The sequence below is a fragment of the Neodiprion lecontei genome, chromosome 1, assembly GCF_021901455.1.
Source record: "Neodiprion lecontei isolate iyNeoLeco1 chromosome 1, iyNeoLeco1.1, whole genome shotgun sequence".
Classification (NCBI taxonomy): Eukaryota; Metazoa; Arthropoda; class Insecta; order Hymenoptera; family Diprionidae; genus Neodiprion; species Neodiprion lecontei.
Genome location: NC_060260.1, coordinates 34890339 through 35441290, shown reverse-complemented (window position 1 = coordinate 35441290; position 550952 = coordinate 34890339). Strand labels below are relative to the sequence as shown.

Below are 550952 nucleotides of genomic sequence, written 5' to 3'. Positions count from 1 at the left end.
ATATGCGCCCGAAGGAAGAGCGACTGTCCCCTCGGAGGCAAAATCTAATTTCTTGGGTGGAGTCGCATGCAATACCTAGAATGAAAAAGAACTCGCTGAGCTTCGGGAATCGAAATATTACAAGCTGCGTTATAAGCAGATGACGCAGTTGCTGATCGAAAAAAAGTCATCTTCAAAATCGCGCGTAAGGCAAAAAGCACTTGCTGCGGCTCGTGTAATTAGGAGTTTATAACTACTCGGCTGTACGAACATACATGTGTTACATATGCGTGAAATTGAGACCGGAAATAATCGATTCTTTACTCCTCGTACGCGTAACCTCCATCAGGTATGACTAAACTGCTGTCGGTTTTGCAGCTTGGGAAGAATATAAAGATGCAGAATTTTTAGGCAAACTAAAACTGACCTGTAAATAAATTCTTTTTCTCTCAGTCAGCCAATTTTTAATTCTCTTTCGAAGACCTTTTTCACGTTACATTGGCATTGAATTCCTCGAGTATTTTTTTTTTTTTTTTTTTTCACCAGCTTCTCATTTCGGTTAAAAATTTTGGAATCAAACTAAGTACGAAAAACCGAGATGTCCGTAAGACGAAAATTCGAAGGAAGCCGAATGCCTCGTAGAACTTTGAATCGAGTTTGTGCCGCGTGCCCGAAGGGCCGGACAATTTTTTCGAGGCTAAACGACCGGAGCACGAAATATCATTTGGAACGAATACAGAGCTGGTTTGAAAGAGTGAAAGAAGCGTGCGGGATCGGGGAGAGGGAGGTGAAAAAGCCTTCGTTAATACCGAAGAAAACAATCAGGTATATTCACTAAAAGTAACGCAACAGAGTTTCGACCTCCGATTTCGCGAAGCAGGTAAAAGTTCCCTCCCATTATAATACAATGTATTTCAATCATTGTACTTACCGAGTCGAGTAAATTTCGCACGGACGTGAGAATCTCGCGTGTCTCTTGCGCACACGCTAATGTTACCACCACAACTAATAATACGTATATACGCGCGCATAAGGCACGGTTTTATAATGTTGTATACAACGCATCCAGGTATACAATATGTTATAAACCAACGAGCGTAATTGCACGCTGCAGAGGAATTTTTATTTTTACGATGATCTCGCCCGAAGCGATAATTACAATCAATGTGCATAAGTTAATTTGGATAAATTTTAGCAGCGTTATACGGGTGGAAAATAATTCGCACGGTGTGTGCAACGGTATAGAAATAATGATAATAATAATATACTCGTGAAGTAGAACAAGAAAAGATAGATCGAGGTGATTTGGTCTTGTAATCGGGTGCTTTGAAGATTATAACGAGATCTTTCCGACGCGAGACAATTTTTGATAACTTCCAATTACGGTTAAACGATCGCTCTTGAACGTTTCGATACATTATGCGTGTATCGAGAGAGCGAATCGACGATGATATATGCCGACTTTGATGCGGCGATATTATTCTGAAGGTGATGCAGGGGGTTGGAAGAAGAGAGATGAAGAGGTGGTCAGGTGTCGGGGAGAATCTGTGGGCGAGAATAAGGGGGATGAATTTTGTGTATTACAATAGGAAATATCGCAGTGTAGCGTAGTAATAACGGGGTGGAGTTTTTGACCTGTTGTAAAAGGGTCCGCGGCAGCTGTAAAAATTACAGGTGAATTATGGAAATTTCGGTATAATTTAGGGTAAAACAAATACAGAAAGTGAGGGAGTGGGGCTGGGTATGGTAGTTTAGTTTTCGAAAATTTTCAACCACACGCAGGGTGTTGCCGGGATTATACGTTATTTCGTTGGAAAATATCGGGAATTAAAAAGCAACCCTTTTTTCCAAATCGCGTAGATGCCACGATCTCGATCGATCGATCGGGTGGAACGGATTTCAAAGAAACGTCGGCCCGACGATCGCCGCTTTGAAAACTTAATTTCTATTGTTTCCCCGGCTGTGAGTATAAATTACGGTTTTATATACCCCGCATCGCAGACAACTCCCGACTAATTTCCCCCTAAAACAAACACCCGGGCGCCCCTTTCATTTTCTACGGGCCAACCGAGCCCCCGTCGAACCCTCTGCAACGGATCCTCGACCTACCTGACCGCAGACGGCCCTTCGAACCAGCCCAAATAATAATAATCATATCGATTCCTCAATTGAAACCAAACCTTTACTCAAATCCGTGATACCTGCCGCGTCTGTGATTTTTCGAACAAAAAATTCCGTCGAACGCGTGAGAAAGTGTACTTTTTCTTTTACTTCTTTCTTTCGATATTCCGGATCGGTTGATGTATTCGACAGTTTTTTTTTTTTTTTTTTTTGGTACTCGTCAAAACGCTGATGCTTATTGCTTCATTTTCGTTTCAAGAAACGAGGAGAATAATTTTTGTAACTTGAGCGAATAAAGTTAGGGGTTAATCGACCGTTTTATGTAATTTTGTAAGATTTAGAAACAACAAATCGTTTTCAACGTTATACTTGCGACGTGTAAACGCGTGGAGTGAAAATAATTCAGCCGAGGATGCGGAGCGAATGATAAAAGCGTCGTGTGTTACGCGATGTGCTTGTTTTCGTTTTCGTAAGATGGAGAAAAGAGTCGCTGCCCTCCAGGTATTATTAATCTTTAACCTATCCCGAACGGAAAGTCGTATTAACGCGGTAATAAATTTAATTAATAAGCAATTAAATCCGCGGCACAATAGACCGGTTGACAAGCAAAGTGGATTTTAAATATTTCCAACGATTCTTATAATCTCCAATTACCCGTGTCTTAATGACCTCTGCTCCGTAGGTAAGAAAGGTGGTAGCTCGGCTATTCGGAATTTTTAATTCAATAAACACCGTGCCATTCGTTTTAGACTACGTAATTAGACAGTGGACACGGCGGGCATCAGGGATCAGGTTCGTTGACCTGCCCTTTTCCATCTGGCCTTACACACAACCAGCCATCGACTCTCCGTCTAGCCTCCACAATTGTCATCGGAATCCAGGCTCCTCTTTATTCTCTTATTTTATTATTGCCTCGGACGAGAGTGACGACCAAGAAAAACCAAAAATCAAATCCGTCGCGTCGACGGTCAAAGATTTACAACCTCTGTCGGGCGTCAATCAATTTGTCCTTTTTCGATATTCAAGTGCATTAACGCTGCGGTCATTCGACGCCCTCCTTTTTTCGATCGTAAATAACTCGACGTCAACAAAAAATAAATAAATAAATAAATAAATCGTAGAAACGATGGTGAAATCAAAGAACTGCGGAGGAACGCTGTCGACGCATCTTATTCCTCAAATTTCTTTACTCTTCGATGCAAGTGCTTTGGGAGAACAAAAACATATCGCCATAAAATCAATTGTTTCAAATTTTAGATTTTACTTCGGTACTTCAACCTTCGGATTTGAGAAAACATCGTCGAAGCACTCGGGAGGTTCGAAATGACAATACGGATCCGCGTTGAAAACGGTCGAGTGAAATGGCAGAGTGACCCCGGTTGTTCTCGAGTGGGTTCCGTGTGTGCCGAGGGTAGATATTACGCAGCGGGTACTCGGCTGGTGTCTGGTGTAAACACCCTTGACATATTTCGAATCCCCTTAGCGCCGACACGCGCCGATTCTCTCGCCCGGGTATAAACGCAACAGGCCTCCCCTTCCGACCCTCGATCCCCATTGTTGCCGGGCTACTGTGCCAACAATAAGTTAAACGCGATGGTGTCTAACCGACGTAACCGTCCCGACGAGAATCCCTAATCCGATACCAGTTTTTCTTTGCTTGTTCGATCGTTGATCGAAAATGTTGCTTCGCCAAAAATCGATGCTCATTGTCAATTTTATTCCGATGTTATCGTTGCGTTGAGGATTTATCGAATTTCTATATCCCTGAACTGCGGAAATATCTTCGAAGAAAAGTTCGATAAACGGTTTTAAACCTGAGCTATAACATTAGAATTTGAGACTTGAAATATTGGGGATAAATATGACGTCCAAGAAATGCAAATATCTGTAATTAAATCGGTATAGCTCATGTCTATAAAAGGAGAATATACTGATCTATAATCTCTGTCAACATCGAATTACATGGAAGGATAATTCGCTTGATCGCGCCAGGTGTAGAATCGATTTTTCGACAAAACCACATTTAGGCTTATGCGGAGAATTCGTGTAATTATGAATAACGATTAAAGACCAAGAAAACATTCGAATCGAGGTACGGTGAAAACAACTTCTTGAGCGTACGTCCGGGCCTCGCGTAGAAAATCCCATAAAAAATTGATTTTACGCCATGGACTTGGGTTACCTCGATCGTATAAGAAGCTGTTACCGCACGCTGCGGCCGCGTTAAAACCTGCGGTGTATCGTGTGTCAGAAGTCGCGTGATCCACGCTTAGCACGCGCTTACAGCCGAGCTTAGAGAGGTATTACAAGAGGGAATAGTTGGGGATCAGCGATGTACGCTGGTGCGACCAGATAACACTGTGTACCTTGTCAACCCGTGCTGATCGCCGAGTTATAATTCCCCCGCCTATCTGCATCGCGCCCTTTTCCGTGTACTTCGAGCGGAAGATCGCAGATTTGACGATATATGCACGACCCTCGAATCTCTGACACGTCGCTCGGGCCGCGAGCTAATTGGATAATTTTCACGGTTAAATGACGACGTGGGAATCGGTTTGCTGATACTGAAATTCTTCGCAGAATTTACAACGCAAACTCGCCAACACTGTGAAACGTTAGAACGCCTGTTTGATAAATGACCAAAATAATGAATTTTTTTAAGACGTGAAAATCTGATTCGTTGTATAATTATCAAAATATGGAAATCCCGAGTAGAGAGAATCGAAAATATGGAAAGGTCGAAACCGTAGAATCTGTATGAACGATTCCGTATCATCAATACGAATTCTGATGACTCTACATTTGATGTTCTATATTCTGACCGTTCTACTTTCTTACATCTCGATTCTGCATTTTTGAATTCTATATCGTGGCCCTTCTATTTTTTGACCTTTCTATATTTTTACTCCCACCCAAAACTCGCCTTAGAATTTTGACTTTCATGCAAGATTTCGCGGTGCTAGTGCCGAAAGAGCGTATAATTTTTGTTTTCATTGTCAATGGTTCGGTAAACTTATTTTCGAACTAAATATTGAAAAAAATTAAATTTTAAAGCCATAGGACGTATATTATTTTTCAATATTTAGCTTGAAAATAAGTCTACGGAACGGTTGGCTATGAAAAAAAAATTCTACGACCTTTTGGCGTTAGCAGCGCAATTTTTTTTTTTACAATTTCCTCGAAAACGTGATTTCTCGAGTAGAAAAATGAATCCTAACCGCAACAAAATTGCGCCCTTATAGTACCTGTAAGAATAAAAATCCAACGAGTGAAAAATACCGAGCAGTAAAATATGAGAATTGCGACGGTACGCTTCACCTCGTTCAAGGATAAGTTTGAACAATTTTAATTCCTCAATCGGGCGAGCCGAGCTGAGCTGATGCCGTTCGTTCGGATCGCGCAAATAATTGGACAAAACTGCAGGTTCTGGCGAATAATTACTTGAATGATTGAAGGCTGGCTGCAGGAGATCGGTGTCTAACAAAAGACCAACCAAATCCGAGAAATAAACGACGGTAAAAAAATGGCAATACACTTGCTGGTCGCTACACTAGCGATGGCTATAAGAGCGAAATCGGTCAAAGTTTCCGATGTTTTCACGCACCTCGTCTTGTAGGAAGCAGAAAACTTTTTTATTGTTAAAAAAAATTCTTCCCACTTTGAGAGTACAATTAAAACAAGAATGAAACTCGAAGCTTTCCTCTCTCATTATTAATCAGTTCCACATTTTCTTGTCATCAAATAATTGCAACAAGCGACGTACGAGTGGGAGGTGAAATTCTTTGGATAATTGAGGAGATTTTTAATTTGCCGGTGAGAAAATCTGCGACAGAAATATTTTCCTACGAGTCAAAATTCGCAACTTGTTCGATTCCATCGCGCGGAATTCGAGCCGCAGTGCTTCGTTCTCAAGATCTGACAAGTGGGTGAGTTTTTGCGTAGGGAGGAAAGTTGTCGTCGTCGAGAAGGAGAAGGAAGGAGGATGAGGAGGTGGATCGGGGACAGAGGGGGGCAAAGACGCCCCGAAGAGGTCTTGCCGGCCCCAATGTATTTAATTGATATTGCCGGCCGGGGATTTTTAATTCTGTAATAAATTTCGATCTTGCGCTGTATAAGATTTATGAAGTTAAACGCAATCCCTCAAAGAGACAGACGTCCATTTTTTTAACCGCCCCCCCCCCCTTCCCCCCCTTCCTTTCCCTCGTACAAGCCAGCTTAGAATCGGGCTCAGTTTTACAAGGGCACTGTCGATATACGGCCAATAATTTACGACTCGAATCTATACAATCTGTACACCGAACTCTTAATGGCTTTGAACGGGGAACGAAAATAGCTTTGATTAATTGCTGCCTTCTCAGTGACAAACCCGAATTCTGCAGGACGGATATTCGAATAATAAATTTGCAACTTTGTTTTATAATTGTGCGTGTATCGATGTGAGAAACGTCGGTGATTGTAACTGCAGAGGATAGTACGATAGACGTCACCTATACCGAGAGAATTCTCAGGAAATGAAAAAAGTGCGAGCGTCACACGGTCGTTCATCGACAAAACGTTGACGTCGTCGATACGAGCTTACAACGGTCAGTAAGGACGAGTGCCTAATCAGGTTAACGCGGGTACTAATTGTGAGACATACTTTAATTGTATATAATTTCTGTGGCGTAAAGGACTCGAGTCTTTCACACGACGCACGGTATATATCGTAAAAAGTTAACCCATTACGGAGCCGCTTGTAACGCGTGTGCTTTTTAGAAATACATACTTCCGAGATTGCGATCTGCTAGTACTGATAATTTTTTTACTTTCATATACACGCGATTCTAGTAATTTTACAAATGTGAATGTCTGCCAGTAATATAACAAAGAGAGTTCTGCGCACAGATCCCGATACTGATATTTTATCAAAATGTTCGCATCGGGATCTGTACGCAAAACTCTACTTCCGTCTGAACCTTTGAATCCAACAAACTCATTGACGAAGATCGAAAAGGCAAGAAAAATGTCAAAGGTTAGCGGATTTTCTTATGTGAGATAACGGCACGTGATTTTTTTTCATTGTTGTAATCGAAGGTGTAAAATTTTTGCTACTAGTTTTTAACGTATTGATCAATTTGCACATGTTTTTCAGAAACTTGGAAACAATTTTTTTTCCCGTTAAATCGCGGCATTCTCATCGACCCGATCGATGTGTATAATTTTTGCAGTTTCTGCAATGTCGACGAATTCTGCGCGACGGTATCGAGGTTTCAAGGAGGTATAAAAGAGGTACAAGGCTCGAGGAATCCGTCGTCGAATTCAGGAATTTCAAGACTTTCGAATGTTTCAAATACATTTCTCGATATCTTATGGCTGCCATACATTCCGGGACAAATTATGGATGCGTTTCTTTGCTGCACCTCCGACTCCGTCGATCGATTCCTCCTTTTTTTTTACCCGTGACCTTTTTATCCGCAAATGTGCGTCACGTACGACATGCTTTTTGGAGAACGAGATCGGCGTGTTCGCGACTCGGGAAAGGAGATCCAGATTTTTACCCAAAATGGTTCGATCGGAAATTTAAGGAGGTTTTAGTTGGACGAAAATCGATACTTTTTACTGATTTTATTACTAGATAGTCCTACATTGAGCATTCAACAAATTATTACGCTTATAAGCTGCGAAAATTCTCTTTACAAAACATAAAAAATGAAAAGAAATACTGGAATTATAAACGAACGTTTGGATATCGATGTTTCAATTTAAGTTACTTCGAAACGTTTATCATCTAGTCGTAGATTCGTTCGATTTCAATCTTTATAACGCTTCGTGCGAACACCTGTTTACGTCTTTTATCCACAAACTTTTTCCAAGTGTTTTAGGCTTTCAAGAAATCAGGAAAAAATTCAGAATTTCTTCTCAAAGTGTTAACTACACTATCCAAAAGTTGGTCGACTCAAATCTTTGGAAGTATTCTTCGTAAAAATTGATATTTAGAAAATGACTCTTCCCTAAAAGATCACACTCAGGGTTAATTCAATATTGCCATTCGCTGATCACAACCAACATCGGTACAAATGTATGGTAGAATCAAGAGTAAAATCTAACAAATTTATTAGATTTTCAACAATTTTCAAGCGATTTGCGATGAATTCACAATTCCGTTACTCTCTACTGTTCTGTTTCATTACGAACATAATAATTCGGTAAAGTCTAAACGTAAGATTGTCCGGTAATAAAATAAATAAAAACCACACGTCCACTCGGATCGGGGCCTCCACATCGCTCGATTTCCCCTCCAGGCGCGTTACGGGGAACCCCCTTGGTCTCCTTCGGGGCCCCGTCGGCTTTTCTCCACCGAGTTACGCACCGTAATCATAACGTATGGGTTGCCGGCGATTCATGAACTGTGACATTGCCGCATCTGGCTGGAAATGCTCCTGCAGAGCACCGAACATCCGCGTACGTCTGTCGTCGTTTCAGCTCTTGGCTTCGCCGACACTTTACACGTGTCAGCCATAAAATTGATGACAATTTATCGCCGCGCACCGCGACGCGAACGATTATTATACCTTATATGCACTTGCAGGAAGGCAAGGAACCACCCAACGAGTCGTGTTCTACCTATAAAAGATCAAACGAGCCTTGTATTATAATGTATCCTTGACACTGGCTGCAGGAAACTTGAGACATTTTTTGCTTCTTGAACGATCATCTTTTAAGCTTCTCTATAGCCCATTGAGCACAAATACTGATAATTAGTTTTTAATTGTAATTGAGAACTCGTCGATACCGGGCAGGAAAACGTAACTTTGAAGTTGTAAATGAATTCTCTACGTTCATCCGGTGATTTAACCGTCAGAAATCGTTAGAAATATGTGTTTTTTGACTGATATAAAATTGTTTCAAATTTTTTTTTTTTTTACTCGCATCAAAGTTCTTACGAATTTTACACCGTGATTACGTGAAAAACGATGTAAATGAAAGATTCGTGGATCGTGATAAGTAAACAAGAAAAAAGAAACATTTCTCTGACCTAGTACAAAAAATAATAAGAACATAAATGAAAACGGTATGTATTTGCTAATCTCGTTTGGTAAGCTGATAGTAATCGCGAAAAATTTGACTACTTGACACAGAAATAATTAAGTTTCGTACATATAACGAACATTTTTCGCTGCCCGTGCAAGCATGAAGTCAATTACAGTTCGACACAGAGCGTATCCGCGATCCATTACACAATTGACAAAACATTACGCAAGATATTGCGTAATGACGAAGATCCATTTGAGCCCATCTGCACCCGATATCGTTAATAAAACTGACGGTCACATTTTATAAAATACTTTATTACACCTACAACCTATACATTACACCGTATACCTGTAACATAAATATATATATATGTTTCGTGTCGCAGCCGTCTTCGCCAATGGCGGTAATTCGATACTGCTTACACGTCGTTTGTATAACTCATACAATCATTCGGTTGTATCTCCGTTACCCGAAGACGACTAGAAAAATGTCAGGTGTACAAGCGTACAGAGAGTCGTGTGTGACAGGTGGATGTGTGCTACCAAAAAAGAAAAAGGAAAAATACATTAAAATAATGAAGAAAATTAATAGAAACGCAAGTAAATTGATAAAAGTAAAAAATAAAAATAGGTACGCGCAGTACGAGAGGCGAAGGCGAAGGGTTGGACGCGACGCGCGTGTTTCCCTTCCATCCGAGCCGTGCAGGAATCGGGGAATTAAATCAGCAGGTGGGATGCATACACCGACAGCGGTGAACTGGCTGCACCTCCAGTATAACGTATGTCCTGCTCACTGAAGGCGGGGGGTTCACTCCTTGGGTAATCACGCGAGTCCTTGTCTTCCTGCGGGCGTCGAGAAGGCACCGGGTTCGGGTTATGTCGTCGCCTTGACCGCGGCCCGCGGTACCGACAAAAAACCTCGAGGAACGGTCAAGGGGGGGGGGGGGGGGGAGAAAACCCCTCGCTCCGCGCTAAAGACCGACTTAATTGCGTGTTATTGCATTTCAGTCACTCACTTATATGTATACCTACAAGTAGCGTATACCTGGTTCGCGGGGACCGAAATGGAGTCGATTTAGCACGGATATTTTAGACGTTCGCCGATCACCTGAGATTTATACCTACTTGATAAAAAAAAAAAAAAAAAATGTACCAGCAGGTTCGCTAAAATTTTTGCGTTCGCTTAACCATTTTTTAGTGCATCACTGAGTGAAAAGAAAGTACGAATTACAAATTGAACGTTGATACGATTATTTAAACGTTGAAACTACAAAAATTTGACATTGGAAATGTGACAATTGACACAAGTATAAAATGCACCTGCTGAAACATTATGCTAACAATTAGTTAAATTTTTCCATCACAGTGTTTACACCGACTCGTCTCCTGTTTGAAGAAGCTTACTCATCTTGGGAGAGTTGAATTTCATTGTCAACCGACTTATTTTTATCCTATATGCGGATAGTTGGGGAATTTTTTAATTTGGTATCAATATTCTTCAACTAATTGCCTGTACACAGGTAATTTCTGCACTATACTCGATCAGCACCTTAATTCTTGAATATTTTTTTAATTTTGTCGCTTTACAATTATGGAAATTTGTGGACAATTAATGAAACGGTCTGTGTATTAAGTAATGGCAGATTTCACGTTTTCTATGCACCGAAAAAAGTCGATAATTATAGTTGTACTACAATTACACAATCTCTACTTTCATTATTTATCATAGACAAAAAATATCTTTCCACACACAAAGTTAAAACTACTTTTTTAGCTGTAACTAGAAAATTGCGCACGATAAATTACAATTTATTTTTTTTTTTCGTCTCTTGTTTTGAGACATAGTCACTCGTCCTACATTTTCTCTTGTAACTATTGCGATAGTCCAATGTTTGTGGAACAATAAATTATGCACGTTAAAGCGATATTTAACTGAGAAAGCGCAGTATATGAACAACAATAAATTCCGAGTGAAAATATACTTGTACTGAATTTTCTTGCAATATCAACAACGTTACACCGTTTCGCTATAATTTCTCACGAACTGCGTACACAAAAAAAAAAAAAAAAATGCAATTTCTCCCAAAAAAAAAAAAAGTCCCTCGTACAATAATAAGCTCAAATTGTCATCATCTACGGTTGAAAATAAAACCTGAAGTAAATAATGTAATCCATCGAGACACCGCGCCGAACCTTTAAAAGACTTCGGTTTTTCAAGGTGCACCATGCGGCCTCTTGACGATAAAAAGAATTCGTGGTCATGAGACGACATGCAGGCTAGGTGAGTAGTATGTATGGGCCGGAGGTACGGCGACGACTCCGAAGACAGATGTTCCGAACCTACGGATTGAAATAAATAAAGCCAACGGATACCGTGATTCCGGGTAAAAGAGAGACGAGGAGATTAAATAAAATCGAATTTAAGAGAAGCGGCACAACACGCTGCGGGTACATGTCGAAGAGCCGTATCGCGGGTAATTGGAAGTCGTCACTTGACGGTATCAACCGCACGCACCTGTCGACGAACGGATGCGTCGAGCCGCGGCCGCGGATCGTCGATCGCTTAATTCCACTTGTGCTCACCTATTCCGTTTCAACTCTTTTTCCCCCGAGAAATTTAAAACCGGCCTGAACTCGATCGTGTCGTGTCTCCTCGAGGGGATCGCTTAACGACCCCGGCCCGAAATCCATTCCGTTAGATTCGTGTAGAATCATTTCCGTTCGTGTCTAATTGAGCACGAAACCGTAGATGAAAATCGGTCCGGCTGTACGGGCTTGGGCCGGGGGGATATAACGCTTGTTGAAATCGCGAACCACTTTGTACGGATTGATGTTTGTGAGAAATCGGGTCGAGTCCTAAGTACAGAAATCGCGGAAAAACGTAAACTTCCTTATGCAATATTTTCCTAAGAACTTTCTATGAAATCGGTCGAGAATCTCTTAAATTTGTTGAAAATTTATTGAAATCACTCGATCATCCGATCGAACATCATTCCGAGTCAAACCTGAAATCGTTTGAAATCGTCAAAAATTGCAAGCATAGAAATAACTTGTGTTATGTGAGAAATCGATTCGAAGTCTCTTAAAATAATTTGAAATCGCAGTACGTATCTTTGAAATTGAAACCATTTGAAACTGCTCGATTGGCATACGGTCGATCGAAATAATTCAGAATCGCGCGAAAGTGTCGTAATCTTTGAATCACTCGTGTGAATCTGCGAGTGAACAGCCGCTCGATTTTGGTGATTCGGCCGATCGATCGATCGATCAAACTCCGATTTTCGGTCAGTCCGCAGCAAGTCCGAGGTGTAAATCCGTTCATGATATCATAATTAAACCCAGCCGTGCAGTTTTCGTACCCATTGCGATTTCAATTAGCATAACTCACGTGTCGTACCCTCGCGTAACGAAGGCTCCGCAGTCTCGGCGGGCAAAAAGCTCGGCCGCGAAGCTTCTTAGCGATGAACGAGGCTGCCGGACATTAAACCGGGCAAGGCTGCACGCACCGCAACTCGCTCAGCAAGAAGCGAATGAGCCGCGCTACCGGAGACCGAGACTCTCGTTATTATACCTACTCGGGCTAATGAAGCCGAATAATTGTGCGCGGAGGGAAAAGTTCGGAACGATAGGAGGGAGGAGGCGGGGAGGGCGCGAATCGTCGCCGGGTGTTAAACCGCTGTTCACACACGCGCGGACAATTAGCCGCGTAAAAATCGGCCCAACCTTCTGTCCACACGTCCCGGCCTGACATCGTGCAATTAAAATCCCGGACACCTCGAGGTGCCGCGAGGCGAAAGCGAAGGTGGAGGACGAGGAGGACGTGGAGGAGGCCGAACCTATGCATCGGTAATGCAATCCAATCCAGGGACGACGCGCTTCTGCGGCCGAAGCGAAACGCATCGCGGAGCTTCCGATGGTGGCTGCAGAGTGAGCGAAAGGAGTGAGCCATCTCGTCTTGGTCTCGGGACGCCGACTATAAAACGAAACTCACTTGACGTATGTAATTACTGCAAAAGTAACTGCTGCTTACCGCACTCGGGTACCTGCATACGGTTAGGGGTCACTTTAGAGGGCCCTGATTGGCCACCTCGGACTGCACCCTCCGAGCGCAAATCGCCTCCGTCGACTATAGTCGCGTATTTCATTACACGCGTCCAAGCAAAAAGCATCCGAGGAATATTACTGTCGGGTACAGGGTTCGTATGCGGTTATCATTGCTAGTCGAGACGCCGGTCGGACTAGTTTTACGATTCGAAGTCAACGGTGCAGTAAAAGGGCGGAAGGTTCGCAACATCGAATTTTCGAACTGTTTGACGGAATTTCAAACCGTATAAGAAAGGTTGGAGTAGAGGCGACAAGACGTGGATTCGTCTTCCTCTGTTGTTATTATTTTCGCTACGATATTCCATTTCTCGTAATCACAAAACATCTACAATAGCAGTGAAGTCTTAGACCTGTCGAAGCTTGAGCATTAAGTTAATACAATTAGTCCGCACTCACGCAGTCAGTGGCAATAATCAAATACTTGTTACAGGTTTATAAATACCAAAAAGACCGGTGATGTCGATGAAAAATTCTGTGATAGAGAGGCGAACATTAATAACATAAAAAACGGAAACAATCGTTTAAATTCCAATCGTGTGGGTACGAACATCGGAGATTTATAAATTATTGGCAATAATGACGACAAAAGTTCAATTGAATTATTTCGGACGGCTTTCGATTTTCAGAACGTGATCTTCTCTACACGCCCTCCTGCCATTACGCCCCTGAATTATATTCGAGGGTTAGACCCCGGCTGAGTAGGATCCGTTCCCCCGTGCAGAAATAAAGATTTCAATATCGTAGACTCGTTTGAGACGGGAATGAGATTTGTAGAGAAAATAGGGGCACGTAAATTTTTAGGTTAACGAGAAGTGGAGTTTCGGTTTGATTTACGATTATATTCGAGTTTTTAAAACGATCAAACGCGCGATATATCTATCCTAAAAGGTAGGTGGAATTGCAAATGTGAGAGAACAGCTTGAGGGATTTTTATCTGACGAAGGGACTTCTCTATTCCTCCGGGTCGGTAGGCGTGTTATGTTAGGCAAGATGAAGACGTAGCTGGTATATCTAAAATCGCATCTATATGCGTTACAAGCCTACCCGAAGCATTATAATATACAGAAACACAAACGCACACACGCGCCCGTCTATACGCCGTTCGGAAATCGTTAAGAATTGCATAATTAACGCGCATTGCAGGCCGAATTTACGATCGAGCGGTATTTGGAAAGAAGAAGAAGAATGATAATAACAATAATAAAGATAGAAAATAAAATGAAAGCTACGAACGCCTGCAGACAAGCGTTTAACATCTGCCCGCAATCGTAAAGTCTGCAACACCGCGTCGCGCATGCGGGGATAAAAGTGACGAGAACCTGGATCCTAAATAAAGCCGTACGAACGAGTCGGACGTTCGTCCGTGATTTATCGCTTTATTGGTCACCGTGCCGTACACCGCGTTATATAATTAACACGTAAGAACTAATGGCGAGCTGCCGGTGCCCGGCATGTCCCTCGATTCGCAAGGGAATCGCGCCGGCGAGACGCGCTCGGAAAGACTTCGTTCAAATTCAGGCAGGACGGGTACAAGGTTTCGTTTTTCAAGTGTGAGCGATAATTTTATAATCAATTCACCCGTCGCCTTCGGCCGTGCCTCCTGATTTTCAATTTTCAATTCCACTTCCTCGACACCCTCGAATCCCTCATTAGGGTTGTAACCTTTAGCGACAGTCTTGATTGAGTTTAAATTACCCGCCTTTGCCGCGGAAGCACGTAATGAGTGCGATTCGGGTCGAAGGAAACTGCGATTCATTAATAAAAATTTTCACAGCTTTCAGAACGAACGTTCTTCTTCTCTGATGTTCGTTACGAAACTAACGCGAGTAGTAACATTTTTCGAGTCTGTGCTGTGGAAGTAATTTCGTAAATCCAAAATGGCCGCCGCTCCCCCACCTGCGATTTTAATTCAACTCTCCGATCGCTCGCAGCACTTGTAAACTATCGAGGTTTGTTTCACGCGAAACGGAACGTTGGCAAGAACGTTTCGGGCATTGTTTCACCTCAGGTGAGGGCCAAGAAGCGATCGTGCAAACTTGCGAAATTCAAAGCGTACATGCGTCGCGTACGCTTTACCCCGAAGCGCAGATTATCCGACGGCAGATAATAAGTACTGTTGAAACATTTCTCGCAAGACAAGGCGAGGAAAAAAGAAAAAGAAAAAAATTTCAACACTCCGTATATGCAAATCGCTGACTGAACACACATATCTGCTCGGTTGTAAATATAATTGGACATTTTTTCCAACAATCCCAACGCGCACGTGCAGCGATATAGACGTTCGTGCCTCGGCGGCTTTTGCTTATAGTTTAGCAAAATTCGAGCCTAACTCCGTGGGTAATTTTGACACTTTAGCAAAGCGATAACCAGGCGCGAGCAATAAGCGCGAGGATTTCATCGCCCGGTTATAATTCTAAGGTTCGGACTCTGTCCATTCCAGCTTATCGTTAGACGCCGCGCTTCGCTCCGCCGTTACACTTATATACGCGGATAATTCCGTGTCGGTGGATTTTTACGATCCGCAGGCTCGCTGGAGGGCCGAAGACCCTGAGATCGGCATGATTTCGCGTTCCCGGGGGCGGATTTACGGTACGAGTGAAACAAACCGTCGACAAATATTTGTACAGCAATACGTCGGGTTCCTCGCACACCCCGAGCGTAAAATCGTTCGGGGCAGCTGCCCGCCGCTGTAATGAAGCAATTTCACAATTACCGAAATGACGGGCGAGCTTCAAGCCCCGAGAATTGTCTCTCGGGCATCCCGGTACGCGTCGGCCGGGCTCTGAACCCTTTTTCGCGTAATAGCGTGTATACTTAACACCTCCGCTCGCCGCCTTCATTTCGCCTTCATTTCGCCAGCAATTCGCCCCTTCGCAAACCGAGATGCGAGCGAGTCATTGCCCGGGAGACGATCCCGTCACTCGTATTCTTCGTCTTATTTTCTTCCTTAATTTTTTTCCAATTTCCGTCCCTTTTTCCTCGGTATATTATTACATGCATCTAATTGTAAGAGTTCAAACTCTAACGATATTCGCCCAAGGTCGGTACAGTACAAACAGACAGACCAGCGGTAACGAGTTCTAATTGTACACCTAGTTCCGTACGCTTATTGACCTTTACTGGCGTGTCAGAGAGACATATATCATTCCTCAGTTAAGGCTACACGTAAGCGCGAACAGTTCAAACAACCGAAGGAAAAGAAGGTCGAGAAGAAGACACGAAAATTATCCTTCGGATCTTCGTGTCGTTACGAGACGTCGACCCTTAAGCGGTCCCTCCTACGTTTTCCCAGTTCAATGATCTTGGGGAAATGTTCCTCCGGTTGTAAAATTCCAGATGGGTTCGGAAGCAACAGGCATCGAACGTAAACTCACGGTGGCCGACCTCTTGACCTGGCCAATCAAGTGCCACTGACTGTGAATAAAAGGGACCGTGCAATGCGTAATTGGTATTGCATGACCGAACGCCTCGACGCCTCGACGCCTCGACGCCTCGACGCCTCGACGTAGGTACTTTACGGCGGTGCGAAGAGGCGAATCGAGCGAATGTGCGCGGTGCTTATGTCGGCATTTATGCAGTACCTACCTATGGGTACATCGCGGCAGCGACAAACCGGCGCAGGTCGGGCTAACAGTCCATGCGGAGACTCCGGGCGTATTATACGCATGTCCCAACAGCTGCGCATCCTTCCTGGGCGTTACGAAGGGAGGAAAAGACCAATCGGAGGGCAGGCTAATATCATCGGGCAGTGTTCATCAGCCAGTGAAACCGTAGCATCGTATCTGCGCGGGGGTGTCTGGCCAATAAGAATTCGAGATTTTATCACGCCAAGACCCATCATTGATCCCACATGGGAATTGACACTTGTCGCGTTTAACCGACGTTGCGTAGTGAGCCTCGCTCTGCGATGGTCAACCTGCTTATGTCTTCTTTTTTTTTTTTTTGTTTTAATTCTTTACTTTTTTCGACTTTCTCACCTAGCGATTGTCGTTGTTCCGAGGCGTTTTGTGTACCATCAATTTTGCGCTTCCGCGATCGATCTTCAGACCTTACATTCCGGCCGTCTTTTATCGACGATGAAGCTTCAGGGTCAAAATGGCGGCGGAGTACCGGGTTTCAATTTTCCACTACCTGCCCCGATTTTCTGAACCCTAATTTTTAACCTCGATATTCAACCAAACCCACCCCAAATGATCCTGGTAATTAATGTTTCAAATTCGATGACCCGTAAAATAGTGTAGAGTGCTTATGGGGAAAATACTTAAATAAAATCGCTCTACGGTTATGCATTGTGGTTGATAGAAGCAAAAGAAGAAACAAAAAATGGAAAAAATGACCCAAAAATTCTGTGAAACGGATACACGAGCCGCGTGTTTATACGTCGGCATGTGTATATCTATAGTAGCTGCCAGCCAGTGCATGGCAGGTGCGTTGTAGAATATTTACCCGCAGAAATTGGTAAGGGAAAATTACGCCAAGACGGGATTTGGTATAAGGTATTATAGAAAATTGTTTCTTCTTCGTTCCGTGGCAATATTAATTGTATATAATGGCTCATCGCTCCCGTCGGTGTATTTCGAAGGTTCCTTTTCACGCCTGTGCGGCTAAATCGGTTGGTTTTAGAAGCTCCCCATGAAAATTGCAACAGTTCAGCCGGATAATTTCATGGGAGGAACTATGCGGTCTTCGGCTCTGATCCTAAAGCCGTTCCATGTCTTCTTCACACTGTGGTTTTCACCCTCTACGCTCGTTATAAATTATACAACCACAAATTAAATTAACGGAGAGGTGTGTTCGCCATAAAAGCTATGAGTAAATTTTCGCACCACTCTATACATATATTTACAGACGCGGACAACGTGTTGGTTTTTTTCTTTTTTCTTTTTTTTTTTTTGTATTCTTTCTTCGAATTGAAGAATTAACGCGAGTTTAACCGTCTAATTGCCATCTACGGTGTGGTGGAAAAAGTGTCCTAATTTTCAGTACACGCATAGCGATTAAAAAAGAAAAAGTAAAAAACAAGCAACATCACGAAAACTAAATTACGTTGAATTATACAGGGGTATAAATTACAAGCGAGTCCAATTAGGCCATGTGAAACTTACATACAATGGCTAGAGTCGTATTTAATGAATATAAAAAGGAGATTGAAGAATTAGAAAAGAGATAAACAACATCAGGCCGCACAATGTAAACCTTATTTCACGGTGTTAAGCTAATCAATATGCCACGTAGAACTGGATTTCGATGGATTCTCTATAAAGTAGCTTCGTCCCGATTTTTCAACCTGGTTCGCTCGCCCGGGAGAATTCTTCTTGGCGAAAACGCACCAACCTTTCGGCACAGCAAAGCTGTGAGAACGATTCCCGAAGAAGCTACGTTTTGTACTAGGTATTCGATACGATGTAGATCATTAACAGGCTGATCGTTACTCGGAGAGGAACGACATTAGAAAATGGGGCGATTCACCTGTCGTGACTCGTGTCGCGGCGTTATTGGAAGCGCCGAGTGACCCCTCGAGGCATGCCGAAGAGCGGCTCCGAGGCCGCCATAAATTAATCCGCCCGATCTAATCCACTCGTTAGGGGTTGTAGAACCACGCTGTTATGACCCTCGGTGTCCCTCCGAGCTCCCCGAGGCATCTGATAACCCAAAATGCGGCGCTCCTCTGCAACCCCCCTCCCGTCACCTATGGGGGCATCGGGGGTCGAGGTGTTACACCCACGAGGCTTAAATGCGAGCTTGCGCCGAGGCGCGCCTTATGGATCCGAATTTACGCTTCTCTACACGTAAGCACGTGTGTAGCTAATATACGTATACAGACTAACGCGGCGCGGGAAACGCGATTTAATCGGGCCAGTTATTAACAAAGAACCTCGTAAACATTCGAGTAATTGAACAATGGGCTTTGTCACGTGAGTAAACCCAGAAACGTAACCGATGGCCCCTTTTTCCGGTACCGCTTAATTTTTCACTCTACGCTGGTATCTTTTTTTTTTTATTTTTACGGAGTGACGCGCTGCATGCTATTATTGTACTTGTGTATTATTTTCTATTTTTTTTTTTTTTTTTTTAAATATATATTTATATAATTATGTATCGGAAAATATTGGTGTATTAGGACGGTTGATTGGTTGTACGGGAAATAGTATAAACAAATTCACAAAGGGTAGTAAATTATTGACATGGTTTTGTTCAGTTTTTATTTTACCACAACGCAGATGGCGATGTAAGAAATTTAATTCCAAGTGGATGATCGATCGCGTGAAACACATAAATGTGTTTCGTTCGATCGGTTTCATTAGCCGAAGAAGATGGAAGAAGAAAAAGGGTAAAGAACGGTTAAAGTGAAATACAAAGAATACCCTGAACGTAAAAACAGTTTCATCCGAGAATCGTTACACGGTGCAGTAACAGTTTCGTGAGTTGTCAGAATTTTCTATATAATATACAAGCACCGTGGTTGTATTTCAACTTCGTTCTGTAAAATTGGCCGTATAATCAATTTTTATGGAAACGTAGTAAGTTTAATACGCCGCAAGATTCAATTATCCAAGTGCGAGTGTGTCTGCAAGTTACACTTATTAATGTTATTCTGAAAAATACGTTTGTAAATACATTGACAGTGATCTTGTAACGTTCAAGTCGTTAATTGTCTTTGAATAATTAATAGTAGGAAAACATCCGAATTCGTTGACAGCCGTAGGTAGGTACGAAGATTCGCTGCTTTTCAACGACCGGTTGAAAGCCTTTGTCGCCAGGTATCATCTACAGGCTGCAGGAACTGTTGCCCTACAAGTAACGTGAAGTCATAAATTCGGGGAATAATCAACCCGCAGATAGAAAATAGGAAAGGCAGCGAAGCATCTCTTGTAATCTTGTCAACGCGGAAGGCACCGCGACAGGATGTCATTATACGGGATAAAATGGTGAGTGTGAGGTGTCAACAATATAGGAAAAACTTGTCGCCGAGCTCGTAACAAATTTACGAGCCATATCAAGAGCCAGGACTCGAAAACTCGAACGCCGCGTCTCATATCAAGGATACTCACGATAAAATTTGAGTAAAATATCCCCCATCGCTCCCTACCCCTCTTCCCTGATCCTCGGATCCTGCATTTGAAAAGACTCGCGGCAGGTGAAGAGTTAAGAATTTTATAAACCAGACGCGGAGCTCGAATCGCCCTCGACGACACGACACGCGTGGTTCTCGTCGCGTCGTCACGATCCGATGATCCGTAAAACGATTTATGGGCCTCAACCTGTTAGTCCCGTCAACGAAAGCAAACCGAAAAACAGGCCGAAATAGTCATCGTCGCCTCGATGTGCGGAGAATAATTACACCGCAGGGGGTAGTTTGCGGTGCGGTGCGGCATCGATGCGCACAGACGCCCAAATCCGGGTCCCGAGGGACCCCCTTCGGTCCCATCGGACCCCGCCGGGCCTCGTGTAGACCGTGTCTGTTTGTTACGTGATACAGCTAATCGGTGTACAAACAGACTGCACGGCTTCACCCCGAGTCTTCGTAGTTTCGGGGGCGAGGATGCGATATCAATAGTGCGGTGCCATTTTCAACGAGGGGGGGAAGGAGGCTGGTTAGCTGGTCACAAATGGACGATTTTTCATACATTTTATCAGCGGACAGTCGTACGTTGAGTATCCGTCCAATTATTGTATGCTTCAGTTGCCTTTGAGATTTGTTTGTATATATAAAAATGAAAATTATCTACTGTAATGATAAACGAGAGCTGAGATATTGATGCTTCGTTTGAAATCGATACTTGTAACCGATATTTGTAATCTACGATTTCTGATTTTATTCAGAAGATTAAGTTTCACGAATTCACTGTAACAGATTTATTTATTTATTTTTTTTTTCTTTTTTGAAATCATTTTATCAAAATCGATAACGGTGCGATTTTGCAAAAATAAATATCCAACGATCCCAACGTGAGCAAGAAGAACTGAATTTGTATAGAAAATATTCCTCTGTATATATTGAAGAAATTTGAAACAAAGCATCGATTTCTAAACTTTTCTTCACTATTCCGGTATTCGATAAATACTCGATACATTTGCAGTCTTAAAAAATTCTGATAATTTTTATACCTGGCAGAAAATTAGAAACGTATAAAATATTGGTTCTGGTCATTTAATCAAAGGCGAATCTTCAACTTCGTTGCGTTTAGCCGAGTTTCGACCATGTGACAAACTAGGCGAGTGGCCATCGCGCAAGTGCCGTGAGATGATTTGAGACTGATTTCACAATGGTGAAAAAAATATCGGCACTTTCAAAGGAAAAATAAGCGGCGGGGACGAAAGGCGGTGTTTGCCGAACGCAGGGTCCGAGGCAGCCGCGTTATGTACATGTATACAACGTGTGTGGATATATGTGTTATATACCTAACACACGCGCAGGCGAGAAGCAGAGATGAAATGGAAAAAAAGAGCAGGAGATCCGGCACGCTTCAGGCCTCCGACTACCTGACATAATGCATCCGAACCGCCGTTACAGCGAACACGACTCGTCCAGGACCCGCATCCTTTCAGGACTCTTGCTTATGCGCTCCATATTCATCTTCCAAATCAACGTGCAGAACTACCCTTAAATCGGGGGTTTGTTCAATTAACGTAAGTCACAGCTTAGGCGAAACTTTGCATTAACGAGCTTTGATTAAAAATTTTTCTCATTCATTACGCTTTTGCTTCGACTATTGCGTGCATATTTGATGTAGACTTTGAGAATAATGAAGTTTTATTAGTTGTGAAATACAACAAAGATCGGAAAATAATTCTACAATTATTTTTACGGAAATGCAGTTTATGGAGTTCTTAGTCAGTGACAGCTAATCTCGTGTGATCTAAATTTGAAATTCATAAATATAAGATTGAACGAGAGAAAAAAAAAAGAAATGGGCGGATGTAAATGGAAATATAAACGTTTCGGAGGGTTGAAATGGCTCTCCGAAAATACTGGAACCACATCGATTCTCGCTCTCAGCCGGGATGTAAAGTAATCGTCGAATTTGAAATCGACGTGGAAATGTTCAGATGCCAGACAAATATTAGAATTCAGAGTGGTCTACTTAAAGAATGCAAAAATCAGAGCGTGTGATTGCAAAAATGTGGTAACTACAAACAGTTGTTCAAAGATAATTTCGTAAAAATAAAATATTCCGATTATTCCCTGTCTATTCCCGTAAAAGATTTCTACATCCTCTGATTTTTGGCGTTGAATAGCCTTTAGCCCGAATGTGAATGAAGTCTCGTTGGCAAATTGTAAGAATTTCTTCAGATCAAATTATCCTTATTTGCTGTCTCCAAATTTTTATTCCTGATACAAGTAATTCATAACCGCAGCTAAAAAATCCAGCTGTCTTCAGCAGTCCATTTTTTTTAGATCTATATACACGAAGCTTCGTCCGGTAAAACAAGGCGATTCAGAGTTCGTACACTTTTTGGAATCTGAAATTCCCTGACTATTCCATGTATTGCAATCTGAAACTAAGATTTTTCCAGTAACCTTTCAAGAAATATGCCGCTGGTTAATGACAATTTTTTTTACACAATAACACTCATGCCTTCAGTATTGTCTAGTAACTGACTTACCGTCTGACTATCAATTTACAAACAACAGCCTCCGATTCTTCTCGAAAAGGAAAAAAAAAACGAAAGAAGGTTTGGTAATAAGTAATATACCTACATGTAGAATGTATCAAGTGTGCTGCAGCGAAACAAAATCTTGAGTGCAATTTTTTTTCTTTCAAGATCGATACTACTTTGTACAAGAACGAGTTTGTTTCTTCGACAGACTCAAAAAATCCAAACTCATTTTCGAAGCTCTCTAACTTTACCCTCACTTTTCCCTGCTGTAAGATTTCCCCTGAATTCTCCCGTTTTTCCACGTTTTCCCTAAGCGTAGGAACCCTGCTGAATTTCCTGACTTTCCCCGACCAATGAAATTCCCTGACTTTTCCTTGTTCTGCGATATTCCCTGACTTTTCCCGGTTTCCTCTGTAATTTCCTAACTTTCCCCGGCCAATGAAATTCCCTGACTCTTCCTTGCTGTGCGAAATTCCCTGAATTTTCCCGGTTTCCCCAGCAATTTCCTGTCATTTCCCGACCGACGAGATTCCGCGAGTGAAAGATTCACCCTCTCGTAATTGGGGGAAGATCGCATTGACGAAAGGGATGATCCCTCCTTCCGCGTCACCGCGACGGGGGTGAAAAGCGGACGAGGCGAGGCGGCCGTGACTCTTCGGTGCTCGGAGATCCCCGTCCCGACGCGGACGCGGTGACTCGACGTCCTCTGGGGGAGCCGGCGTTGCGGAAGGCGTGTGTGCCGAGACCGCCCTCTGAGCAATGCGCGTCCCCACCCCGAGGAAGCCGGGACAGGTCGCTCCGCACGCGAGGACACGCTCCATCGTTCGGGCCTGACTGAGACGGACCGCAAGCAAAACCCGTAACCCTGGCCGTCCACTCAGAGCCACCGTGTCCTTTGGTTGGACCGCATCATCGTTTACCAGTCTCTCTCTTCTTCGATCCGATCGCCGGCCGTCCGAGCTGCGTCGAGATTCGAGCCGCCGTTCGCTGGACCCGAAGAGATACGACAAACCGGCAAGGGCGTCGGGTTCCCGTCGCGGTTTGCGCAATTTTCATCGATAAGACGCGGTGCGGTAATCGGAGAGGGAGGAAAGTGAGCGCCTCTCCTTTCTAGATCGGCCGAACGGTTCAATCGCGCTTTTACTCACCCCGTCGGTTGGACGTGCGGAAATTAGCGGGAGCTTTTAACAAAAATATAAAAAAAAAAAAAAAAAACGTGCGGTATAACCGACGGTCGTCAATTTCTGCGAGGAGCGGGAAGAAGAGGAACGCAAATTTCAACGAGTGTTTTCGTGCCGAATATCGACCAACCCGCCAATTCCCCGAAGCTTCCGCAATGGCTACGACGAATTCCGCACGGCTCTTCTGGACGGTGTAACGTTTTTTTTTTTTTTTTTTTTGTTGGTTCGGTACACCAGCAGTGCGAGAGAGGTTTTTTTTTATCCACCGAAGAAGGGTCGCAGATTTGCTCTCGCGAGCGAAGACCGAGACGCAAGGAAGTTTGAAAAATCGAGGAGGAATCGGGGAAGTGAGAACCAGAACCAGGATCGACAAAACCACGTGCGTTTAGCGGAGAGCCGGTTGTTCATGCGGGGATCGAAGGTGTCCGAAGGTCCGAGGAGCTGCGTGCAGTGGCTATTTGTCAATCTGCAGCGGGGCAAAACAAATCGGGACTGCAAAAGGAACGAGGGAGAAGCTCGGCTCTGAAAGCGCGAGGAAAGCTCCGACCGATCGTCTCGTCAATAAGCATCGTCGCGATCCTCCGAGGAAGCTGCGTATATGGGTATCCATCAGACATGATCCAGATGCCGGGCACGGATTGAACCAGCGCGAAACACACCATTAACAATCCTCAGGTATGTAGCAAAGGCATTTCGAAACGTTCGCATACGTTCGTTCGTGTTTTGCGACAAGATCTCGTCTCGCATAGGCGATCCGCCGATGACGGCAGCCGATCCGATTGATTGCCCTTGTATTTCTTGTCAACATCGGGATCCTCCTAGCCGCGGACCTGATCCAATTACCCATATAGTATACTGCCTCCGTTCGCTGCGGCAATTACCAGCCGTAATGTCTTTTCCCCCTAGCCGAGAAAACTACTCTTCGCGCTCTTGTAAACGTGTCGGGATTGTGTCCGAGGTACTTGCAAAAAGATGACGGAGAAATAAAAAAAAAAAAACCACGACAACAACAAGTTTAACGATAAAAAGAACGAAATTATCCGCCGGTTCACCGAAGGTCGGTTCGAGAATGGTAAACGACTTTTTCTACTTTTTCGGGATAAGATGACGCGAAGATGAATAATTTTTCATTCGTTTATTTTATTTTATTGTATTATTTTTTTTTTTTTACGTTTTTTACTTTCTTTTACGAATATATATATATATATACATCCTCTGCCTCCTCACAAATCACTACGTAACGGATGTCAGACGTGCAACGGGCCGAATGACTCCTAACTCGTTATATTATACGCGTAACCTGCACGTCGAAAGCGCAAATTTCGTCGATATATTACCAGTTAATTGGCTGTTAATTAGGACCTATGTACAAGGATTTCATTTCGTAAGTAATAACGAATACGGTGTGAATATAATACATATGTGTGTATATATATATATATATATATATATATATATATATATATATATCGTTGCATAGATTTGAAAAAAATAACAAGTGTTCAAAATTAAACTAAAAACGCGCACAACCGTAGCGGAAATTATTTTGTGTGATTTCTTGATGCCCAGGATAGATTTTCGTGTTAGATGTTGAGGTTAATATGATTTATATTATACGGCTATACCTGTATTGGCCGAAGGTGTAACTAATTCCGCGCTGTGTCGTGAATGATGAAGATCATTGACGCTAATTATGAGTATACGGGATAAAAGCTGATAAATATTCAATGTCTTAAGTGTTAGCCATAAGGTTTTAGCACGGCCGGTCAGGTCGGTCGATCATTCGAGGCTATTTGGTCTGTGATTAATACCGTTTACACGCATGCATTAAGATTGCCAATTGCACGTACGGTTATGGCGAATCGTGTATAGAAGCGGGTCAAACAGAGCGCATGGCATAATGAATATTCAAATTCCGTATTAAATTTATCCTGAATCCACGTTGTGCGTGCACGTGTAAATAAATAAATAAATAAATAAAATTTTTTTTATCTTTATTTCCATTTTTTCCTGTAAATCTAACAACAAATACGTCGCGTAATGTAGAATAAGCTTGAGGCAAAACGCGTTGCGATTTCGGCGTATAAACGACGCGGGCAATGTGTGCCCACAATGTGTCCAATCCGGCCAATTGCAACACGCCATCGCTTCATTTGAAATGCAAATTTCCTTGTACGTTGTATACACTTTCCTTCTAGATTCACGCTGCCGTTCCCCCTTCCCCGCCCCCCCTGTAAATGCGGCCTTCCCAAAGACCAGCCCCGAATTATTCTAATTACCTCCCCAAAGCTTAGCTGCTCATTTCACGCGAGGGGTAATCAGTTCCGAAATCTCAAATTCCGCGCCCACGCCGCGGGCAAAATCGTTTCGCGGCGACGATTTCGTTGCGGAAAAATCTCGGTCTCGGATACTTTTTCCTCGAATACTCGTTCTTTTTCTTCTTCTCGTTCTCCCTCGAAAATACTTATCTTTCCGAAGGTCCGAAGTCGTTTTGACCAACTTCCGTGACACGATACGAAGCACCGAGGCAGGGCAGCCAAGACCGTTCAAAAACGATCGAAGATTGTACCATGACGTTATACGTTCGCCGCTTGCCTGCCTGCCAGCTTTTGCCGGTTAATGTTCGCCGCACGATCTCCGCGCGGAATATCGTGCGACGTCGAGACGAGCATTAATATGTATATTCGAATTTTTATGGCCCACGGGCTCTCCTTTTTTCCTCCTTTTTCTCGCCATTCATTTTTATACGCTTCTTCTTGTTTTTTTTTTTATTTTGCTTCATTTTTATTTTTATAACTCGCCGATTTTAGGGCATGCCGCGAGTTGCCCCGAATTTATAAGGTCGATCTTCCGAGATAAGCCGGAGCTTCGGGATATTAGGAATCCGTTCGAACGGTCCAGATCAATCTCGGACGAACGGGACAGCTGTTCTTGCGCGTTGTACCTCCGTGTAATTAACCCGCGTGTAAGTGCAGCCGTCACTTTTAAAACTATTTACCACTATCTAAAATCGATGTCCTTAATTGCCCCCCTTCTCCTATCCAGGAGTCTTGGATTTCCCGCTAAGGACTTGGACAATTCTCTACCGATATCGAGTGGATTCAATAAACCGGGGACAGTGTAGATAAATCTGTTACAGCTGCTGTACTGCACGCGGGGTTAAGATCCTGAGAATGCATTACACGGACATAAATCAGGGCCCGCGGTTTAGGCCGATAAATTGACGGGTTCGACCCCGTAATTCAGACTCGGGTGAAGCGGAGATCGGTTTGTAAGTGCGGCTCAAGCTCGGGCCGAGGATTCGAGGGAGCTCTCGTATCGTATTGGTAGAAATAATTCAGGTATAAGTAGGAGAATCACCGCCGCCGGATCGCTGCAGGAGCAAAAGTAAAGAAGGAAAGAAGGAAAGAAGGAAAGAAGGAGTGACGATGGTGCCGAGGCTGGAATTTCGAACGGTTAATGGTGGTTAAGGGTATCGCGTCGCGAAGAGTTCGCCGCGGGGACAAAGGGGGAGGAGGTGAGCTGGGAACGGGGAGAAGACACGTGTTCGCAAGAGTTACACCGGCAAAACCTTGGGAACGCCAGAAATGCGGTGCTGCCCATGCGGACTATGGTCGTCCTTTGATTTATAATAATCGCTCAATCCTTCTTTTACGAAGACGTCCGCTGCCGCTTTGCCGAGAGGAAATTATACCTACTCGCTTCGTGCCGTTGAAAATAAGAAGGATTGTCTTGCGGAGAGGAGGAAATGAAAAACACGATTTTTCGCTACCTTTATGCGAAGTTCAAGCTAGTCGCTAAAGTATCGCGATATGATTTCCATTGGAAAAACAAAAATAAAAAAATTAGGTCCGTACAGTGTTCCGTCTCAAATTGAATGACATCGTATGAAAAGATTGATATTTAAGCGCGAAAGAAATTATTTAAAAAACTCGGTGCGAATCGAGCTTGCAGATCGATTCTAAGTTCAGGTTGGTCGAAAAATCACTGTTTTCCAACTTTAGAATAGTGCTAAAGAGGTCGAGTGCAACGTTCTGCTCGCTTTGGTTTATGGTACGTCAGGCAATCCCGCGTTGTAAAAAATTGGCGGTGTTAAAATTGACCAAAAATGACAGGTGTGGACAACTATAGTACAATTTTTGTGGTCAATTCGGAACTCGAAAGTCGTACAGTGTTATATTGACGACAGGTAGTATTACGTTGACGTAAAATATTGTTAGATCGACACCAAAAAATATTTCATAGAAGTCTGAGCCACACTTTTTTTTTTGCAGCGCGCAAGCTTTCCGAATGAGATTTTTAACCTCACGAAACTTTAACCCCGTTACATTTTTTACACTCGTACCGATCGCGTACCGCGAAAGAAATGGGGGAAAAAATCCAACGGCGTGCAATATTTTGACTCCGTCGGTACGCACGTGATCTGTAATTCGATCAGATTAAACGGGATCTAAGCGTGTAACTAGCCTAATGCGGGGTTCGGCGTTTTCCTTGGCGGTGTGGTAATGCCACTCTAACCTCGAAATCACCGAGGCATGAACCTGGCAAAAGGGTAGCGAGCAGACCGGTTGTACATGAATAAGCGGGGGTGGAGGGTGGACTTGTAACGGGTAGTTTGATAATCATGCATTAATTTGCATCTCAAAGTACACGCCATCCGCTTCGCTACGCACGCGTTTCGACTATACTCTGACCGTTCAGTTCTCAAACCACCAAAACCGAATCCATTCCCCGACGAAAAGATCCCCGAAACTTTGGATGAATTTTCCCCGGATTTCGATCGTTATGAATTTCGACCTTTTCCATTGATTCCCGAAAATTGCGTTGCCGGTTTTCGATCCAAACTAGAAATTTTCCCAACCTTATCGTACCCGCAAACAACCTTCGCAGATTTTTCAAATTCCGTTGCCAATTCGCCGTGTCGATTAGTCGCGACGGCGTGACGGCGATATGAGAGCCACTGTTTCTGCCAGCGTAATATTTAGCCGTGCTTTGCTTATCGCTTTGGTTGCATATTTAAGGGCTGCCATGTCAAGCGTCAAGCGCGCGCTTTGAATACATTTAAATTCATTAGAACAGAAGCCCAGAAGCCGCAAGCGCCGCCGGTAGAGAGCCGAGAAAGGAGGGAATAACGTATCGCGCCCCGGTGAAAATATTACCGCCGGCTACGAGCCGTTCGGGTTTCCGAGGGGGGCAGAAGCGGGTCCGACGCGCGCCTTCGCCACCCCGAGAACAGAAAAATAGACGACCCCCCGTCAGAAGTGGAATATTTTACAACAAAAAGCAACAAATTCTCCTCGTTTGTTACAGAAATAAAGGGCTGGATCGATCCTCTCCAACGATCCGAGATGCCGCACACCGGTAAGTCGCCAATATGCAAAATAATCAGGTTAATTGTAATCAGAAGGAACAATACATTTTCTCACTCTCTCAAAGTAGAGACACTGAAAAAGCATGTTATCAAAGGGACGAAAAATATCAATATACGTACGTATATATTCATTACATCCAAGTTGTCGGTTAAAACTTGTCCGACGTTCGACGTGTATTTCGAATTTGGGGATAAATGCTGCACCGTGACAGAGTTAAACCGCAAAACCGTTACAGTCTTTAAGACTCGGAACTGAGGAAATTCTTGTTAAATTTTCGTCAAATAAAGCGCGATCGTCACAGGTTGTTGTCGCCGGTATTTTTTCCCGAGATTTATAACTAGAATGAAAAGGGGGATAAATTAGCTAGGCGTAATCTCAGCTCGGATCTGAGTCCGGTGTTCAGCTACCGTCGGCAAGATCAGAGGCAGCGACGTATCCAGTAGTAAAAATTAAATCTGTCCCCGTCGGATCCCGCGGGGAACCGAATGGAAGGGCCTTTCGGGCCCGGTCAGTGTTCCTGCAACGCGGCCGTCGAAGCTCGGCACGGCGTTAGGTTCAACTAAATCACGATTTAAAAGACATTTTGATAGTAATTAACGGAGAATCCCTATTCGGCCCACCGAGTTTAAGATCTATGGATTCAAATGAAACGGAACCGTTTTAGAATCCGTGGTACAGGTTGAAAAAGTTTAAGAAAAAAAACAATCTACCTGCACCGCGTCTCAGTTCAGCTGCCAAGAGAGGCGGTCCTGCCTGCCTCTTTCCTTTCTTTATTGCTTTTTAATACATTTTATACCAACTTTAATTATACTTATGTGGGTATATCGGGATTTTTCTAAATCAAAATCTCACAGGTGCCTCTCCGCACTTCCTGCATCTTATATATTACATGTATAGGCATAATTCTTCGGGCCACACAGAGTGCCGTACAACTTTGAACATGGATGTACCTGCATAGGTGTATGCGTGATACAAATATCTATAACCATTTTCTACACACATCGTTTCAATTCTCCAAATTTTTCACCCGGAATATTCTCTGTACCGTGGGAATGAAATACCTGCTTGATCTGAATTCACATTTGTATGTAACGTATATCGTGTGTGCAAGGGGAGGTTCCCAACGATTCACCGTTACTTACAGAGTAAACCGGTTGAATTGTCTGTCGAAAATTTTACGCCGCAACTGCTCATCAACCTTAACGACAATTTGTTCTCTCCGTCACATTCGTGTTATTGGGATGATTAGTCCAAAATTAAATGACGCTCGATCAAACGAACAAATAATAAATATTACAACGTACGATTTTAAAATAATTTAGATCCTTAGATTCAAAGTGATTCAGGATCTTCAATTTGAAAAAAAAAAAAAAAATTAAAAATTGCATGTAACCATTTTTATTTCTCAGTTATTCAAATCAAAATCACCTCAACCTACGTGTAAGAATTAAGTAAAATTAGCAAAATCAAGCGAAGAAAAAGCTAACCGATTTTGCTGAGATTCCTAAGGTTGATTTAGCGGTTAATGATTGGTTTCAATTTATATTACCGAATCCGCAAAATAGTAAAATTCACTTCTCAGCTCGAACGTCATCTAATTGTATTCCAATTGAATTCCTTGAGGAAACCGCGAGTCCTTCGGATCTACGGCGAAGAGCGTCCCGCAATCTGCAATACATGGTGAGTTTTACACAAGGGTTAAAAACATAAAGATCAGAGAGATTCTTTTAGCTGCGAATACGGGATATAATCGGAGCCACGCGCCTTCACGTTCGATCGAAGCGAACCGAGGATCGGGAGCCGGGCTTAAACCATTCGTATAATAATTATACGTGGCTCGGATAATTATGTTATTAACTCAATTACTCCTGTCGGCGGATCCGTCCAAAATAACGAGCGTCGAACCACCTCGGTGGAAAAGAAACGAAACCGCGATTTCCGAGATCCGACATGTAACAATTATACACCGCATATCGCGAAGCTGTAAATCGCGTATGAAGAGGGGAGAAAATTGTACTTGTGATTTTTGAAAACGTTGCAACCGAGACGCGACGAATTGAGTTGAAAAAATGTACGGGTAGAAGAGAAAAAGAAATTCTGCAGAAAATCAACGGCAAGAACGCGCGGAAATGACTAAATTATCGTGAGAAACACGCAGCCGAAAAAAAAAATTCTCCTTTTTTTTTGTACGGTGATCTCACTTTTATTTGATGACTTGACTCGAATTAATAACGTCGGCGCGACGTTCTCGAAGAAAAAACTAGACGAGTTCGCAAGCAATTATAACAGTGATCGGAGCTTTCGATCGTCGCTCTTGTTTTCACTCTACGTAAAAGAAAATTCATAATATTCCGCACATTTGTCGAAAGCTCGGTATTTTGGCAAAAAAAAACAAAAAAACAAATAAAATAAAATAATTACAAAAACAAAAGAGAATTCAACGCAGTAATTTGCTGATGAATTATAGCCTGCACAAATCGCTCGCTTAATTGGCCCTTCTTAATTTCCGCTGTGGTTGCGGAGAGCGAAATAAAGACATTGCCGCGGAAGCGGCGGCTGCAAAACAGCGAAACAACGAGCGAGTTCGGGTTAAATAACAATAAAAATACTGCAAACATGGGGCAGCTGTAAAGTGATAAATTAGGCAATTCTAATGGTGTCAGTGTGTCGTGTGATTACACAAGAAGAGGTTGACAAGAGGAGGGACGCAAAGTACCAACACGTTTCTCATATCTCGCGGATTCGTGTATGTAGATATTATAGTCCCGCTGCATCGCCGAGGCGCATTCCGTTTTTGTGGCAATAATAATTTACTCCCGTCCGTTGGTCCGTCCTTCTTCCAACGTAACACGGCTGTACAAGCGAGGCAAAATTTCACCCCGGGGCAAACGGGGCCTCTTTTTATCATAATAACGCCAAAATCATGATGCACCTTCGGCTTTGTCCGGTCAAACGACTCGTATCACAACTTACCTTGATTTCTTGCGAATATAATATACTAATGTCAAGAGTTTCACCCGCTGCGTTTTTACCACGGTCGCCAAATTTCTTTGCCGATATTCGAAAATATGAACGTTCAATTCGATCGATCGCAAAACTAAAAATTCACGAAGAACGAACAGACAGTTATACCGCCGCAAAAGATAAATCACACAAAAAAAAAAAAAAAATCAATAAAGTATACCACGTCATTCGGAGTGTTCTTTGGAATAAGTCATTCACATTTATAATTCATCGTCATTTCATATTCATTTATACATTCAATGATGAGATTTTTTCAATTTAATACAAGCTACTCTACCTCTTATATTATTATTATATTGTTAAGTTGTCTTTTTTTCTGCTTCTATCGTGATGCAATAAACTAAAAGGTCAACCGTTCATGGTATGTGACCAAAGTTTGGGACACGTTTAACAGTTGTCAAAATATTTAATCGACGGAAACGTGTCAGAATTCTTTAACGAAGGTGATAATTATTCAAGAGTGATGTACGCTTAGAAATTATACGTACGTATGTGTAGGTATAATAATAATACGGCGAATCTCGAAGCGCTTATCTCGAGATCTGAAATCAAAAAAATTACCCAGCATGCATCAGTTCGTAGTTCCTCGTCGTGTCATCGGGCGCCTGGTAGTCGGTCAAGTTAACGGCTCTGTATACACATGGATCGGGTGAATTATTATCGACGTCGAGCATTAAAAATTTCACCTTTCCCTACCTACGGAGTAGCGTATCTTTCGAACATTTTCTAGTGGCCATCAATGTCTCAACTTGTCTCCAATAACATTGATTAGAAACCCTGGCCAATCCACGTTTCGAAACGCAACGCGAAAAATTTATTTTAAAAACCGTTTTGAAACAGAGAAATTTGTGGTTAAAAATTCGTTTATAAAACAAATGGAGAAAGAATAATATTTTTGAAGAAAAAACGAAACGAGATGGATTCAAACCAGGGCAGGGTCAAAAAAATGTACCTGAAAATCACCACACGTAAAATATTCGAATTTCTCAGCAAAGCTTCTAAACAACTTCGGATCTTTTCTAATACACGTCGGATAGTTTCGATATAAATATTTAGATAAGAACACTTACTGAGATTTATTTTGCGCACGGAATCGGAGGAAAATAAATGTAGATAAATTCTTTCACCTTTTTTTCCAAATTTTACAAAAACCCTGTGAAACAGTTGGCCGGATTAGATTCGTCCACCCGCCGTGTGAATTTGACGAAACTTTTTTTTGTCTACACTCTTAGAATAAAGTGAGGTATAAACCCTTATGCGATAGATATTCTAATATTGCACACGCGAATGCAATAGCGACGCGCGTTATCCATCAATCTAATTGCCATCGAGCTACGTAACGTGTAATACAAGGTACCTCCAGAAGCGGTTTCGCAATAGTATAACCGTGAGTTTTGCAAAGTCGTAGTAGAAGAGAAACCGCGATGCAAGTTTCCTCTGAACCGCATTGTTAGCAGGTACACATTACGGCGAACTAATTCTTCGAGGTATACGCGATTCTTATCAAACTTCTCATTTAAATTCGTAATGACAAACGAATAGATAGCTGGCAAGGGTGCCCACTGCAACATATATTTGTAAATATATACAGGTATATATATACATGAAGCCGGCCTGCAATTACTAGCGTTTCTGGATATTTATTCCTACTGATTGTATGCCATAGATATCCCCGGAATTAGCATTCGGTTACATTGCCTCTCTGCACATGCAAATATTATAGACGTATGCAAACTCGAGCAAGCACGTCGCGCTTATCTCTGCAATAATTGTGTTGCGAGGGTTCTTTGGTGTTGACAAAATTCGGCATGGTATGTAGGAGAGAGAGAGAGAGAGAGAGAGAGAGAGAAAAATTTGATAAAAGATAGATAGAGAGACGGGGAAGGGGGGGATAACAAGGGGGGAAGAAGTGGAGAAAAAATAGAAGCGGTTAAAACGGACAAAGTGTCGTCAGCGAGTATAACCAGCGGCGGGATTTAAGAGGAGAATAAAATGAAACGAAACGTGAGACGAAATGTGAGTAAAGTGGAGAGCGAAGAAGAGAGCAACGCAATCGACGGGAAAAGAACCCTTTCGAAACTCCGATCCGAGAGATAAGATCGCCAAAGAGTCGGTGAAAGCGCGTGGATTTAACCCGGGCCGTATACGAAGAAAACACTGCACCGTGGGGTTTATAGTTAATACCATCCAGGAGTCTAATTAACCAAAATCTTAGGAATTTCAGCTGTCTACTAATTATAATGCCTCCAATTAATCGCTACTGCAAGCCACTATATATATATATACATATACGAGGGAATAAAATTAAGAAGCTCCCGCAGCGTTGAATTCCGTCCCTACGGAAATATATACTTATATTTGTACCTAAGACTTCTCTGCATCTGGGATAAATTTATTCACCAACTACACAGTCGGCCTAGCGCTCTTCTATCTACTTCATCCGGTTGTTGTCCCGAAACCGGTGACAGCGTCAAGCCGCGAAGCGGGGCGTCTCTGATAAATCGGTACGTCAAAACGGTGATGAAAATAAAAAAAATAAGAAACCAATAGGACAAACGGAAACGATGAAGATTTATGTAGATCTCGAAGATCGATAAGTTCGTCAGTTTTTCCAAACTTGGTGCGAAACGTGTGAATTATTGATAACGCAACTTCTTTCCAAGTTGAGAATCTATGGAGACGAATGAAGACTGAAACGGAATGTATATCTTGGGGTATTTTAGAAAATAATAATTTGCGATTTTCGCAAATGATGAGCGTTCTACGTTATGCGGAAGATCGCTCTCAGTTGATTTTTCGCTCTTATACAATTTTTTAAATTTATGAAGTATCGTTAATAAGATTCTTTTTTATTGCTTACATCAATCGTAATATCAATCCACGTCGCAAAGAAGACCCATGCTTGTAATGTCAAGTCTCCACTTGATGTTTGAGATTTGCGTACGACGACTTTTTCATTATTAATTCGACCTCGTAAAATGGTTACAATTTAATATGAACTTTTAATTAGGGAGAATAAGATTCCCGCATGATATATCGTTGTGTTATGGATCGTGATCTTCGGATTGAATATAAATGTCAGGAATGAAATAATAATTAAAGCGTTAGGTAAGTGTTTCTTCAAATATTCAAAAAAATTTGGAAAAAATTGGGAAATCAAATGAGCGCGACCTTCCACATAATTTAGAACGCTCATCTCTGCACAGAATTTTTCTTTTAACCTAAACAAACGTTTTAGGGGGTGCCAAGGTGGAAAATCGTAAATTGTTTTTTTCCGAAACACCCTGATATACCTGTACGCCCGTAACAAATTCGTTTGGAACCCAGGTCAGCACGGTGACAGAATCGTTTTAATCGACGCGGGGGTTTATTTGTTCCCCGAACACAGGGAAATTCGAGTTGTTTTATGCCGGTGGCGAGTGTTCCCGAGAGAATAACGAACGAGATAACGAGCTGGGACGAGAACCGAGCGAGGTTTTTTTTAATTTTCAATTTGCATGCGGGACCGAGTCGAGCTGGCGAGGATCAGTTAATTTGGTAGAGAAAATAACGCCCAGCTCTGGAAAATGTGGTCTGCTTTGTATAATAATTAGATAACAATGTTCGTAGGGTTCATTAACGAAGCTATAAGGACAAGTCATCGACACCTCAACGAAGCCCGAATTTACTCAGGCCAATCTATTTCCCATAACAATTTAGATTAAAACTGAGTCGAATAAACGGTGCGGTGGATTTATAACGGCAAACCTTAGAGAACACCGATCGTGTCGCTGCATCGCGACTGATAGACCGGCGATATCAATATTCCGACTATCTAATCGGGGCTTCAACTGGCGGATACTCGTTTTCTTAAACGTTTTTCGACTTTTACCCAGATTCAGAAGGTGGCCTATCATTTCTCCCCGAGTCAAATCCCGAGGCTCGATCGTTAATTGAGCAGCGACACAGACCCGCTTCTCCGCCCTGAAACTCCTCTAAATAAGACCCCGTAATACCGAAAAATCGGTAGCAGTAATTTTGTTTTACCGCTGCTTACACATATCCCATTCAAAATGTATTAAAAAAGATCTAAAAATGTTACAGAAAACGTTATCAAATAATAATTTTCCTCTTTTCCTCATCAAGGAGATACAGAATAATAGAATTCATAAACGTTTTAACTCCATAGATTGGAATAACGATAATCCAACTGAAAAAATAGTAACGTCAATTCCTTATGCGATTGATCTTTTAATGAAAATTAAAAAAAAACATCGAAAGATGAACAAATCAATGTCACATTTAAAATTACCAACAACTAACAAAAATTTTTCATTCCGTTGAAAACCTAAATATTTGAAATCATCATTACACGTGTACTCACAATGCAATGTTTACCTGGCCGTCTCTACTTAAAATCTAGCCGCTTGCCCGCGTCGCGACTCAAAACAAATCAGATCTGTACCTTACGTCCTATTCTCTATTATTGCGAAATCATGCCTGAGTATCGTCTATGCGTGTTCTCGTCTTGTAAATCCTCAGTTGTCGTTCTGTTCTCTCGCGGCATAGATCGGATCAGTTTTGTATCCTCATCAATAGAGTATCCTCTATAGACAGGTAAGCAGAATCTATATTTTAATCATCATCCCGCTTCTTGGCTGTAGTCGGTCATCAATAATTCGCGGATCCCACGTCAACGATACAGTATCCATTGTCGTCTCTCCTTACAGGCGATCATGACAAAATTTAAAAAAACAGATCGTCAAGTCGTAAATCCAGACTTAGAAGTCATGACCTTGATAGTTGCGCATTAGCCTCTCACAGCTCAAATTTAGGACATACTTTTGATTTCAACAGTACAACTGTACTAACAACAGAACCAAACTGGTGTAAACGTTGCATAAACAAGATGCTTGGTATCAGCAAAAACAGCAACATTGCTGTTAATAAACGAACGGATATTCAAAAGCTCAGTCACTTACACACTGTGGTCATTCGATATTCATAAATTACGCTTAACTCTCAAGATGTATCCATCTTAAATTGACATTCCACATTTCAACTATCGATAAAAATGATGGCGATCATCGTTAATCAATATAAATCAATGTATCCTCACTTCCTCCCTAACCGGCCAAGCGTTCAACACCATGATTGAGGAATGTCACTATATATATATATATATATATATATATATATTGTAAGTTTAATCTCTCAACATCTAATTGATCATACTTGATCCTTTTCTTGTGAATAATTTTTCTGTAAATCTCGCCTTGAATTTTTATATTTTTGTATCATGTTAGCAATTGTGCATATCAGTTTCCACATATAACTTTTAACAGGTCGGTGCAGACACATGTTTAAAAACGCATGTGTTCTCATATCATTACAAATTAAAACTAGTTTTATAAGTATATACGAACGCCAAAGAATTGAAAGAAAGGCTGCAGCCCGATCGAAATGTCGGAATGAAATATTGCTTAAGAAAAATGTCTCTTCAATCGACCGTTACTCGACGAAAATTACCTATTGTGCAGAGTTTCGGCAGCCGCGATTAAAAACCACCATGACGACCCAGTTCGTCAACCGGGTGGCGAACAGTTTGGCAAATTGGGTGCGAGGCGGTCGTTTATACTCGCGAACTAGTTCCCTTCCACGTTTAACTACGTGTAGAGGCATCCTGTTCATAATCGAAGAACTCATCGGGGACAGGTGGAGAAAAGGTGTTAAATTTTGACGGGGCATCGCGTAATGTAACCGAAGGAGCCCGGCGAAGATCTCCGAAGCGGAGAATTTGCAGGAAGCAATTTTGAGTCTAGGGTTTCGGAGGCGCTTCTAAGGTAATTACACGACCCCGGTTTCACCCTGGACGTTTCCTCGGGGCTGCCGCGCCGATTCGGAGACACGCGAGCCCCGGGATGGGATGTCGAATCGCTCCCAGGGATACCTACGATTGCCCGTTGTCGTTAGGACGAAGCACGGTGCGAAACCACCTGCCCGAAACAAAACTCGCTCTCGAGTCACTCACTGCCGGTATTTCCATCCTCTTCGCCGAACTCGTTGCCGAGTTTATACGCATACGTTACGATACGATCGTTCAATGGAACCGCCGTGAGATTAGCGAGCCTTGATCCTCCTCCACGGTACTTTTGCACAATCATCGACACGCGATCGATCCGCACTCCGGAAATCGGATCTACGCGTACTTTGGTGACGCGATCGTCAATGGCGAGAATCCTTCGTGGCAATCGGAAGAGATCCGCCCCGAAGTGACTCTTCAGTCTTGACGAGGATGAAGTTAGGAACGTTACTGTAACGACGTGTGTTTAGGAGAAATCGTTACTTGCCACCTTTCGGAACGTACGACCAAAACATACTCTTACTTTTCAGAAACCAACTCCTTGAAAGTCTTTTTAAAATCGTGCATTTATGATCTTTTCAACCGGTGCTTCGTCACGTTAGCGTTACTAACTTCAGACTCATCAGTGCGGGTAGAATCGAGCCTATCGTTAGTGGGATTGGAAGGTGAGCGTTCTCCTACCTTCCCATCATCGTTTTTCAAGTACAAAGTTACTATACATCAAGAGTTACACCGACGCCTCTGCTCGTTCTGAATTCTTTTTCAATGCACGTAGTACGCGTAACTTCTCGGTAGTGAATTAACAGTGAAACGGTGCGTTTTACAGCGTGGTAAAGATAGGCGCTGATCGAGATCGATGGTTCAGATAGCGATGCGATCCTTGCGTTAATCAGTTCCGCGTAGATGCTCGATGCACGTTACGCGTTATGATCTGTGGCGCTTATTATTTCGGATTTCTTTTTCTCGACTTGTCAGTTAGCATCGGACAGCTGACAGTGATTGCATCTGTGATTTTGGACGCAGGGAGCGACTGGTGGTTCGATCGGCCACGGTTAATTTTACCCGTAAATACCGTCTGTCTCGTTGCAGGTCAAGCCGGAGTCAATCAGCTGGGAGGCGTGTTCGTTAATGGAAGACCATTACCCGACTGCGTCAGACGAAGGATAGTCGAACTCGCTCTGCTCGGTGTTCGACCTTGCGACATTTCGAGGCAGCTCCTGGTTTCCCACGGATGTGTATCGAAGATTCTTACCAGGTTCTACGAGACCGGAAGCATCAGGCCTGGCAGCATTGGTGGCAGTAAAACGAAGGTGAAATTACAATCTTGAATCCGAAATGCAGCCTGCCTGCTTATTGTCAGAGAGGAAGAAATTACATTCTACGCTCGCTTGACGGGATTTATCACGTTTTTGAAAGGCGCGTGATTCGACCCGACCAATTGACGGATAACCGACCCTTGAAGCGGTCTTTCCTACCCGTAATCCTTTCTCGCGCGGTGAAAAGATGTACCGAGTTGCCTCGATTTAAAAACCGTGTAAAAAATCGCAACCGGAATTTGCGGGGAACTCGTTCAATTGGAGGAAAGTATATGATATTATGCAAATACTTGATGGAAGGTGTTTGGATAATTGTAGATTCGTCCCGCTATACGCTGGAACAAGCTTTACTTAAAAGCTCGTCAGGATCGGTCGAGCCTTGGTCCGTTTCTCACAAAAACGTGTGTAACTTTGCGCAAAATTTCCTCCAATGATCGCAATTTTTCCGGCAACTTTTCGAGTACCTACGTACGGTATACCTTTCTGTTCTCAATATTTTCGACTTGCTTCGAAATCAAGGCTTTCCCCCAAGCGTCGGGACCTTCAAAACGTAAAACGGCAGGTTGCAGTTGTTTTTCCTTTCTTTATTTTTGTTCTTATCGAACTAGAATATCCGTGGAACTTACAGCGAGATGTGTACACACGTGTGCATCAGGCAATGCTTGTAATTCCAGATCGCAATAACATACTCACTGTGCATACAATGAAGCGTGCGTGTATGATCACTAATGGCAATATAATGGCACGTTGCTTAAAGACTTTTTCCATAGTTTCTGTATAAATATGTACGATACGAGCATGTACAGGTATACGCGGGTCGTTTTGTTTGCCAATTTCTTAGCCGCATCACCCAACGCTTCTGTTTCTTTCTGCCTTTCTTTCGTCGAATTTAATTTTTATCCCGCATCACTGAATAACTCTATTAATCGATTTTCGTATGAAATGCATACGTGTATTGGGCACTCCATGACATCTCAATCAAGGTTTTACGTTCATGTCTCAGATTTTTATATTCTTTATAATTTTTTGCATGAAAGTGCGTAAAAAAAGACGTAGAATCTTGATCGAGACGTTATGGTGTCTATGCCCCGTATCTGTATAAGGAAGATATCGAAATAGGTCGAATTTCGCAGGATCTATAATTCGTTTTTTCTTCTTTCTCTATATATCAATTACCGCAGGTTAAGAAATTGTAGAGCTGTAATTTTGGTAGGAAAATACAAGGCAAAGTCGCGCCGGCGCAGCTGTGGAAATTTTTTCTGATCAAAATTTAGGGTAGGTAATTAAACAATGAGGCTCGGCCAACCCTTTAATTGCCTGGATCGGTGCGCGCCACTTTACAGAAGATTCGGCGATCCCTGATCTAGGGCAAGCTCCCTCGGTGCCTTTTACTTTTTTTTAAAACCTCTAACCACAAACACAGCTCTCCGCGCCTTTCCTTTTAAACCTCTATTCTTCTTCCCGCGGCATTCAGAATAATTGCTGAGTAACGAAAGGTGCTGGGTTATACATAGTGCAGCCTGTCAAAATATGAGTATCGTCGACTAGCCAATTTTTCCAAAATCCATATCATTATCTATAAAATATTTAATCCTATCGCGGTCCCGGAATCTTGCCGCGTCACTAATTTCGCACTCGGAGAATTCCAAGCATCATCTCATCGTCGGCATAAAAAAGTTGTAAAAGCAGTCACGCACGCCAATTTTTCGATACGGTTTGCCAATTAGTTTGTGCATTTTTTGTTTTGGATCGGAAGATCCGTTTCCTTTCTTCAATTTGCGTTACGCGCTTCGATCGCCGAAGGCTATCGCATTAATCGGGACAAGTGCCAGGCCTATATGCATAACTTCTTGAATTATCCGACGTTGTGGACGAGAATCGAAAGTTGCGGAAAGAGAACACGGGCGTATGAAATAACTCTAGTTCACACTAGACTTCCGGCGGTATAAGGTACACACGGAATTGTTACGCTGGATCCTTTTACTTTTACGTACAGTAGATATAATAGACCGCTTCAGCGTGTCGACAAGATTATTAGAACACACGGTACACGCGTCTGTAATGAATATAGTAGACGGATAGGTACTCGAAAGACCGATGTGTACTTTTCACTTTCTCTCTCACAGGCATCGGTGCATGGACAAGTTCCGAAGACGTATATACGTAGGCGATACATACGTAATGCGTAATAATCACGTCCTCAATTTGTTAAGAGCGAAATTTATTGGTCCGTGAATTTTCCCTTTTATTTCTCCGCAATGGATGATATTAAACGGCGTCGTTACGTCGTCGGGAACGCGTTACATTATTACAGTACGTGTATGGTCAATGATGGGAATCGATGGACGACGCTTTATATTCGATACGGAAATTCTTATTTACTCTTCGCTATTTACCACTGTTTGACCAGCATGTGCCGTGTTTCAGGACCTCGAGTGGAGTAAAGACCACTCGATAAATCATAAAGTGAAAAATAAATACGATATATCTAGGTGACGGTGTAAAGCTCTGTGTTGTTCTCGTTCAAACAGAGGCACTCTTTGCGGCAAAGATCTTAATTGCCCGATAAATGCTGCCGGCCAATCGTTGAATTTTCACCGACATGATCTACGCCGTGCAATAATTAATTACACTTCAACCTTTGCATTAATTATCATAACCGACGTATTAAACGGCCGACTACCACGCGTGTTACCACCGGAAATGATTGATCTACCCGGCCACATCCTGCCTCTAAATACAGTTGCTGAAACAGAAGTGCGCACTTGCCGTAAATATCTATAAACGCGAATTATAATATTTCGAAATTATATGATAACGGAAAGTTGGAGAAGATCTTGCAATTTTCGAAATCCCATTAATTGAGGTGATTCAATTTATGAATGTTCAGTGACGAAAAGGTCGCAACAAATATATAAAAGTGAAGTTAATGGCATTAAATAATGAAGGTAGTCTGACATTTGTCCTTTGTGCATAACTTGTCGGCAAATTACGAACATTCTACACATTTGAATTTCGCTTTTGAATATCATTCGACAAGCCTAAAACCTTCGCCTTTTCATTTATACACAAGGCCCGTTTTAGTCGTTCTCCTTGTGTCACGTCTGACCAAAAATAACTTCAACCGTCTAAAGATATTCTTAACCGATTTCCTACGGGTACGTCCGGTGAAACTTTATGGTGTGCGATCAACGCGGCTCTAACTGCTCCTAAAAACAGCAAGACGAAAAAAAAAAACGTTAGCGCCGCGATATCTGTAGTCTCCTATCTGCAGCATGTAGCCCGCGAATAAGTTTCCAGATCTGTGATGACGTTGGAGATATATAAATGCCTGGGGTGTTCGGTATACCTACATTATATATCCACACATGCTGTACTTGAAATTGGTTAACCTGTTAGGTAGCCGGGCTTATCTAACGTTTACAATTAGCGCCAGATGTTTAGGGTTGAAACCACGCGGCGAGACACTGTTCGAAATAATTCTGCCACATTAAGGACCGGTGTTGAAGAATGACGGGCATAACTGACTATTGCTCATGTGTGTACAAGGCACGCTCACATGCACACGATGTGACCATGGTCTGGGCTTCTGATCATCGTCACACGGGTAATTGTTCCCAGCTCGACGGAAGTGTCCACGGGGTAGAGATTAGAATCTGAGATGTTCCCTTCCGCACGCAACTTCTAACCCCTATGTTGATGCTTCTGTCCGGTGCCGGTAATAACACACGTACGCAGAACCGTAATACGCGGCATCCAGGGGTGCATTTCGGCGCTCGCCAAGTCCTCACACCGATCTGCCAAATCCGAATTATTTCTTATGTTCATTTCCTCCTTCCCGGTACGTATTTCAGTCCGATTTTCAGTCAGTTCTACGTAACATTTCTTACTATAATTGCGCCGAACTAAGATGGCCGCCATTCCTCACTTGGAATTTTTTTTCGACCGTAAAATCACTCCAACCATTCATATGTCGTCGAAGGCTACTGCACGACAAACTATAGGATGGCAAGAACGGTTTGATTATAATTTCGCCATTGACGAAGACCTGAAAACTGTGAATTTAATTGACGAGATCAGATAATCGATTACTCTGAAACGCTATAGCTGAAAAATCGGTGCAAGAATTGAAAATAATTCTACAGAAAGTTCGAAGTAAGAAAATATATTTTCACACAACCGATTGATACCGTCGACTGGAGTGCGAGCTGTAGTTAATTGATTACCGATTGCAGAGCTCACGCGAGAAGGGAAAATAAATGGCCGTGTATTTTCCGGTTCACTTCCCGAAATCTCAGCCCTTCCGCTTAAGGGTATCACGGGCCAGAATTAAGGAGTCGGTAGTCGGGTACGCAGGTATCTTCGATCTGAAAATCAGTAGAGAATACGTGAAAGAATATCATTTGCATAGTGTTAACATAAATTTCCTCGTCGAATTAGCATTAATTAGCAATGCAAATGAAACGGATTGAGAACCACTGTTTGACCACTGACCAAGCAGATGACACCCTAAACCCAACTAAACTGAAATAAAGTACTGAAGCATCGCTATCTGATTGACGGCTCCTTCACCTGTGCGCCGGCGTTGCTCGCTCTCGTCGTGGTTAACTCTCCCTTGTAGACGTAATAACCATGCACGCGTGCACTCGTGTGCGTCTGACCATAACAACTCACCACCGTTTCGTCCAGCCCTACGCGAATGGCATGTGAATTTTGTCCTGCGACGCGGACCGCAGCGCTGCTCTGTGTTTAGGTCGATATCTCGGGGACCGCCGAAACGGTTTTACTCAAATTAAATAGTCGTTATAAGGCCCCGAGCCTCCGATCATCTTCGCGAGTCGAGCCTCCTTTTCGCCGGACGAAACGGTCAGGATGATGAGAGCCGGGCTCTTCATCCCGCGATCTGTAATAATTATTTCGAGATATCGTCGCTTAACGAACGCCTGTTTTATAATCATATGACAACGCTGTCGAGGAACCTCAAGGAACAAATTTTAACCTAGTTTTTTACATTTCTCCCTTTTAGACTAACAAGAGAGCTTTGCTGTTGCAGCAAGTCGCAACGCCGACGGTCGTCAAGAAGATATTACGCCTGAAACAGGAACAGCCAGGTATGTTCGCCTGGGAGATCAGGGAGCAGCTTGCGAGGCAGGGAGCCTGCGATCCCCAAAGTTTACCCTCCGTATCATCGGTAAACCGAATTCTCAGAGGTGGAGGACTTCACGCCGATCATCCAACGATCGACGGCGGCACTTCGAGCGCCTATCAAACCCAGATGACGTCCAATCTGAACGCCAGAGGTAAATCTATTGGCACTAGGTCGAGTTTTATTACACCGGTTGTGAAATCAATCGGTAAAATCTGCGCGAATCCATTTATCGCTTGATCGTCTTGACGACCAGAAAAAAATAAAATAAAAATAATACTTACCGCGAACATCGCGGTGTAACAGGAATTTTTGTGTGGTTCGTGGTTGGTTTGTTCTTTGTACGAACGTAAAATCTTAATTCGTACTTGAAAGAGGGTTTACGCTGCGGGGGGATGGCAAGGCAAAAACCTCCGCTCGGTACAGGTAATAATTTGCGAAACGAACTCGTGCAATCTTGTCGGATTTATACATATACATATATATGTGTGTGTGATATACAAAACCGCGAAGAGACCCCGCGGTATTAGATGCGTCATATTAAATTCCACGAATTATATCAACCGTCTTCCAGAACTTCATGTGAGGTGGCGTGATCATAAACTACGTAAATCCGACCATCAAACGTACCATAAGATACTCTTTTCTTAGCCTTAAAATGACGGGGTTGGAAACTGGAACGTGTATAAATTGTTTTTTTTTCTGTTTTTGCAATTTGTAATTCATTGATACCAGATAATTTACAAATTTAGAAGTTACAGTAAGTAAAATCCTGTAGAGGTAACATTTTTACCCGTGCACATGCTGGCGTGATATCTTACATTAAACTTAGAAGCTAAGTAACAAAATTACATACTGCTTAAGACTATTCGATACTACATGTACAGCTATTAGAATAGCTGTTTCGAAAATCGAACTCATACATACCGGTGCTATACGTTTACCGTTAGTTTTTTCTAATTTCTAACGCAAGCAAACGATTGAGAATAAGTTCAACCTTTGTGGATGTTCGCAATAGCATGTGTAAACAATAGAGCAAACGGTTCGTCGGGTGCAACCGTTGATCAAGCATCGAGTACCTTCTTTTGCGTTTTGTGTTCGAATAAAATCGCAAAGCACGCGATCTCGAGTCGCTGCAGTGGCTAACCCACCGAAGGCAGATTATTGCGAGGCGATTATTTTTGCACGGCAATTATTAATCTCTGCGTTGCATAAGCATCGCTTGCCTATACGTATATGTTTATATGTATACATGTATATCCATACGTACGCACGTGCGCATACATGTATCACGGTTTCGTGCGGCGGGTTTAATGCTCGGTGCAACGAGGTTGAATTTGCAACTTATTTCGAGCAATATCGGAGCGTGATCCGTGGTTTAAGTCACGCGGGGCGTGTCGGGCCTCGAGGTATATAATATATATGTATATATATATATATAGACCCGTGTGCGTACGCATACTATACCCTACGTACGAAGAATCGATGCACGCAGCCTATCGTACGCCGGTTGATAATTACACACTAATTAGCCTCGGTATCGCTCTCCGGCAGCGCGTATGCTTGTATCGTAACGGTACACCGCCTCCGAAGCTGGACCGATTGTCTTTATTACTTATACACTAACTCGCATTTCAGACGCCCTAATGAGGACTGACTATCAACAGAAGCTCTTTTACCCCGGGACCCTAGGACCCCTGCATATTTCAACAACCTCCGGCGGCGCCACACCACCGTCTTGGAATCCCAGCTTCTATTCCTCGCTCTATCACGCTACGACCCTCCACTTGCAGCACGGGATGCAAACGTTCACGTGAGTCGAATCGAACGATATCCGAACGAGAATAGCATGTGGAATAACAATAACTGTAGTTGATACAAATCTTTGGATAATTGTATCATCGTTTTTGACGGTTAATCGTTGATCGTGTCAAAAAATACCACCGTAAAGAAAGATTAATTTTCCGATCAAATGATCTCAGTATCGATAATGACAGACGATTACTCAATTTACTGCGAAATAACGAATTACACCGGCTTTCACAGATCGCTGGAGTCGGAACGACTCTCGCAACAGAGTAACAGCCAAAGTCAGGTGGACCTCAAGTCGAGTTCAAGTTCGATGGCGGGTAGCGACGATTCCCTGGACAAGAGCGACTCGGACGATAACAACGAGTCGCAGGACACCTACAAGTCCTTTCAAAATCCTTCGCTGATACTGGAGCTCGGTCACAAGATCGGCAGCGATCGAAGCGCGTTCGTGCGGCACGGAACGCCGGTCTTGACGTCGAAATTAAAAAGCGTCCGAAGCTCGCCGAGCAGCTCGGAGCAGAGCAACGTCGGGGATATCGAATCGAACGAGGCCTGCGAGTCGCGAAAGATCCTGGAATCCGACGAGCCGACAAATCCGATCGAGTCCAACACGGAAAGCGACCGGCAACCTGCCGCGCAGCCTCAACGAAAACGGAACCCGTATTCCATAGAGGAACTCCTCAAGAAGGACGAGAACAGAAACGAGTCGAAAAGGCAGAGATTGACGAACATAACCGGGGTCGTACAGCCCTGCGGTCTCGTCCTTGACAAGGATATTTAGAGTTAGGAAAGTTTCTCTAATTAAAAGCGGCCGTGGCCGCTTCAACTATCGTATTATCGAACCCTCGCGACTGTCCTTATGATTATTATTATTATTATTATTATTATTATTATTATTATCATTATTATTATTATTTTTCTCACATTAGCAGCTATTATTTTTCATTATTTTCATTATCGATCACTTTACGAGTCGTTTTCGTTGCTATCGACCATAACGACCCTTGCACACTGTAAATTTTAGCGTACGATATTTATACGTAATGATAACTAAATTATTGATGCCATCTTCACGATCACGGTGATCCTGAAACGGAAGCCATAACGTTATACAGTAGGAGCGTATTGTGTAGATTTTAGTGTCTGGAGTTGACCGTACTTCGTATGCCTATAGATATAATAGATTACTTACAACGTTAGGAAGGTATACGTATATACATATGTAATAAACTATCGACGCCACTAATAATCCCAGATTTGTCACGTGGCGTATAATCGCGGGATTCTCATCGGCGAGTTTTACAATCAGATGGAATAAAGAACAAGCCGCTATCATTGCTGCGAAGGATGCGAAAAAGAGAGCCGTAACATATCTGCGGCGAAACAACGCTAATTGCGTTTATACTTACAGCTCTCTTGGTCGGTAGTGCAAAACTAAGCGCCGACTTGCCTCCGCGAAGAAGACGTTATAAGGGTATTAAAATCGTATCGTGAAATTAGTCGAATCCCGGCTCATGAAACGGTCGGTGCGCGGTTCGAAACGACAGAAGGAATGCCGCCGTAATAAAATCATAAAACGCTTCCAAGCGTTGCAGCTTCGTTCGAGTTTGAACGCCTCTATTGCACCCCGAGTAGCTATCCGAGGGCCTTCGGGCCTCTGTGCCTCGGCTATTATACGCCTGTCTCTGCGATATACGGTATGTAAAAATATCAGGACTCGATGGTCCAGCGGAAAGAGGCTGCCACCAGATGCTGAGGTCGAGGGCCGCGGACCCGAGCCGAGTTCCGTTTACAGCGTTGTAAACGGCTCTCGCAGCTTTTTACTCGTCCGGGATTAATTAATTCTCCATAAACGAGGACTCGCCTAGCGCTGGGGAAAGGATTCTCCTCTGATTCTTCTACCGTGCACAATAATAATGTAAACAATAAATAACCGCTGCTGTACATCGAAATCTGTACTTTGGTCGTATGCAAATGAACGTCATCAAAATTAAGGCGGCACGTATCTGCGTTACGCGTTATGTATTATTTATACCTGTATTATTGCAACGTGACCATTTGGGTACAGTGATAGACGTTCGGATTTAATTTCACGGTGTGCAAAATTACACGGAAGAAAAACGAACTTTTGCACTTTCGCCCAGAGAAGTACCCGGTAGTCCCTACATTGAATATTTATTGTAGTTGTATATTGTATTATGCCAGTAATAGTTGTAAAAATTTTAAATTAAAACAAAGGTGAAAATAACCACACAAAAAAAAAACACACCAAATCTGTTAGAGAGGCCATAAAGTTTTAAGAAAATTCTCGGATTGTTATTTCGAAGACGGTTTTAAACTTCTCCACACGTATTCGTTATGAAATACCTAGTACTGAAAACAATTTGAAAAATAGTAAACAATGCTAAAAACCTCTTCCAAAGTAACTTTCTTAAGGAACGTTAAAGGATTTTTGTGGCCACCGCCTGTAATACTCGCCTATAATCAACTTGTAATAAATATCCTGTATTATATCATTAAATATACTAGTCAAAATGTTTCATCATTCGTCTTTTAATCCGCATGAGTTATAAACACAGTGGTCTGCACCATCAATTATTATTAACTTTCTTACTTATTGTGGCGAGTAACAGAAATAATCAAATCCATCGATTGCTGAAATAAAAAAAGCTCGTCTACACGTTCCCAAGATTTGTATACCGAATTAAAATAAATAATCAAATGAGATCCCGCGTGCTGAAACGAAAACATATCCCGACAATCATCAACAATTTTTTTTTCTTTTTTCGAATGTAGGTATACAAAATTACGTGAAATGAATTGCCAATTATAAATTTACAATTTAATCGATCTCAAACACGTTAAGTAAAAATGTTTGCAAAGAGTCGCAAACAGATCCCTTAATTGTCTTTTACAAAAAGAATATGTCTCCACTGCTTAATTAATTAATTACTCGTGTGACAAAAAATTGCAGCTCGTAATACATCAGTGTACACAGAAATGCCTATTCTTCAGGCGCTGATGGCCAGAACATCAGTTGCCGTCCGTAAGCAGTGCAAGTAATTACTCTAAATTTGTTTTTAAACGATTATTAATGATCACTAGGTTTCGAAAACCCGTATAATTTTGTTTCTTGCCTTTTGTTATTATTTGATTGTAAAACTAAACAGTATTCACATTACTTTCGCAATACAATATTTCGAAAAATTCAATCCTTACACACGGACAACGAAAGATCTCAGTGGTGGTAGATCAAAGTGACAGTTCAAGCGAACTGAAAATAATTTTATTTTACAATTGTTTCATCATTCTTCGTTACACGCGTCAGTGAAGTGAAGTAGACTCTCATGAATTAGCAGCTATATTCGTGTAATTGTAGAGTTGCTAATTAGAGAACAAATCCAAGGATACTCGTATGGCGCTATCTAAAGTATATACGACACGGTCATGATCGTGGATTTTCATGAGAGGACCGACTACGTAGAAAGTTGGCATTGCAAAATGTGTTACAAAAATCGGTCTAATCAGTAGCGAAGTGGATATTCTACAAAGTCTGACTCGCGATCAGTTTAACATCTTGATTATATCTGAATAATAATTACAGGCTAATTTACCGTTAATTTCATCAGCGTCCTTCCTCCGTAAAATTATGTTATAATTACATGCGTTGCGGTTTTTCAAATAATTATAAATTATTACAAAATTCAAACTTTCAACATCCGTATTATTTTCTGAAGTCTTATCGCACTTTTTTTCGTACAAGAAAATTTTTATACACAATACAGACTTAAGTTTTAAACATTTATTTGCGATGTGTTATATTCTATACAAAAACAATAACATAACTATGTAAAGTCAAACATATATAATATACGAATACGGTACACAGTAAAATTATAAAATAAATGGATATCTATGGGTAATAATCGTAGATAAATGGTTTGTATAATATGTATAAATTAATGTAGATAGGTAAAAGCTACGTGAAATATACCTCTGGCACAAAAGATTTCCCAACCATTTTGCGCTAGTGAAAGTGAAGCCATTCAAGAGGAGACTTATTCACTGAAAAATAGAATCCCTACTTTCTTGGTACAGTTCACGCCCAGTATAGTTTTACAATGCTCGAAGTAATCTGATGCAGAGTGAATTCGGAATGATTTCGCTAAGCCATTACAAAGTTACATCATCTTTGATGTTTTATTCATATGAAACTGTAAATTCGAGATGCCCCTTAAATTGGTAACGTCTTTTAATCAATTTCGTTAGAATGATAGGCATACACTAAATTGTTTTGGAAATATTTTTTTCTCGTTATTTGAAATCAATTTTACGGAAATTTACAAACCTGTCATCGGAACTGTCTCCTCCTGAAGGTTCAACTTCGACGTAAGAAACTACTAGAGCACAACTACGAGGTGCTAACAATAAATGAACTAACACTCTGTAAGTATTATATGGATCAAGTAAATGTAACAATCTCTGCGATACGTGTATCAAATGATAATTTTGTCCCTGTTATGCTATATATATATCACTATAATTAAATGGTAAAGTTCACTTACGCGACTAAATAAAATATATGTATACGTGCATCATGACTTGCTCTACGTCTGCGACAAAAAAGTTTGCAATTACGCGAAACACACAAATACGTATAATGTAATGAAGCAATATCATTTTCATATGTACACACTATTCCAGCTCCGTTTGAGAGTTAAGAATTGCGGAGATTTGTCGTTTATGTGATAATGGTTGAGAGAAAAAATTATGTACTGGCAGCATTACGTGGATCCAAGAATTGATTTTTTCACAAGCCGACCTATGATATTCTAACTAGACGTGTAACGATTTGAATTCAAGAGTTGAAAAAAGATGTCATGGATCCGTATTCAAATAGCGTCTAATTTGGCACAAGTGAGTATTCTACGTTTCAATGTTTATTAACACTTTAGAAAACCTAGTTAAACAAGAGTGAATCCTGCGTTTTCAAAATTTCGTGTTCACCCGATCTCATAATTATGTAGTATAGGTAATCACTATCGCACACAATCGATTCTCTCACCGGTTCCACATCCCTTTTTCCATCATTCTCTCTCGCAGAGCTTGAATAAAAAATAGAAATTCCGCTCCGCGTGTCATAGTTTAGCTTGAAGATAACCGTGGCATGAATATCTAATCAATACAACAGTGACTTGCGGTAAATTTCACGGTATAATTCGTGTGCGAAATAAAAAAAAAAAAATTGTGTCAGTCGGACAGCGTCAAAGTTACTGATTAATTGTCGGTTGGACCTGTCTTCGAAATCAGAGCTGAAAGTTGTGCTGGGAATGGCTGAGGGTATTCGTTGACATCGTGTGAACAGGGTGTGACGGTGCTGGGGAATAGAGGCTGTGATGGGAGTGCGATTTCGCCCTCGAGAGTTCGCTGTACCGATCCTGTTCTGGCGGAGCAACTAGAAGTACTGGTCTGAGAGACAGCGACTTCCGGGAGCCAGCGACGCTCTGTGCCTCGTTTACGTATCCTGGATTCACTTCGCCTGGAATGCAAAATGAGGAAAAGGTAATTGTGAGACGTTGACGATTTTGCGATTAGAAATTTGTGAGCGTGCGAGTTCTTGAAGCGACATTGTTTTGACGTGGTTGGAATTGGATCGGAATTTGAATTTCAGATGCTTCTATTCTATTCTATATTTCTCTACTTTTTCTTTGTTTTGCATTTGTCGGTGAATGAAAGCTGGACTTTGCTGACCGCAGTCAAACGGAATTTAGATCATAACACTACTTTCGATTGTTTTCAAGCGGTAAGACAGACTGCAAAAACATTTCTAAATAAGGAGAAACCGAAAGGTTCGCCATTCGACGACTCGAAGTGATTTCGTGAATTTAAAATGGTGAATGGTTTTCATGCGATGCACAAACACACTTCAAGGGAGCGTTTCCGTTGGTTCTTTCCGTTGGCTCGATAAATCTAAGCGATTGGACGGACATTCTCCTGCGAAATGTGCGGAGAAAACTGACACGCGGATTCAAAATCGAATACAAATAAGTACCTGATCTCAACTGCGTTTAAACGACTTCGCATGACTCTAAATTACTCAAGAGATCGTCAATTTTCCAGGAAAAACCAGAAAATGAATGTTTCGTGAACCGATGGACTCTAACCTTTGTATAATGACCCGTTGTTGAAGGGCTCCGGCTGAAGTCTCACGTGCCTGGAAGCCAAGATGAAGGCAAGGGCAGCCAAGGTCGCAGCATCTAGAGCAGCGATTGTGGCCAAAGGAATGGCCCACCTCACCGCACAGGCGCCGGGATTGTATCTGGAAATTCAAAACCACGTTACAGTTGAGAATTGAAGGATAATAAACGGAGAGTAATCGCGAGATTTCGACTGCAGGCTCACCTAGAAGCAGTTGCGCCGCAAACTGCACGAATCTGAGGAGAATCCCAGCCCAAAGGATAAACTGCAACGCCAATTGCCATACAGACAGCTGCAAAGTAGAGAAAGTGAAAATAAAAGAATAAAAAATTTGTGAAGGTAATTTAATTTGAAGGTAAATCAGTAGTCGTCGAATAAGTTTAGAAATTTGTCTTGTCAAGCAAGGAATAATAACTAAAACAGATGCTACGTGAGCTCCTTGTGATACTGAAGAGTAGAAGAAACTTTCGTCTTCCGAATCGTGCAGCCTTCGTGGAAAGCGATTAATTATACATAGCAGGTTAATTCTGGTCCGTCAGACAGCGTGAGTAAAAGGTTGAAGTTGAAAGAAAGTTGGAAACGTAAAGTGACTGTGTGTGGAAGACTGCCGCAGAGAAGAACTCTCTACGATGTGTCTAATTTTACCACCGTTTCATTACAGTCGGCTCGTGATTATGTATCCTGCTGTTACAGAATCACAATGGCTTCCAGTTTTCCGTGGTTTTGTTTTGAGTCAACTCGGATCATAACTGCATCGCGTACCGGGGTTTCTCTCGAAAAAGCGAAGCTTCTTAGGAATCCGAAACTTGACGGGCAGACGATCAATTCATTCTAAATTCCAAGTTCGCGTAAAACCGAACGAATCAATTGGAAAATGAAAGCGTCCCGGGAAACCGCGGAAGTAAGGAAAACTCATGACGTGGATTGGTACTTGTCGACCGTGATTTGAAATTAGTGTCGCAACAATGACGGGTAATTTCTACTAGAATCCAGTTAAACGTATCAATTTACGCTCGTTACAACAGCTTTTATCATATTCACGCAGGCGAGGTTCTATCGAGAGTTCTGTGGGTATGTGGATATGTTACGTTCTTTAGTGCACTATGAACGAATTTGTACAAAGGCAGGCAAGGTCTTTAGTGAAAGGAACGAATGGGCCAGCAGGGAGTTTGCTTTGCCAGGTGAAATAAGCATATCTTGTACATTCGATGTTCCCGCACCGATTGGCGAAAAACGTGATTCTAATAAGTCACCGTGCGATATTCCACATTCCAAAAGTGTCAAAGTCAGCTAATCGTCGAAATAAGCGTAATCCGATAGCTTTGAAATTATGTAATTACGAGCCGTCTCAGGTTATAACAAACGGTGCACGACCGTCGAGTTCATGCATTTTAATCGGTATTATACGAAACCAACGGACAAACTTAGGTATATACATTTCAAGATAACACTGCGGGTACCGCAAAACTAGTCAACAAACCGGTATTTAAAAATTTTTTCCAACTCTCGCACTGTATCTATGCACGTAATTATTAACAACGCTGCTGGGAGCATTGATGGTGAACCATCGAGCTAAGCATCAAATACATTCATTATCGTGTTTCCTGAATCGTATCATCCGATTCGTAATAATTCGCCAACTTTCACTGTCCGTTTTACGTCGCCGGACTTGAATCAACGATTTAATGACGCTACGTTATAACTAGAAGACCGTAACGATTTCATATAGGAACGTTATGTTGTTACTACGAAACGATCGTTTATTTCCGATCAAATGGTCTTCCAATAACAAGTAAGTAAATTTCAAAGTGTATGAGAATCGACCAGTCAATTTAAATTGATTCGAATTTTAGGAACCGAAATGTGATCTCTAAAGAAATATTTTAAATGCAATTTTTGGATTTATCTGAACTCTTTGAAATATTACTGTCAAATGTTCGTCCGTTGACACAGCAGGGCAGAAGAATTAGTCACTGTTCGAGTTACTGGCAACCGTTCAGGGTAACAACAAAGGTGTTGGTCAACGGTACATAAACGACAGTATTACACACAGTAACGGTCTCGTCTACATTTCAGTCAGACGGTAAACTCCAGGTAGCAAAACGCTGGATAATGTTTATAAGCCGTCTTACAGCGCAACGGTCATAAAGCGACATCGAGGCATTTGAATAAATAAACTTATTTCTTTTCGTTTTCCATTTCACGATGCAATTTGTAATATGCAGCTGCGGGTTGAAAGAACTCGGCTCTATCGACGAAATTCAGTCTTAAATTCAACCTTGCGCACGGGAATAGAAACACTAACTGTTTCTAGCGGAAGAGATCCTTGAACAGTGAACTTGCGGTCGAATAACTCTATAAAATTGAGTGCGAATTGAATTACAAATGCGATCTCGTTGTAGTGAAATATAATCTTTAAAACTAGTCTGTTACTGTTCAGAGTTACGTTATGTACCGAGAAATTGTTTTTCACGTAATGATATAACAAACAATGAAGCCTATCGCGATTTTGAAACGCTGGGTTCTCGACGTGATGAGAACGGGATCTTCGATACTTTGGCAGAAGGCGCATTTTTGGCTACGAAAAAAAATTAGGTTTTAGGAGACGAACTTTGAGTGCATGACTTTCAATTTTTCTGCTCTACGATTCGTACATCGCGATAAGGCGGCCCACAATGGATGTGCTCTAACCCAAGACGGTTAAATGTGTGTACGTTACATCATATCCTGCGCTTACTGCACATCATTACAATTTGCAATTACGTCCGTACAATTTGCTTTATCACAAAGCTTAAGGTACGCTATTAGTTGCAGCTGTAGCGGTTGCAGGTCAGGTGGAGTTATGAATGTTGTACTTTCTAAACTGCAGTTTATGTGATTTCAAGAACTCACGATAAGCTGGGCTTTGCGCGTCTAGTATAATTGTTATATCCTCAAGAATTCGAGGACGAATGTTGCCCAGATTTTGGGTCAGCCGATAAAATTATCAGCTTGCATTGACGGCAATCGCGTTCATCTCTTTCTAAATGTTTATTCTAATCCTATATTTGTGTAAGGTGTTTTGATACGCAAAATTCGGTAGATATCGACCGATAAAATTGTCGTGATTTATGAGTCGGTGAGACGAGTGAGAGTTCTTACCTGAAACTACCTGCATCCAGGCGCACAAATAAAAGACTGTAGTACTCTGGCAGAAGAAGAACAAAAGCATTGCACATATGGACAAAAGGGCGATTATCACAGCGATTCCAACAAGGATGGTGCTCACTCTGAAAGGCACGCTTGCAATAGAATACAAGTTGTCTAAGCTGCCTTCGCATTCCTCTCCAAGTTCACCTGAGGATTAACACAATTGTGAAGAGAAAAACCTCGGAAGATCATTAAGTGATGTGTGATCGAGAGAAGAGATCGAAAGGTAATTTAACGGTAGGAACATTTTATAGAATATTCAACAAGTTTTCACGTTAAAGTCGCTTGTAGAAAGCCTGCACAGAAATATATACATATTTTCATCATTCCGTATGAGTTTACGTGCAGAAAAAGCCACGAGACGGTCAGGTATCCCGGGAGAGTGACGTCACCTGCATTCCAATTTATTTTAACCAAACTGTCCATTCGCAACGGATAGCGGTATTATAGGTATGTACACATGTATTGAGTATGTGGTAATATTAAGAGCTGCGTGCTAATAGAAGGCGAAAATGAATGAGCAAAAACGCAGTCGCCAAAGTGTTTGTATAACACATTTGTTGGATACGTGAAGCATTTTTATAGCGTGAAAATTCTTGTTGCAATAATCTTATGAATGATGAAAAATTTCCTTGCCATTTCCGCCGTAATGGCATCTAGTCCAAAGGCCAAATCTGCCCGGATTTTCGTGCTCCAAATCTCCCAACCATTCGGGTGTCACAAAGGCTACGACACCGATAATCGCGTAGCATATGGTGAAAATTCCCCAAAGTACACCGATAGCTTTTGAATTGCGGATGTAGTTAGTGGCGTACATGTGCGACGATTCCACGTATTCGATTTTTGACCCCATGTTTTTTGATATTTTTCAACGTCTCACGGTATTTTTGATGTGGCTCCTTCTATCGTTATTTCATCAATGCTGCGGACCTGTAGAAATGTCACGTATTTTTGACACTTAACGAGGTACGATCGGAATTTTACCGCTGTTGACAAATTGATTTTATATATCGTCGAAAGCAGGCGCGTCACATTTTCTTCTGAGTCATCAAATTCTTCATGTCCCACAACGCAAAATCAAACAACATTTCAGTAACGACACAAAAACAGAATACTTCTTCCCCTCACCACTGTCAACTTTATCCAATCAATCGCATTGATCGTACGACTTTAAGCGACACAATAATATCTTAGCAGCGATTAGGCCCTCCGGATTGAATCTGAAAACTTTTCACCGCACAATAATTGTCCTGCGCCCACGCTTCCTCACCGCGCTAGTGTAACTGAGAAATCAGTGTTTCCTAAGCAGGCGGAAAATACAAACGGAGGTTCTAAAGAGGGCACGCAGAGACCACGGAGATCAAGATGGCCGTCGCTCAGGTAAGGTTGCCAGGTGAGAGACTCTACTGAATCGGGCCTTGTGGGCCCAGACTAACTGGACAGAGAAAGGTGGCTATCCAAGGAGTAGGGATCTTGTTCATTATGCTCTATGCAGGCTGCGTTGACTCACAACTACACATCTCGCCGGCTCCGTGTAGCTGCAACGTCGCGGTCTGTGAGCTATTCACATGTGTGGCCAAGCCTGATTGAGTTTTCCATTGAAACAGAGTAATTTTCGATAAATTACCGCCATACTGAAAAGTGAATTGCAGAATCACGGCACCGTGAAGATAGAACTTACCGTGAGCGGTATAAAAAATGAAACTACGTTTGATGTATAATAAATCATATTACAATATCGAACCGTATCTTCAGGCAAAATCTTCAGCCGTATCTTCTACTATTATACAATTTACGAAATAGGACGGTTTGCTGTGAACAAAAAATTACGGCATGATGAAATTGTGGAACTTAATAAAAGTTTCATGGAGTTTCATATTTGTGAAGCTTATGAAGAATTAGACTGGAGACACGTTCCTGTAATTCAGATATCGGAATAGAGACGTAATTGCACTGCGGAAAGAAGTCTTTTCAAGAACTTTTTGACGCTTAGAATTGGATATTATACTTGATTACCTAAATGGTACGGTTTCCACAGTTGACAGATTTCGGATTCATCGACGCCTGAAAATATTACGGATGGCAACTCGCCGTACTCTGATGCTTGCGTTTTGACACTTTCAAGGCGGATCGGAGTGAGTCGACGAGGCCAAAGTAAAAGTCCAAGACCTTGTGCGACTGAAGTAAGACCATTTTTAGTTCACAATCATGTACAGCATATGAAATAATACAGCAGGTACGTAATTAGTAAAAATATCCAACTTTATTGTACTTCACTTGAATTCAATTATCCGCCCTGATTAACAAACTGTACAAACAGTAACTATGGCGTATTTAGCCTTCGCATGTTGTAGATGTAAATGACACCAAATTCTACACATAATGCTAAAACATTCTTAAAAAGGCCATTAATACGCTTAATGGCCGGAAAAATTAACGAATAATAATATACTCATTTTGTGTCCAATGATGCAAAATGAAGGGACATGTAAATTCAGTAGTTGTACCAAGCATTGATAGGTTATTATGAAATAAAGATCGTAATCAGTTTTTGGAAAATCAGGAAATACGAAACAAATCAGTCTTTCGGCTGAAACTTCCGATCCGCTTTTCGCTGCGAGCTTATAGTAGCCGTAATCGATACTTCTTGTGGATTGCTTCGATATAACGTCTGAATGGATTCGTAACAACATATTTCACAAACTTGGATTGAATGGAAAGAATCATATCATATCTTACGTTATACGTCATACATCATCATACATCATACGTCATTATACATAGTATTAAAGTTCGAAACCAAAGTTTGGATGTTCACAAAATGACGTCACCCAAAATTTTTTTTCTCTCGACGTCACCGATCTATAGTAATCGACAATCAGCTAGCCGAATTCCTCAGTCTGGAAACAACCACGCAGTAGAGCGGACGGATGAGAATCACGCTCCGCAGATTTCAAGTACCGGGTTCTCTACCTCCTGGATACAGCGCTCGGGGGCCGCTTCCTGGTGCAACTCGAGGCCAGGACAAGCGTCCGTAGTTTCTGCACTCCAGGTCCGCTACCTGGTGAAACTCGACTTCCGGGACGAGTGCTCCGTGGTTCCTGCGCTCCAGGTCCGCTACCTGGTGAAATTTGACTTCCGGGACAAAAGTAGGACGTGTAGGGGGAGGACGAGGAAGACAAGGAGAACAAGATGGTCGAGGATGAGGACGATTTCTTCACAGTAAGCATAACACTTTTGTAATATTTAAAGACAATTGTAATTATATTTCATCTAAAATTTTTTGAACTTGTCATGTTTACAATAAATGTTGTCAATTCCTTTTTCACGCAAGCCCAAATCAGTAGCTATCAATGCGCTAATAAAATTTCTATCATCTTGTATGATTTTCTCATAATCTTCGCGGTGAAATGTGTCGAAAAAAAAATATATAAATCCTTACACAATAGTTTTGATGTGTTCTTATACTGAAAATATTTATTACCAGTGCGGGTATACCCAAGGTGGTTATCGATGGTTGGTGGAAGTGGTTGGCGGTGGTTGGAAGTGGTCGGAGGTGGAGGATGAGAGAGGCGAGGAGTACTAGGTGGACGAGGAGGACGAGGATTTGTGATCATTGAGTTTAACATTTTTATAATATTCAATGGAAATTGTAATGACATTGTATCTAACATTTTTCGAACTTGTCGTGTTTACAATAAATTATTTCAATTCATTTTTCGCACTAGGACTAATTGAGTAGACATGAATGCGAGAGTGAAATTATTTATACCATTGATTGATTATTTATTTACATTATTCTTTACACAATATTTTCGATGCGTTCACATACTGGGAATAGTTATAACTATTCAAGGTATAACCCAAAGTGGTCAGACGTGAACGAGGAAGTGACTAGCGAAAAAGCACCTGCTAAAAAATGTCGAAGACACGGGTTCTCGTTTTTTGGCTGTAACTTTTGATGCGTTGATCGCAGCGTATTGGAATTGCGCCCAATCGATTTCTCACGCAAAATTAGGTCGATGTGGTGCGCCAAAGGATTGATTCCAGCACTTTTCAAAATCGCGAAAATTTTCGCCAAAAACACAAAGGGGTTAGCCTTACTTTTTTTTTGAGCAAAAAACTTTTGGTCTCAGATTCGATTTAAATGACCCTTATCCGACCAATTGGACCCTCAGGAACTCAGAAATCGCAGCGAAAAGAGCGTAGGACCAACAGGAGAGAAATGGCGAGCGAAAAAGCACCTGCTGAAAAATGTCGAAAATTCAGGTTCTGGTTTTTTGGCTGTAACTTCTGATGCGTTGATCGCAGCGTATTCCGACTGCGCCCAATCGATTTTTCTCGCAAAATTACGTCGATATAGTGCGCCAAAGCATTGATTCCAGCACTTTTCAAAATCGCGAAAATTTTCGCCAAAAACACAAAGGGGTTAGCCTTACTTTTTTTTTGGGCAAAAAACTTTTGGTCTCAGATTCGATTTAAATGACCCTTATCCGACCAATTGGACCCTCAGGAACTCAGAAATCGCAGCGAAAATAGCGTAGGACCAACAGGAGAGAAATGGCGAGCGAGAAAGCACCTGCTGAAAAATGTCGAAAATTCAGGTTCTGGTTTTTTGGCTGTAACTTTTGATGCGTTGATCGCAGCGTATTCCGACTGCGCCCAATCGATTTTTCTCGCAAAATTACGTCGATATAGTGCGCCTAAGCATTGATTCCAACACTTTTCAAAATCGCGAAAATTTTCGCCAAAAACACAAAGGGGTTAGCCTTACTTTTTTTTTGGGCAAAAAACTTTTGGTCTCGGATTCGATTTAAATGACCCTTATCCGACCAATTGGACCCTCAGGAACTCAGAAATCGCAGCGAAAAGAGCGTAGGACCAACAGGAGAGAAATGGCGAGCGAAAAAGCACCTGCTGAAAAATGTCGAAAATTCAGGTTCTGGTTTTTTGGCTGTAACTTTTGATGCGTTGATCGCAGCGTATTCCGACTGCGCCCAGTCGATTTTCCTCGCAAAATTACGTCGATATAGTGCGCCAAAGCATTGATTCCAGCACTTTTCAAAATCGCGAAAATTTTCGCCAAAAACACAAAGGGGTTAGCCTTACTTTTTTTTTGGGCAAAAAACTTTTGGTCTCGGATTCGATTTAAATGACCCTTATCCGACCAATTGGACCCTCAGGAACTCAGAAATCGCAGCGAAAAGAGCGTAGGACCAACAGGAGAGAAATGGCGAGCGAAAAAGCACCTGCTGAAAAATGTCGTAAATTCAGGTTCTAGTTTTTTGGCTGTAACTTTTGATGCGTTGATCGCAGCGTATTCCGACTGCGCCCAGTCGATTTTCCTCCCAAAATTACGTCGATATAGTGCGCCAAAGCATTGATTCCAGCACTTTCCAAAATCGCGAAAATTTTCGCCAAAAACACAAAGGGGTTAGCCTTACTTTTTTTTTGGGCAAAAAACTTTTGGTCTCGGATTCGATTTAAATGACCCTTATCCGACCAATTGGACCCTCAGGAACTCAGAAATCGCAGCGAAAAAAGCGTAGGACCAACAGGAGAGAAATGGCGAGCGAGAAAGCACCTGCTGAAAGATGTCGAAAATTCAGGTTCTAGTTTTTTGGCTGTAACTTTTGATGCGTTGATCGCAGCGTATTCCGACTGCGCCCAGTCGATTTTCCTCGCAAAATTACGTCGATATAGTGCGCCAAAGCATTGATTCCAGCACTTTTCAAAATCGCGAAAATTTTCGCCAAAAACACAAAGGGGTTAGCCTTACTTTTTTTTTGGGCAAAAAACTTTTGGTCTCAGATTCGATTTAAATGACCCTTATCCGACCAATTGGACCCTCAGGAACTCAGAAATCGCAGCGAAAAGAGCGTAGGACCAACAGGAGAGAAATGGCGAGCGAAAAAGCACCTGCTGAAAAATGTCGAAAATTCAGGTTCTGGTTTTTTGGCTGTAACTTTTGATGCGTTGATCGCAGCGTATTCCGACTGCGCCCAATCGATTTTCCTCGCAAAATTACGTCGATATAGTGCGCCAAAGCATGGATTCCAGCACTTTTCAAAATCGCGAAAATTTTCGCCAAAAACACAGAGGGGTTAGCCTTACTTTTTTTTTGGGCAAAAAACTTTTGGTCTCAGATTCGATTTAAATGACCCTTATCCGACCAATTGGACCCTCAGGAACTCAGAAATCGCAGCGAAAAGAGCGTAGGACCAACAGGAGAGAAATGCCGAGCGAAAAAGCACCTGCTGAAAAATGTCGAAAATTCAGGTTCTAGTTTTTTGGCTGTAACTTTTGATGCGTTGATCGCAGCGTATTCCGACTGCGCCCAGTCGATTTTCCTCGCAAAATTACGTCGATATAGTGCGCCAAAGCATTGATTCCAGCACTTTTCAAAATCGCGAAAATTTTCGCCAAAAACACGAAGGGGTTAGCCTTACTTTTTTTTTGGGCAAAAAACTTTTGGTCTCGGATTCGATTTAAATGACCTTTATCCGATCAATTGGACCCTCAGGAACTCAGAAATCGCAGCAAAAAGAGCGTAGGACCAACAGGAGAGAAATGGCGAGCGAAAAAGCACCTGCTGAAAAATGTCGAAAATTCAGGTTCTGGTTTTTTGGCTGTAACTTTTGATGCGTTGATCGCAGCGTATTCCGACTGCGCCCAGTCGATTTTCCTCGCAAAATTACGTCGATATAGTGCGCCAAAGCATTGATTCCAGCACTTTTCAAAATCGCGAAAATTTTCGCTAAAAACACAAAGGGGTTAGCCTTACTTTTTTTTTGGGCAAAAAACTTTTGGTCTCAGATTCGATTTAAATGACCCTTATCCGACCAATTGGACCCTCAGGAACTCAGAAATCGCAGCGAAAATAGCGTAGGACCAACAGGAGAGAAATGGCGAGCGAAAAAGCACCTGCTGAAAAATGTCGAAAATTCAGGTTCTGGTTTTTTGGCTGTAACTTTTGATGCGTTGATCGCAGCGTATTCCGACTGCGCCCAGTCGATTTTCCTCGCAAAATTACGTCGATATAGTGCGCCAAAGCATTGATTCCAGCACTTTTCAAAATCGCGAAAATTTTCGCTAAAAACACAAAGGGGTTAGCCTTACTTTTTTTTTGGGCAAAAAACTTTTGGTCTCAGATTCGATTTAAATGACCCTTATCCGATCAATTGGACCCTCAGGAACTCAGAAATCGCAGCAAAAAGAGCGTAGGACCAACGGGAGAGAAATGGCGAGCGAAGAAGCACCTGCTGAAAAATGTCGAAAATTCGGGTTCTGGTTTTTTGGCTGTAACTTTTGATGCGTTGATCGCAGCGTATTCCGACTGCGCCCAGTCGATTTTCCTCGCAAAATTACGTCGATATAGTGCGCCAAAGCATTGATTCCAGCACTTTTCAAAATCGCGAAAATTTTCGCCAAAAACACGAAGGGGTTAGCCTTACTTTTTTTTTGGGCAAAAAACTTTTGGTCTCGGATTCGATTTAAATGACCTTTATCCGATCAATTGGACCCTCAGGAACTCAGAAATCGCAGCAAAAAGAGCGTAGGACCAACAGGAGAGAAATGGCGAGCGAAAAAGCACCTGCTGAAAAATGTCGAAAATTCAGGTTCTGGTTTTTTGGCTGTAACTTTTGATGCGTTGATCGCAGCGTATTCCGACTGCGCCCAGTCGATTTTCCTCGCAAAATTACGTCGATATAGTGCGCCAAAGCATTGATTCCAGCACTTTTCAAAATCGCGAAAATTTTCGCTAAAAACACAAAGGGGTTAGCCTTACTTTTTTTTTGGGCAAAAAACTTTTGGTCTCAGATTCGATTTAAATGACCCTTATCCGATCAATTGGACCCTCAGGAACTCAGAAATCGCAGCAAAAAGAGCGTAGGACCAACAGGAGAGAAATGGCGAGCGAAAAAGCACCTGCTGAAAAATGTCGAAAATTCAGGTTCTGGTTTTTTGGCTGTAACTTTTGATGCGTTGATCGCAGCGTATTCCGACTGCGCCCAGTCGATTTTCCTCGCAAAATTACGTCGATATAGTGCGCCAAAGCATTGATTCCAGCACTTTTCAAAATCGCGAAAATTTTCGCTAAAAACACAAAGGGGTTAGCCTTACTTTTTTTTTGGGCAAAAAACTTTTGGTCTCAGATTCGATTTAAATGACCCTTATCCGATCAATTGGACCCTCAGGAACTCAGAAATCGCAGCAAAAAGAGCGTAGGACCAACGGGAGAGAAATGGCGAGCGAAGAAGCACCTGCTGAAAAATGTCGAAAATTCGGGTTCTGGTTTTTTGGCTGTAACTTTTGATGCGTTGATCGCAGCGTATTCCGACTGCGCCCAGTCGATTTTCCTCGCAAAATTACGTCGATATAGTGCGCCAAAGCATTGATTCCAGCACTTTTCAAAATCGCGAAAATTTTCGCTAAAAACACAAAGGGGTTAGCCTTACTTTTTTTTTGGGCAAAAAACTTTTGGTCTCAGATTCGATTTAAATGACCCTTATCCGATCAATTGGACCCTCAGGAACTCAGAAATCGCAGCAAAAAGAGCGTAGGACCAACAGGAGAGAAATGGCGAGCGAAAAAGCACCTGCTGAAAGATGTCGAAAATTCAGGTTCTAGTTTTTTGGCTGTAACTTTTGATGCGGTGATCGCAGCATATTCCGACTGCGCCCAGTCGATTTTCCTCGCAAAATTACGTCGATATAGTGCGCCAAAGCATTGATTCCAGCACTTTTCAAAATCGCGAAAATTTTCGCCAAAAACACAAAGGGGTTAGCCTTACTTTTTTTTTGGGCAAAAAACTTTTGGTCTCAGATTCGATTTAAATGACCCTTATCCGACCAATTGGACCCTCAGGAACTCAGAAATCGCAGCGAAAAGAGCGTAGGACCAACAGGAGAGAAATGGCGAGCGAAAAAGCACCTGCTGAAAAATGTCGAAAATTCAGGTTCTAGTTTTTTGGCTGTAACTTTTGATGCGTTGATCGCAGCGTATTCCGACTGCGCCCAGTCGATTTTCCTCGCAAAATTACGTCGATATAGTGCGCCAAAGCATTGATTCCAGCACTTTCCAAAATCGCGAAAATTTTCGCCAAAAACACAAAGGGGTTAGCCTTACTTTTTTTTTGGGCAAAAAACTTTTGGTCTCAGATTCGATTTAAATGACCCTTATCCGATCAATTAGACCCTCAGGAACTCAGAAATCGCAGCAAAAAGAGCGTAGGACCAACAGGAGAGAAATGGCGAGCGAAAAAGCACCTGCTGAAAAATGTCGAAAATTCAGGTTCTGGTTTTTTGGCTGTAACTTTTGATGCGTTGATCGCAGCGTATTCCGACTGCGCCCAGTCGATTTTCCTCGCAAAATTACGTCGATATAGTGCGCCAAAGCATTGATTCCAGCACTTTTCAAAATGGCGAAAATTTTCGCTAAAAACACAAAGGGGTTAGCCTTACTTTTTTTTTGGGCAAAAAACTTTTGGTCTCAGATTCGATTTAAATGACCCTTATCCGACCAATTGGACCCTCAGGAACTCAGAAATCGCAGCGAAAATAGCGTAGGACCAACAGGAGAGAAATGGCGAGCGAAAAAGCACCTGCTGAAAAATGTCGAAAATTCAGGTTCTGGTTTTTTGGCTGTAACTTTTGATGCGTTGATCGCAGCGTATTCCGACTGCGCCCAGTCGATTTTCCTCGCAAAATTACGTCGATATAGTGCGCCAAAGCATTGATTCCAGCACTTTTCAAAATCGCGAAAATTTTCGCTAAAAACACAAAGGGGTTAGCCTTACTTTTTTGTTGGGCAAAAAACTTTTGGTCTCAGATTCGATTTAAATGACCCTTATCCGATCAATTGGACCCTCAGGAACTCAGAAATCGCAGCAAAAAGAGCGTAGGACCAACAGGAGAGAAATGGCGAGCGAAAAAGCACCTGCTGAAAAATGTCGAAAATTCAGGTTCTGGTTTTTTGGCTGTAACTTTTGATGCGTTGATCGCAGCGTATTCCGACTGCGCCCAGTCGATTTTCCTCGCAAAATTACGTCGATATAGTGCGCCAAAGCATTGATTCCAGCACTTTTCAAAATCGCGAAAATTTTCGCCAAAAACACAAAGGGGTTAGCCTTACTTTTTTTTTGGGCAAAAAACTTTTGGTCTCAGATTCGATTTAAATGACCCTTATCCGACCAATTGGACCCTCAGGAACTCAGAAATCGCAGCGAAAATAGCGTAGGACCAACAGGAGAGAAATGGCGAGCGAGAAAGCACCTGCTGAAAAATGTCGAAAATTCAGGTTCTGGTTTTTTGGCTGTAACTTTTGATGCGTTGATCGCAGCGTATTCCGACTGCGCCCAATCGATTTTTCTCGCAAAATTACGTCGATATAGTGCGCCTAAGCATTGATTCCAACACTTTTCAAAATCGCGAAAATTTTCGCCAAAAACACAAAGGGGTTAGCCTTACTTTTTTTTTGGGCAAAAAACTTTTGGTCTCGGATTCGATTTAAATGACCCTTATCCGACCAATTGGACCCTCAGGAACTCAGAAATCGCAGCGAAAAGAGCGTAGGACCAACAGGAGAGAAATGGCGAGCGAAAAAGCACCTGCTGAAAAATGTCGAAAATTCAGGTTCTGGTTTTTTGGCTGTAACTTTTGATGCGTTGATCGCAGCGTATTCCGACTGCGCCCAGTCGATTTTCCTCGCAAAATTACGTCGATATAGTGCGCCAAAGCATTGATTCCAGCACTTTTCAAAATCGCGAAAATTTTCGCCAAAAACACAAAGGGGTTAGCCTTACTTTTTTTTTGGGCAAAAAACTTTTGGTCTCGGATTCGATTTAAATGACCCTTATCCGACCAATTGGACCCTCAGGAACTCAGAAATCGCAGCGAAAAGAGCGTAGGACCAACAGGAGAGAAATGGCGAGCGAAAAAGCACCTGCTGAAAAATGTCGTAAATTCAGGTTCTAGTTTTTTGGCTGTAACTTTTGATGCGTTGATCGCAGCGTATTCCGACTGCGCCCAGTCGATTTTCCTCCCAAAATTACGTCGATATAGTGCGCCAAAGCATTGATTCCAGCACTTTCCAAAATCGCGAAAATTTTCGCCAAAAACACAAAGGGGTTAGCCTTACTTTTTTTTTGGGCAAAAAACTTTTGGTCTCGGATTCGATTTAAATGACCCTTATCCGACCAATTGGACCCTCAGGAACTCAGAAATCGCAGCGAAAAAAGCGTAGGACCAACAGGAGAGAAATGGCGAGCGAGAAAGCACCTGCTGAAAGATGTCGAAAATTCAGGTTCTAGTTTTTTGGCTGTAACTTTTGATGCGTTGATCGCAGCGTATTCCGACTGCGCCCAGTCGATTTTCCTCGCAAAATTACGTCGATATAGTGCGCCAAAGCATTGATTCCAGCACTTTTCAAAATCGCGAAAATTTTCGCCAAAAACACAAAGGGGTTAGCCTTACTTTTTTTTTGGGCAAAAAACTTTTGGTCTCAGATTCGATTTAAATGACCCTTATCCGACCAATTGGACCCTCAGGAACTCAGAAATCGCAGCGAAAAGAGCGTAGGACCAACAGGAGAGAAATGGCGAGCGAAAAAGCACCTGCTGAAAAATGTCGAAAATTCAGGTTCTGGTTTTTTGGCTGTAACTTTTGATGCGTTGATCGCAGCGTATTCCGACTGCGCCCAATCGATTTTCCTCGCAAAATTACGTCGATATAGTGCGCCAAAGCATGGATTCCAGCACTTTTCAAAATCGCGAAAATTTTCGCCAAAAACACAGAGGGGTTAGCCTTACTTTTTTTTTGGGCAAAAAACTTTTGGTCTCAGATTCGATTTAAATGACCCTTATCCGACCAATTGGACCCTCAGGAACTCAGAAATCGCAGCGAAAAGAGCGTAGGACCAACAGGAGAGAAATGCCGAGCGAAAAAGCACCTGCTGAAAAATGTCGAAAATTCAGGTTCTAGTTTTTTGGCTGTAACTTTTGATGCGTTGATCGCAGCGTATTCCGACTGCGCCCAGTCGATTTTCCTCGCAAAATTACGTCGATATAGTGCGCCAAAGCATTGATTCCAGCACTTTTCAAAATCGCGAAAATTTTCGCCAAAAACACGAAGGGGTTAGCCTTACTTTTTTTTTGGGCAAAAAACTTTTGGTCTCGGATTCGATTTAAATGACCTTTATCCGATCAATTGGACCCTCAGGAACTCAGAAATCGCAGCAAAAAGAGCGTAGGACCAACAGGAGAGAAATGGCGAGCGAAAAAGCACCTGCTGAAAAATGTCGAAAATTCAGGTTCTGGTTTTTTGGCTGTAACTTTTGATGCGTTGATCGCAGCGTATTCCGACTGCGCCCAGTCGATTTTCCTCGCAAAATTACGTCGATATAGTGCGCCAAAGCATTGATTCCAGCACTTTTCAAAATCGCGAAAATTTTCGCTAAAAACACAAAGGGGTTAGCCTTACTTTTTTTTTGGGCAAAAAACTTTTGGTCTCAGATTCGATTTAAATGACCCTTATCCGACCAATTGGACCCTCAGGAACTCAGAAATCGCAGCGAAAATAGCGTAGGACCAACAGGAGAGAAATGGCGAGCGAAAAAGCACCTGCTGAAAAATGTCGAAAATTCAGGTTCTGGTTTTTTGGCTGTAACTTTTGATGCGTTGATCGCAGCGTATTCCGACTGCGCCCAGTCGATTTTCCTCGCAAAATTACGTCGATATAGTGCGCCAAAGCATTGATTCCAGCACTTTTCAAAATCGCGAAAATTTTCGCTAAAAACACAAAGGGGTTAGCCTTACTTTTTTTTTGGGCAAAAAACTTTTGGTCTCAGATTCGATTTAAATGACCCTTATCCGATCAATTGGACCCTCAGGAACTCAGAAATCGCAGCAAAAAGAGCGTAGGACCAACGGGAGAGAAATGGCGAGCGAAGAAGCACCTGCTGAAAAATGTCGAAAATTCGGGTTCTGGTTTTTTGGCTGTAACTTTTGATGCGTTGATCGCAGCGTATTCCGACTGCGCCCAGTCGATTTTCCTCGCAAAATTACGTCGATATAGTGCGCCAAAGCATTGATTCCAGCACTTTTCAAAATCGCGAAAATTTTCGCCAAAAACACGAAGGGGTTAGCCTTACTTTTTTTTTGGGCAAAAAACTTTTGGTCTCGGATTCGATTTAAATGACCTTTATCCGATCAATTGGACCCTCAGGAACTCAGAAATCGCAGCAAAAAGAGCGTAGGACCAACAGGAGAGAAATGGCGAGCGAAAAAGCACCTGCTGAAAAATGTCGAAAATTCAGGTTCTGGTTTTTTGGCTGTAACTTTTGATGCGTTGATCGCAGCGTATTCCGACTGCGCCCAGTCGATTTTCCTCGCAAAATTACGTCGATATAGTGCGCCAAAGCATTGATTCCAGCACTTTTCAAAATCGCGAAAATTTTCGCTAAAAACACAAAGGGGTTAGCCTTACTTTTTTTTTGGGCAAAAAACTTTTGGTCTCAGATTCGATTTAAATGACCCTTATCCGATCAATTGGACCCTCAGGAACTCAGAAATCGCAGCAAAAAGAGCGTAGGACCAACAGGAGAGAAATGGCGAGCGAAAAAGCACCTGCTGAAAAATGTCGAAAATTCAGGTTCTGGTTTTTTGGCTGTAACTTTTGATGCGTTGATCGCAGCGTATTCCGACTGCGCCCAGTCGATTTTCCTCGCAAAATTACGTCGATATAGTGCGCCAAAGCATTGATTCCAGCACTTTTCAAAATCGCGAAAATTTTCGCTAAAAACACAAAGGGGTTAGCCTTACTTTTTTTTTGGGCAAAAAACTTTTGGTCTCAGATTCGATTTAAATGACCCTTATCCGATCAATTGGACCCTCAGGAACTCAGAAATCGCAGCAAAAAGAGCGTAGGACCAACGGGAGAGAAATGGCGAGCGAAGAAGCACCTGCTGAAAAATGTCGAAAATTCGGGTTCTGGTTTTTTGGCTGTAACTTTTGATGCGTTGATCGCAGCGTATTCCGACTGCGCCCAGTCGATTTTCCTCGCAAAATTACGTCGATATAGTGCGCCAAAGCATTGATTCCAGCACTTTTCAAAATCGCGAAAATTTTCGCTAAAAACACAAAGGGGTTAGCCTTACTTTTTTTTTGGGCAAAAAACTTTTGGTCTCAGATTCGATTTAAATGACCCTTATCCGATCAATTGGACCCTCAGGAACTCAGAAATCGCAGCAAAAAGAGCGTAGGACCAACAGGAGAGAAATGGCGAGCGAAAAAGCACCTGCTGAAAGATGTCGAAAATTCAGGTTCTAGTTTTTTGGCTGTAACTTTTGATGCGGTGATCGCAGCATATTCCGACTGCGCCCAGTCGATTTTCCTCGCAAAATTACGTCGATATAGTGCGCCAAAGCATTGATTCCAGCACTTTTCAAAATCGCGAAAATTTTCGCCAAAAACACAAAGGGGTTAGCCTTACTTTTTTTTTGGGCAAAAAACTTTTGGTCTCAGATTCGATTTAAATGACCCTTATCCGACCAATTGGACCCTCAGGAACTCAGAAATCGCAGCGAAAAGAGCGTAGGACCAACAGGAGAGAAATGGCGAGCGAAAAAGCACCTGCTGAAAAATGTCGAAAATTCAGGTTCTAGTTTTTTGGCTGTAACTTTTGATGCGTTGATCGCAGCGTATTCCGACTGCGCCCAGTCGATTTTCCTCGCAAAATTACGTCGATATAGTGCGCCAAAGCATTGATTCCAGCACTTTCCAAAATCGCGAAAATTTTCGCCAAAAACACAAAGGGGTTAGCCTTACTTTTTTTTTGGGCAAAAAACTTTTGGTCTCAGATTCGATTTAAATGACCCTTATCCGATCAATTAGACCCTCAGGAACTCAGAAATCGCAGCAAAAAGAGCGTAGGACCAACAGGAGAGAAATGGCGAGCGAAAAAGCACCTGCTGAAAAATGTCGAAAATTCAGGTTCTGGTTTTTTGGCTGTAACTTTTGATGCGTTGATCGCAGCGTATTCCGACTGCGCCCAGTCGATTTTCCTCGCAAAATTACGTCGATATAGTGCGCCAAAGCATTGATTCCAGCACTTTTCAAAATGGCGAAAATTTTCGCTAAAAACACAAAGGGGTTAGCCTTACTTTTTTTTTGGGCAAAAAACTTTTGGTCTCAGATTCGATTTAAATGACCCTTATCCGACCAATTGGACCCTCAGGAACTCAGAAATCGCAGCGAAAATAGCGTAGGACCAACAGGAGAGAAATGGCGAGCGAAAAAGCACCTGCTGAAAAATGTCGAAAATTCAGGTTCTGGTTTTTTGGCTGTAACTTTTGATGCGTTGATCGCAGCGTATTCCGACTGCGCCCAGTCGATTTTCCTCGCAAAATTACGTCGATATAGTGCGCCAAAGCATTGATTCCAGCACTTTTCAAAATCGCGAAAATTTTCGCTAAAAACACAAAGGGGTTAGCCTTACTTTTTTGTTGGGCAAAAAACTTTTGGTCTCAGATTCGATTTAAATGACCCTTATCCGATCAATTGGACCCTCAGGAACTCAGAAATCGCAGCAAAAAGAGCGTAGGACCAACAGGAGAGAAATGGCGAGCGAAAAAGCACCTGCTGAAAAATGTCGAAAATTCAGGTTCTGGTTTTTTGGCTGTAACTTTTGATGCGTTGATCGCAGCGTATTCCGACTGCGCCCAGTCGATTTTCCTCGCAAAATTACGTCGATATAGTGCGCCAAAGCATTGATTCCAGCACTTTTCAAAATCGCGAAAATTTTCGCTAAAAACACAAAGGGGTTAGCCTTACTTTTTTTTTGGGCAAAAAACTTTTGGTCTCAGATTCGATTTCAATGACCCTTATCCGATCAATTGGACCCTCAGGAACTCAGAAATCGCAGCAAAAAGAGCGTAGGACCAACAGGAGAGAAATGGCGAGCGAAAAAGCACCTGCTGAAAAATGTCGAAAATTCAGGTCCTGGTTTTTTGGCTGTAACTTTTGATGCGTTGATCGCAGCGTATTCCGACTGCGCCCAGTCGATTTTCCTCGCAAAATTACGTCGATATAGTGCGCCAAAGCATTGATTCCAGCACTTTTCAAAATCGCGAAAATTTTCGCTAAAAACACAAAGGGGTTAGCCTTACTTTTTTTTTGGGCAAAAAACTTTTGGTCTCAGATTCCATTTAAATGACCCTTATCTGACCAATTGGACCCTCAGGAACTCAGAAAACGCAGCGAAAAGAGCGTAGGATCAACAGGAGAGAAATGGCGAGCGAAAAAGCACCTGGTGAAAAATGTCGGAAACACAGGTTCTCGTTTTTTGGCTGTAACTTTTGATGCGTTGATCGCAGCGTATTGGGACTGAGCCCAATCGATTTCTCTCGCAAAATTACATCGATATAGTGCGCCAAAGAATTGATTCCAGCACTTTTCAAAATCGCGAAAATTTTCGCCAAAAATACAAAGGGGTTAGCCTTAGTTTTTTTTTGGGCAAAAAACTTTTGGTCTCAGATTCGATTTGAATGACCCTTATCTGACCAATTGGACCCTCAGGAACTCAGAAAACGCAGCGAAAAGAGCGTAGGATCAACAGGAGAGAAATGGCGAGCGAAAAAGCACCTGGTGAAAAATGTCGGAAACACAGGTTCTCGTTTTTTGGCTGTAACTTTTGATGCGTTGATCGCAGCGTATTGGGACTGAGCCCAATCGATTTCTCTCGCAAAATTACATCGATATAGTGCGCCAAAGAATTGATTCCAGCACTTTTCAAAATCGCGAAAATTTTCGCCAAAAATACAAAGGGGTTAGCCTTAGTTTTTTTTTGGGCAAAAAACTTTTGGTCTCAGATTCGATTTGAATGACCCTTGTCTGACCAATTGGACCCTCAGGAACTCAGAAAACGCAGCGAAAAGAGCGTAGGATCAACAGGAGAGAAATGGCGAGCGAAAAAGCACCTGGTGAAAAATGTCGGAAACACAGGTTCTCGTTTTTTGGCTGTAACTTTTGATGCGTTGATCGCAGCGTATTGGGACTGAGCCCAATCGATTTCTCTCGCAAAATTACATCGATATAGTGCGCCAAAGAATTGATTCCAGCACTTTTCAAAATCGCGAAAATTTTCGCCAAAAATACAAAGGGGTTAGCCTTACTTTTTTTTTGGGCAAAAAACTTTTGGTCTCAGATTCGATTTAAATGACCCTTTTCTGACCAATTGGACCCTCAGGAACTCAGAAATCGCAGCGAAAAGAGCGTAGGACCAACAGGAGAGAAATGGCGAGCGAGAAAGCACCTGCTGAAAGATGTCGAAAATTCAGGTTCTGGTCTTTTAGCTGTAACTTTTGATGCGTTGATCGCAGCGTATTGGGACTGCGCCTAATCGATTTCTGTCGCAAAATCACGTCGGAATAGTGCATGAACGAATTGATTCCAGCACTTTTCAACATCGCGAAAATTTTCGTCAAAACCGCAAAGGGGTTAGCCTCACCATTGGATGAAGAATATAAAGACAGCTGCTCTAATGGGCTTCGATGTGACAACCGGAAATTGCTTTGTGAGATGTTCCAACGGTAGAGTTGAGGACTTATTGCAGAACATCAGAGAGTTTCCGATTTCGACATGATGCTGGCTGCATTCACCTTCTGAGTAACACATCCTACGCAACGGTAAGCCCAAGCCAGTACTTGGCCTCTGTGTACTCACCGACTTGTAGGCGATGCAAGAAATTAATAATGAGAACAGATATCTCTCAAAAGTCGTAGGAAAACAGTGATTCAATTAAGGTACAGGTACCCGAGAGAAGAATGTATACGTAGATCATGAATAAAAATAGATCAGAAGTAATAATGATGCAGAGACCAAAAAGTATAAATGTATATGCGGTCCATGTACGCCATTGACATGTATGACACATTTATGATCAATACGTGATGCATACTATAAATTTTATAATTTTTGAGGACACATACTAGATGATCTACAATAATCGGCTACAATATGTATTATTCACCGGCTACAATATGACAATAAAAGAATTGTTCATTTCGGTATGGGATTCAATTCGACACGCAGTCTATATATTCCATAACATTAATACTCAGAATTAGGAGTAGGAATAGGAGTGGGATCAAGACTAGAAGTAGGAATAGAAGTAGGATCAGGAGTAGGTTCAAGAGTGAGAGTATACAAATAGTAACATAGCTTTTTGTTATTGGTTTACATGAAGGTATTTGATCATGATTATTTATTTAGTACTATTATTGTAGACAAGTGGTTAAAAACTGAAGCAATCAATAATAATTATACAGCTAAATATTCAAGTAAATCCGAAAAAAGGTCAATAATAAAATCAGATAATGGAGAAAAAATATCTTTGATGTCGGTTCAAAGTGGAAACCAGGTTCTTCAAATGCTGCCATATGAAAGATCGAGAAAAGTACATTTTTTTTTTTCAATCAATCAAATATGATAATTTTCAAGAGAAACGTTGATTGTCGGTTATTTTTTTTCAATTGGAGATAACTAACGAAGCTTCTTAAAATTTCGAGTGTATTTTAACTCACATTCGGACAGTACAAGAAAAATCTCCTTATCATCAATTGTCGCAAAATGGCGAAGTTATTAGCTGGCCATTGAAGCGTCGCGCCGCTCGGGCTCGCTCGGGATCGGATGCCTACTGTAACTGGTTTTTGTGCTCGTGCGCTCGCTTCCTCGTTGTCAGTGTTTTACCAGATAACATAGTTGTAGGGGAGACTGGGGCACGATGACTGCCCAAAAAATTCTGGTATTCGCTTTACAGTATACAGAATGAACACTGTCTTTGCGCATGTGACACAAGCCGAATCTGCCTGTAAGATTATTTCTATATAATGCCACAAATCACGTTTACAGATGAATGTAAGTACAAAGTATTGTGATTTTGAGACAATAAATTTCGTCAAAAAATACCACAGAACAATCAGCTAAGTGTTGACAGATTTGAAACACTACGCACAGCAATGTTAGCTCCAATTGAACGACGTTATTGTTATGTATTTCTATGTATACAATGCCAACCACTCATTAATTGCAATTTGTTGATCCTGGTTGTTCGGTTTTTTTACCGATTCAAAATGTTATCTGAAGCATGTATTTTGGGTTGATAGCACAAAATATGACGTTTTCAATAATCAAACTTGTAAACTTGAATATTAGTTCGGAATGTCAAAAGTCATCAGGTCACGGACCTGGAGAGCCAGAACTACGGCATTCTAGTCCTGGAAGTCGAGTTTCAACACGTGGCGGACCTGGAGCGCAGAAACTACGGAGCGCTGATCTCGGAAGTTGAATTTCACTAGGTAGTGGGCCTGAAGCGCAGGAACTACGGAGTGCTGATCTCGGAAGTTGAATTTCACTAGGTAGCGGACCTGGAGCGCAGAAACTACGGAGCGCTGGTCCCGGAAGTCGAGTTTCAACACGTAGCGGACCTGGAGCCCAGAAACTACGCAGCACTTGACCTGGAAGTCGAGTTTCACCAGGTAGCGGGCCTGGAGCGCAGAAACTACGGAGCGCTGATCTCGGAAGTTGAATTTCACTAGGTAGTGGGCCTGAAGCGCAGGAACTACGGAGTGCTGATCTCGGAAGTTGAATTTCACTAGGTAGCGGACCTGGAGCGCAGAAACTACGGAGCGCTGGTCCCGGAAGTCGAGTTTCAACACGTAGCGGACCTGGAGCCCAGAAACTACGCAGCACTTGACCTGGAAGTCGAGTTTCACCAGGTAGCGGACCCGGAGTGCAGGAACCACGGAAGTAGAGTACCCGGTACTCGAAATTTGCGGAGCGCGACTCTCATGCGTCCGCTCTACTGCGCGGTTATTTCCAGACTGAGGAATTCGGCCAGCTGATTTTCGGCTATATAGATCGATGACGTCGAGAGAAAAAAAATTTTGAGTGACGTCACTTTCTGAACATCCGAAGATCCGAACATCCAAACTTTGGTTTTAAACTTTAATACTATGTATGATGTATGATGTATGATGATATGATGTATGATGTATAATGATTTTAGTTTTCACATGTCAGAAAGAAATACGCACTTTATCTTTCCTGCCGATTCAAGACTCAAGCGGCTGAGCCCTTCGATGGTCTGCCGTTGACTAAATATATATTTTCCAGTTAACGTCAGCTAATAATGCTGCCGTTCTGAGACAGTTGGATGATAAAAATTTTTACTGAAAACTAGTTACAAAAATTTACCCAGAGGTATCCGTCTTTATTTTCTTCAGTTAATGGTTCCAAGAAGAACTGAATTAAAATCTAATCACATTACCGCTCGGTGAAGAGGATTAGTTGCTAAATTCTCGTTTCCATACCTATGAGGCCATAAGAATTCTTATAATAAACTGCACTAAATTGTCGTCATTCGAATAAACTGCATAAAATAAACGTAAAACTCGTCCGCGAAGATCATTTTCAATTTTGAATTTACCTCCAAACTGCTTTCTGTATGACCGGCTGACAATTAGGTAGTCGTGATGATAAATTTTGTTCGGTAATTTTAACATACGCCTCAGCCGGCAATGCTGCTTTCATCATTCAGTTTGGTTTTCATTTACCAATCGTCTCACAATTCATAATATTCACGCGCCACAACAGCGCTGAGTTAAAGTTGTGAATATCTCTTCATGGATATATAATTATTAGTGTACTGGAATTATAGCATAATTTTCAAGTTATGACTCAGTCGGAGAGAAATAATATTTTCATAAAGATCTGCGCCAAGTAACTTCAGCTCATGTACGTGTGTTTATAGTATAGAAGATATGCTATTCCTAATCTATGCAATTATTCATTTACGTCGATCATGATTCAGGCGAAGCAGTCACTGATTGCTCCAAACAAACTGACACATAGCTACATGTGACGTGATAAAAATCACTTCCAGTTGCTCTTAATGCTAAGGTTGACTTTAACTATTCTAACCTCTAAATATAGTTTGTCATATTTATGTAAACAAAACAAAGAGTACATAGCGACTTCACAGCATTGAATAGCTTTTGGTTCAAGCAAGAAGAAAAACTCCACCAGACCTACCGTTTCATACAGAATCCTTGTTTTTTCAGTTTCAAAGTGTTTTGTTTTCACTTTCTTAAACCATCTACATCTAGGTTATCTATCTAGGTTATTTTAAAATCAAAAGGTAATTTAACACTGAACTTCTCAAATACCATTTCAGGAGCTCTCCTTCGAAGATGCCGTTCACAGCTGATGCAGCGGCACATCAAATACAGGTACCAGCAGCATATTCAAAAATCAAACTCATCATCAAAATAATTTCAAATCAGTTTTGTCAAATGTTTCATATCATATGAATAACAATGGATGTTGCAGGAACGGCTCAAGAACATATACAATTTAATATTTGAGATAGAAGAAGAACGCAATCGATCTGAACATAATTTAAATAATATCACCAAGGCTCATGACAAAATAACACCAGATGATAAAGTCTCTCCTTACTATCAACAGAAATTAAAAAGTTTATATAGCGCTGCTGTCTCTGATGCTCAACAAGAAGAGGAGCTGATACGAAAAGCGCTGGCAAAAATTAACGAAATTAGGGCAATTCGAAATGAGCGTAGAATTCAAGTATGTCAATGTGAAAGGAACGGATTATTAAATTCAGAAAACCAGGGATTGTCCAAAAATCCAAGGGGAAATATAAAATTCAGATAGAATATTGCCATAATCATAGATAAAGTCCTTCCAATTATGTGTAACAATTTTGCATTCTTTTGAACAACTGAGGCACCAAATTATTCAGATTCTAATTCACCATAATGTCATTGCAGACAAAAATATACTCTCTAGATACTTTGTACATACCTATGTGAAACACTTGGAAAACAGCTGCTTGCTAGCGATATATTATTCATGCAGTTTACCAATTTTTCAATTGCTGGAAAAGTATGACTAAAACCTTTGTTCTTATACAGGCGCGTAACGCAGGAAACAAGGAAACGATACGACGAGGTGCATTGATGAAAATGTTGTTGAGCTCTGCACAAACTCTACCACTATATGTGGGTAAGTCACCTGGAGCAAAACCACCGCCACTATGTGGCGCAATTCCAGCTGAAGTTACGTACATAGCAAAGGTACGAAGGTAATAGTTTGTAAAATATTTCAATTTACGCCATATGAGATATTGATGATATTTTTGAGATGGGAGATATGGTTGCCGCGCTGGTAAAAGGATCCGAAGAGGAGGAGAATTGGATTCTTGCTGAAGTCGTTCAATTTAATCCAACGACGAGTAAATATGAAGTTGATGACATAGATGAGGAACAAAAAGATAGGCATGTTCTTTCAAAGCGTCGTGTTGTCCCTTTGCCTCTGATGCGAGCAAACCCGGAGACCGACGCCCATGCATTATTTCCCAAAGGATCTATAGGTATGATTATATGCTTGTGGTATAACTCACTACGGTTATAACAGTTGTATTCCCAGCTCTATAATGCAGTATCATTTTGCTTTTAAAGTTATGGCGCTCTATCCCCAAACGACATGCTTCTACAAGGCTGTTGTTAATCAGCTACCGACTACCGCAACTGAAGAGTACGAAGTACTATTCGAAGATGCAACATATGCGGACGGATACTCCCCACCTTTAAATGTTGCGCAACGTTACGTGATATCCATAAAGGAGAGTAAGAAAAATAAAAGTCAGTCTTGAAGAGAAGCAGAGTTATTATTTATAATCCGTAACGAATCGTAATGACACCGGAAATTTCTAAGCAATAATGCAGATATACGTCTAATTGAGATGCTGTACAATTCAAATCATGCAATCATCTCACTGCCATCAAATTTTTTTTTCGTTACAAGAAGAAATTACGTAGCTAAATGAACAAAAATTGATGCTTTAGTTATTAGATATTTGTAATATCATCAAACTGTATATAATCAATAAACAGGAGAAATTTTATGTGCCAGGATGTATATGCATTTTATACAGATTGCGCACATATACATTCTTTGCTTTTCATTCCAAAATACTATCAAAGTTATTATTTCAGTTACTCAAAATTACGCATAAGGATTCTTTATTTGTCCATTCAATCATTTTACATTTATTTTTTAACATATTTTTTCCTCTTATCTATTTTCTTTTCTTATTTTTCTTTCCTAGTGAGAAATAAAAATTGTTCATGAATACGTGTTATGTCGCTGAATCGAAGGTGATGCTGCACCGCACCTGCAAAATACTTAGCGACATGGGAGTAATGTGGGTTTAATTAGACTTTCGGTCTCTAATACGAACACCAGAACTTTTTAGTGCTCAAAACGCACTTGGAAGTACATTATGTATAAATATCGGTAATAGCGATCAATCCTCATCTTACAAAGTAGTATTCAACGCTTTTTTTTAAACTTTAAATCAAATTAAAAATCTATCCTTAAAACGTTCCTACTTAATCAAAGTTGCAATGACATGAAACTGTGTTGCTTTTGAAAAACTATATGTTCAACTAAAAAGAACTTTAAAGCAACTTCTTTCGCCAAATGCATACAAAACTGGTCAATGAACTGATTAACTCGTTATTAGTTATAAACTATGAGATATAATTCTATTCATTCAGATTGTAGTTCAATGAATTTGTTTTTCATTTTTATTTTATCTGCTTGTTTCATTTAGGCTTCAGTGCGTGAATTACCATATGGATATCTTGTTTTTTTTTTTTTTTTTTTTTTTTTCAAAAAAACTTATGATTCCCAGCACACTCTCATTTTTAGGTATAATATATGAAAAAGGTGTCACCGACGTGGGCGTTCACTGTATACATAAAACAATACCTGAATAATTATGTGCCTGACAATTATTTAATATTTGGAATTATGATGAAGTTAATGACAGATATTTTATTTCATGAGTGACATGAGTTCGTATTTTATATTTTTACAAATCGCTGTAAGACAAATGATCTGGACCAATAGATAGTACTTGTACGTTAAACTGTTTCAGAAAAAATGAAAGAAAAAAAAAATAACTAAATAATCGAAGACAAGGATAAACTTGAAAATTTTGATAAATCACTTGTGCATTCAGCTATAAATGGCAAAATGACAGCTTATCTGGATCGATAATTATGATACCGACTAAAGGAAAAAACTGATCATTTGAAAATCATTCGAACTTACTAAGGTGTGAGAATGGGGGGAAAAAAAAAAAAAAAAAAAAAAAACCGGAATGGAAAGAAATAAGTATTCAATGTAATATGTTTACATGAAGAACTGATTGTTACAATATAATTCTTATTGATCCAGCTCTTATTGCTGTTTTAATCAGTTTTCGCTGTCACGTTATAGTTATACGATGAACACTTATTTTGTAATAAAAAATATATGGTGCCTAAAGTACAGAGATAATAAATTACAACACTAGATCGATACATCAATAATCATTCCGTATGAAATGAATTTTTTCACCGTTTATCATCGACATGGTTAAACGACAGAATATATTTTGAACGAGAAACCTTCTTCCTCTTCGAGTCAATGTCAAATATATAAAAATTGAATATTTACTCGCAGCTACCTAAAACCTTCAAGATCAGGAAGACCTACTATAAGTTGTCGCTGTAGGGTGATTGAAAACTTATGCTAAAAAATAAATTGCTGCAATTATTAGCAAATCAATTGAACTACAATTGCGAATGATTGACGATCTGGTATTAAAGAATCAGTGGTTCTTTTTTTTATATTTTTTTTCCTTTGTTGTCGTTTTTTCATCTTTACTTTTTTTTTGTGATTCGATAAAATTAAGAAATAGGAATAATTGTGCCCGCTTTGTCCAATCTTTTTTTTTCTTTTGACATGTGGCTTTTTTTCTCTCTCTTTTTTTTCCATCGTTTGAGTTTTTTTTCTGTGGACATATCATAAATATGAAGAGACATGAATTTTCTTATTACAACGAAGATTAACTTGCAGTTTTGGGAATGAATTTTCACAATGGGTACATCCTTGACAGAATGTATAAGATAACAATATAATGCAACACAGCACAGTTTACTCAAATGGGAGAGATTTGCATAAATCATCATGCTAACGGAATTCAGTCAATTAAGATCACAACATGCATAAAATTTCACATGATATTTCAACAGTGATATTCAACAATATACTGTGCTTTGTTGTGCAATTATATTTGACTAAGATTATTGTTCACTATTGAAGATCGATAGGACGCTAAGAGCCATATTCTATGTTGTAGTAGCTGCATCTATTTTTGCTAACCGTAATATTCCAATAATGGAAAAATAATATTTCATTTCTGAACAACACGATTCTCTAAATATATAATGACACCACTTGCAATCGTCCTTGCGCATTTGATGAAAATATGTGCTGTATCAAATTAACCTACATCGAGAATAAGATCTTCACTATAACGTCACATATCGATAATTCAATTAGTATTACACCTTATTTGAGCCTTTGAAAATCAGCATAGAATATGACTTTGCATGAAGTTCTAGTTGAACTGCAAATATTAATGTACGCTCTTCCTTTCATTCTTTACACAAAATTATTTACACAACAATTGATCCAGTACTGTTAATTTGCTATTTCTCATTGTTAAAAAAAGGCACAACAAAATCTAGCTATATTAAAGCTAGTAGCAATATTATACAGTAATGAAGAAATCGTCGTAAGAACATCCAGTTTTCGAAATGAAAACGATAATTCATTCTTCACATTATGTCATTCAACATTTGTAGGAAGTTTACAGACATTGAATGAGGTACAGTCTAAATTGTACAAATAAAAATCTGGGAAAATTAGAACTGTTACTAATACTGGCCACAATGATTTAACTGTGTCTAACTTCTTTTGGCTATATTATTGCACGAATGAATTACTCATTTCCATTGAAATCACCTTTGCTGTGATAAAAAAAAAAATACCAGGAGAGAATATTTTCAAATACTCACCCTGAATATGAATCAGATGGCACCTCTCCTCATATCGAAGGTCTACAAGCGTCAGTAGGGCATATAGTAGCCACGCCTGTAACTTCTGTGGTGTTACAAAAAAAAAAGGGAGGAACAATAAAACTTCAATTATTTTGTGAATTTTTGTGTCCTTTGTCCATTGAAAAGTAACTTCTACAGAACGAAATAAAATAGAAAGGTGGAAAGTGGTATCCTAGAACTACTGGACTATTGCTACTTCACGTGCAACAGGAAAAAAACTCTAATACTGTTACCAAACTATATTTGACTGATACACGTTTTAACTTGAAAAATATATCATATCAACACATCGAACAAAGTGACCAAAAATAATACAAAATCGAAGCTTTAAATTCACAGAAATATTTGATAATTGTCATATCCCCGTTTATAAAAGAATATTGGATAGGATTTATTGATTTAATAAACATGAATATTCTGATAAAGTGACAATCAGAAAAGATAAATATCTATAACGTTCATTATTTGTGGTATTACAAACTGATAGAGAATTTTATTTTCACAGTCAACTACATGGAAGTAACGTGCATTTGTGGAGAAAATAGTTTCACTCAACTATACGGTTTTAAAACTTCCAAATTGGAATCAAGTCAATTTCGTACGAGAATTAAAACACCACAGATTTATTTATTATTTATCATTGACTCGACACATGCTTATAAAATAAAATCGAAATTGCTTGATTTTTGTTTTATATAATATTCTGAACAAATCGTCTCAAACAAAAGACCTAGAGCCATAAATTACGCTACGCAGTTGTAAATAAATAAAGTATTAACAATGACCGATATTACCTGGGTCTCCTTGCATATCGGCAGCCAAAATAGGCGCTACCACGGCTGATTCGAGCAGCTCCTCTGAATCCACGTGCTCCTCTAGGCCCTCTGCAAATGAATTTTTGCACAAATTGGTGAAAACTTGCTGTCAATCCAATAACGCAGTTCAACATTTCCAACTATGAATAGAGAAATTACCTGTTGGTGATTGACATGCCTGGTCTGTTAGTTCTCTTGGGCATCACTTTGATTTGACGACCTCGGAACAAAGACTCATCCATAGCCATCGCGGTTTGCACTGAATCACGATCCCCAAATTCAATGTAAGCAAAACCTTTGGGATGACCATCAAACTTATTGCACAAAATTGTCACTCTGTTGATACTGCCGCACCCGTGGAAATGCTGCTCCAATTCCTCAGCTGTTGCTCCGTAATCAACCTATTATTCATTTATTGAATTAGTTGATTATCTACACCTAGGTCTCCAATTACCGCAATCCTGTCTGGTTCGAAAGTGTTTGATGAAATATAATTTACAACAAACCCTTTCAGTACACAGGTCGGCAAAAATATGCGAGCGATTAGTGAATTTACTCACATTTCCGACATAAATCGATCTATTGTCCACTTCCATTTTCTCTTCCAAAGACATGTTCAATGGGCTAGCTGTAATTGTAATTCAAGAATCATCAATCAGTTAATGATGGGAGTTGAGCGTGCGTAATTACATTCGTAAGAATAAAAGATGGACATCTGATTGTCTACAATCCACTTACTGATGCCAGGAGGGCTGCCCATGTTCATTTGCTTATCAACCTCAGATTGCAATTGTTTTAATTTTTCTGCTTCTTCCTCCATTTCTCTGACACGTGCCTTTATTGCCTCCAATTCCTACATCAATGAGAGAGAATATTTATTTTTTTGAATACAACATACACAATGTGGAATGGTCAGTATCGTTGAGGTACCAAAAGAAACCTGAGGCTTGCTTGTTAAACATCAATTCTTAATAGTGTATCTGTGAAACAAACATTTCGTTTGCTTTGCTTAAATGTCTGGAACATAACTGAATTATGATAAGAATTTTGTCAAAACAATCAGAATTTATGAGACGACAAATAAGCTCAGCTCATCCATCAACAAAAATGATCTAATAAAACTTACCCTGATTCATGGTTTTGCTGACAAAAATATGAAAAGAACGATTTCAGGGACATGAACATTTTTATCTTTGCTCTCAGGGTGAAGGATATTTTTTGACAAAAAAAAAAATAAATAAATAAAAATAACCAACACATGCAAAGATATTTCAACTTTTCTAAAATTAGACATTGAATATTAGAATTTTTACGATTCAAGCCACGTTTGTATTTTCGAGATCTTCGTAAAACGTTGAAATGAGATAAATCTTTTGATAAATGATGAAAACGAATCAGATGCTAGATAATAGAAAACAATCTTTATGAAATTGGTTATGATCACGAACGCGTAGAGTTCCTAATCGTGAGTAACGGGAATCAGCACACCGGGTGGAAACGCTTTGCGAGTCGAATAGAACATAAACATCTATGACGTAGTTCTAATAATCGAAGTTTAATGATACGGCGTTGCTGGATATTAGCAAGATTTAAACGATCACTTACAGGGTCATCAACGTTTGTCTCGCTGTTGTTGTGATCTCCGTCACCACGCATTAAAGTATCGCCATCCTGACCATTTTCTAAGCCATCTAGGCCGTCAATTTGATCGCTGGCTAACAGATCTGTTTCAGACATATCTGTAAACAGAGTAAACGACAGATAAATCGTTTTCCGGTATATATGCCGAAGTCTACGAAACGACGAGGGGTTAAACCGCCGCGATATCGAATAATAACGCCTTCGCCGAGAAAAAGAAGAATAGAGAAAAATCGAAAAAATAAAATAAATAGAAAAACCGATGCTTACCTCATTCACTACTGTGCGTTAAATGAAATAAAGAAAAAAAATTCTTTAAAAACTTTTCTCACGACCGGCTTCACGACGTTTATTTATTTATAGAACTATCTCTCCTTCGATATATATTAAATTCGCAACATGCAACGGCGTATTCGCGGAGGACTCAACACTTTCTGACGCCGCAAACCAGTAGTCAGAAGATCAATGAAAAGAGATACGTGTACACTGTACATACGTACAGAAACGAGGCACGCGCTGATTCTGTTACCGGCTGCTTCGACCAACGCTGCTTATTCACCGGCTGCCGCACGATGGCGTACGACGATTCTGAAATATGAATCAACCTTTTTTTTTCTCACTCAGTTCCTTACTCAGTTCGCACGTATCATCGAGTCACATATAACTTTTACGACACTGGCGACCTTTTCAAACTTTCTTGCTTCAGAATTAACGTCGACAAAGTGTATTTCGCATTTCTAATTACTTTGTGAATCAGTATTCGATGCCACTCGAGCACCTTACCGCGGTCTTGTTACATACAATCCTGGATACGACCCCAATATTTCGACGGCGGGTGGGGAGGTCCTCAATCCGAGGCCGAATTGGTAGTTCTAGCAACGGCCACCGCGTATTTCATGGTTCCTACGCTCTCTAGTCGGGCGGGGTGGAATCCATAAAGATAATAACAGACAGAGTGGGCAAGAATAAGTATGGAAGGGTCACCGTCCTTGTTATGCGTTTGCGCTTGCGCATAAGACAGCTCCATAAGCGTAGCCCCGCATTGGGCATTTTCGTTAAATGACTAACTAACGATCAAAGAACTGTCGTAAGTTAGATGCTCTAGGACTGGACAAACTTCTGGGATTAGTGCCTTCCTACATCGTTTTATTAATATTTTTTTTCAAATTTTACAGATTATCCGAAGTCTATTAAAGGTTAGCCAAGCGCTGTTAAAGACCAACTACCGATTAAAAAATAAATCAACTCATTCGGGTGATAATGAGAAGACGGTGCTGCATAAAACACCGTGCACGACTAGGTAGAATAGCCCAGTGACGAGAATACCTCGCTAACGGATACCTCGTTTATCTTTCTCTCTCTCTTTTTATCGGCAAATCGGTTATACCCACGTACCATTCAATTGCTAACTCTATCTGTTATTATCTCTATGGCGGGCGGGATCATATTGAACCGATAAAGTCGAAAAGTCAATAGCGTAAACCGCTAGCAAAGAGTGTAAATTGAGCTTAATAGCAGAGATGAGTCGGTTAATAGGCTACAACAGCAGCCTCTGGGTAGCGTTTGAGGAACTCTGACTTCTACGGCAACGTTCAGCGTGTTGAATGTATATTAAAGTTTAGTTTACGTTCAAACGGCTACGAAGTCGTGAAATAGTAATACATATACTGTTTATAGTAGCATGTGAATTGAGCGGTGACATAAATATGAGTCTCTTTGTTGTAAACAGGTGAGGTCGAAGAATTTTCTTCGTATCTCTTATATATTCTTGGATCTTTATGTAATTTTTGAATGACGGTTTCCACTGATAACGAACAACGGTACCCACGTGTTTGAAGCACGTGTTTCATGCCGCATACGTTATGTCTATACTTCAGAATTTTCAGTGCTTTTTTAACTTTACTATGGCGTGGTCAAGAACCGTATAGGATAAAGTAATCGTTTATACATTTTTTCAGGTATCAGGGTAACGATGATAATGCACCAGAATCTACGACCACCGAAGACCACTACACAACTCTGTTGAAGAAAATTGAGGAGCGCAAAAAACGCAAGAGTGCAACACAAGAAAACGAAGTTAATAAGGATGGAGTTGACAGCTCGGAGGTGTCAGTTGAGAAGAAGAAACGAAAGAAACAAAAGCCCTCGACTACCCAGGAAAATGGAGCAAAACGCAAAGATACAACTACTCCAGAACAAATCACCACGTCTTTACAATTCTCTGCTACAGAAGTCAACGACCCTGTAGCTAGCGAACAGCGTGAAAGCTTGACAGAAACCACGAGCTCTACGCAAAAGGCTACTGCAAAGAAACCTGCTTATCTCATTCTCGGATCTGATTCGCACAAGAAAAAACCTGTTATAAAACGTGTCTTACCTGAATGGTTGTCACAACCAGAACTAATTTCTGCTGATGTAAACAGCGGTCCTAGTTTATCTGACTTCAAATCAATTCTAGATTCCGATATAATAGATATTCTCAAGAAAAGTGGAGCGACAAAACTTTTTCCAGTTCAAGCAAACATTATACCATGGCTACTGGAATGTGATAGGCATAGAAAAATGGGCTGGTGGCCTCGAGATGTTTGCATTTCAGCACCTACAGGAAGTGGTAAATGATGTATTTGCCTAATTTTTGTATTATCTTTAGAGTTACTGTGGTCGTTTCCCAAGTATATCCATATCTCAAGTAATAGATCAATTTTATTCTAGGAAAAACACTTGCATATGTTTTACCAATTATTCAACTGCTAAAACATCGGTTTGTGAGAAAAGTCCGTTGTCTTGTCGTACTCCCAGTCCAGGAGCTAGCTGCACAAGTCTATAAAGTGGTGAAAACATATTCAGAGCATACAAATTTGCGGGTAACATTGCTCTCAAGTGCTGCTACCTTTCAGCAAGAACAAAAAAAACTTGTCAAACAAGGTTTGTACCTGAATCTGGGCAACATGCAACTTTGAAGGAAATTTTGAGTTTTATATAAAATTACACTTTTGCAGGAAAATAAAGAAGATACACTATAGCATCTAATCAAACTGAGTTGTTAACGCATTGAATATCTGCTTTAGACGGATCTGGAAAATACATCAGCAAGGTAGATTTCATTGTAACAACGCCTGGTCGCCTGATAGATCACATTGAAAGAACTGAAGGATTTTCACTATCTTCACTTCGATATCTTGTCATTGACGAAGCTGATAAAGCCACGGATTGGCTGCAGCATCTTCCTGCACCACATTGCGGATCAGCTACTCTTAATATATCCAACATTGAGTCAAAGTAACGTATAGAAGATGCTGATTTTATTGAATACCAATACTCCAACAATTTTGCAATATAATATAACTTCGTAAATATTTCGAAATTAGGAATCGACCTACTCAGAAGCTATTGTTTAGCGCGACGTTATCTCAGGACCCGGAGAAGCTGAGTAGACTTGGTTTATTTCAACCCAAGTTATTCACATCTGTCCTACCGGAAGACAAAGATATAGATTTAAACTTGGACAAAGCTACCGGAGATTTTGTTGGGCGTTACACTAGTCCGGACGAACTAGTCGAGAAAGCTGTGGAGTGCGAGACTTTGAACAAGCCGCTAGCTCTTTTCCAACTATTAACTGGAAGTGACGAAGTGCAAAGAGCACTGGTATTTACAAACTCAGGAAATACAGCGCATAGATTGGCCCTGTTAATCAATTTATTGGGTAAAAAGAGAGGATTAACCGTGGCAGAAATATCTGCACGTTTGGATCACAAAAAGCGAGAAAGTGTGTTGTCGCAATTCGCACAAGGAGATATTCAAGTGTAAGTCACAGCGTGTGTATGATACTTAAGCCTGGAAATAATTGTTAAAATTTAATTTATTCAAAATTATCTCTAATATACGGGTAATTTCACTCTTGCTTAATCCATCTTACTTGATTAATTCCAGGTTGATTAGCTCGGATGCTTTAGCCCGCGGAATGGATATCTCTGGTGTAAATCTAGTCGTTTCCTACGACTTACCGAAACATATCAAAGGTTACATTCACAGATCAGGACGGACAGGTCGAGCCGGTACTCCTGGTACAGCAGTGTCTATTCTAACACCTGCGCAGGTCGCAGCTTTCAGTAAAATGTTGACCAGTGCTCGAAAGAGTGTACCTGTTATTGAGAAAGTGGATCTTGATTCGTTTTCCGAATCTCCTGATTACGAGGAGCATATAGTAAAGCTAAGAGAAATGTTGGAGGAGGAGCAAGTCAACGAGTTGAACCATGTAAAGTCTGTTAAAAGAAGACATAAACGGATACACAAGTAGTTATAATGTTCAATTACTGCCTTATGCTTACAGTAAAATACGGAAAACCATTTTTCTCGATACTTATTTTAATGTAAATAATTTGTAGGGTAGTTCTATCTTGTACTATACCAAACAACAATTACTTATGTCGACCGAACGACGTTACGTGAAAAATACAGTGAAGGATTTAACATCGATAATAACATTTTATTGTCTGAATTTTAATAATATCATACATTGCATCATCATCATCATCATCATCATCATCATCATCATCATTATTATTTTTGTTATTTTTGTTATTATTATTATTATTATTATTATTACTATTTTACGTTGCTCTATCAGTTTAATTTTAATACCAATTTGTATAATCAACTGTTGGTTACTCTGTTTCTATTATTCAATGTTTACGAAGGCAACCATTCATATTACAATAATTTATAAAAAGATAAATGATGTTACTTATCTCGTAAAACGGAGAAAATATTATTACGCAACATTACCAAAAATTCTCATCTTTAACTCGCACGTCACTTACTATTTCGCTTCGAGAACAAATCGGTACGCAATGAATCACGTCTCGCTTTCTATTGATAAGATGTTACGTAGACGAGATAGAAGTTTATTTGACTAGAAGTATGCGGTTTAGCGGGAAATGAGGGGTTGATAACTGGAGCAGAATCGTTATTTCATCTTGAATAGGACCTGTGCAAATTTCGACTTGGGAAAGTTTATTATTAATTATTTGGACGCGTTAAGATCAGAAGAAAAAGTAACATGTTGAAAAATATCATGAATATCAAGGGGAGTGAGAAAATTCGCACACATTTGAATACGCAAATTTTCTAAAGTAAGCACAGGCCTCAGATGATTCAGTAATTTATAATCCATTACATACTTGGCAAAACATGTCCTTTTTTCCAAATTATGTTACACCATACATATGAAGTCATATTTTAATTTTACATATAAAATCTAACCAATTCTTATGAATTTATTACCAATGTTTATCGATACTGCAATTCTCGTACGATTCAACATTCCATTATAATTATTTACAGAATACGGCATGTATATGTGCTATATATATGCAATATGTGTTAGGTATTCAATTTATACAGTTATATACTGCTTTATGTTATGTTTATGTACATTTAACGTGGTCCTATATAATTCATATGTGTCGTTGCCAAATATCTATTATATATATATATAATAGATATATATATATATATAAAATTTTTCACTTGTTTGCCTTCAAACTTTTTTCCTGTTTTTTTTTTTTTTTTTTTTTTTACTCACAACTTAAAACACGTTCATCGGCATATAGATAGGTATGCCGACTGTGAATCACCGCAGATTTCTTTGGTTCATTATGAGACAATATTAAACCGTTATTCCTTAATTCCTATTCTCGAACAACTATACGTATCAACTATTAGCAAATATTTATTGTCACGACACCGTGCTTATTATAATAATTATGAAACAACCTTGTAAAATTAATTAACAAAGTTTAGATGGAAGAAATTAACAAAATTTCTTGTCATCGTTCGTCATATAAATTATAAAATTTCTACTTTGTACGATCAACGGTAATACGAATCGAATTCTATTTTCCAATGGATACTTCAAAGTCCGTTCCCCAACACAATATTGTATGTTTTTGCATCGAAAGTTCCGTTGCGCTAAAATAATAGTAATTTGAAATTGTATGAATAATGATCATTGACCTACGAGCAAACAAACTTCACTTTGAATATAGACCGCTTCACTCTCGTCGGAATTGATGACCGTCAAATTCAATTTCGAGTTATAATTGCGAATTACTTAATAAATTCCCAAGCAGTATCAAACTACATAATAATTCGGAAGTCGGGTATAAATTTGTGAGAAACTGGTGGCGATGTGAATTTTCACATCGCAGCCTGTGCCAAAAGTATTCGTTTCTAATTGTTAGGAATTGTAGGTATTCAATCACAGTTGAATGTTACAGCGGTCTGTGACAATTGATTAGCCAACAGTTTGTGTAACTAGTAATTACGATCAAAAAGCTCGGTCAATTGAGTCTTGGCGCAGGTAAACATATAACATACCCGAAATATATACATACTGCTACAAGGTTAAAATGTTGTACAATGTGCGATTGTTACGAGCGTAGAGAGAGAGAGAGAGAGAGATTTATTTGCCAAATTTACCTTATTAGGCTTTGATTGCAAGCTAACAAACCCCTGCCGGATCTCAGAACAAAATAGCCCTTCTCGTTAGAGGGGCTCAGGCGAAATACCAACTACTCAATTTCACATGGCAGCAGTAGCTCTTATTCCTGTTGACGTTAATCCGCTCGTGGGTCTCAGTCCAATTCACTCGAATAAAAAATTCCAAGCTATCGAGTTAGTGACTGCCTTTTTTTTAAAGGGCGATCAACAACGTCTGTTAACAAATCAGCTCACAATTACTTAGTATAACGTAATACAAGTATTTGTTATGAATTTTCTTAATCATTATATTTCATGAGTTTTATTCGTCATCGCGAAACCGAAATATACAATGTAGGATCTGTGACGAAAAATACAGCAAAACTTCGTGATGGTCTACAGTAGTAATCATCCATTGTCCTGTTTGAAAATTTTTTCGTATTGTGTGAAACCTCTGAATGTAACCCGTAATTAAAAACCCGATTAAAGTTGACGCAACATGAAAAATTATGCAGGTGCAATTTTAGGAAAGTGTATTTACAGCTCTGACCGTGGAATATTTCAAAATTATTATACCACTCATGAAACAAATATTTGGGTGTATACTCAACGGATCGCAAGATTACAATGATTAGGCAATTATAAAAAATATTATTCATTTTAAAGAGGTGATGAAGAGTGTTTTTAAATATTGGAAGAACGTCTTGGAAGAATATTATCTTTTGCTCATATTAACAAAGCGTTGTTATACATTTGTATACAGTTAAGTATATATTTATACAACTTAGGGATATAGATTGATTAACACGATTTTTTATACATAACCTGCGTGTTATTTTCATATGTATACGTATATTAAACTGATCCAAAAGAAAAAACCTTATTTTTTTTCAGTCACACGTTTAATAGTTCTAGGAAGAGGAAACAAGACGCTTGTTATAATTTGACCCCTTAATATTAATATATAGCGGTTACTGAATGCAATTTTCCACGTGATTTCAACTTGAACCTTGAATAACTTTTGAAAGAGTTTAGTTACCAAAAAATTATAACAAGCGTTTTTGTGGAGCATTAAATTTCCTACAAAAATATGTATCGGACATTTATGTACATTGCCTTGCTATTGAGCTACAGAATTCAGAAATAACTAAAATTATTTTCTCGTGCTAATTAAATGGGAAATGAAAATTGCGTTCAGGAACTACTAAATGTTAATATTAAGGGCTCGAATTATAACAGGCTTCTTATTTCCTCCTCCTACAAATATTAAACATGTGACTTTGAAAATAAATAGTCGACTTAGTTGGATCAGTTTAATATACATGTATATATGTATGTATATATATATATATATATATATATATATATATATATATACCTATATTGATTCGGAACATATATCTCACGTTTTCATAGACGATATAATATGTTATACGCTCTCCGACCAAATAGCTTAAATCAGTCCATATATCGCCGTTTTAACCAGCTATAATTTCGCAATATAATTTTTCCATCCCGATTCGATGCTGCGATTTAAATTAATGCAATGTAAAAAAAAAAAAACTTGCGAACAATGTGGATAAAATTCAAATTTCACGTTACGCGACCCTCAAACGCTGCTTATGAATCGAAAAAAGTCCGACGTAACATTAATTCAAATCCTTGAACTATCGCACCAATTTCGCCACGATAATAGGCAATATCAACCCTCGTCGAGGCCTGTGCTGCGGATGATTTTGATAACTGATAATCGTCAGAGCTGAACGACCTTGATCACGTTAAATCTGGTTTAATAATTACCTGAGTATCGTCCTTAATTTTTTACTCGCGGTAATTGTTTGACCTTTCGTCCGGCAATATATCATCCTTAAATTCACCTCCCTCGCGAATATCGTTGTAAGAAAAAGTATCGACCATTGGTATTTACAACATTACAGTATAATTGATAACGATGTACAAACAGCAATCATAACACATGTTAACGACGGTATAAATAATACGAATCTGACGACGCGCGGCGAATGCATTTTGTGCGCAAAGCAAGGAACGCGTAATCCTTCACTTGTACACCGCTGTAACGAAAAACAGGAAAAGCAGCAGCGTCGCCTTCTGCAGGCCAAAGAACCGCTTCCTGCTCGCCGTGTTCAGGATCACCCAGGGTGGCGAGAGGGAAGGCACCGTCAGAGGTTCCTCGGTGCGATGACCGTCCTGCGTGCTTCCGCTTCCGCCCATCCTCTGGGTCGTCGCGAGGTCGTCGTCGTTACCCGCGAATCCATCATCGCCCTCGGCCCGGCCGGCGTACATTTTTCCATTTTTTTTCTTGGTCCTTGGCGGTTTTTTTCGCGGTCGAGGATCCGTGTTCCTCGTCAAACTCACCGGCGTCGTTTTCGGCAAATTTAATTCTGCAGATGCGGAAGGAAAACGCGGTCAGAGGCCAACTCGGACGCACGGGATTCTTTTGATCTTTTATCATGCGCGACACCACCCCGAAAAGTATTGTTATCTCGTTTTTTTCTTTCTCATTCCTCTTTTTTCTTTTTCTTTTTTACTTTTGAATTTTAAAACGTAACTCACCCTGCAGCCTTACCACCCCCTCGGCATTTCCAAGCGCGTTCGCCGCCGAACAAACGTAGCTACCAAGGTCCCTTTGTTCCAGAGAACGAATCGTCAGATTCATCTGCCACGAGTAGTCGTTCACCGACGCTTCCTCCATCTTGTATTTCTCGTTGGGTAGCAATTTCTCACCTCAACAAAGGTTTCCGATAATTATTGTTATTATTATTTTTAATATTCAATGAATTTTTCTTTCATTATACATATATTTCAAAAATGCATAACTCCAAATATATTACAAAGAGATTATATCTTCGATAGCGATAATATGTTGAATATTTTTTGTGTAACTGTAACAAATGATTGTAAACAAAAGTGAGATTATAAAAAAAAAATGGACAAATGTTAACCCCTTGTAGCCCAAAATCATAAATTTATGTGAAAAATGAATGGCGAAGCGAGGATATTAGCTGAGTAAACGTCGTCTCGTATTCTCGTGAAATTCTGTGGGTTTATCCTGTAGTGCAGAAAGTTTCGTAGTTCCAGGTACACCCGCACACCACTGTAAAACCACTAGGGAAAAGTGCAGCCTTTAATTAGTTCGACTTTCAAGCGCAATTGCACGGAAAGCTTGCGTCAAATTGAAACTCGGCTTAATTCAACAGGCTGCACAGCTGCACCGAGCCGTGATGCAGCGAGTTATAATATCCACTTGGGTATGTACATACATTGTGCACGAGGTCGAAGAAGAATAATCATGAATCCGTTGAACAGCTGCTCATTATGACACTGCAACTCGCAACTTATTTCTTGAATAATTATTTTTAAGCTAGGTGAGAATATGTGCATAAAACCGCGGTATATAATAAAATAAAAGGGCATATCGCTTACCTGTGTCTTTGTACCATGTGTTCATGGCTCGGGGCGAGGCTTCGACGGAACATTGAAGCAACACGTCGCTCTGAAGAGGCGCAGCCACGAGCTGAGTGTGGACCTTGATTAGCGGTTGGACTGAAAAATCGAGAACAAGAACGAAGTGTGATTTATTTTTGTTCCTTGGTAGATGTATGATAAGAGATTGAAAAAAAAAACATGCGAAAGTATTAATTGTCCAAATGTACGCTCGTATTGAAGGATATTCTTGGTTTGTCATTCGTTCCGATGAACGGACAATTGGTCAGTCATTGAAAAGTAGAATTGAAAAAGGCTGTAAGTGCCGGTAAACAAAAATTCAAAAAAAACGGAGACAAACTATTTTTTCTTCGCTGTGTCATAGTTGCAAAAATGCAAACGGCCTTAGGCTGGAAATGAGCCAGCCCTCGAATTTCCCGTTCACATACAGCGGTTCCAAGTTCACAGAAACAAATAATAATATTCAAGTCGATTTTCGAACCACAGATTCAGATTCGTGATTAGCGATACAAAGGCGCCTCAGATCACCATGTTACATGAAAATAAGACGATTGTTTTTATTTTGAACCACCATAATCGATCCACCATTACAAATTTTGGAAGTCTGGTCTTGGATATGTTATCGGTGACCCAAAAAATCTCGAGCAAATGATTTCTACTAAAATCCGAATACTTTTAGATTTTTTTCCGACCATGTTGGATTCACTATTTCAGATTTTGGAAATCGAGAACCAACTTTCATGAAAAATGTTTTTAGTTTTTTTTTACAGAAAACTGAATGCGCCAGATTCAAATTTTGCAAATCTGACCTCAAATACGTGATTAGCGACCCAAAAATCCTTCCGGCATCAATTTTCATTCAAATCCATTCACCCTATCTCAAGATATCATTTTTATTTTATTTTTAGAATTATGTTATTTAAATAATTGAAAAAGTGCTGAACCAATTGAAACCAAAACCTGATCAGTTCTTAGTTTATACAAGCCGCGTCGATTGAGGCCAAAATCACTGAAATCCGGTAACTCGTTCTCGAGATATCGTCGAACAAAAAAATGAATCATACACATACATACAGACAGACGTCCGTCCGAAAATGGACGGAGATGATCCTCTGGATCTCGAAACGTCGAGATCTAGTGAAAACTCAAGTTTTAATTTTCAGAGCGATTACAAAACAAACTTCCCTTCTTCCTCTGAACACATAGAAACCCGGAAGTTAAAAAAATGGTGCTTACGGCCTTTTTCAACTCTCCTCGTCAATCTGTTCCGCAATTTTAATCACACGACGCGAATTATCGGCAATATTTTACCACTCACAATTCACATCGATGGAATATCGCTTGCTGACACTCGGAGGAACGCCGTTGCTGGCGATGCAGAGATAGGATCCCATTTCTTGTCGGAGAACGCCGGTTAACTCGAGTATTTCGCCGTCGTGGTACTTGAGTGCTGCGTATAATAAATACGAGGGTTCAGAGTCATTATCTCGCTCGGTTTAGGTTTACACACGTAGGTGGATGCAAGTGTGTGATAATTAAAAAAATGATGCAGTACATACATGAACGCGGAGGGGGTGAGACATTCCAGGGGAATTTTAATAAAGTAACCAAGGTGCTTTGCACACTTTGCTTACCTTCCTTCTGATTGTCGTGTCGCAGGATTATGTTCCGGCCGTCCTCTCGGCGCCACGTAACGTTGGGCATCGGAGTTCCGGTCGCCTGACATCGCAGTCTAATATTCCCGCCTTCCTTGGCGACAAGGCCGTCGGCAGAGGCGTCGTCCTTAATGTCGGGTGGGATTACTACCTCCATGTAACCGTTCTGGGCAGAGTAACGTTATCGTGTAATAATAAACTGGTAACTCGATGTCAACCAATTTCCATGCAGGCGAGCCGGTGCCAATATGCGTGAACAAAAACTAATTGTAACAGGAATGAATCAAGGACGAACAGGACGTACGATCTGAACCGAAGTTTAGGAAGAGAAATCCAGGAACGTTAATTTCGATAACATATACCTATATGTTGCGTGTCAAACTCAAACATAAGTTTAAACATTTTGAATGAAACTTAATTGCGAAACCGTTTCTCAATATCGTTTGATGTTCGAATTTGCTCAGATTCATTTCTACTTACACGTAGTAGTTTTTTACTTTCGATGTTCGGATACGATTCTCACCTGGCTTCGCATCGGGTCCGTGTTCACCTGGCACATGTACGTCCCCGAGTCGTTTTTCTGAACATTCGCCACATGAAGCTTCCAAGTGTTATGACCGTTGTGCGTAACAGATATTCGTGGATTATGGGCGACCATATGCGTGTGGATTGCCAGGATGGCTCTCGAGTCCGACTTGATCCAGGCGACCTGAAATCGAGATCGAACGATCGGTTGATTTACGAATGATCGCTCACGTGTCAGTAGTTGAAGAAAATTGGTTGAAATTGAATAATAAAAAAACAATTTGAATCGATCTCCGATCGACGATGCGATCGAAGGTACATAATCATTCCGAAAACAATATTAAATTGTTCATCAGAAATATCCCGGATTAACTCTGCATGCTGGTTAATTCCTAGCTAATGTCAACAAGTTTCGGATCACAATTTGCCCACAGTTTACACAAATAATACATGACACGTATGTAGGATAGGTATGTTTAATATATGATTATAGATATAGGTGACGAAAGTGACGTGAACTAGTATAGTACGCGTATAATAACGATAATCCGGGTACAGAAAATTTTTAATCCTTCTCGAACCTTGAAATAGACAATGCTGAATCGAATTAATCGGGTTAAACTATATTACCTTGATAATCGGTGTAACGTACAGGAACCCTATCTACTGAAAACGCGTCCACGGATTCCTCTCCATTTACGATATTATAAGCTGTGCTTTGCTGCTCGAGGGTCTTTATGTACTTTAATGTACGACATGTTTGTGCACGTATATCTGTATATTTAACAATAGGCTATAGTGTTTCTTACAGCGCAAAAGGGTGCGTCAACATTGCAGAGGCCCTGTTCTAACAGAAAATTGAAATACACTCCGGCAACTTACTTTCCCACCGTTTACTCAAACTGTTTATAGATATATGTGTATATATAATAAATGTATATATTTAAATATATTATATAGATATGTATATGTATACGTGATGCAGGCACATAGTCGAACGTGCTTGCGAGTAGAGGCGAAAGCTCGTATCTAAATTCGAGAAAGGCGCGGCAGCGTTCGTTCGTCCTTTCCGTTTTCTTCGCCCTTCGCAGAAGAGACCGTTCCGAATATTTCGGCAGCCCCAGTCCCGCGGACTTTCTCGGATAAAGTTCCGAACTTTGGGCTGCGGAGTAACGCGGAAAGAGCGGCCCAGACTCAATCGAGAAATAAATAAAAGTTCACTTTACGATTGTTCAGCTTACGCACTGATACTTCATAAGGCCCGCCTGCCTGCCTTCGGGAGTTTCCTTTACACACAGACTTACAGTCGAGTCGAGATAATTGATTTCGGATCTCGCTTCGGCAGGTGGCTAAAAGGTTAACGAAACAAAGTGTAATAAAATGGCCAAGTTAACCCTGCTGCGACTAACTCACCTTGTAAGATTGAAGGTGATTCACGACACAGGTGAACGATACGTCCCGGCCTTGTGTTACCGTGTGGTTCTCCAACGGGGCCAGAAACTCTGGTTTCACTTCCGGCGAATTTTGGCCTGAAACACATTATTCGTTTGTTTGTAGTTACTTCTAATTAATTGAGCGTAAGATTCGAGGTATCGGGCCTCTGACTAATCGATCGTAAAAATGAGACCCGGTATAAGGTGATAAGAAAAGAGCGGGAAAATAGGGCGGAAATGCATCGAACGTAATTTTGGGAAAATAGTCACGAACGCGAGTGGCAACCCGAAGGCTCTTACGGTTTGCAGCACGAGTGCTTTTGCAATTTGTGAATGGACGAGGTTCGGAATTCGTTGTAATGGAGGGGCAATCGCGTGGTATTTTTTCCCTATACTTCTTCTTCCTCTTTCTTTTCTTTCCTTTCTTTTTTTTTTCTTCTATTTTTATCCCTCTCCTTCTCGCCAAACACGGGACTTCCGCGCGCCGCGTTTATATTGTATTCGACAGCGTCGCTTAAACCCGGATTTCTTCCTCTTCGTCTTATACCGTTCTTTTAGTTTTCTTAGATTCGTTCTCCCTTTTCCCGCCTCCCGGATCCCGTCCGGGAGATAAACATTCCGGAAGTCTCTACACCGAAGCCGTCGCGAATGCCGGGAATAAATAAATAATGGTCGATTGAATATTCAACATTTTTCTGCCACCGATAGATTGAAAATACCATACGCTTGTATTCGTATCGAATTCTCTCATATGCGGTCATGCACGAGACCGATAAGTGGGGAAATTCTTCAAACTCACACGATTCTGGATGCGAATCGCAGATATCGCCCTCGGGCTTCCATATATCCTACATAAAACGTTATATAAAATTCTCCAAATTTTTTTTCCACCCTCCACGTCATACGCTTCCCATTTCTAGAATTCAGAATTCAGGAACTCGGATGATTCCACAATTTGAGTGTCACATTCGTCTTATTGTTTACAGTTGCAGGCACCAAGAAAAAAAAACTGTAGTAGATATAAAGGAATAGGAAATAATTTGAATTCACTTGATTTCGCGAGATTATGCACTTTCGATTAAGAAAACGTTTTTTGACCGACAGAAATCAATTAGTCGCGTGCTGTCCTCAAAATCATAAATTATCAATGGTCGAACGAAAAGAAATTTATTGGCCTATGAAGCCACGGAAATATTCTGTGGGTTGAAAAATCGATTCGAGATTTCATCCGCAGTCTGTAATGAATTAATTTCATCGAATGAACTGAAATTCAATTCTCGATACAATTGAATAGTTCTTTATTTCATAAAATTTGCAAGTAAACGTTTCTGTCGCTGAAATAAATTTAATTTGAAAGTATGCCATTGCGTTGAATTGATTAATGCCAGTAAAAGACATTTTTTTTTTCAATATTCAAATGAACGTTTGATACCTGTTGCTGAGTGATGAAACGCAGATTTGATCGATTAGCAGAATATAACGTAAGGTACAAGTCATGTGAGAGTTCTGCACGTGAAAAACGCGCCCTGATTTTCAAATCAAATTACCAGCTATGCATGTAATCAGTAAGTACCGAGGCTATCCGAAGTAATCCATCGATATCCTGAGCTAAGCTTCTGAGTTGATTGAATCGCAACTCTATTACTAGATACACCCACCAACCTATTTCGCGCAAATCGTACGTATACGGTACGAAACTGATCATCGTGGCTCGAATCTCGTAAAGAAAAAGGAGCCGAAACGATTTTACTTCTCAGCGCGAGCTATGAAAGGGGGAAAATACTGGAGCGCCCTGCTCGGAATGGGAATGGAATTTGGAAAATAGAACGGAGGGTGAAGTCAAAACTCGTACCAATTCACTGCGCGAAAAATAATACTGTAGAAATTTTTATCGCTGACAAAATTAGCTAAACTCGACTTTTGAACGATGTGAAAATTTGCGCTTTGTTGTTCAATTCGATCTCTAAAAAGAAACGTCTTGCAAACTTGAGTAGACTTTCAAAGTTTCGACTTTTTCTTCACTATATTACAGTTTCGCTTACGAATCGTAATACTGTTAAACTTCTTAAAATGATATCTCTTTTCCTCTTCATTCTTGGCCATTCAATATATTCTGGTACTCTGGAATTTGAAAACTACTTCGTGCGAGTAAATTCAAAAAAATCCCTCGGAATTATTTGGACAGCATATTTTTGCACTAAAAGGTGCAGCGATTTTGTTATGTGACAAGTTGAAAGATGCGTGAATTTAACTTGAAAATACATCAAGTAATACACATCAAGTACACACTACCCTTGTAATTCTTACTCGAAAAAAGTTCGATACTTGTTTAATAATTTCGACGCATAAATTTTTCACGGTTAAATTTTTGGAGAAACGATTTATTACGAAGAGACGCGCGGTGCGTGGATCGCGTCTCGATCGGATCCATACGAACGGTTATGGCAATATCTGGGCGGGAGGATTCGAAGGCGAGAATAAGGGTAAGATTTTCAGATGTGTTTCACCGTTCGAGGGAGATTGTCTCGTTAGCATAATCCGAAGAGACTGAAGTAAAGGAGAAGGCGCGAAAGCGAAGGTGGGAAGGGTGAGAGGGGGCGGTTCTTCCAGTTTCTCTTAGCTTCTATCAAATTCCCTCGGCTCCTACTGCAGCAGCAGCAGCTTCTCCGTTTCTATATCGAGCCGTTTCTTCTCGTTGGTATTTTTCCAATACGTCTTGGCAAGAAGCCCCGGGGTGGGTTGTCAGAGGGTGGCGCTATTGTGCTTTATTTAAGGGCGCGACAGCCGTATTAAAACTGCTTCACTCAAGCCTCTTACTCCCCCTGCGAACCGCCCTCTCAGAGCGACACGATCCAGCTTTAAGCTTACCCACCTCTCACGTCCATTCGCCTCCCGATACACAAACACGACTAGCTTCTGTACGTACCTTGTGAGACTTCACAGGCGTGTAAATACGACCGACAGCGCGACAGCACGAAATACCGGCGACACGTGCGCAGCCGAGATTCAACGCCTCGCAATCAGTCTCGATGCGGTTTCTGATCATGCCTCGGTTCGACTCGCCGCTAAGATCCCGTAGACGATTGTAACGTGCAAAATTATGCATACCCACCGTCAAACTTCTGGCGTGGTTTGCAAGCTCTCCTTCACTTTGGCCGTAAAGTATTCCCGGTTGAAAGTCGCGGGAGACGCTTCGCTGAAACTGCGTACCAAGTTTTTTTTCCTACTCAACTTGTAAGAAAACGAAATTTATACCATTTCCAATCAGCGTCGCTGCTCAAGCAAATTTCGAAAAAAATATCATTGGATTAAATACATTCCGGGAAATCTATCATTACTATTTTCTTCATTCAGACCGTGAGTAGGTAAATGTACAACTTTCGAACTCGAAGTTATTTCGACTGTCTGCTTGTCACCAATTATATGCAATTGATTATTCTCGCCCAAGTCTATAACGATGTATATGTATTGGTGAAAAATTTATTGCGAATCGAATTATTTGGGAATTTATACTTGTAGAATTGGGAAACTGCTGGCTCAATTCCATACGAATATATCCCATCTCTTAGGGTTTCGATAGACGTACTTTTCTCTGTGAAAAAAATAAATCACACTGATCTGCACCGTCGATACGGATGATCAGTTACGTTGAGCTGATTGAAATTACCGAAAATCCACCGTTTCATCATCTTTTTTTAAACTTTATTTAGACCCTGAAGTTTCCTGAAATATTTCGCAGCCGGTACCTTGGCCACTGACTACAATGAATCGCGTCACGTGCCGAATTACGCGATGGCTGTGTTATATATCTACGTATAATTGTGTACATTTCTATAATCTTCATCCAAATTGTGTTCCATTCTCTTCTGTTATTCCCATTGTTATAATTTCCGCGTATTGCGGCACAATATTACGGAGTCAGAGCTTTATCGTTTTCAGAATCGTCAGCGCGTTCCTCCGTATTCTATCGACCTTCTATGGCTTTGTGATAAGAAGTTTGAAAACGTTTACAGTCCGCTTACAATATACCCTCAGCTTTCGTTTTGTTCACATAATTTTACATTCACGTGCGAATCCGCACCGTCAAATTTTCACGCATTTAAACTATTGAACTCAAAAATTGGCAAGTACCACGTTTTTGTATTGTTCTTTATCGAGCTAGAGATCGGCACTCGGTTAATTTTCTGCACATTATGTGAGGAAATAGGCGAAGAGGCTCCTTTGAGGTCCAAATTGGCCCTGACATTTATCGCTTGCGTTTCACCTCGGCTATGGGGGAGTGCGTTTAAGGCAGTTTATACGGCGTTAAATCAAGGTAAGCACCGGGGCGTAATCGAGGCGTAATTCTCGACTTGATCTCCCCGGAGAAGTCGCCCCCGAAAGGAGTAACTGATTCGGCTGAACGCGGGATCACAGACTCAAAGTGACCAGAGCGTGTGAGTGGGAAGGGCTGCAGAGGGTGTGCAGGAGCAATAGATCGTGGAACCCCGCCGGGTTTCTCAGAATCCACTTAAATCCGCCATGATTTAGTTAAAGTCACACGGATTTCCACCGCGGACGATTTTCGTCGGTGCTGCAGGCGAGCGGAAAGCGAACATTGTGCAGGCAAAGCTCTCTCGGTGTTATAAAGTGCACGAAGCCGGCGATACAGCGGAGCGCCTCGAGGTGAAAATCAAATCCGTATAGCTTTAAGAAAAATTGTCAGGAAAAATATACGACAAATATTCGTGGTTTGAAGAAGCTTTTAGAATTTCGTGACGGGTCCGTTTAGCTATTGCATGTAACTGTAATGCCTGATGAATGTACAAATAGCGGTTTTTCGTTACATTTTTTATATATCATCTGAGAAGTGAACTCCTCCCACGGAGTAAAGTTTTCTAGCTAAATAAATTGGCGCCGTTTATTCGAGACGTTGATGTATCGAAAATGAGAATAAGGCAGAAAATGTAGGTAAAGAGAAAAGGAAAGAAAAAAAAAAGAACAAACTCCCGCGGGTTCCGTATTAATTTCTGTCACAGCTGAAATTATTTTACTGATTCTTATCGTCTGCACCGAGTTCAGTGACAAATTGACTAAGTAAGTCACGCGACAGACGAACGTGAAGAATTTATAAAAGTAGGTATATGCGGGTTCGACTTACACAGGGAAAGATGCAGAATCGCTCCAAGAACAGCAGCGAGTTTCCTCGATGCCATGAGAGCGAGAATTTGTCTTATGCAGCTCGACGAGCGATTCGAACCTGCTGGATGTGCACCAATCTGGAACAGAAAAGCAGGAATTGCGACGTTGGTCTCTCCCGTTTCGGAATCATTTCATTAGGAATACATGAGATTGAAGTTTTTTTTTTTTTTTTTTTACACATACGGAAGAATCTCGTCAGGAATTTATCATACAGCGACATTTCATTTCACCCATGCATGTTTGCCCTTTGGTATATCTAGATACAATAAGCTGTCGCGTTTACGGGTTTCGTTCCATGAATCGCAAATGAGATACGAACTTTCTATAGTTCACACGTTGAATGCACGTCACAGGCGATAAGGTACTTGTAGTATAACATAGGTATGCATAACCAGGCAAACCGGCCGGCTCTGGTAGTGTTTTATATCCGAGGGACATATCTCTCCGCACTCCGCAGGGGCCAATATTTTTATGCTGCACCGGTGAAATTGATAGCAGGCACGTTGTTCCTGCGAATTTCATCTCATCCGATGACCTTCTATTATATAAAGCACCCACATTCAATAATCCTGACAGGTTCTTAAAATGCTCAAGACTGACGTACGCCCGTAAAATAAAAAGATAACGAGCAAATAAAAACCAGTTTCACAAATTGAAACGCGGCGAGAATCAAGTGGCGTGAAAAAATTTACCCTAGACCATTTTCGCGAGGGCAAAAACCGAAACGCGAGCGTCGACGATAAGACATCTCTATCCAAGCGGGTTTGATTGGGGCGAAAATCAATTGACGAATAGGGGATCGTACCGAAGGGTTTCCATATCTCGAATTGAGTAGCAGGTAAAGGTCAGTTGATAAATTTCTCTCAGCTGTTTGTCCAGCAGGAAATATAATATCTTGGAACAAATCCGAGGGAAGAATAAGGTCCTCGGAGCGGGCGAAGAGCAGGGACGAGGGTGGCTTAGGTGGTCGTCGCACGGCTAAATGGCCGCTCCTACACTCTTGTGTTTCTCTTTGCGATACCTGTTCATGACAGGTGGTTCGCAGTTATTCAGTCAACCGCGGCAGAACGATCGGCTGCTGCCCCGGTTCGTATTGCTTGCACCATAATTCTCCCGTTTACCTCCACTTCGACGATTATACACATGTGCCCGTGTCATTGGCATCAGCTGTTCAGGTAGTAGCCTGAACTGTAATACGGCCACCGCACGTGCCGAATTCGCAAAGGTCTCCGGATTTAACTACTTTAACATAAGTATCTGAGACCTAGTTATCAAGAGTTGTCAAAAGGAAAACGTAATTGACCATTTGTAAGGACCACCCGTAGGTTTCTTTTCCGATTTCTTATTTGTTTGAAAAGTTTTCTTTTATACTTTTGTACTATCCTTGTTGGTACGAATTGTCTGACATGGACTTCCAAAGCCGAGACGTTACGATATTACAGTATTTCAAAGTCTTTATGTTCATACTCACTTTCAACTTATCTATTATCTGTAATAATGCGATTGCCGAATGCTTGATTGTACAAGCTGTGAAACTTTCGACTATAAGATGAGGAATCGGAGGAAGGAATGTGCTCGACAATGATCCTCGCTTGTACTAAGGACGAGAGAAGCGTTTTTTACGGTACGGTACAATGCCAGGATGTGACAGGGTGCCTATAAATTGTGTGTTGAACGTGTCTAAGATACCGATTGTATCCTATACTGACCAGACCGTGTTGGATCAGTTGTTTCTTCGAGGATGTAACTTGTCCAATATCAACACTCGAAAAGGAACGGCATGCGGAATTTATCGGGGTTTTTTTTATCTTCCTCTCTTCTCTTCTTTTTGCTGAAATTCAGATTTCCCGTATGTTGACTTTCGTCTTGTTTACCCAATTCTCGCAATACGTCTTGTACATTTATTTCAACATTAATTCCCCTCCCCGTTATCCTTTCATCTCGTCAAATATTTACCAGTCTTGAGTTACGTCAACTGTACCACCGCTTACAACAAACCCTATCCTTGTTCTTAGCCGTGTACAAACATCAAGTGGTGCAGGCTGCGAAAAAAATCTCAAAGTATCGCGTCCCCATAAATTGGCTCTTTGACATATTTGCTCAAACACCGAGAAATTTCAAACACTGATTTATCAGTCTCGAATCGTCAATAATATCGAATACCTCCGGTGGTAGTATAATCACAGTGTCACACACAGTTCATTAATGCAAACCATAGCTACGGTGCAGAGTAAACGGTCCTAATAAATTCACTCAATTTCATCACCGTTTCGCATGTGCGCAAATAATGATTCTCTGCAGAATTTCATAAGCTTATAATTAGATTATTTTACTCCAAAGTTTAATTACAATGGTGCGTTGAACGGTACGTTGCATATTTTGATTACAAACACGATGTATGGGATGATGATATTCGACCACCGCGTGATGGAAGTTTTTGGCTAACCGCATACACTGTTTTTACGAGTGGCATGATTGCGGGTTATTTTCTTCTCTTCAGACTCCCAACGTACATGGAGCATTATAATTATGCTTTTCAAAGCTTTTCTTGAGGTACAAATTCCTGCTGTTTCATTAACCTCAAGCCCAGGCTTCGCTTTGAGTAGGTAACTCAAGGATTTCGTTAATTACGCGGGTATTTCTCATTTAAGCCGGAGGCAGAAAGCGGATTTCAATTTTCAAGGACAGGCTTCGTGCCATAAATGTATTAAGAAAAAGTACGAATGACTCTGCGACAGTCGCGTCGAGAACCGATGACGGAAGAAGGAAAATAGTGAATATAACCGCGGCGGACGATTCTGTAATATGAAAAGAAACAGAATCGATCGGATTTTCCAAGAGTATTCGCAAGGGTCGGGATGTGTGTGCGAACTACTACTGAAATTACATACATGACACGAGTTTTCCCCGTAAATGCGTCCAAATATGAGTTTGCCCAGCCGCAGCGTTCTTGAGTGAATTCAACGAAGACGTCGCGTACAAAATTTCCGGCAAAGTGCTTTCGAGCCCCAAATTCAGTTCCCTTTCACCGAGCTATTCTTCCGCAGCCTCGTACATTGTCGAAAATAAAGAATGAAATAAACTAAGGAAGTTGAGAAAAAGGTGAAAAAAAACGAGGAGAACCTGATCGTTCCGCGTGAGTTTCCCACGAGACATAGGTATAGGTGTACGAGAGGAAACACCGCAGGAGCTTCAATTTTCCGATACCCACGGGTGGTTGGATCGACACTTCCAGAACACAATGGAAAATCAAACCGCATCTCTATTTCGTTCCGCAGATTTACGCGTTTTCAAGTACCGGATATTATCGCAGCTGACGGAGTCCCCTTCATAACACAATAACAATATTTCCCGGCGTGATCGGTTAGACGGCGGATGTATCGGGGGTGATTTTTCCTCCTTTTTCTCGAAGCTTTCCCAGGGGCGACTTTTAGCGACGTCCTACTTGCAGGCTCTCGTCATTCCGATTCTTCACTTCGTTCGGATCTCTGCTCGTGGAGGACGTGGGCGAAAAGGTGACGGCGAAGAGCGCACTTTGTATGCGTACCGACTACGGCGTAACATGTTTTCTCTATCATCCTAGAGGAGGTCCCGGTTTCTCTGCCGGCCGATCCGTCGAGCTCTCCTTGCCCGTCGGAGAGACCCGGGCTCGCATGTATCTCGTAATACACTTATCTTCCATTCGTTCGAGCTTATCTTCTTAAATCCCGAAGCTTTTCCCCCGTCGAATGACTGCCGGAATGACGTCGACCGGCTGAGAAAATCTCCTCGAAGGTCTGATGCAGGATACGCGGAAGCCATGCAAAATGTTACTCAAGCGGAGAGAAGGCACGGCATCGGTATGTACGATGTAAGAACGCGGAGGCTGCGAATAAGTGACCGATTGAGAAAGGCCTCTGTAAATGGAGCACTGAACCGCGGGTATAAGATTAACGCCGGGGCCTCTATCTGCCGGGTGTATAACCAGCTTATACCTTATCTTGAAAGTTGTTCAACTAGCGAAAACTACGATAAACATTAAACTGTTTCCCGTTACCACGCTTCGAGCCAAGTTTTACGAGCAATTAACTGTTGCAAGCACCGACCCGGCGAGAAATTCGTTAAATTATGTCATTACGGGGCTGTTATTCTCTCCCTGTTACCTATTGACCTGCCATTCGCACACCGCTGTTCAGCGATATGGCAAACGATTCTCGATCAAACCTTACAAAATTTCTCAGGTCTCCTTATTCCGTTTGCTGAATTCCGGAATTCGAGTGTAACAGGCAAGCTCAAAGTCATCGCTGGAAAGTCAGAGTCATCTACAACTTGAAGATTTCAAATAGCAAGATGATTCCTAATTCGACTGCTTCGTGGTTAATCAGCGCACCGAGTCTCTCGATGAATTCCAAGGAAGAAACGGAGGAAAGATCGCTGGATCGGGTTTTTTAAACACTTCAAAAAACAACACTTAATTCACCCTCGTTGAACGGACGATTTGGTGAAACGTTCAAGTACTGTTCAACCCTATGCTTTATTCCCGGTTTTACAGTTTATTTTGTAGTTTCGTAAGAACGAACATTGAACGGTTGACTGACTGTTCAGCGGGAAAAGTTGGAAAAAGTTTTGTCACGATGTCGACTGTTTACTTTGGCAGTCAGTGGTTCCGAAGTTTAAGCACAGAACGTAAGACGGCCTCGAAAGCATATTATATATTGTGTACAAATCGCATTCACCGAGTTTGTAGAATTTTCTTTGCGAACTCTTGGGTAAAGTTTGCGCGAAGAGAATGAGGAGCGCATCATTTTCCGATGCGCGTTGCCTCCCGTGAACAATATTTCGTTATCCTCGGTGTTTGATTGGTATCTGGAATGGATCGGGGCCGATAGGGAATAAGCCGAGCATTCCCCGAGTAGGCGTAAAACTTTTAACAAGTTGAGGTGACAGTCGCTCGCTGTAAGAAAACGAAGGAGTTTTTTGCGTCGGGGTTGGGCGTCTCGGTCTCGAGCCAGGACACAAGGTACACATTTATTATTTATAATATATATAAAAGTATAGGTCACGAGTTCCGTGGGTGACTAATTTACTCCTGAATCGAGGTGAAGTCTCGTTACCTGCTAATTAAAATCAACTTCTTCCTGCCGCCCAGCACCCGAAGAAGAGCATTATTCGAATCCGCATAGCTCGGTAAGGGGCATCTAAATTACTTGTAACAAAAGGCATCTTTTGAAATCCACGAACGAGCCGCGTAGGTTCTCGTCGTCTGCAGAAGGACTTTAAACCCTTGCAAGGGGACGCAATCACCCGAATATTAACAATGGCTCGGGGGGTCGAGGCGGGACCAAAGCAGGCGTAGGTGAAGGTGATGAGTAGGAGTTCTTCGACCTCCGGAAACTTGCCCCGTTGTCTCAGGGCGGTGGGTCCAAATTTTCCTGCCTGGGATCTAGCGGCATTGGTAAGAGGAATAAAAGGGCAGGTTGACGACGCGTTATCGAACCAGCCGCGTGGCCTCTTCGCACTTTCAACTTCCAGACGCAACGCGATGCGAAGGAACAACACGCAACCGTTGACAAACCCGGCGCTTCCACCTCCCTCTCGCTAACGGCAGACCGCGGAGCAAGAGGAGAAAACGGAGGAGGAACTAGTTTTTGGCTCTTCGCGACGTCATTGTCTGCCCCAAGATTCATAAGAGGCGGAATGGGAACGGGGCTTCCTGGCCCTTCCCTTATACCTTCTTAGCACAAAAGCTCCGGCAGTTAGTTTAGTCGGGCTAACCTCTAGCTACGCCTCCACTCTTGCCCTCGTACACCGGCACCGACACCAGTCCCATTTACTCGCAAATTCACCCTGCACCCGCTATTCCAGTACCCAATCTCACCCTGGCGAATTTCAATGCTGTCTGGCCAGAAGCCGCACGTGCGGGATGAATTCCATGGGGTGATCGGATTTTTGTTTCAGCAACCTGTGATAGCGAAAATGGTACGGGTACACTACCGTGATTTGTCATCAATTTCCCATTTTCCTGTACCAGCATGCCCGCTAATCAAGTCGGAAAAAGCCTGCATACACCGTGAGAGGAATTGCAACCGATGGCTGGTGCGACAGTTGCTATTGGTTATGGTAATATTGCCCATTTGCAATTGCCACTGTAACCAGACCCGGCCGCAGTTTTTTGAGGCTTTTTAACCTCCGGTGTACGCGTCATATTATATCGACAGCTGGACGTGAGCCACATGTAGCTCAGCATGGTACCCACTGTACACTGTCGTCCATATACGGTATACGTATAATCTGCAAGTGTGCATAGAAGACGCGTGCATTTTCATCCCCCCTTGGCGAGTAGGAACAAAGTTTTCCTACGTAAAATAACAGTGGCTCTCCCGAGTAGTATAACGAGGAGAATTCTGCGTACAGATCCCAATACCAACATTTTACCGACATTCTCAGCCGCTTTACAGCTCAGACACAAGCCCTTTTTACCGATGATCGATAAGGTCAACCAGAGTGGGGATAACCTCCATCGAAAAAAAGGGTTCGTGTCCGAGCTGTGAAGCGGCTAAGAATGTCGGTAAGATGTCGGTATCGGGATCTATACGCAAAACTCGTTACACTGATCTCCAAGTATGGATTCAGAGGTCAAGGTGCGCTATGCTGGATTCTGAACGAGTGTATGGGCAGATGATGGGAGTCGTACATACCTTACATCGGACTATGTGCCCCGCGAGTGCAGGTACTTCCTGGACGTATCTACGTACATAGACGGGTATGTGCCGCGGATATATGTAGTGACGGCCATGCTTATGGCGGGGGGGGGGGGGGGGGGGGGGGAGCCGGGGATATAGCCAGGGACGTAACTCAGCATCAGCTAGCCGCCGGTTGACCAACCGTACCTAACCCCGGCATTTCCGTAATCCTGGGCAACACGGCACCCCGCAGAGAGAACGTATACCTCGAACCCCCGTAGATCTCGAGCCGTCGCTCGCGTTTTACTCGCCAGTTACTTTGAGGTCGATCCTGCCTCCGCGGGACACCCTCGCCCTGCATCCGCGTCCTCCTAATCGCGCTGTAATTACATCCTTGTTTCTGTTGGTCAGTAAGCGCCTTTACTCGCATTGCTGAACACCGTCAGGTCTTTTCGCGAAACAGCCGCGTGTCGCTCATCTATAGCGGTCGCCTTCCCTTCTCTTTCAAGGCACGAATAGTTCTGCTGGAATTTTTTGTAAAATTATCGAATATCTTGTAAGTTTCGTTGTAAGTTTGAGGTAATTGTGATGCACGCGATTATTACTTACGTACCGAAGATACGAATCGATCGATTTTTACCGACATTTAAAAAACACATTCGTTGAATTCAAACACGTTATTGTACTCTTGGTAGATGCCTTTGTTGCATTTGATTTTTTCGTACCCCAAATATCAAACGCACTCGAGAACGCGATGATTTTATTTTGCAGTCCTTACGGAGCTGTAAATTCTGCCAAAAATCAATGCACGCGATGGGTATGAAAAATAGATGTATCGAAAAAAAAAGAATATGTTAAAAGCGGACTGTCCCCGCATCCTTTTCGACACGACTGCAGCGATAAATCAAATCCTCGCAGAGGTTGCGTACATGCAGCGGCTGTAAATATAATTAATATACGAAAAGGGCGTAGCTGCTTCGCAGTTTTAGTCAGCCTGCAGTCAGCCAGAAAAGCTGTTCAACGTTCGGTGGCAAACAAGGTTTGCAAAAAGCGAAGAAAAAAAAAAATTGGCAAAAAGTTTGGGACTGGTGCAGGAAATCGCCGCGCCAGAAAGAAGCGCGTGTTTTTCTGGACCAGCGCCAAATAGTATAAGGCTGTCCGCGTGTGCCGAGGTGAAAATTAGAACTTGGTTTCCTTCCCGTTGTTTTCCGCGGTTTTTTTCAACCATCCTGTCCTTCTCGTTCATCCCGTGAACTCGAAAATGTCTCGAGTATTATTCGACACGAATGACGACGAGGGTCGACCGGCTGCAGCAGCAGAACCCTCGTGACTTTACGCGTCTGCGAAATAGTGGCATACATTATTGCTTCGAAGGGCTGAAAGGGATCGAGGGTCCGTGCACCGGGAGCCGAAAGACGCCGTGGACCGATTCTAAAGAGCGAGGGGGTCGAGCTGCTTCCACCGCGGGCAGGAACCTAATTAATCAAACTCCGAAAACAGCTCGACAGCGTCTACCCCACTTAAAACTCCCACGAAACTGCGATAAACGCTTCATAATCATAAATATACCCAACCTAACGTTGTTATCTTCTTCGTCGAGCGAGCGTGATCCGTTACACCGGTAACTAGGAAAACCCGTGTAGGTAGGTAGGTATCCACCAACAACCCGGGTTGTACAGACGCTTTGCTACTCGTCTCGAGGACTTTCAACCTTCTCAACCCCCAGCAGACATCAGCAATCTAAATTGTACGGTGAATTCTCCACTTTTTACCTGCACCGGAAGAAGTCTTCGAATTCGTAAAAACACGAATTTCAATACCGGCGCAATGATGCTTGGAGATTTTCAACCGCGTGTAGACAAGGCTAACTATAGGAAGATTAAAATACGTCCACCATGATCGTAAACTCCGTGTTTATATTCGATGCCCGCGTAATTTGTACAACCGTAACTCGATTCGGATACAGCTTAATTGAATATCCAGCGAATTTATCTGACTCAATTATATTACATGATATAATTCAATGTTCCACCTGCGAGCAACAAAAGTTTGGGGGAAGCAATGCCAAGTATATGAACCCGCACTGATTTCAGGGCTATAATAGACGGGGAAAATACAGGTTCGCAAACTCAATCAGAGTTTTTTCACCGATCGCAGAATAAAAAAGCACTCGAAGCGATTCGAAATAAAGTAATGGGAAAGTGTATTGGGATAGTTTTTCTACTACAACTTTTCGTTAAGCATATAAATTACAGGTGTATTGAATCGGATAAAGTGAGTAACTTTTTCTTCCAAATTCATTCTTTTTACCCTGCACGTAATTTCGCATATAAACTTTTTCACGAAAAATTGAGAAGTAAAATAACAATAATTCGGTATTACCGATACACCATTGTCCAAAGTTTTCGGGCAAGTTTTATTTCAAGCGTGGTCTCGCTCCTGCCTAGATTTCATGAAAATGGTATCTTGGTGTAAAAACCTTGAAGCGATTTACTCTCACGGCAGCTCCTGTCGTAAAGTCGCTCTTCATAAGTTTGCGGGTGAGTTTTTCAGCCCCTGAATCTCACCCTCGTCCTCGTCTGACGGACACGCGACGCCGGCGGAAAGCCGCAAAGCCTTGAATTATCGAAACCTAATTAGTCAAGGTAGGTTAAAAACGTCGATAAGCTAATATAAATGCACGACGCGCCGATGAAGCCGGGCGTTTTTTTTTCTCGCCTTAAACTTTTTAAACGCGTTATAATAACTCCGGCTTAGTAGCAAAGTGTGCGAAACATAATCACGCATTATGCGTTCGTTTTTAGCACAGGAAATATTACCAAATGTACCATAATCCCTGAAAGCTTGAAGCAATGGGATGGCGAGACTTTCAAAAAATAATTAGCCTCTGTTGCGTCCGTTGATGTTTTCCTTTCTCCGGTATATTTCGATGCGGAAACATTCTAATACCGAAACAATGTTTCTGGCACAACCATTTCAAAAGCTCAACATCTCGAAACGAGATAGATCGTACAAGCGAGTAAAGTAATTTGAAAAAAGGGAGAGGGAGGTGAGGGAAAATCCGATACGCCTGTACTGTTATCTTTTTCCCAGCTAATTCGACCCCGGTGTAAAGTAAATCAATGGCCAATAAATTGCTGGCCAACAAACCGTAACCCATACGGGGTGCGTGAAATCGGACCGCGGGCTGCGTGGCCGGGAAGAATCATTAGGACGATATCCGTGCCCTTTCACCTTCGCCCCGAACCAGCTCAGGGCTCTCGGGTCAGGTCAACCCGACTTCTAGACATGCCTAATCTCCTCGTAAAGACCGCGTCGTCGGCAATCTGCTGGAGGGCTTGATTCGAGTCGAGTGTCGCAACCCTCGAGCGACGGGCATGTCGCTTCCCCTCCTCGTTTTTTTCCCTGTCACTTTTCCCGCCAAGAATAATGCCCGGCAGATTTCGCTCTCTCACGGCTTGCCAATTTCCACTTTACGTTCTACAGTATAATTACAATCGCGATTGTTTCGCGCCGAAATTATTCTTCGTATAATTGCTGGTTCGAAAAGCTCGTTCTACTCTCCGAATACATTCCGACGAAAATATTGACGACCTGCATACGTGCAGCTATTTGCGAATGCAAAGGAAAAGCAGATTCTCGAGGCTCGCTTGCAAGCGCGAATTTGAATGCTCCACCATGCTGCAGGTTCGCGTTTATTTTACCCCGAGAATTTGCTATTTCACAGAAACAAGGAATTCCTACCTCGAGAAGATCTTTTCTATTCATGCTGGACCAGCGGAGGCGCGGTCAAGTATAGCCTCCACTTCGTTTCGGAGAAGCTGCAAAATAACGAACAATAAAAAGGGGCGGAGAGAGAAAGAGAGAGAGACGCTCTCTAAAATAGCCAGATTCAGATTGTCTGCGAATTCAACCCTGACATGATGGTCCTGCAGACAGTGAAGGATGCCAATGCGCGCGAATGAACGCTGTAGGTATAATATGTATATTGGTGTCTGTTTAGTCCATTTGTTTACCGGCCAAAACACAAACAGAGCCAGAAGACATTGCATGGCACGAGAAAATTATACGCTGAGATAGAATGCATCAACGCGCAAAACGCGTCCGGCATGCGAAGCGGATGTGGAAATCCCGGGACTAAATTATTATAACGAAGAGCCGATAATTGCGTGCGACCCAACTGATATCGCCGTGCGACGAACAAGGTCCTGAATATCTGACTGTATTCCCTGATTCCCGTAGGAAGCAAACAATGCCGGGGTATTCATAGATGTAATAAAATTGTAAAAAAAATAAGCAAAGAATACTCGGGAACGTCGTTTGCATCGAGGAGGGTATATGGATGCGTGGATGGATAAAATGTGAAGTGAGAGAAAACTTGCCGAGTGAAGTTGAATGTAAAAGTTCAAACAAGAGTCTCTTTGGGTAAATATAGTATAAAGAAAGGTGGGTGGGCGCCCGTCGTCATCGAACTTTCGAACTAGACTTCATAATTGAACGCGAGTCGATGTCTGATCGCTTATTTTCTCCCGTAGCTCTGACGACGGAACTTTCTTTTACTTTCCCGACATTCAAGAACCGTCGAAGATGGTTCGAATCGCCCGAAGGATACCGGGACGCCTCGATATTCGCGCTCTGTAAGATGTAACCGAAGGACTTCGAGACGGATCGATTCGCAAACAGACAAACGAGAGAGAAGAGGAACGAAATAAGAGGGGATGGAATACCGGAGAAGAAACGAAATATCGTTCGACTTTCACTCAAAACTTTTTCAAGTCTACCCAGGGATAAAAGTGGGTTTAACACCAACGAGAACAGGGACCACTCACTCGAGCTGACTCTTAACTCCTAACTCTTCAACTCTCCCGGCCTTCTTCTTCGCCCTCCAGGATTTGATTTCCCGGCACCCTTTGCCTGTTGCCCGCTGCTCCGGGTCATAAAAACTCGAGAATACGGCCACCTGCGATTGCGAAAGGTGATCCAAGCTGCCTTTAGAGGTTCTTAGTCAGTCACGGATACCATCAGTCTACTCCGCTAATGCTCGTACGCTTTGTCGATTCTCGCAACATCGCCGACTGAGAGCTAGTGACTAATTGAAACGGATGATGGGTATACATCAAAAAGGTTCCAAGACGTGTCAGGCATAGATACACGCGGTGTTTGCGACGAGTTACCACAAACTCGCTACTTAGCGATTGAATCTTGCATTTGCATATCGCACGAAGAAAGAAACAATTTTAAACGTTGGCCAAGTAATGATAAAAAATTTCATTCGATCGCTTTTCCAAATTTAACGGACCTTGAACTTTCTCATTGTCAGAACTACGGTAAACTGACCTTTTGTGCAATCACGCTTCTATGACTTTTGTATTGTGGAGGTGGAGTACGTGCTGTATATCCACATGGATATGAAAGCATGCAGGCATAATATACAGCCGCTAATCCAAATGAGAGTGGCTTTACAACAGATGCAGACAGTATTCGCTGGTGTCTGCGTTTGTGTGTGCAGGCGGTAGGTTTACTGTTTCCAGTCGGGGTGTTTCGCCTTCCGGTAGGTATAGCCCACAGGGGATTTTCCCCCGTCCAACCCCTGCCTGCATCCATTGCACAATTACGCCATTGCATCGCCACGTTTCTCCTAAACGTATGAATGTGTGCAATATATAGATGCAGTTTGAACGCGGGCTGTATAAGCGGCTATATTCATATACTTTGTACCTATACGTAGACCTTGGCAAATGCATTACTGCCAGCATTCACATCGCTTCTATTTCCATCTGCTTAACAAGAAAATCCGCTTTATACACGTTACGGTGGACACAGAGAGAGAGAGAGAGAGTGAGAGAGAAAGAGGCTCCGACCTGGCGTCGCTTCCTGATTACGAACCCATCTCGTGTTACCTCGTAATCAGACCCTGTCCAAGTATCTCTGCGAACACTTAACCGAGTCAGGATCGACAGTAAGAAGACATAGGTCACCTTCTACTTAAAGTTTTTTTTTTTCTTCTCATCACTTGGACAGTCATCAACGTCCGCGTTTTCAGGATGTCGTGCAGGTTTCTTCCAGAGACCATCAAACTTGATTTGCAGATCAGTGGTTCGCTGTTTTAGATCCTTTCAGTTTGCAAAGAGATGATACTTGGGTAGGAAACAGCAGCACGAGAGCTGGAAAACCGGTAAAATGTTGAGAGTATAAAGTAACGGTCTGCAGAAGGAAAGCTTCGAGGATGTATTGCGAGTCCTTTAATCGCTGTACTTGAGCTTCGGGAGACGGTACCGTAGATTATGTCTTCCAGAGACCATTCTGAGCGTACTTGAATTTTCTCAGACGGCGGTCCATTAAGCTGGACCTGGCTTATTTTTCTTCCTTTTATATCGCTTGTCCGATGAACATTGACGAAGAGGAAGCCGAGGTAGTCGCAAAAGTTCTTAAGGAAAAAGGTGCTAGGATTGGAAATTGAACTCGAGTCAAAAGTCCGTCCAGTATCCAGTGAATAATAATTTGGAGCGAGAAGTCGATCTTCTTGGGAGAGGGCGGGAGGGTGGAAGAAGAGCCGGGGGGATATTAAAGCATCATCTGTGCTTCGCGCTCGGAGACAATAGTCTCAGTTGGAACAGCGTCGATTGTGCGAGTTCTTCGCTCCTCCAGCCACACTGTCCCTCTGCAGTCCTTCTCCTGTTCTTCTATATCCTCGCCAAGGCCGGAACTGCGAATGCCAGAGGCTGCTTGCTGCAGGAAGCTCATTAGGCGAACCCTGAGGTGTTGTCGAGCCGTTGCGCGCGCAGCTCGCAGCGCATTTTCAACAATTCCAACATTCAAACAGCACCGCCGGCGACTGCGGCCTGAATATTTCTATTTCCCTTCAACTGGGACGCATTCGTGACGCACGTTCTTCGCCCACGTCTTTTCCACACACGCGTATTGCCGCAAATTCGACGTACTCAGCCTCATTAGTATCCTAACGAGATCGCAAACTTTGAATACCGGAGGGGGGGGGGTTGTTTAATTTCAAAATTTAGTCGACGTTGAATTTAATTAATCCGTTAACCAAGGCAATGCCGCAGACATTTGGTAATTCCTTGATTCCATCTAGGATTCTTTGTCTAATCATTAACGGTTCGTTAGTTCGGTTCTGCGGGACATCTAAATTCAAAGAAAAATTTGGAAAGTAAGAAGAAAGTTGAAGAATTTCAGTAGCAGCAACTTTGCTGCAGTCCAGCTCTGCATGTTATTCCTGATCATTATATTGTTTTTCCGCGTTTCAGAATTCTTTCAATCTCCTGCTGCAGCTTCCATCATCTTCTTGCACCTAAGTCGATATAGAGCGCATTTTGATCGTGACGTGCTTCCGTAAGTTTTATAGCTAGAGATGTTCCTCCTTTCATTTTCTCCGTTACCGGTCTTCGTAACTTTCTCCATTTTTTTTTTTTTTTTTATATTCCTTCGTGTTTTCATCCCCCTTTTCTTCTCTATCGCTATAATTTTTTTCTTAACACAGCATTCTTTTGTAACCTATCTCTTCATCATTCCTATTGTTTCCTTCTCGGGGATTCTTTTTTTACATGGACCGGCTATACTGGCAGGCGTTATTACGGAGTACTTCGTTTATAAATTCGTCTTTTCCCACATCAGCATTGTCTCCATCTATAGAACGATTCGTTTTTAGATTGCCTTTGGCTCCTAAGAACTCCAGAGTTGCCGGTCATCTAAAATAAGCTTGTGATTGTAGAAACTCCAAGTTTTGAGCACCTGAACAAGCATTTCTAAAAATACCGCTAGCTTTTTTCACCCGATCGTAACGATAAAAAAATACATTGATCATTGGTAGAATAAAGAATGAGAAATTGACAATAATGTTTTTTCACGAAAGGGTTTTGCGGATCAGTTTTCAACATTTTTAAATTAGAATTGCCTTGAATTTGGAGAATATTGACCGGATGCTGAGTAAGTAAGTGGGTATATCTGACAAAGAAAAATCGGTGTGTGAATAAACGTAAAAAAGTATGATTGGGGTTTATAGCTTGCGTCGACTTTTTTTGATGGTTCTTGGTAAACGGCGATGCAATAGAAAGTCGCAAAACACGTTCCCAGTAATTAAAGACAAACAGAGAAAAGTAAAATATCTAGGGTATTGGAAGGTAAGAGTCGAAGCCAAAGAGTCGGCGGAGAGCTTGACTCAAGAGGTATAGACAGAATTAAGAAAACTTTGTGCACACAACCAATGGGTGTATTCATCGACTTATTCGATAAAAATATAAGAGAGCTGGCGGGTGTTTGCTGACTTTCTCAAAACCCCTCATCCCTCAAATTGCCCTTGTTCACCGACGTTTCAAATTGCGTTAATTTCGTCAAAGTCGCCCGGCGGCAGCTACACGCGACCTCTTCACCCCCACCCCCGGCACTAAGTACTCTTTTAACCCCCGTCGTATAGACCCTGTATATTCCCACAGCACGGCACGGATATATAATCCGTAATTAATTTCAATTTGTCTCGAGCAGCACGGCGCTGTATAAAAGTAAAGATAATTCGTTCCGTTCGCGAATTCCAACAAACATTGCATGGGGCAAACTGACCGCGCAGAAAACGAATAACCACCACGGAGTTGACGAAGTCTAATGACCCCGCATAATTACATGATCCCTGAATGATTACCGAACGCAAATAGCCGATGCTTCACGCGTGTAAATACCGCAAAATTGATAACCAAATTTCACCACCATTTTCAACGACGATCACAATCTAACGAAATTATAGTTTTTGGGGCCAGAAACCGACAGAAATAAGATTAAGATTCTCGTCATGTTCAGCCAATCATTGCGAATAACGATATCGTGTTGCCAATGGCGGGAAAACTTTCAAATACATCCAGCGTCGGATGCGCGGGTTAATTTGAATTTCGAACGTTTGTATGGGGCGTGCATGTGCGTGGATGGGGCTTAACAGTGTGCGCGCGCAAACGGCTGAACTCGCCAACTGACATCGTGTAAGAGTGTTTCGTTCGGCGACGATATTTTCCTCGAAATAAAGGGTGAGTCTGCATTGTTATATTCTGTATGAACGTTCAGCGGTATTGGCTTCAACCAGTACGTTGAATTGCCACGGTTATGAAATAGCCTGCAATTTGCGAGAGACTGTTGCCTGCTATTGTCACCAGTAAACTTCGCCTCATCCAAAAAACGAGAGGCGTGACTTTTAGGTTAGGGTTAGGTTAGTCCCACCGCTTACGTAATGCACAAGTTTCGCACGCAGTGCGCGCGCATGATCTATCGAAGGGCTAGTTGATGTTTAGTCGTTCGATTACTCGATTCAACTGCGTCGAGGTATCGAAACGAGGGCGGCAACGGTTCGAACGTTTGAATTGTGACGTGTATGAAACAGGTAATGAATACGACGTAAAAAATCTATAAGCACAACGCAGCCAACTTCGCGTTCTTTGGATAATATTTATCAAATTATGTCTCATCGTGAATTCGTTAGAAATAAAAGGGTTGCAATATTTATTTAGTATTAATTGGACATAATTCCGGCCATTTTTCATACGTTCAAAACTTGAAAAGGTTTTAGAAGCTTGGATAATTGCGAGCGAAGTTTCGATACATGCGATAAGGATAAAAACGAAATCTACAGAATTATTCTGAAAATTTCCTTCTTTGTTCAACAATAAATTGCAGCGCGGTATTCTTCTCGTTACATTTTACTAATGTGTTTCTTTTGTTTTTCTCTCCCTTTTTCTCACTTCTCGCACTCTTTTTTACCATGCAAAATGTGAGCATACACGGTGCAGATAAATTATATCTCTCTGGCGGAGCGTTTCTATTCTACTGAACGATATACATATATTTCAGCTCTTCCGCATCGTGTGTGTATATAAGCATTGGAATTGAGAACTGTAGCGAGTGTCCTCTCGCAATCTCTTTTTTCTTCAATTTCTTTGCTTTTCTTGCTTGACAAACATAATTCTTGTTTTTTTTTTTTTTTTTTGTTTACCGTTTTTTTTTCATTCTGTTTCTTTATTTTTGACAAATAGTTTCCAGTTTCACGCGAATACAAGGAAGCAGGATACATGCAAGAGCAGGTATAACTATAACTGTACGCACAGAGCATCAGGAATTCTTCCACTCCTCTTCCATGCAGAAAAACACACGTAGCATAGCGTCATATCTAACAAATTTCACATCACAAAGAGATTCCAAGCAAATTCTGTAACGTAAACAGGTCATTTGACGGTTTTAATTTTTCTCAATTCTCATTTTACATCTGCTCGATTTTATCCCACTACGAAGATATGCCTATTGTATCTATAGAATACACATACATACTATTAATCCCCATATAATACAGGTTAACAAAAATTATTTTTTAGAGTTTAATAAATAAATCGTAGGTATGACCAAACACTTCAAGATTTATTTATCAACGTAAAAAAGACAAAAGACAAATTTTGGTTATTATTCGATGTATAGAATCAAAATTTATTTACTTAAATATAAACAAACAAAAAAATTTCTGTTAACCTGTAATTAGTTATTATTTTTGAATAAAAGTGATTTAAATTGCGAAACTGACGTTTGTTTAATTGTTATTTCCAAATTGTTTCTAAAATCCGAAATATCGTTCTGGCTTCTACAAAAGCAAACTTTATCTAATAAAACTATTTTTTCTTTCATTAGCTACGTGGAAGAAATGAAAATGTGACATTTAGAATCCAGACTAAAAATTTGCGCTGACCGGTGTAATCGTTGACGTGTATTGGAATTTGTCTTTTCTCGTGTCAGGCCGATTGTTGGACGATAGCAGTGGGTGTATAATGCATACATAGCGTTTCCCTCGTCTCATCCGTGTCTCGTTAAATTGCCATCGCATTGCTGGTAAAGCATCTTGTCCCTATTGTCGCTACGTCACGACGGACGGATGTTAGATATATCCCAGAGCGCGGAGAATGCCGTTGTCCTCTGTGCCCGGATGTAACGGGATTAACTTGAGACCTCCTCTCGACGCCGAGGAAACCCGGAGCTTGACGCACTCGAGGTATTCGCCGTATCCAGACATCCGACGGTTCGCCTGCTGCGGACGTCGCGGATACCGAAGTGAAAAACGCGAGATCCGTGCATGCGAAGGGAAGGCGAAAAAGAAAAAAATGGAATTAGCGGAAGAGAGAGAGAGAGAGAGGGCGGAACGCATTTGTCGATTAGGCTGGAGCTGCGTCGTAAATCGTAAAGCAACCGTTGCTAAAGTAAACCTTCTAGCTGCAAACCTCTGAAACTGCATCGCTCCAAGATTTATCACGACGTTAGTTAATCCCGGTGAAAATTTTACTTTTCGAGGAACTAAATGTTTCCATTGCCACTGCACTTCCTGCACGCTACGGAAGTGGTGGGCGAGTCTGATGCACTCCTTTATAAGACTTGAGAACGCAACTACCGCGCCTTTCTTTCCATTCTCTGAAACTCGACTCGTGGTTTTCAACCCCCCAACAGCACGGAAGAAACGTGAATAAAAATTGTACGGTTTGTGTTTGTTTGCTTAACCGACTGATGATGGCAAGGAAACGGAAAAATTTGGCGGGGTTTTTCGTTGTTCTCCAAGGCTCGAATGGCAGTCCTGATCTTGACTCGGGTGAAAACCCTCTTATTCGACCTTATATTCTCGTCTACATATTTCATTTTTTTTCTAGTTGATGTACCGCACGATTCTCTAGCATAAGGTCGTGTGCCACGTCGCAACACTGCTGCAGAAATGAAAATGACAAATGACAGTTGCTCACGTGAATGAAAACTCGCGATTGGTTCCCCTTCAACATGCCATTTCGATTTTCACTTCTGTCATTCAAAGCATTTTTGCCCGCTATACGATCTTCATGAATTAACGTCACTTTCAAACAGACTTCTGAACTCGTCAAAACGAAAGTCATCAACGCATATACAAACGTCTGCTACGAAACATCATCTCTCCAAAAGAAATGATCGATTTTCTTGTCTCTTAACCAGTTTTCACTGTTAAAACAACTCGTGAGAATTCCTTGGAAATGACTTGTAGAACCATGTTACACCGTACGAATACTCAAGTCTTTCTGAAAATGAACACGATCCACACTTGGTACAGTTTTCAGTCAACGGTATGACAAAAACAATAACAAATTAACGCATACGGATGATCAGTGATCACGTAGTGCCAGAGAAACTAAACTTCTGCAATTTTTCCCGACTACCGTACCTGGAAATAGGGGTCCAACACTATCGCAGGGTGTTTCCGGAGCAAGTTAGACCTGCGCAACCAGCTTGTCGTATATTTATACCACTCGTCCATATAATTATCCACGTCAGCCGACCGCAGTACCGAATGTCAAAACGATCGATAGATTCCCGGTGGTGGTGTGCAATTCCATTTGGCAAAGGTAGCCTGCAGTAGGTACCCAACCGAGAACACGTGCAACGGAGACAGGTGTGATATTGCTGGTTCAAGGTGGAGGTGAGGGTGTCTGAGATCATTTAGCAAATCGGGTGATTGTTTCGGTAACATCACGTTGCGCCATGCGGCATCCTCTCTCTCCGTCCCTCTCTCTTTCTCGCCGGGAATATCAACCTCGAAGAGACCCCATGGTCCCTGGCGAAGAACCTAGTGGGGCTAGTGGCTCCCAGCGACCGCCACAGTTTGTAGACCATGTAATCGCCGGTGTACTGGCACCACCACCAAGACGCGCCCTCGGCCCCGTCTCGGCGGGCTTCGACGTTTCGCGTTTCGCGTTTAGCCGCCGCCTCCAGCCGCAACACTCCAAAGCCATTATCGTTACAGTCTACCGGCACTCCTTCCCGAGCGGAGATACCTACAACCTCCAGGGAAGACTCCATTATTTTTTCGTATATAATACATTTTCCGCTTAAATCTTGCACCTTTTTTCTACCTCACTCGTCATTGTACTCCTCGATTATGCTTAAATGAAGATTTTTAAAGCCGCGATCGACCGTCGACGAGGGACGTGTTTCTTTTCTGACTCTTCTCCTTCGCTGCAGAGACCTAAATTGTTTCGTCGTACCCGGTAACAGGTTTACCTTTCGGCATTGTTCGGCTCACAAAGAAGGTATCTCAGCTCGATCTCTCCGATTTTTATCTCTTTTCCGATATGTCATAGTAGACTAAAAACTAAGCGACACGTATTTTTTTTTTTTTTTACCTGTCATTAAACACTTTAAAAGGGTGAAACCACCCTCCAAAATAAGGCATGTCAAGAAGGGACGATTTAGCAGTTTCACCCACAAGAACATAATATTTTTTAACCAATTCAACTGTCAAAGTTTTCTCATAACGAGAAAGGAAAAAAAACTGCCAAATCGCCTCTTGACACGCCTTACTTTGGAGGGTGGTTTCACCCCCTTGAAGTGTTTAATGACAGGTAAAAACACAAAAAATACGTGTCGTTTAGTTTTGCCTCTACTATAACATATTACTAAAGAAATAAAATCGGAGAGATTAACCTAGGATACCTTCCTTGTCAATATCCCGTACCGTTTTCAAGCCATTGTGCCCAACTTCCGTAGTATACATAATTTGTAAAACCAAGAGATTGAAAAGGCGCGAACGCCGAAATGCTTCTCCCGGGTAGACCGGGTTATAGAGCAGGATACGTACAGGTACACACAAGTCTGTACTACAGGAATATCCGCGGTAGCTGAGAGATACCGGTAGGGTGGTTTATAAGAACTCCGATTCGTCCCACGGAGTCCCGTATTCCAGAGTATCGGAGATCTTCCGGATCCCGCTCGCGGTATTCTCTCCATGAATTCAATTCCGTGAGAAATACAGATATCGGAATCCAAAACATAAGGAAAGAGGTGAAGCTCTCAGATTGCCGGAGCAATCTCGGAACGTAGAGATACCTAACCGAAGTGGATCCTCCTCCTCCTCCCCCTCCCCCCCCGCGGTTACGTGTAGCCACTGTACTCCACTCGACTCCTCGGCACTCTCCTCCACCCCCGCCGTTTTCTCTCGCACGTGAGCACAGACACACGCGTGTCGGCGTGTTCATGTGGCAAAGGCACCGTCCCTGCAGAAACGGCAGGCGGGGCGAATGACACGGACGGAGTGCGGCAATTTCGTGCAATACCACCGGCATACCGGGGGCCCCAGGAATGTTGCTTAGCATTTTCCAGCTTCCGAGGTTAGCTCCGTGGCCGGCGTAAGCCAGCCACCCCCTTTTCCATCCTCCTTCTCAATGCCCCCGCCTGCCAGCTTTCTCTTGTATACGCTTTTCCTGGCGGCGTAACAATTGTCATTATCATTATTGTTATCGCCGTTATCATCATTGTTATACATACACACCCCGCGTGCTTCTTGATTTATATCATTTAAACCACTTTTCACTTTTTTCCCCTGCACGTTCTCTATGTTCGTTTTTTTTTTTTTTTTATTTTATTTTTTGTTTTTAATTCGTATTTCATTTTGCCTTTGTTTCTCCCCGTCTGATTTCTCTTTGACTATTCTTCTCCTCGTACCCTTAGTCGCATTGTATATAATGTGGCATAAATTTCTACGAAGTTCGCGCCCTGTTTTTTTTTTTTTTTTTTTTTTTTTTTTAAACACTTTTATAAATCTGCGCTCGTTTGGAAACTGAGTTTCACCTCACTCACTTTTGTCACCCTTTTCGCAGCGTATTTGCATTGATTAACTCGAAGCGTTATCCCCGTTAATAAATATGCTTCGAATAAATAATCCCGTTCAAAGGGGTGGAAACGGATCTCTCTGCGACGGAATATTCTTTTCAGTTCTCACAAAATTTACGATCTAGCTTGTTGGACCGCAGACTGCATCTTGTCCAAGTTTGTCAGAGTTTCAAATTCGCGAAACTTTGAATACATCGAGATATACTGTTTTCACGTAATAAATACACAAACACATTTTACGCGTGCGTTGGGATTTACAGCGGAAATTCAACAACGATGGTGCTTCAGCGAGTGGTTTCATTATTCTGAAAGGGCGATACGGGGCGAAATTATACCTATTGGTATATCCGTACCGATACACGTACGTTTTGAAGGAGCGAGTATGGCACTGTGGATGTTGTGTAAATCGCGATGGAATTCGGTATACGTATACATACGTGTGTGTATATATATATATACACACACACACACACATATATATATATATACGTACATATGTTTCTATCCATCGTTGGATAGGTGCTTTAAAAAAGATTTAGTGACGCCGTTGTTACTCGCCCGACTCAATCGTGATGCAATTCGCGTATAAGGAACGGGACTTTATGAAGCGACCTGCGAGGTTTTTTCCAAAATTGTTTTCCTAGCTGTACCTACACATATATCATCGCATTTGCACGATAATTTCATTCAAATTTCTACAAGCCCTCGAGCATGAAACTGCTGAGTGATTCATCAGCGACGCGATATTAATTTAACTTTGAGAATTATCGTTGAAATATAAAGCGTAGAAAAAATTTTTTTCTAAAAATATACGATAAAAAAATGATGAAAAAAAGTGTAAAATGAAAATTCAGACCGACGCAGCTGCTTCGTACTCATCGTCATTATTATATAAACGCGACTGTGCAGCGATGGCGCATACATATTTTCAATTATCTACGAAGCTGGATTACACCGACGGAATAATAATCCGTTGAAACGGATTTTTCTGCCTGTACCACAGCTTTTTTTTTTCTTCTCGTCCCTTCTACTCTACTTCGTAAATCAAACATTCTCCTCGCGTCTCCGCCCCTCACATTGCAAAGTAACAAAATATTATTGCGAAATGATGACGCTGGGAATACAAAAATTTGGATTTTTTTCTGTCCACCGTACTTTAATTCGCTCTTCAAAGTCCTTCCGAATCATGGGAAATTATTTCTATTGACCCCGAGGTGAATACTTTCGGGTGAGCTTACAATCCAATATTATTTCAAGGTTATTATTGTAGCTTGAAACCGCATGTTCGTTTAAAAACTTTTCAATTATAGTCAAGTGAGTGAATTTTTTGGATCTTTTTTACCGCTGCAGGGTATAATTTACATATAGCATGTATTTTCGACGACCCATGTTCCACTTTATTATTATACTTGCAATGTAATATGCCGAAAACCCACCAACCCTGCATGATTAGGATAATAACGCGATGAAGACGTGCCGAATTCGCACACAGTGATGCCGTTTTAATAACGCGTCTTGGTAGATATTTTAATATGTAAAGCATCTCGAATCAGCCTGCGTGCAAAAGACCTTTTCACGCGTGAAAAAGCACCCAAGTTACACACACGCGTGCATCCCGCGTGGAATATGATATCCTTCCCCGTATTAATTCGGTTTTAATTTGAATTTCCCTCAAAATCACCGCACATGTATAAGCATATGTAACAGAGCCGTGTGTATAACGGTACGAAAAATTCGCTTGAAAATCACAGGATAATTCTCGCGTCACATTACACGCGTCTATTGTGCGTAACACACGAGATGAAATGTAGGTACCAGAAATTCACCCACCATGTAGCATGGGGATAATTCTGCGAACAGGAATGATTAAACATTATACACGCTTACCCGCATGCTTCGGTAATCAAATTTGAAACTTTATGTGTCGTGTAATTGGAAGGTGCAGCGTATATTTGACGGTGAATGTTACATTTATTCGATCGTTAAAAATCCGACGAAACACGTCATGGGAGTGGGTGTTATCGAATAGTGAATTTTTCACGCAATATACGACGTTGTACAGCTGATTAATCACGTCATTTTCTCACGCACAGAATTTTCTTAAAACTCTCTCTTTACCTCGGAGTCGAATTATTCCATTCCCAGTATAATCGCTGTTCCTACGATACTTGTAAACTTGCCGGTAACTGTAAGAATGCAGGCTTGAATTTCATTCGGAATATCAAACAGCTTCGGTCGCACCGAAAGGGAGACTGTAAAAATGTGGGTGAAAAATAATAGACCGGATTAGACGAATGGCGGTATTCTTCGTTGAGTATAACGTGGCGAAAATTTTGGCGACGCTACGCCCATAATTTGGACTGCAGTACGGAGTTTAGCGCACGCCGTTATAACTCGGAAGGCTAATTGTCGGATAACCGTATCAACGCGGTGCAAATTTTGCTGAAAAAGCAGCGGATGTGTATACCATGCGTACGTCGAGCTTTGGTCGCGTATGCATATATAGGGTGGAAATTCGTACAGCTGGCGAGCTTCGCTTGGCGATAAAAAGTAACGCTGAGGCTAATCTGTATTATGCACACGCCTCCCCCGGCTATCACCCAAACACCCTCTCCTCTCGCCCCTCTCTCGGTTCCAGGTGAGCTCCGAATGAGAGAAGGGGAGGAACGTGTGTGTGCAGAAATCGCAAAATATTAGGCACAAATTGCCGCATCGCGCATGCGCGAATACGCGAATTTATCGCGAGCCTTAGTCGAGGTTGGTTGGTGAAAATCGATGCTTTTTATTAATTTTATTACGAGATTGTCGTACGTTTAGTATTAGCCGAATTATCATGTTTCTAAGCCACGGTTGTCTCTTTGAAAATACAAGAACAGAAAATATTGAATATAAACAAAAGCTTAGGTATCGATGTTTCATTTTTAATTGGTTAAAAATTGTTAAAAATCTAGTAGATTCGTTCGCTTTCGATATAAGCTTTTTACATTGTACAAATTCAATGAAATAAATCTCCTTATTTTTCGACAGTTAACCCTCTGAGTCATAGTTGTAATTATTCTTATCACTTTATTTTTTGCATATTTAGAGAACTTCGTCATATTTCCTTCCGGTTTTTTGCTATTTCTGATAGTATGCTAATAGGTTTCCAATACTCGAGGGTAATTATTGCGATGTAATGTCAATTATTATTGTTAGAAAATTTTGAAAATTCAGTATGGCACATCCGATTGGTGATCTCGAAAACCCCTGCAAATAATTTTTTGACCGTATTCGATCAAATTTAAAGTATTTGCTCACTCATATTGGATCCGCTATCTTGAATTTTCAATATCTGATTCCAGATTCGTCATCAGCGACCCCAAAAACTATAGAATACTATTTTTTTATGAAAGCTGACTCAGTAAAATAATGTGTGACTCAAAGGGTTAATTCCATATTGCCGTCCCTTGATTAAAACCAACAACCAATATTTTGAAATAGAATGTCGATGTATGTATTTACCTAAACTTTCCTGTATAATGTTTATATTCATAATGAAATCTTCCTGGCTGACGAGTATAATAATTAGTCAAATACTCGATGTACGACTATCTCATGATTAAACTGATGATAATTATCAAATTTTTTGCCACCTATAAACCGGCTCAAACGAAGGGGGCAAATCATTTCGCGAAAATGGGTTAATTCGGAGATAACGGAAGCTTCGGGCGTTGCTTTTCACGTTCTAAGAGGTCAATGAGAGCCACCGGAAATTTCCGCTGGCTTCGAGGACGTGCGGGATAATCTTGTTGTTGATATATCCGTGTCCCGATTTCGGAGCCGAATGGAATCCGCGAAATATCAACCCTCGGGACTCTTAACGCGGAAAGAGTTCTTCCCGATGTTGTTGCCGCTGCTGCTTTCTCGCCGGCGACTCGTGGGAGAAAAGTAAAGCTGACACTGAGCTCCCGGAGGCAACACGGCCGGCTGAATACCCGACAAATAACCAATCCCTCGATGGACGCCAGGACCTCCGGCCAACGGACCCTCGGGGGAGTTCGCCGTCTTTCCCGTGGGCCTTACATCAACGAATTTTACGTTTTTCAGCGGACAGGGCCATTTTGAATGCGCGAACATTCGCAAGAATATAACGTGAAAAAGATTATTATCGACGAGGACGAAATACAGCGGCTGATTTTTATTAACGAAGGGATTAGTTCAGGAAATATTCAAATGCAATCACTGCGGTGGCAGATTTTCTATAACGGATATTACTTTCTCTTGAAAAAATATTTAGTGAGATATTTTTACAGCCAAAGGATGTTTCAGTTCTAATTTTATAAATTTAAGAACATCCTCAAGATACGAAATATAATTAATATATATCCGAGAAAATTATTGGTTAAAATAAATAAATAAATAAATGAAAATATCTCCTTAATTTGTACGATCAAGATTTTTTTTTTTTTCACCAAGAATTAGAATTTTATACACAACGAACGATCCATTCTCCTGGTAAAAGTGACAATTTGTTGATTTCCATCCGCCCATCAACTGCAATTGTCGATGATACTTCAACGGAATAAAACGAGCTGCAGCAAAAGGTCTGATTGTGAACGTTCATTCGTCGGACTGGTATTTTGTTTATTTGCGTTTCGTCCAAGCACACACGCATACATATACATATATATATATACGAGAAATCGACTTTTTCCGAGAATAATTAAAAGTTGCAACGTGATTGAATCTACAGTGTTTTTCCCAATTTTCAATGTTCGCGCAGCTATTGACCCTTTTAAAAATAAAATGTAAAAAAAAATTCCGTAGCAATTTTGTGTTGATGTAATAAATTGTATAACGTTTGTATGTATAATATGTTTTTATAGGTATGCGTATCACTCGTATCTGTAACGTGTCCTGTATTGATTTTGTCGGTAATTTGATAACGTTAAACGCCGGAGTGCAGTCCGGTAACCAATAGCGAGAGAAATATTCCTACGAACATACTGTAAGGATTAAAATTGAATATGATGAAGAAAAAAAAAAAAAAGAGAAAAACAGCATTAATTTGAATATTGTATGAACGTTTTTTTTTTTTAATTTTTTTTTAGTTTTGTTTTTAGACACGCAACTCGTACATATACACGGCGTAATCAGATTTCCATAACCTTTGTAATGGACATAAAATTGCAGGTGATTTAATTTTCATGCATGTATTTTTTTGTTCTCCTTCTCAGAGTAACGAATACGCGATACCTACGTTCATTGTTTCTGGGTATATATACATATAAATATTTTGAATAATTACGCGAACTGCGTAGGACACCTGCGTATACAATCTGTAATCGATATACGTCTGCCCTTTATCTCCAAAAAAGCTTCCAGCCTACCGCGTTAATGAGAGACCGCGGATCAGCACCAACGAGGAAACAATCGCAGAATCGTACATTTTCAATATCGCGTATAACGTGTAAGCTGGTGGAAGGGCCGATTTTAGTTTTTGTTTCGTTTGTTCGTCCCCCCCAAAATCGAAATAATAATAATAATAATAATAATAATAATAATACGATTCCCCGTAACATTAGGATGTAAAAATTTGAAGCACCGGATATTTCGTATTTACATGCATACAATAATTATCTTAGCCACGTGACTGTGAAGGTATACCCGTGTCTATATAGGATATGTGCATGCATGCACCTATCCTATACATTACGTATACATGGTATATTCTACACGCGAAGCCTTGATAAATGGGTTCGCACGCCGGCTTAACAATGCCGGAATGATTGGCTCCGCTGTCTAGCCTCATAGAGTGGGCATTCGCTACTTACAATGCTCAATATACTATCGCAATTCTACACTGCCGGACGCGAATCTCCCAATTCTCGGTGATTCTGTACCGTTCGCTCTCCCTCCCTCTCACCCCCTCACCCCCTGCACTTTCTTTGTCTCGCTTCGTCGCCCCATCTTCGTCTCCTTATCTAGAAGAGAGAGAGAGAGAGAGAGACGGATACCGTCATAATTGGCCACTCGAAGTTCAAGCTGTATTTGAATTTTCCGCTGAAACGATAAATGATTAGGCACCTCTCTGGTCTCGCGATTCGTAATTTTCCTTGCAGTTTTTAAAAAATGACGAACTCAGCGATATTAGAATCCGATCGAAAATACCGGGATTTAATCGTGGCTTGAAATTTCTATGTAATTATAAAATACTTGATTTTTCACATTGATACCTTATGTTTGTGGACTCATTTATTTCTATCTCTTACCTATAGCATGAGGATTATTTTTTCATTCGTTTTCACCAACATCGGCGCAAATAACATCGCCGGGGATTTTAAAATCCTTTTCTTCTCTTTGTAACTCTTAGTCTAGACCGATTGATCCTAAATCGACAGAAGTTTGTCGATCGTCGTTTAGCATCATTTTGATCAATTGAGATAAAACTTGTTAGCCGGTTGATTGGTAATGGATCGTTTACGTACATTTTTTAATAACTCCGAGATTTGTCGATGGATTTGGACGAAACTGGTACGTACACGAGCGTTTTGGGGGTCGCCGAATCCAAATTTTAAAACAGAATTGAAAAATTCGTTATGAAAGATCCAAAATGGCTTCAGAAGAAGTGTAATAAGTCTTTTGAATCTTGTTACTCGGTTTTCTGTATCATTATAGCAATGAAACTAACAACAGGACTGAAAATTTAACTCGACTTACCCCTATTTTCACCCTCAAGGGGTGGCAAATTCTAAAAATAACTTCTGAAATTAAATCAGGGATCCATAAAAAATCCCGGGTGCCAATTTTGTTGCAACTTGACCGGTTATACGTGGCTTCCAGTTTTGGCACGAGAACTGGAAAAACTCTTACCAGTCAACCGATCAATAATTAATCCCGATTCGATTCCGACCTTAATTGATGTTATAATTATACATCGCTACCCGAGATTTGGAAAATGGAATTTCTACCGATTTAACTTGGAATTAAAAATACACACGATCAACGTCCCGCAGCTTATACATAGTACATCACGTACGGTGCATGCTAGTCTCCGCGCGGCCACGCCGCATGCGGTAAGTGGTGATAATCGTGGTGTCGCGTCTAGCTGAAACCTCGCGCCACCCGATATCGTCCGTAACCAACTGTAACCGTACACAACTAAGCGTGGAGCCCTGTTTGCATTTGCATACGCGGAAGCACGCGTGCGGCTGACGTGCGTCGAGAACCTAATAATCTCGTGAACGGCACGGGATGTTTCCACATGCAGATTGAGGGGAAAGGATCGAGATTGACTCGTAAGGTTTGTCGGGATCGGTGTGGAAAAAAAAATGAAGCAGCTTAAGGGGTTTTGAAGAGCAAAAAAAAATATACTTTAATATTTTTATTTTTTTATTTTTCAATATAATAAAAGAATTATTTCATTCAAATTTTAGGCATGTACAAGAAGAGTATTTGATCGGTATTTCGTAAAATTTTTATCGAAAAATTTTGAAAAGTCAGTTGTTGAAAACAGGTTTTTGGACACACGTTGGAAAAAAATGTCGTCGCGGTGATCTGGATAAGTCACGATGGATTTATCTCAAATTAAAAAACCAAATATTTTTTCTTGATAGGTCAGTGATTGAAAGAAGGATTTGTTTTATTTTTATTTTTATTTTTTTATTTACTTCGGTCACATCTTATTTTACTAGGCAACGCATGGTCTAGATTTTACCAAAAATTGTACCCTTTTGCATAAGACTATCTAAAGTTCAAGTTTAAATTTTTTTAAAAATCCCTCGTTTAATTACAAGCTATACGATATTTGGTTTTTTTATTACAGATAAAGCTGTCACGAATTATCCTGATCACCGCGAGGATGCTTTTTTCTAAGGTGTAATTCGATCATTTTGGATGAAAATTTAATAAAATATTGTTCTTTTACCTGCCTAAAGTTTGAATGCAATAATTCTTTTATTATGATGAAAAAACAAAAACAAAAAAATACAGAAAACATACAGAAAACATGTTTTTCTTTTGCCCTTCAAAACCCCTTGATATACGGTTGGTAGTTTGCAGTCGGATGATAAAAATAGGGGAAGGAAGAGAAAAATTATAAAATACATATGTAATAGATGTGATATCGTAAGGAAACGTATAGAAAAAAAAACGAAGAGCGATTTGGTGAAATGTGGCACGAATTGAAATAGCTTGAATTGCAAATCCCCAGCGGGCAAAACAATTTTTGCGTATAAAAGTGATCCCTTGATCCTCGTGATTGCGAATGGTTTATTAGCGAAAGCTTTTCTGAAATTTTATATCCGCTCTATGTAATTGTCGTCGGATTCTCATATAGCCAGTGTTATAATCCTCGTAACAGACTCGTTTCGCAAGGATTATGTTCTTCTCGCACATTGTAATTCCTTTATAATCCGTCTAAGCTCAACACATACGTGGAAATAGGATGATAAAAACATTACGTGATACACTTCGCGACTGTTTCTATTTCTTTTTCCTATTTACTCGAATTAAATTGTTTCCTCAGTTTACCGCTTGTGTAACATCATAAAGTATAACTTCACTTTTTTCACTTTCCGTTGTATTGCCAATTTTTTGTCACATAGATAAATCAAAAAACGCCGGGATATCTACAAAAATTTCAGAATCGATCACACTGTAAATTAATGTAGGGAATTCTTAACCCGAGAAACACTGGAATTCAACAGACCTTCAAACAATCCCTCACGATCGGTTTTTCCGCGATGAAACGATCACCATCCGTTCTCGGTACTCGAGTTCATTTCTACAGCTGTATAATACCTATGTATACGTACGTGAATAATTATTACCGACAAGTTTCCGTTATAATATATTTTCAAGATATCTCAAGAGGCATTAAACGTTTTTCAGGCGATTTACACGTGCTGCAATATTATTTCCTCATTAAAGTATCCGATTATAACTAAAAAGTAACAGCGCTGTAACGGTTTTAAGGTCGATTATTCCCCAGCGGTATGGAATAGACTTATTCGGCTGCGCTTTTACGTTCTAGGACAACCGGAGGTTGCGATGAGGGTTGAGTAACTTCAAGTGTGTTTAGAATATTAGTTATACGTTATTATAGTTTATTGTGATGAAGTTCACGGAACAGGAGAAACAAAGTGTGTATTTCAGAGGATAGGTGAGAAATGTCTTGGGACGAACGGAATGAAGCGTCGGCGAGTGCGGAGAGCACAGAGAAGGTGATAGCCAGGTGATATGGAGAGACGAAGAGGGAGAGTGAGTGTGAAGAGGGACCGAGGACGTAACGGCACTAACTTTTTTTTTTTTCAAAACTGCGCTGCGGAACAAGTGATTTGACTTGCTATGGCTCGATTGAATTATAATTGTAAATTGTAAGGAATATGTAAAAATCTTTCATTGTAACGCGACGAATCGTATTCCAATAAATAGAATTTCAATCAAATTCATTGGGGTTGCGTATTACTTTCACCTATACTCTATTTTTTCGTAGTTCAACCAGCGCGACAGTGAATTTCGTTCAGTGAAACGACAAAAATATTTTCAAACAAAGAAACATAGGTGAATCTAGCAAACGAAATAACGCCTTCTTCGGCACTGATGTTTTTTCAGTGTAGGTACAGCTTTATATACATTATCGTACTCCTCTTGTCCTCGAACGTTCAGCTGGGTTTTGTCCATCGGGCATATTTCCGAGCGTACGACCCGGCGAAGAACAGATGCGACCCCGTGCAAGCTGCGCAAGGAAATTAGAAGGCGTGTTTTTTCGTTTCCCTCCTTTTTCGACCCAAGAAAAATACTCCATTTTCTCCTTATACTCATTTGAAAAGAATCGTTAGGTATCCGCACGGCTGCACACGTACGCTTCTCGTTAGTAACGACGAGTCGAGTGTTAAATATGATACGAGGAATCGCCCTGTAGAATAAGGAGAAGATCCATCCATAAGGACGCTGAGTAAAAAGACCCGGTGTTTCTTCTTTGTGCTAACGATCCGCACGGGGTGGAAATATTCTTTCCCGATAGTAATGACGGCGTCGTTCGTACGCTCGTCGAAACGCCGAGGGATAACAATCTCTCTCCTATTAGCAGGCACGCGAAGCGCCGATGATATACCTGCAAAGTTACTCATCCTCTCGACTATCTTTAAACCTGATCTAAATCAGGAAGATGGAATATATGGAAGAACGGAGATCCGAGCTTGCATGTGTGTCAAATAATAGGCGGAAATATCTTCACACGACCTGCCTCGTGTTCAGCCGTGTAACGGATCTATACGTAGGTATGCATACGTGGTTATAATACGGATAGATCCGAATTTCAAGATGGTTAATCAACGAAACTTTTCGGCTTCCGTTGTAATTTAAAGCCGCGTTTCGTCACGTATACCTGTGTCTGTAATACCAAGGGATTTTCACCGTCGAAAACTACGATAATTTATCATAAATTCGACGTACGAAGCTTTTCACGATCACGGATTACACGGTCACAATTTTACGATGTGGAGAAAAACCAGTTTAATAACAGAAAGAAGGTCCTGAGGGAACCGTTACGTCGCAAATAAAAAAAAAAAAAGATTATTGCAGGATGCGAGTATCGGACGATCAGATTAACCAATTGTTTTTTTGAAAAACTAAACCTACAAATTTTTCAAAATCGCCGGAATTCAAGTTACTCGAGAGAGATAAAGAAACTCGTACTTTCGTCCTATAATTGCTTCCCTCAATCGGAGAGACTTGGATGTTTCGGCCCGAGTGCCTCCGAGGTGTCAACCGTCAACGAATCCGAAGCGCCGCGATCGAGACGAACGACGTTACAGGTTTAATTCCATGAACCCTTGCAGCATTTCCAAGAACAATGCCGAGGGAAATTAATCCGATGCCCGAAGAACTTTTGGGATGTAATCCATTGCCGAGTTAGGACGAGGCAGTTTTAACTTAACGACAGGGTTTAGTACCTCCGGGTGTTAACGCTGGTCAAGACTTCCGAGACTTTGCATGGAGTGCATCTGCGGATCGAGACGTATAACGATATATGTATAGTCGCGATACGATATAAAGATTGCGAAACGCGTCCATCCGCTGCGAAATTTCTTCTTCTCGCCCGTCTCCCGGGCTGCATTCAACGAAGCTCGTTTCACCGCTTCCGCATGCCCTGCAAAACGCCGTTTCCTGCAGAAACGCCGGTTTGAGAGTGATTTAATTAGCGTAGTAAATTACCTGTTGCCAGGAGGTACAAGATATAAAACCTTGTATCCGACAGCGTCGTTCGATGAACGAAAGTTGTACAAAGCGCGTTGGAAACGCCCGAAGTACTCAGGTGCTCGAAGAGGAGGTTCATATTATATCGAATCGCGGTCTATTCCCGCGCCAAGCTTTGGCAAGGCATAAAACATCCTCTTCTCTTCTTCCTCGACACCAAATAAATTTCAAACAAAAGCACGTGAAGCGCGTACGTTATACAGGTATGCGTATTAAATACCTATATAAACCCCACTTTGTGATCTTGCCGCATTTTGGGACATCATTAGATACGTTTTATACATAGAAAGTTCCTCTCCTTGTCCAGTGAAATGATATTGATTACTCCGCTCTGATATAACTCTCTATGGTTACTCGGAATTCCGATTATATTCATGAAATTTGCGCCGCTTTTTACGCAAGAACGCTTTTGAAATTCCGGGGAAAACCGGGAAACCGTCGGTGTATGAAATTATGGGTAGTTTCCAGGAGACGGCGCTTCGATATTTCCGTTATTACGCTCTTCATTGATACCGAGTGAATAAAATCTGAAATTCACGACGGTACGCTACGCACTTGATTTACTGTTGCATGAGCCACGTATACCCAATTTATGATCTGAAATTTAAAAAAAAACCAGAGCGGCACCTGCAGATGTAATAAGTTGCGTCTACCCTTATAGTCTCCAAAGTTCTGCCGACTCCTTTTATGGATATATATATATATATATATATATATATATATATATATATATATATATATATATATATATGTCCATTATATAAATTCAAGTCCATATATTATATACAAATTTCTCCTCGAAGTTTTGGTCGAAGTGAGCCGAAATTTGCATCAACTCGAAACCAGTTGATGCAAATTTGGGATATTTTTTCATTTTTTTATTCTTTTCGCAAGAATATTTTGAAATTTGCACGGAGTAACGTAAGAAATTTTCAACAGTCGCACAAGTTTCGGATCGATGTGAAAATTGCGCTCTCTTATTAATGCAAAATCATCGTTACGATGACACACGCAGATACAGATCGATGATGCTCGGACCACTTTCTACGATGTCCAGAATCGATAACGGCAAAAGCGACGTCGGTGCAGCGTAACTTTGAAATTTTTTTATAAACGAAAAAAAAAAATAAATAAAATAAAAACTCACAAGTCAGCTCGAATCGGAGACGAGGGTGTAATTGCCGTGAGAATCGAGCAAAAAGCGATGCCAGAAATCGATCGTAGGTTTGGTCAAAGTGGAGGATGGTTCGTTCCTTTGCTCGGGGGGGTGAGGAGGAGGAGGAGGCTAATTATAATTTCCCCCAAGCAGACGGCAATACGTCAAAACGTACCGTGCAGTCAAAATCGTCGTCGTCCTCTGACGAGGGGCAATACACGCGTGTAAATAAACACGAGCGGGGATCGCGCGTCGTCATCCGCACGCATATGCACGCCATAAATCGTCGGGGGGCAGCCGCTGAACTGGCGTCAATGGCGCTTTGGCGCTCCGCAGTTACGTATGTCCTATACGTATACCTATACGTCTATGCATGTATATGATATATATAATATATGTGTACGCGTATGCATATAGAGCCGAATATATGCATATTCAGTGCTCGCGTATATACTCGACGATACGGCGGCGTGACGGGGGTGGAAGGCGATACGGCGGGGTGACGGACCGCCGGACGTCCGACCTGTTACCGCCCCAACTTCACCCCCCATTTCGACTCCTCCCCCCCCACCCCCGGCAGAAGCTCGGACGTCATCCCGCGGCGTCGCCGTCGAGCGCTAACCGAATACGACGAATCTATTCGGGACCCCGAGAGGGTTCAATCAGTGATGATACACGCGATAGCCACCCCTTGCCATCGTGCCCGGTGCGCGTGTTTACCGTGACGACGTGTGTTTGAATTCCTCCGTCACGAGCTTTTGACGGCTGTAAGCTGCGGTTCCCCGGAATCGTCGAGAAAGCCCGCCGCCGGCTATTTCTACGTTATATGTATATGTATATCCGATTCTTGAACCCGATGCGCCCGTCCGAAACGGTTCGAGGATTCGCTTACAACTTGTATCCGTATACGAGCGAGAGATACGGGATTCTGCTCGTTCTTTACCTACCTGCCTTATCCTCCCCTTAATTTTCAACGTCTACAACATGCAGCAGCTCCAGGGGAATTGGTTCAATTTACAACGACCATCCGTCAATTAGGGCATCGGTTCTGTACGGTATCGCGCACGAAATTTTTAACAATCCTGGCACGGAATATTTACACGCATATTCCATACGCGCGCCTCCTGGAACACGAAAAATTTTCAATTATTTTCATTATTTTCGTTCCTCTCGTTTTCATTGGACAAACTGTTTGCGAAATATCTAAGCCTCCGGCAACTGTCGGGTTATACAGTCGCAAAAATATGATCGTTATTATTATTGTTGTTAGTTTGTTGTTGTAGTTGTTGTTGTTGTTGTTGTTGTTGTTGTTGTTGTTGTTGTTGTTGTTGTTGTTGTTATTTGTTTAAATATGGAATGGTTATTAACCACGAACGAAAAGTTAACCGTAGGATTTACAAATGTTGAAACAAAACCATCTTTTTATATACATATATAAAAATCGGAGAGAGAAAAAGACATTTTCAACTTCATTAATCACATTACACCTCGCGGATGTATCGTAACGTATATAAATATATGAATTTCTTTTCTGGAGCCTGTATATACCGGCTAGGTATTAAGTTCGTTTTTATTTTACGCACTGTTGAAACTTCTGCTTATCTAAATAGCGGTATGTGGAAGACGAGCAAATGACGGGGGTGGGAGAGAGAAAGAGAGGGAGAGCGAAGCATTTATTCGCCATGGAACAAGTCCTCTCACACGGTATATACAAAATAGATAATATATATACAGGGATAAATTGTATAGTAAAAGAAGGTACGGTAAAACAATCGGTAAGATGAGAAATAAAGCTTGACTAGAATCACAGAAGAAGAGGAAGCAAAGAAATAGGCATAAAGAAATAAATAATTAATAATAATAATATAAAATATATAACAGGCAGAATAATAAATGAAAGGTAAAAATAAAGGCAATAATGTACGATGAATAAAATCGATTGAAATATAATAAAATGGACGAGAACGTCGAGTAAGAGAGCAAGAGACGATGGGACGAGAGGTGGAGGGAAAGAGGGGAACGATACGGCAGCCGGGTATATAGAAAATGCTGAGGGAATTACGAACAGGTGAAGTTGATAAAAGAATCTAAGAACGTTCGGGGAAAACTATTACCGTCGACAAACCGCGAGAGTTTGGCCGTTCGTGCACCACCGGCAGCAGCGGCAGCAGCAAGCAGGGCGAAGAAGTCTTTGGAGTATCTGCTGTCACGTCTCTAACTATAAAGTCGTGTCTTGCGGGAAATAAGAAACTCCGAGTGAAGAGGATGAAGAGAAAATTACGACAACAGGAAGAAAACGAGGGGGGATTGAGGGGGATGAAAAAAGCAGAAAAGAAGAAAAATCGGAAGAGAGAGAGAGAGAAGGAAGGCATCGCGGTCTATTGATATAGGATACACTCGGAATCATGAGTTACACTCGGAGAGCGTCCGGAGTATAGGAAAAAGCCTAACTTCCGTTTGATAAACTTTTCGAAGTACAAGGAGGAGCGAAAAAAAAATTGTAAATAAAAACCGTTCGGTTGTTCCGTTTCGTTGGCTCGAGCTTTTTAGTATAAATTTACTGTCCGATAAACAACCAACAAAGTTGAAAGATCATATTCGTCAATCATTTACTCATCATCCCCTGATCACGCTTTCGATTATGGAGGATAAAATTATTTTACAACACGGTCGTTACTCTCCTCTATTGTGAAAAAAAAGTAAAATAAAATAAAAGTTAGAATAATCGTAACTCGTTCCTTGGAAAAGATGTTCGTCGAGGGCGTGATTTATATTCCAAGGCAAAATTCGGGAATAACGTTTGTTCTCCTTCGCGCGAGAAGTCAGAACTACCGGCATACCGGGCCGAAAGGCGTCCGTCAAGTGACAAATGAAAGGGCAAAAGGTGACGCGAAACAAATCGACATTCCGAACGGAATGCTGGACGAGCGTTGAACCGGGTCCCGAAGGATCGGAGGAACCGACCGGCTACCAATTCTACGGGGTGTCCTTACCCGATCCGGTGTGAAAACACTCCGAGAGCAATTTCGGGGGCCGAATGAAAGCTGCTTAGCATTTTCGCCGTTTCCTCCGCTTCTTCGTCAGGAGTAATCTGATCAGCAATGGCTGCCTTCGCCTCTGCAGACGAACAGCATCTGCGAGTGGCACCTTGACGCAACCGTTCCTGCCTGCCTTCCTTCCTTTCGTCCTTTCTTCCTTTCTTCGTTCGCTCCTTCGTTTCAGGTCCCTTCGCTGCTCCATACACGTGATATTGGCGCGTGCCAGGCAGACACAAACAGTTTCTGCAGACTCCTCTTCTCGTCTGATTAAACTCTTCGTCGGAATTGGTTAGCGCTGTTCTCCTCCTGTCACGAACACACGACCGATTCGTACCGCTGTTGTGTAAATGCGTCAAAAGTCCACCCCCGAACGTGCCTATCACAATTCTGTGTAAGGACGTTGTACGTTCCCTCTTCGTGGAAAGTGCCCCGAGCTATAACTTCCGTTGCGAAATCCGTCTCGAACCGGATGCTCAGGTTTACTCAGGCAGCTTATCGCGATTGCTATTACGTCACGGATTCCACGTCCTTTCGTTCTTCCAGTCGAACGGATTCGAAATTTTGTCGAAATTTCAATAGCTCGGGCACTTTCCCTCGTTATTGACAGGAAACGCAGAAACGTTTACAGAAAACTTATAAACATCGTTTATTTGAAAACCTGGGATTAGATTACATAAGAATCGCAATATCGAATTCCGGATAATCCGAAAATCTATTTCGTTATAGAATTTTAAAATTCAGAAATACCAATTATAAATCAATTGAAGAGTCGAAAGATGAATGACAGAAAATCACAATCATTGTATCGTTTTGACTTTCTATGTTTCATATTTCCTTATTTTGAAATTCCATGAAACAGATTTTTGCGTCCCTAAAAATTCGGTGTTCTAACCCTCCAGTTTTGACTCCATGTTTCGGAAATCGAGCGACTTTGAAGTGATTTAAAAATTGCAAAACAACGGTGATTTCAACGGCTCATCAGGTCTGCTTTACTAACTCCAACTTCGTGGGGTAAGAAATGTTTTTTTTTTTTTTTTTTGTTTTTTTTTTTCCACATCGACCAGCAACACCGGAAACGATCGTTTCGTCGAGGGTCTACCTGGTCGCATTCCTCGAGCCAGTCGTGCCGCGTATTCGCAATTTTTCATCACGTAGAGCCTAGAGCCGATAAACCGACCCTAAACTATGAGCGTCGAGACCTCCGAAAAGAAACATCGATTTATTTAACACTGAGCCCGTCGTAGCGGCGGGTCTCGGGGGGTGTACAAAGGTATTTGTATCCCGAAGGCGTCTTTCCAAGGGAGATCTACTCCTGTGACCGACGGGTCCGTCCTTCCGTGAAATAAAATGATTCGGTTTCGAGGATCCTCTCCTCCGCCACGCCGTCTGCATATCCTGCTCGCGGAATGAGACCCTGCAACGTTTCTCCTCGCGTTCACCCCTTTCCTTCGCCGTGAATCGTTTCTCCGCGAAGCGATAAATCCGCGTCGTCTTAACTCACCGGCTAATTTTCCTCAATTCTGAAATTTCGACGATTTTCGTTTCTTTTTCAGACCAGCCATCTGTCATCGCTCAACAATTCTCTTCGCTTCGGACCTCGCAAACTCTCCGCTATATATCACATCTGCTGCAGGGTGAGTGGCCTAGTTTATATATATTTATGTATAATAGACATTTTTTTTTTTCAAAATTCAAGCCGACAATATTGTTTGATAGGTCGAAAAAGCTCTGTGTATTAATATTTAGAGGCGTCACATCGCGATTTTGTGCTTCTCATTTAAGTAACAATGGTACATATTTTTTTTTTTTTTTTGTTAACTCTGGAATTTTATAACTCTTCAACGCATTAGTTTGCCGATAAGACCAGAACGTATTGTTGTAAGTAAGTGAACACTCTTGAAAAAAAAGATGTCTTATCAATTTATGATAAATCTACTTTTTCAAAAGTTATTTTTAATAAAGGAATATGTGTGTACATATATATATGTACGCACAAAGAGATACGTTCCGCAAAAATCACCATATAAATCACACAAACCTGGGGTAGAGGAAAACTTTTTGGAGATGAACCGAACGTCGGATTTATGTAGTTATACTTGGTTCCATACCAAACGATATTTCCGCAGATTGTGCAATTCGCCTCACGCACAAGAAAACACGGAAACTATCGTATAACAGGGAATTTCAGTGATACTTTTAAGAATGCCGAACGGTATACTAAAAACTCATGTAAGTAAAGAATTATGTGAAACTCACCGCTTAACGCCAGCACGCGGACAATCAAAGTTACATTTCAAATACATGGCAATACAAATTGTATACAAATGTACAAAATTCGATTGCCTATTCGCTGGAGTTGTGTGGTCAATTTCACACAAAAACTTTTTGTATGTGCGTTTCGATTTTTCGTATATATTCTACAATCTGTACAAGGATACTCTGACTTCGTAATGTAATTTGATGATATCTAAAAAAACAAAAAATATGTGCAAACTGTAACGCGTACAATCAAATCCAAATGCGGAAAGCCTGCATTTCACGTACAACATAATAATAACCAGATTTAGCATAGAATTTTCAAAACCATGACAACGGAACGATAATTAACCGACCTCTTTAGTTTCTGTAAAAAAAAACAAAAAAAAATAACAAATAAATAAACAAAAAATCCGGAAATGTTTCAGAAAATTATGAGCTGACCAGCTGATATTTTACTTCGGTTTATCGAATTAAAAAGTTTACTTCGACCGGCATGATCCTCTCACATCCCCTGCAACGTGATGTGTAAACATACCCAGATATATACATTCATTTATCCGCGGTGAGCAACACGGTGGAAAGTTTGTCCCGTGGTTCAAGCCAGCTAACTCGATTTCGGTGTCCCGAGAAAAGGTCGGAGGATCGAGGGCGTGCAGGAAAAGGGAGTCGATATTGAATTAGTATTTCGAGAAGGGTTCCGCGAGCTCAGATACTGGCACATCTCGCAATGAAGGAAACCGCTGGGAGAACGGAGAAACGCGACGTGCTCCTTGTTTGCCTAACTTTTCTGATACCCCCCCCCCGTCTTCTGCAGGCTAACTACACGTCGCTGCACGCCCGCTTGAATCCCCGACGATTCTGATTTATTCAATTTTCAACCAGCGGTTACAGTTCACGCAGGCTCCTAGCTTTCGGTTCACCGGGAGTTTTCTGTGAAACTCATCACTCGACGCCTGTTCCCTCTACTTGCCGGCGACGAGCGGAGAGTTTCACGGAAAACTCCCGATTCTATGCTCTCTGCTGTTTCGTTCCGTCTGCATATTACGCTGAATTTACGACTAATTTTAAGCCTGTAACGTCGAAGCTCACACACGCGCAAGAGATACGTAAGTTCATATCCCGAGTTTGTGCGGGGAGCCGACATTTCATCCCCGCTTTCCTGTCCTTCCCACCCTCCGGACACACATATCTCCGAGGATATCTTTACGCCCGAATTCACACGGGGGCGCAACACTTTGGAACCAAGTTAACGCCTCCTGGCCTTTCGACGATGCGTCTGGCACCCCAATTGTTTCGGGGTTATATTATACGGTGAATAACGTTTATCCTTTTTCTACGTTCCTTTGCAGCCCCGAGAAGGCTGTCTCGTGAAGCGCGGTGGCTATAAGCGCTTACTTAGGCTTCGAAATATCGGGACCGTAAGGTTTTCAGAATTGTTTAACGCTTTGCGGATTTTTATATCGTTAATTTATTGATTTGATTTTGACAATTTGTTTATACGTACAGCCGACTGGAAGGATTGTAGTTGCGTTTTTTAGACGCATTAAAACATGTGTATGCAAAATAAGTGCGTTATCTTGAATCTACAATTTTTCGAAGATTCAAAAATTTGTGGGATAAAAAGGATAAATCAATAACGTGAGAGACTGATTTGATAGTAAATAAATTCCTGTTTCAATATATGCGGTACATTCTTTACTACGTGCACGAAGACTGAGCAGAAAAAACTCGGAATTCTACCCAATATCTTCCATGTTATTTGAACATATCGCTTATACGACAAAAATCAGCTTTCACATATGAAAATGTAGAAATTTAAAAGAATACAGATATTTTACAACCCTTAGTGTAGACACAGCGAACCCCTATCGACGCACGGTTCTCGTCGAAGACGACTAAACATTCCTGCAGGCAGCACAGCGGGGGAATAATAATTTGAGCAAAAAGAGCAGCGCGCGGCAGGGGATGAAAATGGACAAGATAAACGGTTTTTTTTTTTTTTACTCGTTTTATTTTTCATCCCCTGTAGCCCGCAGAGAGGAAGCTGGGAAAGCGGAGGTCGGTGGCTGTGGTTTCGAAGCAATTATATTCTCAATAAAAGTCGCGGAGTTAACGGGTTTTTGGAAGTATATCTATACCTATATACCTAGCCGAAGAACGCCCGGGTAAAGAAGGCGGGCGTTCACGCTTAAACTTCGGAGTACGCGATTTGGAAGGTGCGAAGACGGCGAATTCGCTGCAGAAGATGAGAACAATGGAAGTAAGCGGAGTTTCGTAACGGTCGAAACAATATTAGCAACTCGGTGGAGAATTTAAACGTTATCCAAGGGAAATTTGGTGGTCTATGAACCGCAAAATGAACCCGAAACGACGTAGGAGCCGAACGGGGATGGGAAATGGGAGACAGAGGGATAACCTCTGACGGTGAAACTTTTAAATTGTGCCAAAGTGGGACCCGGGATGCAGGGGTTGGAGGGTGAGGAGGAGGAGGAGGAGGAGGGAAGGGATGGCCGATTAGCGGATTATAAACATACCGGAAACTTCTGACGGGATCAAACCTCCCTGTAACTGAGAAGATGCGCTTTCCTCGGACGTATTTAAACAACCCCTATACTCCCCTATATTATGTACCCGCTCAAACTACCTTTGATGCAAAAAGTAAACATGAATCATGATGCCCTCTCCTTCGTCTATATGGATGTGTATGACCCGTATATACACAAAGAATCTCTCTTCGATTACCACCTGTTATACCTATACCTCGTTAAATGTGCATCCCGTGTGACGGATTCTGATGACGAATATTTCTACGTGTATGTATATAATATACATATGAACATACGTGTACGTTTACACGTATACATGTGTATATACGTATGAGTCTAGGTACCATCGATTCGAGATGATATCAAGCGATGTGACTGAGATACAAAAAGCACACATTGGCCATGAATCTTAAATATTATTGCTCGATTTGCAATTAGGGAGAAAAAAATTGAAACTTCATTTTCCCAATAAATTTTTTCGTTGTTCTACAGATTTCCAATTCTATTTTCACACGTGAAAATTGTTTACGGATTTCTAATTCTCTGATTGATTGTTGAAAAGTTATTCGCGAATGAAATTTTTTCCAAAAATATATTAAAGAGCGTCTGCGGGTGCAAAAAATAATTCATTTCTACGATATTCGCAGAGAAAATAGTATTGCATCGAATATCTAAAATTGAAAAGATATTCTTTGTAAAATCTGATTATTTTCACAAACTATCATCTTCGACTCTATCCAAGTAACCGAATGAAATAAGTATATATTACAAAAAACATAACATTTCGATCTGTTTTTTTTTTCTTTTTTTTTTTTTTTTTTTTTTTTAGAATAAAAAGAAAGTAAAAATATGTTACTACATGCAACTTTGAGACTGTTGAGATCATCAAAGACACCGAAACAACAAGGAATCGTGAAAGAAAAATGTAAAAAATTGAGATACGTTTTAATTATAAATGATAAGAATACTAAAGTTTAGCTGAAATAAAAAATTCCTGCGGTCCGTATTATGTATCACAGAGGCTGCAGTGTGCAGGGGGTAATATTTTACTCGGGGTCAGATTTTCAATGAGATTTTCACTTGACCGGGAATCGTGGGCGAGGGGGGGAGGGAGGGGAGGGGTTGGGGATGTATTCTTTAGCCGTCGTGTCTTTATACCTACAAGGGAGGACCGCGAGTCGGCCGATCGACTTTTTGATAGTGGGGTAAAAGTTTCTTTCTTTGCTACGAAGCAATTAGATGATGGATCGCGATTAGCGGGAAATGAGAACGTCCCGGCAAAGAAAGCGGAATTCCACGGGGGAGGGGCGGCGGCGGTCCCACCGCCTCCAGGGGGTGACTTTTCCCCATTGGCCACGCTTCGCTCTTTCCCGTTTTTTCGTTTCCCATTTTTCCTCTCTCTCTCTCTCTCTCTCTCTCTCACTCTTTCCCTTTTCTTCTCCACCCCGGCTCTTTGCTCTCTGCGTATTGTGTGCAGCGGGTCACAGATACAAGCCATTTTACTCTGCGTGTGCGTCGGTACTACGTTGTGGAATTTAAATGGACGTTCATCTCTCCCCCCCCCATTCGCATTATTACCGTTATAGGGGGCGATACACGTTACTTTTTCATTATTATGCAAACCTCGTTAGGCAGCGTTCAAAGAAGTGGCAGTCAGAAAACAAAACGAGAGCAAAAACAAAGCAAAAAAATTAAAAAAAATCACAATAATCACAGTAACGATAAAAAAAAAAAAAAATAAAATAAAATGAAATAAAAGAAATAAAACGAATTAAATAACAGAATTAAAAAAAAAAAAAAAAAGACGAAAAAAATTGAACTTCATCCTACGCACGTGAACCGCGCCGATTAAATACAAGCGATACTTATTAACGCGGTATTAACCCAACCATTCGTTCGAACTAAATGAATAAAATCACGCTGATGCCGCCACAAATTTGCAGATAACTTGCTTGCGCTCCGCTCGGTTTCCCCTTGCCCTCTCTCTGTTTCTCCCCTTGTTAATATACCTTATAATTCGCTGGATAATCATTGAAACCCTGTGTTGTATACATATATACATGGTGAAAGAAGAGAGGGGGGGGAGAGGGAGAGAGAGAGAGAAAAAAATTACGATCCATCTCGTAAAGATGCAAATAACGTAAATTGGTTCAGTGATATGGCGCGGAAAAAAGTATTCAACGTGAAATTGCGAATAGATAATACAGATATATATGTGAGCGTGCGTTACATGCGCGTACGTTGAAAATCAGATTTTTCTTCTCTCTTCTCATGCCTGAATTTTTCACATGTCTCGCGTACCGTGAGAAGAAAAAATAAATTGGATAAAAATATTGGCGGATGTCCAGACATGGAAGCGTGGAAAAATTGCCGTTATATGTACAGAAAAAATCCATGATCGAAAACACCGCGTCATCGGAAAAACAGTGTGCGGTTATATAGATGATTTTCATCAAATATGGTAACACTAATTGTACGTAATAACGCTTTCCCGGCAGATTCATGATACAGGGTGCGAGCCTACGGATGAAATTCGGCAAGGGAGTGATTCGAATGTTTTTCGCATTTGGTATATATATATATATATATAGCTGAGCGCGTATACGCCATCCGTCATTCTCGACACGTTCGTGTCGTATTTTTCACCGCAACATTGACGGTTATATTATTTTTAAACGTCGAGCGGCACGTTTAGTAGGGCGAAAAAAAAATTATACACATATGTATGTGTATACATATACATATAAATATATATATATATATGTATTTATTACACACGTATATGTTCCTAGAACACGATTTTTCGACGAGACGTTAACAACATTGGCGAAGCGCTGAAATACCAAAAAAAAAAAAAAAAACGCAAATAGCGGTAAACAACGCCGATGGATGGGAAGTTGCGGATTGCAGATTTTTCGTGCCCCGGTTCAGGGTTGTTTTATGGGACATTTCGAACACCGGACCCGCTCGCATATTTCTCTCAACAGAAATGCTCAATCGGGGTGACCGACTCTTTGTATACTAATCCTTGCGAATATTTTTTCATTACCAGAAAAAAGACCGAGAGGCAGGGAAACAAAAAAAAAAACGGAAGAAAAGAAAAAGAAGCAGATAGATAAAAAAAATAACTTTCAGCCGTTCAAGGAACAATCCGCTTCTGGTTCACGCGGCGAATACCGAATACCGAATACCGAAATTCGGGAGAACGCAAAGATCGCAGTCTGGTCAACTAAATTTTCATAAAAAGTGGTACATATATTTAATACGTCTCTCAATTCGTAGCAAAGGGAGCGAAAAACTCGATTCCCGGTAATAAAATTCAACCCTTATTGTGCGGTGCATATAGAAAGAACAATAATCAGGATAATCGAAATTACGGAATCCCCTTTTAAAATTAGGGCAATTTAGAGAATCCTCGAAATCGTGACTCGAGGAAATTGAATACACCATCAGACCTGATTAAAGATGAGGTCTTGCACGCGGAACCGGCTATGACATCAACGGGATTAAGTCGTGCAGCTAAAGTAAATGGAGTTATTAGTTATACGCTCGAGCCTGAAAACCTCGTCTGCGTTAGATACGAGATTTAGGCTAACGGGATGATTAGAAACGATTTTATTTATATTTTTCGCGCCGAGCAGTATAATTGTCGCCATTTTACAATCAGGTTTTGATAATAAGGCATTTTGTAACGAGTAGATGTGGTCAAGAATTGAAAAAGACTCGTGCCAAATGGTCACTGAAGAATTGATTTTCCAGCAAAAACTTGAGCCGCCTAATTGGTCAATCAGACGATTCGCAAAAATTCTTTGCATATAATACAGTTTTCAGACAAACAATGTTTTTACTCGACGAATCCGTTCTCTTTCACGCATACTCTGCAATCGCAGAGCACCTGCAAAGCGCGTTTCAAACCGTTCTAAAAGTGTCATAAAGATTTTACGACAATTTGATAAAATCCATCGCTGCGCAGGGTAGTCGAAGTCTGAGAACAGCAGGAAAAATCAAGCCGACGTTTTTCTGTATTAAAAATACTGAATTTTGTTCGAAGTACGTGTGAGTAACATGATCATTGAAAAACCATGATAGATTTAGGTTAGTTAATTTCATTGCGGGTTTCTCGTTAACTACTTATTACAGTTTCGACCGATTTTCGTTATCGTTCGGATCCCTGTTATTATACGTTATATACTAATTCTGTTAAAACAGCAAAATTTCCCGCCCTTTTAAACAAGCAGTCACACACTGCCCCGCAGGTACACGTATGATTTCACTACCAATCGTTTTCCGTTTAACTACAATAATAATAACATTTTCATCGCCCCAGCAAACAATCGTTTCACGCATAATTAATACCTTAATACTACATCATCATTTTCACTATTATTGAACATATATGTATGTATTAGGAAGTGTGCGCTTTTCGGCTAATCTGAATACACATTCGTATGAAATTCATATCCTCGTTATTACCGTCATTGTTGTTATTAATAAAATTGCGCCAAAATGCAGATTTTTTTGCATTCCTATCACTACGGTATTATCTGGAACGATTCTAATCAATTCGACGATCCCTTATCTGTATACGTATTTTCAAAACGTTTGTTGAATAAAAGTTCGTATACGTGTACATGTAATATAATAATAAAACAACATGCGGCAACTAACAACCCAAACTTTTCATGATCCCAATTACTCGAATGCGATTCCTACGCGCTAAGCGTGCAGAGACGGCATCCATATGTGTGCAGAGTGTATCGACGACTAGGGGAAAGGCTAACACGAAGGGTAAAATACCCGAAATTTATCATCGGCAGTTATTTTTTTCTCGGGTGAAATAAGTTTTTTTTTTTTTTAACACATTATTCTTTTGCTTTCAATTTTCCATCGGAACGGTTGATTTTAAATTTCGCCGAAAAACCAATCACGGAGTAAATATATTATTTCTCTTCTCGCAATCAGTGCGGTACTTTTCGATCGGTCTGTATTTTTTCATTTATTCGTCATTTTATTATTATCATTATTATTTTTCTAGTTCCCTAAAATTTCAACCCACTAGTCAATCGCAATTTTTTTCACATTTTCCCGTATATCTGTTTACCAGCAACCAATATCTATCACTCGTTCGGACGAACGAAGCTCGTTTTAATTTTCCGCGAACACATCGGAAGCGTATAGGAAAGTATAAAAAACGCATAAAACAAGAACAATAAGTAGAAAAAAAATGCCGTAAAAAAAAGAGAGAAATGTGATGAAAAAAAAAAGATGTAAAAAAAAAAATAAAAATAAAAATCACGCGCCTCGGCTATAAATTTGAAGCGTAGTATTTCGCGCGAAGCGATCGCAATAAATATATAGGCAGGCAATGTCCACCGTGCGTGGTGGATGCGCAGAATAGCGGGCCGGCGTGTTCTAAACCGTAATGCGGTGCATACGGACCAATTTACAACGCATACTCGTCTCTATCGGCGACCGTGTGCGGATTTTACCGTCTTCGAAAAAACTCAATCGAACGATTTATGTCACGTATATATGCGACACCTATACACGTACATAGGCCGGAATTGTTGGCCATATGGGGAAACAGCGGCGTGCAATAAACTACCTATATAATAATAAAAAACATAACGTGGGTATAGAATGTTAATTGAAAATTTATTCGAACCGTATTAATGATATCCGGTAGCTCGAAACGATTTTTTAAATAAACCGATCGATAGTTCAATGAGAAAAAAGACAAAAGATAAAAACATAATGAGCGAAAAGTAAAATCTTACGGATTGTGCGATATCGGTAATGATGATGATCAAGCTGACGGCGTTGCCGGCTCGATTGACACAGGAAGTTTGATAGTCGTTAGTGTCTTTTTTTTTCAATATAATTGAAATATAACTATAAATAATTTATACATATATATATATTATATAATAACGAGTGATTGGTGAATATTTTTTCAAGCGCCTTTATATCATAGGTACAATAGCTATATATATATATATACATATCAGTTTTCTGCATCGAATCGTGCAGGATTCTTCGCCGAATACAATTCACACCGTTCTTCCGGTGAAATTAGAGCAGTGGGCGTTGCAATTATTTACGGGAGAAGATAATCAATAGTGTATAGATATGCATTATATGTATACACTATTGATTGTCTTACATAGACACGCACAAAAATATATCAGAGATATATCAGTGATTTATCGAATCAATATACGTACGCAAGTATATAATTTCAATGCCGTTATCGCTGTTTCATATAGATATATATCATGCACGTACCCGGACACGTGTGTTTACGTAGATCGAAAAGGTCCGTTCTACTTTTCGCTGCAGAGAAATGCAACTACTGAGTATGTAGGTATAATACGTTCATACGTATACCTATGTACCTATATACGTATATATTCGCAGTTGTTCTGAAAAAAAAACCGGTGAGCATCGTCAATGGATAAAGCGCGATCCAGAGAGCGGAGAAAAAATAAAGAGAAAGGGAAAGGAATAGAAAAAAAAAGAAAACGAAAGAGCGACGAGGGGGAAATGAATAAAGAAGTAAGACTTGAAACAAGTGTTGCCGAGTATTAAGCCCGAAAGTGTAGTAGAAACGTAGAAGGTGTACCGGTAATAAACCTTTGAACGCATTCAACGAACCGGTTACAAACTGGTGATGACGTATAATGGCGGTAATATTTCACCTCTCATAACGTCGACACTCACTCCGTATTGCAAATATTCCCGGCGATGTCAAGCCGGGCCAAAATTACACTCCGTTCGTGACGTGCGGATGGCAAATGATCGAGCATTACTGCAATAATAATATGTTGAAATGAAAAATTCGTTAAACATTGCAACCGAATTAACGAAATCCACGAATTTCATTATTTAATTCTGCAAGTGGAGAATAAACGAATAGAGGAAATACAGTTTGAATTTCGCGCGTAAGCTAGCAGCCGGAATTAGCAGACAAACGTTTTAATGTTCATTGGAACAAGGCAGTGAAATCTGTAGATCAAAATTTTGTGTCACACCTCGAACCCTCAATGTCTTTATAGAATTCGTTGAGGATAGAACTGATCTGCATTTTTCTATTATCAAAAAGTTTGACGCGTTTGGCTGTTAACTCTGGTTGATAGCTTCGGCTTGATCGTGAAATTCTGTCCAGTTTCATCCCTTATTACATTACAATTGTCGTTCGCGCACAGCAGGGATTCAATAGCGTTTGAAATCGATTCTGCAATAGTCGAGTAGACGTGCAGCGCGGGGGTGGGAAAGGGGGGGAATAAAAACGCGTAACATCGTCGATTTGTCAAGTTTTTGCAATGAAACTCCCGTAGGACGGTGCAGAACACGTATGCGGTACGGAAAAAGCGGTAATGCGGTTAAAGATTAAACGAAGCCAAAGTCGCGATCTAATGTAAGTATGTATAAGTCATTCCATACGAAATCAACCGACTTGTAGATCCCACCCTTTTTAATTTTTGTTAAAACTTTCGTTCACGTGATAGTGCAGCATTTCTAAAAAGCAGAGTAATTAATTCTCTTTTTATACAAAGTTTTTTCTATGGAGCCACTTTCGAGTTGACAATATTGAAACGGCGTTAGAATTCCATTTTTTTTCTGAATTCTTGAAAGATTTTCGAAAATCTCACATTTTTGTCACGGCGTGTTGTTTTCTACTTTCCAAATTTTTGATTAATAATAAATAATCAATGTTCACTGTAATAGAAATATAAAGAAAGAAAGAAATCTGAAACATTTTCCGCTCTACGAAAGGCACGTTGAATTGCTTTTATCGAATATTTAAATAGTTTTGTTATTTGCATAAGGGTAAAAGGTGAACTAGATTCTAATCGATAAGAATTACTGCAGTACGAAAGAATAAAATAAAGAAATAGTCAAATTTGTCGGAAGGTTGACCCGATCGTAAATTAATCACGATAATAAATCTTACAACTTTTGCGCAATAATTACTTACTAGATATTTTTACAAGGTGTTGACAATAAGTTCGAGTAAAATGTTTCGGGACGAATGTGATAAGAAAAATAGTAAAAAAATAATTATCATCGTTCCACGCGATTTAAAATTGCTTTTTCGTTATAGAATCTACAATGTTTCGACATCTTTATATAAGGTCAAACATTGATGTTTTAGAACTTTTCTTAAATGGAATTTGAAAAAAGTTACTAAAACTTCGAGAAGGCTTGAATATCCGTGTCTCGGAAGTGATTCTAAAGAAAAACAAAAAAAAAAACATTGGCAAACATCGACGGTATTGAAGATGAGAAAAAGTTTCATCAAAAGTTGAAAATGACGAGGGTAAAAATTGCTCGATTCCATATGGAATACCCGATTATACACATAATACGTATATATCCGCAGGTGGGAAAAGTTCGAGATCGGAATTCGACACGGATAGAATTCCATGGCATTGATCGTCGCGCGTAAAAGCATGCAGAAACAAACGTTATCCTGTAACAAATGTACGTAACATGCACGAATACACATCGAGTTAGTATCCCAGGTACCAAAAGGCGCGGGTTTGCATGCGGAGGATTGCTTTTCACAATTTTAATTGAATCGTTAGAGAGAAAATTCGCGAGGAAGCGAGATGGCGATGGACGAGGGGAACTGCGGGGGTTCAAACCGAGGTAAAGAGATGAAGTATTGTTCCGACGAGCAGCCAGGCAGCGTGATTGCATTACATCAAAAACAACGGAAACTTCTTCGAAAGGCGGAGGTTCGCGGCTGGTGTCTGATAGAAACTAGAGTTTCGCCATGGTTTCGCATTACCCCGAAACCGTTGGTAGAATGCAGATACTACACGAGCTTTCCCGCGTGAAACTTTCACGTCCCGGAAAATTCAGCTCAACCGATTATCGCCGAGATTCACTCAAAGCTTCGTTTATTAACGGGAAGTACAAGATTTTCACTTCGGTATTCGTGTTTTCGTAACAATACCTGCCGGCCGCTGATATCGCGGAAAGTTTCAATTTTCCTTTCCCTCCCTCTCCATTCTCGAAGAAATTTGAGAATATTTCGGCCATTTTTCGACGCCTCGTCGTGCGGTTGGTGCTGTTTTTTATTACATCATATTTAATCTTGCTTAGCATGCGAAATGTGAACCAAAAAAATTTTGAACATACCAAAATATTCGCACTCTGAGAGAAAATCTATTCTAACACAAATCTTAAACAAACTTCGATCTAACGAAATAAATTCTTCTCGCCAATGACAAATGAATCATTGAACAAATTCTTATTCAAGTGAAATATTTCCGTCACAATGAAATCTGAACATATTTACTTTCTCTCAGCGTAACCGATTTAACTTCGCTCTAAAAAATACTTGCCTTTAGTATGAACTTAGAATTTATATATGAAAGATCGATATTTTCGACCTCGTATGTAATGTATTGGTAAAGTATTGTTTTACCAATACAAAACATCAATTTATTTCCAGGCTCCTCTACCCCGTATTTCCGATTCTTTCCGAAAATCAATTGTACTACGGAAACGAGGATCGACCATCGCAAGAAATCGTACAGGACGAACACACGGTGCGTGGGTGGAAATGTCGAGATTAAATCAAACGGTCATTGTGTTTTCGGTACGGCTGAAAATATACGCTCACACTTTGTAAAGCCGACGGGTGCCAATCAGGAATGATAAAAGTCGAAGGTGTCTCGTCACGTGTCTCGATTGTATACGACACGACGAATCCGCGTAAATTTCGCAGCGTCTCACTGACTGACGGGGAAAAGAAAAGAAGAAGGATAAGAGAGGACCTTTTGTTCAGTGAAGAACAGGGATAGGCCCGTATACACGGAGTCACCAAAGTTATGCATCGTTTTTCCTTAATAACGCGAATCTCATCTGGCTTCGAGAAGGTCGAACACGAGGGAAAAATAGAAATTTTTGCATTCGCGAGGCATACCAGGTGAAGGAGACTTTTTTTATACTTTGCGGAGATGAAACGTTTCATTTTCTATGCGCGAATAAGTGATTCGCAAAATCGGATCAACGTCACGGTTTTCTTTTATAATAACTACTCGAATCGCGATACCATCGAGTTCACATTGATTGTACAGCAATTAATCACGGTTGTTATACAAAGCTGGAATTCTGAAAAATCTGGATGTATGTGTAATCAGAAAATCATCACCTGCGAGTTCACGAGTCAGGACAAAGTCGCGAAAAAATTTCGCGTCGGCAAATCAGCCATGTGTTGATTACGATATTTTCGCAACGTTGAAAGTGCGTTCTTCGTTTTTTTTTTAAACTTGATTGCAGAAATAGAGACAAATGAAGAAATGAGAAAATGTTGAAACACACGTACGTCCAATTGCTTGAATTATACAATTTATTCACGGTTCGTGCGCAATGAATTATTACTTCAAGTCGATTATTATTATTATTCTACTTTATCCAAATGCGAAACATTTCTCGCACAGCTTTTGGTTTCCGAAATGCCTTTGAATCGTTATTAATCGGCCTCGAAAAACGGCTTCCTGCTGTTTAACCGCCGTTCAAATACGTTTCAACAGTCGCGAGTTATTCGCGTCAGCCGGAAAACCGTCCGCAGTGATTTTTCCCGTGTTTTGTGACAGTGTTCTCCGATTTTTGACGCCGTGCGGTCGAAGCACTTCACCGAGGCGTGATTCCCGATCAATTCAGCTGCATCCTCGTTGTTTTTGTTCGTTGTGCACGAGGCTCCGTAGTCGAGTGTGCGTTTAACAAACCGCCGCAGCACTTTCCGAGCTTGTCAACAGGTTCTTTCGCCGATTAAGCTCCCCTGCAGTCATTGGCGTTTGTCCAAACGATAGAATTGTTCTCCCAGGCTCTGTTATAGCCAGGCACCGACAACGCGACAGGGAAAAGTCGGGGTTAAGAATAAAATCCGGCATTGTGTAACGCGTCGCGATAAAAGATGCGTGACGTTCAAGTTGGTATACCTACACATAACGTTAACGTAACGTGTTGTTTTTTGGAATAATCGTAATTTTGCAAGTATGTTGCGATTGTCTGGGATTTAGAAAAAGCATTATATAAAAAAATATTGTACTCGTTATATTTTGAAAACTTGAAACTTCTTCCAAGTTATCCTTGAATTAAAAAACGATAATTTTTCATTCGCGTCAACGTTAGTGACTTCAAAAGCTTGTGTGAAAAGAAGGATGACTCTTATCTCGATAGCCAGAAACGAGACGAAATTTTTGTGTTCTTCACCTCGCGGTATTTTTTCTTCTCTTTGCACGCTACGTAAAACTTTTTCATTTCATGTACGCTCCTCGGCAGAATCGGCACGTGGCAGGTCGATGTATCAGAGCGTGGAGAGGAGGAAACGGAGTTTTTATAATCCTTTTCATACGTTCCACCAATTGCCGATCTATCACATTTCACGAGTATACAGAAAAAGGGGAACAGAAAGAAAATCGCAGTCGAAAAAAACGTCAGCAACGAGAAATATGACCAACGATGATAGTGTAGAAAATCCTTACATTGACGAGAAAAGGCGGTTTTGTTCGATCCGTCGCGTCGAAATTGAATGGCAAGCGATTCCGATGCTATAACGAGAGAATTAATCGGCTTACCCGGTTGATGTTGATGTTATTATGATGAGCTTCTTTGACCCTTGAACAATTCGGTTGAATGAAAATCTCACTGTACGTTACAAGGCATGCTTGAAAAAAGTTTCTCACTTGATTTAAACGGTGTCGATGTATCAAGCTTTTCGGTGAGTATAAAAATTCACATTTTCCTAAGTACGTGTTTTCGCAAAACGAGTACCGAATTCACCTCTCCCTCGCGAATTTCCCACCGCGTGAATTTCCTACCAACTGCACTACGCGGCAAGAAAAAATAAACACCCAATAAAACGAAGAACGTAAAAACTTGAACTCCGGCTCTAATATCGCTCCCAGTCGCTAAGCGTTTGTCATTTTCAGAGGGGTTGAAATTGGTCGGGGGGGGGGGGGGGGGGGGGAAAAGCTCGCGATAGTACGATATTATCACAGAGGCCGTATAAGTTGCCCGCAAGCTCGTTATCTCCAAGCATATATTCGCACGCAGTTCTCATCCACGTTACGCGTTCGGTATTTCGTGTGCTTGTGTGCTTTCATGCGTGCGTGTACTTGTATCAAATATTAAAGCTTCGAGGCAGGTACTTACCCCCATAGAACTTTTTCCCACGTGCGATTGATTCCGCGGAGGGAAGATCGATGATCTACCGGGGCGTCAACAACGCTGCATGGCTACAACGACCCCGCACTGACTGAAGACATTTGCTTTAATCTGCTCTCCGTACGTTCGACACAGCGCGAATTCCCACTTGATTTTCGCAACTTTTACGCGATGCGAATTCGCAAGTGTTTCCCGAGCCTTTCGCACGCGGTCTCACTCCCAGGGGTGGCGCGGCACGACTGTAGCGCGTCTCTGACAGAATCGCTGCCCTCTCTCTCCCTCCCTCTCTCTCTCTCTCGCTCTCTCCCGCTCTCTCTCTCTCCTCCTCACCCCCCGGGAGAGCGAATTTTGGCGCGCGCAACGCGTCGCGACGCCCGCGGTAATCGGCGCGCGCTTCGCGCCCTCCGCCTTTCACCCTGATGCACAGACGTCGGAAAGCGTGCCGTCCGGCTGTTTGGGGTAGGTTAGGGACGAGATTTATGAACACACCTGTACTGCGTCCCTCTCGCCCTGCCGAATCTCATCCGGTTTTTTTTCCTTCGACCCGCCTCCCCCTGCCGGTACCGCGAATCGTTCGTTCGATGTTCGGGATTTTCGGGTGGAGATGAGACTGTATGAGAAAGATTGGAAGAAAAAACCGGACAAGTGCGAGTAGGACTCGCCGCCTGAGGGTTCCGTACAAACCTAATTATTACTTTTTTTTTATGTCACGTAACTATACGAATTAACTATTTTCGGACCTTTTCTTTTACTTGTACCGTGAGGCCCTCCTTCTCGCCAAATTTTATGATTCTAGGTCAACGGGAAGTAACCTACAGGTTTTGATGAGTGAGCTTGCGAGTATAAAAATATGTGACATAAATGACCGTATCTTTTTTGATTGAATTTTTTACAATTTCAAGTTAACCTAGACCGTAGTATTTGATATTAATTTCAAATTGATACCACTACCCGTTCCTGAGAAAGAGAGTCTTGACAGAGTGACAGACGGACGAACAACAAAGTGATCCTGCAAGGGTTCCGTTTTTTCCTTTTGAGGTATGAAATCCTAAAAATTCAGCGGTCACGTAATAGAATCGAGTTATTTTCAAAAACGCTAAAACATGTTTTACAGAATTTTTATATCGTAGAAATCCGAAATGTATAGAAAAGTTAAAATGTAGAAAGATCAAAGTACGAAAAATTGAAACAGGCGTACAATCGTCAAAATCGGATCTTTGAACGAAGAAATTTTGTATTTGAACGAGTATTTAGGCAGATGAAATAAAAAGAATGAAATGTCGCATCTTTTTTTTTTTATCAATCAATAATTAATTGAAATACATACAGAAGATTTGAAATTAAAACTATAAATATTACAAAGTCAGAGAAATCAAATTGCCTGTAACATTCACAGTCATCTTTTTTGGCGAAAGATATGAAAATGCCATTTGGTTGCTTTATGTATCACTACTTTATACCCAAATAAAAAATTGATTTTTTTTTAAATCCAACGACCCGATTCTAACAATTGTGTGTTTCGATTTGCTGTAATGATCTTAAACATTATGACGATTCTACATTTTCGATTTTGATACTTTAACCTTTCTACGTTTCGACTTTATATCAACGTTTTTGAAACCCTGTGAAATAGATTTTCACATCTCCGGAAATTCGATACAGCGACACTACTACTTTGTAATTTTACATTTTTACCCCCACCCATATTTTACTTCTTCTACGTCACGGTTGCGTACAAAGTTCGAAAATGTAGAATTTACATCTCCTGTGGTGAATATATGGACAGCGCTTTTTTGGTGTTAAATCTACAACAATTGAGGTAGCACAAAACCGATGATGAGAGTTACGAAAGCAATAGTAAGAGTTACAATATGCTTACATAGATCTATCATAGTTGATGTTGATCTGACACCGAAAACGTACTGTCAATATATTCGTCACAACAGATGTAAAATCTACGTTACATATTTTTCCGTGCATGTTTTCAAAATTCGCGCTATATTTAAAAATCGAAATTCTCTGTAATTTTTTCGAAAATTTCCTCAGAAACGATGAATAAACAACAGCGTTAACTTTTGCGATATCACAATACCGGCACTTTGTAACTTGTCATCCTGATGAAATGGTACTTTCTCCGAGTAATTATTTCGGAACAAAAGACGTATAAGATTGAAGCTGGCGTTGATCCTGATATACTTTGGGAAGACAGCTTTCTCATTGACGGTGTGACTGTGGGTGTACTATATTAGGTATATACCTAATCTAACTGTGAGAGATGCCGCCTCACAAATAACGACTTTTACATTTCATCATTATACATTTGAGAAGACTATAATATAGTCAATCAAATCTCTCGGGATATTCCGCCCGATGTATTATGGGTACGTCTTACTTTTTATGATTGATGAGCAATTTCTGTATTCAAGGAATAAAATTAAGCTGTCTCGACTCGTTCCATTTCTCTGTTGGCTGCAGAGGTTGTAATCAGTCCGAAATTAACTGTGATTAATTGTAAGAGTCGGTTTCAACACTCGCGCGCCGATCAGTAAATACAACATTTTACATTCATAGCATCAACGGGACTTTACGACGAATTCATTTGAACGCATAAATTTCATTGTATTAAAAAAGTTTTCAAACTAAATTACTGCGCAGCTGTTTCGTGCCGGATCTCTGGTCGGAATGTACATCACGGCGTATCGAGCAAACAATTTCAATCAAACTGACACTCGATTATAATTTATGTAAAAACGATTGACAATTCCGTAGGTGGTTCGGTAGAATTATACATGCAATTTTGATGCTGTCTCTTTTTAGAGTCAGAGTCCAGGTGGCGATTCCGACTCGATTTTTGTACTTCCGAAGATCGCCGGAGATCGCGATAAAACATTTATCGCAAAGTGTTCTGGAGTCGATTTTTGATGACAGAAGCCGATATACGCATTAGCCGAGAAACGGAAGATGATAGGCTCGGAGAGGGGAGGAAAGAATTGTAGAAGGCGGTAGAAAGTTGTAAGAAAACATAGAACATCGACAACGCGCAATAACGAAATAACGAGAGTTGTCAAAGTTCAGAATTCCAACTCAATAAATTGAATTTTGTTTCGTCCGACAAAACGGCGAGGAATTGATAAGGATGGATATGGGATAGAATAGAGAGAATCGTCGATCATCTCGGATCGTAAACAGCACATGCACAGGCCGATATTGTCTTCGTGTGAGAGTGAGATAGAGATAGAGAGAGAGAGAGAGAGAGAGAGAGAGAGAGAGAGAGAGAAAGTTTAAGACTGTGTCGGACATCTTTGATGGTGCGTGTCACACGCTCATGGTATTAGTACGACTGGCGGAAGCGAGGGGGAGAAAAAAGGAAGAAGGGAAGGGAAGGAGCGGGACGAGGTGGAATGCGCGCACCTCACTCAGACAATAAAGGACGAAGGATAAAATAAAGGATAGCCGACTGGGATATGTGCCTCGGGCGGTGCGCCGCGTCTATCGCTCGCCAATATCAGCGAAAATTGAAATAGTCGCGATATTTCTTTGAGAGAGAAATAATAAAAGAGAGAAATAGGGTTTCGAGATGCTGCTGCTGCTGCTGCTGCTGCTTCTGCTCGTGCACCGCTGAAAACCGTCGAGGTACACCAGCCGGAAGAAGCTGGAGGAGGAGATCGCGGCTAGCTAACTCCCTGGATAAATTGAGGTGTTGGCTTTAGGTGTTCTTTACAATCAGATTTCTCACCCGGCGGCTCGACTATCGCCCGATGAAATTCACCTTCTTTGTCACCGCGCGTCCCTCGGTTCTTCCGGTTCTCCGGCTCATTGTACTTTTCGTTCTATCCCACCCTATTCTCGGCCTCGATTGAAAATAAAAATGTGATTACCGAATCGAGGACAAGCTCTTAAAGGAACGAATCTGAAACCGAGACCTGCTGCAGGCTTCAAGATGAATCGGAACCACAGTCTGGATCAAGAGATAGGAGATGAGAAAATACCGTTTGAAAAATCGCCGGCAAGGTTGATTGAACCAATGATGTTACAGTCGATGCCAACGAAACGACGTACCTGCTAGGTATATGTTACAAAAATGAACGTGAACTGATTCGAATAATACAAGCTGAGATATAAACGATTTGAGAAAAGATTTTGGATTTGCTGAAATCTGGTTTACACCTGATTTAAACTGTCGTCGATTCGCCAAAAACAAGCCTGAGCACCGAGTGTTTAATTTTGCAATCACAGCCGGCGGAAGTTGATTGAGAATACAACCTAATCGCAAGGAACAAGCTAACTTTCGAAATTCGGTGTAAGATATTTTCAAGATTTTACGAGAATCCATTCGTATTGTCTCAGGTAATGCGTATTGTTTGTCAATTTATATTAAAAGAGCTCGAGGCAAGTTGCAGGGGCTCTGAGAGAAAAGTATAACACGGTTTCCCACCGCGAGAATTGTAAACTTTTTAATTGGATCAGATCGCTATTCTATATATTACTTACTTACTTACTTATACTTCTAATTTTACGAATTTTTTTCTGCCATTTTGTATCCTTGGCATGGAGATGAACATTTTTAAAATCAACCTCTGTCGTAAAATCAAACATTTGAAAACACATTTTTATGTCATGGTTTCAAAATGGGATGAGAATGCTAATGACTTTTTTTTTTGATATTGTGTTATCAAAATGAAAAGTTCTTGGAATTCAATTTTAATGATGGTTTCTTTTAGTAAAGAAAAAAAAAGAAAAAAAACTCCATTCTGGTAAAATTTGATAATTTTTCTGTCTCAAGGATAAAACGAAGGAAACGATGATGAATTCGAAGAACCATAATTCCGTAATTTCCCTAAATAAATAATGTATTTTATTCAAGGTTCCTGTTGCAGGAGTTCTTATTATTTTTCTTCGAATTGAGCATCGTTTCCTTTGTTTTACTCTTGAAGAAAAAGAAAAGCGAATTGCACCATGACAAAGTTAATTTTCAGTTTGTTTTTCACTACAAGAAACCGCTATTTATGCAATAAAATGAATTAAATTTTTTTTTTATTATTTTCATTACATTTTTGAATCGTGATAAAAAGATGTGTTTTCGAGTTTTTGATTTTGCAAAAAGTTTCACGGAATTTAAAAATGTTCACATTCGTGTCAAGAAATATTTCCTCACTTCGCGAGGTCGCCACATATTTACAAAATAGCGGAAAAATTTGGAAAAACTTGCAGGTATTATTTTTGACCGAAACAAACCAAAAATTACATCGGACATCAGAACTCCCAGGAGGTCAGGCCGATGCCCGTTTCTTTGAAGTGGAATGCCCCATATATATATATCTAAAAGACAAACTGCCAACTTCTATTTCGATGTATACGCGCATGGTTGGGTGCAGATCGGCGGTATTGTACCCACTGCAACCATTCACTTCCCCCCCGAGGGACAAGTACTTACTTTTGTTTGTTTACCAAAACCCGTTCGCCTTTATGTTTATCTCTGCGTACATATCTATGCCGTATTTACAAATGCTTCCACCAAGTCAAGCGCTTTATGCCGTTTAATATTGTGGCCATGTTCCTCCAGCTTCGCGGTAAGGCGGTTGTGGAAGAAGGTACGCTACGGTTTGCACTTCGGTCCAGGTTCTCCGGCGATGGATGCAGAGGTTTCCCAGGTCTGTGGAAAAGTTCGCACACACACGGAAGTAGCACCGCGTCTTCGTCGCACTTGCGTTTCGCCGGTGTTGGTAGTACAACAGCTCGTTTACCACCGCACCGGTACAAGTCGGTATTATGTATACCCACGAAAAGCAGCCCGCGTGGAGGAGAGACAGCGAAACTGTCGAGGAAATTCTCCTCAGCCCCAGGCATCGGCATTTCGTAAGTTTAATATTGCTATCAGGATGGTGGTTTACACCCCCCGGGGAATTTGCGGCCATCGCGGACATGGAAACTCCCAGCCCGTCGCTTTGGAACTCGTCTACGACAGAAGAAGGGTCCTCCCGATGATCGTCTCGGGTTCTAGCCTCACCCGCACGTCAGACAACCACTAAAATCAGTCCAAACGATATTTTCCACGCAACTTGAGGCTCCCTCGCTCCCTCCGCTCATCTATCCAACGAGAGTTCAACCCTGCTTGACGTCAGGTGTACACCTGGTGGGTTGGAAGCCGCTAATACATTGGACGAAGTCGCAGTCTCCGTACCTGGGTTCATTCGAATTCATCGCGTCTTGAAGGCAGCGACGCGGTAGCCACATTTCGTTCAAAAACGTTGAATCAACTACTCGTTTACCCAAAAGTTAGCGAACGAAGTGAAAGACCTCCGGCTCAGTTTGAAGACATCAGTGCTCGTCACGCCCTATGCAACGTCTCGTATTTGTCACACGCGTGGATGATAAGACTAAGTCTAAATCGTATTTGGTTATAGAGAAAGGAGGGATTACACAAGTTATCGCGGGTCGCTAAGCGGGAGACGCAAAAAGCCGCGACGATAACCGCAGACTCTGGCTAAACAAAGCGCGATAATCCGCGTGGAGTTAATGGGGGGTAGTACGTGGCGTCTTTAATTTGAAATAGGATCCTTTGTCTCCGTGCACGCGTCGTCCTCTCGATGTTTGTACCCAGTGCCGTTGGGGTGCCGGGGCATACCGTGGGTTTTACTACTAGCTCCCTGCAGCTGTTTGTACCGACTCTGCAGGTTCGTCTGCTCTTTCTCCCTCCCTCTCTCTCTTCTCTCTCCGACTCCTCAGCAGGGACTGCTGGCCCTTTGAAAGCCGAACTACAAATAGCACTCCGGCACTCGCGGCGAGAACGCGCTTTTCAAAGAACCGGGAGGAAGCAATGCGCCCGTTTTTTTTGGTCTTTCAATATATATATACATTGTTTTATTTATTTTTTCGTACAACGCAGAACTGAGTACCTCGATTATAGTTCCATCAATAAGACATGGTTTTAATCACCTTGGGACTGGGCCGTCCGGTGGTCCTTTTAATTTCCTGAGAAGGCGAAGATAAGAGGTCTTTCTTAGCCTCCGGGCCGAAATCCACCGGAGGTTGCCAGGATGTCTTATTCTGCTTTTTATCCTGATTTTTTTCCCCGGCTTCCGCTCGGGTTCCTTATAGTCCTATTGGCTGAAGACCGGGGCGCGGGACGAGGTCCGTCCGATCCCAAAGAGCGTATCTTCAATCTCGTATAATTGTGTGACTTTTACGTGGCTTTGCCTTGTATCTCGACTCCCCAAGGCGGGATGACGCGGAGGGGGGAGGAGGGACGCCGAGGGATGTTGAGAGATCGAGATCGCGTGTTTCACTCGCGTTTTCTTCCTCCATACTCGAATCCGCTTTCCCGTTTCTGCTGCCCCTTGCTATTTACACTCCCACTCTGATTGTGAGCTTTTTCCGGAGCCAAGGGCTTCTAACCTCTCGACGCTCGGCTTTGATTACGGCAAAGTGTTTTTATATCAAGGTCAAATTTATCGCTATAGCTTTAACGCACTTATTTCCCAACGTTTTCGCCGAGTTCCCTTGTGTGCAGTTCTTCCCGGTGAACAAGCAGCTGTTTTCTCTGATTCCACGAATCTTACGTCACGAGTAATTTCACTCGACTCGCAACATTTTGTCGGAGAGCTCGTAATTTTACGAATTCATTTGCAATCCTCTTAGTCAACAAGCCGCTAATTCAAATCAAAGAGTACTTAACGATCATTATTCCTCGTTTCTTTTTACTAATTCATACTTTTTACACGGTACTTTACAGTTCTTGCAGGCTGATTATCACACGAAACAATTGCCTCATTAGCAAGGAACACACCCAGAAAATATTATTCATATCAGTACAATTTGACAGGAATATTCCTATGCGATACGCGTAATAAGGTTTGATGTTTTAGATGATTCAAAAGATTATATATACAATATTTCAATGAACTCTGTGTATTCTCTTGTAAACTCGAATCAACGATTCGAATTTAGTCGCATGCAATTTTTTAATCGATCTAATGAATTTTCCTGAGACATTTGCATTCAAACAAATTATTCTTCTGGATCCAACAAATTGCTGTTTCAATTTCCCTCTCTGGCTTTGCATGTGACGTCGATGTGACTGATAATTGTGATTTATCAACTTTTGGGATGCAAGAAACTCTTCGACTTTGTATGTTTAATTGACGTTACCTGATTAACCATTCGCCGTTTGATCAACGATGAATCAGCTTTTTATACATGTTCTTGGTACGTTACTCACGGTTTTAATAGTTTGGCTTAATTTTTGGCGAGCTTTCTTCTCTTTCTCGGCCCCGCAGCAGCCGAGTGAGAGGCCTATTATAGTAATTTTCCCCACCTACAACGTCTCCTTGGGTTACATTCCACACGGTCAGTTCGAGGGCAAATACCACGGGACCTATACCTATTATGTACAGGCGCGGGGTGTTTGTTCAAATTGAGAGGTAGCCGGTGAGTGAGGTGAGGACAGGCGGGATAAGGATTGGGGTGAGCCAGGAGAGCTCGTGAGAGAGAGGGAGTGAGAGAGAAAGAGAGAACTGCAGAGGGGGAGGAAGAGATAGAGGAAGAGAGAGAGAGAGAGAGAGAGGGAGTGAGAGACGCGGACGGATTCAGGATGAGGCTGAAGGATTAATTTCCTCCTTGAGAAAGCTTACCCTCAAGTTATGAAGCCGGCTAAACTCCGGCCGACATCGTCGGATAAATGTTAATCAACCATTTATCCTCATCTCTGCCACGGGCATCGCGGCCTTCACAAGCGCTGCGGCCGGTTTGCACAAGCGTCCCTTAGTTTGAATCTGAAAGATCAAACAAGGCATATCCCATTACAATTGCACACCTTGCTACAGCCTTTTAGATTTACGCGGTTTGAATAACCGTGTGCCTTTATATAACGGAGCAGCAAAGATGGAGAGGAGAAAAATGTAGAGGTGGCTAAAAGCAAACTCGACGCAGAGAAACAGGGAAAAGAATAAAAAGAAGAAGATGAAGAAGACGGAGAAGTAGAAGAAAAAGCGAATGCGAAAGCCCAGAGAGAAGGAGACAAAGGGAAAAGTGTTTGTTATTCGCCGGAACAAAGTCACCTGGGAGTAACAGCGCGGAGCAAAACCAGAATATCATGATAATGGAGTGAGCCAGTAAATAAAAACTAAAAATAAAACTATAAAAGTGGCATGGTAGCTACGTATAAGAGCATAGTGCAAGAACGCAGACACACGAAACGAGTGCCACGGCAGTGGGACGCTAGGTGAGAGACCGAAGGCCGGGGATGAATTCCGGAGAAGTTGTTTTAAAATCTTGCCTCCCGTACAGTCGAATTGGTTGAGTGCATTATGTATGCCACGTGAAAACTAGTTACAGCTCTATAAAAGTAGCGAGTAAGAAAAAGTTGCGGATAGTCGGTCGCTGGAGGCGGTCGTAACGACGTTTTACGAACACCTTCAATTGCCCGCGTAATTCAAACGCCGGTTTCACACCGCGAATCATGAGTAGATGTAGCTGGTATACGGTGCACAAGTATTGTGTATCCCAGGGCTTTATTACACTGTGTGTACAAGCCGCGGATCTACAGTGTAATCTCAAGGAGTAGCTCGAAGCTCGCGACGGACGCTGGTGGTTACACAGAGCTAGGTGATTTTTAAAATCCCTTCACGGAGTCTGAACGCGCCTACGTGCACAGGCTCGAATTAATAAACTCCCGCGCGCGCCTCGCTCTTCGGGATAATAATGAGATTTCGGCACATCCCGGTATACAGAGGGAATAAGGTACCTACCGTAAGGTGGGTGCGCCAAGAGAAATGAAGATTTACCACAAACCGCGAAATATTACCGTGCTCGATGCCGGGCGGGAATTTCGCGATTTTCATATTTAAGGTAGTTTTGCACTGCATAATATGACCGACGCGTCCTTCCGTTTTTGCTCCGAAACCCATCCCTGCGGTCCCGGAGGTGCTGATTCAAACAAATTCAACCTGTAACCGAATAGAAATACTCGGCTAATACATATTCAAAACTTTTACGCGTTCGTGCTCGGTTTGCCGAATGATTCAACCCGTTGAAGTCAGATAGAACGGGCGTAGTTTGTCAGTGGAGAACGAGGCGCGAGTTTGCGACGTAATACGTCGACGGATACGTACAAAGTTTGCCGGAATGCGGGAGAGGATAAATTAAGCAAGAATGAGATTGAGTTTCCGCGGTGCATTTACACTGTATCATGTGTCTCAGAGTGTAATCAATATGCCAGCATTGAACTTTCAATTAGTGTCACTTAGCTCGACAAACACAGCCGCTCCTCTTCCGAAACCACGACACGTTCCCGGGGAGACGTAAAAGCACGATCATTGACGCTCAAACTTGAAACGTGCAGATGTGTATCATTTCGCGAGCGAAACTTCGGGCTGACTGACTGTCACTCGTTTCTCCCAAATCGACCATCTCCAAGCCGTGAGATTGGCATCGATATTCATTTTATCATGTTCAGCTCTGTTTAGGAACGTGTTATCCAGACGCGACGTGCTACGGGCATAACATATGCACCTCAAAGTAAATAGAGTACCTGCTACTCGTGTAGGCGGCGGATTCTGCTGCAGAGGTGGAAGAACGTGCCTTACTCCTTGCCGCAGGATTTACCACAGTCCGTACCTACATGAATCTTTACAGAAGGTCGCAGAAACATGCACCTGCGAAACAGTTTCGCTGCGGTCGAGAACGAATGCGTACGTTCATTTGCCAGGTGGATGGTGTAGGGTCGAAATTTTCGAGGTGGGGTTGGTTCAATGGGGAAGAGAAATTTTCTTTCACGTCGTCGAGAATCGGAGTTCCCAACCCATCGGTGGAGCAACACTTGCATGCAGGAGTATCGAGCGAACTGTGTTCAGTCCGCGTTAATTTCGTCGTTAATACGTGAGCCGACAATGCGGACGTGAACGAGAGCAGGATGGATGAAAGAAAAAGCCGAGCCGTGGGCGGGTAAGAGAACGGAAGGAAGGAAGTAGGTGGGTTGACTGCATACAAGACCGCTCTGGGGCATGGCTTAAAATTAAAGACAGAGTCAATAATCTGTGACGTCCAATAAAGACCGGATTTTCCCAGCTCGGATATTCCTCGCGGTGCTTCCGGGAGTTGTTTAGGCAGGACGACACAGGTCTTGGAACAGGGACGAAGGTCGTGTACCTACGAGGCGAGAGGGTTCCTTCCCTTACGTTGTATACGTACGATATTCGTTATTAATAACACCTTTCATATAATAAATCGTTGGTGCGGATTAATTTTCGCCTGCCTTCCGCGGCATTCTCTCCCTACCTCGCCTCTCTCTGCCCGGCAACCTACCCGCGAATAACCCAGCGAGGACTGCCAAAGGCAGACTGTACACAACAGCACGCACTTACACGTGTATATCCATACAATTTTGGTTGTGCCTATGCGCCCGTAGACGAGGGTGGATACAACACACCTGAACTGAACTTATACCGGTTGCGCGCAGTGGTAGACGGCGCGTGGTTTGAAGGATCCGTTACCCGGTTTGCGGAAGGAACGCGAGCCGGTCTTATCGAAAGACGTCTTAACCATGTGGTGGATAGTTTACATAGTTAAGAAACTAGAGCCGATGAGAAGGGGCCCGCCCGCCTAATTGGCAGCCTAAATAATTAACAAGCCAGGAACGTTGGATAAACACTCTCAAGGATCAACTTGGTCAAAGAGTAACCCCGCAGAAGTTGGAAGGATGCTTTGCGTGTGTGGTTGTTAGCGGCAGTGTGCGCTGCTCGAGTCATCCCCTAAACCTAAAACTTCACCATCTTACGCCGAATAAATTACAATCCACAACCGAGGTGCACTTCAGCGAAACTTCTACCAAGCCCCATGACCCAGATATTGGCACTCGAAACTGTGACTCGAGACACCCGTAACGCTTGAACGATTTTTGCCCCTTAAGTTTGGCTGATTGTGAGCACCGGAAGCGATGATCGTTGGACTCGTGATTTCTTTGTTTCGCAACTTTGGAACGGTACTTTAATTTCCAGTAAAGCTGATACCGTTTCCGCGGAAATCCCCCGAAGTACGGAACCGATGGTAACAGAAACTGTAATTGTCTCCGCATTGAAGCCCGGTTGAAATTGATACTGCCGGACGAACGACCACGAACGGTGCCGAACCTTTCCCTGCAAAGCTCAACGCACTTCCTGGTCGAAGTTATTGGTCGGTGGGATTGCCGGTCCTAGTGTCAACCGCAATGCCGCGGCATGTCGATTTGGTAATTAGTGGAACAGCGTCGAGTGCAAGTTACGACCCATCGATGGATTTGTGGGTGATTTGGGGGGATCCGGATACGCCGCGGCGGCCGTTCCCCGTAGAATGTTGGAAGAGGCGCGTTGCGTATCCCAAACAGCTCCCTGGGTCTAATCGATATCCGATCGCTCGAGCGATACGTCAAGTACATCCCTTGGTTGACCGCCGATCGTCCTGGATGCAGGCGCGGAACGAGCAATGCCAATAATTAACTAAGTTTTCCATTAATCTTTGCGTGGCCAGCTGCGGGCACATGCTTTCTGCACTCTGACGATATTCTCGAATACGCTTTTCAGCCATTATCCTTTTGGCGTACGGGAGGAGAGATGATGAAACGACTTTTTGAACACCGAAAACCGAGGGACTCGGAAAATTCTGCGACACCAGACCAATCTTCCTCTGAAACAATGCCAGACGAGTTTTTCCCTCCCAGGGTGGGTCTCAATCAGACTATGAATCGCGTATAAAGAGCGACCGTCGCTCACATAATACAGGCACTTTTACAATTCCGGAATAATTTTCTCCGTCATTCACTCAGTCGACGACGAAAGTCAGTCGTCGCAGTCGTTGTTACCAATATGTGTCGGTCCGTAGCAGATTCTCCACGGTATATAAGTAACCAAATGGTATCCAGTCGGTGTTTCCGATGATCTGCGTAGATCTTCACCAGCTCTCATTGCGATGCAATACAGTGATAGCTCAGCGCTGGGATGATAAATTGATAGATCCGTGTATGCAGGAAAGGTTGTTGGGATTATTTGCCGTCGAGATTTAAGTGTTTGCTTCTGACGTCCGTAGGTAAACAAAAAGGTGAAGAATCGCGGTCCGTTTTTCCTGGACGTCGCACATGTGTGTCGTTTTTTGTATAGTACCTATTTCAGCAGGTTCGTGGCGAGACCAGACTGTGTTCCCAGAGTTTTCTCGCGGATTCGTAAATAAAGTTAAAAATTGTCTCGGAGCGGGGCAAGGAGAGCTCTCTAAATTGGTTCTATCAGCGCGTTCGGTTGGTCCTATATCATGCTGGAACCAGCGGCCACAGAGAAGGAACACCTCCATCTTTCAACGTCAGTGCAGCCTAGGCTGCTACAACGCAACACAGCGCAGCCAAAACGTAACCCAACCTTATCTGCCCCTCGCCCCCATCCACCATCACCGCCATCGTCGCCGCCGCCGCCCCGGGAACCTCTGAGCTGCTCGATACCCAATCCAAGTTTTTCTGTATCCCTTCTTGACTGGCCTATCGCCGACTGATTAGCCACAGCTTGATTTGACTTGATTAATAGCTCCGGCCTGTGTACGGTGCCACTGCCATTCGTCCAGCCTTTTACCTCGGTTCCCTTACCCCGAGAGAGATGAACTTATTTTAACCGAAAGCTGACTCATCCTCGTCCTCCGGCTCCGCACACTCGATACAGCTGACGCAGGTAATTGCTTCCCTGAATTTTCCTTACTCTGTTCATCCACCTTACCCTTCGCCCGGCTGTTTGTTATACGGCTATCACGACGAATCGGTGATTGGCGATAAGAGGCCTGCAGGCAGCTTCTGGAACAAAGTCTCAGACGGGGGAAAGATAATTAGCAATAAAAGAAACAACATTAGCTCCTTTGAGCGGCTGGAATCACGTATACCTTATTCCGGGCTGTACCTAGAACTGTGGCGGGGATTAGGCTGGGTCTGACTCCGGCTTTGCCTCGGCTTTGGGGACGGCATCGAGGCGAATTCCACTCGGCTTCGGAGGAATCACGTAGCGGCAGCGTTCAGGTTCGGTCAGGTCGCTTGACTTCTTGGTGAGATTAGCTTGGAAACAGATAACACCGCAAAAGACCATCGCGTAGCCCGCACCATGCCTCACTCTCCCTTCGACCTCAACCTTCAACCCTTCCACATCCAATCCTCTCCGCAGTCGGTTTGCCTCGTCTAGTGGGCACCTACAACGCTAAGAGGATGCGAGAAATCGTCTGTGGGGCAAGAACTTTGATTATCTTTCCGGAGAGAGCCGAGCAGAGCCGCGACACGGGCTTGTAGCTATCGGCGCGAATGACTCTCTGCCCCCGAGAGATGCGGCGTGTGTTGTGGTACCGCAAGTTTTCACCTTGCTACATCCAAGGCATATGTTTGTGTACTTGTATGGGGCGCCTACAATCTGGGATCGAGGTGATCTCGCCACGGATGTATCGTCCTCGGTATATATGGAAGGAAATTCTGATCCTTGTGGCGCGAGCGGCACCACGCTTGGGTTAGCTAGTGGAAGGTTTGGATTCCTCGTCGTGGAATTCCCAAGCTTCAGGCAGGTGCGCGGAGAAGTTGACTGGTATTCGCCGAATAGCAGCTTAGCTTCGAGCCTTCTTCGGGAACTGATTGTGGGTAGGTGTATCAGAATCCTTACGAGCGCTCCGAAATTGCTTTGGTGATGTGAAAACCAAAGACGAATATCTTCGGCAGAAACTTGTTCCGCTCATATGGAAGGCGAATGTGGTGAAACACTTTAACGTTCTTCGGTCCGTTTCGATTGCATTATCGATTTCAGCGACCAGTTCTGCAATACGTAGGTACACTGGAAACTTCACCTTGGAGTTCAGAGCTTATTTTCCGGAAAAAAAAGATACACCTTGAGAGTGTTGTAGCGCAGTTATTACTAATACAGTACGTATTAAGTTCACCGACATACACCGACACTTCTTATCCGCATGAAAATTGAGTTGTCTATTTATTTTTCTACCTCTAGTTGTGGAAATCGACTCGTTCAGAACAGAATACCGGTAACTGACACAGAGACTAGCTGTACATACATATTATACGGTAACTTCGTCAAGCCTTGTTTTATCGCAACTTTTCATTTAACTTCACCGATCTATGTCTGACGAGCCTCGGGGTTGGATTACCCTTCTATAATCGCCACACCTATCCATGAGACCAAAGTGACGCAGGGACTTTGAGCTTTAAAACTTTATCTCCTCATTCCATGCATCAAATATGCATTTAGGTACCGATCCATACTCATAATCGGCCGATGACTTCATTTTACGCAACGTCAATCCGCGATGCTTTCGGCGAAAAACAATCGCTACCTACACGAATCTCCAATATTTCTTCTTTGCAATCCCGTCATTCTCTAATTACGGAAAGAGTTGAAAAGCACGCATACGGCTCACCTGCTACAAAACTTGAATATTTCCTTGAAAAAGAAACAGCTAGCCGGAGGTCCCGAGGGCTGGTTCTCCGAGTGTTCGGTTCAACTCGAGGGCCAAGTGGCGTTCTAAAATCTTGAGGAAGTTAATTTGATTATAGTCATACCGGAGGTCGTTGCAGAGAAATAATTCAGCGATATAACGACAGTGCCGGCTCCCTGACTGGATGGCTGGCTTGGTGGCTGGATGGGTGGGTGTTGGAACGTGTTGGTGCAGGGTTCCCGACTCCGTATACCCTCTTCTATTGTAGGGCTGTGTAGTGGCGTCGACTGGGTGCAGGGCGCGGCTGCCGTACTGATTGGCCCCCAGCTGGGGTAGCAGTAAACATTCTCTCTCGCACGCGCGAGGCTTGCTTGGCCTGGGTTGCCGGCCCCGCTCCGCCGCCCAAGAGTTTAAGCCCGATTTAATGGGGTGGAAACGCGCGGCCCGATCAAGTTGTATTCAATTATCCCTCCCCCTCTCTCTTCTATACTACAACCCCCTTATACACGGTGTTCCGGAAAGATACTGTCGAGGACACCCGGGAGCATTCGACCACTCGTTCGCTTTCCACCTCGTCGCCTGCTGTACGGTAACAGTGCATAAACGTCGCTGATCTTACTCGACTTCTTGCTATTGAAGAGTTTCTTAGAAATTGAGTTGGGAGAACCTCAGGCTGCGAGCTACGCGAATTCAGACAACTCGTTTACATAATATAGGACTGAAAGCTCTTTGATGTCGCGCGAAATTGTTACTGCTGACGATTCAAATTTTTGATGAAATTTCTTTTTCATCCTCTGTTACGTTGCACAAGCGTGTACATGACAGCTTTGAAATTTATTTCATGGTTTCTTTAATTACGTTAATTTGTTGATCTATTTATTCGTTCATTATATTAAACAACTGGGGCACTCTGCGTCATGAAACAGCTCTTGACGCCAAAGCTCAGGAAATTACTCATCCAAGAACGGCGCCGTCTGAAACCGAGTCGTTTCGGTGACACCGCGGTGCTAAAGAGCAAACGGTCATTTCCCCGTCAGTCAAAATAAAACGCGGCATACCTCAAATTACGGTGGTAAAAAGTAACACGCTATTTATGTAACAATTTCTTACTTCTCGAAAGCTTCTCACGTGAATAACTTTTATTTTTGTACTTTTGCCGATTAGTATCGTTATACTTGCATTCCGAGCATCTAATCGCATATTAACAGCACCAAGTTTACGTCAATGCTCATTGAACGGCGCATTTAAGCCCATTTCTTGACACAGAGTTCGAACGACAATGATTCGTTAATGAATGAAGGAAAAATTTGTGAAATTTTGAACGGGGAACTCCAACATCATTTTCCTTTCTCGAATGTCTATCAATTCGTGTTACTTCGTTCCGCAGGTAGAGCCCAAGTTGTATTTTAATCAGGATATCACTGTCAGCCTGCACTTAGCGTGAATATTAATATCGATCTAAAATTTGGTTTAACAGTGACTCGTTAATGCAGGGAACTGTCCCGTCCGTTTTTTCTCGCGACACCGCGTAACCCGGCGAATCCTTTCGCAAACGGTTCAAACTTCCATCTCCTCTCTTCGCCGCAATCCCAACCCCAACTTCGACTGTGATTCGCCAGGGACGTAGTCTCGGTACATAGCGGAGGCTACGCAAAAGTTACAGTCGACTCCGAGCGGTGTACACACAACAGTAAGCTTTTCTGTTCACCCGCCTGTGCTTGACATTATTCTTCGAAGTACGTTCATCGGTGTACGTTCCATCGTTCTTTCTCGGAGTGAGGTATACGTAATTTACATAAGAGAAGTCTCCTGAATTCGCTTGATGTCACTCGAAGCTATTTGAGGTCACTTGAAATTATGACGCTAGTTGAAGTTTGGCGAAGTCATTTCAATTCACTTGAACTATTTTAAAACCTCTTCAACTCGCCAAGTCCGTTGGAGTCACAAGTACGCTGAATGCTCAGCGGTAGAATGGTCAATCAGTCGGATATCGCCTACCTATCTACTATAATAAATAATAATAATAATAATAATAATAACAATATTCGACGGAGTGGAGGAAAAACGGACAGGCTGAAGAATCAATAAAATTTTGACGAGGAAGGGAGGCGAAAGGGGCTTAAAAGTTGTCGGGAACGTTATTATTCCGAGCGTCAAAGGCTTAGACTTTGCAATAATAAGAAGGGGAAGTGTAGAGAGACACCGTACGTATACGGAGTGAGTGTAAGCTCTGACTTAAGGCCTGTTATAGCGGTGCCGTACAACCTTGGCGTGTTATACCTTTATACATGCATTATCCGGTGATGTTGATTACGGTTTGGGATCAACTGATCAAACCTGTACTACCGGTCCCTAAGTAACCGGTAGCTAATAATAAGTAGCTTAAACCTCAGAGCCGAGCAAACTTGTCGGGTGGATAATATCGGGAACTTGAGCTTTCGCTCACGCAAACCTGATACAAACTCAATTTTTACAGCAAATATGTACCGCGAAAATCCGTATTCTATTATTAATATTTATGGTACTTGAACTTTTTATGATCTGTGTTTCGTCTCGACTGGATCTACGAATAATTGTTTTAGAATAATTTCCGACAGGCCGACAACGTCTCGATATCAATTTTCTCATCTCGTTCGCCTGTACGAATTCACGTACCCATTTCTGTGTTTCATTTTGATCAAATTTCCGCGTTAACTATTGACATTAGCAATTCGTAGGAGCGGACAATTTCTATACCTCGCAGCTTGCCTCGAGGAGAGTCGTACAGGGTCTGAAACTTTACGGACATCCATCCGTTTAATGAACCATGTGCAGGGTTGCGTGATCCAAGATACCGTCTGTGATTAAATTGGGTTTAACTTCTACTGTATCATCGTGCTCATCAACTAATTACTCTCCCTTTATACCTTTTTTTCATACTGTGAATTAAAAGCTCGAGTGACGATATCAAAGGATATTTAAAAAAATGTTAATCGCGTCACTTCAGAATTCTGATGCAATCTCATTTCACTGAAATCTTCAACGTGGGCGAAATTCAGACTAACAGTGATATTCTGCAAAACGTCAAGAGGGCGAAAATGCGCGCGAGAGAGAGAGAGAGAGAGAGAGAGAGAGAGAGAGAGAGATAGAGCAAGAGGGAGACATCCAAGCAGACAGAGCTGCGGAACTAATATCGCATCTAGGTAGCTGTACGTAGTTTCTTGCCGCAAAACACTGAGCTGCAAAGCGATATTGCCTTCTCGTATACTCCTGTTCGTAATTAGGCAGAACATCGGTCTTCGCGGACGCAGAACGTCCGATGTAAATTAGATCCAGCGTACATTTGTTGACCCTTGTACAAAACGCCGACCGAATCGCGATTAGTCGCAATGCCGTGCAGTGCGGATTCCGAATCGGATATACCATACATATACGCTGAGGATAAATTACTTTATCGCTTCAAGTAGTAGAAACACGCGTGCATGGCAAGCAAGGCAAATAGGATAACGTTTCTCTTCCGTATGGAAAACGCGGAACCGGGATCACCGCTGCATTGATGCCGAATCAATTCCTATACCTCCCATACATGCACGTATAATACATACATATGTGCCTCGGCAATCGGAAATCGATAGCAATTAATACACAGCGAATATTTCAGGGACATGATCAAATTTCGCGGAGGAATTTAGTTTGTCTCATCCGGAGAACACGTACGTATACACGATGGTACAAAGTTCAGCGCGAAACGCCACTTCGTCATCTTTAAACGCTCCAACGCACGCGGCTCAATGGTTTCGTAGTTTTTTTTCTTTTTTTATTCGTCGTTAGTTGCCTCGGCTTAGCAATCGCCGGTATATTCGAAAAATGAATTCATCGCTTCACAGCGTTGCGAAAATAACTACCGAATCTCATGAGAGAAAAACGAAGCTTCGCGATACTTGATCAGAGAAATTCCGGTATACGTTACGACTTAAGGATAATCAATATCATTCCCACTATTATATTCCGCACATTTTCCTCCTCATTCAATCATTGCCCAGCAGAATTTCTCCCCTCGACAGATTTCATTCAACAAAATTATCATTCCCGTTCCAGCGTCTATTTACAGAAAAGGAATTTTATCTCTATAATTTTCATGCAACCAAAGCTAAGTCGGGCAGAAAGTTTCCGGCGTATAACGAATGTGTGTAACGTGAATTCGATCACGTAACTGTGCAAGGGATATTCACAAAAGCAACATTAAAGGTGGTCTCTAATTTCTCCAGTAACGTTCTCAACGTTTTATTTGTTTAGACTGCTGCTGCGAAACGTCCAGACGTCAAACAAAATAAGACCGACTCCTGTGCAGATCTCTCAGTTTTTTTTTTTTGTTTCGAGAAGATCTCGGCTGATTAACGAACGCTCAGCAAATTGAATCCGACTCGGTTTTCGGACCTCGTATGGCCGTCACAACAAGGTTTTTAATCCTCTCCCTGCCCCCTATCAATCTTCCGCAGTACACCGCACCTCCCTCATCCTCAGCTACGATACAGACATTTTCTACTTGGGCGCCAAAGAGTCCGTAAAAATTCTATCGAACTTAGCGATTAGGGATTATACGCCGGGGGTTCGACCACTCCTCTTCGTCCTGTCTTCTCCGAATCGCGTCTGACGATCGGAAGGACGTTTTTTGGCGCGTCCAAAATAGCCTCGGAGTTTTGGTTCTTTTTTTTTTCCTCTGCCATTCGGAACCGCGTACTGAAGGGTGGCGTTTCAGCCTCCGGGACTCTTTCTCTCGTGCGTTCGGCAGGACGAAAACTATGCGAAGCATGCCTTTTGCGGTTCCTCGCTGCGTCGCGCTGCGACAAAGCAGACCCCGAGGCTTGGGCGGGGTATACATTGAAGCTGCGATGAGGATGCCGAGTTGTACACGCGTGCATGTCGTAGCCTGCAGATACTGACACACTTGCTCTGGTAGAATCTCGCCGAATTAACTCAGACGACGAGCAAACGTTTCGCCGTTTCGCTGCGCAAGCTTTCGCCTTCGCGAGCTTGCCGTGCGCCAGTGCAGCCAGGACTTCGAGTCCTCGCAACCTCGGCAGCGAGGCATCGAAGGCAGAAAACTGTGCGAAGGAACGAGGACGACATGCTCCTCTGGTCTGCCGCCGCCTTCCTTTACGGCGCAAAACAATTTCTGCGCATACTTTGACAACAACGCGAGCTGTTTCACCGACTTCTCCTCTTGCCCCTCGAGCCGCGACGTGACCGGGAGACTTTTATGTCACGGTCCGGTGTCTCCCAAAAGTCACTGCATACCTTGTGTGAAATTTATTTTTTTCACCCCCAGCTGACGGTCACACGTCGATGAATTTTCTGCTAAACCATACTAATTTGATTTACGGTCCGCGTATACTGTACGGAATTACCGCAGGCCTGCTGCTCTATCTCGCCCTACATGGAATAAGCTACATAATCGAAAGGTGCCTTTTTCAATTACTGACAATGAGGTGTGAATGAAGTTGAGGATTGCTGCACGATGAGGAATAAAGGTCCGTTTCTCCGTCCACGTTATTGAGAGTGAAGAAAATTTCACTTCGTATTAGTACTAAGGTTTCATTTCTTTCGTATTAATATTCATTCGTCCTGCTATTCTTTCATGACCTCTCCGAAATGTATATAGCTTCGAATTACGCTGAATACAGGTATATTTCAAGATGGATGAGAATAAGGAAATTCCAATGTTAGAAATCAGGTCAAATTCCAGAGAGATAAAAATGTACAGCAACGCGTTGTATACCTAAGTAGATATAATACGTACCACGATGCGCTCCTGAAGCCGGAGCTTCTTTTCCCGCACTTCCGATAAATAAAATTGAATATCCGCGCAACAATTCTGTAATTACGTATGAACGTTCAACTACGGTAAAACAATTTTCCGGTGTTTTTTTTTCTCATCCTCAGCACGAAATATCGATCAATTGTTTTCTTTTTCTCCTATAAGCTATAACGTGATTATATTACATTTTCAACGGTGATTACCAGACGTTATAGAAATAGTTGTATAGCAGAAAGGTGAGAAAACGGGATGCACATCCTGTTAAAAATCATCCCTTAATAAATGGCAACGATTCTCGGTGTTTCCAGAGGTGCGGAAATTTTCCGTTTTTAAACTTTTTCAGGACCGGTGAAAGTTTGCGGCTGGCGTGGTAAAAAAAAAAGGGGGCAAAGGGGTGAGAACGAATTAGGGTGCAGACGTGATTGAAAGCGCGAAGTGTTGAGAGAAAAATGGTAAATTTTAATCGACGGGGAAAAAACCCCGCGTGTTGGCTGACGCGAGTGCAAACCGTGTATATATGTAGCATGCACCGATTATTTCACGTTACAGGAATGAATAATTCCACTTCATTGAAATGAGTTATTATACCTAATCGCGTGAATTATTTAACATTGAAGGTAAAAACAATATAAGAGAATGTAAAACGTCACGGCGCTCGAAATCGTCGACGTTAAACGAACGACTACGTTAGGCCTGAATGATCCAGTGATGGGTTCGAATTATTTTTCAATTACACCGGTGATTCCCAGCTCCGTTAATCATTTGCCGAAATTGGGTATTCGCCGAGGCTTTTAATGCCGAGTAATTCAGAGCTACCGCGTCTTTGCGTCGATATCGACTTACCTACATAATTAGAGCGGGGCCATTTAACTCTCATCAAACTCGCGGTTCACCCTTCGAACAGCTTTGATGTATTAACACCGGGAACTGTACGCGATAGTATCACGTGTCGAATTTGACAGCATCCGGTTTCGGTTCTCATCGAATTTATGCCGTCCGTAGGTATTATCCGCATATTTCGCTCATTTTATTCCTTCGCCTGAGATCGTGAATAACGCGAAACGTCTCGGCGGAAGTTCCTAACAATCTGCAACAAAGGAGCAAACTATGAGTGCCTCTTCCTTATTAGCATCTTTCCGCGGGAAGGTAAAACTGCAACGCGTTCACGGAACGGCATATTTTCGAATCTCGTTATTTTCCTCGAACTACAAGACCGGCCAACCTCCGGGGCTTTTCTTTATCTTCGCTCCATTTACCGTTCCCTTTCTAAAAAAACTACCAAGTCAACCAACAAATGGAAAAAAACGTCGGTATCTCTTTTATCTTCCAACTGAACCGTCTTCTCTCCCTCTTTCCTGGCTAGTTTCGCAATAAATTGTAGCCTGAAATCTACGCGAGGCAACCAGCGCGTTCCGTCATCAAACAACTTTCCTAGCAATAGGCATTTTTTTTGACCATCTTTACATAGTATATATATATATTTACTTTTGAGTTTGCATAAAAATACAAAAGTTAAATCAGCAGCGTGTATTTATTCCATTACAATTAAGATCAAACAAATGTCACTGAAAAATTTCTCTGCGAAATTATATAATCGAAAAAAAACTCGAAGGTAAGCGGAATTTCGGCACACGAGTTACGGATGCATACGCGTACATCACACGACGTATTAAGAGTACATTTACGAATCCTCAAAAGAAGAAAATGCGATTCTTGTAACGGGCCATTATAATGCTTTGCGATTTCGAGAGCGAGTGAAACGGCGGTATAAAACTCATGTCGAAAGTCAGCGGATCCTTTGTGAAATACATCCCGCACTCTCTGGGCCTTTTGTACCAATTTGAACCACACAGGGGCATGACGAGGCGGCGTCTAACCTTGTCCGCAACCCTCCGTTCCCGCAGCTGTACCCTGACCCTTGGCTTTCGTTTCCCGACTCTCAGCCGCGGGCTTCTCGGTCCTTTTAAATGGATCGAAAAAGCCAGGATAAAGTAGAAGAGAAGAGGTCAATTTTTGAGATTCCTTTTCCTTCTTTTATCCCGCCTCCTCCTTCCTCGTCCTCCTCTGTTTTCCGCTTTCTTTTTGCTCTAAACTTTATAAAGAAAAGGGGCGGGTGGAGAGACGGATGAAGCGATACATAGCGTCGGCCTTTATTATGCCCCGAGGACTGTATACGCTCCCTAAAAACAACTCGGACAGAGAGTATAGGAGAATAAAATAAAATAAAATGAAATAAAATAAAATTGGAATACCGAGTAAAAGCGTTCAAAGCGTGGCGGGTCAATCGTGACTGATTTATTGGAATTTTATAAATTACTCCCGAAATACCTGCGCCGGATTATTTTTCCTCAGTGTGGCACGTGAAATGGGAAAACGAAACAATTCCTCGGCCATCGTGCCGCTCTCGCACACCTGCCCGATTCTCGTCGATAAAAATTTCTATTTCATCGTATCACGTGTGGGCGAATTGTCGCAAAAGGCGCGAGGCATTCGAGTTGCACGGATTGGCCATCGTCTCGGGCGAGGAACGGCTTGACTGAATAATTCGGGTGGGGCCCGGTGACAGATGCTCGTGATTAACGGGCCGCCACGCTCCTCAGATAAGGAAAGACGACGCGGGATGCCCGGCTCGGCTACATTCATACGTAATAGGCAATACACTTTGGCTCTTTGTTTCCCCGGATTACCGATATCTACCCTTGACCATTCCCTGCCCCTCCGAAGCATCATCCATCACCCAACCCGTCATAACGCAACAGCTAGCGCAGCGAACCATGTCCGACAGTATGGCTCATTGTCAGCTGATCCTGACGCAGCCTCCAAACTTTACCTCTTCGGTCTTTTCATCGTGGAAAATATTTTATCGCGGTGGATACAAGAAGAAAGAGGCTTACCGCGTGGATCGCAAACTTGACGACGTTCTAGGTTTCGAGAAAACTATATTTCTTTCAATCGACAGTTTTCTTCGGCTTGAAATTCACGCGGTGACATTAATGGGTCGGCGGAACTGTACCGCGTTTATGAAGCTCGGTAGAATGCGGCTAAAGTTCGATCGCATTCTTCAACTTACGTTAATATTGAGTACATAATTAGGAATGTTTTGAAGAATTTTGCACATTTCCCTGAAACGTTTTCCCGCTAAAAGCACCTCGAACAAAATATCCGACAGTGAATGAAAATCGATGATAACGTACCGTCGGATGTAGGCAGCGCGTAGTTTACCGAAACGTATCGAATTGGCTTGTGCCATATACGGCGTAAATTATGCAACACATCAGATCTATACGAGAGAAGACACGAAATTGTGCAAATCGCGTCGAGATTAATCATCGAATGCATGAATGTGCGTAATAATTTAAGGCAGTAACAATTATGACTGTATGTATCAGGTTCGGTGACAACCGCCGGGGCATTGGCGTCGTGTTTATAATGGTTGTAGGATCTCGCAGGGGTTGACAGATTGCTCGAAGCGATACATATACGTATAAGCGAGAGTCTACACGGTGAGGAATTTATGTTATTTACCAAAGAAAGGGTAGAGGTTACTTACACGTATACGTATACGCGTGGTATCTATATGGGGAAAATGCCGCCCCCGAGAAGACTGAAAGGTGTGCAAACAGGCGAGGTGGTAGAAAAAGCGTTTCCCCGTGTTATTTATTGCGCGGACCGATGAGTGTCATTTAAAATTTCGATATAAATTAATTTAAGGGGCGAAGGGGTTCCTAGGCGGTGCTGTGCAGTGGGACGGGGCGTAATGGCTCGGAAAATGAAGTTCTTGTAGCTTGCCGAGAGAGAATCCCGCCCTCCTCCACCCCCACCATCCTCCACAGTCTCTCGAGCTCCTCGCCCCAGCATCCTCAACCCCCTGCACTCGCCTTTCGCAAAACTCGCCGCCTCCGAACGCCGACGAACAGTTACGAACCGGCGTTGCCTCCTGAAATATCCCTCCTCTCCGAGGGTGCAGCAGCCCTCTCTGCTCCCATCTCCGTCGCTATTATCTTGAGTAAACAGACTCTACCTGTGCTTCCGCGAATGCTAGATAGAGTCGTATGTTATCAAAATCCTTTCTTACTACGAGCCCCCGGTGATACTAATTTTCAAATATTATTACGTCCGCTGCTTGGCTAACCTCTTTGCATACCGTATAATACCTGCACACCCTACTTACAGGTTGGCTCCAGCACGGCATTTTCGCTCATCGTCGGTGTAAGTACAATAAAATATCTCTCCGTGACTACAAAAGCTTTGACTTCAACATTTTTAGGGTGGATAAATTTATAGCAGAAAAGACGAATACACTGAGAAACAAAAGACCACTCGCTTCGACATCGAACGAATGATTCAAACTTAGTAACACACCGATTTCGAGTAATTTCGATCCATTTTTACCTCATCGTGGGATTTTCCTCAATTTTTAGTACAACGAGTGATTTTCATTGGTTTTCAACGTTATTTCCGATTTCCAATGATTTCCGAGCATTCCAGGTGATTTTCTGGATAGAGTCACTGGAAATAGTTGAAAATCGCTGAGATACCATTGCAAAACAATTGAAATTACTCGATAAATTGGAAATCAACGAAAGAACGTGGTAAGACAGTAAAAGAAGACTGCAGATAATGAATAAAGAAATATTTCAATCGCCTCGATCGATTCCTCGTTGTTTCAAAATACATTTTAAAGTTTCTTTGATTTACGATACAACATCAAACCGTTAAATTTATGACTTTAGTGCCTGAGCGAACGGCTGACTCCGCACTGATAACTACACATAAGAGAAGACAATTGTTTTACTATACATACCTGCATAAACCGCAGCGTGTTTGTTTTTGGCGTAAATGTTTCAGGGAGTTTCGAATATCGAGACTCTCAACCTTAGGCCAATTTTCTGAAATCCGGAGGCACACGTTCCAGATTCCCTCTATGTCCACGTCTAAATTCCGGGGAGCCTCTGTGTCCCTCGAGTCGCGCACATTCCCGCTTTAGAACCTTGGAGCACTGAAATGCGACGTTATGCTACAGAGAATTTACGATTTTCAAAGTTACCCAGCTGCTGAACGTCGAATAGCGGTTGTGACATGCGTCCAATAACCGCGGTACGTACAGACGGCGATTTTAACTCAACTTGAAAATCGGCTTGTCGGCTACACAGACGCGAGCATCTCTTTGGCTGTGCGCATGTGACAAAAAAACTTGGACAATATCACGCACTAAACGATAAAAATTTCCCAATACGGTATTTTATAGATTTTCGACCGTATTTAGACTCTGGCTCGTTCCAGAATTGAAAGTACTGTCAACATATAGTCCATAGTTCGAATATTCCTTTTCATTTTTCACGGAAATTCAATTAGCTCCGATAATTGGTTTTTCATTTATGACAATTGACGCGGAAAGAGGCGCGATATTTTGAAATGATTTTTCAAACACTCGCGTGGTTGTATAAGATTGTTGTTCATACGTCGGAATTTCACTGATCACTTGTCACTATTATTGCAAAAAATACTGTTTTCAAAGATGACGAATTAATCCGGGTGAAGATCGTTAATCGTGCCGAAATGAAAGTACCACAGTAAATGAGCCCAACATGCAATAACGATTGTCTTAAAATAATTACTATTATAGGTACCGTTCAAATTAATGAAGAAATACGTTAAAAAAACAAGTTCCGACACGTTCAAAGTTGCAAATCAACTATTATCAAGTATAATCGGTTGATCTCCCTAAATATATAAAATCATACGGTTGCCTGTATCGCGAAGCCGAATGATCCGCGGCGAGTGATCGCGGCTCGACTTTCGCCCCTGCAGTTGCTGCAGTTTCCCAGAGAAATGATAACGATTATGGTTCGAATGCAGCCGTGTCGTTGTCAATGGCTACTAATTATCTGGCCGATGCACCGGGCTGGCTGTCAGTGGTGGACAGTAGCGGACAGCGGTGGGTACCCGAGGGGACATCGTGGACCCGAAGCTACAAATGTTTGCGGTCGTGTAAACCGATACAATTTATGCTCGGCGTTCCGGGCATGGGATGGTATGGGAGACTATGGGTAACCAGCACCGCGGAATCGGCCAAGTGTTGGCTGCCCCTACCCCCTTTCAACCCCCTCCATTTGCTCCACATATGCTTGCACGAATCCGCGATATTTGAACCCCGTGCGCGTGCCGCGTTCTGTATCAGTTACACCAAGCCGCAATGCATAGCTAGACCAATTACAACACGATCATCGCTCGCCCAGAACCATGACGTCAAATTATTCGACATCCCCGTTGTTGCGTATTCTGTTGCATAATATGCAGCCTTGTTGCATCGCATTGCACTGACTAGTGTATGGTTATCGTACATCGATCGCGGCTGTAAAATTATATCTAGTCTTACTTTTGTCCCTTTGATTTTAAAGAGATTAGAAAAAAAAATTTTTTAATCCACACCAAAGATTTTAATTGCGTTGCAAATTATTCCGAATTTTGAAAACACCCAATTTTTACAATTTTCGAAAGTGTCTGGGGTCCGTCGTCGTCGAATACAGTCTCGGCTACATTTGACGCAATCAGTTAGAACTCGTTCGAAATCTTGAGTCGTTGAATTGATTACTTTTGAGTCGTTATGAATTTTTACCGTTACAAATTTTGAACGAAATTTTGCTGTAGATTTTCCTATAGGGTTTATTGATTGAATAAACTGAAAACGGAGTGAATGAGAAGCCCCTGCGCAGTACGTTTGCGAATTAGCCTTAGCTAGGGAAAACGAACCGGCAATTTTACGAAGAATGAAGACGAGCGCGAACGCGCGTGATAAACACTAGCGGCTTTTGGAAAACCAATATTTATTGCACCGTGTTGAAAATAATGGTATGCCGTAAATTACAGTGCAAACAGGTTCGCATTTTGGAGACCGCCGCTCTCCATGCCTGTTGTTTTCTACACGCATGAATCTCAATGTTTTCAATCGTATATTTGTCAAATATAAAAAGAAAAAAAATGCATATACATATATATGTATATATACATATATAGGTATATTTCACACTCGCACCTCGCGTTAATATACTCTACGAAAAAAAAATTCAAATTTTCTTTCTCTATCGTCAGCGAATGCTTCGTGTAATGTAATCCATTTCCAGGTCTTGTCAAATTCGCGAAAAATTTATGAAAACGTCACAGTTTCGGTAGTAAGCTTACTTGAATTTTTAGAGCGGATTTATGCCGCGACGAGTTGATCGCTGATTGTGTGTCGAAAACTGGGTATTAGACTCATCGTTAAAACGATATCGGATTCGTCAAGACGTCGGCGAAACTGGAGAGGGGCGAATATACGCGGCGTATCGAGAGCCAAGGCGACTGCCGTACTAGAGCGGCTGATTGTTCTTCGTACACTCTGTAGTTATACAAAGTGAGCGCAGCTGGTTGCCAGCGCCTGTTGCTTATCGTAAGTGTCTTTGCATTAGAATCGTATCGCCAAGAAACAGGCACGCACGGCGCAAATAAATACTCCGGCATTACACCGACGTTTCATCGTTTACCAAATCCCGGAAATCGCACGATCGATCAAGGCAGACACCGTGAAACCCATAAATTTTCGCAATATTATACGCTTAGCTCGCTTTACACGATCGATCGTACACTTTAAATGATCCGGAAAGTTTCTCAAAATCGTAAAGAATTCTTACATATAACTACGACGATCTGTTGTAACAATGTCTTATAAATAATAAACGACAGTGAAAACGGCGACGAGTTCAATTTCGCGTTCGAAACCGAGGATTGTATAATTGAAATTCATCCAATTAGTACGATAACCTCCAGTGATAGCTTGCTTTTATCTGTGTTATCGAAATACAGAGAACATGTTGTAACACCGCGCGTTATAAAACCGAGGCGAGTCGACCTTGCAAGTATTGAAAAATGTCCTCATGACGTCAGAGCTTGGTTTTCAGCGCCATTTTATCACCGGATAAACTAAGTTTTTTAGTTTAATGGAGGCAAATCGTAATTTTTGGAGTTTCAAATTACCCGTGTCACACAAATTAATCAAACTTAATCAATAATATATTTGTTCTACTATCCGCACGCGAAAAAATACAGTCAACCAGTTTTCACCTGGTTGCATTGAGTTGATTTTTTTCCACCAAATCACGCGTTGCAAAGTTTTAATCCGAATCAGCGTACCGAAATTTCTAAAAAATTAAACATGTCAGTGACACATCAAGCGCATCCGACGCATATTATGAGTACATAATTTTATTCAGGCCAAATTTCAACGTCGAATAACTATCTGCTCGATGCCACCGTCGAGTAATGTAATTGGCTTAAAAATCTCAGCACGTTCCTGTTCCATAGCAGAGTGGAATAGTTTGGTAATCGAACCGCACTCATTGCATGACCTGATTAATTAATTAGTTGCAATCAAGGAAATTCGCGGAAATCAGAAAAGATTCAATAATTGATATATTACTATGCTCGGAGCGTCTTGAAATAAAGGAAATCTACATTTTTGGATTATAGCTTTGTAATTTCGTGCATTTTGATTGAGCCGATTTGATTAAAAAACAAAAACACACACGCACAGGCAGAATATTTATTCTCTCTTATTCGCCCTTTCAACGAGTCTTCGACGTATCTCGAGATAGACCGTAAAGTTCATTTCCCTATTATATGTTACACGCTAAAATGTTGAAGATTGAACACCGAATTCGCACGTTACAATTAGCGCTGCTTATGTCATCGGTGTAGAGATAGAAACGTTTCACTATAACGCGTAAATGGCACTAGATTTCAGGTGTCACGATAGCTGGCTATAGAACACAGATGCCTTAGCGTCTATGAAGCCGACTGCAATGAGGCAGAAATTTACAACGGGCAAATGTCTGGAGTATTGTTAGAGTACGTCGAGACATTGAGCGTCTCCTCACTCGAGTTTGACTCGAGTCTCGCGACCTCCGACTTCAAATAACCCCAAAATTACGTTTCATCCTCGTTACTACACGCCTCGTCCCCGAGTTCCCCATAAACTCTCGAGTCTAACTCACCGACAAACTTTAGGAGTACGTTTGCTGTTACTGCAATGATATCATTGTGTGTACATTGTATGTAGATTATACGTATGTGGTATATAAAAAATTGACGAAGAGTGAAGAATCGCTTGGTACTTATAGGTATATCGGTGCAGATTCGACTCCTCAATTTCATTTATACCTACAGCAAATTTTACAACTACACCAACATAAAAATAACAAGATTGTAGATCAACAAGATCAAGATTGTATCGTTTGAGAAGGACGTCGTACGGAACCATCGTAATTTTTTTTTCTAGACGGAGGCGCCAAAGCTACGTTAAGCTCAACAATACGTTTTTTGAATCGAACAACATGTATTTTTTTTTTTTTTCATAACATCGCTAATGAGAGCTGACAATGAAAATAAATAGCATTAATGAATCGCGAATAAATTGTTGTCAGCCGTATCGTTTAAACAGCATATTCAGTTACAACTCGTGTTTATTTTTGTAGGAGGACCGTTTCCAGTTAATGAGAAGAGTGAATGGGATGATCGAAAATAACAAACTGTAATAAGAGGAAAAGTCAGAATAAACTTACAAGTACAAGATGTCAGCGGATAATGAAAAGGTGATAAGCAGCATCATTCCGAAAACTCCAACGCCTCGAATGTCTCTTGGGCAGTACATGCTGAACTGTCTACGCAACAATGGAACAAGCGTTGCACAAGTACGTATAATAGTTAATATTATTGTTACAATTATCATTATACGATTCTAATAAACCTTGCCTCACAAATTTTTTGAACGCTCAAGTAGCCTGTTTTGTGGTAATAAAAAGTGATCAGAGCCTCGTCCGACGACAAGTGACTGATAAACGATCGACAATATAAAATCGAGACGCCTTCCGTTCGATGAATCAACGATGAATGGTACTTTACGTTTTAATGAACGCTATTCAAAAACAGTTCCGCGGACGAACGGATCGATCAATATGTCGGTTTCCCAGTTTACTCCGTCTGCTCGCTGGACTTTTCCATCTTTTCTATTAAAGCTTGCCCCCGTTGTGAATAACACTTGTCAAAGTATGATAAACAAAATTTAACCGCATTTTTATAATTCCGACAGAATTGCGTCGAAAAATTCAATCACAAGTTGTCAGAATAATTTCTTGCCTTCTACACGAACGGAAAGGATTATTTGAGTCAAGTGATATTCGTTTGATTCAACTAAATGCTATAGTCAAATGTGGCGAACATAATACTTACTTGATTCAACAAAACACTTTTGTCGGGCGAAATACTTGCGAATCGAACATGTGCGATAGTTTTTGCTTATTTGTAGCCAATATCAATTTCGGCGACTCGAAACTTTCTTCGTTGATGATAGATCTGATGACAAATTTGTCTTACGTTGACTGTATCTATCTTCCTAGCTGACTACCGGGTCTTATAACTATCTCTGAGGCTACTTTCGAAGCGGGAATGTTCACCGCCTAGTGGTTGTTTGTAGTACTAGTATACTGATGTTTACGATGGATATATTATCTACTTGTTTCAAAGCAAGTGGTGTTCCTTTTACCTCGTAAACAAATTAGTGCAACTGATTGAACCAGTTACGCCAAACAAGCTCCGGTTAGATCAACAAAGTATGGCGTTCAATCGATGTAAATTTTTTGTTGGCTAGATTCATATCCCTATTTTATTTGAAGTACCTAATTATTTCTGACAACGAACATGCGTCTTGAAGGAACAACACACAAACTTCAAATGAAACGATATTTACTTAACTCAATTTCGGAAATACATCAAGAGATTCACCCGAATCGATACTTCACTCGATCGCGACGAGAAAGGCTTTTGTTGAATCAAGGAATTCGCTTGACTAAATCATTTTGACAAATCAACCAAATCGAAATTGTTGAATTGAAGTCATCGTATTTCGAACAAACAACGGATACTAGATTGAAGAGAATGGCATCCAACAAAATCTATTTTGTTGGTTCAAGAACTCCTTTCCCTTCGTGTACGAACTTCTCAATCGATTCACCTAATTTCAACACTGATATAAAACAGGTCGACGCTGTCACGGGAGAGACGCTCAAATACAACGAGATATTAGAGCAGAGCATTCGTTTGTGCGAGAGTCTACGTAAACGAGGGCTTAAGAGCGGTGATCACGTCGCTATTTCAAGCGAGAACCGATTGAATCTGGTCATTCCTACACTGGCTTCGCTTTACTTGGGCGCAGCGATAGCTCCCCTGAACCCAACTTATTCGAAAGGTATATTCAATACTTACGTACCGAGACTGATTTTCAGTTCCGTCGTTGACGGGACGAATTTTCTGAATTCGCCGCTGATCTTGTCCTTCTAAGCTTGTACCTCCGCTATACACAGCCGAGCTGTTGCACGCTCTGAGTATCTCAAAGCCGAGCATAATCTTCGTGTCACCTCGATCGGAGAAGCTCGTGCTGGAAATAATCGACGAGATGAATCCGAAGCCGCTGGTCATTCAACTCTCTTCGGATGCCGATTCCTCGGGTATTCCCACCCTAGCGGACATCCTTGCCGAGACTGAGCCAGTCTTGGAACTTGACAGCTTCAGTTGCGTCGAGCTTCAGGGCTACAAGAAGCAGGCCGCTGTCATTTTGTGCTCCAGTGGCACCACTGGATTGGCAAAAGGCGTCATGCTGTCTCATCACAACCTCCTGACTCTGGTCCAACATTTCAAGTGAGTTCGTACCAGGTTTAAGTTTTTGCGGGAATGTTTTTGTTGGCTTGAAAAGATGTTCCCTCGCACGCGTGACGGTGCTAGGCATTTGCCGGGTCGACGAGAGCACTTAGCCGACAAACGCGGCAATCGGAATGTACGCCCTGTAATAGTCAGGGCGCAGCAATAGGGTCACGTAATCAAGTAACTAGACCGAGAGCACCGGGGCGAAGATATACGTATAGGTATATAGGGTAGCGGTAATAGCAAACGCGACGAGTGAATGTAGATACCGAAATTCCAACTTTCAGGAATCCGGACTTCGTGAACCTGAATCCAGACCGTCCGCTACTCGGGCTTTTACCATATTTTCACGGTTACGGTTTCTCACTGGTTCTCGGGCTGATAGCCACCAGAGGAAAGGCCATCGTGATGAGCGAGTTCGACCCTCTGGTCTTCCTCAGCGCCATACAAACTCACAAGGTGGCGATCGTCCCGCTGGTACCGCCGATCATGGTGTTCCTCGCCAAGCATCCGATCGTCGCTAAATTCGACTTGAGCAGCATTCAAGAGATCATTTGCGGCGCGGCTCCGCTCTCCGAGGAGGTTACACGATTAACGCACTCGGTTGAAAATACCAACTCGGTATGAAACTTACGCGTTGCTCATTTCCCCCACAGATTCAAACGGCCGTGATGCGACGTCTCGGCGTCCCCTGCATCCGTCAGGGTTACGGCATGACCGAGACCACGGTGATAGTGTCCCTGAGTCCAAAGACGAAGAACAAGAGCGGAAGCGCGGGAATCATATCACCCGACACTTTGTGCAAGGTTGTCGACGTCGAGACTTCCAAGGTTCTCGGTCCCCGGGAACAGGGCGAGATCTGCATCGCCGGGGATCTCGTCATGATGGGATACTGCGGTGACCCCAAGGCCACGGCAGAGATAATAGACAAGGACGGATGGCTTCACACCGGCGACATCGGCTACTACGACGAGGACGGCTACATCTTCGTCGTCGATCGCCTCAAGGAGCTGATCAAGTACAAGGCCTTTCAGGTACCGCCGGCCGAGCTTGAGGCCATTCTGCTTAAGCACCCCGCGGTCAAGGATGCCGCCGTTATCGGCATCCCGGATGAGAACTCCGGGGAACTGCCGCTCGCCTTTGTTGCTCGACAGCCTGGAGCTCAGGTTTCGGCTGAAGAAATTCGAAAGTTCGTCGATGGTAATATGATAAGCGTAATAAATTAATGATCGATTAAAAACGAGAATTGAGTTGTTATGAACAGTTTCGTATTTTATTTCGAAACATGAATACCTCTATTTTCCTTGAACGCTTTTGGGAAATATCATAAGGTCAAGTAGTTCCGTAGCTCGGTTTAATTTCGGCATTAATTATTCCTCGTCATTTGATGAGTATTTTTTTCTTCCACAGGACAAGTATCACCGTCAAAGTGGCTGAGAGGCGGTGTCCGGTTCATTGAAGAAATTCCAAAGAGTCCGTCAGGGAAAATACTCCGACGAGAGTTGCGAAAACTGATCTCAAAGTTGTAGAAAATTCACCGGTACCTAAATAAAATGGCATCATCGGTTGAATACAACTTTAAAATATTGACGGTATGAATTCATACAAGTATAAATCTACGTTCCCTTTTATACATGATACTCAATTCCGAATACATATGTGTTCATACTTTTCTAAAATATTTCTATATTCATATATGTAATATGTATGTGTTAGTCCGTGTATTAGTAATAATAATCGACGAAATGTGTGATCAAATTAGTCTCTTTCGCAACAGACAGTATTTCAGCGGGCCAAAACATGAATCTAATTCTAGATGTCAATTGAGTGTTCAATAGCTTGCAAAGGTGTAGCTAATTAATTTATTGCGTTGCCAAAAGCCAGTATGTATGGAGCATTCCGTGCCAACTCGACCTACCGCTAACCCTCACCATCCCCGATTTGCCTTCAATTTTAATATATTATTTCGTGGGTCGAAAAGGTAACCCCTGAATTATTTCAGATTTTTTTTACCACTGGTTATAAAGTTGTCTTATTTTCATACGAATTTATATCCCCACATCCGTCGGTCGTGCGAAAAAATCATCAATAAAAAAATTCTTCGCAATGGCGTGAATTGGAAGGAAATATTATTCGCGATTTTTTTCGAGTTTTGATGCATTTTTTTTTCGCAAAACTGTCGAGACCTTGCCAAACATGGAGAGATATTTGGTTCAGAAGTTACAATGTAAAATGGTTCACAGTTAATCGAGTATTCCATAAACTCAGGTAGGTGCATAATTTCTCAGAACGTTCATAAAAATTGTTTTACCATGCGGATGAAAGATATTTATTATGTGATAGATCGAACATCATGTTCGTATACGTAATTATACGCATACCTGTCATTTTTTTTTATTTACCAAACAAATGAATAATTATTTTGATTTTGATAATTTCTCTTTTAAGATATAACTTACTACCGCAGATATTTAGTTCAGGTAGGTACTCACATATTTTTCGTTAATAAGACAACATTCTGACCAGTGGTCAAAAAAATCTGAAACAATTCAGGGGTTACTTTTCCGGTCCCCGAAACACTGCATTAATGTTCAAGCAAAATCGGAGCTAGTGAGGGTTGGCTGCAGGTCGAGTTGGCATGGAATACCCCGTATATTATATCGATGCGTTGACTCAGTGAATTTATGTATACCTATGTATAATCAATAAACGTAATTAATTCATCCCGAATCTGTGTCCCTTGAATATTCATTTCCTTCTTGTATTTTTCATATTTGCAACAGGTGATCCTAACGCGTAATAAAATTATGTAGGTATCTCAGATCAGCACCCGTTAAGTGAGACGATATCTAATTAACGTTGTAACAGTGTAACTCAAGTAACGTTTCAGCGTCCTGAAATTTTTATGAAACAAAGTGGTCAAAGAGGTTCTTAGATAACTATTTTAAACCTCTCATCGCGCATTACCAACAATAATGAACCATTCAAATATTACTCCGCGTTCTCAGGGAGGGTGGGATACACTCTCATTGTCACGCTCTCTTATATGCATATTTATTTGTTTTTTGATCGGACAATCAACATTACCCGCAATATTATATTATTATTAAATTTTCAATTTTACGCAAGGGGGGGGGGGGGAGGTTCAAGAACAAAGTACGTCACATCACGTCAAAATGTGCGGTAAAAACAGCGCGACGTAATATTTTAATGGCACTTGAGCCGATCCACCACGACCACGCTGCTACGGGCAAAAATGTAGACGATTATGAAGACTAATTAAACGGTAACAAGATTCGGCGGTTCGGCAAAAAGAGGATCGAGCGTTTAATTTATCACACTTGCTCAGATCGAATGATCGTGCAGAGTTGCCTTTCCGTTCTAAATACCTTCGACCCTTATTTAGGGACTTTTGTTATTTACTTTTTTTCATCCCGCTCTCGCGATGGGCGAAGAGGCCGTGTGCAGACTTGATGAAAAATTCACAAAACTAAGTTAGATCACACTTGGTCGTCTCCGGTGTCCAAGAGATAAAATAGGGTCGGACGAACGAGGACGACAAAAGTTGATTTAGGCGATACGCTGACATGCGAGCGGTATATCTGTATTCGAGTGAATATTCTCCCTGTTCAGACTACGGCGTGCATGCTACCGGAGCAGGGGATCCAAAGTCACCGTCGGTCGTTCGAGAGCGATTTCCAACTCCAGCGGCAGTGCACCGCAGTTAATATAATTTGTAACGTCCGTTACTGACAAATCTAATTGACAGATGGCAATTATTTAACACGGAGAAAGGCTGATGGTTGCGCTGAAATTGAGCTGTGAGGAACGAAAAATGTTCCGTTTTAAAATTATTCCAGTCGTGTCCTTTTTATTTCACCTGCCTCGCAGGTCTTCGTAAATGTGAAAAAACCCAATAAATTTAAAACACATAGGTCAAAGCTACTGGCCTCTATTATCAAAAACGATACGAATACTTGTTTTGATTACGGGTAGCGAAAACTCTAGTAGGTACAACATCGATGGACACTCGAAAGCGGTATATGATCGACGTAAAAGCTGACCGTAAATTGGCTCTCCCACATTGATTGGCGCACATTCGTCGCGGAGTGGGTAGAGGTATTGAAACTAGCCTGCAACCCGATTCCAACACGTTTAATAATTAATTCTCATTCATCAATATCGGGGTGAAGCGGGTACGTCGCACCCATCAGGCGAAACTTAACACTAGACGAGAGTCGGCGGGTTGCGGAAGGAAGATAACCCTGAAGCGACGTTTTGTTCGTCCGTTTCGTGACAGTCGGCGGTGTTCCATCCTCAAGTTGCACGACTTGCTCACGGAGATAATCTCGATCCGCGTTTGCACCGAGCCTCATTTGGTAATGTGGCGGCTACTTTGAAGCCTGCCGGGTGATTCGAGGTCGAGGAATATGTACCTACGTGCACGCTTCTCCGTGAAGTCTTATCTCTCGGTTGGTTGACGCAGGATGACTCTTCGCCCGGCAGGAGTCCAGGTCCCTCGGGACGAGGCGAGATGCCCTGCACGTCGTTCCGGTACAGATTTCTCGCTCTAATGAATCGTGCTGTTTGAAATCCTCGTATAACAAGGCACGATCATTGTTCCAGAGCCTTTTCGTCTCTTCTTTCCTGACAAAAAATTACAACTTTTATCAGGTACGACGAGAGTTGGCACAAAATATTTGGCGTCGGAAAATTAGGAGAAAACTGGCCGTGTTGATTTCTTATCCAAGCGCGTTAAAATTCGAGTAAAGTTAACGACAATCTCGAGTCGGATGAAATTTTTTTTATAGCTACATTATTTAACGTGAGACGGGTTCTTGAAAATATAGCGTGTACCTAAGCTTGAGTAAACTTCACCTTTAAGCCCGAAACGATGAAAATATTTGCAATAACCATCATATTGGTGGAATATATTTAATAAACTGACTTGTAGCTCCGTCGAGGATCTCTCCAGAGTTCTAGAGATTTGCTGGAATTTGTTTAGCTCTTAATTAGCAAAAGCTATTGAAATGGTGGATCTCGAGTTTCAAACTATCGAAGTAATATACTGGGCAGCAACTGATTTTACCCACCTAATTAAACAAAATCAAATTCAGTCTGAAACGGGTTAATTTTGTAATTTCCATCTATTTCCTATAATAATAATGATTATACATTACGCATGTATATTTACATTACGTATATATTCAGTCAACTAGGATGATTTCATCACACGATTGACTTGATATAATATCAATTAACATGAAAATTTAAGGTAGGAGACTCCAGCTTAATTGACGAGCTGTAAATACCTTAAAAATCTCTTGTCTTTAATTAAGGGGATTGTATACGTATACCGTGAAATTGAAGGGGATTATTTTTCACCGTAATTTGTATACCTCAAGGAAATTCTTCCGTAACGCAGTCTTGTTATATCAGATTATCCACCCTTTTGAAGTATAATTAGACGGTACTAAGAAACCATGAGATTTTGCCTCGAATCGCAAGGCGTTGGTAAAAGTAAACGCGTTCACATCGCGTACCGTTCGTCGAATACCTTTGAAACCCGGAAATCCAAGAATTTTATGCAATAACATCATCGCGTTGAGATCAAAGTGATGAATAAAAATTTCTTGTGCCCACAACAACGAACGCTTCTTTCCGAATATCCACTTTCGGACCCTTCAACACACTAACGGCTCTACTGACATCTACGCTCCCTTCGTATCGGTGTTTGTTCAAGGCCTCGGGGGATGACCAGAGAGGGCACTTGGTGGTCAAGTACACGGTAGATGAACACGATTCAAAGACTCCTGAGGCTGCGCTGCAAAATCGACGGGACGCGAGTAAATGTACCGGCTTGGCTTCCTCCCATTCACATACGTACCCGCATACATTCATGTATACGTGTATACAGATATGCATATACGCGCGATAGTAAATGGACATATTCGTACCGTATAACCTGGAGAAGAACTGAAAGGCCAGGAAAGTTAGATACGGAACTATCAGGCGCTAACATCCACAATATACTACACAACGCGAAATATCGCGACCGGGTTTGTAAGGATTCTCGGACAAGGAGTTCACCCTGTAGTATTACGGTGAAAGTATAGCCGTAACGTTTCGCCAACTTCTTCCAAGCTGTAATACGCGAATACGCGTTTCAATTTTGCGAAGAGTATTTTGACGAGCAATACACTGTAGACCGAAACATTTTCCCACCACCGTCATATGTTTATAGATTTTGGTTTACGGTCATTCACGCCCTTCAATCACACTTAAATCGTGCTCATTTCACGATTGCAGGACTCCAATCGATGCCGTTAATGAATTAATCGGTTTACGTTGAAGAATGAAATATAACTAAGGGCCGATGGAAAGTGCGAGAGTATTACTATTATCGCAGGTAAAACAAAAAAAAAAAAAAAACTCGAAAAAAGCTCTCGATCTACATCTGCCAGCCGTTGAAACGGTTCACAGGTCACAAACCAAACCGAGCAGTGGTTCGATGGGATGCAATAGACGTGCCATGACATATACTTGCCGTTGACACATCGATACATCACCCTCTATGGTTCTGGTCTCTCTGGTACCCTGCATGGTTTCCACAAATGCCGCCGTTCCGCAGCGAAGCGATATCGCAAATCGGAACGGCTTATCGACTTTGTTGGTCCGTAGAGTTTTTCCGCTTTCGCGATGATCGAGCTCTCAATTTTTATTTTTATTTTTCTTGTTGTCGTTTCCACCTCTATATGTTAGTTCATTGATAGAATTTTCGCAATTATTTCCAACAGCGAAAACCTCTCACATATTGAATGCTAAAATTTTTATGCAAAAGTAATTAACCGGATGCGGTGAATTAATTACCCGACTGATTGGACCGGGTGTGGTTTCTAACTTTCCCGCTATTAACTTCCGCATAAATTTATAAGTTATTAGCATTTGATTGAAATCCCAATAATCCCTGGTTGTTGATAAATTAATTCAAACTCCCGCGGCGATTTGTGCAGGCTGTAAACGCATTTGCCGTCTAGTGGAAAATTCTCTGTATTCGGTTACTAATAATTATTTCAAGTGGCCGTGCGGTCGAATGATCAAATACCGCGTTCATACGATTTCCAGGTAAGCCTCGGGCATTTCAGCCAAACAGGCAATTTCGGAATGATATTCCTCGGCTCCGTAAAGTGACCTTTTCAATGCAAATTAATCCGATACTCGTTTCGAGCGGTCTTTCAATTATTTTATAATACAACTACTCGAGTAACTTTTTCACGAAAAACTTGGGTACAAGCCGAGCTACAGAGGCACTTGCGTCACGGCTCGTAGCCAGAGTCTGCAGCATGCTTCACGGCCTCGACTTTTATCCTCTTTATAAACTGGTGGCGTTCGGTCAATAGACGAAGACAAACCGGGAAACGGATTGTGAGTGTTATTCAAATCGAGCGAATGAATCGCCGGTGAGTCAGAGTAAAACACACTTGCAATCTCGCTCATCAGATATGAACACGCCGTCGCGATAAGGTCTTATCAGACACTGCGGAGCCCGTGGTTCGATTGGATAAAAGCCAAAGTAAAAAACACGCAGGTGAAACACCTCGCGTATTTGACGCACGTACTCGGGAGTAAAAACCACGTAGATTACGAATCAGCGAGGATGTGTGCAAACGTACGTGTTCGTGTGTTTCCTTTCAAGATAAATGTTGTCACACCAATCCGATATCTCGCTCTCTCGACTGACTAAGGCTTGTTGCGCATATTGTCCGGCAGTGTGTAGACATTTTTATGGGAGACATCGAGCATATTTTCCAACAGCAAGGTCTGTATCACACGCGTTGCAATGTATAAATATACTCGTGTCAATAGCGTGCCTTATTGCTCCGATACACATACAAATACGTCATAACGTGTTGCGTCATAAGGTGGAGGTGCGGACGCGAACGTGCTGAAAAAATCGCGTAGATTACTGTACTTGTGAATTTTTTCTTTCTCGCAATTTCTTTGCAATCATTGCAGAGAATGGAATGATCAAATGGTATAAAATATTAGATCTGTTATCGGCTCGAATCGCATGTTAAAATGGAGAAAATTGTTGAGGTTTCGTTTTACAATAAGTTTTCAACAACGATGAAAAAATAACCTTTTGACGCTCACCGCGGCGAGATAAATCGGAAGTTAAAATGATAAGGTGGTATTTTAACAATTGTATTACCAGGTGACGCATGACAATTGATTGCCCGAAACGGGGGAAAAGTTCGTCTAAATTATCTGCTCGGAACAGACTTTGAAAAATTAACAAGTAAGTGAAGAAATTATAGCTGGGTTTCGAATATTATCAACCTTTGTCCGAGAGGGTGGAGACTGTTAAACGTTAATGGTGGCTAATTTGAGGTTCGATTAATCCTCAGAAATCTGGAATCATGGGGAGCTCAGTTAGTACAAAACAAATTACCCAGGAAAAGTTGGAGGAGTATTGCCAGCTGACTTTTTTAACGAAAGCCGAAATCATGCAGTAAGTCGAAATCGCGTTCTCGTCAATATTGGAATACTGGAATAAAGAAAATGTCTTATTTTCAGCATTTACAAGCTCTTCAAAACTTTGGGACCGGAAGAATTGAATGAAGATTTTAAACACAGATTCCCTGTCGAACATATTGTCAAGATTTTTCCAGCGATACGGGTAGGAAATATTCAGCTACGTATATTGGTTTTATTTGCCGACAACAAGCCATTGTTCATTTGATCTTCTATTTATCACATTTTCAGCATAATCCTTTCCGCGATTCAATCATGAGGGTTTTCTCTTCGGAACAAGACGGTCATTTTAGCTTCGAGGACACTCTCGACTTGTGTTCTGCACTTTCGGAAAACTGCCCTGAGGAGGTCCGAGCCGCTTGGGCATTTCGAATTTTCGGTAATGATCATTGTCGTCAAAGCGATCTTAATCGATGTATTTAATATTTATAGTACATCAGTCTCAATGGAAAATTTGTCATGTGGTATTCGTGCATTGAAGATTTTTTTCAACTTTAACCTTTTTCAAAAACCGAATGATTTCCGTACTCTTTCAGACTTCGATGGCGATAATCAGCTGTCGCTTGATGATTTGATCGAATCTATAGAGAGATTAACTGGTTTAAACGAGAACAGCGAGCCTCGAATTGATCGGCCAAGTTCCGAGTACATTGCCCAAGCGGTGAGTACATACAGCTGCAGTATGTATACCAAAATCTAAAAATATGTGCATGTATCTGCATCGATTATCCCTTTGTGACATAATTAATTGCAGTTTAGTTTCCTTCCAAGATTTATCGCGCCGTATAATTCACGATTAAACTGTAAAAGAATTTCGATATATTCAGGGGGCTTTTTCCCCGTACTTTTTATAGGTGCTTCAAGAGATGGACATGGACCATACCGGAAGTATTGCGCCTCAAGAGTTCGTACACATCGTTTCCAGGATGCCAGAATTCACGCTCACGTTCAGATTCATGCCTTAGCTACGAGGAAAGCATACTGTCGTGGGTATAATTACGAAACAAGCCTATCAGTTGGAACGGAATTCTACGAGAGCACCGTGGTTTGAATTCCTGCGTGTCAGCGAACGCCATGACTAACACACGGAATGAAATGTACCGAAGTTTTATTGATTAAACAGTTTTAGTTCGTAATTACCGTTCAATTGCCGTAGAAAGTACATCGAATATTGCAACAGTTAGTGGATCAAAATCATATTCTAGTCAGGGTAATTCGTTACAAAATCTCTGATTGCGCGATTGGCTTTTGGATGAAAATTATTTTATCATAAGTGTATTAAATTATTTCAAGAACGATGTAAAAATTTCTTTACCCTGTCGAAGCATGCGACTTCCTATCCCTTAGAGATTGCAAATTGTCTCGAAGAATCGACTTCTCTCGTGAACAATCAAAGATTAGCGTTTGTAGGCGATACAGTTGCCGGGAGAATAAATTCCCGGGAAGGCGAATTCGGGCATGTACGGGGTCTTGGTCGCCCTCTCAAAGGTCAGAGGAAGGACGGGAGGTCGCTTGTACTCCGTGTAGGTTTCCGGATGCTTGGAAAAGTAGGTGGGTACCAATGTCGGGGAACACTGGAACGGATACTCGTCCGCTTTGAAGAAGCTCAACGGGTGGAGGGATCCTGTATGGTCCTTGTACTGTTGACGATGCATTTGCACGCCCTGAAGAAAGAAATTCATAAATCCTGAACAGCTCGGAGACGAACGTGGTACCAAGCCTATAAATCTTCGAGTTAAGTGTCTGCGTTTTTTGGCTGTTAAACTTCGCCATTGATTTACCTTTCAGTCCTTCAAATTGAACGCCCTGAAAAGTATGTATTTTTCAAGACTGTCTCACCTTGTACAGATCATCGATTTCCCGCATGCGTCCTGCATCAATCGTTGTGATGTTATTTCGTGGGACCGACAAGGACCTGTTGTAGTCACGAACTTTCGCGGCAGCAACTAAATCCGGTCTTGGACTGTAAGGGGTGCTTTGCAGTCCCCATTCGTAAGGTGGCATCTTTCTTGGAACATTGATTCATTAGGTTTGTCAATCGTCGTATTCGTTGAATCGTCATAAGTGTAAAGGCTCACCGAAAACCTGGACAGAGTCTCGTTTCTGTAACTTTGGAAGTAGCTGACTGTTCCCCCTTCGTAGGATGAACCTCCGACTTTAATTGGCGGATGAGCGCCCATGTATGCCGGATTTAAAGAAGGAGGATAAAAGGTTGCCTGGTTCTCGGACAGATTTCGGTTTCCCATCACCATTTTTAACGTTTATTTTTGTTCAACTTGGATGAAGTTTGGTTTTGATTCACTCTTGCTCGACTTTAACGTTTGATTGTACACTTCGTTTTTAAAAAAAATTTATTTATTTATCATGACCAGAATTTTATGGTAAAACTTCTGAATACGTAAAGAGTAAATAATACAATGTGTGAAAATGAGGGGTTAATTTCTAGGGTCAAAACAACGTCGTTTTTCACGTTTCATAATTACTCCCACCCGTTCTATTGCGACCCTCTTACTTTCTGATTGCGGCGAATCTGATTCGTAGAATCGCCACCAGGACGACGCCACCGCCAGGATTACCGACTGGTTGCATTTTAACTGAACACAAACTTTGGCAGATATCAAATTATGCCAGGGTAATAATCTTGGAGTATTATACGAAACACGGGTTGCATTTAATTGGAATACGTTAGCAATTCGCACGATTGTTGAAGAACTTAGAATCACCTGTAGCGCAAATTTGTTCAATTCACTTATTAAATAAATATAAATACCGATAATTGAGATTAAAAAATGATATAAGCATATTCGCTATTAGGTACAAATTGAATAGTATAGATTAAGAAACATATATATCTTGCTTCAGTCTCCTAACTTCACTGGTATTGTTAAAACAGCTTGTTCATGTATGTACAGTTAAAAAGATATTCGGACCTTCCTATGTTAAGTCAATAAAAAATTTATCGAGCTTTTTATTGTTGTCGTCACTGGTTTTAGACCGTTTTACTCTGACTGACATCAAGTTATTCTTCTTTTTCTTACACTTTAAAATCGGACTCGGAAAATCATCGACTTTTGAATGTCCACCGAAACCATCGTACTGCAGCTCCTTAGATTTTGCCCCTTTCTAAGTCCAGAAAAATTCGCAGACGTCACATCATAAAGTATAAAATTCATTGGTGATAATACATGAAGCACTGAGATGTTATAGAAAGACGTATATTCGTGAATGGAAATAAATATTCTTTACCTGTGAAAGATCAAGTCTTGGTTTCTTTGCCAAAATCGAGAGACTTGAACTCGAGGGTCTAACTCTGCTACTCTGACTCAATATTGAATAGACGCCAACACCTTGAGACTTGACAGGTAGATATGACGACGATGCCTCATCGTCAGATTTTTTACCGCATACTGAAGGCTTTACATAAATCATACGTTAAATAATACACACACTTACCGGAACATTCAAGGCCATAAATATAAATTTCGCATTGCACATGTTGGAGATTGAAACTTGAATCCAAGATAAATCATACTTCACAGCTCTACAGAAACTGGGTGACTATCATAAACTAGTTATAAATGAAGTTTGGTAGAGAAAAATTACCGTGACATCGGATTCAGGGGTATCAGTTATTACCAATGGTTTCCTCAATATCTTCATTCTTCTCGAAGTTGGACTCTGAACGGCATTCGATGAATCATCCTTAAATTACATGAATATATGTGAGTTGTATTCTCATAAAATTCCACACTATTAATAAAGGATTAATCTATTCTAGAAAATTTTAATTCTGAAAATGATTGAAATCTGAATCATAGAGAGATCATACTTCATAGCTCTACAAAAACTGAGCGGTAATCATGAACTAGTCACAAAGAAATTTTGTAAAATAAAATTACCTTAAGGTTGAGTTCCGGGGTATCAGGTATTACCACTGACTTTCTCAATATCTTTAGTTTCCGTGGAGTTGGACTTTGGATGACACTTGGTGAATCATCCTTAAATTACATTATGATTATGTGTATTTTGTATTGTCAAAAAAAACCAGTCATTATTCGGTAGAATATAATTCTGTAACTGCAATTACTGTTTCAACATCGGATTCGATGCTAGCAGGTACTGTTGCACGCTTCTTAGAAGCCTTCATGCTTTCAGGAGCTGGACTTTCAGCAATATATCGCTGAATGTCTTCGCTGGTTCGCAATGTAGTATTGGAAGCAAGTTGTTTTTTGATTTCGTCGAGTTTTAATTCCAACGATTTCTTCTCATTCTCACAATGACTCAAGTTTGCCTCCAATTGTCTGGAACAGAAATGATATTTTTCGTGTTGATTAAAAATGACTAACATACATTGCTAATAATTGCAAAGTCTAATCAACGTTAACGATCATAATAGTGGATAAGTGGAAACAACATTTCATCTGGAAGGATCAGAAAATAAAAATGGTGGAGAGGAGAGGATGGAGATGGAAAGGACTGAGACGGGAGAAATTAAAAGGAAAGTAACTGTGGAGGTAATGAGAAAAGTGAAAACGAAAAAGAGTGCAGACATGGACGGAGCAAGGAACAAGACATGGAAATACACAGGTGAAAACGTCAGGAAGAGATTGAGAAAGATTATAGTGGAGATCTGGAAAGGACAAGGATGGCTGGAGGACTGGAAGGGAGGCGTAATATGTCCAATATAAGAGGAAGGGAAGAAAGCAAACACAAGTCACTGGAGAGGCGTAACGCTAATGTGCACAGTATATAAGATATATGCATCGTAATGAAAAGCTAAAGAATGAAGCGCGAAGGAAAAGAATAGAGCAAGCAAAGAAAAAAAAAAACGTGCTGTATATAGTGTATATTATTGAGCATATTGTATGTAAGAACAAGTTGAAAGGCAGTGAGTAGATGCATCATTTATGCTAAAAGGGAATAATTATCTCTAATAATAAAAACAAAAAACTAACAGTTAACATAAAAATTTTATACCTGAATTTGGTTTCTTTGCGCATAAGATCGTTGCGCTCAGATTTGACAACAAGAAGTTCTTCTTGTAGCTTTCTGACTCTTTCTCGGATTTCTTTGCGCCTCTGTAAGCTGCAGCTCATTTCCCTGCAATGGCCGTTTAAGTAAATATTCTTATAGGTGTTTCAGGTATCACTTGATTATTTGAATTCGAGTAGTTTTTTAGTATGTAATTACCGTTTCATTATGGAAAGATATGTAACAAGTGACTCTCTGTCATGTGATTCACTGAGCATTTTGTCTACCTCGACTTGTGAACCAGTTATGAGTGTTTGTATGCTGTAACCATAATAACAATTCATTAGGTTCAGTTTTTATTTTTTCTTTAAGGTTGAGAAGCCTGCATTGATAGAAGGCGAAGTTTATTTCATCAACTTGTGTGATTGTTGCTCAACATTTCTCTTTAAAAATTACCATAAATTGCACTCTTAAACTACATTTGCTTACTGGTGACATTGTTGAAGACATGCTTTCAACCTAACAACTTCTTTCTGAGCCGCATCAGCATCAGAGCTTTTTTCTTTCAAATATTTGGCTTGCTCCTTAAGGGCGTAAATGGCAGACCTGTGTTTCTCGATTTCAACTTCAAGTTTCTTAACTTCTGCCCGAAGACCGGTGTTTTGTGCCTTAAACTTTGCATTCTCTTCTCCGCAATTTTTAATATCCAAATCTTTTAGTTTGATTTCAAATTTCAAACTGTCAATTTTACTATGAAGCTGTCCAACATCTTCTCGATTTGTGTCTGTGTTCGAAAAATTGAAATACGCTCTGTGGATTGTTTTTTCTGTGACCTTTGTTCGGCATTGCGGGCAAGTCTTGGACCTGGCAAGGTTGCAAAAAATTAATAAACAAATTGATATAACAGTAGACAAGATCATAACAACAATAATGACCCCTATGTCCTTAGTCAAAGGACCCTGCGTTCACCGATGAAGAAATTAGAGTTAAATAACTATCTGTAGGTGTATTTAAGAACGAGAATTTTGTTGTAATAATAAAAAACGTATCTCTATCAGATTTGTCGCAAAATAGTGAATAAAAGTAAGATTGCAGATCAGCGCGGGAGACCGGTACACGTAAGGCCCTTTGTGTTGAATTATACTTGATAATATATGAGGTAGGTACGTTGAAATAACACATTATTTAATCAATTGTGAATCAATGATACCTTTCCAACCAGTGAGTAACGCATACAAAATGAAAGAAATGTCCGCATGGTGTGAAAGTTACATCGTCCGAGGGTACAAGAAGCTCGGCACAAATGCAGCACGTAATGTTCATCGTCTCGTCGATTATCAATTAAAATTCAGGCTACAGCCTAGGATGAAATGCCGTCGATCGGGTTATACATGATTGGTAAAAATACACCTTGTCACCTCCGATTTACTAAAAACGAAGTCGGACCGTTTCAACGACTTCGACACCGGGATCACAACACACCATTCAACTTTCAGATCTCGTCCGGCATTCGCTTTGCCTGAACGTAGCGGCCTCACCACTCTCGAAAGCAGAGATGCCAACACCGCAGCCAGGCAATAATTACCGCGAAATAACCAGAAATTAAATAGTTCAATGGTTACTTTGCTAGCTGATGAGTTGGCAGCTGCGTCGCTGGCCTGCTGACACCCATGAATGACTGTGAATGACGACGACGAGTCGTGAAGATAGTGAAGAATTTGTACGCGGCGGTACGCGGGCGTACATAACCTCGGTCCTTATGGCATCGCGAATGTAGAGTATAGGATATTTATTCAAGTAAAGGAGGAATTAGGGTTCCGATTATACAAATTACAATAAACAAATTAAAGTAATTAAATAGATTTAAAATGAGTGGACAGAAATTTCAGTACGACGAAAGTGGCGGAACGTTTTTTTACTTCCTTCTATCATTCTTGGCTCTGCTACTGGTACCTGGGACATACTATTTGTGGCCACGTCGGCCGAAACAAGGTTAGAATATCAATTAACCTTCTATCCGGTTATTGTATTCTCTTCGATTATCCTCATCCTTGTTTGTTTAGCCGTTTCGCACGATTTTCATCGCTCTGATCCGTTATAACGAACGGTGTTTTTCTCCGAAATCACCCGATATCATCGCGCGCGTGATTACTGGCATTGGCAATAATTGTGTCATTATGATCCCACCACCTGTATTCCTCATTCGATTTTGTAAACAGGCTTCAATGGCTTATTAGCGAAAGAACAATGACCCGCCCTTGAAATGGATTCAAGTTTAACCAATTTTATGCACGAACACGTCTGGCGTTTATGCTCTTTAATAGCAGCTGCATTAACCTGCATTCCGATTTTCTCTTATGTTTTGCTCCGTTTGTTTTTGCTTTCCATAAGTGAAAAAATGTTACACAATACATCGGTAGATATTGCAACGCCTCAGTTTAGCAAGCAAGCTTCTTCAGTTTACAAGAAATCATCAAACTTTTGCTAAGGACATTTCATGTTTGCTGAGAAAAAATTCCACAATCAGAACTATTCTAATTTCACTATTTTTGTTTTTGAACAGATCCTGAACTTCTGTCGAGAGAATGCCAATGCGATGGATGTAAAAAGAAAAAGATCATCCTGCAATCAAGCGAGCCTTGGAAAGAAACTAAAGCGTTACTCACGTAAGATGTCTTTCAAACCGTTGAAAAAGAATGTATACCATATTGCTTATGTTAAAGAAGTAATAACATAGTGAAATACTTTTCTATATTGTAGGAAATCCCTCATCATCCTTGGCTGGGTCATTCTTTTATTATTGGCATATAAAGTTTCCCAGTTTGACTACGAGATGGCAAACTTTGATCCATTTGAAATTTTGGGAGTTCCATCGGTGAATAATATTAACTTCTCTGTATTTCCTAAAACCTTAATCTGTGCTATAGAATAATTAAAGTCCACTGCTAACGTCTTTTAATTTTAGGGGTCGTCACAAAGTGAAATCAAAAAAGCTTACAGAAAATTATCACTGATCCTCCATCCAGACAAAGAAACTGGAAATGAAAAGGCATTTATGAAATTAACCAAAGGTAATTAAAATTTGGTCCAGGAAAATATCAATATGTATGGTTTCAAACGTATTTATTATAAAATTTTACCTTTTACAGCCTATCAGGCCTTGACTGACGATGAAGCGAGAAAAAATTGGGAAAAATATGGAAATCCGGATGGACCCGGCGCTATGAGTTTCGGAATAGCTCTGCCGTCGTGGATCGTAGAAAAAGAAAACTCGGTTTGGGTACTAGGGCTGTATGCTCTTGTATTTATGGTCGCATTACCAACTGTCGTTGGAATGTGGTGGTACCGAAGTATCCGATATTCTGGTGACCAGGTAAACAGATTCTTCCCCTCACCTATTGCCTGAAAAAATAGTCCGTCTTTGAATACTCTGACCGCCTAAAAATTGTGATACAGGTGCTGCTGGATACCACACAACTGTATTATTTCTTCTTCCATAAAACCCCTTCCATGACATTAAAACGGGTAATTATGATTCTGGCTGCATCTTATGAATTCTACAAAGGGCGTAACAACGAAATTGTAGAAAGACCAGGTGACAATGAAGAGGTTCCTGCTGTAAGTTTTTCTTCTACCACTAATTGGAGAAGTTGTCGCTTTTTTTAAACTATCGCCATTGTCTGACTGGTTTCGTTTTTACAGCTTATAAAGCAGATTAGTAATCTAGGAGCTAAGAACAAAGAGAGACCCTTGTGCTACCTTTATTCACTTAAAGCAAGAGCATTACTTCATGCTCATTTATCTCGGATGCCATTGAATCCGGAAACATTAGAGAAAGACCGTCAATATATTGTTAAAAAGTGTCCTTACCTCATACAAGAAATGGTTACTTGCGTCAATCAGTTGATATTATTAGCGTATGCCAGACGTAGTAAGTATAATGAACATAAAAATCGTATGTGTGATGGAAAGGTTTAAAATTACCAATGGTTGTTAACTTCGAATTATTACTCTTCCAGTTCAACGATTACCGAGTATTGAAACTATTGAAAACTGCATGAAGTTGTGCCCCATGATTGTACAAGGATTTTGGGAATTTAGAAATCCTCTTCTTCAATTGCCCCATATTACAGACGATAATCTTAAGTACTTCCTTGCAAAAAAGGTATGTTAATCAGTCAAGGATACAAGTAACTGAAATTACCTGAAATTATGACATGACTTGACTACATACTGAATAACTGAATTGATTTTTTCTAGCGTCAAATCAAAAGTCTCCAACAGTTTGCGCAGTTGAAGGGGGAAGAGAGGCGTCAGATTCTTAGAGCTCTGACTGATAGTCAATATGAAGATATCATGAAAGTTCTTGGCAGTATGCCGTATATTGAATTCAAAGTTCGCTCAGAAGGTTTGTGCTGATATTGCTAACTTTCACTCACTATCACAAAAAATCTAAATATGACAATTACTGATGCTTTTTATTAATCATAGTCATCGACGATGAGAACCCAACTGTATATACAGCCGGAGCCATAGTGACAGTCACCGTGTCTCTCACACGTAAGGATATGAAACACTTGTTTGGTGACAATACTGTGAAGGAACAAACGATAATCGATGATAGCAAATCTGGTGCTGCTGGAGAAGGAAATGAAGAGCCTGTAGAAGAAGAGAATCAAACTCTTAAGAAACCTGCATGGGTGAGGCAAAGAAAGGGTCCTAAAAAGTCGAACAAAAAAGGTTCAAATAAGAAAGCACCATCACAGAAGGCGGTGCCCGTTCAAGCGCAAGCAACGGTAACTTCGGCTCAACAAAACAATACGCCAAATGCCAGGAGAAAGGATGAAGCTAAAGCAGAAAAAGACCCAAATAAGGAGGGCGTTTCAGATGCTAGTGACACTGAATTGGATTCGGAAAGAAGTGATGACGAAGAAAGTTCTCACGATAAAAAGGACTCTGCGGTTGATGATGACGATACTGAATGGGAGAGGTAAAATTTTTTGTATACATAATTTTACGGTCATTGGTTAATAGTCCATTCTCGTTTTCTTGTCCTACTTTTATATTTCCGTCTGTACTGTACGATAGCTTATTTAAAATTCATGTTTGTTGTACTAGATTTCAGCAGAAAATTTCAAAGCGTGAAAAGATTCTAGAGGGCAGAAGCAAGCTCTCGCACGAAGTGCATTGCCCTTTGTTCCCAGAAGCAAAGCAGGAATATTGGTGGGTTTACATTTGTGATCGTAAAAGTCATACTCTGCTCACCGCACCTGTCCACGTGACATCATTGGCAACTTTTGAAGAGGTGCAGCTGCGGTTTACCGCACCTCGCTGGCCAGGTCTATACACCTTCACTGTATGCCTGCGCAGTGATTCCTACATTGGCTTTGATCAAGCTCAAGACATTAAAGTGAGTGAATTTTGGTTGTTTGAGATTTTGTATTAATGCCCTGAAACGGAAAAAGAAGTAAATACAAAATAATGAACTGTGAAACAATTACTTTTATGTTCATAGCTGGACGTGAAAGAAGCACCAGAGATACCAACAGAGCACCCACAATGGGACATATCTGACGAAGAAACAGCGGAGGATGTCGATGCTGGTGATGAACATTCCGAATTTACGACCGATGAAGACATCAGTGACAATGAATAAAGCTCATGATTTTCATTACACTAGTAAATTGAGGTGATGCATTCACATCTTTTTTTTAAACTTGAACCCTCTCATAGTCGACGTTGCATCCCAATTCCTAAAACTTACCAACATAAACAGCGTAGTCACGACAACATGAATGACACGTAAACAGAATATTGGTTGTAACACAGAGTTCTACCCGTACTCGTCTCTTCAGTTGAAGTATTAAACGAAGTTGGCGCCTGGTTAGTTAGAAATAAAAGAAAATTTTCATTACTCTTTTGTGTTTCTACCTGTCTTGGTACCAAAATCGGTCATCAATGTAAATCTAACTGTACCTCCTACCAGATCGAGGAATGTCTACAAGAAGCAAGTCAATTAACTAGGAATAGCGTAATGTTAAATACGTTTATCTTTCGTTTGGTAGGCTACAAGTTTCGTTGGAATTTTAACAGATTTTTTCAAGTACTTAAATTTAAGGTAGCGTTGAAAATTTTAAATCCGTTCATGATTTTCGTATGAGTCAATAAAATATAAAAAACAAAAAATGTGTGACGAAAATAGCCGCGAGAGAATGCATCCCCTTAAATAATGCTCCAGAAATCAACTGTTCTTCACTCAAGACAAATTACATGGGAGTTTTGTATAATGAATTGATTATGTTGGATGTTACGAAGGAAATTCGTATGACAACAGCATACAAATTTTCCCACACATGGGAAACAATTAGCGAATATTTATTTTATCATTGTTAATTGATTTAAATTTATTCTAGGAATTATGTGTGCACAACTTTGTAATAAAATGAAAATATCTATGTTTAGACAATGAGTTTTCTTTCAATTTTAAAAAATTAATTCTCCCAAAAAAAAAAAATTCATGTCTGGTGTTTTATGCATTCATGATATTGCATCAGTTGCGGTTTTTATAGCCTTTTATTTTGATTGATAAAAAATTAGAAACTCTTCTGGTCTCAGTTATTTGAAACTACTCCAAGCAATTGGAGTGAATCAAGAGAAAGTTTAATAAAATGACAAATATATGCCTGGACCGTTCAGTTGTGTCACTTTCTATGAAATTGAAAAGGCCTTATGATTCTATCAGTCGAATCATAAGTTCAGAACTGAATAGACTTTGATCGAAGAAAGAGACTTTAGATCAAATAGAGAAATGGATTTTTTACGTTTAGTAAGTGAAATTGGTCCGCCAATTTAGTGATAATTACACAATTCTCAACAAATCTATAAAACTGAATTTTTCGTACATTTATGTATAAGTACGATCAGACGTATTATGACAACAGAATTTGATAAAACTAATTTATTTACCTTTGATTCATGTTTGCAGATTATCCTCATTTGTTCCACTGCCGTTTTATTCAGCATTGCGTATGCTGCTAAAATTCGTAAGTACTGAAATTTGAAAACAAATCATAATCGTAGAAAAAAGTACAATACGTAAGAACAAACAGACATTATTGGATACTCACCTAACGCTTGATTTAGTTTTGAAATAAGGTGTGAAAATGTGATTCTCTCATAATAGCACGCACTCATGTTCCAAAACGAGTACGGGATAAAGTGACTAAAATGGATGCCCCGGTTTACACATTTGTCAAGACCGACAAGAAAGCAAACATCAAGTGGGGTGTACGGCATTATCTGCCCCGTAAAAACTAATATTAATTATTGATTTGTTATAAAAACTCCATAGTTGTGGATAAATATTCACAATCATAAATCACGTCTTCTGTTTGTATACGTTATCTAGGGATAAGATATAGATAGGTGTTGCTTAAAAAAGTATTATATTTTTCGTATCAAATATCACACTGTATAAAATCAAAATTCATAACTGACAGTTTATAATAGACCTACCATCTAGCAATTATGTATTTTATGAAAAATCGGTAATAAAATATTTGAGTAAAATACAACGTAGTTTTATATACTTTTAACGTAAGTTTTAAAATTATTTTTTCTGTTTGATTTCATCTCTTTATGGATTCAGGTTCATTATTTGTTTAAACTTTTCATATGTTTCAGAAATAACGTCGATCATCCTGTAAATAATATAATTATATCTTATTGTTGCTACATCGACGTTTTCGGTACAATAGACAATTTCCTACGACTTATTATACACGTGTCGAGGCATGAAGTATTGGGGAAAAAATGCCTGTGTGAAAAATAAATCTCAGCATGACTATTGAACAACATTTCTGACAGCAACACGATTCTGCAGCGCAAACTCGATGGTTTTTTGCTATCTTTCCCTAATCAGTAATCAAGAAAATGAATACTTATAGGTAATGAATTACCACAAGATAAGTACTCACAGGTATCGTATTACCAAGTTATCATAGATAACATTATCACTGGTCAAACCATCTTCTTCATTCAGACTTCGTACGGAAGATTCCAATTCACGGTTATCATCAACGTTACATTCTACATCCATGCTTTCTAAATTTTTGGGAAAACTGGCCACTTGCTTGTAATTTTCCCATTTCTTACGCAAATTTGAAATTTGTTCTCGGTAAACACCAACCAATGCAACAGCAGATTCAATATACTTTTCTTGCATTGAGAGATCTTTTGCTGCCTGAGCCGTCGACACATGATCAATTTCACTGTAAAATTGAAAAATCGAACAGAAATGATATCAAAGATTTATAGTGCGTTAAGTGACTGACAGCAATAAACAAAGCTGCTCCTTTAGAATGAAGTCAAAAATTCACAAGTACTGTAATCATCATAATGAGTTATTGATAACATGTATAAAAACAAGTCATCTCCATTTGAGAGATTTTTCATAAATTTTTGGATTGTGGAAATTTAATAATGTACCTTTTTATATTGATGAGTTGTTCATTATTCATTAGATTTTTTCGACATTTCAGAAGTTCAAATATAAACTTGGCCATACGAACTGGTTGGTGCTTAATCTTCTCAGAGAGTATTTTAGAGTTTTCAACGATACCTTGTGCTTTTTCTAAACTGAGATGTGAAATGATATTAACGCAAAATATTTTTGCAATCCATAAATTTAATATTAGAAATAGTGTAGTGGTTTTCTTAACTTACAGTTCTCTGTATTCTGTTGTCCATTCAATATCTCCAAGCTTGGTTAAAATGTTTCGTACATGTAAAACTTTATCGCATTTTGCTTTGAGAGCATGGACCGTTTCTGAGAGAAATTGCAGCTTCTGTGTTAGATTTTGAATTTCGTTCTTCAATGTGTCTAAGACGTTAGTTCCATCATTTTGTATTAATTCACACATTGAGTGAAATTCTTCCTGGAGTAAGTTGAAGCCTGAGGCCATGTTATCTTTCTTTGATGATATAGTATCGAATTTGGAGTTGACTAGATCGCTGCAAATGATTAATAACAGGTATGTTAGTGGCAGAATTCATTGATAGAGATAGTGGGCCAAAGAATAATAATTATTTATTTTAATCGCATATGCAGTTACGAACATTTTCGCACACAGAGCCAATATGTAAGATCGAAACAGTTGAGCTTCTCTTTTTACAAAAAATATTGCAGCGGAATAGCACCGCTGCAATTCATATTTGGTCATTGTCATTCTTGGTGCTTCAATGATTTTTCTAACCAAATACGGCACTTCCGGATCAGGTATCTCGCTAAGCACACTTTCTTTTTTCGAAAGTGTTAGTAACCTACCCTAAAATAAATAAAAATTCAGAAATCAGTGTAATGACTGAAATAATCGGTCTGAAAATGAGATGCAACTAAATAATTGTGGTTAAATTATTTAATAAGAAAAATATTTCTGTAATCATTCTTTTTAAATTCATCAACACAGGATCTTACAGAAGAGATTTGTCAACTAAAATTTCAATAGATTAGTTTGCAACATTATTGAAGTCAAGGGGCAACAATGCAAGCATGTGAACTAGTGAGGCAACACATGTTCAATGCTTCTGTCAATCTTGAAGGAAAGTGGCTTCTCCGATCCATGTGTACCTCTACTCTTTTTACTGTTTTCAAAGCCTTCAGAGAGACAACAATCTCAATCCCTGCATCATTTACAGAGGGAATCATTTAGAGATCAATAACTTTCCAATGAAATTTTGCAATTATTCTGAGCATTCAAATACTCACTCGTAGGTCGCTTAATTTTATAATCCCATCATCCTCCAGAAGATCACCATCAGGGTCAAGTAATTCTTGACTAGAAATACTTATTTGAGTATCTTGCTCGATCAAACATCTCAGTTGCTCAAGAGTGGTATCACTCGATATTTCGTAGTGATATATACGATAATGTGGTACACAGAAGACATGAATCACCTGTACATCAAACAAAAAAATCAGCACAATTGATAAGTGGAAATCAATTTTCATTGAATTCTGATTTTTTATGTTTCAGATGTACCTTCTTGGATAAAATTTGTGCAAGCATGGAAAATACAACCACGATTTCGGTACCATTTTTCTGGCATTGCCGCCCACGTTTTTTTGGATCCCATTGTAGGACAGTTCTGAACCAATCTTTCAAAGCATTTCTGATGCATCTGATGCAATAGTGTTATAAAAAATATCATTAGAACAATCTGAACAAAAGTATGCATATTATAACGAGTTAAAATAATTTCTTATTTTCATTGAAGATTGAATCACATGTGCATCATCTTACGGTGATATATCAGTGGAATCTTGAATATCTTGCTTATAAACTACGCTGCCATCTTCGTATTGGACACATATATCATCGTTTGATTTACGTGAGACGTGTCTCCTCCTGGATATGAAAAATTGATAAATCTCAAGTGAGGAATATTTTCGAATGATTGCGGTATTTTCATTCGAAAATTTATTACCATTCTATAGGACTTGTTTCGTTTGGCAAAAATGGTCTTGAGCCAGTTATTACTTCATAAAACAGAATTCCTAAGCTCCAGTAATCAACAGAACAAGTATATTTCTCTGCCCACAATATTTCTGGAGCAACATAATGTAACGTTCCAACAGCAGAAGCGTGGATACTATCGTGTCCCAGTTCCTTGGCGTAACCAAGATCAATTAATTTGTAGATTACCTGTAAGGTGAGTAATGGTTTAAATAATACTATCAATATAAGAGAACGGAATACACAAATATAAGTGGTAACATTACCTTATTATTCCTCTCTTGCAACACTACATTTTCAGGCTTTAAATCTCTGTGTGTTATTTTTTGACAGTGAAGGTAACTGATGGCACTAGCGACATCACCGAATATTTGCATGGCATCTGGTTCTGCCAAGCCACACCAATTTTCACTCTTAGTTAATACCTACAATCAATAATTGAAAAAGATGTCAGAAATTATTGCATACGAGTTAATTCAATTAGTCGTAAAATTTGAACCATTATTTTATTCACATTACTTTTGCAAACAAAAATATTTCAATGGCAAAATTACAAGTCTGAGATCTCCTTTTGAACAGTATTCCATGCAAAGTACAGGCAGTGGCCCTTCAACGTTTTTCAATTCATCTGGCAAAGGTCTAGTAGCGACAATATTTTGGTGTTTCAATTGATTCATTTTATTAACCTCATGCACCCATCGTTCCTTCTGCCTTTCAGTTAATTGAGCATCACCAGATTTACACTTCTTTATTGCTAAAGGTAGAAAGTCATCAGTACTAATTATTCTAATTAAAACTACGATAAATAATGTACTTATTACGCCTGATCGCTGTTAAAACTTAAGCGGCGATGAGCAATTTATACAAGTAAGTGTCAAAAGAGTATTTATCGAACATCCTTTTGTTTCAGGATCGGCAATACCGAGCTCACCTATTTTGTCCCCGGTATGAGTATTTCTCCAAAGCTCAACGATCCCAAAACCGCCAGAGCCAAGGATCGTCTCAGAGATCCAATCACTATCAGTATCCATTGCAGCTGCCATTTATTTATTTCACAAGCTACGGTTTATACTATGTTGGTTAAGTGATCAGGATCGAGATGACAGGTGCACGTACAATAATGTTCAAAGAAATGAGGAATCATACTCTGGGTTACCTTACTCAAGTTTATTAATTCGCAGAATCTTTGGCGAAGGATAAGTTCTTTCTTGGTTATGCCGCGCTTTTGTTTTCTATTTGACAACTCTAATCCTAGACTGACGACGAAACGTCAGTTGGTTCAGTCATTTTACACCGCTGCAACGAGCCTTGACTAATCTATTTCATAGTCGGGACAGATTCTTAATATTAATTATTTGGTATAAGATACATAGCGGCAAAGAATTACACAGATTTTCCGAGGTTTCTCTCTGTTTTCGGCAACATCTTATCACTCATTACACTACGAATGTCACTGACCAATCGTGTGACCCTTGTGTAACCGACTACAGCACCGCAGAGCAAACAGTTGACACACAATTTAGCAGTTAGCTAGAATGGGACAAGCATATATTTTATACCAGGGTAGGATGTACGAAAGTGAGCAAAGCGCTAGTCGGTAAGTTAGTAATTCAGACGAGATTCGGTCGGTAAGGGAAAACATTGGCCGAGATTCGGCGAGTCACAGCGCTGATGCTGTAACGCGGGAATCGGCTCACCCTCGACGTTGACTGAAGAATGTGTATAAAGACGGATACCCCTGGGTAAATTTTTGTGACCAGTTTTCAAAGTTTACCACCTCCAAACGCCTCCTACCGCCTCCTTCCAGCTCCTACCCCCTCCTACTATCTCCGACCACCTTCTACCACCCCCTAAGACCTCCTACCGGCGCCTACCACCTTCCACTATTACCGAACACCTCCAACCACCTCCGACCACCTGCGACCACCTTCGTCCTCTTCGTCCCCCTGCTCCTCCATGTATCCTATAACAGTAATATTCATAATTATTCCAGCAACTTTTTATTTGCTCTCTCGATCTTGAATTTTCGTAGGCATAGAATCGAAACGCTGTTTTAGCTAATCGCAAGTGAAGAATCGAACTTCAATACTATGTATGATGTAGGATGTATGATGATATGATATGATGAAAACACTCAGAATGCTAACAATCCAATTCACGTGAACAGGAACGGAAAGAAAATATCCAAAGTACAGCAAACAACAAACGGTGGAATAATAGAATATTGATGCTTCAGTGGGGTCGGTTAAACTCGGTAACTTGATTGCGAAACGAAGAAGAATATACGTATTTCATACAATTAGTAAAAATGTGACTTTACGAATGGGTGCGTAAAATCATGAAAATATTTTCTGTGTACCATTTTTTATGGATACAGAGACAGCAATTCTAGTATTCCTCGCTTATGTATTGTGTGAAATATTTGAACAAGTGGCCTCAATTACGTATTTCTTGGGGCCACGTTGCGTATTTGAATTCTAACACGCATAAACGGGAATCGGAGCGAGTCAGAGATAGCTGTGGAAAAAAAATGACCAAACATACGGATTCGAAAAACAAAATTTCCTGAAGGAGTCTGACCTCCAAAAGTTGCAGCACTTGGATTCGAACTCCGTAATTCCTTAATGAATTTTTTCAGGGAATGATAATCACAAACTAGATAGTACCCAAAAAATTGTGTCTCTCGAAATGTGATTTGCAACATCGCGTGCTTCGTGGGGACGATATATCATAGAAAAGTGGACTAATTGAATAAAAAAATAAAATGTACGTACCCTGTTCTCATAAAAAAAAGAAAAAAAAATCACTTTTAATTTAACGCCTGCACCACCTGCGCAAAGAATAAAAAGTCGGGTGGAAAGTAACGTTCTGACGTGCGAATGTATAATAGTGATATTTGTCATTCGATGACGTATCACGATTTTTGGTACCATCTGTTCAAGTATTCTTTCATATAAGTTACTTCAAAACATTTGTTTTACCAATTTCTAAACTTAGATGAACTGTACATACACCAAGTCGATATGAGTGCGAAACATCCCACAGAATTCACTCGACTCTGCAAAATTGTTTTCAATCCCTATTACTTCTCTTGCTATGACAGGTTAGAAAGATTTTTTTGCTATGCAATTATTTGTTACATTCAACAAATAAATTACTGAAACAAAATATATTTCTCCTCTTTTCACGAAAAACAGTTTGTCGGAACCGTTTATTCCTTTTTCTTGTTACCTTATCCTTACTCAGTTGCAATTCGGCGCATCAAACTTATTTTCAGTTTTCCATTTGGCACTTATACTACGAAACTCGCTATAGAAATAATACTAGAGAAGTAAACATTCAACAGTTGAGATTATATGGACGTAGTTCGCGAGTTTATTTCGCAAACTGTTGAGAAGGCAAATGAGATTTTGTAATCTGCTACTTATTCAAGATGTGCCTAGGCTTATATATGATGCGACTGAAAATTATCGAAGCAAAGCACGTTACATGAGTTTTGAGACTATCGTTTGTAAAACTATGTTCAAATTATTGATGTTTTTGTGAATGATAATTACGTATGAGTAATGGAAAACCGGAAATGCGTTAATAGCGATCGAAGCAGTCATTTCTAGAAACTTTCCACTTGTTGCAGAGCTGCAAGAAATATCTAAAAATAATATACACTAAGCGTTCATTTAGAAAATGGACCCTATGAAAAGCCCAAAGAGCGAAGTAGAAATATCGATACGCGGATGACTAATCTAACCGACCTAGAAAAAGGAAAGCGCAGCAAGACTTGAGAAATTAGCTACCCATATAGAAATATTGTGTACATCCCGATTCTTCTTCTGTGAAACCTCCGAAATTCTGAAATCGCAAAATTTCCCACAGAACGATTTTCGATACCTGTTATATAGAATTGAGTAATTTGTCAGGCCAAATCTATTGTGTCCCGGGTGAAAGATTATTTATTTCCAAGAAATTCGCTATCAATTTTCTACATATTTATTGCAGCTTTGAGAATTTTAAGCCGTAGTTTCAACCACTCCATTGTGCCTGCAAAATTTGATTTATAACGATCACACGGTAATACTCGAGATGAAGGGCTGTGTTTACGAGTTTATTCGCTAATTCCACGGTTTACACAAGTGTTGAATTTGCGCACAACAACCATGATTTCATTCCATATATAAGGAGTGCCGTTTTCGGCATATTATATCAAATCTCCGTCTGAATTCGATTGCCAACTATTCTGCTCAACCAAAGTCGTTTAACATGGCAAAATTCGTAACTGTTTTGTGCCTCCTGGTCGCTGTTACCGTAAGTAAAATAAAATAATGTTAATGATGGACCTTGATTTCAACAAACAAGAACTATGAAACTTTGCAAAATCGTCGCTTAATGATGAACTCTCACTTGGAAATCAATACAGTATCAATGCCTGTCATTTTTTGAGAAAAATATGCGAAATTTTTCATTTATCACTCTCACTGTTCGTATTTTTTGAAGCAATCGCACTTTGTTTAGTAACATTTGTTTCTTTAACACCCATCCAAGTATCATGCGATGTATTTTAGACTCGAGATTTTTTGCTGCGCGGTTTGAAGATATCGCATCACGTAGGTTAGTGTACCAGAACGTTATTAATAAACATTTTTATTTTTTCGTCATATGTCCCAATCACCAATTATTCTCAACCTAAAATGGTGTTCAAAGTTTTGTGGCCCCAAGATGTTCGGCCGAACGCAGACTGAAACGTCGCCGATAAACACAATTTGACCTCTACATCCGCAAACTTCATCACTGTATACATCACGGTTACAAAAACTCCTATCCAAACATATCAATAACTGAACCTACTTTCCGGATTTACCCCGATGAGTGTGAGATAGTTTTTTCTATCGTTTCTGTAGATATTATTACTCCAGTTTTCTACCACGCGATTAGATGACCCCGTCCAAAACATTTTTTTCAAAAATGTCAACGTCAGAAAAATTCAGTCGTGGATTTCGAGTACGAAACACCCGATTTCACTCACTGTCTCTTCAAAGAATCATTCTCACCAAGGCGATAAGAATAATTATGACTTGACGAGACTGTACCGTAATTACATATAAATTCACAGCTTGATCTTGATACATTCAAAAAAATATCAGTGTTTTTCGGCGTGCTTCACATCATTTGAGTCTTCGTCTTTGCACTTTTATTTCAACACCATACTTGTGTTCTCAGGGTATCCAAGGCTCGAATCTTACCGATATTATAGCGGCGATGGAGTCAAGTGAAACGTCGTCAACTACGACGATATCATCTTTGATGTCCTCAATTACTTCAGAAATGAGCAGTGTGGTAAGTGACATTGCAATGTTGATTAAACAGTTCAAATTAGCTGAATAAACAAAAAGCTTACCTTTTTTGCAACAGTCATGATCGGATGATTGCATTCGTTGTCCTCTATAGCTCATTTTCAGTTTCGTTCATTAAATGTTCGAACATGTCGTACCCAGGTCAGCTTCATTTTAAGCCAACATCAAAAATCCTGTTTAGATTTTTTCTAATAAAACCCGTTGACAAAACTAGCTCAAATGTGGGTGTAATAAAAACAGTAGGACAAAAATTGTTGATAAAAAAATGTTCGTATTCTAATACAAATCTACATTGTTTACGTATCAGAAAGCAAAGATCATCACGGTATTGTAAAAACGTAACCAAGACAATTTGAAAAAAAAAAGAAACGACAAATGCCGTTTCAGTTTGACAGCGATCAAAGAATTATGCATTTCGTAATTCGAATACGATTATTTCATTTTTAAATTTTGAAAGCTTTTAAATGTGCGAATCTCGATGATTGTGATTTTCAGAGTAGCTCCACCGGGACAAGTTCTATTTTATCTACTATTACTACGACGTCAACCTCTGGAATAACGGCCTTCGCTACTGAAGCTGAGTCGGTGTTTACGGAAATGGTAAGTGACATTCTACTACAGCGATTAAACAGGAAAATCCAGACAATGACCTAAAAACTTCTGAAGACGTCAAAGTTAACACGTGGCAAATCTATTCAATGGAGGCGACGTAAAATTTTATGAGTTTGTAACGTCAAACTATGCATTTACGAATTGTTTTCCCTAGCGTAAAAGTAAAACCTTTCTCGACCCGCGTACAAAAATAGAAAAAAAAAATCACAAAAAACTATACACGTGTAATGGTATCTTCATTTGCTTGAAAGTTGTTTACTATTTACTTCAACCGTTGCGACTCATTTGTAGTTTCAATTTTTCGGGACGCTTGAAAACGGAGAAAAAAAAAACCAAAAATTTTGTCGGCAAAATTAGAAAGGTTTTGAGGATTGAAGAGACCACTTTTATCAAGGTCTTCAAATCATTGCAGTGATTCCATAAAATTTAAATACAAAATCTATATTACAAATACAAAATTATCTATCTATATATACAAAATAAATCTATAGATACAAAAACTTGGGTAGGTACCTGCAAAATAAATGTCGTGACATTCGGGGGGCTTCGCGTAATCCGAGGGTTACCTTAAATTCTTATTTCATTTCCATCGAAAATGCGTCTGATTTCAACGATTATGATGCTCGGAGTATCTAAGGCACGAATGGGATTATTTTCTTTATTCGCAGGCATCTGGGTTCAAATCTGCTTTGACCGCAGCCACATCATTCGAATCGGTAGCTAACGCAACCGCAGCCTTGGCGATTAGTGAAATGGCAACAGTTGTTGAATCGGTAAGTTGAAGAATGACTTACAAGTTGGAATAAATTGAAAATCCTGAAAAGTCCTGACGACGTAAAACCGTCAAATTTATCGCGTGGGTAATCGATTTTATAGATTTGACATGAAATTTCAGGGTTTTAAGTTGCCAAACTGTATGAAAAATTTTTCACTAGGCGTGACAGTAAAATTTTCATAAATTACTAATACCTAAAATTCATGCACCCAAACAGTATTCCGATTCGAATGTGGACTTGAGCTCGTGTACAACCTTAGTTACGGAGTTTCAAACAATTACCTCTAATGCAATTGCTAACACAACCAGCTGCGCCGCTACCTATGTAACTAGTCTGAATACTGAGTACGACGCAACGGTAACTGCGTTCTCAGATTTCCTACAAGACCTGTATGATACGGCAGAAGAAGCGAACTCGTGCAGTACCGATTTCTGGACTTACATTTCATGTATAGCAGAGGTAAGTGCACTCTAATATTTCTGTAGTGCTTACAGAAGAATAAAAGTTATTAAGTTAATTTTTTTCAAAAACAATGCCTGTGGCTGTTGTGAAGATTTGTGTGACAATGTTCCGTATGAGGTTAAAGTGGAGGCTACATGGTTCGGTGACTGAATGTGAACGGTTTATCTCTGATGTGTGTATCTGGCGTATGATGCGCGTTTGATTCCTACGTGTGTAAGTCAGTCTAAAACAATATTTTTCCGCAGGTGGCTGCTGATATTACAGGCACGAGTGCCACTGACTTTTCGAACGTGATGATCAACGCGACCGCTTTTATATCAGATATGAGCCAATTAGAGACGGAATTGGAATCGTGTGGGCTTTCGTCTGCAGTGACGACGATTCAGGATAATTTAGTCACATACACGGCAGAGTACGCAGAATGTGCAGTGAACTTGGGCGCCAGTGCTGCATAAACTTCTTCACAAGTTATACGCTAAATGACGATATAAAGTCCAACGTACTGTATATGTATTGAAGTCGGATGAATAAAATATAATGTCATTGCAATTTTATTCTCTCACACTCATTTTAGAACTTCTATTTTTTCAAATTTCAATTGGAATGACCGCTCGAACATTGTTTTACATTGAAAAAATTTTATGCTTTTTAGGATATTGAAAATATAAAATTATTAATACTCAAAATATGAAGATAAACAAAATTCATTTACAACTGTGAGAGTTTTTTTCATCACCTAAGTAAAGATGATGATAAAAAAATCGTCATTCGGATAGTTCCGATGTACTTCGGCTATCCCTGTAATTACAACCGCCATTTCTAATGTATATATACATACATACATATATACGTATATTTTACAGCAATCTAAACAACCGTACTCGTACTTGTTCATGCAGAAATGTAACAAACAATTGTTTTTGTTTCAACTTTCACTAGCTATTTCATGTACTCGATAAGTAAATCTTATTGTTACTCTTTTATATGAATCATAACATATGAATCTATATTTCAATTTTAAATATACGTAATCTAAAAAAAATCCGGTCTACTAAATTTATTATTATTCATGAATAGTTAAATTGTTTAGATATTCTGTTACAGAAAAATTTTAGACAGTTAAGTTGTAGAATTTAAAAAAATATTACACCAATTATTTTTTCAATTCAACCTAGTATCACTTTATTATTATATTTGAAATTTCACGCACTTGCGTAAAAGCGTGAGATTTTTTTTCAGCACGCGAGTAATGATTGGCGTACGAACGAGCTGTGTTCTGAAGGTTCAAGCGACGTGAAAAGCCATTATGTTCACCATCTGTAAAATTTCGAATTCACGTAAATTGCTTACGTACACCGATAGAGAAGCGAAGCGGCTAGTGCGTCGCTTGAAATATTTCCAAAGCACCAAATCGACCTACCGCATACGCGCAATTGCGGGAAATTGCAAATACTGCGTACCACGACGACGTCTTATCACGTTTCAGAATATTTTATACGGTAAGTTAAAGAATATAATTTCGTCGTCACCTCCTGCGCCGATTCCGTCAAATTTTTTCTCAAAACAAACAATTTCGGAACAATACAGTGGTATTTGATTTGGAAAGAACATAAGTGATCAAATTACACCGTACAGTCCGAACAACATGATTACCGTCCCAGATCACCGAGCACGTCGTTCTCCTTGCGCTGCTTGCACGCGATTGACGTCACGCGAGTCTCGCCAATGGTGAAATTTTCGGACGGTCTGAGCGAGCTGCGCGTAGCGAATGCGCACAACGCTTGTTGGTGTTTGCGAAATTCCGGAAGTCAATAGCGTCGAGCGTACTATTCCAAAGACGGCGAACGGAGCCGAGAATGCAGAGGTAATGGCAGAGCCCTGCATTACCGACTTATTTATAGGATTACGAACTGGTTTGAGTGAAGATGCAAGCAAGAGATCAATCGAGCTACAGGACCATGCGGGGAAAAAGCTGTGAGCGTGTAGCGCATTAATTTCGTTAAAAGGATTAAGTAATTCGTGTTATTTTTATTGTGATGGATCAAAAATCACCGGGGGTGAATTTTCAAATTTACGATTATTTTTAAACAAGTCAACATTGACCTCTAATGTAGCATATTATATTATTGTACAGATATTAACGCGCAGAATTAATTAATCAATTCATTGTCTTAGGATGAATTAGCTAATTGAATAATTGAAATTTGAAATAATCGTTTTTTTCAATTGCAAATAATTTACACAAGAGTATGTTCTACAATACAATATATATGATCAATAATTAAACATTAATCAATGTAGAATTAACTGTTTTTGTTACTAGCAGCACGAATTTATTGTACTGTACATAGCATTTGCGTGGCTTCGACTCATTATAGACTATATTAAATATTCACAAGAAAATATAACAAATTAGAGGAGCAAACAGGTGGTAGAATAATAGACTGTTTACGCTTCACTGGGCTTGATTGAACTTGGTAAATTGATTGTGCGAGAATGTATAGGGGGTACTACTAGAGTGCCTAGGTGAATATGCGTATGGATACAACCATATGCTAGGCTTACATATGTGTCAATGTTTGCGTGTTACGAGTCTATGAGGGCAGAAGTACTCGCACTTTTCCCTTCACGACAGTTGGAATAAAAACTTCACCATGTAAGCGTGTGTTCAGTTCTTTCTTTATCCAATTATATTAGAGTGGCGACGAGAGTATAAACTTCACGCAGGTAAAAAAGATAATAAACTGCAACAAATGTAGGATGAAATGGTTATAACTGAAAAAGCTTGGATAGCAGTACAAAAGAATATCAAGCAGTGAAATGAAGTTGAAGGAAACAGCACACTAAAGTGAGAAAGAAGAATTGGGATGAGTTCGTAGAGCGAATGGATTTATGTTCCGGATCGAGTGAAATAACAGATAAAATAAAAGGAAAGCAATTTTCTCGACGCAAGTTGAAGCAAAAATGTAAAGTATTACCAAGAAAGGTTGTGCGTTAAGAAACTAGCTTTAATGATATTATTTGAAAACTTAAGAATCCATAAATCCGAAAGTGAATGAGACTGCATTACGGTAACTTTTTCGTGAAAGAAAGCAGAAAAAAAAATCGTGTGACAATTATACAGTTCATGGCAGGGTTATCTGCACTGGCAAGAGATAGCAAACTAGCAAACGAAGGTAAAGTATTGAGAGATTAGTTTATTACCGGTACAAAGCCAAAAACTTTGAACATCTCATGATTAAAAATAGAAATAACAAAATTAGATGACTGAATCGCAACAGCTATAGCCACGGAAAGCGCCAATAGAGCGGTAAATGTACTCATAGAAAATAATTTGAAAAAGGAAGGCATATCTTCGAAATGGACGCCGTGAGAAAATATGTCTGGTAGAATCTATAGAATACGAATATTTACTAATTTCTCACATATAAACGGTTCCCTGTCATTGACATTTACTGGGGACCGTAAGTATTCATTTTTTCGAAAACCCGATGCAAAATGGACCGCATGAAGAAATTTCGAATTAATGTTCAATTTTCTTTTTTTCATCTTACTGAAGCATGGTTAAGCTTTTCTCGCTAAGTTAAGCCAGGATTCAAAAAATTTGAATTAAAATGAATGAATTAAACAAACATGGGAATCACACTGATCATTGAATGGAGCGGCGGAAAAAATTGTCCAAACCTTTAAAAGGAAAATAAAAATTCTTCCGCATGAAGCTAGAACGGAAAAAAAATCGATGGATATAATATTATTCGATCATGGATCGTGAAAACAACATTCTTGTAAACTCTCTTTCTCACAGATAAAATTAAATTGAGTCCACTCACACAAGATCGCAGTCAAGCTGTGCTCGGAAGAGATTATTGAAAGACACTTAAATGAAATGCGAAAGAAACCAAATGATGTTAGCCGCGGTAACGAAGCTGCGCTAACAGTGGTAAAAAAACACACACCAACACTTATAGTAACAAGTGTATCGGGAAGGTCACCACGTGCACACGTGTCTATTTATTTATTTAGCCAAAAATATTACATACATACTCTTTATATAAACAGAGCGATAGCGATTCTGATTCTCAAATATTCTCTGCAATATTTAAACAAGTGGCTTGATTAGTGCACTTGTCGAGGCCACGTTGCGTATTTGAATTCTTAAACACGGCACGTGTATAAACGCGCACCGGATCGAATCGACGACAGCTGTAAAAAAAAGTAAAAAAAAAAACCAACAACCAACGAATCACGCTTAAATTTATTCCAAAAACAACATTTTTCAAAAGAGTTTTACCTTAAAAATTTTCAGTTTCTGTATTTGAATTTCGTAATTTTGTATTGGATCATTCGTGTACAGGAAATGATAATCACCAGTTATTTAACACCTGCAACAACTGTGCAAAAAATAAAAAGTCGGGCGGAAGAAAACATTCTGACGTACGAATGGAATATAATTACATTATTGATTCGATGACGTATCAAGGATCTTCGTGCAATCTGTTGCAATCACCTTTCACATATGTGTTGTGTCAAGACATCTATTCGAATTTATAAATTCAGATTGACTGTACATGCACGAGGGTTTCAAAAACGTCACAAAGTCGACGCGTGTTCAACATATACGTCCGGATTTGCTCAACGCTGCAAAAATTATTTTCCATCCTATTATCCAACGAAACTGTTGATACATATTCTACAGCGTCTCCAATAAATGTGTAAGTTTTCGCTGTGGAAAAAGTATAAATGCTAGAAATCCAAGTTTTGTGATCAGGAACAGAAAGATAATGTTCGAAGTAAAGGAAAAAACAGATGGTAGAATAATAGCACGTTGATACTTCAGTGGGGTCGATTGAACTCAATGTCAGTAACTCGATTACGAGACATAGAATAATTATATGATTGGTAAAATGATGATAATACGATTAAGTGAGCAAAACCATGCAAATATTTGCAGTATACCTGTTTGATGAACAGAGCGATAGCGATTTCGATTCTCCAATATTTTCTGCTATATTTAGACAAGTGATCTGAATCAGCGCGTGCGTTGGGGCTACGTTAAAATTATACGCATCTGTAAACGCGAACCCTATAATTAGATTCAACAGGTTTGATACCTAATTTCTCTCGCTGTTACAGACGTAAAATTGCCTACTACGATAACTAACATCGATAAGAAAAATTTCGTTCTAGCCCAATAAATATATGTATATTTTTTAAAAAATGGGAAATAAAAGTTTTTGTTACCTTCGTCAAATAAATTGCTGGAATGCAATATATTTCTCTACTTTTCGCGGAAAAGAAATGCATCAGAATCATTAATTCATTACTATTATCTTGCACCATCTGACGATCAGTCGTAATTTGGAGCATCAACCTTATCTTAATTTCTTCATTTATCACTACGACGTAACTCGATGTAGAAATAATACTAACGAAGCAAACATTCAACTGCTACACAAATGGCGTACACGAGTTTATTTTGCGAAATGTCGAGAAGGTAAATGAATTTTGGTGGTCTTCTACTTTTCCAAGATTCGCACAGGCTTAGATACAATATGATCTAAAATGGCTGAAACAAAGCTGGGAATTTCCATACGAGTCATGGGAAATCCAAAATGGATTGATACCGATCAAAACAGGAATCTTAAGAAAGTTGATAGTTATTGCAGAGCTGAAAAATGAAAAGTCAAAACAACAAAGTAGACTAATGTGATCGACCTAGAAAAGAAAAGTGCAATAAGACTTAAGAAATTAGTTACCTGTGTTGAAATACTCTGTACATCTCGATTTTTTTTCTGAGATACCTCCGATATTCCTAAATCACAGAATTTTATACTGAACAGGTTCCATTATTCTTCTAGAATTGAATCGTTTCCTAGGCCAAATATCTGGTGAGCCTTGTGAAAGATTACTCATTCCCAAAAAATGAGCAGTCAATTTTTTACATCTTTAGTGCAGTTTAGAGAACTTCCTGTCGTGGCTTTAACCACTCCATACTTTCTGAAAAGTTTGACCCATGACGATTAAGCGGAAAATTTTCCCGACGAGGAACTATACTTACTCGCTGTTCATCCTCCTATTCCGGGGTTTACACAAGTGTTTAATTTGCACACGATTACGCTGGTTTCATTGCGTAGGTATATAAGGAGCGCGAATTTCGGCATATCGTATCACAACTTTGTTTCAATTCAACTACCAACTATTCTACTCAATCCAAATCGTTCAAGATGGCAAAATTCGCAATTGCTTTGTGCCTCCTGGTCGCTGTTACGGTGAGTAAAATAAAATAATGTTAACGATGAACCTTGATTTGGATAAAGAAGAACTATGAAACTATGCAAAATGAATTATTAACACTTACTTGGAAATCAATGTAGTATTAATGCCAGTTATTTTTCACGGAAAATGCGAGAAACGTTTCTTTCGTTACTAAACATTGCCGTATTCTTTGCAGTACTGATACTTTGTTTATTTACATTCAATTTTTAACATGTATCAAAATATCAAAATGTATTACGGACTTGTGGTTTTTTGCTGTGAAGTCATCCGATGTACCGTTCAACTGATTCCCGTTCTCTCTAGGGATTATTATAATAACTTTCAGTATAATGGAATTTACTGTTTCACTTGTAAACGATTATACATCGTTTTAAATTGAGAGAACACGTGGATAAAATTAACAGAGCATAAACTAATGAATTTCTTTGCTATGTTGCCATTTACGCAATATAAAATGGGGTTCAAAGTTTTGTTGTCTGAAGATGGCCGACGAAGCTCGAATCGAAACGTCACCGACAAAAAACAATTTGACCTTCGCGTCGAGGACCTTCATTACTGTACATGTATCGTGGTCACAAACTTCTATCAAAATATAATAATATTGGTCCCGAGATTTTTCAATTCACCCCGCTGGCAATGGGCGGAGGATACTTAACGGTATTTTTCTGTATTGAGACGAGCAATATTTTCCAACGAAATTAAATATTGTCGCTCGAGCTTCGTAGCACGGGATTAAGCGATTCGATTCAGTTAATTTTTATAAAAAATTTCAGCTCCAGCAAAATTAAGGTGCGAAGTATCAGTACTGAACACTCGATTTCACATGCTGTCCCTTCAAACAATCCTTATTATCAAGACGTTAACAAACAATTACGACTTGGCACGATTGTACCGTAATTAAATATAAATTCACAACTTTATCTCGATGTGTAAAAAAACATCCATTGTCTTTTGGCGTACTTTGCATCATCCGAGTATTCACATTAGTCCCATTTTAACACCAAGATAACTTCGTCTGAGCTCCGTTATTCTATTCTCAGGGTATCCAAGGCACAGATCTGTCCAGTATGTTGGAGTCGGGGACGTCAACTGCAACATCAGCGAATACGACATTGACTACGATGTATACCTCAATTATGTCGGATGTTGACAGCGTGGTAAGTGGGACTGCAGTAACTATGAAATAGGTCAAATTAGCCGAATAAACACAAAGCTTGGCTTTTTGCAATAGGGATAATCGATTAATTAAATGTCGAGTAGGCGTGTACTCAGGTTACAATCCAGCCTCAGAAAATTCATTCAGACTTTGAAGATAAAGTCCACTGAGAAAACCCACATGAATTCGGATAAAATAAAAATACTAGGAAAGAATTTGTTGGTAAAAAATTTTCTGTCGCGAGAAAAAAAAACACACACAATATTTACACATCAGAAAGCAAAAATTCATTATTATGGTATCGTGAGAACGTTACTAAAACACTTTGAGAAATGAAGAAACGATAAATTTCGGTTTCAACTGATGCCGATCGAAGGAGTATGCATTTCGTAATCTGAGTGCGATTATTTCGTTTTTGAAACCTAGAAAGATTTCAGATTACAAATATCGTTGATTGTGATTTTCAGTCTGCAACCGATACCACGAGTACTATTTCATCTGCTCTTGCTGAGGTGGTAAGCACGTCATCATCAAGCCTCACTAATGACGCTTACGCGAACTGTTTGGAAATGGTAAGTGACACTCTAGCACAGCGATTGAACAGGTAGATTAAAAAACAGAAACTCAAAAAGTCCTGAAGACCTTAAAGTTATGACATGGCAAATCTATTTCCCAGAGTCGATATAAAATTTCATGGCTTCACCAGGTCAAACCATAAATTTAACTATTTTCCCTAAAGTGTATGTAAGACTTTTCCCGGGCGACGTACGAAAATCGGAAAAAGATTACAGATAATCTGTCCATGTATCAGCGGCCATCTGTACATTCGTCCGTGTGTTAGCTTATAAATTTAGAACTAACGAACCGATTTCGATTGTTTTGTTTTCTACACATAGATACGACATCTGGCTAGTCTTATAGGTTGTATTTTCGACCGATTTCGAAGACGAATTTGTTGTCTTACTCCGCTAGTGGTCCCATGAAATTGTGAAAATGATAGTGTTCCATTAATAGCTAGTTCTGGAAAATTTGAATTTTCATCCCGCCATAACTTTTCGCCGTTTATTGTTGTTTATGATTATATATCGATTTGGTTGATTTGTACTGGCAGTAAATAGTCAATGGAATGCCTGTTGATATATCCAGACAAAAAAAAAGAATCTAAAAATTATTAAATATGATGGTTGAAAAAAAAATTTATATTTTTTTGCTCTAAAAAGAAAAAAATATTTTTTGTTACTTAGGATTTTATGAATTAAATTTAAGTAATGAAATTTCGTGCAGAAGCCACGATAGAAACCTTATATAGCTTAAAAAATTTACCAGTCATATGCGTACGGTACACATTGCAGCTTCGATTGTGGGATCGTCATAAAAATTGCATTTGATTCATCGAGTCATAAGTAAAAATAAAGTATTCTGTCTTTTCAGGGATAAATTTTTTTTTTTTTTTTTTTATGTTACTACCAGACCAATAGTTTTGGAGATATAACGATATGTGTAAGTCAAGTCGGAACGTGATCACACACTTATGCGAACGCTGTCTAAACTCTTACGAATAGATGAAAGTTATGTTCAACATTTTCCGAGGTCTCGGTGAGCTTTACAATAAAGTCCACGAAAACATACAGCTATGTCTAATGTTTTTGCCACAAGAAGCATTTTAAAATATTCGCGGGTGTAGTTTCAATGGGCTGCTAGTTTTACATAAATAGAAGAGAATTGCAAGACCTTGCTGGTAATGGTTTCTTCGTTTCCTTGAAAGTTATTTACTATTTAATATAATCCTTATGACTTAATTGATTGTTCCAGATTTTTCGAGACGTTCTGAAAACTCTAAAAAAATTGCGAAATAACCTGACGGCAAAATTAAAAAACTTTTAAGGATTGAAAAAACCACTTCTGTCAGGGTCTGGAAATCATTAGTACGATTCCATGAAATTTATAGAATTAAAAACAAAAAAACTTGACTTCTTTCAAGGGAAAATTCTCGTCGACACGATAAGAATAATCATGACTTGACTCGACTTTACAGTAACATTTATACTTATTAGGGCTATAAATACAGAACTTGCGGTAGGTACCTGCAAAATAAAATGTCGTTGACCCTCTGCGTGCTTCGTGTAATCTGACAATGAGTCTTTCCTTATAATCTTATTTCAACTCTGCGAAAACTGCGTTAGATCTCAACGATTGTGATCCTGGGAATAACTGAGGCACGAATGGAATTATTTATTTTGTCTTCAGACGGCTGCGTATATTAATGGTTTGGACGTAATTGAATCATACTCTGCAAATGACACCTCGACGGCTGCAACCGACTGCTGTATCAGCTACGCAAATTCTACCACAACTGATTTCAACACTGCAGTAACCTACTTCACTACTTTCTTCGAAACCATGCAGGAAATGACACAAACCGCGCTCTCATGCAGTACCAATGCGTGTATGGCTGCGGTGAGTACAATCAAATTTTTCTGCACTACTCATATGAAAGAAAAATTTCCGAAACATATTTTCCGCGTTCTCTTACTTGAATGGCTCAATCGTTCAGCAAGCTAGGGGAGTAGCACTTGTTTCATTATTGATCTTCTTGGAATAATTACTATTGAAGCACTGGATCAGTGAAAAAAATTACTTTCCACCTACAATGTAGATACAGAGTACTGCTAACAGAGAAACGCGATATTACGACGTTGTAAAAATATTTCATTATGCAATGAGAGAAATATTGCAAGTACATAATGTAAAAAATTTTGAAAACTTATGCAATATCCGTATGTAGCTGGTGAACAATTGTTATTAAGTTTGTTTATTCGAAAGGCAATACGTGTGGCGGGTGGCAGTTTTGACGATTTGTATGACACTATTCTGTATGAGGTGAAAGTGGGCTCTACACGGTTTGGTGAGCGGATGTCAATGATCTGTCTTTTAGGTGGTGAATGTGGTGTATGTGGTTTCGTTTCTAACATATCATGTACGCCGGTCGAAAACGATGTTTTTGCGCAGGTGGGTACTAACATTACGGGGAATACTGCCAGCAGCTTTACGGCTGCGATGGACGCGGCGGACGATCTTATAGATATCTGTGACGATTTATCATCACAATTGGAAACATGCACAGCTGATAATTCCTAAGACACAACGGAGTAAATAAAATGTGCAGAGGCATTGCGTGCCTAGTAGTTCATAAACTTCTTCACAAGTCGTACAATAAATGACGTTACGACATCCAACGTACTATATATGTATTAAATTCGGATAATAAAACACAATATCATTGCAATATCTTTAATGCAATATCTTTAATGCATTTCACACGGAAACATGTCAATTGCAAGTTGACGACGTGAAAAGTTGTGATCAGCATCCGAAAAATTCCTTTTCACGTCAATTGGTTACGTATACTAGTAGATAGGCAAAAGGGCTTCTGCGTCGCTTGAAATACTTTCAAGCCGCCACATTGATCTACTGCACATGCGCAACGGCGGAAACTGCAAATACTGCGCACCACGACGATGTGTTTTCTCGTTTTAGAATATGTTATACGTTAAGTCGAGGAATATAATTGTGTCGTCACTTCCTGAGCCGATTTTCACCATTTCTTTTCCAAACATTACAGGGGTATTTAATTTGTCAGGAACATACCTGATCAAATTATTCTTCACAGTCCGAACAATACGACTACAGTCCCAGAACACCAAGCACGTCGCTCTCCTTTCGCTGCTCGAACGCGGCTGAAGCCGCGCGAGTATCGATAATTGCGAGCAATTTTCGAACGGTGAAAGCGAGCTGCGCGTAGCGAGTGCGCACAACGGTGGTCGGTGTTTACGGAATTGCCGTCGTCCGTAGCGTTGGGCGTATTATTCCAAAGCTGGCGAGAGAAAGCCGAGAACGCGAAAGTAATGGCAGAGCCCTGTATTACCGACTCATTTACATGATCGCGAACTTTGACTTAATTCGGACAATGCGGGAGAAAACTGTGAGCACAAGGCGCATTGATTTCGTAAAATGAATATTTCACGTCATTTTTATTACGATGGATCAAAAATGGCCGGGGGTGAATTTTCAAACTTACATTTATTTTTAAACAAATCAACATTGACCTCTCATGTTACGGGTTGTATATTGGATTGTTGTACAGGTAATAATGCATCACACTACACAGGATAAAAATTCCTGCAACGCGCCACACCATTTAGGTTCATTTAAGTTCAGATCACAAATTATTATACTTTACTTATAATATGCGTAGAATATTATTTTGCTATCAGCATTTTTTGTTTTTCGTTCTGTTTTTTCGTAAAATAAAAAATACTAAAAAATTCAGACTAGATACGAGCTTCACCATAATAATATATATATAAGAAGCAAATTAACAATAATAATGAGAATAACGGATAAATTTAAAGACATTCCTATTATTTGTATATAGGTAATACTTAGTAGTTCTATCATCTAAAGTTTAATTGTCATTCTGCCAATTAATTAATTAATTAATTCATTATCCTCGGATGAATTAGCTAATTGAATATTTAAAATTCTAAATCATCGTTTTTTTTTTTTTTTTTTTCAATTGCAAATGATTTATACAGGAGTATGTTTTACAATACAATATATGTTTGGTATTTGAGTATTAATTAATTAATGTATAATTAACTATTTTGGCTTGAGCTGAATCTGTTATGCTACAGGCAGCACGGATATACTGTACTGTATATAGCATTTACGTGGCTTCGACTTATTATAAACAATATTAAGTATTTATAACACCTCGCATAAGATGAAAATCGTTCAATCCCCTCAATCTCGCGATTAGCCTTCTTTCAAAAAGTTTCCTTCATTTTTATTTGTCGACGTTACCTCGCAACGTAACGTGTAAAATATCATAAATCACAGGCTAATTGCACCAAGCTCGAAAGCAATGACTACGGAATCGGACTAAATCCCGATCCCAAGGGACTTTCGACGACGATCGTATCCTTTTCTATTTATTTCGTTATTTTCCTTCGTCTTTCCGTTTCGATGACCCGAAGATGCGAGTTCAAGAAACTTACAAATTTTTTGCGTCGATCAGGAGCGGGATTTTTAATTTCCGATTAGTCGCCGTAGTCACTGGACGTTCAGGACCGAATGCTTCAGCCTGATTAAAAGTATACATTAGAGCGTAATATTAAGTTATGCACGCACGTGTACAATTTATGTATATACTATAATAATACCTACGCTTTTTCTCGACACTTAACACGTGGTTCACTATGGTAAGTAATATGTTGTTAGGTAGGTATTACAAGTACAATGTGATAAATGAACCTGACACCGTAAAAATAGAATATTCTGTTTGTGTTGAACAAGAAGGTAAGAACACGTGGATTGTTTTCTTATTATTTGCTCTTTGTATTAGAAATTTTTTTTTTTTTCCTTTTTTTTTTATTCATCATTCTCATCATTCGATCATTAATATATGAAAAAATGTTATACCACTAAGAAGTCGTTTAATCGCGTTCGATACAGATTGCAGTCGAAAGTTTGAGAACATCGTGCAACCATCTCGATCATATATTCGCGACGGCACGGTAGACATGAGGGGTATTTTTTAACACAATCTCAGGTTACAGGCTGCAAGTTGCCGGCAGATCACTGGGAAGAGGGAAAATGAGGGACGAGGACGTGGGCGGGTCGATAAATAAAAGTGAACGATCTCAATGTAACGTGAAATAAAAAATGGTTATAAAAAGTTTACGCCGAGATAACAAACACATATCAATCACAGATCAACGTTGAAATAAATAAATCACACTGGACAAGATCTTACAATACTAAAGTGCTTAAAATAATGAATACATCCGAAACGGAGAGAGACATGAATAACAAAATTTTGCATCCGCTTCGCGGAGCGGAAAATCGAAAGGGAAGATTAACATTCATCCGATACTCTATTCTCGCATCGATTTTCAGGTATATACACACAATGTTGTTACACGGCAGGACTCATATCGCGTCGGAGGTTTGCCCGAATCGCATGTAAGAGTGTACCGTGCGTATATGTGTAAGTACGTGGTTTCTCGTACGGAAAGGTGAACAATAATAATAATAATAATGATAATGATGATGATGATGATAATGATAATGGTAATGGTAATGGTAATGATAATGATAATAATAATAATACAAATAACAATACACCGCAACTCAGGTTAAGTAAGTAATATATGCATATATGCATCATGCTGGGCGTCATGCGTAATGCGACAACAACCCAAAGTCAACGAATAATATCAAATCGTGATAACGCGGAATGGGAATTAGGTGTATCAAAGAATACCCTCGTTTCCACTTAATTGGCTAAAATTTATACTAATTAATATTGCACGCGCCGGCACTGGGCCACCTCGCAAACTCCTCGGGGCACCAACAACTAAACTTTACGAAACACGTGTTTGATTCGAGAACCGAACTTATTGTTAGCGATCACGACTCCGCCTTCAATCGGCATCGAATCTGCACCAATCATACAATACTTCTTTCATCAGCTTCGCCGCGTATGCGTATAACGCGCAGTTCACGCTGCAAGCTCGGACTTTCATAGTTTCTTTTACACTCTTGTACATCGAATCGAAAACGAACAATATGGGGGTACCAATTACACTTTAATAAAGCCGGGCAGTGCCCGCTGTTCGGCAACGTTCAGCGGGTATATAATTTGCTTGATTTCTCTCTCAACGCAGTTGGATTGTTTCACTGGTTCGTGAGCATCATTGTCATTTTTTTTACTTACAAATAGTTGTCTTCTAGTAATTAATTAATTTTTCTCCTCCGTTTTCACCTCACTCGCTTATATAGTTTATTAAATTTTTGGTTGAACGTTATTTTCTTCTTCCTCTCTTTTTTTTTTTTTTTTCTCTGCTCTCATTTCTTTTTTCTATCCTCTTTTTCTCTTTCTCTCTTTCAAGTTTACGGGTTACATCTATACTTACGCGCTACAACTTGTCGTTATATCAATATTATCATCATTATGTTTATTTATTTCTTTGTTTTTTTTTTTTTTTATATTTATTACGAACTACTCGTCACCAGACCTTGTTTATTATACATTACATAAATATCGCCCGCAAACCGCGATCTATGCAGGACCAACCGGCGACGTGGATTATATATACCTATGATACGCGTCGATGAATTTACCGCGTGCGCGGTAAAGAATTACAGAGATACGAAGGCAAGCACCGCAGCCTGAAAATATTCGTTCTAACGCGATATTACAGGTCGTCGGGGATTCGCCGTTGAGTCGTATGTCATACGACCATTTCACCGCATATATCGTAATAATATCGTAACGAAAATCGGGAGCACGGTGCGTGTTCAAGTTTCTGACGTTTGCGCATTTGACGCGACATAGAGTTACGACAATTCGCACGTAGGTATATAATATCACGTATGTGACACGCGCATCGGTTGCGTATCGAGAGATGCAGTGAGAACTGCCCGCATCTACAATCACCTACAACTCAATGTATACAATATTGTATAATTTGGTTATAACATATCGGGTATAACGTTACACGTTTCTCGCTATGCGTAATATGTGTATATATGTATAGGTATAGGTAGGCCTTGCCGGTTAATTGCGAATTTACCTTTCTCCCGTAATTATCCGTCTTACACTCGTCGTCATAGATTCGCAATCAAACGGTAGTCACGTACTCGCACATCTCCGTCGACTCGGCGACGATGCTGTTCGCGAACCAAGGGTCCCCGTATTTCGGGCCCTCCTCGCTCCTCGCTCGGTTCGGTCCCCGCGTCGCGGTCTCGTTTTGCATTCTGTACCTCGGCACCTCCTCGCTGAGCGACCTCTTCGCGTGGTGCTCAACGGCCGGGACCTCGAGCAGGGCCTTACAGCGGATCAGCTGCGGCCGCTGCCGGCTGCGGGATTTCGCCTCCTCGGACTTGGCGCGTCGCACCGACGCGCAGGGATCGATGGGAAAACTGGGGGAGGGATGCTCCTTCCATGCACCCTGGTAGATCGGAAAAGGGGATATCTGGTTCAGGAACTTCCACCGGGCGTCGTCCTCCGGCTGCGTCGAGGGCTGCATGGGGGGCGGAAAGGAGGTCGGAGTCACGGGACCGAAGGGGGACCAGCTGTCCTTGGGGCGTTCGTCGTGCGGGCTGCGGAGCTTCGGTTCCACCTTGGCAGCGCGGACGCCGGAAACCGGCTCGTCGGTAATAGCGATTTCCGGAAATATCGGACGTCCGGTCTTCGCCGCGTCGACCGGCTCCGGGGAGAGCGTCTTCTGCTTGTTCTTGCAGATCTTTACCGCGGCCGCGTCGCCCAGCGACTTCCGAGCCTCGAGCCAGCTCGACCCCCGCTTCTCGAGCGGCAACGAGAGGTGCGTTTTACCGGCGAACCGGAACTGCTGCAGCGCCAACTTTCCGCAGCCCTCGTCAGGCCCGGGCTCGTCGGCCTGCTCCCTGAGGTCCCACCTCTTCGAGGTAGTCTGCGACTCGACCCTGGTCTGCCTCCTCAGCTCGCGACCGGCGGGCTTCGCTCTTACCTCCGGACTCTTGGCGTCCTTGACAGTCGTCGTAGTCTCCGCGTGTTTCTTCGAGGGTTTGACGTCCGGGGTAGACGACTGGGCGTGATAGACCCAGGACGCCGAGTGCTCGTGGTGCTCGGGTGAGGGGGAGGCGTTCGCCGGCGACAGGGAGAGCCGCTTGGCCTTCGAGCAGGTGCATCGGGTCTTCCCGGGGTTCGGAAAGACCTCGGGTACCTGGAGGGTCCACCTCGCGTCGCGGGCCATGCGGGTGTCGTCGCTGTTGTGCTTGCGGAGGTGGTGACGGGGCGCCGCGGCGTCGGGGTGAAGCGTCCACTTGTCGGTCTCGGCGCTGTGATGCTTCCGCAGGTCGCCGCGCTCGGCCGGCCGCCTGTTTGCGTCCGAGGCGAAGCTGCCGCGCGGACAAGTGCACTTTGACCTTGAACTCCTGGCGATGTCGACGTCGGTCTGCGACGCGTGAAGCTCCCACCGGAAGTCCGCGTTCCCGGCTCTCGTTCCCCGCCCCCTGAACTCCCATCGCGGCTCCTCGGGCGACAGGAAACTGTTCGCCCATCGCGTCTCGACGCTCCGGTGCTTCCGCAGCGGCTCCAAGCAGCTGCATTTCATCCCCGAAGACGTCGCGCCCTCTTCAACGTCGAGCAGCGGCGCCGGCTCTATCGCGTCCAGGTCCTCGATCGTGTACGAGGCGCCCTTTTTACGCTGCGGGGCTTGAGGACGCGGGTGCGCGGCACCTCCGGAGGTCGACGGTGACGGGGACGACAGGGACGAATCAGGCCGCGGATGCTCCTCCTCGTCGGCGACCCGGCGGTCAGAGCGTCGTGACGTCACACCCGTGCCTGGCGATGCGCACCAGCAGGTGTGTGTAACTCCGTCAAGCTGCCTTGGTTGGCACGGCGATTCCGGAGACGACGAGGCTCCGCTCCAGACCGCTGCCAGCCAGGGTTCCTCGATCTCCTGCTCCGCATGCCTGCGAATCACAGGAATTTTCTCAATTACCATCACAGATATCATTTTTCTCTTCTTGCTTACACACAGGACACAGAATTTCGTCTGTAATATAGATACACTATAAAGGTAACAAAACTAACAGTTTTTGCTGATTGAGGAACTTGAGAGGTAAGTGGACAGTCTGCCACCATTTCCTCCAAGGAAGGTTGTGTAATTGAAAAACACCATTTTAATGATAATAGCAGACATTCGAAATTGTTGACAAAGGTACTCGTGCATCGTAGATATCCATAAAATTAATGTTGGATATGTTATTACGAATGTACAAATAGGAAGAGATGAAAGCCGTCAGCTTTTCACTCGAAAACTTATTCACCGATTGCAAAAGAACTGTAGTGATCTGAAAATCAATGGTTTATCATAAAATAAAAATACTGAGTATTGATCACTGGCAAGAGATGCGGAATCGTTAGTTTTCAACCCAGGAGTTTGATCCTCAAACATTTAATGACTAACGGAAGTTAAAAAATTCCAACTTTCAGATATTTGAATGGGAGAATTGAATATCCGATAATAGAGACAACTCGAAAAATCGAATGAAACTCGTTGAGCAAACAATTATTACGACGTTTCCCAATCTGGAATAAAACTTGCGACGAGTAAGCAATTTCGGTAAATAAGATGCAGTTGTAAACTTTGTAAAGAATATTGTCATTCCTGTCCAAAGTGCGGTGAATGTCCACACTGACCTTGAGCTCGGTGAAGATCTCCGTGAAGAATCCGGGTTCGCTGTTAATGCGAAGCATTTTAGCGCTAAGTCGATTGACGATCAGGAGACATCGGTCCCAGAATTTGTCCTTGTTGTCCTCGATAATGAAGGGCTTCAGGGGATAGCTTATCTCGTTACCCATGTAGCTGTAGCTCAAGTACAAGCACGTCAATACCGTCGCCTGGAGCTCCTTCTCCGAGGCTTCCTCGCCGTCGACCAACTCTCTAACCAGCATGTACACGAACACGACGTTCGCGGGGTTGATGAAGGCGACGTCCTGCCGAAGGTAAGAAAAAGGAGAGATTAAGAACGAGGCGGAGTCACTCTCGCCTGATTGCGAGGTAAATCGTGGCTTCTTATTAATGAATTACGAAATTATTGCCCCTGGCTCAGAAAAGTCACGCGAAGACGGCTTCGTGACAAATTAGATAATTGGAAGAAACTAGTCGCGATAATTCCTCGGCCATCCATAAGGAGATACCTGGAGTAATTAAATTGATGTTGTTAGCGCCGGGCAATCTAGATCCAATCCTCTTAAGAGCGGAGTGAAAAAAACGAATGAAATTTTTTACAAGTATCAAACACGGGGCTGCACTTTCTCGAATGCAAAAAGTACACGTCGATACGGTGAAATTGTACGATCCAAGGTTCACCGATCGTCTCGAAAATAGTTTCTATTTTCTCCTCCATTCATTCAATATCTGTCTGGTGGTTAAATATTTTGCAGAAACTGGGCTCTTTTCCCTTTCAAGATAAGTGTAATAATACGGTTCGCGTGCAGAGAAAGCCGAGTGAGCCCGTTTTATCGTGGCAGACAGAAGAGTGAGTCACGGTTCGTATGTCGCGTGTTTTAGGGCTTACAAGTCCAGCAGCAGACGCCTACAGCCTTAACGATCGGCTAATCAATAGCTCGGTAAACCCGAGTCGGGTTCGCCGCAGTATAATCTCAAGTATAATAATCTCCCGGCAAACTTTATCAATGGATCAAAGAATTGAAGAAACAAAAAGAAAAACTGCGCCATTAAAATTCACTGCTGCGCGTCGAATTGCGGTTCCGGCAAACCTCTTCGGCAGTTCCTCAAAGTTAGCGTCCTTGTTTCAAGAACTTTAAGGTACGGTATATGAAACCGGATGAAGATCGTGTAAAACTCGACCCATAAATTCAGGGAAGTTCGGATCGGTCGGCAAGTAAACAATCCCAAGATTCCTGCTTCGGAAGGGATCGAATCGACCCAATATACTCCACTCCCCTTCCCAGTTTCAGGTGCAATAATAATTCCGTAGAGGACATAAAAATGGTCTCTGCAACCGGCCGCACGAAAGCGGGCAAAACGATTCAGGTCGCATCCGCCGCTGCGACCGCATTCATCTAGGGCATCGATCGTTCTCCAGGTATCTAGTTCATCCGGGACCACGGCGACAGGGGTATCCGCCCCACGAAGAGGAGGAGAACCGGCCTGCGCACCCAGCCTCCGGTGATCCATTTACCTGGCTGAACCTACTTAGTCGGGGAAAACACTCCGCGGGTGAAATTAACACGCGAAAACATTTAATTGTGACTCGTGCAGCGAGAAGCGGGCGACCGGAAATGCAGGGAAAACATCTCGCTAATTGGCATCGGCAAAAATAGACGGGAGTGCCCCACGTTTCTCATACACCGACGAAGAGATAGACGGGAGCAGATTTTCGTTTCAGAAGATTCGTTGAAGTGAAATAGAGTGAAGAGAGAAGCTTGCGTACGATAAGGTCACGTGACGAGTGCTTTCAAGCCAAAACGGAGGTCGTGCCACAAGTTTTATCGCAACAAGCGGTACACTCCGAGCTTCCATGATAGACGGAGAAATCCTGAGCGATCTTCTCAATTCGATAAGACAGAGCCAAGGGGGGTCAAGCAGGATTCGAGGACCTTTCGACGTCCTCGAAGTCGGTGAGGCCTCTGGTTGACCCGACAGGATCGATGCCCCCGATACCGGGGACTCTAGCCAGCAGCCTGCTGCCGTCGTCGTTGTAAAATTTGCACGTCCTTAATAATTTAATTGCCTGTGGTGGCAGCGCCATTACAGGGTATTTTGATATCTGGTGTGATACAAAAACATTACACTTCGGAAGGATCGGTGGAACGGTGAAGTTACTGAGAACGATATCCGATGAAACATTATACTAATATTACTTGTCACAAAATTAAACACATTCGATTAGTTACAATTAGATTCGAATACACAAAATACACGACAACAAAGAGAGATTCGTGTTGATCACTGCCAATCTGTTATGTATAATGAAATTGATTTGAGCTGTGACTTTAAACATTTGCCTTTATTACGATCAAAATTTCTCTCACGCAAAAAATTGTTTAGATTTAGGAAAACGCTGGAATCATGTTTCCGTAGTCAATGTGGAGTACGCTTCTTCTTTATTTTTTTTTTTTTTTTTGAACGACTTAAATCTACTTTGATACAGGGAAAACGACCAACAATTGATATTCTCGTTTCTTATATCAAAAAACTTGCGCCTTGATCATGTTAAACTGCCGCTCTTGCGTGATCCGGCGAAATCTACTCACGTCTGTTTAACTTTGATCACCGGTACGAATTATTTCCCGGAGATAGCGGTTTCCTTGATTCAGCGGAAAACGACGCGCAGCCGGTGAACTCAACCAATCGCCAAGGAAATGGCAAGTAATTGATTTCTCGAATTCGGATAAAATAGCTTGGTATGATTTTACGACGTCTTCTCGAGCCTCGGCGATGCCGCGGAATCTATTATACGACAAACGTCCAGCCCATCGGGAACTAGTTACTGCTGCAGTTATCGGAGTATGACGTATGATGTAACTTTTGCCGTGATATACGTAACCACTTGATGAGGTAGTCGCAGAGCTTTATTGTCGTAGGTACGTAATATTAATCGCCCTGTACTGTCGGAATGGTGACTGCGTATCGAGTGTGGCGTATTTATAAGTCATACATCGATGCCTGGGTGGTACAATTGCGGAATGCTTATACCAACGGCGCAGTCATGCTTTTCAGAATGTTTAAGGCAGGGCAGAGCGTGTTACCTGGAAATTTCCGGGAGTAAATATTCAATTACATCACATCACAGCAGCTTTTCACCTAATTATATAAATTGGGTCAGCTTTGGTCACGGCTGGTGTACCGAAACCAGTCGCTTAAGAACAGCTTCATATTGCGCTGTTCTATTTCCGAGAAATCATATATTCGCGTATTCGGAGCACGCAAGAGTCGAAAATGGAAATTAATTATTATAGATTAAAAAAAAATCACTTCGGCTTTGTTCGTTTTCTGCTGCAGGCACCTTGGTATTCTCATCCAGAAATTAGTCGGCTTTGAACTCGTACTGTACCGAAGGAAGCCAGTGAAAAGTTACCTAGGTTCAAATTAAACGACACGTGCCGGTTTCTGGATTTCAATAGTCAAAGTCACCCGTCTTGGTACAAAATATTTCCTCATCTTCCAACCTTACGTCATTCGTTTCCGGAGATTATTTTTCGAAATTCGACTCCGTGTAAAAGCACACCTGTGCATGAATGTACGACGTAGAGTCGATCGGTCGATATTCGAGGGGTTGGCGCCCTGCCTTTTCCCCTTTTTACCCTGCCTCACCCTGGACAACACCACCCTCGTTTCGGTCTCGAGTCACGAAATGTGTTGACGCGTTGCGTTGATGTAGATGCTATACCCAAGACGAATCAAAGGCCCGTAGAAGTTGATTAATCGAAATTATCGACCGGCGACTCCGGCTTGAATCATATTATCACCCCCCTAGCTGAAGGGTGAAGGAACTAGAGGGGTTGTCGAGGAAATTGAGAATTCTTCCAAACCCTTAAGAAAACGGGATCGGGTTACAATATTTACTGCAGGGTGAATCATTCTGCTTTCGTTCGAAATAAAATAATTCAATTGAGATTCGGTTTTTACGAGGTTTCGAATCAGCGGATGGTCGGAGCGTGACGGTTCGTTTCGCATTTTTATCCTCCACCTGAAACTAGGCGGTGGACTCGCCACACGTGCGCAAGACATAACGAGGTATTTTTTTGGCTTCGCGGTTGAGCTGTCCAGCATGAATCGAGAACTGCCCTCTCGACTTTACGTCTAGCTCGCGTCCCGTGAACAGAGAAATTTGTTCGTTCACCGACGTCGACGACGTGGATGACCAGCTGCGCTGGATCGCAAAAATATTGATATGGATTCTCATAATTGGATTTTTCCCCGTGTTCCACGCTCTTTGACGCCGACCAGCGACGTTTGGCTTAATTCGCCTTACAGTAACGATGCTGCCGTCGATTTTACTGCGCCATTCCGATCACTCATGGTGACGGGCGTGAGGTCACATACGATATATTTCCCAGGTGAATTGCAACTTTGACCAAATTCCTCCTGGAAGCCGCGTGCGAAACGTGCAGGTTACCTTGTACATCAACGATACGTTTTACATTGCTCACCGGCTATAATTTCTTATTGTCTTGCGGCCCTGATCGATCGACTTAATTACTGAACAACCGTTGTATCGATCTGCGGTGTTTATTTATATACCCATGTACCATGTACTATACTATTTTACATTATTCGCGCGAATGACGCAGGTTGGGCATACGTCATTTAAATACCTACATCATTACTTAGAATTTGAACACGATCAGGCTTTCCGACTTATATGCGAATAAAAGGTTACATCCTGAAAGGTACTGGCGTTGCAAAAATTTTTAGAAAATATAAGAAGTTTCGGTATCATTTTGGTGCCTAATAAATTCGTCAAGAATACGGAATTGAATGGAACTTGTTTTTATATTCTGCTATAAGTTTCATTACCGCTATCAATTGTGAGGGTGATATTTGACCCTGTAGCCAATCTAATTGTTCAGCAAAGTTAACTAAAAACCGAAGAAGATATAAGTGCAGTTGGATTTGTTTTCCGGCATGGTTATATACGGAAAATGTCTACCAAGAAAAAGTCTTCAGTGGAGGAATCTTGCGATTCTATTGATGGAAATGTGTTTGTTTCGTTTTTCTTTCTTCGTGTTGCAGGTATTGCAGTAATAATACAAGTGTGAAGTACATCGAATGATAATGTTTGCTTTTGATAGCAATATTTATTATTTTTCAATTATAAATTTATTGCCTTTTCGGTTAGAAAAATATGGTTTAAGCAGTATTTGAATATTTTTCTGTGGTGTCATTTTCAATCTTGACCATTGCATCATACGATTGTGTGAATACTTAAATGGTTTTAACGGATATATCGATTGTAAAAAATATTTTCATCACAAACTGTTGAGTGGCTACGACTGAAACGAACGTCATCATTCGAACTATTATAAGAACAGATCTTGCACGTAGAATGTTTCGTGGTTTTCCGTGAGTTGAATGCACATTAACGGGCATGATTATATATTTATATCTGCCTTCCAATCTACTGCAAATCTTGCATGGACTTATACACAACTACCCAAACACCAATGTTCAAATATTGTTCGTGCATATGGTACAGATTTCAGGGAATGCCCCTCCGATGAAGTTTATCACTGTGTGCTAGTATTTACTTGGAATCGTGTGATCGCCTTAAATCGGATTGCCCTACATAAAGTGGATGAGAAATGAGCATTCTTATTATCGAACTGAAGTCATGGTTGACGTCTATGAAAGACTACGCCTACAAATACATGCTAATCTCTGATGATTGTATCATTTTCTCCGAATAAAACTGATTCAACATAGGTATGTATCAATTTTTGGAACGCGTCGAGAGTTTACTTAATTTTAATTATTTCACTTCAGCGTCTATAAATACAGCGCGATGCGTTTGAGTCTGAGCTTTCCAGATTTGCAAAACCTTTCGGACAATTTGTTGCAAAAGTCACAGTGTTCACGGTTAAGAAGAAATGTCTTTGATCGTATCTTCGATCTATAATTGGCTGACTGCAATTACGCACAAAAAATAAGTCGTAGTAAAATGTCAAGTCAATAATGGAGTGTTTTGAAAGTTGACCGTTACCACGTTGTTCCGGCTACGATCTGGGAATTCAGTTACACCATCACAACATCCTATTCAACTTTAATTTAGCCCACGTATTTACTCTACCTGCGTTAACGATCCACTACCAATTAAATGATTATTCATGGAGCGTTGAATTTACACGGAACCTTGTGCGGTATTTTTATCTTATCACTTATACGGTACAATGTGTAATAGCACTGTGGAATTTAATTACGATACTCTCGTGTAAGCCATTACCCTCATAGATGTTGATATTCTACTCGAACATGCTTTGAAACGTGTCTCTGTGAGTTATTTATATGGATGCTCACAGCGTTATTATTAATATTATTATTATTATTATTATCAAATTTTACTTTATTCGGAATTCGACTTGACATGAACTCTTCAAAGACTATTTTCAAGTTCGAATCTTCTATTTTCCGAGAGTACTTAGCTGGTATGAAAATTATATAACATCGTACATTCATCGTAACTGATCTTGAAAAATTTTACATCGGAATGCAAGCCAACGAAAGTAAGCCTTTTGCAATAAGCTATGCGATCATCAGGTCATTAACTTTTGAGAACTGGTATAGAAATTTCAGTAGCCGAAGCACGGAGATAAGAAAGAAATGTCCTCAAGCGACTCCGAAGAAGGACGTAGAAAAAAAAAGAGGCTGAGACTCGGGGGGGGGGGTAGAAAACTGGTGGCTGCAGCTTTTTCCACCTCCTCACCAACTCTTGGCAATAAATAAATGTATTTATAGATAACAAAAACAAATATGTACTGATTAGTAAGTTCATTTCTGTCGAAAGTCCGATAGCATTTATTACTTCGTAAGCCATCTAATTAAGTCGTATAAAATCCGACCCAAAAGCCAGAGTAGATTAGAATGAACTCAACCTCAGTCGCTACTGTGTATCTATATAGCCTGATAGCAACATTCTTTACGTTATATAGATGTAGGTCATTGTTCTGGCCTTCACAATTATCGCCACTACCTCTCCTAAGCTTCGTTTCATTTGAAAAACAATTAATCTTGCAGAACGCATGTGCGTCGCCATTGTCCTAAACACTTGAACAACTTTGCGAACGAATCGTAAGGCGAAGGAAATAGGGACTGTGGAGATGTAAATTGTCACTTTATCTCTCTCATAATGTGAATAACGATCGCCATAAATATGTGGCATCTTTAACATACGTGTGTATAATGATATGATATAAGCTGATCGGGATAATTAGGATAATACGGAAGGTGTTTGTGACTGCAGTTAAATACAATAAATAAGACGTGCTAGGGGTTGGATACCCACATTTTTCACCCAGCCCTTGATTCAATAAATTTGTAAAACTATTACGTCACGTTGTTATCAAGAAAGCACATCCAGGCTGATCCAGAGAAGATTACGAACTCGTTAGTTATGTTATTCCGGCACCACATTATGTGGAAATAATTAGCAACACAACCAAGACATCTGTTTCCACTCATGAAGTATGTAGATTCGCTTTTCCATCGCAAAACTAGACGATTTCATTTACCACAAAGTTTTAACTCAAAAATTTGCAACGAACAACTGAGATGCACTTGAGTGATTGTATTCGTACTTTCACATAAGTAACTTCAAGCCATGTTTTGGCACAACTGATTTTTCTGTTTGTAGCAACTCCGTTGTACGTTCCGTTCGAAATGGATTGCAAAAATAATTATGGATGAATAAAATGGTCGCAATTGTACAAACAAAAGTAACGAGGACGACACTTCGCTGTAAGTCGAATAACAGCTGCGTGGGCTGTTCAAGGAACATGTTTAACCGTGAATAAATTGAAAAAAATATCTCACCAGTATTGTCTGAACCGTGACAGACCAATGTCGACATGATACGTGGGTCATATGTTTCTTTGATTCTATTCTTACTCGACGTTGTCACATGTAAGTATTTCGCATTTCATTTCTTTCTTTCCACGTTCACTGTGTGAGAGTCGATTACTTTCGACTTTTCCGAATAGATTGGTCGTTTTTGTACGTCGAAAAGGCGACACGAATCACCAAAGAAATGTGAAAACATTAAACGATAGTTAATTATGATATAAAAAATTAATATCAAAAACGAACATGATATTGAGCTCAACTTTTTGTATTGCACAAATCTATCAGCGGCGAGTTTACGACAAGACATAATATCGGTGCACCCCGCGTTACCATATTGCGGACCGAACACAATAACGACGAAATGTGGAAATCCATGTGAATTCACATGCGGTCAACTTAAGCCAAAATTTTGTCCCAAGGTAGGCAATCGGTTGTGTAATTTTAAGTAACGAATTATCACTATCATTTTTGCACAATCTTGTTTCTTGAAAAATTACATCGACTACTAATACACGACCATGCTATTTATTCTTCAGGTTTGTATACGTAACGGATGTGTGTGCAAGCCAGGATACGTCAGACGCGACGAAAACGGTCCTTGCATTCACGAATCATGGTGTGCACTGGTGGCAGAGAAGTGGGATTGGATATACCGTCCTCGACCGAGACCCAAAGGCGTAACAGCCGTGCGGCAGAATTAGTAAAAGCACTAACTGTGAATACTGTAAACGAAACGCACGCGTGAAGAGTCGTTGAAAATTTGTCTAAATGAATCCTTTCGGAAATGGAATAAAAAATTTGGTATTTGAATAACGAACAGTCAATATTGATCAACTACTAAACACCTCTGCCACATTGATAATCACCGTGCGTTTGACGAACCGTGAAATGAGCTCACGAGCCTCAATTAAGCTGCAGCGCTTAACAGCGACAAATAAGAGGTGGAGGGCTTTCAGCGAATGCATAAAACCACTAGTCGAAGTAGCATGATTTCCGAAGTGGTATCACAGCGAGAAAAGTAGGAACAGTAAAAGAGAGCTGCTTACTTATTCAAAGTGTAAACTTTTTGAACACGCTCCGACTGTCAGGCAAATCTGGGCTGGTGATTCCGGCGCTTCGTCAAGCGGACGCTCATTCGCAAGCTGGTTAATTATGTGCAACTTGAAGGGCAGAAGGATCCCTCCCGCGTTTCCTAAACAACCTAAATTCCCTCAAGAATTCCCTAGCAGACGTAATTTGGCAAGTTCCAAACCCACGGGACTCGGAACGCGTAACACCCCTGCAGCTTGTACGCAGATGTGCTTATACGACTTACACAGCTTCGCGGAGCTTTTTGCTACGCACAAAGGTTGAATGCCCTTGTATCAGCTACGCATTTTTCCACACGTTCCCCACGGGGGGCTGATCAGTCGGCTCTGTTCCACGCGCGTGTGCCCTACGTAATCGCGCTTTCTTACACACACGTACGCTACGCGCAAGCACCCTCGCTTTTGGCGTACAACGCACCACCACCCATAAGTCTAATTCCCGCGCACGTGACCCCTTCGGCATTTCTGCACACCCCCCGGAGTTTGGGGTTGCCGGGGAGGCATTGCCCTCTGTTGGGGCGAGGGTGGCGTCTGGCCCCCGGATGACGTCCCGTCGCATCCGGCGTTAACGAAGCTATCGAAAATTCGAGGAAATGCGGACGAAGGGTGCGGTTCGATTCGAAAAGCTCGAATCGCGCAACCTGTTGTATAGAAAATGAATATGCAGGTATCTACGTAGAGATTCGTGCAGAGATAATGATTGCGCTTCTTTTCCAGTTTCGCTCTGGCTTTGACTTTGATACGCAAGCTTTGATCCCATGCATCAGTTTCCTCTTCGCAATATCGACGCGTCGACGTTAACGTAATGCCTGCGCCGTGGGGCGTCGCGACGTCCCTTTGCGGCTGGCGCAATACGGATGCAATTAAACCGCGTGTAACCGTACGGATGAAAGCTTCCCGCTGCGTGTTTATTCGCGTGACGTAGCAGCGCGCGTTGTAGCCTTTTAGGTGCACTGGGTAAGGGTGGCTGCACCACAGCTGCGAGAATACTGTGCGTTCGACCCTGATCCGCGTCACCTTGGTACTCGGTATGTACAACTCATCATCAAAGTCATCAAATTTTCACTTAACGAGCTCGAGTCTCCCGCTATAATTCCCGAGTGTAAGTCACACCCAGCCGACGACGACTCTTGGGCTTGGACGTAAAACCTTCGAGATTTCGAGGACCCTTGTATCGGGACCGATAAGGACCGTGGCGCATTGTTCGTTCCGGCTAATGGGTTTTCGGTGAAAGGAAGCGGTGGAATGTACGAGTCGGGCTGCGGGCACCCTCTCAACGTCCGCGTCGTGTCGATTCTTCGGATAGGATTGCACGCTCCGCGAGACACGCGTCCCTTTCATCGAAACCAAGTCTATAACCAAGCGAACCGCACTAGGCCAAGAGTCCACTGATTACTCGGCGCAAGCCCCGACCACTAATCACCCCGGCTCGAAACGAGCTTTCCCGGAGCTCTCGAGCGCAGGGGATGTTGAGCTTTTGCAAATCTAATCACCGTTCGATGAAATAGAACAGTCGGCATACGGAGTGCGTTACATCAGCCGGTCTCGGACCGTCACTTCCAGTTTTACGGTCCGATTTCATCGCCGGTTTAGGGCTGCGGCCGATGAAACATATTGCTGGTCGAACAAACGCCTCGCCCCGTGTCGAGCGAAACGAGTCCAGGTCCCCGGGGATAACAGGGGGCATTTTGACCCGTCTTCCAGCGAGTGGATTCAACCTCCAGCGGCAAGGCTTGGGGGAAAAATTCGAACGACCGTTGCGCAGGCGCTGCTTTCGTAAATATTTACGATCCACCACGTCGCTTGATGTCGGACCATTAGAGAGATTGTTTTGTTGGAATACCATTAGGGACGATATTTCATCGGATTTACCGCGCTATCGACCCGGCCCAGTTCGACAATGCAAATTCAAAATGGGGTTGAGTTTTAACGAAGGCAACGCCCCCGGGTAACGTTCTCTGCACGCCGGTTATCCGCCCGGTCAATGCGGATCGTTTCGACTGCTCCTCGGATACTGTTTATCGGTTTTCTTTCACTGACCTGCCATCCCTGAAGTAGCAGACTCCGGTCGACTTTCTTTAGCCAAACGACCGCGTCGCCAGCCTGGAAGTCGCGCAACCGTGTGCATTTCCCATGCAGGTAGACACCGAGGCACTTGAGCAGCTCCGACGTCGAGGCCTGAATAACAGTCTTCCTCGGGCCGGGGGGCAGAGGTTTTTGGACCAATTTTTCACAGGTTGGATTGTGCGTCGTGTGATTGTTGTTTGTCACGGGTACTTTGATCTGTGAAAAGGGTGCCGGTTCTAGTGAAAATTGTGGTAAGCGAATCGTTATGGAACGCGATTAGTCTACGTGTACTCGTCAAGTTATTATCACAATGTGCGCGATACGATCTGACGTTGATGAGTAATCTCGTGTCAATGTCATGCAATGTCCAAAGTCGAAGAACTAACTTTCGTTCGAGGCAATCGTTACTAGACGCGTATTTATTCATCGACGAACTAACGAAACAGTTGTAGGTGCAACCTCGAATTAGTCATTGAGCGTCGACGCTGAATAATAAAAGTCTCGAGAACCGTCAATGTCGGAGTTGAGAAATTAGAGCAAGGAGGAAAAAAGAATTAAGAAATAAAACAATCACAAACACATTGCAAACGGGCTACGCGTTATCTAGACATTGATAAGGACTTGGACAACGTTTTAACGTCGCGCGGAGAAGGATGACGAGGCGAATCAGACTCATCACCGCTTATCTGATGATTCCGAGTTTACAGCGTAGGTACGTTATAATACTCAATCTAAATATAATAAGAGCAGCTAACGTACGACGTAATTAACTCACCTGCGGGGTCTGTATGTTCTTGTTCTTATCAACGATGGGTATATTGTCGAGAGGCTGTCTGAAGGTAATGTTTTTATTTTTGTTGTCAAGTTTCTTCTTGTTGTTGTTGGTAGTGCTGAACCGTTTCCACGACAGAGCGTTAATGAACAGCGAGTGCTTCTTGAGGTTCTTGTCGAGGGCATTCTTCTCGGATATTATCCTCGCGTTGTCGTTGCAGTTCAAATTGATATTATTGTTCTGCAGCGAGTTGTTGTTGGGCTGATTCGTCGGCGCCGGCGCGACCGAGGACGTGCCCTTATTCTCGCGGTTTTTGGCGTTGTTCAGCTGTTCATAGTTGAAGTTGTTCAGGGTGAAATCGGCGGGGTGCTGATGGGCCGCGGTCGGGTAACCGGACCCACGCCGGTCCCGCGGACTGAACGACAGCACGGTCCCCATCTTCTTGTTTTGGGCCCTGGCCGCGGAGGCGAGCTTCGCCCGAGTAGGTACGGCGAGGGCTTGGGGCTGTTGGGGCGGGGGCGGCGGGGGTGGTGGCGGCCTCGGGGGTCGCGGGGGGCTAGGCGAGGACGCGGTTAGCGGTAGGGGCGGGGGCGGGGGTGGCGGCGGCGCCTGCCTCGGCGTCGAAGTCCCGCTGGGTCCCGTCAGCGAGGGTGCATCCCAGGGCTCAATGGCCTCCTCCACGGCGGGACCCACCACCTCGCTCAGCCGACCGCCCAGCCTGCCTTCGGTCTTGAGCTTCGGGCAGTTAATATGGCCGCCCTGAAGAACGGAGAACCCCGGCTGCTCGGAGACGATCAATACCCAAAACCCCTAAGCGAAACGGTTGCGGGCCCTCGTCGTCTTGGCCTCGTGGCTGTTGCACCCTGCCGCACGATACTCGGAACCCAAGGCGGTGGTCCTTCCTTGTGCAACCTGGGGAAGATGCACCGCGGTACAAGGGCCCCGGCAAAATGGCGATCGCGCGATCGATTCCCCTTCGCGAATCTCTCGGCACCCGCCTCCGGTTCCTCCGCCTTCTTCCTTCTCCTTGGAGCTCACCGCTGATCCACTCGGCTACTCTCGCTTCCTCCCCCAACGACTGGGCGGTTTGCGATTTATTTTAGTTATACCCTCTTCTCACCACCGATGGGCTTCGATTATAACGTTCTACGGTTCACCTGTACGGTCGAGCGTTTACGACGAAGCACTGCACTTGTTGTTTACTACGGGTGACACGGTCGGCTGGTCGTTGGAAGGCCGGCGCGGTCATGCGAGAATGTTCTGCATCTTTGTTGAGTATAAGCGATACTCGTTACACGCTTATACGAGTATAACAACTCTCTATCACAGTCCTCCGCACGGTGTCAATAAAACAATAAATTACTCTCACTATATCACAGTCTCTGCAGGCGTAGAACGAGGAGATGATAATCCTTAATATGTGCAGTAATGCGACACGCGGTGATCGTCGGAATACTCTAGAAGCACCTCGTCGTCCGCTCGCGTCAACGAACTGCACTTGCTCGGTTTCACAGCGCCGATGATAGCCTCGAGGGCGCTCCTCAGGAGAGCTGCAACTTCTGTCAAACTGTCCTGTTGGTGTGGTTTCGTGTCCGCCAGCCAAGACGAACGCCCCTCGGTGTGCTCACTGCGCGCGCATTCGTTCGATAACGCGAACGGCCGCCGTCGCGGGCATCAAGGGTGGCGGGGGCGTAAGGGAGCCTCTGGGGTTGGAGAGACGAGGGTGCGGACTCACACACCGACGGCTCCTTCGCGTCCGTGAAGATATGGTTTACCTACTCACCGACGACGCTTTTTCAATCCACCACCATCCCCGTCCTCGCGGTCCGCCAGAAAGAGAACAGGGAATGTCGAAAGCACCAAAAAACCGGACGTTCCGTCAAATTCTCGATGTACCACGGATTAACGTGGATTTCAATCTTCTTCGTCCCACGCGATTCCTCCGAGGCGGGCAAAAAGCTCTCCGCCTCTCCCAGGCTCCTAAATAGCTAAAAACGACGGTAAACAAACATCGTCTGACGCGCGTAGTCTGCAACTATACGTTGGAAATATAATTGGACTGAATCACGGACAGCGACTGACACTTCCGAGGGAAACGACCAACTCAGAAATTACGCACACCTATATTCCAAGCATCGTATCGTGAATAATAATACTTCCTCGTAACGATGATCGCAATCAAAGTTTCGCCCAACAGGCCGCTCGCGTTTATCAGAGAGCTCCGTCACTGAGTTCGCTATCCGAACTGAACCTCGGGTATGCGGCCGTAATGAAAACGGGCCTCTGTCGCGGGCTTCTACGAGAGATTTAATTATCCTTGATTTATTATTGATATCGTGGGAGCCCCGCCGTTCCTCCAGCTCAGCTCGCGCTCCCCCTTCTCGATCAGGGAACCACTAGAGCAGTGCTTCGTCTTTAGAAAAGACGGAAGATATCCACAACCGGGGGAGCAAGAAGTGTCGAAAACAGACTCATAAATCAAGATCTCCCCTCGAGTCCGTTTTCGCAACGTCATTTCAGCCGTTTCGTCGCAGCGTGAAATCGGAGGACCCGAGACACAGGCGCATGTCCTCACTTTGACGTATATGTATAACGTGCACATTTCGTTTCAATTGAGCGGTTTTTTTTAATCAGTATTTTTCGTGATCCTGCTTTCAAATCTGTATTTTCCTGTGATTTTTCATCCACACGAGTACATTTACGATCCTCTGAAAACGGTATAAGCTAAAGAGATAGAGAGATGGTGATTTCCAGTGATAGCAGGACACGTATAACTCTATCTTATTATCTGTAGGAAATTTGATAAATCTCGTTCAAACACCGTACTGTGTTTGATCCGCATGTGCAGCTGTGTATCCGGATCGAAAATTTGCTGTCAAGATTTGCAACGGCCGATTAATTAGCGCGATATGCGGATCTCGACAAGCCAAATTCTCATCGAGTGTACGTGTAATGAGAAGAGATAACATAGGATACCCAGCCGGAATTAATACAGTCATGTGTTTATCGCGTGGCTCAGCGGATCGAGTACAAAATAAGCTAGACTGGGTCAGGCAAGATGGTGGCTTTCGCGCTTCGATACGGAATGTGGTAGTTTTCCGGATTAATCCGAAGCTTGACGATCCGTGAAGACCACTAAATATCGGACACGCCTCGCAAAAGGGTCGATTTTATCACCCTCACAAATTCCGACAGCACACGATGTGTTTTTTGTATCCCATTCCTGAAGCTACACGACACTCTTTACATACAGCTTTATATACAGCTTTTCTAGGCACTTTTAAACGCAGGTGTGAAATCCAATTTCCTCGTAGCACTCGAGTATTTGTGAAGACTACAATGGGGTGACGGTGTCTTCTTAAATCGAATAAGAATCATCGCCTTCGGACTTTATCGATAGTCTTGAGTGAAAAGCTCAAGTTCGTAAGGATTGAAGAAAAATTCGAGCTCACTCACTACAGAGATCAGGAATAAAATAAACTTCAAGTCACTTTAATAAGTGAAAAATAAACTATGTAGTCTGAAAACATGTAATTGCTGGTACACGATTAGTGGGAATAATAATTTAATTTACCTAAATTCATATGAATACGACTACTATGATAACACGTTACAGATTATTGGAATGTGGCATCGAAGCTCGACTTGCTACCGAGTTTTCACTCACTCGACGAACTGGAACTTTGGACAACCGTAAGGATCCGACTTACTCTCGGTCACTATAGCGTCAGCTTAATCTCGATTATTACGGCATGTAATTTAGGTTCCACGTAGAGACGCACAGATGGCTGTCAATTTTAGGTGAAAGAGGCTTTCAATTGCGAAGTTCCAATTACGTGAAAGCAAGGATTTGAGAATTCAACTCCTTCCTTGAGTATCCTCAGCTGAAAACTTCGTGGAAACCTGTTAACAAATCTTGGCCGAACCTTGAGCTTAAGAATTGAAAGGATGAAGGACGTCCATAAGTGTTATACGTCCTTGTGCTCGGACGCACGTATCTAGGTCCAGGCCACGCAACTCAAATACCCCCGTTTAAATATATAACCTCCTTTTTCTCGCAAGGGTTGCTCCACGCTGGAACGACAATTACGTTACATTGTTGCGCAAAGAGCCTGTCGCTCACTTTTTTGGTAGTAGGTATACCATTGAGCTTCTTTAGCCTGAATAGCTGCACGTGGCGTGCTCATCGTCGTGCCCTCTTTCTTTGCAGTCTGACGACGATTAAACCTCGAGGGAGAGAAGAAAAGGCGGTGTGGTTTATGAATTGAAAAATGAAATATGTCGGACGCGACTTTGGCCGAACATTCGTCACCCAAGGCTTGAAATAAAAATAAAATGGTAAAATTATCGAGCAGCTCGTGCGAAATTGTGCTGGGGTGGATTAATTAATGATCCCCGGTAACATTTACGCAGGATGGATAAACCCGCTCGGGCGTGATTTCCCGACGAAATAACATTGGCCTAGATCTGGAAAATCTGCAGGTAGAGGTAAGTTGGGTGGATGGGTGGGTGAAGCCGAGCTGTGATATTATTATATCCCGGATAGTTAATTACCTCCTCAGGCTGGCGGGGCAAAACAAAAACAAACCGATCAATGCTCAACTGGCTGGGTTGTCGGAGCGACGGAAGTGAGAAAAATAGGGTCGTGAAACTCGGCGAGTCGATTATCAAGAATTTTTATCCCGCGTCATATAAATTAAATCATACAAGTTAAATCGCATTAGCGCGCCTGTATTCGCATCGCACCGTGCAGAACTTTTTCACTGAAACTCGGTCATTACTACGATCGGTTATAAACCAGAATCCCGGAACTTTTGCTATTTTTTCCTCCAATCACAACTAGCGGTAATCCTGACGGTTCACAGCTATTTGAACAGCGAACTGCCTCGCGTGTTTCAAAGTGGTAATAGCCCGCTGCGATCAGACACAGCATTCAGCGTTAAAGCTGCTTCCGATCGGAATCCGTTAGTTGCCGTCGGTTATCCGACGCTTTCACTTTGCTGGGGTAAACCAGATCGGAATGATAAGAAGAACGAGATGAGCTCTGATTCCTAGTGATTTGATTTTTCAGGTTCTTCCCTGTTTTGCGGCTACGGAGAATTGGGCTAGTACTGGAAAATTATGTTACACTTATTTTTTCCGGTAGCATAGTATTATACAACTGTTGAGTTCTCGAATTTCTTTTTTTCGATGAAATTACGGGCATGCGAAAGGAAACCGTCGCATGATTTAAATAGTTCGCCAAGAATTGAGATTCGAGATCCGCGCACAGAGGTAGAAGAACAAGGGGTTCGATCAGCACGGAAATCGCAGGTGGTAGAACAATATGAAGAGGGTTGAGCACGGTCTAAAAATACACTTTTCCGATATATCGACGCATCGTGGTGCAACTTGTTCCGCGGATGTGAACAGCTTCTGACCTCGATAACAGATCAGGTACACGGAATGATTTTAATGACAAACTAATGACTACGAGACGAATTTCTGACGATTATAACGACATATCGTCCTGGCAGATAAATCTGTTTCATATCATGTACCACCCCGCTGATATATGCGTCACTCAAACAGCCCGACAGCCAGGAATCCAGTTCAGAAGATTCCTGAAAATCTAGCGACTGTCTTGGTCAACCCGAGAGAAATAAACTCGTACATTCTCCACATTTAGGATGCTGTACTGAAGTACACCTCTGAGACGTTCTTTCCGTCCGCGGTAAAAATTCCAGTCCGAGAACACGGGTGGATATCCAGTTCGTACATCTATCATAAGCTGATCTCAGAATGTGAGAGGTCACGGTAGGGTGATTCGTAAGGAAATGGAAGTGAGCAGAAAAGTGTGTGACATGTTAGGATTGGAGTTGAAAATTTATCGAAAGACTGAGAAAACAGTTGATAACCAAAGAGATCGAATGAAGTCGTATATAAATTGAAATTTAAAACGGAACAGAGAAAGGAAATCAATATTCATGAACGCGTGGTTTTTGCCCATTCTAATGTACAATTAACGTGTAATGAAAATGGCAAGTGAATTGGTGGGCAAAAATTAAAAATAAAATAGCAGGCTGATCAGCAGGAACAGCGATAATTTTCCATACGGTCGATAATCTGATAACATCCTCCAACTTTCTGTTATATTTTCAAAAGTCATAGAAAACTTCTTACCAAAGTTAACGGAGTGTCCTATGTTTCAAGTATATCTAAATTAATAGCACACATTCATATGATTTTTGAAATCTTGACTGCTCATTGATTTTAGAGGATCTGGCGACGATTTTACGCGGTATTAATGTCTTGATAAAAAAATGAAATAAATTTCGTAAAAAAAAAGAAAAAAAACCAGTAGAAATTAAGCATGGCGAGGAAAAGAGAGAAGTGAAATTGGTACGAAAATTGTCTAAGTGTTAAAAAAGAGACGCGGACTCCACAGGGGCAGATTTAGGCATAAAACGAAATCGCGGCGATAAGGGTTGGGTAATCCTCGTCCCAAGATTTCCGCGATTCTTCATTGATTCGGAACGAGCGAAAGCAAAGATTCGGTATGCGCCGTCAGACAACGTCATGTATCAGGTCCTCGGCGTGGGCGCATGGCGTCCGTCCCTCTTGCCGCCCTCGCCTCGGCTCCAGACAGCCGAACGTTGCGTCCGTCGGGGTGTGCAGCCCTCGTCCTTTGCCGCCCCATCGCCATAGCAACCCCTGGAGTTCAGACTCCCCATCCACCGGAATCCCATTCCAGAGCGGCGAGAAACCCGCGGGTGAAAAGAAGAACTACCTATCTAACCATCGCCTCTTACAATCTACGATACGGCGTAGCCTTGAATCCCAAATCTCCGTTTTCGCCCTTGGGCAGAAAAAAAATGTGGTAACACTACCCGCGACGGATAAGACTCGGCATTTTTTTCGCCCCCCCCACTTTTTTCCTCACGTGAAATATAACGCCTGTACTTGAGACCGCTGGTCATTCTATACGAATATGTCGCTACGAGGTAAGGCTGGTTGTTAGAGGACACAGTCGGAGTTGTATAAAATTGGCGTACCGTGTCGAATTCGATAAAGTAGCGTAAGCTTCGATTTTTGCAGACTGACTTGAAACGTAGGAGGAGGGTAGATTTGCGTATCGAAAACGCGGTTCGCTGCTTGTCTGTTTTTTGTCTTCTTCGTAATCCGCAACGTCATTGGCTGGTTTTGCGCATGATATCCAAGATATTTATTACAGGTTCCACTGTTCTTGCCGAGCATTCACGAGCGGCGTTGAAATCATACACATGCGATGCAATTCATGCTTGGTTGTGCTCATAAAGTAGGTATTGTCAGTTACGAGGGGTGGATACCTGGCAGCCAGACTCGGAGTTGGGTGTCTGAAATCAATACCTTGTATAGCATATAGAGAAGTTCGCATCATCGGCAAACTCTTCGAAAAGCTGAAGCAGAATTAACCCTTGGAAACCCGAGAGATGACTCATACGTGTCCAATCGTACTTTTCGATCTCTGTCAAGTCGTTTCGTAGGAACACCTGTGTCGTCGAGACACAGAGACGTGCAACTGGGCGAGGAGCCGGTTTCCCGTATTTTTAAACCGTTCGAATGAGAACAAAAACGGGACACAATTGACGGAGAAACTTTCGATACTTCTCGAGCAGGTCCGCACGAAACCCTCGAGGAGAAAAGGCCGAGTTCATGCCCATTTCACTCAGTCCGTTCAGCGGAGTGAAAAATTCGATCCACTCAAAGAAATTATTTGCATTTACCCGAATTGTCCCAATCGGACACAGCGGAATATAACAAGTTACCTTACGGAGTCTGGAAATACGCTGGAACAAATTGACGAGTGATTAAGTGCCTCTTGAATTCTCAGAAGAAGCCGTTTGATCGCCACAGGGTGACATTCGTCGCAGTATTCTTCGAAGATCCGTACAAAGCGCGATAATCATGACTCTCGGATTCTCGTGGAAAACAGCATCGCTCAGCTGCTGCTGTTTCGCAATATTCTGCTCGGCTAACGATCAGACGCAATTTACCACCGTGGCGTCTCCGCAGGAGAGTCAACTCGTCGCATCGAAGGAAAACAAAAATCCCGACGGCGGCTGGACTTGGAGTCAACCGGACACGTTGTCATCAATCATTTCCGAAACGCAAACTCCTCCGCCAAACTTCATCTCGAGTCATTATTTGTCAGGCAAGTAGAAGTGGCTAGTTTTGAAGGAGTAAAATCAATGAAAAGAGTGTTGTAGTTACGTACAAATTCGTTGAAAATTTTTCACCCTTTGCGGATAGTGTGACGCGGGTGTTGTAAACGGCCGTCAACGTTCAATTGGGGTTTGTTCGATGCAGTATTTATTCTTGTTTTTTTCACAGCCACGTTACAATGCAGGAGAAAAGAATTTTCCGGCTTGATTGTAAATTTTTGCCAATTAAAACGGAAGCGTTGTAAACGACCCGGGGTGTCACAGCACCGCATGGAAAAATTACGAGACTGATTAATGAGACACGAGTAATATAATTTTAAAGGTCGCGAGTGACGTCGTATATGCTAATCGCACAAGCCTTGAAGAGTCGTTATTTTTCTCTGCGGCTGTCGGCCACCCGTTCACCTTTAATCAGTTTGTTTACCCCCGTCATTTAGCACAGATTATCCTTAATCGAGACGTAATTTAATTACAGGACAGGGCTTCAATCGAAACGGGGCCGTCGCACTGAGGTCGGAATATTTTCCGTACCCGTACGAAGTCGGTCCTCCGGTAGAAGACGCACATCCTGTTTTTCCAACCCAAAACACTGAGAACACTTTAGCGTCGATTAAAAAGCATTTTGCCATTGTCAGTTTCATCGGGCTTCTTCTACTCTTCGCCATAGTCCAGAACACCATATCTGCATCAAGAGAAAAAGAGGCCCTATCGTTGCGCGAAAAACGTGACGTCGTCGCAATCCACGGAACGGATCCCATGGTACGAGGATTGGAGAATCCCTCTTGACTTTCCTGAAAAATAATCTTCTCTTGAATTACGGCCAACTTGACGACAGACGATGATTACACGAAATTCAAAAATTGGTGTTTTTTCAGCTCCCCGAGATCGAAGACGTCTTGAGCGAGGATACCAAGATACGTTGCATGCAGCGTACTCTGTGTCTTGAGAATAAAAAACTTGGTCAGCATTTGGGAAGAACTGGCAAGCTTCTGGCCAAATACTTGACGTAAGCTGTAATTTTTGCATTTTTAAACGTCAAGCGTGTACATTAATCATACACTGTTTACTCATGGCATTGCAGACGAACTGTCGAAACTTCTTTGGAGGCTTCTTCCGGCTGGTACAGACTCCTTGAGGATGCCAGCCAGGCGGGTCTTCGGGGCGAAGACTGTAGAATCCTTTACAGGGATTGCAGCCCCGCTGAGGATTCGAGACCAGAACTAGATTAGATTTTGAAGAGAACAATTTTTTATTCGACTTCGACATTCGTTATTATACGTGACTTTAATTAAACATAGAAGAAGAGATAAACTCAGTTTACCTGACCGCAGAAGGCCGTCATCTCAGATGCTTTCGTATTTTGTCCGAAAGTATACTAAAATGATTTGAAATTGAGTGAAATGAGATAAACTGCCCCAGCAAATAATTATACGATATGCATTGTGGCCGATCTCAGTTAAGTTCTGCAGGCAACCGGCTAAAAGGTCAGATTTTAAATGAATCTACGCTATATTCAAAACTTTATTTAGCTTTCTATATGTGGAATGGAACAAAGTGTGAATTCATTCCAACTCTCATACCGTTGAAGTAATACGATAAACAGGGTTGGGAAAACTGGGTCAAATGCGAATTTAACATTTTTCCCAAGCGTTACGTCGACTACCTATACGTAATACATCAATTTCACTAATGTAAGTTATCTACGGAATATACTTTAAACTACGTTACTTAAGTTTGTTTTATTTAATACAAGCATGCGTTATACGTACTTGGTTTCTAGAGGGCTCCAAATTTTCGAATATTTTTAACACTTATCCAACAATATTTGCGGTATATCTTGTTGAATAAAGTTTTCGTTTCTTTCTTTTCTTCAGCAGCTCTGCATATCAGGAAAAAATATGAATTGAATAAAATGGGGCACAACTATTATTTTCAGTTTCATGGAATAATTCATAGAACTTGTACTTGGATTTTTCATAAAAGAATTTTCACATTTTCTATGCAAACAAACTTTCCTGAATGCCTATAAATTCCTTAGAACACGACGTTTTGAAAATTCGTAATCAGTATTCTAAAATACAATCAGTGAAGCACTAAGAAATGGAAAAAGTTGGACGTGAGTTGGAAAAATCTTATAATTTCTTAACCTTGCGCTAAAATTGGGTCAAAGGTGTGCTGACGAGACCGATGAATGGTTTTAGCAGATGTCAAAGGTTGACTCTCATGTCCATTTTTCTCCTTGCCATGATTTCGAGGTGATCTGCGATGAAAGAGAAGATAAAATAAATAGGGCGACTAAACTGAAGGATCACCCGAAATATTGAGTGCAAAATTCCGAGAAATCACGAAAAAATCAACAGGTTAAAGCATAAGTAGAAGAATCAGATACGGATGATTATTGTTTTTTTTTTTTCAATTTTAATTACAATATGCTGTGATTTTTTTTCAGTTTTTTTTGTTTTTTGTATTTCTTTATCCGCTACAAACATCGACATCCAGCCTGAACTATTATACAGCAGTCTGCTTGCACTTCACACACTTTTTCATCACTTATTAAAAACCTACATTCGTCGAGCATTATTCAATTATAAAAAAATATCAAATCACGAACAGAACTGAGATAGTTGATAATAATTAACTAAAATAACGCTATTATTATTATTATTATTATTATTGTTGTTGTTGTTGTTGTTGTTGTTATTATCAACATTAAGTTAGGTAGGTATTACATATCAGTATTTGTCTCGTCTAATTCACATTATGTGTCCGTATCACTACTGCAATACCGCATTAACTAAATCGTTACTTACAGATATATACATATATATGTATATTTATTGAATATACACACACATATGTTGTTGTTGTTGTTATTATTATTATCGTTATTATTAAAATTAGTCGTGAGATCGCTTGTTGCAATAGTCCAGGCTTAATTTAAAAACATAAAATTGTTAAATATACACGTTACATGGCGGAAGATCTTGAGAGCTCGCCTCGTCGCTTATATTATATGTATGTATATATACGCGTGTGTGTGTGTGTGTGTGTGTGTGTGTGTGTGTGTGAATTATCATTACACTCTCATGTATGTGTAGTTAACAAACTTTTACCAGCCAAATTTTCCTCGGAATGCAAGCAGGAGAGACCAACTCCGAAAGAGCTGTCGCCCCCTCGCCACCCTAAGGCAGGCTTAATATCTTACCGTAAATATCTCCCTTCTGTCGCTCTACTTTCGAACTTCGTCTATCTTTTGCATTTTCAAAAATTAGACACAGGTCTGACCAGGTAGGTATAATTATTGTACAGGCAGGTGTGGTATTTCGTCAATTTGATTATTACTAATAATTTATTTATTCGGTGTGTTTTTTTTTTTTAATCATTTCTTTCATTCTTTTCTTTATTTAATGTAGGTACGAATTTTTAAACATTGGTATTTATAATATACGGCACTTCAGTAAGAGTAAGACGGTTCATTTATCATCAATTCATAACGATATTATCATAGGGATTTCTTATAAATGATCATTTATCACGTAGTAATCACAGGAAAAAAGAACAAAGTATAATATGGTAAAATAAGAATAAAAAATACTTTTCGCGCACCAATTTTCCACTATTGGTATGCGTACTGAGATGGAACTTTCTTTTATCATGTTACGTGCAGATTTGTAACCACGAAATTTTTCCAAGTTTCACGGATTCCGTTAATCTCCGTAATTGTAAAAAGAAATTGGAGTAAAAGGTTTAGCTTCATTGTTTTGCTCACCGTCCAATCTTATTGACAACTCAATTCATTCGTTCTCAAGTCTATTTGTTTATCAATCTTTCAGATCTCAATATCGTATGGATCGTGATTCGTGGAAAGGGCGACGATAAATAGCCAGATGAAACATGTGTTATCGTTAACAAAATTGAATAGAATTTTGCCAAAATTATACTTGAAAGACCTATTTAAGGCAGTGATACACGAAACGTCAGTTCACTTAACTTCGGTATAGTATATAGATGAATTAAGGTCACAGCATTAGTTTAAACACAGTTAGACAAATGATTGCATTTCCACGTCCACTACTAAACTTGATTCCTGCTTGCATCCCCTTACACATCGTGATGGGTTTTGCCTTCGCTCGTTATTATGATTATTACGATTATTATTATTATTATTAACCATTATTATTAATCATTATTATTATTGTTATCATCTATTATTAATCATTATTATTATTGTTGTTTTATTGTTATTATCATTATTATTATGATTAAATTATGATTATAAAAGTATATTACTATATTTACACGACTTACAAAGTAGTGCTCGAATTACTAAAATGCGCGAAATTCGATATTTTTGCTCTCCTCCAAAGACTCGGCAAATTCCTTGTTCGGAATGGCACTGTCATAGTTCTTCACCTACCGATTAAATGCGTATCTTGCATATCAGCTCAAATTGAATTAAAGAAAATATAAATAAATTAAACACGCACACACATCTAAAGCTAAATAACGACGACGAAGACGACAGCGAAAACGAGATCGACGAGAGTTTTTCCTGCGAGTTCTTATGGGATATTGATTATTATTAAAGTTTTTTCACACGAAATCCGTTGTTTCAAATCGAAGCTTAGAAAAGAAATTTTTATTAATTTGCAAATTTAAATAGAACTAAGATTACGCTGCGTAGAAGTAAATTGGATAAAGAATGAATTGAATATATACCCGCACTTCTGTATACCAAGAACTCGCAAGAGAAATAACGTATTAATCCGTCGTGAACTTTTGAATATGTTTCTATCAATATATTTAATTTTAACGTTATCACTGAAGATAAAGTCTAAACGTTGAATATTCCGTACTCAAATATTCCCCGAAGAGGCTCTGTAAAGAATTCTGGGTGAAATATATCGAGTTCACCAAGCGATCATGAACACGATATAATGCATGTACATGTGCATTGAGATGAAGAAAATATAAAATTATGCAGTACAAGAGAAAAGCAGAAAAAACAACATCACGAAAAAGAAAACACGGTAATTTGTTGCTTTTATTTATTTCTTTATTGATACCTTGTTTAAAGTATAGGAAGAGCGCGGCCCAGAAAATCTTTACAAGCCGCGCATTCTTATCCGTTTATGCGATTTTCGTATTTATCATGCTAATGGGTTACACAATTTTTATTTATTTTTATTTCAAATTTATCGCCGATAGTCGCATTGACACGTGTATTTCTTTTTTGTCTGATTTTAAATATACTTCACTTTACCATTCATCATTTAATCTACATAGTCGGCGTCAATCAACCCTACGATATAAAAGGAATTCATATTAATTATGCCGACTATCGTAATTACTTAATTAATTAAACTATCAATTAATATAATAATAATGACAATAATAATGACAATAATAATAATAATGATAATAATAGTAATAATATGTACAACGTGATCATGCCTATTTCTGTTCTTTTTTTTTCTATCTCATGCTCAGATCGTGAGACGCGTCGAAATATTATAAAATAGTATATTATTACAATGTGTAAGAGTAGTAATAATAGTAATAGTAGTAGTAGTAATAAGTATGTTCGTGACTTTATAATTTATTTATGCTACTATGTGCATTGTTTGTTTTTTTCAAAAGTCGTCAAATTAAAATGTTTTTCTTTCTTTTTAGGCTCATGTACGTCGGTGTCATGATGATGATTAAAATAACAATAAAAAATACGCTTAACACGTAACGTATTTTACGAATTATTATTACCATCATTATTCGATGAGCGCGTATCTCAGTATTTACCACCGTTGTCCGTTTCTTGAAGTAAGAATTCTGACAATTTCCGAATGGCTATTCGTCGCGATGCCACGAGCCGTTTAGCAATCACACGTCATTCATTTAAAAATCAAAACACAGGTTGCGAGCACGTCATACTCTCCCGATCCAACAGTTGCGATATCGCATCGCCGTCTCAAATCTGTGTTGTACAGTAGATAAAAAAAAAAAAAAAGATAAATAAGAAAAAGAATTTATATGTTCTCATCGTAGGACAGCTATAAGTTGTTGATGCTGTTAATTTTCTATTGGTATTTGTTACATTACGGTTTACGTTTTCACCGCTTAATTATGCGCGGATGGATAGTCGTTAGGTTACACTGACGTAGGTTTAGATCGATGACAGTTTTAATTCGTGTTCGGAATTCTGCCAATGCCCATGTTCAGTCACTTTGTCTTCTAGCAGCAGTAGCAGCAGTAACAGCAGCAGCAGCGGCGGCGGCGGCGGCGGCAGCAGCAGCAGCAGTAGTAGTAGTAGTTGCAGTAATAGTAGTAGTAGTAGAAGTAGTAGTAGCAATAGTAGCAATAGTAGTAGTAGTAGTAGTAGTAGTAGTAATAGCAGTATAGTATTATTATTTATTATTATTACTTTTTGTATTTTTAGTTACTTCAGTGTAGCCGAGGTAATAATTTTTTTTATTTGCTATTTCATTTTTATTTTTTTTCTATAAGAAATTTCACCGGATGGTTGATTCTTGCCTTTCATGCAATAGTCTGTCGCCTATACATATATTTTCTCTTTCGATTTCTTTACCACTCTCTCTCCACTTTTATTTCTCTAGATATCAGTCGCTCGCTCCCTCTTCTTTTTTCTCGCTCTTTATGCCAACCATTTCCTTCAATCTCCCGTCATTTCTGACTCCTTGCTAAGATTTACCACTGCAGTTAGTTACATCTAGAGCATACTTATAAAATACTTGAAACAAATTTGAGTCCGTTGAAAAGGTGGCTCAGGCGATTTCAGCTGCAGTTGTCACACTACTACACACAGATTTCATTTTATAATTTTTTTGTCATCTTCTCTTACTCTCTTCCCTCACTACTATTCGTCGTTGCTGGTCATTCCCGTTAAAATTACAAAGTTTGGTTTTATTTGGGTCATTCTGTTTGGTTTTTTCTTCTTTTGTCGTTCATTTGATTAAAGAAACTCGCGCTTTGCGGCATCCGGGCTCGACTAAGTCTAACTTTTTATTTTACTGGCCAACCGTGGAGCGCCGCCGAGTTGCTGATCAAAAATGTTCGTGTGTTTTGGTATCTCTCCCTCACCCCCGAACCGGTTTTACTTGTGATCTGCCCCACACATCACCTTTACGCGAACACGTTACAATTTTGGCTTTTCGCGTTTTTTAAATCTTCATTTTTCTTTTATAATCTAACAACGTATTAAACAAAAAAATTAAAAAAAACGCGGATACATGTGATGTGAAGCGTCCAACGCAATCCCGTTGGTGTAATAACAATTAATAAATGCTCTACGATTTTAATCGTAAGGACAACATAAAACAATAATATCACCTAATAGTTTAGCTTTTTGTGCATACGTTTCTTCAATTAATTCATTTAATGTTTTTTTTTTTCTAAAAGTTTTTTTCTGGGTATTTTTTTTTTTCCAACAAATTTTCATCTGTTCTTTCTTCATTGTCTCTTCGGCGAAGTGTACTAACTTCCTTCTTTCTTTTTTTTCTTTTTTTTTTTCCGAAGCGTTCGAAGGAAGAAGAGTAATTCTTTACAGTAGATGTAGGTATCGATACTGTTTTCCATAAGACCTTTAATGCCACTATAATTATCTGACAACACTTGCAACTGTTGCTGATTCATTTTGTTTTCCAATTTCTTCAACGTGTATAAACCCAATTTTTGTTACTATAAATTTTGGCAGAGGAAAATTCTCTTTTTCTTATTAGTTAGTTCATTTCTTGTTCTTGTTTTACTTTATTTTAACCATTTCTGTCTAGATATTTTAGACAGTCGTCTGGAAGATTATATATATATATATATACCATATAACTGTGTATGCACGTGTATATATATATATATATATACGTATACACACACACATACACACACATGTATATATATTTGTGTGTATGTATATATATATGTATAGAGGATCCTACGCACGTTGTGTGCTGCTGATGCGTATTATCGAACACTATAAAGAGAAACACGACAGACTAGACTTAATATTAATAATCGATCTTCCTCGATTGACCCAACTCCCGACCCAATCCAACTCGAAAAACAGAAAGAAACAACAAAATTACAAAAATAATAAAGAACTTTGGAATTTCGATTCAGTTTTTAGGTGCGGCGTGTGTGTCTTGTCGATTAATGACCGTTCGCGACACACGTGGTCTTTTTTCTAAGAATTCAGTCGATCAGAGGCGGGAGAGATTACTGTAAATGCTTCCCGTTGCGTATCATCGGCAATGGTACTATCATCATCTATTATCTCTGTCACTTCATGGTTGTTGGTGTCGTGGTCGTAGTTGCTGATGCTGATGCGAGATGAAGCCGGAAGATCACTCTGTGGTTACCTTCTGTCCCGGTAGAGGAGGTACGTTTTTATTGCCTGGGGCAGTCTTAGCTCGTTGATTCTGACCTCTAGTCTCTGCTTACCGACCCGTTTTCGAATTACTCTCCGGCAGAGGTCCATCAGGGGTAGAGGTTCGGCTGTAAATTCAATGAAAGCGCGATGAAGTTACTTCTCTTCGAAGTTCGGTAATGAATGATTTGAAATAAATATTACTCCGAGACTCACGATCAAGGCCTCCGATGTATTTCATCGTGATTTCACAATGTCCCCAAACTGCTGAAACTATCGGATGAAGTTTTCTTCCTTTCAGTCCTCTGAATGCTACTCCCAAGTACTGACCGTCTACAACGAAGGATAACGTACCTTCATCCATGTCCAGGACCACTGAAATTGTACTCCCGTTAACTATTGTCGTAAAAGTTTGCTATTCCTTTTTATAATTACAAAATTGACCAAATTTGACGATTTACTTTCGCAAGACTCAATAAGCACGGTTCGAAATTGTGCCAGTTAAATCCTCGAAAGCTTTGAAAACATTGAGAATAAAGAAAAGTAGACTTGATAAAAAAAAAGCTCACCCAGAAATTTGTCAGGAACGATGAAAGTTTCATCCGGTTTCAAAAGGGCAGGATACGTCACTCCGTTATTGTTTTTCGCATCGTGATAGAGTTTGTTTCTACCTAGATCCCAACCCCAGCTGAGCTGATTGTTGCCCACTAGACTTTGGTAGCCGACACTATGAAGGGGTGCTTCCGCGGTCGCCACACCGACAACAGCGTGCGTTCCTCGCTGTCGCGTACTCCAGTGTAATTCCCACACGTGGAGACCCTTCGTGTACCCGATGCGCCCTCGTATGCAATCCGTGCTCTGCGCTACGGGGTGGCGATGAAACGTCAACTTGTCGTCATCCTGAAATTTTTTTTTTTTTCTTTAAACTCCGATAAAACCAACTACACTGCGGAATGTTGAGAAGAGTGAAAAGGGTCATTCTCATCCGGGAAAGACGAAGGTATCCTCTATTCTGGGAATTTTTTCCGAAACCTACCTTGACGAATATATTGAGACTACGGTCATCGGCGTTCCAGCTATGACTGATCTGCGTCTCTCTCGAAGCGGGCGGCATGTCGAGGAGGACATCCAGGCGAGCTGGACGCGAAAAATCCTGCGCCAGTTCTCTGGGTACAACAGGCTTGTACGTGACTGCTCCGCTGCCAACAACACCTACGCCGCCTCCAGTTCCCGCACCGCTGTCACGTGTCACGCTCTTCACGCCGCCTGTAATTCCACGTATGCATGAATTAGGGAGACCAAGAGTGAGGGGGAGGGAGGGAGGGAGAGAGAGAGAGAGAGAGAGAGAGAGAGAGAGAGAGAGAGAGAGAGAGAGAGAGAGAGAGAGAGAGAGAGAGAGAGAGAGAGAGAGAGAGAGAGAGAGAGAGAGAGAGAGAGAGAGAGAGAGAGAAAGAGGGATGGAGACGCAAAAAACCGGAGGAAAAAAAATTGCACAGCTGCCATGATTCTGTCGCCTAGACGTAGGTCTAGTACATACAGACTATTGCTATTTGTTCGTCGCTTTAATACTGCAATATTTTTGACGAAGGCATATATTCCATGTACGTGCGATACGCGCTCTCTCTTTACCTATCGTTCCGAAGGTCCCGAATTTATGTCACACATGCACCGATCGGGAATGTCAGCATTTAAACTACAGCGCGTAGAATATTTGTTGAGAGCCTTCATTTTGCAAACACAGTCTGCCAATTACAAGGCTGCGCAAACATCACTGTCGACATATCGGTACCTGTACCTACCTATACGCACCTTTGCACGTTTCCACGTGCCCTGCTTGCGCCGTCGTTAACGTTATTTTAACCCAACGTATATGCGTGAGTTTCGCTTTCGGTGGAACGTGAAAGAGCCAAACGCGCTTCTATCGTTTTTCGAGACGCACTTATCGGAGTGAACTTTTGACCGAAATTGAAATATCTGACTCTCGTACGGCTGACACGCAATGCGATACTGCATACGTTAGATTTATGTTTCTTTTTCTTCAGTCTCGCCTGTTTTATGTCTCATTGATATGCCAGATATTTTCCGACTTGAGCGTATGTAAAACGAACCAGCGGAGGCATTCACGCTCGTTTCCATATTTCAAGCACCTGTCCATGGGCGCCAAATCGAGGAAGTAGGTGACATTTCATCTACGATAGTCGTCAAGATGACGACCGGTGTTTCTGATGCGGTAAAAAATTTGTCAATCCTTCAGTTGCACCGACGATGAAACGAAACCTGTACCACCGCGATCGCAAAAGCGAATGAAATGGGAAATAATCGACAATTTGTGTTGTACGTTTGGCGAAAAATTGCTGCTGGGTAGGAAGTGTTACTGCGTTATCAAGCTCGACTTACAGACCTCGTTGTCTCCAGGTTCACGAACTTCGATGATCCGCTCGTGTCGATTTCTCATTCAGCTTGTCTAAATCAGGAATTGGGTTGTTGTGGGTCGTGCCAACCATCACTATCACTATCGTGGCTATTCGTTACTCCGAGGTTTGCGAATTCTGATCATGCGTTTCAAAGATATAATAGTTAAATGTGAATTTTATGTATAAGTTGCTCGTAGATTTGAGCGTAGATGTGAGCAGGGTTTGTAAAATAAAATATGGTATGATCTGTGAGAATTGTCGATAGAAAAGTATTGTTAACTATGGTGTTAACTGTGTAGATCGATTTGGAAGAGCTCTTTTATGGCGATTGCACGTCAGTAAGTTACGACGCAGAGACGATACCGCCGTGATTATCGGCTGGGACGTAACGGAAGAATCGATTGCGGTTACGGTCTGAGGGTGACCAATGAAATTCCGTGGTAAAGGAACAAACAGAAATCACAGCATGATAGCTTAGTCAAAAAAGATGTGAAAAAATACCTATCTGTAGTAGAATTAATTTAATACACAGTAACAACAAACTGTTCAAGAACCACCCGAGAGAAAGTATAACAAGGATTCAAAATACCTGATATCTGAGAATTTAGGGCAGGACGTGAATCGAGGAAAACTAAGGTACAGTGGCACGATTGCACAGGTCTCCGTCCGTGAGTTTGTACATCAGGAAAGTGTCTCGTAGAATCCCGCCCTCGGGGTAAAGAAGCCGGGAACTCGTGGTTCTCGAGATCCCTCGGAAACCGTAGTATAACGTATAATATATCTCTTTGGAAGAAGAAGGTCGACGTCTGAGCCGAAGGCTGCAGGGCGAGAAGGAAATACAGGGAGGCTGAAGTGCGGTACTTGCTTGCGCAGCTGTCTCTGCGGTCTGAAAGGTTCGAAGGGTCGAACCTTCGGCCGTGGAGGGTAGCCAACCCTCCGTGCAGAAGTCTCTTTCGAGGCCCCGACGAACCCCCCCCCCCCAAAGCTCTGACCCCGTGGCCCATCTCGATTTCTAGGGTATAATAAACTAGGCCCTGATCCTCGCCGCAATCGTAAATTCTTCGATACGACACCACAGCTGGAAGGTGTCAAGGCAGCCCTTGATGTCGACTAAGATTAACACCGATCCTTCTTGCGCTCTACATCCTCCTTCTATGATGCATCGTCTACGTGTGTATTGTTATACGTAGTACGTAACAACGGAAAAACTTTCACAAAGGTACAACTCGTCGACTGATCTCTGTTCGATAAAATGAAAAAAAATGAAAAAAATTTTCAACAGTTCGTGCATCGTAAATTCAACCACATACGTTTGGAAACTTTAATACGATGTTAGGGTCAATCGCAACTTTCAAAATGCAATCCCGTCCGTCGTGTATACGCTGTTTCCAATTCGAACATCGTCATATCATACATAACACGCTGAAACATATCATCCAAGTTTAATTGCGTTCCTCGATTTGCGGCAAAAAATCACATCTCCGATTCGATTCCAAGCTACGCGACTTTTCGAAACGCGCGCGGGTACACACTAAATCTAATTTATAAAACTGTGGTTATTTTCCGTGTTGATTTCCTCAGGGGTGACTAGCTCTTCATGATACCGCAAATAAAACCATACGTATAACGTATAAATCCGAGCCACCGTAATACGGATCGGAAAAGTTTCTTAAACCCAATCGAATATATAATCTGACCTGAAATCTTTTGGCCCATGTTCATGCCACGGTGGTGGGATCGATGGTGGGGATGATGCCGGTGATGGTGAGGGTGGTGACGGTGATCGCTGCACAGCTTCCCCGCGGGCAGCTTGTGTCTGTGGTGGCGTGTCCCTGTCGTCGTCGTCGTCGTCGTCGTCGTAGTTGTGTGGTGATGGTGGTGGTGGTGATACCCGGTGGCCGGTGGCGTAGCACCCCCGTCCAACCCGCCTCCTCCGCCTCCGCCTCCGCCTCCGCCTCCCCCTCCTCCGCCTCCTCCCCCTCCGCGGCCTCCTACCGCCCCCCCGCTTCCAAGACCCCCGCTTCCCCCGGTTCCTCCAGTTGCCCCAGTTGCCCCGCTGCCGCGGCTTCCGCCCCCGCTAACGCAACGACTCGCTTTATACCTGTAACAATGGTCGAAAAAACAAACGTCAGTATATATATATTGCTATGCCGGGTTAATGTGGGTAGTTGCCTGTAATAAAAGACGCAATATCCAGGTGTCAAGACGACCCGTAACCTTTCTAAATTCAACCATCGCGTAAATCAACAGCTGTAACACGTTATTAACGAAGATTATGTTATAGGTCGTTTTTAAGGATGTATTGTACAAGCCGATAAAAAATTCAAGATTTAAAATGCAAAAAGGCAACGTACTGTCATTTTTATTTTAAATGGATTACAACCTTCACATTTAGAGCTCTTGCAATTCATATGTAATGCGTTGAAAATTTATTTAACAATGTGTTTCATCGGCACTTAAACATAGTTGACAAACTCAAGCGTATACGTAAAACTGTAGGAGACTTTTTATGCACGAGGCTGAACCTAGCAGCTGGAATTAACAGCCAAACGTTTTAATGTTCAATCGAATAGGGTAGAGTTGAAGACCAAATAATAAAATTTTGTGAAATACCATGAATCTCCGATACTTTTATAGAATTATCAGGATAAAACTGAACGGCATTTTTATATTTACAAAAAATCCAACACGTTTGGTTGCTAACTCTAAATGCTAGCTTTGGCTCAATTTTTTATGCAATCGAGCTCAAGTTGCACGACTAAAAATTGATGATTCCAAGTTGAAATTTCATCTCCAATGATTCACAGTGTAAGCTCGCTTTAATCAATGTTACCACGCAACATCGGTAAATATTTTCTCACTGCACGTACAGCGAAGGTGGATTCTGTGCATGCAGCACGTGTTACAAAGCACGCGGTATTTTGCCATCCGCGATTTATACAGAAGCAATTCGAGACTTTGATTACATCGGGTATACAGCAAGTTTATATCCATATCATTTCACTACGTTATACGTGCAAATTTCAACTACACCTGAGCGTTCGCAGGTTACATTGTTATGCGTTGAATTTAATACGCGAGATCATGTGTAACGTACGTCACAGAGTTTTCATTGTTGAAAGTTATCTATTGTTGTACCGTATTTCAAACGAATCACCATATTGTCCGACAAAGTTAGCCCACGTCAGAAGGTTTTTATATTATCCAAGAGCGGAGTTTTCTCCTGGTTTCAGCTGCAACGGTGTCGAATTTTGTTACGGAAAGTTTCGTCGCAGAAAAGATCAAGACGCGAAACTTTGGTACATATAATATTACATAGAATGCCATTTGGAGAATGAAAAGACCGGGACGGACAATCGTTCTTCATAAGTTTTTTCCACTTTATATATTTCCTCTTTTAAATGATAAAAATAAAATTAAAATAAACTAAAAGCCTATAGGAAACAAAGACGAATGTTGTGAAATCGTTTAATAATTGGGTACATAGCATACTTTTGAAAAAAAAAATTACAAATAAACTGTACCGAATGAGAAGTTTCTTTAACGAAGCGTTAAAATTTCAGTTTAATCATAAAAAATAGGAGAAACGCTATATGCGGTGTCGAGACGGTATAGAGAAGAAAATGAATGAAGAAATAAATTGAGAAAAAAAAAAAAGAAAAAGTGAAACAACAGTCCGTGCAAAGGTTCCGTTAGATTGCTGATTGCGAATCGAATCAACTCGTCTGTGGTAAGTGAAAGGTGAGCAATTAACTTTTTTTTTTGTTTCGTCTTCCTTTTTTTTTTACTACTCTTTTCGCAATGATGCACCTCGCTTACGATCGGTTCGACATTGTGGCATTGTACGGCAGATTCGTTATTCGGCATGTTTGAACTCCCTAAGGCATCTAGAATTTTCATTAAACTGTACCAAAAATATATGGAATAACCAAATGATCGGACAGACGAGAAAAATCTGGTGAAAATAGGATAAAACTAACATCACAGTCTTGTGTAAAGAGACTGTACGTATAATAGCAGTGAGATAAATATCAGGGACAAATGTCAACTCACTCACTCTCTATAATACACTTCTGGGCCAGATTTTTGTTACCTTGACCACGTCTGGACTTCGCGTGCTTGCGACAGCCACATCTTGCACCAATATCCGTCCATAAACGGGACGGCGAGCATCTCGCAACTTTGAGAGGTCGCATAGCAAAATGCCAAATGACAAACTTTCATATAAATTTGTTACCGAAGGGTTTATAATATTACATTATACATTGTATTTGTTTTAAAGAACGAGACTAAAACTATGAATTTGCGTGTTCTGATTGAGTTTTAAGGAAAAAGTAAATAAAAAAAAAAAAAAAAAAAAACTATATTCACGGACAACCCGTTACTGTAATTTCAAAAGCAAGAGTTTGTGTTTCCAGTAAATACTAACAATCAGTTTCAGAGACCCATACTATTTTTACTTCGGTCGATATTAAACTGAACTTTCCTCGCGTGTTTCATTCTAAGAGAAGCACCCGGTATGTTGCATTACGTACAGACATCGTACACACACGTCTCTAAATGAACAAGGATCACACACCAGCTGTAGGTTTCCGGATTTGCACGGTCGCTCCATGGATGAAGGGGGTGAAAAATAAGGGTAGAGGGTCGATGTACCTGAGACTATTATCATAAATTAAAGGCATCGAACGACAATCACGTGGTTGAAACGCGTCGTTGCAGAATACGATTTGCGTAAGAGAGAACATCAGAGATCGGAACCGATAGTACGGCATTGAACAGATTGGGCTGCACCGATGCATGCGCGATTTGCAACTAACAGGAGAATCACTCGGCTGACACAAACCGGCTAGCCTGCCGTTGCTGTTACAGTGACTCGAACAGAGGTCATGCTACTTCCGTCAGCGCTCACTTCCGGTCACGGATACCGAGTGGCCAACAATTCCGGTCAACTTTGCCACAGTCAGGGGCAGGGTTTATCCAGACCGTGGCGATTAAAAGAAGGAAACGGGTAAAATCTGCGACCTCAAAGCTTGCCTTAGTCGTCGTCATCGGTTGTCTAAACTCCGCGATAAAAGTCCCAACAGCTAACGTCATTCCATTTACAAGTTAAAACCGTTGCGCTTATATCGTTAGTTTTGCTTCAGCCGCACGAGGCTCTGCCTCAAAAGTATGCGGTCCAACCAGATTAGATAAGAGCCTCGGTCGAAACTCGAAAAATATTTTTGCAACAGTTATTCCATATAGTGTACAGTAGCCGCGTCGTTAAGGAATATACACCGACAATTTCCAATCACCGTTTAACCGTAATGAAATTCATGTTTTCCAATAGTCGTAAACGTGTACGAGAAACGAGCCATCTTATCGGCAGATCATTTCCTCGCATATGAAGTGCGGATACAAGTGAATATTTGCGAAAGCGAAGAACAGAGTCAAGACAGGATTAAATACGCGTGAAAATATGGCACGCGTCGTGAGTTTGCATCGTGAAGTTTTTGTGACGAACTCACGTTTATTTCAAAATTTGACATTATCTTACGATTAAGTGAAATTTTTTATGTTTTTTTGGCTTCAATGTGTTCAAAGTTTTCTAGGTGACTGGAATATCTGATAGAACGTAACGGAAGGATTCAAACTTTCAACTTGCGATGAACCGCACGCAGTAATCGATGGTTAATAAGTTTAAAACTATAGCGTGAAATAGTTTTGGAATAGACAAGTTGCGAACTTTTGCGAGCTTTTCTGTCATTCTCTGTCTCTCTCTCTCTCTCTCTCTCTCTCTCTTTCTCACTCTATCAGCAGAGTGACCAGACCAAGTTTTCACCGTACAAATAGATACAGTTGTCGAATAGTTTTCGACCTCTGAACAGTACGTACGAGAGCTTTCCTCCGTACAAGGGTAAACCATTCAAAGTCAAGACATTGTTAACTTCGCGTCTTCCATTTCTTCTTCTATTCGTTGCACCAAACCAAACGCAAACGCAATCAACTTCGCACGAATACATAGATTGGATTTCCGATAAGCGTAAAAAAGTTTACACGATAACTTTCCGCGCAGAGTTCCAATACGAAAATTAGATCACTATGCCAGATATATTTTCCATTTACGACGCAATTGCGGTTCCAAGAAAATTAAAAAAAAAAAAAAAATCATCCGATTCTACAGTCCAGCGATATGCAAACCTGCAAAATTTTTTCCACCTATCAACGAGTTGAAAGACGATTATCCGTTGCCTTCAGATTCGCGCGACACGATGCATTCCGATAACAGCAAATTGACGATAATTATAAAAAAAAAGTTTCTCCAATTTTGTTTTCCATGCGGATTTGAAAAAAGGCAAAAAAAAAAATAACTAAATATATAAATCAAAAATCAAGAAAAAGCTGAAAAAAAATAACAGACAGAGAAAAAAAATGCCACGGAACCGCCAGTGGGTTTTGGGCTGGGTGAAAAAGCATGGGACTGTGGCAGGGGCGCGTCTGGCTGCGGTATTGATCGGCGACTCCCCTCGGCACCGCCGCCGCGTCCCGAACCATCCAGAACCACCCCCACAACCCCCAAGCTCCCGGCACCCCCGCCCCCCTCGCGACTCGAGCGGCAAAAATACCCCGGGAAAAATCCCCGACGCGAGGCATACACTGTATAGGTATATGCATGTACGCGTGTATTGTTGTTGAGAGATACCCAACCGTTGCGTTCGAATGGGATCGTCGCATCGGTCGGACGGTGGTCGACAGGACGCAAAAAAAACCCCCATAGATTCACCACCACGTCCCTCACCCCCGGGCCGAGGGGCAGCGCTATGCAGTCGAAGGGATGTAATGAATTTGATAAAAAGCGAAGTAGAAAAGAGATGGGAAAAAAAAAAGTCAAGTATTTAAAAAAGAAACGAGATTTAAAGCGTTACGGTTACGACTGACGGAATTCGCCGCGCTTACTCATAAATAAAAATAAAAAAAATAAAAACTCATGGGACCGACGTTTGATTTTTCAAAGATAAATTTTTAATTACTTGTACCTAGAGATTAAATGCGTCGCGCACGATGTGATTAAACCAACCGTCACTGTTGGTTGAAAGCGATATATAATACCTGCATGTTTTTACTTTATTTATACGAGCGAATTCGATCGCGAGGGGAAAATATGCGAAGGCAATTTTTCTTCTCCCTCCCCACTTTGCAAATCTTACAACTAACCCCATTTCAAACAACCCAGAGGTATAGGCCAGCGGCAAAACTACGTACTGACACAGGTGCAGAAATGTAAGAGATTAAATCTCCGTTGACAGGTGTCATTTGCGTCGATTTATAAAACTTTCAAGTAAATAAAGTACGACGGAGTTGCAGTTGTTATATATTACTATAGTCCAACGTTTGAAAGCGTAGAAACATGTAACTTTGCCGCGAGTCAATTATTCTTTGAGTTATTAAGCGTGTGTTAGTATCGGGTAGCGGTTAAAAATTGCTGCTCTCAAATCTGTGCAATCAGGTGCAACATAGAGCGATTAATAATGATTTTTAAACTAACCGTAATTAGTTGTTTCAATAGAAGGTTCTTTTCAGTCGGATTTATAATATTTTTTCCGTGTGTTGCATCAGCGATTAATTGTACACAGCCTTGCAATACTCGGTCGTGTTTCATCAATCTTGAAAACAAATTAGTAATCTTAAAAACCTCAATTTATTACTTGCGAAAAATAAGATGTGTCTGATAATTCCAGGAAATTCATTGCGTTCATCGACGGTTTCCTTCGCTTCTTAATTGTCACATATGCAAAACGTGCTGGAAATTATCGTCGTTTCCCCAGTGCGGGGCAGTATTTTTTCTCTCAAGTATTTCGCACTGACCGCATTTCAACAATATACAAAAGCAACAATGACGTCAGAATGTCAAGAGCGAAGGTAAACCGCAGAAACTCTGCAAAGCGCCAAGCCTGCAAGTCTCGCTCAATTTTGAATCGAATTATAGGGACAATAATTGATCAAACAACATGCCAGGTATTCGAAGCACAGTTTATACACGGTGTTATGTACATATCGAATAGCACGAAGAACGACGAAGGAACGAACGAACGAACATTAGTGCCAACCCTTCGACACGCACCGTAAATAAAGGTGCAGGCAGGGACGGAAGGGGTGGAGGGCTGGTAAAGGTATACCCAATACGGTAATTCCCATAATTCCTCCATATCCTATTTCCCGTATTGGTCCGATTTGGTATCACGCGATGCGAGTGGCTCGAGCACGTCGATTTAACTCTAAATTCGTATCGCGTGTCCCCCGTTTGTAATACACGAGGTAAGGTGGTACCAACCAAGATTCCACAATAATTTCTCCGAGAAGAAGAGTAATTTCAACATTTCACTTCGGCTTCAGTCTGACAAAAATTTTTCATAGCTTCCCAATTGAAAAACGTCAGGAAGCGGTACGTACAATGGATATTACATCGTCGAGTTCGTCGTTTTATAACAGCTGATGCGGACGGGCTTCTCGCACCTGTCAGCCGGCTGCGTGCACAAAAGGCCCAATTGAAACAACGGGGCCTGATGATGGGCCGCCTTAACGCTGTGACCGTGTAGCAATGCACGATTAATGGAGAGATTGTAGAGTTAGAAAGAATGCGTCAATCTCATCTCACCACTCCCTTAACAATAACAGCGACAGCAAAGCCACTCCCAGCACCAGACGCTTCAAACTCAATTGAAATTGACGAGACAATACCTTCAGATTAAAATACATATAATCGATATTTTTACCGTATTACATTTTACCACGCCATCCCACGCTCTGCATGCGTAATCTGCATAGCAAAAACGGACTTGGAAACTTTCAAGGATCAATTCTTAACTCGAAACAAAGGTGTTCCGATTCTTTGATCCAACGAATATTCGTCACACTGCAGTCGGGGAATCACAATTTCGGGCCAAATCCGGGTATGTTTAAAAGGCTTCAGAATATGAAAGTTGGAATGCAGCGCGCAGAAAGGGGTGTGCGAAAAAAACTGATAAAAATGTAAGGTGCGTGATTGCCCGAGGAGAATACCCGGTCGACTATCAAGTCATGCAAGACAGACGTCGACCAGCTGTTTGTCACGGCAAACATGCGCCTGCGTATAAAAAAAAAAAAAAAAAAAAAAAAAAAAAGTGCATAACGATTAAAAAGGAGACTGCCGTGAATCAGAGAACGTTTCAAAACATGGTCGGGTCGGGTTATAGATATTTCGCAACATAACCGCATATATGCGGCAGCAGCGAGCGAACCACGTCGAGTTCAGCTTCAAAGAAATCGGAAAATGTACCATGTGTTTAACACATGGAAAATACTACAACTACGCCGACACTCACTCGCGAAGTAGCCGTAGTTGGATCGGTTTATCCTTCGGATAACCTCTTCTTCGACAATTACATTCGTCGTTATACCCCCCACGCTACACGTGTGTGCCTTATTTATAAATACATTAAACACATACTCGGTCCGATCGTCGTCGACATTTTTACACACCTGACACGCGCCAACGGACGGCGACGACGACGACGACAAGTACTGACTTACTACCTATACGCGACCTTGTTCCGACGACTAATTTCAAGAGATTGCTTCGTAAAAACCAACGTCATGTACCCGCGTACACCAGTTATAATCACACGTATAACATCCGGATGAGATCAATGTGCAAATTCAAGTGAAATATTACAACCTCCACGGACCAGTTGGCTAGCAAAAAATGGGAGAAAGGAAAGAACCTGCGATATACCGCATTAATTAAATGTAACTTTGCCGGTGTGGAAGGAAAAAAACCCGATCGAGCCCTGCGAATTTCGCAGTTCCAAGGGCGTGCGATAATTTTATATCTCAGACGTTCAAATTGTCCGCTCGACCTTAGCAATACGTTCTCTGTTTAATCTACCGACAGCGTATAATCGACGACCGACGTATTATTACAAACCCAGCGATACAAATTTGGCGAGAAACAACTTTTGTGCGGTGATGACGAAACGTTCGTCCGTCCATCCGTCCGTACGACCGGCTGCGATCAAATAGGATCCGTCCAGATGTCGAAGATTTTATCAAGGTTTCACCTTCCGTCGAAGGAAAACTGAAAGGTGCGCGATTGCGCGGGTTTCTGGCGCGTTGAATCGTTGCGACGCGGTTCCCCCTTCACTCTGCCAAGCAAGGCATACGCACATCTACGTCTGGCATCCTGTATCGTATTCGATGCACGCACGCACCTTGCGCATGTTCTTTTCCTCGTCTTTTGCTTTTTCTATACCTTTTTACCTCTCCTCGACGACGTGACTTAGTCTCGATTCCTCGTCGCGTGTAGTTCGCTAGAACTTTGAAGAAGCGTTCAAGTTGGCAAATCGCGACACGCGTATCCTTTAGCGTTGGCAACTTTTGTACAACCTCCTCATCGCGACTGCGATCGAGAGGTTGAAATTTCAGACGCGTTCATATCGCGTAAAACCGGTGACACGTACGTCGGACGAAGGCGCGGAGTCCTGCGGAACGCGCGGTCAAACACTAAAGAAACTACTTATACCTAACCGTGATGCTAGACAATGAACAATGTACATTGTTACCAACGGAATCATTGTTAATCCTCAGTCCTCCTCCTCCTGAAACCGTGTTCACATAATTAGGCTGTAAACGGTCGAAGACAATCACCATTGTCTCTCCCTTAACTCCCGAAGTGGTGAAGAGAATTAAATCGGGAGAGGACACGGGGTACATCCAGATCACGGGACTTCCAAACTTGATGCCGATTTTGGAATCGCGTCGCAAGAATTCCTCCCGAATAATTTGCGGCTGCAGTTGCCGCAGTTGCCGCGAGGATGCTTAACCGCCAACGAATTATCATCGTAATTGTTGTTGTTCTTGTTCTTGATTTGCACACATTCCCAAGATGGCGGCAACGCTAGCAGCGCTTGGTAGCCGTGACCTTGTCTGGTCCCGACCCAACAGCCTGCCGCAGCGCACCATTTATACCGGAGTAACACACATCGGCATACATATGAGGAGGCTGCCGCGCGATCGCCAAAGAGTGAATGTAAGTAAAGCCGAATGAATAATGCCTCACGCAGACGCGTTTGATGCAGCGGCGAGCGTGCTTTTCGCGACGTTCGCCAAGGCTGCGGGAAAAACGGCGAGAAATGCAGTAACTGTCGGCAATAATACGCCGAGAATTGTTACCCAATTTATTATAATGCCATTATGTTACGTATGTTTCGAAATGAACGTGCAGTGTTTGAAGGCTCGTTAGTTAGTCTCTCGGTGAGACGCAACAATGTGAGGCCAATTAGTCAACGCCCGATTGCGAGCTTCAAACTAACGTATCTGTACCATCGCACACATGGTGCGTGGATTATACCTACAGATGAAACTTGATTTCTCCTCGACTCCTTCGGCCAGCAAAGATCAAGGTCAATTACGACTCAATAGCTAAGAGTCTGGCACACACGCGTCACTCGATCACACCAATAAACACCTCGCGTTGTCTCGACCTCCTCTCAGGGTATTTGCCAACGACTGTCGAGCGACGAATGGTGCATTCGCAAAAATGCACGGTACGCGGTAACGTCGAATCGGATATTGATTTCTGTTGGTAGGACCCGAGTAGCTAATAATGAGACGAACCTACAGAAATGTCCATTGTCCAGGAGATCAGATAACTACTTTCCACTCGCTCGAGCAACCTGTCACACCGAACGATTCGTATTTTCGCCAACACCATTAATCGCTTCTGAGATAATATCGTGTCAATTTACGCACTCATGTTTTTTCTTCTCAATCAATAATACGTCTGCCTTGAAGTGTATCAAGTTCGATGAAGTTGTACCGAATTGATACTGATCAAGCGAACTATTACAATAATGTGACGATGCGTAAACGGATGATGATAGTCGAAGACAAGCCTTCATCGATGTACCCTAGTTTCTTGTCGTTGTTCTTAACACTCGACTCTCGAAAAAAAAAACCACAATAATTTAGAAAAAACTAAATAAATAAAATAAACAATGACAATGTGACTGCCTATGAATCCGTATTCCGCCATTAATCTCCCCGTGAACATGGAAGTTCCGTCGACGATCAGTGTCACTTGGAATACGTATAGAACGCAAAATTTGAGTACCCATCAAAGTTTCCTTTGTCTTGGGCATGATTCTGCATGAGTTTGAGGAGGGTCTGTAGTTCCCTCTCGACGGTTTAAACAGAGAGAAGAGGAGGGAGACGGAGGAGTCATGGCAGAGGAGAGGGCAAGGCAGGGGCGGGGGAAGCGAACGGAAGCCACGAAGTTTCGCCGCAATTCCCCGCGCAAAGGTCTCGCGTTTCACAACGCAACGAGTGTAACTTAACGTTACGCGTTGATCGTGGCCGTTGTCGTAGCACATACAGTAGCTGCCGAGCAAAGCACCCTGCATGCGACAACGAGGTACTTGTACTTCCTACAAGGGTCCTCGGTGACCATCGCGCTTCCTGGATGTGCGACCGAGGGCCAGAACTAGCCACACGTGCCAGGTGCATACCTCTGCCACACGGCATACAAAATTTTCAGGGTGGGATGGATGGGACGTTTTTACACCGCGCGTCCTTCCACCGGATGTCTGCGACGCATGCGACATTGACACTTGGCTCGACGCTTCGTTATCCTGGGCGATGATACCTCTTGATGAGAAGCGTCGCTGCCCAGCGCTCGACGGCGAGTTTTCCCTGAATTAATTCTTCAGGCCGGAAATATCCTTTTATCGCACAATGAAATTTATAAGCAGGCGAATTTTCTATACTTCAAACAACAGGACAGAAATTTAAGGAATGGAACTGGGATCGGTAAAAAATGATCGAAATCATGCGGTTCTCTTCTGTTTCCTGTAACAACATTTCCGCTCCGACGAAATATTTTCAATCACAACGGTCGGTTTGTAGTAGCAAACCACATCGCTTTAACGGATTTTCCGTGTATTCCCGGTCTCTCGTTTGTTCCCCGTCAGGCAATACCATGACACTAATTCTCCGACATTCTCTTTGACAGTAAAGAAGTGATCCGATCGGTAGAGAACAATGAAGCACAGCGGAAGAAAATCAGCGAGATGTACGATGAAGGAATACGAGAAGTTGTTAAAAGCCAAGATAATAATTCGGTGCACATGTTGCGTGTGTAGAATCGAACGCACGAATATGGTCGGTACTATCGTGTTAGCATCGTGTAACGTGTCTGGTGGCCGTGAATCCAGTGAAAGTATTCCACGATCGCTGCAGCGGAGAACAGCCACCACAGCAAAGCATCGCACACAGAGCTATGCGCAGCCAGGCAAGTGAAAATCGGTGTATCGTTGGCAAGCTGACATTAAACCAACACACACACACACACACATGCAAACACACACCGAGTTGAAAACTTGGCAAGCGCGTTTGGTCGATTGGGCTTTGTCCTTAAAGTCTGGCAACGAAATATGGACTGGAAGCGAACGACGGCGAAGAGAAAGAGAAGTAGGAATGTAGATTTGAGGACTGTATGGGCCGTAGGTCGCTTATAATTGTCCATCTGGCGGTCTAAGGCCCCGTTCGCATCTCCGTCTCGATTAGAGAGACGTCTCTAGCACCGGACGCTACCAATAATAGAACCACTACAGCGCACGAAACACGCGCGCAGTGCGCGCGGCGCGGCGTGGCGCGAACAAAGTCTCATCCCCCTCCTCTTTTCGCTCGGTTGAATGTCGCGAATCGTGATCACCGCACCTAGGTTCATTCATCGCCGAAAGTGGTAGCATGGCAGTTAACAAAACGCGTTTCAGCTCACAAAGGGGGCACCGGGTATCGGGAGGGGGGACCAGCAACCAGGCGTCCGTTAGGCGTTCCAAAAATTGCGTCTGGTGCCGCTGTTCGAATGGACAAGAGGAGGCTGCATGGAAAGTACCAACGACGATCTCGATCGGGGAGTCGCAGAACCCTGCAACGACTTTAACACAATCCACTCATAGGAAGCTTGTGACTAATTGAAGAGAAGTGGTTACGTCATGCTCCTCGTAACAGCGCCAATTCGAAGTAGCCGCCGTCAAACCAACATTCTGGCGAACGTGACCATTTTACACTCCCAGTGATTTTTCATTTTAGAAACGAACGGATCCCTCGACTGGTTCACGCGATGAAGACCAAGAAGCACCAACGTAAGGTCCCGTCGCGATAGGTCCAGGGCTCATAATAAGCTCTGCAGTTACCAGCGCCGTTTTCTCCCTGCAGTCCATAGAAAGCGTGTGGCGTACCTGAGAGGCTGCTTTTGCGCATGTCAGGGGTCTAAAAGCGGTACCCTGTTCCAGGGCAAGAGCCTTGAACCCGCAGCAACGACAACGTCGTCGAGGCCTTTGGAGCTTGGAGCCGGAGGAAAGAGACCAGCGGCACCCGCATCGCTCGACGAGGGGCCTGCCGTACGGGTCCATTGTGAAGCGTGAACTTCTCTCAGGGGCGAAATTGTGCGTCCGATAGCGCGTTCCGAGGACAAAGACGAGAGAACCGCGGTCTGCTGGTTCCTTATACAGTTTCTGCGGGAGTCCCTGTAACTCCTGAAGAATAAGAGAAAAATATTTGAAAACCGATCTCCTCTCCATTTCGTCTAGATCGGGACACACTGTAACAAGTCGTGAAAGCGACGAAGGTTGTCTGCGACTTGTATAACGAGCAAAAAATAATCAATTTTTATGGTACGTCTGAGCCACGAAATATTACATTTTTATCTTCTTCTTCTTCTTCTCCAAGGTGATATTTTTTGAGGCTTATTCGAACCCTCGAGCAAAGGACGAAGAACGCGATAATTTTTCACCTGCACATTTCCCACGAGTCCTCAGTTTCGCGTCACAAGTCATCGAGATTTCATCACTTCCGGGAATAAGTGGCAAAGTACTTTTGCTAACCCGTGAGCCGTGATACATTTTTTGGTACGAAGAAACAGGCGACTCGTTGATTGCCGGCAGTGAACCACGATCGTTTGGTGAGTGTTTTTTCGTCTTTACCAAATTGTTATTTCATTTTATTTTCCACAGTTCGACACCGAGACTGCCTGGTCTCTAGGCTAGGCGAGGTCATTGGCCGAGAACGAAATGCCGAAAAGCATTGGAACGCGCAGGTATCCGGAATAACTTTCCAGTTGGTATTACATAGTCCGATTTTAACGCTGCGAGAGCGGTTTCAACATCCATACGCGAGAGGAACGGTATTATGCATACTACACCTAATACTAGCCTCGGGTTCCTGGTCTCTGGTTTCTTGTTATCACGTATCACGTTCCGAACTTCGGTGTGTAAGGCACTCAAAGCTGCTGCTGCACGTGTCTGCACGACTGGCGGAAATGGAAAGACACCCGTGACTGAATTATACAGGCGAAGAACTGTTTACGTTCACTTAACACCTCCGCTCTTCGTTCAACAACGAACGCCTAGCGACAATCGAATCGAGTTTATTCCAGGTGGTCGACGAGGAGCGATGCTTTGACCTTGGCGGCAGATACCCTGCACCGTTGCATTCCTCTCTCTCTCTCTTTCTCTCTCTCTCTTTCTTGCATCCTATCTCTTTCTTGCATCCTATCTCTTTTTATCGGTTCTTTTGCGCTTCTTTCATCGTCCCTCTGCCCATTCGTTCGTTCGGTCCTACGAAGCGACCGAAGAGTCCCACGACCCTTGGGTTGTCTGACAGGCAGACAGCAGGCTCGATGGCTGACTTGGCTGGCTTGAATTCCCTTCTCTCCCTCGTGGGCTTCCATCAACCGTTCGAAAAACATCAGACCTCCCTTCTTTCTCCCTCCTTACCGGCCAAAGTATCGGATCAGACAAAGGAAGAACGGAGCTTGCACAAAAGATCATCAGTCTGAAGCTGGCTAGCGAGGATTCACAGGCGAAGAATAAGATTCTTTTCCGAAAGGGAGGATGCACGTACGTGTGGATTAAATGTACAGTGTAGGTAAAACTCCGGTTTGCAGCCAACTGTATCATCATCGTCCCCTCTGCAGCAGCAGCAGCAGCGCCAAAGAGAAATGACTCAGGAATATCACATACACAAATCACTCGCACGAATCTTATGGGGATAGAGCAAGCTAGCCGCTTTTTCATCCTTTCTTCGATTCTTGCAACAAAGAATCAGTTCAGGCGTAAATATACATACATATAAAAATACGCACATCGTTCAATATCTTCTGTTCCAATGGAATCGGCTGTTCACAATGATAACACCTGTCTTGCGTAAATATATACCGTGTATGCAATACACGTATATATAAAATCCGCAGTGCCGATTAACCGGCGATTGACTACGATAAGGCGTGTTCCGTTCAGAGTGCAGATTACGATTAAACTTTCCGCCCGTATAAGTATACATCACTCCTAATTCATTCCGGTATTGAATCTATGCCGAAGACTATCGATGAAACTGTTACGACGATACCGCGAATGGATACCGTCCGAATTTACCAGCGTAATTTTCATCCCATAAGCGTCGATAAGATGGATAAGAGAAAGAAAGGAAAAAAAAAGGAGAAAAACAAAAAAATAGAAAAATAATCACAACAAAAGACTGAAATCAGCGACTGGGTTCTCAGGCCGGAGCATTGGAGAGGAAGCCAGTCGCACAAACACGTTTTATCGGCCGGGTTGCGTCAAGCCTCGAGCATACGGCGGCCCCCATATCGGTCGAAGCCCTCGAGCTGGGCGTCGTATTAGATACGGCGATAACGGACAGAGTGGCTGCAGCAACGGCATAGCGGCGGCGCATGTGCAGCCTGCCCCTTTGCGACATAGTAATACTTACGAGGTTTTCTTTTGATGCTCGCCGTTTCTTTGACGTCGCTGCTGTTGCTGCTGCCGCTGCATCGACGGGGATAGAATTTCCTCAGGATCGGGATCGCGAGGTAAGCGACTGCAGTTGAGCGGGAGGAAGGAACGAAACGAGTCGTCGTTCTTGCGGAGCGGCAACAAAGCCTCCGCTCGACGCATTAAACCAGCAAACCGAAGCCGAGACAAGACGAGACGAGACGAGACGAGACGAGACGAGATGGTTTAATAGTTTCGTAAAAACTGACCGTCTTGAAACTACGGTAAGAAACTGGGAGAGAATAAATGCGCTGCATGGCAGCCGGGCGTCGCGACGCTTCGACGACTCGCCTCGAGTTCTTTGCTCGCGCTTTGTGCGGACCGAGTGTGCGTATACATGTACCTACTTCCAACTAACGAGGGAAGATAAACCGCAGAGAACTTCTTTCGACGTCGAAAATTTATAACCAAAACATGCCAGTCTTTCACAGCGTTTCAACTCACTGTTATCAGTTTCTACAATGTTCACGATTTATTAGCAAATTGGTTGATAGAAGAGGAAACAAAAAATAAACGGTCGTTTCTAAATCGAAGTAGAGTTTTCTTCATACCTATTTCTGATGTATTCTCGATTCTGGAGAATAAATTCTGGCACTGAGCTATGCGTCAAGAAATTTGTCTACTGTAACGAGAAATATCAATTATTGCAAGGTAAGTAGGCGGTTTACATACGTAACAAAAAAATTCCTTTTACGGGAGTGTTTAACCTGCGTTTGCGATTACGATTACGATCCAAAATTCGAAATTTTATCGACGCGTGAACAGTTTGGTTTTTCGACATCGGGGGAGGGGGTGTTTCTGTGAAAGCGGGACCACCATTGGCAGCAACTAATTAGCGAATAATTCACACATCGATGTATCGACAAATTTACGTACGTGCAAAAAGTTTTGCGTAATTATCGGCTGGTGGATTAGAATATGCGGGGTGAGGGTGATTTTAGGCGGACGAAACTGATGTAGATCGACAGCGATTAATTAGAGAATAAATCTCGCGTTGGAATATTTCGAGTTCAGCTTCACTTGCACTATTTTTACGGTTGAAGCAAAAAAATTTGTTTTTCCTTAATCAAAGAGCGTTCAATCAGCGACGAATTCTTCAATTTGTAAGCTTAACTGAGGTGATTAACGATAAGATTAAGCGGCGACCTGCGGGTCAGCTTCAAGCGCACGTCGATATCAATATTTCCCACTACTTTTTCCCAAACTCCCAAATACGTAATAAAGTTTATCAACTGCGTAACTTTTTCGCACCGATTTGCATATTCATGAATTTTATCGATAATTTAAATAACCCATTATTATTCCATGGATTCAAAGTGTTAAAATAACCACGCGCGAATGTCAGCTGCGAAATAATTACACATCTCCTATTAAAATTTTAGAAATCCAATATTTGCAACTTTTACCACAATACCAAACCTCACCATCTAATTTTCAGTCTCTCTCTAAATTTTCTCCGTAAATTTTCCTTATTCTTTTCCACTCCGCGACACGTAGGAAGACGAAAATTATGCAGCGATTATTCGTGAAACGAAAACTCGTCGTCGTCGTCGTCGCAAAGGTGTGTTTGCACATATGCATGCATGCCTGTGCGTATATGTGTGTGTGTGTGTGTGTGTGTGTGTGTGTGTGTGTGTGTGTGTGTGTGTGTGTGTGTGTGTGGCAAGAGTCGCGCAGTTTCACAAATGGGTCAGCGAGCAGAGCCCGGGTGTCTGTCTGTCTGTTTGGTAATATATTTGCCGTCGCGCTTACGAAAACGTTCTCTTTGCGTGCCCGAGCCAACGGCGCGTGCTGCTGCCCCGAGTCGTGTGCGTCTCGTCTCCGTCGTTTAAAAAAGTTATTAAAGAAGCGAGGACCGCCAACGCAAGGGCCAAGTCCCGTCCAATTTTCGCGCCGCGTTTCTCCGTCATCCCATTCAAACACCGGACTCCATTTTCAGCCTCCGTTACAGTTACCCGCTCCACAGCACGAGTGTTTCCCACGGTTTCTGTATCCCTTGATTTCTCTCCACAATTTTCGTTTAAAATTGGCAAATTTATTTCTGCACGTCTTTCCATTCGTCGCATCGATAATGTGAGAATATACCTGTACGGCAGCGGATAACACATGACTGGCGGTTTGCCACATAGACGACGGGACTTCGTCGCCCACGTGCTTTCATGCCGCGTCGTCGTTGCCCGCCAGGATAAACTTCCCGCGTCGTGGAGTTTATTTTATCTTGCGTCACGCAAGCGACGAAAATCACGGAAATTTCAAGCAATATTGGCGCGTAGGCAGCCGGTCATTTGCTTCAATTCAATTTTCAACGGTCAATTTTCTATAATATCGGCAACGGGAAACGAAGAGTAACGAGTTTTGACCAGCGTGCAATGCGATGTTAGCGTAGTTTGGTACACGCGGTAAGCGATGTTAAAACCATCAACACAAATTTCGCAACATCTTGCCCGACGCCTCTAAACACACATTACGGTCCCGTATCCATACCTGACATATTTGTTTTTCCTCTTTCCAACGAATGCAAAAGATACATTTTATTCTATTTGCTTAGTTCAATCCATCCACGGTACGTATACCGTGTTTTTTTCTTCTTTTTTTTTTCTCACCGAGACGGGCGATAAACTCAAAGTCAATTGGAACAGATGAAAATTTCTTTTACAGAAATTTTTCACGCCTGCGTGTATAATCTTTCAATAATAGCTATACAACGAATAATTATAATTTTCATATAACCGGTAGCTCGAGAGTGAAGGTAGAAGAATAAATAAATCGTTATACCTCTTGGTTAGATTATTAATTAACCTACGCAACGCTTTGCGTCGTCTCGTCGACGGCTAAATCGCGCTAAAAGAAATACTTTACGATCGACCATAGACGATGCGTTGCGAATTCTTCACACGTGGCGAAACATCTTCGCTCAAAGAGTAATTAAGTCCAACGCTCACGTAGATACATATTACATACATATACGATTTTGGCGGTCGTCGCAGCGTTGCGGCAATCAATGAGCCCACTGCACGTTCTATTCTTCATCAACGGAGATCGTCTCGTCAAAAGTATTTAAACTCTGGCGTGATAACGTTTGTTTCGACGATAGAATTTCAACGAATAATCTTTAAGAGAGATGGCAAAAAAATTGGAGCAATCGTATAGAATAAACCTTTTTTTTTTCTTGTAATTTAGCTCGAACAAATTTCATTTCGTTCCATCACAATGATGTATCAATTATTTGTATCCGTTATATTCCATTGTAGTTATAAAGTAATGATTTATTTATCAAGAGGTTTTGTATAAGAATAAAATATCATCGTTCAATCAGAAAATTGATTGTTCAACAGGTTAGATGTAATTTGATTTTTTTTATTTTTCATCACGTACGACTGACAGCTCATCCGGCCGCGTCGATCGTACGAGTATTTAATTCGGTTAGCAAAACAAGCAAGAAACCGTGACAACTAAGAAAGCAGTTATCGTTTCTGCGGGCGAAGAGGAGAACAGACGGATCTTACAATTAGCCGCGACGCCTCCGAAATGTCTTTCACTTTAGAAGGTTGGAATGTTCAGGATAGTTGGACGCCTGCCTGCCTGTTCGCCGTTTGCTAAACCCAGTAGAACGTCGTTCCCTGGTAGCTGCTAGAAGCATGCCTCGCCTCACGATAATTTACATGGTAGTTCGTTCCATCAACGATCAGCGACCGTCGACCTTATCCAATAAAATAAATCCTCTAGAAGCGAAGTATGTACAATAAGAAAAAATAAATAAAAATTTACCGATACTAACGTTCGCGAGAATATAGGATCTGATAGTGAGTAGGCGTTGGAAAGAATAATTATCATTATTATTATTTATTTATTCCGGTTTTCAAGTATAGGTGTTTATATTGAAATTGTTGAATTCGTCGAAGTTGGTCAGTTTTTTTCGGCTACCCACCCATCGTAATCAGAAAAATATTGACATCCTACAGGCATTAGGCATTTACATGTTCGCCATTGCGGAGTAAGTGATATCAGGTATTTATATCGCCATTTACAACTTTACGATATAGAACAATTTCTTTTTGCAACATGAATGTTTGACTCTGTTACGTATTCCGTAGAAGCGGTTGCAAGCAAATTGGATGTCCGAGTCACGTCCAGACTTGCGCCATGGATTCGCATTAACGGACGACCGGTTCCCGTCTAATTAATAAAGTACAACGTGCCGCTTCATAGAAGCAAGTTGCTAACTGGAAGAAGGGCGACGATTGAATTGAACCAGCTGCCGTTGGGGGCTCTGATCTGTTGTTACGACGACGAAACCACTCGTCGTCGTCGTCATCGTCGTCGATGGTTTATAGGTAGGTATAAAAGCCGACGGACAAACAGTTTGGAGTATATAGCGTTGCTATTTTCAGTTGCAAATAAAATAAAACTCGACCGCCTATACCTTCTTCCTCTCATCCATTGATTGGTTCAGAAAAACGCGCCGATAATTCTTCTGATTTATGCAGGTACGTACATAATATACACGCAGTAGTATCAACATATCATTTCCGGAATTCCATCAAATTTTGAAAAACGGGAAACGGCGGCTCTGTACCCTAAAAATTATAATGTCGTCTCGTTCATAATCCGCTCCCCCCTAAAATCTCTAAAATTATCCACCGACTCGCAACTGCTCCAAGTCGAATTCTTCACGTTCTAAGGATACCGAAAATCACTTCTTTTCATTCGTTGATTACAATTTTTACAAATTCTCAAACCTCTGAAAACGTACATCTGTGAATCGAAGGTTATTAATTCTACCTTCCAATTTGGCTACACCGTTGCCATGAATTTCTAAAAAATGATGAAGATTGAACGGATGTAGGTACTTGGAACCGAAACAGACACCCAAGTTCGTAACGTGTCATCTGTTTTTTACGTGCGCAAACCGCGCGTTACGTCCACCATTTGTAGCGATTTTACAAGCTGGCTGATTAGGGTCCGATTAGCGTCATCGACAGCCGCTAATCTAAATCCATTAAACTCGCGGGTGCAGAGGGAGAGGAGGGCTACAAACTATCTTGAGTTGCCACGATCAGCTGACCGTTATCTCCAGCCTCTGGATTGGTTAGCGAAATTAACGTATATCCATAATATTTTGCTCGTGCGAAAAGGTTACGCGATATTATTGTACGTATACGCCGAATTTTGGCGAGAGTTTTTCAAGCGTGTATAAAGCATTGAGTGAATGGTTTATTCTCGGAGAGTAGAACGACTCTCGCTGTCCAATCGATCAAATTTCATTCGAAAAACGTACGTCAACTGCAAAGACATATCGAATACTTGCAAAGTCAATTAACTTCCCACTGTTTCTGCCCTCCAAAAAATATATATTATTACTGGTATACAGAAGTGTGTGAATTTTTTACACGCAAATTTGAAAAATTGAGATTTAGACTGTACGTAGAATTTCAGTGGAAAAAAAACAAAATGATGATACTTCGATACTTTTGTTCAAACTTATTATATTCTTTCAATTCCTTGCTGCTCCGAATGGTTTCCGAACATAATCCTTGATTCGACCGTAATATTTAATTCCGAATATGTGAAAATCGCCCGACAATTAAGACTCCCATCTGCGTGCCAAATGTTTTTTGAAATTCAGCTGAGACCAAACTGCGACTACTACGCGATACGGTCGCGTGGAATTCACACATGTTTCCTTTCGTTCCCGCGTTTTTTTTTTCTTCTTCTTCTCTTCTCCTTGAAGATTGGATGATGAATCGAGAATATGCATCCGGTCTACGCGCGAACCACAAGACATGACGAATCTTAAAACTCGGTTAATTTAACCAATAAAATATCTGGGTTCAAAAATAAGAATTTTTTAGATATCGTTTTGTTTTTAATTATACACGTATATTGATATATATTATATATATATATATATATATATATATATATATATATATATATATATATATATATATATATATATATATATATATGTGTGTGTGTATATGTGGAGTTACGTCGAGTTTGCGATGTAGGTACACGTGTGCCGCGGTAAGACTAGCCTGTAAGGTATTTCGAGTGAGTGTCCGTCCGTCCTTCCTCCTCCCTCTTCCCTCCTCGCTCCTTCGTCCTCCCACCTCCGTCACCGACATGCTTCGCGTCTTCCCGAAGCACAAAGCGTGCACGGATACATCCTGCCAAGCAGGCTGTCGGTGGGACTGAAGCCGGGCCGAACCTGCCTCGACTTTGTCTAGATGACGACGATGAAGACGAGGACGGTGGATATGGGTGTGGAATTCGAGGCACAGACCGAGCCTTTGTAACCAGTTACAACCGGCGTTAAAGGAAGGGAAAATGACAGAAGTAGGAGAAGAAGAAAAAGAAGAAGAACAAGAAGAAGAAGAAGAAGAGACGACGAAGAAGAAGGGTGCGTCAAGAAGAAAGAGAAAAATTGCGGCGAAAAAATTAATGCGCATAAACACTTGCGGGTCGAGATTATAATTTTAAATGCACATAACGCGTTGGAACGGAGGAAAAAAACGTAGAGGTGGTTTTATCGCGTTTATTGACCTGCCACCGCCAGTTTCATACTTCTTTACACGCCGCTCAAACGAAGGTCAGTGTCTCGACTTCACCTGGGCCTTAACCCGGAGATCAAGTCGTCTGAGGCGAATCGTCGTCAAGCTTTCCGATATCGAACCTGCACCGAATAAATAAATCTTGAATCCCTGAATCTACTCGAAAGCCTTTTTCATCCCCGTTTGTATTCTGATTACTCCGATCCTGATATCGACGATGTTTTACCTACTTTAAGGCCTAAAATTGGAAAATTCGGGATAATGCTTATCCGTGAAGGATATATATCCATTGTCTTTGTCAGCGGTACGATTTTTACGATCGGTGGTAAGCGATTGAATTATGAATTTTGGAGCGAGGTTCGTCGTCGTGGCAACGATCAATTTCGCGGATGATAAATAGAGGAAATGGGCGACGATCGTGCGGGTTTAGTGGCAGACGTGTTATTGCGGTACACGTACGTGGAGAAGGAAGAGGAAGAGAAAGGGGATGTGGGGGGGGGGGGAGGGGGAGGAGAATTGCCCGTGGTTCACAGTCGTCGTCTGCGAGTAGCTGTCGCTTGTGTAAAACGCATCTGAATCTTGAAAAAGGCGTGTGTAACACCATCCGAATAAACACTACATATATACAGTATATACACATGTCCAAGTTGCAAAATAAAATTATGACGTTATGTTATTATTTATTCTCGACATCTTGGCTTTTCTAAAGGATTCGGCCCTGGCAACGACGATCGAATAAGCCAACTTTGTGAAACGCGATATAATTCTTAATACCGTACGAGATAAAAATACAAGACTGAAGTTAGTAACGTTGACGTAATGAAACATTCGGATTAAAATTCACTACTCAGAAATTATATATATATATATATATATGTAAGTATGTAAGTGACTTTGAAGTAGTCAAGTTTTTCAAAATATGATTACGTTTTACCTTGATTCTTATTTACTGCATTTCAAAAATTTCTAAAATTGTTGAACAACGATTTTTTTCGAAACGTGAATCGTCATTGTCGTTGCAATAACGTTACTAACTTCAGCCTATTATAAAAGTTCTTTGAACGGCTTTGCGTTTGAATTCAACCAAGGTATTGGCGCAGATTTCAAACAATTACAAAACAAAGTTATCGTCGTTATCGTTCGATTCTATCCAGCGGTCAAGTCACAGAACAGCCGTTATATATAATAAACAATAAACTTCTATCAACTATCTGAAGTACCTGACCGGGTCACCCACTGAGGCTTGGTTTCGTAGGTGTACATACCACGTTTGTTTCCTTGCTTTCCCGCCAAATATTTCTTTCGCGCAATATTCTTATTAAACACCGTACAGGCAACGAAACTTTCGATATACTATTTGCAAAAACCGAACAACGTTGTCGAACACCGTACATCGAAGATTGTGAAAAACGTAGCTTTGTCGTATGCACCTTTACGAGTTCAAATCACACTGCCTGCTGTTATCGGTTGATTTAATCTCTGCGTTGGAATAATAATAACAATCACACGTTATAACGTAAACAGAATAGATAAAGTTATGGAATGAAGGAGAAACGAAAGCAGCCAAAAATTATGCATTATTTTTAACACTAATCACTTTTCATTAAAATGGAGAGAAAGGAACGACGGCGTTCATCATCTCCTACTCGCACAAGAATCACCGAGTAGAATATCGCACGCTGTATTTATGAAAGCAATTTGTGGTAATGAAAAAATAACCTTTCGGTCTAGCACTTACGTTCGTCGCGCCTTCACTGCCCAATCCATATCGCGTACGTATCCAACTGTTTCACAATTTTGTTTATCGTTTTTTTTTTTTCTATTTGTTTTTCTCTCCCCCCCCCCCTCCCGCCCTAACTCTCGCCGATGCTGCTTGCGCGTTTAGGTATAGGAGTTTGTTGACTTGTGAAATAAAAAAAAAATAATTAAAAATTCCCCACTTTTTCCTTTATATTATTACAAATACCTCGTTTCTATTGCACTCGCGGAGACACATGAAAATGAACACACACACACACACTTAGGAGCACCACTTCCTCCGTATAATCTTGTTACTTCTTGTCGTATCTGTGATTATTATTATTATTATTATTATTATTATTATTATTATTCTTGTTGTTATTATTCTTGTTGTTACTATAATTTCTCATACAATAACAATCATTAACCACCGCTCGATACGTAAATTAACTCACGTCGCACAGAACTGATGATAAAGTTGCTATTATTACGTTCTATGATTAATAACAAAATAAAATACAATCTCAAACATAAATCACAAATATCATTTCTTCTTGTTTCTCTCATTTATTCGATTTACTATTGTCGTTATTATAATTATTTTTATAAAACGACGAAACACACTGCAGAATAAATCAGCTCCAAGTGTTTATAATCATGTTGACGAATATATCGATAACGTTGTTACATCTTTCCTTCCACATTGGTTGACGGTATAAAACATGCATGAGTGTGTATGCGTGTATGCGGGGGAATAAAAGTGAAGAGAGAATGGGAATAAAAAAAAAAATTAACTATTCCAACAATCACCACGCCAAAATATCCCCCTGTCTCAGGGCCACGACGCTGCCACTGTGACGGCCCAGCGCTGACTGAAGGCTTCGTAAGAACCGCGGCGGCGTCGCGCGCGCATCCAGAGAGGCGGCTAGTCAAGGAGGGGCGGCGGAACCACGAGGGGTGGGAAAAACGGGGAGGGGGGTGGGGTGGGGGCCATGCGTTACGCACAACTCCGCGATCCTGGGACCTGGACAACTCCCGGTGCCGCGGGTTCGCCGGACGGACGGTTGCATCGGGTTTGTTGTAATCGAAGGATCTCGTGTTTGGACTTGGATGGAAACGCTGGTGTCGTTCCTCGTACCCTCGAGACCCGGGAGCAGCTTGGCCATACTTGAGGTAAAAGGAACTTCTTTGGATCTCTTGGAGTTGGTCGTAAGGCTCCGAGGTTAAACCAATGACAAATGCCTCCGCTGTTGCTGACGGTGAAGGGAAAGGTGAAAGCACCTCGTCGACACGAATCGAAGGTCTGTTGCCTCGCATGCACGCATGCATGCTGCTGCTGCTGCTGCTGCTGCTGGTGATGTTTGCTGCTTCCTTCGTCCCGTATCACTTTGTAGTTCGAAAGTACTTTTGTTATTGCAGAGTATATCGCATTACCAAAAGCACCTTTCGTGCAAAATTCTTGTGCCTAGTAGTATTACATATGGAGTAGAAACTACACGCCGGAAAAAATTTACCGCACATATTCGCAGTCTTTTTATATTGTTCGATGAAGAAATTGAATAGTGTACTTTATAGTTGAGGTTAAAACCAGAATTACAGTGAAAATTTTCAATTTTTACATTCTATATTATACCTCATATTGTACGCTGAACGAATAAAATATGCTAATTACATCCAACGTCTTCACATTTTATTGGGTATCAAATTGATGAGCATGATTTTCATGTCGAGTTAATCTATTTGTTGGGTGTAATAAAAGTACGGAGACCAGTAATGACCGCCAATAAAACCGATATAAAACCATGTACTAACGCAACCGTCCATTTTGCGTGCTCAAAACTCGTCTTCGTTGCAAGAATTTAGAAACGACTCCGAGCCGCAAGTCAGTCGTCAACGACGACTTGACTGGAGTTCGGGACGAAGAAAAAAAAATCTCGGCTATTGATTTTCTCGCTCAGCTGACGGGAGCGAGTCGGCCAGGCAGGCCGAGAACCCGCCCACCCAGGAAAATCCGATGCTGGACCTCCGCCGTCCAGCGGATGACGAAAGTTCCAAGCAATTTTTGTCCTCGAAAAGCGCGGGACGTTCAACCGTCTGGTTTCGCTCCTGGATTGCCTCGCACGTCGACGGCTCGAGAAAATATCGAAAAACCGTTGTAAACGGTCGCGGTACCACGTGCATTATCTCATGCGGAGTATCAGCCGGGCCGAGAACCGGGATAGGAGAGTGCCTGGGCGATAAATACACGCCGTTTGTCCGGGGTAAACAGTATCCGTATCGTCGCGTCGGAACGACACGTAACGAATGCACTTCGTGTGCCTATGACGCGTATGTAATTTCACCAGAACCACATGATTCTTATATTCTCTCATTTCTGTATCGATTCTGATCGCCACGACGCGACGATTCCAGGTCGTAGTCTCAGGAGGTAGTTTTTTTCCTCCCGAGTAAGCAACTTTTCTATCGGTTCGAAAGCTTCGTTTTATTTTAGACGGAAACTGACTGCGTGTACCTTGTTGTTCTTTGTCACACATATAACCAATACACATTGACGGTACACTTTGAGATCCGAGTTTTGTTTTAGACGGTTAGAGGTTATTAAAGCTTGACTGATCGAGTGCGACGTCAGGGGATGGTTGACATCCAAACGGAGGATTTATGGGTGAGACGGTGATTGCGAGAAACACGCGATTAGTACCAACACCGTAAACTAAGTAGAACAGGAAAATTGCATCAGGCGGGTCTTCTTCGGACGGAAGTCCTTTCTTTGCATTGGCCCAAGGAATCATGGGCCAGGATGTCTTAGGTATCAACACGTAGACCTAAATTCGTCGCTCTCAGTTCCTCCTTATCGATTTACCGTATTCCCGGTGACATTCAAACCCGACCCGAGTCCAAAACTTGAACCCAAAACGGTTCTGCAGGATGTCATTTGTGAGTGGAAACAAAGACGCATATACGAAGTAAGCTTTTGCACCCATAACGCCCTACACAACACTACCGATAGTGCGTCGAACAATGGAAATTTGCTATCGGCGGGATTCGCAATCGGCATTGTCGTCCCTCCCAAAATCCATTTGCATCTACCCACCGACGTCCGTCCGGGGGTCCGTTCTCCGGTGATGGTAATGGACTCGTACTGATTGCTCGCAACCCTCATTATCTCTTCTGGATTATTTTTATTGTTGCTTGCGTATTTTATTTTTTTGTCTTTTCACCTTTTTACTTTTTTGCAACGTTCTACGAACCTATTAACTGCACGTGCAGGAATTTAATTAGCCGGAACTGAAAAACCAACGCTCGACGCGATAGTCTAGGTCATTATATCATCTACCTTGTATTATACGAATATTATCCCTCTGAATATAAAGGGCCTAATATCTCGGTCGAATAAGACTCGAACAATCTCTACTCTATACTTTCTCCTTTTCCACGTTTTCGTTGTATTTCGGTGTATATTTCACCTACAAACCGTGGTTGGACATGTTCGAGAGAATCGGACTTCATTTGCAGTACTCTGCGTGACGGAAAATGAACAGCAGGAGGTACCGATTTTCTAACGAATATGTCGATTTTCAGGTTTCGTTTAGCGTATAAAGCTCGATGTGTGGATAATAGTACTAATGGATTATTCTAGCAATTCTTCAAACGGTTTTAGACTCTCTAAATATGAGTTAGTTATAAGTCTACCGCCGCTGGAAAACCGATCAGTGTACGTAAAGTGAAAATGAGTCAAATAATTGTGTGAAAAGTCAACGACTCGTCAGTGTGTATACCTACACTAATAACCAGTGATTATTCATTGATTTAAATTTACCAACCCAACGAAAGTATGAATTTAAAATATTTCAGATCCATGTGATAAATTTGCTAAGAAGTGCAAGTTTAAATGTTTCCTCAAAATAAAGAATTTCCAACACTCCGTTACAGTATCACCAAGTACGACAACTTTTTTTCACAGCAACTACCGACCAGATTTCAGTGGTCGTAACAAAATCTTTACGAAAACTAGTCGAAGCCCGGTGTCATTTTACCGGTTACCAACAGCGTTGCGGGGTCAAAAACCGAGATCCGGAAATTAGGAAATACCAATCCGAGGACGCGGCAGCGGATGCGTGGATACACTTTGATGCCTCGGAAGCAGAAGAATCCCAACAAAAGTGTCTCTCGCGATTCCCACGGTGGTTGGTTGCCGCGCGGCGTCGACTGACGTCGATGAAACGGCCGAAGCAGACGTGCGCTGAATCCGAGGAGCCGAATTTCCGAACCTGGCATTCGCCATCGCGGAACAAGGATCGAGAGGCTCGCTCCGCGAACCAGGACTCCTGGAGGTTCGCGGTCGCTCGGTCCGGTTTGGTCCCCAGTCTCCGTTGCCGTTGGGAAACGGCAGAGTGAATGTCAGGCTGAAGGCCGGCTTTTGTCAGCTCCCGACGACGCCGAGCGTCGGCCAACCGGCTATCCACGGTGGGTGGATCCGAGTCGTGCGCTCTTTGCACGTCCGATATGAGATGGTCCATGGCATCCCGCGGGTGAGGGACGAGGGTTAATGTCGCTCGAATTTCTCGTTACCCAGAGCAGAATCCTGAACAAGATTCGACGATAAGACACTCTGTCTCTTCCAAAAGTGAGCGACGAGAGTTACGAAGAAGTTGTAAACCTAATCGTGAACGACAACTCGACTTATCGGAGAGCATTGGAGCACGGAAAGCGAGGTGGAGTCTCTCCGTCCGCAGATGACGGTGCCTCGTTGGCGGTACGGTGTTAATTGGTTTCCCACGTTTCGCGCTCCGCAGTTCTCAGTTCAGTAATGGCCAAGGTTTGCTCATATGCAGTTTCATCTCGTTTCTTCGCATGCCACGAAGGAATGTGCAAGGAGCTGTCGTTTGACTTGAGTAGGCAAGTTTCCTGGTAGCGAATGCGTCATGGATGGTGCAGGTGCCGCGCGTATTTTGTCACCGTGTCGCGATGTGAAAAATGCCGGAGGAGCCTGATGGAATTATTACCAATGTTGGTATCAGTCGGAGACTTAGAAGGGGAAAAAATTCAACGATCGTAATTGAGCTGCACTGAAGAACCGATGGTGAAATGCTCGGTAGTGACGGAGAAGTGAGCTGCTCCATTCAGAGTCTCGTATGTCTGGAATCAATTTTTTGTTTGTATCTCATTGGGATTCGTTCGTTTCATCTTGATATCCCATAAACACGACTTTGTCCCGAAGATCACAGGGGCGAAGGAAGAACCGTTTTTTCGCCGTAGATGAGTGAGCGAAGGCGACGGAGCCTCTAATTCTAATAATTGGGTACCTGCATCGGTCGATGGGTAGTCGAGGATACCGAGGGGTGCTCATCCCTCCCTCCCCTTTCCCGCTGAATTCAACCCCTATTTCCTGCTAGGCTGTTATAATAGACCGAACAGTTTTGCGCTTTAAACCGGGTGTATAGAGCAGCTCGCGTTACTCCGAACCCTCCAGTTCTACAGCGTGAGTTCGAGCTGTGTCGAGATATCCGTCGCATACGGGACGTACCTACACGGCACACACTCGCACCTGCCGTGGAAGTTTGCCCTTCCTTCGATCTTACATCGCGTACCCGGTTGGCCGCCTCTCGCTTCGCGGGTACAGTCGTAGACAGAAATTACTATCGAGTCTCCCGTGTCTTTGGCTCCTCGGCCAACTTCTGGAGGTGTCAGAAACAGCTCAAAGTGCCAAAAGAACGCGGCGATGCCTAAATGCAAATTTCGCATTGACATTGAGCGACAGGCAGCAAGGAACGTAACTCCCGTCGTGGTTTGTATGGATCGACGTTTCCTAGCAGGAATGAAAACCGACAAGGCACGGAGTCGATTGTTGGCACCAAAGGCGTAGGTACATAATACGCGGCGTGTAGTTACGTCACGTTTACTGCACGCAGACGTTTAACTTGAAAAGGCACTTGAAAAAGTCCTCCAAGGTCCCAAGTTATTCGATTGTGATCGCCGGCTCGACGCGTGGAATATTTCCTTTCCTTTCCTTCTCTCTCCTCTGACACTTCTCGTTCCGTTCGTTTCTTCTCCGAATGTACCGCCCGAGTATATTACACGTACACCTACATACCTATATCTAAGACACATCGGTCTCTCGCTTACCAGTTCATTGTCCTAGTGCTCCACACCGTTTCGGTCAAGGCCCAAGGTCAAGTACTTCTAGCAATAATTTCATATCGGCACGTTGTAGATCTGCGCTATTTGAGTGAATACTCGGTCAATTTCATGCATTATTAATCCCGCTAAATGCACGGGCAAGCGTGACATACTCGGTACGCCCGATTTGCTCCATGTGTCCGTCTGGCAACCGGTTGAAAGGCTTCTTGTACCAAGCCGCGATATTATTGATAGCCGATTACTGTTGAGTGAGCTACGCGATAGATTTCAAACTCCAAAGTCCGATACGTGTCTTCTGTCGGTACTATTTTTTTTCTCCTTCCATCATGCTGGGTGCTCTCGTCGCAAATCCGGGTTCGACACATTCATCCTCAATTCTCCGGGAGGATCGAAAAGCGCGGCAACCGGTCTTACGAGGACGTGAATTACGACCGTAAGCCCGAGTCAGTTCGGGGTGGTTTCCCATCGTCCCAACGAACTACAACGACCACCACCCCAATTTTGCACATCCGACGGCACGGAATCGGCGGCGCACACCGGGCAGTTAGATCGGTAGGATCAGCTGTTCCGTATCATCGATTTCTTCATCCTGTTTCATCATCATCCCAGGTGTACGCACAACGTACGTCACGGCACGGCACAGATTGTCTCTCGGAGAAGAGGTACAAATAAGCCTTCCGATCGCGGTTCACGACGGTTCACGCGAGCGAGGTCATTCGCGTACGAAGAATAGGAGGAGGAGGAGGAGGAGGAGGAGGAGGAGCAGAGAGGGGCGGGAGGCGATGAAGAAGAATGAAAAAAGCCGAGGAGGAGAGCACAACAGCTGGCGCGTGTTCGTGGCTCGTACCAACAAGGCTTGTGCGAAGCGAGTGCTCTGCACGTTGTACCTACCTGTACGTACAACGTACTTGCCGAGAGAATCGCAGGCATATATACGTACATACGTACGTACGTTGTATAGAGGGAATAAAGAAAGAGCGGCCGTCTTCGAGGAGGTGTTGCGAGGCAGAAAATGGAAATATTGTAGTGAAACGGGCGCATGGCCTCGCCGAGGAGACTTGGTTGTTATACGGTACGCGCACCTCGCCTCTGGAGGCTCTTTGTTAATTCTGTGGTAATTGCTGGTGAGAAAGGGTAATGGGAAGGAAGCCATTGTCCGTTTGTCTGAGTGGCAATAAGCGCCACAGTTGCCGAGCGAACGACGTACAGGCGGGCAGAGCTTTCGTCGTTTAATAAGAAAAATAAAATAAAAAAAAAAAAAACAAAAATACAATCCGCACCACGCGACAATGCGGCAAGTATGCGGTGCGACTCTGAACAGTAATAATTATCCCTGAAACGTGAACGGAAATTTCTAATTTCGTCGGTTTCCAATTCCGGAACGAATCGTCAAGTCAACCGCGACAATGCAGCCGGCCATTTTCCGTTTTTATTGTCCAATGCTCTTGAAAGTCGATATCGTCTACCGGCTCACCGAAGACTGGCGAAAATAATCAAGCGGTTCGAGAAAACGAATGCGCTGAATATTCACCCAATCGATTACCGTTGAGGGGAGAAGCTGCGGCTGGGGGATGTGAAAAGTATGGAATCTTTTATATACGCGTTACTTTCATTTTAAATTAAAGGCACTCAGAGGCACGTTCATCATTGTTCAATTGCTTGGTGAGAGACGTAAAACGCCGCTGTACCGATGGCGCTTCGTCCTGGAACCATGGTCCTTGTGAGCAGAATTGGCGCTCATTTTGTTAATTCAAATCGCACGCAGAGTGCCGATGTGCAGAGCCATTTTGATCGGTTCGCGACACTTTCTTCGTCAAAATTTGAATAGAAATTACTAGGTAAGTATAAGAATCTCGAAGAGGCTGGCGAGTGTTCGCAGAGCCAAGTACTCCGAGTACACTGTACGCATCTGACACCGAAGAATGGTCTGTTTATCAATTTTCTTCGGTAAAGCAAAGCGTCTGTCAGGTAAATTATGCGAATGTAGAAATGACTGGAAGAGTACTTTCGCAGTGCGTGATGCTGAGTAGTTCCAACTCTGACGGTGGAGTTTGATGTTTGAATCCATGCATATATGGATGTGTTTACAGATGCCTGTGGAACCCGTTATTGCGAGAAAATTAATTCCGCATTTCGGCAGAAGCGGCTTCATATTGCGCGGGTCGAATATCGGCCGAACGTGCTTGAAATATGAAATTGAGTAAACACTGAACGATGGTGACTGTGCAGTATGCGTGTGTGGCGATTGGATGACTCGCTGTCGAGACGACGAGTGATCGCATCGCAATTTGGGCGAGATGCAGCGTTGGATGTTGAACAAGCTTCTTCTCAAAAAGAATAAAGAAGAGAGAAGAAACGGAGATAAATAAAACATTTCTTACCGCCAACGTCACGCTGGGAAAAAACATCTGCTTACCTGCAACAAAGAGGGGAATATCGTCAATAACAGTCGTTAAACGCGCCGCAGTGTGTGAAAATACGAAAACACTTTACTTATACGTATTACTGTGTCGTAAACACTAGGTGACAAATAGAAGCTGCAATGTAACGCCAATAATGCAATTCGTTATTGCTGCAACGCCAAGTTATCCAAAGACGAGATATACGTGCATACGATTTGTAGCTTCGTGCGGAGAAGCTTTAATTTTATAAGAACTTGGGTAATAAATATTTTCTCACGACTCGAAGTTCTGTTCGGCTGCGGATTTGAAAAATCGACAAAGCTCGGGGAGGATCTCTTTGTCGCGGTCTTTTCTATGTTCGACTATCCGAATGTTTTTCTTTTTCCAATTTTTTCCCCTCATGAAAGTCCGCTCACATTTTTGTCAGTGGATGCGAGGGCGTAGGGTGCGGACGCACTTCGGTAGGTTCGCAACAAGATGACCAAATCCTAGGGCCCCCTTCGATTGATTGTGAGTGCTCATCCGCTGACGCAGGTATAACAGGGGGCAGCTGTTGGCTGGGGTAGCGGCGCGCGAATAAGATCGGTTGGTTGGAACCACCCACGCCTTCGGTCTTCGGGTGACAGAAACCTCGGCAACAGACAAGACGTCCAACAGACGACGGACCACTACGGGACATCGCTACGGGAGAGTTTTGCACAGCTGTCCTTTCGCCGGAATTTCGAAAACTTTTCTCTTTATCTTTCCATCCCCTCGTTTCGTAGGGTCGCCTTCAAGATACCTGGCTGATGTAATCCAGCCTCGAAAGGTTCGTCAAAAAAGTAAGGTAGATCCAACACCGAGGGATAATATCACTTTGCTACCACCCGAGTCGACGGGGACGTAGCCGTTGACAAAGAGTCTCCTTGGACTGCAAATTGCGCGGTAATTCATCGGAAATTTTGGAAAACGGAAAAAGCTTCGTTCGCTTAACGGGTACAGACTCATTGGAAGCTAGTGGCAATAGAAATTATTTATTGAAACGGAGAGCTGGGCAATAATACGAGTTAGACTGTTGCTAATGGAACTGCAGGCTGAAGGAGGAGGTAGCGGAAGTGAGGAGGACCGGTGGGTGCGGTAGAAATGCGCGTAAGAGTTAACACGTGTGAACTGTGATGAATAGGTACCGAGAAACGTAGAAAGCAAAACACACAGTGTTAACACTGGGAATCCCTGATAAACGAAGTCTATTATATCATCTTCTCTGAAATAAAGCACGTCGTTTCGAACCCTGCGCACGGACGAAATTTCTCCACATAGAAAATGATTCGACGTCCGTTGATCGCGAGCTCGAATCGTCTTCGAATCGATAAATAAATTACAAAAGCGTTTACAGCGACGAGCTCGCATGCCCGCGACAACCGTTAGCCGAAGTTGTGGTGAAATCGAGGATGCGTTCCGAACGAAAAGTCCCATTCGCAGGACAGGAGCGATCCTCCGATCGGGAGTTCGTCCTTTTTTAGCATCCTTTTCACAATTATAAATTGGCATCGATGCTTGGTGTAACAGGAGAGATGATGCTCGTATCAGTAAGTATACAAACCGTGTATAATTTGTCGTTACGTAAACGGGAAGTGGGCAGTCACGAAGTGGTTATAAGGAGATATAGGTGCTTTGAACGCGTGTCGTTTCTGGACAGGTAATCTCTGCAGCCGGTAAGTGTTGTCCGTAATGACACCAAGGTCTTGGCAGCGCCGCGGTGTCCTTCGGATGTTGTTTCAGAAAAACGCCTATTCGCTTCTTTCGTACGAGGAGAAGCGGAGGAAAAGAAGAAGGAGAAGGAGAAGGAGAAGGAGGAGGAGGAAGAGAGGAACCCAGCAGTGTTGTATCACGTACTCGGTCGTTGCGACATTGCATACACGTACGAACCCAACGTATCGCTGCACAGAGTCAGGCCGCAACCAGCGTCCTATCGACGCACGGTTCCATTCCCGCTGACCCTGCAATCACTGCTTTCGTCTGCTGATGTCATACTCTGCACACCGCGATTTCCCGTGGGATTTTCTCGCCCGAGCTCTGTGTTTGACGTCTATATGCGCAGCGGATACCGTACGAACGAACCTTTGACGCTTAATCTACAAGTTACATGCTTGCAAGACGCGAAGAAAATCGGGGTAACTTCATTGGTCCCTTCTTTCCAATGTGAGGAACCGATTAGCACCACGTGGTTGGAAAAGCTGCAAGCGATACGTTGCAGCGGTAAATAGAGTGTAGAGCGAGTTGCCGGGGTCACGTGACAACCGCAAATAGACCGGTTTGGAAAAACCTTGCCAAGGCACGAAACCCGCCTGCGTTACAGTGCCGCGTAGTGTACAATTTGCGTTTTCAACGACCGCATTTAGCCGGGAATCGTCGGTGATAAGCCCAGTTTCGCTGAATCTTGGGTTACAACTGGGATCTTCGTCAGCTTACGGTTTCTTTCCATCATTCGCGGAACGGAATCGAATATTCTCATGCCCTGATTGTGTGCCGCAGACGCGCCGCGAACTCATCGCTGCTTACATCATTAAACTTCGTTGAACGAAGGCGCAAAGTTCAAATCTTCGAAGAAAACTTCTACGTAATTTTCATTACCGCATTGACGTTATTCGTCACAAGAACTCTCATGTCTCGAGTAATGATAATCATCACCGCTAGCCACACTGTATGATTAGTCAGGTTCCTTATACTTCACTGGGCTGCTCGTAAGCCGCACGGTCGAGGCCGAATGATGAACACGATACCGGCAGTGCCGTACTGTACGAACCAATCGATGTTGCTCCTCCGGTTTCTTCACCAGAAATGATGAAAAAGCCAGATTTCGGGTTCCAGACCCCGGTTGAACTTCAAGGGCGGGGAAATTCGAACGAGTTACGAACCACCGAGGTCAGACGAACAGACCCCGGAGCAAGAACAGGGTCGGAGATCACGCGAAGATCTGATTCTGGGAACGTTGAAGCCCGCGGGGCGTCTTGAACAGAGGGGTTTTCAACTTTCATATTTTTTGGCCGTCTCGGACGGCCGCACTCAGGCTTTGGCGATAGCACGGGGGGGGGGGGGGGGGGGGTCATTGGCGCAGCGTGCCAACTCCAACGGGCTACTGAGCAGCAAAGTGGAAGGCATTCATAACCGCGGCGACCATTCAATAATTGCTTCTCTGCATTCAGCACAAGCGTTTATTCGCATAAAATTACGTCCGCAGACGCAGATATAAATGATCCGGGAAAGTAGTAGATGAGAAGATTTAACACGGCCACGGCCAACGTTCAAGATCGCGGAAGAAGATAGAGGTGGTGGATCGGCCACGGAGCTGCTCCCGCACTAGAAGACTCGGCCCGGCTTAAGTGGATCTACTTTGATCGTGGATAAGGAACGTTGGTTAGAATAGTTACCAAAAGAGAAGATAATACCTTCATGGATGGTTTTCAAGATTATAAAACAGGGCAGACGCAATGCGTTGTGCCGTGTCTTCCAATTTTCTTCATTCTCCATTGTACACGAGGTTAATTCCTAGTCGTTGATAGGCTTATCGTAGTGTTTTTTTGGATAAACGAGGACACACTTACAATGACAACAACCCAGTGTAACAGAAGTCGGTGTATAATATAAATGCAATTCGAATCCCACACGGAGCTCGAGGTGTCTGTGGGATACTGTGAATTTGGCCGTTGGAGACACAACAATGGCGCGTTATACGGAGTGTGATAACCGTGACAATAATGGCGATTGAGATTAGTGTGAAAAGGTGACGGGGTGCGTATTACGGTCGGAGCAAGAGCGTGGCTGTAACAGGAGTTGAGAGCGACGGTACCTAGACCAACTGCCTGACGGTAGTAGCAGCAGTTGTAATGAACGGAGCAATTTATAAATTAGGGTTAATAAGACGCTGAGGAGTGGTGGGTTACAGCGGTGAAATGCAGTCTTCGCCAACGATATTTACAATCTCCCGGACCGTTGTACGCAACAACGTTATATATCCGTACACAGAACAAGCTTACGTTTAATTCAAGCAGTAGCAGGTAATTAATGGTCACGAATGAACGCGTTGATTAAAGATTCGTGTCGTATTGGAGCGAGCTAGAAAGAAACTGGCTGGCAACTTTGCGAACGAAAACAATTATTGCTGATATTTATTTCTAAGCCAAGGATTAGGCGTGTCGCATTTCTAGCGCGTCGACGACATAGCTGATGTCAAATGTACCAGAAACAACGATACCCACACAATGCTGGACTTTCGCGTCCAGGCATGTATGAACGGGAAAATACTCTGCCCACATGCCGCACGTGGCTGGAGTATAAAACTGGCGAAAGGGCTGCAACGGATACGAGCCCGAAGCAGGGACAGCCGGCCAGTTGAGAAAAAGGGTCAAACCGCGATCATGCTGTGCGAAACTAATCGATCTGGAGATATTGCGGGAATCTACCTTGAAATCAACCTTGCTTTCATTGTGCGCATTCCGCGCGAATGGCTGAACACTTGGCTCAAGAGCGCAAGCTCTGCGCTGCAACCATAGAGAGCACAGTGTCGATGGTGTAGCTCCGCAACAAGCCGGGTAAACAGAGAGAGACACGCGCTGAATCTATCCGAGACTAATTATGACGTAATTTTAATGCCCATTGCTGAGCTATTACGCGAGCTGGTGGCGCTGTTGGCAAATATATATATATAGCCAAATCGGTTTCGTAGCAGTTACCAAGCGCTGAGCGACATAATTTGATCGGGTCGCGTAATCCGGTGAGCTGCTGCAAGAAATCGCCACTTTTTCATAATTTTCAATGAAAATTCGATTGAAATCGAGACGCTGGTACCGAAGTAGACGCGACGCGTTAAAACCTTCGAAATAATCGAAAGGACTGGAATAACGCCGGACTTTCTCCCGCGGGTGTGTTACGCGAGGTACAAGGTGTGTATGTAAGGATAATATCGCTACATGCATATTGTGCCCGTCATTTTACCTAACAAGTACCGTTAAATGGCCTGCACGTTACATTGATTGATATCACGGTCGTTGCCATTTCCGTCCAAGTGTAATTACATATTTAAATTAAACTCACCGAGCCGTGCATCTTGCAGGCAGGCAGGCAGGCAGGCAGAAGGCTGCATTGGAAAACGAAAATTACCCACCGGGATCGATCTCGAAAAGATTGCCAGTATCGTGATGTAAGGAAATAAGGTGTGTCAGAACCGAAGACTGATTTTCGCTCGGTCTGCACACATCCGAGATTACCTCAAAGAAATCGCGTCAATTGGTTACTTCATGCTACTTATTCATTCCCGTACATTCTGTTTGCTGAAAATGTCAGTTTGTGCGATCAAAAGTTGCAAAAATAATAATATAAGCACCAACGGACAAAATATATCAAGCCTGCATAACGTCACCTTGGATATGTTGGCTGATATTGGTTAGACCAAAGCGTATGCGTATTGTTTCACCTCATTTCCTTTCATCACGGCCCGTAAAAAGGAAGAAGCGGTGACCCCTAAGGTTCTTCCGCTTTTTGGGCACCATTTTTGAAATCAGCAACGCCACGACGTCGGCTTTGTATATCGCTCGTTTCCTGTATATAGTCGGACAAGTCTGAGACGACGGTGAGATAAATTTGGAACACACGGTTATATGGGCACCGCCTGGCGTTTTCAGCCGGGTTTTACAGACTCGAAATTCGAAAGGTCATTGCCCTAGTTTTTTAGGGTGTGCCTGCGCACATATGTTCGTGTATGGGGGGGGGGGGGGGGGGAGGGGGGGGTGTAGGTTGGCTCATGCACGCTCGCGTCGTGCCATGGGGTCCGTTTACGCGAGCTTTGAAGCGACACGCGCGAACAGCTGTACTCCGCTCTCTCGGTGCTCGCACGTATAATATATTGATTAGCATGGCGTTTAACCCTGCCATAAATGACCGTTTGTCCATGTCCGTATCTTAGCTATATTCCGTACGTTACGTACATCACGGGGAATAGAAGTTGGACTCCGAGTGCAGGCGGCAGAGTCCAGCCTCTCGGTCGTGCCGTCAATTATTGTAATCACAACGTATATTTAAGCGTAAATATTCGTGTAGGATTAGTCACGCGTGCTGAATCTGCCTCATAAGGAAGTGTCTCGCCAGCAAGTCGAAGAGAAAGAGAAGGTGGGAGTCAGTTCGAATACGATTGTATTATCCACCCTGATTATTTGTGGTACAGTCACGTTTACTCCTCAATCTTCTTCAGACAATCGGAGAATCTTCGACGATTTCCTTGCTGACAGACAACGAGAGTAGACTAACTGAGAAGTCCATGAATTACGAGGTGCTGCAGGAATTCCAAACTTTCACAGGATCACAGCAGGATATTCGGTTCTATATTTACAAAGGGCAGGATTATGTGCTTGATTTCTAACTTTATCATACTTTTTATCCGACGACAATAATTCTGCGCTGGTTAGGAATTCGGCTCTTGTGCGGATCAGAAACTTACGAAAACCTTGAAGTTTCCAGACTAAAGGTCGAAGCAATTCGTACATAAATGGAAAAAACGACGAAAACTTTGCAATATTGAAAGCAAATATTTGTTCCGAAATTTTGTTGCCGACATAAGTTCAGTAACTCAAAGCCTTGAAAGTCACTTCTCGAAAGACTGAAGAGACTAATGGTCGTCGAACATGCTGAATGACGGCAATACCTTTATATCTCACAGGCGAAAGTTAATTTTCGTAAAAATAATATGCGTACCAATGCCAAAGACTCATTACGGAATCCTTAAGCGGCGTTGATTTCAATATTTTCGTCGTTTCGTTCGGCGGTTGTGGAATAACGAATCGCCCGCCTCGTGCAGGCATAAAGTCGGGAACAGAGACGCGTTCGTGAGAGTGGGCATCGTCTCTGGCCTTGACTATCGAAGGTGCCTGACCACCTACCTAGTCGCGATCACCGCAAAGAGCCTGTTAGCAATCAAGGCAGCTCAAAAACCGCGGATCCTTTCAAGTTCGAGAGTCAAAAAATTTCCCACCTTGCCGAAATAAAACTAATAAATAACTCAACGAAACGAAACAGGCTAATTATTACGCCCGTTTAGGTATGCGTCGGCATTGTATACACGTTCTTCGTACCCGAGGCCGACGAAAAGTAGAGGCTGCCAGCCCTCCTCGTCGAAGACGTCATCGTCGTCGTCGTCGTCGATCGTCGCCCAATAGTGAAGTGAGTCATTCGTCGAAAAGGGGGAAGGCAAACACCGCTAAAAGGAACGGGTCTGACATAACGACCAAATGAAAGGTATACGGAGCGGCAGACGTGTAACTATACGTAGGCATAGGTATCTTAGAAACGCAACGAACGTTGAACGCGCACCATTATGTGAAATATATACCCAGGTATTCACCAATGTAGCCGCATTGCTCGTATATTGCCGGCGACGTTGCTCGCGGGTTCCTTTCAAATCGAACGCGACGGTTTGGTCGGTCCTCTTACTTGCCGCCTCAGGTTTTTGCTTCCTCTTACTTTTGCGAAACATTTGCATTTCAGCGAGGAACTGTAACTATTGCTATCCACCACCACTGCTACTACTAGTAATGCTCACAGCACTCGTACGACGTTATTCTCGCAATGATCCGTTCACCTGCAGCTATTATGTACCTATCCACGTTATAACACGGTAAACATATCCGTTGCGTAGTTCTACTAAAACGACACGAATTATCACCAAGGATTTTTCTGCAGTACGGATCTTCCATCCTCCTCTGGCTTGGACTTGCCAGATCGATCACAAAACGTGCAGCGTACGTTTCCAAATAGAATTTGACCCTGCTGGCGAAATCTTGCTAAAGATATGGTCGTTTAGGTGTAATTGATGACCACGCTTATTACACCACCGTTAAAAAACACACGTATACTTGTATGTTCGGTCTACGGATGATTGTACAAGACTGAAAGTAAGAGGTTGCAGGAAAGTAGAAAAATTTACCGTTCGAATTTTCATACAAAAATCAACGAGGTTTACGAACGCGTCATCTAATTGCCAAACTGCAAGATCTCGGTGACGGCGTAGATATTCAGTTGCGTCCGGGAATCGATTTAACCGAGAATTCGTATACTGTATCTGGTGAACGAGGCGAACAAAACTAAAGAGAATGAAAAATTTCCCAGCTTTCCGTGCCGGCGCGATAAAAAGGGAATATAATAAAAGTGAACAAACAATGGAGAACCTGAGTCGACGCGGCGAAAGTCAATGATTTCCGGTATTTCGTGGTCAGGCGTTACTTTACAGTTTCTTTCACACGGACACTGACCGGTGGTTGATGCTTGGACTCATTGACTAACACAAGGTCTGTGAATGCATGAATTACACACCACCTATATGTATAACTATAACCCGGATCGGTGTTACTGAATGAAAGCCGAAGCGAGCTGCAGATAAAATAGAAGCACAGTATCGATCTCGAAGCTGGAAGTGTGCACTATGGTCAAGTATTTTTTCTCTTTTTCTTTTTTTCATCGTAAAACAATCGACAGCATATAAATCCTGTACATATAAGCAAAACTAATTAATATCAAAAACGAGTAATTCAACCTGTTTCACTGTGTGTTCGTTTTTAATTTGGTAATCATGAGGCAATCTACACTAATAGACGAGTGAATCAAGGTCCTGTTGCAGGATGCAGGGAAGAATAGGAAGCACGGTTTAAACATGAGAAAAAAAACTGAATTTTGGCATCAAGAAAAAAAAGAAAAAAAAAATCAACCAATAAGGATAAAACGTAACGCAAGGAAAAACTGATACATTGAATCAGTATGCGATTCGTCCATTAACAGCGTGTGCGTTAATCGCAATAGCTTAAGGCGGTTCCCAGATCTGCTTCTTCGGCTATCGAACTCGAGACCTTAACCTTTCCTGTCCGCCAGTCTATTCGTCCGTCTTGTCCCCGTCACGACACCGGAGCAGGCTGTTCAGCTAGCGTGGTTTCTTTCAGGCACATTCACTTCTGGACAGCACTAGACCAGATTACACTCCTATCTCTAGTATATATGTCATGCCTCCCCGCCCGTCCCTCCAATTCCTCTCTTGCCGAAGCATTCGCAACATTTGTCGTCCTCCCACCACGTCCCACGCTGATCGGTAGTAACGACGAACGCAAAAAAAAAAAAATAAAGGGCAAAGCTTGCGGGAGGTGTGTTAAGATTCGACAGGTACGTATTTTCGCGTCGAAACGTTGACAATATGTATATCCTGCAGTTTAAGGAGGTGTCTTAACTTCATTCGGGAAATGATGTGTAAGTCGTGTGTGTAGACTGCAAATGGCTTTATGTATTTTAGGAGTTTAAGAAGGTCGGCGAGTCGGGAATCAATACTTTGTCGATAATTTTGTAACGACATGGCCGGACTTGTTTAGTATTCATTGAAATTCATGTGTTTGTAAGCCACTGTAAGACGATTTTCCTGAGGAAGCAATACGCCAACTTTTTAAATTATAAAAAATTGTTATAGCTCACTAATACGCGAATTTGATAAATTCGACTCAACGTGCGACTGTATCGTAATCAAATTCGGATGAAAAAAAAAGTAATGATTTACGCTTCAGTCTACGCGAGGCACCGTCAGGTCTCTTCGCTGCCTACTGCAAAATAGAATGAATTAGAGTGTAAAATGCAGGATTCAGAGCTCTTTATACATAAGTATTACAGAGTTCTGGGAAAATAATATAGTTGCCGATTCATTGTTCTGGGCGGATTGCGAGGCTCGATGGAACTTTGAACTTGAGTGAAGAAACTTTGGCTCTCAATTCTCTTCCCGAGGGTGTTTGTTCCATGAGATGACGTGTCCTTGCGGCCCTTCCTCCGTCCTCCACGCCCCGATAGATTGTCGGGGTCTGACGTAGCGATCCCTTCGATCATTAGAAGGCAAATCAATGACTGAATCGCACCGGCTTCGAGGATGTTTTGCCGTCTGTGTAAGTGTATTTGCATGTGAACGTTATGCGTCCGCTTTACCCACCATCGCTATTTCCAATTTCTCTGATCTTTTCAACGCAGAGCTTTGAATCTCGTGCGCCCCTCTCGTGTTTCAAACTTTATTGGAAAAGCAATTGGAACCAACGAGAAGAGCGAGAGAGAATGAGAGGGAGAGCGTCAACGGTGAAAAAAAAGTTGTTAAAAAACTAACTCAACTGATGCAACGTAACGAACTGAGGGAGAGTTTTTAAATCGTTAAAATCGTGCCGAATGAAATTTTTTTTCATCGGTGAAAATTTCGCACGCGTGTTACACGAGTAGTACACGATGTACCATAGGTGTATTCGGGCCGGGACATCACGCGAGAGAATGAATTCGACTTTGAGACAATAACAATTGGCACGGCAATTGACGTGGCGACATATAGCAGTAGATCATATTGATCTAAATGGTGGTTCGGCCGGTCGTCGAGTTTCTTGATGAAGCGATGCTGCTGCACCGTTCAGTTCACCCGGATGCATTCCCTGTGCAATCCTGATGTACACCTATTAAGACATACAAGATGACTGAAATTCCTCTTGAAATTGGCAAAGGCGCGCTGACGTCTGATCCTGGAAATACCGAGGTTGAACGCAATTTAAAAAGTATTCGTCCGTTACACGGTGCAATCAGTTATATACGCGGTTCTGCACTCGGGACGGATTAGCTAATTAGCATCGTCGGAGTGGAGGTGGTCAAGCGTATAATACGTACACCTATGGAAGCTCGGTCAATGCAAGAAAGAGGATGTTTTTTGGCTCCTCGCAAGTGGACACGCACTAACTAGCCAGGTATATGCAGACGGATGATCAGCATTGCTAAGAGGAAACACACGCAAACGGTAGTTACGAGCAGGCGTTAATTTGCCTCGGCAATCTTTTGGATACGTATTTTCGAGTCTAGCAAGGGGCGCGAGCAGCGAGGGTTTTACCGTAATTACAAACTCGTGTCAGACGCGTGCACCTCCGACGTCGTCGTCCTCGTCGTGCAGTTCGTTATCCTATATGGCGAGAGATTTCTTAAGGTCTTGCAACGATCGCCCATCGGTGTATATGGAAGCGATTCTTTATTTTCTGTACGTAATCGGTGAGCAGCGAACAGCATCAGCCTAGAAGTAAACAGCCCGACGGTAGCCTCATACACTATAAATGTCCCGCCTATCTAACGCCTGCCTGTACATACCTAATGCATATACATATTATACTCTGTGACATGGTTGGCGGTTTGGTATTTAGGAAAGGCCAGCCGACCAATGTCACAACTCGTTTGAAAGGCGCGAGAATCCTATCGAAGCACACTTCTGTATCTGTTATAAAACACGGTGTACATGTACATGCGATTACTTGCGTACAAACGTTTGCGCCTCTCGCATGGTTGGATCGATTATTTCGACATTTTTTTTATTGCCTTTGGTTAATTTTCTTACCTTTTTTTGTTTCAACGTTTTTACACTCTGTATATTTTGACATCGGTTTAAATTGAGAGTAAGTGAAAACTTATCGAGAAGGTTGCAGAGCTGTTGTATTTTGTATAAAAATATCGACGCTTTTGTTCGTATAATTTGATCTTGCGAATATTCACTTGTCCAAGGTATATCGATACTCGTAATTTCGTCGTCGAGGCATATCGTGTTCCGGCAACTCCCTGTTGGGTGGTAACGCGGTGAAGTACCTGTAACGAATGAAACGTATTTTTGCCATCGGCTAGAGACCCTCTTCCGTCCGGGAGTAATTCCCCTCGTACAATGGTACGACGAAGATCGTGAATATTCAGTTCCCGCGAGGAAGCCGAAAACTGTAATAGCACGCGTAGAACTTCGGAAGACCGGTAACTGCGCGTTTCCCATGAGTCAAGCGTCTTTAACCCTTTCAGACTTTACCTTCTGCCGTCCGTCTACCTTCTGCGGATGGAAAACGGGTGTTTTTGGTGAACCGGTTCGACCGGTTTTCGTCTTGACAAAAAAATCGGGGATCGGAACTTCCGAGGGCGCAAGTCCTCTCGAGGAAAACTGATTGTCGGTGTAAGAAGTAAATGAAGAAGAAGAAGGAAGGAAGGAAGGAAGAAAAGCACGGATAGGTAGTCAGGCGAATTTTTTTTCTTTTTTACGGTTGGGAAAATTTAACCGCATATTCTTCCCAACCTGCACATTGTAAGAGACAGCTGACTCAGCTGGCTCGTTCAGAGGTCAAATTTTGTCGAAGCAACATTACGCGTTGTCTGTATCGATGAGGAATAATCGCAACTGCGTATTAAAATTCGCCTTGAATTAAAAATTTCCTTGTAAAATCGAGTGATATATAATCTTGACATGCGAATGGGCAAAGACAGAATTAAATTAAGTTCCGTTGGCGGCGTGCGTATCTCGATGACGTAAGCGACAGGCAGGTATATTTATCACAAAAATGGGTGATTTATGCGAATGGATATTATATATTATCCGCGTTTCGATTGTTCGATTTGAATGTTGAAATAAACCACGAAGAGACCGCGGCCACGGTTCGAGGGGGCAGAGCAAAGTTTTATTGTTTTCCCAGAGCGGAGATAATTACAGTAAAGTGACAAACGACTGCAATAATGCGCGGATATAATCGCGTATTCAACGGAGAACCGAACGAACCGAAACGCCTCACAACAAACAGGGTAAAATTTATGACAAAGGGTGGTTTTCGTCGGGTATATATGCGCGATTTTCAAACGCTCCGATACGCATATATACGCACAGCGTTCCGCGACGAGGTCGTAAAGTTTGCCGATTGAAAATCCGGGGAAAAGTTGCGTAGTCAACTTGATTGGTACGGGCAGAAAAGTAGGGTGGGCTTTTTCCTGCAGTTCGTACACAGTTTACACAGTTTACACACGCTTGATCCATGTCGTGAATTTTAATAATCGTCGTACCGAAACACGACCGCCGAACCACGGAAGGAACGTTTCCATTTGGGGGATGGACTCGGCTCGTCGTAACTCGACTCACAAAGTCGACGATAACATTGGATCCTGAAAGTGATAAGAAGTTAATAATCGTGTCCAGTACCGGTAACAGTCCGACAAATTGAAAAGAGACGCTTTCTCAGTTCAACCCTTTCCTGAGAAAAATGATTTCACGATGATGTGAGAACCGCATAATCGGCTTACGAATCGATGCATCGAACAGAGTCAGGAATTGCTTGATCAAAGTTTGCTGGGCGATACTATTAGACGAATAAGATCATTCGGTAAGCTGCAGGCGCATCCCTGGATCCCGAATCTCTTGACAACGAGCGAGCGGTTGAACTCTAGAGAATGAATAGAGCCGACCCGCGTATCCGTAATAAACCCCCTGTACTGTGAATTTCCTGGAGAGTTTGTTCGTCATAGTTTGAAGAAAATTGGACACCCTCGCCTCGGGGATGAAGAGAAGGTGACAGGGGTTGGTCGTCGACAGGGTGGTTAATCGGGAGCTGTACAGTCTTGGGAGGCAGTGGAAACGTTTCAAGTCCAGGTAATTTATCCAAGTTACATAATAAAGGAAGGACTCGCGGGCACCCCTCAGGGATCCACGAAGGATGTCCTCCGGCCGGCGGACCAAGGGGGATCAAGGCACGGGGACGGTTCGTCTGCGAGAAGCTTCGCCGAGGGGAGGTCGTTTATTAAAGGGACAGTTTGACCGTGAACCAAGGATGGGTTTGCGGCGGCCATCCGAGGGACGCGGACGAGGACGCGAAGGGACGGCCTCGGTATCCAGAGGCTATTGTGGGTCCGGTTCGTCGCAAAAGGTTTCTGAACCCGGCTCGACAATGGGAGAGAGCTCGACCCTGGTCTTCGGATATGCATGGAGGCCCGGCGTTTAAAGGGGTTGATATATGCCGACTATGGGACCGTTTCTGGCCGGCTTACTTATCGGCGCTAGGAGGCTACCTCGAGAATTCTATGACCTAATCGCACCCCGTTCACACGAGTTCCTTCGAGCCTTAGAAATGGCGCGTAACGCGTGTTCCACCGTTCAGCAGGAACTGGTATCGTAGATTTTGCTCAATCACGGAACCTACTTCTTCGCACGCGGTGCTGCTAATCGCCGGGTAATTTAATCACCGTAGCTAGACCATTTATGTATAGTCAAGTAAACCTCGGCCGTTGCCAGATCCGTATAATACAATGGAAAAAAATTTCGTTGCTGCTCCTCCAGACGTTTGAAGGTGCGTCTTTAAAATTGGTAAAGAAAAATTTCTTTTCTTCTCGCTCCGTTTGTATTCGATTTGCCTGTACACAAAAGACTGCGGTGGTCTGTCCAATGAGTTTATAAGTGTGCGTTAAACAATGATCAAAGCATTATATGTACGTATATCCTGTCGAGTTGGGAAATAAAATTATTCTCAAGCTTGAAACGGCTCGTTTTTATCCTACGATATTAACAACGGGAGAAAATTTTCTATTCTTTCCTTTAGTTTTTGTTGTTTTTTTTTTTGTTTCTCTCCTTTTTTTTTTTTTTAGCGACAACATCGCGGTCAGTACAATCGTACGCAAATACACATTATTCCTGCAAACAGAAGACCTTGTGAAAGTTACATCACTCGAAGGCTGCTTATGCAGCGATTGACATGATTCCGTGCCCACGTTACATTATGTGTTTCGAGAAAAATGAGCTTCGACGATTGCGGACAATCTGGCAAGAATATAATCTACTCGGTGACGGACTAATTCGTACTGCGTTATTTCGGTCTGAAATCGACGGCTCCTCGTTACTAGCAGTTGAAATGCAATGACCGTTACATACGAGCCTGACGCATTCCTGCAAAACCGTGTGGTAAGAAGAAGCGCGTTTAAGAATCACCGTTTCCCCGCATATTTTTAAGAGGTGTAATAAAACGCCGCTGCTCTTTGGGTACTCACCACGTTTTCAAGGAGTCATGCGCGTGTTCAGGCACTTCGATCGTTCCTTTTTTTAAGGAAAGTACCGTTCGGCTGCATCACGGTTTCAAGAAATCGTCCGGCTTGCCTGGTACTCCGCAAACACGGACTCGGCATTTGGTTAGCAATTTTGCGAGGAAGCCTAACGCGAGTTGCTCGCGCTTTAGAATCGCGACTCAAGTGACCAAATTAGCGTTGAGTATGAGAATAGCGATTTCTCTCAAAACCGTGGCGACGATCGAGGCTGCAGCAGCTGGCTCGACATGTTCGTCAATTGTTTCTTGCTCTCAGAGTCTCGACCGTTATTTTGCTAACGAGTTGACGTCACGTGACGATCGTATGCCCGTTTTGGTGCCCAATGACCGATACCGAGAACCGGGAATCGAGAAGGAAACGGTAACCTCCGCGCTGCAGGACTCGAGTAAATTCGTCCTGTGCCGTTCTCCCGCTCGAGTTAATCCCGTTTGACAGGATCACCGTACCGGAGGCTGAGCCCTAGATAAACTGGATCACGGAGACGCGGATCTACTTTTTAGACGAGCGAAAACCGGCGAACGCGCTCCTCGCTGTTTTGTTACGAATCGCGTTAGTCGGACGAAAACAGGTCCAGAACTCGTTTTATCTGCGGTCAACGAAGCTGTCGGATATTCGCCTGGGTTAACTGTGAAAGAATGAGAAACAACGGAAGCGAACGAAACGAGCCCGGTAGAGAAGATTTTAATTCTTTTTTATCTTACAAAGAAGTGAAAATAAAATTGTTGATTACAGATATTGATGGTCTTTGCACTGTAAAGGTAAAGGCAAAACGCGTTATCACGCTTGCACATCGCACGTGGGTTGGCAGCTAATACAAGCTAATTACACGAAAAAAAAAGAGGAAGAAAAAAAGGCACCAATTTTACGGGACTGTTTCTCAATGCCTCCGACATTGGAGGTACCGAGTATAAAAGAGAGACTTCTGACCCCACCAAGGTGGATTCCTGATTGCTGCCACGATCAATCAAAAAAGAAATTTCGCTCATATTTCATCGTCGAAATTTGGGCGATACGTCGGGCAGGCGCCCAGCGGAGTCGAAACGCGCAAGTCTTATAATATCGTCGCAAACACGCACATTGCGCGAGTTTGTAACTGGGCCGAAGTTTCTCCGTTACGGAATAGAGAAAGAAAGTGATCCGGTCAGAGTAGAGATGATTGTGTTGCTCTCCCTCTCTCTCTCTCTCTCTCTCTGTGTAACGTAGGACCAATATCATCTTTATCGGATATCCATTTCTCGGGTAAATATCTCTCAGTGGTGTGACTGGCCATTGGATATGCGACGAACGGTGGTTTCGTCCACTTTTTTTTTTAGGTCAATCGCGTTTCTGCGAGGACGAAACGAGTCTTGTTCCTCCAGGCGGAGGCTTGGATAGGCTCGGGTTGTTACCGGGTAGACCTGCGGGGAATCACCGACGCAACAGACAAGACGCGAGTCGAATTGGTAAGGGGACGGGATAGTCGGAGGATAGTTGGACACATCTTATGCATTATTCATCGTCGGCGTTCCCCGTATTTTCAAGTTTAAATATTTGAATACCTCGTTGCCGCTAACGTCGAAACCAAGTTAGGGAAATATTCGTTCGCTTATTCACACGGGATTGTCCGCTCTTTCGGGCCAACTTGAACAACCTTCCCCATACATCCGATACCCGCGTCAGCTGATCGCTGTTTCACCTCTTTTTTCTCACTCGTCCGTCTGGTCGCAACCTCGACGCATAACGTGTAATCGATTTTGAAGAGAAAAGAAGAAATACATGTCTCTAAAACCCTCCAGGAAGACGACTCGGTTGTTGTCGCAAGGTTTCGAGTAGACGATTCCTCTGGTTTCAAGTGTCAGGTTCTTCTTGAAAAATTTGTTACTCCAAGATGCGTTAACTTCGGTTGACGCTGACAGATGATCGGTAAACACGATGGTTTCCGATCTTTTTTAATGGTTCAAAAAATAAAACTTTCCCGAAGGTGATCACGGCATGACTTGAATTTGCATTTTTTCCCATTAGTCAAAGCCTGCTCGTACTGGCTCATTCGATTATAAATCACCGTGCGTGTTCATAGTATTTCATAAAGATTGAGAAACGTCTGAATAATTTTGTCTGAAAAGTTGCGAGAGAGTGCGGTTCGTCGGAAAGTTCGTAAAGAAGTACCAACGAACGTAAATTTTCCAAGTGATTTTGATACTGATTAAGTAGAGCCCGGTTGACGTCAGAGCCTTTTCATTCCGGTTATAGCCCAAGTTAAGTTATATCTGGATTATCCGGGTACAAGAAAGCTTGAGAGCCAACGAGAGAAGGAGAAAAGGGGGCATGGGAAGTGAAGGAGGGTTTCGACTCACGAGAGGATGCCGGTGGTGGTTTTAACCGCGTCCCAAAGTCTTGGAGAAAGGCGGCAGATATTACCTCATAACTTTGCGTCGTGAAGCCACGAGTAGGTATAAGCTATCATCGTGAGGGGGCCCGGAGGAAGAGACGACGAAGAGGCTCTTCGCACGCGTGTTGGTGGGCAAGGACCGAGGACGTGGAGGAGAACGATGGCCTTGGCGTATGTGTGTGCGATGTACTCCCATGGATAACGGGGGTCCTTTCCGGAGGACCTAGACACGGCCGGCACGGGATAAAATTCCAGGAAAAGAACCTGCGCTAACGTCCGGGTGCGTCCTCCATTCCATTCCATTCCATCCCATTCCGGTCCATCTCGTTCCATTTCATTCCATTTCCTTTCGAGCTGCCGAGATCGGTCGCTCGAGTTTGGATGTGGCGAAGTGAAGGGTCTCTCTTGGCAAGGGGTCCGCTAATGGAAGGGTCTCTGCAGGTCTACGGGTAAGGCGGCCGTGCCTCTGATATATACGCCATTCGTGACGGGAATTCGCGACAGTCTCGAGGTCAGTAACGTACCTACATTCGCGCCTTATAGCCTATCCCATGGCCCACGAGCCTCCTCGTTCCTTACGACACTCGTGTGACTACTCCGCTCATTTCTATAAATACCAGGGTGACTTACAACGAATACCGCAGTCCTTTCATTTTTCTATCCAAACGCTTCACGCTGCACTGGGCATTGGAATCAACGAGTCCCGTGGGAATGATTGGACGAGTCGATAATGCTGCTCTTCCAGGACTGTCAGTGATACGCGAGTCTCACTTGTCACCACGAGTTCGAAATTCGGGATCAAAATTCGAGGCGGCGCGGGCGTTAGGAAATTCTTTGATCAACGTTGATCAACGTACGATGATACACAGGGAACTCGAACTAATTTTACCCGGCGTTCCATGCAGCGGCCTGAACCGCCGCAAGTCCGAGGTTCTAGGTCTGATAAGAGAGGCACCTAACCGCTGTCATCCAACGAGGCATAAGTGAGCCGAGGACAAGCGCGTTGCAAAACTTTAAACACTTTACTTGCAAATTAAAGTCTAACTTTGCAATCTCCGGTTGCACCGAGCTTACCGTATATGGCTTCTATGCGCACATTCACGTACACACGGATGCACGTGGAAACGAGTGTGTGTGACGCGTGCTTCGATACGCGGTATATCTGCCTACGCCGATCGTGCGTTGCGGTATTTTTCTTTCTTTCTTTCTGTCATCACTTTTTTTTTTCCTCTCCATTTTCTCGCTCTCTCGACAGAAAGTCGGAAAGTAAAGCGACGGAATAAATTTGACGATGTAATTATATACGTACGGATAATGTGTGCGCGGTAAGTGGAGAGCTGAAAATTGAAGACCCTCATTTACTTTCGGAGTTTATTACACCGACGGAGGAGGATGTCGTCGACCACCACGACGGTCGAAACGTATTATTGTTAATGATTTTCTCACAAATTTACCATCGCGTCGAGTGAAACTGGGTTGCGCACGGCTTAATCGAACCGCCGTTCAGATCCGCCACTGCCGGTACTTCTGTGCCACGAAGCCAAGGTCCAGCACTCTCCTCCGTATTAAAGTCGGCCGTGCAGTTTTGCTTTCCGTGCAACTGTTGGTGTGGTCCCACCTCGGGTCCCACCGTCTGGTATGCTTTTTCAGTCGACTAATCTACGGACGACGACTCTTCGTCATTGCAACACCAGGTGTATCAATTTGTTTCGTGTCTTTAAGGCAGCGCGTGTGAAGTTTCGGAGAAGTACGTGTAAACGTGAGTTCAGGGTCAGTTGCTACGACGAAGGCATTGCGGGAGGAAAATTTAGGTAAACTTGATTCGAGGGAAGGACGAGGGCAAACAACGAAACAATACTTATCACCGTTGGATACGATATCATCACGTACGACGTATATTATCTTATCTCCGTGACAGTTATCGCGATCGTTAAAAGTACCAATCTTATCGTCACTACGCTTGTGCGTCTCCCTATCGGGCCAACTGAAACCACATAATCGTTGGTTAATCATCAAGGAAAGTATACGGCTCTGTAAAATACTGTGGAACGGAAGCCAACGGCTGGTAATAAATGCATAAATGCTTCGAATCGAAAGTACTTAAGCCGATAGAATGTGCAGTTGTGTGATTATTGTTAAAGTTCAAACGGTGAGCTGATATTTAGGCGTAAGATAAGTAAGCGAGTTGGCGATTAGAAGCGAAATATCACCTAGTGCTTGGAGGTCACAGCACAAGTTGCGAATTTTTATACGGCAACAGCCGAGTGTGCAACGACAAGTTCTTATTCCGAATTATTCGAGGTTGCGTTCCTGGCTTGAAGTAAAAGTTGCGCAATAATTTGTCGTTTTCCTTTCTGTCACGTACACGTCCCAGATTAAGTTCGAAAAATACCTTCTCGACTCTTATTAGCATACTACGAGATTCTGTTTGCAAAATAAATTAGACAATTTACGAAACACGTTAGAAAGCGAGTCGAAAATACTCGTTTAGTTGTCGTACTTGTCTCCACTGTGCGTGGGTTATAAGCTACTGCATCCAAGTTTGTGTGCGGACAAATTATTGTCCAAACATTGAGGTGTGCGTAAACGATTCTCCGTTTCTTCTTGTTTCGAGGGATCTCGGTAGAACAATATTGTCCGTTAAATTAGCTGAAAATTTCCAAGTGGCTCGTATTTCTCACCAGAACATGATCTTCCAAGTATAAAAATAAAACTCTGCATGTTTATTCCCAATCAATTATAACATATTTATGCGCATGCATGTGCCCCGACAACTTTGATAAAACGATTTACCAATCAGGTTATTGGCAGTCTCTACGCAAAAACGCGAAGGTCACGTAAGACGGTTGACGAAATCTACATTCAAGACGTACGGCTTGTGCTTCTTGCCACCGTAAAGTCTAAAACCGCTGCAGACGTTGCGTTCAACCGCGCGATTATAATATGCGAAATATTCCGACTCCTTTACCGATCCGCGTTTCAAACTTACCCGGTTCTGGCAATTTTTGGCTAACCATTTAAACCGTACAAGACAACCTAGTAGCAATTCTCCAAACTGAGTACGAAATAAATTTGCGAAACTGTTCGAGCATACTTTCACTACTCACATAGTTACCAAAGGGTGCAAGTATGTAGGCAAAGTCTAATGATTCTCAGGAAAACGTACATGGTTTGCAAATCTTTCCCATGACGGTGCATGTTGCAATTATTACAACAGTTGTGGAAATTTTCAAATTGTATCACGATTGGTTATCAAAGAATTGACAATAGTTCCCACCTATACATTACATACTCAAAATCAAGTGTTCTGTTTGAAAGTGCATTGCAACATTAATTTTCTATTTACATCCCGCAGCCTGTATAAAAGCACAGTTTACATTTTGCGCCTATCTTCTCGGTCGATTCGCGTCCCGAAAGCTGTGAAAAAAGAAAAAAAAAAAAAAAATGTCCGAAGATTCTTGTAAGTCCTCTAGATTCCATCAATACTAATGGCGCGTTACTGAAAGAAATGAAAAAAGCTCACGGAGAAAATACCGCGGAAACTTGGGCAGAGTTTCGAAGTACGAGGCACTGATGTAAAAATTGAAAAGCACCCAACCGTCAGTTTCGCGTCACGTCTCTTCGGCGCTACTGAAATCCGTCAAACGGTTGGAGGGCGAGTTGTACGGAGCTTCGCATCCGCGGAAAAACCGGGTACGAAAGCTCCTCAGCGAGCAATGGCCGCCGGTGGTGCACCAGGAGGTGGAGTACTCGCAGTCGCTTCGAACGAGCAATTCGTTGCCGATCGTCGCGAAGCTCGAGCAACGGAGCGAGGCGAGGGTACGTCGGGGTGTGTGCCAGTCACCGGGGATTCCCCCACTTTCGCCCCGTCCTATACCCCCCGCAAGGATCAATACTTACCAGTGTTATCATGCTCCTCTACCGTGCAGCGGCTGACGCTACTGTTCGGTTAAAGGTTCGTTTCCACTGCGAAAATTTGCAGCGATTTTTTTTTACAGGGAATGGTGTAAACATTTCTCATATATCATTGTTTCACCCTTCTGCTTGCAGCAACGATTTATTGATAAAGGCTGGCAGCCGAACCGAAAGCGATAAAACCGAGGGCAATTTGTCTTCCATCAGTGCAAAAGTTTATTAATTCAAACGTATATACGTGACTGGAGATTCCGCGATGGTAAAATTATTTGACATCGAAATTGCCCGGTAAAATTGCAGGAGACAATCGTCCGACTATATATCGATGATATTCCACGGGTTCAAAATCGTACATCTCAACGATGGAAGTTTGCTGGGCTACATGCATAACCGAGAGATCAAGGTCTGCGGTATGATAAAATTGCAAAACTTGAAGTGACGCAACTTTCGAAGAGATTGGTTAAAGCGATTTTAAAATCCGGGTCAATTTTCATAATCCTAACGCCGATTGGATTATCTTTGACTTTTACAAAGTTTATCTATCAAAACATGTACCGAAGTGTGTAGGTTAAAAGTAGAAGAAACGAAGCCGAAAAAACGGGTTATCAGAATATACATGCAATAAATACCGAGAATAGCACGAGTGATAGTGGTATTAAGTATGTAATTGCGAAAGTTTTATCTACTTGAAAAGCTTTGAAAAGCAAAAGGTCACAAGTCTAGCAGAGTTCGTGATTCGGGAGTATCTAACAATTTCGCGTCAAGATTTATGACGTACGTAGAAACGGGAACGATACACAAATAATAGGCCAAAGTTTGAACAATGAAAAAGTATATTTCTTCTTGTTTGTAAGCCACTCGGGGAACTATCCAAAGTTCGATTATGGAATCCAGTTTCAACAGATAGAAGAACAAGTCAAGTCTTTTGGTCAAGTGATACGGGCAATTTGGATTAGCGAAACTCTCAACTCTTGTAAATCGCAGAACGAAAGTTCTCGATTCTCCCTTCTCCCTTCTCCCTTCTCCCTTCTCCTTTCCTCCGCATCCTCACCTCTTCGGACAACTTTGTACAACTTCGTGTAACTTTCCGACGCATAAAGACAATCCTTCTGAAACTGGTTTACTTTGCGCTACTTCTTCTCTTATCGGTGCTCACGATTTTCGCTAACCTCGTAGCAATTTGGCAATCGATCAATCAATCAATCAACCAATCAATCAATCAATCGTCGCATTCGCGAATCGGAAGTTCGCATCGGACCACGAATAGCCATTGTTTCTACTTTTTTCACCGTTAAGGGTGTGCATCGCCAAACTCAATTACGGCCGTCGACGCGGTCATCTAGATCTTTATACTCAGCTTATCGCGATCCATTACACCCCATGGGTCATCAAGCGATGCTAATCATCGAGAATAATTACGTTCCTAATAATATACCTCGACACTATGGAACGGCAGCACCTCGACACTCGTTTAGCAATATATTTCACGGAAATTTTCACCGTGTAATTTACCACTAAAGCGTGCCATGCGATATATGTATACGTGGATAACTGTGAAGTGAAATTTCACGCTGACAGTGTGAAATTTTGTTTAAAAATTGCCTTTTTTTTTTAACATCATCCATATATATAATAGGATTCCGGCACACGGAGAGAGGAAGAAGAGCCGCCGTCGCCGCCGCCTTCGCAAAATTTGTCTCCAGAAAAACGGCTTCAATATTTATGCGAGGTCGTAAAATCAAGGTGGGCTGCAAAACCCGTCACGTATGTATGAGCCGTTCGCAGATATTAAAGCGTCGGTAAAACGCCTGCGTTGCAGGACGCCTGATGAACGATAATAACGAGATACGTACGTTCCGAAACAGATCCGTAAAAGGATACACAAGCCCCACTTTCTCTCTTTCTCTCTCAATCTCTCTTTTTCTCCCTTTCTCTCCTCGACGTCAAAGACGGGAGACACGACCCGCGTCAAGTTTATAAACTCATTGCCGACATATAAACATTCTTTGCTTATAAACTAATTATCGCTAGGGGATATCAAATATCAGTCTTGGCTTTCGCTCAAGTGTACAGCGTAGGGGGAGGAGTAGGACGACCGCAACGTAGACCAGAGAGACTGATGCCAAAAAGGAATGCAAAAAACGAAAGTAAAAAATAAAAAATAAAATAAACAAAAATAATAAATAAACACGAATAATACGATGACGAAACGAGTCTTTGGTTTTATTCGTGCCAAATGCGCAAACAATTACCCATATGTGTGTGTGTGTGTGTGCGTGTGTGTGTATATATGCATGTACGCGTCGATCATTGACCCGGCCTGCGGATACAAGGATGAATAAAAATCGAGCTCCTTGAGCCGGAGGCTGGTTTTCTATCATAGGTGTACAGGTAACAGCGTAAAGCCCAAAGGCTGCTCGAATGACGAATGCGCCGATTGAAAACACACACATGCGTGTAATCCAAGTGTAATCGTGCATAATGCACGATTGTAATCGAGGGTGGAGCCGCGCCTTGTATATTTTATCACCACCCGATACCGCAGGCGGGGCAGTCGCTGATTGAGAGCCATGCAGGCCTAGGTATGGAATATTGCAGTAACAAGGAGACAACGTCGCTCTGTTGGATTTAGGCGCCATTCCATGTACTCGCTACCGGCTTCCGAGTTTTCCGACCGTTCGTTCGCTAGCTCCATACAGAACCGGCAATAAAACACTCGCCATAAGCCACCCCGTTTGTTGCTGGCGGTATAACATTCGCGGACGTATGAATCGTCCGTCCAGGGTCCCCTGCTTCGCACGTCACAAACATTGGTAGCCCTGTTGGTATCCAGGGGTTGATGCCCTTGCTACTAATGCACAGGGCTGGTTCGCGACGCGAACTCGGATAGACAACCTTTGCTGTCGCGCATACTGAACTATGCCTAGGTATTAGAAGTGAACGTGCAAGGGTGGGCTTATGCTTGCAGCCGAGTGATACATGACGCCCGATATTCCCTGGAATGAAAAAACTCGAGTCCGGAGCGCGTATTAAAATGGAAAAAAAAAAACCGAACTATCCGAGTGTTTTGACCTGCCGCTACATAAAGGGCAGTATAGTATTGAATTTCGATAGAGATTTGATTTTTGCACCATTGCTGTGTTGATCGGTGACTAAAGACGACTGAGGATTGGGTATCGCATGGAGAATCGGTACTTTCATATTTACTCGACACCTAACAATGTAGAATATCAGCGCTTCGTAGTGCAAGGCACTATGTAATTTCAACAATACCAAATCAGCAAATAAAAGTCGACTTTTCTAAGCAAGGGATGCTCAAGTAAAATCTTTAATGGTAAATTTTTTTTTCGTTTATCGGAGCCCCGCGCTTTTGGAATAATGCGGAATTTCGAAATTTCAGTTCATCGGACTACTTCGCAAAACGACCGCACTGCTTTCCCCCGAGTTGCTTCAGGGACTGAGGGGTGAAAGTGGAGTGCGAAGGCAGAAGGGAAGAGTGAGATTGGGAAGAGGAAGGCTCTTCTACCCTTTGCGGAAAAGAGGGTATATGGGATAGCGGTGTGGGCGGAAGAGTAGGGGTTCAATGTTCCCCGTGCCACGTCACGATTTTAATGCGGTACGATCGCGGAATGATTATACTCGCGGCAAGTCGGACGATTGTACATCATGTGTATCATGTATGTATGTACGTGTGCAAAGTATACGTAAACATGTGTACGTGAGGGTGAATGCACGATTAGGGACGTGGTGTAAAAATAGAAAATAAATAAATAAAATCCATTAAACAGGCATTATACATACAAGCAAGGAACACACGTGGTCGTAGGAAGAATTAATTATATACGCTGAGAGATTAGACACGGATAGCTGGATTAAATTAGTCCGAAATTTTTAATAAAGGGAACCAGACGCGTGACCGATCGTACGCGATTTCCCCGACGCAGGTTTGATTTGTATTCTTCAACTCGAGTGTGAATTTAATCCAACAATCGCAGTCTCTGTCCCGCGATCGTGCAGATTCAGGATAATCCGAACGAAAATTTCGTCGCTTCCTCAACGGTTTGCATCCCGGAGGAAACCACAGGAGGAGGGAAGAAACGCTGTGCCTTCGTGCATCCCCAGCGAGTCGCAGGCTGCAGGTCGAGAACCCTGCCAATGGCTGGTTTCCCGCCGCATACGGCGAAGTAAAATATATACAATATACATTTATCACACCTCGACTCTGTGCATAATTTAGTCAGAGGTATACGCAGATGTTCTATACAGCTGCACAGACAACGACGACGCTGTAATATGTGCGGTTCGCTTGCTTGCCCCGTGACGTCATCGGGCACCGATCGCAGATAGCGCGCTAGCTTACGCAGATGCATAGATTGGGCCCCGTTTTGCCATACGGTTGGCTTCCCGGCCCCTGGGTTCAATAGTCCCTGATGGAAAAGTGTATTGCGCTGCACGCGTTCGAGCCCGTCGACTTTTCATCTTGGCGAGCGGAAAGAAAATGTGGAGAAAAAGATGGAAACGTTTCAATTATAGATGTTTGTGCAAAAAGTATGATCGACTCGAACGAGACGTTGTCGAATGGAGAATTTTTCATTTATTTTTTGTTTCGTTGTTTTCGTGATACACATTTGATAAAGGTGCGCAGTGGCGGAAATTTTTTGCTCGACTACTGGTCCGATACCGTATAACCTACAGCGTGTACTGTAAGCATTTCGTCGATTTGACAAAACAGGTCCCCATATATTTATTTTCCTTCGCGAACGTGGTAAATATTTTTGAAAACACCATCATTTTTACAATTTATATAATACAGTTTTGTTTACGCATTTTAGGTGTAAAAATGCGATACCTACACTTGATTTATGCAAGGTAGCTTTTGCGGCCTTGTGTTGATCGCAAATGTCAATATCATCGCGATGTAATTCGCGATCATGCGAATATACCAATCGCGTGTTTTGCACGTGCAGATTGCGAAACGCTACCTGAAAATCCGCTATATCGAGCCTGTTAAAAAACGCTGCGTGGATTAAAAAAGTCGAGTGAAATACTCACGCGACCTGCACAAATATATTTGCTGTTCGACTCATATCTTGGCAGACACTTTTCATCCGGATAGCTTACCTGTAAGAAGAAAAAGAAAAAAATATAATTAATTACGTTTTATGATAATTCGAACCGTTGAACACGGACGTATAAATATAAATTATACATATAAGGGATTCCAAGGGCTGTTTCAGCGAGTCGAAACACCTGGACGGATCACATGTGTGTGCCCGCTGCAGTCATATGGCCGGACCAATTAATTGCAAATAAAAAAAGAAAAAAGAAATAATGACGGAAGAAGACTGGGGGAAAAGGAGAAAAAAAAAAAAACACCTAATTGATCGGCAACCGTTGTTATTAAGGTAGCTACCGCTTGTTGTTGTTGCATCGAGATAATATGTTGCACGTTTATTTCTGCCCGCGTATATCTACCCACAATTATACTCCGACTTGGCTGTGCGATTCCAGCCAAAAACCAATTTACCTCACAACAACAGATGTCTGCGGGGTTTTGCGGTTGTTTTTCTTCGTTCGTTCATTCATTTTTCCTCCGAAATAAATTTCCGATTGTGGTACTCGGATACTGCACTTGGCAGTGGTGCAGAATTGAGAATAAGCAATACTGTATTGTTTCAAATGCTCATAGAATACACTGCATCGATGGTCACTAAGCAAAAAAATAATCAAACACGACTCGATTGAATCGGTAAAAATTAATCGATTATTTCGTATTTTTTTGAGACGTGCATACAAAACCAACATTTCGTAAATTTCAATATGCAGTCCTAATAGCGGAAAAGTTTTTTGATAATTTATAGTTTCATTGAAAATATTTTTCAATTTCGGGTGAAAATATTCATTGATCTTTCGCTTATTATATTGAATAGGTGCTTGGTAAGTAAGACAATGTTAATAACTGATACTTTAATCACATAAATCGATGATGTATTGCATAGTTCACGGGACCATAAAACAAAAACCGATTGTGAGGAAAAATAGTCGATTATACTCGATTAATCGGGGAAAAAATGATCGGTTTAATCGAAAATCGATTACTTTTGGCCACTCTTAGACTACATTGGCTCCGTCGAATCTGACTCTTTTCTGGCTTCTTTCAGTAATCACAGAAGATCGCGGCTGGACTAGTCATAGGAATATTCGTACAGTAAAGTGTGTATAGTAATAGTTTCTCCGAAAGCGATGAGTCTTTGCTTAGTCATTTCGCACATTCAAGGAATATACATACACACACACGCACATATATATATACATATAGCCGATGCGAAGTAAACTCGAGACATTTTTGACTAGGACTTGGCAGCTGTATGCTTTGCGTTTTATTTTTCTCACGTATTTACGCATCACGCCCTTTTTCTCTGTTTCGCATTTTCGCTTCGCTAGTGGACGTAGGATGAAGCTCCCCGTTAAACTTATTTCGCAACAGCGCCTTTGAGCGAAATCGGTAACCGCGTTCGTTAATAAGCTTTCGTACGGAATATTACGGTTTAATTCCGGTTTATTAACATAAAAATGAGAGGTTCGATCGGCCGGGGGACTTATGGCAACTGCCGCCCCTATTAATATCGTTTAGTAGCAACCCCTTGGCTCGACCGACCGAACTTCGCGTGTGCCTCAGGGTTGTTCGTTCGCACGAGGCATGCGACGTGCTATCTGCTACAGTCAACAGCAGCGGGGGTCCGCAAGCTCGAGTGACACAATGGGCTGATGAGAAAGAGGGAAGGAGGCGAGGCAGAGGGAAAAAAGGAATGAATAAAATAAGGGAGTGAAAGATTAAGAAGAAAAAAAAAAGAAAAAGAAAAAACACCGCCTCCCTCTGTTCGGCCGCAAAGATAGCTTCGAGCGTTGCTCCGGGATGAGGAAGAGGAGCCTTGAGGCAAAGCCCGGTAGTAATTGCGTGCGTGATATAGCCGAGATTTGCTCAATCTCTGCTCCTGAAAGAAAGTGGAAATTTATTTGTAAAGCCTTGGGAAAATCTTCTCGAACCATCGCGAAACGCCCGCCACTCGCCTTTATTTGCCGGAATTAAGAATCTGCAGATATTCCGGTGAATATATCTCTAACAACGCGCGATGAGATTGCCTTGAAATTTTTTTTATCGTTTTTTTCTTCTGTTTCACCTTCTTCGACTTCTATTGCCGCCTATTTCTTTTTTCTTGAATTTATATTCGGATCACACACCGGATAAATTGACACTTTGAAATCCGTTGCGCGGAATAAAACCGCGATACCAGTTCTATAAGTTGAAACACGGCGCGACGAAGGTTCTGGAAGGGCGATAAGGTTTGTCTATAAGAAACTTTGACACCGATACGGTATGGGTGAATTATTAATTCGGACAGTCGAAAACGTGGTTCACGTGATAATTGTCTCGGGTTTTCAACGCTTGTCCGTGTCCTCGATCTTTCTACCCTTGGCCACTCGGCGTATAATTAGCTTTCCAGCGTACGGACGAGCAATAGCCTGAATTTTTCCCAAGGGTAAAAGCTGTCCGACTCCCCGTCGAAATGTATTATCACGCACGCACGCGCACACAGGCGGTAAGAATGAGTTCTATTTGAGCGTACCGAGTCAAAGGACGAACTGCAAAGGGTCTTGTGTCTAGGAACTGGTGGTCAAAGCTCGTTTTCAAATGTAGTTGAATTAACAAACTTGGACGGGTGTGATTAACATTAACGTTGAACTGTAGTTCGAAACGTCGTTGACAGGGACTCGATTCCAAACAACAACTTCGTGAACTCGCAGATAATTTTTCGTCCCAACGGCGGTAAACATTCTCTCGTTCTCAATACACATACGCATAAACGACCAAAAAAAGATAAGACGCGATGGTAAACAATCGTCCGTAAACTTACGGTCAGTTCCAAACTGCAGCTTGCGTCGCGCTTATCGCTTCGAAGTAATTCTCGCGATTGGACGACTGTTCGGTAAAGTGGACTTGGCGACTTTTGAAAGCCCTGAAACACGGTTGGCGCCATTAGTCTGCAGGATCACGCGCTTGAAACTCTATGAAACAATCTGCTGATCCGATTTCCGGGGATCCTTGGCAACAAATGGAAGAAGAGGTGTCTGCGGCCACCGCGTCGTCCGCAGGTATATTAAATTTCGAAAATTCAGTTCACGCCTGTAGGCAGACATATTGTTGAGAGGTCTGAATAGTGCCTGCAACTGAATAGCCGGTAAAAAGGGACGTCTGCGCAACCTGAGCAGGGGGCAAAGTCAGACAACAATCGATTATGGGATATACCTGCGAGTTTGGTTTCTGCAGCTTGGTTTCGGCGTTGCCGATGCAGGTAACTAGCCCGGCCAGTTTAAGGTTACAGGGCTTGCGACGATGCATGGCTTGAGCTTACTGAGTGCGTAATTCTAGTAATAAAACACGAGTAATTCCTGAATAACTCAGCAACTGTCCGTCAACCCCTCGAGTATCTCCTTCCCCGCCGAGGACTCACGTACGTGGCTACATTCGGGATGATGTTATGGGACCCTTGTTGGAAGAACAGACCGTAAGGTGTAGCGAATAACCAGCCGGCATTGAATTAGTTGCTAATTAAGGATTACCGAACAGTTATTCCTATTGTTCGTGTAACATGACTGGGAATTCAAAGAACGAGTAATTCAGTTTGCGATCATCGTATGATACGACGACACATGGTGACAGAGGCGAGAAATTTTCTGTGAGAAGAGTAAAGCGGATTCGAATAATAATTTAACGGTAGTGAGGCATAATCGATTTTGCGGGATTAGGCTAGAAGGCCTAGACGGAATTAATTTTCATTGTTCAATATTCCCCGTGTCCTGACAACGAGGGTTCAAAGTTACGACCCCATACAGAGCGCTCCGATACCGCCAGATCATAATTTTCGCCAAGTTTGAATCGGTATGATAAGGTAAGCGCTCGTACGACTGATCCTCGTGACGATAATTCTCACACTAATCGCTAAAAGTTGAACGTAGATCGTCAGTTTACGGTATTCACGTCACACGCGCCCCTTGACAGGGAGAATTTTTGAAGGGCTGCGCTCCTCTCGAGGGAATTTTTTCCTCAACGTAGACTTATCGCAGCAGTTTACTAGTCTTTCAAAGTGTCTTCAGGTTAAAGTCGGCATCAGTCGGATGTCACGTCGCGCCGCTAGAAGAGCAGGTCAAAATAAAGGCAGCCTTCTTTTTAGATACTTTATACTCGGACAGCTCGGCATTCGCACAAGACATTCAAAATTTGGACCGGCTGTACCGCAATGACTTCGTCGTCTCGAACAAGTATCTTCTATCTCTTTATTCATACGCGTAATACAACGGCAGGAAATTCTTTAAATTTCTTTCTTTTGGACATATTTCGTTCGAGCCACCAAATCGGGATACGAAGAATGAAATTGAAAAGAAATATTTCTTCGATTTCTTTGTAGATAGATCCATGAAAATGTCAACCGAGTGATCTATAATGATTTCTACGATTGATTTCCACTACCCGATTTCTTTGAATGTCTATGGAACAAAGATATTTATTTCCAACAAGTCTGTATCTTTAGTTTTATTGTAAGTTTAAAATTATTTCCAAAATAATGTCTAGGCTGACGAATGGGAACTTCACACGTCTGGAAGGGGGGAAAAGGTTCAGGCCAGGTAACTCTGACCCTGCTTTCTTGGACAGACAATAGCACCACATTTTACAATAACCAGGCATTCCAGTAATTGTGGAATTGTCGAAGGGTATCCCCTGAACGCTGGTGCTGGTTTTTCCGCATTTACGACCCGCGGTTAGTCGCCAGATGCAAGGTGCAGCCTTTCCTGGACAGCGCGGTCGAAGGAAACGGTAAGGGTCCTTTATTGTTGTATTTTCCACTTTGGACATACCTGGTCCTCCCTCCCACTCTCGGTACATGAAGCTTAGTACATTTCTTAATTATACGCAAAAATCAGTTGCCGGAAAACCGTCGCGGAGTGCGCTTCTACGTCGGTTCTTTCATTGCAGTTCCCTCAGACGCACTTCGGTCTGTTATAAATTCTAGGAATAATTAGTGAAAATCAACTCTGATATTCGGTATTCTGACTGCAATCTATAAAAAGGTAAATTGCATTTTTCAATAAATTACTTATTTGTTTCTAAATGTGACGTGCTACGCGCGACGAGAAATCAATACAAAAATAATAATAATACGAACACATACAAGGTCAAAGGTTCTTCCGCCGATGAGATAAAAAAAAAAAAATAAAATACGTAACTTTTAGTTATCAATGTTCTAAGCCATACGTAAGTTGCAAAGAAATCAGCGTGTGATACCAAGCTGATATTCCTTGTGAGAAATCATCTTTTCACGACATTCGTGATTCGAAGAAAGTGTTGAACCAGTGGTTATGGTCCTAAGAGCGTTTTCCTTGAGTGTAAATTTTGATCTTAGCTACGGAAAGCTGCCGATTCCGAAACGGCGAACGGACGAGTGGCAGGATGCTTGCTCGGGGTATGCAAAGTCGTTTGAAAACTGCAAGTTTAGAGTTCGTTGAATTCGCGGGTGAGCCTCGGAGCGAGTTGATAGGGTGTACATATAGTGCAGAGCTTAGCCGGGTAAGTCTCGCTAAGCCGGCGGATCGATGTGCGAACGGCTGCAGAAGCCGGGGTGAATACCTTACTCCTCTGTTCAACACGCCGGTGCATGCACAGAGGTATCGAACGACGATCGCCAGGCGATGGCGTTATCCGTTCCGAGTTCCATCAACCAATTACCGGTGTAAAAAGGAACGGCTAGATGCGTGTATGCGCGTATATCCAAGCATTAGAGGAACCGCAACAAGGGGAACGCGGACACGCCGGAGCAGAACCGAACCCGAGGCGTAAGAAACCCACTCGCGGATGGCCGGGCGCTGTGGCATCTGTCATAGGAAGGCAAAACGGTAGAGAGAAGCGTGTAGATCCATCGGAGAGAAACAGCTGTGGCAAAGTGGTCGACATCGAGGTGGGGCGGAGCGATTCGAGGCGAGGCGAGGCGAGGTAGGAACGGGAAGTTGGTGCACCGGCAAAGGGCGATAAAGGCCAAGGGATAGAGGTGCGGAAAAGAAAGAGAGGAGCCGGCAGCGTCGCCGGGTCGATAGAAGGGTGGGGGTCGAGCTTCGACCGCGGCAACGTCGCAAGTAGTCTGCTTTAATTCAGTGGTTCTCAAAGCGGTGGCCGCCTAATTCTCACCCCGTCGCGTTTTGTCACCGGCGAAAACACTCGCGATCCCCATTATATCCATAGAGTAGGTACCGCGGGCAAACCCTCATCAACCCCGCGAAACAATGGACCGACTCGACGCCGAGCAGGATCAGAGGAAGAACCACCCTTTGTGCGCCCTCGGCGCCGAAATTCAATGAGCTCACGTGCACGGACCTCGTCTTGCACCCCGTGGTCACGGCACTCGAAAGAATGAAAGGAAGGAAGAAGGAATGGAAAAAAGGAAGGAAAGAAAGAAAGAAAGAAAGGGGGGACCCGGTGTTCAGCCGGGTTGAGAACCAAGTCGGCGCTTCGAGTGATGGACTGGTGCAGGACCGTCCGAGTATTGACGCTCGTTACGTTGTACGTATCTACTGCATACGGTGCTCGATCTATATCCACGGTGTACTGAAATGCTGCTGCATCGCACACACGGGGGGAGAAACTTCGTAAATCAGTTGTAAGTGGTTCTTGACCTGGGAGCGTCAACATCGTGCTGCACCTTGGCTGGTTCGATCTTGCGTGCCCTGCTATGTGCGGGGTTTTTAAGCCGTAAGAAGAAACTTTGTTCGATTCGCGGCTTACCGCTGCCGTTGCCTGCGCCAAACACGGTATGAGATGAAGACACGGAAGACCCGAACACTTTGCAGTAATTGAGAGTTAAATCAAGGGAAAATATTCCGTTTAAGTCAGCGGAGAAGAATCCGCGGTAGGTGTTCACAGTTACAAGTTGCGAAGCTGCTGGGACCGGGTTACGGTGCGTTGGGTGTTGCCAATGCTGACCCAGGAAGTGAATCCGCATTCTTTGCAGTCTCGTGTTGTTTGTGGTAAAACTAAGAAAACACTATTCCACGTCATTTTCAGAAAAAAAACGAGTACTAAGGAGAAAAATACTAGCAGCTTCTTGCTTGGGTCATTGGGTGCAGTGTATCATCTGTATAATTGTGTCATTAACCAGAAGTGACAAAGCATAGAAACTTGGCCATCCCTTGATCGCGATTTACGCAAAACGGAGGAAGTATTTTAACCGGATCTAGCGGGTGATATTGACGCGAGCTTCGAGCTTTGTGTACATATATATTTTTGGTGAACTTTTACGCGTTTCAAACTTCGGTCTTACGGCTGGTATACGTACAAACACACTTGCATGCATAAATATACACGTTTACAGATTTAGAGGGAAAACTTTGGTCTCCGAAATTAATCATAAGTTATACCCTCGCGGAATCTCGAACATTGCAGGATGAGACTGAACTTTTCCGGATGTTTGTAACGTAAATGTTTTTCCCCGTTGCGATGGAATTCCAAAGATTAAACGATGCGACGCGGAGAGGTAATCAAAGCTCTTTGTAAATATTCAAACTTTTATCTCTTTATTTCTCGGCTCTTTGTCAAAACGAAAAAACGACGAGGTTATGCACACCAGATGAAATTAATAACGAGCCAGTCCCGCGGTTAAATTAACCCGAGCAAGTCCCTCGACTTTGTTTGAAGTCAGGAGCGAAGCCGAGTGGTCCAATATGGTGGTGTTGGTCCCTTTTTAGGATGCTGTTAGTTCGGATGGTCGGTCGCTCGGTCCGTCGAGACGACGACCCAAAAAATAGAGAAAAAAAAGGAATAGAAAAAAGGGGGCGGTCTGAGGGTAAAAAGAAACGTCCGCATCTCCTTCCTGTGCATTTAACGCTCGTCTTCTCTTCGTCCGAGGTTTCGTTCCGAGCCTCAGGATTTATCCCCGGAGAGATGAAATAATCGTAGCTGTAGTATGCAATCAGCGAAGCTACGTACGCACAGATACCGCCGCCGCGATTATCTACGTCTAAATTATTGCCAAACGCTCCCTGCGTGATATCGATGCGCGCGTCACGAATTTTTCGCTCTATTACTGCAGACTTGTTTGCCTGATACCAGCCGGCTTCCGTGTCATGTTTCTTCCAGCGGCCGAGTTCGAGAGGCTTGGTAATATCGTGCCAACCGATCGGGAAAAGATGTGGTGAGATGGAGGGTAAAGCAAAGGAGAAAAGGGATGAAAAAAGAAACACCGGAGAAGAGTTAAAGAAAGAAGTAAAAGGCAGGCGGTAAAGGAAAAATAATTGTTCGCGGACCAGTGGCGACGCCGAGCGTCGTTCCATCGCAGTTTTTCTGGACTTTACGAGAAAGCATCGTAGCGTCAAAGTATCGTACCTATATAATTTTATGAGATTTTTATACGTCACTATGCGTCCCGCTATACCTATATATATATTATATATATATATGTTATGTATGTACTCCAACAGTAGCTTGTCAGGGTTCAGCCAACGTGCGAGACGAGGTCGGACATGGATTAATACTACTGCCAAGTGTAGTGACATTTTTTTACTGACGTATATCAATTTTTTATGTACCATAAAGAAAAAGGATTACAGAAGATGGAGGAAAATACTGTGTAGGGAGAAAAGTTTTTAAAAAATTACTACACCGGGTCGGAACAGAAGAGAAAGACAAAATGCATATTGGCCAAGATTTTGCAGGGTTTCGTTGGTTATGCACTTTATCTTACTCACGTTCACCAGCTTGTATAATGTTCAAAGGAGATTTTAACCTTCGTGGAAGGAACTCAATGTTTTTTTATGCTTTTTCTAGATTTTTCATACCTGCCCAAATTCCGGAAACAGAGTCGTATCTTTGTGCCGAGAAACATTTCTTCGATTGCTTTTTTCTTGTTCTGCAAAGTGTCATATATGTATATATAAACGTGTAATTGTCCTCGTCGAAAAAATGTTATTTACGCACGTTTACTGACGACAGCTTTCACCTATCTTGTCAAAAAAAAAAATATACGCTGGAGTTCTGCATTCCTTCGGTCAATTGACAGTCAACGACATTTGTTGGCGTCGAAAACTCGACAGCATCTTGCTACTGAGAAAGCAGCGACCTGTATAACACTTGAAAACGTGCTTTCTGTATCCACTAGAAGCAGCGAGCACAAAAAAATCGAACCCCTCGGAGATAGGAACCCAAGAATATACCGAAAAGCAGAGATCGGCCATTCCTCCTTCTTTTCCGAATCTTCGGGAGGTCTGGATAAAATCCTCCTGTGGGCCTGCCGAGCCTCACCATGCAGGCTGTGGAAGGCAGGAGGTCCCGTTCTCAAAGGCTTCCAGTCTCAAACCCTTCCGTGAAGAGTTGCCTAGACAGGCGCATTTACGCGAGCCTTTGAGCTCTACTTACCTCGGAATACGTAAGGGCGAAAAATGAATGGAGCGTACATCAAAACAATTTTCCGCCAATTTTATGGAAGAAAAACTCTACGACGATTTGAAAAATTTAACTCACCTATTGTGGTAATTTATATGTATGTATTTTTTTTTTTTTTCAGTTTGTGAGGCTGAAACGGTTATTCATACCTGCACCCTTGTCTCTAATGAAAAGGATCAGGATGTACCGAATGGCGAGAAAAAACGACTTCAAAACACTCTATTATTTCGATAAAATTCGTTATCGTGAGAAAAATATTCGGGGTGTTGAAAACATCAATACTCCGCAATGTCCTTCAAGGAGGTAAGAATATTCTTATGGAATTGGATTATCAAATATGGCGTTGAAATTTCGAAGAAGTGTAAATGACCAGACTGTATTTAAAAGTGAATTCATGCTGCAATTTTTTTTCTTTCTTTTCTTTTTTTCTTTAAAATATGATATTAATGCAACAATTAATGGAAGGAAAAATGAATAAAAATTGTACGAAAGGACACAGCGAGCCGGTTTAATCACCGTGCAAAACAAAAGGGAGAGGGGAGATTTTCGCGCGTTCAAAAATTGATGCGATGCAAACCGGTCGTGCGGTCGGCGATAATATACGATAGCAAAAAGATGACGAAATATTAAACTTGTAAAACGGCCACCAGACCAAGCTGCGCTCATCATCTCGGACTCTCGATTCTCTCTCTTTTTCCTGCTGCACGAAAATGAATTTGCAAAGCACACGGTCATTCGGGTTTCGTCATCATGTTTAAATGTTTACCGTGTCGATAATTGGTCGACGAAAAGCTGACGTGCAATTAAGATTCTTGACCGAGCGCAAACATAACTATCTGAAAAATTCCCGATCGGTTGCAGGCCTATAATAACCTTCAATCCTCAGCGATATTGAGTACCATGTATTTATTGAACCTGATTTGTTGACTGAGAGGATGACGTGTCTGCAGATTTTCGATTTGCAAATTTCAGGTTTGTTTATTCTTTTTCGTAGATATATTCTCACACGATCTTTTATACCAACTCAATTCCGTCGATATTCAAGGTCGCTGACAGTCTGCAGAGTGAACTAAAACACATGGCATATCACAGTATTCTACTTCAATTCTTATAAAAAGAATTTAGGTAATTCAACTGAAAGTTAAACATATAGAAATTAAATCGGTTAGAGAGGATAACCGTAAAAATTGTATCAGATGGAGGAAGAGAAGCCAAAGTTTGCCTCAAATTTCAAGGCTGACCAAAGTTGATTTCTTAACCACCGAGTGTACGATATTGATGTAACATTTTGACTAATCCACGGAGTTACATACAGGATAGAATTGCTGATGCAGTACCTAACAAATTAGGTAAGAGAAGGCTTCCATAGGTGTTAAAAATTGTGATTTAAGTCTGTTGCATAATTGTTAACAGCTGTCCGCGATGCGGGTTTCATCGGTCGGACACATGTGCACGGTTATATTTGGATAACGCTAGACTTTTTACAAGCGGTTCGTGTCGGAACCTCTTATTATACCCATGGCATGCAGGGGCAGCAGACGAAGGAACGAACGGCAGTACAAGATAGATACAAGCGGAAGAACGCTGCAGGTTGTTTCGTAAGAGCGTCGAGAGGCAGGTGATGGAGTACAAATCTCTTAGCTGCATGTATAAATACATTATAATGAGAAAATATAAATAAGATATTGCGCACCGAATCCCTAGGCAACACTAGGTAACAATCTATTTTCATCCTCGATCGAGTAATTGATCATAGTTGGCATTACACCTGCCGAGCACCGTTACTACTACTAGCGTGAACTAGGCGTAGGTAGGACTTGTAGTATGTAATCAAAATACTGCGATAGATAAAATAAACCAGATGAGGAGGTGCAAAGGCCTCGGTATACAATAAATTTGAAATAAAACTCTGCCTGTACGGACGAGTGTGGTAAATATAACTTTAAAACGTAAACGTTTACCTACAGATTTCACACGCCTTACGATTAGCTATATCACGCGATCAGGGTCTAGGTGCAGACGATGAGCACACTCCTTGTTGCGGAACAAGGAATCCAAGTCACTCGGGAAATCGGGGAAAAATTTGTTGACTCGATCCTCTTGTTGATAAATTATTCGAAACGCATTTATTTGGGTGGTCGTAAACAACTTTCAGTCGAACATTAAACGATTCTTTCGTAGTTGCGATCTTCGCTCTTATAACCATACAACTGTGATTTATAACTGACAATGACAAGTGCTGTCATATTTGTTCTCAGAAAGATAAATTTAAATTCCTAACCGAATCACCGTGTAGGTACAGCAATAACGACTTTCTATTCGCATATCTATTCGTTAAAACGTATATTCAACACGAGTCCATTCACGACCGAAACAGTGACTCGTGTCCTTTTTGTGCAGCATCACTGACCGTCCGATCGGTAGAAGATTATTTCCCGATGTAGATAACGAATTCGCGGATGGATATTGTAATCGAGAGAGCTGTTTTTTAGGGGGTAGAATCGTCGATTGGTAGTATAAACTCTGTTGTAGCCCGGAACGCGTGGAATAATTTGACATAGGTGTGGTGTACCTGTGTGCAAAAGCTCGCACGCACCGGCTGGATTTTTGGGGTTAGTGGTGTAGACACGGCCTTCGTTTCGGCCAAGTGTGGTGGTGGTGTGTGCAGCGTCGCACACACGCGTGTTGGAAATGCACAGGCGTGCGCGCAAACATACAAGCGAACCTGATTGTTGATTGGATTTGAGGATGATCGCGTTCGGGCGACAAACGCGGATTAATTCCCGTACCAAAGCCTGCGCTACCGAGCGGCCGTCCGTCCATCCCTCAAGCGCCAACCCGATTCACCCTCGCGATAAACCCCCGCCGTCCATTCGCCTGCACCCCCGATTCAACGTTCCCTCCGTTCGTCCGTCCGCTGGACCGACAGAGGACGAGGTACGCGCGAATATTATTCGCTTAATAACGGGATATTGGCCGATGCAGATCCGTTGATTTTCTCCTCGTCCATTCCCGATTCACCCCTGTCCGTGCATTCGTATTCGACACGTTTTAGCGGTGGAAGAACAGAACAGAACAGAGCAGAACCGTATCATCGGTTTTTTTCCCGTTCATTCGTAGATCGATAGACGTCAATTTTTACAATCCGCGAATACGGTTTCACGCTATATAGGGGAAAAACCTCCCGGTCCGAAGGCCATAAACTTTATTCTCACTGGTCAAGGAGAGAGGATCGAAGCCGGTTACGCATAAGTCGTAAAATTTTTACAGTCGCTTCTCTTTTCGCTCGATCTATCGCGACAGGAATATAAGTTAGTTTGACATTCGTCCAAGTTTGTATAAGCATGTACTCGATTTACGAAAATGTCGTCCGAATCACACTGTCAACTTTATGTGGGAAATCAATTTCGTTGCAACGTTTATCGTTAATTGTGTGCGAATTAATTGCTTCGCTTCGTTTTTCTTTTACCTTTATTCGCGCAGCCGATCGTGAAGGTCGCTATTATTATTTACACGCGTCGTTGATGATGAAAGTTATACATACATCAAATTATTTGGATTCCCGGGTGCAGCGGCAGCAGGATGGTATAATATTTGTCATTTACTATATTTACCGTTAGATAATATTTGCTCTCGCATGTCTACCGATTTGTTCGACCAATTCCAATGAAACAAGGTTAGTTTACGTTAACGTGAAACGATCATGTACACTTCCAGCGTGCCAAAGCTTGATTGTTACACAATGTATAATTAACAGCTAATCGTCTGCACGTATGTACATAAACCAAGTTATAACCAAGTTGCCACATTTTTATATTATTTTTATAAGGTACGAATAACGCAGTCGGCGACACCGACACACGATAATTTCAGTTTCCGTCTCTTTTTCACATCACCTGCACCGCGGGTGGCGAAGTGAAAAGTACGAACGAAGTAAATAAGCGTGATTCAAAGAGTGAAGTTCGCTCTTCATTGACCATCGCGATGCGATTACCGATAATAAATACCTGTAACTTGATCGGGGCATGAAAACTTTATCGTCCGAAGCTTCGACGATGAATATAGAATTAAGGATGACAGCGTTGCAATCTCCGTGCTGATTACGCTAATTGACAAGCGAGACTACAGCGTGAAAGTGATAATAAACAAGCAAACTTATAACTATGAAACTTTCAATTGAGTAAATTGACAAAGCAACCGTTATTAACGAATTTTATACTTCGCTGTCTTTACAAAAAAAAAAAAAAAAAGAAAAAAAAAAGAAAAGAATATTAGCACTTGTTTTTCCAAACGGACGCTCCAAAGAAATAATATGAATAGACCTTTGAAAGTTCTCTCGACAAAATTCGCAAGGCTGATTTGAAGAGAAGGACGAACATAATCCGATGAACAAAACCTCATCACGGAGCACGTATTTTGCGTGAGTCGACCATGAATAAGTGGAAAAAAAAGGATTGGAGGGGAGAGGGATAATTTATCCAGCATACAACTATAGATGTACTGAAATAGCCTACAGGATCGCGTATTGAGTGAAAAACAATGAGGAACAGCTTCTCTAGAACGACGCGATTGAATGAAAAAAAATTAGTGCATACGTGCGTCTAGCACGACGGAATCTGATGGAATTTGGAGTTTCACGCGTAAACGCGTCGTCATCTCCCGCAAGGATACGTCAATGAAATGGATACAAGGACTCACCTAGTGTCCATGCCACGGATAGGCGGCATCCCGTGTCCGTCGATAATGGAGGAGCCCGATAGAAGAACGGACCTGAAGTATCCTTGGACGTAAAGCGCGATGGTATTATTACCGTGAAATGATCGTTGATGAAGGAGTTGATGATGAGGTCCGTGACAGAAGTGATAATAGTGCGGGGGCGATTGGACCCGGGTAACGGAGTCCCGGTCCCACCACGAGACGCACGGTACTCCGAGTCCCGGCTTGAGTAGTTGGGGCTGAAGAAGGCAGTAGGCGAGGATGTGGTGCCGACGATGATGAGGTGCTAGTGCCGCGTGGATGGCGGCCTGGTTCGGTGGGTCGCAGGGCGTTATTCGAAGGTCTCGAAGAAGGAACCGGTGCTCGCGTTCGTCACTGCGGCATGAGTAGCGAGGCAAGGAACGAAAGTCACGTGGTAACATGTCACGAAAACATCACGACCGCCCGCAAAACACACTCCGTATGGTTCCTGGTCGTCCCTAACGGGATCCAGTCTCTAGGACGAAGCGAGGGTGCCGCATCCGCAGTCTGGAACAACCGCCGCGAGTTCGACGCTCCCGCAGGGGACCCGGACTCGCACTGGAACGCGCGCGACTCTCACCGACGCAGGGATGAAACGACGGATCCGCGGTGATTCCGTACTACGCGAGGCGCACGTTGGCGCCCTCGTCGCGCCGCGATACGAATTTAAAACGGTTCGCGGGCTCCGCGTCACCGGGGCGTCGACCACTCGGGAGCCTCGCGACTTTTCGCGCGCAACTCGGACAGCCTTCGCCTCCCCCCCCCCACCCTCCTGACGGCGCCAAATCACTCCGCCACTCTCTCTCCGTCTTGGCGCTTCTCCTGCTTCAACCTGCTCCTGCGTACTCCGCGAAATTCCCGTCTATTGATCGTCCCGACTAGCTACCCTTCCTCCGTCCTCCATCCTCCTCCATCCTCGTCCATCCTCCTACTCCCCTTCTTCCTCTTTCCTTCCTTCCTCCCTCGGCACGCCGCTGTACACAGTCAGACTTATACACACGCGAGATTTGACAAGATTCGAACTTTACGTGTGCGGTAGCTCCGCCGTTGTGTCCGTCTGTTGTACGTGTGTGTGTGTGTGTACCTACAAGGTGCAAGCGCTATGTAACAACCAACAATTAGCTTCGCTATGTACCCATGTGTACTCGTATACATACGTGCCGCTCCAAGCGTCGCGGAACGATGGTTTGACCGGTCCAGGGACGCAGCTTTCCTCGTCAATGATTACACGGAGTGCTTTTGTTGTTATTTTTATTCTTCTTCTTTTTTACTTCACGCAAAATATCACAGACATCTCGGCGAATTTTCTACCGGGAATACCAGACGATAATAGCGCCGTACCGGTGGGTCCGATCGTACGTGAGAAAAAATAGTTCAACTTATCCTGGGCAATGAGTGAAAGAATAAAATTGCGAATAGACTAAAGGTCAGTTGTGTTTTCGATATTTGGTAAAAGGTTTGTTGCGCCAGGTGGAATGTTGTTTTCAAGGCCTGTGTATCACTCTCGTAGTGCTAACTTCGTTTCGAATAAAAATCTACAGCTGTGCATACACGCGTGAGAATTCAGCCGAAAGACGCGGTAAATTACCTCACGATCTTTAGGTTCAGTACCTGAGGTACGCCTAAAGTATACGTCAAGTCGTTGCAACTGCTGGTATTTCAATTCAAACCTACGTACGTAGATAACGTACTATAGTGCATTACAGTCAGATACGAAGCAGAGAAAGAGGATTAGAAATACGTACGATGGTTGCGTTATAGGTGTAAATACACCAGGCATACGAAAATACATATTATACCGAAGTCGTGAAATGATAAAGTGATTGTTCGCGGATACGTGCGTTACAAGTCGAAGGTCGACGTGAGGAATATGCCAAACGACTTGTGTGTAAGGAACTTGGCGGATCGGATTGTGTTCCCCTGGGAAATATCACTGGGATTTTGAACCTGCAAGCGATCTATAGATCGTACGCAGTGCGTCTGTAAGAAACGAGAAACATGCGTCAAAGATGTGTTTGAAATCTATTTAAAATTTCCACTTATCGCTTGCAGCTGTAATACAGGTTATACACTTACGGCGATGCGCGCACCTGTAGGTATAAATGCACGTAAAGCTTCAATTCCGTTCTTTCATTTCCGCCGATAAAACCACCTCACTTTTCACTACCCCATCGTATTTTCGCTGTTTCACCTTTACAAGAGACAAACGATTCCGCCGGTAATTTGTCGACACATTTTTTCTATTGTTTCTCATTTCCACTTTTATTTTCGACCGGGAATTTGAGCGCCGAAATTCTCCTGGCAAAGGGTCCCACCACGGCCTCGATCCTTTGCATAATAATTACTGTCGAAATTGGACGAACTCTGGAGCTGTGCGTCCCACATTCGCATCCGGAGAGCTGAGACAGATTTTACATTCCTCGGTCGTATGTTCGAAAATGGTTGCTGTTGTACCCGTTGGTCTCTTTCTCGTCTGGTTTCGTATCTACCTTTTCTTCTTCTCTTTCTTTACTGCTTAACTCGATCGGAAAGTTTACGAACCAACAAAAAACAGTTCCTCGAGGATCTCGGCTATACGTATGACGCGGATACTTTGGCGGAGTTAGTCACGGAAAAAAGGTCTGAAACCGCGCGTCGGTGATTCCAGTTCGACAGAAATTGTCCCCCGCATACTTTGGAGGATCTTCGAAGAGGGGAAAAAGTCCTCCGAAAATCTTTCCTCGGATGTCAATTCAACTCGAAGTAGGTATGCGTCAAGTTTGCGAAACCATGTCGACAGATTAAATAACAAACGTAAAATAAACCTGGCCATTATCGATTCGTGTAAAATCATCCGCACAGTACGAGATTGCAGTAGAATACGATTGTTTCTACACGGAGAGAAAAATCTGCGAAAAATTACCCTGCTATCTATAATCGTGATGTAAAAGACACCTAATGCATTTTTTATTGATGCATGTTACAAAAATTATAGGTTTTTATGAAAAAAATTACTACCTTGCTTAGAAACTATGTATTTCGGCAGCACAAAATTTAAAATGTGACGACGCATTTTTCTGATGCACCACCGTAAAAACTACATTAGGTGTCTTTTACGTCACGTTCATAGTAACAGCAGGGTAATTTTTCTCAGATTTTTCTCTCCGTGTATTTTCAATCTCGAATCTACGATAGGTGTACAAGAGTTACGATGAAAGAGTAAAATTTTTATGAACCCATTCGTTTTCCATAGATCCAGATATCGCGATGAAGGACACAGTGTATAATATCGTTCAGTCTGACCACCTAATAATTCGAATGAAATTACGAGGCACTCAATCTGCAGCGGTGCACGGGCGTGTGATTTATAATGCCGCAGCGATCAAGATCGTTGTCGATTAAAAATCCGCGAGCATAAGTTATACCGATATAATATAAATATATATACATATATGTATGTATGGATACACAATATTGTTATGATTCGGTTGCAGCGAGTTTAAGTTTGTATCATTGGCAAACATTATACTTGATAATAATAATAAGAATGACGAAGGCGTGAGTGGCCGAGCCGTCTTGGCAAATTCCATGACCTTCCTTTCCCCAAAACCAAGAGATGGTTTCTTTTTTGCATCCTGTTGACCACAGTTCGGAAAATATGATATTACACATAATAAACCGAGTGTTTAGCGTGACCTCGCTCCGCGTCGATGGATAGACGCGGTTCAACTTTTCCTCGCCGGTTCTGAACATACTTGACATTGGTATAAGAATGATTAATCGATCGAAACTGATGATACCGGGGAGTATATTCAACCGAACGCTTCGACGGCCGAACGGAGACGGGATCAACGTCGGGTATGGAAGAAGGTGTACGTGTAAGGTAGGTACATGTGATGCGAAGTAAAGTTTATTCGTGTTCCCTACGCCGCCAAAAAAGATACGATCTTCCCGCGCGTCGTCTAATTTTACTTTCCAAGTTCCACGCCGGCTGAGTACCTCGGCGATAGTCTGACACGTGCAAACTTCTGCTTAGACGGCCTCCGAATATTAATAACGTCACCTGAGTCTCGTTGCCGGCGAGCTTTACACTCGCCACTTAGAAGCTTTTACAGTCTACGGAACTCTCAAGTTAGCGAGAGTTCGAATAAAAATTGTACGTGCCATGCCTTGCGTGCGAGTATTTAAACAATAATTTCCCGATCGTAAATACCGGAAACGTTTTCTCCGAGAACTGAATTCTGATCCGTCGAACAACTTTAAGGATCTTTCAAGCTGACCTCTTCCTTCGTGTCGCAGACCTACGAAGTTCAGGAACGAGCTTTGCGATCTTCTTTGATCTTCGATGAGAAGGAATTAGAAATAATAAACGGCGATAAGTTGCGATCGGGATTAAAAAGTAAACCATGATTTTCATTCCCTGGCTGTAGATTTTTCGATAACAATTACGGAGAAGTGGATTAATTTTTCCACAGCGTGGCAGGCAAGCTGCGTGTGTATGAAATCGTACCATCGCATCGCAGAGTTAGGCAGACTGTATCTACGTGTGCCCGGTTAATTACGGTTGATAAAAGTTTCGGCCGAGCAAGCTGAAAATATTATACAGAGAAGCATGTGCCGGCGGTATGAGTAATTGAAATTTACTTAATAAACGAAGCTACCGCGTAATTAGCGTCTGGCTAATTTATTAGCGCAACTGCAGTCAACTGCAAAACAAAACAGAGGAACAATCATCTTTTGCAAAGCTGTGGACGAGTGTTTCTTTTTTTTTTTATATCATTTATCGTTCTGCCGCTTGTAATTGAATTAAACCAGACGAAAGAGAATAATCTGTACAAATAAATCCGTACAAAGATTAGATTTTATCGACAAAAGAAACGGTATTACTAGTCGATTTTATACATTCGTTTTTTCAACACACAAAGAAGACAATATCACGATTTTAGTAATAACGGATACAGCGTCCGTCCTCTATTTTTAGGTTAAATTTACAAGTATTCGAATCGAGTGTCAGTAATATTACTTGTACTCCAGAGTATAAAGAAGTCGACTGTTCGCGATAAAATGTAGAAAATACAACCGAGTGCATAATGCACGGTGCAACAGAGGTCTAACAATAAGTACAGAGGAGGAGTCGATGGTACTCAAAGGCACGTGGTAAGTTCCGGAGTACCTTCGCTGCATACGTCAGTAGTAGAACCTATATCCATAGTGTCTAGTCTATCGTAACTACGCTGCTGCACGAGTGAGGGGTGTTCACCTCGCAATGAGTTATCGGATGACCGCAAGAACCGCCGACCAATACCTCGCTCGGTTGGCTCTGGAACTCTTGCCTGTAGCAAGTAAGCCACACCAAACAATCATGCAACGTGGCCGCTTGTATCACGAGGAAATTACAAACAATTTCCTTGCGCAGTATCGCCTCGCGGTCCAGCTCGTCTTAGCGTTATCTAACTCTGCAACACTGCTGTTACACGGATATATAATACGGAGTCTCCGAGGGGCCATTCAACTATTGGCTAACGTATTTTTTGCAAATTTTTTCATCCAACCTCTAGTGATAACGATTGATAACATTTGCTGGTTTGCCCAGTACTGTTTTTTTAACGATAGCTTTAACGCTCTTTGAAAAGTTTATTGGAAAATCGATCGATTACCTGGGAATGGCAGCAATGCCATTTATAGTTACATCTTGTTTAATTCATTCCTGCTTTATTAAATAGTAATTATTAATAATTAATAATACACATCAACATGTTCGATAAGACTTGTATTCGTTATTCATTGAGTATTAAATACATTGTATATTGTCTTTCTTCTTAAATGCATGCAATAAACATTATATTTGCTAGGATATCACTATTGAACAATTCATGCATTACTAACCCATCCTTTTAAAGAAATTCTCTATATTCTTAAGTAGGCGGAATGTTGGTTTTCAGCAGGCACTTCGAATTCCCTATATTAGCTAAGGCTTGCCTCGAATGCCTACTGCTATATGATAACATTTGATAAAGTTTCTCTAAACGGCTTACCCCTGTTTTAGCGTTAGCTAATACTTGAACGGCTCCGAGGAGATCCATAAACGTTAGACCTCAAGTTGCCGAGAAAACTCGATCAAAGGTACGGTAGTTCGTCCTCAAAAATTCCGAGGCAGTGAAACGAGTTTCGAGATTTCCTGCTTGAACATTCGAGAGTAAAACAACGTTCCATGAATAAATTAAGACCGTCTACAGTATCATCTAGTCTGTTACAGCGTCTTGATCTGTTTCAAAGCGAACAACGATTTGAACCTCGAATCCACCCTCTTTTTTAAACGATGCACAGTGAATAATTCGGTGAAATATTCCGCGTTTCGAAAGCTCAACGTATGGAAGCGAAAGTACGGCAGTCGATCCGAAGCCCTCTACCGCTAATAACATGCCTTGTAACTATCCCCCGCAGCAGCTATACTACGGATCGAGCATTCATTCCACGCGATGAACTACCCTGGTGAATCCTGTCATGTATTAGTGATTAGATTCGCCCCTTAGAGTCGCGGTAGCAGCAGCAGCAGCAGCAGCGACAGCAGTGAGTCGCGTCGTCGACACAGAAGGGGAGTTCTCTGTAGTACATGTAGCTATGGCAAGCCCCATGAATTATACGGTCTCCGTGTAAATGTGCAGTGTGCTACAACCGAATGACGTGGCTGACGATGAAAACGTGTCGCACAACGCCCGTTTTATACGCTCTCCGGTGTTGCGTTATCGCGGTGTTCTAGCGGCTCTGAAAGGAAAATTGCATCTATTTCCCCATTGGTCGAAGGGAGGTTTGACGCGATTTACCGCAAGGACACAAAGCGATGTTCAGTTTGAAAATGTTCGTATAACCGGTCCTTCTTCGACGTGCCTAGAAGCATTTCTCACGAGTAGGGTGCTCTTCCTATCCGTGTACTATGCGAGTACTCCGTAAAAGTACCCCAATTAACGTTCACGTTTTCAACTGGCGTACCACCGAATTACCTAACCAGGCAGCTTAAAGCCGGAAATTCTTTGTCCCACTGACACGGTCCTGCGAATTCCATCGGCGAAAGAGACACGCGTCCGTTGTGGATGGGGTCGGTGGAGGTGCGGCGGACTCAAAGCGAATCCTTAATTTCACTAACGACCACGATGATCACGTGACCCCGGCTCGACCCGACGTCGGTTAAACGTGGGTTACGCGAGTTCCGTACTACTGCAGGTTTGCAGGGTTCTTCTCGTCGAGTGTATTTGCAAACACATCCTCGCGCGGCGTTCTCCTCTCATTTACTCTCCTCTCCTCTGCTCTCCTCCCCTGGATGCGACTCGGTCAAAAACAGAGCAGGCAAGTCCGTTCATTAAAATAAATGGTGGATTACGAGGGCGAGATGAATGGGGCAAGGGTTGCCCGAGTTTCGTCGCTGATTGCGTGTATCGTGAAAGTATGTGCCTCGATTCTCCACGCAGCGAGCGGGGCCCCCGGGCCCAAGGGCCCGAGTCCCAAGGGTCGATCACGTGCGGAACGCAGCGTGTCTAATCAGTAGCGTTCTTCGTCCGCATTCGGGCGTTTCGAGTTTCGCGAACGGACGTTATTATTGGCGCTCGATTTCGCGTCGCCGATTCAATGAGAGACGAATAAATCGGATTTTGATCAAACTTTTTCCGAGCCACTCTTCGCAAGAGGGGACGAAATTGAGCTCCGGAGGAAAACCGTTTTACTGCAAGCGAACGGCGAGGTTCGGTGCAGGCATAAAGCGGGCACTTGGCGCTGGGCTCGAATGGTTGGTTATAGGTACGTGGTCCGGGAATCGGGAGAAGGATTTTCCCGTGTTGACTCAGCGCGAGGAAACAAATTCTATTTGACTCGAATTGAAACGAAGCCGTCGACCACCCGGCGGTTCAAAATTAACGAGCATAGCGACGAGACGGTTTGATCTCCAGTTGTTACACGCTTGTACAAGCCCGCAGTTAATGGTTAATCATTTTCGTCCGAAACACTCTTCTCCTGTACAGTTTCGCCGCATTAGAAGAATCGGTGAAGCATCGAGCCCTGAACGCGTTACGGTCACGCTATTTTCAAAATTCAAATCATTCGACCATTTTTACTCTTTTTTTATCTTTGTTCTTGAATTATTTAACGTCCGTACCGTATATGTATGTATGCATATAGGATTCAAGCGCGATAATGATGCTAATGGGTGAATGAATAAATTCAGTAGCAAAAACTATTGTAGGTATACGAAGAGCGCGAGGAAAGTTGAACGGTAGACAACACGCTCGGCAACGGAGTGGGGAAAGTGTGGAAAAGGTTCGCAACTTAATCGCGGTAATGGAATTTAAGGGTTTTTCTTCGGCAAGCTTCGCCGGCGCCGCTTCCTCGTTCGCATGAGTTAACTTGAGCCAACTTTGGTGGATTCTTGGTTGATTAACAAACGGAGGGGACGAATTTAGATCCAGGGAGCTTGACAAGGGAGACTCGCAACGCGGATGCGAGGAGGAGAAGAAGGAGCGAGTTCGAAAATGTATAAGAATAAGGCTAAACTAGGATAACGTAGGTATGTACGTATATATGCACGGAGCGAAACGAAACGAACTTGCAAAGATTTCCCATCTTTGGGGCTGAAAACTTCGCCAGGGAATTCTTATCAAAATGTAAATTTGCCCTGGGTTTTTCCCTCCTCGCTTTGTCCTCCACCACCACCTCCTTCTCTTGTCCCTTTCCTCTCTCTTCACCTTCACCGTCACTCTTTACACTTGGCACCGTTTTTTCTTCTCCTCTTTCTACTTCTGCAGGGTATGAATCCTCCAGAGCTGCAAAAGCGACGTCGACAGCTTCAACGAGTAGCTTTAAACCTTGACTCGAATCAGATTCGTCGCGGCCCAACAGCTGCCCGACAATGTTGAAAACCATACGTAACGCACCGCGATAAAAATGATTCCTTTTTATCGGAGAACCGGATGTTCCCTGAATATAGTTTCTGGAAGTGTGAATTATATTTCATTGCGAAAACAAGTAAATCGCATACGGTATAATTAACTTTTGAGTTATTATCGAACTCGACAGCTGAACAAAGGAATCTTGTATCGTATTTTCTACATAATTGAATCAGCCGTGAAGAAGTTTTGAAAATTATTCTTAGATAAATATTCAAACTCACCAACTACCACTGTTCATTTTTTGGTTCGTATAAAAATAGCAAAGATTCCCAGTCACATTTAAATTTCTAAGTAACATAATTTTCTGCAAATCTCGGAAGCACGTGCTTTTATCTTTCATGTTACGAAGTTTACAAACACTTGTAACTTGATCTTACATTCGCCATTTGAATTGTATGAAATTGCTAGATAAAATAAACAATTGAACAATCTTTATAAGATTATACACATGGTAGTAACGGAATAATGCTTCTAAACATTGAGCTCTTGGTATAATCGATGCATACGTAATGATGCATTTGTATTATTCAAAAATACGTTCAGTCAGAGCCACTCGTCGTCATCGTAGTGGGTCAAGTGCAGGTTACCCACAATTCGCTTCAGCACTGTATCACTCAGTGCATACCAAATCCGTACAACTCCACGAGTTTACCTAGTACTTCCGAAATCCGAGCGGTAGGAGCTTAGCTCCATATACATACAATAAACACAAGTAGTGATATATACGATGAATTTGAAAATGAAAATTCATTGTCTCTACCGCACCCCTGTGTCAAGTGGTATAAAAACTAAAAAAAAAAAACTAAAAAAATAAAAAAAAAAAAGGAAAATGCGATCGTAATACCCCCCCCCCCCCCAAAGGCCCTTTGTCAGCTGGAATACTTCCATTCGACGGACTCAGCAGTTCCACGGGGTGATTACCCCTAGAGCTGCACACGGCAGTCTGGTGGATGTTTTCCCCCCTGGGGAAGGAGGCCTAGTTTCGATTCCCCTCGCCGTTTACTCGGTGCAGTTTTTCCCGGTGTCCCGTAGTGCGTACGTCCCTGAGTCCGTGCCGAGGTTAACCCCCCGGCGCAGTGCCGATTCGCCCCTAGCACGGTGCACGGTATCGTTGTACAGGGTGATACAGGACCGAGGAAGAATAGAACGAAGGCGACGGCCTTCCTCCGTTCTACACGCGAATCGACAATTTTCGCGGTTCGCGTTTTGCGGCCAAGGCGAGGCGAGGCGAGGCACGCTCGTGAGATATGCCGCCGGATAGGATATCCAAGTACGCGGTGCCTCCCCCTTCCTCTGGCCCTCCTGCCCCTTCACCCAACCACGGTGTTGTTATCACGCCCGTTAGCTGCACGAGTTCGGGTTGCGGGCAAACGGTTGATTGGAGTGCTGCCAAGCCCAGCGGCGACTTTCGATCATCACAAATTTTATTAACATCAAATTATACTTCGCTTTTTTAATTTATATTTACCCATGGAAACACGATTCATCAAATTTCGGTCAAAATTGATATCTGACTGAAATTTTTATGTGTTATAGCGTACACCGAGTCGTTTACGAGAAACACGTTGGTCAATTTGGTCAATTTTATCATATTTGCAAATAGATCCTTTGTCGTCGAATTTTCAACACTTCCTGCCATCGGACAAGAAAGTCATCCGATGTGTCTCTTGCGTAAGCAGGTCTGATTTTTCCAAACTTAGTCATCTATTTTGAATTGGATAGTAAGAAGATGCTGCTGGAGATTTTTTTTTTTTTACTCGTGTCTTCGACATATTCAGTGCTGTATAATACGCGAAGGACTAGAAAATAAATTTTATTAAAACTTAAACTATTTTTTATAATATTACATCGTACGCTGTATAACATATGAAAATTTTCACCTCTAAGATCTAGCTGAAAGTTTGCCTATCAGCCCACACGATTAAACAACTTTTCCTCAATCCTATACATGTTCCATGTTCCATGGCCGATTGGCGCGATAATGCCGACCGATGTGCACGCACCCTAAAATTCGCGTTTGCGTAGCTCCTGCGATTCGAGGGGGTCTCGTTGCAGCGTCGAGGGTTGTCGACTGCGCGGAGGAGGTGGAGGTGGAGGAGGAAGAAGAGGACGAGGAGGAGGCGGCGGCGGTGGCGGCGATGCTAGAGGGCTGCCATAATGTAGATGGGGTGCGGATAACGTGGGGTGGCAGTGGCGCCCAACCAAAACCCAGAACAACCATTCGCCGCATGCGGGCGACTCGGCATGACGGGCTCTTCAAATTTTGGTTTACCTCAAATTTTTCCACTTCGCTTTTCCATCTTTCTCAGCTTTCAAATTTTGGTTTACCTTAAATTTCTTCACTTCGATTATCCATTTCTTCCCAGCTTTCAAATGTTGGTTTACATGAAATTTTGGTTTACCTTGAATATTTTCACATCGCATTTCCATTCTTTGTCAGTTTTTTTTAAGCTTTTCCTTCCACCTCGTCCCTCGTTTTGAAAAAAATCAGAGCATGTTTTATCCAGACACAGTCGTACGTAGGCACGTTGTTACGCGTCAAGACGACCCAGGATTATATCGACAGTCACGATGTGATGGAAATATTTGTTATGTACATAACCTATACGCGCCCGGACGATATTATCTGTCCTGTTCTTTATACCGTGGCCGCGGTAGCGGGAACGGATTCGAAAGGCTGGTAGGCGGGCATATAATATCACGCATAAAGCATCGGGAAGCGTTCTTCTTCTGCTACGTGTTGCAAATGTTCTGATTATATATCGAAGATCCGATCTCCGACGGTTTCGCAGCGAATAACTTTTAAAGCCTTGGGCTGCGCGCTCGCGATGAGATTAAGGCGTTCAGGTAGTCGGAGCTCTGGCTTCGAAAAGAGGATAATGCGAGCCTTCGGAAGCCGCAATCGCTCGAGTTCGTGATCTCAGACACGTAGGTTTACTAAATTCGGTGTTCTTCGAACGTCTAGAAGCTGACGGCTGATGGCTAGTTTTCGTTTTAGAGCAGTCACGGCATGCAGGGCACGATGAAAATTCTTTGTTCAAAAGTTATAACAATTAACTTAATTGCCACCTCGTTTGCCTGCGTATCCGAAAACTGTGGTATTTCACACGTATATTTGTACAATTCGTTGGACGAATAATATTTAATAATAAGCGGACATAAAACTCAGAACGAAAACATCGATTATCAAATTCTTCTACGTTGTATGGAGTAGGTCAACGCAACTGTACATTTTAGCTTTTCCATTGCTAGGTAACAGTAACGGAGCTAACCAAGATTGTTGGAAGGCAACATTTTTTTCGTACAGTAGGTAGTGCGATTTTTTCAAAGGCTTAGAATTGTCCATCATTTATTTATTTCATTTTTTTTTTAAACGTATCACGTATCGTGCTTTGCGAAAATGGGGAAATTCACCCCTTGACCAAAACGCCAACTTCGTTAGGAACGTGGTTGTTCCTCTTTGTCCCAGCAAATTTTCCAATACTTTCCATTTGTCCGTATTTCCACGTCATTCGTGACCACCCCACAGCCGCCATACGTGTACCCAACAAAACCTGGATAAAAACTTATACCTACGTTATAAATTTCTCGTCTTGAAATTCACGCTGATTGGATCCTTTTCAAAAATTCTAAATTGCTTCGGTGATATTTCAAACGGCGGGTGAAGAGCGGTTAGGTATTTAAAAAAATTTCAATGTAAGAAACGTTTCGCTGTTGTTGGCGAGCTGATACAATGAACATCCAGCAGTCCAGGGCCACACCTTAAAGCGCGGCGCTGAAATTTGGTATGCGAATTTCAGGGTCTATAGGTGTATTTGCATTCTGTGTAACAACCAACGAGAGTATTTGACACGAATAAAAGAAGAAAAGATAAAAAAAAATAAATAAAGAAGGAGAAAAAAAAGTTGCACCATACACAGTCACCTTGATTTTAATATTTGGAACAAAGTTTTATCCGGGATATGTGAGCCGCCAGAGGTTAGCGGGAATAGATAGAACCACCACCGTTCATAGAATGGGTTCGGCGATAAGTGAGCTGTTATACCATGCATATTATACTATATATATATATATATATATAAACATATGTAGGTGTACGTATATTCGAAGATATATAATAATAATACGGCGTCGTGTACAAAACCTCGTGTACAGTTACGCGACGGCAACGAGCAATCAGTCGCTTCTCGAGTCCAAGAAAAGGGTTGGTTATCTTTCAGTGTCGACAAAAGTTTGTGGGAAGTGATGACGTCGGTCCTTGCTTTACAAGACTCGAGTCTGGCTCGTGTCAATGCTCTCAAAAGTTACTGTTTGAATACACCGTAAAATTGGCAAACAGTCGAGTACAACATCACCTGGTGAAAACGGTGTCTCAGAATTATTCCACGAACAGGTGAAACGTATGCATACCTATATATATATATATATATATAAATACATAGGCGTATAATACGATACGTGTACAGCTTTGGAATGAAACACCTGCAGTTATAACGAGTTACATCGGGTTTTGTTTCATATGAAAGTATAATGCAAATTTCAAAACGAATTTTTTGCGTTAGTGCACCTACAAAAACGTGCGAACTGCGCGTTCACACATAATATCGTGTATTTACACGTAGAAATTTTTTAATTTCTTCTTTTTCCCCCTTTTTTATTTGTTGAGGAAGAAAAAAAGTATAATGGTCCGGCAGCTACGCAAGCGACGTGTCCTTCCTTCGTTTCTATTTTTCGAAACTAGCATCACCGTTTGGCAAGCAAGGTGGATATTATATGTACTCGTATATTCGCATGGTCGTAACATTGCACCTGTGTCTACGGGCAAGGCGGACCTTTCGCATGATGAAACACGTGGTTGCAGGCAGCGAACGATTTTCGAACAAAATGAAATTACAAAACAAATTGAAAAACAAGAAAAGAAAATTAAATAAAGAAAATCGTATTTAAATATAACGAACGGTGGGATAAAAATTGTGAAAAAAAAAAAAAATTCTCTCCGAATACCTCCCATGCAGATGCGTATGACGGATCAATACCTGTATATAATACATGAAAAGGTATGATGGGCACATTTGTATGTATAAACAATACACGTAGGCACACGAGCATATTATAGGTATAAATTTATCCGCGTGTATCGTGTAAAAGGGAGGCAGAGAATAAATAATGATGATAAAATAATAACAATGAGAATACCAATAAATAATAGTAATAATAACAATAACAATAATAATAATATGAAAAAAATAATAATAAAAACAACAATAACCAGGATGAAAGCAAATCCGCTGGTAAAGGATTATTGATTATGATTACGCTGATGTGTGTAAGGTAGACCGTTATTTGATGAAAATTCAGAGGAGGGAAAATTAATGTTTGAAATATATTAAAAATGAAACAATAAACAACGTATACGTGTACCGTGAAAAGAAAAAAAAAAAAAAAAAACTGAGGCCATATCGACAACCTGCAAAAACCTAATTCAATCTTTAACTGAAACGACTGATTATCGTGGAGATTATTTAACAGTAATAGCGACATCTCTTCAATGTTACTTATGTATAATAATTTTTCAGCGAATTAGTATATTTGTCACCCCCCCTCCCCAAGTCCTTTTCTCTGTGTTATTTAAACATTTCATTACCATTTACCTGTTACAGAATTCAATTCTAAGGGTTGCTAGAAACCTTACAGAAAATGAAACATCACATTTTCTTGACCTGCTTCGAAAACGGAGTAACCAACAATACTGCGCCTTCTCGGTAAAATGCAGGACCGAAGAATAGTTCTAGGAACGGTCTAGGAACGAAAAACGTAGAAAGGACGTATAGCAGGTATCTGACGGGGAAAGGTCCCCATGCCCAGACTTCCTTTGAAGAGAGACCTGCAGCGCAGGTCAGACGATCGTCTGGCCCAGCCGAGGGGTAGCGGCGCGACACGCATTCCCAGTCTCCGGTTGAGGGATCCCGGGTTCTCTCGTCTCGTTCTCCCGCATCCCGGGCTCGGTTGGACCGCGAGGTACCTACGATGAGATCCGAAGTCTGGAGCGAGTGTGTCCGTAAGCGACCTTCGCCGTGGGATCGGGGAGTGACCGCCACAGGGACTTTTCTGGGGTCAGCTTAGCGGGGCGTAGTCGGCGGATATCTCGTCCTCTGCTTCAGCGGCAGCGATTCAGCTTCCGAGGCCGGTAGCCGAGAATTCTTTCGTCCTTCGTCTGGGGCGGCTTATGAAAACAGGAGTGCGGTCTGCAGTCTGTCGAACAGGTTATTGTTCACCTCGGATTCTTGTATAATGTAACATTGTTATAAATTCATCGAACGAGGTCGGGTTTATGGTTGAGATAGGTCAGGTCGGGGATATTCGAACCATGACGTTAATTTTTCATTCCCACTCCGCTGCCTCTCCTCTTCCTTCCTATAGCTGCGGGCAGCAGGTGGACGAAAGGCAAAAGACAAAGCGTTGTGAAGTGAGGAATTAGGATTAACGTTGTAAGCTGCGCGTAAAACTCTGGGTCTGTCGAATCGGGAGTGGCCGCGATCTTTTCCTTATACCTCGTGTAGTATCTAATGACGAATAGGGGGGAGGAGAAAAGCAGCGAGAGAGAGAGAGAGAGAGAGAGATATTTGTGCCGATAACAGTATTAGACAATGTAGCCACGTAGCGTCACAATAAAAATTACGAGGCTGAAGTTAGTAACTTTAACGTAACGATACACCAAGCGAAAAAGTAATTATTGTGCAATTTTAGGATGTCTTTCAACCCGTTGGCTTTTCAGAATCAGTGTTATATTTTGTTTATAACGGTTCACCAAATTTCGGAAAGTCACATAGACGCGATTTAGCGATGTTTCCAAAACATGCGTCGTTACACTAACGTTACTAACTACATCCTCATTAAAAATTACTCTGCGATTAAAAAAAAAATAAATAAATAAAGAGAAGGTGGGAGGGAGGGAGGGCGAAAGGAGGGAATACTGAAAAATTCTCGTCTCGAAAAGGAGGATGTTCAGGGGGGTGGCGGGGTGGAAGGAATCAGCCCCGACAGGGAGCGCCATTGAAGGGGGTACATAAGTGAAAGGGTATAATGAAAGGTTATTCAGCCTTGAGATGAAAAAGACGAGGAGGCGGTCATTCCCCTGCGTAAGGTGAAGAAAACTTGGCCGCGGTCGGACCCTCGGCCCGACTCCACAGACCGTCCAGGTCCAGGTCCAGGTCCACTGACCGGAGCCAAGGCGACGTCGGCCGTCGGAGTCGAGTCGGCGGGGGCTGACCAGTCCCAACGCGGTGGTTATGCAGAGGTTCTCGACGTGCGTTTCCATCCTTCTCGAGACGGACGACGGGCTCTACTACCTTTTCGAAAAATATGTGTGTCGGTAGGCCGAGAAGGCCGGTGACGGGATGGAAAGGGAGGAGAAAAAATTAAATTGAAAAAACAAAAGAAAAGAAAAAATTATTACCGGATCCCGCGTGCGTTCTGCGTCGCCGGTCGCCGACGACTAACTCGTAACCACCGCAACGGCGGACAGGCTCGACCGCGATTATGATCGTGGTACGATTTTGTGGTCTCGCCGAAGATTATCTCAGGCGATCTTACGCGACGTCGAATTTTCATAGCGATATAAAAATTGCCAGCGGCAACGATTCGTTCCTGTTCGCCAAATCATAATGATAGGATTCCAGTATGTTTTTTTTTTTCTTGTCCTTTCCATCCCTGTTTTTGCGACCATAGGCGGTATATTCACGTCCGCGTACATGGGTATACTACAGGTAGCAAGGTTGAACCAGTTGGTGGAAAATTTTTAAACAATAAACGTGGGTAGAGCTGTGTATATTATAAAGTATTGCGCTGTGTCACCTTGTCAAATGCCAAATGCGAGACCCTGGCGAAGGTCGTCTTGGTGCCCGACGTAAGTGGCGCGAATCGCGTGTTCGCGAAACTCGGCGTCATTTTCTAATAATACAAATCGATTTCCCTCGAAGAGTAGTATTCTCCAGAGCATCGCCAACTCGGAAAACACAACGCTCCGATCGTTCGTGAATCGGTGATAACGCGGCAACCGTCGACGCTATCATCGACGGATCACGGGTGGAACATGCCTGTTCTTATCGTTCCGCCACGGAGTCGCACATTCGCCAACGAACTGCACCGTCCAGTGTAGGCAACGACGATCCATTAACAGCAACAGCAACAACAGCAGCACGCGAGTTACCGATGAATAATGAATGGACAGGAAAGTGCAGTATTGCGCAATGGTCCCGGTGCATTACGGTGTGTGTGTACGGTGGGCATGCAGGCGTATATATATATGTGTGTGTAAACGTATATATATATACACATATGTGCGGTGGAGAACAGTGGGCGCCAAGTCGAACCTGCGCTATGATCGAGCACCACCACCGTCAAGTATACAAGGCGCAACAAAACTTGACACAATGGTGCTCTCACACGGCGAGTCCAGCTTTTGGATATGGTCTTATGAGGGATGCGAAGCCGCCTCGCAGCACGCTCAGATGACTCGTAATAAAGCTGTGCATTGTGTACGACGTGGGTACGTGGGATGTAGTTTAGTTGTCGTGGTGACCCTGCACCCAGTAAATAAATTCATACATGGAGCATTCCGTGCCAACTACGACGCCGATTTTGCGTGAACTTTAAAATAGCGATTCGGGGATCGAAAAAGTGATTACTAAATTATATCGATTTTTTTTTTTTTTGTTTTTTTATCACGAGTTAAAAAGTTGTCTTATTTTCGCACTAGTTTATATCCAAACATCCGTCAGTCGTGCGAAAAAATCGTTGATAAAAAAAGTTATATTTTTTACCGATTATTTTGACGACTTCGTGCGTTATTATTGTTACTACTTTTTTTTCTGGCACAAACCATCTAAAACCGCAATAGAAAATACGGAACTTCTGCGACCTTACCGAAGACGGTGAGGGTTGGCGGCAGGTCGAGTTGGCATGGAATACTTCATACATGTATATGATACGCGAATCTGCCACGTGTGATGATGTGGCAGTGGATTTTTAGCCCTCTTGCATATCAATGGCGCCGCGATGGCTGCGTTATTTTTACCGTATCCACGACAAGTTCTCGCATACTCGCGCTCTCATGCTTCCATCGTAATGATCAAAGTATTCTCAAGATTGAATTAAACCCTTTTCAAGGTGAATAATTGCACCTGCTCGGTGCGTTTGACGAAGTCAGATTAGAGGCAGGAGATATCAACGAACGATGGTACTTGAAATTTTTCTGCTCTCATAAATATTACTTGCTCAATAGCTTTATTCACAATTCTATTCAAACGCAGTTAAGATATGGTTTCGGTTGTTGGTTGGTTATTTCGATTATCGTACACAATTAATTGCACAAAAACAATTTAAGCTCAACGCGTCAATTATCAAGCATGACGAATTAAATTGTTGCGATATTGTTAATTTTATCGAAAATTATAGATCGTTATACAAAGTTATTATCTTGCCGAACTTCAAAGGCCTTCGATGAACACATTACGATACCCACTTTTACTTTTAGCTGCGGGTAATGAAAGATCAGAGTCTCCGACTTTTACCTGATTATACTTCAAACGACTGACTATCTGCCGTAATAAAACTGTGTGATGAAAAAATTCCCCTTAGAGAGTTATAACTGAACAAAAATTCCTTGAAAATTTCTTCACCCTTCTATAAAGATGTCCAATAAATATGTAATTCTCTGAAAGCTCGAGGCTTGCGGCTACTCACTGTTTTCACTTCTTTCAGTTTTATGTATCTTGAATTCAAAGTACGTACACCGATGAATTCGATTGTAAGTGAATTTCCCAATTCATTATCATCACTGATTTTATTCGCACATAAACCTGTGAAATGCCAATTATGTTCATATACAATACGATCCATTCGTCATCTTTACTAAATCGAAATTTTCACAGTTTCAATTCCAGCTACATATCATTATATATAATTTACGTACGATATTATAAATGCGCAATTCTTACCACTGTTTTAGTACGGTTTAATTTAACGAAAGCTCGTAAATTATTTGCGGATAGTAATTTGAACTTTTTTTTTGTTTTCAAGCGAATTTCTTCACAAAGCTCGTGAGTCTAATTTCAAAATGCAGCTTATAGCACCAAAGAATCAAGGCCAAAAAGTAACCGGCAGCCGGTTTACCTTGGTGTCCGCCGCAAGTGAACACAGGTATAATAAGCCTAACGGAAGTGCAGGTAAATGCCTAATTGCGTTCGTACTTTTGTCCGATAATAAAAGTCATGATGAGAATTGTTGGGCGAATTGACGTCGGTCATTCTTGGATCCCGGAATACCTAAGTGTTTGCTTTTAGTATAACGGTTCTGCCCGCAGAAATGGCTCAAAGTGATTAACTAATTACATACGAAATAGCCGCTCATCATACGGAATAATCTGATTGTCAAACTAAGCCGTTATAAGCACACCTTGGAGTAGAAGACACGAACAAAAGAAACATTTACCCTTGAATGAAAAAAAAAAAATAAAATAAACTCAGAAATAGAAATGATTATTTAAGTAGTCGGTTTAATGTTCCAATTTGTTAATCATAATCAATATAGGTTCACGATCCTCAAATTAAAAACTTGACGATGGCAAGGCGATAGAAGAAAAAAAAAGTGTTTCGATGAATTTTTATAATATACAATATTCTTGTGATCAACATCATTCGTCATAGAATGAAGTCCAACCAATTTACCAGATGTTCAACAATATACAACGAAAATAAAATGAAGCAGCATCGATAATTCTAACAAAACAAGCTCTTGTTTAAAATATCATTATTTCCTATTTCTGCATGTTTGATAAGATCTTCGTAGTTTACGAATGTACTATATAAACATTCAACAAATACTCAATGTACAACCACGCCGCAATAAATTTTCAAAAAATCATCAATTTTCTTCGAATCAACCTCCTCAATTGCGATTACAACGACCGAAAGAGATGCAGACGGTGAAAAAAAGAGTCTGATGGTAGTGGTAATTTTAGGATTTGATACACAGCTGAGCCGCACATGGCCGGCTCTCTGAAACGCGTCAGATACAGCCTGCGATGGAGATAGGCGGTCTCCCTCCTCCCCCTTCCCGCCCTGCTGTATATCCTGCACGCACACCAACATTCTCCATCTCTCGCCGCCCTGCATCCTATATGCGCGCGTTCATTACGTTTTCGTTTGTGTGCGTCCGAATGCGCGTATACGTATATAACGAGAGTACTCCTCGACGTGTAGGCTTGAGATACGTACGTGCATTTCAGCAGCGGTGCAGACGCGCGTTGCGCCGCATGGCAGGGGGTGTAGGACCCCCGGGGCGATGCCCCCAGCTTCGCTCTCCCCCCTCCCTTTGAAAAACCCCGGGGGAGAGTATTAATAATTTAATACCACGGGCAGCTTTAATTCTTTAAAGTACGAAGCACCGCGCGCGCTCGTTTTACTATATACATATATATATATATATATGCATATGCATATACACTACACCTACACCAATCGTTTCAACGAGGGACTTTCTCTGTGTGCGAAAACAGGGCGCCTCCCCCCCGTCCACCCACCCCTTCATCAACGACGGGTCGGAGCCATTGCCAAATCCAGATTTCATTATATATCCGCACGATCGGACCGAAGGGGGTTTCAGCTTGAGTTGTATTCTCGACTAATTTGGCACATTGGTATATATATATATATGTTATTGGTAATATATTATTGGTAATAAGTATATCTTTCAGGGCATCAATAAACAGCTAGGAATTCAAAATTTTCATTCCTTGAAAATTCTCCAAGTTTTTTGGAGCCTGTACGGAATATTTTTACAAGTTAAGAAAATCGGTATTATGTAAATTCACTAACTGAAGAACAGTGTAAGACATAGATCGCGTCACTTGTAGAAAGAATTGAAATTGTCACGAGAGATATTCGAACCGCCCGGACCAGGTAAATGAAACGACAAATGTGCATACGTACGATGTTGGAAAAAAAATTTACAGCGTACCGAAGAGCAAGACCGAAACTCAAGTCAATAATACAGATGTCTGTAAAAAATGGAGAGAAAAATCTGGCTATTTTTAGAAATGACACTGCATATTTTATAGAGAATTCAAATTCCCTGTAAATTCCTCGAGTTCCCTGGACGTCCTGACGCTCACCGGAGATTCGAAGCGTTCTGTGTACTTCGGCTTTTTGCTGCTTGTATTTAGGACTGTTGTAAACTTTTCAGTTTCAAAATTTTCTGACTCATGGTTTTGCGGCTTCTAGAAACCGCTGGTGGTGTTGTCCAAATTCACAAAGGATCACGGGGTACGAAATATTCTACAATTAATCGGGGGTGTTGTGAAAAAAATTGGAATACATTTTCATTAACAAGATGTTTTTGCCCATCTACGAAACTGCAGATAATGGAAATATTCTAAAAATAATTCCGCTATTTTTCTTTACTTTTAATTGTCTAAAATTATCAACGCTGAATATGAATGAATTTGAACAGTCGTGACTGAATATTTAGTAATAATTATCCCTGAATTTCAAAAGAGTATAAAGATTTCGCGATAATTTTTTAGACATTTTCCAGACGGTACAAAGAATTCAATATTAATTCCACAAAACTCTGAAGACCCTTCACAATAAATAGTTCTAATATACTACTCTCTAAGATTCGTCAATACTTTTTTCTCTCAATTTAAACATTTTTTTCATCACTCAACGCAGAACGTGACAGAGGCATTGCCGACAGGTCGTCAAACCAGGTCGATAAGTTTCGACCGTTTCGACCAAAGCACGGTCATGTCAATCCACCGTTCCGAAAGACATTCGTCGTGTTCGGAACGCGTGGCGCCACCTAGGGGTGGACCTCGGAGTCGTTTTGAATTCGGCGGTGCTCGGTCGGTAATACAGAACTAGGTCAAAAACCCGGAACAAATGGGGAACCGTCGATTCCGCCAGCATGTGGAAGGCGATCGAGCTCGGCTGGCGGCTGACTGTAACTGCAAGACCACCTACTCGCAAAATGCGTTCACGTTGCACTTACGTAATGTAGTTTGAATTTTACACGAGGCTTGTGCAAATTTTTCCGCACGACGTTACTGCACGCACCTCGGTTCAGCTGTATAATTAATAATAGAATACAATAGCAACGGTTAATTTTGCGGGGCATAAAAAGGTGCCTTGCAACTTTCCATCTTGCTTTTTATTTTATTTATTTATTTATTTATTATTTTTTTTTTTTTTTTTTGCTACTGCATTTCTTTTAAATGAGAAAACGATAACTACATAACCGAAATGCGCAAAAATAAAAAATACCCCTGCGTCATATGTATACTTCTGGTTAGTCAAACATTGCGGATAAATGCATCGACACCGCTTGTGAATTATGGTGATGCGACCTAACTAAACATTGAGAGGATCCGAGGGTGCCGATTTATTACGTGGCGTTATTTGATTGGTAGAACGAATCCATCCCCCGTATAAGTGGACAATAATGTAACAAACCTCAGAGATTGTGCGAATCTAGTATGAGTGAAAAAAAAATTTTTAATTTCCTGAAAAACTTGGAGAACTTTGATACGTGGGTAAAACGATTTTGGTTATTCGGTGCTCATTGAGGAGCGTTCAAAAAATGGTTTCTCAACGGCTCGTTTCAACGAATGGATCGATATACCAGACGGATATTACGTAGTGGAAATATGAACTCGCCGAATTGAAATAAAACTGACACACTGCATAAAGGAGTGCAAATCCTTATCACTAATTTTCATCAAAATACCATCCAAGGCTGTGACAAATTTCTCGACACAAAATGTTCTTGGTTTTATTTTTAATTAATACGCTAAATTGCGAAATGAACAATAAAACAAAACGTTGCATTTTGTCACTACAACCGCTTTGCGCTTCAAGGAAATATTTTACTTGACCAGTAACACCCGACAACAGACGCATTTCTGTGTTTCCTCTGACGTCGGAACAAATTCTCAAAGCCAATAACAGAGCGTCCAGACGTTTCCAGGATACTGTGGCTTCCCCCGGTCGTTTACGTACAGTAATCCTGTAGTAATAGACGGCGTTGTTCAATAAACCGCGAACGTATTTAATATACACGTAGTATTATTATTCTCGTGGCATATTGTCGTGAATTTTTGTCACGTTTTTCAAGACACCTAACAACGACGCCAACTGTTCATATAGAAATGAAGTGTGTTTTACGTATACCTTCCAAGCGTTCGATTACCACGAGTCGTTATACCTGACGATAATGAGTTCGAACGAGGTGAGTCCGAGCTCCAATAAACAGCAGCACCGCCGTTTCGTTCACCTCCGAGTTTTGTGAAAGGTAATCACACACTCATCCAAATTCCAAGTTATCGCCAGTGCGGTGTTTCGAACTTACCTGTAACAATGGAAAACCGTAATTAGTAAGTGCATGTTCAGCATAAAAGTCGTAAGAGCGAGGGGCAGTCGAGATAGGCAGCAACGGGGACATTTATCGAATTGCTGATGAACCGAACGACTGCGCATCAGGGTTAAACCTGCACGTGATATTGTTGGCAGGTATGAATTGGAATCGAATTCGACGATCCATTAACCCGGGTGATATGCCCCCACTGTAACTAGGTAACGTTGAAACCCGACACGAAACACGAAACATGCAGAAATGATACCGTTCACTGTACGACTCGTATAGGTTATAACATAAGGTGTGTATTATTCGGAAACGTGATCGTTATAGATTCGAACCTCTTGCAGCACAGTTTCAACGCGTTCATTGAGAGAAAAATTGTTACATGACGTATATGCGCGACTATGTGTCAAAATTATTCAGTCAAATTCACTCCTTGATTCAGTTTTTTAGAGTTCTCGGAAAAGGTCGTTTATCAGGTATGACGAGAGGTCGATTAATGCGTAATCGATTCGTTGGAACGATCGGTGAGTCTGAACTGTGAAAGATAATGCTTCGAAATTTTTACCGTGTGTACGAATGTACCGTGATGGTAAAATTTTCCAATACGATATCGACCACCGCTTTGGCTGATAATGGAATCGACTCGAACCGCGGAAAGGTGATCAGGAGTCACCGTCAGCGATCGACTAACGCGTAGCACTTTTTTAATTATCTCAAAGTCAATTACCCTCAACAATTTTCTCACAATAATTGGCGAGTTTCACTTCCGTTTCCCAATTACAGCCAAACGTAAACGCGGAGTTAACTTTCAGCCTCGAGTCTATTTCATCAGCCGCGATTCTGCAGCGTTATTCGTCGTCCTCGAGGGTCCCTTGCGTAATAAGGGACGAAGAAACAACGGAGAAGCGACGTTGGAACCAGGAGAGATAAGGGAATAAAGAACGGGTCCAACGGCCCGAGGGACGGGTACCCTGTATAGCGAATGTGATGGAATGAAGTTAGCTTCTTAAGATCGAGCGATAGTCTTGATATTATGACGCTCCGCGCTATTTCTCTTTATGGCTTATGCGTATACATATATACTTGTATGCAAGGGTATGAATATAATGTGTGTGTGTGTATATATATATACATACTTGTTCCTTATCTTATTCTCAGCGATATTTTTATAATCACACAGCGGTAGCGTTCGTCTCTTATCCTATTCGTACGAACCTCTAGCTCTTTAATATTTTCCGCATGACATACATGCAAGACCTCGATTATTATTGTCATTATTATTATGGAAAAATCCGTGACCGTAGTCGGTCGGAGTTAAGCCGCCTTTACGAAGGAGTTGACTTTGCACTTAATTAACTTTGAGTTAAAGTATGTATGCATACACATTACATACGATCATGTATATACCTGCGTATTTCAAATGACGCTATAAAATTAATCAACGCTGAGTGCTTCTAGTTATAACGGAGTAGAGAGTACGTTACATACCTACGATGTGAAGTGTACTTGTATCTATGTAGAAATTTTTTTAACTTTATTGTCAGTTTATCCGTTAAAATGTTTAGTAAATTGACATATGCATACATGTTACATTCTGATGAAACTTCATACAAGAATTGAAGCGTATCGAAATGACGACAAAAAAAAAAAAAAGCACTCATTTATCTCAAACGAGGACGAGTCATTTTTCCGGCTACGTTATATATGCATTATGCATATCCCACACGTCATAGGATGAGTATACGTTGATTGTATGAATATACGATACAATTGTATGCCTAAAGAGTAATTTGTATGTACAAATTAAACATGACGAAAGAAGAAAAATTTGATACGAAATATCGAGAAGTCTCTTGCGGCAGTTATATTTTCTCGAAAATTTATAGCCGAAAAAAAGCGATCCGTTTTCATTTTGTTCTCAGGAAAAAATAACCAGTCCTCATACTATAAAATGAGCGAGTATTGATAAAAGTAAATACCTGTAGCTGATGTGTATCTATCGACTAAGAATCAGGCTGAGAGATTTAAAGTTCCGAACATAGTATGCCACGACTGTGTTTATATAATAATAATAATAATAATAATAATAATATATATATATATATATATATATATATATATATATATATATATATATATATATATATATATATATATATATATATATATATATATATATATAATTTCTAGGTATACGTACACGTGTATAATAAAAATAAGCTTTGGAATCAAGCCATCGAACTTTTATGTCTAACAGATCTTTCGAAACGGGATTGTGTAAAGAATCCCAGCACCTGTGGAATACTGTCCTGCATATACATATACACACACGTGCTCCAGAGGCAAAAACATCTGATTTTTATTTATTATCTTTGAATTTGTTTGGAATCCTATAGCCTGATATGTGAAGACGGATTTGGTAAGATCGTGAGAAACATTTATAAGCAAAAATTTGTATCCCGGTGGTAAAATCATGCATGAGTTTGCACAAAATGACAGGAGGTGATCATTGCGAAACATCATTTGGAAACGGTCTGCCGCATGTGTGTAACAAAGATCGATTTGTATAGCAAGCCTGGTTGCACAACGATTTATTCACTCCCACCCGTTGAACCTCGGTTCGTAACGTAACTAAACGAAATACAGCTAACGAGGATTTATTTCACAATCGGCGCTCTTAAGGCTTTTCGAGAAAAATTAAGATACAGGGTGCGGTAGAAATTATTCTCGTTTCAAGCTTCTCGAGTGGAACATGTATATATATATATATATATATATATATATATATATATATATGCATTAATAATGTTGAGTAGATAATGGCGCACAGATACGCGTTTTTACGGACAAAGAGACAAGGAACGTCAATTGCCACGACTGATTGAGAAAACATTTGAAACAGCTTTTGTTGTAGATACCTAACTTATAATGCTTCTGTAGCCGCATAAACAAACTGACTCACTCGATAATAAACAATCGACTAATCTGACATTCAGATAAGCTCGAGTCGATTCATCTGCTGATTTGAATAACGACGTGAAGAAATTTTGGAAATGAAATACTATCGATGATGCGATATTTTGTAGCGATAACAGAAAAAATCACATTTATTTTTAGGAGCTTTTTTTTAAGAAAATTAAAACACTTGGAGCAATTTTAGTTCAGGGCTTTATTATTTATAGTTTGTAAAACATTTAGAAATTTTTTTATTATAATTAAGTAGCGACTGGCTCCAAATTCGAAGGCTTTCGCGGTGGCTCATCTCTTGACATCGTTGTCCGACTTACAACAAATAGAAAAAATTTTCAGAATTAAAAACACCTTTTTGGGTTCGACCTCGTAGCCTAAATGTTAAAAAAAAATTTGTTTCGAGTAAATAAAATTATGAACATTAAAATTCATTCATCGACCAAAAAATTGTTGCATAAAATTGTTATAAAAGAATGTCGGGATTGAAATTCAAAAATCTAGCCACGAGCTTGAATTGATAAACAAGTTACACAGATTATGTACAAATTTCAAAGTCGATCGGATAGAAATTGAATCCGCGCTACCGGATTGACAACGTGGTCGTTCGCTACTTACATGCGTCATGCCACCATTTGACTATTAATTTCAATAAAAAAAAAATTCTAAAATGTTCTTGAAACTATAAAAAAAATAAATCTCTGAAACTGAAAGTGCACCATTTGTTTTCATTTTACTAAAAAAAAAATCTAAAAATAGGTCCAATTTTAGACCGCCCAAGCTGTATCCCCCCCCCCCTTCTCCCCTCTAGCTCCTTAAAGGGGGGGGGAAATCACGTGATTGGAGAAAAGTAAATGTAAGTAAAAAAGCCCCTGACATAGAATGTGAAATCGTGACGTTTGGTTTTGTTCAATAAAGATTATGACCAGCGAATTACCGATGCCTGTAACGAGAGACGTTCACTTTTCACAGCTTAACATTTTTCTCTCCTCTTTCTTCACGCATAGCGTTATTCATGACGATACGAGAACGTACGGTGGAATATGTAGCCAGTAGCTCCATACGGTCGTTAATTCACGGTAACAAGGTCGAAGCTGTGATTCCAACATCGTTATGAAAAATTCGATCACTCACGCGCGTTATGGAAACGTGATGGTTACACCATGCACGTGGCGCATTGAAACACAATGCGCCCCGCATTTCGTACAGCAAACAATTCGTGTACGCCTGATTGAACCGGGAACGTCGTTTCGATTCTCACAACGCCGCAGCAGCACCAGAAAGCGAGACTTCTACAACAGTGGGCATAGTTTAATATCTATTTTCGAAACAAAGAGCGAGATTAAACGTAGGAGTGGAATATTATACTCCGTCCTGTAAAGCCGATACAATTCGGAGTCTCGTAAATCCACGTGTTTAATCCTAATTATTGACGCGTTTCAGACGTCATCATCAGAACAATTAGTACCGATATCAACGTACATAAGCATAAATTATCGTAACACCGGACAACATTTCGTAACGGCCGAGTAGGCGACAAAGAACCAAGGCGCATCTGCGGAATGTTAACTCATGCTGTAAATCAATGGTGTTCTGACACGCAGAAAAGCGTCGGTCGGTCGGATATTGTGCACACCTGTACAGAAATTCTCAACAGCTTTCCACATATCGTGCAATTTTCCTTAACGTTGTACGACCGGGAGTTGGAAAAAAGGTTTTTGACGAATAAGACGAATAACCCAGGCAATAAAACTCTCTCTACCACCACTTTTCCCCCACTTTTTCGGCATCTTCGTTTCACGTTTGGCGCCAGCATCGTCGTCGTCGACGCGGGAAAAGATCCATATCCATACGAGCTACGCGGCTGTATGTGTTGTACGTGTGTACAGGGCTCCAGGCGCCAAAACCCTCAGACAAAACGTCGCGACGGTAAAGTACCGTGTCACAGTATACACGTATATTATATGTATACGGGGGCGTAAGACGTCCGCCAACGTACCGTACACCGGGAGGCTAAGGGAGACCTAGTTTTAAACCTGACACAATTTTCCTCAAACCCCTATCACCGACGCTTAAGGGGGTTGAACGCGAGGAGGAGGAGGAGGAGCAGAAGAAGAAAAAGAAGAAGGGTAGGTGACTCTGTACATCCGCGAAGTGTTCGAGTCCTTTTCCCTCCTCAGCGCCCTCTTCATGTTTTCTATCTGGGTTTGTCTGTCTTTCCTTCTTTTTTTTACCCTAGTTTTCCTCGTCTCATCTCTGTTTCTCCCGTTCGGCTTGATCTGCGCTGCATTTTCGTCTTACCTTCTGCGACAAGGAGGAGGAGGTGGAGAGTATTAGCGACAGTGGGTGGCGCGGTACCTGCAAAGCACTTTGAGCTGGTAATGTACTTGTGTTTCTTCAGTTGGCGACTGCCGCCTGTGTCAGCGTTTTATAGGCTCCTTTCCCCCCTCGTCGGAAGAGTCAACCTACTTTACGGCGTATATAAACGCGGAAGCGTATCACACACACCGGGAATGATATTCCCTATACTTCATCCCCTGAATTTTCTTGGGTAAACGAAAAATTATGCCGAAACCGCCGGTGCCGGGGTAGTCTTCGTCGTTGCGTCAAAAGGGCGATGAGAAAAAATATTCGGTTCACGTCACCCGGGGAATTGGCATGCCGATCATGAGGTGCGAAGGTAACAGGCGTGGAACTTTCTTATTCCTGTATTATACACAGCTATAACACCCACGCTGCTTTCTTCGATCGAGGTCGAAGGAAGAAAGAATTAAAAAATTTTCCGTCGTTACGAGACGCGGTATAACAATGTGACATACTATTCGAAATTAAATGTCAAAACATATCTACGTTCGTAACTACAAGACATCATTTTTTCCCGTTAGTAACAATTTGCTGACTTACTGCTATTATATTGCCGTGCATTTTACAAATAGATAATTCTACAAGTCGACTGTAGAATCTTGTCTATGTATATAATGGAGTTGACGTTCGGTAATTTCTGCAAGTATAGATCCCCGGGAACGTCATACAGGTGGGACTAACTTCTCTGTGACAAAGTTGACAAGTTTTCGTATACGGTAGTCAACAAGCGGAGACAGGATGCCGACAACGTGCTCCAACTAATGATATCACGGGAACAATACCCGCGCCTTAAGACAGCTCGGTTAGGTTGGATAATACAATCCGCCAACGACATAACGAAATCGAAAATATGACCAACAGAAATTTCACAGGTACCTACAGTTTCGAGCCATCTCGTGTTACTTCGGATAAAAAGTTTTGCAACGCGTGAACAGTCAGCGGAAAAAGATTTCCGAACTTTGAGTCGAACGACGAATCTTTTTCGCATGCAGAAACCGAACTTTTCAACAGGCATTGAATTCTATTCGTTAGTTTGAATACGTATATAAGTTGACGCAAACGAGTATTTTTACAGCTCAATAACGTGCCGCGAATGTCTGACAGACGGTGTAACAACAAGACATGACGTGACGACACTTGTTCCCTAAACGCGTGTTGCTAGAACCAGAACAATGTAACACGAAATAACAGCTGTACGGGAATATATCTTTGTCCGTACGATAAGTCGAAGATTCGAGGCACGTATATAGCGCCAAAGTAGTTTGCTCCATACCGCGGCGTGAAACGATGTCAATGAAATTTACTTTCAAGTACACGAGCGAATATATGCCAAAAGTACAAAAACGTGAACGACGTTTGCACAACGCTTCTCTGACCAAACGTTTTTACCCACAACTATCCGCATAACCGTATTTCACACGTTTCCCAATAACTTTGTACTTCTACTCACGAGGCTGAAGCCAGCAGCCAGAACTAGCAGCTGAACGTTCTAACGTTTATTCGAACAAGGTAGTGAAGAAGTTTGACCGCTGCTTCGGCTTCATCTTCTACTTCTTATCGAGTAGGTATAGACGTTTTTTTAACGTACCACGACCATTAGACGAATGTTTTACTCGTAATTTAAACGGCAGCTGCTTCAGCCGCAGCTGCAATTTTCAGTTGTTGCGCTAGATTCCAAACTACACGATGGCACGGTTTTGCTCAATTCGTCAAAGTTCACGAAGGAAGGAAATTACTGACTGTGAGTAGAAGAGTAGCTGTTACACAGGTGGTTTCGCGCATTATCTACAAATTGCTTTATTGTGTGTAAAAAAGAAAAAATAAATGTCCGAAGCCAAGTGCAATACAAATTTGATAAGCATTGTCTACAAATTTCCGGAATATCCGTTCGGTAAGACGATTGCAAGTCGACTAAAGCATAGAGTATAAGTAGGAGGTCAATACACGCAATTTGTCACCAAGACCACTGATGAAATATACGACAGACTGTCACCTCTGTCCACCGCATATTAAACAACGCTTCCGTTGAATAAGGCTGACCTTAGTCGAATCATAGTTGATAATACGATTTTAACGACCCAACGACTCTCCGCGACGGCACAGACGGACACAGAGTAACGTTGCGAAAGAGTGACGATGGCCGTTTGATATAGAACGCATGTAAAGCATGACGATTGTTTGTACATATTTAATTATATGGGTCAAAGAGCGAAACTAGAACAAGTGCAGCGCATTAAATTGTGCCAGTATGTTATACATATAAGAAGCGTTGGACCGAGGAGGCAAAGTCGTTGGGAATGACAGTGTGTCAAAAGAGAAGAAGCGGTGTGGTTGTTAAGAGCGTTTGGTATTCCCGGCAAGCAACGGCACAACTTGCGACGTAAGCAATACCTCAATGTATATCCTTCGACAGCAATGATCCCCCCTCACTCTGAAGTTCCCATCTTGCAATTGTGTTGGCCTGCAGCATATCGCGACATTGCGCAATTATGAAAGCAAGGCCTCCTCGTTGAGTGACTCAATGAAACTCCCTGCAATACCACCGGCGGCTCTCCTCGTCGTCAATGGCTTTTATGCGCCACCAGGTATTCCGAAGTCCGAGCTCTCTTTTGAAACACGGGTTGCATTCGCGGAGAATATATATATATATATACATATATGATACACCGTGTAAACGTATACGTATAAACATACAGCACCATAAGCTAGACTAGTCAATACCTGCAGAAAAGTCTTGTTCGTATGTTTGCCTCCGGAGGTGTAATTACACCGGAGGCATCTATTCAGCTGTACACGATGCACGTGTGGTGAAGGTACAGAGTCTCCACAAACATATCCGTGCGAAGCTATTTAACCGGCAGAATCCCCTGCAGGATCATGAATGCACCACCCAGTGGCGGAGGAAATTCGGATGAAACGAGCTACTGAGCTGCACGAGGATCAGAGGATCGGCTTATAAGCATTTCGGCGTATGCTGCTGCCGCTTCGGCGCAACCTTTTCTTCTTCTCTTTCCGCGTAATGTCGGTAGTCCCAAAGCAGGGTGGCTTTAATTCGACTGAACCGCGAAAGAAAGGAAATAAGAAAAAATAATTCATCAGTGATCTTCGAGTGAAACTTCCGAGTTCGAGAAATGGCGTTTCGAAATCACCCGCACTTCAAAGGACCGTGGATACATCTGAAAACCTGTGAAATTGACAAATCGGGCTCGTTTCGTTCAGCGCCTTATGGACCAATCAAATTTTAATGTATACACGTCGAAAGCGAAAGAGTTTGACGATAACTCAACAATAAAACTCGAAATTTTTTGCGAAATCAGGGCGGTTTCGGTTTTCTGCGACCTTGAAGAAACAAGCAATTGTTCCTCTTCGAGGGAATGGCTTACTGACCGTTATCGAGCATATTTTTCGTTAGATTTTGCATAATGTATCGCAGGTTATAACGCGTTTACGTAGTTTTGCAAACCTGCACTGATCAGAGCGACGACAGGTGAGAAATACATGTGAATAAAATAAATGACTAAGTACAATCGCTGGCTGTGCGTTGTGAGACAGGATAATCCGCGATTACAATTCTGCAATCACATATTACGGGTGATGTATGAACGGAAGAATTTCGAGTGGCAAAACCTGTTATTTGACATTAGCAAAACCCGCAGATCAGCCAACAAAGAAGAGTGGAACAGTATGGTATACATACATATATATACATATATATAGCTATTTCCGAAGACGTGGATCAGCGATGTAACTTTTCGCGATTTGGCGACTCGCATGCAATTATATCGCGTACGTGATTATTGCCGTTGCTGCTGCTGGATGTGTACGGAGCTCACTCACGGCCAGAAAGAGCAATTGGAACACCTTTCGCCAGCCGGTTAGTTTCGAAATGGATTTCGTGATTACAGTTTACGCAACGACGGTGCGTTTCGCTTCGCGTTAGATTCGTTCGAAACATTTGATCTCACAATATTTAAAAGACATACTATTTTACTCGTCCCGTTACGTTTATTCCGGAGGAATTTAATATCCAGTCCGAGAATTCTATCCGGCCGAAATGAAAAATGTACATACATTGCACGCAAAAACGTTGACGAACCGAATTCGTAAACGTAATCATAACTACCGCTCTTTTCCTGCAGCAGGGGTAGTTCGACGTGCACTTTGACAAACAATGGGGGCAGTTACAAGCAGCGACAACGCTGCTCGATGCGTTCTCAAATCCATAATACTCGGGGTGGCGAGCAACTGGAACTAAGAGAAACTGCGGATCGTACAGTGAGGGTCGATGGAGAAACGTTGGATCGTGAGGAATTTCATTTCAGAGCGGAACGTGCATTTGGCTGCTGCAGTAATGATGGCGAGTGCAGAAACGGAGTGCCGCACCATCATCGGTCGAATCGTTTAGAATTGCGAATCAGCTACGCAGCACCCTTGAAAGCATCGTATCTCCCATTGGACGACAGGCATTCCTTCCTTTTTCATGCTTTATTTCTTACACTTCCAGGTTCCTAATTTTCAAAAAATTACATCATTTCTGAGACGAAACGATGCGTGTCGTGTGCAGATACTCAATATCGTGCGACCGTTAGAGATGCGGATTACCCGCGCCGGTAAGCGAAGATTCGATAACGACGGCGTTGGAAAAAAGCTTCGAGTTCAGCCCCCTTGACATACTTTTCCTATCGCTCAACACTATCGGCTTTTGACCTACGGGATTTTTAATTCGTCGTTACATCTCGACTTCTGAACAAGTCCGTAGTGATTTTCTATTTTTCTCGTACCCCCTACTGACAATGACTAGAAACTATTTACCGTAATACATACCGTAAACGCGCACCAATAGAGTCGATTTATCTGACAAATAACAATTCTTTTCCCGTGAATTTGTCAAATATTATGTGCGGCACCCGAGTGCCGATAAATCAGTAAATCACACTCACATTTATCAAGTCATTCACATAAGTTTGACGGTATTTTAATTCCTTCGCCTATATTATACTACCATTTTTCTCTCGGAATCCGGAATTTGAAAATGTCTTTTAGCACCCATCAGGAGTTTCCGATCCGAAGGAAAGGAAGAGGGAGGGGGGGGGGGGGGAAGCTTCCTGGTGCCCTCCTCGATACGAGTTTGTATAATAACATCGATTGTCGGCTGGTTGACACAATTTCTGGGTCGTTAGAGTCCTGCTCTATTACGTCAAAGTGAAACCGACAATATTGTATAATATCAGCAAGGCCGCGTCACCCTATCTCTTCGCTATTCAGCGAGCTTTCACCGTCCTCGGCTCGAAGCGGCGATCCGTCGGCATGCACGGGTGTCGTAGTCTAGCCTTGATCGTACGGACCTTGAACGCAGATTGTTGGCTATTTATTTTACGACGTTTTTTCTCGTTTCTTTTCTTTTCTTTTCGTTATTTATTTATTTTTTTTTCATTTTCGCAACAACTGCTGTTCTTGTAAATTTTCGCAATTCTGTGATCGTACACAACCCCTTGCCAAATGAGTGTAGTATTTTTCGTTTATTTATTTATTTGTTTTGTTTTTTCGTCTTCTCTTTTTCTTCCTTTCCACGCGACGTACATAATCAAGAGATACGAGTTCGGGTCACGGACACCGCTGTATGAAACTGACGGTGATGGTAAGTCGTGTCAATCTGACAAATCTCATTACACGCGTCCCAGCTGATATACAGTACGCAATAGCATAATAACAGAAAGAATTTAATAACGTGCGTGAAATGAGTGACGTTCGTTTCAACGAACGATTGAAAATATCGGGTACGTTTGTTTCTCGGACAACGCAAGAAACTGTATTTTTTACACGTTTGAAGGTGAATTGTAAATTGCGGTATTTTACACAGATACACCTGTGCGGGTATATTTTAAAAAGGCAAAAAAATAATGGGCAAAATTATGCGGAATAAGAAACGCGTAATATACAGGCTGCAGGTGTACGTGATAAATTGAACGGGTCGTGAATTAAGTGACGCTTCGACAATTGAACGTATGTAAATCTTTATTACTTGATCTTGTTTTCAGTAAAAGTCAAAGTTCGTCCGTCTCGCCGTTCCACGTTTCATTGCACAACTGTAACATAAAATGTTAAAATCGATGTATAAAAATTGCAATCAGACATTTTATAGATCATGATTTTTTTTTCAACTTTAATCACACACGTTAAAGTGCAGAAACAGTATTTCCGTTTTATTTACATTTCCTCCTTATACGTCACCTTATTTATTTCTCTCAATACGGGCAAAATTATTGCTCGCCTTGAGACTGAGGTGACTAGACTTTATATCAACGAATGTATTTACGTTATAGTCGAATCAAGGCTTCTCTCGGTCAAGCGGAAGTGACTTTTTTTTTTTTTTTTTACTTACACTGTCGCGACTTTAATAGCTCTGGAGATTAACGCGAGACTCAGATTCAATGCTATTGGTTTTGCCATGCTCAAGTATCGGTTAGAGGGACTTGACCTATCCATACAGCCTTAAACTATTGCTCTGTATAAGCTATTCGGCGCCTGAACAATAGAACCAATTCCGTTCAGTCTGGCGTGTGAGGCGCTCTGTTCGATTATTAACAGTTTGTTGGAACAGTTTTTTTAAAAACTTATTTCTCACATTATTTCCAATGCTTCTTTATCGATGCTTCTGAAATACGCAAACGTCTAATTAAGATATTGAACGATTAAAGTGAGCTTTTTTTCAACAACGAACAAAAAATTTTGTTTCTTTGTAGAAAAATTAGAAAAAACGTATATAAATAACTCGAGAAACTCGATCGAGTCCACCGAGCCACGGTTTGAAAAATATCAATTCATTCCCTAACGCCGTTCATTATTGAGTCTAATGAAAGATAATTGCAAGTCTGTCGCCACTGAATAAGGAGCTGCCCTATAATACGATATACGTATTCATTACCTAGTCACGCCGTAAAGTAACAAAACTTTTTTCTCCATCCTGCGGTCAGCAGGTTTTCACCGTTACGAATTTCAATTAGCGGCGAAAGAACACGAAGCCCACCATTCTCTCGAATGAAAAAAAAATATGGAAATTGGTAGACACTTCCATTTGTTTTACACGTATACATAAATTGTAACGTAGGCTGTTCGGTTTATGGGAAGAAATATTCGGCGCTCCAGAAACGCACGTTTCGAGGGGAATCGTGTAAGATCGATCGAAGCACAGGGTTGACAGGTTCGACAGAGTGGGTGAAGTATCGTCCCATGTTAAGAGATTCTCCGCCATCAGACAGCCCTTGTGATAAATTAATAAATAACCGTCAGAAGCTGTAAGGGTGCAGTCGACGGGTGAAATACATTTTCGGTCTCGATGAGACCTCCAAAATGATAGTAAACGGCTATGCTGTTCTTCGATTGCACGACATTAAACGTATTACAGAATCGCGCGTCGTTATAAACCTGGTTACGTAGCTTAAGGGTAACAAATCTCTAAAGACGGTTGTACGTAAATTGTATAAAAAATGAGAAGAGGTGAATCTTGGAAACTGTGCGAAATAAACTGAATTGAACGTAGAGTCTTATTGTTAGCTACTTCGTATAGCTGTCTGGAAGAGCGATTAAAAAAAAAAAAAAAATTTCCGCAGCCATGATTAAAATAGTAGGTAATAATTAAATACCGTCAGCCCTTGAAGAAAGAGGTTTTTCGATGTTATTGGCTCGAGAAAAAGTTACAGGGATCACTCGAAATGTGGGGCAAGAGAAAAGAAAACGGAGGAAAATACTGTAGAGAAAAAAGATGAATAACATTCATGCCACGTAACTATATATAATACATATATTCATCAAGATGGTCCTTAACAGGATTGTTTTTGAATTTTTATGCTCCTAGGGGCTTAAACGCTTTGAAATAATTTTTTTTTAATTCCCTGAAAATTTGAGCTCTCTACGTCAACTCTAAGATGTCCGTTTTGCGATAAAAGTATTTTATGGAAATAACATGTGAAAAACTTTTTTTGCCGTTTGATATTTTATAAGTCGATGAAGAATATACCGAAAATAATAGTAATTGTGTATTTTTTTAGAAAATTTAACGTTCTACAAAAAAGCTCTGATACATAAAATTCGCAAATGAAAGTGTTCATTTGTTAATTAAGTTTGATTAAACTTTGAACGTTAATTAACATATGAACGATTTCATTTACGAATTTTATGCAGCCAATTTTTCTTGCGGAGCGTTCAATTCTGTACAAAAATATATATTTTCAATTATTTTCGATATATTCATTAACGACTTATTAAATTTCCAAAAGCAAAAAAACTCTTTTCCATGTTATTTTTTACATTACATACATTATATTTATTAGAGGTGCGCGGGTATCCGAAATCTCGGGTTCAGGTAGGATTTGCATCGGGTTGGGTTTTTTGGCAATCCCGAAATCTCCGGGTAGTCCGAAATCTGCGAGTACCCCGACCCGAAATTAATCCATTTGACCGAACCCATCCCAGAGAATTTCACACTCCTACTGTTCTATAATGAAATTATTTTGCGATGACGTACTGATGAAGCAGATATGAAAGAATTCGATAGTATATTTTTCGATGAGCCTCTAGTCTGATTTTTTGAGAATAGAACCTCGTAATTCTAAACGGCTACGAAATTGTCCGTCAGATTGTCCAGGATTTCGGAAATGATACAAGTCCGAAATTTTCGAAAATCTGTGTACCCTTTGGAGATCCCGGTATTTTTCAAAAAGCGAAAACTTTCAAAAACCGAGATTTTCGAAGAACTCGGGATTTTTTGACCCGAAAAAATTCAGTACCCGCACACCCCTAATATATGTAAGAAAAAAAAAAATTCGGGAGGTGTGACGACGACTCGATCTGCAAAGAGAGCCGCTAAACCCACGCGTTTATATATTTACCATTGAGAACGACGACGGTGCTTTACCGTTTCTTCAATTGAGGAAGAGTGACGTTTAGTCCGCCTGAAGGTAACGCCTCGTTATGTCACTTACGATTGTGACATCTATCGGCTATATTAAATTATAATAATTGAATAAGAACGACTGTCAAACTCCCCGCCAATGAAGAGAAACGAAAAAACCTAGAATATAATTGTGGAGTAATTAGCTAAACACAACTACACGAGTAAACATTTACCACTGATTCTTTTCTCTAGTCCAACATTACGATAGCACAAAATTTTCGAGTGTACGGCGAAAGAATCTGATTTAAAAAACAAGACTGAAAATGAAAAGATGTCGACACGGACATTTCGTAAGTGAAAAGTCGCGGGGTTAAATATGCGCTGATACGTGCATATTCAGGACTTTGGAGCGGCGAGGGTAACGAGTGTCGAATAACGGCTCAGAAATTAAGCCGAGGCTGTTAAATTGACGGAGGGAGGAAGGTATTGCCGGTGCGGGGGCGGAATGGTCAATCCACATAGGCTTGAAAACACAGACGGCGAGTATGTAGGCACTTCTGAAAATCGATCGCAGGTTCAACACTCTCGACATTAGCGCGCTGGGTGTTCTCTGCAGTTATAATAATACGCTCCTGCGATTGAGTAAACGCGGCAGCGATATGTTTTTGAAAAAAATCACAATTTTTTTTTATTTTTACAATGATTTTTAAGAAACTAAGACTGCAAAATATGAGTGTTTTGTTTCACCCACGGTTTAAGCATTGAATTTCAAACAGTTACAAAAACGCGAATTGGCGGTTTTTTTCCTCAGCGTGAATCATTGCTATGACTTTACTAACTCCAACATTATTTTTCCTTCAAGTATTGCACCAATTATAATTATTGTACAAGTGTGTGTACACGGTATTCCCACACACCCGCAGCGATGATTTTCGAAGCACCGATTACGTATATCGAGGCGTGTGTCACAGCTATAATGCGTCCATCCATGTTCGTCCTTACGCCAGCTTTCGGTTCATTTTCACACGTGTATCGGCCTTCCATTTCGCACGGATATTGTGCATACGCATATGATTCCGTTGCACAAACAGTCGTCGTCGAGCCAACTGAAGTCAGTGACGTTAACGCAATGAAACATTCGGAGTAAAGTTCACTACTCAGAAATTATAATAAGTGACTTTGCAGTAAACAAGTTTCTCGAAATATGAATATGTTTTACCTTGATTATTATGGTTTGCTGCATTTCAAACATCTCTAAAATTGCGGAATAACGATTTTAACGAAGCGGGAACCATCGCAATAACGTTACCGATTTCAGCCTCATTACTGAACGAGGCTGAAATTAGTACCGTTACTGTAACGCTACATATTAAGGAAAAATCGTTAACCAGCTCCTGTAAGAATGTCTAAAATTTGCTAAAGCATGATAAATAAAATGTACTCATATTTTGCAAAGGCAACTCGTTGAAAGTCATTCTCTAAAATTGTACAATAATGATATTTTCACTGACGTTAATGTTTACGAACTTGAGCCTCGTACAATACCTACTAATTTTCGGAGTCTATGCAGCTGCAGATTGAACGTCGTTACGTGCCTCGGACCAGTTTCAACGGTTCAAGATTTACTCCCATTTATATGCAGGCTCCATTGAAGCTACTTCTGACTAGTAAGAAAAAAAAAAGCAAAGAAGAGATTAAAGAAGCAAGAAAAATCTCTCGAGGCGGGTGTGAAAAAGCCACCGTCGTACACATCGACACGCCCAATTGCAACAAGTCTTAGGAGGTACAGTCGAACCCCTTTCTTCCCCAATCACGTTAATGGAGAAATCGGTAGGTAATTGAACGCGTTGAGAGCTTCGTTCTTCATTCTCACCAACCCCGTATTTTCGAAGTTGCTCCATTTTATACGATGGGCACGACGTGGACTTTTCAAGTATTTGGCGGAAAATTCAGCTCAAACATTACTCGCTGAGTGAAGAGAGAAGGGGTGCAAAACCGATCGAAGCGAAGTTGATGAGTCCGAATTCGATACCACTACGTGAAATTGATCGCAAAATGGCTGAACGTTGGGAATTACGCAAATTCGAAATCATTTTATTAAATAAATCGAATACAAGTAAGTACTAAAATTGCTACCGAAAGCTTGGATATCAATTTTTCATTTAAAATCAGTTTAAAGAAAGGTAAAAAAAAATCTTATTGATAGGAAATTTAACATTGCTGTTTTTTTAATCAAAATCAATATCACTGTAGTTCTGAAAAATTAAATGACTACCGACGCCACGTTCGTAAGAAACAAAGAATGGACTTTGTTGTATGGCAGAGAATAGAGTTTTCTCAATAAAATTAACCATCCTCGAATGAAATTTTATCAAATTTTCAACGATTTTCAAGTGATATGATGCGAAAAGTCGATACCTAGGCTCAACTGGTTTATAATTACGACCGTACTTTTGTATCTGTATTTTCAGGAAAATCTTCGTAGCAAATACTGCAAATACGTGAGTTCGACGAATCCTGAATATCCTGTACATATCTCGTAATAAAATAAGAAAAAAGTATTGATTCCTGACTCACGAACCTCTTCAAAACTGCGTCCACTAATGGCTCATGTGCAGATTTATAACCTACTTTTTTTACTCACAGCGCTGATCGTGCTTCGCAGCAAATTCTGGACACGATTCAGGAAAGTTGCAAAGAAGAGTAAGTGCTATTATTATCCGCAAGAACCGCATCCGTGACTTGAGTCACGGTCACTCAAATGAAAGAATCTTACCGTCACGACTTGCAGAATTTTTCCCCGACTGAAACCTGAGTTGAGCAAGATTTGAAAAATTTTTTCTTGTTCGTCAAACGTTCAAGACAGCTTTTTGACAACCACGACTAGCTTATGAATGCGAGCCTGATCAGCTCAACATTCCAAAACTACATATATTTATATACATACATACATACATATATATATATCAATCTCGTGACGCACGGAGGACGCAATTCTTAGCCAATTTAAAATTGTCTATTTTCAAGATATAGGCCAAGTTTCCTGCGACGCTGAACGAAAGTCAACGTCTTCTCGCTCTTACAGAACTGTACAAACAAGAAATTTTCTCTCACCGCAGGGCGAGCTTCCACAATTCAATTTGGGTAATGCGAGTTCCTTGATTACACCCATGAAGCTTGACAGGCAAGGGAAGAATACGTCTGAGTAAAAAAGTCGATACTTATGGAGTACTGGATGAATGTGAGAAGTTACGCAGGAGATGCGATAGTGCCGATGGATGTTGCAAGACCGAGGCATCAGGGCATGAGTCGAATCGACAAAAATAGGAGCACAAAGTGCTTCCATTTACTCGACAATAGCTCTCGCCGTTTGCGATCTACAACCTCCTCCTCCTCGCCCGACGTGTATCAGATTTCATCGCCTCTACGAGTGCGCGAAATATATCGGCTGTCAGCCTCTCTTCCTCATTCTTATTCTTATTCGATTCAACCGTGAAATCCGACGACGACGAAGCGTTACAGGAAATCGTTTTCACGGATATTTACTAAATTACAGCCGCGTATGCACAACGCGTCGACCTTCACCTGCAATCAATGGCGACTGTAAATTGCCTCACAATCAGATGGGTTTTTATAAGGCCGTCGGGCAGGATATGTCCACGATTTCCGCTAGCCGCAGACTAATTACCATATCGTTCAAATGACACAGGTCAACACAAATTTTTTGTTTAATTGTTTTTTTTATTTTATTTTTTTTTTATTTTATTTTTTTTGCCGAGCTTATATTTAAATGAATAAATTTTGATTCTATACGTCGAATAATAAGCAAAATCTTAATTTAAGAAATCTTATAAAGTCTTGAAGTTTTTGGTCGATGGTATAAAACAGCAGGTAGCAGCACGTTGAAATAAAAAACAAACTTTATCCGATAAAACTATTTTTTCTTTTATATTTACGTGGAAGAAATGAAAATTTGACATGTAGAACCCAGGTTCAAAATTCGCGTAGAACCCGTGTAATCGATTCGTGCAGATACAACACACAATACTACACAGATTGTGTATCCCGTATACATGTAGATACTTTCTTTTATCGCAGGAGATATTTAATTAGACGGATGAAAAATGATTAAAATTAACGGATAATCATCGGCCAACGACAAACAGCTGATACGATAATGTTCTGATAAGGGTGAAAGACAAACGCGCCTTGTCAGATTGAAAATAGCGTATCATTATAACATATGCCAAATACCTCGCGAGCCGATCGCTTTAATTATTTATTGCGAGACGACATGTAAGATTTGTGATTGCGACGCAGTTATTACACGCAAACAGCTGACCGGGTTTATTCCATCAGCTGTAAACAGACTGTTTGTAAAACAGCGCGGGTAGAGATATTCTTTGTAGTCTCGATATTCGAAATTCGCACGTAATTGACAGGCTCAACGGATTTTCCAATGTTGTAAAATTGAATTTGAATGATACCGCATCAACTTTTTACGACGTCTATATATGACTTACTTTTTATGAGTGCTGTCCACAGCTCCCCAGAGGCGTTTTATAGTCTGCAGCGTTGAAAGCTCGGCGACATTTTCAATTCAAGTCACTTTCCACGGTAATTATATCTAAAGAAAATTTCGCGCACCACTTTGAGACAAGAGGTAATGATATTATATTATATACCCTTTTATCCGAAGGAATTCTCGCCGCGGTTTAGTCGATATTTTAACGCGATGAGTACAGATATGTATACATATATATACATATAATAAATATATATATATATATGTATGTATGTATTTATATATACACGTCACTTGAAATTGTAGGGAGTAGAAAAGTTCAACAAGGTTTAGAAGAAACGAAGCAGCTTGTTCGATATTCACAATGTTTAATTGCAACGACGTGTTCAGAAAGTGTAATGTCAGGTTAATTTCACCAGCGACACAGTTTCGATCACCATCGCACAACCGCCAGCGTTATACTGTCACCGGCCTAAACTTGAAACTCAGTTTCAAACAAGGCAGCAAGGACGATAGGATTGAATACGGGATAGGAAAAAAAAAAAACCACGATATAAAAAAAGAAAGAAAAAAACAAACCACTAACGGCAATCGATAAGAAGTCGGTTTTACAGTAGAAGAGGAAATACGAGATTGCAAATAACTGGTCCTCGTGATTTCAATCTTCCTCATCAGTTTTGCCGTGTTTTCGTTTCCAAATCACAAGGATCGACGAACCGCGATGCGACATATACGAGCCTAATTTCAATTCGTTGAAATAAAATTGCAAAGCTTTCGGGATTTTGCTGTATTCGCGACGTTCGTCAATTGATCAAGGCAAACACGTGGAGCTCGCGCATCCGTCACTCTCACGCTCTCTCCTCTCCGTCGCGGAAAAGAAACGACCGTCTCGGTGTCCAAGACAAGACTGTCAGGTTTGCCGCGTGCCAAGAGGTTCGAACTTCTGACGCCTACGCCACACGTCACACGCCACCCGCCGCAATGTCGTCTGCTCCTAACCACCGACATGCATGCTTCCCGGTCAGAGAGCTTCCGCTCGACGATTCACAGAGCTTACGGTTGTAATCGAACCATAGACATTCCGATTACGTTTCCCGTAGACGTAAGTATAATGATTCGCGGAAAAGGTATCCGTAATAATACGAAAATCCAGAGCAAAGATCACCGGTGATTAAACAACAAATTTCTGACATTGAAAAAATATTCCATACTGATCAGGTCTTTCACCTCGAGATATTCAAATTAATTGACGAACCTCGAAGTATAACATTATAATATGTTGGAGATTTACACACATCGCTAATGTATACGCGTTTCAGATTCACGTTGCTTCTATTTTTATTTGTTTTTTATTTATTTATTTATTTATTTATTTATTTTTTTTTTGTTTTAACGCGTGACTTGTTTGCAGCCGTGTGGACGTCAAGGATTTTGAGACACGTTAATGTAGTTTTCCGTAGTAAAATTGCCGGTTTTTACAGAACGGAAGGAGAATACGAAACACTTCGAATTCTAGGCTGTGACGTTGAAAAATAGACAAAAAAAAACTTTTTTTCTTTATAGAGCGTTGAGTACAATCTGGCTTGTATTATTTCTTTATAAGGTAAGTGACCCAATTCCAGAGATCCTTGGAAGCTCGTGTCGGAAGATTATAAAATAATTCTAATCTTATCAATCAAAGAGAATCCAACTGGAAATATTATACACTTATACGTAGAGCAAAAGTCGTTACAGCGGTGTATAAGATTATACTACGCGTATAATAACGTGATTGCAGTAAATCTTCTAATCATAAAAACGAACGATACGGCATGAATTCATTAGTAGATTATACGCGCGGTATGAATACATATAGATCGCGTATATAATCTCCAGCTCAGGTATGCGAAATGCTGTGCCTTCTACGCGCCTGAGACAAAACCGGATAAAAATTCGAGAGAAATATGAAACCTTGAAATTTTCAATTGCCAACTTATCGGAATAATTAAGTTTTTACGAAACACATATCCATTAAATTTTCAATATATTCACCGACACTGCAATTACGCGGTGTCCCCGATTTGTCATATCTGCAAACACTCGCGCGTCCCCGAATCCTTTATACTTACATGAATTATACATATACCTTTTTACGTACATCCGTAAAGCAAGAATCGTGGGAAAAAAAGGAAATCCAATTTTTTGCAATTTTTATACTCTTCTTTCTTATTTTTCTTTTACGTTTTATCGTTTAATCGATACGTCGAGCCGCGGCAAAATATGTATATACATATTCTTCAGGTATCCATCTATTCCCGTCGTCTGCTATCTCGCAGGATTTTTATTATCAGCTGTTAAAATTCGTATACGTGTTATTATTATACACCTGTCTACATACTAAAATATTGTAATTAAGCTTACGACGAAAGGTTAATGCTCGTATATGTAAGTAAATCGGTTATACGCAGATAAAATGCCCCATTTTCAGAAATTTAACAGCGCGTCGATCGATAGGCAATAGCTGTTACCAAATTCACCGTCCTATGTTTACATAACGTTATGTTATCGATCCATCGGTATAAAGTCAATTTATGTTTCATCACGTCGAGATTAACCTCGAAACGCGGATCATTAGTCGGTGCTTTGGTCAATCAATTTGAAGTTCGTTTTAACATCGATTGATCGAACGGTGCGCAACGATACGCGAGGAAAATCACTGGTTGAATAATAAAATACGACTTGTGCGAAATGCGATTCGTATAATCTCCATTCCGCAAAGGCTACTCAATCCGTGATAAATGATCAGCAACCACCCGCGCAACTTATTATTTGGGTTAGATAAATTTAAGTATTTTTTGCGAAAAACATTTATAAGTAATATAAAGTTGATATCGTGACCGAATTCGCATCTATTTGGAATAGCAAGAAAACAAGGATAGAATCCAAAGAAAAAAAGTAGACCTACTTGAACGGAAGAGTAATATGAGGAAAAAGAAAAAAATTATTGCTACAGGAATATTTATAAAAAAAATTAGTACATCGAGTTTATTCCGTAAGCTTCGACTATGACTCCGAGTTCTGGTTGAGCTGCAATCTTACGTAACGAACAGCAGATTCTAGATGAAAAAAAAAAAAACCGATGTTGTACAAACATTTCGACGCGGACCGATTCGGTCTTTGTCGCGTGTAATTCGTGCCACCCGAAGACCTCAGATAAGTCTCGGCATAACAGATTAACATGTTAATTGTCAGGCCAGCGCAAACGTTGAGCGAAACGACAAACATTGTTTTTCTTTCTCGAGAGTTCCGAAAGCAGGAATATTAAGATAAGCCGCATGCGTTCTAGTTGATTAAAAAACGAATTTGTAAAAACGAAGAATTGGACGCGTAATTTATCAAACGTGCAATTTACATTTTGGGATGCGATAAATGTGAGAAACTAAAATGAAAATCAGCACTCGCAACAGGTAAACGTACAACCCGTACCACCGTTCTAGGCAGCGATAATCAATTATGCAATTTTGTATATTTGATCGGCGTATCAACAATATTGACGCAAGGCATCGAAATTCTGTCGATTAAATATGCATCGTCTTGTCTCTAAATAACCCACACCGATCGATCGGGTTCAGTGACTGTTGTGTACCTACATATATACGTATGTATTGTATAATAATAATATCTGTGTAGCTCGTCTGACTGCCAAATTACCAAAACCGTATAAACGCGGATATGAAAACGAAAGGTAGAACCCTGCGCGTGAAGAGACGCAGAAAATAATTCAACGAGCAAGATTAAAAGTCAAAGTTGATGCCATTAGAAATAGGTGATTTTTTTTCTCACATCCAAGAGCAAAAAATTAAACAACGTTCTATCTCTATCTCTCTTTCTCTCTCTATAGTCTACAGTCATCATTTATTACTAATACTCCAGTCTCATGTTTCACATAATACGTTTAACGATCGTTTGAAGATTAAACCTTGCCCCATCTAATAAAAGATACAGGTCATTGATTCAAGATCAAGAACCGTATAAGTTATTAAAGTTACAAGGCTGTCGAAAAAAATAATATGGTAATGCGTTCTTCGCTTCCGAGTCTAGAGTCGAAATCCGAATTAAGAACTTTAGAGCATCGAGCTCATCCGTCTGGAAAACTCTCCGTGTCACGGAAGCGAGTTTTTACCAAGAGCTAAAATAACATTACGGCGTCAATCGATTACTGTGACGTTGGTTAGCCGAATGACAGACGACACACTTGATCGTAGAATTGCTCGGCAACAGTCACAATCGCATCATCGATACCCGCATGTCGCCGCCTTTCGATCAAATCCTAAAGGTGGACACCCAAGCCCAAGTTGCACGCAACGAACGATCGTCGGGACCATGTGACCGGACCTTGTCGAGTTCTACGCCATTGTATTACCGTTATCTGGTCAGCTGACCGACCAGTTTGAAAACCTGAAATGCTCTGGATGGCGGCCACGGTGTCCCTACGATTGTACACGTGTAATGGTGCATGGACGAGGAATAACGATCCAACGACGAAGAGAGGCTGCTGTGCATCGTTACAAGGAACGCGCGCGTAACACATTCGACGTCAGAGTCGATGCTAGAAAAGCTGACCACAGGCGTAAGGTAATTGGGTCTTTTTGACACGGCTCTCCCCACATTACCTACCATTATCATTCGCCACGTGAGCTTTCTTTCACAAATGATGCTTTCTTTCTACAAGATGTTGAAAAATTGAGGTTTCGGGAAAGTGAAAATTATTTTTGCTTCATCCAAGAGACGTAACGAGAACGACTCGTGCGTAATGTTGATAATACGGTACCCCGTAACACGTAAACATCTGCGTACAGGGGCCACATGATATATATAATGGATACCTTGTATAACGCCAGTTGCACGCGGTGTCACTTATCCGTTACCTCGGCTCCGTTTCCGTATGTTATAGGCGACTGATATGAAGTTTATTTGCGGCGCATGAACGGAACCCTTTTCATTCGATCCAAGTACCTACTACGGTCAGAAACGAAAGGAAGGAGGTAAAAGTACCTGGTATACAGGTATCGATCGACTCTCGCAGCATCAGCAGCAGCCACAATTGCGGAAGTATCTCTGACAGTCTCGCAATTGACATGAGAAAAACAGGAGTCGACCACCTGGAACACGAGAAGTATACGACGGGGGAAAATTGAGTTCGTCGCGATGCACCGGAGTAAACATATCGTGTGGCAGCTAGAGCAGTTCGGAGCTGAACATTGCGCAACTCTGGACGCGTTATAGAATGCCGGAAAACGATTGTCAAAGCCCTATTTTCTCGCAACACGGATCCAAAGCCCGTGTCGAGAGGGTGATTTTTCACGTTTTCCCGCAGGCTTGATTGCTTGTGTCAGACGTTCGTTAAAATTTTAATTATTCCTTTTCAGGAGAGCGGTAAAAAAGAATAGAAATATTTTCGGTAAAACTCTTTAGTCGTGAGATTTTCGGAGCGAATAGGGGAAGGAAGAGCGCTTGGCTCGAAGAACGCCAGATCGATCAACCGGTGAACCGGCACGAACGACTGGGCAAATGATAATTGGAATATTCGAGGAGGAGGAGGAGGAGGAGGAGGAGGAGGAGGAGGAGGAGGAGGAGGAGGAGGAGGAGGAGGAGGCCGCTAGGTATATTCGAGTGACAGAACGATATGGATTAATATGACTTCAAGGTCCCGGCAGATAACCATTGATGACCAGTACCAGCGAAAGCCTTACTCACGAGGCGGGAAACGTGATGGACTATGAAGAGGAAGATACTTTTGCAAGGTAGGCGCAAATTTTCGGAGAAAAAATTCCATGAAAATTTCAGGGTTTCCAGGATCTAAGACCTAAATCGTTTGGCGTATTAACTCTATATTCGGTTCAAATTCGATTCGAATTCAAGAAGAATATTATGTCCAGAAAAATCAGTTCAAGTGAATTTGTTTTCTCAACGAAAAAAAAGAAATTTGTTACCTCGAAAAATCATCTTTAATTCCCACGATAGGAAACTGTTACTTTCAGTTTTTTTCCAGATTTTTCAGGTGTGTAGCCACCCTGTAATAAAGAAATTTTGCGTTTTAAATACGTGGACTGCGATATTTCGCGATATATACGACACGTCGAAATCGACTAGGGCGTACAGTAAAAATTAGTAATCGAAATGTTTCTTTCTGGAGTAATTTTGAAGAGATTCAGACGGCGCCACAGCCATGCAGCCATCCGGCAAACGTTTCTGGAAAGTTCTACACTGCCTTTAGGTTATACACCGTCGACCCTAAGAAAATAAACGTGACGGCTCCAAACTCAGAGTCTGAGGTACAGACAAATGGATATGCAGGTATCCTGAAAGCACGCGCCTCTCGCTCATCGAAGAGGATAAGCTACGACCTGACGAGACAAGCTGGATGAACAAAGAGCGACGGGCTCAGGTTCGAGCTTACCGAACTGAGTGGGTTTTAGAGTCGAGAAATTTTTGCCACGATCGCACGGATTCTTCGGCTCCTTTCTTCCACCGGCAAATATGGGGAAGAATTTGTTTTCCAGGAAGAGATGTGCAAAAGCGAGTCCCGAGTCTAAAGAAAGAAAAATCTCGACGATACGTTGGCGCAATATTACGTAGGTGCCAATGTTCTTCAAACAGAAGAAAATTATTACGGAATTGTTAATACGTAATCAGAGTGTACAGCGCGTATAGCCGCGACAGACAGCGATCAGTCGGTTACATAAGGTGCCTATACTCAGTCATGTATCCGAAGTCGGTGAGTTTATTATACCGAAATAAAGAAGAAACAAATGAAATGGCAAGATTCTGCAGCAACGAGCTGTGAAAGTATGCGCGCACTTAATGCGAGAAAAAAAAAAACTCTACGCAAATTACAAAATTAATGCGTGGATGTGCTCGAAAATTTTTTGGAAACTTAACAGCTCAGTTCCTCCAAGTGGCAGTTGCGAAATACGTATGAAGGATCGCATCGAAGAAGCGACATAAATTTCCTTACAGCAAACGATTGAACGCTGCATTATTTGCTGCGCAATACACCGAAAGACAAAAAAAAAAAAAACCGCCGAGAAGAAAACGAAAAATTTCTTTCACGTGTTTCATCAAGCTTGAAGTGTCGGTGTGATGCAACCAACGATAGAAGAAAAAAAAGTAAAAAATTCCACCGGCAAGTCGACGTCGCTGGGTAGTTCTCGGTTTCATAATTTTGTCCAAAGTTCGGACTCGTTGACGGGCGAATGCGCACGGTGTGAATTAGTCACGGGATTTGAAGCGTTATAAACTTTTCATTCGGGTGGTCGAGGAGTCTCTCTTGATACCTATACCGGCACGGTACGTACTCATCGTCGAACCTCCTTGAGTTGGATATCGGCGATACTTTGAAGAGTTGAGAAGTTTACAAAGGTTTAGTGGTAAAAGTCACGCAATGCGTCGGACTTCGATTAGAGAAAGGGATTTGTTTGGACTCGTGCCGTTGTACAGCGGTGCACAAATAAATTGCGCAACGTTTATGCCCGCTCCGTATAGAAGGGAACTTTCTCGCGAGTGTCACTTGAGGAAGGTGTTTTCTGACTGGAAAAAAACCTTCGACCCTGGGCCCCTCAGGCCAGTCTATACGGCCCTGCATTTGATCGTACTCTCGTTTGATACGGTACTTGGACTGTAAAATTCTTGCTTCGTGATATCACTTTGACCCGTGGAACTCTCTGCTAGTTCCAGACGCTTTTGCCAACTTCACGGAAAGGAATGGAATCAGCTTGTATCCTTGATCATTGGCTCGTAAATTCCGGAACCGATTAAAAGATGTTATCGTTTGGTTTTAACGGCAGGTTCAGGTCAATAACACTATAAAAAAGTATTTGAATTTGAAATGAGAACACCAGATTTCAGCCTCGCCTCTCGAACTGTATTTCGGTCTCACTTTTGACTTGAAAACGAATTCATTTGCGTCGGGTGCAACGTGACCGTGCATAATAACGTTGTAACTCCCCCTACGAAAATATTTTAATCAAGCGGGTCAACGAGGTGATCTCGTAATGAAGAATGACACTCTTCCTCGACTTGTTCAGCTTCCGGCTCAAGCACCGGAGCGTAGGACAAAACGGGGAATAAGGGGTAATTTTATTCGCGAACTCGACAGAAATTGGGTCTTATCAGTGTAGGTTAACGTATGACATTTGATTGTCGAAGTTATTTTTTTTTTTTTATTCACGCACGTGAAATGGAACTCGTCGAATAACAAGTAAAGAAATACAATTATAAGAGTATGAAAATGTCAAGACGCGCAGACAGGACTGACTAAACCGGCACGATGAGCAAAAAATTGCGGAATTGAAACACACCAGAGATGAGTAATTTCCTGTGTCTTGACCCATGCCCTATGGAAAATGTTATGTGGAAAGTTGAGAAATGTTTGTAAAGCGGATAAGGAGCAGCAGTTGAGCGTGCGGAATGACGCAGGAAGTTTTATTCAAGTTTGAAAAAAATCCTTCGACAAACTGCAAGTGATTGTTATAGAATATAATGATCGATCTGGCAGACGGTCTTCTTTTAAACCTCATATCTGAGTATTGCTACGTCCTTCGAAAAAGAGATATAAACACGCCGATGACTTCAATGCGAAACGAAGAGAGTGTTTATGAAAAACGACTTTGAACTTTTTTATCAGGATACGTTACTCGAACTCGTGTAGCATAGTGGCGCTTAGCCGTATAAAGTGCGGAGAGAGACAGACAGAGAGAGAGAGGCTTGAAAGAGGAGGAGGAGACGCAGAGAGAAAGAGAGAACGAGCGCCTTGAACAGACGCGGAAGCGTTATAGAGCGACTGGGAGTGCTTCCAGAGGAGTAGAGAAGCTACTAGTGCGGACAAGGTAAATGAACCATAAAGTGTCATCGACGCCTTAGCCTAGACTAAGGCCGACGTGTTCCGCCAGTCCAAGACGTCAGTCGACTGTACGGGTATAAGCTCAATTTCCACCGGACATACGTGACGATATAACCTTCCCTATTTCCATTTCGTTGATTTGAAATTTATTCAACATTTGCCTTGGCTCGCTCGCCAGCTCAAAACTAGACTGCCGACATTACGTACGCTTGAGTCGACAAAATTTAAATAGTAAGTACACCACGAAGAGAGATCGTTTCGTTGACGACAGCAAAATAGTTGTTGACGATTATAGATGCCTACGTTGTAACCGAAACAAACTAATCAGCAAATTTGCGACATGTGAGCGCTAGTAGCTCTCAACGTCAGCAAAGCAGCAGTGGCACACATAGTGACGTTTAAAAGTATTTGTAAATTATAATTACCAATCGTTTCGGAAAAAGGGTGTGGCTATTTGCAATACTTTTGTCACAGTATTCGTTACTAAATACTGCCGAGGAATGGTTGTTTCAACCTCTCGTATGCCTGCCGTACAATCCGGATAGTGTAAAACTGTGTTACGTGGGGAATCAATACTGCCATAACGCGTGATATACGACGCTGATAAAAGTATCGGAAAGGAAAGTAAATGTTGTTCACTACTTGGCTACTTTCGCGAATATTGGATTATGTACAGTGAACATTGCTGTCTACTTTGACGCGAAAGTAATCACTTGAGTAGCTTCTTACAATACTTAATGCTACAATAACTCGTACACATGTCGGAGATTTCATATCATTGCATTTTTGCCGCAAAGCTCCGCTTCCAAAAGAGAAAAGAAATAACATAGTGCAGACAACTCTACGGAGTTCATTTCAACCCTTGTGAATCCCCTGAATGTAGGAACCATACTTCACCGCCAATCTTTCTATTACTCATTGCGACTCGGGTTGGATGATGGAGTAAAAACTGTGTCGCGTAATGGCAGCTGGAAGTGCGATACTCGAGTATTTTACAGCACAAGTCTAGCTGATGAGATTAATTAAACCAGTTTGACTGAAATCTTCGCCGTTGCACCAGCAGTTCCAATCTTCGTTATACGAAGAAAAAGTTATGGCAGATGTTTCCGGCTTATTCACGAGTTCGGCTCATTTTTTAGAAGCAGTTCGGAAGATTCGAAATGACCACAGACGATCTCTGACTCACTCGGCAGCAAAACTCGAATCACCTGCCAGCTACCTGGTGGAAATTTGGCGACGTAGCAATGGTCCATACAGGTGCCGATGGTCCCCAACGGATCGCATTTTTCTTTTCATTTCTGTTTTCGTATGATTACTTACCCGACAAGAATGTGCCAAAATGGCGCGTTCTTTATTCGGCTTACTACGACCCCGTAGCGTTGTAAGAATAAGAGAATAGGTACCTACTGAGAAGAGGGTTTCGATCATTTCGTGGAAGCACCCTGTTCGATCAGCTGATTTGGAGAAAGAACGCTGGTCGGCTGACTCCATTCTCGTATTGGATTTGACCCACGTTCCTCGTTCGTCAATGTTGGACTTGGCCTGACCGAACAAGCTACGACACGTAGAAACGTGAGTAAAGGAAGTGCAAGCACAAGGGTCGATCATGTCTGTGTGGTGCAGGGGAGCAGAGCTCTAGGATAGCGACACATTGTTATAAATAGATGGCAAAATACCGAAAGAAGCTTGGTATGGTATAGATTGATGGGCAAGTCGCGAGAGTTGGTTGAAAATCGATTAGATTCGGCGTTGCGTTGTTAGGCGATTGATTCACGTCATTTGCATCTTTGCTTAGATTCTTATTTAGAATCGCTGTTGGATCAATGTCGGCAAGTGGGTAGACACGTTTGCTCATAGGCGGCGAGCGTGTGTTGTGTTGTGCCATGGATCGTAAAACTTATTATATATATACTTGACATTTAGGATTTACAATTAATAACCAAAGTCATTATACTTCAGCATTGACTCAATGCCGTATCCTTGATCGAACCAGAGTTCAATCAACTTTGAAACTCCGGGAACAGAACACGTACGCGCTTGATTAATTGAACGTATTTAATGTTTCGCGGCAAAATTGGCTTCCTCGATGCGGAAATCGACACCAAAAACTTGCTGCGAACATTTGACTGTGGGAACTGGAATGCCGGTTCAATGCAAGTTTTGATTCTCCTTTCACGCTAAGCTGCGAATAAATAAAATTCACAAGGTTGTCAGTGTTCGAGGTAGGTTGTTTCGGTGGGTACGAGTCATACGGGAATATAATGAGGATAACAAAAAACAAATAAATTAATTGGTGAAATTTTTTTTTTTATCATACGACACGTATGATTACGGTTATTATCCCTGTTAAATTATACTTTTCTTCCAACGTCAGTGCTGTTTGTTCAAGAACCGAATTCAAGCCATGGCCAGAAGCCAACACAATTTTCTTTAGAGAATAACACAGCCGCTCGCGCAATCATAACGCGTAGTGATTGCTTATCTTTCAGTTACGCGCGCAAAGGAAATTTTTCATGAACGTATGTAGTGCAGGATTTAAAATTTAAATTCGCGGGAAAAAAACCACAACCGTATTTATGTATAACTATCACGCCGGTTCTAGTCTAAATTACACTCAAGTGCAAAGCGTGTATAAACTACATAGGACGACCTCACATTGTTATCGGTCCATAATATCAACTAGTCGTAAGTTGAGTTGAACCAAAGCTCGACGACAAAGAGCTTTCTGAAAATCCCTGGAAAAAATCGATTTTTAATTTTTCTTTAACATTATCCGTTGTACCGTTATGCCGTGAGATTCTCGCTTGAAAATGCAAACCCTAATATCACCCGAAACTATATGAAACTGATACTCTCCAACGGGTTGGAAGATTATTCGTAACTTGGTATAAGATACCATGATATTCCTGCTCAGGGACTATTAAGGAAGGCATTAAGAGCCCATAGGATTCGCTGCTATTACGCAGGGGGATGAACAAGTGCGCTAACCGTGAAACCGTTGCTTCCGTAAACTTCGTTCTTCAGCTCCGTTATTTCCGCTCACTAAAATTATATCAACGTTGCCAAATTACCAGTGGAAGGTTAAGACACGGTGCCAATTTATTGCAAAACCTATCCTGAGATCAGTTTGCGAGGCGCGACTGCTAATTAACATCACATTAAACGATATCCGTGCGGGCTCAAACCTGTGAAGAACTATTCCATAAATTATATTTATTATTTACTTTGTTTCTTTCATCATCATCGATAGTCAGTACAACGTGCCGAGCCTATAACCGGAATTACAGTCAAAATGTCGTTGAAATAGAAATACAGAGAAAACACAGTCTGAAACTACAGCACAATAAAGCACGAAGCACACAAATTAAGCTGCCTTTAGTTCACGAGGTTGAAGTTAATGGCGCTATCGTAACGAAACATTGAGGAAAAAATGACTATATTCGTCGAGTCGTAATTACAACTTTGCAGGAAAAAAGATTTTAAAATATGAGTATGTTTTATTTTATTACAGTTCACTGAACGCCAAACAAGTCCAAAATTGCAAAATAACGGATATCCTCAGCATGAATCGTTACGATAAAGTTAGTGACGTCAACTTGATTTTAGTTTCACGGGGATTTCGACATGACCTACTAATTACGAACATGACGCCGATGCCATCTGGATAATCAATGAAGGTTAATAACGAACAGACTAGCTTGGTATACAATCGTTTCGTAATCATACAAAATTCATCATCATTTATCATTCGTAGAGTCTGCAGTGTTTGCTAATTTCGTCTCTGTTCTGGCATTAATTTTATTTTGTCAATTTACTTCGTTGTGTCGCGTATAACAACGGAGTTGATAATTTCACTGAATATTTGCTGAGTGTCATATTAATGGTAATTTGAATCGTGTTAACGTGTCTCTCTGGTGTAATAGAGTGTCGTAATGACGCTATGAACTTACATCGGTAATAATTGTTACGATTTGTATTTCGACGAGGTCCGTAAAATTCGCTCCTGAAAATAAATAGAAGAGTACAAAGATTTGGAAAGAAAAAACAAAAAAAAACAAAAAGGGAAACTGCTTAAAAGACACTTTGTCTATCAGCGTTACACGTTGAATTTCAACTTCATTGTAACAGAATGACAGCTCCATTTTTGAGAACTTGATATGGAGAGCGTGTGATATTATATACGAAAGTGAAATTGTTAAACGTTGTCCAATTAAGCGGATGTCAAGACTGTAGCCGCTGCAGGAGATGGTAAAATATCAGTTAAATACGTCACGCAGCTGTAAACCGTAAAATAATCATCGAGGCAGCCTTCGATCAATTATAACACTTTGCGCCACGGCGGGTTTACTGCACCTACTTCACAATTAGCATGTTTAGTTGTTAAATAGTATAACGCATTGCTTGGGCAATAACTGTTTATTCACTCTGGGTGCAAAGTTGCATACATGTATGAAGTATTTGCCCGAGTCGTTGTGTAATACTATGTTGGTCAAGGCAACTGGGTTATGGAGTGAACCATATACACGGTGTACGCTCCGTTAGCTGATCGCACTGTTACTTGCTTTCAACGGATTCCAAACGAAGAATTATCTGCAGAGATTTGCTCGTTCGTCGATTTGAAGCTCGGACAATTTTCTGCTGGAACCCAACGTTTTATCGCATGTCAAACATTCTATCGATGAGGCAAGTACCTGTATTAAATTACTTCTTAATTAAGGATGACAGGTTTTTGAAACTATGTATGCAATTGAAAGAAATGACCAAACAGAGTTCATGAATATTGAACGACGCTTGATTCAACTTTGTCGCAATAATTTAGAATTCGCACTGCGAAAAGACCGCGAATTACGAGCCACGAGTTCGAAGATGTAGTAGAAGTGGCTCGGCAGAGTAAAGGTTCTTCGTGAATATGCCTATGCTTAGGTACAAATTTATTCATTAATGCAGGCCGAGAGTTCCCATAAAATTTACGAATGAATAAATTAACTAATTGTACAAGAGACGTTAGCTAGGTAGGTGGAAACAGCCGGGTCACATCGTATAAAATCATGTTAAGTACCTACGTAATATTATATTTACATGGCTATTTGTACAAATTGAAAACTTGCGAATAGCTAAGTAATCACTTTCTACGTTATTATGTGCACAGGAATTGTGCTACGTATTTTATTCGTGTTGTGATCCGGAGGCTGTGCAAAGACATTTACGGTAAACCCGACCTGGCGTTGAAAAAATTCGCACAACCGCAGTGCCAATTTTTGATTCATGAATCAATGGTGCAAGTGAAGATACACTCGCTGTTAAATTGGAAAAAACTAATTACCAACGATATTTGAGGACAAGTACAGAGACTACTGTTTAAAAAACTTCTTGACCATACATCTAATGGTTTGAACTTTGATCTAGCATCACTTTTTCGATAAGATTATTAGTTATTGGCTGCGATATGAAGATTGATCATAGCAAGTTTCTCGTTTGGGGAGGAAAATTGTAATCTCAATCAATCTAAATTTAAAACGATTCAGCTGTTCAGAAGAGGAATTAAATTGAAAATGAGTATATCGATTGAAAGAAAGATGATACAAAAAAAGAAACAGTTGATTCTGCAACGACGCGGAGGAGAATAAAGCGGGGAAAAATTCTCTTCCGTGATATATGCGGGCGCAAAGAGCGGAGAATTAAAAGAAAGGCTAAAAAATTAATAAAAAAAAGAGAAAACGATCACGAAAAAAAAAAAAAAAAACATCGCAAAGCGCTTAATACCAGCGGCACTTGCGTGAGCTCTGGCCAGATGGCCTCATGGATTAAGACCTGACAAATTTGAATAAAATCTCCTGTGGCCTGCCGTCGCGTTTCCTCCTCCTCCATTTTGCACGCAGGACGTGGGTTCTTTGACTCGAGGTGAAAAGAGTCGTCCCTCTTTTGTCTCTCTTTTGTAGTACTATCCGCGTATTCCCTTAACCCGGGTGTTAATTTCACGAAGTGGTCAGCTATCCGCACTCTTTCAATTGCGCGCGCATTTGTGTGTAAAATTTGCACGAATTGGTGTGTAGATAATGTTCATGGTGAACTTTCTTTCACATTTCAACTGAAATTCAATACGTAATATATATATATATATATATACTGTCCTGGTTTTTAGGAGAATTCGCGGAAATACAGTGGCGAAAAAATTCAGCCTCGAAAATTTTTTATGGCGATACAGAGCAAAAGCCTCGGGTTTTCGGAAAAGCTCGTGCAGGTTTTGCAGCTCGACAAGACAGGCAACATGGTGGGTCACGTTGCATGGGAACGGGTATAAACGACCGACCGAACTCAACGTCGACGGGCGTGTAACACGTTCATACCCAAACCCAAAATAAACTTGACGTGGCTCTATGGTGTTTAAAAAAAACGACTACCGAAAACGAGGCGACGAACCAGCAACAGCAGCTCAGCTCTTCTACGGAGCAGATGGCAGGGCTTTACTTACCGAGCTTGCAGCTCTGAGCCCTGCAGGGAAAAATAGACGCTGACGAATTTTCGAGATAAACTGCGACACTGTTTCGCGCTTCACATGCATTACCTGCAGGCCTTGCGTTACCCGTGAATCTGAGCGAGTGGCGGTTGAGAAATCAACATTTATCAACCCTGATCGGTCACTCTGGGTGAATTTCACCCTAAAAATTTTTCAAACTCCTCGTAGAGTCCCTTAGTCCTGGAAATGGGCCTCTGGGCGCTATTCTTCGTGCGAAATAAGGCCCTTCTTTTTCGACATTTTTGTCACTTACTTTAACATTGCCGATGTTTCGCAATATTTAAACAATCAATTTTGGTTAGGAAAATTAAGAAAGCTTTTTCTGCGATCCTTAAACAATATCTAGATATTTTTTTTATATTTTTGGGACTAATGTTTGAAGCAACATATCACTATTGAGGTGAATTTCACCCACCGATTAGGGTTACGGGAGGTATTATAGAAAAGCCTGAATATTTCTTGCAATATTCGCGAAAGCCCGTTCGCACAATTTGTACCGCAGTATCGATAACAACAACACTACACAGCGAATTGACGGGCGAGTTTATACACGTGACTGCGATTGTCCTGACCTTTTACCCCCCCTGCATAATAGCTGTCGTTATACGTTCGTTCGGATGGTCAACAATTTTTATCGGACCGTTCGTCCGCTATGCTGCTTAAGGGACTTGAGTCAACGACCCGTTCCGCAACTGCATCGCTGCTGTACTTGCAGTGCTGCATTTGTGTGCATACGCGTGATTTTGTACTCAACCGAGGACACGTCATTTCGTATCTGCACTTAGGCTATATCTACACACAGACGACGCGTACAGTCGTGATTGATTTTTAAACGAATACGCGTGTACTGGATTTCATTTACCAAGTAGCGCTGAATTAATCATTGCACATAAAGAGATGTCGAGAACTTTATCCTCTCTTCGAAAAATCTTCCTTACATTTCACGTGCCTTCGTAGACTTCGCGTGTATCAAGAAACTTGACGGTATTTGATGCCATGTAAAATCTTGCAAGTTTTCACGGAGCTGCATCCAATTTTACGTCACTTTTATACTTAGCTACCTTTTCTACCATTTCTCGTAAATTCATCGCTGTTTGTTGGTCTCTTGATTTCCTGCAATGTTATATATCTTATAAGGTAGCAGGATATGTTTATTGGCATTGAGGAGCCAATTATACCGTGCTCCGTTTAATTATAGTTCGCAGCTGATCGAGTAGCTGCCGCTTGCTGGCTGGCTGTAGGTTTGCTACAAAAATGAACCGTCATTTTGATGATACCTACTTCGAGTCACCGGATGAAGCAGTTTTCAAGTATGATATTATATATGTATACAGTTTTCGTATGATGCGTTTTTTCAATTGCATAAATAAATTCGAATGAACCAAACGGATGGCGAAATTATTCTTGTTATGTTGAGGATCAGAGTGAATAATTAATTATACAAGTTTGGATATAAAAAAAAAAGATATATATTGAGGAATCGGTCGAGGACAAATTTTGTACATTTGCGGAAGCATTATACGAGACAAGGAGGGTTATTGAAAATGTTAATGAAATTTATCCCTAGCCATAAAAATGCGAAACAGTTAATTTATTGGTGAGAAGTAAAAACGGTCAGCAATTTTTGATGCGAGAGCTCGATTATTCACTGGCGTCAAGTTTGAACGAGTCGAGTAGTGACGAAGTCACGCCTACTCCGACGTCTAGACATCTAGACAAAGTGGTACAGGATTGCAAAAAACGAGTTCCTGTTAGTCGGAAGACCTTATTAACTCGAAGACGCCGCTGCCGCTACTGCTGCCATGCCAACGGAAAAAATTCAGCCAATCAATGCGAACGATATCCAGTCAAATGTGGTAAATAAATATTTAAGACGTGTGTTCAAGCCTTTGATTACAAACAAGATATTCATAGGAATTTTTCGAAGTTGGTTTGGCGCAATTTAAGCGGAATCATCGAGTCTTCCCCCACAAATGTCGTCTCAAAATATTATACAAAGTTATGTTGTATAATAGATTTCCTGCATAAATCGCGCTTCTCTCGTGACTAGACAGACAAGTTTCGCTCAACGTTTGACCGTTATTTTTTACCATTCGTAAATAAAATATTCATACATACCTACTTTTATAATTCAACTACCCGACGCGAGTTTGCGGTGAATTTAGGAAATAATTCATGACGCGGTTGAAAGATTTAACGGACGACGGTGCAAATTCAAACATCAATCGAAGCAGCCACTGTCTGGGATACGTAACAGGCAATTAAAGGCTAATTATTGGAAGCTACAATGACACGTTTCTAAATGTTCGCCTCGTTACCATTCCATGTTTGTTTATTTACTCGCGACCAGTGCCACCCTGCGGAAGGCAGACGTAGGAAATTTGGCCGTATTATTCTACTGGCAGTCGCGCAGAAGGGAACGTATCGCGAGTTTTGAGGGAGGGAGACAGAGAGAAAGAGCGAAAGAACCGCTAAAAATATTTGAACTTGCACTTGACGGTTCGGGGGCGGAATGTCTCGCGATCTGTCATGCCAGTTACTGTCACGTGGGCTGTACAGCGAGACGTAGAGATGTAGACAACAATGATGCACGCACACAGGCGTCGAGCATTCGTAACGCTGCGCGGTTTCAACATCGTCAACACGACGAGCAACGGCAGCAGCGGAGACACGCAGAAATACGAGGTAAGGAGATTAATACGCGAGGCGCACGATGATGGTGAAATTATGCAAAATCGGTGCATTACTTTATGGTTTATATTTACACCGAATCGAGGGGTCTCGTAATGTAAAAACAACCTCGTGGCGTAAGTTGGGAAAACAATCGACGTGGAGTTGGAAATCCGATGAAAATAATGATTAGTAAGAGTATTCGCTTGTTGCAATACGAATCCGAAGGGGAACGAAACTCGAGTCGACGTTGTTGCCGCGTGTTTGTATGGATGTACTGTAAGCAATGTTTATTAGTGGTTCCCAGTGGCTTGCTGTGTTTTTTTTTCCCTCTGAATCAAAACCAAAACAAACCTTCTTTCTACGGAAAGTTTTTGTGTCTACGATCGCTTGGGAAATTTATTGAGAAAGAAAAGTCGTTCTAGTTTTCATTAAGAAAAAAAAAAAAAAAATAGTGTAACACTGGGAACCTATTAAACAACATTACCGTGCAGTATAGAACTTGGGCTAACGGCTAACTCGTTTTTTCTCCGAATCAAAATGCGAGCTCGTATGCGACAATGACTGGCGATGCGACCGGCGTGAGAGATTGAACGTCATTGTCACATAATTCGTACAGAATCAAGGTGGCATTTTGTTTCGGAGCGACTCCCAAAACAAGTTACGGGATTAACGAAGATTACCGTTGATACCTAGGCAATAGGCACGTACGTACCAGGTAAACAAACCCAACGCGGGACGCGCTAGTTTCAATAATATTATCATCCGATGTATAATCAGCTGTGCAAAGCTTCTCCATTCCGCGAACGATCGAGGTCTCCGATACAGTGAAAACGATCTCCGCGCTCAGCGACGCAGCGAGGCTTCTTTTCTCGCGGTTGATTGACAGACGAGGCGACGAGATTCGTCGCTCGGTCCCACGCGACAACTAAACGCGATGCCGTAAATAACCAGCGTGCATCGGCTGCACGTGTGTGCGTGACTGTGGCTGGTGTGCGAGAGATAAATTCAAACAATCTAACCTTGGTCCGGGTTCCAGTTTCGACAGAGCGGTCGCGGAGCGGCCGACCCGTGTTGCTCAAATCGGGGACTCGTTCCCGGTCCTGGTCCTCGCGTAATCCCCAGGGATCCAAGGAGCGACGCCTCTTGCCTCTCCGTCGTTGGCTGGTTTTGCCTGTTTAGTTTTGCTACACGGGCGAGCGGCGGCCCGAGGGAAGCGAAGCGAAACGAAACGGAGCGAAACCAAACGAAAGGACGGAGCGAGCTGTCGCCGCTCGGAAAATGGCAGCTCTACTGCAACACTCGCGGCAACGCTGCCAACCAAAGCAGCGCATACGAATTAAACAGCGATCGAATCCTCGGATAAGCGGGGAAAATCTAGCGGGGCTGGAACGGCGATTGTTTTCGTTCATCGACGCCGCCGGGCCGCTGTCTTCGTTGCTGTATTCACCAAGCCCCGATACCACGCGTTGTCTTTCTCTTTCTCTCTCTTCCGTTGACTCGTCTCTTGTTTCTTTCCCTCTGCCGTGGTTCACGTCGTTCGGCAAATCGCGACTCGTATTCACGGTTCCTCACGATCGCACAAACTAACCGAATTCTGCACTCCAACCTCGGGTTCCTCGGTGACCCGAAGCGACTTCGCCGTGGGTATAAACGCGAATATTTTGATTACGGCCGCGAAACATCCGCAGGACACGAACCAGGCATCAACTCCACGCAGTACAGACTGGTTGGCAGTACTGATTATCCCAGGACCGACGACCATCTGCTTCGTAGTTGATACAAACGTCGGCAGAAGGGAGTACCAACTACGAGTATCTCCGCGGAGGACGCGATCTCAGCGCTGTCGAGCACACCTCGCGATTCTGCCTCTCGAATCGACTCGTCGGTAAGCCTTCTTTAGAATCTTTCGGTCAATGAAGGGAACGAAGAGGAGAATCTCCTGGGAATCGATCAGTTCTATTCGACGTCTTCGGTTGAGAACAATGTGAGAAAATTCTGTCGGAACGAATAAAAATTGTCTCACGTTATCGACCGAGCAGCGTCAAATATTATTACATATCTTTTTTACGGGTAACAAAGGGTGTACGTTGTGTTTATTGGGAAATACCCAGGAATTCTAATAAATGTAACGATATACTGCATTCTCTTACAATTTAATGAATTATATGCCCAGGTTGGCTTCCGGCTGTTTAGCCACTGTTGCAGCTGATGTTTCTTGCTGTGGTAACCCTGCTATCGACTGCCAGCTCAAAGAATACCGAAATGACTTACCAGCGGAGTTGATTGAAGACAGAAGTTATAAAACTTATCTACAAATGTTAACCTTCTCAAGGTTAGTATGTACCAGCATGTGTAAGTGGTCAGAAAAAATTGGTTACCTGTGAAGATACAAATCCTCATGTTTTTGCGATACACGCAATAATTATAGTCGCGAATAACGAATTTTTATACCGCATGCTTGGTATTTCACGAATATCTATATCTCGTTTAAAAAAATCTACTTTTGATCACACGAGTTAACGGAGTACTCGGGTCGATTTCGACTTTGACCTATACATCTCCGAATATCGAAGTCCACATATCTGAAACTCAAGAAAGATCTTAACATCCCCCATTCTATGCGCAATTAGCGACAAAAACACTCCAACACATTCTTATTTATGAGAATGTGTTGAAGTGTTTTTGTTCATGTGATACGTGAACTTCAATGCCTGGAGATATGTATGTCACCGTCAAAATCGACCAAGGCACCCCCTTAATATTGACAAACAAAACGTTGTTTGTAGTATGCCGATAGAGTTACGAAATTATTTTCACAAATTCCGATCTGTAACCCGAGTTAGAAACCAGACAATTTAGTTGGCTAAGCTCACTGCACACAACAGTAAACAACATTATCATGAAATACAAATAACTGATATCATAATTCACAATAGAATTTCATTTACGTGTTAATTTTCCAGCTACATGCATAGTTCCGTTTTTAAGGATCTTTGAACTTCTGCGACAAAATAATGATCATAACTCCGGATGATATTTGGAATTTGTTACGACCACTACAGCAGGAAAGCGAAACAAATCGAAAAGAACTGACATTGATTGTAAGAATTGAATTGTTCAATTAGAATTTCCAAATAATTCTGAAACAAGTCACTTAGTAGAAGCACATAACCGCGCGTTATTGGAACGAGTTTGGGCGATAAATTCCGCTGGGCGATAAGCAGCGATCAATAACCTTTGATGCAAACGTACACCGATATATAAGGCTGCTTAGTATTCGGGTGAAGATGGAAAAACAAGTATCGAAGGCACGATCGTCGCGAAGCGTGAAGGTGTCAGGTAAACATCGATGTTTTCGCCGGACCCCGTAGTTGCGAGTAGTTCGGAGCTTGCACGGGTCGTGGTAATATCAAAAGCTCATTTCCACGCGACGTCTGGCATCCGTAACTCAGTTGGCCGATCACGGTGAGGGAGCAAGACGATAGTACGTGGCACGGTGTTCGGGTTCGTTGTTTAAGCATCGAGGCATAATCGAACCGGAGACCCGGGCGCCTCAGACATAACAATTACAACTCCTTGCTGGGTCCTTCGACGAGGCCTCGGCCGTTCCCCTGCGTCCATCACGTTCCATGCAGCGAGTCAAATGAAATGCACGAAGAAAACGGCGCGAATGAATTTATGTAAAATTTTGAGCATTTCACGATATGTACTCGGTGATCAAAGTTCAGTCGCAAGGATCCAAATATCAGCGTACACGCGGTATTTACGCCACCAAACGAACGCGCGAATGAGATAAGAACATTGTAATTAATTTTATACTCCTTTACAAGAGGTTGCGGTTATGGTTTGAGATTTGGACCTATACGAGAAACAACAGCTGCAGTGCATAGTCCAATCAGCTGCTGAGATTGTTAGGGGAACCCTTTCCATTCGTAATCAAAAGGAAGCAGAATTTCTTTTTTGATTTAGGTTGTGGTTTAAAATTATCATTAATCTTTTGTTTTTCACAACTTTGACATTTTACAACGATGAAAAATAATGCGTACAATAATGTTTCGAAATTCACAATCGACTCGCGCGGATACTTTATCAAACAGCTCTGTTACCGAGTCGAAACACTCCGATACAAAATCGCATGAAAATCGCGAACGACCTTCAAGATTGAAATTATAATTGAAAGCCTTAATTTCTTTCTCCCTCCTCTTCTCCGACCGCCATTTCCTGTCGAGTCGTGTCCCGAGGACGTTTTCCTAGCGGATCGGAACATCGAGGTCGGATAGCAGGCCCTCGACGTGATGATATACGAAGTAATGGAAACTAATTCAAGTTGGAAGCAGGTAGCGTGTGAGGTGAGATAACCGGCAGGCGTTGGAAGCGATGCCGCGGCGCTACCAGAAACTAAAACGCGGCGGGTCCCGCGGACAATTAGCAATTAGATACGAAAGTCTTAAAAGCTAGGAGCAGTGGGCCAATCGTGAAATCGATACGTGGCAGGACCCGGTCAGTCGCCCGTTCCACCTTGCCCGGCCATTTCGTGGCAGAAACTCCAATAAATTCGGCTATCTTTTAATCTAAGCGGTTGTCGTCCGCTAGCTCGGAACCAGGCCGAAGATATGAAGTCGCGGTGCTATCGGCCCTGGTGGCCGTTGGTCATTTGCGGGATCGCGGCCCTCCAACTTCCAAGTCGCCCTTCGACCCTCCGACCGACTCTCACCGTCGACTCCTGGGGGACGAAATGTCTCCTGCGATCCCACCCCGAGATACCGGACACGCTACTTCGAGCGCTCTTGGCGGTGATGTCCACCGTGACACGCCAACGCCACCGGAGACATTCAGATTCTTCCAGGGGGTGTACAAAACCACCCTTCACCCTTTCTTTCGGAGCGAGTATTACGCACACTTGCCAAGACCGAGGATGAGGGTTCGTCGGATCAGTCGGTAGTGTTTTCAGGCCGACTTTCTTCGTCCTACGTACACTCGTCACTTTAGATCAATTCCTTGACTTTGATCTAACCCCGTACCTTTAACTTTCACAAGACAAATTGCAGTCGGAACAAATTCTTATATCACATGCATCTGGATACTTCTTTTCCTTGAGAACTAAAAAAATAAAAATGTAACTTGTAACTTTGAAAGTATTTATTATGTATCAGTGACTTAATTCCGATTCGTTTTTTTTCGATGACTCGGAGTTTGACTGGATATCAAAAGATAGCGACGAACGAAATTTTAACGTACGGTAAAAAAAACTTCTACGCGAATGCTTTTCCCCTCGTAACTGTCTCCGAGACAAGGAATTTCTGAAAGTGTTAATAAAGTCGTGGATTAATGAACTCGGGTAAGGTCTAACGACGTCCAAGGTTTTCGAGGTGGTAAAAAGAGAAAAAATCATATCAAACGAAGTAAAATCAAATAAAAAAAAAAATAATAAAGAAAATACCTCGGCGGAATTAAGTGAGGTAGTTGTTTTCTCGGTGAAAAATTTTTCCACCCCTGGACAGACGCGTGACGACTTATCGCCGTTAAGACGGCCTCTTTTGTGCGGACGTAACTGCGCGTGCGGCTCTGCGTGAGGGTTTCTTGGACGTCGTCGACAAGAAGTTAGATGGGAACGACACGCGAAAGTCCTTCCTACGGCAGGGTTTCCGTCGTGTCTTTTACTGTCTCCTTCGTGCTCGCGGCCATCTCCCCAAGCCTGACCGACGCGTCAGTCCGTCCACCCCGTCAACGGAGGTTTGGCGCATCGAACTCCGCTCATTATGCCACTCCGTGAGACGGTACGTTATTACATGGATTGCTGTTCAGATAACGAATCCGAAGGAAAGCGTTCGACGTGTCAGGCGTCTTTCCAAATAGCGTAACGGCGTGTGTTTTGACGATTTTTCAAAACATTCGGCGATTTAATTATCAATATTTCGTCGCCCCCTCGTCATTTGTTCACTTCACAATTCGCTCCCCGCGTACACACGATCCGGAATGACTCGGTTCGGGGCGGCATGCGCGTTTTAACCTTCGTAAAAAGATGCAAAGTAGAAGCAATAAGCAGCGCGGTTCAGGCGGAACGACAACGAGTGTTGTGCATGTAAGACGGGGGGTTGGAACGGCCGTATGTAGGTCTAGCTTTGTGGCCCAACTCCGACCCCGACGCCTCCCGTCACGACCCCTTCAAATAATTACGAAGCTAATGATTTTCTCGGTAGTCCAGCCACGGTTAGAGTTCACGTAACGAGCGCTACATGTGTACACAGGTTACAGGCGAGTGTAGGTATTACAGTCAGTGAGGTACTCACACCGTTTCCTCTGCCCATAGGGCTCGCCGTTCGCTCATTTAATATCGTATGTATTTTTCATGCGTTCGTGATCTGGTCTGCACGTGGCGCTTTGGAACGACCCACTGCAAAAGGCAACGTCACTTCCTTGTACCCGCCGGTATCTGCATAGGTACGATACACTATCAAGATGTCATATCTGTAACTCTGTGCGGGCGGTTGGCACATGACCTGGAACAATGAAAAGTCGGAAGGTGCGACAGAATCTTTGTTCCAACTATAGGTGAGTTGTACGCGACTTATCAACGTCAGGCTCCGTTAAAATCAAGTGGTGTACTTTTATAGCAGGTACCCTACAGATCTCCTTCGAGATATCTTTGATGTTAGAAACGAATACACTACGGGAAAATATTGCCGAAAGTGTAGTATTTACACGCTTACACGAAGACGCGTGCGGTCCGCCGTTTCAACGTGCAACAGATCTCAACTATAATTAAGTCGAACCACAAGGTCCGTGTTCCTCCGAGCTCCGGCGAAGATGCTCATCTATGAGCATACCATCACGAAAATTCAGGACATTACGGTCATTCCTGTATCTCGAACATCCTAATCGCGTCTGATAACGGACTCGGTGGGGAGTTAAAAAAATGCCCAAAATCAGGGGACCCTCTCGTGTGCATGGAGAAAGATCGCGTTCGCCCGAAGTAGGAATCGATACAAGAGCGAGCACACCAACGCAACGTAAATGGAGACACGGTGGAGAAGTTGGAAAGGCGTAGATAACGTTGCCGTTCTTTTTCACCGGTCGAAGAAAATTGTCGCGAGTTTATGCCCGTTTCATGTACGCAGACACGAGCCGGTCCTCGCATGCAAACACACATGCGGCCTCCGCTGGGCGGGTCGTCGGCTAATGGTGGCCGCGGTGTGTCGGAGGTGTAGGAGTGTGTTCAAACCGAGGCACGCGGCGTGCGAATCGGCGGTGGACATGCGGAGGAACGGACGGGTCGCCGCACACGGAGTTGGAAACGAGCGGTCGATGTGTGGCATGATAAACGTGTCCTGCAAGGAGGCAGTTTCAGCCTCAAGCTCTCGCGCGACCAGCTTTCGAGCTTGCGGTATCAGACGAGACACGGCAGTCTTTGCGCCATGCCACCAGATCCCAGAGCCGCGATATCGCCCCCGGGCATATTTACGGTCACCGAGATTTCTCCGTGTTATTAGAGTCATTAAGTATTTTCGCTTGTAACCTTATACCCGACGCGACCGACTCCTCGATCACCGGCGGTCCTTCTCTTTCAATGTTTTATCCCCATTTTCTCTCTTCTCGCGTCATTTCGACGGGTGTTTTTCCGCACTCGTATCGTCCCGGACTGCCTTGTGCCCTTGTGACTCGCAGTCCGGCTTGCGGAGAGATGCTCGCCCTTGTTTGACTTGCCCGTTTATAGCCCCCGAGCAGTTTGATTACCGAGGAGCAAGCGAGCGAAGTAATATGTTTGGACAGGTTTGAACATCGCTGTGACCGGAAATAGACGCTTTGTTCCGGCCTCATCCATATTCATTGATTGGCCCAGGACACACGGGAGCAAACAGAGAGGGACAGGCGTGTGGCCGCAGAGACAACATGCCAAATTACGTGCATGCGATGCAGCCATGCAGTAACGTCGATTTAAACGTGAACGCGAAGCGTAGAACGGATACGATTTCCAATCAAAACTTGCCGTGCGATTCGGTATTAATGGTCAATTCTACGTCCGCGTTACTGCAGTAACAACGACCTCTCTGTCATTCGTTAAACTTGGAATAGCTTTTCGAGGTCCGGTAAATGGAAGCGTGCATTATCGCAGATGAATATCGACTCGCGAATTTCACGCGCAAACACACAGACCGTACACCCTTTATACCGGAGCGTAGCTGGCTGATCGAATGCAGACAATTAAAAAGTCTCGTTAGCCGTTTGCTTACCGCTTGTACGCTCTAGACTGAGTGCCACAGTCGATCAGACGTCTACGTGGCTCGGTCCAAGTAATACTCTGTCATTACAACGAGGTCGCGCCTCGAACGATATAAGTACATTATAATGCCTGGTCCCCGTGTTTGCTCAAACTCGCGATCAGTTTGAACAACGATCCGGACTTATTGCTTAATTGTCAGTTACTCCGGCATACATGTGTATTCGTATTCCCGTATCCGCGACATTTTTATAATACAACGTCATTAGCTTGGTCTAGTAAGTATACGAGGACACGTGTACTTCTCAAGTCTGTTTGTCCCGGCTCTTGATCTATTCATATGGTAGACTTTCTAGGTACAGCAATCCGATGATCTATTATTAACCACAACACTTTCCTGGCTGATTATGGTTAAAGCTTCACCGAGATCAGTTGAAGAGCACGGTAAGAGCCTGTATGTTGAAACTCGATGTGAAGCCAAGATGTGATGTAGCCTCGGATTTACAGGACTTTCAAATCCCAAAATCATTGCTAATTGACACTCTGCCGCTGAAATAGCAAATCCCCTTTTCCTTGTTCAGCGAAACAACTCGTTGGCACGATGCGCGAAATGGATGTAAGTCTCGGAACCTATAAACGTCGAACCATCCGATTGAAATGGTTGACTGCGGTCGGTTTCTGCAGAACTTCCATCGAGGAGTGACACTCGATACTTCCTATATCGTGAAACCAAGCATTCTTCCTGAATTGAGACTCTTGGTTTTCTCACTTGGTGCTTTGCGGTTGCAAGGTCCTCGGGCAATCTGAGCGGCAGGTTTATCGATTCCTCGCAGACACCGTTTTCGCATTGGCTAAAACTCTAGCGAACCATTTTTACTCCACAACGAAACAACAATTTCTTAGAATTGCTGAATTCCGTTCTGGTAATACTGGATCAACTGTTACGTTATTCGTCAGGATTTGTTTTCAAGGTTTCCGCGGTTATTTTCGGCGGAAATAAGCCTACAAAATGTCGACAAACAACATTCGCATTAATTTTTTCTCCGCAACAATGTTCTGCCAATTTAATTTCGATTTTAGAAAATGATTCGTAGTTGCAGCTGTTACCAATTTAATGTCAGCGGACCGATTGATTTATGAATTTATTGATTTCAATTCTTGACAGTATCGAGGATGATTACAGTTAAACTGAACTTCTAACTTAACTTGACCGTGCGTACATTGCAGACGACGAGAATTCATGCGTGATTCAAATCGCAAGGTAATTTTTCCATCATATCGCAGTAAGTGCATCTGTTATTGGCTTTGATCCTCTATCTCGAAAGCCTGGCACCAATTGATCGATCAAACTTAGAAATTCCTCTTAGTATGTTACGTTAACGATCGTCAACCTTGGCTGGCTTACAGTACAACAGCTCGGTTTCATATCCACGTGGAAAACTATGACGTCTCGACTTTAAAACAGCATGTAATCCCGAAGTAAATATATCGCCTGGCAATCTTCAGGCAGAAATTTACGGAACGATTATGCATTCGTACTTGCATCGTACGTGAATTTGTACTTTCTGTAATGTTGTTAAAGGAAAAGTTTTCACGCAGAATAAAATTGAGACAAAAAAAATAAGATGGAACAAAAATGGAGATAAATCTTGTAAGATTTCATCAAAGAAAATAACTCCAATGAATGAAATCATAATCTTTTTTTTCGCCTTTGGCGTTCAACTCGTTGTTGCTTATTGTTAGCTAGTCCTACGTATTTCTTGACTCGACGTATATGTATGTATATCATATATCACAACAGCTCTTGTAGAAGTTTTATTTTTATCCTGCCTACACCGAACGCTATATCTAATCTGGCGACGGTGGGCTACTCTCGCTTCTGGTGCGTTCACATGGTTGACGGACGGGTCCGATAATTTCACTGGCCTTTGAGATATACTGTATCGCGCATGGGGTAAACGAAACTCGCTTAAGTCCTTTGCTTAGAATTTTTCGAAGTAAAAAAAATCGTTGCGGAATCGCAGTTGGGGTTGGAACAAATCTTTATAACGCTTAGGTACCATTAACCGGAAGTTACGTTACGAAAACCACAATCGCAAGTCTAAAAACTTCAGTAACCTATTGATAAGCGTATTCATAAGAGATATTGAATTTTATGCTTCGCCTCTTTCGTGTGAAACGTTAATAATTCTCCAGAGTCATGAGAAGGAAGGAACAGGAAAAGAGAAGATAAATAATTATTGGCCCCAGGCAGGAACCAATTAGCTTCTGTAAACTCTACGCGGTACGTTTTAGGCGATTGATTGTAGTATACATACTCTACAGTTATGTCACCCAGATTAGAACAGAATTCTCTTTAGGGGAAAAAATGATATGAAAGAATTTGAAACCCTCTTAGATTCATACGTCTTCCGAAGTAATAAGTCAAGTTTTCCTCGTGCATTTATTTGACGCAAAACCGAGATCGGTGTTTCCGTGAAAACGTTTCTGGAATTTCAACAATTTTTCCACGTTATGAAATATGCAGCTGAATCAAGACTGGGGTGAGAACAGGAGACAGAATAACTGACAAAAGACAGAGACTGGGGGTATGAGTAGAAATGTGCGGGAAAATGGCGACAGTTTTTAAAGACTCGCAAAACAAGCACATAATATTACAACGATTTTCTCGAACAGTTCAATCTGGTGTAAATCATCAATCGAAACTTTCGAGCGTTCAGCATAACTCAATTGGCTGGCAACTATAATTTTCACGTCTCGTATATAATTTGACGAATGAGGTGATACAACGGTACGGAAAAATCCATCGATGGTAAATAAATGAAAGAGAAAAAATTTGAACAAACATAATCTATTTCCGCGCTGCGAGAGTGGGTCGTACTTAGTTTATCGGCACGACTTCCTACCACCTCCTGACGTATGTGCGCTATCGCTACACCTACACACCTGTTACGAAAAATAACTGGCCAGGATTTCGTAGGCCTACGAGCGCAGGTACGGCCTACACGTCTGTCCAATCGATTCGAATCGAATTCACACACTTTCGTTCCATCTTTACTCGCAGGCAACGGCTAAGCCAGCCTGCAAAGAGTCGAACGTATCAGCTGCTCCGACGAAGCAGCTTGCACGACATCGGATTATTTTTCTTTCCGGGACCGGAAAAGCACAGTCTGTGTGCCTGCATTTTCAGAGTATAATTTTGCATAACCGCGTGGGAGAGAAAAGTGGGAAATTGATATACCTCGGATAAATGGTGAACATGCATCACAGACGCTTGATAAGAAAGAACGGCCTCTGGGTACACAAGACGAATTTTCACCGACGCTGGTTCCGCAGGACTGAGGCGGGGGGGTTGGCTGCCAGAAGCCGCAATACGCTGGGCAATAAATCCATCACCCGGTGATCAGAATCGCTCTGGACGCAGAGCACGTAGGTCCGAAGTCGGGTCGCGGTGAGAAGCTAGCCGAGAAACGGACGGTCACGATACCCTGCACCAGCTATAAGGGTGTAACTGGTACGCGTGGCGTTTGCACAGTTCTGCAGGGTGGCGGAGGTGGGCCGCAGGAGTTCTTTATTGTTTCAATAAGCGGCACGGTCCAGTCTTATTAGCGAAATAAACCTCTTTAACGGTGCCGCCGTGTGACAATTTTGTCCTGATTCTGGAACGGTTTTGCGGAGTGACTCCGGGACGGTCGGGGGGGAGAACGTCGAGGAGACGGTCCCGGGGATGGGGATGGGGAGGGTCTTGAAAGAGTTCTTTCAGAGAAGGCAAAAGGGAGAATCGATAGGATTTTTCCGAGGGTTTCCATGGAGACCGCGAGGCGAATCGGACTACACGCGATAAGTGGAGATAGAGGCGGAGGAGGCGGAGGAGGAGGAGGAGGAGGAGGAGGAGGAGGAGGAGGAGGAGGAGGAGAGGGCGAAGGGAAGGAGGACGAAGAGAACTTGGGAAACGGGACGCCTCGAACCACCGTGGATTCTTCTTCTCAAACTTCACTCTCGACTGCCACCGCTTATCCCTACACCTCATCCAACCTTGCCGCTGTGGATACTGAATGTGAGAAAATTTTTCGACATTTCATCCCTTTCAGGGGAGACCACGATTCTTCGGGGCGTTTTATTCCCCCGAAACGCCGCGTCTGCATTTTCAAAAGGCCAAAAAAGGCCGGGTGTACTCGATGCCTACGGTAGCGGTATGGATTATCTTGGATCCTTTGGACTACTGTCTGAACTCTTTTTCGTGATTTTCAAATCGAAAGATCACCGCCCCTTTCCGATTCCGAGTATAAATTCTCGTCTACGATCGTACAATCTTCAAAGACAGACTCCCGACCGGAAGTTAAATATGCAAAAATTTCGAGACCTGCACCAAAAACAACGACATATCCTGACGTTCACCAACACCGACGTCCCCGATTAGCGCAACGCGTCGTTATCAATCGACCGAGTGACTTTCAACAAAGGGAACTAGTTTGACGCCGAATTGAACCGAATTAGAGCGGCGGCTACACGTACAAGGAATTCGTTAGACGTTTGCGTGATCGAATTTACCCCGGCTCTGTGGGTATAGTTGTCCACAATCGCCGTAGTGGTTGCAGGGATACGTGGTGTATATTTCACAGAGACGCACGCACGTAGAGTTCCGAGCCAACGAGGGGCAAAGGTGGCTGTGCAGAAGCAGCAGAAGGACCAATGGCCAGCGGAATCACTTGTCTGCGGAACACCTGGCCTCGAGTAGGTTGAAGCACCGCACGACGATCAATATGACATCTATTCTCTTGGTCTCGTTCGAGGAGCAAAACGATAACGAGAGAGGGTTCTCCTCTCCAGGAGGCACGGAGGCGAGGCGGGCATGTGTACCTGGCTGGTCCCGGACGGCTGTCTCCCGTCCCATTCCCTTCCCTCCGGCTCCCTTCCTCTCCTTTCCCTCCTCGAACCCGAGGGTCGGTGGACGGGGGCCGCGGGGCTGCGGAGGAGTAGCCGGAGGGATCCCGAGCATCGGCGGCCATCTTGCGGATCGCCTCTCATCTTTTACGAGGCTCTCCCGCCGCCGCCGCCTCGGTCGGAGCTCCGTCGCTGCTACCACCGCCACCATCGCCGTTGACGACGCCGACGCCGAGCTACCAGCTACCTCTGCACGATGTCGTCGTTTTGCCTCTCGCGAACAATTGAATGTCGCCGGTTTATTTTTGGAAGCCTTAATTTAATTCTTGTCGCGTCTGCGGAGCGGCAAGGACGGAGGCACGGGTACGCGGGAGGAACCGAAGAATCGAGGAACCGAGGAACCGAGAAACGGTGGAACGGAGGAACGCGGAGAGTGCTCTCTCTCTCTCTCCACCAGCTTATAACCGGCGCGGATCTTTTGTTTCCTGCCGTTCAAACTTCTTCTCTCGCTGCTGCTGTTGCCTGCTGCCGGTGCTTCGTCGTCTTTTTCAGTCTTTTTTAGTCACGAGCTTACGCTCTTTCCCTCTTGCTCTCTACCTTCCTTCGTATAATGCCTTCACATTCCGCGATCCTTGGATGAGTCGTAAAATATCTGTTCGAAAATCTGGGAGGTCTGAGATCTCGGAATTACAAATACACACTTACTGGCGCAAGTCGAAACCTCGGACTGTAAGTGTACAGTAATGGAACCTTTTTATAACGAAGTTAAAGTCACCATAGCATATTCTTAAAGTCTCAACCAGAGTAAGAACAAAATGGTGCAATACAGTAATCGTCTCACTTACCCGGACAATTCTGTGCCAAAACTCCTGCAAAAAGAGTGGATACGTGATGGATGTGATGGATGGGACCAGCGATTGGAGTAACGCGTTTCATCCAATTCACTCCAAGCAATCTAAAACATCACGTGCAGCCCTCTATCCAAATCAGAATTCAAGGAAGAAAAGCAGGGAGATCATCGTCTAGATTCTTCGATGTGCTGGAACCATTGTACCGCAAGCAACTTAAGCAGGAATCGAAGGTGGAACCTCAGCTGCGGTATTTCGGCGATCCAAGACCTTTGCTGTTGGATCGCGCGGTATTCTATGTAATCTAGACTGCGGTAGGCCACGGACAGAGTCCTGTCCGCATCGGAGACCGCGGCGGTGGCGGCGGCGACGTTACCCAGGAGTCAGTGACACCTCGAATCGTTGACTGCGGTCCCCGGTAGCCATGGCAACGATCTCCTTCCCCTCCTCCCCCTTCGCAGGAGGGGGTCGCCAATTATCGTACCATCTCGCTTTCGGTCTCACCCTCCCGAGGTAGGTACGCGGCTGTCACTCCCTTGGCCTGTGCGCTCTTCGGGAGAAGAGAGAAGGGAGAAAGAGAAGAGCAAAGAGAGGTGGAGGGAGCTCGCGAGAAGTGGCCACTGTTGCCAAGCCGGAGGGAACGTCGTGTCTCTCCCGCCCTCGCCTCGACGGCTCTCCTTTCTTTTCTCGCTCCTCCGCACTCTGCGCTCCTCCTCGTCATTTTCTCGTCTCACGACTCGAGGATATTCCGCCGGCGTATGAATAGATCCACGCGGCTCGCCGCTCCATGTCTGCCGTAATGGAGTCCGGTCGTTACGGAGGCCGGTTATAGACCGATGCAGTATGACAGGATGTATGACTAACTCTACTCCGCACTACCTACTTCACTGCCACGAACACGCCGGTGCATTTGACGCAGCTATTCTGGGAGACAGCCGAACACCCGACGGCGAACGCCTCTCGACTCGCGGTCCGTGATCGCGGATCGTTTCTACCGAATTGCAGTAACCTGCGACGAATATAACTATGTATATGCCTGCGCATATGCAGGTACAACTGCAGCCGCGTGCGAGCGTCGGGACCTGTTTTTGGGAATAGCCAAGGAGATTCTGAAAGGTTTCGGAAGATTTTAAGATGCCTATACGATTATGTGTTATAAGTTTAATCTCACGCTACGTATAACACGCGTACTTGAGTACTTTGTTATATCAGGATTTTGAAATACGAAGCGATTCGAGATTAGACTGTACGCGAGTACATTTTCATTTTATTTCACGGCTAATCAGTTTTCCTGTATTCGTGTCAATTGTTTTTTTTTCCACTTCAGTGATAATGCGTAATACTAGTTGTGAACACTCTTTGCCTCAACCGTTCCAATTATATTCCGGAAATATCAACTTAAAAATTTTAGATTATTTGGTAGCTGATTAGGTTTTTGGAAGGAAAGCTTTCATCAGGTAACCTATCTCCAGGACTGCGCATGCGTGCAACGACTATGTTTTTCAAAAGATTAGACTTCAGGAAATTGGTAACACTTTCCTCGACATCAAATTACCAACAACAACGAGTTGAAAATTCCTGAGAGAAGAAAAGCAAAAAAAAAAAAAAAATGGAACAACATTAGACCGGGAAGCACCGTTCACCACCTTACCTCTGGCTTTAAGTCCGTCCGCATCGTCGCTGGTTTCCGCAGGTCACGTTGCAGGTACCATTGTCTATCGGTGATGCCACCATTTTGGAGAAGCGAGTTCGCCGTGACCGAGCCGAGCGCGCAGTCGCGAAGATGAGTCGAGATGCTCATCGAGCAGCCAATCGTAGCGCGAGGATGATCCCCTCGACTCTGCAGCGGAGACTAAGGGGATGCGCGAGTCCCCGAGGGAGAGATACCCGTGGTAAATGGGAGCGAATGCGAGCGAGGGTTGTGCGTGGGCAGAGCTCGATCTCGCGCTCTCTCCTCTCCTTGCACTACGTCTCGCTCTCTCTTTTTGTGCGCGCCAATGGGCGCGGCTGAGATAAGATGCCTCTCGCAGGGGAGATAGCGCCGCTCTCGTTATTGCAATGGCGGACCCGACGGCCGCGTACCAAGGAACGCGAAAACGTCGGCCGCCTGGCGAACCGCGCGCTCGATTGGCCTTCAATCTCGGATGTCGAGGGAAATGAAAAAAAAAAATATCAGAAATGGAACCATAGCCGAGAACTTGTGACGAATAGTTCGAAACGCGACGCGTGATTATAATTATACATAAATACTCGACGAGCCTGCAGGCGCAGCTTCGATTCGGAATCGATGTTGTAACTTTTTACGCCAATCAGGAAATATTCTTTGGTATTTCATTTTCTTATTTTTGGATTTGTTTTGTTTATGTAACAGTTAGGGATGTGTTAGATATTACATCAGCCGATGAGAAATATGGCGAGGCACGTGCAGGGGAGGGAGATGGAATCGTCGTGCGGAAGATAAAGTTGCCATAAAGTGAAACTCGGAGCGCAATAAACCGCTAAACTAACGAGGCTAATTCATCAAAAGTGTCCGACCGATATCCGGCTGATATACGATTATGGGCCCTCCGTGGTATCGATCAATCCGTACCTTATTATACTTAAGCTATGCCTCGGGATCTCTGAAAGAAATAAACGTTCGACCTGTATGGCAGACGTCAAAGCCTGCAATACGCGGTAGAGGCTCATCGTCGCAAAAATTTTCACTCCGTTGGAATGATCATTAATATGATGATGTGCAAGAGATGCAAGAACGTTCGAAAATAAAATAAAATGACCGAGTGTTCGTTAACGAGTTTGACGTAAAATAAAGTAGAAAATTAGTTAATCTAATCTTAATCTAGAGATATCTACATTTCGAATGATTATAATTGTGTGACTCTTATATTTTTCCTCTGGAACGGAGACACGGAGATGCCGACTAATTGCGTTAATTATTCGAGTTTAACCCGCGTGACGGAAAGACCCGCCTTGCGGTTCAAAGTCAAGGGCGTACTGGACCCTCGTTAAGGTTCTCCAGAAGTCTCTCCGCGTCTGGTAAATATAATAATTGTGTTCGGGGCATTGAAACGCCTGTGTCAAAGAGTCCGTGGTCCAAGGTCCAATAGGTAGAAGGTTGGCGGTGGTGCGCGAGGTGCACGAGGTGCTCGGCGTGGAGTGCGAGAGATCATCGATCGAATCGATACACAGTCAGGCGTCGAGATGCGGAACAGGCGCAGTCATGTATTCATTGGAAAGATTCCCGGTTAGCAACGAAACAGTGGTGAGTGGGAGAAGAGAGGAGAGGAGAGGAGAGAGCGAAAGGAGAGAGATCCTTCATTCCCGGTGGCAGGGAGGTATCGAGGATGAGGAGCCGAGGACGGCGGGGTGGCGAAAGACGAACCTGCGCGCGTCTCTTCCTCGGAGGATCAATAGAGACACGGAGACGAGCCCTCCCAGCCTCCGGTCCCCGGTCGGCGCCTCTCCTCTCCTCTCCACTCCTCTCCTCTCCGCTCCTCTCCTCTTCGCTCGTCTCTTCTCCTCTCTCAGCATCTCGGCGGTGAACGCGAGTAAGCCAACCGAGATCGCGAAATCCGTGCCCACCCACCGCTGCACGGGAATTTTCGCTGCAACTTGCGGAGAGAGAGAGAGAGAGAGAGAAAGAGAGAAATGAGGAGGAGAGCCAGAGTCTCGAGGAATGGGCTTAATGTTGCGTGGATGGGAATATACGGGATGCGGGGTCGGGGGTAATGTTGCGTGATGAGACGCCTCGCGGACTCCTCGAGAAGAGAAGCGGCGGTCGCTGCAGGTTGGAGTCAGATTCTAAAGAGCACTCCCTCGTCCTTCTTTTTTTCCCCTCTCTTCTCTCTCCATCCTACGTTCGCTGGCCACCCCCTGCAGACCTCCTTCCCTCCCCCAAAACCGCCGCCCCTCGACTGCACGTGAAAAGCGCATCGTTCTGTTTCGCGAATCGCATTACGTAGTTCAGAATTGTTCGAGAAAAGGAGAAAAAAGTAAATTTAATTGGACGGGCCGGCCGCGGCAGGGAGAAGGAGATTTCCAATTGTAACGATCGTCGTAAAAATTGACGCGAAGCGAAATGCTCAAAATGACTGTGAAATATAACAACTAAAAACGAATTTCTGCCAAATTGCTAAATTTCGTATAAACTTCTTCAGGTATCTGGCGTAACATTCGATTTATGTCAGCACGCGGACGATGCCTCCTTGGCGTAAAACGTGCAGTTGAACGGCAGTGAAAAATGAGATTGCAAAATGACCGAGGTATCGTCGGCTAAAATTTTTTTTCTCCCACAGAGAATATCTAAAATTCTAATCCGCGTGCCGAAATCTAGTACAATATGGATATACGTATCGATAATTAGTGCGATATAAACAAAGCGCCAACAGAGACGGGCGAAGGCTGCAACGCCTATCGGAATGACAGAGATAGAGGAAGACAGACGTGCGGACGTGAATAGAATAAACCGGGCGGGTGTATCCCATCAGAGGAAGGTGTTTGCTCTCGGTTTTGGGAGCGTGCCCGTCTCCTCGTCTACTGTGCCGTACCGGGGTTGGCCGTGATTAATTTGAATCAGTGAATAGCTGCAGGGGTTTGCTAACTGAAGGCACAGCGGCTGCGGCAGTAATATGCTTCGGATGAGGAGCTCCCGCTGGAGTGGCGTAACGGCGGGCGATGTGCTCGGCACAAGGGAAGGCAGCATCACCGCCCCCGCCCCCAGCATCCCCAGCATCCCCAGGCCAACGTTAACCGCACCGAAAGCCAACGGGCCGACCGAGCGTCGGGGGTTGAGGGGGACGCCCGCCGTCCCGTCTTAAATCACTTCTCGCGCGACGTGGGAGGGGCGACGCCATGATTCCGGTTTACAAATTTGATTACGCCGAGGTGAAAAGACTCGGCTCCCCGAGACAATCGCCCCGTTTGATTAATAATTACCACGCCGTGTTTGTTCCTTAAGTAATCGCCCTCTCAGTTTACTCCTGCAAACTCACCGCTTGACGGCGTCAAACTTTTTTCTATCGGCTGTATGCCGAGAGAAAATTTCATTTCATTTCCCTGCTGTATGTAATTCAAATATTCGGGTGAAATTAAAAAATTTTATTAGAATTACACGACGATGTGATGAAAGTCAGTGTTTAGCCTAAATACGGAACAGTTTTTTTTTTTTCGCTCGCTTCAACGTTCGATCAGTTCGTTTACATCGATACATTTTTGGAGTTAAATGGTGTCTTGGAGAAAACTTATTGTTGCACCAACATCGAATTCTTGCAACAGTTGAAAGAAAATATTACAGCAAAAATGACCGTAATGGAAGAGAAAGTAGAAATGCAATGCTAAATTTTTCGGTTACGATAGAAAATGAAAATGTTAAGAATTGCACGGTAACCGTAACTAGGAATTTCTCATGGTGTAGCTTTTCCGCTTGTAGTTTAAAACAAGACTTCTGACCTTTATTCAACAATCGATGTTCGTGACAGGCTTACGTCAATTGAGACTCACCTAAGTCTCGCGTCCTTCATCCAACTTGATTCTGATATCACACTTATTTCACCCTGAAATTTTCCGCTACTAAAAACAGCTACAAAAATTGTGCGCCGGAGAATCAGCCGCCTGGAATGAGGAGTAGGACATAACATTTCATAGTTTCAACTGGCTTTTACGATTGTATTTCGTTTAGTTTTACTGCTCTCTAGCCCCCTTAATGACAATGTCTAGTTGTAAAAATTAATTTCTGTTTTCAAAACAGTCGCGCACCCTTATCCTCCCTGTTTCATTTTTTTTTTTTTTTTTTCATGCAACCGTACCGCGGTAAGGCGAGCCTTTATTTCTATTCCAGACGACGGTAAACGCGGCCTCTGAAAAAATAAAGACTTTCTTTGTCGCGACGCATACCACTGTAACCCTACTCGATACACCATCTACTTTCCTACACTCCGCGAGGTTCCGTCGGATTTTGGTTGCCATTATTTTCTCCGCGTTTGAGTCGGTGTGCAGCAACGATCCCGAGCTATAACTCGCGTCTGTCAGAAGCCTGGAGCGATACTTTAATAAGTTTTGGAACATCGTAAAGCCGGATGAAACAGGATCAACTTATGTTTGCTTCGGTGAAATATGTTCCTCTTCTTTTTCTTTTTTTTTTCCTTTCATTCCACTTATACAACCGATAAATTTACATTCATATTCCTGCATAACAATACCGAGTTCACCTCCTGGATTTTTAGTTATGATTTTCCGTAAACGAAAGCGGAGTTTCCAAAGATTTGACCGTGAGTACTGAATAAAAAACGAAAGTGTATTTTACAAAGAATAAAACTGATTTTAAGCTTCTTGTGTTCCCTTTTTTTGATCGAAGGGGGATTAAACTCGGTTGAGCTGATTGTACGGCATTAAAAAAAATGTCGATAAAATTTCTGGCGCACTATTTGAAAATGGGTAAAATTGAACGAAGCTTTTTATCACAGCGAGCGTGGAGTGAGACGAAAATAACGAAGCTGCGGAATGTGAAAATCCGTGGAAGGAGGGTGCGGAATTAGTGTAACCGCGGCGCCCATCCTCCCCCAGGAACCCGGAGGACCGCGGCTCTGGCAACCTAGCAATTACTCGCTTTCAGTTGCGTTTTTCCGCCCGAATACTCTCTCTATGATACACTCGTGCACTCGACCTGCGCTTTGGCTGATACTCGTTACCCACGCGTGTTCTTTCGCGTGTGCCGGTAACCAGCCGCAAGCGAGAACCGAGAATTACACGGGGGAGAGACGGAGAGAGGAATCGGAGAGAGGGAGAAGGAGAGAGGGAAGATCGCGAGCTGGGGTAGCGATTGAAGCGTGGTGCCGCGCCAAGGATTGCCAATCAAATTCTCCACTCGAGGCTCGTTTCCTAACGGCAATAAAATCAAATCTACCGAGCGCAAACGTTATATTTAGTCGTTCGTTACGGGAGAATTTAATCTGCAAAATTTCACCGCAAAACGGCGCCGGTTCAGCTGTCTAAAAACTTGCGAACGGTGTGGAAGTTTTAATTGCAGTTCAAATGAACGACGCGCCACTTATGTGGCTCGCGGAACGAGGTCGTGCAAATTGGTAAAGCCGACACTTGCGCTTTGACACACCTATAGCTATAACGCATTTTTAGAGAAATTGACCTGATATAAAAATTTGATCTTCAGAGTGCAACGAATACCTCTACGGGTTGTCGGTAATGTGATTTAAAAAAAATTATTTTCATCCGTTTCTCGTACTATCTGTTTCATTTCCATGAAAGCATATGAAATTTCACAGGGAGAATCATACCGTTAAGCTTATGTTTAGTTTCTGTGGACACAGATTTCCTTAATATAGTCATTGCTGCATTCTGTGAAAACTATAAGACGGGTTTTTACCGGGGTGATAAGAACAATTTCTTCAACAAGAGTTCGATGTACCTATCTATACAGATATGAACGTCGGCACCTAATTTGATTATTTCTAATCTACTTGTTCCCTATTTATCTTAAACGGTTCACGTCTTCCTGCCCTTTTATTTCCGCCTAATGCCGGCCAGCATCCGTTTACGACAGATGCGTGTTTGAATTGCGTGAAATCGACGCGGCAGCGACGCATATGTCAATCTACCTTATATCTACAGGCATCGAGAATCGAGGGGGACTGACAGAGTCAGAAGAGAAAGCGGCCAAACGTTGATCGTTTTTCATCAAATCTCTCGAATTTCAATCATCTTTCTAATACCTAAAGAACACAGATATCGGAACGGCACGGGCTACTGACTGCACGTAAAAAAATGTCCGGAGGAAAAGGTGCGATTTCAACGCAACGATTACCGCAAGGTTCGATTCTGCACCGACTGCCCTTGAAACAACGAAACACTCAGTACTAACAGTTCGAATCAAGTTGCAATACTTTGTAAGAAAATAACCTACGCTTTTAAATCTGCATCGAATCATCTTCCCTGCAGATCAAGCGATTCCGTCACAATTTATCGCTTCTACATGGAAACAGGCACGTCGATCCATCGAAGACAACGAATCGCAGGGCTCAGCAATTATGGTCAGACGGTATAGTTTTCAAGAAATAAATAATCTCGCCCCGCCCATTTCGTACTTAATAATACGGGTAATAACAAAATATATTATTGTCACGAGGCGCAGCTGAGCTGCCGGCTCGGGTGGAAAGTCACGCTACCTTTTGTCCACATTATTAGACATGCATATCTTATATTACGTGGCGAATGCGCGCGTGTTTGTTACACACGTACAACAGCGACGGGCACTTAGAGAAGAACGCTCACGACCCCGTGTTCACGTACGAATATAGGAGTGTTATGGTGACGAAGAGAAACCTCGGGGCCAAACCGACCAGGTCCCAGTAGCCTCTTGATGATGATAAGCCGTTATCACGAGATCCGCCCTAATTACGTATGCCTCGTGCCAGATTCGTATAAATTCAAGGGAACCCTGGAGAGAAGGATTTAACGACTTTTCGCTACTTTTTGTCTCCTCTTTTATGCCCCCGATATTCACACGTTGTATTAGCATTTACCACGATTTCTTTCCTCTTGCACTTGCGTACCAAGTTCCAGTTTTGTATACTTGTTGCTGAAAACTTGCGATACAGGCTCACCAGCATCTTTTCTTCCTTAATTTTTCTTTGAATGCAAAACCAAGTTGAAGCAAGTGACGTAAGCTCGCGTTGCAGTGTGCTATCAGATTAACCCAATTTCTGGAAATGCGGTATCGAGCAAATTGAACTTGAACTCCCATTCTCAGTACGCATGTAACTGGAAGTCAGAAAGCGTAATATCTAATCAAGCAATGTGCGATTTTCTGCTCGTACCGACCGATTACAATTTCAAATAACTTCAACTAGTGAAGCGTAAGAACGTATTTCAAATTTACCACGAACACGTCAATTTTATCCGGACTAATTTCTTATTGATTATTTCTCGTGCGTTGAGATTTTTGTTCCTGCGGATTGAACCTGATACTATCTTTGATAAGAGAAAAAAAAAAAAACGACAGTAACTAGCGGTGTGGCGTTTTTTCTCGACTTCTTTCGGCTCCTTTCCTTCTCCATGTTTCGCCGGCGGGATAATAAGTCCGTGATTTTTCATTTTCGCTCTTCGAGAGTCCGCGATAGCGGTCGCGGTTGGTGCGAGGGAGGTCGCATGTCTCACCGAGGCGGTCTCCGCGGTCACATCAGTCTCCGAGCATGCGAACGACGTCCTCCAGGTTTCTCCCCTCTTTTTTAATATACACCAATACACATCTGCGGAGCATACCGCCGTACAGGCAACGATCGGAATACACAAACCGCAGATGTCGGTGTGAGTCCGTGTCGGGTGTTTCTATACGTTTCTGTAGGACGCGTAGCTCACACGAGAGGAGTTGCTCGGTATACGCCTATATTCGGCCTGATGATTGCTGATATGACATGCGACCGTCTTGGATACAACCCGCCACGACACGCGGCGCACAGCCTGCTCTCACTCGGCTACTGCCATTTTGAAAACATTTTGCACTCTTACACTTTTATGTATTCCACTCCGCATTGCGATGCCCTCGATGTTTTCCAAGTTCTAATTATGTTCTTGCATTACTCGTTGTCCTACCGCGTACACCTTGAAATCGTTCGAGTCTTGCTCATAAAGTAGTCATATCTCGACTAACGGGTTGTACATTAAATAACGATGAGAGACAACGATGCTTCGAGTCTTTTCCTCAATCACGTGTCGCCACGTCATTTATTCACAAAAGTGATCAGTGCGAATCAGGTCAGTCCAGTCGTAGCACAGCGTTGTCTATTTATCGCGTGAAGAATATTGGCGGAATGGACACGGTGTTCGAAACTCTGGGACGGACTGTGACGATAAAAAGAATAAGGAAACTGTACGTGGCAAAAAAAGGGAAAATAAGATCGTAAGAAAGGCGACCATCGTAATCTGTGTGGTATGAGGTAAGCTCTTCGGGTTCTGGACAATGGCACGGCAGGGTTGGAGGAAAATTACTGGCTCGGGTCACACACGCCACTCCGCAACGAAGGTACGAACTACTTTCCGCGAGAAAGCGAGCGCTCGGAACGTCATTATTTGCTGAGCTAGTTTTTAGGGTTTTTTTTTTCTTTCCACGAAGTGTCACAGAATTAGTTTTTGTTCCTACATACCTGATCTAGGTTGTGTGGAAAAATTACACGACCTTGAAAGGACGGTTTTCATTGCGAAGGTTGTCAAAAATTGGCGAATGGTGGCTTGCGGTAATTTTCAGTAATCACCGACGCTTAACTTTGAGTCACATGGATTATAAGCTCCAGAAATTTTTGCGAATTGTTCGATGATATATTCGGGGTAAGGATTTGGAACAATTCGAATCGCAGGTATGAATTACTGAAACATTCCTCAAAGCACCGATGTCAGACAGCAATCGTTGTTCGAAACGCTTTTTTAGTGACGCACACCCCTCCGCCCCGGTAGGTCGCTTCTCATGGTTGGGAAAATACACGCGGCTAAAGGCATATTGTCAAAAGCTTCCTGGTCTAGGGGCGCGGGGATTAAAGTGAAGTACGATTTAAGTTGCGACACCCCAAAAAATTCGAAAAGCATCGAAGTGGTGGGCTGACTGCGATCGTATTTCCTAGTCGAAACGTATATAACAGGTCTGAAATCGTCCTCCTCCTTTCGCCGGTCGATATATACGATGGTCGGGGAGCTGGCCGGGCCGGGGAGGCCGGAATTGGCCTTTTAGTTCAGGGGGAGGAAGAAGGCGAGTGGTTTTTATAGTCGGTAAGGGTCAGGGAGGGCCAGAGAGGGACCTCGCTCCTCTCCTTCGTCGGAGTGTCCCTAATATACGTCGTTCGTCAACGGCACTCCCTTACGCACTTCCTTCGGTCCTCCGCTACTCACCCCTGACATGCAGGGAGGTAACAACCTTATCTCGGCCCGCTATTCATGCCGGAACCCTCAGCTTTCCAGCCCGCATTTCGATGTCTACTTCACTCGTAGTCCTACTACCTTCACCGGAAGTAGGCTACTCAGAATGCCCTTTTCTTGGATCCCCTGACCAATGGCCTGCTGTGAGTTATATTTTTCAGCTGAAATTCTACTCAGTATATGCTATTTTAATAAGAATCTTTTGGTAAAGATCAATTCCTGTCGACCATACGACTAGATTAGATTAGAAGCACTTTATGGTTTTGCAGAATCGCTCTATACACCAGCTTCCCAGCACGAATCCATGTTTCAAACGAATCGACGACCATGACAAGAGAAAAAGTGGTCTCGTTGACACGGAAAGCCTCTTATACGGCAACATCTGGGAATGTATGGGAACAAAGCATCGATTCATAAATCGGTGCGGATATCTATAAACGGGGCGTACTTGCACTGCGATATTTAGTACTTTCGTTATACACGACACGTGATTCGAGATTGCGTTCCGAATGTAAGCGTGGTTTGTAGGAGGGTGAAAAGTAGGATGGCGTCGAGGGTGAAGGGGATCGTAAACATCGCTCACTTCCATTTACTGGGGAAGTTCCTGCGAGGCACAGTCTTTCTTCCGTACACCGAGGACATAACAGGGATCGGAAGTTTGCCAATATATCTGATGCGGGGTGGCTACATCCACCAAGCGGTGTGATAAAAGTAGGTCAGAAAACCAATCATGGTCGGTTGAAGGACCAGGAGGAAAAATGGGAATTATATAACAAATTTTGCATAACCTGCACCAGCGCTCCGCGGGCTTGCCGAGCTGACGGAGAAACAAGGGAACCAGGGACTTCGATTTAATTGCAGTCGCTGCTGGGAGGTGGTCTTGGACCGAGTTCATCGTATGCATACCCTGCACACTAACAATTTAACATCGGGCAAAGCGAAGCATGCCGAAGCGGAGCGAGGAGGAGAAGAAGTGACGCGAAGCAGAGGTGACGTATAGAAGTTTGAAACCGCAGTGGAGGAGTGCAGAGGCGTGTAAAGAGTCTACGAGTTCCTTGGAAATGAGTCCAAGCTTGAACCGCGGACCAGGCGATGGTCCTTTCGCTACCAAGTAAAGAGGACACGCGGCCGTAAGCTCACCGCCTTGAACCGCCATCGTCACCGAAGCACCTCTATCGAGGTTTGCCTCTACACGCACGGTGCCTTGGCTCGTACCTTGTACGTGCCGCTCTGCAACCAGTGTGAAAGCTCTCTGAACGATGCTGCGCTTCTCTGGCACTGTGGTCATAAAGTCTCGGACTGGAGGGCTTGTCGGGAAGGAAATTAATCGAATACCGAGTAGACAGATCCCAGGGCGGCAAATCCTTTCGGGATGCTTTTGCATCTTGGATTTGTAATTTTTTCACGATTCATTCTGTTTCACGTTGTTGATTATCGACAACAATGCTTTCCAAGGCGGCTATGCCGGAGAAATTTTGAGGTATTTTGAATTCTACTTTATTTGTCTGTTCATTTGCCTGAGAAACGCGAAGCTCATTTTTTGTTTTGGACGTGGATGCGGATCTGAATACCTCCCTCGTATTCAAGGTGAGATTTCAATAATAGACTGCCGACTCGGTAGAGCTCTGAAGAATAAGATCAGGAGGTCTTAGGGTGTGCTTCATAATTGTGCCTGCATCATTGACCGGGATAATGGGGGTTGAAAAAACTCGCCCACCGATAAACGACGATAAGAATATATAACATTTGTGAAACGTTATACTGGCCTCGTGAAATGGCAAAATCAACATTCTCATATTTGACTAAATTTCTGCAAGCTCATGCTCGAGATACCTCCAAGGACGTGTTTTATATAATCAAATCCAACAAGGTGATCGATTGGTTGTCGAGTATTTGTTCCAAGACACCGATTCGTGATTAAAAAGAAAAAAATTTATTTTAAATGAAGAAAATAAGGCCAATCCTCGAGTCTTGCGATCCTCTGGAAACGACAGCGGCTCTGTTTGTCCGCAGAGCAACAAACGCACGTATTCAATTTATGCCGTAGGCTGAGCATGCACCGAGAAGTTTCAGTTGGGCCCACAGGGTCCAAAGCACCTGCCCTCGCACCTCGGAGTCGAAAGGTATGTTAAACATCACAAACGTAATCCTGCGTCCATTCGAATGACGCGGATGCCTGCCTACCTACGCGACTGACCGCTGGTCAAGGCACCTTGGTCACCATGGACCGCACGTGCACCGCAAAACAAAGAAACTGTACGGCACGACGAAAAAAAGGCCGAGGGTTCGCGAGATGGCCGCGACTCGCATCCCTTCTCCATGGGCATGGTGTCGTCTTACAACGATTCCAAAACCGCGACGCGGACAGTCATTAGCCCCGTGCACTGTGAGGAATTCCTGTAAGTATTCTGGAACAGTTTCAGGTAGCGACTGTAAAAGGTGACTCGAGGCAGCACCCTCCGTCGGGATTATTGACCATCGCTCATCGTGTGACGGAAAACAGCGGAGCGCTCACCCTCGGGAAAAACCGAAAGACAGAATTCTGACGAGACTTTGAAGTTGGGAAGCCACGTCGCGCCAACGTCGAAGAGCTTGCAAGGATCGTCCGCGTGACTTGTGACAAACAATGAAAGCCGCATGACAGGCGGCGAAACTTCGCTGAAACCGAACCTTTTCCACTCGTCGTTTAATCAACTCGACCCCCCCCCCGGCAATCAATGCCACTACGAGATTTCTGCGAAGTACTGTAGGGAGAGAACCTGGTGTACCTGTCCGTTAATTGGCGCATTTATTACGGCTTCCTATGGTGCGGAGGACCACTTTTCGGCTTCCCAAGTGCTTTTCTTCTGCGGCCTGACACGCTTTATTTCTAGCGCGTAATTCTGTGTCTTCCAAAAGTACAGAACCAAATTTAATTACGTTCATCCTTCCGCTTTTGTCCAGCCTGCGATCTGTGAAATGCGAATGAGTAAAGTTTCCATCAGTATTTCGCTGAGATCATCCGCATTTTGGAGAATCTCGAGTAAAAAATGGTATCTGCAACCAGAACGTCCATATGTGACGCCGAAATCGATTCTGACGAACGCGGCTGGTTGACCGAAGTGCAAGAAGCGTTGCGAATCCTTGATCAAAGATCAACTCAAGACTCTTGTTATAGCCAGGGACGATAAATATCATTGGTTTCGCTTCCGTCGCGGATAGGCCTGCGACGCGCGTATTAATGTGCAGGAAAACTGCGAACGTTGATCGCAGTGCGAACCGCAGTCACCTCGCGATATTACGATGCACAACGGCAACGCTCGCAGAGGCAAGTCACGCTGCAACGGGCAGTGCGAAAGCCAATGGCTGCCCTTTGTAGATTACAGCGCGACTTCGCCCGCATTTGACGGATTTTATCACGTCTCAGGTTACACGAGGCTGGAGGCTGAACCTGTCTCAGAAAGTCCACGTCTTGAGGGGCTGGACCCTCAACTCTTCCAGCCTCGGCCAGTCGGATGTTACTGCGGTTCCGGTTTGCCGCACGAATAAAATAAAGAGGTCATTCTTGCTTAATTCTGTATTATAGGATTTATCTAGCAGTTTTTGTTTTTTTTTTTGTTTAATATTAATATTTTTTATTTTTGTTTTTGAACGAATTGCTATATTCAAATTCAATATCCTCAAAAGGATTGAATTATAATCGACAAAACGGTTGTTTAGACAACGGACACAACCATTTAACCGTTAAAAGCATAGCTGCGATTGATTGAAATTGATGTAATTTTCTTGTTAGTTAGTGTTGTTCTCATATTACGACGATACGTTGTTCGATAAGAGTACAATTTCGAAATTTTCAGGTGATTTGAAAAATTAACGACGGAGCCAGGAATCGAACCTGGTATCTAGAGATGCGTTACCGGAGACTTACTCCACTAGACCACCTAGCCGCTCTGACTACAGTGTCGTTAATTTCTCTCATCACCTGTATTTCGAAGATTGTTGTTTTCGTGTGCCATTGAATATGTTTACATATTTGAGATACGTTGTTCGTTGACAAATTACAGACTTTGAACTCCGTTAAAGACGCTCAATCGAAAGTCTTTCGACGATATTTTTTTTATGCCAATTCTTTTTTCTTTTTCCGTTCAGTCCAGTACATAATTATGTCAATGAAAATTACTGAATATTTTTTAGTGTATAAATTTCAGGTCTAGGTGAGGTTATGTAAATTGTAACTGGGACAAGCAAAATGTATGTGAATCATTCGTGAATTTGCTCGGTTGTCGATATCTAATGGCATAAGCAAGAAGAGGGATCGTGAAAAGAGTAAAATTTCTTCGGAGAAGTTATTTCCATTCTGTTATTTGCTTGAATCTGGTTTGCAATTACAAACCAAAATTAATGCAAAACTTACGCGGAGAACGTTTGAGTCAAGAATGCCTTTGGAAGAGCGCCACAATCCTGTAATTCGTAATGTGATAATTGAATTAAATCGAATTCGGTACTTACTGGAAACCTAAAATCAAACCACCTGTCGCCGTGTTCCATTCTCCAGTCACGCGTGCAAGCAAGCAAGCGGCGCGTGTTCGAAAGACGCACGCCGAAGAACCGCACGCGTCAGGTACTTATATAAGCGGTAGAAAACGAGCCGAGGAGAGAGAAAGTGAAAGAGAGAGAGAGAGAGAGTGAGGGGGAGAATCAACAAACATTTACGATTTCTCAAGATGAAAATAAACACGAGTGCCGGGTAGCGGTGCGGCTAGGAAAACCGCAGAACCATGGCGGCGTGCGTTAATATTCGCTGCTCTCACGATATATTTCCGCCCTGTTCTGGCTTCAGCCGCCCGAGGAACCTCGATCCATCGCTCGTTTGCGAACTGGAGCAGTTCTCTTTAAAATAACGGCTACTTACGATTTTAGAAGCTCGTACAGCCGCGCTATACCTAATTATTAGCCAACAATAGAATCGACGGTAAATAGCGGCGGGTGGGGGTGGAAACGATATGCCAGTGTCTTTTCTTTGTTTTCCGACTTTCGGCGAGCTAATACGGAAAACACATCCTGCTCTGTAATCTCCAACGGCAATTCTCTCCGCCTCGAATCTTCCTGCAAACGTTGTTATTCTCTGTTAAGAACCGGTTTCGCACTGTATAAAGAAATATCTCGGTGTAATTATCGCTGTAATGGCAGGCAATTCAGAGTTCAGACAGCCGTAACAAAACGTCAATGTAAATGGAAACACAGCTTTTGGTCTTTGATCCTGATCTCCTTCGATTGAAACAGATATTAATCTGATTATCACTACACTGTAAGAAAATGGTGGTGTTGAGACCAACCGTAATTGACCGACGTGGATTGCAATAAAATAATGTTTTAGGCCAATTCGGAGATTCAACATCCGATAATGTCAGATTGACATTACATTATAGAGCTTTTATAGATGTCCACTTGGGTGGCTATTTTTTCGCTTTTTTTTTCTTACGTATCCTTCGACAAGTTAGTACTTAGCTCCAAGCGAAGCCTCGTGAAACCGGAACTCGGTGGCAAAATTCTAAAAGCTACCGGTTTGAATCTTTCAAACACTCTAACCGAAATATCTCGAAAACTATACAAGTTAGGAAGCTGTTTTTTGTTTCATTTTGTAGATAATCAAGTGTTCTTTAAAAAATGTCGTAACTACTACGTGACATTATTTGCATCAGCTAAGAACACTGGTGAGATCAAAATTTACCAGGTAATAAGCATCTTCGTTCATTTATTCAATGCACTCAACTTTGAACGTTCGCACATCGAGTACAAGATGAACATTTAGGTGTATCAATAGTATAGTCTCGACCTTTTTTATAGTGGCCTGCTGCACGATTACCTTTGGATGGTACTTGATGAGAATTGCAGTCGTCGAACACGCCGCAAATACGTATGCATAACGGGGAGAAAATGGGATCCGAAATAGGGTGGACGATGCTTCTGCATACCTACCACGCGGCAATGAAAAGTGTAACGAGAGTTCAGCACATGCACTACGGGCACGATTCTACAACGACGCGCGATGCAGCGAGAACTGCAGCTTCGTACCCTTGCGATATATTTTTAGCAGTTCTTCTCGTCTCCCTCCTCGGACGCGACACCTGCACGTTTCGTGTCGGCAGCGCAGCGCGTTTTCTCTGCCCTGCGTTTATTCGCGCTCTTCGAGTCGAGCCCGTAATATTTGCTTCGACGTTAACGATCAAAATTACTTGAAATATAACCCCGGGTTTCCACCCACAATTCCCGTCCCATCGCGAGGGTGTCTGACCCTCGGTAGGCCGTTTTTCCAAGTGCCCGGACTGTGAACAAAAAGTTATGTAAAAAAGTAAGATGATTGTAAAGTAGGATGAGTTTTTACTAAATATCGTTTTTTTTTCAATCATGATGTTCAGAAAATAATTCTCGTTCGACTCGCATCAGCCCCTTTTGTGGGTACCAAGTTATAGTTTGCCGCAGACAGATACTTCGTAAGTTCCCGTAACAAAAATCAACCCCTGAACTTCGGCGAGAAGTTGTGAAAATCCGCAAGTCATTCTGGAGTTGAAGTTATATAAGTTAGCCCGAGTCGAACACTCGACTCATCTCGTGCTCGTTATCTATTTCCCAGTGACGATCGCGCGCTTATTCGATGGTCAAAGTCGCACCCAGTCGCCGGGGGGCGGTCGACGAAACAAGGTTCAGGTGTATCGGAGAGCCGTGAAACAAACGCGGACGAAACGCTTCTCCGATTTGGTGCGACGCGGTGCGTCGTCGGTGGGGCGGAGCTGCGCGCGGGGGTGCGCGACCCGGTCAAACCGCGGGTGAAAGGAGGACAGAGGGCGATATTTTGCGAGGGCGACGAGGAGGGCAACAGCGGCAGGAGAAGCGACGAGCCGAGCAACGGTGAGGCGAGGAGCCGACGGAGTTGGTGGTCGATGCGCGTTGGCGACGGCTCACGCGGAGCGCCACGAGGAGCTTTGGGGACGAAAAGCTCGGGGAGCCGAGGAGCGCGGGTACGTAACAAGTGTCGAGAGAAAGCGCTCCTCAAGATCGGTGATAAAGAAAATCGCGAGGAAATCGGGCACGCTTTTCCAATTCTACCGGAAGAAGACCCTCGACGGAAGCTCGCGGACTCGAAAGGAAAAGCTCGGCGGTTCGCGGCGGCGGCGGCGGCGGCGGCGGCGGAGACGGAGGGAGAGAGAAAAGGGAAGACCGTCGAAAACCGTGAGACAGTCGGCGATCATTGGCGGACAGGCCGAGCGGTGGGGGGGTGAGGTGGGGGTGGGGTGGGGGCGCGAAGAAGACGACGCGTCGCGTTCGGAGGATGGCGAGAGAGCTCGGAGAGCGGGGGGGAGGCTGCAGAAGGACAGATCCGCGCCGCGTCAGGACTGAGGGCGAGAGGACCGAACGACGGAGGTGACGAGGTGCCGGGGTACGAGGCTCGATCGCTCCGCTCCGTCGCTGCTCCGTCGCTGCTCCCTAAGAAGCTTGCTTAGTCAGGAGGCACCGAGACGCCGAGAGGGGGGTGCCAGGGGCAGCAGCCGAGCGCGAATCCGCACCGAGCTAGACAACTTGAGGTGTCGCTAACGGATTGCGGCCACGACGCCGCGAGGAGTTTCACGGACAACGTGCGGGACGGATTTTACAGCATACGTCACTCTCGGTGCGCTGTTTATTTGTTTATTTTTTTTCTCCATTTATTTCTTTTTCTCGCCATCTTTTCGTTCGGACGTATATCCGGCGTTATCGAGTCGTTCGGTAAACTGTTGGTGAAAAAACAATCGGAAAATAGGACAAGGTGAATAGAGAGTGCGACCGAAACCATGTTTTGACTTATTTTTTGGAATCCTAAACCGAAACTGTCGGAAAGTGTCGCGGATATAAAAAGAAAAGAAACTCTGATTAAATTTTTTAAACTAATTATTGGTGGCTTGCATGGCTCGAGGAACTGAAACAGACGTTTTGAACAGTGTTTTGTTTTTTAACACGGTTTCCTCGTTTCAACGATGAGATCCAAACCGGTGGCAAGGAGGCTGGCACAGGGTGAGTACTTTTTTTTTTTTTTTTTAACCTGAAACTGTTCGAATGGAACTTCTACCGATTGAATTTTAATCGAAGCAGCTGTCACTGATTTTTTACACCGAGTACCCGGACGTTGAAATATGCTTTCGCGGCAATCAAGAATTCTCACGAATAAATGAGATCTCAGATTATCGATTGTTCGACTGCCTAAGCGTTGAAGATTAAGCGTAACAGCCTATATATATTCGTTAGGCTGAATTACGCGTCTAACCACACACGGTATAGCGTAACCGTCAACGATCAGAGGGTTTAAGATCAGCTTATGATTCGATAAAGTGCCTGGTTTGGACCTATCAAAGTGGCACGCGATATAATTCTACGGGACAATTAATAGTCACCTCTTATCTATTTCAATTTCATTGTTCAAACGTGAAGAGAAATTGCGATTTGTGTTCGGATGTGTCTGTCGTCAATGCATCTGCATTTATTGCCTGGCATTACGAGATGAAAATTCTTCAAAAAACCGGGCTGGACGTGCGTTGTTTTATTCAGCGTTAAATCGAACATGAATACCGAGTATTTATAAACGGTAAAGGGATTCAGATTTCAAATTTTCAAAACGGCAAACGATGAAAGCGGTGAAGTTATCTTCGAGGATAAACTTGAATTTGCCTTTAATAGACACGGAATCATCGAACATTACTCATAGATTGAAATTAAAGTTGGTGGAACAATGGGACAATCCGAATCTACTGTTTCGAAGAAGATTATCAAGCTGTGATGTTCTAAGCATGAAAGTTCTTCGGTAGATATCCGATCTGTAATTCTACAATGAGATGCCAAATTCGAGAGTCTCAAATTTTAAATTGGTAGGACGATTTCGAATGGTCACAGATCCGTATATCGAAGGTAATGTGACAGAACAATCAAGCTCTGTGAGGTCGACAGGGAACAACGGAGCAGAAGTCTTTTGTTGCACATGATTTGATCACAATTGAAAATTTCCTAATTCTTCGACTTGCCTCTAGGCGTGGATCTCACTTTACGGATAAATTGAGTTCGGTACAGTTTAATAAAGTTTACCACTTTCAAAAAATGTCATGGGGCAATCAATTTTCGGTATCTATTATATATACCGACTTGATTAATTTTTCCAAGAATCGAAAATACTACGATCCGTTTATCTTCTAATACGTGTAATCCATCAGAGGTAGATTAGCGATCTGATTGTCAATGCAATTTTAAACGAGGAGAATCAAAAAGAATGACTAGAATAATGAGACTGATGATGATAGCTGGATCTAGAAAGCGACTTGGAAAGGCTGCAGGGTGGAAAACATAGAAGTTCAAGTGGGTCCAACAGTTATCTTTCGACTACAGCGGGGTCACGAACCGAACAAATGACTATCAGTAGGCCATGTTGTGGATGTGTGTCTGGTTGGTCGTGTTATTGAATCACCCAATTCTAGTCGTAAATGGTCCAAATCAATCGATATTAATTAATTTCCACGAAATTCTTATCAGATATTAGAGAACTTGATACGTTGCGCAGGATTTTGATAGTCCTGACATCACGCGTGTAATACTTAATATACGCATCAGCATTGATGCTTTGTCCGAATTTCGTTCGGAGCTATTGCAAACAATGGTCCACGAGTGCATTGACATGTCAATCAATATCGCGACCTATAAACCCTCTTCGTTTTCTCGCTAACGCGGTTCAACTTGTATAAGTGCAACACGTTGCGGTACGAACTTCTGGTACAATCCTGTCACGTACACGTGAAGGAATCGATTCGTTACGAGCTCTGCTGCATAAGTGACATCGAATGTCTCCTGTATCAATGACGCTTGGGTTTACGTATCGTCACGCGACGTGTTCGGTCGATCGTTAAAAGACGATCGACTCACTCTTTGAGTTGATTCGTAATTAACTAAACTCAATCACAGATTGAGAAACTTTTGGACGATGTAGATTTCAATTCTTGAAGCTAAGGAGATTCGACGACAGAGAAATCTCCTTCAAGTGCTTAGGACTTTTAGTCAAATTATCGAGTAATAGGGATCATTGATGAAGATTCGTACGTATATACATACATATATGGGCGCTTGATAATTTCGAGACCAAAAATGAGTGGGATCTTTGGTTTGGCCAATTGAAGAATTCCATCAAACCTTGAGCGTGAGGTGGAAAGATTCAAAATCGTTTAAATCATGGTTCGTACGAATTGGCGTAGAATCGCTGTACGGAAATATCGGTATTACAAAATCAGCTCAACCTTCCACACACATTGTCAATGCAGCCCAAATCTCAGTCGAACTCCGCAGATGCGTTGAAGGGTTGTGAATGAAACTGGTGTACACCGGTTTGGGCTAATTTTTCAAGCCAATGTAGATTGCATTTAGATTCACAAAGGTTATCCAGTAAAATGACGATAAAATAACTGAGAAACGAAATAGCACACGGTGTTAAATGACCATCGCAGTATACGGTATCATCAGTTTCCAGCAAAAAATCGCGCGTGACGGTCCAACGGTCGGGTAAAACGCCTCGTGCCGATCCGGCCGATGATGTGACATGCGTCGATGATGCCTCTCTTTGGCAGGCGACAAATTACGTCGTTGGCGTATTGCCGCGAGTCGCATCTCGTCGGTCTTACCCTGGAACTCTCTCGCTGTTGTTAATAATAATGATGATAGGTTGCGTAGCTTCTGGGGGCGGAGCCAACGATATATTCCTATCCGTGCTCATCGAGTCATTTCCCTCTTTCCTCCTCCTCTCCATCCCCTTCTTCACCCTCGGCTCCCCTCTTCGCCCTCTTCGTTTCCCGCCGTTGTCATGTCTTGTCCGCGCATCCTCCCACTCGCGCACTCTCTCTGCATGTCGGTGTTCCGAGCTCAAGTCACGCCTACTGTCCTCGGCTGAACGGTGAAGCTCCTCTTCGAGAAGCGACGAGATTTCTCAATTATACTAACCGCGCGAGTTTGGTTTGAGGTTCGCTCGGTGGAACGCACTTTGTGGTCTCTCTCCCAGCGTATCGTCGCGATCCACCATCGGGAACCATTTTGAGAGAATCGTCGAATCTTGAAGCCTCGAAGAAAGTCGCTTTATGTGGAAAGCGCCCCTTTAATCCATCGGCATAGGACCGGTAGGCATCTTATGGTCCAGTTTAATCGCGATAGATCTTTGAATGATTAATACCTCTCCGCTGAGCGTGTCTATGGTAATCGAGTTTGTTGCCGGGTGAAGGCTTCGCGGCTAAACTGCACCTCGGGTTAGCAAACGGCATCACCGGAGAAGTGATTAAATCGGCGGAGGAGGCGCCTAGGTGTCGATAAAGTAATGAATCAAGAGTTAGCCTGACGAGGTGCGACGAGTATCGGGTTAGGCCGCCTTCACAACGATCGTTCAATGCCACTGCGGCGAAAGTTTGCGAATGTTGGAAGTTTTCCAAGATCCTCTGTTATCCGTGCACCATATGCACGACGCAAGTCGACGGTGTGAAAGCAGCTTCAATCCCGTGGTGATTTTGTCCAGCGGGCAATGAAAAGTTAATTGAAAAACTCTGTCTTGGTCTCGAATCGGATGTTCGATGTCAAAATAACCGGTGAAATATTGCACGATAAGTTATGAAAATATATTAAACAGAAAAAGATGAGATTGAGTCGGAGTAAAATTATAAACTGAGAATGAGAAAGTAACATGAAAAAGAATGAATTAAAAAAGGTATCGATTATCGAATAGTTTCTTATTCTTGTAATCACGTTTTGCTTCCGATACCGTTGATTATATTAACACTTTCAACTCCGCAGAAATGCACAGAGGTTATGAAATACTTAGAAATAAGCTTGCCTATATTGTGTAGAAAAAGTACGTCATTCACTTGTAGCGTTATTGATGAAATATTAGACCCTTTTAAATGTCAGAGACTTTATACAATTTAATATCACCCATACGCGATATGTAAGAATATGAATATTGTTCGCAAGATGTTATCGAGATTTAATTCGTTTTTGAGTCAACTGTCAGAGCAGCATATCTTCTTGGACTTTAAAGACCAGCTTGTTGCCTAGAAGAAAATTTCTTTTTGTTCCAGTAAATCCATCGTTCTAGCATGATTCTCTGCAGACTTTCTCTCGATGTATATAAAAAACATATTTCCGTCCTTTTAACCGACACGTGTAATTTCTTTCTCTTTCGCATGTTTATTTCCGATTGTTGACATTTAGCTTGTATTATAATTAACACAATCTTGCGTAAAGTGAGTAAGTAAACGGCTGAAATACCACAAAATTTGGCTTTATCGAAAGCGGGTGCCAGATTACTTTCAATCGCAAACGCTGCACCCCGTGATATCTTATCATCGGTCAATGTTCCGTAATTGATAGGGAAACGTAATTAACCGAGGTACTTAATTGTGGTTATACGATATGATCTGGGTGTAAGGTAGGTATTATTACCGTACTGTTTTGCCACAATTTTCAGAGCCTCTACATAATCGCGTACCCAATTAGCCCGTGGGATACGTATTAAGGTTGAACGTGGTGTATATCGGGCCTAGATTCATGCCGTGGGGTAACAGCCCGTAAAAATGTAGATTGATCTCTGCGTCTTTGTGCCCCGAAACAACAATGCATGCTCACCGCAGCGCTGCTTAAGCATCTATATAAACTTGGACATGCAGTTCGCCCCGGTTCGCCACAAAAGATTTATTTGAACAACGAGCTAACGTTTAATTTCTTCTTATTATATGTTATTCTAAAGCGGGACCGACAGTTGGTTGCGAACTGCAGGCTCTGAGTTGATGCAGGCATGGGAGCCGAAAGCATTGTCACCCCGTCATGTCTCTCCGACTGTTCGATATAACGCCCTATAAAACAAATGATCCCTGTCCGAGCAGCTTTTGCTGTGATAAGACAATCAAACAGCTGGCTGGAAGAGTAACGATTCCCATTCATCGTGTATTATAAAAGAACTATCTGAGTCTTCCCGGCTTAAGTTACCCGCCTCGAAATCCCAGAAATGAGTCGATATGAAGTATAATCTGCTGGAATATAGTGAATCGGAATGAGCAAATCTTTTGCGAAATGCCAAGGCAACGCCTGGAACCGTGAATCTATTTCCAGTCGGTCTTGTACGTATTTTTAGGCTTCCCACTCAATTCCTCACGACCAATCTGTACGGCTTTGAAACTTCGGTTGCTTTTTTATTCGGATAAATGAGGTGAACATTGGTGGTACGAATAACACACGAAATTTATGACGCATAAAAGTTCCTTAGCCTTTTCTGCGTGCTTTTGCCTGTCAGGCATTGGTTGGAACGGTTGAAACAGAAAGTGACGGGAAATTTTTGTTCCTTGCAGTTCTTGTAGTTCCCTTGGTTCGACAGAGCTTGTTTCTGATTAAAGGTCTTTCAACGAATGAAATCTAACGTTGAAAGATGATGTCGAATCATCGGCTTGTTCGGTACGGACTCGATGTCGCCCAATTATACTGATATTCTGCTTTTCACATCCAGATAACACATCGTCGTTGAGACTGGGACTCTGAACTCGAACGGTCCTTAGCAAATAATTTTTCTGAGCTGTACCCCTGCGATTCAATTGCTCGCTTGCGCCTTATTGTAGTAAAGAAATGGGAACCTATGGGAACTTGGCGAAGGTCATGGGCCGATTGAACGGGGGTTCCCAAGTCGACTGGTAGATGCTTGCACGTACGTGGATTGAAAACATCCTTTTCCTTCTCTCTCGGCGCCCTCGAATTAACGATTTAGTCAAGTAGTCATTCCTGCCCGGCCAACGGATCTTGGACAATAATTTGTAAGACAAAATCCGTTAAGGGTTGACTCGAGACTCGATTAAACAAAGGAGAATCGATTCGCAGGGTATAATTCTATGGGACACTGTAGACCGAATGACATGCGGCACGGGGATAAAATTCGACGGAGCATTTGCGGTTCGCTTCCAGGTGGAAAGGTGAACGGGGGTCGTAGAAAACCGCGGAGTGACGTGAATCCCCCGCAGGACCTCCCATTCAGGTGCATCCTATTCAGCGGCGAACAGGGACGCAGAATAACCAACCGGAAGTCGAAAACGGAGAGGAAACAAAGCGGAGAAACTCGGTTATACGCGGCGCGCCGCTCTGCGCTACGCGCTCTGTTTCATTGCGCTTTTGTCTTGCTTCCTGAGCGAGGATCGCCGTGAATAAAGTGCATGAATAGATCGGATGATCCTGAGGTAGGTCAGGCCCGATCCTACGCGAGGCTCCTTCTTCATCGCCGGCCTCCTGCGAAACGAGATCCTTTCCAACGAAATCTCGCCTCTTCCTCCGATTCATCTCGATCTTGATCTCATTTTAATAGCTCATTTCATCCCCCCCGCCAAGTTCCTTCGCCGAGCGAGACATCCTGTCGTCTTGTCTACCGCGGGCCAACCCAAATCTTACCGAATCAGAAAAAACCGGGGGCAAAAAACACCTAAAGAACCCCCAGACACAGAGAAAAAGCCATTTCTGCGAGTATAGCCCTGTGAAACGATTCCCACGCGAGTAATGAACGTTGTATACGTGCACCAATCTGTAAGTATGAAGTACCGGCCTTTAGATACGAGCTGCGGCCTTTGGATACGGTTTGTGAAAACGGCACGTTTCAGCTGTCGTTGACAACGTTTGAGAAAAGATGCGTCACGTGAATTCCACTACACTTCTCAAAAATGATAATAATTTAACCGTCAAAAGCAATTACGCGTTTTCACTGATTTGTCGACTTCATTCTGCGTCTATGTTCGATCTTCGACGTTTGTTTGTTCGCGAGTTTAGTCACCGTTGGATAATTGTCACACGACTGATATGTTGACTGAATTCCGTCTACTCTAAATGCTGAATACTGAATTGAAATTTCTAGAAACGTGTGAAATTAGGAACGCAGAACGATTCTAATCGATTTTCATTGATTTTCAATGAATACCGAATGAAGTTTGTTGAGTATCGCAGTTCATGAAAGTTTCATTAAATAGCTGAAAGTACTAAATACATTTACGCTCTGGTTGATACCTCCGTAGCAATTAATTCTCAGGTAGAAATTTTGATACCCTTTAAAACTCGGTGAAATCACAATATCGAATCAGAATCATGAGTCAACGATTTCCCAGTATATGCATAAGGTAAAAAAAGCGAGGAATTTTGATAATTCGAATGAATTCAGCCGCAGCCTTGCGAATCCGATTAGGCATAATTCCCGAAGAACAATCGCGCTTTTCTCGTGCAATTTCTCACATTCTGTAGTTATAGTCAGAGCTTGCTTACGGCTTCGCAGTCGGTATATAATCGTCAGCATTGAAGCGCATGCGAGTATTTTGCGTACGATGTGTTCGTATTCGTGCAGTTTATACAGTCAGTTGTGTGGTTCGTGATCGACGATTCAAGGCGTCTTCTGTGCTCCTTTCGTGCAGGAAAGCGGGAGAGTTGAATTACTGCAGTGCTCGAGGCGATCGGCGTGTATTTTGTTTATAATTTCGTTTACCCGACATGGAATGCAATTAGTCGTGTAAGCTCGGAAAACAAACTCACAAACGGCATTCCCGAGAGCCAATCAGACGCGGCGGACAGAAAGTAGGTACAAGGCGCGCATAAGAATCGAATCGGAATCCGATTATTCGAGCGATCGATTGCAGTAATAAGGCCCTCGCCTTTCACGGCGGGGGCGTGTTACACGAAGCTAGCCGAGCATAATGCGTCACTTGTCTTGGACATTTACCAGCAATTTCTCGCCGTCAAACATTGATTGCCTCTGCATCCGTGATCGCTTCTCGGCTCAGGCCAACCCTTGAATTAATTGTCAACCGATTGAACTGATATCCAAATATCGATGTATGCCCGCATACGTATAATTAGTCAAAGCTCATAATCGTAACTATAATTAAGATTAGTAAGGAAACTAGAGAATTATTCGCTTTTCTTCCTGATAAATCCTCGTTTATGGATCTGTTTAATTTGCGTCAAATTATAAAGTAACTCAATTTCTACATTATTTGAACAAGCTGTTGCAACAGCATTTACAGAAATCGTGAGCAAAAGTATAAGCGCAGTCAGAAAGAGTTTCGTTAGTATTTGGCTCCGTCCGTTTTATCTCTTCCTGTTCGCTACCCAGCTTCCTGATCGATCCATCGGCTGGTTTATGAATGTGCTTTCTCTGTCGGTGAATGTTTCGTGATGGTGGTGGTGGTGGTGGTGGTGGTGGTGGTGGTGCGGCTCGTAAAGGCGTACAACCACGGCTGGTCGATCTCAGCGTCGGGTATAAGCGTGCGACCCGTTGTTGGGGTTAAGAGGCACGCTTCGCCGATAAGGTAAGACAGGATTGTTGTTCCCTTGGCTCGTATGAGTTGGATAATTAATGGCTCAATTAGGCATTCGTTTTTTCTTACACGAGGAGATCCAGGCATTCCCGAAGTATCCCTTAATTCAATACAGGGAGAAAAATTCATTTATTACTGTGATTGGAAAATTTCAATAAAATAGGTATCGTTACAACAACTGTTTGAATATTGTTGGAATGAAAAGAGAAAGAGGTCTTACGCAATTATTTTGTGCGATTATAGCTGTCAATATTATATTTTCTGATAACACAGGTGAACAAAAAAAATTTATTTTTTTTTGTCTAGTTTGTATTTAAATGAATAGATGAAATTTGATTCTAGACATCGAATAATTACCAAAATCTTCATTTATTACTTGTTAAGTATGCTTTTGTCTTTTTTACGTTGAATAATAGGTCTTGAAGTTGCTGGTTCACAGTATGAACAGCAGGTAGCAGCACGTTGAAATAAAAAGCAAACTTCATCTGATAAAACTATTTTTTCTTATATTTGTTACGTGGAAGAAACAAAAATTTCTGTCTAGTGAACGCAACGAAAAATTTCTCTAGGTGCTTAATTCAGTCGTACAACAAAAACGTGAGAATAGCATCTATTCATCTGCAAAACAGTCAAACGGAAAAATGTCCGAAATATGCTGACGATAATGGTGCAAATATCGTTTGGCGCTAACCGCGCGCTGACGTCACTTCCAGCAACGATTCTGCGCCTGGACATTGGCCATACGCCTTGCTGGCAATCGTACGCATTGCCTACCTTTGTACCTAGAGTATAAAACTAGTCAGCCTTCGTTCGGCCTTCCGCAGTTTCGCCGCACGGCCAACGTTTCGTACGTCAAGAGTTCATCGATGCAGGCCACTGACATTTCCGTTTTGAGTGAAAGAATTAAAAATTATAAATCGAAGGTTATGGACAGTTTGTAGAGACTTTTCAAAATTGAGATTCATTTTCTACAAAATGAACGTTAAAACCAGAAATATAATCGGGCATAAATTCTCCTACAACGTTCGTCGTGCTATTTTGACGAAGCGTTCATGGTAAATTCAGTACGTGTCACATGTAAGGAAATAATTACTTTTCATCAATTGACAAGTTCAATTAAAAAATGTAGCGACGAAAGCTTGCAGCGAATAATTTCACTGACGAATTGTGCTTGGATCCAGTGACGTTTAACCGAATGAATAATTTTGGTACGGGGAAAACTGTTGAAGCTTTGACTTTTTCCTTCCATGCTACGAGAGCGCTTGCAGTTTTGAAAACTTCGTCTCAGAAGTTTGTCCTATCGACACATTTCTAACTGATACCGAATTTGAATGAATTCATATTATTACATACACCGTATGTTCTGTTTTTTTCTAATTCCAAGGTCTGCTCTCTTCCGAATCTTGCACGAGTTTTCGAGCAACGACGATGTTATTTTCCATAATTTCTACGTGAATTGGAGAATGACCAACGCGCCATCGATTTTCCCTCTCGGAATTTCAAACTTCCGGCAGGATTTCGCGCAGTAATTATGCGATCCATGCCATGCCAGCCATACGATCAAGCGACGGTGATGAAATCAGCGACAGCTATAATTCCACAAGCTTCGAAGTATCATTGCGCATGAAGCATTGTGGCACACGTGATTGTAGAGAACCTTCAGCCTGTACGACGAGATGAAACGAACGGTGTAAACAATGACAGTAGAGTATAATAACCGTGCGAAGGGAATAAAGACGGGTGACGGCACAGCGGTTTTGCCAGAGCGCGCGCGGAGTTATTAAATCTTGAAATCATCCTTTATTTCGCGTCTCTTCTCGGTACGTCCGTAAGCGTTGAAACGCGGGTGGAAGCGAGAAGCGAGTCCATATTTAACGGGAGGAAAAGGGACGCAGCCCTGGCGGCGTGACAAACCGAGAAGGCGTGCTCACGCATGAGTCGCGGCGAGATTAACGCGCCTCCGATTGTCTCCGATTTTCGCGGATTTTAGCGCCTTTTCGCCATATCCTCATGCGTAAAACGGCCTCGTCTTCATTCGCAGTTCTAGACCCGCCAAGAATTCAAAGCTTCGAACTCGACGGAACTCAATACCGCGAAGTGCCGTCGACGCGACGGCAACCGGAAGTGACGATGCGGCCGTCCCTCAGCCGCGTAGTTACACCCTGCACGGTCTATCATCCAGTCGTACCGCGTGCTCTGAAATCGTCCGAGGTGTGCAAGCGGTTTATAAAGACGCGTGCATCGCATGCACGCGGATTCCCGGGGCCTTTCCCGCGTGTTCGCGTGCCCGTCTTTGGTTTACGACTCTAATTCCGCGGGCGCCCCTCTCAGCCGACCGGATCTCAATTACGTTCAGGGAACTTGGCCAGGAGCGAAGAACGGTAGCAGACAACACCGCTTTCCGGCTTCCGGAACGGTCGAAGCGTTCGAGCTTACCTCGAGTTCGAAAAGTCGGCGAAAGTCGTCCTGGTCGTGTAAGAATTACCGCGGCGTATTGCGTGGGCAGTGATTAACAGAATCGTTGGTCTGCTTCCGTGGCGCAAGGACTCGGGCTGAAAGCTGAAAGCTGCGCTGGTCTCTCCTGCGGACGTAAGAATGACAAGAACCGCTATCTCGCCGGCCACGCGATATTGTCATCAGGGCGGTGCGCGGGGCCGAGAATATACGCGATACCATCGCCTGACAACCCTCCTCGGGTAATCTCGTCCTGGCCTTTTGCTGCCGCCCCACCAATCCCCGACTCTCCCCCTCGCCGATACCACCCTGCCCGTATAAGCCCGTTATCTCGCACGCAAATTGGCTCAAGACTTCAGGAAAGAAGGCGCTCGGAGGCGACCTGGTCTGCGACTAATGGCCGCTCGGGGCTTGAATCGGGCGTAGGATTTTTTGACGAACATTATGGCGGCTGCTTCGGAAAAAGAGAGACGCGGGGTGAATTGAATTTCCATACCTGAATCATTTCAGTCTTGAATTCATTTCATTCGGTACTGAACGTTGAAGTGTCTTATAAGCGAATTCGTTTAACCCTTAGCGGCCACACGGGGTAACTCATTACCCCACGTTGGAAAACCTAGTTGTACAAGACATATGGATGTCTAAAGACTTCTAACCGGTTGTTTCATGTTTGTTGTGGGGTTCTTCACCATTTCTAATGATTTTTATCGGTCAGTTTATAGATGGCGTTCTAAAAACTGGTCATATGTGTGAAAATTCAGCAAAAATGGCTTTTTTCAAAAAAAAAATTCATTACTCCGCCATTTTTCAATATTAAGGGCTAAGATTTTAGGATTGTACGCACAACATATACCACTACCATAAAAAATAACAGTATCCGCTGATCATTCAAAAAGTATATTTCTTTTGTAAAATTACTGGAGGGGCTAATAATTTCACTTTTTCTGAGCCTCGGGTAACTAGTTACTCCGTGTGGCGGCTAAGGGTTAAAAGACCATGGGGGCTTATAACTTACCTAATATCGTATTGATCTTCTAACACGAAGTGTACAGAATTTGACCACAACTATAATTTCTGAAACTTATAATATTCACCGCATTTGAGGTCGGCTCATAGATCAAGCAGCAATCTTTGTGTTGGGATACCACTGGATGATGTCAATCAAGTGGCGAAGTGTAGTCTCCGCACAACTATAACGCATCAAACTCATAAGTGAGGCCTGTTTGTACCAGCTCGTTATATTAAATGTCGTGATATATTCAAGTTCGTTTTTTCAAGTAGAAAATCAGACAGATAGGGGGGAGCGTAATATTCAAGTCAGTCGGAACTTCTCTTGTCACTATAGTAATCCGTAATATCGTGACTGGAGCTGAAGAACTCGCAATTTTCGGTCGTCTCGTTAGACAGCTTTTGCTCGCGCAAGTCGCTCGATTATGTACTCTTAGATTATACCTATAACTTTTGAAACCCAAGGTACGTCGCTTCAAATTTCCGCGAACAAGGCGCAGGGGTTCCATATCCATGCCCGAGCCTTGATTCGATTTGTCCAGAACAGTTTGAGGCACAGGCAACCTGCAGCCTTTGCGAAACGGTCAAAGGCTGTTCGGTGTCAGACCGTTGGTCATTTCGTTCGAAGCGTGTCGGTTCGATCCTAGTGCGGTGGTGGAGTAAAGAGGGAAGAGAATCGTTGTTATTCGATCTTAGATTGTGTTTAGACAAGGCGTTGGAAGATTTATCGACGGTCGTCCGAGTTCACGGTTAACTCGGTTCCTCGGTTCGCCGAGCAGTCGGTTATAAGTCCGTGAAGCTCGCGACGAGGAGGACGACAAGGGCCGGACCGAGCAGCCATAACTCCGCAGGGCAAGATGCTCGGTGCAACAGCGATGCTGTTCCAATGTTTGAGAAACGAGACGCCAGACAGCCGAAGTGAGCGAGTCGGTGAGTGAACGAGTGAGTGAGTGTCCTGGTCACAGGTCTTCGGTGTTTCCCCGGACGGGACACGTCTCGGTTCGTGGGGTGGCGACTCTGCCGGCCCACACAAACACTCGCCCTACGAGGCGATAAGGTCTGGTCTAGAGGCTCGCCGAGAGGTCATGGAACTCGTCGCAAAACCTCTTGACGAGTCTTCCAGCCGCTTCCAGGATACGAGCGGCCGCTTGAACCAGGCGTTGCTTTATCTATTTAACGGTGAGAAGCGCGCGACGCGTACCCGAATTATTATCAGGCATTAGAACCGACGGTGAAACCTGGCAACCACTACCGTGTACATCCAGCAAGTAGTGCCTACTTGTGGTGAAAAAAGTTGAGGGCTTAGTTTACGACCCCCTTCAGGGGAGACACGTTGGGAGCGACGACGCCAACGGCACCGACAATCGAGCCCTTTGTCTTCCTCCTCCTCCGCGTTTCACCCGCTCTATCCTCGCCTGTCCTCCTGCACCCGGGGAGCAATTGCGACCAGCGTTTTCCGTTCTCGCGCTGTCCTCCGGAAGGCGGTCCAATCTGCACGTACTCACTGCAGGATGTGCGTATGCTCGAGTTAGCTGTGCTCCTCTACAACCGCGCTGAATGGCCGTAACGCTCTCGCGGAGTCGTATAAAATAGACACAACACCGGTACGTGCCTGTAAACGGCAACACCAGATCCCCGGTTAACCCACTGTTTACATACTTCCCTGTCACTGTACACTATAAAAAATACTATATAATGACCCGGGCTCTCGTTCGCTAGTTCGTTGACAGCATCAGCCGAGTCCGGATTCCAAACGTTGCGAAGTCGTATCGGTTCGATTAGGTCCCGACCACGCATCTCGGGTCAACTAATCGTTGCACGAACGGATGCATTGGATTAATTAATACTCTTGCTGAGCAAGCGACGACGTCGAGTTTGCAGGTTCGGCTGGGAGCGTGTAATTATATTTCGGGAATCCCGCATCACGTGGCAATTGAAATCGATATTTTCGTTGTGGTAGGATCATCTGGACGTTAGATGTACCCTCGTAGCTTGTGTGCCAGCCTGTAGCGTCCGTCGTGAGAGGCTGAATGAGAAACCCCTGTTGTGTGTTGAAATTATTTTACGAGAACGCGATTCTTCAGCTTCTCTCTTGCCGCTGGAGAGAGAGAAGGCGAGGTTTCTTTCAGGTCCGCATAAGTCCGGACTATATATAGATCCTCACGAGTCTCCGCAGCCACTCTCTGGCCGCACTCGATGTCCTCTTGGAAACCAGAGTCTTGCGGTTCAAAGATTTCCCTCCACGCTCTTACGCGTGACGTGAAACGTGAATACGTTGTATAACTGCCTACCGATCATCCCTGATTGCCCGAGGCGTCGCCTCGCGGTTTACCTCTCACAAACGATCCTACGTTGCAATGCACCTCGACGCGTAACGGTCAAAGGAAGGAAGGAAGGCAAACTAATTACTCGCCGGTGCATAACGGCTATCGACTGGTAGATACAGACATACGCGTCGCTTGCTACACAACTCTTGAACGTAGGCGGACTTCTGCCTGGCGGATTTATTGGCTTGGGTGTAACCCATACCTCGCTAACTACCGCGGTGGCAGTCACGAACCAAGAATGTTACATCGGACGACACATCGGATTAGGAAAAGGTTGATGGTAAAGCGAATCGCCTGTCATTGGTTTGGAAATGAACAGGGTGCAAAGTGCCATACGGAATAAAACCTGCACTCTGTCAATTCGGAAGTGCGTCCGTCAGTCGTCCGCGTCTTAGTGTGTCAAGTTATCTTTCGAGTGGCCTCACCGAGACTTCTGGATCTCGAACGACTCCGCTTCGTTACGGCTATGAACTCCTCACGGTTTCGTGGCGGCTAGTTTTGTGAGCCACTGCTACCGAGTCGATTTCTATCAAGCCCATGGTTGTCCATGAGGACAAACAAATGTGCACCGCTTTCGATACGGCGTTAAGTAATTTACGATCCGGAGATGCCCTACAATCTTATCGCCCCGCCGAGAGGTTTTCAACCTTCGCACCGCTCGCTCTCTTCTCCGATGCGTCATAATCCCGGATCTCCCGCAACTCGGAGTTTGTGAAACGGCGACCGCTAATCCGTTTTCGGTACCGTGCAAGAATCGGGCAAAACACGGCCGAATCACGAGTCTGCGGCACCGAGTGGGTCGGGTATAAGGCGAGATACGGGGCATGCGGAGGGGAACGCGGGGCCCAGGCGGTGCTTTCCAAGATCCAAGTTCCCACAGACTTGGTGGGACTCGTTGGCACACAAAAGCTTATCTTCTGAAAGATTCGCGGGCTTCTCGTCCGCGGCACATTCATGCATCGGGGTCTTGTGAAGCGTCGACGCTCGGATCCACACCCACGTCACCGCTCTTCCTCTCTTTCTCTCGCTCCGCGTCTTCCTCTCCCTCTTTCTCGCTCCTTCTCACCACCCCGTATTTTTCTCCGGCTCCTCTCCTCCACCTACCGCGCGTTTGTTCTTCGATGGGAACGCGAGTCGCGAGACAAAACCAGACGGACGAGGAACGGCTGAAGCTGGTGGCGCGAATCGGGTTTAGGACTGTGTCAAATGACAGGAGAGAGGAGACTCTCTCGACGCTCTTCGCAAACCTCGGACGAACGAATGAGGCCAAAGGTCCCGTGGGAATGAGAAAAAAAATATCTCCCTCAGACCGGCATCTCGGGATATGTTCATGTTCACAGCACCATTCTGTATGCGATTTTTTGCCTCATCTCTTACGCCTTGGAACAACGAATAATTTATAACGGAACCAGTCAAGACCGGCTAATTATCGGTTTTCGGATGTTTCTAAAGTTTCTATTAGAAATAAATGTCGACAGTTGAAGATAGCAGATCACTTAACGGCGAAGAATATACCGTAGTACCCTACCGAAACATTGTTCATAATTGGAAAGCGAGAGAGCGTCGATGCCGAGGCAGTGAAACGTTATCCAAAAGCTTGGCCTCAACCTCAATGATATTGAGGTACATACCCTAGTATAACAATCAAAGGTAATTTACGAAACAGTATCAGGAGCCACTCTATCAGCCTTGTCTAAGCAGAAGCATGAATCGGTAGAAAACGGGACTATCGCAACCTTGATAAAAGATAAACTTCAATATAGCTCTCTTACCGTGAAACTCGTTTGAGTCTGGTTTCGACTCTGAAGGAAAAATGCAAGCTGATATATTGTACGTAGGTATAATTCGAAGCGTGCCCACAACAGGGCGGGATGAACGCAGGGATCTGGCCGCGGGTCGCGGTGCGTTTGTAAGATAAAAGCGAGCCCTGAAGCTGGCGAGTCATTACACGCCGAATCGCGGGTACCTCGAGTCCAGGTTCCCGGCTCAAAGTCCGTTTCGGTATTTCTTTAACTTGTTGTTTATGCGCGAGGTGTGAAGTCCCATAATCGGAAACCGCTGCACTCCCCGCGCCACCCACGTGGGCACCAACCAGTTCGCCACACTCGGCGAGGCGTTGATTTTCGCACGAACTACACATGCGTATACGTAACATACGAGAAGACGGATGAACGGATGGACGGATGGAAGAACGGACGAACGAGGGACATGTGCGGGATTCTTAAAAGACATATGCTGGACATTACGTAATTGTAAACCACGAAGGATGTGGGCGGGTGCGTAACAGGACAGGACAGAAGTCCCGGAGTCCTATTTTCTCCAGGGGTCGATCTTTCCTCCGCTAATCGAGCGGTTAGTCGAACTTTGTTTGCTCGACTTGGTCCAGTCCTCGCGCAGGCAGATGTTACGTGACGTCGTTTGCTCGGCTAGTTAGCCACCTAGCTGTTATCTGGGCATCGTTAGTAGCTTCCGGAAAATTTATGGATAAGCCGGGTTTCCGACTGCCGCGCCTACTGTCTCTTCTACGATACACATCACCGGGATTCACCGTTTCCGTTTTCGACCTACAAAGAAACGGCTCCACCTTGAACACGGATAATTCTTAAAAAGGATATCACGAGTCCTGGGAAAGTCCCGATTCGTCTTGACGCGTCACCGTTTACGAAGCTTGTTAAGGGGGTGCGTCTTATTTGAGGCGAGAGAACGCGTCCTGTGCACGCCATTACTGACAGATTTAGTCAATAGATGGCAACGGGCGAACATGTGTGAAATTAGCTTAATCTCTCGGCTCCGATGACAATAGAGATACAACCATACATCGTGTCCGACGTGCGGGACATTGCCTCTACACGGGTGTCAGATTCAGTCACCCCTGCACCGACACTGTCCTATCCCCGCGTAAATACATTAGGGGATGATCCTCCCAGCGGCGTGAACGCGGCAGGAAATCTCCGCACACGTAGTTCAGGGATGAAGATGTGCTCTTGCGATCGGAGGACGAGTTTTTCCCTCGCTCCCTAGTAGAAGTCCGTATTCCGATCGAAAAAAATATTGTCCCTCCGTTACTTTGTCTCTTATTTTTCTCCTATCATTGGTCAATCCTTGGCCATCTACGATTCGAGCAACGAGAGTCCGAAGAGACAGTTTCGGCTCCTGAAGCACCGCGTCCTTACATATTGGCAAATTCTACGCCGCTGGGGCAGAGATATCGGGGCAACAGCTTCACAATGAGCCAGCTGGCGCGTGCTGGGGTTGTAACCCCTAATGTAGTTATATAGTGTAGTTTGGTACGCACACACGCGTTCGTCACAATCAAACAATAAGCGTGGCTACGACCGAGGACTCGTATGTGCGCGGACGTGGATGCCTCAACGCTTTGTTGTCGTGGTTCCCGCGTCACTGCACCCATCCTGCAGGCATCGTTCATCGTCCATTGCCCGTGAATTCTTTATTTTCGAAGCGACGCCGAGCAACATGTGTACGCGATTCCAAAGTTGACGCCACCGCTCTGCGAAGGCTGCTAATTGAGTTGTTCGCCTTCGACGATATTATATCACACCGGCTTTGGTTCTGCCTCACCTGAAGTTATTACAACCTACCCGGTTTTTGAAAATTATTTTATTCATATTTTTTTACACTTTGGGAATTTCAGCTGAGTGATATTGAATTCTGCGTTAAGCGATTCCTTGGAGGAATGTGTGAATTTGTAAAATTGTGAAATTGACCGAAGTAGATAATTGTCGAGCAGATGTGCGTGTTCGTATTCGGAATGATCTAACTGATTGTTTTGAGGCTCTATCAAAGTCGTAATTTTGATATTAATAATACTTGGAAAGCGATTGTTACAAGTATTTCTCAATTTTTGTAGATCAGCGAATATGGAAGTAAACGCGTCTCTCGATAATTCGAGATCAGCTGATTGTGAGCCAAACAGAAGTAACAATAGTTATCATTAAATGATCAGAATTTCGTCGAATACTGAGTTACTGAAAAGAACGGGTTTCTTGGCGAGACTGTTCTTGCAAATTAGGAAACTAAACAACAACGTCAATTCTATTTTTTTCTCTCCAAAAACCTGTAATCTACAGCAACATAAGAAAGCAGACTGAAAAGGTCTCAGGCGCGAGAGGATCCCTTGAATGATTGAAAACGGATAGTCCATAGCAAAGAATAAAATCATCCGTGTAATTCACAATCGGGGCCTTAGATATAGATATCTCGGAGGTTCCTGGGCCCGCGATATTGTTCGGCCTCCCCCGCCGGCAGGGGGGGGGGGGGCAGGCGACCCCAACGTCATGATTAAGTAATAAAACATTTAGATCCCTCGCGACCCCAAACTGAAAAACATCCCTCCGGCCCTTTTATTCTCTGTCTCTCTCTCTCTCCGCCCTTTTCCGTCCCTCCGTCCCTCCGTCTCTCTCCTTCTCTCTCCCCTTCTCCCTCTTTGAACGGCGAGCTGCGGGCTGCTTCGTAACGTGACTTTCCCGCACGAAACGCACACGCGCAAACAGAGCGGCTTATACACTCGCACCGCATACGGGAGGGCGTGACAACAGATGCGGCCCAGCGCAGATATCTACCCTCGGTCGTTTTGCTCGCTGCGGATCCGGCGGGCCTTCCGATTTTTCAGATCTCAGATAGCACCGCGCATTATGCGACCCGTTCTATGGTTCATGTATCAGATCTCATCTGTATGGTTAGCAAGTAATTGGCCCAATTGGGTTGTCCCGGTACGCATACTTCGTCGCATTGTCCACGCACTCATCTGAGGGTTGTTTAAGGAACCGGCAGCCGTTACGAAAAGCACAAAAAAGCTCTGCTATTCGTCGAAAGAAATTACAAGCACACTTCTGGCCGAGTGAGGATAGAAATTATTCTTACAGAAATTTTCCTGTCACCGCGTTAATTACCTGTGCAGAAATTTTTTCATCGAAGAATATCTTCGCCTAGAAAAATTGCCCCTTTCTCTTAACGCGCCCCCCTAGCTCGTCGGTAGAGTGAATTATCTCACGCACGTCGCATGCGGTAAAACAGCGCCCTTTATACATAGCTTAGCCGCAGTTCGCAGCGTCCGGAAGTTGATTTATCGAGCCGCCTTAGCCGCTGCGGATTCCAAGCAATTCCGGTTATTTCGGTTACCGAGTATCTCCACCCTCGGGACGTGCCGCAGAATTACGGCAAGCGAGTTACAAGGCTCGTTTCGATATCCCGTACAAATTGCAGCCTGATTACGTTAAAGTAGCTCTCCGCTTCCGCACGCTTCGCTGTGGAGGATTGCTGAAAACACGCCAGGTTTCCGGTACCCGAGAACAAACCGAAACTCACCTTTATACGATATGTATGAGCTTGTAAATTCGCGGGCGAACAGCGTTTCCTCTGTTGGTGAAATTTATACGACAGCTTCTCCCGCCCCACCCACTCTCCTCCCCCCTCTTCGCGGACGAGACCGATTATTTCGTTGTGCAAACAATCCCATTTCTGTGAACGATTGCCGGAGGAGCATTGAGGCGTAGGTAGGCTTGGGCCACGTGATTAGTCTTCGACGGCGACCCCATTATACAAGAAGACACGTGCCGGCAGCCCCTCTGGGAAACAGTTCCATTGCTCGGCATGTCCCACATCCAGCTTACTCTTCGCCCATCGATATTATAACCGAACGCACGATCCTTAACGACGATGAGGGTTGATACGCGGCGGCGTAAACTTGACCATATACGCTTCAGGATTGCACCGTTTACCGGGAAATTTACACGGATACGATTAAAAAGGGACGAAATTAATGGTTTTATCATTTCAAATGTATAACGCTTGCGAGCGGATTCGTTGTAGAGCTGTTTCGAAAATGGATTGAAAATTTGTCAAATTATTCATGCAACAACGATAACGGATTTCTTCAGTACTTTCGTCTCCGTGCGCTCTCGGCGTTCGGTGATTTTTGTTTTCGATCCGAACTCAAGCGGCAGTTTGCGAGACGACTTGGTGCCTTCTGCGAGACAGCGACGAGGGGCGTGGAGAGGCCCCTGAAGGCGTATCTTTCCCTTCTAAATTTTTACCGTTACGCGTAGGGGTGACGTTGGCTAACACGTGAGTTTACGCCAAGGATTTTGAGGCGTAGCTCAAGTGGTATCCGACCTCGTGTAGTATGTCAAGTTATAATATGAATAGAATCGTATTATTATAGACGTAACGGCACGCGACGTTCGCTTCACCCACACGAGGAACACGCTAGCATCATGCGTGTACGCGTGCATCTGCAGGGGTGCGCGTTAAACGTAAGAGAGATGAGAGAGAGATGGGAACGGTGGAAAAATGGATTGAATTTGAGAGAGGATCGAATCGTCGTTAGCGGCACATCGAAAATAAATTCAGGGAAAACACAACGTCGATACAACCGCTGGATTCGTTTCGAGGTGGCTTAAGGAGCACGCGAACCTCTCCGACAATAAAGTTGATTGGTCGGGCCCTCGGTCGAATTGCTTTTCACTCGGTAAGTCCTCTCCTCTCCTCTTCTCTTTCCGAGTCGGCAACGGAAATACACCCTGGAAAGACCTTTACGGAAATATAACCAGCAGATAGTAGATATTGCTGCACGAGAGTGGCGTGAGTCGCTTTTCCCCCTGCAGAGATAGACTGACGCATAATTTCCGGCTTCGGAGGATCCATCGATCAAACACTTCGCCTGATGACGAGTGCCTCCTCGAGAGGAGAAGTTAGCCGCTAATCGCAAGACACAAAGTGCAGTCTACCACCTCATATCGGGATATAAATAAACCCGACTGCTGGTCTGTCGGAAATTTTCTCGCTTTATAAGCGATACGTGTCGATTCACTGTTTATTTATTTTCTGCTTACCCTGCGGTCGTAAACTATACACAAGCTTAGAAAGTTCGACGCTGAGGTTAGGAGAAGGGCCTGAGCGATCTCGGCGGTTTTTCTATCCACCGAAAAGTATAACTGCGGGCTTCAATTTTCCCTCCGTTTCAATTTCGGTCTCACCAGTCTGCGCGGTAATTATCCCGTAGATTAGACAAAGCATTTCATCGTCAGGAATCGGCGATCTTCGGGTCGGTATTTATCTGGAACCCTTTGATGGACGACCTCCTGGGCCAGAAGTCTGCGGGCCGGTTTCAGGTTGCCTCATAAAGAACCCGGAGATCGCAAACTTGAGCTTCTGTGTCACCGAAAGAACTCGGCGGTCGTCTTTGCCTGGGCATGGATTCATTTCACGCCTGCTTGAGCAAGGCGACCCACGACTCATCGTCTGGCTCACGAGCCTCGAGACATCGCGGACTTAAAAAATTTACAGTTTATATAAATCACAAGCGTTATGGTCGCCACCTCCTTTCTAAGCGCGCAGGTTCTTCGGTCAAGTTGGAGAAAAAATCTCTAGGGACAAAAAATGATTTGAAATAGAAAAATCGACAGAGGATATACTTAAAGTGATTCGTTCCTTGACCGGCAAACATATTTCCAATTTTATACACTGTCGTTTTTGACGGCTCGCATTTCGTGAAATATTACGTTATCACACTTGGAACACGAGGAAGTTACGACAGTGTCCAATAAAATGTAACAAATTATCTGTGCCAACATGCATTGTCGCGAAGATGATAAACTCCGCCAAAATTGTGAACGTAGAATTATCTCTGCGTTAATTTTAATCATCGACCAACTTCCTGCAGACGATACGCAAAAAAGCTGCTGGAATAGCCAAAAAATATTCGGCCGCATTTACAGTAAAACACATTTTGTCAAGATTTTCGGTCGAGTTATTTAGCACCGAAAAGTATTCCGTTTGGATGGAAATTCTTCCTAGTCCGTGATTCGAATAAAATTTTGTGAAAATTCGTAGATAATAGTTATGATTTGACACGAAATTCTCAATTGCCAATTCTCGTCAGACGCTGGGTCTGTAAGATTGTTTGAAAATATTTTTGTATTTGGGAAGTCGGGAAGCGTCGAGATCACTCGCGTGAATTGAAAATGGAAACCGCAAGGATTTTTCCGCGTCGAATCTGTCGTGGTAGTTGAAACGGTGGAAAATCAAATTCCGTCGAATTTTATACCCCGTAACAACGAAACGTCCCGATCTGGGTCACGAGTGAGATATTTTTTGATAAAAATAACGACGTTCTGGCCGAACATTGATAAGGCGCAGCGGCGCCGAGACGCTCGGTCTCACGGTTCTCGCTTTTATCCTTACCCAATCCTACTATCGTGCAGGAAGTAGTAGGCGTTCTGTATCTCTGCGTGGTGATACTTCCCTCAGGTCTCCTTCCAGCCCATTCGCATGCCGGGCACGTGAAAATCTTCCCTCCGGTTACGCGGCGTGCGAAATTCCGTGGCGTTTCTTCCTTTTCTCAACTTGCGACGATCCTTTTTTCCATCTCCGAATAACAGCGATTAAGAGAATCTCTCTTGAGACTTCCGGCGGGCGGCAAACGTTCCGCAGCTGACGTTAGTTGAGAAAAATTAGAAGTTGATACGGGGAGCGCCTCGTGTGTGTAAGCCGATCCTTCCTCCTCCTCTCTTTCTCTCCTGTATATATCCTGTCGGCCGCGATGCCGCCTGTAGATAATTAGAAGATGCTGCCCAACGAGAAGCCTACATTCGCGCGTTATCTCCTCGCGTCTGCCGGTTGTTTAGACTGCCGCGTACCTTTTTCGACACCGGGAAGATCTCACGCGGCGCAGGTGGCCGTGAGGACGAGATTAGGAGCGAGAAAAAGGGATCGGTGTTTTCCTTCCTCCGCCACCTGGAGTCGCGTTATCGCGAATAACCGAGATGAAACGAAACCATAACGTGGAAGCGGGAAGTGAGAATCCTCGAATCGTCGCGTGGGTACAAACGGAGGGTATTTTCTCAGCCGAACTCGTACACACGTAACGCCTCTGCAAAACGCCGCCTCGCGCAAGGCGTGAGAACCGAGTGCCATCCACTGTCACTCAGTCATTATCATATCTTCACTCATTAGCGCCATGCGTGATACCGCCGAGAGGCTGGCTGGTTCGCCTTACAATATCGTTGCTCGAGCATCCAGCCGTAGGGTGCCAAGCAAGTGCAGCAGCCTCTTCCCTCTGATTCTATGCGAAGCGGACGAGCCGAGCGAGCTTCTCGCTTATCGTGAAATAATCGTCGATGATCGTTGCTGTGGGAGCAGCCCGGACCGGGATTTCCGCGGGAGCTGTTCTCACCCAGGAAATGACCTTCGCGGGTAAAAAAGGGCCCCCCGAAGGACGGACGGAGGGCGTACTCGTCGCGTTATCTCGGTCTTGACGCCACGCCATGGGAATTGATGCGATAATGGCGAAACACGCGGTGTCGACGGGACGAGCAGCGTTACGCCTTGTATTGTATGATATACAAACTGTTTACGAACTGATTATGTTGTAACTAGATCGGTATCGCCGGCTAGATACGGGGCTATTAATTTCTCACAACTAAAAGCCACTTCGGCAAACGCGCCAGGCCTCGCATGCCTCTACATAACGCGACTTGCCAACACAATACAAATATCACAGGAATGATAATCGTCCGCGATGATACTATACGATACGATTTCCCCACCGGACAGATAGATAGCCCGCAATATTTCACGCTCGGAAGGAGCCGGATTCGGTGCAGTTTGTCTTTCGGCTCGGGAAAAACCTGCTCCAGCCGCATGGATCGCTATTTGGTTCTTCTTTCTCGTCTTAACCTGCGGGCTCTCCTGATAACGGATACAACGAAAGGATCTCTTTGTCGGTAAAAGACAGACAACAACGACTCAAGGACACTGAAGTATATGCGTAAGACGATGATCTTTGACGCAAATCGTGAGTATTGTTCGATTCACATCTGAATTTTTGACAATTTTTCACAGTTTTACCAGTTATAAGAGTATCTCATTTCATTTACACCTGTCAATTATGAATTGACAGCTTTCTGAATTACACTTGCTTGCGCCGTGTGTTCGTTCATTCACAATTAGCATGACAAATAACTCGTCTTTGTGTCTTATTTTATTGAGTATTTAATCCACGTGATCAAGGTACAAAAAATTTAGACACGTGGTCTGTGTTGAAAATTTATTGTACAGATTTGAGATTGTCAGTGTCGAACAAAGATTGCTACAAACTTGAACCATATAGCCGGAATGCAATTCTGCTTGCAATTTTTGCCATTAAATACACCACAGCTTAGAATATTCGAATATCCGCTTGAGAAGTTGAATATTCTTCAAAGAAATTATTAATTAATATTTTTCTGAAGGCTAAATAGTCTCTAGACATTTTATCATTAATGGTTTGAGTGGATCGAAGCCAATATTCACCTACCTCATACAGATATTTCAACATTATATCACTTGATAAAAATCAAAATCGTTTGATTCGGTACGATGCCCGCTCACTTCTGTAAAGTAACAGCATTGAAGTCTGCGAAATAAATTATTGTACAGTACTTACAACTATTTGAATAAATATTCACAAGTTCCTCGCTGTATTTCATCTGAAAATCAGTGTAACGTTCTATTTAGAATTTTTAGCCTAATTTCATTGAATACGGTTCGACCTGTCCTATATATGCTCTAATAGAAGAATAAGAAAAGTCAGTTCTATGCGTATACGTGTACTAATTACGTTATATACAGACGTACAAATTTCAGTGATTAATTGTAAGTAAGTCTACTGAATCTGATTCGATCAGTTCAGATGCAGTGTTTGCGATTAAAAGTCGATTATTCCTCGATACTTACAATTAGTCAACTTCTAATGCATTATTATTTTCTCAAATTGATTACTAATCATCATTTTCAAATCGCGTTCGAAATCCTAATCTGAAATTCAATGATACGATCTCCATTTGTACCTAATTAGACTCTGGTTTGTGCTAGATTTGTGCAATAGTCAGAATATTTTTTAGAGAATAATGAAATATGGTATAAACAGCAAGTCGTGCGTTAGCATAAAATTGTAAAATTTGTTCACGACGTCGGCAACCTCGAGCTCGCAATGTTACTTATTGTCAAAAGATAACAAACGCGATAAAGAGTGTCAACTATCTTTAGATTTTTAACCGTAACGTCGCGATGGCTCATAACTTGAAATTTGACAAAATGCATGCTTGAAAGATGAAACACGCGATTCTAAAAGGATGTAATCAAACTTCAAAACTTGGCGAATCACTTGACCCTGAAATTCTACGTAAAGAACAGCTCTTAAACAACCAAGAAACTTTCAGTATAATGCTTCCAATATTTTTGAAAAGGAAGCTACATTATCAGATCGTTCTTCGGAAGATATTCGAGATGAAAGGTGTTTGAACTATGAAATTTTTGGTATCCTGTCAAAATTTTTACGTATTCGAAAATAAAACAAGCTCCCGTTATATTTTCCGTGGAATGGGCTCATTCCCTTTAACGGGTCTTTGAAATAAGGAATTAAGCCGTCAATTTCGTTCCGTTTACTAGGTACTACGTCATATACGACTCAGATGATGGCGGAAATGAAATTTTTGCATAAAATTTCGAATGAAAAAGTTTAAATCAGTTTGGTCTGCACTTCATTACCGCTCCAAAGTAAAGAGAATAGAAAATTTTTTATCTAGGAGATTTGGGAAAAACGGTTCCTTTCCTGATTTGGAATTTCTTATCGTTACGCATCTGAGCATACTCAGAGCGATTAGCAACGTCGAGAGCTTAGGCTTAGCGAGCTCAGCTATGACTTCTTTGGGGGTTGGTCTCAGTCATGGAAGGGATGGTCGAGGAAAGAATCTATACGTACGGCGAGTGACAACGAGGCGTGCCTACGTGCCGGTACAAAAATACACACACGGGGCGTCGCCGTATACCTGCGTATGAATAGAAGAGCGAGATAAGGTGAAGACGCAGAAGTGGCCCGAGGGGGTTGACGTTGATATCACTTATCTGACCAAACTATATCTTCAAATCATCAAGTGAGTCAATTCCCGGCCAACCAGCTGATCAGATAGGCTTAAATTTCTATAGATAAGATTAGAGAGAAGTGCTTGAATCAGGAAGTCTCGATGATCCACTAATTAAGTCGCCCGGTTATAGGCGATATCTTCAAATTTTGATTGTAGGTGTCGATAAAGGCTTATCGCTAAATAGCGAACACGCCATGGATATGTTCTATTCCATTACGGCATCCGCTCGTGATATTAGTTCGCCAAATACTGACAATAATTTGTCGGGAAGGCATGATCTTTATCGGTATTCAGATTATTGGATTGAATCGAAAATCGTTTTCAATGTTTTGAACGTCAATTGATACAACAGAAATATTGTTTGCGGAGCTTCTCGCCTCGAGTTATGATTTTCTTATTTAATATCGACGTTTCATACTCAATCAATGTACACATTTCTACAACGTAATCGACTAAGATGCTAATCTATCTAACGGAATGCTTCATACATATATAATGGGCAGAGCTTTGAGGCAACTAAATAGGTACGCCTAAATATAAGACTACCCATAATTTAATATCAATATTATCGTGGATCACGAGTTAGCTGCACTGTAAATTGAAAGAAAGAGATGTCGATTACAAGTTAAGGGGGGAAATAGGTTTAGGATTAGATTTTTTTTAGTGATTTTCATGAATTTGTTTGCCATGAAAGGAATGTATATAATTTATTGAAACTGTGACAACATTTTATACATATATTCAAATAAGTATCGTCATTTTGTCGAAGTATTTCCTCGGAAAATATGGAAGATATCAGCTGCCACCTATCGAAGGTCACCATCAGACTATGTACATTCTGGAGGCCACAGTTTTCATCTAAAATCGATAGAGTTTCGAATTTACTTTCCTAACATGTCTTCCTTCTGTACGAACCTAAATTCGGAGTAATGTCATTGATTGAAAAAAATTTTTGTTGCAAAAAAAGTGTGAAAAAAAATGGCAAAAAATTATGCTCTTCTATTTAAACACCTCTAAGAAATGCAGAAAGTTAGCTTCATATAGAAGAAAGACATGTTCTTAAAGTAAATTTGATACCCTATTGATTTCAGATGAAAACTGTGGCTTCTAGAATGTACACAAACAGTTGCATCTGATGATGACCTCTGACGGGTGGGCAGTTGATATCTTCCACATTTTCTGAGCAAATACTGTGAAAAAATTACGATATTTATTTCAATATATGTATAAAATGTTCTCAAAGTTTCAATGAATTATGTACATTCCCTTCTTGCCAAAAAAATTCATGAAAATCATTAAAAGAACGTAATCCTAAACCTTTCTCCCCCAAAAAGCCATGAAATAAATAATTCGGCGTGCATTGCCAGGTGTTTCATTTCTGTCAAGCTGGCCGAGGCTATAATCGGCGGTCGTAATTAAAAAATGTTCGGGATGTATCGATAAGGAGAGACAAGGAGAGTGCAGGGAGATAGGTAATCTATCGGAGGGGAGATGTGCGAACGCGTCGCTGTCGATCACTGAGACGCTCGTTCGATGGTCGGATCGCTCAATCCCTCTCCGGATATCGCAACATCGGTCAATACTCGCCAGCTATCTCTTATCACCGAAATTGCGCCCAGCAATCAGTATCGTCGCTTCACTACGATCCTCACACAATATTACACTCAGGATCGGACACACGTAATTCTAATCGCCTAATCACGATATATCTATGAGACTCAATGTCTTGTAGCATGATTACGCTTCGATGTTGTCGAAAAATTGTTTGTAAGCAAAAATTGCGAACGCCGCGTTATCGAATTATTCCTCAGTTTCATTGTTCCGACAGAAAATAACAATTATATAAGTCAATCACGGTTTTGGCTGGTCTACAATCTTTTCGCAACTATTCGCTGTACAGAAGCTCACGAGTTTTTTAAAGCTTTCTTTGTTACACCCGCAGGTGTAATATTCTTCCAAGATCAGCATCACTTGATCGCTGATCGCTCGATCACTTATAATCATAGTAACCAATCGTGCCTTAGAATTGTACGAAAAGAGGTTCCTATAATTCGACGTGAACTAATCGTGATTAAAAAAAAAGCTAATGTGCACGACTAATCCGAACGACTTTATCGGGATTAGGTTGACATTTTTCTCATGGTCGTGATTCTCTTATCATCTATAATCGAACCTACATCCCACTCTCTGCCATAGAGAAGATTGTCTTCTCTGGTTTCCGAACACAAGAGTTTCGAGTGTATATTCTATCCGTTGGTCGCGTGTCTCTAACCGTACATCGTTTGCGAATCGATAAAACAGAGGGAACCGATTAACCGCCATTCCTGATTGAGGCTCAATTACCCCGTCCTTCGGCAATGTTCGAGGGCTGTGCAATCGCAGCGTAAAGCCGTAGGAAGCCAAAGGTGTGTCGTACCGTGTCCGAATTCGCTCAGGATTGAATCTAACGCGGCGCGTCGCCGAGATTAGCATCGGAGGTACCGCGGGATTTGAGGCTGCAGGCGTCGCTTTGCTTCACCCTCGATCATTGACTTCCGGAGTTTTCCTTTCCAGGAGGCGGTCGACTGCCTCCTCTCTTGAATCCAAATCGAATGAACGTAACCGGGTAGACGCGACTCCCGAAGACCGAGGATCGAGGATCGAGGATCGAGGACTCGGGTCTCCTTGCCGCTAGGGTGTTGGCGTTAGCGGTGGGAAGTCGGAACGTCGGGATGTCGAGGGAGAAAAATGAGTGAAATCCATTAGAGGGGATTCTGCGAGCCGGGTCGAGGGGGTCACTGTCGATACACGCCACCGTCGGCTTCGTCGTCGAATCGCCTCGCTCCTGTCATAATCTGACGATAACTATACGTCACGTGCATCGTTAATGCCTTTTTCAAATTTTTTATTGCGATCCGTCTCGCTGCAGCGCTGCATAGAACGAGACGCCGAGTCGCGGCCTCCGAACCTTGACTCAAGATTGTATGTCCGCTTCGTTTTTTAAACACGATCACGATTGGAACGACGATGCGAAAAGCATCGAGGATCATTTTGGTGAAACACAGGATCTAACGAACGAAAAAATCAGGAATCATCAGACTTTTGTGGTTTTCAATTATATCCTGCGGCATAATCTATTTTCAAAGATTGTGAAGTAATCGAGGTGGGTTGAGTTGTTTCGTTTTGTCTACAACCCGCGATAATGGGAATAACCTCGCCAAGAGTTTAGATACTACATATCGTCAGAATGGCCTGTTCAGTCGGAAAAAACCGGCAGAAGATGAGAAAAATCACAAAAATCTGAATGAACGTTTAAAATCGATCGCAGTAAAAATGTTTCGCCGTTTATCGTACCAGATAATTGGTAAGCGAATCCGAAACGAACGCAGCACTCGTCGGGAGGTGGATATTCGAAGGCTGCGCGGGGTGTAAACGGCATAAAACAAACAGTTATACCTACACGGCGAGCATATGCGGTATGGGTATAATAAATGATTAACAATCGGCAACGATTACGATTGAAAGAGAGTAGAATGAAATCTGCCCCAATTGAAACGTTCGTCACGCCCCCTCCTCAAGGGCTCGTTCGACCATTATCGAATTGTTTCAACGATTGGCCCCGCGCCTCGTTTCGCTCAGGCATCGTGGTTCTGCCCCGTAAGCGCGTACAAGGTACAGACCGAGAAACGAAGGGGTGTTTGGACATGTGGGCACGTGCTGCGTCCCACTCGGACTCTCGATTGCCGCGACGAGCCGTTTGTCCGGTAATGCGCGAATTGTGAGGTCGATCTTGAAACAAAAACTCTCGCGAAGGGTGCCATCTGTCAGCGGGGGGGTCGGAAAAAGAGCATCCGCGTGCCGCGCCGCGTTTAACCCCTGAAAGGGGGTTGAATGGGGCGGAATCCGCGCACCGGAGTACCTTGCATCGCATCCAGGAACCTCGGGCCTTCCCGCATAACCGCGTGTACAACACACTCCGCATCGGTGCTAGACTCGCGAGGCGGGGGCGCGGATCCTAGCAATTACACGCCCTGGAGTGCTCTTGCGGACGGATCCCCATTAGGGACGAGTGCAGGGGCGAGGAGGGCGAGGAGAACAGGAAAGCTCACTTACTTACCCCCGCGCATGTGTCGACGCGCCTGTGTCTTTTCAGACTTTGTTCAAACGGTCCGGCCAACCGTGAATTCCGTTTGCTGATCTCTTTTCACCGATTCAATTCACCCACTCTGCACGCTCCGACCCCGCTTCGAGGTTCATCAATTATCATTAGGCAGATTTTTATATTGTTATTATTATTATTATTATTGTTATTATACAACACCGACAGGGTTACCGATCACTTGATCGCTCCCAATTACCGATCTTTTCATTTTTCAAAGGATTAATTACTCTCTAAATGGTTCAGTCTACTCCTTTTCCTGAAAATCTCCACACATTTCTTGCAAACATTGTCCGACAGTATCTTTAAGCTGAAATCCAGCATTTCTCTAACGCTTTTAATATTTGAAAAAATCTCAAGAAATGTTTAGAAACGTCTCAGAATTCGGCGGCATCTTGCCGCAATATCTGATAAAAACCTCTTACGATATTATCTGCAGGTCATTAATTGTTTTAGCAATCCAAATGTCGCTATTGCGATTCATCATTCGGTAAGAATTTTGTACAGAAATTGTAAATATGTCAAACATACCAGACAGTAAAATGAAATACTGCTTGAGAAACTAGAAGCAACTCGTGCGAGAAAAAAATAATTGAAAATCGAGTTTATAGGATCCCGTTTAAATTATGGTGTAATCCTACGGCTGTCCAAACAAAGGATGCTTTCATAATCTACGCTACCTGTAATAAGCCCAATTAACGCTTCCGTTGAGAAATGAGGCAAACCTAATGCAGGGACAAACCAACACGCGACGCTGTACAATGCATAGCGGCGTTCGGGCTGCAGAGCGTTGTAAACGAATGGAAGGTATATAATTCACAGGCGATTGGTAACCGATTGGGTTGACGAAGGTACGCGAAGAGAACAATCGCACCTTTACGCCACAATCGCGGTGAGCCGATGTATGGAGTGTTGGCTTTCCAACATTCTCGCTATAATATTACACATATATGTATACACGTACGCGTACCCGTTCGGACCAATTATCAGGATAAACCGAGAAGCACGCCCCCTCGGTGATTGCGGCTAATCAGGCTGAAAGGCGGGATTTGAGATCATTAAAAAAATTATTCACGCAGGACATTGCACGGAGCCGAGTGATCGCTGATCAGCGCGCGGGCCGTGCGGTTTGGGGTGAGGAAAATCGCTTTGCGGTTGATCGTTTATCACCGAGGATATCGTCGGCTTCTCGATCTCTTGACAGCTGGACGTACGCGCTCCTATCGCATTCTTTATTTTTCCTTCTCCTTAGATCTTTATGTTGTTTCGTCACTTATCGGACAAAGAAGTTACTTAATCTCTTGAGCCGGGTGAGCATGGTGTGACTCCTCCCACAAGACGAAAATACCAGTAGACGGTACGAGATAAGGAGAAGCTTGACGGTTGTCTCGTGTTCGGTAAATAGATGAGATATGTACCGAATGTCCCGGCTAGTTTCGCCCTAGAATGTGTCTAACAAGAAAACGGGAAACCCTCCGCTCGAACGGTGACAAAAAACGTGTTATTCAATACCCTGTACTAATTTCATTCCGGTCATAGAAAACCAAACGATCTCCACGGTATCTCCCTGCGACCAGAGACGTGTCGACAGTTTTTTTTAAATCTTTTTTCCGCGGTCGTGAGGAGAAAAAAAAAATTTGTACTGATTGTTATTCCAGTGTGAACCAGATGACGGAGAGTCGCATGGATTTTCCTCGTTCTGTCTTTTTCTCGCCAATATCTGACATTAGTTTTCTTTATTCAGATGTTTCGCGTCTAGTGTTGAGTTGCGTTAATCAAATCGCATTTGTGCTAATACGCGCCTGGTTCTTCCCTTCATGATAATTGAAACCCTGTTATTCAAAGTCGAGAACTCTGATCATCCGTAAACAGGGACAATTGCAAATAATAATTGTTACGCAATACGGTCTCAGGTTCCCTCCAGCTCGACTCTTCCTCCTCCCACTTTTTCTTGCGGCACAGCGACGTTGCGATAATTATCATTATTACGATGGAACGGCGGTTTTCAGTCCCGACGAATAGCGGCAATGCGTGTACAGAGCCGATTGGCAGCGCTGCGGAGATGGTGGGCGGTGAGAACTGTGTGTGTAGACTGTAAGAGCCATCGCAAAATGACAGGGTTTGATCAAAGGACATAGGGTGTTTGATGTCTGCTGCAAGCTGCGCGGTTTCACGCGTCAGTTCTGCACCAAATTTGACTAAAACGCGTGACGCCAAGTAGTGAAATCGCTGAGCCAAATCGTAATCCAATGACAAATTTGTACCATTGACAGTGAACGTTATACCCGAGGCGCGCCTCATCGATTTTTGTTTTTTTTCATCAAAAAACATTAGACGTGAATTTTTTTACCTGCCGATTCAGCTGTTTGAAGGGTGACATCTTTCTACAAAGTTTACCCCAAGGTATTAATTTTTTTTTTAGGATTTTTACATAATAACGTGGATTTTTTTGATGAAACCAATTGGACGTTATTCTCCTTCGATATGCGCAGTGTTTTTAACCGCAGGGGTTGCATCCCTCGTTTTATTGGATTGTTAATGTTAGGGGTGGTTTTCACCCCTTGAACGGTTAAATTACCACGTAGCAAAAATAGGTGTCTATATTTTTTTTTTACGTACCACCACGCGTTACAGAGTGAAAAAAATCGGGAGACACTCCTTGGGTACGTAATTCCTAATTACAAGAAAATCCGACCCATCGATTAACGCGCGGAAACCATCTGGCTTGAATATTTACAAGCCTCGAGCCTAGTTCAAGTTCATCGCAGAATCAGCGAGCCCTGCGAAAGCAATACGGCGGCAGCAAGGAATAAAAAATATTGAAAGTGTAAACAATATTGCGGTATACTCGACGTATCGAAGGGCGGATATTCGAGTGTGCGTGTCCATACGGTGCGTGGATCATAATTCCGTTGACTGCAGGCCGCTGCACGGCGACGCGGTGGCTTCGTTATGCGGTATCAAAACCGCAGGCTTATTGCACTACAGCTATAGCGAAGGACAGCGTGCAAATATTAGTGCGTTAACAATTCAGTCTAATTATGTTTTCGTTCGAACGGCAGCTTCGCCGGCAATTCGGATCCGCCGCTGGCACTGCACCAATGCGCACTCTATTGTAATCCAAGCCGGAGTACACAGCCGCGGGCTAACCGCCTGGACCCGTAAATTAATTTTATCTCGCGTCTGCATTGGCGTTGAATCGGTCCAGAGACGAATTCGCGGCTCCCCGTTTGGCCAGTTAGCAGCAAATCCGAGACTTACAATTAATTGCGGCGTCACGTCATCGCGTTTCGTACATAAGTACCTAATACGTAAGGCTACCTTCGTGAAGATTCGCGGATTTCATTCTGCCCCTCTTTCAGCCGGTGTTTAAATTTCATTTTCATCATCTCTTAGCCCCGAGTTGTTTGTCCCGAGCAGCACTGCTCATCCCGAATCAGTCGTCTTGACCCTCGATTCTCGCCCGTTTCGACGCCGCTCGAAACTCAAAGACAACCCCTGCCGCACATCGTTCACCCCTTAGTAAGCGAGGCGCCCGGGCACCAACCTTGGAAGGGGAACAGATGTTTTTGAGCGTAGGCCAACACGCCGTAATCTATGTTGCACGCCGTTGTAATTAGTTACAAATTGTCTGCTCCGATTATACATTTTTACCCCCCCATCCCCGAGGAAAGTTGCAGATTCGTCTTATCGTATCTTAGAATATTACGGGATGTTGTAACGATTTCGAGGGTAAATTTGAGCGGGGATTCGTCTATTTTTTAAACGAGATGTGCGGCGCTGATATACCAGAAACTAACACCTCATGGCGCGTGTGTTTCACAAATGCTCAGGTGTTGAGCCTGATAAAAGCTTCCGGCAAAGAGATCGATCGAAAGATCGCGAAGTTTATCTCTCGGCGTCGAAGCGCGCGGAAGGAGGATCGTTATACTTGTGGCACACGGTGAGAAGGAGGGAAGGAAGAAGCGGGTGATCGAACTAGTATAAGGAAAGGAAATCCAATCAACCGTTTGCGATCGCACGCCCCCGCAGTAAACAAGAGCAACAAAAGACTGACCGTTTCGGTCTGACGATCGCGGCCCCGTTTCATTCTTTCTCGCGAGAGCCAGAAGCGTCCGCGAGATAAAGTTTACTTTAAACTTTGAAGCCGGAGAGCCACTTACGCGATAGCGATCCAGGTCGTTCTCCGTTGGCCGAATGGAAATAGCGAATCGAGCCGGCATCCCCGGGTTATTTCGTGGACTCCATTTGCCCCCCCTCTCTCTCTCTCTCTCTCTCTCTCTCACTCTTTTTATTCCTCCCTTTCTGGCCGATGACGCGGTGCCCGCCATGCATCGCCCGGGCAGTAACATCCCTCATTCGGACAATCGTCACCGAGTTTAACTCGAGTGAGATAAGGAAGCGATATCGGAATCACTCGCTCGATCACGAGGACACAGAAGGAACGCCGGCTATTCAAACCGGGGAATAATAGAGTGTGATTCTATTCAATTCGGAATGGAAGATCGAACTTAGCATAGCGCCGAACGATCTGCGAAGGGTTCCTGCAGGGGCCGGCATCTGGGAATCGAATATCTCCGATCCAACGGCGTGACGTTGTATCCGCAATTGTGGAAGAAGCTGAGATAATTGACGGACAGTCGGGCTGCAACGGCGCGACAAAAATCAAAGCCTCACCCTTTTCCGTTTTCAATTTTTGCCTCTTCTCGGGTAAGTTTTTTTTCGTTCCTTCGGGTTACGCGCCGTTGTTGCGCTGCCGCTTTTGCCTTTCTCTTCTCCCTTGATCTGAAAGAGGGATGAGATCGGTTCGTCGCACCCCAATTTCTTCGCATTGTCTGCGGTTAACCCATCTCTGGATTTTTCACATTCCGATTAATATTTTGACAATAGAGAAATTACCGCGGGTCGAAAGGCGTGAGAAATCGCGAGGAGAGCTCTCACCTTGTAACAAACTCTGCGAGCTGAGTCGAAGGAATCATAATTCACTTGTAATTGGTTGGGGATCGTCGCAGTTCGACTCGCGTCGTTCGCCTCGGTTTCTAATTTACTTTTGATAAGTGTCACGCTCGCCACCCGCCCCGGGGAAGAAGAACGCGGGAATTGGCGAAAAAGTAATGAAACCCATAAATAACTGATGAGAATCGAAATGCAGCTCGGCGACGCGGTTCGAGAAGCCTGGCCCAACTTTCAAAACAAAGGGATTCAATTTCGATCCCAACTCAAAACAAATGCGCATCAAATATGAATCAGGGATACGAAGTAAGTTACGGGGGAGACGAAGCCGCTTTCGGTTCTGAAAAATTTTCCCCCTACCTCCTCCCCTCGCCCGGTTCTCGATATCAAATCCGATATGAATATTACTCGGCTAACGTCGCGCGGATCTGTGACTGACAGGCTTCTGCCTCGATATTCAGCCTCCACTGACAATACATAATCTTATCTCGCGACGTGCAATATTTCTCAGTCAGAAGATTAGTTACCGCCGATCGCAGAATCGCCTGACGCTAAAAAAATATCTACATACCCAGGCAATTCTTTTCTGATGACATGTAACCTCGAACAGAGACGCGTGGCGTGACAGGTTCATTTGCGATTTCGAAGATGTATAATTATACATACTTACGTACACTACATAGATTTGACTCCAATCTGCATATATATAATTCTCCGAATTCGAGATCCTTCTTATATACGTTATTATAGTGTACCGTTCAACGCGGAGAGGAAGAAAATCTCGCATCTTCGCAAATGTAGGCACCGTGTATGAGACAGGCAATTAACGGGGCTGGCGATTGCTTATTTTGGCGAGTGATCAGATCCCCTAAAAAGGTCGCGTGATCGCGGCGTCAGGCGGTATAGGATGCGGAGTTTGAAAACCGCTCGCAGAGATGGAGAGAGAGAGAGAGAGAGAGAGAAAGAGATCTCGTTCGTTTTCCTACAGCTATCTCGTACAAGGCTCGAATGTTTAGGCTGCAGTAAATCACGGCCCGGTCGAGAATTACGAGGGATAGATAAGGCGTTGAGATCCATAAGAAAAAAATAAAAATAGATAAAATACACGGGAACACAGCTAGATTATTCGAAAGATATAAACATCCCGAAGCGATTGCCGGAAGCGAGGATCATAGGCGATGGGGGAAAAATTAACGAAGCCAGAAGGCGCCTCGGTCTGACGGAGTGAATCGTATTTACAGACAAGCGCATTGTCCCATTATACCCCGCCCGGGTTATTACGGAGAGAATCAGGAGCTGGCCGGGAGGCTGCGCGATCGATTCTCGAGGGGCGGCCTGCCTCCGAGTCTTCCGTTACGTCTTCACCTTCCGGTGACTTCCGGTGGCTCGGTGGCCGGACAATGAGAGCACGGCGCACGCGGCGCCCGACAATTCCGTCTCGAGTTGCACCAGGCGGGGGTTCCGCATCCCCGCCCCCCTCGAACGCATTAGCAACGCTTTAAAGGCACTAGACTATAAAGCAACTCGACTCGACAAATTATAGACTTCTCCCGCTTCTCCTGCGCGTCCGTTACACGCAGTCATCTGCTTAGAAACACGCAATGCGCGCCGAAGAAGCGAGGAGCAAGGAGCGCGAAGAGGGGTTGGGGGCACATTCGTTGATATGAATGTCTCTCTTTGTCTGTGCGGCGAACAATCGCGCCTCGGGTCTGCAGATCAAGGAGCCACTGAATCGAGATTTGGTACAGCGCCGCGCAGGGCGAGAGATGATTGTTTGGTGACTTCGAGAGAGGATTTTTTTCGTTCGCTTTTCTTTCTCTCTTTCTCCTTCTCTCTTTCCTCCTCGGAGCTACGCCAAGCATTCCTATGGTATAAGGTCTGGAACGACGCGGTGGTGCCCACTTGCCTTTGAGAACGGTTAACGGTCGATTGGGTTGTCCGCATCGCGCGACTTCGAATCTTGAGATCTCGCTGCGTGGATAAAACGCGTTCTCTGCATCATCGTCGTCGTCGTCATCTCGATCACGAATTCATATCCGTCACGAGTATTTTATTATTGGGACATTTCGACCTGCGCTTCACCTGCACCCAAACGATTTTTCACCAACTCTTTTACCCCCCGAAGGTACTCGAGAGACCCGTTCACAGGTACCCGCAGATTGTCTGCATCGATCTCAAGCGATTTTCAACGACATCTTCATCCCGCCAGCCCCACTTGATCGGATCCGCGCTTCTACCAATTGGCCATCCTTTTTGAATTGAGAAAAATGCTTTTACCCCACTCGGCAGAGCCTGTATCTGATCCTTGCTCGCTAGTCTGCGGTATGCGTTGTCGTTGTGCGTGACGTTTTGTGTGCTGAAAATTAATGTTTGATACGAAAGATCGGGGTGGGGGGGATTTTTTGAACCAGCATTCACCGCGGCCTCCGCAAATATTCGGTCGCTTTATCTGTTCGGGAATATATCCTTTGACCCGCGCGTCAATCGCAGGTCCTTTAAAATTGCTTCACAGCTGCAGCGACGATCTTGTAAAGAGGAGATAATTTGGGACGGGGGACAAGAGGAAAAACGACAAAAAAAAAGAGGAAGAAAAAAAAAATCGACATCACGTTACCGTATCTACCCTTGTGTGTACAGATATTAATAAACGTGTTGCAGCGGAGATGAGGACGGGAGGGAGAAAGGGAGGAAGGAAGGGCTTCGGCCTTGCCGAGGGAACACGACCCGTGCGGGGGTGGCAAGTGTTTCTGTCAGTTTAATAGCTTCTCGCCCCTTCTTCCCACCGATGCACACCTCGCCTCCACCCTTCGACCCGACACACTTACGTTCCATCTAGTGCAGCTTCGTCGTCACTCCGAAGTGTCAAAAGTCACGCTCTCGGCCCGGGCGGTCTCACGCTTCGATCTGATAACCCTTTGATACCATCCGCGCACCCACAGCTTCCAGTATACTTCAAACACCCGGCGTAAATGAAAATCATCAAAATCTGGCACGGACGGTGAAGCGATTTCTCCCCGTTGTCTAGTTATATTTGTCTAGTAGTATTTTGTTCACTTATGCATCTAAGAAAATTCATTGGAAGTATATTTTTCGTAAGATAATGACAATACACTTCGTGCCAAGTAGGAGTACGTTAAAGAAGTGAAAAAAGATGTGTCAAACAGGGAATTTCAATAGCTGGAAGTATCGAATCTTCGGCTTTCGTCGCCTCTCCCTTTTGCTGTACCGAACCACAATCGCCCGGCTCCATGGCGATATTTGAACACGGTAGCCTCGACACACAAAGATATCGTCTAGGACACGGAACGCAGGTGCCTACCCATATTACGGTATTGAGCGGGTGGCTGCTCGTGATATTAGGATGTTTTTACGCTACGGTATAAATCAGGAGGAAAATATTATACGGCATATCGTAGGCAGGGGTTGGCGTTGCCGCGGGTGGTGGTGGCTGCAAGAGGAGAAAGAAATAAATAAAGAAGGATAGAAGGTAACGCTCCAACGGAAAAAGAAGGAGCGAGCGAGCTGCACTGGGTCATAAAGAACGATATAACTACGCGACACATGTCCTCCGCACGTTGGAAATACACTTGGTGCTGTGCGTGCCCCGCAGTTATGAGCTCGTTTCGCAAACTGAAATGAAGATTTGTTTGAGGTTTCCCTTCTCCTCCTCCTTCGGCATTTTTCAACATTGTTTTCTCCGTGCACGCGCCTCGAGAATCGGCGACGAGTTTCATACTTTCCACGATGATTTCTTTTTTCTTTTTGTTTTTTTTTTTTTTTTCCACACCACGCAATATGAGCATTACATAAGTCACCGGCTCGTATTTCAAAATGCGAAAGAACGTGTGTCCAAAATCCGCGCTGCGTGTCAAACCCCCGTAATTCTGTGACCGTTGAAATTTTTTTTTCTCCTCTCTTACTAACGAAGTAAGGTTATCATTTTGCACAGAATTTTTTTTCTTCCACTTCTGGCTACGAGCGCCTTTTCAAAACTTGGTTAAAAAATCTTGAAATCCGATTTTTTCTGTAATTTTTTTAAACGATTTCTTCTCACGCGCATATTCGACTCAAGAATGGATGTAAACGAGACGTTGACGTCCGATCCTGGAAATCGAAGCGCCGAACGGACGTCCAACCGCAAGACGTCAAAAAATTTTGTCCGCGAAGTGGTTGACGGAGGAATACGCGTCCCGTGTCAGGGTTTACGTCGAGTGGGGGTCGTCGGTTGGGTCGCGTCAAAAGCCGGGGCCAGGAAGGCCGCCGAAGGCAAACAGTCGAATTCCTGATTGCCTCCTTGGCTGTACTGACCGTGACTTGACGGGGGCACCCCTCTTTAATAATATTGAAAAGCCACTTTTCAATCGAGCCTAGGGTTCGCTCTGGCAAAGAAAAGGCGAAGAAAAAAATTCGTGATCGCAGTCGTTGGATCCGACCTGTAAGCATTCGCCATTGGTCAACGACCGCTGGTAACGTCTTGTCGCGGAGCGAACGAAGCGTCGTGGATGATTTTCAAATCGCAACGTTGATACGGCGCCTAATTCGCAGAATATTTATTAGATGAACTAAAAATCGTTACATGAAATTCTCGTTAAAGATCGAAATCGTTTTCTGAGAGTATTAAAATCAAATCTGGTTTACGTTACTCGAATTTTATTCATGTGAAGTGAGAGAATTGAAAAAATATAAAATCTACTTTAAGATTTCATTTACAATTTCTGTCAGATGTATTTATCTAATTTTGAGTAACTGCAATCATTTATATTACCCGCATTAAAGAGACCGTAAAAAATTGTACCCAATTAAGACAAAGCGGCGCAGTTTGCAGTTTCCTGTTTTTGTGATATAATCTAACCGTCGACCGTTTCACACAGTGGGGAAAAAAAAAAAAAATGAAGAAGAGAAATATAATAAAATGGTGGATATTATTACGATTCGTTCATTATTTCGCTTGTTCGAGAGTGAATAATCACCCTCTCGGGACTATTCAAAATTTCTATATGCGGGAATAATTTTCAAACTGAAAATTAGTTTCATTATAAATTACGATTTCACATAAATACGTATATATCTGTGATAATGGAGTCACGGTGTAATTTTCATTAAGTTGTGATTAGTTTAGTTTCAGAATTCAAAGCGTTCGGTATGCAAGGTGAATTAATTATAGTGAAAATTTAAACGTATAAAACAATAGTGTCACAACAGATCCATGCGTCAGCTGTCCCGAAATTCGTTGTTAGTTAGTTTATTCATTTTTCATCAAAATTCACGTTGCAGGTAGACCCAGAAAATCAAAATACTATAGAGAAGTAATTAAATTTCAGCTGTACGTAAACCCATTAGAAAAAGTTTATCTCCTCCTTTCGCTATCAAAAAGTTATGTTTCGCTGATAAAATCAAAGTCAATTTGTCTAAAATAAAAAGATTTTCTCCAAACGAATTAGGTAAATCTGTGACAGCTGTCGCGCCATATTTGTATCAAACGATCATCGATACATACGGTTAAAGATAGAGTTGCCACCAACTGTGGTTTAAACAAAGGACGAGAAGAGACGAATGAAATTAATCAATGTGCGGAGAAAACCGACGCTCCTGTGTTTCGGTTAAATAATCACGCAACGACGATACGAATTGAGTAAGAAAAAAATAGTGGGACGCTACGAAAGGTTGCGTAACGATAATTTTCCACGTGCCGTACGCCTATCGTATAAAGTTCGCGTCGCGTATCGAAGTCGTGGGTCGTGGCGAATGAGAGGATATTGGTATCAGTATCCGGGTGTAGGAGTGCGCAATAAGGTGGCAGGCGGGCATCGATTGTTCCGGTCCTGAGGTCTCCTCGTCCTTCGTCGGCGCGCGTCCCGGGTTGCCTCGCGTTCTCCGTCTCCTTCGCCTCGCAGCCGCCGAGATACGTACGTGGTCCAGCCACGAGGCGTCCGTCTCGCTCGGTGACAGGGGATGCTGCGGCGGTGGTGGGGGCAGAGCGATAGGGGTGGCTCCGCCCGTGGGCCAACCAGAGCCGAGACCGACGGCTCGCCACTCCCAGGAATTGTCCGGGCTCCCCCAGGAACCGTGCCATCCTCTTCTCAACAGATTTCGGATCTCTAGTCTCGTAAGAGCCGGCCGACACGGCACAGCTCGCATAGCACGTGCAGAGGGACGGACGGCTCTGCGCGCTCGTCGCCTCTACGCAGCGACAACTCCGCACAGCTGTGTAAAAACCACCCCCCGGGGAATCGCGAGTTCCTCGATATTGGATACTCGCCACCGCAGTGACCGCGGTCAATTATTCCGGCTTGTTTCAATATTTCCGGAGAGCGAGAGAGAGAGAGAGAGAGAGAGAGAGAGATTGAGAGTGAGAGTGAGGGTGAGGGTGAGAGAGAGAATGAGAGTGAGAGAGAGAATGAGAGAGAGAGAGAGAAAGAAAGTTTGTGAATACCTGTTGTTGTGATACTGCCGAACGTTTTTTTCAACTAATCAATTACGAGTCACGCCGCGTTGGATCGAGAATTGTTTTCGCCAGTGAGATGTGTTGACGTTTTGTGACTTTTGTGACACCTCGGGTTCATCCGATATTTTTCATGAAGGGTCTCGGCTCCGGCTCGCCAATGGTTGACTACAAAGCATCGAGCGGTGGTGAGTTGATCGCGATGAAAGTCGACCGTATTTGTTGCGGCTTCTTTTCATTTTTTTACTTATTTTCTTTTTCCAGTGATTCTTATTTTTCTTTGGGTACAAGCCTGGATACCAACGGATAAGAAATCGGAAACGATTTCTGGAGCGCTTATCGAAATAATCGCTTAATTAACGTGTGTTTTGTTCAACGCCGATTACGCGCCTCTGGCTTTTTTCACCCTGCGTCGGAACAAACCGAATCTTGAAACCAGATCGGCGTAATACGTTCGTACATTGTTTTCGTTCTTACGGAACTAATTAACATTCCAGATAATTGTGTAATCGCTGTTGTATAATCTACAATCACGTGTATTGTTATAATACGCAGGTATACGCCTATCGTTCAGATATTGCGTCGTTTTCGAGTAAATCACGCGCGGTCCTTTTATATCCGAGCGGATTTTTGCCAATATTATACCTCGTTCTTCCATATACAAAATGCGATAACGGAAAATTTCAGACTGAAAGAACTGATCAAACAGTTTCCTCCATGGAACATACGATTCAAAGTAGCCTCAAATGTGCGGAATTTAAATTTCCTCCCGAGAAGACCGGTTCCGCGGTGAGCGGAGCCAAAGATTGTCACGATTCTGGTCACCCGTTGTAAACGAACGATCAGCTGTCCGAGATTCACGCTGCCACGCATGCGGATTTTTTTCGTCACGCGCGGTACGCACCCAATCGCAACCGGGTTTTGCATCGGCGGATCCAAAGGATAAAATTGGGAGCAGTGTATTAAATTCTACAGGGGACTGGTTCAGAGTAGGTGTAAGTCTCGTTGCCATTACGGCTGTGCAATATCGCGCCGAGACGGATGTCCTGTAATGCGGTTAAACTGCGGTTTACGTCCTCGTGTTAGCAAACGCGCGACGGGTGCAATCGTCGCCTACTTCGTCAAGTACTGCGCCCTTTTCTACTAATTTATTATACTTAATTATCACGGGTTTTCCGGGGCTCGGCGGTGGTGCTGGGCAGGATACTCGTCGCGATATATCCCCTCTCCTCTCCTCTCCTTCCCCCCCCCCCTCCACCACCCCTCCATCGGGTAGCGGGAGAAATGTCCTGGCTAGGAAAATTTCCACCTTCCCTCGGTAGGTACAGCTTTTACAGAATCTCGAAAGGAGAGACGTAGTGGGTGGGCAGGTCCGCGATCCGTCGTCACTCGCACTCTTGACCTCCGGACACTCGTTGGATCGCGCTTTTCCGCGACAGCTCCGCAGCGAATCTCCGGTTATCCGGCGAATACCTTGGCCGCGTCCCGCCGTATATGCTCGGAACTTTTTCTCCTCGAGTAATTTCGATCCCTCGGCGCCTATCGGCTAAGCTATCAACCCGCCTCTTCAACCCGGCTTATGGCTAGAGCCAAGGGCAAGTAACTTACGCGCCGCGTGTAGTTAATCAGCGGAGTAGTTATATAGTAGTAGCTCCTCGCGTAGGTGCGGACTGCTGCTGCCGGGCGGGTGGCGCGTAAAACGATGCCACGGAGTCAAGTGCGGCTCGCCGCGTTGTACGCGTCAGACTGCCGCAAGCACGGCACTCGAGTCACCCGGGAGTCAAAGACCCCCGAGGGTTTATAAATATTGTTACAATATTGAGAGCAGCTATACAGAAGTGTTGTGATAGCGCGAGGGGCATGCCGATTGACGCGTCGTCAAGGATCAGCTCTCGTCTTTACGATCTTCACCCCCGGCTCAGCGACTGCTCTGATCCTGCCAAACTACTGCCGACAATCTGTTTGCCCCGACGATTAGGACGGTTTTCTACACACGGAAGAGGCTGCGCCGAGCCAACTTCACCGTCATCTCGATACTCGGCCCGCGGTTTGTATGTCCGAGTCTATCGACGGGGTAAGTTTCATCTCAGGATACGGGATTAGCTCGAGTTTACTGGAACGAATACGGATACTATCGATAACGACTTAACCCACTCCCCCGGATTATTCTCACTTCTCTCGCCTCGTTTAAATATCTCAGTTCGAAATTCGTCCCATTCCACGTTATGAAACGAATCGACGCCCCTCTTGCCGTCGGATAGAAACGCGGATTTGAAGCGATATTTCCGGCGTTTAGGGAAGGTAATGCACGCATAGCTGCTGCCTGTATTATAGCCATAACAGACGGAGTGGGTAAACAGTTGTTCGCATTGGCCATGGATCACGATTGGAATTTGAGATTTTGGGGTGATTTTTCATCCCGTTAATAACGATGTATTTTGAGACAGGGTCTGCGAGGGGCAGGGGGGATTCCCTTTGTCACGTGGGGCTGTGGGCCCAGGGGCGTGTCGGGACAACGGTACTCATGCATTCGTATATATATATATATATATATATATACATATATACACACACACACGCGTATACCGTTCGACAATAGTCATCTTGCAGGCGCCCCTTGAGACGTCACGAAAACAATTATACGTATATCGGCGAACGCAAACACGTTTATTAGAGCGTAGATGCATAATGTACGCACGGCTGCGTGCATGATCAACGCCTCGCGGCTTCTTGGCTCCTCGCCGAGGAGAGATAAGGATTATAATTCCTACCCGTCAACCATCGAGACGCTTGTCAATAATCGAAATTGGTCACGTATAAGCCGCAGCCGCTGAGCTGCTGCGACGTGCAAGGAGTTCGAATATTCTGATTTTCAAACGGTATTGTACAGTACGTGTTGTTTCGATAAAGTTAAGTTGTCATACCCTGCACTATGTATGTAAAGCAGCCCGAAACGCGAGTAAACGATGAGAAGAACACCTGCTCTACGGTAACCAACGGGCGATTCCTATCTTGCACCGCATATACGTATAATCGGCTCGATATCTTACGCGTCTATTATCTAAAGTATTTGCTTAGTTGTCAATTCCCGCGTAGAGTTTGCTTAGGATTCGATTGCACAGGTTGTTTTCTATCTCCGTATAGACGCTGCTGTTTGTTCGCGAGCGATACGCGCGTCCGTGTCCGTGTCTGTTTTTATCTTTGCGTGCGTAGGTAGGCGTACGCACATGTACCGTTGCAGCCGTGCGAAGTTGACGAGTGCAGGCAGGGGTTTCAGGGTGTAAGGGGTCGACGGTGTCACTGTGCAGGGGGCTGGAGGGGTGAAAGCGAGAAGGAGTGAGAGAAAGAGAGAAGACACACGGAATATAGTTTGTTCGAGATAAAAAGATACGGCACGGATATCTCTCAATTCGGCGATAAGTTCCGTATTAAACGGCGCGTCTCATATCCGGCCTTGCCTTACACAAACAAATCCGTACCTACGCACGTTTCAGCCGTCAAGCCGGCGGTGCCGCGGAGACCACTCGAGTCTGCGGAGTAGTCGTAGCAGTGAATCCCATTGAAGACAAGACGCGCGGCGGGACCACCGCAGCATCAAAACCGCCGCCGAGGTCGAGCCTGCACGGCCAATAAAAATACTTAAATAAAATCTTATCGTTCCAAACACTCTTCGCTGCTCGAGGTTCGGGTGTCGCGAGATATCTCGCTCGCAGACCCGCCGCTTCGCCGCTACCCAGGACTCCGGTAACGCGGCTCCTCGCGATGTGTGTCTAGGATCCGGGTCCCGCGCGTAGATTGTACAGTCGTGCCGATGATAATTCGGACTGTGGGAAAAACGTGCGAGGCTCAAGGTTACGGTCCGCAGACTATACCTTTTTTTCCCCGTTTCAGGAAGCAGCGACGAGGGCGACACGGCCGGGGTCGTCGGCGGAGGCGGAGGTGGAGGCGGAGGCGGGGGTGGCGAGGACACGGATCTCGAGGAGAACTCGGGACGACCCAGCGGCAGCCCCGATTATCGAGATTTACAAAATCCGCGCCACGCCACCAGCGCCCACAACGTTCCCCAGGAGTATCCTCAGGCCAGACCCGCCTTTCAGCAGGAGTACAACAATCCGGCGGCGATGGAACGGCCCCCCTTCGACAAGCAGTCCCAGCCGATGCTCAGGGAAGACGAGCTCAAATCCTGGAGTTACGAGGAAAACGAACGAAAGGATTTTCCACGGAGCGTTGCATCCTTTCCCGGCGAATACCGCGAGTATCGTGAGTATACCTGCGACTTCCTTTTCGAAACGTCAGGGAGACTCTCGGCAACTTCCTTATCTTATCTCGCCGCTCTGCAGGTGATATCAAGCCGGAAACCCGTGGGCCCAAGGAAATACCCTTGAGAGAGTGGGTCTCCCCCGTGCCCGAAGTCGAGGTCGGCCGGTCCTCGGTCAGCGGATCCCAGGTGAGGGCGCGCAGAGACATCGCCAGGGGGAGCAAGTTCGGGCCCTTCATTGGGAGGTGGGCCCACGAACCCGCGAATCCGCACTACGCCTGGGAGGTAAGTGAGAGAGTGCGATTATTATCGTTCGTGACTGCGGAATGTCGGCGAAAAAAGTTCAAGGTCTACGGTGTCTTGTACGAGCCGAGTCTGCACCCGAACGAGACGCTTTCCCTGCGAAAAGCAACTCGTATCCGCGATCGCGACTTCAAAATTGACAATTTTACGGGTATATGGTTCAGCAGGAATCTTGAGAGATATTCGAACGAGACTTGAACAATTCACACGCGAATATACGTACCTATATCTTTGGACTTAACTATACGACAGTGAGGAGGGACAGATATCATCTCAGTGGGATGCATCGAACCGTTTTGAAAGATGATCGATCTGTTTATAGTTGAGATTCCCCGGGAATATGTCCCCGGCTGTATGTCGGGAGACTCGGGTCCGTGTCCTACTGTTATAATCCACCGGCATTATCCGACAGATGCCGACGACAGAGTCGTCGCCGCGACGCAGCGGTACGAATGACGCCGAACCACCTGGTCGGTTCGAGGTGTCATCTATACTGACGGATCTGTCAATTGTCGCTTATACCCTCGCCCGGTCTTCGATGTGCCTTTCTTACCTCGGCGATTCCTATGGAAGATAGGTTTAATGTCGGCATTGAAAATCGCCAGGACTGCAGTCACCGCGGTATATGTGCGATCCGCAACTTCCCATCGGCATCTGCAACGCTCTGTGAGTGCGTGCGTCCGTTTCTGCCCTCGTATCTTCGTAAGGAAATCATCCGTTGCTGTTGTCCGTGACAAAAAAACGTTGACGTCTTACTCGGACATTTTATTCTCCTCTTTTCAGAAAAGATGGAATCGATCTGTCCTTTCGAATCGGCTAATGCGTTCCTTTCTTATAATATGTATATGTGTACAGGTACTGAAATATGTAGAGAAATATCTCTTTTTTTGCAAGTTGATAAAAGTCTCAGACTTTTCCTCAAGTGCGATAGCGTTAGCGATTATCGTTGATCCGTATTTCGAGTAGTAGCTGGTATAATATTTTGACGTGATTGAATACTGTTTCATCGCTTTACGCATCATTGAAAACGTCAATTGGTTAATAGTGAAATGTACGGTAAGGATGACGTTAGTGAGATTGCGTATATTTTTTTTATTCCGCCTGCGGTTTCCCGCATCTACGTTCTTACTCTAACCGTTCTCATTCCGCACGCCTCGTAACGCTTCACGTGCGACATAGATGCAGCCACATTTTTCTCCTCTTGCGGGTATCGCGTAACCGCAGGCATCTATTGTAGTAACCTTGACGTTCCAGGCGATTCCTAAAGTCGTATGTAATGAGCGATGCAAAGCGAACACGTCGGTTGGACCGCAGTTCAGAAGCTGGCCTATACAGAAGCGCGCAGTCCGACGATCCCCTGGAAAAGTGGTTTCCGGAAAAACTGTCATTTCATCGGTTGAACCGTTTGACGCAGAGTTCGGTTGATTTCGTAACGTCTTTGGCTTCTTTCGTTTGACGTTAGTTATCGCGAAGTGTACGCGTACGATTCATTACGCGTTACGTACAAAGTGCGACCGTTGTACGCATGTACGCGCCGATGCGAGACGTGACAGCTTTCTTATCCTAAGTAACTTCGGGGTTCCTGTCTGGTTGAAAAAGAGAGGAGTCGTCGGTCTCGGAACTGATTCCAGAATACTGAGAATCGGCTCAGAGCCGGTGGTCAATCCTCGGTTCGCGCTGCGCTGCGGGGGTGATAGATATGATAGTCGAAGGGGCGCACGGCGCGGTGACAAAATGTAAATGACGCCATCCGTCTCGCGGATACAAAAAGCTGACGGTAGTCCGGCCAACTGTCGACCGGCGATTAACGAGATCGATTAAATCCAACTACCGAATTGCCGAGCTACCCCTTCGTTCCGTCGTCACCCGATCCGTCAACCACGCTGTTGCAGGATGGCGGGTGAACGCGGAGCTGCGGAAATTCACCGTCGGCTGCTGCACTCCACGGATTCTCACGCAACCGATTTTCCCAAATACTGTCAAGAATAACATCACGGTGTTTGTCTCGCCGCACCCCGATCTCCGGATACAGATATGGGTTGCGTGCCTGTACAGGCACTTTAATCCTTTTCTCAGATTCGTGGAAAGAAATACGTATATACTCGAAGCCCCGTAAGCTCTCGAGATGAATTGAATGAAAAAGGGATGAAGAAGGTGAAAAAGAGAAATTGAAAGAGTAGAAAAAATTCGAAAACGGAGGAACGAACGTATATCGCCCCAATAAAAATTTTGATCGATCCGGTAAATTCACCCCTGTTAAATTTTTGCCATGTTTATTCATACAGCTAACCCAAATCATAGGCGGGAAGGAAAAAAATTCCGTATGAAAAAAAAAAAAGAGAGAAGAAACCTTCTAGCCGGTAGATCCGCGCGATGAGGCCATTGTGTTTCGTGGGTTCTGGTTGTATTACAGAGGTATCACCCTACCTGCGCGTCGAGCGATCGTTTTGGGGTTGCTTTAGAGGGTGAGTGAGCCGTACCTCGACCACTCTCGAAAATCAGAAAAGGCGAGAGTAGCGAAAGCGAGAGAGAGAGAGAGAGAGAGAGAGAGAGAGAAGAGTGAAAAAACGGTGAACCAGCAGAGGGGGTTATCCACTTTTACGGAGATGTTTAGCGCAGTGACGCGTAATCAGGGTGTGCGGTGTGCCACTACGGCAACTAAGCCAATCTTCCGCTTAGCCGTTCGAGTATGAATTTACCATCCCCTCGCGTACATCAGACGGTGCTCAATTTGGCGGAGAAGAAAATCAAAGCATAATTAACGCCGAGTGTGACCTGTCGAAAATGACCCGTACGTCCACGAAATGTAACGCGGACAGGCAAAGTCGCGATTGTTCTTCGGACGTTTGTTTCGCAAATCAAGTATTCGTCCGTGATTTTCATACGTAAATCGCGATTGCGAGCTTGCCGTATCATCGCTAGATTCTATATAATAACCTGTGCAGCTTGCAAAGCTCAATTCGTGCAGCGGATTCTATTAGAGTATTCTAGTACAGGATTCGTGGGAGCTTGAAAAGCCAGCTCTGACATATTGGCCAGCCGCAGTTTCTTCCGCGTCACTAATCCCTGACCGAAGGGAGCTGCCGGAGTCTTTTGCCGTGATTCGAGGTGGAGAGCGTGGTTGTTTTTCATAAGCCACACGCGTCTATTTTTTTGTCAAATCGTGCGGAAGACTGCGGGGAATTTAACGTGCGAGTGTGGATGACGAATTGGGTAGACGGAAAAGTGCAGCGTCGCGACGTGCGAATCGACACAAAGCGGATACCGTGCGCAGGGTCGACGCGACGGACTGACGCGTTTCTGACGAGGTCTGAAAGACGCGTTGGCGCTCGTAAATTGGGAAAAATTAGACAATAAGGAGCCCTGGACATTGTCCAGTCGTTGGGGCGTTTCACCGCCCCGGAAGTCTCGGACAATTTTGAATCCGAGTCGCGTTGCGAGTGATTGGCAGTCGATGCCGGTTTTGTTGCCAATCAAAGGACACGCCTGCCGCTGCCGCAGAGGGACAAATCGATCACATTATGCCCGGGCTGCGAATTAACGCCTGCGAGGTTCTCAAGGCGTACGTATATCGAGTTACGCGTTGAACCGCGGACCTTGCGCCGATCATTATTATGTACCAACATACCTGCGAGGAAGACGCGGGTAGTGAGAAAGTTCCATATTCAAATTTCGGATCGGCGAGAATCGGCAGGAAACAAGTGACAATCAAACCCGCGGGGATCTTCATTGTCGGCTCGTCACCTTTCCGTGACAACCGGGCAACCTTTGTCGCCGAGGGTCTCGGCCGACGGTCATCTCCGACGGACGGTGGTCAAGCCAGGACGACCTCGAGGAACGGGGGAACGGGAACCGCGAGGTCGGTCACGGAACCTGCGGCGCGACCCGGCAAAAAATGTGAAACAAAAAACGGTACCAAATAAAGAGTGACAACCGACCATCGCCCCAGGGGTCGCGGTGCAGGAGCTCCGACAAAACGCTACACGTTGCACCACCACCTTGGACCTGCGATACGTGCATACGTTACACGTGCTTACGACTGTTGGCCCCTTTCGAGACCGGCTTCCTTGATTGAGACTTTCGCGTTCAGCGCGTATCCTTTCTAGTATGTTAATACAGATATGATACCTTCCTTACTGCTCATATAATAATGCCGGCAAGGGTTCATATTTTGACATTTAAATCGAGCGCCTTATACACCCGGCGCAAGGTAGCCGCTGCTGCTGCTGCAGGGTTGCTCGCCTTTTCTCACCCCTTCCACTTACATCAGTTCGCGCGTGTGTCTCTCGCCTCGTTACCGATTCGATCCAAGAGCAGCCTCGCTCGCCTCGTCCGATCTGTATGTATACTCTCGTTCGCGCTGCAGGCTCCCCAAACGACCGGGGGAATCCTTTCTTAATAACTCGCGCGAAGCGGGGCCGCGTGACAAATCGAAGGGTTCGTAAATTTTCCGGCAGGGATGGTCGTAAGAGACACGTGTTACCCGGTTCATCCGGGCTGACCCCGTCGGTTCAAACCAATCGACGAATCGCGGGGGCGACCAGACTCCTTCCCTAAGGATTTCTCTTCACAATCCCGAACGGAGATGGAGGAAGCCGTTCGCGACGCTTCTCGCCAGCTACTTAATTGAACTTGTTTCACAACTCATAACGAGAAGTCGGCCAAGTGCCTCGGTTATAATTTACGGGAAACAATTCTCCTTCGCTCTGCCTTTGATCTCCCTCTCCCTCGCTCTCTCTCTCCCTCTCTCTCTCTCTCTCTCTCTCTCTCCCTTCCATCTATTTCAAGCAATTTGAACTCTGCCAACAGCTCCGTATTCCTCGTTGACACCGAGGGTATCAACAACGTAGTGTCATTGTCGAAGCACCGCCACAAAATGCGATACCTTTGATTGATCAGGCCTTCGTATGTTAGACTTCAGTTCTTAATCATCGAAAATTCTTAAAACTAAATACTTACCAGTGACAACGAATATCAGTAGTCCCAAATTTGATTTCAACATAAGTTGTCTATTATTATCAGGACGCCTTTTATCGAACCGCAATATTTGGGATGATATATCGCGGTGTAAAGTGGCTAAATGCAATTGTGGAATGCCTGCTGAACGTGAATGCCAGAAGACAGAAAAAAAACCGATCCTTCTTCGATCCGGTGCAAATGTATTTCGAATAGATCGATGAATTAGATTGCAAAGCGAATGTGACGGCTGAATCGTGACGATCGTACCACACGGAGTATCGGTCGAGATATTTTTCAAGAATACGATTGGGTTTGAATGAAACACGTAACCCTCTTCTTTCCATATCGTCACAGACAGTCCAAGACGAGCGACCAGACGAGGTGGCTCCATTGAGTGTGGGATACTTAGGTCAATTGATCGCTCTCTCCCTGAGCGGCGTTGACAGATTGCGGGGTGGAGAGGAACGGGCTCTTGTTGGAAGGTGAGTTGCCGAGTCCCGTGGCACAATGCCCGAGCTAATCTGGCACGTCGGTCCGAGTGGAAGGCATTACCCGAACCCGAGGCAGGTACGTAGGTACACACGCACCGCAGGACTAAGGGCGCCCCCGCACCGTGCTGTGTGTTCTGGGCTATCGCCCTGTATATGCAAGGAGGAGTACCGGTCCCGGGGAATCGCCGGAAGGCACTCCGATGGTTTGTTCTGTACGGTGGAGAAAATTGTTCCAGTTTATTGTTCCGAAGAGCATTAACGACGCTACTCGGCAGGTAGCCCGGCTCCGTATACGGATAGATCACGCGAGCCGAGCGGGTCAACATCACGTCAAAAACATCCCCGTCAGTCGAGTTGCGTCCAGGCGAACGGTCCGGAAAAACAATTTTAGCAAAATTTTCTGGCAAATAAGCGTCTAATGATCGATCATAAGAAGCTGCGGCTGACGCGCCTTGGCCATAATTTATACCGTCAGATAGAAAGGAGGGTAGCTGCTCTTCATCGAGGGAAGCCCTGCGGATCGCCGGCTATCGAGGGGGTCGGTGGGTGGCATCTGCTGCGCGTTAGACACGGGTCAGAGGGCACCGCCGTCCATCACTTCGTGTCATTACGCTCTCGGTCCCCGAAACTCCGAGTCAACTGGGTCAAGTACGGACCCGCAGTACAGCCGGCTGCGTGCCCAGGATCTCGCATTGTACGTAAAGCGAGTCTCGGCTCAATTTTGGCGCGGGCAATTTCGTTTAATTGGAAAATATTAGCGGAGCCGAGAGGCGTCGGGCTGCGCGCTCACTCAATACTCAATTATCATCCCCTAAATTACGGGCTGTTTACGAGTCGACTCCTCGCCGTTCGCCGGAGAGTTCGAGTTACTCGGCACATTCAAGTTTGGCGTCATCTTTCCTTAATCTCCTCCGTCGTCGCTCCCGCTTCGTAGACCGGCAAGGTGACTGAATCACCGAGACCTGACCCGGTGCTCGATTGTCTGACAACCCGCCGGGTTTAATTATTCCTTAATTAATTTCCAAGAAATTTATCGACGCCAGGGCAGTCAGACTTGTCTGCGCTTAATTCTGACTATCGCGCGGATTGCGCGTCGAAGTGAATTTCGAGGTGTTGGTGAGCCGAGGGCATCGCCGCCACCCCCGTCAACGATCAACGCCGACCCCGAGCGACCGCTGTGACGCTAAAAGCGTTTTTGCGTTAACCATCGCCGGGTTATCATCTCCATCGATCGCTTATTCATAACTTTTCTGATCCCACCGTTCCCTTCCGGGTCCGCCACTCGACCTCTGACGCTGAGCTAACGACATTTAACCCCGTCTCTCGTATAATCCTCCACTCCCAGCCTTGCGAAACTGACGCATTACCGAAGACAACGACTACGCGCTGAACGAAATACGATTCTTATGCGGTGTTGTGCGATGATATTATACACGCGAAAAAAGAATTCGACAAATTCACCAAACATAGCGGAGGAAACGTCATTTGATTCAACAATGAATTGACTGAGTCGTTAATCGAAGCCGCATTTAATGTAATCAACGAGACGTTTCGACAATTTTTTTTTTTTTTTTTTGTGTTTACATACGCTAGGTCTTTCTTTGCAACAAACTGAGAAGAAGAGTACAAACCTGATTTTCGCATATTCCTGCGCTTGCTATAGCAATGCGCTTGTAGAGCATTTCGCTTCTCTTCAGTGACGAGCTTAAACTAACAGATCCGAAACGATCGACGAGCAGCAATCACTCTCACGTTCTTCTTCCCGAATTTCGGATCTCTCGATCCTCGCAGCTTCCGCTCCTTCGCACATCCCGCAATATCCGAAAATTATTGAAAGCTTGAGCTGAGCCAGGCGAGAGCGAGATTAAAATCGCCGTCCGCGTGTCCAGCTCCTGCAGATGCACAAAGATGCGCTGCGTGAGCGGGAACGTTGGTGATTACCGTAACCTTTGAGGCGCTACTCCGTTTGTTCGCACCAGGTTGGTTCGAAAGAAGACCTTAAGTCGGACAGTCCCTAACTGCCTTTGGGTCCTCTCCCCGAATACAGTACATCGGTTTATTGTCCGGGGTGTGAGGCTACAAAGGAGACGATCATCTGGTCCGTCCGTCACCTTGCAGTCTACGCGTACCCCATGTGGCGCAGGATCATCCAGCCGCATGTCCTGCTCGTCCTTTCCGATCGGTAAACATCCCATTTTTTTCCCTTCCACTTCGGCTTACGATCGCTACGCCGCTTGTCCACTTAATGGAACGAAGCTGTTAGCTTGCAGGATTCTTAATCAGTGCGGTTGCAAGGTCAAACTCTGATACGTCGGAGATTGTTCGTTCACTATTTCACTCTGTGCTGTATTGCAGCTCTCATTTTATCGTTGTCTTTCTCGGTAATCGTGGTTGACAAGCTTCGCTCTTAGATGCAGTGTGAGTTATTATCCTGAGGATGTTTCAGAATTTCATTACGAACCTCATGAATTGTATAATCGAAGAAGCAATACGTGCGAAGTGCGTTCTTTCGCAAAACTACGACACATCTTAGACAAAGTTTCGTAACCGGAAAATAAATAAATGCGAAAGTGGCGTGGATTTTAAAAAACTCGTCAGTTTGGAGCAGCGGTCGGTAATCTTTCCGTGTAGCAGTAACGACGAGCCGTTATGTAATTAGAAGAATATCTTGGTTTCAGTAGGATGTGGTTTACTCGGGTTTCCGATCTGTCAATTTTAATTGCCACCCATGTCACCATCTGCATCTTGTGTACACATATTACACAGAGTACAAGCGTCTACGAAGCGGGTGCGATACCGCATCAGCATATCATGCGCGGCTGTTCCTCCCGAGAAAGAAACGTCAATTACGCGGTGTAACCGTCGGTCTAGCCGAGCCAAGCCAGGCTAAGTATCTGCAGGCATCGTTTGCCATTTCATTCGTCTTTAACAACGTTGGAATTTCAGTAGCGCGGAGATCATACAGCAAAGTCTTTTCCACACACATGTAAGTTGAACGCTCGTTAAGCCTGTTATATATATCCATGTACGCGGAGATATAATTATTATTCACGTTGAGTTTAAGCTGGAAGTGCATTCCTACATTCAGTATGCACGTAGCAAGTGAGCACCGGCAGTTTATAGGTTTAAATCTAACTTAATTGAAATGGTGGTGCAGTTTCTGCCAATTTTAGCAATTCCCTTTTAGTCTGCAGGTCGTTTCTATGCAAGGGCCGTGCAGAAGTGCATAATTATTATTTATACGCAACTAACTGAACTAGCGAGCGTTGCAAATACGTTTTTCTTTCTTTTTTTTTTTCTCCATTTCATTTTGCAAATTTCCTCTTCCGCGTTCACGTTCGCCTCTGTACTCACGGTCATCAGTCTTTCACTTCGCTTTCCCCTCTGGTCCCTCCTATTTTTTATATTTATATTTATTCTTCATTTAATATTATTTTCTCGCTTCGTATAGCACGGCAACTTGCCAGCGTCGCGTTTTTGTATAAATAATTAAAACTTTCTCTTAAAGCTTTAGAACTATGTTGCCAAGGACGCGACGCCACTCGAGGCAATGTGACGGATTACTGCTCGGCCAAACCAGCAATTAGACACGACGTATGACGTATCGCAGATCTCGACGAGAGGCGGTCTGACGAGCAAGAAAAATAAATAAATAAACAAATGAATACAGGAGAATGAAAAATTATAAAAAATATAATGACTCGTTGCGGCGAACGTGCTTCATCCGCGTAGTAAGCCTCCGCGGCTTTTATCCCCACGCGGAAGAAACGCTCGTGCGGGACTAAAATTTCGGAATTCGGTAGGACGAGGAAGGGGAAAAAGAAGAAAAAACCGAGTGAAAACGATTAGAAGACCGGAGGATTCTCAGGGAGACAAATCTGTGTCCCGGATTGTCCGCACATGCGCCTCGTGCCGACAAAGCGAAAATACGCCCCGCTGCGAGGGCAATGGCGGAGCGGCCGAGTTTACTTTTCCGCAGGGCCGGAAACCCTACGGAGGAGCGATGCGGCCGCGGGCGCGCGACGCCGCTGGGTCCTGAGTTAACACGTTATTGTAGTAGGTGTGACGGACTTGCGATCCTAATCCCAGTTGACACCCGGCCAGGATACTTTCTCCGCATTGTGACTGCTGTCGCGAGTCCTGTGCGTGACCAGTTTCCCGGAACGGTCCTTAACCACTGTCTCGTAGCCGCCGGCTCGATGCTCCAGGACCGAAAATCGGTCGAACATCTCCGACGATCTCTCCTCGAGTTATTGTCGAGATTGACACAAAGGTGCGCCGAAAGCAGCCAAGGAACGAACGCTTCTCGAAGCCCGAGCAAGAGGGAATTTCCCGCAGCAACGCCAGTTTTCACGACATGCGGATGTTATCAGAGCGGCGTAGTCAGGGTCAGCTTGGATGGGAAGAACTTGTCCAGTTTCATTTATGAAAGAAAATTTTCAAGGTATCCGATCCGTGAATGAACGGTGTTAGCGGTGCGGTGGTTTCCTGCTGCGGGGATCAGCCGCATCTAGCTTTTCCCATTCGGGTCTCTCAGTGTCCTCTGGAAGCGTCGGTCCGTGCGTAAGCCTGCCGGATTATCCTGCTGTTTTCATTATTCGACAGGTTTTTCCCATCAGTGACAACTGTTTCCTGCGATTAGCTACCGCGCAAACGATAGGTCCCACTTAATTGTCATCGCTCAAGAATTCTCAGCGCATCCTGCTGGCACTTCGACGTTTAGAACGGATGATCCGATACTTGCCTGCAACGCCTTGTCAGCCATCAAATGCTATTTACTTTTAATTCGGTTACGTTCATTGTTTTCAAAAACGAGAAAGAACATTATTTTTGTGAAATTGACAAAATTACCCGGTTTTTGGCTCCAATCAACCATCGTTCAATTTTTCTTTCTCCAGATTCAAATTCCATACTATGAAATCATGGTGTATACCAAACCATATATAATATCTAAACTATGTGTGCGACTAATTAGTTTTAGTTTGGAGATTATGCATGAATTGGATAGCGATAGATCGTATCAGCCGCACTTAAGTATGCTTTCTGTAAAGATTAAACACCATCAAACACCGAAAATTCTACGTAGTACGATTGAGCGTTATACCGACGCGCAGGTACATTATTATAACGTAAAAAGTAGATACGTCAACAGATCTATGGGCGAACGGTAGCCACTTTTCCACCTGCAGGTCGGTTATCGATTTTCCAGAAGGTGAGCAGAATTACCTAGGGTACAGACAGGTGGGGTGAGCGTGTTCGTCGATGAAAAAAGCAGTCGAGCTTATCGCAGTTCTCTGTATTACCGACAACCGCGAATGTTCGTTTCGTTATTTGAAGCATTATGCGTACATACATTACCCAATGTAGAAACTTCGACGAGACAGCATTGGGTCGATCTCAGTGCAAGACTCGTTGCTTTATCGAGATAAAAAATACATCCGTGTTTCCTCGTACGGTATTTTTGTATGCAGTGTGGAGTTCATAAGTATCTTTGCGGTTAGTCCCGCAGCCTGATTTCCCCCTGTTAGCTGATAAAATATTCGAGGAAGAGTTTTCCAGCTCTTGCAGCACGAGCATTGTACATACACGGAGAAAAAAAAGACTAACATCATGCGTTATATTTCATCAACTTACGTAGCTCGGTTGACTCGTATGTAAAAGTTTAGCCCGAAAAAGCAGATGAAACAGTTGACTGACCAGTGAAAAGTTTTCGTACGAACGCTTGTTGCAGTAATAATTATTGTTCCAAAGTTATTGTCAATTTTACTTATACTACTATTTCGAATATCGTTCTTACATTTCATCAAATTATTTAATATTATTTAATATAAATAAAGACTCCGTTTATAATAAATACCATCAAAAAAGTATGTGAAAATGGCATGCCTCGACTAAAAATCGGGAGAGAAGTTCGAAAAACGGGACATTTGACGGGCGGCTGATACGCGCGAGGGTTGGAATGGGGTGGGAATGGCGATAGTAAAAGCTGTGGGATTCGGTCGGAGCGTTGCACTTGCTAATGCGATGATGAAGCGAGGCTGTTGCGGGAAGAAAATAACGCTCGCTCCTCCGCGGGGTGCGATGCTTGGCTTGCCACGCGTGACGGTGCCAGGGGTTGAACGCCGCGTGGTTACGCAAGGGTGCGAACGGGGCGTCCGCGAGACAATTGGAAAAATCACTTCTCCCAGCCCCCGAAGGTCCGTGTGGTGCTCGGGCGAAGGCGGAAGAAAAAGCTGCAAGGTGCTGTCGTGGTCCATGTGCGGGATGATCCGTCGCAGGGCGACGACACGCTAGGCCGATTCGGCTACACCGGCTTTCCCTTGAATGAGACTCATTTAGGGAGAGCGTCGCGGTTTCCAACGATGCCGAAATCGAAAACAAATTATGCGAATGCCGAATCTAGGCCAATTCAACATTTAATAATACCTATATTGCTACGTGGGGACGTCAAACTGTAACCACAAAAATCACTGCAATTGATGAGAAACGCGTAGTGGCAATTTTTTTTATCTTCAAGAGTACCTAGTTTTAAATATCTCGGAATTGGTTTGATATTTTTAATTTACTGATGAAGAATTTCTCTTACATCTTTGATTATCGTTCCTAATTCGAGCTTTCTATCATTTCCATTGCGAATTACAGATACGTATTGCTGGAAGCGGTGTCAGAGGATGGCTCGACGCATCTCACGAAGCGAGTAATTGGCTCAAGTATATTCGAAGTGTGCGCAGTCCTATGCACGCTGTCAACATGCGCCATGTTCTGATTGGTGGACAGGTAAGTTATTTTATTTACCAAGGATTCAAATACTATCTTTCAAGATCATTACGCTGAACTTCCGTTTCTGGTGTCTTTGAAATGTCAGACTGAAGGAACTGCATTATTTTCTTTAGATTGGTTCACGAGTTAAAAGTAAAAAAAAGAAAGGAAAAAAATACAGATATTATGCGTTCGAGCACCTGCGGAATGCTTCATTATAAAGCCTCATTTTCTGTCGACCTGCCGCACGCTGCAATTAGAAAAAACAACAGACTCGGCGTCAGTTGCAAATACCAATCGATTGAATGGAATTGAAACTGACCAAACAAACGAGTTAACTCCATTTAGCGCTCGTTCCAACATATGTTAGTATCGTTAAGCCGTTAATTCGTCATGAAGTATGTCCGCGCCCCTCGGGGCAATTCACTCCGCGATAACCGGCTGCGACAATGAAAAAAGCTGAAAATGATCGGGATATTTATTGTAAAAAATGAGTTTTACGGCTCTCGCAGTAGCTGCATTATTCCGTGCCATCCACGCGTCAATTTCAAGGTCCGAGTGACTCGGGGCCGTCTGAGGTCACTCTGCAAGCTTGCAGGGGCTGCAGGGTCAAAACCGGGAAACGACGAACCGAGACCGGATCAAAAGCGACTCACGGTGCGAACGGAGACACATGACACTCGTATGCGTGTATTATACGAGAGGAAACTCAACTCGGGGTGTTTGGTTATTAAGTCGTCGAGCCCCGGCGTTTTCATTGCCGCGGGAGTTGGGGGTTCTATCCCCGATTCGTGAAGAGAGGGAAAAGTGACTGCCTATCACGACCCAGCGTCACTGTAATCACTCGGCTCGTCGATTACGACTCTGATTGATTTATTCAAGGGTGAATCGGTCGATGCTGCGTTTTTTCTTTCATGTGCTACGCCTGCGAATCGAAAAAAGTCAGGATGGACGGAAAAAGAAAATGATGAGTGCTAACGCGATTCGTAGATCGTACAAATTATCTATCTTTTATGTGTTACACTTGGAGAACACTGACTTTTGAGCATTCGACAAAATCAATTCATAGGCAAGCTTAGAAGAACATTTTTTTCGGGGTAAAACAAAATACCAGAAACAATCAAATAATTGCTCTAAGAATATGAGAAGATTTCAAGTATAGCCTGACAGGTGTTTTTTTTTTTTATGCAAAATTTGGAACCTAAAAACTTTGCGCATTAGATTCAATTTGCATGGTCAGTTTTATTCGACTATTTATCTTTTCGAAAATCTAAAAGGTATAGCTATCGTTTTCAGCCATATCTTTTCAATCATCCATAACAATGACTTGAGAATATTTTGAACCACTAACAATGTCACATATGCCTATATCGCTATTAAAAGTTGAAACGATGACTTATTTGATTGCAATAATTGAAAAATCATTTCGCAACCTCCAAAAAATGATTTCAATGTATGGATCTGATTTCGCAATCGCAACAGAATTTTTCGTATTGTGGTGTCAATTTGTTTTTGTAGAAACATCTTTATTTCACGTGAAAGTAGTGGGAATAGTAATATTTTTGGTCGCTTCGACGAATTTTTCCGAGTATATATTTGTCACGGTTTTTGTAACAGATCATAGTTTTAATATTATTCTTCGAGCAATGTTCACGTTATTCGATTGTTGTCATTCATTTAACTCTTATCACAATGAATTTTCAATGAATTAAAAAAAATGCACGAACTGACGATAAATAGAATCTGACCATATTGCATAGAGTTTCTTTCAAGAAACAAACAGGAATTGCAAATAATTTGAAAGTTGAAAACGTCGTCATTGAAACAACACAATTCAACAATTGTGATTTCAAAAAATTTTGATGAACGCTGAAAAACTAGCAACTCTAGTTACACGTCGAAGAGAAAGCGAAGGTTACCCCAATTCCCAGGATCCGATTTTTGGAAGACGAATTCATCTCCTAAACCCGCTTCATCCCCGTCATAAATACGTAACATAAACCTTCCGATCGCAGGTGGTGTACGAAACGATTCGAGATATAGCAGCGGGCGAGGAGCTGCTTCTGGGTTCGCGGGAGCCGCTCCAGCTGCAGGATATGCTCGGTGAAAACACGGTGGAGGACAGGAGCGACAAGGAGACCGGTAAGTGCGAAATTGTAACACGGTACATATGTTAAACACATCGTTCCGCCCTGTGACTCCTCGCGTGGAACGATACGCTTCGAATCGAGTCTCGTGCGTACGCCATTAGCCGGCGCAACTCAGGGCAGGTATGCATATGCAGGGTAGGTACAGAACTGCAGGCAGGTGCTCCGCAGGACAGGCGGACTTGCAGCGCAAGGGTAGATAGGCCCAGATACCGGGTCCTGGGGGTCAAACGTGATCGGTGACTCGTGATTCGCACCAAAGTCGGGTCGCAACCCAGCCCAAATAGTCGCCGCTCGTAGCAGGTCGTCACGCCTCGACGAACTCGGCGTGATTCACCTGGCCAACCGTCTCTCTCGGTACGCTCACCGATTTTTTTTGTCTTTCGCCGCACGCGTGTCCGCTGCACAACGGATTCGGGGAGTACTCGTAAAGTGGAGTTAACATCATTCCCATCTAGCGTCGGATCAACGATTCGAACGCACGAGTCTGCGTCGTAGAAATAATCGTCAAATACACTGCTGTACTTTGTCATCGATAATGGTTAAGGATCGTTGAGTAACAACGTACTTTCTTCTGAGTCGAAGGTCAGGTGAGGGGACGAAAATCGTTTAAAAAATTTCCGGTTATGTCGTGTGCGCCGATGATGGTGAACGCGAATGAAACAACGTACCTGTAATTATGAAATGGAATTAAATCTGAGCAAATTGTTGATATCTTGGCTTGTGTTATTCGAATCTGGACAGATTCGCTTTTATTGCGTCGTCGAGAAGTCGTTTCATTCGTCTTGACTGTCAGTGAAGATTTTTTAAGGGGGTTTTTCTCTTATTCTAACTTGCTATTTCGACTTCGGATCCCATTCATCTTTGAACGAAATAAAATATTCCGCACTTTTTTTCTGGTTCAAGTGCATACTCTTGAGTTTCAATCGAACAAGATTAAGTATCGAACCCTATGTATTTTACAATTTTACTGTGGGCAAATGAGATGCTTGTATAACCTTCTATAAGTTGATAAAGACATACACTTCCATGGACAGATAGAGCAAAGCACCTGAAACGATAGAAAATAAGATCCAAAGAAAAAATCGTCCGATCAATGAATTATACGAAAAATTGTTCGAAATTTATTCTCATCGAGCGTCTGAACGTGATGAGGTTGGATTTGAATTTATCGACAGAAATATTATATAAATTAGATCGTGACTCCGAAACGATCGTTGACAACGCGACTGTATAAGGCTGAAGAAGAGATTTGGAAGGGTGTACAGAGTTTCGTCAAGATTATGCGAAGGCCGGATGCCGGGTGGTGGTAATTAAAACGGTGCTAATTATCAAAGTTGAATCGAATTGCACGCGCGCCGCGGCAACTGTTGCGATTTCGGCAATAATTTTTACAACGCTGTTCTTTACCTTCGGCTTCTCCGCTCATTTAATTTTTGTCGACGGTTCGTTTTTTACCCTCCCCATTCTCTTCTACTCCTGCAAGCACGAAGCACTCCAAAACTTTTTTAATAAAGTTTCGTCTCGCAAAAATTCGATACTGATTATTCTCGGAACACTCGTTTGCGTTTGATGAACTCCGAGCGATACACATTCGTTAAAATATCGATCAACCGACACTCACCCTCCAACCCTCCGGGGGAGTCACGAGTCAAGCTGTGCCGGAAATGGACGCCGCTAGTTCCGGTCAAATGTTTATCCGTAATTACTCGAGCCACGTATCAGGGAGTATAAGTGGCATCAACGAGCGGTACAAGTCAACGGGGGTTCGGGGGTGAGTCGGAACCATCGTAATGCGACCAAAACAAATCCCCCGTCTCTGATTCTTTTCAAATCATTCGCCATTCTCCGACCCAATGACGTTCGGTTTTGGATGAAACGCTGCAGATACAAGCTCCGAGGAACGAACGACTGGTCGCGCAGGTTCCTAGATGAATTTTTCGTCAAGTTCAGCCCGTGACTACTAGCGACCAGAGAATTCCCAAGAATTCCCATAACTTCTTAGGGGCTAATTGCGCGGGGCGCGTGCTCGGCATATCTTTACCGGCTGCAGGGGCGCTGCGGAGTGGTTGAAAATTAAGGAGTATTTTTACGAGACACTTTTAGAGCCGGGACATGCCGTTGCAATTAAGTTCACCCCAGCGATATAAACGTTAATTTGTAAAATTAATTAAGAAATTAAAGTAGGCTCAACGTAGCGCGCAATCGGCGCCTCCGGGTGGCCGGAAAATATGCATCTATACGAATTAGCAGTTTATAAACGCCGACCACGTGTCACCCGGGACGTTCTCATATCTCAAAACGCTCCTGCACTGCAGCAGAGAACAACTTCCCCCCGAGGCGGCGGGCGACAATGCTGAGCAAAATATAATCGCAATAATGATGTCAAACAGGCGTAAGCGGGCCGAGCAACCCTTGCGACGGGCATCTGCGCCCCTGCAATGGCTTTTCCCCCGGATTTTCCCCGTCTCCCCATGCAGTTCGCTGCAGAAGCGTACGCGTTTTTTTTTTTTTTTTTATTCCCTACATACGCACAAAACGCTGTAGCTATACACGAATCGTGTCTACATATTTCTTTCGGGGGATAGAATCGCTTTAACACGCCTACGTCGGGTCGCCCATTCGGCTAAACTACCGGCCGAAAAAATACGGACACGCGTCCTCGCATTTGTCCCCCATACGTCATAGGTGTGTGTATGCATATATAGATGAATTCAAATCGCGGCTTAACCTCGGATATTATATCGCGTCAGATCGCCATTTCGTTTTACATTCTGTACTAAGGGAGGCACGTGTCTCTGCTCTGTAAAACGGCGCCGCTGTTTCATAACCGATGTTCTGCTGGCATTTTTTTTTTCTCTTTCTTATCTGGTTCTTCACATACCAAATTTTATTTGGAATTGCACCCATGGTTCCAAAGTCATTTTTATGGGATATCAAGCGACTTAGATTACTGATTAACCTGATCTCGCCATTAACTGTAATATGGGACTGACTTTAAATGGCGTTGCATCGCAGTTTTAAGATTACAACAGCGCAGTTTCCGGGCAGACTGTAGAGTTTCGTAACTATGTATACAATTTACATACGATTTAAGTATATAATGCGATTACGGCGTACGAGGGTGGGAAACCGCAAGAGATCGTGAGGCCGGATTCCACCATCAGGCGCCTAACCACGGATGGGCGTAAACGCGTTCAGAAGGATCCGCGCTCGGTGTTAACGCGTGTGTGAGTTATTATAGTTCCCGAGACATATTCTGTGCTACCCACTTTTTCGCAAGCCATTAGTTTTTTCCTCCACGTCTCTATTAGGGGTTTCGATAATTTATGACGCGCTTTGTCGATTAACACGCGCGTAACCGGGTCCAGGATAGAAAAAGGATAAAAAGCAAGCAAAGTCGTAGCAAAGAGAGAAGTTAAAAAAAAAACACGACCCAAAAAAGGGGTACGACACAATGGGGCACGCGCCCAGCGGCGGTACACGCGCAGCCCTATCTGATCCGACGCCTCGAAACTAATGACGCGTCTATTTGACTTTTGGCTCGAGCGATGATCGGCGCAGCGATGCAACCTTGACATATATTATACGCGTTTTACGCCGCTGCGACGCAGGAGTAATTTTTCTTTCTTTTCTTCTTTTCTCTTTAAACTATATTTTATCCACCTTTTCCTCATCAGATTTCACGATTTTGCCGTTTCCGTTGTTTGCGCAGTGTGAACGTTATTTTTTACACAGCAAGATCTTCACACATCACATTCCGGACGTATAATAAATGTAATATTATATCTTATTTGTAATTTCAACTTCTTGTTTTTTCCTCTCAGTTACGTAATTTTCACTTCCTCGTGAACACGTGCGAATCGCGAACCCGCAGATGCGTATCTTATTGAACCAGACGAGCTCTAGTTATACGTATCGAGAATCTTTGTTCTCCTGTTTACTTCTTTCTTTCCGTCGTAATTCCACATCGCTTCCACCCTTTGTCGGCCGGATGACGCGATTCCCCGCAAACGTACGCAGAGTCACTTGAATTGATTTCGGTTACTTTTTCCCAGGCCGCGCGTCCTCGGCTACCCGGGTGTTCCGCAGTCCAACGGACTTCGCTACGCCGGTGGATCCCACCTGTTGACTTTCCGCAAGGCTACCTCGCCGGGGGTCCATCGGATTCCCAGCGTATTATACGTTAGGATTACGTTAAACATATACGCCTATCTGTGGCTAGCTGCACTTTATTATTCGTCGCCCACATTGAACGTTTGCTCTGTATGTTCTTGTGACGGTTTGCCGCACGCCCTAGCGGGAAATTCTCATCCAGTAAATTAATACGCAGGACAGTGAATGTATTGAACTTGAAAACACATTGAAGATTTGAAAAGACGTTTTCAAATCATTCTTTCCTCTTCTCCAAAAAATATTTTTATATTTCACCAAGAGTCTTTGGTAATTTTGATCCTCTACGATTTCAACATTCAAGCATGTTATCATATTATTGCGATGAATTTAGAACAGCTTTTTGAAAGTAAAATTTACTTCGATGTTTTTAATGTCATGGTCAATAACATATTTTATGCACGTCATGTTGAATAGGAATATTAGCAGTACTTCAATTCAACGAATTTTTCCCGGACAGTCTAAACCACCGTTCATAAGTGTGATTAGATAAAGCAGTTCCTCCCAATGAAAAAGACAGCTGTACTGAAGTTACGTATTTGCGTCAGAAATTGTAATGCTCGTCATTTACGTGGTGATACCTTGAAAAGTTTGATGGTGTACGGAACATCTATGTACGTTAACGGTGTTTCGGAAAAAAATAATTCACGATTTTCCACCGTGGGACCCCCTAAAAAGTTTGTTTTGGTTAAAAGAAAGATTCTGTAAAAATATGAACGTTCTACGTTATGTGGAATGTCGTGCTCATTAGATTTTTTACTTTTTTTTTTATACGTTGTTATGAATTTGTGAAATCACACGTTGTAGCACTTCAGTTACTATTTCTTTCCTGACATTTATATTCGATCCAAAGATCACAATACATAACGCAACGATACATCAACCGGAGTCTTGATATTACAAGTGTGGGTCTTCTCTGTGATATAATATGATATTGTGATTGATGTAAGCAATGAGCAGAAAAATTAATTCACGTCACTTCATAAATTTAAAAAATTGTATAACAGTGAAAAATCAACCGAGCGCGAACTTCCGCATAACGTAGAACTGTCATCTTTTGACAGGATTTTTCATTCGTCCTAAAAAAACTTTTTAGGGGGTGCCGTGGTGGAAAACCGTAAATATTTTTTACTGAAAGACCCTAATACACGTAAAAGCATGACCGGGATAAGTATTTATCAAGCAGCGACTTTACCGCAACAGTAAGGATCGAACCGCTGAATGGAGAAGAATGAAAATGACGAATTCTCGGTAATACGGAAAGTAAAGCCGAGATGGTCTACAATGAGGTTGACCGCATCCCTTTAAAAACTGAAGGATAAAGCACAGAAGCGAGAAATGCCCGAAGGCCTCTCGGCCCCCGTAAGCGGTAATTAGTTTTAGATAGACGTGCGATTAACACTGCGTTCGGGGTGAGCAGAGGGTGTAAAACGTGCCGGCGTCGGAGGAGGTTCCCGTACGTGGCCGTACCCGGTTCCCATGGCGGTCCGTTGGGGGCCACCGCCGCAGCCATATGGCCGCCAAGTGCATATAACAGGAGATTTAAATAACCGTTGAGATCATTCATGGGGCCCATTTTATCGCCGGTTTAATTCGAGAGCGCGCCGATGATCCCTACCATTAATAATTATCCCGTCCCTTGTCGGCGCTCACGACGTGCGAAGCTATTCGGCCGCAGCCGAGCCGCTTCTTGTCCCTGCGGTTATCCTCGACGAAGTTCTGACCAGCTCCCAGCTCTTTCACAATCAGTCCTCGCGTCGAGTGCGCAAGTTGACGCTCGGATCAGCTGCCTACTGCCATCGCTTCGCTTTCTTCTTACATCGAAGGAAGTTTCTTCGTATCAGATCTTCGGACAGGTAGGAAAGCCGTAAAGACACAACTTTTGAGAACATAACTCGTAATTCGTAATTCGTAATCTACAAGCCAGGGGGAAACAATATTAAAAAGAAAAAAAAAACGTATAATACTCCGGGTGCAATTCTCGAAAGTTATTTTGAAACAAGAATTTTCAAATTTGGGGCATTTGGTTCTGCATATGATTTACCGCTCTCAACTTCCTGACTCGAGCAATCGTCGGCTGTGGTATTCCTGCCGCGGGGGTGTCCCGGGGCTGGTTAGGATTGGACGGTATCCTGGACGCAACGGCCAATAGGAAACGAGCCCGAGCACCCCGACCGCATCCGTTTATTCGAGGACCTGGCGCTCTAACTGGAGCATCGTTGTTTCTATTGTCTTTAGGACGAGTTGTGTGTCGGATCGCAGTCGGTGCACAGTGACTTCTTCTCGTGGTTGTTTTGGAAATCGTCAGGACCCTTCATAGAGGCATCTTGGATTCTGCGTGTAATTCAGAAGTCAGTTTTACTCAGTGTCACGTAATTCGATACATCGTTTTTTTGTTCAATCAGTGGATAAGTTTTAGATTTTTTCCCGCCCCCGTGCGATTTACAGGATGAAACATATTGAAACACACCGTTTTTCAGAACACGAAAAACTTTGCGGATTTCTTATCCGTATTAGTTTTTATCGAGAATTCATTCAAAATGGATCAGAGTCAACGCAATCAATTTCCGTAATAAAGTGTATCGATAATCCGACACCGAGAGTCATCGATAGCTTGGCTCTGTTCAATTTCGTTTCGCTCCTCGTTCAGCCAGCTACGGCTGAGCTTCAACGTAGGCATTAGTCGTTCGGTTTAATAATTCAACTTGTGATTCCCACGACACACGATGGCGCTTCTCCTATCCGTCACGCCACTGTCGCTAGTCCTGGTTGTCCTCTATTCCACTCGCTATTTGCACCGAAGCTCGTTGGCCTCAATCACGTGACTTAATGGCACCGAGCAAAAGGGCTGTTACCCATTTACGATTCAATTCCAAGCGATACTCATCATGCCTGTAAAGCTAAATTCTGAAGTAAACAGGTATCGGGTCAGATGCTCGGACACGGAGATCACGAGTGACTCGTTATGATCAATCCAACTAATATTTTTCTCTTTTTGTTTCAGCTTCTCAGCACAGCGGTACCGTCGATGAGGACAGAGAGGAGGAGAAGGAAGGGGACATAAGGTGCACGGTCTGCGATAAACCTTTCCAGGAAATCGACTCGTAAGTACTTAACAAAATCACTGACTTAATTGTAGGCTTTGAACTTTCATCAAAAATGCGAACAACTTCAGAGTCAGGTACATGTTGGGCGTGTACTATAAATTTGTGTATAAAAATTGTTTTTCGTTACACAATTCGAAGGTTGTACCAAGGTGGGAGATAGACATGGGCAGTGATGGTCGCATGCTAAAAGTCACCCTCTGAAACGGTAATTCGGCGTTCCAGACATATACACGTATAAAGCATAGGCAGGTTATCTCGATGAAAAGATAGGTAATCGGTTATACTAAAAACTCGTAACGGTGAAACTCGATCGTCAATTATTAATTAACCGGGTGAATTCAGGTACGAGCGTGTTATCAATTGGAAATCTTGGCAGGGGGCGCGCGTCGTTGATTCCATAACGCAACCTGCGAGGGTTGTGTAGAAATTAGGTAATCCCAGGTACAGGTCGCCAGGGTCGGTCGGGTTGCGGGATTGATATACTTATGTGACGAAACACCTGAGAGCCACTAGCGTGGTGCAAACCCGTGATTACAGCCCGGCGTGATGGATGACACCACGGTGTGAGGCCGGACGAGTGTCTCCCGCCTTCGCAGCGTTCAACTCCGAACTAGTTTGCTTTATAGATTTTGCCATTAGATATAATAGACACTCTTTGTTTGCGATGTGTCGTATCGCTCGATAGGCTTCCCATAAGAAATTTGCCGGTGCATTATTAATTCGAATTTCCTTCCTCCGACGCCTGTGAGCTTCGTACCAATTTGTACTGCCAAGCCCAATCTTTTCTCCCCTTCCTTCTCTCTCGCTCTATCACTCTCTTATCACTCACTCACTCTCTTTCTTCCGGGACTGTAAACCGCCAAGAGGAAGAATCTATGCATACAGAACTATAGAATCGGTTTTAGGCTCATTGTCGGTTGGCTTTGAGTGACTTTCGAAGAACGCGTCCTGCTTCGACTCGACGTTACTCGACAGCATTTCTTTTGCGTCAGAGATAATCGGCGCGGCGGGGAAAAGCCACAGAAATCATTGGAGATAGCGGATCCCTGGTCTCTGCGGCGCACACTTGCAGCCTGTTCATCGTCCGGTGGTTAGAACCACGGTCGCGGAGTATCTTTTCCGGGTTAAATTTCACACGTCGTCGTTCGCTGGGCAAAATCAATGTCCCCATCCCCGTTCCGTTCTGTGCTGTCGTGACCGTTGCGTGCCCGTACCCGTGTGCCCCTGCCCCGTGTCGATTCGCTATCGTGCCTCAAGTCCCCATCCCCTGGTCGTGACCCTTTTTGAAGCACCCTCAAGCCCGGCTGGAGGCGGAGGCGGAGCCGGCCGCGGGGGTGGAAGGTGGTTATCACGCAATGGTGAGAACTGCTCACTTAGTCACCACCCTTGACTCTGCTTGGATCAACTCTAGACTCGTGGCATATCATCGCCGTCGCGGGGCGATCCCGTAGCCCTCCGTAGGTAGTTTTGCGAATGCTCCGACGATTCCATCTTGTTTTTGTCGCGGTGGATCTACTTGTACGGAACTTGCGTCGGAAGACGTTGAGGGTGATCGTGTGTCTAATGTGCACTTTTATTTTGTTACAGACTCGATGGCCACCTGGTAACCTGCCACAGGTATCCAGCGGAGCAATATCGGTGCGAAACGTGTCACAAGGGCTACGCATGGAGGCCACTGGTCGTTCGGCATCGGGCGATCGTTCACGGTGACCTGAAGAGCTACCAGTGCGAGAACTGTCCAAAGGTAAGAGTCGATCGTGGTTCGAAATCGAGTTGGCTAAAAATTCCCTATTAGTCCACCATCTCGACTCACGTACCGGCCATCTTTCCCCAGGTGTTCACTGATCCCTCAAATCTCCAGCGCCACATTAGGACCCATCACGTTGGCGCCCGAAGTCACGCCTGTCCGGACTGCGGCAAGACGTTCGCGACGAGCTCCGGCCTGAAGCAGCATACCCACATCCACAGCAGCGTGAAGCCTTTTCAATGCGACGTATGCTTCAAGGCCTACACGCAGTTCTCAAACCTCTGCAGGCACAGGCGAATGCACGCTGACTGTAGGGCGCAGATAAAGTGCGGTAAATGCGGACAGTCCTGCAGCTCAGCATCGGCTCTGTCGAAACACAAACGGTTCTGTGACTCTACGGGGCCGCCCGGACCCACCGGAGCCATGCCTCAGCTCCCGACCTCGGGGCCCAGCTCGTTTCTCGTCTACCCACGGCCGCAGTGTACGCTGCCCTTCTACCCGGTTCCGAGTCTAGGACCCTACCCAGGCATGTTCCAAAACGCGGGAGGATTGTACAACAATTCATTCGTCTACCCGCCGAAGATCGAGGAGCTTGAAAAGCGGTGCGAAAGCCCGAAGAAGGAGAGGTTCACGCCACCTCGGATACCGACGCACCACAACAAGGTCTCACCCACTACGGCCGAGGAGGCGACGTCGACCTTCAGGCCGTCCCCTGCCAGGCCGCCGGTTCAACCCACTCCGGAAACGGACGAGGAGTCGCCTTTGAAGCAGTGCAAAGTGGAAAAGAGCTCGGAGGCCGAAGCGATGCAGGAGGAACCCGTGGACCAGCCGCTCGATCTCAGGGTCGAGACAAGGAGACGTCAAACGCCCAGCATTGCCGGAAGTCACAGTTCCTCCCCGGTCCCCGTCGTCGAGGAGGCGATAACCGATCCCTGGAAGATCAAAGACGAGGAACGCATAGGGGCCAGGGTGAAGAAGTTGGCTCTCAGTCCGCCGTGCACCGTCGCCGAACAACCGCCGACGAGCGCGCCTCCCCACATGGCTTATCCACGGCCCATTCACCCGTTGGTACTGGACGCCATGTACCGCGCTCCGTCCGGGACGTTCCCTGGTTTCCCAGGGGGACCCCTGCCCCCCGGTGGTGGACCCGAATCTCGGCTCCTACCGCCGCTTCCACCCTTCGGACCTTCCCGTGGGTATCATTTTTTAGGGTCGCTCATGAACGCGCCCAGTGGCGGTAGACCAGGTGGGTTCGACCTCCTGGCCCGTCCGCCACTCGGCGCGTTCCCCGGCATGAAGCCGTTTCAGGAGGTGATGTCCCACCCCCACCACCACCCCCACCACCACCCTCACATCAAGACGAAGGATCGGTACGCGTGCAAGTTCTGCGGCAAGGTGTTTCCCCGTTCGGCAAATCTCACGAGGCACCTTCGGACCCACACCGGGGAACAACCTTACAAGTGCAAGTACTGCGACAGGTCCTTCAGCATTTCGAGCAATCTCCAACGCCACGTTAGGAACATTCACAACAAGGAGAAACCCTTCAAGTGCCCGCTTTGCGAAAAGTGCTTCGGGCAGCAGACGAACCTCGATCGCCATTTGAAGAAACACGAGGCTCCGGATGGCAGCGTTGTCGGTTCCGCCGCCGACTCACCCGGGAGCAGCAACGAGAACGAACGGGAGGATCCCTGCTTTGACGAGATAAGGTCCTTCTTCGGCAAGGCCACCGCGGAGGGTGACGGATACTGCCTTCCTCACCCCTACCCCACTTACCTGCCGGGCAGACTTCACGACCTTCACGGGACGAATCCTGAGGGCGAATACGACGAGGACGAGGACAGCGAAGAGGGCGTCTCACCCCTCGAGGAGCCCGACGCCATGTCCCCCATGGAACAGGACAACTCGCCGTCGCCTCAGTTCGAGCTCAAGCTTAGGGATAAGCAGGAATTGCTCAACAATAATACCGCCGAACCAGTGATAGAGGTATCGACGTAGCCAGCAACGGGGCGACTCCGACGTCGAACTCGCCCGAAACCGCCGCTCCGCTTTTCCTTTACTTAGTGATTAGTTAGCTATCCGATTTTTATTTTCTTTTCTTTAAGATTTTTATTTTTTTTTATTTTTGAAAGAGAGAAGGAGACATAATATAGTTCGACAGGCAGTTCTCTGTACTTTGGAATTGTGCACGGCGTAATGCAAAACTAATATATATTTGTCCTTATTTGCCTAAGTAAGTCCCTTAAATAGTTAGTTCCTACAAAACGCGTCAATGATAATTTAATGCAGATATCGGATACAAAATACAAACGTTAATGACTTTTTTTTTTTTTGTTCTATTTTTTTAACAAGTTTTCAATGACCTTACTTACATTTAATTTATCAGATTCATTCAGTGAGGGAAGGCTCTACCGAAATTGTGAAATCTACCTGCTTTAAATCAAATTTAATTCAGGATCTCGTTGATATTGATTAATGGATTATATTACAGCTGATTCTGTGAACCGTTGCAAAATATTTCAATAAAATTGTGGCAATTGTTTACATTTTGCAAGGCTCAAAACGTTATATCTCAAACATTATCTCGATCTTTTCAAAATTAAACTATGAATATTGATCAATTTTGCCATAGAGAGTATTTTCTCGGTAGGATGTTTCAAAAGTGAGTCCTCGTTCTCCCCTGCACTGATATTTATTGTTACTATAATAATAATTATTATTAATTATGGCTTTATCGAATTTTTTATTTCAACTTAAAATTAAATCTATTACTATCATCATCATCATCATCATCATCATCATCATCATCATCATCATCATCATCATCATCATCATCATCATCATCATCATCATCATCATCATCATCATCATCATCATTATTATTATTAGTATCCTCATTATTACGATTAGTGTTACTGCTTACTATTGTTAATTTATGACTATAATTTCAAGTCAAATATGTCAATCTTATATACACGATGGATGAAAATCAAATTTTGTAGTCAATGAAAAGAGAAAAGTGAAAAGAAGAAAGAAGGGTTTTGGAACGAGTTATAACCTATGTCAAAATTTGTAGTCTGACAAGCCAAAGTGAAAGAGGAAGACAGAGAGAGAAAATAAAAAACAAAAGTGTAATTACGGAATTATAAAAAGTTATGTACAAATTTTCATTAGGTAATAATGTTTGTAAAAATCTCTGTAATTCTTAATATATTATTATTATTATTAAAATTATCATTATACATATTATAGTAATTATAGTAGCGATCAGGGGCATTCGTCTCGTGTCGTGATTATTAAAGAAATAAAAGAAGACGCCGCGTGTTAATTGAAGAGGAAATAAAAAAGCGAAATATTGAGGAGTGAATGACGCCGGTTTCTCGGTGCTCCGTACCTAAGCTAGAGAATTGGATAAGTGCGCCCCTGTCAGATTTTTAGCATAGCACACGATCTCTAAACTACGATTATTATTCGTTCATTAAAGCTATATATCTTATAATATAATTAAACACACAATCACACACGAGTCAAGTCACGAGATGGGGCAACACTTATTTTTCACTTTAAAATTTAACATGTTACATGTTCTACATATCTCCTCTCTTGTAGATTATATATGATATTATAAATTGATGAATTTTAAATAAGTCTAGATTAACCAAGCGATAGACTATAATTATTAAGTAAAAAATCTATTATGACTCTGTCTATCTATACATACTGTATAAAAGCATCTGTACTTCATTATTACTATACTATTAAAATAATATACTTCAATTTATTAAAATCATCTTATTTCAGTCTACATCTCGATCATCGCATCCAGCTAAACCAATTGATATTTCGAATTAACCTCAGGAAAGCTTTTGCTGGACGCAAACAGTTCTGAACAGTTCATTGGAGAACGCAATTTCCGTTCTCTCAATCGTTGATGGCCGTGTAAGTATAAGACAAAACTGTTGTATATATTACAATTAATTTTTATTGTGAGTTTTCAATCAAACCGGTTCGTTACCATGTATATTTTTTCACTAGCTAACAAATTATCACCGGCACTTTAATTTTCACCCATAAAAAGAAATATATAATACTTATGGAAAAGGATGATAAACAATATAAATAATATTTTATTGAATTTGAGATGGTTTCTACATAGTACAATATTTGGTAATGAACCGAATAATCAATTTCTGGATTTAAAAAAAGTCTGGTAATTGCTCTATAAATCCATCATTCGTCTTTTTAATTGATATTTTACTTCGATTTAATGGTCACAGAACTGCATCAATTGGATAGACCGGCGGCCAGTAGAAAACTGCAGGATTCTGCGTTACCGGCGAAAGGTTGAACGGTGTGTAACGAAGTCGCTGAAACACGCCTAAACAAAGGCAAGTGCACCTACGCCATTTGTTGCATTTGTTGAAAATAATAAAAGCCACTGGTATATAGATACCGAGCCCTTTCAATCGGTATTCATGTTTGTCATAATTTTCCGCGTCTGCCCGATACTCAAATAGTTTGTTAAGACTCGATCGCTAACGAATGTACTTTATGATCCAAGGTGCATGGATCATCATTCCCTGCATTATCTACGGCGGTACACATGCCGGGGACGCATTTGGTGGCGGTACCTTACGAAGAGGTGGCCAACCATAGAAGGGACATTGATTACTGATGTGGAATCGTGTCGAACAGGCGGGTAAAACAAGCTCGATAGCGATTCGAAGCCGTGTAAATAATGATAGCCTTAATATTGAAGGAAGGCAAGACTATTAGCCAGACAATCGAGTCAGCAGTCACGGTACTTTGCTTTGTATACGCTCAGCTTTCTAAACAGCGGTAATGGATTCTACGAATCTAAATCATTGCCTATTACGAATGATATAAGATGATGGAACCTAAAACGGGTGCCTCGAGATAACGATTGAGAAATTTTTCGAGATAATTGATTTGCGCCAGAGCAACAAGACCATGTCCGTTATATGGGCGCTATTATTTTTCACCTTGGTCGGATGTGAGGTATAAGATATAGAATTGGTTGGTTGACCCTGCGGGCGGTCGTCAATAATGGTGGATATCGGTCGAGATCTCGCTCCTCGCTCATTGCTAAAATTGCGTCATTCTCTCTCTCTCTCTCTCTCTTTCTCTCTTCTTCTCTGTCGGTCTCTTCTCTAAATTGTTGTTTCTTGGTTTCTCCAATTTTTTTCCCTTTGCTGCCCCTAATTGCCTCAGAGACGAGGAATGCGAGAAAACGACGCCCGCCCATCCGTATCTAGCCCTCGTAAACTACACAATCATACCTCGAATCATAAACTTCCCCATTCTTTATTTATTCGGCTTAACGCCGCAGTTTCTCGCTAAATATAATGTTTCCCGCGCGATCATGATAATTATTAATTTTCCCGTTAACGTGCCGATAATAAAATATCTTTACGATATAGAAACAGAAAGTGATCGAGTCGCCTCGGACTATCTTGTGTGTATACATGCACTACTTGTTTAAGAATCTAATGACCATAGTGAACGATATCACCTTACCGGAATATCGAGAGGGGCGCAGATCTCCTGTATATGTCTCGCAGTAATCCCGGTCTGCTTGAATATCCATAATACCGAGTCGGTCCGTGCGTGCGAAGGTGTGATATCAACGCGAGGTGGATTTAACAGTTATGATACGTTGAGACGGTACCTGCAGCCTGCGTTATTAATTGTAGTAGTGAAAAAAGAACGCAATCCCAGAGCCGATAGAGCGATTGGCCAAACGACCGAATGCCCACGAAGTTGGACAAAAAATAGTTGTCTAGGTCCTCTCGTGTCATAAGCAACGGCAGCAGCGGCAGCAGAGCGGCAGCGGGAACAGCGGCGAGCTGTTGTTAACAATCACTTTCAACCACAAAAGAGGGCCGCGTGTTGATTGAGACAAGCGACTCACTTCGGCCGGGCTCTGAGGCAATATTCTACGCGCGAACGAACATTATTGCGAACGCAATGCGACAAAAAAGTAAAACTAATCACGAAATTCCACGGCGTGCAGGAAATCGCACGTCCCTGTCTAGAAAGTGGAAAAAATCAATCTTCGATCGAACAGATCGAGCCTCGCTCGATTCGGCGTTATAAGGCATCGGTAGTGCGTTATATTCTGGACACATCAATCACCTCTGTTCTCCAGTGTCTTGAAACTTTCCAAAAAATTTTAAACCGAGTCCAAAGGCCTACCGAGACGAAATAACCGTCGGTATGCGTGAAAGTGCCTTACAGTCGCATTGTGCTCGAGTCGGTATACTTACCCAAACTACAATCGAATTACGCAAAAGCGTGAATATCGGTACTCCCTGTACAATGCCCGTAAAACTCGAATCTCTACGAAAGTAGGGTCGCTGTTCTATATTGCGGTTTTCTCAATGTTCAATAAATGTAAGTTCTTCGGGCTGGTGAAATGAAAACATTTTCACATTTCATTCTCCGTCTCGGCGTCATATCAATTATTCTCTTCAATATTGTAGGTGACGACAGATGTAAATTTTCACCAATTCAAAACGGTTAGGTACTCGTTCGAAACTTTCGAAGGCACCTGAAAAACATTACAATCAACTTTCCCAACAATTTATGGAAACTGTAAGCTTAAAGCTTGAAGGAAGGATAACACTGTGAGTGACTAGAGGGCCACGCTTCCTTTCGTTTCAACGCATGAGCGCTCTCAATATCGATCTACGTGCCAATAAGGTTGGCTCGCATCGGCGGACCGTGGACCCTGAGGATCGGCAACCGAACACGTTACACGACCGATATCTTCGATTCGTAGTTGGAGCAGCGGTACTTCCGGGGCGAGGCGCGGACATGTCGGCGAACGGATCATTTCCGGAAAACCGGGAAAGGCGATGTGATTCCGAACGTGGAAGTTGACGATTATTGTGGAAGTCGGAGACGCGTATCGAGCGGTTGAGAGACTTGGAGAACCGCGAACCGCGGATACGGGAAAGTGGCGAGAAGTGCGATCGTTTCATGTCATACCTGCCACTAACGTAGTCCAAACTACTTCTTTGATTCAGCATCGAGTAACGCAGAACGTGCAAGCACTAATCCGAGCCTTTCTAACGAACAGTTTCCGCGGCTATTTGCCCGCATGACTAATTGAAAGGGGTTCGTCTTACACCGTGGGTACTGTGATCTATTGCAGGTAGAACCGTGTGACCGAATGCAGCGAAGCATCTTGTATTCGGATGAAAAGTTTTCTGAAAGATTTTTGGCAGACGTGACAAGCGAGGCCGGATTCGGAGCTTAAACGTCGAAGAGGCACAGCTTTTCCACGTATATCACCATATTTGACAGAGGTATTGCGTGATTCAGCAAGCACGCCAAGTTGCGTGGTGCGGATGGTCAGGCAGACATTTATAGAACGACGCTGCGACGATCCTGTTGCATTCCAGAGTTTTTCCGAAGAAACTGTTCCAGTCTGTTTCAACCTAGCCTCACCGAAGTCGGGTTCACCGAGTCCACAAGTTCCATCCTTTCTTCGGTGATCCGCTCTCGGACACGGAGCAGCCCGTCGGACGGATCGGCGGCAAAATGGTGATATAAAAAGCAAAAAATATTGAATAAAACAGAGAACCGAGCGAAGGAAACACGGCACCAAGTCGTACCATCTTTCAACGCTGTGTTCATTTACGAGCGATAAACTGTTAAATGGACAGTTAGAAGTTTAAAGCTCTTTCTCTTCTCATGCTTGAGATAATAATTATAACGTTTTCCGTACACGTAAGCTTTGCGGTGAAATTGTTACAATTGTTGAGCAAATTCAAACCCACACCCTTGAATCATCGATGGTAAAACTTGTGATTAAAGAAACCGATCGCGTAACCGTCAATCAAATATTTTCATCATTAATCGAAATTTGTCGACACCCACTTTGGAAAGCACTTTGCGTTAGATAAAGACCCTCGAGCAAAAATACTTATACATCACCGCCTACAATCCTATCGGACCATGTAATCGGCTGACCGACAGGTTGTCGTATCAAAAATGAGAAAGTGTCGTATTACGTTTAGCCGCGTCGCGGGTTCGCGATCCCTGCATGTCTTTCATCAATCGAGCTTCTGCCTGCCCTCGCATCACGCACCTCTTTCCTCTCCCTCTTACCCACGAGTGGTGGAAAATACGATCATCTCTGAGGTCGGCCAGTATCGGTGCAACGAAGAAACGCATCGTGCCGGTTTGTGGAAACGATCCTACTCCATACCTGCACCGCGTCCAATGCAGCTCCGTCTTCATTGTGCGACAACGGATGTCTGGCTTCCTCGGGGCAAGGACCTACGGGTAGCGAATGACCCGGCTGCTGCTCCCACTCGTCGACTAGATTCCGCAGGGCAGTGTCCACCGCGCCACCGACTCATCTCCTGGACCAGGATGCGCGAGATAACAGGATCCCATACGTCTTGCGCCATATCCGAACCGGTGCGCCGCTTCCTACGCTAATCTTGTCACCCGGGATCGGAGCACGGTGTACCAAGACATCGATATTTCTATCGTCGACTTCCTGTCGACGAGAAATCGAGAAGAGCTGATTCGCGCTATATTAAAGTGACGTGAATTACTCCTACGCCGTTTCGCGAATCAGGATTGCAGCATGATTGTGTAATTCAAGCGCGCAAAATTGTGTCGCAGAATTCTGGCTCGGCTGCAGGTGTTGTTTCGTCCTGATTTCACTGTACGTCAGTGTATGTAGATGTGGAGATATTAGTATTATTTTCTCATCCCAATGGTAATTTTATATCTGATATACTCGTATATAATCCAGGTCAATCAGAACATGCGTTAGCGATTTCGCAGTTAATTTATGGCGTGATTTAATTGGAATAATTTTTTATTTAAATATTGTACCCTTGTTACTTTCGTATATTCCGGATCGGGCAGCTTTGCCACTTTGGTACCCTTTGCTAGTTGACCTTAGGAGGTTTAATGCCCTAGGAAATGTTAAGTAAAAGCTCGTTTCACTCTCTCTCTCTCTCTTTCTCTCTATCTTTCTCTGTAATAATTCTTCAAGCTGCCATACAACTGAGCACCGATAACATAATAATCCCGGGCGAGTGAGCAGGAAATTCGAGTTTTAAATCGGGCATTTGGTAAGCTGCAGCCCGCCAACCGGAGCCATAATTTATGGGGGCCACAACCTGCTAGTGACAAATCGAATTCACGGTCCGAGTTCGCGCTGGAAAACATACGACTCGCTTGTTTCGACGGGACGATTAACGCGCCCGGTAAGGTGGCGTTTAATCACTTGGAAGTTACAAAGTGGCCGCGTGTGTAACACCTCGTGGAAATCCCCAGGACTGCCGGAAGCCGGGATCCGAGTCGCCCGGACACCTGCAGGAGAAGAGACGTCAGCCGATACCGACCTTGGTCGCGATTAACCAGATCTCACCATGCAGGCCAGTGCCGATTCGGCGGTTTCCGCGTAATTATCAGACCGCGCTTAACGCGCGATCAGTCAAGGTGTGAACGCGCGGCTAGGTGTGGGAAGATCGAGAAAAAAGGACCGACGACGGTACACAGATAGAGAGACGAATGCGAACAGTCCTTCTAACAATTGCAACCTCTACCGGAACCGAAAGCGTCCTTCCTGCAGCTCGTGACGCGAATCGAAGAGCGCTCCGGGCCTAGATTATTATAGGCTCATGGCCGCGAGTGAGTCTGAATATCGAATGCCTGGGTGAGCCTTCGAATTTAGCGCCAGGCTCCGAAGTAGCTTCGTCTTCGTCGGTTTTCCACGATCCTCAGACTCTACTGTCCCCGAGAAATCGTTATCGCTTGACTCACTATTATTATTATCCTATATACTTACTCGCTGCTTGGACACAACTTTTCTCACGACCATTCAAGGTGCATCGTAAGTTCTGCCCCATTGGATAATAATATGCAGCGGTAAACAGTAACAGTGCGGACTGCGGGATTAACTACGGAGAAGTTTGCGCGAAATGTATAATAGAATACCGCGAGGTAGCGGGCATTCTGAGATGCCATTTCGTGCCGGGGTAATAATTAGAAACGAGTTCACTTCACACCTACGAGCTGCAAAGTTATTATTTCAGAAAAGCATTAACAAGTGGAAGATCGCGTGATAATTCGCGGGACAGTAAAAGCGCTCGTTGCTGCACCCGGTGCTGAGTTCGAGGCCGCCGTGCGATACGTTATTGGAAAACGCGTTATGCGGATGATCTGCCGATATATGACAACCTATATTGTTACAGTCCTGCATCGGCAAAGGCTGTAATTGCTTATGCCGCAACGTGAGATCGTCGATATTTCTGCAATTGCGTATCCGCGGTGCTGAAGATCAGCCGCGTAACGTTGTCACACTGACCTTGAGGGACGCACGCTGATCGCGCTTTATTTTCCATTGGGCAATGTACGCGCGACGATGAGGGTTGCGCAATCGTCTTTGCATCGCGAAATCTACATTTGAAATTAGATAAATCGTAACTCGGCCGAGCCAAGGAGAGCATCGACGACACGGCGAACGCCATGCGTCAGCGTTTGCGTCACTCCGTCTCCAGGCTCGGTGTCCAAAGGCCGCTGGGTGAGCTCTTTGCGGATTTGAAATTTGAAAAAGTTAATCCCCCGAACTGTGACAGGATCCGCCGATCGTTCGACGCGTATGCTAAACCCGCTCATTCAGCTCCGCAAAACAAATCCGATCAGATATCACACCGAAGATAAAGCGGCGAATTGAAGTGCATGAAAGAAAAAAGGGATTAGCTCGGAATCCGGACCAGACGGCTGCGTCGTGATCCGCAGGTGCTGAAACGCGGTTATCACAACTATTACCACAATGCGCTGAAGCGAGCCGATAGAGCGAGGAATTCGGCGAACACCGAGCCCGCGGGATCGCGATGAGGAATGAAATGCCAAGGGATCACGTCGATCATTGTGATCTACACGCTCGAGGCCAGAGAGATAAACCGAGTGCGGGAGTCGGGCTGCTCGATGCTGCTGGCCGTGTGTCTCTCGTATCGGTCGGAGGACCAGGAGTGCTAAAAACGTACCTCCGTGCCTTACATAAACCGACCACGCCCTGCATTTGCAATGCCAGGACTAATGCCAGTGCACGTGTGCTATCCGGGGTTCCTGGTTTCTAGCCTGGCTGTATTTTACGGCCTCATAGGTGACCTCTGGGGTAATGGATGTGTGCATTGCCGAGTCTATCTCGACCGAGTTGCGAGCCGCTCTCGGTACCGAAGCTGCTCAAGTCCTGCGGATCGTCAGTCGTGAACGATGTTGGACCGGAATATCGGCCGATAAGCTGTTTGGATGAAAAATCGATGTGATTGAAACGCACGCGGTTAATCACGATAATCGCCGCCCAAAACGATGCGGGAATTAATAACGAGATCATTAGGGAGTTACGGAGGCGACGCTGCGACCGCTTCGATCTCGAGAGTTTAATTTAAACGATCCTAGAGGCAGATCGCCCCGTCTTGTTTCTTCGACTGGTTTTTGTTCGTGTAACAGCCGGTTACGGGGCGTCATAATTGAGCTCCGGTGTATTATATAGGAGAGCTCTGGAAGATAAATAGAGGATATTGATATCGTAACGGGGTTGGCCTCAAATCATTCGAGTCAATTTGTTTCTTGATCGATCAGTTCGTAATAACGTGGCGAAACTACGCGACGCTACAGTAATTAGCTTGATGATCGGAATAGCGCGCCTTGGAGAGAAAATTTTTACGATTCGGCTGAGATGATGCACGGAGCAGAGAAGACCAACAAATCACCCTGGAAAAGTTTACGGGGTGCATCCTATATCTGAACTAAACTTTCAAAACAACGAAACTGCGAAATCCGATCATTCGATGCCGATGGTGGAATGTGTACCAATCGCTTGAGAAAAATGTACTCTATTCAGCCTATCGAATATTTTTCGTTCGTACCACAGTATGGGTACAAGATTTTTTTGTGACTTGAACTCTTCTGAACACTGAATGCGAAGAATTGTGTCGAGGTGATGCCTTCAGGTTAATATAATACGTGGATGGAATACAGTTCTTGAGAAGGAAAAGAATCCTGCATTCCAGTGTGCCATTAACTGTCTCATCAAGTAATTGGTTTTAATCATCAGTCGGATCGTCTTTAAGAGTTAAACAACGACCAATCGCAACTGTCCGTACGCGAAATAAGAACGGGGCCAATCCTTAAGATCTCTGTAACAATAACAAGAATAATCATGATAACAGTAACGTTTTATAACGAGCGCTGAAACACCGCCGGAGCCTCTCCGCACGGAGCAGTGGAGCCATAACGTGAGATTATACGTGTACACGCAGGTGAGACAGATAGCTATGGTTGCACGCGGCACGTTTCCCTTACGGTTGCTGCTGGCGGAAAGTCGCAAAGTGCAGCGTCGGCCGAGGGGATAAAAAGGGCGAGAGGAGGGGGTGGGGAAACTAAGACCGAAGCGACCGCGGTGGCAGGAGCGAAGTGAGTCTTGCACACTCGTAACTAGGGTCCGGAATTGCACAACGGTGTATAAAGATTTAGTGCATAAATTTTTTCGGCCGCGTCCTCCCTCGGCATCGTCGTCGTCGTAGGAAGCGGCGGCGCGGTGGTTCGCAAAGATGCAGGCGGCTCCGAATGCGGCTGTGTGCGTCGGGCGTGGTCGCGGTGGCCATGGAATGCGCTCACTTTCACCAGGCCAGATAGCGCGCGCGCGCCGCGTGCGCACCAACACATCCAAGATGCGGAATGGAGATCGTTCGTGCACAGCCTCAGATGTTCGGCAACCACCTACCGTACCTTCGCTTATAATACATGCTCGTACACGATCTCTTCGCACACTTGACGCGGTCCGTGTGCGCGTTCAAATCCGAGAGTACGTGAGCAGGTACGCCTTAGAGAACTACCCATGCATACCCGGTGGCACAGACGTAAGTTTCGCGAAAGGATCAGGGTGGCTTTCCCTCGAGTCCATCCGCGTCCTTCGCGTCGCTCCTGCTTACCTTTGGCTCGAACGATCAGCTTTGCCGCGTTGAACCGATGACTGGATCGATCGGGAGGTCAATTCGGAAAAGGTCACGCGTAACCCTGATCGAGAAGATGAATAGCGGCAGTGGAGAACCGACATCTCGGAGCAACCACCGGGTATACACGGGACCAACACAACCGCTGGATCTCTATAAGGACTGCATGCGGTCCCGTTATGATTGCGGGAGACGCCGCACTTTGCACGGAACTTTGCAGGAGCGCGAGTTCGAGCAGTAGCTGATAATCCTGGAGATCTAGGATTCGGAGGACTCGAGTTGACGATTGCCTGTTTTTCGCTTCGGGTGACAATGCGTCGGCGCCAAATCAGCATCCTTACGGGGATGCTCGAGGACCAAGTGTCGGGCTGTTTAAGCCTCTCTCTTTTCCAGAGGGACTGAAGGTCAGTCGCGCGGTCCTTCGGGTTATCCGACATCGTGATTCTCACGTAAACGCGACGACAAGACCGGGCTGCAGCCCTAATTAATTAGCCGAATCGCCGCCACACTCGACGATTTCGAATAACGATAAGCCGTTTTCTTCTTTTTCTTCATCTTCGCCTTTATCTTCATCATCTTCTTCTTGTTCGTTTTTTTTTTTTTTTTATTTTGTTTCTTCTTCTTTTGCTGCTTCTTCTTATTTTTATTCTTCCTCACCTTGTCGCCGCGATGGGAACAGCTCGCGCGGAACTTCGCCAAGACGCCTAGACCGGTCACGAGGACTAATATGGGAACGCTCGTCTCCGAGGTATAAGATAGGAGACTCCACCCGGCGAGGCCTCAACTGGATCACAGCCAGCAGGTATGCCTCCTTTACTCGTTTTTTGTTCAATGCAGCTGGAAAGAGCTCTGGCAGCGGTTGCCGAGTTACTTGACTTATAAATTATAGTAGCTTTGGACCCGATAAGCGGAACATCAAGAGTTAGATGCTTGCACCGGTCTGATCCCGACTTGCGGAGCTAATCAAAAAATCACCTTGCTAGTTTCCAATCAAGTTGTTCAGCTATAAGGAACTGAGGGGGATCTGAATCGTTATCTGCTTACACTGACAACCTTTCTATCAGCAGAATGTGTACACCATGCTTCCTTTGATTTTAAGAGACCAACAACTTTGAACGAAAGCGACAGTTTAAAGATGAAACAGAAAATATTGCACTGAAAACTAGAAAAATAGCATCCCTAATTCTACACAATTTCATCATGCTCGTCGTTCTTCTTCTGTTATGCTTAAAAGGTGTAAAGACGTAACGGAATCTACTTCTAAAATATATTTAAATTGACCAGAGCTGTTGCTTCATCTGGGTATCAAAGTGCATTCAATATAACAAAACTTTACCGGTAAAGAGTAATATTCGGTTTCAAAGCGATTAACGACGAGCAATCAACGAAACACGCGGTAAAATATAGGGGTACAGGATTTACAACGAAAATATCGATTAATTTTTTATTTCTGATCAACGATTATCGAAAGACATACACATAATTATCCCTGGCGTAATCGCCAGCGAATATCGTTGGATAGATGCAGAGATAAACTGAACAAAAGCAAAATAAAACACACAAAACTAAGAAGAAAAAAAAATAAAATAAAAAAATAAAACTTAACCGAGTGGTAGGCGAACCGGTGTTACCTAACCCATCGATGCCACAGAGTGTTTGAGGTCCTACCGATGATCGTCGACGATGGTTACGTGAATCCGATGAAGCGAGCGATACGGGGGAACGTGTGTTCGTATAATTGCCACAGCATTTGGTAGATGCTGCCGGTGAACAGCGGCCAAGTCCCACGGGCTCATTGTCTAGGCTCACAGCCGTGGCCCACACGCCATAAAGGACACTCGTTGCTCTGCCCCCGAAATTCTAGATACCAGATGAAACGGAAGATAAATGTGTTTCACGGAGCGTGCGTGGAGGAGCTACGGAGGAGTATCGAAATCGGGATAAATGACGAGCGGCCAGCCACCGATACGAATCACCTCGGGACGGTGCTACGGAGGTTCTTTCCAGCTTCACTCGATCATGGAGCTCGATGGGATTTAAGGAAAATGCGATTTGGACGTAAGCAGAGGCACTTGGTCATGTCTCGATTAAAGCAATAAATGACCGGAAAAGTTGAGCGAAACGTGCCTGTATAATAAAATACGGTCAACTTCAATTACCTCAGTAGAGAGGATATAAAAAGGGAAAAAAAAACAAAATGGCGACTGAAATTAGCCTGGAGTGTAAAACTGCAGAGACGACTGGTCGTAAAAGTCCTGTTTTATTTTTTTCTTCTTATATACATACGTATCAATGAAATATAATTAGTTTTATACGGTGGTTGGCCAATCGTTATACAGATGTGTAAATTGCGTGGATCGTTTTATTTGTGTAACTGGTCAGGAACATCATTATACTCCGTAAGCTCGTGCCTCGATAATCGTTACCGAAAATATAATTCACCCCTTGGGCTAGACGCCGGGATTTGAGAGTATTATTAAGCGTTTGTTTGAACTTTTGGACATTCCGATCGATTTATTAGCAATCGCGGCGATCTGCCCGTATGTGCCTTAGATCAAGATCTCGAGAGTTAATTATACCGATCGATCGATCGATCGATCCAACTATCGTGCCGCTTGATCTTCCCAAAGGCAATGAAAGTTGAGACAGATAGAAATACGCAAAGGTTGCCCTGTGCGTGTAAGAACGCCTGGCGTTATCGGAATCGGGCATCTTTAAGGATTAAGCAAAGTGGTGCGCGAATTACGATGCGCGGTGTGAACGCCTCTCCGCAGATCGCGTCACGATGCATTCGCATCGATGAGATTCCGGCCGGGTATCAGCGGAATTTTAACGAGCGGGCGAGACTTTTATAACGAAGATAGAAATCGGCGCGACGCCGAATACCGGAAGGCATGTCGGAGGAGATTCGCGCAGTTTCCTCGAAAATAAATCTAGAAGAAATATCCCATGTGGTTTGAGGCGCTCGGCTTTCATTAATCGGGTTCTTGCAGAGCCGGAGCGCGGGAAGAGCGAGCGTCGCGACGACTCGAGCTTAGAAAGCGGCCGCGTATGCAGTAAGCCTAACGAGTTCGAAGCTGACCAACGCAGCAACGGCAGGCGACCGTTCCGACGTCCCGATACACGCCGATACCTGAATTACGAAGATAAAGATGCCAATTAAGATCCATCAGCCACGCAAACACGTTTTACGCGTTATTCCATCCTCGCCCCGTGTCGCGAACAATGAGACAGGCGCCCGGCGCTTTTACCGTTTCGCTTCGCGCTCCGGAACGAGCCTATCCCGAGGAAGATCCACCGACCTGGAAATCCTTCGATCGAGGAATGCTCCTCGAGGAGAATTATTCGAGTCCGCTCTCTTCGAGGGGAGAGGTGCTCATTTTATGGCCGCTCGTAAATCTTTTCTCGGTCAACCGTTAACTCGCAGTTTTAGTCGTGGGTATGGTCAGGGCGGTTTTTTATCACCGGTAAACCAGCTTCACGACCCTGAGTTTGTCATACTGCACACAGAGTTACAAGATACCTGAAAATAATGCACGATACGTCGGGTCGAGGGTGTGAAAATGAACTGCAACTTGATTTAATTATAAAAGTTTAATAAGACAAGGATTATACAGATTTTCGATTCAACATTCGTCAACTAATTCTTCGCTGACCACATTTGAGAAAGATGAGGCACGTTTAACATCCTAATTGCGACAGTGCCCTGTTCGCGGCAGTGATTTCCGTTGCTGCGGACGATGGTCGATTCAAGCTCCGTAGAAACGGACGATAGAAACCCCATGGGACCAGGAGGTGGGCGTCGTGCGCAAAAGCCCTGCGGTGAAGAGGCCGAGCATAATCGCGGAACGGTGCGTCGAGGAGCGAACGAGCGGATGGGAAATCGCTTTCGACGACGAGGAAGGATGGAACCCGAGAGTTGCGTGGAAGCTGAGAAGTCGGATCAGGCATGAGCGGCTAGGCGAGCCGCGGAGAGGAGAGCGAGTAATCCGAGGCCCAGATGCACCGATAGGCGAGGGGGCGGAAAGTGGGCATCGGTAGCCCGGAGAATGCGCGCGGTGCCCGATGCCGAGCCGTCAAAAATGTAGGAGTAGCGCGGCCTCGGGGAGTGGACGGACCGCCGTTTGCACCGCTGGACGTCCAGTGGCTCTCGATTCTGCTCTAGTTTCGCGGGCGTTGTCCCAGCCGGCGGCCGGCGGCCATGACGCCCGGTTTACGCAATCGTCGGAACCCGATCGGCCCGAGGGCTCGAGGAGAGAAAGAAGCGCTCGGCTCCGGGTCGAAACGATCCGCGTAGCGTAAAGGCGGGGTTGCGCTGAGCACCTCTGCCCGCGAACCCAGGTCCGGAGTATAAGGTACTTTATCTCCGGGATGTGGGTCGCGACTGCCGCCTGCCACGCGATCCGCGTTTGTACGAGATACTGTGCGATATCTTCGGCGCTGTTGCGCGGACCGGGATGAGAGATCGGCGCGGAGAGGCTGCCAATTGAGAAAATCGACGCGCCGATCGGGGGTATTTTTCCGATTTTAGCATCCTTGAATTGTTGCGGAAAGGCGAAACTGCCCGTGTGCCATTTGCGAGTTACGATTTATACCGAGATCGGTTCGTACCGGCTGCGCTACGTTGCGAGGGGGCTGAGAGAGCCGGAATCGCTGTTTAATAACGACTATTAGACTTGAGAGCGACGCGATTCGCTGGATTATTATTCCGCACCTCGTTATATATTAACTCTTGCTTATTTATTATATACAGTTCGAACGAGATATCGACGTTGTTTGTACGATGTGCTCGCGAAGGGAATTATACGATATATACATATGCGTGTGTATATATAACGCGAACGATTTCTCGTTTGTCTAATAAATTATCAGCTATCCGCGAGGATAGCCCGCCCATCCGACACGGAAGCTGAATAAGAAGCCTCGGCTATCTAACGCCTTCGTTGTTTCTATAATAATAACGTCTTACAAATTGTCGATTAAACCCAACGTCAATCAGTCGGTTAATCCGCTCTCGATATGCGCCGTTCTAGAAGGATCTCTTTTTCTACCTCGATTTCTTCATTTTATTCAGTTTAATTTTTTTAACACACCTCGAACGCATCGCGAGCTGTTAAACCGACACATGTAGGCAGAGAAGCGAATAGAGGAAAAGCCGACTACTCGAGTTCTCCGCGGAAGTAAACACGCAGGCATATAAGAAGTGAAAAAAAAACGTTAATAAATAACGAGATTTCCAGAGAGGACGAAGGAAGGCGAGATGGTATATGGCAGGCGACCTAGGCGTAATACGATGAAATAAAATATTCACTCAAGCCACGGAGGACTGTGTGACGTATTAATACGAGTATGCGCGAGCCGACCGACGAAGGCTGTCCACCGACAGGTCGGGGCATTATTGTAAAAACCTGTGATATATATCTTGAGAAGAATTGACATGACGAATGCTCGGCTCCGAGGCATGCACGCGTGTGTGTTTGCGCGTGTGCGAGTGATCCTCTTCGCCCGCTAGATCTCATTTCGTAAGATAATACATGCCTCGCGTTACGGTTAACAGGATTGTGCAGTTATTATTTCACGGACATAATTGAAACAAGTCGTTTTGCAATTCTGGGTCCGCGTATACGCGGCTCATGTCGCCCCGAAACTATTTCTGTCGATTAATCTTGAAAATGTACATATACATCTCGTTTCTTCTCAGCGTCTTCGCCGCCAACGCGACGCAATATCTCTTCGGTGAAATCCATTCGCATTGGTTCGCTCGCCTAATTATTCATCGCGTCAAATTCGGCGATAGACAATATTCGGCACAGCTCAAAGCTCGCGAATTCTCTACCGCTGTAGGCATTCGCACTCTGTGGTCACAGAATAAACGCGTCGTGTCGTTATACATATATATATATACGTATACACACGCTCAGCCTTTTCTGCCTATATGGACGAGGCGATCTCTTCGCGTACCGCAAATGGCGAACCGCGACGACGCCCTTTTGCGCATTGCCGGAAAAAAAGGAGAAGCGGAAGAAGAAGTGGGTGGATGACGTGCAGGCGGTAAGAGAAAGAGGATAAAAACGATCATTTTTCCACAAATCCGTCAGGGACGAGTGAGCTCGATTCTTCTACAGTTGGAAAGTAGCGAGAGTCGTCTTAAGACGCGAGCGAAACAAGAGGAGAGCCTAACGTCTGTTTTATAGCACCCCGCTATGGCGGTGAATTTTATATCTTCCGTGATGATTCCGCCGAGCTGCACTCTGTAATTATAAAAATCGCGAAAAGAGCTCTCTGCCGTTGCACAATTCTAGCGTGCGGTCAGTTTTTTGCAGGCTGCAACAATCTGCACACCCCTTTCTTTCCCAGCGAGTGGATGGTGAGTACCAGCGATTGCCACTAAGCTTAAAATAAGCGATGCATCGATTAATCGAGTTCAAATGAGTAATCTAACACGACTCGATTGAATCGGTAAAAGTTAATCGATTAATCGATTGTTTCGTATTTTTTTTTAAACGGTGCATGTGAAAACAAAATTTCGTAACTTTCGGTATGTATAAGTCTTGATAGCGGAAAATTTTTTTTTAATAATTCATAGTTTCATTCAAAAATTTTTCAATTTCAGATGACAATATTCATTGGTCTTTCACTGAATATGTCAAATAGGTACTTGCTGGGTCAGACAATGCTAATAATTGATATTTTAATCACATAAATTATTATTGTATTGCATCGTTCATGGGAGTAAAAATCAAAAACCGATCGTGAGAAAAAATAATCGAGTCGGTCGATTGATCTGGTGTGAAAAATAATCGATTATACTCGATTAACCGGGAAAAAATAACCGATTTAATCGAAAATTGACTGTTTATAATAATTCGCGGCAAGTGCCGCTCACGTCGGATATACGTTGGTCCTCTAGGTATTTGCGAACGCTTAGATCCAGCCGATCGATCGTCCGGTATTAGCCGATTATTGCCCGCAGGAGAGCACAGGCTGCGACGAGGGAGACATCGTCGGTGCAGTCTATAAACATTCCCGACTTTTTTGTCAGCGCATAACGTTCTCGAGGATATTGTTAGCCTCCTCCCCGCCGCCTGCTGCTTCACTTTCGATACTTTCAAAGCCATGCTCTGATGTATCCAGTATCACTCTCAGCGCGTTGGGTCCGAGTAGAGAGTCCGAGAGTAGAGTCTCCTCGCTTTCATTACAGAATAAACTGGAACTAGATCACCGTGTGGCTGTACGCGTGCTTTTCCGTTCGGCGATACACAGCTCGATTACACACACTTACACACCTACGTGTACCTAGACCAGGTACCGGAGGCTGGGCTCGTCTTGTACGGCCGCCTCGCTACGTACGTAATATTTATTTTGCGCCGGCCACCTGCGGTCATTCTATGGATCTCTTGCACCTACATCTATCCGCTGGAGTTTCATTTGATTGGTACTTCCAGCCTTACGTATACCCCTGCCTACCTCAACTTCTGCAGGAATGCTCCTCGGCCATCGCCGCTACGGCCTGAGACATAATGATGAAAAAGCAAACACCGCTACTCGCACATATTTATATCACACAACGAGGGGCGAATTCATCGCTTGCACTACATCTCGACGCTTCCGCTTCCGCGTGCTACCGTCACGCGAAAAGTTGATGAAGGCGTACCAACTCGTAAGTTACGGTAGCAAAAATTCGTTCGAATCAGCAGATTCGTTTCACGAAGGGAGAGTTATTGACTCTTCATCGTTTTCTGCAATCAGCTACATCTCGCGAGAGAGAGCTGACTGCTCGGTGACATCTGGTGGCTGCCTGTTGTGGTAGCGGTGTCATGTTTCCTGTCGCTTCAATGAAATGACAAGAACCCATTGGATGCCAAGCAATTCATCTGGACAATGAAAGGTACAGTAAATAATTTTCATACGTTTTGCAATGTATTATTAAACGGTGTGAAGTTGGGAAAATTACTACCCAATTTGATCTTCTGTTACTCATCACCGAGTGCAAGTGATTTAAAAAAAGTTAGGGTGAGAAGCCCCGTGTTTCTCATTGTCAGTTATTTTCCATCCATCGTATCCCCGCAGAAAAATACACACCATTAAAAACAAAGCGTGATACTCTAAGCGTAGGAGCTCCTACGTAGGGCTTAAAGATAGTAAAGTAGGTTCTATTTGAATGCAATATCAAACCCGATTTTGAGGCTAAAAATGTCCTAAGTTTCCCGATTTACCAAGTTTACCAAGGAACTTCCTTTAACCCTCCAGAGGTAGTACGATTCGATGTATTAATGAATTGTGGAATTTTATATTTATATTAACTTGAAGCTCCTCTCGTTAGACGGGTTTCTGCATTCGTAAGCACGTTGAATAAATGCAGTTGAAATGCAATACTTAATTTTCCAATGTTATTGAAACTTATCAAAATTACGTCGAAATAGCCCTTGGATTATTCAATCTGATCAGATGAATGTCGCTATAATAATATATTTGTAAAAAAGGAGTTACAGATCCAGTGGGGAAGCTGTAGATTGAATAGCGTCAAAATAGGTTCAATCGTCTGTGGATGGCGTCAAAGTACGATTGGGTACTTTAATTTTTAGGAGTCGTAGGGTCAATGTAGGGTTTGTCCTTAAATTCTTAGAAGTCGGAAGAGTTTGATGCAGGGTATCTAGGTTCAGTTTCCTTCAAAGTAGGCTCATACGAACCTCGGTAAGGTCAAACGTGGGCGTTAAATTTCAACTCGGTTCTTTCAGAGTAAATCTCGGTACAAACTTGGCGATTTACAAAATTACCGCATAAGAAACTCGCAACGGCACGTTGCGACGATCAGAAACTCTCACAAGTCACAATCATAGGCTGAATGATGGTGGAAACACCAAGTCGCAACATCGCGCTGGTTACGGGCCTGCATTAGCTGCAGCTCGCGCTCCTTTCCCCCACGCATTTATAGGAATATCGCGGTAGTCCGAAGATTTTTGCGGAACGGACTCCTGGCCGTGTTGCTCGAGCCGTACGCCGGGCACGGGTCCCCGCACTCCCGGCGGATATGTTATTCGCGAAGTTTAAAAAACGGCACACGCCTTACGGTGGCACCGAACGGCTAGACCGCGCTCGTATCCCCGCCGCGGTGCTGCCGGCCAGGCGAAGCTTTCTCTGCAAGAGCACCTCGCCTCCTGGGCCCCATCAGGCCCCGTTCGGCGCCCCGGAACCCCCGTGGTGCCCCGCGCCCACCTACGCGTCGCGAAGTACGCCCGTAACGCGAGGCTCCCCGGGTGCCGGCGAACCCACTACTTTACTTAACTACCGTGTTTCCAATTAGCTCCTCGTTAATGCCGGCGTAGGTCCTTCAACGGCATTAACGAACGCCCGCCCGACCGTTGCAGCGTTGCGGCCCATCGAAACTTAGCGCTGTAAATATACCGGAACTATCAATTCACGAATCTGCTCGTGTTTTGAATTTTTTTCAACAGCTTTAAACTTGTTCCTCTTCTTTTTGTGCTTGTGACGCTTCACAGACTGTAACAGACTCGCAAGATTTATACGTACTAGTCACGCACCTTGCGGTTTTATGCACTCCTCGTTGATTAGCAGATTAGATCGTTTGTGCGATGGAAATATGTGTCAGGATATCGCGATATAATTAGCCTGAGTAAAATCGACCTGCCGGAAGCCTACTATCGGTATTCTTATACAAATAATTGGGATTAAAATCCTTGTACCGATATGTTTCTGAAAATCTGATAAACATGTTTTCAAATGGAGCAACGATGTAAAACTGACGATCAATGCTAGAGACGGAAGAGGGCTAGAAAATTATGTATCGATTAATCGAATCTTGAAAAATTATTGCTCTCTTAAAGTTTCGATAATGTACACTAGTGCGGAGTGACGTTCGGTAGCTGAGAAATAATCATCGAAAAACAGAATGGTTTTTCTTTTGAAGGATTAGACGATCGTTCGATACTATTGTAGGTACGTACTCTCGCAAAAACTTGAGAACTTTCGGTAGTCGAGCAGAGGCCACTCAATACTAAACGCGAATTTTGACACAACTATAACACGTGCCGATTTCTAAAGTGGTCACTAGGTTTTATGATACTATATTACACGGTGCGGTATACGAGTATATACATATTCCAAGGTCCGTAAGGAACCACCATATTATCTCACGTCTGTGGTCATAATTTTGTACATCGACACGTGGTACTAGGCTGTCAAAATTTACGACGGAATTTCGGTTAATGATACTGCTCCGTTGCAGAGATAGAAAAAACTAGAAGAAAAAAATATTAAGGCGTGAGTTCTTTTTATCCTTCAAAGGTTCTCGTCAATTAGTGATAAAAAATTGAACGGGGTTACGAAAAGAAAGAAGTGTAACTAAATTTCATTAGGCGTTTCCACCTGCCTTCGGCAGATTTTTAGCTCATGGACCGGAAGTGACAGACGTCGAGAATTGGCGGCGGCGCAAAGAGCATTTTCGTACAGGCGTTTAAGTAATTTATAGTCCCTGTAATTACGCATTGTATAGGATATATATGTACGTAAGTGAAGCCCATTAGTAGGTGATATATTTTTTTCTCGCAATATCTTTCCCGCCCCCCTCCCTTCGTTCATAGTACCAGCGCGCGCGTTAAGCCCATGAATATTTCGAGCCCGGCGCGTACGGCCTTTTGCGAAAATGATCGGGCGTCTAAAAAGCTTGAAGGCCGGATAAATAATACGAAGGAGTGACGCCGCGGTGAGAAATAAAAAGAAAATGGCTCCTCTCGTTTTGGAGTGCAAGGAATTGTCGTCCGCCTCTTCTGGCTGCGGGTGACTACTCGACGCTCTCCGTAAGACGGACTCCGCTTCGCTTCGAAGGCCGTCCGATACCCGTCTCCAGCCGATGCCCAAACTAGATCACTTCGTGCAGCGGACCACGCCAGGGCGGCGGCTCTCGACGCCGAGAGAAGGGGACCGTGTCCGACGTCGCCGAGGCGAACGACGCGGCAAGAACACCAACGCCGTCGTTACTTCGGCTCGGTACCACTCGCAGCAGGCAGCTGCGGTTTCCCGCGTTTCATCGCGCCGCATTTAGACGACGCGACGACACAACGTGGGGACGAAACGCGAGGCTTCGATTATACCCTCGAGGCCTCCGAACCGTCCGATTTCTGCTTGTCTCTTACGGCGAGAGTTAAGCCGATCCGATCGCGGAGGCTTTTTTATTGGTCAATCTGGAGTTCTGCGAGATCCTTCGTCGAGACGGAAATAGGTTCGACAGTTGCGATTAGTATTGTAGAAGCGATAATCGGTTCTACTATCGAGAAAAAATTGATTTCATTGATTCGCGGATCCACTCGATGGAACCGAATATCCGTTTGAATGATGAAAAATGCGTTTGTGCGATCTGGACGATTTCGGTTCAGATTAAACTAGAGTTTCAATTGAAATGAAAATCTGTTCAATCAGAACGCAAATCAGCTTGATCGGTTAAAAATTGGTCAGCTAGATTGTAAATTGGTTCAACGCACACAGCAAAGACTAAAAGGGACACATTTGTATATTATAACTCGTACAAACCACTTTTACGGTAAGTAGCACTAAAATTTTGAATTCTCAGACAATATCAACTTTCAGCATAATAGAAGAATAATTATCCTAGTTGTAAAATTTAGATGTCTGATCACGTAATTATATTCTTCTCTGAATTGTTAAAACGAATATCGGTTTAGATCAGAAGAAATCTGTTGAATTCAAATAAAGGTGGGTGTAATCTGGATAAAATTGGTTCGGTTGAGACGAAAATCACAAAGTTTCTTCAATAACATAAAAAATCGGTTCTGTGAAAACGAAAATCACTCCAACCGAAGCAACAATCGATTGGATCAGTCCAAAATTGAATTAAACGAGACGAAACTTGGTAGTATAAAAGCAAGTGGGCCAGTTAAACTGGTTTAATTCCAGATTCACGTAGGAGCAGAATCGGTTGCGTGAAAACAAAAGGATCATTTAAATCGGTTCAATTTTGGTATCGTAAAGGAGCAAAATGAGTTGACTCGATACGGAAAAAAATTGTTCATCGAGTGGAAAATCGGTTGCAACATTCTCGGACAGGGTATTTCCGCAAGACCGAGAACGAAGAGTCGATCGATGATCAGTGATTCCTAGAGCGCGCAGCGAGGAGCCTGGGGTGAAGGCGGGTTTGCAAGAGTTCCAGAACGGAGTATGGAAGCGGAGGATGGTGGTTCGAGGAGGGAGCGAACGCCGCGAGTGAAAGTGAGTCCTGGACTCGGCAAATCGGCAAATCGGCCGTCAAGCCGCGACGGCCACGCGTCCTGTCCGCGGCGTACGACGACCGCTGACGTTTAAGCGCAGAGCCGCTCGACGGACGCACTCGGAGCCCCCGAGTCGAGGTGGAGTACGCGTGACACACCTACGGGAAAGGCCGATGATATGGTGGAAGCGGCACCGCAGCGGGGCGTTTCGCAGCCTGCGGACACGTCGCGCGGTCAGAGGAATATAGTCTTGCGAAATCGGAGCGGCGCGGCGGCCACGCCGTCGAGGTACCATCATTTATACCGGCTCGACACGCCGCGGTCTTTGATATTGTCACTTATTAAACTACTGCACGTTGTACTTTCTGTTTCGTCGATTTTTCACTTCCAAGATAATATATCTCGTTCGTGACGCAACGAGTAGGTGCAGTGGACGATTTCACGCCTACTAAAGCCCCCGAGACACGGTGTCTTCTAGGAATCCGCTTCTGTTACGGAGGAAACATTTCGAAACGGTATCGAAACTAGACAGAGAGAAGCCGTAGAAACAGTATTTTTCGCGCTACCTTTCTTTACTTTGAAAACAAATTCAATTACTGGAAGTATCGTCAAGTGGGATGAGAATTTTACGTCGTTAATACGTCTTTTTTATCGTCATAAAATGTGGAAAACTTGAAAAATTTATACCAATATACGTCGTGTAAACTGTTTGGCGCTGCTTTAAATTTGTAGAATTCATCATTTCCGTGCGAAGTCTTGTAAATTAGATATGTTTTCATCAAACCATTTACGAGATCATCGTGGAAGTTTGTCAGAATAGACACATAGGCCAATATTTTTCTAAAAACCTATTTTTCGGATACTATGGGTCTAAAAACGCGAGGATTCGTTGAAATCAGACAACGTTGTGTTCGACCGAAGCAAACACTTTTTCTACATCACCTGCATAGCTGATGGTGAAAAGTAATTCGAATATAGAACAATATTCAGAAGGTGCAGCTAAAGTTAATCGGGATAGATTCTTTTCAATCAACTTTTCTTAACCATATCAAACGTCACAACCATTTATATAAAATTCCATTGAACGTAAACCGAAATGTAACGATATAATTTGTAAATCAGGTTTTATTCTGACCTTCATATTATTTCTAGCACGTTTTTTTCCAATATAATTGACGAGTCAAGAAGAAAAAAAAATATTCACTTTGATTGAACTTTGAAAAGAAACAAAAAATGGTTAACATCAACTGAAACACTTCGGTATAATTTCGTAATTTAAAAACTCGATAGGTTTATTATTTATTTATTTTTGGTTCAAAGATGTTTGAATAATATATTGTCGAGAAACAATCACCGTTAGAATAATATAAAACATCAGTGTTTGTAGCAAAAAAACAAAAGACAACTAACGTAATACATGAGTTAATCTAGTGATAGATACACAAGAAACAATTGAATCGTGCAAAATCATCATACCCGATATTAAGTGCATGCCATGCTCCACAAAAAGGGCTGCGAAATATATTGTCAGAGTGACGAAACAATTCTCATAGCTAAAGTGGAGCAAGGAGTTGCAAATTTTTTGCCAATAGAGTTGCAAACGATCCTCCTTGCCCGCAGGCACGCGATCAGCTGGGCACGTGGCTCGTAGAGAGTCCACCCCGCCTTCTAAATTGGAGCGGCGAGATTGGCGGTGGCGGTCCGTGAACAGCATCGCCTAGAGGCATCTCTCGGCGGATCGACAAGCCGCACGGCTATTTCAACAGTCGAACGGAGCCGAGCGGCGAATCAGCCCGTCGTCGTCAGGATGTCAGGACTTGGAGTCCGCTAAACTAATCCTAAGTAGACGCCGGCCTGGCTACCTATCGCTGCTTCTGCTATCCGTCTCGAAAGCACTATCTCTCGCGGTAACGGGACGTCCGAACTTCCGTCCTGCTAATCCTGATCCCCCGCAAACAATCTCAGACACGATCGCTGGGCGGAGCAGCCACGATGGTATCGTGGCTCGTAGATTTCAAATCACGAAAACCGTGGCAGCTATTTCGGATGGGAATTGAATTCTCTTATTCGAAAGCAGGTTTTTTTTTTGCTCGGGTATTCGGATTCTAGGATCTTCGGATACCTACTCGGTTTTTGTATACTCTCGAATTTTGCGTCAGAAGGTTTGGAAAGCTTGTACTGAGATTGACTTGGGACCTGATGAGTAAGTCTAATGTGACTTGCAATTGAGTGAAAAATTGAATTGACATTTTCGCATAAAGCAATTAAATCGTTTAGCTTGCAGATTCCTGATTACAGAATGAACGTCATCAAAACTTCGGAAAAATTAGTGATTGCACTCGGAATGCGATTTTGATCATCAACTTCAATATATATGTATCTTCCAGAGCCATTCACCGTCATAATGAAAAAAGGGTGAAAAGAAATGAGCATGGTTTCAAATGATTTCCATTTTGCAAATTGAGACCCTCTTAGGTTCCCGAATGTCTCTTGATATCAACATACTTTGATATTCTCTTCGGCTTTCCAAAGTCGGAAATACATCTGTGGTTCAAAATCAGTGAGAGCGAAGCAAAATAATTCCGCGGAGGAATCTGTAACGAGCTTTTGTCTCACGTGGCACGGAGCAAATGGAAATACAGGGATACACACAGCAGGACGACGTCTTCCGAGTAGAACTGGAGGAGAGGCGAAGCTGCGGCATATTGCAGGGGTGCGGAGATCGGGACGGTGTGCACACGCACGTGGCGTGCCAGTCCAGGAAGTACTAATATAGAACGAAGCAAGGCGCGTAGACGTATTGTTACGAGCCTGGAGGAAGTTTATCACGATTCCCGGCGTATTCCTTCATTCCCGTTTCTTCCTACGGGTTTCTTATAAGCTCCTTAAGCTCCGCGCACCTCGATACCAGCCGTGCGAGACGAGAGGGCGCGTATTGTGAACGGGAAACACAGCTCGTCCGCACGAGGATATATCGACGCCAATAAAGGATCGATATCGTTATAAATCGAGATATACCGATGGGTACACGGGCGGTACATGTACGCGGAGCATCCGACATGAACCAGCGGGCTATTATAAGGTTCGTATAGAGAAGGTTGCGGTATAAGAATAAGGCCCAGGCCCGCCTCGGCAGGGTCGAGCTATGGGTGGTCCGCTATGCTAATCGCGTATCCTCAGCTCCCCTCGGCTCGTTGTCGCTCTCCCTCGACGATGCTGCCCAGGCATCGAGTGCTCACGGGGGATACGGAATACCGTGATTTATCAAAATCGGTGAAACCGAAACTCCCACGCCCTCCGAAACCCTCGGCAAAACGCCGGGACCACCGTGCAGCTTCGAATCCACGTCTCTGCATAAGCTCGAAAATTTTTCAAACTTTCCAAAACTTGAACTCTTTTTTTTCTTCCTTCTTTTGACGCAAGCTTTTACGATAGATGACGACGATGCACTTCTGACTCGTGTGACATTTTTTCGTCTGTAGACACCTAAATCAAGACATCGCGATTATCTGCCGTTGAAAAAAGAGCGCAGTTTGACTAATATCCACGATCAATGGATTGAGTTAGACGAATATGGAATCATTTGAATTGTTGAACGGGCAATGCGTAACTTTTTTCCTGATATGTGACAGCTACTCATCGCCCGCTTCCTAGTCTTGGTAGCGGTTGCAGTTCTAATGCAGAAACTCTGTTATTCACTCGAGGAATGTAACAGGTGTCAATGAAATTAATGCACACGCGTAATTCCCGACTGTTTTCTCGCCGTCTCAGTGGCAAACGCCACGTTGCTAATCAGAGGCACTGCTATATAAGAAAGCAATCTGCAAACATAAATAACCAAACTGTTTCAACCGTTTATAATTTGAAATTAAATATTTATTAACTCTGATAGTGATCAAGAGATGATAGGAACGTTGAGTTCTCGTTCGCATAATAAATTACAATCTTTTTATGGGTGATCGATTCTCTCCTCGCATGTATGCGGCTTGCACGATCGGTTACACAGCACCGTCGGGCAACGCTGATTCACTCGTCAAACTTTCGATTCTAAAAAGCAGAACTGATTCGAATTAATTCCAAAGTATACGGTATGCCACGGCGTAGTGGCTAGGTCGGTTCCTCCGGCCGGTCCATCTCCTCGTCTCCTGTTAACCCGACGCGCCGAGAAGGTTTTGACCAGCAGCGTGGCTCGAAAATCGCCAGGATCCAGAGTCATAAGCTCTTCCGCGCCGCGGCCCGACTAGTCGCGTCGCGTTCGATCGAGATGAAGCTGTCCCCCGGGGATCGGAGAACGCTCGAAAGTTTGCGACAACATTTTCACCACCATGGTTAATCGTGACTTACGTTACCGTTAACACTGCAGAAATAAGAGTGCAGCAGCTCGAATTGTTTTGACTTCTGACAGCCGTGGTGAAGAGTCTGGGTGTGTCCGGGACATCGGGGATCATCGAACCCGCGTCAGCCTGCTCGCCATAAATTATCTGTCTGCAAACTGCGGTGAAAAAATTCCGCCAATTACTGTTTAACGGGTATGAGACGAACCAACGATATATATATTTTTTTTTCTCCCTCTCTTGATTTTTCTCATCAGCTTGTGAAACCCCAGGGGAAGAGAGAAAGAAAGAAGCGAAGAGAGAAGGAAAAAAGATCGGTGGATGATATCGGATGCGACCTCTCCGAGCATTGCACAAGTGACGCGGTTGTGCCTAGCGCGAAACCCAAGGAGGAAACGCGACAACCTTGCCTTATTTATGCTGCGTGGTAAAACGCGGTACGTACTCGCACATATAGGTGTAATGGATAATTGACAGGTGTTGGGTTACGAGTAGGCGCGTGGAACTAAAGAGGACAACTGTGGCGACGACGATGACTCACGAGAGGCTAAAACTGTCGTCGAGAAAATCTCTCTACCCTCCGATTCTCGATCAGATGACGTCGATCCACTCTTCTCTGGAAAGTAGCGGGTAGGTTTGTCTCATTTCAGGTTTCCTGTGCTAATTGTTTTGAGGTCAAGTTTTAAGCCACAAGGCCGCAATCGTCGCGGGCCATCGACGGTACAACCAAGCCTCTTCATCCAACAAGGACAAGCTGGACAAGTGGTCAACGTTGTTTACGCGGTTTTTCCATCGATTGGAACAAAACGTCGGGGCCTTGTTATCGTCCTTAAGCTAGATTCCCTGATTTCTAAAGTAACGAAAAAATCAACGAGTTCAATGATCGGCTCAGGGCTGAATTAGCTAGCTGGCCATGCCGTGGAATGACGACTAATCAAGACCTTGAACAGAGGTAAAAACGGCGCTGTATTCGATCTCGTTCCGGTATTCCTGTTGTCAATGCGATTCGCAGAAGCGCAAAACAAGAGAAGAAAAGTTGTTATTTTGAAAATGGACAATCCCCGCAGGAACCGCGTTTTGGCGTCGGTGTATCCGGCGCACGGTCAATGAGAAAACCGCAAGGAACGAAGAGGAAGAAGAAAAAAGCGAGAGTAAAGGACAAGAGATATTGAATCTGTCCGGAGCGATGTAGCACTCTGAGTAAAGCACGAGATCGAGGTCTGATCTCCTTGAGCCTGCATGACTTTGGTTTTCACATCGCTACAGCCCATCCGGAGCAAGTAGCGTTATCCTCGCGGATGTTGGTTACTATTTTCCTCGCGTATTGGCGGTGCGTCCTTGAAACGATGCCCGGTGTTTCACGCCTTGAAACTCCCGCTCTAGGAATCGTCAACGTCTATCCGAGTCCTGGCCAGCCAGTCGGCTAGACTTCACCTCGACTTCGCCTCTACTTCATCTCACTCACGGACACTCCCTTCGACACTGGGTTCCACCTTTACTTGTCGAGGTGCTCTATAGTCTGACCACACTGCAGGGCATCCGGCCATGCACCGCTTGCACCAACGCGAGTAAAAACTAGACCAGCTGAGTACCTAGATGGCCGCGGTGCAGAATAATCGATCTTGTTCTGATCCGGGACTCCTCCACACGAGACGAGGTCCAGTTGTGCTTTTAATGGCCGGGAAGCCCGCCGCACCCCGCATGTAATATTCTATGCGAGTAAGAACGTTAATTGCTTTCAACTCGTCAAGGAGCTGATCAAAATCCGCGAGAGCGACGCCGAGTCGAAGGTAAACGGTAAGAAAGTGTTATTGTCAGTATAACAGTACTCAACCCATATGACTCGATCGGGTCCTTAGGACATGTACGGCACTTGTCACAGCCAGTCCTCTCGGTATCTTTCCAACTTCGAAAACCCGGAATCAGACCAACTCCTTGGTTTCTTCGTGCCCGACAACCACGCGTTCTGCGCTTCGGAATTCCCAATTGAGGCTGGGAAGCAAGGCGCGGCACTCGTGATTGACCCGACCGCGTATCGGCGATTGCGATTACACGCATTACTGTATTGTTGGCTAATCTCATTGCTGCAAGGGTGTGTTGGAAAGGACCGGCGGATGGGGACCTCAACCCACGTCCACCCGCCAGTCAGAAGTCACGTTGCATGCCACCCGAGAACAGCCCGAACCCCGCAGGACCGGACTCATTGGCGGAATCGGCTGATGGTTGCGAGCATGCACTGTACGAGTATTGTATCCACACACACAATACAAAGTAGACGCAATATCTATCTTCGCTTGGGCAATAGTGAACGGATCGGCGATCGCGGATGTCAAGTCTCTCGGACCATGCATGTCTCTATGTACTCCTTGTACTTGCGGTGCTCTCGACATGCACGCGCACCCTTTGCTCGACCCGACGTGAGGTTTTGCACAACCTTGTTTGCTTTTTGCTCGCCATTCAATGCAGATCGAAGCAACGGTGATATAGGGCTGAAACAGGACGACGTTACCACTTATCAAGCATGTTGATTTTCTCCCATTCTAACTTCATTCAGATCTCGTCTAAGATCTGCCCAATTTGTAATTCGTCTAGCGAGAAACAGCAACAATTCTTGCAGGAAGGTTGGGACTGTCACTAACCGACAATGAAGCGTACAATGTATACCTTTTTACGATACAAATACTTGCGGAACCTTGTCTGGTTAGTATGCTTTTATCCAACTGTCCGAGGTTCGGTATTAACCCTAAACATTTATCCGTGTTATTCGTCATTAATCGAAACCTGTTGAAACAGTGACAGACCTGGACTGCCTTCTGACGACAGAACGACGTCTCGCCGAACTTTTTCACTTCCCAATTACTGTCGCAATGATACGCGGGCGTGTTGATCATTCGAATAAATTGTCGATCCAGCAACGAAATTAGTACACGAAGGCATTACGTTATACGTCGACGTTTGCACGACTGGCTGTGGTGGTCTCAAGCCTCGGCCAGAGTGTCGATAACAATGAGCTAGGTGGCAAAAAATCTATTGAAAATAAAACCGTATTGGTACAATACTAATATTTCACGGTTGCAGATCACGGCCGACCTTCGCGCGGGTAGATTCGATCGATTGATCGGTAGCAGGAGGGGCGATGCGGTCGTACGTACTATTACACCTATACGTGCCTACTCAATAGCGTCGATGTTATCGATTCGCGGTCTTATCGGGCTCCACGAATATACGCGGAGGTGGATAAGCGCGCTATTAATAAGTCGCGCGATCCAGACGGACGTTTCGTACCCAAGGTTCGTCGTTCTCTTCTCGAATCGACTCGCGATGTCGGCTCGATTAGCGGCTACCGTGATCCGACTTGTTTTCGGTTGCACTAGACAATTCAGTCGAATGTTTCACAGCTGCGACCCGGATTCGGTTGATTGATGGTAAATACGATCGTTTTCTTCATCGGGTTCGAGGCTTCCTAACTTGCCTCGCAAGAGCTCTCCTGCAGAACTTACGATTAGAGTGCGACTTCTAACGTCGAACAGTAGCTTGCTTCCCGGCGGATGTATCACCGGAATTTGTCACCTCGATACGCAATCTTCCTCGTCTACACACCGAGTTAACATCGTTTTTGATTCCGAACGCCGATCGCTGTTCGGATACCGATTTCTCGCTCGATGAAATACGCTTTCCCGTACAAGTATTGTTCAATTCCTTTTTTCCGATACCATCATTCTTCCCAGTCATCTTATATTCAGTCCCAATCTTTCCCAATCATCTAGTAGGTATCGCATTTCGCTTACGATTGCTGCAGTGCTTACTTAAATCGGAGAATTGCGGTACCAATTGAACAGAGTAGAATTTAGGTGATTCGTTGCACAATCGTGCGATGGAACTTTTTCAGCCTGATCGCCGTACTGCTTGTGTGAACGTTGAATAATTTGCACGTTGTAAGAATTTTTGCAACGCGTTCTCTGCAAGTGGTTCACGTTGTTTGGTATCGCCAAAGACTTTCAGATTTCTTAACATCACAGTACAGTTGGCGATTGGTCATTTTACATTTACATTACATACATTACATTTTGTCGATTGTACGATAAAAATAATTTCCGATTCTGGATGTATTTATTACTTGTCTTTTTTTTTTATTTTTATCTTACTTGTCATTGCCTTAAAAATATGAAGATTTGCATTTTCAGACACCGTTTAATAACACATTAAAGGATTTGTTCTCAAGTCCATTGGCAAAATTGCAAAATTCTTCAACAATTCCTCCATTCGTAATAACCGAGAACGGTTTAATCGTTGCTGAAACACTTTTTCTGCGCGTCAAATTGGAACCTGGAAGTGAGATCGTATAATTGAGGCTAAATGCCCGAACTGCAATCGAGTAAATTATGCTTAATCGGCACGAATACCTGGCCATACGTGCGGACACACCGCGGAGCGAAAAGCGTTCCTCCGTCGGATAATTTTTAATTGCGAGTATAAAAAGTGATGGGTGAATTCGTGCGTCGAAAAGATTTCAGGTGATCAATTTTGAATATGACAAACTAGCGAGTAACGTGGCAAGCGGTTTTTCTGTAGACATATCCAAGGGAAACGAGGCGTGGCAGCGAAGAGGAGAACAGAAGAAGGAACGTCGCGTCGGATGGCGGCAGCCTTCCCGCAAGCCCTCTCGGCGGCCTTCTCTGAGGTAATTTCGAATCTCCCAAGAGGATTTAATTGTCAGTCGTTACGGCTGGGCGTCGCGCCCGAAGCAACGTAATCTGCTCTCCATCAGCGTGATCCCGCCGCATCGTCATCGGCGTCGCGATCGCATCATCGGGGCCGAAAAATACCGCGATACCCTCGGTAAACGACGCGCTGCGCGTTACAGCCAGGCCGTACATACCCAGCATTATGCGCACGTCGAAACGGTTACCCAGAATCCGTCCCGGGTAATTGGAGTTGGCCACTCGAACCCGAGGAAAAGTCAACCGCGTTGACCATCTGTCGATCGGCAGGTTGGGCGTTTCCGAACCATCGGCGACAGTCGGATGGTGCCACTGGCATCCCAGGAGATCTCTCGCCGTGAGCGCAGCCGTCTCGGATTCGCTAGTCCAAGAAGCCCGGGGCGTCCACGCGTATCGCTTATGATTACCGGGTCTCTGGAGCTTCGTGGAAACAAGGAAACGCGCGACTGTGTGTAACGATGAAACGAGAAAACGAGCGGGTACGGCACATTTCGCTAGGTATCCGATCCTTTTTAATTTCATCTCAGTTATTTTTACTTATTTATTTTCTTTTTTTGTGCACTGCTTGTTATGAAACGGCTTTTTTCCCGAGCAGATTATCGTGCGCGTTGATCTCGTTCTGGCGTGCGAGTTTTTGTTCTTGTACAATACAGGAGTGCGAAGCGTGCAGCAGGAAAGACGAAGCTCTGCAGAGGTGAGACAGGTGCTGCTGCGTGGTCCCGGAGAACCGAACGGCCCGCAACGGCTCACGCCCCTAAAATTAAGTGATTACGGAACTACTGATGAGCTCCTGGTGCGCGTCTCGCTAGATTTCCGATCGTTAACGTTTCATTCGAGGCAACCCAGAGGCAACACGTAGTGCGCACGGGCATTCGTGTGATGCTGGCTATTTATAACTGTGCGTTAACTGCTCGCTTCCCGGTGTAAAAGGGCCGAGGTTGTCTGCGCGCGGTGATCCAAGGTGTCAGGTACGTCCGTAAAACGTAATTGGACGGATGTTATTGGAACCCCCGTTCGGCCCATCCTTCGTGGTTCTTTGCGAGGATCCGTGATCGGACTAGTTTTGGTACGTCGAGAGAGAATTAGGAAGAAACGCGAGTAAAAATAATTTCATTTCAGTGGAACAGTCCCAATGAACCCGCGCGTGTAGATCAGGAGGGCTTCTTACGTAAAGTAGCACGAAGTGCGAGACAGAAAAAGCCAGGACACCGCGGACCCCGTCACGTCCAGGAAAGTGAAATTCACAATCGTGTCAGCGAGTTGAGTTTTTTCACCAACACCTCGGCTCACGCCTCTTTGCACGCAAAAACGTGCGTCCGGGTGATACCTGGCAGTCGGACAGCCTACCTACCCACCTATCCACCTACCCACCTCCACCTCTCGGAGGAGCTGCCTTGTACTATTACCGTCATCGTCGATGCCGACACTGCTAAGTACCGCGGACTACTACTACTACCGTTGCTGCCGATTCTGCTCCTGCCGCCGATGCTGAGGCTCGTGTTCACGTTGAGCAACGCCGAGACTTGGGTTGGCTTCGGGTTCGATTTGTTATGCCGCTCCCGAAGGCCGGCCGAATTGCCTAACAATGAGATCCGGAGCGTTAGAAATCATTGTGTGAATAAACAAAATTTGATGAGGACGGAAAAAGGAAGAGATAAACGCGTACCGTCCGCTCGGCCATGTCCGTCACACTTGTGGGGTTCCAGGCAAACACGTCCATAGACGTGTGCTTCTTGAAAGCTAGGAGTAAGCCTGCTCGAAGAAGTCTTAAGATTGAAGAATAGGTACAAGGAAAAATTTGACCAACTATGGAAAAGAAAAATCTTTTGCTCATGAGTAAACTAAGATTATAAAAGGGATTAACGACACATGCAGTACAGTAGCACTGTCAATGAAGCTGCGATATATCTATCTACTTATAGGCAATAAATTTTAGTGCCCTCATTAGCACCGCGCGCGTGGAGTAGCTCGCGATAACAAGCCTGTAGCGGAGTTCTGCACTGGGTTTAATGGTAAAATAAAAAGACTAGGAAAAAGAATATCACCAATCGGGAGAGTGTCGGCCTTTTCATATACAGAGATTCATATCGTGTATAGGCTAATGATTAATCGCCCTATCTATGTATCGATAAATAGGTTCCGTGATTGCATTGCACTCGAAGTTGATAAGAAAAAAAGTGGAATAAAAAATGGGTGCAGATAAAAATTGGCAGAGAAGTCTAGGCGTAATGATCCGTGCGACGAGAGATTAGAATAATAAACCTTATTAATTATGTAAAACTACCACTTAAAGTTCGCGTCTACGGTTCAGTCGCAAAGTCCAGCCGCGCACCTCATGTTTAGTTTGTTCACCGATGGTGGCGCGTATGCGTGCACGTATATATGCGTGTACATGTGTCAGCTGTTTCAGTTTGAACAGCGTGTTGGAATCATCGCGTTCGGTTTTAGGCACCAATCGCTTTCGATGAAAGATTTATGACCGGTGGTCCATCAATGGTTCCAGAGAAACATTTACCGTTGACTAATTTCAAACATGAAGAGATAGTTCAACAACATTTAATTGCTACAAGGACCAATTATCAGAGAACTCTAGCTCCGCTTAGACTGGACTTCCAATTGCGCTTCATCAATGACTTGATTAATTTTTTTCCAATTTCACCTGCAGGGGGTACAACTTTCACCGTTTATAAATTTCGATGATACACTCGTAGGTCTGCACGTGCTCGATTGTGTATACGCGTTGCACAGCTTTACATTATTCTTCGCCGAATTACAAGCGTCAATTAAAACGACGGTGCCGAATCTTATCTACGCGGAGAATCGAAGTGCGCCCATTTAAACAAGTATCGCCGTAACCACCAACGAGATTCTCCGCAGAGCCACGAACGGCAGAAGGAACGTCAACCGCCGCTGCAGTTTCACATCCGTTACCTAAGCTACAGGTTACCCAACTTGTGCGGTCAATTAACGATCACCTGACTAATTAATATCCGTGGCACTTATTGCCACTCAAGAGTGGTCGATCGTAATCACTGCAGTGGAAAACCATGCAGCTTTCAAACGTTGATAATCTTCGCCAGAATTCTTCGGTTTACGTGCACCAGTAAAAATAGCTTTCGCAGAATGCTCCTAACGGTGCGTTTAACAGAGATTCGCAAGTTTTAACAAACTCAGTGTTCACACTTTCGAAAGTTTTTTTAATTCTATTGTTTATGTTTTCTTATAGATTGATAAATGCGAAGCATCCGATATCTCACAATTGAAACATCGCGTCACGCTCTGATCAACAAAATATGTCACTGATCTGCTCAGTCGGCAAAAGGATCAATTGGAAAGTGTGACACTATTCAGCGACTTGGATTCTGAAAATCACAACGAATCTCGTCCATCACCTATTTGCCACAGGGTACCTGCTCGTAACGCGAGTGCGAGGATGGCACCAAATAAATGTTACCGAAGAGTAATGCCTTCCACTTGGAGTCGGAATTACATTTTAAGCAAGTACAAATTGCCAGGCTGAAAATGACGACCGCTTGTCATGAAACGATGAAAAGTTTGCCCCTCATTCTTCCAAGAGAAGGATATTACTTACACCGAGCACCGGACCGGTTGAGCCGCGGAGCGTAAAGATGCAGAAGAAGACATGCGCGGCATTGTCGCGTACCTTGCAGTCCTCCGCTGCAGCACGGTCTGGGGCAAGTCATGCCGATGAAGAGATACGTTTGCCTCCTACAGTCGTGATACGTGCGTACCTTGGTAACGACGCTATGTGGGCATTATAATGCAGGTAGGTACACTTAGCTCGGCGGTGCGGTGGTGCAGCAATTGAGTCGTACAACTGACGACGCGGCCGGCTGTTTCGTAAGCCGCACCACCGCCGCTGAAGCAGCTCGGCTGGTGCACCGGACACTTATCTCGCGATTCAGAATTCGCTTTATGTACGGTCTTGCGTACCTGTAACGTGTGCATAACGTACGCATAAAGGCGGACGCGGGAGACGTTCATTCGTAGGTCCATGTGTGTCAAGAACAAGCAAGGATCGCGTCGGGCCCAGCCTGCCAGAGCCGCGTAACGTGACCAGGCCCAATCCTCGCCGGTGCAACACTTTAAGCTTTAACGACTGCGAAATGAGTCCCGGCATGCCGGCCGTAATTGCTGAGGCAGTCAGCGGGGTCTCGTAAAGATCGCGCGCCAACTGAACGGACTACTCTTTCCGGCTGACTCATACTCTGCCTATGAAGCATAGGGCAGTATTCTCGTTCAACAAAGAGTAACAGTTCTGGCTGTCATTCGGAAAACGGTAACGAAAAAACCTCTACTGGAAACAGCCAATTTTATGAGCTGCATTGTACCTGCTTTTTCATTCTTATGCCATTCGCGCTAGCTCAAATGCTCGGTTGCTCCGGATACGCCGGTTGTATCTTTTATACCGCGGAGCATAATCATGTAATAGTTTTTCTCAACCCGCAGCTCGACTGTAACATCAGTGAAGTCATTCTGGTTGTTATGTGACAGTAGGCTTAGCAGATTTTCGAATCTCAAGATAGTCGGAAGAATCAATGAGCGAGTAGATCCTGAGCGCGAGTGGGAACGTTTAATTTTGAGCAATAGTAGGTACATCAGACGATTTCTAGCAGGCTAGAAGTGATTACCAATCCATAAAGTGAAAAGATGGGACTATTCAGAGGATTGTTAGTGTCCATTACTGCCGAGCTCAATAACTGTTAATACTGTAATCTCCGTGCTGCATGCGCTATACACTGCTGTTCGAACCCACGTGTGGCTGAGCATCGTTACTGCACATGTGATATGACTCTGTAATAACCGCATCGGAAATAAGACTGAATGCGGTATATATGTACGCCACTTAAAATGCTTTTACGAATATTATATAATTGTTCAAGACTATTACCACATATTCCACGGTCAGTAGAGATATTTCTGTATTGGCGTGGGATTAATAGTGAACAATTTCTTCCAGCGCTCGCAACATTCATTCAGAGAACTGGTACCATTTATATGCTTCAAACGGTTCGAAAGCCTGATTAATTTTCGAGATTGTATGCCAGTTTCTCATTGAAATTCTCCCCATTAATAGATCGAGACAGGGTCTTCGCTTCAGCTGAATTTGGTGTTACGAGATCGATACATTGCTGTATAAATAGCCAATGAAATCACGAAACTGGAAATTTTTACTTGTTACGGTTGATTTTTATAAAAGATCAATAGGCTCGCGCATTTTCCGACAGTATCACACAAAGAAGTCGACTTATGTAGTCTCGGAATCTTTCACGCTAAGTTACGCCAGTTTTATAACCTGGAGCGAATCATGTTCTTGCCGTCTGATATAAGATGTGGATAACTGCAGGCTCATGCATCCGCTAGATTTGCTCGGATAAATGTGAGCTAAGTAAATTATTTCCCGTTTCGGGTCGGCAAGTCTCGAAAGTCAAGATCTGTTAATATAGCTTCGGCTCCGTCTAATCAATTGCAATAGAACCAGATGTCCTTGGATCAATCTCCAACGTTTAATCTCCGAACAATTAACAAGTTTGCCGGGATAGAACGGAAACCCGATCGTCGCGTTATCCAATCGGTCGATCTTCGACGTTCGGAATAATCTGACAGCCGCGTTCCTAAATCCTTTACTCGTATCGTGCTGCAGTACTTTGCCCTTACATACGCGGTAATTAACAGAACCGTGACATCGCAAGTTATAACTGGACGCCGTCCAATTTGCTTTTCACCTTTGAATTTCTTCAAAGCCGTAGAGCTCAAGGACGACGACAAAGCCCGGATACGCCCGATCATCGATAATTGATAATATAGCCGGGATTAGGAAATTCGACGCACTTAAAATCGCCGGTGGCGTCATTCTAGTCTGTGTTTGCTCCACATTTTTACCTGCCGCATACCTGTGTTTGCTACCAGCTCAGTTTACGAGCTACCGACACGTTTTACAATGGTGATAGTCGCGAATAACCTGTGAAACGGTAAAAGCGTTTCAAAATTTTGAATCGGGAGATTAAGGAGCTGTGATTCAACATATCGATGCTAATTTCTATGCAAATTTTTGCTCCCGAAACGATCGATCAATCCAACGATCGCCTCTGAGGTTCCACTCACTGTTCCCTTCTGAGGCAATTGGAATCCAGAGCTCCTAAATACCGGATCGTCTTATCGATCGACGATCTGCGGTGTTGCGGATCACGGTTGCAGGCGGTTAATGTGTCGAAATACGACGTCTGAGTGAGCGCGACGACTGATCAGCGAGAGAATCGACCAATCTGGCGTGAGATTGATAGGAGAGATCCGCGCCTGAAGTAAATTAATCGTACCCAGTTCGATGATGTCAAGGCTACTCGTTTAAAATCCCATAAATCAGCCGCGAGTTCAAATGTCGATGGGTCGCCGGTATGTCGCTTTCGTTGGCCATTATTCAATACATCCGATCGACAAGTGCCTTCAACAATCCACCAGCTCAACCAAATTTGTACATCGGATCTCGTTAGACAAAGTCTTATACAGCAGCAATGAAATATTTATGCGAATGCTATTTTCCATGCGATCTCAGATGACAACGCAATCAGCCGAAACGAGAGCGGTGTGTTAATAATTATTTATATGTATACATTGTGATGCTGATCGAATTTTCGTACACGGATATTCAAATGACCATGCCTGCACGTAATAAGAAATTAGCATTTCTATACATAAAAAAAGGTAGAGTAAAAATCATTATGAACTGAAAACGGTGAACGTTGAAAAATATACATTATACAATATCAATGATGAACACATCCTTCTGATACACTAATTAATTCTTCACGTATCGAAAGGCCATGCGTTACACCGGTTTCATGATTTTTTTCTGCGTTTGTAATCCACCAATTCTTCAGTTCTGCAGAATCACGCCAAATTTAGTGCGTCGCCGACAACGAAGTACACCTGAGGTCGTGTTGTCGGGAATCGGTGACAAGCAAGCCTACAAAAACCGAGCAGCGTCCTCGGCCACACGTCGGACTGCTGATCGTTTGATTTATTTATTTTTTCATACGTTTTTTTTTCCTTTTCTCCATTCTTCTGCATATCATTCCTTTTTTCGCGAGACAAACATTGGAGGCTGGTGGCAAAAAGCGATGATGATTCAAACGAGGCGAGCGTTTGTCCTTCGCCAATTGTAACGATCGTAACGCGGCATCTCGGGAGGGAATGGCGGACAAAAAAATAGCTACGCCGACACTTGATCTCGATACGATATCCAGTATGCACAAGCTGATTCCCGGACTCAAGGTGAAAATTTCACGTTTACTTGGAAGCAAACACAGTAAGTAGCTATGACCGAGTGTCCGGGATCCGAATATCGCGCTTCGTTAACTCCGCGCGTGGCTCGGACCTCCTGCAGTGGATCCTCGGCGAAATTCCCCAGCTCGACGAGGACTTGCAGGAATCCCGGCCGGTTTTGACACGCATCGAGCATTGGGCACAGTTTTGTGCATATTTCTGTGAGGCGATGTGGTAAGTCAGGTGAAGTAAGTTAGGTAGGTACCTTACCTCCTTTATACCTAGGTAAGATTTGCCTTTCTATGTGGGTGGGGCCATTTGCTGCTGGAGCATGGCTTACGGCTACCGTCAGGGACACCGCGTTGCGCGGTCGTCTCTCCACATCCACGCCCGTTCCCCGGGCGCTTTGTGCACCTCAGATTTGAGTTACGAATGTCCCGAGGACGCGGAGCAGAAGCGCGAGAAAATTCGCCCCGGCGTTGAAGAAGATGAAGCGCTGCGGACCGCCTCGCGGATTTCTCTTCCTCTTCGCTGCAGCTCGCGAAGCATGCGTGGAGCAATCCATCCAATGGACTGCCCAGCCCTCCTGGATCCACGATCTTGATCACCGTCCAAAGGAGGTCAGCGGCACGTTCTCCAAACGGCGTCTTCGCAGCGGCGATTAACTCGCAACGATTTTCCTGACGAGACGATGACAGCGCGGGCAAAACCCACCTGTGGGTGCAGTCTGCGGCAAGCCAAAAACGAGCCGCCATCCGCATTGTAATCGCGCCGCGGTATCTTGTCCGCGAACTCTGAACAACCCCTTGAAACCCGATACTTTTCATTTTCGAGATCTACTTCGGACGCTCGACTTCTGCCGCAGATTCAAAGCGACGAGATGCTTTGTTATTTATTTTATTTTGGTTTTTTTTTTCTAACTTTCTCACGCGACAGACCTCGCGATTCTCTTTGCAGTGTCATGCGGCACGCAAAGGGCTTTTACCGCGACAAGACCTTCGGCGTCTTGCAATCCTGACCCATTTCGCGAGCATCGCAGTATCAACTTTCCTTTTCAATGATCTCGGCGATTCTTTCTTTTTTTTTTTACCCTGCTTCCATTTTTTTCTCTTTTTTTTCCCCGCGTCTCGTCGGCATAAGCAAGTCAAACAAAAGAAAGACACGCGCGACGTCGATCACGAACGGTAGTCCGGTTGTCCGTCAAGTTTGCCCGAAGCGAGGTGAAGCAGACCTCGGGCTCCGATCACGCGTGTGGCCACGAGGACTTTTGCCATCTTCGCATATGGTGCGAGTAGCTGGCCTCCTCTTTAACCTACGTCAGAAAACTCCGCCACCAGCTGGTACGAAACGTCGTTTTAGGATCCATATGGAAAAAGGTCGTTGTGCCCGTCGATCCTTCGGTCTGAATCCAATCGCGATGACTCTAGATGAGTCTGAGAGATCGTGCCCATGAGGCAAGCTTGGCGTAGTTAATCTTCTTTTCCCCCAGCTGATAAAAGAAAAACGACGAGAAGGATGCCCACTCGAGCTAGCTGAGTAACCAGCTGGGAATGTCCACATAGAGCGACCGTTCCGGATTCGGTTCGCCGAATTTCTCTAGCCTCGCGGCTCTGCAGCGAGCCTTCTCTACGATCCTAGGATATTCTTCTTGTGTAGAATGTGTAAACTGGGGCATATCAAATTTCGTCGCAAAAAGAAAACTGAGATGGGAAGAACCGAACACAGCTCGCGTCGAAGCCGAACACCGATTTGCCGCGACACCCAACGGAACACCCGCCGAACAATGAGCCAATTGACAGTAAAAATATGGGAAAAAATATCCTCGATTTCACCGCGATGAAGAAAAACGCTTTTTACTACGTCGAGAGCTAGTTGACCCGAGCCCTTTGGTTACACACCATTAAAATTCCGTGCCATATTATTTCAATGCTCGTATTTCGTTGCCCCATTTAATTCATTCAACTCATGCAGTACACTGCCGATTCGGAACGTCTTCTTGTAAACTGTACCGGTGTAATGTGAGCGATCTTCGAGTGTATAGTTCATTCGCCGAGAAGATCAAAGTCGATCCGCAAGCTTCTGAATCTTCATTTAACTGTCTTTACTATACGAAAACGCGCATAGAAGAGTGGGAAAAAATAAAATGAAAAAGCATTTTACGACATGTTAAGTGATGCTGGTGGCGGCGAAGACTGAACCATCGGTAGCAACACGTAAGTTAAGCCTGGTTAAGAAGAGCGGGCTTGTATCGCTTACGAACTCCTGACGTTTAGCACTCCGTGGGAAGAAAGTAAAAAATAAGAAAAAACTTTCAACTGGAAAAAGCTCTGGCTTGTAAAGAAAATAAACAGAGTTGGTACCAATTTTGGTGCAATAGTTCTTTACGCTATACCTAAACAAAGTTGGAATGGAGAGTGAAATAAGTGGTAATCGTGTGTCACAATTTTAACAGCAGGTTAAAGTTTAGGGTGTAAAAACATGAGGTATAAAGGAGGACGCGGGAGTTGGTAATTATGGAGATTGTTATCTTGTTCTACGTTACGTAATAGTTGCAATAACTTATTCACTGGAGCGAAACACGAGTCAAATGTTTTGCACCATTCCACGTGATATTCGCGGTTAACTTACGAACGCTTATAGAGAGTTTTTATAGGTAGTTTGCATAGAAAAAATCCGGAAAGCTTACGACAACCTACAACGTAGATTTTTCCATCGATTTTTTTTTACGTTCATCAACGCGAGGAATTATGTTAAACTACCTGCGCCGCACACCGACGCCGGACGACGCTGCCACGGTTCTCATCGCTAAGGGAATGCTTATTTCTTTTTTTTCATTTTTCTCTTTGACGTTTTCTGATCGCAGCAAAATTTACGGGTTTTGCTTCGAACCATTATCTTAAATTACGCGGGGGTATTCTCGATGAGGTGTGCCCGGAGCTTTGCAACTGCATTTATGGCAGCATATTCACAATATTCGGACAATTTTATTTTCGAAATGGCATTATACACGCAAGCGATCTATACTAAGTGAATATACGTAGACGGCGTTAGAGAAGCTTGCGTGTATGTACGACATACAACGCCAATTTATGTTCAATTTTATTCCCACTTGCCGTCCAATCTTCGCTTCTATATATACGTTACTACACTGCTGGTATATAATACACACGGTAATAATTATTCAGACAAGCGTTATGGGTGG

The 550952-nt window shown here is 43.1% G+C and overlaps 21 protein-coding genes and 2 long non-coding RNA genes across 48 annotated transcripts; 11 read left to right on the top strand and 12 right to left on the bottom strand.

Annotated features, from left to right (window-relative positions):
• The first annotated feature begins 22888 nt into the window (after positions 1-22888).
• On the top strand, positions 22889-51371 carry LOC107219724 (paired box pox-neuro protein). 2 transcript variants are annotated; one of them, XM_046733599.1, is made up of 6 exons: positions 22889-24676; positions 29312-29362; positions 39329-39549; positions 44609-44855; positions 46340-46514; positions 46748-51371. In XM_046733599.1, exons 2-6 carry the CDS (start codon positions 29350-29352, stop codon positions 47292-47294), a joined length of 1203 nt encoding a protein of 400 aa, XP_046589555.1. In that variant the 5' UTR covers positions 22889-24676; positions 29312-29349; the 3' UTR covers positions 47295-51371. The 2 variants fall into 2 exon arrangements, with proteins under 2 accessions (XP_046589555.1, XP_046589548.1); XM_046733592.1 differs by having other exon boundaries at positions 22892-24676; positions 44582-44855.
• On the bottom strand, positions 50301-57315 carry LOC107219728 (LHFPL tetraspan subfamily member 3 protein). The gene is made up of 5 exons (XM_015658054.2): positions 56537-57315; positions 55853-56047; positions 52916-53003; positions 52678-52832; positions 50301-52052 (listed from the first exon to the last, which is right to left on the bottom strand). Exons 1-5 carry the CDS (start codon positions 56751-56753, stop codon positions 51820-51822), a joined length of 888 nt encoding a protein of 295 aa, XP_015513540.1. The 5' UTR covers positions 56754-57315; the 3' UTR covers positions 50301-51819.
• Positions 57316-74280: 16965 nt separating this feature from the next.
• On the bottom strand, positions 74281-76487 carry LOC124296622 (skin secretory protein xP2-like). The gene is made up of 4 exons (XM_046746679.1): positions 76384-76487; positions 76225-76267; positions 75143-75719; positions 74281-74764 (listed from the first exon to the last, which is right to left on the bottom strand). The coding sequence occupies exons 1-4, from the start codon at positions 76485-76487 to the stop codon at positions 74634-74636; spliced, it is 855 nt and encodes a 284-aa protein (XP_046602635.1). The 3' UTR covers positions 74281-74633.
• A 49-nt stretch (positions 76488-76536) lies between these two features.
• LOC107223309 (SAGA-associated factor 29) lies at positions 76537-79399 on the top strand. Of its 3 annotated transcripts, none has more exons than XM_015662954.2 (6): positions 76537-76691; positions 77131-77185; positions 77286-77543; positions 77891-78052; positions 78120-78348; positions 78437-79399. In XM_015662954.2, coding segments are annotated over exons 1-6 (900 nt in total). In that variant the 5' UTR covers positions 76537-76689; the 3' UTR covers positions 78631-79399. The 3 variants fall into 3 exon arrangements, with proteins under 3 accessions (XP_015518440.1, XP_015518439.1, XP_046602611.1); XM_015662953.2 differs by lacking the exon at positions 76537-76691 and adding an exon at positions 76701-76856; XM_046746655.1 differs by lacking the exons at positions 76537-76691; positions 77286-77543 and adding an exon at positions 76702-76856.
• A 2490-nt stretch (positions 79400-81889) lies between these two features.
• Positions 81890-85147, bottom strand: LOC107223308 (polyadenylate-binding protein 2-B). Of its 3 annotated transcripts, XM_046746666.1 has the most exons (8): positions 85130-85147; positions 84885-84972; positions 84352-84485; positions 83485-83599; positions 83307-83374; positions 82906-83147; positions 82726-82815; positions 81890-81974 (listed from the first exon to the last, which is right to left on the bottom strand). In XM_046746666.1, exons 3-8 carry the CDS (start codon positions 84481-84483, stop codon positions 81941-81943), a joined length of 681 nt encoding a protein of 226 aa, XP_046602622.1. In that variant the 5' UTR covers positions 84484-84485; positions 84885-84972; positions 85130-85147; the 3' UTR covers positions 81890-81940. The 3 variants fall into 3 exon arrangements, with proteins under 3 accessions (XP_046602622.1, XP_015518437.1, XP_015518438.1); XM_015662951.2 differs by lacking the exons at positions 84885-84972; positions 85130-85147 and adding an exon at positions 84655-84871; XM_015662952.2 differs by lacking the exons at positions 84885-84972; positions 85130-85147 and adding an exon at positions 84655-84871 and having other exon boundaries at positions 81890-81965.
• Positions 85148-85898: 751 nt separating this feature from the next.
• On the top strand, positions 85899-89850 carry LOC107223312 (probable ATP-dependent RNA helicase Dbp73D). The gene is made up of 6 exons (XM_015662960.2): positions 85899-86113; positions 86343-86995; positions 87097-87309; positions 87453-87663; positions 87753-88187; positions 88315-89850. Exons 1-6 carry the CDS (start codon positions 86091-86093, stop codon positions 88679-88681), a joined length of 1902 nt encoding a protein of 633 aa, XP_015518446.2. The 5' UTR covers positions 85899-86090; the 3' UTR covers positions 88682-89850.
• Positions 89851-89939: 89 nt separating this feature from the next.
• Positions 89940-189490, bottom strand: LOC107223320 (lachesin-like). Of its 3 annotated transcripts, none has more exons than XM_046746647.1 (10): positions 189392-189490; positions 165497-165637; positions 103083-103200; positions 97923-98038; positions 96508-96693; positions 95964-96150; positions 95648-95779; positions 94309-94428; positions 93439-93609; positions 89940-93266 (listed from the first exon to the last, which is right to left on the bottom strand). In XM_046746647.1, exons 3-10 carry the CDS (start codon positions 103135-103137, stop codon positions 92923-92925), a joined length of 1311 nt encoding a protein of 436 aa, XP_046602603.1. In that variant the 5' UTR covers positions 103138-103200; positions 165497-165637; positions 189392-189490; the 3' UTR covers positions 89940-92922. The 3 variants fall into 3 exon arrangements, with proteins under 3 accessions (XP_046602603.1, XP_046602597.1, XP_015518454.2); XM_046746641.1 differs by lacking the exons at positions 165497-165637; positions 189392-189490 and adding exons at positions 182897-183091; positions 185275-185386; XM_015662968.2 differs by lacking the exons at positions 165497-165637; positions 189392-189490 and adding an exon at positions 156855-157093.
• Positions 118738-192552, top strand: LOC107223319 (4-coumarate--CoA ligase 1). Of its 2 annotated transcripts, XM_046746631.1 has the most exons (8): positions 118738-118814; positions 141432-141512; positions 187602-187817; positions 189163-189370; positions 189486-189819; positions 190110-190404; positions 190479-191022; positions 191233-192552. In XM_046746631.1, the coding sequence occupies exons 3-8, from the start codon at positions 187698-187700 to the stop codon at positions 191349-191351; spliced, it is 1620 nt and encodes a 539-aa protein (XP_046602587.1). In that variant the 5' UTR covers positions 118738-118814; positions 141432-141512; positions 187602-187697; the 3' UTR covers positions 191352-192552. The 2 variants fall into 2 exon arrangements, with proteins under 2 accessions (XP_046602587.1, XP_015518453.2); XM_015662967.2 differs by lacking the exons at positions 118738-118814; positions 141432-141512 and adding an exon at positions 185454-185521.
• Positions 192553-197210: 4658 nt separating this feature from the next.
• LOC107223310 (calcium and integrin-binding protein 1) lies at positions 197211-199652 on the top strand. The gene is made up of 7 exons (XM_015662957.2): positions 197211-197641; positions 198038-198121; positions 198231-198334; positions 198400-198502; positions 198589-198736; positions 198894-199018; positions 199212-199652. The coding sequence occupies exons 3-7, from the start codon at positions 198243-198245 to the stop codon at positions 199320-199322; spliced, it is 579 nt and encodes a 192-aa protein (XP_015518443.1). The 5' UTR covers positions 197211-197641; positions 198038-198121; positions 198231-198242; the 3' UTR covers positions 199323-199652.
• LOC107223314 (protein FAM166C-like) lies at positions 199449-200609 on the bottom strand. The gene is made up of 3 exons (XM_015662962.2): positions 200436-200609; positions 200197-200361; positions 199449-200021 (listed from the first exon to the last, which is right to left on the bottom strand). Exons 1-3 carry the CDS (start codon positions 200607-200609, stop codon positions 199755-199757), a joined length of 606 nt encoding a protein of 201 aa, XP_015518448.1. The 3' UTR covers positions 199449-199754.
• Positions 200610-200745: 136 nt separating this feature from the next.
• Positions 200746-204853, bottom strand: LOC107223311 (E3 ubiquitin-protein ligase TRAIP). Its single transcript, XM_015662959.2, has 9 exons — positions 204539-204853; positions 203818-204192; positions 203548-203649; positions 203335-203457; positions 202445-202658; positions 202257-202355; positions 201961-202059; positions 201604-201771; positions 200746-201480 (listed from the first exon to the last, which is right to left on the bottom strand). The coding sequence occupies exons 1-9, from the start codon at positions 204649-204651 to the stop codon at positions 201292-201294; spliced, it is 1482 nt and encodes a 493-aa protein (XP_015518445.1). The 5' UTR covers positions 204652-204853; the 3' UTR covers positions 200746-201291.
• A 149-nt stretch (positions 204854-205002) lies between these two features.
• On the top strand, positions 205003-210652 carry LOC107223318 (translocation protein SEC63 homolog). 2 transcript variants are annotated; one of them, XR_006902502.1, is made up of 14 exons: positions 205003-205320; positions 205892-205994; positions 206089-206203; positions 206294-206399; positions 206478-206701; positions 206785-206946; positions 207031-207259; positions 207348-207493; positions 207589-207736; positions 207820-208318; positions 208447-208738; positions 208844-209017; positions 210314-210371; positions 210512-210652. XR_006902502.1 is itself a non-coding variant. In XM_015662966.2 (12 exons), the coding sequence occupies exons 1-12, from the start codon at positions 205197-205199 to the stop codon at positions 208982-208984; spliced, it is 2289 nt and encodes a 762-aa protein (XP_015518452.2). In that variant the 5' UTR covers positions 205003-205196; the 3' UTR covers positions 208985-209789. The 2 variants fall into 2 exon arrangements, 1 of the variants encoding a protein (XP_015518452.2); XM_015662966.2 differs by lacking the exons at positions 210314-210371; positions 210512-210652 and having other exon boundaries at positions 208844-209789.
• Positions 210653-210661: 9 nt separating this feature from the next.
• LOC107223321 (inhibitor of nuclear factor kappa-B kinase subunit beta) lies at positions 210662-218572 on the bottom strand. 7 transcript variants are annotated; one of them, XR_006902503.1, is made up of 13 exons: positions 214774-215326; positions 214397-214596; positions 214109-214267; positions 213814-214031; positions 213630-213734; positions 213369-213507; positions 213095-213283; positions 212446-212654; positions 212053-212340; positions 211816-211965; positions 211305-211598; positions 210844-211028; positions 210662-210732 (listed from the first exon to the last, which is right to left on the bottom strand). XR_006902503.1 is itself a non-coding variant. In XM_015662969.2 (13 exons), the coding sequence occupies exons 2-13, from the start codon at positions 214883-214885 to the stop codon at positions 210965-210967; spliced, it is 2127 nt and encodes a 708-aa protein (XP_015518455.2). In that variant the 5' UTR covers positions 214886-215159; positions 218144-218572; the 3' UTR covers positions 210757-210964. The 7 variants fall into 7 exon arrangements, 6 of the variants coding, with proteins under 6 accessions (XP_015518455.2, XP_015518456.2, XP_015518457.2 ...); XM_015662969.2 differs by lacking the exon at positions 210662-210732 and adding an exon at positions 218144-218572 and having other exon boundaries at positions 210757-211028; positions 214774-215159; XM_015662970.2 differs by lacking the exon at positions 210662-210732 and adding an exon at positions 218241-218572 and having other exon boundaries at positions 210757-211028; positions 214774-215159.
• Positions 218015-221589, top strand: LOC107223322 (bypass of stop codon protein 1). Its single transcript, XM_015662972.2, has 6 exons — positions 218015-218144; positions 219057-219173; positions 219686-219790; positions 220471-220575; positions 220795-221037; positions 221286-221589. Exons 1-6 carry the CDS (start codon positions 218100-218102, stop codon positions 221493-221495), a joined length of 825 nt encoding a protein of 274 aa, XP_015518458.2. The 5' UTR covers positions 218015-218099; the 3' UTR covers positions 221496-221589.
• A 4597-nt stretch (positions 221590-226186) lies between these two features.
• LOC124292625 lies at positions 226187-232200 on the bottom strand. Its single transcript, XR_006902504.1, has 3 exons — positions 232121-232200; positions 227099-228492; positions 226187-227037 (listed from the first exon to the last, which is right to left on the bottom strand). It is a non-coding gene; the product is annotated as an uncharacterized LOC124292625 (long non-coding RNA).
• LOC107223313 (serine-rich adhesin for platelets) lies at positions 227196-231758 on the top strand. Its single transcript, XM_015662961.2, has 5 exons — positions 227196-227309; positions 228357-228473; positions 228940-229044; positions 230720-230929; positions 231482-231758. Exons 1-5 carry the CDS (start codon positions 227265-227267, stop codon positions 231608-231610), a joined length of 606 nt encoding a protein of 201 aa, XP_015518447.2. The 5' UTR covers positions 227196-227264; the 3' UTR covers positions 231611-231758.
• A 5664-nt stretch (positions 232201-237864) lies between the features above and the next one.
• Positions 237865-252163, bottom strand: LOC107223316 (cyclin-dependent kinase 5 activator 1). Its single transcript, XM_015662964.2, has 4 exons — positions 250540-252163; positions 249738-249980; positions 238722-239018; positions 237865-237991 (listed from the first exon to the last, which is right to left on the bottom strand). The coding sequence occupies exons 1-4, from the start codon at positions 250972-250974 to the stop codon at positions 237896-237898; spliced, it is 1071 nt and encodes a 356-aa protein (XP_015518450.1). The 5' UTR covers positions 250975-252163; the 3' UTR covers positions 237865-237895.
• On the top strand, positions 246535-247422 carry LOC107223317 (cysteine-rich venom protein 1). The gene is made up of 3 exons (XM_015662965.2): positions 246535-246669; positions 246895-247028; positions 247146-247422. Exons 1-3 carry the CDS (start codon positions 246615-246617, stop codon positions 247308-247310), a joined length of 354 nt encoding a protein of 117 aa, XP_015518451.2. The 5' UTR covers positions 246535-246614; the 3' UTR covers positions 247311-247422.
• Positions 252164-258462: 6299 nt separating the features above from the next.
• Positions 258463-260403, top strand: LOC124296621. The gene is made up of 4 exons (XM_046746678.1): positions 258463-258709; positions 259195-259478; positions 259595-259725; positions 259801-260403. Exons 1-4 carry the CDS (start codon positions 258463-258465, stop codon positions 259946-259948), a joined length of 810 nt encoding a protein of 269 aa, XP_046602634.1. The 3' UTR covers positions 259949-260403.
• Positions 260404-266196: 5793 nt separating this feature from the next.
• LOC107223315 (protein gustavus) lies at positions 266197-271466 on the bottom strand. Its single transcript, XM_015662963.2, has 5 exons — positions 271205-271466; positions 268130-268359; positions 267663-267993; positions 267310-267468; positions 266197-267221 (listed from the first exon to the last, which is right to left on the bottom strand). The coding sequence occupies exons 1-5, from the start codon at positions 271227-271229 to the stop codon at positions 267082-267084; spliced, it is 885 nt and encodes a 294-aa protein (XP_015518449.2). The 5' UTR covers positions 271230-271466; the 3' UTR covers positions 266197-267081.
• A 45-nt stretch (positions 271467-271511) lies between these two features.
• On the bottom strand, positions 271512-405537 carry LOC124292632. Of its 9 annotated transcripts, none has more exons than XR_006902520.1 (3): positions 329425-329489; positions 303171-303205; positions 271528-271608 (listed from the first exon to the last, which is right to left on the bottom strand). XR_006902520.1 is itself a non-coding variant. In XM_046729924.1 (3 exons), the coding sequence occupies exons 1-2, from the start codon at positions 343993-343995 to the stop codon at positions 329490-329492; spliced, it is 444 nt and encodes a 147-aa protein (XP_046585880.1). In that variant the 5' UTR covers positions 343996-344159; the 3' UTR covers positions 271528-271608; positions 329425-329489. The 9 variants fall into 9 exon arrangements, 1 of the variants encoding a protein (XP_046585880.1); XM_046729924.1 differs by lacking the exon at positions 303171-303205 and adding an exon at positions 343556-344159 and having other exon boundaries at positions 329425-329493; XR_006902514.1 differs by lacking the exons at positions 303171-303205; positions 329425-329489 and adding an exon at positions 404767-405537 and having other exon boundaries at positions 271512-271608.
• Positions 357832-386563, bottom strand: LOC124292633. Of its 2 annotated transcripts, none has more exons than XR_006902522.1 (4): positions 385675-386563; positions 382701-382815; positions 366738-366915; positions 357832-358761 (listed from the first exon to the last, which is right to left on the bottom strand). It is a non-coding gene; the product is annotated as an uncharacterized LOC124292633 (long non-coding RNA). The 2 variants fall into 2 exon arrangements; XR_006902523.1 differs by lacking the exons at positions 357832-358761; positions 382701-382815 and adding exons at positions 366314-366573; positions 378281-378344.
• Positions 405538-477907: 72370 nt separating the features above from the next.
• LOC107223307 (histone-lysine N-methyltransferase MECOM-like) lies at positions 477908-510573 on the top strand. 2 transcript variants are annotated; one of them, XM_046729923.1, is made up of 9 exons: positions 477908-478406; positions 482110-482478; positions 482559-482761; positions 494872-495006; positions 497004-497130; positions 504313-504412; positions 506003-506159; positions 506277-510098; positions 510437-510573. In XM_046729923.1, the coding sequence occupies exons 1-8, from the start codon at positions 478352-478354 to the stop codon at positions 508155-508157; spliced, it is 3027 nt and encodes a 1008-aa protein (XP_046585879.1). In that variant the 5' UTR covers positions 477908-478351; the 3' UTR covers positions 508158-510098; positions 510437-510573. The 2 variants fall into 2 exon arrangements, with proteins under 2 accessions (XP_046585879.1, XP_015518436.2); XM_015662950.2 differs by having other exon boundaries at positions 506250-510098.
• Positions 510574-550952: the final 40379 nt, after the last annotated feature.

Bases quoted from the DNA above. Each gene is read 5' to 3' on its own strand.
- LOC107223319 (XM_046746631.1), top strand. From the start codon at position 187,698: ATGTCAGCGGATAATGAAAAGGTGATAAGCAGCATCATTCCGAAAACT. The intron at 189,371-189,485 runs GTATATTCAATA...CGCTATACACAG, and splicing joins GAACCCAACTTATTCGAAAG to CCGAGCTGTTGCACGCTCTG. The intron at 190,405-190,478 runs GTTACACGATTA...TTTCCCCCACAG, and splicing joins CGGCTCCGCTCTCCGAGGAG to ATTCAAACGGCCGTGATGCG.
- LOC107223313 (XM_015662961.2), top strand. From the start codon at position 227,265: ATGGCAAAATTCGCAATTGCTTTGTGCCTCCTGGTCGCTGTTACG. The intron at 229,045-230,719 runs GTAAGTGACACT...TTTTGTCTTCAG, and splicing joins ACGCGAACTGTTTGGAAATG to ACGGCTGCGTATATTAATGG. The intron at 230,930-231,481 runs GTGAGTACAATC...GTTTTTGCGCAG, and splicing joins CCAATGCGTGTATGGCTGCG to GTGGGTACTAACATTACGGG.
- LOC107223310 (XM_015662957.2), top strand. From the start codon at position 198,243: ATGGGGAGCTCAGTTAGTACAAAACAAATTACCCAGGAAAAGTTGGAG. The intron at 198,737-198,893 runs GTAATGATCATT...GTACTCTTTCAG, and splicing joins TTGGGCATTTCGAATTTTCG to ACTTCGATGGCGATAATCAG. The intron at 199,019-199,211 runs GTGAGTACATAC...TACTTTTTATAG, and splicing joins CCGAGTACATTGCCCAAGCG to GTGCTTCAAGAGATGGACAT.
- LOC107223318 (XM_015662966.2), top strand. From the start codon at position 205,197: ATGAGTGGACAGAAATTTCAGTACGACGAAAGTGGCGGAACGTTTTTT. The intron at 206,400-206,477 runs GTAATTAAAATT...TACCTTTTACAG, and splicing joins ATTTATGAAATTAACCAAAG to CCTATCAGGCCTTGACTGAC. The intron at 207,737-207,819 runs GTTTGTGCTGAT...TATTAATCATAG, and splicing joins ATTCAAAGTTCGCTCAGAAG to TCATCGACGATGAGAACCCA.
- LOC107223317 (XM_015662965.2), top strand. From the start codon at position 246,615: ATGATACGTGGGTCATATGTTTCTTTGATTCTATTCTTACTCGACGTT. The intron at 246,670-246,894 runs GTAAGTATTTCG...CAAATCTATCAG, and splicing joins CTTACTCGACGTTGTCACAT to CGGCGAGTTTACGACAAGAC. The intron at 247,029-247,145 runs GTAGGCAATCGG...TTTATTCTTCAG, and splicing joins AGCCAAAATTTTGTCCCAAG to GTTTGTATACGTAACGGATG.
- LOC124296621 (XM_046746678.1), top strand. From the start codon at position 258,463: ATGACTCTCGGATTCTCGTGGAAAACAGCATCGCTCAGCTGCTGCTGT. The intron at 258,710-259,194 runs GCAAGTAGAAGT...ATTTAATTACAG, and splicing joins CTCGAGTCATTATTTGTCAG to GACAGGGCTTCAATCGAAAC. The intron at 259,479-259,594 runs GTACGAGGATTG...GTGTTTTTTCAG, and splicing joins TCCACGGAACGGATCCCATG to CTCCCCGAGATCGAAGACGT.
- LOC107223309 (XM_015662953.2), top strand. The intron at 77,186-77,285 runs GTACCAGCAGCA...TGGATGTTGCAG, and splicing joins CAGCGGCACATCAAATACAG to GAACGGCTCAAGAACATATA. The intron at 78,053-78,119 runs GTACGAAGGTAA...GATATTTTTGAG, and splicing joins AAGTTACGTACATAGCAAAG to ATGGGAGATATGGTTGCCGC.
- LOC107223316 (XM_015662964.2), bottom strand. From the start codon at position 250,974: ATGGGGACCGTGCTGTCGTTCAGTCCGCGGGACCGGCGTGGGTCCGGT. The intron at 239,019-249,737 runs GTCAGTGAAAGA...TACCTTCGGCAG, and splicing joins TGCTACTTCAGGGATGGCAG to GACGTCGCCTTCATCAACCC. The intron at 237,992-238,721 runs GTCAGTGTGGAC...TGTGATTCGCAG, and splicing joins AGATCTTCACCGAGCTCAAG to GCATGCGGAGCAGGAGATCG.
- LOC107223314 (XM_015662962.2), bottom strand. From the start codon at position 200,609: ATGGTGATGGGAAACCGAAATCTGTCCGAGAACCAGGCAACCTTTTAT. The intron at 200,362-200,435 runs GTGAGCCTTTAC...GTTCCAAGAAAG, and splicing joins AGACTCTGTCCAGGTTTTCG to ATGCCACCTTACGAATGGGG. The intron at 200,022-200,196 runs GTGAGACAGTCT...TTCTTTCTTCAG, and splicing joins AAATCGATGATCTGTACAAG to GGCGTGCAAATGCATCGTCA.
- LOC124296622 (XM_046746679.1), bottom strand. From the start codon at position 76,487: ATGAAAGCAGCATTGCCGGCTGAGGCGTATGTTAAAATTACCGAACAA. The intron at 76,268-76,383 runs GTAAATTCAAAA...ATGGCCTCATAG, and splicing joins ATACAGAAAGCAGTTTGGAG to GTATGGAAACGAGAATTTAG. The intron at 74,765-75,142 runs GTCCGTGACCTG...ATAATCTTACAG, and splicing joins CCGTAGTTCTGGCTCTCCAG to GCAGATTCGGCTTGTGTCAC.
- LOC107223307 (XM_015662950.2), top strand. From the start codon at position 478,352: ATGAAGGGTCTCGGCTCCGGCTCGCCAATGGTTGACTACAAAGCATCG. The intron at 482,762-494,871 runs GTAAGTGAGAGA...TGCGAATTACAG, and splicing joins ATCCGCACTACGCCTGGGAG to ATACGTATTGCTGGAAGCGG. The intron at 495,007-497,003 runs GTAAGTTATTTT...TTCCGATCGCAG, and splicing joins ATGTTCTGATTGGTGGACAG to GTGGTGTACGAAACGATTCG.
- LOC107223322 (XM_015662972.2), top strand. From the start codon at position 218,100: ATGGCAAAATTCGTAACTGTTTTGTGCCTCCTGGTCGCTGTTACC. The intron at 218,145-219,056 runs GTAAGTAAAATA...TTGTGTTCTCAG, and splicing joins GCCTCCTGGTCGCTGTTACC to GGTATCCAAGGCTCGAATCT. The intron at 219,791-220,470 runs GTAAGTGACATT...CTTTATTCGCAG, and splicing joins AGTCGGTGTTTACGGAAATG to GCATCTGGGTTCAAATCTGC.
- LOC107223308 (XM_046746666.1), bottom strand. From the start codon at position 84,483: ATGTCTGAAACAGATCTGTTAGCCAGCGATCAAATTGACGGCCTAGAT. The intron at 83,600-84,351 runs GTAAGTGATCGT...TCATTGATGTAG, and splicing joins AGACAAACGTTGATGACCCT to GAATTGGAGGCAATAAAGGC. The intron at 83,375-83,484 runs GTAAGTGGATTG...TTACAATTACAG, and splicing joins GGGCAGCCCTCCTGGCATCA to CTAGCCCATTGAACATGTCT.
- LOC107219724 (XM_046733592.1), top strand. The intron at 39,550-44,581 runs GTGAAATTACAA...TCTCCCTTTTAG, and splicing joins TTGGTGGCAGTAAAACGAAG to ACTAACAAGAGAGCTTTGCT. The intron at 44,856-46,339 runs GTAAATCTATTG...CTCGCATTTCAG, and splicing joins GTCCAATCTGAACGCCAGAG to ACGCCCTAATGAGGACTGAC.
- LOC107219728 (XM_015658054.2), bottom strand. From the start codon at position 56,753: ATGGGGTCAAAAATCGAATACGTGGAATCGTCGCACATGTACGCCACT. The intron at 56,048-56,536 runs GCAAGGAAATTT...GTTAATCCTCAG, and splicing joins ATGCCATTACGGCGGAAATG to GTGAACTTGGAGAGGAATGC. The intron at 53,004-55,852 runs GTAAGAACTCTC...TCTACTTTGCAG, and splicing joins CTGGATGCAGGTAGTTTCAG to CTGTCTGTATGGCAATTGGC.
- LOC107223321 (XM_015662969.2), bottom strand. From the start codon at position 214,885: ATGGCAGCTGCAATGGATACTGATAGTGATTGGATCTCTGAGACGATC. The intron at 213,508-213,629 runs GTAAGATGATGC...CTATTGCATCAG, and splicing joins GATTCCACTGATATATCACC to ATGCATCAGAAATGCTTTGA. The intron at 212,341-212,445 runs GTTCGTAACTGC...AATCATTTGCAG, and splicing joins TTGGCTCTGTGTGCGAAAAT to CGATCTAGTCAACTCCAAAT.
- LOC107223315 (XM_015662963.2), bottom strand. From the start codon at position 271,229: ATGAACATGGGCCAAAAGATTTCAG. The intron at 267,469-267,662 runs GTGAGCTTTTTT...GTACAATTTCAG, and splicing joins CGTTCCTGACAAATTTCTGG to TGGTCCTGGACATGGATGAA. The intron at 267,222-267,309 runs GTGAGTCTCGGA...TTGAATTTACAG, and splicing joins ATACATCGGAGGCCTTGATC to CCGAACCTCTACCCCTGATG.
- LOC107223311 (XM_015662959.2), bottom strand. From the start codon at position 204,651: ATGAACATTACGTGCTGCATTTGTGCCGAGCTTCTTGTACCCTCGGAC. The intron at 203,458-203,547 runs GTAATTACATAC...CGGCCATTGCAG, and splicing joins TATCTTTCCATAATGAAACG to GGAAATGAGCTGCAGCTTAC. The intron at 201,772-201,960 runs GTAATTTTTCTC...ATTTATGTAAAG, and splicing joins CCCCTGAATCCGATGTCACG to CCTTCAGTATGCGGTAAAAA.
- LOC107223320 (XM_046746641.1), bottom strand. The intron at 96,694-97,922 runs GTGAGTTAGTCG...TCTCGATTTCAG, and splicing joins ATCACCTTCAATCTTACAAG to GTCGCCTGGATCAAGTCGGA. The intron at 96,151-96,507 runs GTGAGAATCGTA...TACTCTGCCCAG, and splicing joins CGGACCCGATGCGAAGCCAG to AACGGTTACATGGAGGTAGT.
- LOC107223312 (XM_015662960.2), top strand. From the start codon at position 86,091: ATGAGTCTCTTTGTTGTAAACAG. The intron at 86,114-86,342 runs GTGAGGTCGAAG...ACATTTTTTCAG, and splicing joins AGTCTCTTTGTTGTAAACAG to GTATCAGGGTAACGATGATA. The intron at 87,310-87,452 runs GTTTGTACCTGA...TATCTGCTTTAG, and splicing joins AAAAAAACTTGTCAAACAAG to ACGGATCTGGAAAATACATC.
- LOC124292632 (XM_046729924.1), bottom strand. From the start codon at position 343,995: ATGTTACCACGTGACTTTCGTTCCTTGCCTCGCTACTCATGCCGCAGT.